The sequence below is a fragment of the Phyllostomus discolor genome, chromosome 6 (assembly GCF_004126475.2).
Source record: "Phyllostomus discolor isolate MPI-MPIP mPhyDis1 chromosome 6, mPhyDis1.pri.v3, whole genome shotgun sequence".
In the NCBI taxonomy this organism is placed as follows: Eukaryota; Metazoa; Chordata; class Mammalia; order Chiroptera; family Phyllostomidae; genus Phyllostomus; species Phyllostomus discolor.
The window spans coordinates 79856058-80316311 of NC_040908.2; the positions used below are offsets into that span (position 1 = coordinate 79856058).

Here is a 460254-nt window from a genome sequence, read left to right on the forward strand (position 1 = left end):
GTATGTTTAACTTTATAAGGAACTACTGGCAGGCTGTTTTCAGAGGGATGTAATATACCATGTTGTATTTCCCACCATCAATATAAGAGTTCCAGTTGCTCCACATCCTCACCACATCCTCATCCTCACCTGCCAGTTATTTTTATTGTAGCCATTCTAATCGATAAGTAATGGTATTTCATTGTGGTTGTAATGTGCATTTCTCTCATGAGTCTTTTTTTTTTTTTTTACCCTAATGAGGACTTGCTAGAGAGAGGGGAGGGGAGGGAGAGAGAGGGGAAGAGAAACATTGATGTGAAAGAGAAACAGATCAGTTGCCTGCACCCTGGGATAGCTCTTCTCCTATGGGCCCCAGGGAGGAACCCACAACCTAGGCATATGCCCTGACCAGGAATGGAACCTGCAAACTTTCAATTCACAGGACAATGCCCAACCAACTGAGCCACATCGACCAGGGCATAAGTAGATACTAGTCTTTGTTGGATATTCGATTTGTAAGTATTATCTCCCTACATGGTTTATCTTTTTATTCTCTTAATTTTGTCCTTATGGAACAAAATTTTCAATTTGATAAATTCCAATTTATCATGTTTTTCCTTTTGGATTGCCCTAAGAACTCTGCCAAATTTAAGCTCGTGGAGATTTTCTCTTAAGAATTTTATTATTTTATGTTTTACATTAGGAACAATGATCCATTTTGAGTTACATTTTGAGGTAGAGATTGAGGTTCATTTTTTGTTTGTTTTTAAATGGATGTCCACTTGTTCCAGCACAATCTGTTGAAGAGACTATACTTTCCCATTACAAATCAGTTGAACATTTTGCATGGGCATATTTCCAGACTCTTCATGCTGTTCCATTGGTCTATGTGTCTATCATTTTATCATACCACACTGTTTTAATTACTATAGCTTTATAATAGGTCTTAAAGTGAGGTAGGGTGAGACCTCCAAATTCATGATTTTATGTTATTTCATTTTTTTCATCACCATTTATCCCCCCATACCCTCTTTCACCTCACCCACCTCTCTCCCCCTGTAATTATCACACTGATGTCCATGTCCATGAGTTCTTTCTCTTGCTCTTTTTTTCCTTTCTTTCTCGATCTCTCCACCTGACCCCCAACCCCTGGAGCTGCCAGGCTGCTCTCTATATTTTCACTCTTCTAGTTCCTCACATTTCCATATAAGTTCTAGAACTAGGTTGTCTGTGTCTACAAAGAATCCTGTTGAAATTTTAAGATTTCATTAACTCTATAATCAATCTGGAGAGTTAACATGTTAACTATTGAGTCCTCCAAACCATGAATACAGTATATCTCTCCCTTTTTTTTAGCTCTTCTTTGATTTTTTAAAAATGTAGCACTTCATCATACTGAAATATACTTATTTCATTATAATTATAACTAAGTATTTAATTACATGTTAACATAAATAATATTTTTATTAAAGTATATTTTTCAAAACAAAAATAAGGAGAAGAATGGCATCATTTTATATTTTTTCAAATATCTTTAATGTCTGGCATAATAAAATAGCTGGATTCTCATACTTGTTTCAGTATTCAGTCTGTTATGATATATTGTTTTGGTTGAAATAGATGAAAAAATCTAATCTCACACAGATACAGAGTTGGAAAGTAGAAGATTATTTTAATAGTCTCTTCAGATAACTGTGGAAATTTTTCTTTGATACTATACTCAAACTTGAATAGTGATAGATTCTTAAAGGTTAGTTTCAATGTGGAATTGAAACTTTTCAATGAACAGTTTGAACTTGGTTATATTGAAATCTCTTAGTCTGTGTTGCAATCTAAATGGGTTTCTTACCTATGTCTAATTTTGTAACATCTTATATTTGGAAATATTGGTTCTGGGTTATGAACATCTTCCAAATGTTGATAATTTCATTATATAAGACCAAAAATACTACGCACTAATATCACTACTGACCTCACAGAAGCCTTAAGGATTGGAAAGCTGTTAAGCTCATGGTGAAGGATGAGAATTTTCCAAAATTCTAATTTTCAGTTGAAAGTTTAAATTCTATCAGCAGTAAGTATTGTCAGATGTTTTCCTTGAGGTAACAAGCTCATTTTGTTGATTTTTGAAAAGATGATGGCCAGCTATTGAATTTGGGTAATCATAGTGTGTCAATCTTCATTCAACTAAAAATGGTGTTTCATGAAAAAAGTGACTAGTTTAGCTTGTGGCTCAAAAATATAAGCACTTTTCCTCTAGAAAACTTTAGTATTTTCTTGTAGTATGCAGCAGAAATGCTATATGCATACTTTTTACTTCACCCTGAAAATTAAAAAGACATATGTTCAGGATTGAGATATTACTAATAAAATAATTTTTAATAATGAATAATTTCTACTGCTGCATCAAGGGTGTTCTGAAGTGAAACCGGCAAGTGTGCAGTGGTGAAGGACACAATGACTGTAAGTACAATTTGGTGCCATTGTCTTCATTCACATTAAGGAAAAAACAGTGGCCCACCTTTGCTTTTGTACCTACAATGTCAACAAAGTGAAAAAGGCAAGTGACATCATACCATTATTGTGAAAAAAGTTTTGACCCTGCTAACCCCCAGCGCCCCAACAATGTCTCAAGCAGCCCCAGGGATCCTCATTCCATTTTGAGGACTGCTGCCTTAGCCACAGGGAAAAAAAAAGGGCAAAAGGAAATCTTCAGGTATTGATTGGCACTTCCTGGAAATTCTGTTGAAACCCTTATCTTTATCTTACCCTCATTGACTGCTCTCAGGAAAAAGTGAACAATCTCTCATCTTGAAGAGGTCTAAGGCTAGTCAGCTTTATGCAGTGATGTTGGGCTTGTTGAAGAAGAAGAGTGCTAATTTAATTGCAGCTTAATGAAGAACTTGGTGGGAGAAAGAAGAGTGATTGAAAATTTGCGTTTTCTTAACTTCCTGGCTTGATGCATCCCAGGCGACTATACTAATTCTAGTTAGAAACACTTCAGTTGCTCTGCCCAGACTTGAGGAAGCATGACTGATGCCCTCGATATACCATACAAGGTTTGAGGTGGGATCTACTTTGTGGTTGAGGCTAGAGATCAGGACCCCATCAGGTTCTTCTCTGATAATATCTCTGACTGGAGTAATAGGTCACTCAAATTCAGTTGAATTCTACAAGTTGTACATGTACTTACTAGTAGTCAGGAGGGTATTAAATGCTGGAGCAGGGGTAGAGGTTGGGATAGAGGACACATACCTGTGGATAATTTATTAGGATGTTCCTCCCTTCTTGGCCCTTTCTACCCTGGTGTCTTTTTTAAGCTTCATTTTTAAAGTAATTTTGTAATTTAACTCTCATACAGCAGCATTTTTTTAAATCCAAACAATCCTGAAAACCATAAAAGTAATATAAAAGGTACCGTGTATTTGTGCTAAGCATTGTGCTATAAGCACTCCACATCACAACATGCTGTATCTCATTCAATCTCTCTGCAACATCTGAAGTACCTATTCTTGCAAAGAAGAAAGTAAAAATTACTTTAAGTCCCACCACCCAGAGGCATTTTGGTAAATTCTAGAACTCTCTATGCATCCAAAGGGAGAGGTCTATAATTTAATATAGATAGGATCATATGCTACAAATTATTCTGTATTTTGATTTCTTTTTCTAAGTGACATGAGGCAAACACCTTTTCTGAGGGAATGGATAGCCTCATTATCTCTAATAGTTGTAGAATAAGAGTATTTCATTGTATAGATATATCAATTTACTTTATCTGTAAGTCGACATCTAAGTAGGGTAGCTAGTGTCCAGATTTTGATGATATGAACACTGCTCCATGATTTTATTTGTGCTTGCTTCATTCTGAGGCAATGATCTCCTGAGGGTCAGTTCTTGTAAGTAGGCTTGTTTATATTTTTATCTAAAATGCTAAACTACTTTCAGTAGGGTGGAATTAACTTCTACTCCTTTAACAGTGTCCAAGAATGCTAAAGGCATACATAAAATCACATGTGAGTGTGTTTGAATCACATGAATACCTGTGTGGATATGTGAGCTGTCCACACACCCGAGGGCTTGCTTATTCATTTAACAAATATTTCTGAGCACCTGTCATGATGCTCAGACACTCAGCTAGTGCTGCAACTTGTGAGAAACACAAGATCTCAGCCTCTCATGAAGTCAAACATACATTAAGAAAAACCAAACAAAAAAAACCCTGCTATAAGTACATGCAGACAATTTATACCAAGATATGACCACACAGAACTAGGCTCTGCCCCAGTCTGGATATGGTGGTTGGGGTGGCAGGGAAGTTGAGGAAGGTTTTTTTGAAAAAGAGAAGGGTAAGGGGGCATTAACCAGATGAAGGGTAGGAGGAAGCACGTTCAAGACAGAATTTTTTGCTCTTGTCCCACTATCAGTGGGAACAATCTTTCTGGGAGAATCTATTGCTATTCCCCATACACAAGCATTCCTGCCTTTCTGCCCCAATGTACTTCTCTCTCACCTCTTTTTCCTCCTGAGGCAGGAGCATGGCTTGAAGAATGCAAAGACTGGAGATGCTGGAGCCCGAAGAGTGAGGGGGAGAGTGGGGCCAGGGGATGCTGAAGGGTGATGGGACATTGTGTCTAGTCATGTATGTCTGAACATGTACCTGCATTTGAGCACATGTCTGAATATCTAAGTGTTGTAAGTAGGTGTATTAATATACTGGTTCTCAAAGTGTGTTCCCCTGACCAAAGCATCTACATCCCTCAGCGATAGCCCAGCAATCTCTTTTAAGAACCCTTCTGTGGTTGCAGTGTGTCTGAATGCACCTGTGTGTATCTAGGCATCCTCGAGATAGAAGGCTCACTCCATCTTTCTTGACTTTGTCCTTTCAGAGTACTGCCAAGTCTAGGGTAGGCACTGTGGGGCACTTACCAGTTATTAAATGATGACCATAATGGTGACAGCAAGATATGTCTCCAACCGAGTTCCTATATCTTACCAGTCCCTGGGTAAAGCAGCCACAGTACACCCTACTTTTATCACAGGCAGAAATCTAATGTCACCAGTGCAAAAAGCAGGAAGTTCACAATGGGAGAATAAAAAAATGGCCTACTCTGAATGGAAACACACCTCTCTGCACTTCCCCTAAACAGATTGCTGGGACAAAGAAAACAATTTCCTGCCTCTCCTGGCTAATAGTGTTAAATGTGCAGAGAGAGACAGAGAGAACAGGGGTCTGTGCCAGGGCCACAGTCTCACACAGGGCATTGGTGAGGGTGGCCTATGGCTGTGGAGGGTGTCCTAGCATCACAGGGTCATGCATGGTGGGAGCCCGCTGGAGCAGGATCTCCTCATGGGAAGAACAGGCCAAGATGCAGAACACCTGCAAGTCGTGGGCCAGGGTTGCATCTTCACCAAACAAAACTCCAAACAAGTACCTGTTTTGCACCCAGATTCGAGTCCTGGTTCTGCCACTTACCAACTGAACGACTTTAGGAAGTTTGCTCCAATTCTTTCAGGCTCAGTTGCTTTGTCTCTGAAATGGGGATAATAATAGGACTTGCAGCACAGGGCTGTGGTGCAGGTTGAAAGTGGTGACTTATGTGAACTCATTAGCACTGTGCCAGGCAGATGGTAAATGCTCAGTTTCTCTTTTGTTTGTGGTACTTTCCTGAAGCATCTCCTCACTAGAGAATTGCACCGAGTTCTGTTGTTCTATCATCCAAGCCTACTCAGTGAGTTAAATTGGAGTGATCAGATCCCCCAGACATGGGGCAGGGTCGGTGGTGCTCTCACCCTGCTGGAGCACTCCCTATCCTGGCAGTTCGCAGCTGCATACAGGTCAGGAGCAGTGGGTGTCTTCCTCTGGCTCCATGGGTGCTGCTGTCTTGTGTCTTTGCATCACTATGACTTTTGTCACAGGGGTCTGCTACAGGGTAGGGTTCACCATAAAAAGAGTCACAAGAAAATGGGGATAAGTAATATCTAGCATTCAAGGTTGTTGTGTGGGAAGGTGTGCTACATGCCTAGTTCTGTGCCTGGCACATGAAAGGTGCTTAATAGATGGCAGTTAAAGATGGAATTTTACCTTTGAGCTGGTCGGGGTTGGTTTAATTAGTACTGAAAAGCTAAGAAGTGAATATTTTTTGAGCAATTGCCATTGCCAGGCACTGTGTCAGGTATTTTCCATGTGTTATCTCAATCAATCCTCACAACAACCCTGTGGAACAGAGTACCATTAATATCATCTTCACAGATAGGAAACTGATGCTCAGAGAAGTGATTTGTTTAAGACCAACAGTACTAGATTCTAGTTAGTGATTATCCATGTTCATTCTACCCCCTCTTACTGCCTTCCCAAAGAAACTTTTTTGGCATGGAAACTGCAGGCAGCATTATCACCTCTCCACTGAGCAAGAATTATTTGCCAGGGAAATAAATTTGCCACCTTTGCTCATTTTGCCCACTCTGACCATAGGGAGTTCTTCCCTCTACTTTGTCTTGACCTCTTTGACTACAAGCAAAACCCCTTCTGTCTTGTTTAGTCCTCAGCAAAGGGTAGCTGGTAATCTTTAAAGTATGTGTCCCATCTATGGTGGTCCTCAGGAAAGAATGGGAAATTAAAAATAAATTCAGCTGGGTAGGGTCTCTGATCTAATGATTGGGAGGGCTGGACTCAGAGGAGACAGGGACAGAGAGTGGAATCCTGACACTGTGTTCAGAAGCCCTTACTGATTTAGTTCCTGGGGCCAGCCCTCTCCCAGGCTCCTGCCAGCTTTCTAAGCACAGCAGGGCCAGGGGTGGGGCCTTGGGAAGTCTGTGTCACAGGCCCTCCCACTTGGGCACCCAATAGTCTTCCCTCTCCTCTGCTGGTGGAAGAACCAGATAAGAAAAATGGACCCTAAAGGGAAACTTCTTTCCCTTTGCTCATTCCCAACAAGACTTTCTAAAACTGCCAACTAGATCAGCCTGTACTTCTAGCACATTGCATTCTGACCTCTGCGTCTCAACTCCAAGGCCCCATCCTCCTCCTTCAAAGGAAGGTGCTCTTGATTAGCCCCACCTCCTGTTCCTATCCTTGTCTTACCTAGGATGCTTTGGCTATTTTCACCTTAATTAGGACATTGATATTCAATACTCACAAGTTACATAGCTTAGTTAATATTTTAAAATATTTTCCATGCATTTAGGAAATCATGTGTTTTTTCACTCCTCAGTTAGGAGATGGAAATTCCAAGAGATGAATGGGGCAAGTGAAAGAGGGCTAGACAATTTCTTATGAGACTGATTGGGTTCCAACTGGGCCACTAATGGGCTATGTGACTTTGAGCCAGTCAGTTCCCCTCTCTGGATCTTTGGCTCCCATGTTGCAACATACTCTCAAGATTTCACTCAGCTCAGACACTTCATGGCTCTGTTTCCTTTGACTCTCCTAGCAGTATCTGTGTCACATCGAACTCTCTCATACTCTGCCTTTCTGAGGCTGTCTCATCTCTTTGACTGTGTGTGTCCCCGCAGCTCAGACTCACTGTGTGGTCCAAGACCTCCTACCCACTGAATCTGAGGGCCACAAAAGAAGTAGCCAGTGGAAGTAGTCAGCAGGAGACTGGACATGATTTCTCAGTTGCAGTCAAGGCCTGTTAAAATGCTGATGCCCATGTTCTATCTCTGGAGAATCTGATTCATGGGCCTGGGACAGGGCTCAATCTCCTCATTTTAGTCATCTATTGCTGCAAAACAAAATACTTCCAAATTTTGTGTTTAACACACCACCATTTATTTACTCATGACCTGAAGAGCAGGAATTTGGTCAGGGCCCCACTGAGTGACTTGTGCTCAGGGTCACACAGGGGCTGCCTTCAGCTGGGAGCTCGGCTGGGATGGGAATACCCAAGGTGGCTTCAGGATTCCCTCCCTGTGGTCTCTCTCTAGCAGGGTCATCTGACTTGCAAAGCAGCTGGCTTCCAACAGGTGGCATTGCAAACATCTAAGGCAAAAGTTGCAGATCTCTTAAGGCTCAGCCTAGAAAGTTATTCAATGATAGTTCTGCCTCTTTTTATTACTCAAAATAAGTCACAGAGACAGCCCATACTGAAGGGAGAACAAGTAGACTCCACCTCTCAGTGGAGTAGCAAAGTTTCACTGAAGGAGAGCCAATGGGATGGGAGATATTACTGAGGCCATCTTGTAAACACAATCTACCATAATTTAAAAACAGACTTTAAAGCCTGGTCCTAGTCCCAGCCCCAGTGAGTGCAGAGATTAAGCAGCAAAGCCACTGGTTTTACTTTGAATGTTAGGCCCTGCGTGCCAGTTCCCTCCCCAGCTCTATCCCTAGCAGCTGAGGAACTGCTGACCTGGCGGGCAACAGTAAAGAGAGGACTGTCCCTCTGCACCCACTGGGCCCTGGCTGCACAGATGATATGTGACTCATGGCTACCATCCTCCTGCAGGGTGAGCCTGACATGGGTTCTTTCCAACCCTCATGGCAGCCCTGGGTGCAAGCTGCCCCAGTCAGCCTATTTGTCTTCCCCAGAGTCACACAGCTCTGGGTGCTGAGCTGGGATCTGAAGCAGTGGGTCTGATTCCATGCTGCAAGAGATTGGGGGGGCAAGTGGGAGCATGAAGACAGGACAGCTGCACCTGTGTTCAGGCTAGAGCAGGACTTGGGAGCACTGGCCGCTGTGTGGAGGGACCAGTGGGTGTCTTCCTGGTTGAGAGATGTGCTGACAAAGAACCATGATGGAGAGAAGTGAACCCAAACCCTGGGGCTCTGTCAGCAGGTACAGGAACACTGGGGCTTCAGGTTCCCCTTCTCTCACATGCCCTAGTCCACCCACCTTACAGAGCAAACCGGGGCAACAAACAGCTGCTCTCTGGACCCACCTCAGAATCACACTGCTTAGGTAATCAAAACAGCCAAACCACTCTAGGTACTTGTGGTACAAGCAGCTGAATCACCCACCACATCCTGTGCCATCCACTCTCAGGGAGCAAGTCTTCTAGATCCCAACCTCCAAAAGGTTGGCTTTGTTCTCATGGCCACTGGGAATAACCCTTTCTTTGCTCTGGCTGCTAGGAAGCTCAAAGACAAAGATGCAAGGCAGCTCTGACACTATCCTCACAGAAGGGCTTGCATTTCTACAGCTAACCTTATCTGGGCTTTGTAAGTCCCTTACCCTCTAGGCTTTAGGGGTCAGTCCTTAGCCTTCCATTTCTTGTACAACCCTGGGTAAGTGGCTCAGCCCTCCTGCCTTAGTTTTATCATCTGTAAAGCAGAGCCATTTAATAGCCCCTCTCTTCACAGGGTTGGTATGGTGATTGGCTGGGGCCTGAGGCCAGATAAAGTGGGTAAAGCCTTCGTAGGTCCACTACAGCATTAGAGTACTAGTATTCCAGAGCAGGGTGCTCCAGCTTCTCCTGAAAGGGGCCCAGGCCTGGGACACACCTGCTCTCTCTCAGAGTTATAGACTCAGTTTGTAACATGCCCCTTCACCATCCTGCAGTGAAGCTCACATGTAATGTTATCTACATACCCTAAGATAAAGGAATATAAGCAATGTAATTAACATTAAAATAAAGTATATTTCACCATGAAAAAAATAAAAACAAATAAAACAACAGACTTTAGATGAGAGCATTGTGCCCAAGATCTGTGAACCGTGTCTCACGAAGCCTGCTTCCCATCTCTACCTCTCTCCTTCCTGTCAGATACAGCACACATCACACTGTCTGGGACTGCTGATTTGTGGCCTAATTAATATGTATTTGTTTTCTCTGTCAGTATTATTCCTATCTTTTGCATGCAGCAAATACCAATTCTATTGGTAAGTGGGGGAGATGGGAGAAGAGGCTTAGAAACATAAATGAGACACTCTCCCTGTCTTTAAGTTACTTACCATCTGACAGGGGAGTCCAACATGCAGCCCACGGGCCACATGCAACCCAGGATGGCTGTGAATGCAGCCCAACACAAAATCGCAAGTTTACTTAAAACATAATGAGATTTTTTTGTGATTATGTGTCACGATGTATTTAATATGTGACTCAAGACAACTCTTTTTCTAGTGTGGCCCAGAGATGCCAAAAGGTTGAACACCCCTGTTAGCGTAAAAAATTTAATTGATTCCCTGGTCTAAATCAATGCTTTCCTCCTCCCGATTCTGAGGCAGAAAGCTGGGAGTTCAACTTAGGAAGACAATTGTAGATTATCTTTTTAACAATGTGTTAGGAAGTAGTTGTGTTCCAAAGACTAAATAAACTTTTATTCTTAGAGCAAATGGCCAGAATGGTGAGTGCTTCACACTCATTAACTCCTGCCAGCCATATCTAGGTTTTGATACAAACCCTGAAAACTGAAAATCGATAAAGATAATGCTTTAAATGGTGGTCATCAAATGTGCCTTTCATTCAAGAGACAATTACATGAACAGCATCATCAAAGAGATGACTAAATGACAGGAGGGCTGAGAGAGGTGAGGAAGTCAAAGGACCTAAGAGTCCGTGATAAATAGACAAGAGAGGCAGGGCCTCTATGGCCACAGTGATCTGCAGACCTGCCCAGCACCCTTCTTGGATTCCCACTCTCATCAGAATTGAGCCTCCCTCTCAAGACAAACCAGGCACAGACCCAGGATGATAGGCCTCTGGCTGCTGCTGTGCCCTTGGGAGAAATTCTGGTTTGTCTACAGCAGGGTGTCAACTCATTTTCACTGGGGGCCACATCAGCCTCCGTTGCCTTCAAAGGGCTGAATGTAATTTTAGGACTGTATAAATGTAACTATTCCTTAACTAGGGGCAAGGAAATCAGTGCTGCTGCCAGGTAGAAACAAGGTGCTGGCCAGATAAAATAAGGTGGAGGGCCAGATTTGGCCCCTGGGTCTTGTGTTTGTCACCTGTGGTCTTCAGGCATGGCATTTTCCCTGTAGGAAAGTTCTCTCCCCTCATGGCCGTTAGTCTGCAGGATTCACATGACTTCCTTAAAAAGAAGTTCAACAATTTGCCAGACCCAAATCATTTTTACTGTTAAAATCCAGCTCAGGCTTTGAGGTGGGGGTGTTAGATATGCAAAAAAGAATAAATGGATTCAAATCAGTCTTACTTGGTTGGTAAACATGCTTTGGTTAGTTATTATCTACCTGCAAAGCAAGTTTGTAGACAGAATGGAGGTGCCCGCTGGGTCTCTCTGATTCTTTGTGGCTCAAAAACTCAGCTATAGACTCTGTTCTGAGCCTGACCAGTGGGTTAGAAAAAACTATATGATGATAAACAGGTGCATTTTTCCATGAATGCTGGCTCCAGGCACTCAGGGAAGGGTGGGTAATTCAGAGGCCTACTAATGCTAATAGGCTGCCAGCTTCTGCACCAGAAGAGCAGAAACACAAAGCTATTCTGGTCTTGTCTAGGGAGCCATTATGTATTGAATTTCCAACATCATTATCTCTAGAGGGCAACATTGCTTGGTTTTCCCCCATTAGCATTCATTGGGAAAAGACAAATGAGTGCACATTTTCAGAGTGAAAAGGCAGGGGGAGGAGGTGTCATGTGCTCCAATCTGGATAACCAGCAGCTCTAGAAGATGTGTGCTCCCAATTAGAGATCAGCACCTTTAGGTGACAGTTCACAATTATAAGACAAGTTTCAGTTATTCAGGCAGCAACTGGTTTTCCAAACTAATGAGATTGGTGTGGATTTTTCACTTAAAAACAAATTTCATCCATGCTTTGTCATGCCTTGTATCCTGATATATTTTAAAATCTTCCTGTGGGAAGACAAGGTGGGAGTTTGTTTCAGACTCCCCCACTATGACCTTCTTTGCTTTCTTCCCTTCCACCAAATCAAGACCTTGATATAAACGTAGCTAAGGAAAGGAACCATGTAAGACACACTCTAAGAAGAGAGATGGTAGTGTTTGTGTTCTCTGTATGCTGGTGTGTGTCCGGTGTGCACTAATGGGGCTGTAAGTGGCAAGTAGAGGTCTTGGGGGTGGTGGGAGCAAGGCTTTTTCGAAGATAAAAGCTGTCCTCCCAGCTGTTCCACCCCACTTACATCAGGTAAGATTGTGTTAACTCCATGAAACAGGTAATCAACTATTGTAAATTTTGTGTAATAGGAGCTGAATTTTCTCATGAAACAAGAAATCTGGAATGAAGTCATTCAGATGTTGTTGGTGGCTTCTTTTCCTACCATCCTTAGTAGGAGGCTTCTTGCTTCATGGTTGCAAGATGGCTGCTTTACCTCCAGGCATCACATTCATATTTCTGAGAAAAAAAGAAATGGATGAGAAGGAGAAGGAAGAGGGAAAAGAGTGGGAGAAGAGGAGGTGAAGAGAGACGAAGAAATGAAGAGATGAAGAAAAGAAAGGAGGAGGGAGAGAGAAGGGAAGAGGAAAAAGGAGAAGGGCAAAGAGCCCTTTCTTAGAATTCTGCGTCTTTCTTAGAATTCTTACTCAGTATAATTCTGTTCCCATCTTCTTGGCCAGAAATGGATCACATGGACACCTCTAGTTGCAAAGGACTCTGGAAAATCAGTTTAAACTGAGCACATTGCAGCTCAGTTAGAAAACAATTCTGATAGAAAGGCAAAAAAAAAAAAAGAGAGAGAATGGATTTGGTCTAGGGAACCAACAGTGTCTGTCATCCTACCCAGTTCCTACAGCTCCACAAATAGAGACATCCTGATTTTCAACTCCCAATGACAATGTCAGGGTTATCTGCTCTTCCTCTTAGGCAGTCTGGCCTAGGAGCCCAGTGAGACTCACTACCCATTTTTCTTCTGCCTGTGACCTCAATATCATAAGCTATTTCACCCATTCATCTAGGTAAGAGAGAACGAAGCAAGTGCATTTCACATGCATGGTCTAGGCCCAAGGTGCCACCACTCAGACAACCAGGACTGAAGACCCTTTGGTTAAACTGAGAGATTGCTGACTGGAGACAGAACAAGCAAGAAAATATCCAATGTAATCTGGAGAGGCTGGCTGGAGCAAGATCATATAGGGCCTTGTGAGCTGCAGTTATAGTTGGGTTAAGCAAGACCCTGGGGTCTATAAATGAAGTGAGATGCCCAGCTAACCACTTCACACTGGTCAGAATGGCCATCATAAACAAAGCAACAGACAACAAGTGTTGGAGAGGTTGTGGAGAAAAGGGGACCCTAGTGCACTGTTGGTGGGATTGCAGACTGGTACAACCACTATGGAAAACAGTATGGAATTTCCTCAGAAAACTAAAAATGGATCTGCCTTTTGACCCAGCAATTCCCTTGCTAGGATTATATCCTAAGAACCCTGAAACACAAATCCAAAAGAACCTACGCACCCCAATGTTCATAGCAGCACAATTTACAATAGCCAAGTGTTGGAAGCAACCTAGGTGCCCATCGGTAAATGAATGGATCAAAAAACTATGGTACAATTACACAATGGACTTCTATGCAGCAGAAAGAAAGAAGGAGCTCCTACCCTTTGTGACAGCATAGATGGGACAGGAAAGCATTATGCTAAGTGAAATAAGCCAGGTCATGAAAGACAAATACCATATGATCTCACCTTTAACAGGAACCTAAACAAACAAACAAGCAAAATATAACCAAAGACACTGAAACAGAGAACAGGCTGACAGTGACCAGAGGGGAGAGGGGAGGGAATTTCAGGGGAAATGGGGAAGGGTTTACAGGAACAAGTATAAAGGACACATGGACAAAAACTAGTCGAGGGGGTGGAAATGGGAGGGAGGTGGGGAATACTGGGGGGGTGGGCTGGGATGAGAATAAAAGACAGAAAACTGTACTTGAACAACAATTAAAATTTTTTAAAAAAGATGTCTAGATAACCCCAAGGCATTCTCCTTCTATGAGGGCAGCACTTACATGGAATTAGACACAGTAAAATTCAGACTCTGATATGTACAAAGACGTGTGGAGACACAACACTGTTAATGACAGCATGGACAAGATAGCTTTGATATCAATGAGGTGATATTTAAATTTAGCTTTGCATAGTAGGTAGGATTCTTATAAGGTAGAGAAGTGAAAGAGAGGATATTTTAAGCAGAAAAAATTATCTGAGTAATAGTTTGGGGGCAGGAGAGCAAAAAGTGACTGGCTTTCTTGAGCTATGAGATAGTGTTTGCAAGGAATGGGGTGCCTAGAGTGATGGATGGGGAAGGCAAGGCAGAGAATGTCTCAGAAGTTGAAGCAGAAAAGAGTATTGGGCTATAAAGACTAAATGTCATCTTAGGAAGTTGGATTTTATGTTCATACTACCCATATTTTATGTCCATACAACCTATTATTATGAGTTATTATGTCCAACTTGAATCTACAGATTCAATGCAAACCCTATCAAAACACCAATGACATTTTTTCACAGAACTAGATCAAATAATCCTAAAATTTATACAGAACCACAAAAGACCCTTAGAAGCCACAACAACTTTGAGGAAAAAGAACAAATTTTTAGGTTTCATGATACCTGATATCGAACTACACTGTAAGGCTTTGTAATCAAAACAGCTTGGTACTGCCATAAAACAGACACACAGATCAACAAAGCAGAGGAGAGAGCCCAGAAATAAACCTACACCTATATGGTCAAGTAACCTATGAGAAAAGAGGCAAGACTATACCATGGGGTAAAGGCAGTCTTTTCAATAAATGGTGTTGAAAAAACTGGACAGATACATGCAGAAAAATGAAACTAGAGTACCTCCTTATACCATATGCAAGAATAAACTCAAAATGGATTAAAGACTTAAATGTAAGACCTGAAACCATAGGATTCCTAAAAGAAAACAGAGGCAGTAAACTCTTTGACATCACTCTTAGTAATCTTTTTTTGGATATATATTCTTGGGCAAGAGAAACTGACAAACAAAAAACAAATGGGGCCACATCAAAAGTTTTGCACAACAAAAGAAACCATAAACAAAACAAAAAGGCAACCTATTGAACTGAAGGAGTTATTTGCCAATGATACATCTAATAAGGAGTTAATAACAAAATATATAAGAAATTTATACAACTTAACCCCAAAAATTCCAGTTAAAAAGTAGGCAGAAGCCCTGAATAGACACTTCTCCAAAGAAGACAAACAGATGGTTAATAGACATATGAAAAGATGCTCAATGTCACTAATCATCAGAATAATGCAAGTTAAAACCAAAATAACATATCATCTCATACCTGTCAGAATGGCTACTATCAACAAATCAATAAACAAGTGTTGTCAAGGAAGTGGAGAAAAGGGAACCCTAAAACTCTAATACACTGTTGGTAGGTTTGCAAATTGATGCAGCCACTGTGAAAAACAGTATCGAGTTTCCTCAGACAATTCAAAAATAGAACTACCATATGACCCAGCAATCCAATTTCTGGGTATTTATTTGAAGAACTACAAAACAGTAATTCAAAAAGATATATGCACCCCTATGTTCACTTCAGTATTATTTATAATAGCCAAGATATGGAAGCAACCTAAGTGTCCAGTGATAGGAGATTGGCTGAAGAAGATGTGGTACATATACATGATGAAATATTACTCAGCCATAGAAAAGAAAGAAATTTTACCCTGTACAACAGCATGGATGGACCTACAAGGAAGTAAGTCAGACAGACAGAGTAAGCCAAATACTATGATTTCACTTATATGTGGAATCTAAAAAACAAAATAAGTGGGCAAATAAAGCAGAAATACACTCATAGCTACAGAAAACAAACTGATTGTTGCCAGATGAGAGGGGAATTTGGATGATGGGTAAAAAAGGGGAAGGGATTAAGTAGTAAAAATTGGCAGTTATAGAATAGTCACAGGGATGTAAAGTATAGCATAGGGAATATAGTCAATAATACTGTAATAACTATGCATGGTGTCAGATGGGCACTAGTCTTTTTGAGGGGATCACCTTGTAAATTATACAAATGTCTAACTTCTATGCTGTGCTCTTAAAACTAATATCATATTAAATGTCAACTATAGTTGAAAAAATTTAAAAAAATTAAAGAAAACTTAAACTTTAATGTTTTGGGCCAACTCAGGAGTCCCCATGCAGACAGAAATTATAAAGGATGATTCACTGTAACCCATGATTTTGAAAGAACAATTTATACCTGAAGAGTTCTATGATAGGAACAATTTTGTATTTTAAATTTTTTAAAGTTGGATTTTAACTACTAGAAACTAGGGAGCCACGGAAGGTATAAAACATATCTGTGTTTTGGAAAATAATTCCACCAAACAAGAGTTAATAGCCTGGGGGTGGGGAGACAGAGTCAGAGTCACCAGGAGGAGGCTGGTCCCACAGAGGCCTGACCTAGAACGGAAACAGTCGGGGGAGAGGAGCGAGGAAGAGTAAGTGGGTTGGGGCAGTGCCATTTATGAATTGAGAGAGACATCATGGGTCAGAAGATGAATTCAGTGGGAGCAGTTCTGATTCTCCCCAGGGGCTTATTTAGCTGGATGTCTGAGGTGAGGGGTCACCAGCCCTCAGTGGGTGGTAGGACCATGGTTGTGGAAAGGACTGTTCAGGAGTTGCATAAATCAGAGTAACAAAAGCCTGGCACAGCTACTTTGTTTTCTTATTTTATTTTATTTTTCAATTACAGTTTACACTCAACACTATTTTATATTAGTTTCAGGAGTACAGAACAGTGGCCAGACAACCATACAACTTAGAGTGATCCCTCCCCCCAATAATACAAACACCTACCTGGCATCATACAGAGCTATTAAAATGTTTCCTACACTGTACTTTACATCCTTATGGCCATTTTGTAACTCCAATTTGTACTTCTTAATCCCTTCATTTTTTTTTCACTCCCCCTCCCCTAACCCATCCTCTCCTCTCTGGCAACCATCAGTCTGTTCTCTGTATCTATGAGTGTGGTTTTGTATTATTTGTTCACTTATTCTATTCTTTATATTCCCCATAGAAGTGAAATCATATGGCACTTGTCCTTTTTTGCCTGACTTATTTCACTCAGCATAATATCCTTTAGGTCCACTGATGTCACAAATGGTAAGATTTCATTTTTATGGCTGAGTAGTATTCCACTGTGTAAATGTACCACACAGCTTTTTTATCCACTTGTCTATTGATGGGCACTTGGGCTGTTTCCACATCTTGGTTATTGTAAATAATGCTGCAATGAACATAGGGGTGTATATATCCTTTCAAATTAGTGTTCTGGATGTCTTTGGATACGCACCCAGAAGTGGAATCACTGGGTCATAAGGCAGTTTCATTTTTAATTTCTGAGGTATCTCCAACCTGCTTTCCACAGTGGCTGCACCAGTCTGAATTCCCACCAACAGTGCACAAGTGTTCCCTTTTCTCCACATCCTTGCTAGAACTTGTTGTTGATTAATTGATCATAGCTGTTCTGGCAGGTATGTGGTTTTAATTTACATTTCTCTGATGATTAGAGACATTGAGTATATTTTCATATTTCCGTTGGCCATCTGTGTCCTCTTTGGAGAAGTGTCTATTGAGGTTTTCTGTCTATTTTTTTAATCAGATTTTTTTTGGTGTGGAGTTGTATGAGTTTCTTATAAATTTTGTATATTGACTCCTTATCTGGTGTATCATTGGCAAATAACCTTTCCCATTTAGTAGGTTATATTTTTGTTTTGTTGATGATTTCCTTTGCTATGCAAAAACTTTTTACTTTAATATAGTCTTATTTATTTATTTGTTTGTTTGTTTTTGTTTCCCTTGCCCAAGAAGATATATCAGAAAAAAATATTACTAAAAGGAATGTCAGTGTTTACTGCCTATGTTTTCTTTTAGTTTTATGGTTTTGAGTCTTTCATTTTAGTCTTTCATCCATTTTGAGTTTATATGGTGTAAGAAGGTGGTCAGTTCATTTTTTCTTGCATGTATCTGTCCAATTTTCCCAACACTATTTATTGAATATGCTGCCTTTATTCCACTGTATGTTCTCTGGCACAGATAGTCTAGGGAGAAGCCAGAAGAGTGTGGGAAGGCACAGTTAGGGAGGGAGGAAGGGATCTGGATCAAGGAGTGGTTTGGAAGTGAGCAAGCTCTTCTTGCTAAGGAGTTAGGAAAGAGTTTTGACCCAGGGGTTGAGGGCTTAGCATTTGGCTGAGGGGTTGGGTGGGGACAATTCCTACCTCCCTTTTTTAGTTCTTATGGTTGAACAAGCAATGCAATAGTAAAATTGAGACAAGTCTATAATTCACAGAAAAAAAACACTTTAACATATACTCATGGGAGAATCACAGTATGATGTTCAGATCATAAAATGAAGCTCAAAGAAATGACTGAACCAGACACCTCTTTATACTTTTTAGACAAAGAGATGAATAAATTGTGAGAAATTTACAGGACAAAGAAAGTTAGTGCTCATTGGAAAGGAATCTAAGTAAGGTTTGGATGTTCCTCAGTGAGGAATCTGAATAAAGTTTGGGCTTGGGTAGTAAATTAGTAAAGGCATCACTAGGCTTGTTTATACAATATTTCCACTCTGGATTTGTCAAACTGTTGTGGTAACTTTCAGTCCTCAGGAGCAGGGAAGGCATCTACTATATGGGACATTCCTCTTCTGCTTTTAATAGAACAGAAAAGTCAGTTTTCTTCTTGTACTGCAATTTCTCAAGTAACTTGAATTCCAAATAATTAATATGCCATTGTGGGGTATCTTGGGGCAGCCTGCTCTGAGCCTCAAGAGTGGGCAGGATCTGCTCTAGTTTTTCACTCTGCACCCCAGGATGAAGTGACACCTGTAAAGTTTCCTTAGTTCATCTTGGAGTATTATCTGCTAGAAAGGGTAGGGGTCTTCCTTTCAAGACTTCTTGTCTTGCTCCTTTAATTTTCCCTGTGGTTATGTGACCCCGGGAACTGACATTATGAAGAGCTATTTTTTTTTGCCACAGTATAAGGGAACTGGGGCAAGTGGTATCCAGATGGGGTTTTAGCTGCTCAGTAAGTTACATAGTTTGAGTACATGCTTTACAGCTTGGAGCAGTCAGTCCTTTATGCTTCTGACAGTTTTGCTGTCCTCCCAAGCCCTATGTGTCCCATGGTTCCAATTCTGGGAGTAGGGCAGAGGAGGAGTATTTCAGAGATGGTTTCTTACCCTACTTCCACCATGGCTGTACACCCCTGCACGGGTTCTCTCTCTCTCTCTCTCTTTGCTGGTCAGGCATCTAGGGAAGTAGGGTTCTCTTCAGTTCAGATCCAGGCCCATTTCTTAACTTTGCATTAGCACTGCTCTCCTCACAGCCCCTGACTGGACAGTCCCCTGGCAACAGCCAGCCACTCCCCAATTCTTGCTTGCAACAGTTTGTAGGTGCCTTGTAGTGGCTTCCCATTGTCCTGAAGATAAAGGTTGGATTAACCCAGGAACTACCAGGCTTGTCTGGTCGGGTGTCTGCTTCCTTCTCTGGCTTGTCTCCTCTGCCTGAGAGCCACAGTAGCTCCTTTCATGCCATGCTCCCTCTACCTCAGGGCCTTTGCACATGTTGCTTCTGTTCTTGTGTCAGAATCATTTTCCAAGTCTGCCTGTCATTCCAATACCTGCCTTCTTTGTCTTACCTCCTTAACATCTCTTGACCCTTCAGCTCAGTTCTCAAAGTTACACCCTCAGGGATTTGAACCATGTTTTATTCAAACACTATTAATGGAAATATTTGATAAATATCTCAGCTATGCTAAAGGAAATATCTTTCCTTTCAGCATTATACTCCAGAGCTTGTCCCAGGGCTCAGTGAAGAGTAGCTCCTTACATCAATACATGTGTAGAGCAAATGGAGCAGTTGACTACCTTTTTTCTACCCATGCCCACATGATGCATAGGGTAGAGACTAGATGTGTTTCTCCTCCCACTAGAAGAGACATGACTGCCTCTAGAACAAGCTTGTGTGTGACTTCACAGCTGTGTTGTCCCAAACTCCTTTCAGCAGTGTTCCTGGATAGACTGGAAAAAACACTATTTGAGAGGCAAACCATTGCCCTTCCTCATGTGAATATAGCTTCTGGCATCCCTCTGCCACCTATTGTTGTTCAACAGTGTCAGGCAGGCATGCCTGGGAAATAATGTGGCCAAACACCTTGAAATTTTGTGGTAGGATAGGGGCTGGTACTAAGAAGTAGCTCAGCCTGGGAGTTCTGACCCCTGGTCTTTCCTTTCCCTAACAGGCTTGCGTAGCCTGGGTTTGATGAGTCCTTGCCAGTAAAAACTTCAAAAAGCAACACAGACTTAGCCAACAGGCTAAGGCAGTATTCAAAGGCATCTGGGAGAGATTAATCTACTTGCCCAAGGACACGGGCTTAGCAAGTGGCATGGTTGGATCTCTCTCATCTAGAGCGAATTGTAACCAAGTCCTCAGCTTATGGAGGAAATGACAGGAACACAAATATTACCTAGTCTATGTAAAGTGACATGGATCAGAGCTATCCTCCCCAGGGCCTCACGGTCTCAGTAGCCATGCATGGCTTACAAATATGTGCAAAGCTTTCTTGGATTTATGTAAATTTCCTGCCTTGAGGTTTTGAGACCCGACCATTTATTAAAACAATTAAATCACCTAGGGTTCCAGCTGAAAGGGGCCTCAGCATAATCTAGTCCACCTCTTTTATTGTACAAATGAGAAACTGGAGGCCCAGGACAGAGGTATTAGAAGTAGGGCTGGAACCCTTTCTAGCAGTACTCACCCTCCCAGGGTTTGGGGTCTGTAATGAAGTCCCTGAGGCCCTGCCCAGGCTTGGACACTGCAGCCTCTCTCAGGAGCCACCCCTTACCCTGTTGCCCCATCTTGGCTGAGGCTGGGCAGCTTCATGGCAAGCAGCATGGCCTCCAGGCCCCCAGTTAAGTGGTCAGCCCTTGCCCTGTTTCTGTGGTTTCTGCCAGTGCCTGGCCTCTTCCCTTCCTATAAGCCTGCTCTTTCCCGTGACTGCTGCTTCACTGAGCACTCACTCTGAGGGCTAGATTAAGCATCCCAGGACGTCAGTGGTCTCAGAGCCATTTTCACATGGGCTCTAGATCAAGGCACAGCTTGAGTTCTGTAGCCCTAGGATTTAAATCTTCAAATATGTCTTGAATTTGGACCCTGAGGAGTGGGCTGGGGAAAGGGGAGTACTGTGATGGGGGTGGGAGGATCTTGAAAAGGGGGTTCTGGGCAGTAATCTGTGGTTGGGGTTGAGCACCTCATCCCTGGCACCACATCTGGCTCTAGCTGAAATGACAGCTGCAACTACAACCGGAGCCGACTCACGGATGCCAGGACCGAGCCATTCACGTGCACGTGAATGGTGCACATTTGGTGCACAGTCCCCTTACCTGTCAAGGCTCCAATTAACGTGGGTTGCTGCGTCTGGTGCTGGGTTATTTTATCTTTTTTTCCCCTGGTCCCTTCAGCTTTCTATTTCAGAGTGACACTAGCTCTGTCATTGTGTTTGTCCTGCTCTCTTCCCACCCTCACTAGAGAAAAATCAAAAGGCGGCTTCGTGGCAAACCCACGCTGGCTCTGGCCCGCCCCTCCACTGCAGGCTCCTGCTGCTTTTCGGAAGTGGCAGACCTGGGAAAGCATCCATTACTGCCCGAGGACCAGGGGGCGAGACGGGAGCCCGAGCCAGGGCAGGGGCCAGGGCCACAGGGATCCGGGGGAACGCGATCCAGAAGCCAGCGGAAGGCGACCGCGAGGCGGCGGTCGCCAGAAAAGCTCGTGGGGCCCCGCCCACTGGTCCCACCCTGCGGGACGCGCGTCTCCCCCTCCCGCCCCTGGCTGAGGGGAGGCGGGAAAACAGAGAAAGCCTCTCTACCATCCTGCCCTAGGCCTGCCACTCCCAGCTCTTCCGCACTCTGTGTGTCCTCCCGAGATCGTTTCGGAGGGGACCGCGCTGTGCAGGTAAGCGGCGGAGGAGGTGATAAAGTTGGGTTCTTCTTCCAGGAGGGAGAATCTAGGGTGGGGCTGGATCCCGGACGCCGGGGAGCTGCCGGGTTTGTTTGTTTCCTGGGTGTGAGCCGTCTTCAAGGACACCTGCCGCTTGGGCAGCGGAAATCAGGTTGGGATGTAAAAAAGGAGGTAGGCGTCGGAAGGGGAGGCAGGCGCTGGAAGTGGGGTGAAGCTGGTGGCTGGAAGAGCGCTTGCTGCTGCCTGGAGCTCGAGGCTGTAGTTTTTAGGAGAAGGCGAAAGGGCTGCACCACCGTACACCCAGGGGGAGTCTTTCCTTTGCTAGTTGGAAGCTGTGGACACCGGAGCAAAGCGTGGGAAGGTGGCTAATGTGAGTGTGGACACAAGCAATACAAAATGGAACTTGCTGGTTTGGGGAGTGGCAGGCCTGTGGGGGAGGTAAAGAAAGGCTGTGGTTCCAGGGCATGGGGATTCATGAGAACGCCTGCATCAATTTTTTTCTCCTTGTTTATCCGGAACCTATTTCTTCTAGGGGGCCCTGACCCCCTCCCCGCCCCTATTCCTCCTTTCCTCCTGCCAGGCCCCTTTCCCGGCAGGGCTGACCCTGGCAGAGCCTCCCACATTGTGTCTCGCTGAGCTTCGTGGAGAGTTGGGAGAGCAGCCCGCCGCCTCTGGCGCTTGCTTCTGGCTCTTACAAGTGGTGGCTGGTAGAGAAAGCACCCAAGTTTGGGGCAGGGAGCAGCTGTGCTGGAGAAATGGGCCTGCGCAGACCCCTGCTGCCAACCTCCAGATGTGAGGGGCTGAGGCAGCTAAGGCTTCTTCCCATCCATGTGACCTCTGTCTTCATTTTCTTTGTCTCCTTGGCATGGTGCTCTGAGGCTGGGCTGGATTTCCAGGTTTGGAGATGGATTAGTGGGTAGTCAGTTCTGGTGAAAGGACCCCCACTCTGGGGACCTGGTGCTCTCATATTGTGTATGTGGGTGTGTATATCTGTTTCTGCAACTTAGCCTATTGCCTGTGACGTGCCTGGTAGTTGCCATGGAAACTCCCTTTTAATTCTCAGCCTCCCTCCTTTTTCTGCCCATTCCTCACCTCCAGATCTCCTCCCCTCCCCCCAACATGGCTGCCTAGATACTGGTTATCTGGCTTCTCTGGGAGGGTTCCCTGCATAGCTAGCTCCACCCAAACTTACATGGCTCCTTACCCACTCCACTCATCCCCCCATGTGACATATCACAAACACACCCAAACACATATATGTACGTATACCATACTACACACACACCACCACTCATACACATATATCACATCGCATACACACCAAATACACCATATGTATAACTCACTACAACACACTACTCACAATGCTACCCCTACACCCTGCCATCACATTGTGCATGCTCACACACACACAAACTATAACCCATACCATCACCTCCCCAACACACACATGGTACTTCTATATAGATCTCAGCTGGAAGACCAGACATTTCCTGCCTTATCAGCTCTATGCCAAAGCATATAGGAAAAGGCTAAGGAGGCCCAGAAGGAAACATTTCCCCAGGAACCCTGACAGGAAGATAGAGAGAAACTCACTTCCAGATACCCAAGGGGAGACCCTCTTTTCAGTGCTAGACTCAAGAGGTGGGTCTCAGACCAGAATTTAAATCTCTCCACTGTTTGCTTTCTCCGTGCCCTGGCCCTGAGTAAAGCCTGAGGCTCCTGGACCCGCCCTAGGAGTCTGTTCAGAGCCAGCCTACCTTCATCCCCCATAAATCAGAGCACATGCTTCCCTGCCCCATAGCCCTGTTGTATTTAGGTGGCTGCCATCTGGATGGCAGGCAGCCTGTGCCAGGCAGCCCCCAGGACTCACTGTCTAACAAATCACTCACCAGCTTCTGCCCAAGTGCTCTGGAGGAAATAAATCAGTCATGACGGCCCCAGCCCCAGGAGGCAGAGAGCCTGTAGAATACAGGCTACGTGCCTGGAGCCATAGACCCAGGTTCTCGTCCAGGCTCTGCCCCAAGGGTAAGTGCATTTATTCCACAGATACTCTTGGATGCAAACTGGGTTTTGGTGAAAGCCAGAGATGGCTTAGACTGATCTAAAGCAACTGAAAGCTTCCAAGATTTTAAACCTCTACTTCCACGTCTGTTCATTTCCATGTCTGTCAATATTGCTTTGTTTTGGGGGGGTAGGGTTAGATTCCATGATTTCAAAGGCATTTCTTCCTCTAAATTTTTGTAGATTATATGCTCTGAAAGAGATCCCTTTTCTCTCTAGGTGCTGAAATGTAATCATTATTTCATAAAACAGGGTTGCAGCTGAGCTGAACAGGAAGGGAGCTCTTCTCTGTTTACTCCAGAGAAAGCCTCCCCTTACATTTGGTAGGACAGGAGGCACCTAAGAAACTGAGACCAAGTTTTCCTCTCTTGGGCCATGGGAGCCAGCCCCTTCTAGACACTGGTCTACCTGGTCTTTTCTGCCAGGATGAAAACTGGAACTGGGCAGAGTCTTGAAAGAAGTGTCCTCTGGAGAGGATGAGGTTAAGGCCATCCTTTGGTGGGTCTGTGAAAACCTCTGGAGGGAGAGCCTTTGGCCAGCTAGAGAGTGGGACAGGGAGAGTTGGTCAGTTCTCTCTGCACCTGATGAGAAGCAGTATATTTTGAGCTCAGGCAAAAGCTTGGGGCCAGTTTGGCAGCATCTTTGCTTTGGAATAGGAGGCAGGAGGGAAGAACCTGACCTGAGAAAGTATGAGGTCAGCTTGGAGCTGCTAGAAAGATATTAGAGGGAGCACAAGGCCCAGGAAGAGGGCTGGGGCTCTGGGAGTGTAACTGCTCCAGCTCAGATCTTATCTGGGGTGGAGGGGACTGGGGATGAGGGAGGGTCTAGTTGGAATGACAGTGACACTCCCCCCCCCCCCCCCACTGCTGAAGGGTAAAGTCAGGCCTCAGAAGAAACCTGAGGCCAAGATCTTAGATTCATTCTTATATTATTTTAACAAATGTTAATTGAGTTCCTCTGTTGTGCCAGGCTCTATGCACTTCTGGGGGCTCACAGAGCTGTGAAATGATGGTTTCTCATTCACCAGAGCCCTCCTTAGATAGACCAATTGATTTGTCATGTCCCTTCTTCTCTCCCACTGCTTACTTGACCCAACTTCCCGCCAGAAAGGCTCTGCAACCTTCTTCTTCAACAGAAAGGCCCTGCACACTCACACGCACACTCATAGTTAACACACTTTCCCTTTCAAACATGTACATAATCTAGCAGACCTAACACATAGATGGGCACGTGCTCACAGGTTCTCACACCCTCTCACCTCACCCAGATGCATTCTGTCACCCAGACCATTGTGATGGACTCTTCCTTTCCATTTGCTCCATCCCAGTCTATTTTCCCACTGATCTGCTAATCAAGCCCAGTTACATTAGGCCTCCTGTGGCTCTCCATTGCCTCTTAATAAGGACAGGTGCCTGGCACTGACACGCAAGGCTCTCAGGAACCTGGCTATAGCTACTCTCTAGGCACCTTCTCTGATGGTCATTTCATGCCTGTATTTCCTCCCTTCTGCCTGTGCTTAGGTCCTATCTGGAATAAGCTCTGTCACTCCAGCCTGCTGACTTTGGGGGTGATAGCCTTCAGAGACACACACACTTGGGCTCTAATCTGGATTCTTATGCTTGCAAGTTTTCTTAATATTTCTAAACCTCAGTTTTCTTATCTGTCAAATGAGCATGAGAGTTGAGAAGGGTAAGCTATGTAAAGTGCTTTATGTGGTGCCTAGCACATAGCAAACATTCAGGAGCTATTAGCTGCTATGATAGTAATGATAGCAGTGACATTATTATCAGAATGACATTTTGTTGTTATTATATCATCCTTCAAGGCACCTCTCAACTGCTCATCCTTTCAAATAGCTTTTCCTAATTCCTGGGAAACAGACATGCTTTCCTATTCCCTGTACCACTGAATGCTCTGAGGCCCAATGTACTTTGATTTTAGCTACTTATGTCCACACCTTCTCCCCTTCGCTCCCACTTACCTCTTCAATGGCAAAGTCAGCTTATCCCCTAGACAGTGCCTGGCTTGGTGTCAGACACATGGGAAAAGCCCAGTGAGAACATGTGAGCTGGCCATAGGCAGGAAAAAGTCCTCACTCACCAGGAGGTGTTGAAAGCCCACTTGTCCTTCAAAGCTGTCTTCTGGCAACCACTCATACCCAGGTGCAAACCATACATTACCAAGGTGTAGATTCCTTCATTCCTGTACCCAGTTCCTTTGGTAGAGTCCAAAACTAAGAATTTGACTCCATCTTAGGTCTGGGATGCTTAAGGGCTAAAGTCAATGAAGGTAGCTGATTTATCATAGTATTTTGGTGGTTGGGATTTGACTGAGACCTAGAGAGCAGACATGGGGAAGTGTGGGGTAGAGAGGGCACTGAGAATGTTTTAAAACTCCTTCAAAATTTCATACAAATCCTTAGGTTGTTCTGAGTTTAGACTGGACTATGACTTAAAGGAATAATGATGTTGAAGTGCCCAGTCAGTCAGTCATCAATATTTATTGAGCAGCTACTGTGCTAAGTTCTGGAGATTCAGACCTGCCTAGAATGTGGCTGTGCACCCAGGAAGTTCAGAGCCCGATGGGGGAGACACACACCCTAGTGGTGGCAGTATGTGGAAAGAGGTATGGGCCTTGGTTCTGTGGGAACAGTGGAAATGAAGGCATGTGTCAGGAAGGAGGGGACAATGTGTTTCCTGAAGCAGAGATAAACAAGGTCAGGTAAATCCTCCATGCACGCATAAACCTACCCTCACCCCCCAGAGGTAGGACAGACCCTAGGTATGCAGGCCCTAAGGGTCAGGACTTATCTCCATGCCACATCAACCCCCAAGCAAGGCAATGTGACTATATTGCAAAGTACTTTGCAGGCTCAAACACAGAGGTCTGAGCTGTGATTTCAAGGAGGTAGGCTGTTGGGCAGAGGTTGTATAAGAGGCCGGCCAAGTTGCCAGGTCACTGTGGTATGGCTGTGGGTAGGGTAGGTGGGCCTGGCCCTTGGGCCTCTGGCCTGGCAGTGGCTCTGAGTTTCTGTTTCTGCCACTGGGACTGCTTGTCTGTCCTCTCTTGAATGGTCTTTTGTTAGCAGATATATGGAGGAGGTGATCCCACTGCTAGCCTGATTTATTCACACCCGCCCAACCTGTGGGCCCTGGCCTGGGGCTTCTGTGCAATGCTGCCTGCCAGACAGATTCCCTAGAACTGAACTGAGATCCCCTCGGGGGCAGGACCTGGGCCGCAGTGCCTGTTTCCTAACGCATTCTGGACAACTCGTGTTACTGGCCTGTGCTGGAGTTGGCCACACAGTATTGCTCTTGCTTCTGTCTCTGAAGGCTATTATGAGAAGCCCACAGGATAATGGCTGAGATGTTGACGGTGATGGTGGAATGGCAGCAAGGCACTGAGCCCACTCTACCTTGAGGTCTCCAGAGAGACTTCTAGAAACCAGGCCTGTGTTTGTGACTTGTAAGTTCTGTGTTTCCTTTTCTGAGGAAGGGGACTTATTTTTTATGGTCAGTTATTTTCTTCCTCTGTGTTTCTCTTCCTGAGAAGTGATTTCATGTTAAAGGTAAAGGTGCCTCCTGGTTAAAATAATAAGTCCACTACTACGTAATAAATGAGTTTTGTCCCTCCCACTCCCCCTGGACAGCCAGGTTGGGTAGATCCTGGGCTCCAGAGAAACAGCTTTGAGTCATGGGGACCTGTGGGCCCATGATACCCTGCCTCATGAAGGAAGGGTAGTAAGGCAGGCCCAGCAGTGGGACGGGACCCAGTGGGAAGCGGCCACTGTGGGAGGTGTCAGGCAGTGAAGATCTGGGCCAGAGGCACCTGCCCTGCTTCCGTGCTGCCTAGCAGCTGTCAGGGAAGTGTGGGGAATTCAGTCAAGGGTCCAGCCACTGTGAGTCCCTTAGCCCACTAGACTGTCACTGCCCTCTGCTTTCTCCTCAGTCTCAGGCTTTGAGTCCTGTTGGCTCATTAGCCTCTCTTTAGAATTTTGTAAAGAGGCCAATCATTTTAAGTGAGGCTATTAAACAGAATAATTGAGGTTCAGTTGTTTATTTGATGGACATTTAAATGGAAATCTAGGGAACAGGTTACATTTTCTCTGGAGGGCAAAGATTCATCTGTGACCTGTGCTTGGACCCATAGCACTTGTTTTCAAAGGCAGCTTTAAAAGCCTTTGCTGGCTTTGGCCTGTGCTTCTGAACCAGAGAAGCATCAGGTGATGTGAACAGCTTACAGTGCTTCATACTGCTTTCCAGGAAGGTGATGGGATGAGGTTGGGGGGCTGTTTTTGTTTTTAACTGAATTTAAAAATTTTAATAGCCCTTCAGAAAACAGTTTTAGATTTACAAAAAATTGAACAGATAAGAGGTCCAGGATACTGCCTCCTCTCCCAGTTTCCCCTATTATTAATATCTTACATAAATCTGTTACATTTGTTACGAATGTTGACCTAAAAAAATAAAAGGTCAAGCTTTTATTTGAGATCCAAGAGAATAGCTATTTGGGAAGCACTGATTCAGGTAGAAACCCAGTGTTCCAATTAGGGAGTGAAGGCAAGGTTTGTTTGTTTGTTTCTTTTTTTTTATAAGAATGGAGGGGGAATAACTACATGGAATAGAAGGAAGGACTTCCTTTTTTAAAGATTTTACTTATTAAGCCCTGGCTGGCGTAGCTCAGTGGATTGAGCGCGGGCTGCGAACCAAAGTGTCGCAGGTTTGATTCCCAGTCAGGGCACACGCCTGGGTTGCAGGCCATAACCCCCAGCAATCGCACATTCATGTTTCCCTCTCTCTCTCTTTCTCCCTCCCTTCCTTCTCTAAAAATAAATAAATAAAATATTTTTAAAAAGATTTTACTTATTTATTTTTAGATGAAGGAGAAGGGAGGGAGGAGAGAGGGAGAGAAACATCAACATGTGGTTGCCTCTCACCTGCCCCCTACTGGGGACCTGGCTCACAACCCAGGCATGTGCCCTGACTGGGAATCAAACCGTTGACCCTTTGGTTCGAAGGCTGGCTCTCAATCCACTGAACCACACAGCCAGGGCAGAAGGAAGAACTTTCTATAGGTGCAGATAAGCTAGTTATTCGTTAGGCTATACCTGGTGGTGCTAATTCTAAAGAATGACTTTAATTTTCAGTCTGGTAGTCAGAATGTCTACTGACCAGTTAGCTTTGCAAACAGTTGTTTGGCAGACTGGGCCAATGCTGCACTGGCCCAGTGGAAGGGTTACTTTGCCCAGTCTAAACATCCCAAAGATTTGAGGAGGAATCCATGCTGGGTTCCTCTGGGGTGGCAGCTCCAACTTCATTTGGAAGTGGCTTCACTTATATTATCTTTCACACAAATAATGAACCAATATTGACACATTGTGAATAACTATCTGAAGTTTATTCTCATTTCCTTAGTTTTTACCTAATGTCCCTTTTCTAGTCCAGGATCCCATCTAGGCTACTATATTATACTTAGTTGTCATGTCCCCTTAAGTTCCTCTTGGCTGGGAGAGTTTCTCAGACTGGCTTTTTTTTTTTAACCACCATGCAGTTTTGACTGGTCAGGCATATTGTAAGGTCCTTTAGTTGGGATTTGTCTGATGTGTTCCTCATGATTAGACTGGACTGACTGGTTTAGGGGCAAAGATCTCAAAGTGCGATTTTCATCACATCACATTGAGAAAACTGGTAGTGTGATTGATTCATCACTGTGGTGTTGACAGGTCTGGGCCTTCAGTCCCTTTCAGTGTCCCTTCAGCACAATTCCAGGGCCTCATGATGGGAGCTGTGCTCTTTCCAGTCCTTGAGACAAGGATATCAGTCTGTTAACTCATGCTCCTCGGTTAGACCATAAGCTCCATGAGGCAGGGACTGTGCTATTGGAGCACCCTCAGTGATGAGCCAAGTTCCTGGACAACAGTAGGCCATTAATAAATGTTAATTTGGTTACTGGAAAGATAATGGTGCCATTTTTTCCAAAATTACACTTTGTTCCAAAATGTCCATCTTTTTTTCCCACCAATTTCTCCACCTGAGTGCAGGCAGATCTCAGCTGTTTGGAAAGCAATCTGATTAAAATAACTTGGGCCAAGACATAAATGACTGTTAGAATTGGAAGTATTTACCTTTTAAAAGAAGCATTTTTTGAAATTTAAAAATCTCTCCATGGGAGAATATTATGGGTGTGGATATATATATATTTTTATATTTTTTAAAGATTTTATTTGTTTATTTTTAGAGGGGAAGGGAGGGAGATAGACAGAGAAAGAGAAACATCAATGTGCGGTTGCTGGGGGTTATGGCCTGCAACCCAGGCATGAACCCTGGCTGGGAATTGAACCTGGGACACTTTGGTTCCCAGTCTGCACTCAATCCACTGAGCTACTCCAGCCAGGGCCTAGGTGTGGATATATTTTTGAGTAGGGGTGGTCTTTATTTCAGTTCTATACTCTACGCTAATTCCGAGCCATACCAGCAAAAAAGGGATCTGCTTCTTGCTGCCCATTCAGAAAGGCTGCCAGTTGCCAGGCAAGTAGTTCTGTTGGCATCCCCTGTAGGCCAAGTTCCAGTGGACAGGATCGCCTACAGCAGGTCTGGGACACTGTCTGGCTCCTAGTGTAAGTGCACTGACATTCTGCTGGGCAGAGAGCAGAGGGAAGCCCGGCAGCTGCTGAGAGGTAGGCAGAGTCTGAGGAGGCAGATGAATGTGCTTGCTGGTGCTGATGCTCAGCTGGGAGGGATAGGGCAGCATTTTGAGCTCCTGGGGTCCCGCAATGGCTGACGGACAGGCTAGGCCTCCTCCCTCCTCTCGAGAGGCTCCAGGGTCCCAGTCTTACCCTAACATCAGCCATAGTGACAGAGCAGAGTTGCACAAGAAACTGAGAAAGGAAAAAAAACATCATAATGCATGCTGAAGTTCGATAAAGCTATTTAACTTTATTTGGGTTATTCTCACCCTGGTTCCTCTTCCCTGGCCTGGGTAAGGACACTCCCATCCAAAGAGGCTAGCTGGGTCTTGAGTGAGGTCAGCATTTTCATTTCCCTTAATTCCCACACATTGCCACACTTGCCAGGGAGGCAGCAAGAAAGAGCATAGCATTTGATATCCATAGAATTAGGGGCTGATACCAGCCATGCCATGGTTAACTGTGGGACCTTGGCCAAATAACATATAACTCTGAGCTTTACCTTTTCTAATCTGTGAAATGGCAGTGACACCCCTCATTGCCTGTCCTTGTGGTATTCCTTTGAGTTTCATGCTCATGATGTTGTCTGGTAAGTAAAGTGTCTTCCACATATTTGGTAGACATCGTCTTCACTGCCATCATCATCCCCTTCAGGGAAGAGAAGCAGGGTGGGGTGTGGAACATGCAAAACCCAGCCGCAGGTACACATGAGAGTCCGGGGCTGAAGGACAAGTCCCTGTCCTGATAATATCCTGCCCTGACCTCCCCGAAATCTAAGGAGGTGGGAGGGCCAGGGCTGCCCTTGGCATAGCATCCCAGTTTTGCAAAAGTCTACTTGGCCCTGTTGGTGCTTCTCTGGGTGCAGCCCTCCTAGAGAGTCACACTGAAGGGACCCCTTGTGGTAGTCTCTGGCTTCTTCTGCAAGGACTTTGGGTTAGGAGAAAGACTGGGCAGCATGCTGACCAGAGGGGTGGGGTGCCCAGAGCCCTCCAGGGCTAGGTCTTGGGCATCTGCCCCTGTCCAGCAGGCTGCCTGGACAGCAGAAAACTTTCATCTTCTACTGGACGGCTGTCCTGCAGTCAGGGAGGGTGAGAGTTGCTGCTCCCAGGAATGGCAGCTGTCTGGTGACTTTCTTTTCTACACCCTTCCCTAGTGCATTTCCACCTCTCTGCTTGTTCTTGGGAGCAGGGAGCATCACTGTGACCAGGGCTCCCAGGGGCAGGGTGGTGGAGGCAACCAAAGACAGCCACAGGTATAGGCCCAGCTAGGGTCTTGTGGGGAGGACCATAGCATGGAGGCCGTTTGATGTTTTTGCCAGAGCACATTTCCTCTTCTCAGCAGCTCCACCTCTCCTGGCTTTGCCACCTGTGTCCCTCCTTTTCCCCTTTTCTCAGTTCCTGCTCGGGGTGCTGCCTGTCAGCCAGCCTCTGTTCCATCTTGCAGACTCTCATGCTTGTCTTTGGGCACCTCCCTGTTCAGTTTATCTTCTTCTGGGATTTCTTTCCTCTCCTGCTGTCTCCTGCCATCTCTGTTTATCTTGCTTCTGTGTCTTGGGCAGGGCCAGGGGGTGGGGAGTTGCACCCTCAGTGCTGGCCAAGAGCATGTGTCACCAGTCTCTGGCTGACTCAGTAAGATGAGGTTTTCTGTGCCACCTGTCTGTGGCCCTGGATGACGCAGGCTGTTTTTCTTGAGGCAGGAGAAGGCCATGGCTGGGGAGCCTTTTGAGTCTGTCAGGCACTCTTTGTTTGTCTGTTGTGGGCCTGGCTCCTTTCAGCCCCATGTCATGAAAACAGGGACCTTCCTGTGGTTAGATAACAACTAAAGGAGGAAGGAAGGGAGTCAGAGGAGGGGACTAGGGCTTTTTTCCTGTTTGGTTCTTTGTTTTTCTTTCCCATTTCCCAACAGAAGGTAGAAGTTGAAGAAGGAAGCTGAGGAAAGAGTTGGGAGATGATGGCATTAATAATATTAACAGTTGACGCTCAAAGAGCATTGCCAGTTGCTAGGTGCAGTGCTCAGCACTGGCATGGTATCACTTTTCACTGCAAATTACAGAAACAGAACTCCACCTTGTTTAGGCAAGGAAGGGATTCTCTGTTCACAGAGGGAAGCAGCAGGATGGACAGGGCAGCGCTGGTTTGGGACGATGGTCAAGGAGGACACTCAGCCAGGACTCTATCCCTGTCCCTTCTCCCGGTCCCCCTCCTGTCAGCTCTTTTGTCTGCTGCTGGCCGAGCTCTCCCCTTCCCCACATTTCACAGCTGGGCTGCTTTCAGCCTTTCTCCTGGGTTCCAACATGATGGCCCCTGGGAAACACTGAGTTTCACACCCATTCCTTTTAGCTGCAAGGGAGGGGCTGCGATTGGCAGCCTCCAGTAGACCTACAGCATTGGAATGGGGAAGAGCCATCTCCCCCCAAAAGGAGATATCCTTCTTAGATGGGTCGGTTGTGGGCGGAGGAAGGATAATTGCCCATGAACAAAGGCTATTTCATCTAATCCTCACAACTCCTGAAGTGCATATTATTATTCCTATCTTACTGTTTCAGAAGGAAAGGCTCTGAGAGGTAGAGTAACTTGCTCAAGTACATACACAAAGGCACTCAGCATAGAGGCGGGGTAGCAAAGTGGTTCAGAGGAAGGACTCTGGAGCTACATTGCTTGCGCCCTAGTCTAGGCTCTGCCACTTTCTGGCTTTGGGACTTTAGGCAAATTTCTTACCTTTCCTGGCCTCAGTTTCTCCATCTGTATAATGGGAATGACCATAATCATAGCATTATAGCATTTCCTAGAACTGCTATAAGGATTAAATATACTTGACATGAATGCCTATAAATGTTAAGTATTGTTACCATAGAGCTTTATAGTTTACGAAGAACCTTTCCATATATTATCTCATTTGACCTTTATAATAACCTTTGTAACAGGAACACAGACGGGGGGTGGGTTAGCTAGTCCTCCATCGCACCCAGCCCATGCTCCCACTAACCAGCCTCCCACCCCCCACCGTCAGATGCACAATTCTGTAATCAGTTAAACCAAACAAAGTGCCCTTCTGAGTAAACAGTTATCTATCCAACAAGGAAATGTAAATTCTCTCTCTGGCTGAGCTGGCAGTCACTGTGTATTCTACTGTTTTTCTCTTGTGAATATCTATGAAGTTAGAGATGGTGGGGAGCTTGTATAAGTGTTTACCCCGAGGCGCCCCCTTCATCATGGCCCTCTTTGCAAGGCTGATTTGACTTGCTTAGGTGTCTGAGCCCTGCAGCTTCAGCCCGCTGGACTGGGGTAGGAGTAAGAAACAGAGTGGCAGTGGCCTGGGTGTAAGTCTCCTGGGGATCCTCAGTGCAGGTGGCCCTTCTGAGGGATGAGGGGCCCAGCGCCTGGAACTAGGAGCTCACAACAGGAAGACTACCCTTCCCTTACCAGCAGGGAGGCAGATTGAGCTGGGTTAAAGTTTGTAATCCATCTTTTACTCACCAGGTGACCGCTGTGTGCCTCAGTTTCTTTCCCTGTAAAATGGGTTTGATGGTAACACATACTTCATAGGCTATTTTTAAGGATCAAATGAGCATAAATATTTAAAGTACTAAGAATAATGCCTGACCTGTGTTGTTTGTTGTGATGATTACTATTACCTCAAATATCCAATCCAGACTCCTAGACTGGGCCTCTTATATAGGCTTTCCATCTTAGAATTTTTACTTCCTCTCATTTCTTTCCATGGAGTCCATAGAAGGACTCCTATGTTTCAAGCTGACCTCTGCCCCCCTACCCACACCCTCAAACTCCCAATCTCCAGCAGCTGGCTTATTCCCACTGCCAAACTCACTGTCCTTTGCCCCCTAGAAGATTCACCAGTCTTTCCTGCACCTTCCCTTCCACACTCCAGTCAAGGCTGCTGCCCCACAAAGTATGCAGTGTGAGTGGGACTGGGCTTTGTGTCACTGCGAGGAGTTCCAGCCCTTTGGGAAGTTGATGTTCTTCAGCCATTGGTTCCAGAACACCCACCATGTGTGCATGGAGCTGGGGTTGCAGGCACACTGACCTGCATTGCAGCTCCATGAGGAAAGGGAGTTCCAAGCGACCTTCCAGAAGGGGCCGAAGAGGAAGAAGGGTCCATCCTTCATTTTACGAAAAGAGATGAAACTTGGTCATGGCTCTGGGTCACTGTGGTTGGGGAACATCAAGGTCAAATTGTTTAAGGGCACAAATTAGGGGTTTTGAAGCCACAGTGTGGTCTTTAGCTATTTCCAGGCCACTGGTGACATGGAACATGAGGTGAAAGAAGAACACATCCAATCCCTGAAAGCAGCCCTGATACAAAGAAGGAGGGAGGAATACTGGGCTTAGCCAGGAAGGACCCCAGGAAGCTGCCTGTGGAGCTCTTGTCACGGAGCTGTCAAGTAGATATGACTGTCCTTTTGTTCTTTGCTTTCTTTTTTCTCTGGTACATAAAACCCCAAAGCATCTAAGATGGGAAGCAGGAAGGTGATGAGCAGTTTAGAGAGGAAGGTGCAGCTGTGCACGAGTGCCAAGGACTCTTGGCTGCCCCGGTGCAGATAGGGGACAGGAAAACATTGGGGGTTGAAGGGGTGCCAGTGAGTATCAAGAACATTTTAGCTGTTCCAGCACTGAGGCATTATGGTATCTAAAATCTCATGGAAGTAAAACACCTTCAAAGCCACAGGTTGGGCGTTATCTGCTGGTCTGTGCTGACCACTTCCCCAAGTTCCATTCATTAGCAGGCATAGTAGAGAGCTGGTAGTACACTCAGACTGTACTGCTCTCATCAAATCCGAGGCTGGGGGACCTCACAAGGCTGCAGGGGCCAGTCCCTGTCTCCACACAGACCTTGCTTAACACAATCAGATAAGACTACTGTCCCATTTTCCTCCCAAACAATAAGACTAATGTCTTAGAATATAAAAAAGATCCACCTCTCTGCCAGTAAATCAGAACAATTTGTCCACGATAATTTTGAGTCCTGGACCTTGTCTGTTTTCAGTCCTTAGCCTGGCCTTAGACTGTTCAGATCTGTGCCAGAGTAACAGTCACCTGCACCACGATCACCTACAGTGCAGCCGGGGTAATCGGAAAGGACTTTCTGATCACCCCTTTGCTCTCTCTTGAGAATGAGGACCTTTTAAGAGACAATTCCACCACTGCCCCCTGACATTATTCAAGCAAAGGTGGTCTTCTAATGGAGAGCCAAACGAACCTGTCAGGTGCTTCCCTTCTGCCCCTTTCATTGCCCCGGTCACCCTCATCTCTGTAGGTGCCTTGCCAGGCTGCCCAAGTACTCAGGCATGTCTCAGCCTTCCCTGCTGCCCCTCCAACTCTGGCCTGCGCACCACCCAATCCCAGCACACCAGAGCAGCAGACAGGAGTTGAAGGCATGGGTCCTGAGCCTGGTTCTACACCTGACTAGCTGGATGGACTGACTATATCATTTCACTGTTGGGTGGGGCCTCAGTCTCCTTAAGTAGAAAGTAAGAACTTTCATCTCAGTCTTTCTAACTCTGGTATTCTAAGATTCTAAATCCATCTGGCAAACCTTACATCTTGATTATATACTATTTGTATGCAATGGAATTTTCACCAGCTTCTTTTGGCAGAGATACATCATAAACTAAGTCATGTCCCTTGGCATAGGGTAATAGTCTAAGGTAGCCAGATAGCCTAAACAATGGGACTCAGGCATTCTGCGACCCCATAAAAAGGTTGGAAAGGGTCGCTTCAGGCATGTCCTTTATGGAGTGAGGGACTTCGTCTTTCTCTGGGAATCCTGCCAGTATTCAGGCCTTGGTGAGACCCCTGGGTGTGTTTTCAGTGGGTTGACCTGGAAGGGAAGCAAGCAGGTGGATGGATGCAAGGGTGGAGGAGTGAGGCTTTGGGGGCTGAGGGTGAGGTAATGAAGTTCCACTGTAATTTGGATCCTTTGCATTTTAAAGGGTGGTTGTTTCTGAGTTATTTTTCACAATCAAACTGGGTATTCTGATCTACCTCACTGCTGCATGGAATCAAAAATAATACAGCATGTTGCTATATCATCAGCTAGTGGCTTCTTTTTCTAAGCAGCTTTTACCCAGCAATTATGTGAAATTATGTGACTCAGTATGGAAAGATAATTGCTGGAGAAACTCTTCTGATTGCTTTCTCCCGCACATGCAGACAGCAACCACGCCAAATTCAGGAAGATCAGGGAGGAAAATTAACATGGAAGTGCTGCTGCCACCCGAAATGTCAGCAGTTTACTAATGTAGAAATGAATGAGAGCATGGGAAGGGTAAAGAAGTGGAAGTGGAATTCTTTCTCGTAAGATGATATAAAGGAAGCAAAATGTCTCTGGTCCCATTTTCCAGATGGGGAGGACGGTCTAAGTGCTCTAGAGTTCCGAGTAGAGTGAGGAGGCTCCAGAGCTGCCCTCAGGCACCCCAGCAGGAGTCCTGGGCCTCAGAATGAGGGCCTCCCCGCAACATGCACGTTGAGGGGAATGTAATGGCAGACTACTTGGCAGACTACTGTCACAGCACCCTCTTGTGTTGTGCAGGCATTACTGATGGGTGAAGGCATTTTCTCCCACTGAACTTCATTCAGAATTCTAGGGAAATCACTTTAGGCAGCCACTGTTGAATGAAATGCCTGGAGGTTCAACTCGAACCGAACTTGAACTGAACAGTTTTGTTACCCCTATTTTCCATTTTCCCTTCTCAACTGCCTTTGCTTGTGCTGTTTTCTCTGCCAAAATGCCCTTCATTTTCTCTCCTCTTACCCCTTTTCATCAAAATCCCACCCTACTTTTAAGGTTCAGCTGAAATGTCAAGTCCTTCATGGAGCTGTCCCAGGTTTCCTGTTGTATTTCCTGCTCTTGCTTTCCTTGCTCTGATGGACTGACTCTCCTTGCATGTCATCTCTACTGCTTGTGAAGCACTCTTCCTATTTGCTGACGTATCAGAGTCTTTTGCTTCTAAACCCTGCCTTTCCTTGGAAGCTGAGGCTTTATCTTGTTCTGTTGATCCCTTGCAGAATCCAGAATAGTATGGTACTTTCTAGGAATTCAGAACGCGTTGTGGGGTTGACTTGAACCTGAGTATCTATGGGAGTGAGTGGGGTTTCGGGGAGTTGAAGGGAAGGCACAGCAGGGACTAATGCCCTGGAACCCTTGACGTGTATCTTTTCTACTCCCAGGAGGGGCCCTACTCACCTAATAGCCCCTCTCCTGGCCAGAGCTGTCAAGAAGCCACTGTGGGAAGCCTGGTCTATTTGTCCTTCCCTCTGTCACCTCAGATCCATCAATTTGTTTTTCCACATTTTTATGCATTGATTGATTGATTCTTTTTTTTTTAAAGATTTTATTTATTTATTTTTAGAGAGGGAAGGGAGGGAGAAAGAGAGAGAGAAAGGAACATCAATGCGTGGTTGCTGGAGGCCATGGCCTGCAACCCAGGCATGTGCCCTGACTGGGAATTGAACCTGGGACACTTTGGTTTGCAACCCGCACTCAATCCACTGAGCTACACCAGCCAGGGCCATTGATTGATTCTTGTATGAGCCCTGACTGGGTGTTGAACCCACATCCTTGGCTTATTGTGATGACACCTGGCTGAGTGGTCAGGGCCAAGAGTGAGTCTTATATAACAACACTGTCATGTGAGTGACAGCCCATCCCCTTTGTCATATTCTTTTTGTTAGAAGCTAGTCCCAGTGCCTGCTCCCATCAAGGAGAGGGGATTACACCCACAAATTTGAATACTAAAAGGATGGAATTATTGAGGGTCACCTTATAGTCTGTGCATCACAAGGGTGAAAGGAGAACATTTTCAGATAAATAAAAACTGAGGTTATAACTAATAGATCTTCATTAAAGAAAATTATAAATGATGTCCTTTGGGAATAAAGAACCTGGCCTGAAGGCTGACTGAGATTCAAAAAGGATTATGAACAACTCAGTTCGTAGATATGTTGTATTAGTTATCTGTTGCTTCATAACAAATTACCCCCCATCCCCAAATGACTTACAGCAACATACGTTTACTACCTCCCACGGTTTCTCAGGGTTAGGAGTTAGTGAGCTGGGTGATTCTGTTCAGGGTCTTAAATGAGATGGCTGTCAACCAATGTGACAACCATGTGAAACTGGCAGGATCTGCCCCCACTCTCACTGACAAGCTTTGGGGCAGGCCTTATTTTCTAGCAAGCTTTATTGGTCATACATACTAACACCTGTGAAAGGACTATGAAAGGCACCTGGTATATAAATATCAGGAGGTATTAAGGACTATCCTGTACGCTGGCTGCTACATCTGAACAATAATAGCATATATATCAGGAAGGGGGCAATTTGTATTTTTGTATTTTTCAGGAAGGGTGTTATACTTAATATCTATTGTACCTTTTAACTATAGATTTTTTTAGTCTTTGGTAAATTGGATACTAAGTTCAAGCTGCAGAGTACCATGGACTGGGTGGCTTATAAACAACAGAAATTTATATCTCACAGTTCAAGAGTCTGGAAGTCTGAGATCAGGGTACTGTCAGATTCAGTGTTCAATAAAGTTCTGTTTCCCAGTTCATAGGCAGCTATATTCTTGTTGAGTCCTCATATGGTGGAAGGGGCTAGAGAGCTCTCTGCAAGGCCTAGAGAGCACTAATCGCATTCCTGAGGGCTCCACTCTCATGACATAATCGCTTCCCAAAGCCCCCACCTCCTAAAACCATCACATTGAGGGTTAGATTTCAACATGGGAATTTTGGAGGACAAAAACATTTAGTCCAGAGCAAATATATGCAGAAAAATTCCAAACACAAATACTAAAACACGAGAAATAGCATGTGTAATTTCTCTATCAGTCGAGGGAGAAAGTGAATAAGAAAAATATAATTAATCAAAAAAATAAGGGAACTACAAGAAAAGGGAAAAACAGATGGGAGAAATTGGGCCAAATACATCATCACAATAAAGTTAAATAGAGTAAACTTGACAGTACTGATTATTGGGTTAAAATTTTAAAAATCTAGCTCTTTGCTTTTTATGAGATACACAAAATGCATAAGAACACAGTAAAGGCAGAAGACAGCAGAATTTCAGACAGAGAGGATCACTGGGTGACTCTGAGACACCCCATGCACAAGACAGTACGGGAGTTGGCAAAAGCAGGTTTATAGTTACACTGTGATATTTTTTAGAGTTAACAAAAGCTACTGTAATAATCATAACTTGCATGTCTTTTTCCATCTGAAGAACTGTAAACCTGATTTTGCCCACTTTCTATAACAACTTTAAACTTTCTGCTAGAATATTGTAAGAAACAGAGGAATGAACTTATAATTCCTTCCTCATAGTGTAGTTTTTAAAGCATCTATCTCAATTTTTTGATATGTCAAAGAAAAGAGAGAAAATGGATAAAAATTTAACACAGTTAATAATTATGATTTAATGGCATATAGGACTTTCTTCCTGACAATGAGGGAATTTACAGTCATCTAACACATGGAACATAATTTTTAAAATAACTAAATCATAAAGTCTCCATGAATTTCAAGGTGTCTGTATTCTACAGACCATAGTCTCTGACCACTGTGCACTTAAGTTAGAAATCAATAACCAAAGTAAATTAAAAATCACTGCTCATTTGGACATTTTAAAAACACACTTCTTACAGTGCATGGGTCAAATAAGAGATTATAATGTCAGTTTAAAGTATAAGAACTAAATAATGATCAAAAAACCACATCTCAAAACTTACACACGTTGGAGTGAAGGTGGCACTTAGCTCTCATCTTCAGTGCTCACATCACTAGAAAGGGAGAGAGGTGGAAGATGAATGCACTGGACAGCCAATGTAAGAGGGTGCATATAAAGAAAGAACAAAAGAATAAACTGAAGAATGTCTAAGGGGGCAATTAAGAAAAATGTAAAGCACATTATAGAGGAATAACAAAACCAAGAGTTGGTTCTTTGAAAAGCTTAATAGTTAAACCTGTGATGAGGTTGATCGAGAAAAAAAGGGAGTTCCCATACATAAACAATATTAGGAATGTTAGAAAGGACATAACTACAGACCCAACAAAAATTTAAATGATAAGAAAATACTATCAACAACTTTATGGCAATAAATTTGAAAGCAGAAAAGGGCAAATTTCTATAGAAATTATAACTTATTGTATTTAAGAAGAAATAGAAATGTGAAGTGTCATAGCAATTAAGTAATAGGTAATTCAAAATCCACAAAGAAAATACCAAGCCTGGAGGATTTTACAGGTTAATTCTAGTAAACATTCAAAGAACATATTATCCCAATCTTCTGCAAACTCTTCCAGGGAATAGCAAAAAAGGAAATACTCTGTGAGGCCAGTACTACCACGATGTCAAAACCAGGCAAAATTAATACAGTAAGATAAAACTTGCAGTCTAGTCTTACTCATGCCCATGGATACAAAAGCCCTAAAAAAATATCATTGAGCCAACTCCATCAGTTTATTAAAAAGATCATGCACTGGTTGCATCCCAGAAATGAAGGATGATTTAATATTAGATGATTCATACAATGCATGTGTAATTTATTTCATTGATAAAGGGGAAAATAAAACAGAAATATATTGGAAAACCAGGATTAGAGGGGAACTTTTAAAACATTAAAAGAATGCTATTTAAAATCAGTAACTTCCTTTTAATGGCTGAATAATATTCCATTGTATATGTAGGAAAAAATATATATCACCTTTTCCTCATTCTCACCACACACATAACTGTGTGAAGTAATGGAGGTGTTAACTAACTGCATTGTGGTAGTCATTTTACAGTGTATACATGTATCAAACCACATTGTGCATGGTAAACTTATACCATATTGTATGTCATTATATCTCAATGACGCTGGGAAAAATAAAAAATAAACACACAGAGAATAAAATACAATCAGAAATAAGACCATATGTGTTAGTGTGTGTGTGTGTGCCCATTATCAGTGCTTCTAGTCTACATTTCACTGGGATTCCCAGCAGTGACTAAGGTAAGAAATAGAAATAAACAGTGTAAGAACTGGAAAAGAAGAAACAATACTGTATCATTTATAGATGATATGTTTACAGAGAACATCCAAAGGAATCTAAAGGTAAATTATTAGAAATAATAAGACAGTTTAACAAGATTGTTGGATTTAAGATCAATATATACAAATGTATTGCTTTTCTCTATATCAGCAAAAATTAGAAACACAGGCAGAAGATATAGCATTTAAAATAGCAATAAAAACTATAAGGAACCTATGGATAAATAATAGAAGATGTAGAAGACCTATATAAAAGCATTTATAAAACTTTGTTAAAGGACATTGAAAAGCACTTATTCAAGTGAAAAGCTTTATTTATAGATAGGAGATTCAAGGTCAGAAAAATGTCAGTTCCCCCCAAGTTTTTCTATAGATAGATCCATTGTAATTCCAATGAAAATCCCAAGTTTTAAATGACTTTGACAAGCTGACTCTGAAATTTATATATAAGTGCAAGTGAACAAGAATAGTGAAGACATCCCTGAAGGAAGAGGTAGAAGAGGAAGAGAAGAATGAGGAGAGAAAGAAGAGAGAAGCTTCTGTACCACATGGGAAGATTTCTGTAAAGCCATAGTAATTGAGACACTGATTGTTATACAGGTATAGTCAGTTGACCAAAATTGACCAAAGAGAAGCCCAGAACCCCACATCTAAATAGAAAGTGGATGAATGAAACAAGTGGGTTTGTGCTTCGTGAGGAAAGGGTGAGAGGGGTCCACAAACGATGCTAAGACAACTGGCTATTGTTACGGAAAGAAGTAGAAGTTAGAGCCCCACCTTGCATCGTGCACAGACATCAATGCTGGATGGAACAAACACTTACATGTAAGAGACAAAGCCTTACAGTTTTTAGAAGAAAATTCTTTTTCTGACTCAGGGTGACAAAGAATATCTTAAACAAGCCACAAATATTATTGCATTTAATTACATTAGGATTATGAAATTCTACTCATTAAAAGACTTTTAAAAAGGGAAAAGACAAGCCACTAATTGAGATGAGATATTTGTGGCACTTAATGACAAAAATTTAGTACTTAGAATAAGAAATGAATAGTATACCCATTTGAAAATAGAGCAAAAACCATGAAAGACATTGCTGAAGAAGAAGCAGGAATGACAAACAACCAAAAAAAGCCCAACTCTATTACTAAAATAAAACCAATACCATATTTTATACCTCTAGATGGGCAGAAATTATGCGGTCTAATATTATCAAGTATTAGTAAGTATGTAGAGTAATAAGAACTGTCAACATTCAGCTGGCGGGATGTTAGCATGAGGAAGATTCCTTGGGGAGACATTTTGAAATTATTTTGTGAAGTTGACAGCCTGCACATTGTGCTACCCAATGGCTTCACCCCAGGCCTGTCTCTAGAACATATTTCTCAAACTGCTGAGAGTGACCTGTTTATGGAACTAGCCACTTAAAATTAAAAAGTAGAATAGAAAATATCAGGACATCATTCATTTTTGAGGTAAGTTGTTTTGTGACATTGTTTCTGGTGCTCATGAATGTACATTTTTACTGGGTTCCAGCGTACAAGTATTTCTTGTGAGAGTGGCGGTCAAGATATGAGAAGCAGTGCCTTTGAAACTCTTACACGTGTGCCGTGGCCACGTGCCCAGGCGTGTTCGCAGCTGCATTATTTCCAATAGCACAAAATTGGGGAGGGGAGATGCCCACTGACAGGAGAAGGGATCAATACATGATAGTTTACTGGCATAAAGGAGTATTACACAACATTGAAAATAAATGGAGTATGGTTACAGGTAATAATATAGACAAATCTTAGAAACATAACGTTGAACAAAATAAAGCAAATCATAGAAGACTGAACAAAGCCCACATGATATCATAATTATAAAGTTCAAACAAGCTCCACTAAATAATATCTTATTTAGATATATTTTTAAAAGGATATCAGGATGAATATTCATACAGTGGAAACTTATCCATAAAAAAGAGTGAAGTACTGACGAGCTGTAGCATGGATGAAATTTGAAAACATTATGCTAAGTGGAAGACCTCAGGTGTGAAAGGCCATGTGTGTTATGATTTGTTATATGAAATGTGCAGAATAGGCAGCTCCAGAGAGACAAAGTAGACTAGTGGTGGTCAGGGGCGGGGGGAGGGGAGTGGGAGTCACTAATAATTGTTACAGGGTTTCTTTTGGGGATGATGGAAATATTCTGGAATTGATGGTGCTTGTACAGTTTTGTGGCTATATAGAAGCCATTGAATTTGATCCTTTAAAATAGCGAATTTTATGGCATATGATTTCTTAATGTAAAATTTTTTTTTGAAGAGAGCAATGGAATGACTAAAAATATATATGTTCAGGATATTGTTTACCTCTGGCAGTTGAGCCAGGGACATAGGATGGAGGGAAAGCTGGGTGAGTAAGCAGTATTTGTAAGTTCTACTTCTTAAGTTATTTATGGGTGTTTATCTTATTACTGATCTTTATTGTGTGTGTTGTGTATTTTTTCATGCATAGAAAATAAGTAAAGTTTTAAAGAAATACAATTATTAAATGAAGTAGCATTAAAAGCAAAAGTGCCTTTTGAAAAACGCTTCTTGAATCTCTGAGTCTGAGGTCTGTGCCTTACTGTGACTCTGGATGTAGCTGTCCTGACCTCTGGTGGCTGGGAGGGGAAGGGCAACTGGGTGCTGCTGGCTTGGGCCAAGGGAAGTAATAAGGCGAGATCCCTCAGAACAAGCAGGGTCCTGGCCACTTCCAGTCTCACCCCAAGGGAAAAGAGCCAACAGCCTTGGACTTTCCTGGTTTAAGTTCCCCCACAACCCTGTTCCTCTTTGGGTTTCACCATACTCCTTTAAGCCCAGGACTGAGGTATGTGTAACTCTACTGAAATCTTCCCCTGGGAAGAACCAAGTGGCCTTTTTATCCAGATGGCCCATCCTGGGGTGACCGACTGCAAACACCAGGGGCTCTTGATGAGCTCATGAGCAGAAGTCTCTGATGTCTTCTGGGGAAGGAGAGGCCAGGGTGCTGATGCTCAGAGAATTGGTCTCCATACTTTCTTTGTTTAATCAAACCACCTTTCTGGAGGGTTATGAACTGAAGCCTATGGGAGCAGTTGGCTTGGGCACATTAGAGGTGGGGCGGGGGGGTAACTTTGGGAGGGCTGTCAGCATTTCCAGGTTTCCCAGAGCTTAGGAAACTACTGCCCTGAGCCCCACCCAGCTGGCCAGACTAGAGCCAGCATTGTTTTATCTGTACTGTTTAAACTAATAGGAGGAAGGGCTTTCAGCAGTGGGTCTTGGCTGTGGGGAACCAGGCCAAGAATTCCCAGGCATCTTAATAAACTAGACATGGCCACAGAAGGGTGACCTGGAGAGGAAGTCACCAATGAGCTCGTCTCCAAAGCCATTTGGGCTTATGGGGAGCACTCAGAGGAGAGCAGAGCTGGGAGTTGGACTGGGCCCCTGGTCAGGTTGAGGGTTGGAGTAGGGATTTTCCTACCCAGGGCATCATTTTTCCTTTCTCTGTCCCCAGACGCCATGGAGGTGGTGCTGATCTTTCTGTGCAGCCTGCTGGCCCCCACTGTCCTGGCCAGTGGTAAGTGTACTCTAGGACCCAGCTCTGACAGGATGGCAGCCATGGCCTTTTCTCCTGGCCCTTTGGGACTCTAGGGTTGGGACTCTCAGATTCTACATGTCTGATCAGCCCCCTACCTCTGCCTTAGCAGAGAATGTCCTGGAAGGTGACATCTATTTACAGACCTCCATCTAGTCTGCCTACCCCTCCCACAGGCTCCAGCAGGGTCTGCTTTTAAGCCTCAAGTCTACCAGCCCCCTGTAGACTTCTGGCTAGAATTTTGGGGGCCAGACCTGCACATCAGTCTTTAGCCTCTGGCCTTGTGCAGGTCACATGTTTTTCCTTACTCTCAGTTTCCTCGTCAGTAATGAGGGAAATAGACCCTGCCTTTTGGGGATGACATGAGTAAGAAGGGACCATAGATGCATGTGGCTGTGCTGTAAACACATTCTCACTGGGGCTCTGAGCTGTGCCTGCCCTGGGCTAGCAGGCAGGCCCACCCCTCGTGCTTCCCCAGGTTCGTCTGTTTAATAGGCCCTGCTTCCCAGGAACCTCTTTGTGGGGGGGAGGCCTGTGGGCAAGTTATGGTATTTGGGAACCAGGATGTGGAGCTGTCCTCCTCTTAACCAGGCTTGTTTATTTTTGTAGCAGCTGAGCAGGAGAAAGATAAGGACCCTTTTCATTATGGTGAGTGGTGAAGAATCCCTGGGTGGGGAGGGGGAGCACAGCCCAATCGGGAGGGATGGGCAGACTTTCCCTGGCCCTTCCTCTTCTCCCATTTCTCACCTTGTTCCTTTGGCAGATTATCAGACCCTAAGGATCGGAGGATTGGTGTTTGCTGTGGTCCTTTTCTCTGTTGGAATCCTCCTCATCCTGAGTAAGTTTCTTTGTTTACCCTGTAAGAACAATGTCTGCTGCCAAGCAGGTGGAGAACAGTGTAGGAGCACCTTTCCTGGGGAGGGAAGGAGCCTGCCTGTAATCCCTGTTACCTCTAGGACGTAATATAGTGCTGGGTACCTAATAGGTGCTCAGTAAAACAGTGAAGCATGAACAAAACAAATGCTCGATGAAAATAAGCACAGATAAGAAGACAGGGCAGAGTAGCCCTCCTGGTGCTGTGTCCAGCATGGTGTGAGTGCAAAGTCACAGGACACAGGACCCAGAGGCTATCCTTAGTGTGCTCTGAGGGACATGCCCCTGTGCATGTTCTCCCCTTTAAGCCTGGTTTGCATGGAGCCCGCTGTACTTGCACAATCAGGCAGACCGGTGCCGTAGCCATTCCAGCTGGTGTTGAACCTGGGCCTCAGAAGAGTCCTCTGCAACCTAGGATTGCTACCTGCAGCTGTGCAAGCTGTGCACTGCCCAGGTATAGGGGGTGCTGTTTACCAGGTCCCACAGCTTGCACAAACTCACAGGGTAGCACTGCTGTGGCCAAGCCAGGAGCATGACCTTGAGCTGAAGCCAGGAAGATGACCTTGAATGGTTTCTTTGACTTTCAGGTCGCAGATGCAAGTGCAGCTTCAGTCAGAAGCCTCGGTAAGGATGCCAGGGTTGTGGACATTTGGGGAGAGAGGAGGGAATAGGAAGGGAGCCTTGCTATGTGTGACCCAAATGAGTGTTTTAGATTCTTGTCTAAGAAACAGGCCATGTGTGGTGAGGGTAGGGCAGAAGTTTTGAGGATTTTCAGGTGGACTTTGAGGGTTAGTGCCTCCTTCTTTCTTCTGATGAGTATGGGGGATGAGAAGTGGATGAGAGGGTGCTGGATTCTTGTCTGCAGGCCCTTGAGACATTTGGGGTCAGGAGAGGGGAGGCAGAGGGCGTCGGGGCCTCTCTTGAGGTTCATCCTCCTGTCTTCAGGATCTGTGACACTGTCTCTGCTCGTCACCTTTTCATGAGGTGCTCTGAGCTGTGTAGAAACTTGGGCTCCCTTCCATTCATCGTTCTACTTCAACGTCAAAGGCACAGCCCATTAGTCTACTATAGTAACCAAGGCAGCTCTGAACTTCAGAAGTCCAAAGTCTGTGGCAGGACACAGCTCAAGCCACCAGGAGGCCCTAGGTCACCCTTCCCAGTACTTAGGGCTGGGACTGGCACTGGAGGGTGCCTGCAAGTTGCCCTGGCTCTGCTGCCTTCTCCCTCACCCCAGAGCCCCATGGAGAGTCTGGAGCCTTGAGACGACTCGAGGCGCCCCTGCCCCAGAAAGGAGGATGGTGGTGTTCTCTGGGTTTGCCCTGGAAGCCTCTGATGGAAGGTCTGGTGTCTTGTCCTCTTGCAGGGCTCCAGGGGATGAGGAGGCCCAGGTGGAGAACCTCATCACTGCAAATGGTAACTGTCATGGCCCCCTGCCCATGTTCTTGCAGCTCCACCGAATGGGCCACTACTCCTGATGGCTGCTATGTATGGGGCACCTGCTCAGGGTTAGGCATGATACACAGTGTGTCATAGGCCCCCGTCCCCCAATCTCATTTAGTGTGTATACAGCCCCATGAGGTAGGTATCACTATCCAGTTTTATAACTGAGGGACTCAAAAGTTAAGGAATGTGCCAAGTTCCTGTGACCAGCAAGTAGCAGGGCAACGATTTGCCCACAGGTCTGTCTGACTTGAAATCCCACACGAGTCACCTCTTGCTGTATGGGTCAGGCTCCAGTCAGGCACAGGCACGGCTGCTACAGGGGTAGTCCTTAGGGGGTGAGGGTCCATTTGCTGTAATCTGTTCTCCTCTACTCTCCAGCAACAGAGCCCCAGAAAGCAGAGAACTGAAGCGCGGCCCTCAGGAGGGAAGGTAAGGTGCTGTCTGCCTGCATCTTCCTCTGCTACCATCATGGTTCTTTTACTAATGAAGAATTGGGCTAGCTTTTGCAGTGGGCACTGCTTTTGTTATGGGCTGTGTTCTAAGGAGCCTTGTATCTGAAAGGGGTGATGAGACAGATGGTCACAGCCCTGTGGTCAAATAATAGGGCGTCACCCTAACCACCATGTGGCCATGACTTGGGAGAGAGTTACAGTCAGTGAAATACTTCTAATATCAGGGTAGCATGAAGATACTGGCTTTAAGAGATGATTCAGCAAGTTTCTTAGGGTCATTTCTTAAAGTTAACAATTTATTGTGAAACTTTCTAACCCTACGCAAGGGTCAGGAGACTAGTACATGGTACCCCACCTTCCTCCACCTCCCCACATACCAGTGTCATCAGTTCTCAGTGTTTAGGGGCACTACTTGTAGTGTCCTTTTCCATTGTTCATTGTGGGGACAAGGGAAAGTATAATAATAACGGTTAAATGCTTTACCAACTTCAAAATGCTGTCACACACAAACTTGCTGGACCCTGCCAGGACGGACAGCGTTTACCCTATTCTGCAGTTGAAGAACTGAGGTCAGAGGGCATAGCCATGCAGAAAATGAGTGACAGACTGGAACCTGCATCCAGGCCTTTGTAGTTTGGGGCCGTTTTCACCACAGCCCTCTATTTCTGCCAGCCTTGCTTTGTGACATACATACCCTGGAAAACACTGAGCCCAGGGATCTGCCTTCTGTGAGCTCACTTTTAGGATAAGGTATACACCTTTACCCTAAACTGTAAGTTAAAAGAAACTTCTGCGTGTGCATTGCCTGAAACACCAGCTTTTCTCTCATCGGAATGACACAGCGTGCATCTGTGGCATTTGAATCCTCTCCTAACTGCTTTTAGATCCTTTTACAGCTCTGTGGGTGTCAGGAGGGCAGAGCAGGGCCCATGACATCCGTCTTGGTGACGGGGCTTGGGAGACTGATTCCTGAGCTGGGTGGGGGCTGTGGGAGCCGGTCTCGGAGGCAAGTGTCTACTTTGTGGTCAGGGTCTGGGCATGGTGTGGGAAGACTCAGGGGAGGGAGCCTGGAGCTAGCAGTTATCTTGCCTTGTCTCTCTCTCTCTCTTTTTTTTAAAACTAGGACTTCCTCAGACACCTGTTCTCCTAGGTCTCCAGACTGTGAGCAACTACTGAGGGTGTCCTGGGATAGAGACTCTGGGTTTAAGAGTTTCCTTTCCATGTCAACCAGGTCCTGGCCCTCCCAAAGGCACCTTTCCCCTGAAGTCCACCCCTTCTCTGTTTTTATCTCCTTGTCCTGAATCTCAAACTGTTCTCCTTGCTTCGCTGGGAACATGGCACTTAGAACAGGTCTCATCCTGTGAGTTTCAATAGGCTAAAGGCCAGGAGATGAGCAGTTGAAGATTTCTGAAAGGAGCCAGAGTGTTTTAATTTAAACTCTCCCCATCCCTGGTCTGGTGTGGCTCAGTTGGTTGGGCATCATGCCAAGAAATGAAAGTTCACCGATGCCTGGGTTGCTGGTTAGGTCCCCAGTCAGGGCATGTATAGAAGGCAGCCAATGGATGTTTCTCTCTCACATCAACATTTCTCTCCCTCTTTTTCTCCCTCCCTTTGCCTCTCTTTAAAATAAAAAATTAAATTAAATTAAACTCTCTCCCTCTTCAGCCTCCAGAACCTGAAGGCAGCTGCTTGAACCTTTAGATGCAAATGTTGATGCTTAAGAAGACCAGCCACTTCGGCAGCAGATCTTTCCCCAGGAGAAGTCGGGAACTTGTGTGTCCCCCACCCCGCCCCACCCCGCCCCACCCCGCCCCATTCCCCCACCAACACCAGGCCTCACTTAGTGCCGCAACTAACCCCCACCTTCCCAGCTGCAGCCTGTGGGTTTGCCCACCTCCTGTGTTGTATTGTGTGTGCGTGTGTGTGACGACTGTGGTCTTCGTGCCTGCTTGTCTGTGGGTGACGTCGTTTAGTGAACCTGGACTCACTTTCCTGGGCTGGAGCTGAGCCATGTCACCACCAGCCCCTCCTTGCTTCCCCGTGGCACCCTCTCCCCTCCTGCTCCTGGGAGTCTGCTTTTCCCCTGAGAGACCAGTCCCTTCCCTTGGTTTAAGAGTGGGTATAGGGCTAGGACCCAGGTGGGAGTCTCCACTTGTCTTGGGACTTGGGAAGGTTTACATCTCTTTCATGACCGTTCTTCCTGGCTTCTCTCCACTCCTTTTGTAAGAACCTTGCTTCCATATTTCACCTCTGTCCTGTCTGTTCTGAGGGTCTCTTAGCAATCAGAGGTTCACAGCAAGGAGCTGGTGAGCCCAGCTACCTCTTCAAGCTGGTGATGCCCCTTCCCTAGTCATTTTTCGATTAGGACTTCTACCATGGAGCTTCCATCTGCCCTGCCCTATTGCAGAGTGGCCAGGGAGGCCAGGCCCAGGTCTTGTCCTCTGCCCCTGGGGAACATGCCCCTTGCATATCTTCTCAGCAATAACCCCTTGGGCCCTGGATTCCCTATCCCTTCTCCTGCCTTCCCTGCTCCCAAGGCACTAATCTATAGCCCAGCTAGTCTGGACCTAGACTCCCATCCTTGAGTTGGGTCTCTGGCAGGTGATGCATTCTGGTGGGGCAGCATCCTGGGGAGGGGCAGCTGGGAGAGCAGAGGTCCTTTGCTTCTCTGTCCATGCCCATTGGGCAGGCATCAGCGATGGCTGCTGGGCCCTTTGTTCCTCCTGTCACCGGTCAGAGTGGCTAGTGCAGAGGTTTTGCAGCAGGTTAGAGACTAGGCAGGGCTCCCCACAGCAAGAGATCAGAGGTCATAAAGAAAGTGGAAAGTTGAACCAGACCCCCCTCCCATTCATTGTGTTATCCTGGAAACTAACTTAACATGTGCCAGGACTGCTGCCTGTGCTGTGATCTATCCTGTCAACAACAGCAAGGAATAAAGTACAATTTGTTTCCTAGTGGCTCTGAGGTGCATTCCTTTCTGTGAAAGAACTCAAATATTTGAGGGGCCAGAGGGACTCTGTCCTTGGTCAGAAAGAGGAAGTGAGGGCTGCAGAGGTAGCTAAGTGGTGCTTGTTTGTTCCAGATGTTTTAATGCTTAGACCCCTGACACCATGCTGCCTCTCCTACCTCTCCTACCTCCCCTACCTCTGTCCTCCTTTACCCAGATCCCCCTTCTCACCCCTCCATCCTCCTGCTCTGCCCACTCTTATTTCCCCCACCTCTTCCACCAGTCAGGGGGCCTAGGAGCTGTACTTATGTGTGTCCTGGATAGAAGGCAGTCCCAGTGGCTTGACTGAGGGCTCACCAGTCTGAAAGGAAAGGTTCTAACCTCCTGCTTTGGTCAGTTTTGGGGCTACTACCTAAGAATTTGACAAAGAGAGGTTAGAGGTGGTGACTCAGGTTATGATCCAAGCCTTTAATCTTTCTACCAATCCAAATACCTCCTCCTCTGCGAAGCCTTCCTGGACCTCAGGTAGAAGGAGTCCCTTCTTTTCTGTGTTCTGGTCACACTGGTTCCTGCCTTTATCTTCACATTTGATACACCATACCTTGGACCCAAACTGTAAAGGCCAAATAGATAATGTCCATTTGTGAACTGGCTGTCATGACATAGTAGCTGGGGCATAGGCCCTGGGGCCACCTACAGTGTCTTTCCAAAGACATTCCCGTCCAGTTTTATAAAAAGTACTACTGGCCAAATAAACAGTTGAGGGACAGTTCCCTTTGGAGGTCATTGCTGTGTGGCCCCTACCTCTATGTGTCTTTGTGAGACATGCTTTCTAGAGGACAAGAACTATGCTTTATTCTAATGTAAGAATGCCTGGAACATCTTAAGGACTCAAAAAAAAATTCGTCGAGTCTGTCCAGATTGTGTGAGTTATTTAGAGCTGCGGAATTGCAAGTTGGGATCCCGAAGGGCTGGGGTGGGGGGGCGGTCCAGCAACTCCCTGCCCATCCCCTCCCACACTGACTCCCGTGCTGCCTGCCCTACTTCTGTGCCTGCCTTCAGTCCCCCAGGCCTTTGAAAAGACTGAGGCTTATAGTTGAGATCAAGCTCAGCATTGTCAACCCAGTGATCACTGTGGTCAAAAAAGCCTTGGCACAGGTAAACATGGTAAACCAGCTGATGACCACTGTCCATGGAGCACTCGTGGGTCAGGGAGTTGGCAGGTCTGGCAGCAACTTCACAGCACGACCAGGTGAAGATCCTTGGAGGTCCCAGGGCCACAAAACACTGTGGGTACCTCCCCATATGTGCTATTTAAACTGATACTAGACTATAAAAATAAGTGTAACAATCCAATAGGGAAGTTCTGATTTTTCTCATAATAACAGTTGTGTTCATAATAGAGACTGATAGTTCTATCCAGCATATGGGGTAAAATGATTACCCCAACTTTGCCAGACTCTAAACATCTATTTATGTCTCCTCCTGGTAATCCACCATTATTTCCAAGGTAGGTAGGATGTTCCAGTTAACAGATTCTCTCTGATAAATTTGTGACGGATCTAAGGTACACAGCCTGTCTCCAGGATTTGGTACAGCACATCACATGGCCCGGCTTCCTTCTCCAGGGGAAGGCTGGTGTGCAGACCAAGGGGAGGATCACCTGGACTGGAGAGACCACGTCTGGAGCCTGGCAGTTCCTCCCAGGCATAAACTAGCTAGACAGCTCTGGGATGGGGGCGGGGGCATCTTGTGGGGGGGTGAGTGGTTTGGAAATGACATGAAGAACACAAAGAGACTGATAGTAAAAACAGTAACAATGGTAATGATAATAAAAGCAACTAACATTTATCAAGTACTTGCTGTGTGCGAAACACAGGCAGAGGACTTTGCATGTATCAGTTCATTCAGAACTCACAGCCCTGCGTGACAGCTTGGTGAGACTTGGTGAGACTTTGCACTTCTGGTGGCAAAGCCAAGGTCCAGCCCGGGCCGGTCTAGCCCCAGCCCAGTCTAGCCCCAGCCCAGTGCCACTCTGCACTGCAGAGGAAGGAAGGTAGGCCCGTCAGGTGGGCATGTGAGGGCAGCAGACCTTGACCTCCTGTGAGGGAGTCCTTAGTTCCCACAGAGGTTATGACCCCAAATGAGTGAGTCCCCATGACTGGAAGCACTTGAACTAAAGGAAAATGGCTAGCTGTTAGGATCCTCTAGGCAAGATGAACTCTGAGAACCTTCCCAGGGCGACCTGAGTGTCCAAGCCCAAATTGGGACAATCCCCTCTTGCCCCCTTCACCAGTGGGGTGAGCCTTCCTCTCTGGTCTAGCGCTGCAGGGCCAGGGGAGAAGAAGCCAGAATCCATACATGGATTGCTGCTTCATGTGTGTCTGTCTTCTGGAGAGGGCCATGCCTGTCCATTCAGCCTTCAGGCTCATGACATGTATGTGATTTGGCTGGTAATAGACAATGTAACTTGGCTGAATAGGAAAGCTGCTCAGCAGTGCCATTTCTCAGAAGGGAATGCTCAGTCTGCTAGCCTCAGACTGACCTCTGGTGTCCTGCACATTTCACCTCTGAACAACTCCCCACACCTCCCTGAATCCCACTCCAAAGATTTGGAAGTCTTTGCACAGAGGTGTTTGTGTTACTTAAAACCACATAAAAATAGGTCAGCCTGCTTTCTGCGTCCCCAGGCTGTGGCCTCTCCACCACTCTTCTTTTTTGCAGGTTGTGTCTTGGAAATTGCCAAATTGTTGTTGAAAGAGAGTCAGAGGCAGAGTGCAAGCAGCACGGAGGGTGGGGTGAGTGACAGGGATGCCAGGCTGAAGCACAGCCCAAGGTCACCTGGCTCCAGACTCCCCTTCCTCTGCAGGGAAGGCCTGCCCTCCTGGGACCACTCCCAGGCAGGGTGGCTGAGCGGAGCTGGTGTGGGAGGGCTGTCCAGCTCTGTCTGGTTCACCCCACCTCGTGTGAGAGAAAAAGAAGGTAGGTCAGGTGTGTTTGAGCCAGGGGAGGAGCCTTGGAAATATCTTTCTCCAGGCCACAAAAAGGAAGAATGGTCACCTCTCACCATTAGTATGATTCACTGCGGTCACAGCTGAGCTCCAGGGGGGTGGAATCAGCCAGCTCAAGCCAACTGGCTGTTGATTTTATGAGGCCAATGCCAGCCCTATGCCTGGTTACATAATAGTGGGGCACCTGCCAAGGCAGTAATGGCAGAGCAGGTGATGCTGAGATAGATGTTCTGAAGGTCTTGGTGTGATAGGAGCTGCTGGGGGATGGGCCACCCCGCACCATCCAGGCTTGGACGCAGTCTGGCGGAGCCGAAAGAGGCTCAGGACATTCTCATTCTCTTGCATTCCCCTCTTCTCTCTAGCTGTGTGAGGTTGGGCAGAGTCTAGCATCTCTCAGTTTCCTTCTCTGCAAAATGAAGCCCTTCCTAGCCATAGGGTAAGCTAGGCCACTTAAGCCTCGGTTTTCTCACCTGTACCAATGTACAGGTCCATCAATACCTTTTCTGTTACCTCACAAGGTCAAAGTGATAGAGTGGACATAAAAACACTTAGAAAATTCTACATGTAGATATTATATTATTAATATTTATATTATAATTCATTTCTTTGTCTTTTCTCTGATAGCAGGGTTTCCTGGGTCTTTGTCAGACCAGGGTTTAACTTTGGACTCATCCATGCACCAATGCAATTTCCTCCTCTGTGAAACGGGCATCACAAAACCTGCATGCCTGAGTTCCTGAGAGGAGCAGAGCAGATGGAAGAGGCATAGGCTCTTGGGAACTATAGAGAATGATAAAATGGATGGAACTGCTACGGAGTGAGGACAACTGGGCACCAGACAGTGGAGGCACAGTCATCATGATCTGAGTCTTCACGGAGGCCAGGATAGGCTTGGCAGTCTGTGAAACAAACAACACAGATAGTTATAAAGCCAGATTCAAGCCTTTCGGGCCGTATCAGGTCACAGGAAAGGAAGGAGCAGGGGTGGGGCTGCTCCTGGAGGTCTTTCTGGAGGTGGCAGCTAGCCTGCAGCTGCTTTCAGAGATAAAGAGGGATGTGGTTACTGGAACAGAAGAGCTACACCTGGAGAGAAACAGCCTCTGCTCTAGTTTAAGCCCAGATGTGAGTTCTGAGAAAAGTCAAGAACACATTTCTCTCCAGGGTATATTCACTGTGGGAGAGGTGGGTCAAACAGGTTTGCCCTTGTCCACCAGCTGTAGAAACAGAAGAAAATGTCCTCATCCCCTGCCTGCTCAGGGAGCAGAAATGCCTCAGTAACCTTGACTCAGAGTGCATTGCCCTTTGGCAACTCCCAGGACCTGTGTGCCCCATGGTGCGGCCATCTTGAAGCCAACACTTAAGGAATGAACCCTGTAGGACCCACCTCCCGCCAGGCCTGCCTTATAAGCCCCCAGTGATCCTGATATCTGTGGACACAGCAGGAGACAGGAGCCAGTGCTCCTTGGGGTTCAGGACCTCCAGGCAGCACAGATGGTGCCTGGGAGCCTCCCTACGAGTGGCCACATGTGCCATGCAGCTGAGGACAGACCCAAGCCAGGAATCGGAGCTTTCTAGGGGCTTCTGGCCTCTTTCCAGCTGCAAGCCATCAGCAGGAAGATTGACTGGGACCTGGAGTCCAAGGCGTGCGCTCTGCTGTGTAGAGCCCAGACGTGCGGTCTGGCGGAGCTGGAAATTTGAGTCTTGGGGAGGCTGGTCAAGAGGGCCTCTGCCTTGTCACTAGTTTTTGAGCACCAGGCAGACAGCTCAGCTGATGTTCTGGCAGGCTACCTCCCTACCCCACTGAGCCAAAACGACCACCCAGACTGCTGCCCTGAGACTGAAGAATCAGGGAACAAATGGAGGCCTATTTGGGAAAGACAGGGGATGCTGAGGCATGGCAACTGAGGACACTGCCCTAGGGGCATGTCAGTGTTGGAAGAGGAAGTTGGGGCTACCTCTCCATACCTCTCAAAGATCTCCCTGATTTCTGGGTCTTGGGAGTGTGGCTATATGGTTCTCTTTGGCTTCAGCCTGGAACAATCAAACAAAGGGAGGGGGTGGGGGGAATTTTGCCTACTCTGTGTAGCCTTTCTGGGGTGACAGAGTAGCACTCTCACCCCATTTGGCCCCATATCCTGGGAAAGTCTGGAAGAACTAGAAGCGTGGCCAGATGCCAGCAGGAAACAGTCGTGCAGTGTGGGTGTCTGGGGATGAAAGGGAGGTTGGGGATGCCAGGTGGGTGGTAGGCTGGGAGAGATCATGCTGAGGGTCAGGGAGGGGACGGTGCTCTGGGATCTTGCTTTAAAGATCACTCCGGCAGGGGACTGAGCCCAGGGAAGGGATTACGGTGAGTGCCTTTGTTCCTGGAAGGCCAGCTCAGGGTGAGGATAATGAAGTTGGCACTTAATAGGACCTTTTTTGGCCAGGCTTTTTATCTACATCATCTCAAGTCCTACAACAACTCTGCAAGGTAGGTGCTATCATCTTATTTTATAGATGAGAGGAGCCCCAGAGAGATGACCTTGCCAGGACCACATAGTCTGTAGGGAAGAGTCAGGATGCAAAGGGATTTAACCTTGGGTGTGTCTAGCCTCAGCATGCAAAACTTGTGGGAGGAGAGGCTCTCCTGGGCTACTCTCCAGGGCACCATGGGCCACGCATGAGTTAAAGGAACCAGGGCCTCCCTGGAGGAGAGTAGGGTGTCTCGGAGAGAATATTTCTTGTCCCCACTGTCAGCCACAACCCGACTGCCTCAGTCAGCTGGGGTGTGGGAGACAAGGGAGAAGCCTGAGGAAGGACTTGGGTGGGAGTGAGGTGAAAAGAATAGAACCTCCTGGACTCTTAATGCCCAGGCTTCCCCAGAAGGGGCAAACAAACACTTTTATAAACACTGTCACAGAGCTTCTGCTGAAACCCTGAGGCAACCATGGGGGTGGCATGAGGAGAGGGGCAGGAATGGGGAGCGCTCCAAGGATTCTGGGGGACCTGCCATCAGGTGCTGGCCACATGCTTCTCTCTGTGGGAGCAAGCTAGGTCTTGCTGCCTATTATAGGGCAGGTAATTTCATGGGAAAAGGCTGCACTAAAGTTCTGGGTCTGCCTGTGCCAGTGGGGAAATTATTTTACCCCTGGGACTTATTCATTAATTTAACAAAACTGGGGGTTCACCAAGTGCCTGGTCCCATTCTAGGCACTGGGAATGTGGGAATGAACATAAGAAACAAAAATTCTTGTTTTCCTGGAGCTTGAATTTCAGTCAAAAGAGGAAAACATAACTTATCAAATATAATAAGTGCTAATGAAAAAAAAATAAAGCTAAGAAGGGATTTGAAATGTTGTAGAGTGGGTGTGACAATTATAGCCTGGGGTGCCAGGAGGGTCTTCTGTATCAGTCTATGGAGAAAGACCTGAAGCAGGTTGGCCAGGAAGCTCTCTGAAGGAAGAGTGTTCACGTAGAGGAAGTAGCCAGTGCAAAGGCCCTGAGGCAGAGCATGCCTGGAGGGTCAGAGGACCACCAAGGAGAACAGCATGGCTGGAGTGCATAGAAGAGGCCACAGAAGTTGGAGACAAGATCAGGGAGGTCACTGAGGCCAGATTAAGAAGGGCTTTATAAGGCACAGAAAGGGACTTCGGTTTAATCTCTGAACCCTAGGAGGGTTTGAGCAGGAAAGTGAGCCCTTTGTAAAGTGAGGGGGTTGGGTGATAACTTTGGAGTTCCTGTCCAGTCCCTCAGTCTGTGACACAAAGTTTTCATTTCAGATTGAGCTATGTCCCTTCTCAGCATTAACGCAGAGCAGGGAACAGAGTGTGTGTGTGTGTGTGTGTGTGTGTGTGTGTGTTTGTGTGTGTGTGTGGTGGGGAGGTGGGTGTGGGTGTGAGGGGGAGGGTTATGGCTGAGATATCCACATTTCCAGACCACTGATGTGTTTGGACCAGGCAACCTCTAAAGTACCATCTAACCTCAAGATTTATGAACCTCTCAAAGTGACCCACATGGGGAATTTTCTACTCTGTCGCTTTGGGAAGTGTGAATGAACAGGTTTCTACTTGGGAACATGTCACAAGTCCTGGTTTTATGAGCTGCTCTGGACAGATTTGCCCCATCTCAGGGGGTCATGGGGTAAGCAGCAAGCAGCCAGGAGTCAGGGCTGCCTGGCCAGGACCCCCAGGGCAGATCTCAGCCCAGCTGGATCAAAGCCCTCCAGCTGTGCATTCCCCACTTCCACAGAGATTTCCAGGCTGCTCTCTGTGGGCATCATTAGCCGACCCCTCAGGGAGGAAGTATAGCTGAGGAGGAACAGAGAAGGGAGTTGTCATTGTGGTCAGAAGCTGGGGCCAGAACCCACATCTTCCAATCCCTGCTCTTCAGTGTCTGTGCTGGAGTGGCCAAGCAGGGAGACCCACAGAGATGTTGGTGGCGGCCTCACTCTGGGCAGTCAGAGGCCTCAGCAGCCAGGGACTGGGGATGAGGGTGAGCCAGGGCAGGGAGTCTCTGCCGTTCCTGCTTCCTGGCTGCAGCTGGGAGACGAGCCCTCCACAACTGCCCTGTGTCTAAGAACGCTGTCTTCCGCCCATTCCCCTCTTGCACAGACCAGCAGTTTTCAGCAGCTTCGTGAGGCTACAATGTCTCCAGGTGGGTCTGACATCGCAGCTTGTAGTGTCACTGGGGGCTATGTGAGGGTCCTGCTAAGGAAGGGCAGGGTACTGTGGGGACCAGCACCACAGCTGCTCCCCGGCTCTGCCCTGCTGTGGAAATGACAGTGGAGGCTGCAGCTGATGCCTCTGGGAAACATCCTGTCCCCCTTTTCATCTGCCCAGGGCAGCTTCCAAGGGGTTGCTGTTCACTCTCAGGGGACTCCTAGCTACAGAGTGAAGTCTTGGGACAGGAGACATCAGGGCAAAGTCCTAACTGGGCTGGAGGAATGAGGTGCAGCTAAATAAAGGCCCAGGGGGACACCCAAATGCCCTTGAGTGTCTCCCTTAGCCACCAGGGGCTGGGCAGAGAGCAGGGGCTGTGATGCTGTGGGCTTTGGCCTCAGCCCATGCCCTCCTGGGTTCTGGTAACCTTGGCAGGCACCCTGGGTTGCCTAGAGGGTGATGGAGGTAGCACCTATCCCTTTGGAGAGGGGTGCCTGTGTGGAGGCTGCAGTTTGCTTTGCAGTGGCTAACAGCCTCCCCCTTCCTCAGGTGCCTCCTCCCACATGGATCCCTGGCCTCAGCCTGCCCAGGCAGGCTGGCACAAGGTGAGGGCTCCCTTGCCAGCCCCTCCTCCCTGTCTGTCTCTTCCTTCCAGCGGGTTTGGCTGAAGTGTGGAGGGAGGGAATGCCACTCTTTCCATCCAGGCCCTCAGCAGCAGGCACCTCACAACTCTCTCCCACCTGGACACAGCTAGCAGCTCCTGCCATGGACAGGTGGTACCTGGGTGAGTCCCCTAAGCCCCATCCCTCCCACCTTCTCAGACTCTGACACAGGTATCCACCTCATTACTTTCCGGTAGAGCCACCAGCCCCCAGAAGTGCAGGAGAGGCAGGATTTCTAAACAAAAGATAGCTCAGTGTGGAGCCCTGGGCACACTGCAGTCCACGCTCTGACCATCTCTGAGCTGCAAGAGCTGGCAGGACAGCTGGTCCGATAGTCTCCTTTCCTGTCCATCTGTCCATCTATCTGTCCATCTGTGGGAATGCTGAAACCAGTCTGCTGGGTTCAAATCTTGGTTTCTTCACTTCCTAGATGTCTGACTTTTGGCAAGTTATTTCAATTCTCTGTGCCTCAGTTTCTTCATCTATAACACAAGGGTGATAACAATGCCTTCCTTATCTCATAGAACTGTGACAATTAAATGACTTAATTTTTGTGAAGTGCTTAGAGCAGTGCCTTGCACCTGGACTTCAAAAATGCAATCTCAACTTTCCTTGTTCCTCTTTTTGTCTATTATCACCTATCTATCCATCCATCCATCCATCCATCCATCCATCTATTCATCTATCCATCCATCTGTCTATCTTCCCAGTTCTTTTATATCCCTTATTACTCCAGAAAGACTCCATGGTGGCTTACAAAGACAGACAAAATACACTGAGATGCCAAGAGGATGTATGATCGGGGACCCAGTGCCTGTGTGGAGAGCGGCAGAAGCTTCAGGAGCACCGCCTCGGTGCCTGGGTTTCTAGCCCTGGCTTTGTCACTAACTGGATATTTCAGACAAGCCCTTCAAACTCTCCGCCCTCAGTCTTTCTGCTGCACCCAGTGGGGGTCACAACAATGCCCTGGCCACCTCACAGTCATCTGGGGAAGCAAAGGATCAGCCCCAGTTTTTTTATATGTAAAAGGAGCAAGCCTGGATTAGTGGACAGTATATGCAGAGTGTGACAAGTGGTCAACTGCTACTAAACTAGCTCTGTTATAAAATGCTCGTGAATATTCACCCCTTGGCACTAAAAGCCACAGAGAGCTGAGACAGTATGCTAGCTCCTGGGCTGTAGGCTGTGTGTGACATTCTCTTTCCATCTCACTCTCATGGGAGGGTGGGTGGCTTTTCTGTGTCCAACAGCTAGGATTCAACAGAAAGTTAATAATGCCTATTATTTCTCCAGCCAACACAAATATCGCACTAATAGTGATGACACTCACTATGTCCCTGGCCCCGTGCTAGCTCACAACTGCTCTGTAAGGTGGGCAGCAGTCCTGTTTTACAGATGAGGAGACGGAGGCACAGAGAACAGACACCATATACTTAGCAAGTGTAGGAGCCAGGAAATGAACTCAAACTTCGACCCGTACCACTGCTAAAGGAGGATTGATAGATGGATTCCGATCCCTTTAGAATAACTAACCAACCCCCAGTGGACATGAACACTGGCCTTGGTACTATCAACCACCAGCTTTTTTTTTTGGAGGCCAATTTAATTGACTAGAACTCAGCCTAGAATCTGAGCACCTACAAAGTACCCAGCACCAGTGCCTGAGGTAAAGGAGACCACAGTGGAGCGAGGAGTTGGCATCAGAGGTATGGAAAAGCACCTGACTCCTACCGCCAAAGGGCCGGCTTGCAGTCTATACCTGGCCCCTCAATGGCTGTGTGACCTAGAGCCAGAGCCCTGCCTTCTCTGTGGAATGACTGCAAAGGACTCCTTGACTATAAAATAAGGAATAAAACAAAGCTCAAGGAAATAACAGTGAGGAAGGTGCTTTGTAAATTATAAAAGCACTTTCTCTCCCTCTCTGGTAAGGCGTGGCTGCTTCTTGAAGGAACCTGCAGTGCAACATTGGAAACTGGAGTGCAAGCAACTAGAGAGCCATACTGAGCAGGGCAGGCCCTCCGTGGCTGTAAAAGGGAAGTGCTAGGGGTAGCAGGGAGAGAGTTTTCCTGACTGAGGTGTGGGCTGCAGGATGCAGCTCCGGGATGAAGAAGATAACAGAGGAAAGGCAGCAGAGGCCTAGAGGTGTGACCTTGCACGGAGGGCTCCGGGTGGGCCTTGAGGTAAGAGGGGACCAGGCACCTTAGGACCAGCCCAGGGAAGTCTTACATACCAAGTAAAACCACCAGTGGAAACAGTGATCTCCACATTAGTTGGTGAGATGGGGCAGCGGCTAGGTTTGGGGCCTCCATGGGAACAGGACTTTAACTCCTGCTTACAGCACACTCTGCACATAGTTTGACTTTCCTACTTCCTATTGCCACAGCCCCAGCTGTGGCTTCTCCAGCTGTGGAAGAACACCACAGCCTGCCATCCCTGGCCCTCCTCTTCGGAAATTTCCTTTGTAAGGGTTTGGAAAACCAGCCAGCTCCTGCCTGTCCCTGCCTGCTTGGAGCACCTCCTCATACCTCAGCGGGAGCCCCTCTGTCCACACCAGGGCTTTTCTTGTGACCAGGGTAAATATTAGCTGGCACTGTTAATGTTTAATGCCCCCACCTCATCCCTGGCCACCCCACGGCCAGGTACTCTCCCTGAAGCCGAGGCAGCAGGAGGAAGGCAGCAGAATCGAGCCCAGTGTATTGGGGAAATGGCAGGGGTGTCGACGGACGGCAGTGAGTATGTGTGAATGTGTGCCGAACAGGAGAGAGCTTCTACTTGGACCACATTTGGAGGGGAGAGCTGGGTCACACTCTTCCACTTCCTGGCGGCTCTTCCTTCTAGAGTACAAAACACTGCTCCCTCACTCTGAGCCACTCTCCTGTTTATGAATATTTGCTTTTAAAAGAGGATCCTGCCTTAACTCCAGAGAAATATAGCTTGAGTGGCAGAACCACAGGACCAGGTGACAGCTGGTTTGGGACTGGGGGGACGAGTTTCTATCTTGACTTTCTGGCACGAGCCTGTCCTGGTTCATTGCACCTTTCTGGACTATCTAAACTCACAGCAGGAGGCAGATGGTGGTCAGGCTGGGGAGGCAGCAAACCACTCTGGTCAGCCCTCTCAGGTTGGTTTTGAGGGGAGAGCCCCCAGCAAAGGGCACACTCCCTGGAGGATTCTTGTAATGGAGGGCGACTCAAGCCCTGGCAGCCAACGGGGGCCGTTGCTGACTGTGGTGGGCTTTGAGACAGATGCAAAACAGATGAAGGCTTGGGGGAAGGGGCCAGCTCATCAGAGGGCTCAAGATGAGGTGGTCAGGGAGGAGACGGTTTCCTGGTGTAGTGAGGAAGCCATGAGTCTAGTCATGGCTCTGATACTAACTCCCCAAGTGACCTTGAACAAGATCTGAACTGAGACAAACTTGAAGGCCTTCTGTGTGTCCACAGGCACCTGGGTCCACATAACTTCCCCTTGGCCTTTGGCATTCAGGCCCAGGCAGACCCCTCCTAGCCTGTTTCTTTTTGGCTTAGGGAGCTTGCTGCTTGCCGGGGAAGCTGGGCTCACCAGGCCCTGCGGCCTCCTACTGCCTAGGGCACAGTTCAACACAGCCTGTGAGGGGCCAACTTGTGCATTCCCTTGACCTTGGGCACTGCTTCTCTAGTGCCAAGGAGGGGCTCAAACAGTGCAGGAAAGAGGGGCCACCATCAGCAGTGGCAGAAAAACTCTGGCCAGACTGCCTTCCAGTTTCCCAAGGCCAAGTGTGCTCAGTCTACAGGACTGGAGGGCAAAGCTGAGACAGCTGCTGGCTGCTAAGCAGTCCCACGTCAGTGTTCCCCAGCCCAGGAGGCAGGGACTGGACCCAGATGACTTGGATCTGAAAAGTATCCTTTCTTCCAACTACCTGAGAGGCAGCATAGCAAAAGGGTTAAGTACCTAGATTCTTAGCAACCTGTTTTCTGGGTTCAAATCCCAGGTTTATTCTTTACTAGTTGTGTACGTGTGGGTGAGTTACTGAACTTCTCTGTGCCTCCATCTTCTCATGATTACACTGGAATAATATTAAAGCCTCACAGGGTTGTTATGTGGTGAAACAAGCTAATGCCTTGTTAGCCTTAGCCTGGCATGTGGTAAGCACTATATATTGATGTTTCTTTTGTTCTTTTAAAAATTTTTAAAGATTTTATTTATTTATTTTTAGAGAGAGGGGAAGGGAGGGACAAAGTGAGGGAGAGAAACATCAATGTGTGGCTGCCTCTTGCACACCCCCTACTGGGGACCTAGCCCACAACCCAGGCATGTGCCCTGACTGGGAATCCAACTGGCAATCCTTTGGTTTGCAGACGGGCACTCAATTGGCTGAACCATACCAGCCAGGACTAATGTTTCTGTTTTAATGAAATAAATCTGCTTTCCCCAGAGGATAGCCACATAGGAAAGAAGCATCTAGAAACCTGGTTGAAGACCAGTTCTGCCTCCAACTTTCCTTGTAATTTTGGACAAGTCTCCAAACTGGGCTTTAGTTTCTTTCTTTTTCTATTCATCCATTCATGCATCTCACAAATATTTGCTAAGCCCCTTGCAGTTGGTTAGTCTTATGAGGAGAGGCCACTGGTGAGTCTAATGGGAGATGTCTTTCTTGATCTTTTCCTACTTTTGTATAGAGCAAGGAGAAGAAAAAATTGACCTCTCCCAGAGTTGTCAGAAGCCCCACAGACAGCATGGCTCCCTGCTTTGGATGCTTAGTATTTGGTCCCAGGTTGACCGTGTCTGAAGCAGCCTAAGGCAGATGTCTCTACTGGCAGTGGCATTTGCAGACCACCAGCCTCATCTTCTAGGGGTCTCTCTTCACCAGCCTACCCTTGCCCATTTGGACCCTGGGGTGGGGGTGCTGGGACAAGAAGGACAGAGTTCCACTGTTTCTGTGTCTAGTGTACTCTACCATCTGTGACTTGCCCCTCACCTTGTCTTTGGCTCTCTCTTCAGGTGGCAGCCCCAAGGGGGATGTGGACCCATTCTACTATGGTAAGCCTGGTGGGCCCCTCCTCCTCCCTTTCCTGAGCCTGCCTCCATGCACTCCCAATTGGTTCCCAGCCTTTCCCAGCCCTGGGTATGTGCCCCATCTTCCCCAGTTACTGTGGGGCTGCTGTTACTGTGGGCTGAGGGGAGGAGTGCCTGGGTAACCCACCCTACCTCCTTGCCCTCCGCTTCTTCAGACTATGAGACTGTCCGCAATGGGGGCCTGATCTTCGCTGCTCTGGCCTTCGTGGTGGGGCTCATCATCATTCTCAGTAAGTGGGGCCAGCCTCATGTTGGAAGGGGGGTGCTGGATGGGGGCACATCTCTTCTCAAAGCTGCGGAGCCCACTCAGGCTCAGGCTGGCTTCTCAGATGGGGATGGGGGAGAGCCCTCTCAACCCCTTCTCCAGATCCTGGAAGGGAGGAGTGAATCTCTCAGCTCTACCCCACTACCTTATGCCAAATGTAGAAACTGAGGGACACCCTGATGATGAAGAGAGGCATCTTGGGGTGTCACCCTACTTGGTCCTTGGGCTACACAGAGTAAGTTCCATCTTTCTCAAGTGCACCCTCTAGTGGACCCAGGAGGAGCTGCCAAGAGTAAATGTGGGGTTGGGGAGTCAAGTAAGGCTATCTGACTCCCCCACCTCTGACCCTGGGAAGTTCCAGTGTAACTGGGACTTGGGCACTCAAGTAAGGGAGGGAACTAACCTCTACTGGATACCCTGCATGCTCAGACCTGGCACTTTCTTGGCTTGAGCTACATCCAGCCTATTTAATAGGCTGTTTAATAGGTGTTGCTTCTCAGCAACACCAGGGCATGGCCACATTTTCTAGGGGAAGTTAGACCCACACTGAGAAGTGTGGCAACTTGCCCACAGTTCCACAGCCAATAAGAAGCAGAGTTGGTTAACTGGACCAGGGGTGTCCACCCTGCACCCACTCCCCACCTGCTGCTGGAAAGCAAATGTGGCTGACAGCCAGAGTCTTAGGCCCCACTGCCAGTTTACCCCAACTCCCTGGGACAAGGTTTGCTCATCTGTTAAGTAGGGGTGATCTCACTTGCCTCATGAGATTAAAGCTAGCACCCAAAGACATGGCAGCAAGAAAACACTTCAAAGGGTCCAACATAGATATGGTGTGTTCTGGGGGACAGGAGGGTCCTTGTTCATCCCCCAGCCACAGCAAGCACACAGCACGGGCTTAATGAATACTTACTGACTTGTTTTGGTGCAACCAGAAGAAAAATACACAGAAATACAATGAGTGAAAAGAAGACACAAAGTGTAGCAAACACAGTCCTGTGTCCTGGGATTGTAACCCAGCCATGGTCAATGCCACTCCACCTCGAGGCTGTTGTCTGCAGATGTGATGGTTCCCCCAGGTTCTCCTGGAAGCTTCTGGAGGGCAGCAGTGTGTGGTGGTTGAGCAGATGGTGCAATGGCAGACAGGCCAGAACAGCAGTATTGGACTTACTGCTAACCAACTCCAAGAGCTTATTGACTAGCTGCTCTGTGCCCAGCACAGTGCTGAGAGCACCGTGATGGCCCGGGGCTGGCCACTGCTCTCATGAGCTCATGGGCCACTGAGGAACACTGCAGTCAGTATTTATGGACCAGCTGACTGACTGGCATGGGCTCAGCCCAGCCCTGTATAAAGAGAGACATGCTTGGCTATTGCCTCCAAGCCACACCCCAGGACCTCTGTTAGGTGCTGGCAGGGAGAAGGAAGGGAATACTGCAAAGCTGAGTCCTCCAGGGAGGACAGGATCTCCTTGGAAGAGAGAGGCCTGTGGAAATCAACTTCTTTTCTTTCTTCAAGGCAAAAGACTCCGCTGCAGGGGCAAAAAGAAGCATCGGTAAGTGCCTGCATTGTATAACGGACTGAGGTGGGTGGAGACGGGGGAAGAAGGGACAGATTGAGAATTGTGGTCTCTGAAGCCTGTTGGGGGGCCCCAACCTCAGGGATCCTAGACTTACTACCTTTCCTACCGACCTATTACCTTTCTCTCTTTTTCTTTCTCCCATCCTAGGCCAGTCGGTGAAGATGAGCTGTAACGACAGGTATGTTTGGGAGGGGCAGGAGGGGTGCAGCCAGGGAGGGCTGTGGAGAAGTAAGGAAGAGCTTGGGACTGGGCTGGGAAGAATTTTAGGTTCCTCCATTTATCAGCCAGGCAGACTGTCGCCCATGATGGTCAAGTGCTTGGCATGGCTTTGTGGCCAAGGGGTAGGGGTGGGGTGCTGCAGAGATGCCCCAGAGAAAGGTAAATAAATGAGGAATGAAATGAAACCCCACCTTTGCCCCATCACAGCCCAAAACCTGCCTTCGTCCTTTCAGAGTCAGCTGTGCCATTATGGCACTGGAGACAATTGAAAAGCCTTCCCTGAGCTGCAGACCTTTGTCCCAGCACTGCCAGGCCTTCAGGCTGAAGGAGGCACCAGGCTCCATGTGACCCCTGGATGGGCATCACCTCTTTGTACCCCATGTCACCTCTTCCTAATAATAAAGCTGAGCTCAGAGATGACTCCTTCCTTAGCCTGCCTCCCCGACCCCCACCTTCTCTCCTGTAACTGCCATGACCCATCTGTCCAAGTTAAGTACAGTACGGCCTGGTTTCTCTTGCTTTTTGATTAATCACCCTATTAAAGCAAGTAGGCCTCTCCTTGCCCCTGCATTACCAAGAGCCCTGGACAGAGGACTCAGCCTGTTTTCCAAATGCCAGGCAACAAGAAACCCAGGAGTCTGAATGTCACAGGTTCAAAGCTATCGGGTCTGCCGAGTGCTGCTTGGGTATCTGCCCAGGCTCTGAGTGTCACTGTTGGAACTATCCTGCTGGAAGTTGCTGCAGACAGGCCTGGGAGGCCCAAAGTGTGGCAGCTGGTGGCCATGTTATGTGGTCTGCCATCTCCCCAAGTGCACCAATATGACAAGACGGGTGGTCTGGGGGAATGCAGGCCACAGCACATGCTCTCTCCCTACATGCCTCCTGACACTGGTGCTAAGCTCAGGTCACCCCCTTTCTGCTCTTGGGGCCAGTGGACCTCATCTAGACCTACTCATTCATGCTGGCTTGGCTAATCCCAGGGCTAGGGCCCTTGTTACCTTGCTGTAGCCCCTGTTCATCTGGCAGGCCCCTACGCAAAACAACTTCAGCCTGAGATGGTGTTAGGCTGGCCCTCCTACTCATGCTGGTGACCCCTTGCAGTAGAGTGTGCTTCCCCAGGGCAGTTCTATCTTCTTCCCTCTCCTTAGGGGGGCCTGTAGGAGGCCGGAGGGGATGGTGGGACCATGGCACCACCTAGTGTCCATCTTCCACATTTGGGTCTGCAGGCCTCTCCCCTGCAGGGAGGGGAGGGGAGGCGAGGGGAGGGATGGGGGGGGGGGGGGCAGAGCCCAAGATAGCAGCGTGTTAGCCGAGTTTACAATAAGCAGGGTATATTCAGGAAACAGAGGCAGGATAAGCCACCATTCTGCTTGAGAACTAAGCTCTTTGTCTTAATCCACTATCCCCCAGGTCCTGAAGACCATCAGTCCTTACAGAATCACAGAAGGCTTAAGCACAGAAAGTCTTAAGAAAGAAAAATAGACGATCCTTACCTTTCAGAATTTGCTCTGCATGTGCGCTCATTCACTGGTGACAAATAAAGTGTGACAAGCCAACCCCTAGACAGAACTCAGTGTTTTTCTACACGAGAAGGGCACACACTTGGGCTGCCCACGACAGTGGGAGGTGTGAACAAGAATGGAGCAGGTCCCCCTAGGGGGCCTTCAGGAGTTCCTGAAGCTTCTTGGATGTAGCAACAGGAAGAGGGGGTACTCCAGGCCTGTGGACCACCTGGGGCAGTGAAGAGAAGAATGTTTTATATATGAGGGGAAACCAAACAAAAAAATCCCCAAAAATTTATTTATAAAAAATTATTTTTTATTCTTACATGTATTAATTTTAGTCACCTTCAAAGTACTCTCTGTCTGATATAATACACCTATCAAAACATTTTTCCGCTGCTCAAAACAGTTTTTGAACTCAGATTTTGATGCCTTTCAGTACTTCTGCCATTTTTTGTTTCAATTCTTCCACATGAGCAAAATGTTTCCTTTTGAGGACTTTCTTCACCTGGGGAAACAAAAAAAAAGTTACTCAGGGTGAGATCAGGTGACTAGGGAGGGTGGGGCACAGGGGTCACGCTGGTTTTGGTCAAAAACTGCTGAACACCCAGAGACGTGTGGGCAGGTGCACTAGTAAATCACCCATCATGAAATGGGCAAATGTGTTGAAAGAGTCTTTAAAAAAGATTCACTGAAGCTGAACGCAGCCTCTCACAACAATGCCAGCTGGTAGGTACACTGATACAGATGGGTTCCTAGAACACTCACCTAGCGGGGGAAGCCTGTACTCCAAGGGGCCCATTTTCCAGAAGATAATTGTGTTTTGGGGGGGTCCTCCCATGTACAGGCTCTGAGTATGCCAACTCAGATAAAAAGTCTGCTGCTCTGGTGGGAAAATGGTCCTGGGTGAGTCACTTTCCCTCTTTGCCCCTGCTGCAAGCCCCTCGATCCCATGAAATGTGGGGCTTCAAGTTATCTACCCAGAGAACGTGGGGTGCTGTGCAGGGCACCAGACACCCAGCATCCCCTCCAGACATAATGAATATCAGTTCTGGAGTCTCACTCAAGGTGACACTCAGCAAGCTTCCAGGTGACTCTGTGGAGCAGCCAGTGCTGAGAACCACGGGTCCTGGGGGCCATCTGAGATCTGTGAGCTACCTGGTCTGGGCCCTTCTCCTCACTTCTCCTTCTCTGTTCACGAAGGTCTCATGGACTGGGAGAGTCTGAACTTTCATTTCACACTGGGTATTTCCACAGTTCATACACAAACTAAGTCACAAAGAACACCCAAGCCTGAGAAGTCATTGGGTAAATTTCTCTTACTCACAATAGCAACAAAACCAGCATTTGTCTGAGGGTATTGCAATTCCCATTATTACCACCAGAGAGAGCATGTGTCTTACCAGGAATCCTTTCAAACTTGGGTTTTCAAACCATTCTTGCCAAGGGCAGGGGGTCCCTTGCGATGAGGAGGGGCCTCTTGAATGATCTGCCAGGAGGACTGGTTCCTGGGAAAAGCCTGGGCCCTTCTCATTCCACATGCACACCCTCAAGTGCATCACGCCCTACTCTGGGGGCAGTTCTTGGCTGTGTCGGTCTTGAGCCCTCACTGGTTCTGGAAAGCAGAGACCATGTGTGCTCTGCACAACTTTCCCGGTGCTCAGGTAACCATGAAGCCTCTAACTCCACAGTTTGAGATCAACATCATAAGCAGGACCTGAGAGAGCTAGGGACGTTAGGCAGGGACATGTGTGGGGTGGTGAGGGAAAGAGGTTGGCTGCCTGAATGACCCCAGCTGCAGAGATTCAGACTTAATCAATGGGGCACTGATGGTTTTTAAACCTATCCAGGTGGACCTGGTGTGGAGCTGAAAGTCACTGACCTAGCCGGTGGGCATGGCTGAGGGTGGGATGTGAGGTGAGTGCCAGGCAGGGGGAGCAGATGTAGAGTGGAGACTCAGAGGGCCTCAGGAAAACTTGATCAGCTTCACAGTCTGGGAGAGGGGCAGGCAGCTCCACCCTGCCCAAGAAGTGTCCTTACCACAGCTCCCTGTAACCTTGAGAGAGTGTCTTCTGGACACCAAAGGCACTTGCTGGCCCTGGAAGGCCATGAGGTCTTCCTTTGAGCCTGCTCAACCCTGGCCTTTCTCCACAGTATCTGTGCATAGGAGGAGCAAGGCACAAGATCCAGGGTGGGGCAGGAGTATTACCTGGTGAGCCCACCAGCTCCAGACCCCTGTTCATGGCCCAGTCTCTTCTGCCTCTTTATTCCTCAGTGGATGTGGAGTTCACACATGTGGGGTGGTGAGGGCAGAGAAAGAGCCCAGGGTAAGGGTAGTGGGTGGGGGCAGAAGGTCCCCTCTCTGGCTCTGGATGACACTCTCTGGCTGGTTAAACTGGGGTAGGGCCCTTTCCTCTGACTACATGGTTTCCCCATCAGAAAACGAGAGGTTTACACTGGATGATCCCTAGTTCTTACAGGCATTGGTCTCCTTTCCAGAGGGAGGGTGCCCTTGGCACAGGCTTCCGTTTTTTCTCAACTGTGGGACATTAGGGGAGGCCCCTCAAGCCATCTCAAACTCTCCCCAGCTGAGTGAGGAGGCACCCCCAAAACACACCCTGAGCATCTCCACTGGTCCTACCACTGTCAGAGGGAGTGGGGTCCCTGCGCAGACAGGTGGCAGGCAGAGTGGGGGCTGTGCTGAAGAGGTGCCAGGGCACAGGAAGGTATTGAGTCTGCCCCCAGGCTCTCTTTGCGGCCCTCCTCATTTCTGGGCAGCTGGCCGCTGCTGGAGAGATTAATTACCTCCCTGCTGACCTGTGGCCCCAGGCAGCTAAGCTCTGAACTGCGTGCAATTCAGCAGGCCCTCTGGGGCAGCAGTGCCCCAGTCCTGGCCTGGCCAGGGGAGATGAGAGGCAAATGCCATGGCCACCCAGCCTGTTCTGTTGTCGTGGTGAGTCCTGGCTGGGCCTCAAATCCAGGGCCATGGCAACTTCTATCAAAAAGAGCCTTGGGAAGGCAGGGCTGAGCCAGGAGCTGGATTGGGAGAGCCAGGGCACAGCGACCTAGCCCAGGATCAGTCTGCTTCCTGGGGTCTGGTGGCTGAAGGAGACTCCCAGACTGGGGACTCTTTATGTTGTTTGCAGTCAAGTGACTGAGGGCTTGGGAAGAAATCCTATTTAAAACTGGGAACCTTGGTACCCAGGGCTTTAGCCTGACAGACACTAGAGGGGTTAGGGAGGTGGCAAGAGGAGACGAGACCAAGGTGAGGGGTTCTTCCCCAGATGTGGAAGGGCCTCACGCCCTGAAAGGGCCTGGAACAAGCTGTATCGGGTGACAGCCCCCCTGATTTGGCAGCCCATCTCTGGCTTGCTGGGCTGCTGGCTATGACTTGGGTGACAAACCACAGTCCCACCCCCAGCCTGCACGGTGTCAGGCACTCCTGGCTGCTGTTCCACTTGAGATCTCTAAACTTGGTTCCCTTTTCAAGAACTCTCACTATCACTTCCTCCAAAGGGCTTCCGTGTTGTCACCAAGAAGAATTCCTCAGATGAGCACAGCCAGGGGAAGGACAGAAAAGGGGGACAGTCCAAGCTGGGGCAGCAATTCATGACCCCAGAATGTCACCTGCAGCTCAGCACAACCAGTGCTGAAGAAGATGGTAAGTTAGCTTCCATGCCAGATCTGCCCTCAGTCTCTGTGTGACCTTGAGAAGTCCATATCTATGAATCTCTGGACTTGGCTTTGGGAACACAAGACAAAAATTCCAGGTGTTGGCTTCAAAGGCAAGGGGCCCAGGGAAGAGCTGTGTGGGGAGCTTCTGTTAATTCCCTCGTTCCCTCCTGCCCACAAGAAGGCTGGGCTCAGGGGAAGCTTGCGGGCACACACACACACACCACAGACACATGCTGGCTTCCTCCTAGTAGTTAAAACAGAGGCGCTCGCCAAGTGATGATGGCAGACAAAAAGACACACTTGACAAAGCAGAGGAGATGAGGCTGTCTTGGCCCACAGCCAGGAGCATGCTGAATTCTCTTGTGCTCTTTGTTTCCTGAAAGGCCTATCAGTCATCAAGAGTCATGCCAAACCCAGCCTGCACAGCATCCTCTGCTCTGAGGTTTCACGTCCATGGACCATATGCTCTCCACAAAGCTAATAAAATCATCAGGGAGTGGCCTCAGCCCTCAGGTGCCTGTCCAGAGCATGAGTGAGATGCGCCCAGCTGGGACTCAACTACCCCTGGACCATTCCCAACCTGGGGGGGGAGGCAGGAAAACAACCTCGCATCTCCCTGATTCTGACTATCCTTTCCTGTCTTTCTGCCCACTGTCTGCCAGCTACAGGTGTTGTGTGTGAGGTTTCCCTCTAGTCCCCAGTTCCGAGCCCATTCCTTGTACATAGTACCTGCTCGATTAGTGTTTGTTGAATGAGCACACAACTGGACAAACAGATGAATGAATGAATGATACATGATTACCCACATCTGGACCCACTGCCTCTTGCTCCCCATGGGGAAAGGAGGGTTTTTGGTGCTACATTCTGGGAAGATTGGCTGGGGTGGTGGGGTGCGTGCTCACTTGGGGTTGGGCCCTTTGGGCCAGTCCAGTGACAGCTAGCATTTCTTCCTTGGCATCACAGTTAAGATCATAGGCATGGACCAGCTGGCTCAGATCTGAGCCCTGGCTTGGCCAGCTACGGACTATGGTACTGTGGGCAAGTGCTGCCCTAATACCCAGTTTCCCCAAATGGAGAGACAGTTTCAAATGGAGGTCCCTTGCTGCTGACCAGCATTCAATAACCAGTGGCCATTGTGATGACTGTCTCCAAGTCTCTTTCATTGTTAACACTAAGTGTGCTCCCTTAGTGTCACTCACTAAGTGTCTTCCAGGCAACCCAGCCCTTTACTTAATGTTTTCATGTTTCAAAAATTCTGTCCAGGACATTCTTCTCAGGATACTCATGAGGCAGGGCCGAGAGGTAGAAGGCCCCTGAGTGCCCAGGTCCCAGGAAGAGGCTGGCATGCCACAGGACCCAGACCTAGACACTCCTTAGCACCATATGAGCCATGGTGTGGACTTGGCCTGGTTCACCCTCAAAGGTGTCACATGCCGTGGGCCATCTGCCAGCTCAGCGGTGGGCTCCCTAGTGCCCTTGAGACCAGCGGAGGGTGGTCTATGGCTACTATGCTGGGATCAGGGAGGGTTTGTGAAAAAGCTGTCTTGATTATAGGGTTCTCCTTTGTATGCATTGTGTGTGTGAGTGTGGGAGTGTGTATGTATATGTGGATGTGGGCATGGTGCACTAGCACACATGTGTTACTAGTGATGTTGGAACTTCGGAGGAGTTGAGCAGACCAGGAAGCAGAAGGGAGCTGACCAGAGGGTGAAAGAGGGTGAGCCCAGCATCTGGAGACCTGAGTAATGGTCTGGTTCCACCCTACCTCCCTGCAGGTCCCTCTCTGTATCTCAAATCCCTCAGCTGAGATCAGAGGACATTGTGTGTCCCCTCTGATAGTTTTTAGGGGATGACATGGACACAGCTAGGGCAGGGAGTGAGCATGATGTGGCAAGTCCACACCATGGCTCAGGTGGTGCTAAGCAATCTCTGGGGCTGGGTCCTGTGGTTGTGCCAGCTTTTTGCTGGGATCTGGCCAGTCTGAGGGTAGACTCAGGGGCCCTCTACCTCTTGGCCCTCCCTGAACAGTGTCCTGAAGGGCAGAGCCACTATGGAGGAGAATCTGAGCTGTGTTGTGCAGCACGGAAGCCAACAGCACCCATCCCATCCCATCCTGTGGCACTAGGGGGAGGCAGATAACCAGATTCCTTGTGTAGACACCTGGGAACAGAGGGGAGGCAGGGGGTGGTGAACACTACCAGCAGTAGGAAGGCAGCAGGGAATGTCCCTTCAGGAAGCAGGGTCATGTCTCAGGGGCCAGGCAGAGTGTGTGTGGGGGCTGGGATCTTGTGCTTCCCAAACTACCCACTCCAGGGAGTGTAGATGCTGTTGGTCTGGGCCACCTAGTGGGACCTGTCCATCCACCTTGGAGACTCACAATGAACTACTTTAGCAAATGAGGCAGGAGTGCTCATCATCCTGAGGTCCCTGGACAGACTCCTTCTAAAATTTGAGGCAATCCCTGACAGTTTGGGAAGACTCAATCTCTTCTAGATCTGATATCTTTCCTCTTTTCAAAACCATGTGGTAAAAAGGACATGCAGCAAGAATAGTGCAGTAGAGGAGATGCTGGGAGGGTGGGGACACACTTGGAGTTCAAGCTTGGCTCTGCCACTAACTAGCTGGGCAGCACCGGGCAAGTCCCTTAGTGTCTGGAAGACTCAGTTTACCCATCTCGAATGGTAATCAGAAAGATTGAATGAGATCATGTGTATAAACAAAATATGTAAGCCATAAAATGCTACAAAGTTGCAAAGTGGGCTTTAACTGAAGGATGAAGCAACATCAACCAAGGTTTTCACTGTGTTGGGTGACTGCAGGCAGTCTTAGTCATTCATTCAGCAAAATATCTATTGAATATTTGAATATCAAGTATGTGTCAGGCACTGCATTAGGTGTTTTGACAAGCTTAAGTGGAAATTGTTTATGAAACTGTAGAATATAAACTCATAGATCATCTAGTCTGGTGTTTCCCAAATGATAATCCTAAAACTCATGCTAAGCTACTTACATCCAAATAACCTGGGAAATGTACAGTATAGATGCCTGATTCCATAGCCTGGAATGTCCCTTCCTCTCTGTCTCTATGTCCTTCTATGTCTCCCTAACCCTGTGAGCATGGGTGCACCATTGTGGCTGGGCTGGGGAGCCATTGATTTAATTCAGCCCTTCAATGAACAGTGGAATCTGAGCCCCAGAGAGGCAAGACTTCTCAGAGAACAGCATATTACATGCTAGGGTTTGGGGAGCACCTGTACTTTTCACACTTTTCCAGAGGAGCAAGGACAGCTGGTCTCAGGTTTCCTTTTGAAGGACACATGCTCAGGCCTCTGAGGCTGTGTCTCAGCAGAGTGCCCACAACATGGAAGTAGAAGCCTTGAGGTGGTTTGTCACTTAGTGGCTGTCTAACCTTTAGCAAATCACTTTTCTTATAGTCTCAATTTTCTGATTTCTAAAGTGAGGATATTGATGCCGGTCTCACTGGGATTTTCATGTGAGCATGCTTTGAAAGTTACACAGCTCCGCTTTCTAACTCTAGATAGATCCAGACCCAAGACTGAATTTTTTAAGGGGAAATCCCACAACCTGAACTTTTTTGCACTTCCCCCTAGTCCCACTGGATCCAATATGGAGGGTAATTCTCTCAAATGAGTAGTCTCCACCTTTACTTCCAAGGTTTGCAGTGCTAGTCTCTGGCCGACACCTGCTGGCCATGGAAGGTACTGCATCCTCTTTCAGCCAACTCCGCAGAGAAAACCTGCCCAACTCCTTGGACTTGCACAGCCACACTGCCGGGCACCTGTTATGCTCCCGTGTTACTGAGGAAGAAAGTGAGACATGACCTTTCCATTTCATGAGAGGAACAGTGAATCTCTGACTCCAGGTGTTTCCACTCCATCTCCTCCATACCGCTTGCTCTTAGACTTGGTGGAGTGGGAAGTCATCCCTCCTAGGCAGAGGAGAGCATCCTAAATCAGTCTGAACCAGGATTGGGTCCAGGTTGGTAAATAAAGACTTGTTATCCACGTGGCAATAACCCCACCATGCAGAAGACCACCACATCTAGTTTTTTCCCATCTCCAGAGGAGCTAGACTGATGGCAGGGGCTTCAGCTACAGCAAGACACATGGAGGAGGCTCAGAGAAGCCCTTTGAGCAGGCTGTGAGGTAAGAACTTCAGGAAGTGAGCTGATTGCATCTACACCCCAAGGGCATGGTTTGGCCATTTCAGGCGGTGCCCAGCCTGAAGTCCAGCATACGTAGAGGGAATGTACTTGGTTTAAGCTATATCTCAGTAGGGGTGACATAAAGTATAGTGACTGAGAATGAGGTTCCAGCCTTATCTTTTAGAGATGCAAACAAAAAGATCTACAGATGAAATTATATAATGCATGAGATTTGCTTCCAAAAAAATCCTTGGTGATGGGAAGTGGGAGGAGAATGGGAATAGAGATGAACAAGATTGGCCATGAGTCAACAACTGTTTCATCTAGAAGATGGGTGCATGGCAATTCTTTATACTATTTTCTTTACATTTGGTGTGTATGAAGTTGTCCATATTAAAAAGTCTTTAAAAATGTGACAGCAGAAACACTACCACTGCCACCAATGGCAATAAAAAGAAGGAAGACTCTGAAGTGACAGTGCCCAGCTCAAAGCCTGAGCATCTGATGTCTACTAGCTATGTGAGTCAGACAAGTTATTTAATTTTTCTATGCCTCAGTTTCCTTCTCTGTAAAGTGGCAATAATAATTATACTGGTCTTACAGGGCTGTTTTGAGAGGCAACTGATATTCTGCATCTAAAATACTCAACATAGTTCTGGGCCCATAACAAGTGCTCATTTATAATCTCTATTATTAGGAGTTCATGGTTCCATTATAATTTGCCAAAAATAAAAATAAAACAGCACTATTTTGGCTGGTTCAGAATTTGGTTTAGCTGCAAGGTTCTAACAGATAAGTCTTAGAAGACATAACCCTGAGCAACCTCTGGTGGGGCCTATCAATATCTCAGATGGGTAGATGCATACCACAGAGCCAGGCTGTCCCAAAACCCAGCAGGAAGCCCCTTCTCCTGCAGCCTGGTATGTCCTTCTCCCCTCTGCTCTGCTTATGCAGGGTCTGCAAGCCCACTCACATCCTGCCTTGGTTTTCTCTGACCACCCCTTTCTCTGAGCTTAAGCAGCTTTCTTCACTGACTCATGGAATCTCAACCATAGGTGAGATCTTAAAAGTCATCTAGCCATACCTGCCATTGTTGCTTCACTTGATAGATACTTACAGAGGGCCTGCAACGAGCCTGGCTGCTGAGGACAGAGTGATGAGCAGGGCATAGCCCACCAGTGGATCAGAGACAGAAGACAATACCACCTGGGCCACACGCACCACAGGATAGATTGCAAGTCTGGGATCAGGAGCCCTGAGTGTAAGCCATGCCACTGACTCCAGGCCCTGTGGTCTGTATGTCATTTCCTCAGCCACTGTTTGCTCCTCTGTGACAAGATGCTTGTGGTATTCACTCTAGGCCCTTCCTGCTCTGACCTCTTAACTCAGCATAGTTCCTTTGCTGTTCCCTGCATGTCTCTTTCTCCCCGGGGCCAGGCCTCCAGAGCAGGGACTCCGGGGCGGAGCTTCTTGAAATGCTGGTTGTTCCTTGCCAGGGAGCTAGGCACAAGCCTGCTAAAAGATGGAAAAACTGACAACATGTGGTTTCTCTGAGTTGAGTGTGGGTAATGGCCAGTGAAAGGACGAGTTTTTAGACCAGGAAAAGTCAGACACAGATACTCAAATACTTCACTGTGTCTCCCACATGGAGGTTTGGGATGCCCATTAGCATTTAGAGGCTCTGGTAAGTGAAAGAAACCTACTTATCTTTGGTTATTTCAGTATTTTTCAAACCTATTTGACCATGAATTAGTTTTTGCCTATCAACTATTTCCTTCTCATGAAACATTTGGGAAATGCAATATTAGATCTTTTTGCATTTTCAGCTGAGTTTGTTTAAAATAAAGTCAAGTTTGGCAAAGATGCTGAGTTTCAGTGCCTTTGTGGCCTAAAATTAGGACTTCCTGCTCCTCACACCTGAGACCTCAGCTGAGGTCTGCCACCTTCACTGGGGCTAAGCTAGGATCTCAGAGGTTGTCCATTATCCCCAAAGTGTATAAGTGCTGCCATTGGACCCAGGCAGTTTATCTTCCAGCCTTCGATAATTGACGTGATTTGTGTAACCACACTCTCTTCCCCAGCAACCCACCTGAGCACTGCAGGGCTTGGGAGGCCTGCTGAGCATCAGCCACAGGAAAGAGGCCCAGCTTTGTTGGTATGTGAGCCTCCAAAACCTGATGGAGTCAGAGGTTAGATACTTTTCAAGGTGGAGCTAGTTCCTGTCCTTGGGGCTTCTCAGCCCTCATCTGGAGTGTTGGGTCCATTCTGTTTCTAAGAGAGCTGCTGCTAAAGTTGAATTTGTGCAAAAAGGGAAACCAGCAGAGTGAAGGGTCTGGAAATTATGTCAGAAAAGGCATTGGTGGAAACAGGGTACTCAGCCTGGCAAATGGAAGGTTTGGGGGCCTGTGGTGGCCATTTCAAACACAGAAAAAACAGTCATCTGGCAGAGATGAGCACACCCTCTGAACTCCACATGGCTAGGGAAGACCAGGTTCAGACAAGATCGGGCAGGCTCAGGGTGCTATGGCTGTAGACCACACTGAGTTCAACAGAGAAAAGAGTGTGTGCATGACCACAGACAGTAAAATTGGTATGAACTTCTGAGTGTCTGCCTTGTCTCTGGAAGCATTTAACCAGAGGCTGTGTCAGCACATGTCTGGTGGTATAGACAGAGTCCATGGGTAAAAGACAGGATGGTGAGGTGAGCTCTAAGGTGCCACTGGCCCACTGGCCAAGTTGGGCTGATCATCCCTGCTGTCCCCACACCTCGTTTACCCTCATTGTACCAAACAGCATTCTACCCCACTTCATAGCCCCTGGCTCTGTGACTTTGACTTCCAGCGGGGCAACTTTCCCTGATCAGAGAGCCTGAAGGGGCTTCCTGGTCTTCTGGGCTTTAAAGGGCAACTCAGTCTTCCATGCTGGTGGCCCCCATCACAGTGACAGGAGGGACATTGTCCACAGAGAGAGTGTAGAGGGGATTAGGGCAGTACTAACCTGTCTTCCATCTCTGAGTTCCTCCAGCATGTGGACTAACAGGTCAGGCCCAGGTGAAATGTCCAGATTTTCTAGGAGGAGGATTTTTAACATCCATGTCAAGGCCATCACCATAGGCCTGGCCTTGACTTCCTCTTCATTCTGTGGAACTCTCTTCAGGGAGCTGTGGCATTTTTAAGTGCCTTCTGTGTGTATAGCACCGTACAAATATATAAGTTACATATTGACTTACATCTCTGGGGGCAAGGGACTGTGGAGGGAAGATCCCCAGGCCCAAATCCAGAAAACCTGTTTCTGGGCCCAGCTCAGTCCTCACATGGGACCTGGGGCAAGTTTCTAGGATGAACTCACCTTTTGTGGGACTTGAAGCTTAGACCATTTGGAGGGACCTTTTTAAGGAAAATAATACAAAATTATGAATACCAAATCAGGTACAAACATGATTATTGAGAACAATAAAAAATTATAACAAATTATAAATCTTGAAAAAGCTCACAAATGTCACAAACATCACAAACTTCGGACAAATAACAATATTTGTGTTAACAAACTGCTGACACATCTCTATAATTTTTTACATTACTTTTGCTCACAATTTTACACAAACTAGCTTCTGGCTGCTTGCATTTTGAACCTGAGTTTTCCTCCACTACACACACACTTCTGTGCAGGTACCCCAGCCCATAATCATACTGTGATACACCTTCTGGCCCTGCAACATATGCAGCAAAGCCAAGAAAGCTGGCCCAGTGGGTGGTGGTGTTCACACGCAGCCATTCCCCCACTGGCTTGGCTGCACAGTAGTGTCTGTGAACCCATAGTAAGTCCATCCCACAATCTCAGGTGGAATGCATCCGTCACTCACTCTGGGGGATCCTGAGTCAGGTCCCCAAATGTACATCAGACCCAAGATAGTGGAAAAGAGGAGCAGTCATGGATTGTAGTTAATCTATAGTTTTCTACCAAATTACCATTAATATTTGAGCATGTGAATGCACAACTGGGGCTCTACAGGTCCCTGAAGCTGAAGCTGTACTAACTTCATGGTGGATCTGCCTCTGGGTGTCACAAACCTCTTTCAGCTTCAGTTTCTTCATCTGTATAATAAGCAAAATAAATTCTGGCCCAAACTATCTATTTTTGGTGAGGATCAGAAATGAAAGAAAGCATGAAGTCTTTGGATCCTGATAGCCTTGTGTGACGATGACAATGATGAAGATGATGGTGATGCCAGCTGAGCAGGTATCTGCCAAGACTTGGGTTTTAGAGTCACGTACTCCTGCAGGCTCCTATGCCCTGCCAAGTGTTCACCCTTCCCAGCCTGAAACTCTAATGTGAGAACTGCAAAGCTTAAAGCTTTGGTTCTGGTTAAAGGACATGCCTCTGGAAGGCATGACCCATGAAGTCGTAATCAGTGTTTGCAACCCTCTAAGAATGAGCTTACTCAGTCATTAAATCAACATTTACTGAGTGCACTGAGTGCAAAGAAGACCCGGCTAGGCTCCGCATATACAAATTGAAAGAATTAGGATTTGAATCAGACGTGTGTGTAAATAGCCACAGTGTGGGACAAAGGGATGGGAGCCCAGGCCAAGCTGATGTGTGGGGCAGGCAGATCCCAGAGGAGGGCTTCAGGGATGGTCTGGGAAGGCTGTGGGTGCCTGCCCAGCCCTGCTGCATAGGAAAGCTTACATGGGGAAAAGGGGCACTGGGCACTTGAGAAAAAAAAAATGAAAAACTTCAGGAAGCTTTCCAGATGGAAGATACTTAGACATAGTTTGATAAGCACATTTGTGTCTCATGGATCGGAAGGACTGCAGGAGAACTTGGGAAGCCAGGGAAGCTAGGTACCACTCATGGAATTTTCTTCTTTCCCTCTTAGTTCACATTCTCCCCACCTGCCCCCCACTCTAGAGAGATTTGCAACAGTGAGCTTTAGCTCCATAGAATTCAGGCTTCATGGAACCTCTCTGGCTTGGTTTCTCAGCAAGTTTCAGAGTGGTGAGCTGAGGGAGTACAGTAGGAGAGACACCATAGTTACTGAAGGACCTCCAGCCTTCCTGACCAGCCCTCCTGAGACAGTGGCCTGAACTAGGGCAACAGGACCCTAGAGAGCCCGTTTGTGGGGGAGGAGCCTCAGGGCCTTGAGCCCTTTGTTCCAGTGGGCTTAGAACCATGATATTACAATCCAAAATGTTGAGAGGATAAAAGGTGAAATGTGCCTAGACATCCACCAAGCTAAGCATATAGTATTTTGGTTTAAGGAGCCTTAGGTAATTTAACAATACATATACATTTTTAGATAGTCCAGTCTATGAATTGCAATGATTCATCTTGTCTCTAGAAGACAGAAGTATTTTAGCTACATGTGTGTGCATTTGAAGCAAAATCTTTTTGTTTTGTGTATGTGTTTTTCTTGTGTCTGTCTGTGTTCTAGGTATCTGTGCATGAAAATTTGTATTCCTGTTTCTTTGCATGCAATAAAGAATACACATTGGTTTGTGGGGACACACACACATACACCCCTGTACATGGGTAAGATGTGTGTGTATCTGTTTGTCCTCACCTTGTCTCCAGTGTTAGGAAGTGACCTTTGTCATTATTCCAGCTTGACTCTCTCATTTTACTGGTGAGGAAACTGAGGCCCAGAAAAGTAAAATGACTTGTCTCACCAGGTGGCTAAGGTGGCAAAGGTGAGACTAGAACCCAGAATTCCTGATTTGTGGTCCAGGACTCTTCCTATAACATTGAAGTTAATTACAAATTGGAAAAAAAAAGGCAGGAAAATTCTTATTTTTTGTTTCCCTCAATCAATAAATAAATATTGAGAGGGTTAATCCCGAATTAGCTATATAACCTCAAATGTTAACTTTTTAACATTGACTTGGTTCAGTATTGATTTCTTTTATGAAAACCATATTTATATAAAGTTGCTAAAGAATTTCAGAGCACATATGAGGGCTTTGTTAAACTAATCACGTGCCTTAGTTTTTGAAGGAAAGTATCCAAAATATATAAGCTATTGTTTGAATTAAACAATAAAAACATCTGTTGTTTATAATGATGGCTCTAGTCGTAATATAACATGACAAACTACTACCCCCAAATATCCATGATGAACCTGAACTGAAGAGGGTTCACTCCCAGGGCCTTCATATTGCTGCTTCAACTGGCATCCATGACATGTGCACACACACACACACCAGCTGCATCATCACCCAATATTCTGATGCAACAAAATACTGAAATTAATCATTGTTTTTAAAAAGATGGTATGTCCCTACTAGAAATGAATTCCCAGAGTTTGAGGCTTTTTAAAAATAGTGTTAGCCCTGGCCAGGTGGCTCAGTTGGTTGGAGTGGTGGCTGTACACCAAAAAAAAATTCGGGTTCAGGTTCAGTGAGTTTCTCTCTCTCTCTCTCCCTTCCTCTCTCTTTAAAATCAATAAACATATCCTCAGGTGAGGATTTAAAAAAAATAATAATGTTAGGACATGTGCATAGGTATTAATGCAGAATTTTTGGATTGTTTCAAACTGCATTTGAGAGCAGGTGTGCTGTCACTAAGTATTTATGTTTTTCTGTACACGTGGATGTTTGCCTGCAACTATATTTGTTCTCACTTTGGGGTGCATGTATTTGTGTGTGAGTGTGAGGACTTCTATACAATTTGAGACTGTGAGGGATTGTCTCTCTTATCAAAATAGAAAAATAACCCCTCCCAAATGTCAGCTGTGGGAGGGGAGCATCAGGGTTCAGGGTGGACATGGGTGAAACAAACCCACTCTTACCCCAAGGTTCACTTTCCCTGTGGGGCACCGTCCCTAGGATTCTTGCTAGGACTCTTGCCAAGCTAGATCTCTCTGTAAATTCCAATTAAGAGGGGACTTCTGAACACATATAAACCAGACTGTCATCTTCAAAGATATTTCCCTTAAACACTAAGGAGGAACAAAACCTAGGAAGTGGGAAACACAAAAAACATAAGGACTATCTACTTTCATATACTTCCCTTGCTGGCCATCTCCCAGTGCTCTTCTAGTCTTAAGCATACCTTCCTTCTGTGTTTCTGCAGCTCATGGCTGGAAGGCAACTCCTGCCAACTCCTTAGCTCTGGCCTCGTTGTAGCATGGACTATAACATCCCCTTAACAGAGCCACCCCGGTCCCTCCTTTGCTCAAGGTCAGATTCCCTTGAGCAAAGCCAGAAACATTAGTGATATACTCACCTGGGTTTATGACATGCCAGCCCCTGGGCTTGCCTTATTTAATCCTCACAACAGCTCTTGAGGTAGATGCTAGGGCTGCCCCACCTTACTGGTGATAGAACTGGAGCTTGGTACACGTATATCCCCCAAGGGTGCACAGCTAGTTAGTGGCAGAGCTGGGCTGAGATCTCAGCTCTAACTCCAAAGCTACACTCTTATCCATGACATTATAAAGGTTCCCTGTGCTACAGAGAGTCCCTGAGTCTGCTTTCTCCACATGCCCATCCCCTGTTCCTACATATGAGCCTCCTCTGTAGGGGACAGCCAGACAGTAGTTGCTGATATGGTGAATGACCTCAGCCTCAGGTAAGGCTTGACCCTTTACACACAGTGCTGTGGTCCCTTAAAAACCCCCAAGTGTAACCAACGTAACAGGTACACTAAGGTTGTAGGATGCACTTTAGGTAAATGGGGAAAGAATGCTCTTCCTCTCTCCTTCAAGCATGTGGGGCACGAGCAGCTGGACCAATACTCCTGGCTCGCTCAATGGAGCCCCCTCCCAGCAGACAGCAGCCCCTTTCAGCCTGTCTGACTTAGCAGTTTATTTTAGGCATGGCCTGACCAGGTGCTCTAGGTCAACAGGCTTAGTTTTAAATAACTGGATCCAGCCGTCTCCTTTAGAAGGGAAGGGCCATAAGGGAAGAATGAGCTCAGGAGGCTGGGGGTGGTGAGGGAAGAGAGTGAAGCTGGAACACTGGAGACACTGGGCTGTCACTGCATGCAAGGCCCAGGGCAGGTCCAGGACTTCCTCACCCTGGGCCTGTTTCTACACATATAAAGCAGAGGGTTAGGTTGGGTCATTTCAAACAACCTGTGCAGTCTGTTTACAGAGGACAAAATGGCTAGTGAAAAAGCATCCACTTTAGAGTGTGACTTAGCATCATAAAGCAGAGGGAGCACAGTTTAAAGCAGGCAGCTCTGCCCTGGAGCCAGGAGAGCTGTGTTCTAGTCTTGCTTGAGATACAAATGGAGGTGACCATGAAGAGCTAAGCCTCAATTTTCTCACCTGTTTTAGAAGGGGGGAATAAAGCTTCAAAGATCTGGTGAGGATTACAGGGAACAATTGTGGGTGGGAGCCCTTTATACTCTTAATGTTCTACAAAAAAAATGCACTTGGTAGTTCCTCAAAAAGTTAAAAATAGTATTACCATATGATCCAGCAATTTCACCTCTAGGTACCCAAAAGAGTTGGAAACAGAATCTCAGAGGAAGAGATATTTGTACATTCATGCTCATAGCAGCATTATTCACAACAACCAAAAAGTGGAAATATCTATTCACAAATGAATAGTTATACAAAATGTGGTCGATATATACAATGGAATATTACTCAACCATGAACAGGAATGAAATTCTGATCTGTGCTACAACATAAATGACCCTTGAAAGCATTATGCTAGGTGAAATAAGACACCAAAGGACAAATGTATGATTCCACTTACATTGTGAGGTACCTAGAATAGGCAAATTCATAGAGATGTAAAGGTAGATTAGAGGTTACCCCTGGGGAGAATGGGGAATTACTGTTTAAAGAGCACAGAGTTTCTGTTTGGATGATGAAAAAGTTCTGGAAATGGATAGTGGTGATGGTGGCACAACATTGTAAGTGTTCTAAATACCACTTGAAAACAGTGAAAGTAGTAACTTTTATATATATTTTAACATATTAAAAAAGTAAATGAGCATTTTTAAAATTTTAGTTAAAATCTCCAGGGATATCTTGGTAAAAACTGGGAATGAGGAGTCCTAGTTCTCTTATCTGATCTCAGAAAAGACATTTTGGGGAAGTAAATTTTCTTCCTCTGTCAAGCAGTGCTAAACTGCGGTGCCCTGTCTACCCTCTTTCCTCCTTCACACTTCCCTCTCCTTGCACATGTCAGAGAACTGGGTCAAAAGCATGCCTAGCCAAGTGACCAGGGCACCGCAAGGTGGCCTCTGTTACTCTTTATGAGAGGAGGTTCAGTCCTGGCTTATTCCGTCCTCGGGGCTGCTGTGGATCGCTTCTCTGGATCCTGCGTGGGCCCTTATTTTGGAATTACAACATAAGGAGGGCTTCTCAACCACAGCAACCTTTTCACAGCTGACCTGACACATCCAGCCTTTGTCCCCAGTGTCTAACCCAGTGTCTGGTACTTGGCAGGTGCTCAGTGTTTATTTGGGAATTGAGAAGATACCTTCACTCGAGCCCTATTTGATTTTACACCAACTTCATACAGATTGGTATAAGGAAGAAGCCAATTTTTGTTTGGTGAGACAGTTGGGGGCAGGGGAAGCACACAGGAGGGGAGACACAAGAGAAAGATGCAGGAGGAAGATACAAGAGTTACAGCAGACATTGAACTATTTATTTATTTATTTATTTATTTTTCAGTTTCAAAGGAATTTAATATTATATACAAAGTTAAGGAATAGAGGATACATATCCATTAATTAGAAACTGATTCTATAATAAAATAGATTTGAAATTCAGTGCATGTCGTTATTAACTGCTAAGGAAATCTTAGCCCTTGTCTGCCTTAAAACAATCTTTATTTGCTGTAATTATTGCTGTGCAGTCACTGTTTTCTGTTAATTCTTCAAATCATTTGTTTGGCCCTGTCTTCTACTTAGTGGTCTCCAGGAGGAAGTTACAGTGGACATTGAACTATGTGTTGCGGCTAATGTCTAAATAGTCCCTATGTGCCACATGCTGAGAAAAATTCCAACAGAGCGCAGGGAGAGCCGGACTCAGCTGGGACTCCCCAGGAGGCCGACTGCAGAAGGATCTAAGGGCTGGAAAGACACGCAGCTTTGAGCTTTCAGGTGAAGACAGCACTGACAAGGCACCGAAGGATCTTAATCTGGGTTTTTTTGAGAGCATCCATACTCCCCCACGTATGGGGGTAAACTGAGTCTGAAAGAGGCAAGAAGCATTGGCCTCAGCTGACTGGGCCAGGAGATACAGGGTATCCTTGGCACGAGCATGGCAGGCTCTTGGCACACTTATGACACGCCTGTATGCGACCGCAGGCTCTGAGTCAGTGGGTGGCAGGGACCCTTTGCCTCCCAGACGGCGAACCCCGATCAGGGACGTATGGCCGGAGTCCCCGCCTCTGTGCCTGAGCTTTTGGGGCTGGGGCCTTTCTGGGCTCGGGTCTGGCGCAGCGCTCAGGCTCCGGGGTGCTGCGGGGCGGGGGGGGGGGGGGGGGGGGGGGGGGGGGGCGGGGAGAGCGGCCGCCTAGCCCAGCCCCGCGGATGACAGGAGCCGAGCCAGGGAGCCGAGGAGGGAGGAGCCGCCACCGAGCGCTCGGCTGAGGAGCAGATCGAGCGGGCGCCGAGTGCGGGCGGCTACGAGCGCGCTGAGCGGAGGAGAGGCGCTGCCGCACGGCCGGCCACAGGACCACCTCCCCGGAGAATAGGGCCTCTTTATGGCATGTGGCTGGTAACTTTCCTCCTGCTCCTGGACTCTTTGCACAAAGGTGAGACCCGCGTGAGCCCAGGGCAGCGGAGGCGGTGGACCGGGGAGCGCGTGGCTGACAGCGGGGTGTGGGGGTGGGGGGGAGGGTGCCTGGAGGGCTCCAGACGTCCGGGGGCAACGACCCGGGTGCCTGGCCCTGGGTAGGTCGCAGTGGGGACAAGGCCAGCACTCGGCGAAGGGCCAGGTGAGAATCCGCCCTGGACCGCTCCGCTAGACTACCGCCCCTGACGTTTTGGTGTCGAGGTGGTGGTGCAGGAGCCCCTCATCTCGGGTTCCTTGAGGGGCCGCAGTTCTGCCCCAGACCCCTCCCCCAGCTTCTTGCCCGCTGCCTGCGGCTTGGTGGCACTGGGACCCCGGGGTGCCCTCCGAGCCGAGGGGTCCTCAGGCCGTGAGTGTCCACATGGGAGTCCTCCCTTAATCTGGCCTCGGACTGCCGGGTTTACTCCTTCTCTGCCACCGTGCGCCCCTCTGCCGCCCCTGACACCCTTCGTCGAACCGAAAGGCGCTCATTCGAGCCTTGGCTGGATGCAGGGCGGGGAGAGCTGGGGGTCCTGAGAGCTGGGTCTCCAAGGACTGGGGTCCCTCGGACAGCAAGTTTGTTCTCCAAACCCAGAGGTCGTTTTCCCTGAGCCCCACCTTACCCCCTGCCCCCACAGTAGCCCAGGCTTCGCGGCTCCGCCTTAGCTTGCTCAAGCAGCGCACCCCAAGGTGCAAGATTCTCCGCTTGGCACCTAGTCAGCCGGACCTGCGGACAGGTCTTCGGTCAGGAGTGGGTGTGGGGGCGTGTCGCTTTCCTCAGAGAGAAAGCGTTGCTAGGGGTGGGTCCAGGTGTCCGGCATGCCCAGACCTGCTTCTGGGGTGCTGCACACCTGATCCTCGCAATAGCCGGCACTGAGAATTGTAAGGGGGCAGAAATTACCGATCAGAGTACCTGGGCACCAAGTCGGGACCATGCTGTCCCTGGCGGTCCGGCTTCCAGGCTGTGGTAGAGGACGTGCCCCAGGGCGCGCAGACCGCGGGAGATGTGGTGGCCAAACTCGGCGCCCTTGCGCGGCGAAACACACAGGCTGTACAGGCTCAGCGTTACCAGTTCAGCCCTCTAACTTTTCTCCTTCGCGCCCTGGGGGCTGTTTCTCCCCCCTTTGCCCAGGTGGCGGCCGGGGAGGAGTTACAACTCTTGACCCCTAGGCTACAGGGAAAGGACAATCAACAAAGGGTTGGTGCGTGGGAGGGGGTCTAGTCTTTCAGTGCAGTGTCCACGCCCCTGGGATCTGGAGCCGGCAACCTGCTGGAGCTTACTGCGGTATCCGATGGCTTTGGGGGAAGAGAGTAACCCTTATTTTATTTGTCAATACCGCCCAGACTGAAGGCCAGGATATTACTGGGGTTCGCCTAGAGGTCTGGTGAGCAGTGAGGGGTGAGTTTCTCAGACTCAGTGTGGCCACTGGCTGACACACCAAGTCTGGAATGGGTTGGTTAACCCCTTACCCCCTGCACAGCACCCTCTCATCTTACTTTAGGGCAGCAAGAAGGCTGCCTAACATTAACGTTCCCCTGACATTCTCCAATACACAACCCAGCCTCCCTCTTTCCAGGCTCTTCCTGTCTCCCTCCACCCCCGCAGGCTGGTTCGGCTTGCAGCTTTAATTACATTAATATTAAAAATACATAAGGTGAGGAGCGGCAGCTTTCTCTCTCACTAGTTCTCTCTCCACCCTCAACCCCTTTTCCATTTTGTCTGGTGAGAAAGCACAGGCCAGGGCTGCTGCCACACACTTGCTCAGCTTTGTCCTCAACCTCCTCCCACACCCTCTTTCTGGACACCTCTTCCAGAGCAGCCCATTCTCCAGGAGTGGAGGTTCCTTAGCAAAACCTGAAGGATTCTCCCCTCTCCCTCCCAGAAGCTGGGCATTAATAAATGAAGCTCAAGTTATTTGATAGGGAGGGAGCAAGGGAGGTGGGGGTGGAGAAAGGCCCAGAAGACAACAGAAGAGCCTGAGGGGTAAAATCCTTTCCAACTTGAGAAGAAAGTTGCCACTGTAGGTAGGTTGTTGGTAGGTTGGAGATGCCAGGTGAGGCCGCACCTAAGTGGCCTTTTGGTCTGCAGAGCCCTGGCATTTCCACAGTTCAGCTGCTCCAGCAGCATCTGTGTTGGGCACCAGGGCGACTGGCCAGACAGGGCTTTCTTTTCCTTAGTGCCTTAATTGGGTCTTAAGTGCCAGATTGGTCCCCAGGGCCTGTTCTGTTTGGGGTGGCATGGTGGTGGGGGTGGCAGAGGCGGCTGGAGGAAGATGTGATGTGGTGAGAGCAAGGGAGATGGGGTTTGGTGTATTTTTCTCTCCCGTTGCCAGTCACCCCCGCGGCACCACGGAAAATGTAAATGTGAATGTTCAAGCCTGTTACAGAAAACAATATCCTCCTGCAATAATTTGTACGTCCATCTGTGAGGAGCGGGAGGAGGCAGAGAGAGAGAGGAGGAGAAAACAAGATGAGATGGCTCATCCTCTGGATGGAATTTAACAGTTATTGAATGTGTTTTAAGATTCTGTTATTTCCATTCCTCTTGAAATACCTTTTGTGTGTGTGTGTGTGTGTGTGTGTGTGTGTAAAGACTGAGCTCAGACTGATTCTCCAGAACTGAACTGGGAAGGTGTTTTAATAATCGGTTATCGAGTATCCAATAACTGCCTTATTATTGCCAAAACAAATCCAGGTTCAGGCAGCCAGATGAACCCCAGTGAGGCTCTCTCAGTGGTTACATCCAGCGTGCCAGCATCTGTGTTGCCTGCATTTGCATTTTTACTGTGTAAAAGAACAAGCTTCCCCGGCAGTAAAATTCCTGTTTTCTAAAAGCCAAAAGAATGGGTTACACTGATTTTTTTTCATTTCCCACCCCAGCCTTCAAATAGCGACTCATGGTTCTTCTCTTTTGAGAAGACCAAATTAAAAGGCTTCATCAAACCATTAAGAAAATCTCTAATATTCTGTTCAGTGTCTAATTAAAAGAGGGGCAGTGGGGAGAATGGGTTTTGAATTTTGAAATGGCAAACACAATTTAGGGGAAGTGGTTGAAGGACCAGTAAGCATTGGGGTGGGGCAGGTGGGCAGAGAGGCTCTGGTTGCTAGAATTACATGGGAGAGAATGGAACTGCCATGATGCTCAACAAACCTTTCAGATGCTTCATATTCTGAGCATCCGAGTCAGCTGCCTTTAATATGTCTCTGCAGCAGAATGGGGAGCTCAATTAGAAACAAAAACCAAGTAAGCTGTTGACCCAAAGGCGGCAGCACTTGAGTTGGGCAGATCCCAGGAGAGGCTAGAGAGGCTTATTTTTTCTTAGATTGATGGATGGGGAGGAGGTGGGCAAGCAAACATGGGTTTGTCTCAGTGATGTTTTGCTAAAGAAATAAGCCCCCAAACGGATAGGCTGGGAGCTCCCAGACATAGGATTAGCATCTGTCCAGAGCATCTTATGGGCTCTTGGCCTTTGACAAAGAGGTGTAGACTGAAAGCCCTCACTTACCTTCTTCATGTCTTCAGGAATTCCATCCTTGTGACTTGCTTGGTCCCCTGCTGGTCCTGGTGAAGGATGATTTTATTTGTGGATGAGTTGAAGGGAGGGTGGATATTCAGATAGGTTTTTTTTTTTTGGTGGGGGGCAGGGGGTATGGCTGCCAGGCTGTGAGATTCTTCTCCCCCACATGATCTCAGAGGAGGTGTTTCTTGAGAACATTTGAAGCAGTCAATTGGAAGAGCCCCCAGCTCCTGAAGTGCTTTTTCAGCCCTTAGCATGGCATATACTAGTCAGCACTCAGGCACCTGAATGGGGTGAGCCACAGGCAGCAGAGATTGTAGGGGGCCAGGAACCCAAGGGCAGGCCCTGGATTTGCACATAATTTATATTCAGATTCGCATGCTCACCTAGCCAGGCCAAGAGCTTCGCCCCCAGTGAGTAGTTTCTTGATCTCAGTAGCAGCCAGGCAGTGGCTTTTTCCTTGCAAGGAATGTGGGTGAGACAGGAGTGGGAAGAAGGACTGTTGTTTTTTGTAGTGCATCTCTTGCCTCCAAGTTTTAGGCCTGCTGGGATGCACACTGAGTTCTTCATCTGGCCCAGCAGCCATGGAGCTTGCTGTTGGGGTGGGATGGGTGACAATGGGCAGAGTCACCAAAGGGAGACCAAACTTGGGGTGTGGTTTTTCCCTCTTATGCTGTGTAAAGAAGGTGGTGAAGAGAGGGGCACATCACTGTAGGAATAAAGCTACCATGAACCTTCTGGTGCTTAGGTCTGTCATCAGTAGACAGAGACGCAGCCACTGAGGGGAAGGGGATATGAAGTAAGGCAAAATGTTCTTTTCCCCTCCTGGTTTCTCAGTGTCCAGCTTGGGAGGCAGTTGTGGTCTCTGAGAGACCAGGGGAAGAGCCCACTGTTGAGCCCACTCTAGCCATGTGTGGAATCCCAGGAGGGGCATGGGAAGGCAGGCACTGTGGTCATAGAGGGAAGTAGTGGTTGGGAGTAGTGTTTGAGGAGCAAACATTTCAGGGCCACTGGAGTATTCCTTGCCAGGGAGCCTGCTGGGATGCCTGCTGCAAGAATGTGGCCTCAGGAATGGGTTTGTCTGCATTTCCCTGACCCTAAGCAAAACCCACCAGGCAGGTGCATGCAGTTCCAAGGCCTTCCTCAGTGTTTTTCAGCACATCTAATGATCCAGGAGCCCACAGAGCTTTCCAAGGATTTGGAGTGAAGCTTTAGGGAATGGCTGGAGGTAGAGAGAGGGAGGGCGGGTGGCAAAGCTCAAGCTCCCTCCCGGCAATTCTTTCAACCAGAGCATTTTATACATTGGAGTTGTGAAGAAAAAATAAAAAGGATTGAAACTTGCTGGTGTGGTGGCAATTTGGAGTCAAGGCAAAGCCTTCATTTACATCTTGGCTTGCACTTACTTGATATGTATGTAACTTTGGGATTCTCTAAGCATCACTTTCTCCAGCTATGAAATGGGATTAAACAAGATATGCATATGAAGTAGCCAGAGCACAGATGGTGCTCAATAAACATTAGACCTCTTCATTTTTTTTGCACTGCTCCCACCTTCTCCCTTCCCCACTCCAACCTCTGCCAAATAGATCCTCAGATCCTGTCTCGAGCTGTGGTATTGATGAGCCATTTTTGGCCAAGTCAACTGGCTTAGACTTTGTACCAATAAGAAAAACTGAAAAGTGACCAGGTCAGGGGACACCCAGGCTGGATAGCCTGCAGGACTCATCCTCAGCAAGCAAGTTGAGACTGTGCAGGCACCTGGGTGTCCTTGGGGAACCCACCACAGCCCCTTTCCTGGTTGTGGCTGGTGGTAACAGTGGAAAGTCAAGGGCAGAAGTTGGCTCCAGATTTGGATTTGAGGGTGCAGTGAAGTCCAGTTCCTTACCTGCCAAAGGAAATCTAGGATTGGTTGTTAAATCTCTACCATGATCTGGCAGTGTAAGAACTAATGCCATAAATCCTATGTAAATGGGCCACACTGGGTGGGCCCTCATAACTTGTAGCTGGATGGCTTTCTGTATCTCTCCCTGCTGGGATGAGACTCGCTGTTTTTTAGGTAGTTTTGTATATAAAGAACACCACTGACAGCCCATGACCTTGGGTGTCCCTAGACTACTCCACCCTCCATGACACAGCCAGCAACAGAGAAGCAGTGAGTGATCCAGAGGTCAAATGCTGCTCATGGCAGTTTGTGGCCTATGGGTTCTATGAGTATGGGGGAGGCTATGGGCACAACAGCCTGTGTGCCCTGTTTAACAGATGTTTGTCCAGTGCTGGTTTAGCATGAATAGTATTAGCTTTGACAACCACCCCTGCCATCCAGCTGCTACTCCCCTCATCCTTTCAGCCACCCTACCCCACCTCCCTGTGCCCTTGCTCTACATGGTGCTTGCACTGACAGTTTTCAAGATCACCATCTTCATTAAGAACAAAGTTATTCAAATGCTAGTTGCATATCCATTAAACTGTGTGTGTGAATCAGAAGGAGCATTATCCGTGGAACCAGAAAACAAAGCTCAGCCTGTCTAATTTAGCCACATTACCTAAGAGTTTATATGCTTCTGTCTATTTGTAAAAATGGGCAAATCACCCCTGTCCTGACTGTCCCACAGAGTGGTTGTTATTGCATAGGTGCAAGAAGGATGAGGGGCATACATTGTGTATCATGTGACAAAACTTTGTAAACTAAACAGGATAGCATATAAACCTACACATGTAAAAACCACATCAAAAATTAATTTCAGCCTTATAAATGCTCTGCTGAAACATGAGGTATAATTACTGTCATTTCATCATATAGAGAAAAGGAAAGTCTCACAGCTATGTGTGGCTAGCTCCCACTTTCAGAGCCCCCCACACATAAAATTTTTTAGTCTTTGCTTTTCATCAACTTGAGAACAGCCAATGAGGCACATGTAGGCTGGCAACAGGCTACTTGGAGCAGCCTTGGCTAATTCCTCTGTGGTCCCAGTGTCCAGTGAGAGTGGAAGAAGCTCCCTCCCTCAGTTCCCTTCCCAAATCCTCAAAATTGAGTTTCTCTATAGTCCTCTGGAACCCTTCCATGAGGGTGATTCTCTCTGCAGAGAATCCACTGCCTTATGGGGAGATAAGTAGGTTTTGGGTCCTATTTTGTGTGACTTCCATTGAGGTGAGAGAAATTAATGGAATCCAGGTCCTAAGAACCCTGCTGAGTCAGGGCCATGGACACATTGCTTCTGGGGTGGCCTTTTAGAGCCATGGGGACTGGGGAGGGCAGAGGACCTGCCCTGGGTGTGTGAGAGATAGGAGACTTGTTTTGGGGTGACTGTCATGGGTAAAAGTCTTCCAGGTTGGAAGGCACCTTCAAGAACTTGGAGGTCATCCTCTAATCAGATGCCTTAGCCCCTCTGCAGCTTTCCCAGCAGCAGTGGTTCTCCCTCTGCCCCAGCCCTTCCAGACACAGGAAACTTCCTTTCTTTCAAAGCAGCTCACTTCTGGTCATATAGTTTTGGCTATTACAGACTTACCCTAGAGTCAGCCAAACCCTGTCTTGGTCATGTGTTTTCTACTCACTGGTCCTGGTTCCACCTTTTAGGCTGCATGGCTCTAGGTGAAGCCCTCTTCCACTTGATAACATTTGACTGCTTGTGGACAAATGTACTGCCTGCCTGAGGCCTCTCCTCTAGGCACCCAGCATCCTGGTTCCTCTAATGCTCCCTCATAGTTGTCGTTTCATTTCTGCATGCTGTTTTTCCATTCCTGGGTTGCTGGCTCTGAAAGTGGAGTGGCCAAAATTGAAAGCAGTGAAGACAGAACACTGGCTAGCTATGTACCTGGGGTGAATTGCTCTACCTCTCTAGACCCCATTCTCTCCATTTGTAAATGGAGGAGACTATACAAAATAATCTTTTAAGTCCTTCAAGCATTAACAATCTAAATCTAGGAATCTCTGGGGACAACTGTGCTGTCTGAGCCAACTCCCTAGAAAGACCTTTCTGGCCAGAAGGGGCTTTCCTTTGACAGGCCCTGTCTAGAAGGGGCTAGAAGATTACAGTCTATTTGACTGTCAGCTGTTGCTCATAATTTCTCTGGAGTCGATGGTGAGGGGACTTTTAGGTTGAAGGATGACCGATCCTTATTGGTTCTTATAGGTTTCTGGTTCCTGGTTACAGGAACTGTTTGTACTAAGAATCTTAAAAAAATGAAAAAAAAAAGCAAAAAAGCATGTTTGTGATTGACAGAGGTGGAACACTTGGACACTGAAGCAGTGTTTCTCATGGGGGTAGGGTCGCCTTTCTAGGGGCATTTGGAAATTGGGGGTTGGGATACTATTTTGGTATCTAATGACTAGAGTAGGGAGCTACCAGCATTTAGTGGGCATGGGGGGATATACTAAGGATGAAATGTTTGATGTCTGGGACAGTCCCAAATAAATCAGAGTTTCCATGCCCCTAACTGCTCTCCTTCATCAGAGAACCCCCTTATTGTATGTTTGTGTCCTGGAGCCCAAGTCAAGAATGTAGTGTGCACATTGAGAAATGAGTCTGCAGTAAGAGATGCCTGGGTTGGCAATGCAGCTCTGCCTCCAATAGCTGTGCAGCCCTAGGAAATTACTTGACCTCTCTAAGATCCTGTTTTCTTATCTGTAAAATGTGGTCTTATGCAGTAGCTACATTACAGGGGTTGTCATAAAGATCGAATGCATTGTAATGAAAGTGAAGGGCTTCTCACAGTGCCTGCCACAAAATAAAATGCTAAAAAGAAAGGATGAGATTCAAATATGGGTCTTCCAGTCAAGATGGAGGCATGCCTCGCCTCCTCATGCAACCACAGACAGAATTACAAGTAAGCCTCAAGACAAATAACATCCAAAACTGTATGGAAGTCCAACAACCAAGGATTTAAAGAATCCACACTCATCCAGATGAGTAGGAGGGCAGAGACAGGTAGACAGGTGAGGAGATGCAGTGTGGCTCTAAGAGGTGCTGGTGGTGAAACAAGCAGTCCTACATTCATGTGTGGTAGGTAAAATTGGGAGGATATCTTGGCATTGAGCAATTTCAGCCCCAGGCCAGACTGCACAGCCAAGGGTACCAGCATCAGGAGGATAAATCCCCATAACTTCTGACTATAAAAACCAGTGGGGGTTGGGGCGGCAGAAGAAACTGCTAGATGTTCAAGAGACTCAGCTTAAAGAGCCCAAAAGGTCTTAGAATGTACGCACACCCACCCACTCTGGGATTCATCTCTAGGGTAATAGCTGGAAAGGCACCAAAGGCACCAAAGTGACTGGAAGTAACTGGAAACGAGTACCAGGCAAACCTGAGGAAGTCAGGCAACAGCACTGTCCCCACTCCAAACCCTTCCCCTACACAGAGCCACAAAGTGGTGAATTGTGTTGTCTTGCCCTGGTGATTACCTACAGCTCTGCCCCACACAATTTACAGGTGCCTTTTCTGCAATAGGTCACACTACTAAGACAGGGAGTCAAAGCAACAAACACAGGGAGGCAGCCAAATTGAAGAGATAAAGAAATATGGCCCAAATGAAAGAACAGAACAAAATCCCAGAAAAAGAATTAAACAAAATGGAGATAACTAACTCTTCCAGATGCAGAGTTTAAAACACTGGTGATCAGGATGCTCAAAGAACTCATTGAGTATGGCAACAACTTAAGGGAAGAAATGAAGTTTATACTAAGTGAAATAAAGAAAAATTTACAGGGAACCACCAATGAAGAGGATGAAGCCAGACTCAAATCAATGATTTGGAACATAAAAAAGAAATAAACATTCAACCAGAAGAGCAAGAAGAAACAAGAATTTAAGAAAATGAGGATAGTATAAGAAGCCTCTGGTACATCTCTGAACATACCAACATCTGAATCATAGGGATGCAAGAAGGAGAAGAGGAAGACCAAGACATTGAAAACTTATTTGATAAAATAATGGAGAACTTCCCCAATGTGGCAAAGTAAATAGACTTCTAGGAAGTCCAGGAAGCTCAGAGAGTCCTAAAGAAGTTGGACCCAAAGAGGACCACAAAGGAAAGAAGAAATCCAAAGATAGAAAGAAAAGAGAAGCCAAGCACATCATAATTAAAATGCCAAAGGTTAAAAATAAAGGAGAGAATCTTAAAAGCAGCAAGAGAAAAGGAAACAGTTACCTACAAAGGAGTTCCCATTAGACTGTCAACTGATTTCTCAAAAGAAACTTTGTAGGCAAGAAGGGACTGGCAAGAAATATTCAAAGTGATGAAAAGCAAGGACCTATAGTCTAGATTACTCTATCCAGCAAAGCTATCATTTACAATAGAAGGGCAGATAAAGTGCTCCCCAGACAAGGTAAAGTTAAAGGAGTTCATCATCACCAAGCCATTGTTACATGAAATGATAAAGGGACTTACTTAAGAAAAATAAGATCAAAACTATGAACATTAAAATGGCAACAAATTCACAACAATCAACAACTGAATCTAAAAAAAACAAACTAAGCAAACCGCCAGAACAGGAACAGAATCATAGATATGGAGATCAGTTAGAGGGATATTAGCTGATATCAGGGATATCAGGAGGGGGAAGGGAAGAATCGAAGAAAAGGTACAGGGATTAGGAAGCATAATTGTGTATGTACAAAATAGACAGGGGGATGTTGAGAACAGTACAGGAAATGGAGTAGTTGAAGAACTTATATGCATGGCCCATGGACATGAACTAAGGAGGGGGATTGATGGAGGGAAGTGGGTACCAGGCAGAGGGTGGTGAAGGGGTAAAAACTGGGCCAACTGTAATAGCATAATCAATAAAGTAGATTTAAAAAAAGAAATGGTGGTCATAGTCATGGTGAAAATAGTGCTAAAGCAAATAGTGGCAGACCAGGTTTGGGGGAAGCCATGAACAGAAGGCATGGGACTCAGTCCCTGCTGCTCTATCTTGTCCCAGGGAGAATACCAACTCTGATAGCCTATAAATGCTCTGATGCTGTCTGGGGAGACTTACCCTTCTCCCACCCAGGCTCTAGACTCTGATAGTCTCCAAGGTGCAAACACACAACAGGGGGTTTTCTGATGCTGTAACTAGACCCTGGCTTGCTATTCTGGGTTTCGGGCGGACATAGTTGTTGAGCTGAGGTCCCTCTAGTTGATCCTTTTTGGACCCAGTTTTTTCAATTGTGAGATAAGGACAATCAGAGTGAAGACAAATAATATACAGGATGGGACAAAAGTAGGTTTACAGTTATCCTTGTGGAAAATAATATGATAATAAATAATACAAGAATAAACTCTGTGTTTTTTGTACTCACAACTGTAAACCTACTTTTGTCCACCACTGTATCTGGCATGAAAGTCTGTGTGGAAATGCAGTGGAGTAATCACCTTTCAGATTAATCTAGGAAATCCTACCAGGCCACATCTGTATAAAAAACTCTGTGTGAACCCTGGATGTGGCTATTGCAATGTTTTGGTGTTGTTGATTATACTGCTATTATTTTGTTAACTTGATCACCAAATTAAGTTAATGTGGTGCTAATGTCCTCTCAGCCAAGCCCATGAGAACTGCCTACTGTTGGGAAAGGCGATACTGAAGTCCAATATGGCAAATCTATTTTTTTCTAAGGAGTGTTGCTCTGAGTGAAGGGTAAAAACTGGGCCAACTAGAGAACCACCTGAATCAGAATCGCTTCCTGACCCTATGACAGACTTGGTGAATCTGTTTTCTGGTGAATCTGCATTTTAAACGAGCTCTCCAGGTGGTTCTTATACATAGTAATGTTTGAGAACTACTGTCTTACATCACCATCATCATCATTATTATTATTATTGTAGGTGAAAGGTAAATATTTGTTGTGGGATATTTACTTCACAAATACTTACTGCTTGCCTGCTATAATGATAATACTTATAACAGCAAAAAGTATGTAGGTGGTACCAGGCACTTAATTATGCAAGAAACCATCATATATTAACTCATCCAACCTAACAAACATGATGTAGATACAGTCATCCCCATTTTATAGGTGGGGAAACTGAGGCACGGAGAGGTAATCTTGACTGAGGTTACACACAGCTTGTAAGTGGCAGCACAAGGATTCAAACCTGAGAAGCCTGCCACCACAGTCTGAGTGGTTAACCATTGTGCTAAGTGCCCAATGCTACACAAGGCCAAGGGGATAGAGTGGTGACCCAGACAGTCAGCTCACAGTCCCGTGGGGAAGCCCTGACACCACTTTTCCTGCCACCCTGCTCCCCTGAAGACCCTACAGCTGCCTTCCATTCACACTTGCTGTGTCCAGGCATGTATACCGCTTTCAGGCTCTTACCTGCCAGGGGCAAGGATTGTTACAGGGGCCCCAGAACTGGCAGATGCTCCTGGGTAAAGAGTTCAGTGAATGAGATGAGTAAATATTGTAAAGGAAAGAACAAAATGACTCACCTCTTCTTGTGGTGAGGTTTTAATATTTCAGTCCCCTTGTGTTGTCTTTTATAAAGATTGGAAGTGATTACATAGAGATAATTTAGTGCACACCTGGGAGGAAGCCTCAGTTGGCCAGACACCTCCATCCTAACCCATGGAGATCCATGGGTGTTGAATACATGGGTGTCCAGTTTCCTTTGACGAAATAATCCTAATGGCCAGACACAGAGGAGAGCTAGTAATTGATGCAATGGATATTTAAGTTTCAGTGGTGACCCTGGGGACAGCCCAAATGCTTGGGGGCCATTTCTGGTTTAAAAATATTGCTGTGCTATTTCTACACTTCTAATCTCCTAGCAATTTGGAGCCTGTTTTATGTAACATGGCATCGGGTGGTGCTCAGTGTTAAAGGCCAAAAAGATTAACTGGGTTTAAGTCCGGGCGTCTGTCACATCACAACCAAACCCGTAACTTCCATGTTCTCTTAAAAATCCACATCCCCCTTTGACTAGAAGAAGCTTTGTTGTTGATCTGAATGTTTCTCTTTATTTACAAAGTTTCCCCCCTTACCCCCAATCCTCTCTGTAAATGCATGATTCTGTCTGTAGAGGGAAGAAATGGCTAGAGGGATGGCTGGGATTTGAGTGGAAAGTAAGAGTTCCCTGTTCAAGGATTTGTTTTTCAAATTAGGACTTGCTTCCAGAGAAGAAGTGAAGGAGAAACCTCATCAAGACCAAAACTTTGACCCCTTCAGCATTGTGATGGAAAATACTCAGGCTTGGGAGCCAGACAGACCTTGATTAAATGTCAGCTCCGTCTCCATCTAGCTGTGTGATCTTGGAGAATTTCTCCCCAGGAGCCTTCTTTGCCTCACCCATAAATGAGGCTAATAGGGCCTACCTGTTCCTTTGTGTGAGGATTAAATGAGAAAATGCCCTCAAAGCACACAAGCCTCAGTGCCTACCACACAGTAGGTGCTCAATCAGTGCTAGTCTCCTTTAAGAACTCTGTACCTTTAGCCAGGGCAATAAGCCTTCAGGGAAATGGGTGTATGGCCAAAATGAAGTTAGGCCTAGGGCAGTCACCTCTATTTTGGTGCAAGCCTTCCCACTGCCTTCCATCTCTGAGGGTCAAACCAACTGCTTTTCCTCTTCTCCCCAGTCCCACCCAGTGTTCCTGCCTGGAAGGTTTCTGTCGTGCCCCCCAAACATGACACAACGATACCTGTCACTGAGCTGTTCTTTCTCTAGGAGTGCCTTCATTCAGATCTTCCGTAAGCCCTGCCCTCCGTCTCCACCTGCTGCCCATTCCCTAAGTTTTTCAATGGCTGCTGAGTAACTTACCTTCCTCCTCCCAGTGGCTCTTCTTGTCTGAATCAGTACTCTGTCCTTCCTGCACACTGCCCTGGGCTGTGGGTTAACACTTTCCTGTACCCCATCTCCTTTATAAGCTCCTGGCAGGTGGGCCATTCTCCCTTGTCCGATGTCTTCCACCATACTTTGGGGCCTGCTGAGTACAGGGTTGGTGCTCCTTATCTCCTGAAGGAAAAAATCTTTCCTGGTCCCTGGGTCAGAAAGGACCAGGGAGAGGAGAGCACTGAAGTGCTAGAGAAGGCTAAGGTGAAGTAGGGGTGGGAAAGGTTTGAACTCTGCAGGGCTGCAGAAAGGAACTGTGCCCTGGCCACCATTTGCAATAAACCGAGGCACCCTGGACCATGGGGGGATTGCTGGGACAGGAATAGCAACCCCATTCCTTATATTCACAAGTCCTCATTATGGGGAGCCAAGTACTTTCACATTCTGTTTTACGTGTTGGGCAGCCCTTGGGGGCACAGGTAAGATGCAATCCTCCCTCTTTTGACTTTGAGGCTCAGAAAGCCTAGCTGGGCTTGCCTGAGGTTATATAGCAGGTCAGGGATGAGCCCCAGGAGGTAAGATAGCTCTGTCAGACCCCTCCCCTTGGGAAGGGTCTGCCTGTTGTACCACACTTCCCTGCTACTCCCAAAGCTTGCTGAGACATGATTACTGCTCTGAAGACTCAAACAGGAGACTGAGAAGGAGGCGAAACCCCACCACAGAAGCCACACCAGACTCAATGAGGCCCTTGGGCCCTTATTACTCCCCTTCTATGGTGGGGTGACTGCACGTACCCATTGCTGCTGCAGCCACTCACTGGTGTCCTTGTGCTAACCTTCATCTTGGCATGTGGCAGAGACTTGAGGTGCTCAGTGCCTCAGTTTTCCCTTTTTGGATTTGCTTACTCCTTCTTCTTGCCATGCAGGGCGAGGCTAAATTAATGTTTATGAAAGGGCTTCTGCATTTTGGGCTGACATGTGCCTTGTGATGGTAAAATATGAGTCCGACATAAGTGCAAAATGCTATTGTTTTACACCTGTGGGTGATGTTTCATGATGGCAATGCACTGTCAGAGCTGTAAGCAGAAATGAATGGTTCATCTAACCCTCTCCAGCTTCCCCAGACTCAGAAGACAGCAGTTCATGTCCCAGGGTGGGAGAAATATGAGGCTTCTCTCCTTTTGCTATAAATCTGCCCTTTCATCAGCCCTGACAGGTGGCTGGACAATCCCAGTCAATTCATCAATTAAATCTACTTATTTGTAGTTGCTGAGGATCCCATGTCCTTGGCTCTGGCATGATCTGAGGCCCTGAGTGCAGGTGAGCTGCTGCCACTGCGGTCAGTGCTTCTGACCACAGTGCATGGGAGGTGGGGAGGCCTGGGAATGAGCCTATCTCAACAGGCAGGGAGGGTGGAGCAGATTTCTGGCCAGGTAGAATCTGTGTTTGGGGTAGTGTGCGATGGAAGAAATATTGGAGAGGGTAACCCAGCATGGATTTTGTGGTTTGGGTTGGCTTCAGAGTGGTTCATACAATAGAGCAGTTTCATCCCCAGGCTCTTAAAGTGAGGCGTATTTGGGTCTGGTCCCAGATACGGCACTTACACTCTGTGTTACTTTGAGTAAGTTAGTTAACTTTGTCTTAATTTCCTTAGCTGTAAAATGTAAATATAACTGTAATATCCCCTAGGAAGTCATGCAGATGTGAAATCTATGGTGGCTATTATTATTGCTGGTGGTATAATCATTACTGGGGCTATATCATACTTATCCTTAAATATTTTCTTTCTTTTTTTGTTTTCTTTTTTTTTTTACTTTTAAAAACAATGAATCTTTATTGTACTTTTTCCCATTACCATTTAGTCCCCTTATACTCCCCTCTTACCCTGTCCCTTGAATTAGACAATTCCTGAATTCCTCTTTATCAGGAATCTTTCTGGGCTTCCTAAATCCATTTGTCAGACACAGGGTAAAGTTTTTCCATTCCTTGATGGATTTTGGCTCCCAATATCCATAAAGCTGCCATGGTGAGGGTGTCTGATTAACTAGGTTGTCTCAGGAAGCTGGCAGGACCCCAGAGTGATGGGCCTTGTACCTGCAGGGTAAGTGTTGTCTGAAATGTCAAGTCCAACCTGGGCCCCTCCCAGGAGAAGTATATGTGTGTGTGTATGTGTGTAGTTGTATTAATTCTGTTCCTGGGCAGTCGAATATGGAAGTGGGTAGCCAGGTGATGTTTGAGGAAGGTGCAAGTCCCTTCTGTATTACTGTGGTGGTTACAATGATCTAATGGTTAAGAAGTCAGACTACGGGCTCTGAATTGTCTGCATCTGCATCCCAAAGCCCTCGCTTACTGGTTGTGTGATTTTGGGTGAGTTGCTTTGATCTCTCAGTGCCTCAGTTTCCTCACCTTTAATCTGAAATAAAAATAATGCCTACTTCATAAGGTTGTTGGGAGGATTAAAAGATGTCATATAAGTAAAGTGCTTACAACAGTGCCTGGCACATAGAAGATGCTTAACAAATATTTGTTGAATGAATCTTGATAAGGAAGTCTTCTCAGAAGGTGAGCAGGCTGGGGGAAGGGGAACCTGGTAAATGTGGATCCTAAGAGGAGATTTCCTAAGCCTCAGTATTCTTATCAGTGAAATGGTGTCATTTCACTATCTTGGAGAATATTCCAGTCATTATGAGTTGGGCATCCTCTGAACTTTTGAGGGTCTCCAGGTGGGCCACTGTCCTCTTCTGAAGAGCAGCACTGCTCAACTGCCAATACCCGGACTGTCTCGTGGGAGGCAGTGTGAGGAGGAGGATGGGAAGGAAATGCTGTTGCTTCACCCCAGCAGTCCTTCAGCCACTAAGGGTTCAGTTTCTGGTGGGAACAGCAAATGCCTTTGCTGCTGAGAGGATGCCCCTGACACTGCAGCAAGGAGCCTACGAGTGTATTTTCCAGCATCGCTGCTAATGGCTTCATCGTGCTTTTTATGAGATGATGGGAATTGCTCTGACCAATGAGGCTTAATGGCCTCCCTCAATGAGCTGCCTGGTATATTCTCCCTGGAGGCTCAGCTCAGAGTTAAGCCAAGAATATTAATACAGTCCAGATGTGGGCCCTCCCCTCCCCATAAAGTTGTGGAAATTGAGGTCAAGTTGGGTCCCTTGCAATGTTCTTTAAACAAGCAGCAGAGTGGTTTGTTTGCTCCTTGATCTTCCTGGTGGAGAGGAAGTGGCTTCCAGCGGGAGACCTGAGATCAGGCTCTCCCTTCCTCTTAATTTGCCTCTACTTGTTCAGAGCTGGTTCCTTAGTAGGGAAGGAGGACCTGTGAAGGGAGGCCTGTGCTGAGATGAGGGTTATAGACGGCTGTCCTCCCTGTGAGGCGGCCCTGTTGTTGTCAGGTATCTAGAATTGTGAGCATGTTCTCCCTGTGACTGAGTGCTGTGATGACATGTCAGAGATGCATGGAGTCTTGCAGCCTTGTCCATCCTCTCCCCATTTTACAAACTAAGGATAAGACTGTCAGAGAGGGGGAGTTCCACAGTCAGTCATGTCAGGGTCAGGGGTGGGTCTCTTGCTCTCCAGCTCAAATTTACCCACCCACAGGAGTCCTGTGGGTGGGTAATGAGGATTCAGCCCTCTGGGGCTATACATTTCTGAAACTGACATCCAGAGGTGGAAGACAACTCTCAAGGTCTCCCAGAGTCTTCTACCTTCCAGGCAAACATTCCTGCTTCCTTCAGCCATTGCTCTTAGGACGGGGTCTTAGACCTTTTACCTTTCAGCTATGGTATGAGAGAAAATGCTCTAAGACCCTCTTTAGGAGCAATGGCTTCTAATTTAAATTCTGCAGCGTATTAGCTGTGTCACCTCAGGCAAATCACATAACTATTCTCAGCCTATAAAATAAAATGATAAAAAAAAAGAAGTGATGACATCTCCTCTCAGGATTGTACACATAAACTGAGATGTCAGCGATAGGTGTGAACCTGCCTGTGTATGGTAGCTGCTCGATAAATATTTATTGTCTAAGCAATGGCTTCAGACCCTTCAACAGCACAGTGGTGGCCCTTTCTCTCCATGGACTAGGCTTTGCATGGAAGATGAGATGTTTTAACTTTCGCCATTACTGTGCCAGGCTGGAAGCCTCTGGAGGGCAGGAACTGCTTCTTACTTTCCTTTGCCAGTGACTGGTGTAGTCAGCACTCAGTAAGTGCATACTGAATGGCTGGTGTTTGACCCTTATATGAATGTGGGCTTCACATGCCTCCCAGCCTGGAGGCTATTATTAGAGTACCACTAACAGGAGCTCTCCCCTTGTCTCCCCTGCAGCCCGCCCTGAAGATGTCGGCACCAGCCTCTACTTTGTAAATGACTCTTTGCAGCAGGTGACCTTTTCCAGCTCCGTGGGGGTGGTGGTGCCCTGCCCAGCCGCGGGCTCCCCCAGCGCAGCCCTTCGATGGTACCTGGCCACCGGGGACGACATCTATGACGTGCCGCACATCCGGCACGTTTCACGGCCAACGGGACGCTGCAACTCTACCCCTTCTCCCCTTCCGCCCTTCAATAGCTTTATCCACGTACAATGACTACTTCCTGCTACGGCGGAGAATGCTGCCGGCAAGATCCGGAGCCCCAACATCCGCCGTCAAAGCAGGTAAGGGAACCACCCGCCTGCTCCCCTGCGAGGAACTCAGTCTGAAGGGCTGATGGATGGGGCAGGCAGCATCCATTCATTCTGAAGATTTTCGTGTAACATTCTGATGGGTGGGAGTTGGGTCTTGAACACAGTCAGTCCCTTAAGGAAAGATTTATTCTTTGGAATCTTAGCTCTGCCACTTACTGTGTGTCCTTAGGCTGAGAACACATCTTTCTGAGTCTCAGTTTCCTCATCCTCAAAGGTTTATACCAGTTCATCACCACATGCGGTCATTAAATGAGATAGCAGTCATTTAAATTAAGTGCTCATTTCAGTGCTTGACTTATGGGAAACACTGAGTTTCTTTTTTTTTTCTTAAAAAAAAACCTTTTTATTGAAATAGAGTATTTAGAGAAGAACATTTATTATACATATAGCAGCTTGATGAATTTTCACAAAATTTAACTAATATGCAGTTCAAACATACACATATCAATAGCTCAGATGACCCTCCTATGCTTTTTCTATCATCATTCCTGTAGGGGAAACCACAGTCCTGACTTCTAACATGACTGATATAAATGGAGTTCTGCAGTGTGTTTTCTTTTGAATCTTTTGCTCATTCTTATGTTTGTGGGATTGACCCCTACTGCTTTGCATAGGTAAAGATCACTCATTCTTTGCTATACAGCCGTCTGTTGTTTGACTGTACTGACTTTATCTTTCCATTGCTGATGGACATCTGATTATAATATATCTCATGTGAACAGGCATTTAGGTAAAATTCATGATGAAGATCTTTAGCAGTGAAGGAGTTTGGTTTTTGGAAGAGTTAATGGAGTCAATGAAGTGAGGGCTTCTCAGATGGCCCCTTTAAAGAAAACAGAAAGTCTCATTTCTTTGAGTTAGGTCTGAAGGCACGAAACAGCTTAGCTCAGCTCAGCTTAACTGGGGTGTCATGCTGTGCTGGCACATCATCATCAGTTGTGAGGTGCGCTTGAACAGTGAAAAAGCACTGAAATTGGGACAGGATTTTCTTAGGAGAGCTTTTTGGGTGGGAGAGGACAGGTGGAATTCTAGTCAGCCCACTGCATTGGCACCAGGCCTGGGACACACCATCTTTCCTGGCAGAGGAAAGTGAGCTCTGGAGAACGCTCCCAACCCACATGCCTAGTGACAGATCCTGCAAGGTCTCTGACTCCCTGGGTCTTTCTGGCTCAAGAGTGCCTCTCATGAGTACAAGTTTCCAAGTAGCTGGGAACCCATGTGTATAGGGAATGTGGAGGGGTAAGAGTTCTTAGTTAAAGAACTGATCTTCATCCTATTTGTTTGGGGGGAGAGAGTGAGCTGTTAGAACCCTAGCCCATGCTCAGACCATCAGCCATGGGGCTTCCCATAAAATCGCTTTTCAGGAATAGGTCCTTTGCTCTGCTCCCCTAATAAAAATACCAGGTACTTGGCTGGGAGCGCTAAGGCCAGGATTTGGAGCCCAGTTTTGGCCTTCACAGGCTAAGAGGAAGTGATGTCATGTTTTCTATTACATACCCTTCATTGGGTTAGGATGGAGTTTTCACAACAATCCTTTAAAGTGTTTCTTACAAGTGAGGGGACTGAAACAGGGGACAAGTGAGGTTAAGACATTTGCCCAAGGGCACATAGCCAGATGTAGCTATAGTGACACACAACATTGTTGTTGTGCCTTCCAGGTACCAGGCCTTCTACATGCTGCCATTATTATTATTATTATTATTATTATTATTATTATTATTTTCCTTTACCAGATGGGGAAGCTGTGGCTCCTAAAAGGTAACTAGTTCTTGCCCAGGGTACACAGCTACTCAGAGGTGGAAGGGGCACAGCCTGCTTATTTGATGCTTTAACCACTGGCCTCTGCTGGCTCCCTTGATCTGTCCTGGATGGTGTGCACCCAAACCCTAGCCCTTTCCCCTCTTCTCCTCTTCTTCCCTCAGCGTCAGCTTCCCTTGGTCTCCTCTCTGTGTTCCCATGTCTGCAGGCAGTGCCAGGCTCAAACCTACAGAAGAGTGGCGGTTTTCTGTAGAAGAGTGGGTTTCACCCACAAAGCCAGCTGGCAGTGCCTTCCTCCACCCCTCTCTTCCACCTCAACTGTATTTCTTCCCATCACAGCCACAAAACAGAGATGGGAAAGAATGAAGACTTGGGGAGGGCTGGACAGGGCCAGTGACTGAAAACATAACCAATTAAGAGGCTTTTGATGGAGCCAGAAGGGCTGCAGGTGCATAACCAGGGCCCTGAGTGTCACCCTGGCAACCATGGCAGGGAAAGCAGGAGGGCACACTGCCCAGGTGCCTGCTGAGGGACAAGGTCAGTAGGTAGTAGGGCTCTGGATACTCCAGCTGTACTTGGCAGAGGAGTGGTGGAAGGATGGAGTGAGCCCCTGGGGAAGGCCAACAGAAGAGGGCAAGGGAGAGGGCAAGCCAGGCCCCCTAGCCCTACCCCAAAGGCTGGGTTTCATGGGACCTGATGCATAGAGTGGTGGCAGGTAATAGCATCCCACAAAACAGCCCTGGGACCCAAGCGGTAGCCTCCACTGCACTGTGGGAAGAGGGACACTTCTGAAAGCAGGGGCAAGTCTGGGGTTCAGGTGTAGGCAGTGTCAAGAGTGAAGAGAAAGCCAGAAAGCTTTGTTTTGGAGGATCCTAAAGATTATCTGTGTCTCTGCATTCTACATTTTCAGAAACAAAGATAGTTATAAGTATTCTCTCTAGTAAAACCAGCAAACCCTCCAGTTCTGCTTCTATACACCATTTTCTTCAACTGCTTTTCACACTGAGTGGTACAAAAATCTGTTGTTAGATCATGCGTCAATTTTTATTTTGGCAATCTGTGATCACTGTGCCCAAGATTCTTGCCACCTGGGCTCAGATATAATGTAGGAAATCAAGTTTGGTCTCCTTAGATGAATACTAGCCTATTTCCTTAAGCTCAAACATCCCCTTGTTGAATATGATCATACTTGCAGGGTTACGTGCTGCCCTCTGTGTCTTCCAATTTCTTAGAGTTTGTTACTACCCACCAAACTTGGAAAGGTTAGATGCTGAATTTATGACCTGTGAAGGAAGGCTGGTTATTTCAGAGGGAGAGTGGGCTCCTCAGCAGAGCAGGAGTAAGACCATGGCAGGGACCTCAGGGCTGGGTAAGTGGGAGGTGGGAGAAGAGGTGATGAATGCTGAGGCCTTGGGGTCCTGAAGGGGTTGAGCTGGCTTTCTTGGGTGCCTCACCATGTCACAATTGAGCCTTGTGACACTGTCTTCTTCCCTGCCCCCCATCTCTCTGCAGTTTTCAGGGAACCCTACACCGTCCGGGTGGAGGATCAAAGGTCAATGCGTGGAAACATGGCTGTCTTCAAGTGCCTCATCCCCTCTTCAGTGCAGGAATATGTTAGTGTTGTGTCCTGGGAGAAGGACACTGTCTCCATCATCCCAGGTAAGAAAGAACTGTGGGGCCATGGCATACAGAGGTGCTGGGTCAGGAAAGTGAGAAAGTAGAGGTGCTGAGTTCATTGTGTGGAACTCACTGAGATCATGAGGTTGGTTCTGGTGAGCAGTTTGTTATTGCTCTGGTGACACTTTGGCAGGAAAAAAAATGTCTTTGATCTCAGCTCAGTACATCTTTGTGTGGGGTGGTGAAATCCCACTGACCAGCAGCCTCTGCTGGGTGTGTGACATTCCTCAAAGCAGTGTGGTCCCCCTCCTTCCTAACTCCTGGGTCTTTTCTAGTCCTTGCTCCTATGGATTGGAGTCAAGGCTGGAAGCACCTTATCTGTGCACAGTTGTGGGGAGAGTAGGATAATAGGCTGGTTTGTGGGCCATGTTTGTCATTAATTTTTTTCAGGACATGAGACTTTTTTTTCATGAGTTAGCTAAAGACCCCATCAGAATTCTAGCTGGACTCACTCCTTGCCTGCATTGGGAGAAGAGGTTAATCATGTTGTAGATTCACCTTGTTAGAGCTGCTGTGATTGTGAGCCCTTCATTATTGGTCCCTTTTTCCTATTCAGGGCTGTTCCTTCAACAGGAAAATAGGTCTAGAAATCCCAAGACAGGACCTCAAGTCCTCAAGATTCCTCCAGGCCTCCAGTTGTGAAACTGTGGTTTTCCACTTTGTTCCAGCATCTTTCCCTTCATCCTGGCACATTGCAGAGGCTCTGCTACTGTTTCTTTCTTTCTCTACCAAGGACCTTGGTTTTTCTTTCTGTAAAATGGAGGAACTTGACCTGATGTTCTCTGGGTGCCGTTTCAGCATTGATGTCCCATCATAGTCATATGAAATGATTCGTAGTTGCTCCAGGTTATCAGGTTAGTTGGGGAAGACAGACTTCTATTCATGGAACCTGTAAAGCAGGGGTTCTTAATCCTGTGACACACTGGAAACCACAGTGAACTCTTTATTTGTTTGTATATTTATTTATTTTCAAGTTTCAAGTATCCATAAATCAGTGTAAACCCCAGCACAGTATAGCAAGATGTGTATACCGTGAGTTCTTTTCGATCCACCAGTGTGTGGGCCAAGCCCCCTGTCAGGGCGCCATGTCTAGGAGTGGAACCCAGACCCCAGCAGTTGTGAAGCTCCTCCAGTGGTTCCAGTGTATAGCTAGAACTAATGCCTAGGCACATTTATAGCTATAGTAGTGGGATACTTTTGAGATGTTAGTTTGTGTTTTGCTCATGGCACTTTTTCCTTCTCTTACTTCCAAGCAGATGGTCAGGCCATTACTTTCTCCTGGCTTCAGAACTTGTAGTGGGACAGGAATCTGAAGCTTCTTGAAGACAGCTAGCTGTTCTTCCTGCTTTTTGTAAACTACAGTGAACAGAAAGGTTAGGATGGGCATGCTGGTTGGGGAGGAGAGCCTCACTTCTAAAGCAGCAAACACACAGGAGACACATGAACACCAGAGAGAAAGATGGTGCTGTAGAAAATAGTTGCACCCCACTGGGATGGCTATGTATGACTCTACAGCGTCTGGGACTAAGAGACTAGTGTTCTTGTGTCTAAATAAGCATGAGGTACATAGCCCAAGAGCCAAATGGATCGTGCAGGCAGGGACAATGGGCTGGTGAGGGCCAGAGAGACCCTGGACACTGCCACCTCTCTGGGGGAAGCCCCAGTAATGATGGAGACTGAATGTCCTGACTATCCAACAGAGTAAGATTGAAAGTGATTCAAAACACATAAAGAACTGTGGTCACTCTTTATGGATTAAGAGTAATATTCATTAAAGTAATCATAATAAGAAGGAGAAGGAGAAAAGAAGCAGGTGAAGGGGGAGGGGGTTGGGAGGAGGAGAAGAAATTTTGAGTGCTTATTATATGCCAGGTGCTGGGCTAAGAAACTTTCATGCATGATCTGATTTTATCCTTACAAAATGTCCATAAGTGTATTTCCCGCCTCTACTTCATGAAAGAGGAAACTGAGGCTCAAAGAAGTAAAGTAACTTCTTCTGGGTCACAATCTAGTAGCATGGCTGGGCTTGAACGCAGGTCTGTTTTCTCAGCCTGTGTACTTATCCCCCCATAGAACTGCCTCCTGGTGCCTGCACTCATGTAGCCAGCAAAGTATTACATTGGAGGCTTCTCTGATGCAGGTGATGAGGCCCTTGGGCTCCTAAAGGGGAAAGAAAATCAGTGGTGGTTTTTAGTAAAGCCTTTTTGGAACTGAGTTGAGTGGAATGATTAAATGTCTAGAATCTAGAACCAGACTGGCTGGGCTTGAAACTCACTCCATCGCTTAGCAGCTGGGCAAATATTTACCTCCTTGGAGCCTCAGTTTCCCCAACTATAATAAAATGAGATGACGATTAACTACCTGTAGGGTTCAATTAAGAATGAAATGAGTCTATGGCTATACCACCCTGAATGTGCCCAATTGCATCCGATCTTGGAAGAATGAAATGAGTTTATGTATGTGAAATGACACATAGAATGGGCTGTAGCTATGATGATTAATAGTAGGTCAAAGGAAGTGTTCTCCTCTGTGCTACTGTTTCCTGTTGTGATGTATTTTCATGTAATAGAGTTTATGTTTCCCACTAGTAGATGGAGCTTCCGGAGGGTGGAAACTGAATTGTTTTGTCCATACTCTCTGGCTTCTAGTGCACCACCTGGTACACTCAGGGCAAATGCTCACTAAGTGTTCAGCGAATGCATGGTTGCATGGTTGGGAGAGTTCTGAAGGATACAGGAACAGTGTAGACAGAGGCATTGAAATAACAATGAGAAGTGAGGATGGGGTAGTAAGCAGCCCAGCTCAGAGAAGGGAGAACTGAAGTTAACTTAGCTCCTGTGCTTAGGAACTGGAGGCAGTAAGCTTCCCCCCAGTGGCCCTTGTAGCTGGTGCTTCAGGGCTGTCTTTCATGTCAGGACTGGGCTAGTGGTCCCAAAGGGCATAATTATAAGGGAAGTGGGCTTGATGCTAATCTGCAGGGCTCTGTTAAACTTTGGTTCTGTAGGACCCTTTTCTTCCCTTTAGCTTTGGAGAATTTTCCTCCCCTACCCACCCCTCCAGCCCCATCCATTACCATTCTAGATCTCTCCACAGCACATTTTAGATCCAGGGACAGACTTCCCAAAGCACATGAATTCATCTAACACCCTCCCAGAGGAATCCATGACAACCAGAGAGAGTGGAGTTTTGCTTTGTCCAGGCTCTGTAGCTGAGGGTCTAGAACTTGGGCCCACATGTGGCATACTTTAGTTTTGGAAATGCAAATTCTTTATTGATTTTTGTTCCATAAAGTAGGATTCTCTGCCATCCATACTCACACTGTACCAAGTGTGTGCCTGATTGTGTTGAGTGGGACGTTGAAGGCAGCCACCATGGGGGCAGATCTAATGATTAGGTTGCCTTGAGGTTAAGGAAGGACCTGGAGCCCTGGTTATGTCTCTTCCCAGGGCTTCTCGAGCAGGAAGAATGGTGTCCACTTTGATCTCTCAATAAGTAGGGCTGGGCTTGGGTTCTTCACCAAGCACAGGGCCAGCAGGAGCAGGTGCTAGAGAACAGGAGGAGGGACAGAGGTTGATATGGGCCAAGCAGGCCCCAGGAGACATCTCTTCTGGCAGAGTAAGGGGTGGGTACAGGCCCCTGTGAATGCAGGGCCTGGCCTTCAGTGGTTTTTCTCTGAAGGGCTTTTTGGAAGGAATTAGAGGCTTGGGGCCTAAACAAGCTTTGTAAGTTGGGAATTTGCTCACAGGTTAGCCTTCCCAGCTGCCCACAGTTGGGAGGGGCAGCTAAACTCTGGGAGCTGGCCACTGAAACTCTAAACTGATTTTTTGGCTGTGCTTTCCCCAGGGTTTGTAGAGGCTAGAGAGACCTCCCCAAAGTGCTACCTTTCCCTAGAGCTACTTAATACACCTGCCCCTTTCTGCACCCCATTTCCTCTCTCCCCAGCTGGTCATCTTCCTTCTATCAGGCTATTTAAAGATGTGTGGGAAAAAGCACACACAGGGCCTTTCACCTGTGATCAGGCAGACTCCTACCCCTTCCTTCTATCCCAGGGACTTGGTCTTGAGGTGAACTGGCTCTTTTGAGCAGGTGGCATGGGGGTAATAGGGCAAAGGACTATGCATGAACATAAAATTAAGGCCTCCAGTGAGGCCAAGATGTGGTTTAATTCCCCATCTGCATGATCACCATTACCATGCAAGTTATTAGATATAAAGATAAATCCAGCCCTGTTTCTAATAGCTTTTAATTTCCACCAGACATGAGTAGATCCATGTGGCTCCTATGGGAGTTTCCTGGCGTGCTCTTCACCAGCATCCTGACAGGCTGTCTTGGCCCCAGAGGGGAGTTTTGGATCCAGCTCAGATGCAGGCCAGATGTATTTGCTGTTGTTCTGGAAGTTAGGTCTGGATCAGCTCCCTTGTCTATGTGAATGGGGCTCTTGAATGCTTGCTTGTCATCATGCCTTGGCTGGACTGGGCACACTGTGTATTGGGGAGGGGAGGAGCAGGGAGGAGAGGGGTCTTTTTTCACAAGGGAGCTGCTCCCTGACCACAGCCCACCTGTGCTCACGATGAGAGTCAATGAACTCACCACCCTACTTCTACCTGTCTAATTTTCCTCAGAGTTCCAAGTTGTTTGTGGGTTTTTGTACCTCTTTTCATTTGGTCCTTCTGTCTCCTCTGCCTGGTCTGCACAAGTTCTCTCCTCTGCTATGGATACCCAGCTCCTCTTTTGCCTTTTAAACTAGATTCACATGTGTCCTCCTCCATGAGGCCTTATATAACCTGAGGCAGAACTTCTCAGTCCTCTGGTTTTGTTCCTGGAGCATTTATTTCATTTTGTCTTACATCGTAGGTGATGTTTCTGTCTGCTACAGGAGGGGCAACAACCTTGCACTTTACATCTCTTTACCCCAGGGTCCTCATAGCACCTGCCACAGTGCAAAAACAACAAGATTAACGATAATCTGTCATTTATTGAGACCTCTTTTGTGTTAGATATTTTATATGTGTTTTATCTCTAATTCTCACAATATTCTCACAATAACTCTTTTTTTAAAGAATTTTATTTATTTATTTTCAGAAAGGGATGGGAGGGAGAAAGAGAGAGAGAGAGAAACATCAATGTGCAGTTGCTGGGGGTCATGGCCTGCAACCAGGCATGTACCCTGACTGGGAATCGAACCTGCGACACTTTGGTTCGCAGCCCGCACTCAATCCACTGAGCTATGCCAGCCAGGGCCTCACAATAACTCTTTAAGAGAGATAACATATTTTTTGTTTTGTTGGTTCCTCCCTGACCACCCCAATTTTTATAAATGACAACAGTGAGGCCCAGGGAAGTTAAGCAACTTACCCAAGGCCAACAGCTAGTAAGCAGCCGGCCTGGTTTTGAGCTGGGGTCCTCTGGGTTGCTCTATTTCCTATTGCCTCTCCAGGGCATGCTCTTTATTAAGAAGGGACTGCTTAGGTTCCAACATAGGAGTAGGGCCCATACCTGTCTCCTGTGCTTGCCTGGGGACAGAAACATGTCACCAGCCCTTGCACTGACTTCTGGCTATGTGTGTGGTGACCAGAGGTTCTGACTTTTCTGAAGGGTAGCAGATCTGCAGCTGAAAGATCAGTGGACAAAACAGTTATTCTAGCAGGAAGGCTTTACTGGGTGCTGGCTCTGTTTTTGGCCCAGTGGCAGACACAAAGACGGTCCTGATCTGGAAATTTAGAATTCAGTTCATGCTGTCATCTCTGGTGGGCAAGAATGAAAGATTTCAACACAATAAACAATCAAATGATTGTGATGTGGGTTTGCTTTGGAAAACAGATTCAACTTGTCAATTGCATTTTTCTCAGGCTGATCCTAAGGCTACTTTGGATCCCTGGAGTTTACACCAATGTGGAGGGGGGATGGCAGAGGAGAGAGAGATGAAGCAGGGCCTAGAATCCAGTGTGGACACATGTGGGCTACAAACGAACGGAGTCACAGACTACCAGGGCTCGAAGGGCCTGGAGCCCATTGATCCAGCCACCTCAGTACTGACGAAGAAACCCAGGCCCTGACCAGTGCTCTCTTACCCTGCTTCACCCTTTTCTCCTCATTCTCAGGGCACGTGACATGGACTACTCATAGGGCGCTTCTCTTTTATTGCCAGACTTTTTTCCTTCTTTATCTGTCTAAAATCTTTCAAAGTCTGATTCAAATACTACTTTTTTATGATGTCTTTCCCAATTTCTGCTAAGAATGGATTTAAAAATCACCCAGATTAACCTCCTAGGGAATCCTTTTCTGGACTCCCTCAGGACTTTATCAGTTCCTTTCTCAAAACACTGGTTGTGTTTTGTCCTGTAACATTTTAAAATCTGTGTTATTGCCACTACCAGAATGTCTAATCATCATGAACAGTATCTATATTTTATTCTGACCCCTCTCCCCTCCAGTGCTCATAGAAGATGATTAAGGATGATGGCAAAATGCCAGTCTCTCCCCAGCTGGACTGTCATGTGGCAGGAAGGCAGGAGGAAGGCCTGCCTGAGGTCACAGAGAAAATTGGAGGTATCACAAAAGGTAGGCTTGATGGTCCCTGGCCTCCATTATGCTGAGCAGGTTCTTCACAGAGGGAGACCACTTTTGTGGGTTCCTCCTGCATGACATGCTGTGGCTGAGATGCAAAATTGGGGATCTCAGCTCTCACCTATTTAGAGGCATCGGGAAAATGAGCTAGGATGGTCAGCCTGTGCTAATAAGAGATAGATGATGTGCTTAAGGCAATTTAACAAATGGGGTCTGGGTCCCTGCTGGGTGCTAGGCACAGTGTCAGGCCTTGTAGAAGAATCCAATTTGACCATGACCTGTTTCTTCCCTTCAGCAGTTCCTCTCTAGGGCTTATAGTACTTTCCTGTGAAGAGGGTAATACCACAGAGGCTGGGTTTCTTTCTGACAGCAGCAGCCCAGTAAGGCTCATGAAAGGGTGGAGGCCTGCAGTCAGGCCTTGGAACACATTCCAGGCCAAGGATGCAGAAAGAGCATTTAGATGGAGGTGACAATAAGGGCAAAGGCAAGCAGGCCAGGAGAGCGTGGGTGGTCTTGGGCATGGCTGGAGGGTAAGTAGAATGGGGGGAGAAGTCAGAAAAGGATGGAGGACATTTCACTTAGGAAGGTCCTACCTAGTTCTAGAAAAAAAATGGGTGATAATAATGACTAATATTTAAAGAACACTTACTAAGTTCCCAGGCTCTGTTCTAAGCAGTTTACATCTTTAGCTCATTTAATCTTCACAGCAATTTGAAGCTAAGGGAACTATTATTCCCCATTTTACAGATGAACAGACAGAGGCACATTTTATTAACCAATGTCACCCCAATAAATTCAATAAAAAAGAAAAAAACACCAAGGCACAAAGAAGCTAAGTGAATTGCCTGAAGTCAGTAAGTGGTAGTCCCACAATTTAAACTACATTCAGACTGCATTACTTGTGCTCCAAAGCATTACACTATATTGTCTCACAAAAAATTAATATACAGAATACATATATATATATACACACATATATATTTAAACTGGAATATATTTCTTTCAAGAAAAGAAAACACAATACAAAACTGGTGACATATATGAGCAGACAATTTTCAGAAGTGGTAGTGGGATGTGGCAGAAAGAAGACCCTGAACAAATTACACTTAAAGCCTGAATTTATTCACCTGTGAAATGGGGACAATGAAATCTGTTACACGTGGAATCCTTTAGGTGAAAATTAAACCTCTAGAGAGACTTGAACTCTCAGGTGAAGGATTGGCCTCAACACAGCAGGGAAATTGCCCACTCAGCTTCATGACATTGCCCAACTTTGGGCTGTGCTACCCTTTCTGGGTGCTGGGCTGGAGGCAGAACACTGGCTAGCCAGGGTGCAGCCACCCAAAGTGGCAGTGCTACTGGGATCACAGATTAGAGAATGGTCCCTCCTGAACGTGATCTTGAGAAAGCCATAAACAGCATTGTGGCAATCACGATGGTATTTTTAATTCAAGCAGACTATGATGCTATCTGGGCAGAATGAGGCAAGCAAAATGATGGAGATATAGTATTATTAATCTCTGTGTTCCCTCTTGCCTTGCATGGTTCCTCATCAAAATTATGTTTAGGTGCAGAATGAAGTCATGTGGTTTGGTATGAACACAACAAAGAGCAACTCTATGAGATACTTGGGTCTAATCTGTTAAAAGGGTTCAAATCCTGGTTCATTAATAACTAACAATGCTATGTAGTTTATATAATGTTTTTACATGGTCTCATTCACTCCTCACAGTAACCTCGATTATCTTCCCCATTTTACAGGCAAGAAACAGATGCAGTGAGGTTCAGTGACTTGTGCAGTCAGCAGAGAAGTGGAAGGAGAGAAAAAAACACGTATTAAAACATATATGTATGCAGGGCCCTGTGGCATTACTGGCATGTTATCTCCTTCAGTCCTCCTCTTAGCCCTGTGAAGGAGGCATGTTTACTGCCATTCTCAGGTATAAAGGAGATGTGATTCAGAGAAGCCAAGCAATTTGCTCCCAGTCACACAGCCCCTCAGTGGGCCTGGACCCAGAGCTTTTGTCCCCGAAGTCCAATCTCTTTCCCTGTAACACACTTGTGACTCCAGCCTGAGGACTTACCCAGGGACCCAGGACAATTACTATTTCCCTCACGAAGGCAGCTGTAGAGGAAAAGGCAGCTGGTCCTTAATCTTGTTGCGGTTGTTTGTTTATTGTTTGCGTTGATGGGAAAAGAGACATCAGATTCAGAGAGCCTTGTGTTCTTGGGATGCAGAGAGAAACCCTACTCTCTAAAGCCTTAAAACATAGTTTGTAGGTTAGAGAGTCCTTCCTGTAAGAAGGAAGCATTCAGAATAGCAAAGAAATTCTCTCCCTAGTCAGATGGGCTAAATTGAAATAATAATCATAGTTATAATAATGGTTAGTAAGAAAATAAACGATCAGTCATTGAAATCTTATACAATAAGTGCTTTCCACGAGTCATTTCATTTAATCTTCACAAGTGTCTTGTGTAGTGGGTGGTATTGTTATCTTCATTTTGTAGATGAGGAGCCTGAGGCACAGACATGTCCAGCCAACTGCCCAAAGCCAGAGTGTGTGGTGGAGCAGGATCTGAGTCCAGAGCAGTGTCATTTCAGTTCTTAGAGATAACTTGAGCCACCTCTCAAATTGCACCCTGCTGCTTGTGTCACTTTGCGTTTGTATAGTGCTCTCTGGTTTATCAATCCAGTTCACAGGTATCATTTTGTTGAATCCAACCCCATCTGAAGGGGACACATTCTTAACCTCACTTCACAGACAGGGAAACCAAGGCTTGGGTGGTTGAGGGGTCTGCCCAATGTTAGATAGCCAGCAAAGGGTAGATCAGTACTCTGGTTTGATGCCAGTGCCCAGAAGTTCCTGAGGCCCCACCTGGAGCACATGCCTGCAGCTCCCAGGACCCCTTCCAATCTCTTGGCAGCAGGCTGCTCTGCATTTGCACACCAGTTGGTTGGTCCCAAACCCATCAGACACAGCTCCTTAGTCAAGCAGATAAGTGTGTATTCATAAGTGCCTCTGGCAGTGTATGCATGTGTTGCATTTGTTTTTCCATTTAGTTCATTGCAGGTTCCACATTACCTGAGCACCCACTGGGTGAATTTTAGCACATATAAAACAATTGTGGGCAAGCAAACACTGTGCCCTGGGATCATGCTGTGGCAGTGGACATGGAGCAAGTAGCATTGTTTGGTTAAGTTGGCACCTCTGTAAGTTACCCTGAAATCAGAGTGGAATTCTTTATAGAAGGTTATCCTACACATAAATCATCATTAGACTACTCGTTTTTGTTTAATGCCTACCTAACTGTGCTGTAGTCTAAAAATGTGTGTTTAGTGAAGTCAAGGGTTGCACGGAAATTATAGGGTTTTCAAAAACCCATTTGCTTTGCTGGTATTCACATCAGAATCAATCTTGCCTTTAGTTCTCAATCTCATTGCAAACATGCAGTATTGCTTGCCGAATTCTAGCATTTAATGTAGGGTAGCATTTATTCAGAAGAAGCCAACGGTGCTTACAGAATGGTAGAGCTATGTATAGATGGCACTTCCTGCCAAGCCTGTGATTTTGAACTCTGTTGTGTATCAGTGAGGCTTCACTGCCAGAGCTGGAGTCACATTGGGGACAGGGCTGTGGTTCCAAGCAGAGGCTGGCACTAAGTAGCAGTGGGAAGGGAACCTGCATCCATAATGCCTCAAGTCTTACTGTATCTGCACATAGTAGGCACTCAGACAATGGCTGTTGATTGCCTGGAGGGACATTTAAACAGAAAGTGACCGACCTTCGATTAGGTTGTAAAGGGGATGAATTAAAATGAAGAGAAGGTTATGGTTCTATGGCTGCTAGAATAAAGCCTTCATTTGCTCTGGTTATGCCCTGAATCAGCAGGGCTTGCTCAGAGTCTCCATTTGATAGGAGAGCTGTGCAGCAAAACTAAAAGGCCTGGGGTCTTAAAGAAACTTGGGTTCAAATCATGGTCCTATTCCTTACCTGCCATATGATTTTATGGAGGTTCTTTAACTTCTCTGAGCAATTTCCTCCTATGAGAAGATTAAAAAATATATACTTTTACTATATAGGGAAAACATTTTCCATGTTATCTTATGTTTTTCTATATAGATCTGTTTTCTATAAATAGATTCTCTATATGTATGTTTCAGTTTTTCCTAGTGCTGAGCAGACACATGGTACAGGATTAGTCATCTCGTCCTTAGGACTAGGAAGGGCTTCATGAAGAGTGAATTTCCAGGAGTGACTATTCTGGTGTGAGAATCCAGGAGTGAACATTTAGGTGTGAGCATCCAGGTATGAGTGCCTATGTGTGAGCATCTAGGTATGAGTATAAGGAGTGAGTATCCAGCTTTGAACATTGTGATATGAAACATCTAAGAGCAAGCATATGGAAGTGAGCACTCAGGTATGAGCATCCAGGTGTGAGCTTCCACATGTGAACATTCAGGAGTGAGTATCCACCTTTGAATATCATGACATGAGTATCCACCTTTGAATATCAGGAATGAGTATACAGGTGTGAACAGCCTGGAGATTGCGTCTAGGAGTGGGCATTCAGGTGTGAATATCCAAGAGTGAGCATCCAGGTGTGACCATCAGGAGTATGAATCCAGGAGGGACTATCCAACAGTGAACGTCATGGTAAGAGCACATCCAGGAGTGTACATTTAGGTTTGAGCGTGTAGATATGAGCACTAGGTGTGAGCATATGGGATTATGAAATTAGTTATTATTACACTGGGGTAATCTGGCCTCTAGGGCTGAGGGCATAAGGTTAGGATGATGAGAAAACCCTTATGCTGGCAAAGAGCAGGATAAGCCACAAGGATGAAGCCTACTTCCCAACATCATGACTTCGGCCTTTGTGTTCTACCAGCCATCTTGCTGTGTATGGAATTCTGAGGAGCTCAGGCACATGTTTTATTGGCTGCTAAGCCTGCCTGTGCAGTGACTGTGAGCCAATTCAAACCAGGATTAGCCCTCTGCATTCCAGCACAGTGGACAGTAAAGGCACAGGGGCACTAAGGCCTCAGAGTTGGAAGTGTTTTCCTCTCACACCGAAAGGTCCCTTCACTTCAGGGTCAGAGCAGATCTGAATATTCACATCTGTAGGGACATAGACTCTGCCAGAATTCTGGAGAGTCAGCTGAGAAGCAGACCACAGAGCAGGAGACAGAAGCCTGTGACAGTGCATGGCAACCAGGCTGGACATGGGGGCCAGCGGAGGAGTGTGGGCTCCAACTTCAGCTTCTGCTTGTGCCCTGGAGTCAGCCAGGTAGCAGGTGCCTTGTCCTCTATATGGTGGTCTGGTAGGCTCTCAGACCCTGTGAGATAGAAGAAAAGGAAAGGGCTTGTATCTAGAATATTCCAGAGCTTGCTAGTATTGACACAGGCCTAGGGAAGCAGTTGTGCAAAGACTGATGGGATGTATACCCTCAGGGCCTGTGCCCAGAAAGAACCACAAAATCCATCAGGCTAGAGTTGGCAATGCCATAGTCTATGGCAATGTCATCTCTTGAATCTATTGAAATGGGCTGTGTTAGCATAGGAAATAATCGGTTGGTTGAATTTTCAGTTCATTATTTAATTTAGCAGATGTTTTTTGAGCACTTCCTGTGTACAAGATGCTGTGTTATATTGACAGTGACTCCCAAGAGTCTTTGCTTGAGGATACCAAGGGATATGGAAAAATTTCTCTTTCCACACATCAAAGAAACTCATTTTAATGAAAATATGCATGTGTGTATGCATATGAATAATATGTATTGTGTAATTTGTACATTCTGAGTATGTATGTATACAAGATCTTCCCAGGAAGTATCCAGCCATGTAATATGAAAAATAGGGGCACTTATTGAAGAAGATGCAAGAAACATTGTACATAGGACAATGATGCCTCAGTCCCCTTCAAAGTGGGCACTTGGGACCTCGCACAGTTCTCCCAATTGCCATCAGCTGCCCTGTGGTAGTTTCCTGAATCTCATCAATGGTCTGAAATCTCTTCCCTTTCAAAGGTGATTTTAGTTTTGGAAAAAGCCAGAAGTCACAGGGCACCAAATCTGGGCTGTAGGGGGTTGAGTCACCTGGGCGATTTGATGTTTTGCTGAAAAACTCTGCATGAGACATGATGCATGAGTGGGCATGTTGTCATGATGAAGCTGCCAGTTACCAGTTGCCCATAGCTGTGGGCTTCTGAATCATCCAAATAGTTTCTGTGGAGGGACGTTCAAGCTTAATGCAAAATTTGATGCAGAGTCATTGCTTTACTCACTCAGTCATTTTGAATGTGACAGCCACACAGTGCACATGCTCACTCAATGGTATCTACTACCCCCACTGACTAGTACAGTGAAGTCATCATTGTTCACACATGTGCATTCCAGTCCACTCTCCTTGGCTGCCACATTACATGGGTGTCGAGCAAACCATTCTCATTATATTAACAATGGTTGGACTTTTTCTGGACAGACGTCATATGTACTCATACAGTGTTTGCCTGTGGAAAGTGGAGACAGACTCACTTGTGTAGACCCCCAGAAACACCCAGAGAAGAGCCTCAAGGCAGATGCTTGCCCTATTGTGTGTGGTCAGGGGCAGTGTAGTGGGAGCATCCAGCTCCAGGTGTGTCTGGGTAAATGTCCAGGTGTTGGCTTTTTTCCCTAAACAGAGGGGACAGTTTCTCTTTCCCATCTCCAGCTTCTGGGTCAGAATGTGGGTGGCCTTGGATCAGTCACTATATAATGATGCCTCTTTGGTGTTGGAAGGGTGGGCAGAGGCATGGAAGATATGGGGCACACTAACAGGTAAAATGATCTGGGATGCAGGTGACCTCAACGTGAGGCAGAGTGTGATGGGAACATAGGAGAGTCACAGGCTCTGGTGGCTCTGGGGCAGGAAGCCCCATCCGCTATGATTAGATCCAGCTCACTGTAAGGAGTGGCATTTCCCATGGGTCTGGGAAATGGATCATTTTGGCAAGCTGAGCTCCTGCAGAGGAGAGTCTTCTAGACCTGTCAGCACATGACTTTAGAACCACCAGGAAAGCTTTTTAAAAAACACTACTGCCCAAGACCAACCCCAAACAATTAAGCCAGGATCCCTGGGTATAAGACCCAGGCACCTGTATTTGTGAAAGCCCTCTAGGTGAGCAACTGTTGTTGCAAACTCCTGTTCTGCATGCAGGAGGCCACAAGGGTAAAGTCTTGGTGCTCTGAGAGCAAAGGCTGAGTTCTTGGGGGAAAACAGCCCCATTTGACTGGAACTCAGGATACATTTGGGTGGGGGAGAGTGATTGATACTGCACCGAGCTGTGTGTAATTAAAGGACAACGAGTAGCCATTGAAGATTTTGAGTGGAGAATAATCTGGCAGGACTTTTGGGAGTTGGTCTTCAATGATTAAGGATGTTACCAGAAATCTGGAGGTCATCCCTGCTCAACCTCCTGAAGTGCAAGCCTGCCCTTGAATTTCCAGGATTGATCACTGGGCATCTTTCAGGCAGGTGGGCTACAGACATCCTCTATCCTACACCCCACACTGCCATTTTTTTCCTGTACCTTCTCCAGGCTGCTGTCCATAACCCAGGACATTGGCAAGGCAAAGGTGGAAGATTGCCAGAGAGGTCTGTACAAGGAAGGGCCCCTCAATGGTGCACCCAGAGTTTAAGCAGGATGGGGATCCAAGGCAAGATGCACAGTCCATTTTTCTTTATGATACTAGTGAGTTAAATTTGCACTGCACTCTTAAAGTTTACAGCACACTTTATATGTATTATACTTTCACTCTCATAACATTTCCATGTAGACTGGAACAATTACCCCATTTAGAGATCAGAAGACAGAGTCTCAGTGACCTCACTCTCCTTCCTCTCTAATTCCTCCCGTATCAGGAAAAGAAAACCTTCCTGACAGCAGGGAAGGAGCACCAAGGGCCGCTGTTTATTCTGCTATTGGACCATGGGCCAGACACTACACTGGGCACTGTCACAGATGTGACCTCACATTTTATAGACAGAATTATCTTTCTTTTTCTCATGGTATGCAATGAATGGGAAAATACTCAGTCTCACCAGCAGTTACACACTGGATAGGTAAAACAATCAGACCACTCCTGCAGGTCTATTTCATGAGCTTACATTGTTTGATCTCATTTTATTCTCATGACAGATGGTATAGACCCCATTTTCAAGTGAGGAAGCTGAGGCACAGAGAAACATCTTGCCTGAGGCCAGGTAGTAGAGCCAGAGTGGGCGATGAGGCCATGCTGTGGGGAGGCCACTGATGCTGCACCTGCTTGTTGTGGGGGATCTTGGGGAGGGTAAGAATAAAACACATAGTACTTGCCACATGCTAGGCACTGTGTGAACTTCTGTATACAAACTAACTCATTAGTTCCCCCAATATTATGATAAGTAAGGTAGGCAGAATTATCATCCCCATTTTAGAGATAAAGAAAATAAAGCACAGTGAGGTGAAGGAACTCACTCAAGGCTATACAGCTAGTAAGAAATGGAGTGGGAACTTAATTGCAAGCCACCTGGTGCCAGAGCCCACTCTTCACCTCTAGCCCATAATATCTGGGTCTCCTGGTTTCTAGGTGCAGGGTCTTCCACTGGACTGGGCTAGCAAGAGGAAGGGAAGACCACAAAAAGCAGGCCTCCATCTGGGCATCAGGTATGTGGATCCAAGGCCTCAGTCTGGATGTGGCCAGATGTGAGACCCCAGTCTGGAGGCTAGCTGTCCAGGTATGAGGCTTGTCTAGAGGCCAGGTATCCAGGTGTGAGACCCCACTCTGGAGGCTGGGTGTCCAGGTGTAAGGCCTACATTTAGAGGCCAGGTGTCCAGGTGTGACCTCTTTAAATATCTCTCTGCTCTCCATGTCTACCCTCTCTCTTTTGGGTCACTTGTCAAATAGTCACCAGTTGCCTCTGAGTGTGGTTAAGTATCAGGCCATAAAGGTGGCGAGGGGGCCTAGGGATTCCAGTTCCAGTTCTATCACTAAATTATTTTTTGCCCTCTCTCTGGATATCAGTTTCCTCATCTGGAAGCAAAGGGGCTGAAACAGGTGACCCCAGAGGTCTCGTCCAGCTTGGTTCAGTTTAACACACTCCAGTGAACCCATGTGCTCTCCACCATATGTGTCATGCTGGGGAGACAGACATGTTAAGAAAAGAGCTCCAATGTATGTATTTCTTAGAGAAGCCCTTGTACATGTGCAAAACAGGAATCCTCATGGCATCCGTGTTTGTGATAGCAAAAAATTGGAGGGCAATATGGATAAATTAAATGTTATATTCCTACAATGAAATGCTATACTGCGGGGGAAATGCATGAGCCAGAGCTTTACAAACCAGCTTGGACACGTCATGAAAAATGTCGAATGGATAAAAGCAATTGCAGTATGTGTGCATTATGGTACCATTTGTATAAAGTTTGAAAACATGCAAAACAGTATCCTGTATTGTTTCTGGATACATACATATGTAGCAAAAGTATAAAAACATGCATGAGAGTGGTAAACACCATATTTAGAGTAGTGCTTACCTCTGAGGAAGGAGGCAATGTGCTCACGCAGGGAAATACAACTGTTTTCAGAATGTCTTAAGTCTTAAAATGTTTCTTCTAAAAAAGATCTGAAGAACACATAGCCAAAATATACATGGTGATTTGAATATTATTTTTTCATCTTATATATGCACAATATATTTCATTAGAAAAGCACCCATTTCAACACCATTTGCAAAATGCTAGGAGAGAAATGAAGTCATAGTTTAGGTCCCTCTATGACAGTCTAGGGTTGGTGAAAGTGAAATCAGGGCCTGATCCTGGAGGGGTGTTGGTGGAATTAGGGAGGGGCCAGTGCACATACTTACAACCCAGCTATGCCCTTCTGCCCCAGGCCACATCAGGCAGGGCTCAAAGCTGAAAGTGGTGTCACTATAAGAGAGGTACCCACCTCAAGATCCCATTGTATTCTGTTTCCCAGTTTAATGAGAGTCTGGAGACTCAGCATGAGGCCACTGAAAATGAAGATACTGGAGTATTTGTAGGACTGTGAAGCTCCCTTACCCTAAGAAGAGCTGGGAACCAAGGAGTTTCCTGGGGCAGTCAATTGGTCAGTGTCAGAGGTTCCCTGGGTATGGACAGGTGACTTGGGAATGGGGGGAGAGGCCCAGATAATTACCCCCTTTGAGAGGTTTACTCCCAATTCTAGCTCAAATTACAAGAAAGAGCTGAGGTCCCCAGCCAACAGGGAAACCTGAGAGAGAAATGTGATCTCCCAGTGCCCCTGGGACAGGATCCCACCTGGAGGCTTGGAGAACAGAGGGTGTGCTGGGTAGAGTGTCGGCAGGGATCACCGACTGCTGCCTTCTTACTTGGCTCCTTAGAACACCTAATTTTACTGCAATTTATCCTGAAACAATGAAACCCCCTCTACTGCCCGTCCTCTATTTTCCCCCAGTCTCTTATGTACCCAAGTTCCCAGGTGGCACATGCAGGTGGTACAATTGGTTTGTCAGATTTGGAGGGGCCTTGGAAATCATGGCTTCTAGTCCCTTGTTCATGTCATAGATGCCTGCCTGGCCCTGGGACCCCAGCCTCAAGAGGCATTCTGCTGTAGGTTGAGGGAGGCTGTGTCGTTCTCAACAGAGTGGATGTGTGTTGAGATCGCCTCAGGTCTGGAAGCATCAGCAGAGTTCACAAAGAACACAGAGTTAGGTCATGTGGGTGTCAGTGTGTGTGTGCGGGACAACTCGTGTCTTTTTCATCAGAAGGAGTCATAAACAGACATGTTCCTGGAAAGTGAGGAAACAAATCTCGTCTTAATTAGAGGAGCACTTTGTTTAGAAAAGCCTTGAGGTGATGTGGGCAAGTGTGGAGATAGCTGGGCACACCTGCACACTGCTGCTGCGAGTGGTTGCTGGTACAACCTTTCTAGGAGGCAGCTTGGCAATGTGTATCTGAAGCCATAAATGTCCACATTCTTTGGGCTCTGTCCTTAAGAAGGAACCCAATGTGGGAATAAGAACTTTTGTTAACAGCAATGAATGTTATTTATAACAGTGAAAAAACATTTCTTAAAAATCCTGAATATCTAATAATAGGGAAATGATTAAGTAATTAATGGTACAATAATACAGTGAAATATTTTAATGCATTTTTAATTACATGAGAATATATTATAGTATGATATTAAGTGGAAAATACAGTTTATATATAGTAGGATCCCAATTGGTTGCAAAATACATATACATACTTACATATCATAGATGAACATCTTGAAAGAAATACTTCAAGGCTATTAGTGACTGCTGTGGCTATCTCTGAGTAGTGAGATTAAGAGCGTTTCCATTTTCTTTCTTACAGTTTTCTATATTTTGTGAGTCTGCATTGAGGAGATTATATGAAGTAGTTTTGAAATGAAAAGCCATATTTAAGTGTAGATACCTTGCAAACTAACTGCTGCTTCTGCTTTTTTAGGAAGTTCCTCTTCTATGAAGTTCCTTCTTATATTGGACTAAAATCTGCTTTCACGAAATTTATCCCTTAGGTCTTGCTCCTGCCCCTGCTTACCCCCAAACTTCCACAGAATGTTTCCTTCTTTCACCTCCACCTGAGGACGTCTCTCATCCACTCCTCTCCCCTCAGTGCTCCCCCGACCATAGTCCCATTCTCCTGGTAAAGCAACCCATTTTTGTAGCAATCCTTTCTATGATCTGATCTGGTCTCATTGTAGGAGCCACCTCTGGTCATGCTCCAGTTTGTCAATGTCTTTCTCAAATCCCAGGCCCACAGTAAGTTCCCTGTACCACATGTAGGAATAGAGGGTTCAGTGAAACTCTTGACCCCTCCTTGTTTGGAACACAGTGTTTCTACTGGACAACCTGGGACCAGCTTTCTCACCTGCCACCTTGTGGTGTGGGCTCCTTCTGAGCTGACTGGCTCTCAATAGTTCTGGACCTGCATTTCTCAACTTTCTAATTCATAAAATAATATTAATAATATCTATCTATAACCCAGATATCAATAGGATGGCCCCGCCTCTTAAAAGCTATAGAAAAATTTGCCTTTGATCTTAATTCCACATCCTCAGAAATGTCCTGTGTCCTTCTTAAAGAGGCCTGCACATCCCAGGGAAGGCTTCTGCTCTCACCATCGCTGGCTCTGGCTTCCCAGCTCTGCCGAATTCTGCTTCTTCGCTCTGGTTTAGGGATTCTTCTTTATTTTTTTCCTGATGACAACCAAATGTGGCCTCAGCCTCCCTCCTAAATTTGGTAAAAATCCCACCCTCACATAAGCCTGTGTGTATCTTGCAGACCTTCCTGGGGCTTTTGGTAGACAGATGACAGGGACCAAGGAAAGGCTTCTCTGTCCTTAGGAGTCTACTGGGCACTCACCATGTTGAGGGGCCTTCTTCCTTATCCCAACTCTGATTGGGGGCTGCCAGTCCCACCCCTGAGAAGAGGTCAGCACCACTTTTCTTCTTCCTAATTCCCAAATTAACCTTCTCAACAGGGAAAATTCAGACAGGTCATTCGGGCCTTTCATAGAGTTCCAAGGTGCATGTTGTGCTGCTGTATGTTAACAGTGAGAAAACCTGTGCTTCCAAATCCTCCTCTCCTCTCGCTTTATGGAAAAGCACAGCTGCTCTGCTCCCAGGACAAAGGGCCTTTCCTTAATGTGATGGAGAGTGTAACAGAGACTCCAGACATGCTGGTGGCTGTGGGTTTGGTGGCATGGGTGCAGGTGCAATGTCTCTTCTAAACAATGGGCAAGGGGACAGGCTGCCAGGCTGCCCCCTCACTATGCGACCAGGTGCTCCTTTGCTTCAATGACATCAGCCCCAAACTTAGACCACCCCCTTACTCCTGCTTGTGGTTGGGGAAAATATATAATCTGATTTCGTGACTCAGTGAAAAGAAAATGTCAGAATTTCTTAAGAAGTTTAGAAAACAAACCAAGAGCGCTTTGAAATGGCTCATTTTACATTTCATTTGACTCTGTGATTTGCTTATAGTGCAGAGGAGATGTCTGTTTGGCATTCCTGAGTGAGTGGAAATCTTCCAGAAGGATGCTCTGGTGTAAGAGAGCAAGCGTGCAGAAGTGGGGCCAGGGACTGGTTGGGGCAATCTCCTACCTCTCAACACTTCCTTATCTGTATAACAAATATATTAATGGAAGTTATTCTTTCAGTAGTTATTTCCTTGGCCTCAGCCAGGAGTTCAGGCCAGCTGCTAGTGTTTCCCTGCCTCCTTCTTTTAGGAAAGTTTTTCCTTAAACCCTCTCTTCTATCATAAATTAGCATTTACATAATTCACCTCCCCTATTCCTGTCTTATGATTGCTGTATATTTCTTTATAAGCCCCAGAAAAACCTTTTGGAGTTCTACAGGGAAAGATAAATTAAATTCAAGTGCTGTCCAGTGACTTACAATAGAAACCACTGAAGTCTTTTGAAGTACTGTTTCCTTGGACAACAGATCTCAAAGTTTCATGCCCTAAATCAGTGCTTCCCAACTGTATTCACTTCTCAGTACAGATAGAACAAAGGTAATAATGATTTGGCATATTGGGGGAAAGGGGCAAGTTGCCTATAATGGGAGTACTGGTTTCCACAGTGGGTGAGGGTATCTGCCTGGCCCAGACCCTGCCCTGACTCGGGGATGAGGGACCTCTGAGCATGGGTTGCCCATTTGTGGAGTCAGAAGGAGACTTTGAGGAACATAGTAGGTAGATAAGAAATAGGAAGTTACCTGTAGGTGGGTGAGCTATGATTTTCCAGGTGTGAGGAAGTGTCATGACACTTCAGAGCAGCCCAGGTAGCTTTTGCAGCCCCTTCTCTTTTTCTCCCTCTTCTGTCTCCACATGACTCCTCCCAAAGGGACTTTAATTATAAAGTCACTGTTCAAGAATAGCTAAAAGGGGTTGAGCCAGTTAGCTGTCACCATCGGCTTTCAAATCCTTCCTTCTGCTGCAGGTGGAGAAGGATCCAGCACGGCCTGTGGTCCTTCCTTTGCTTTCTTTCTGTGAAGGTGTACGTGTGTCCATCCATTATTCCCTCACCCACCCACTCATTCCTGCTGTACCCTCTCAAGCTGTGCCCTGGGTCCTGGCCCACAATACAGTCATAGTTCAGATGACAGTCAGAGGAAGCTTCTCTTCCCAATGAGAACTTTCGACGTGAAGGTGGGGAAGATCAAAGAGCAATGGTTGTTGAGGGGAAAGGGTAACAGAGACAGAGTGACGGCCGTGAGTTGAATTAATTCTCTGGTGTCAGATTTAATGAAGGGCTGCCTCTGTGCTGCCTCAGAAAGGCGCATCAGGGAGTAATCCGTGCAGGATGCACGCACAGCTCCAATTAAGAGTTTCTGCACCTTGCAGGGGCACGGTGCCTTTGAATCTCTAGACTCAAGGGGCTTTCTGTCCCCTCCCCCTTCCAGACTTACAGCCCTCATTCAAAAGTCAGGGATCTTTCTCCTCTTAGAGGAAAAAGACTCCAGGATCTTTTCAGCTGCCTACGCACACCCCCGGTGGCCCTATCTTCTGCCATCTCCCTTCATTGTCCTTAGGTAAGGCCCAAGCCTCTCCTTTGCAAACAATACCTATTTTACTTGGTCCCCAGAGAGTGAATTGTAGAATCACAGAGACTTAGCACTATAGGCGGCCTTGGAGGTAATCTGTCTAGAGTCACATAATTAATAACATAGTGAAGACTAGAACCAGGCTCTAGAATAATTGCCCTGGCCTCCTCTCTCTGTTCTAGTAGCATGCAGGGAGATGACAGCTGAATCTCAGAGCCCTGCTAAGTCACAGGTCTCAGCCACCCTTTCAAGGTGATTCTCACAACCATTGCTGAATCATGGCAACTGAGCAAAGTATCACACTTGAAAATCAAAAGTGTACATATATCATTTCATGTTATACTTGTTGTGTTGAAGGCTAGGGGAGATACTCTTACCCTTAAGTTTGAATCCTGTCTCAGCCACTAATGAATACATGCCATGTGGAACTTCTAGTGCTTAACTTCTCAAAGCCTCCTTTTCTCATTTGAAAATTGAGAAGAATAACACATCATATATAAGTTCATAACAGAAGAGACTCTCATTTTATAAATGAAAAATAAGGCTCTGAGATCAAGTAACATGCACCAAAATGCAGTGGTGACAAATGGCAAAGGGAAAACTGGAACACAGTCTTCTTACTCCCAGGCCTGAGCTGTTTTGCTAAAATGATGTTACCACTCCTCCTCTTCTCTTCCTTTGCCCCCTGTCCTCCTCCTCTTCACCATCATCATCATCTTAGTAACCATTGATTGAGCCTTTACTCTGTGCCAAGCTCTGTGCTAAGTGCTTTGTAGATTTCATACCATTTAAACCTGACAACAACCCTGTGAGATAGGTTTTAAATCTATTTGCATTGTACATTTGAGGAAATGGAGGCTTAGAGAGGTCACATTGCCCAGGATGAAGAGCTACTAGGTGGCTTCTGCAGGATTCACAGCCAGGTCGCTTGACTCCCATGTTCATGTAGTCACTCACTCTGTTCCCACCGCTCCTGCCACCATCCTGGGGTCGCAGTTCCCCTGGGTCAGTTGTGGGCCAAGTGACAGAAGAGGCTTAGAGACTTGTTCTCAATGGCTCCTCACACCCAGTGCCTATGTGCTAGAGTCTGTGCTGGGCCAGGGGGAGGGACACTGCTCAGCCCTCCTGGTGTCTTTAACTTTGCTGCAGGGCCTTCATGTAACTCTGCCCCTAAAGTTAAGGTTTGCAGTGTTTCCCCACAGTGACAGAAATAGGCTTCTTCTCCCTCATCCTCAGAGTGGGAAACTGATGCCCACAGATAGTACTTAGCAGGTTCACACAGAGCCTCTAACAACTACACATCTTGGTTCCCAGACTGTGTCATTACCAGTGGTCTGCTAAATGACACATTTAGACCACTCTGCTAAATGTGCTCTGGGCCCCATGAACAACCAAAAAGAGACATTCTCTGGCTAATACTCACAGAAGTCTCTTTGTCCCAGTGACCTGCTCAAGGCCCATTTCATTGATGTGTGCTGGCCTGGAGAGGTTTGGGTTAAGTCCCTTGGGAGATCCAGGGCTCTCTTCTAACTCACCTTGAGGTAAAGTGCTGCCTCGTGTTAAGCTTCAATTCGTATGTATCTTAACCTCTTTCTCTTTATCAGTGGACTACTAATGAGATCCTGACAGGAGCCACTGGAGTAAATAAACACAAATTATTGTCCCACCCTATATGTTTAGGCTGACAAAGCTTCCCACTTGCTACTCAGCTCTGGCTTTAGTAATGAGTCACTCTCAGCTTTTATAGGCATGAGTTCAGTTCCCAGAGGCTTTGGTAAAAGAGGCCTCCTGAAGTCAGAGCTCAGAGTTCCTATCTTCCGCACCCTGGAATTGGGACTTTTGATAGAAGTGACAAGGCTTGTACTAGGCAAGGAGATGCTGCCTTCTGTAATGTACTCTGGATCATTTAAGTCTCTCTTTCACACACACACACACACACACACACACACGGTTTGTGAACTGGTCGTGTTAAATAATAATTAGGTCAATAATACCCTTTATAAAAAATCTTTTAGTAAATTATATCCATTGATAATTAGCCCCTTTGAGAATCTCAGTCTGGGGAAGCTCTAATGGAAAGTGGATCCAGATGCATTGGGAATTGAGTTTTTTTCTTTTCCAGGAAAACCTCTTTCCTTGCTCAGTTCTGCTTGGGAAGGTCAGTGCACAGCCCTGGGTCAATTTCTGCAACCTCTGTTTCCTTGACCTTGAACAAGGGCACTATCATTTACCCCCTGAGCCTCCGTTTATCTCCCCGGGTGGTTGTGAATTGAGGATATGCTGCTGGCTCCGTGGCTTAGGACACAGCTTGGTACCGAATGCATTTCTGAAAGGCAAGTGCTTTCTGCATGTTCAAGGCTTTCAGAGAGGTGGGTGCCTTCTCTTGACTATCTTCCTGCCTAAGCCCAGAGACAGTGCCCAGGCATGTTATAGAGAGAAGTAGCTTGAGAGGGGTTAGAAACTGTCTGAAATAATTCCATCCTTCCCTGGAGACTTGGCGTGAATTTTATCTAATCACCATGGCAACAGATTAAAAAAAAAGAAAAAAGGTGTGAGCGTATTGCCTTTGCTGTGATAATTCAGATTTATATATTCAGATCAGATTGGAGTTGGAGATTTTTTTTTTAAGGGAGCAGATGCAGCAGAAGGTGTGACTGCAAATAATGTAGCACAAATGTTTGATGATCCTGCCCTTTAAGAAGTGAAACGCAGTTTCCTGCAGTTTTTCCAGAATATAATTATTTCATCAAATCCGTTGCAATGAGGACTCATTACAGGCCTGGATAATGCAGAGTCACGTCGTGCCAATGACACGCCTGCACACATGCAAACACATACAAACATGTGTGCATGGGCAGCTCCATCTTCACCCTCAGCCTTTGGCCTCCCCTGAAAAGGAACCTTGGAAAGCCCCTACAAGCATGAGGCCTTGGCAAAGGCCTAAGAAGGCCACAATAGAAGGGTGCAGCAGGGACAGTTCTGACACCACGCTGGAGGGAAGATATTCCCAGCTGGTGCAGGCTGGCAGGACTCCCTCCGCTGCCATCCTGCCCACATAAGCTTACCGCCATTCCATGGAGCACGAGCCTTAGAGGGCTAGGGCTGGGCTGAGTGGTCCTATTGTACAGTCTCTGCCCAACCTGGGTTCTTAATTCAGACATTTTCATGAATACAAGATTCTGCTCATTTGCTCAAGGTACCGTCTGATCTGACCTAGTCCCCGGACTTCCGTCCCAGGGATTTCTCTACTAGGGACTTGACTTTGGGATTAGAATTATCACAGAGGCCTACACTTTATTTTCCTTATCCCTGCCTTGCTCACCCCAGAGAAGACAGGCATGCATGCAATGGTACATGTGTTTGGCAAAAAGTAGACATACCCAGGAAACCCTTTATCAGTGTTATTGAGCATTATGTACCCTTGTCTGCCCAGTACATGTGCCTGCAGGTACTACTTGTCAGTATCGAACAATTTCTCTAGGTCTTGGTCTCAAGCCATTGGAAGGTCCCACTGTAGTCACCCTCATAATTCATTGTCCCTGGTGGAGACTGAGAGCACACCTCCCCTTCTGCTGGAAGAGCACAGTCCCCCTAAGCTACCCCTGCCCCAGGCCAGGAAAGACACAGTGTCTTTATCTACCCACACCAGCCCTTCCCAGCTCTACCCAATATAGAATAAGGGCAGTGCCATGGTATTAAGCATGAGGGCAGGGGATGGGTAGGAGACAAAGCCCCTAAGGGCCTAGAAGAGTCTTTGAGTATGGGGTCTTCTCAGTGCTTCCCTTACTTTTTGCTGAAAGATAAGGGCTGTTGTTCTCTCTTCTATACTAGATGCCTCTGAACCAACATTTCTCAAATGAGAAACCCAGGCCCAGAAGGGTCTTGTTGTAGGCAAAGCCAGAATAAGATTGTAGGACCTTCAACTTCTAAACTATCACTCATCAGTGCCTTTTGTCATCTACACCAACTGTCAATGACTAGACACAGGCTTGTCAACCTGTGTGCCCATGTTCCCTGCTTGGGGTCCCCACTGGCCTGGGTGTTTGTTATTATGAGGACCAGCAGAGCTCGAGTTGGCACAGACCTGAGGTTGTCTTTTCTGATACTTCTCATGCATCAGTCCTTGGGATTTAGTCTCTATCCTCCCTGCCAGAGGAGAGTTCCTTCTACCCTCTGGCTTGGGTACACGAACTTCATGCCTGGGAAGAGCTCCCAGCAGACCTTCACTTCCCCTGCGTTAGCCTAGCCAGACAGCTCCAGGCCATTGGGACACCCCACCAGCAGGTTGTGGTCATCTGTGTCTGGGCCTTTGTCCCATGAAGGCCCTAGGTTGCCTGCTACCTCCTCCCCAGCAGATGGGCTGGCTATAAAGGCTAAGGTCTTCTGGCCTCACAGTGCTATTCTCTGCTGCCCTCTCAGCAGTGTTATTATAAAGTTCTTTTTCTAGTAACTTACCTGGTCCAGGCTAAAAGATATGGAGTGCTAAAGATGTGGGGCAAGTCCCCAGCCCCCAGTACACACTGTTCCTCACCCCCAGGAGGAAATAAAGCTCCTTTCCTGTGTGCATACTGCCCTGTGAGTGGGGAGAGGTAGGTAGCAGATTATTTGTGTTTGGTGTGTAATTTATTTACCCAGGAAGGCACAGCTTCACAGTAGCATCTGGTTTCTAGCATGCTTCTAGGCCCTCATCCTGGCTCACACCCCACCTAGTCCCTGTGAGACCAGGGAACCAGGATGTAGGGGGCTGGAGGAAGAACCTGTAATTTGGGGCCTAATCCTTTCCTCTTCTGCATTCCTGAGCTATGATTTTCTCTTGGAGTGTGGGTGTTCCATCTGCATAGGAGAAGGCTGAGGAAAGCCACAGAACCCTTCCCTCAGAGCCCAGCAGGGCCTCATGCATCACATGTAAGGGTGAATCCTGGGACAAAGGAATCCAGAGTGGACTGGAGCCTCATCTGACCAGCTCTGCTAGCTGCTGGGCCTGGGAAGTGGTCCCAACAAGTTGCTGCTTATTAATACCCCTTCCTCTCCCACTGTCACCCCAGTAGTTAGCTTGTCCTAGTTGAGGTGGACAAGGAAGGGGTAATGTTGCAGACTCTTGTCTGTATCCTTGGATAGTTGGGTCTCCCTGAGTAGGGGTGAGAGGGACATTCAAGCCCCAGGTTCCTACACATAGTCACCAGGCTAGGCTACACACAGTATGACCAGCCTGGAGTCCCAGCCCTCGTCTCCTACAATCTACATCTCCAAAGTGGACTACAGGCAGGAGAGGGCCTTGGCTCTGCACTCTGCACCAGCTAAAACATGTGCTTCATTCTGAGCCCCTTTCTGGAGCACATCCATTGTTGGTGACCAGGGAGGGTCAGATCTTAAGAAAAAACTGATAGAACTGGGCTGTATGGCCAGAGGTAGGAAGACTCAAGGTAACATGATTCCTGCCTTCCTTCCAATGTCTACAGTGTCATTGGTGGGAGTGGGGAGCAAGCCTTCTTCCCCTGGATAGCAGGCTCCAAGAAAGAGGACCAGGACCTGTGGACAGAAATTACGGGAAGGACAGAGGTAGCTCCACATCAGTATGACTTTTCTAACAATTAAACAGGTCAAGCAGTGGCCAGGACTCCCTCATGAGGCAGTGAGCTCGCCATTCCTGAGTGTGTCTAAAGCAGGGCCAGAGGATAATGAAAACATTCGTTGCAGTTTATGGAGGAGTGTGTACTAGTGCCAGGTATTCCCCTTCTTACTTTGTGTTCACCTTCTCATGACATGCAGTCTAAGTATTATTGCCCCCATATTGCTCAGGGGACAGAGTGCTCAGAGAGGTTAGGTCATCTGCCCAATATCACACAACTTATAAATAGCAGAGCAGGTCTGTCCTGCCCAGCCTGTGCTTCTCCTGGCATTTCATGGGGCTTGTGGAAAGGAAACCTTCTGTGTGGGAAGGGAGACACTCAGATGACCTCTAAGACCCTTCTCCTTATTAAAGATTTGGGGGTTTACTCTGAGGAAGAAGTGGGTGGTCAGGCGTGTATTTCAGAAAAGTATCTCTGACAGCAGTGGGGCGGGTGGCTTGGATCTTGGGAGACTGACCCCTTTCTTGAGGGCTTGCAGGACTTCCATAGGTGCCACTGAGCTTCCTTTGGCTTCCTAGGTCCCAGTAACAGGGCAAGAAGCACAGATGAGGAGATGCAGAGTCCTATCCCAAGGCATTTCCCCTCAGCTGGGGACAGTCCACACATGAGGCCCAGGTCCCAGCCACCTGGCCTCTGGTCTGTTCCCAAATGTCCATGTCTGAGGTGCCTAAGACATTTGCAAAATGCTGAATTGCAATGATAAAAGTTCACTTATATCACCCTTACTGTGGGCCAGGTACTGTTCTAAGCACTTTTCATATATCAATTCATTTAATACTCAGAATAACCTTATGAGGAAGGTGCTATTGTTATCCTCACTTTACAGGTGAAGACATTGAAGCACAGAGTAAGCACAGAGTCCAAGTAAGGGACTTGCCCAAAGTCACACATTATTAGTAAGTGATACAACTGGGATTTGAGACTAGGCAGTCTAGCTCAGACTCTCCATGCTTAGCCAATACAGTAAAATGAAGCAGAAGATAACACTGTAAGAACTAGCCTCTCTGAAGGGGAGAAGGGTGCTGGGCATCCATCTCACATGGGTAACATGAGTCTCTCTGGGCCCCGAAGTCCCACTGCCCCCAGTCCTTTGAATAGGGAATGAAAAGGATACAGGAGCAGAGAAGGCTCCCTCTGGTCGGCGCTGATCCACCTCCATGTGAAGGGCAGGGTGTGGCAGAGTCACTGTCCCCCAACCCATCCACCTTGGCTTTAATGGGAGGAGATTTCCCTGGGTTAGAGCAGCCTAGATTCTGCTTGGTAGCCTGCCTGGTTTTTATTTTGTTTCGTAGCCAAGTTTGTTGTCTTTTTTTAAAAATTAACTTCTTAAGTACAACATGCAAATTTGTACAAAATGAACACACCCATGTGGCCACCCCCAGGTCACTTCTCCCACACCCCAGAAGCCTCCCATGTGTCCCTCTGGTTTCCCCCTCCCCTGCACATCAAGGTGGTCAACCTCCTGATGCCAGTCACCATAGATTAGTATTGTCTGGTCTTGAAATTCTTATAAATGAGAGCATGTGACATGTCCTCTAATGCTTGGCCCCTTCTACCCAACATATGTTCATGAGGTTTACCCCAAGGTGTGGCTGTTGTCCTGGTCTTTAGCCACTCCTCCTGTCAGGCAGCCCGCTGGTGAGGCCCACCTGCACATCCTCTGATCTAGCCCTCCCTCCAGGTGGGCTGAGGCTGCTGCAGGCCACATTTATCTCACTCAGAGCTGACTTACCTCCTTTCTTTCACTTTCACCTGTCATTTTGAGACTCTCATTTCCTTATCTAGAACCAAAACCAGGCCTTGTTTGCGTCTTTCTTTCTCTGCCTCTGGCTCAGGCCTAAATGGGATGTGTTGTGGACTTTGCCCCCTGGGGCTTTGGTTACTAGACTGATCAGTGGCTGGGGCTAGTTGGAGAGTAGAGGAAACACCCACCAGCCACAGACTTAGCAGAGTGCAAAAGAAGACTTGGAGACTGAAGGTCCCTTCCAGCGCAGCAATCCCAGGAAGCTAGGTTTCTTTGTAAAGAGTTTTTCTTTAAGAAATGAAAGGGAGCGATGCTAGTGTGTATCCTTGAGGGTTCACCTGGCATCCCTGGGGCTCTTGGGCCCTATATGCCCTATAAGGTCAGAGTTTGCATTTAATAAGATGTTTCTTCAGTACATTAAGGTCTGAGAGGCCCTACTTCACTCAGTACACCGAGATGGTCAAGGGCTTGGATTCTGGAGCCAGATTCTCTGGGTTTGGATCCTGGCTCAATTACAAAGTGACTTTAGGCAGGTTACTTAAACTCTCTGAGCTTTGTATATAAAGTAAGGATAATCATAGTACTTATATCACAGGGTTGTTGTGAGATTTCAGTGAGTAATCCATGTGAAATACCTAGCACATGTAAGCAGTAAATATTATCTGTTACTCGGTGCCAGGCACTGGGCAAGGTGCTGGTCATACATCATCTCATCTGACTCTCACAACAGTGCTGAGGGTGAGTATGCAGTATGTTTATGCCCATTTTACAGATCAAGGAACTCATTTTTCAGATGAAGCAACTGAGGCTAATGAGCTCACTTGTTCCGGGAGACAGAAGGAGCCAGGTGTGAAAGAAGAGTTCTCCTCCAGTGTGGGGTAGAGGTGTGGGAATGTAATACCTGCATATCACAAACAGGCTGATGGAGTATTTATGGATATTAAATTCTGCCAGTTAATTGCTAAGGATTAATTGTTAAAGATAAACACAAGATGTTTCTCTCTCTGCAAGCTCTAAATTAAATAAGAAAGGGGAAGGCAAAGGTCTGTTCAAGAGTAAGTGAGAGAATGCTCAGAATGATCTAGGCTTCAGGAAGGTCCTCCTGCCCAGGGAACCAGGCCAGGGGCCAAGCAGGTGGTTATGCCAGACAGCAGGAGATGAGGTCGCCCAGAGGTGCTGGACTGCCAGCACTCTGCATCTCAGGGAACTGGCAGGCAGATGGGACGAGGAGTAGCTGACTCCTGGGGGAGCTTGGAAGGACGAAGGGCCCTGGCTACACAGGTGTGAATACAGGTATCCAGGACCGAGGGATATCCGGGAGATTTGGGATACAGCTGATCACATCTTGGCTCTGCACATGCTTTCACTTGTGTGTGTATGTACAGCCAAGTTGTCCCTGTGGCCTGAGGGACTGGCCACAGGCCTAGGAGCCTAGTCAGCCTATTCCTTCTCCTAGGCCTCCACTTTTGTGCCTGGCTGTGTCCCACAACCCCTCTTTGCCTCCTGCTCTTTCTCACCATCTTCTCCAGGGTCTGCTCTTCAGCTGTACCACATAAAACCATGTTTAATTGCCCATTTGTTTGTCTCCCCTACTGAGTGGGAGGAGGGCCTCTGGTACAAGAAACCATGTCTCATTTTTCTCTGTATTCTCTCACACTAACACAGGGCTTGGCACAAAGAAGACTGTTGATATGTGCTAGGCAAGTGGATGGGTGGATGGGTAGATGGAAGAAAGAGTGGAGTGAGCATTTGCATAGATGCACTTTCAGAATGGACACTCTGGAGACACAAAGGCCACCTGACATCATAGCATCACGAGTTACCCAGTTACCCTAGTGTTTATCACTGTTTTGGACATGGGTCCGAAGGTATGCCAAGTATGTTTATGTCATACTTGGCATACTCTCCGTATGCCAAGGCCAGATTCTCAATAGCCTATACTCAGAGACAAGGTTAGCCTTTCACCCCCATCCCCAATGGCCTTCTCCTCCAGATATTTTTCTCTGATCCTAATATATTGACTCTTTTCAGACCGTTGGAGCTGGAGGGATAAACAGCCCCAGATGCTACTCACGTTTGTTAGTCTTGGAGAACTCAGTGTTTTCACAGTGCAAGGGCCCTGGAAGCTGACCACCTCCAGATCCCACTTTGGCTCCCTTCAGGAAGCCACCCATTTGGTCTCAGGCACACTCTACCTAATCACCTCCACTCCTTCTAAGCCCAGGATATCACCAGATAGACGTGATCCTGTAAGTTCTCAGAGCATTTGAGATTCCCTTGTTAGTGAACAATGAGGCTTGAGTCAGGGACAGCCCCAGTGCCTCTGCTGTCCCAAAACAGGACTCTGGCACAACCTAAGTCCATAGCTCTGGTAGTGAGTCAGCATTGTCTGTCCTGATATCATTAGATTGGGAGTCAGGAGCTCAGGTTCAAATGTAGGGTTTCCCCCAAATGTAATGTATGCACTTGGGTTAAGTCATTTTGTTGAGTTTTACTTCCTCATCCATGTGTCCCTGAGGCTTTCCTAGATTTGAAGCTCCTAGAAGTGAGATCAGTATAAGAGGGTGTGCTGTCATGTAACAGAGGGCCGAGTTGCCCTCCAAAGACCCAAGGTCAGGGAGTTGAAGCCCAGGAGAGATGATGCCTCCAGGTAACCCCTCAGCAACATAGAAGCAGGATCATGACCAAGACTAGGGACAGAATTCTGTGGACACCAGAATATACTTTGTCTTTTCCCTCTTATCCTTCTTTCTTATGAGAAAGGTGATACTAAAACCAGGGCAGCATTGCCTGGGGTGCGGAGCTAGTGTGGAGTGACATCCAGCATCCCTGGTGCAACCCTCAGGATGCAGACAGCACTCCAGGCCTCCCGGTGATGCTGAGGGGTCCAGGACCAGAGTCCAGAGACTTGCAACTTCAGGGACGGGGAGGCTGGATGTGCTTAAACACAAAGAGTGCTGTGCTGGGTGAAGCAGCCTAAAGAAGTGGGGGGAATGGGGGATTGGGGTTCTACCTCTCCTAATTATTGTGTGTTCTTAGGAAAGTCTCGAGTATCTTTGAGCCTCAGTTTCCTCCACTTTCAATGGGAATAACACTGTATTCATTAAGGTGATGTGATCTGTTGTGTTGGAAAACTCCCAAATCGCAGCAGATTAACACAATAGAATTTATTGCCCATGGAGAATCCAATAGGCAGTGGGGTCTGCACCACACAGTCATCCAGGAGTCCTGACTAAGGAGGATCTGCTGTGTGTAAGGATCCACTGTCTCAAGGTTGCACTGATGTCACCATCTAGGGGTAGATGGAAGGAAAAAGAGGACATGGAGGGCCAAGTAGAAGGTGTTGGTAGTCCACACCTGGGCTTGGCATTCTTCACTTCCACACGCCCACCATAGGTCAGGACCCAGCCCCACGCCCGACCAAGATGCATGGAAGTCAGGAAAATAGAGCCCCTGGCAGCACAGTTGCTTCCCAGCAACAACTCCATACCATGGGAGGGGAGGCATGGGCAGCACACCCTCTCTGCCAAAAGCTTGAATTTCAGGATTGTGTCAATGTTATAAAAAAGAGCACAAAGAAAAAGCACGAGCACATAGTATGTGCAGGATAACCATTCTTTCCCCTTTTGTTTTCAAACAAGAAAAGCCCCTTCCATTTGCCTGACGTCTCCATTTTAATCAGAAGGCCCATGGGTGAGCCTGCAGTTGCCGAAGTGCTTGGCCTTAGGCAGGCTGAGTCAGACGCAGCTGGCAGTTCCTCCCGACTGAGCCCAGCTGTGGCTCCTCTTCAGCACACACTCTGGGAGATGTGAGTGTGCCAGCAGCAAAACCACGGCCCTTAGGATTGACAGGGTTAAGTCAGGGGGGCTCGGGGCAGGGCAGCTATGGAGAGGGCTTCTGCCCTCTAAGACCAGGCTTGCTCCTCCTCAAAATGTGTAAGGTTGATGGAATCAAGGGAAGACAAGAGGCAACATCTGGAAGGAGATGTGTCAGGAGTGAGGTTTGCCATGGCACCTGGGCAGGGTGCAGCCAGACAGAGGTCTTCAGCATCGGTAATGAAGTGCACTGACGGAGGCTAGAGTGGGAGAATGGGAAGGGACTGGAAATGGAGTCCTGCTGGCCCCCAAATGAAGACTCTCTGTGGTAGAAGGAGTGACACATCCTAGTTTGCTCAGGTCTTTCCTGGTTTTCCAGGACTCAAATTTCCATGTCCCAGGCATCACCCCCTCACCCCAGTCTCACACAAACTGAGAGAGTTGGTTACCCTAGTGTTAGACATAGAAAGAATGTGAACTTTGGAATTAGACAGGCCCAAGTCTAAACTCTGGCATTGGTATTTACTGGCTGCATAACACAGGACAAATTCTGCATGCTCTCTAAGCCTCAGTTTCCTCATCAGTAAATCAAAGTTAATGGTGCCCATGGCACAGAGCCCTTTCTGTGGTCAGATAAAATAGCATATGTGAGGGGCCTGGTCCTCGCTTGCTGTGGGTAATTATCCAGCCTCCACCTGGCTCTTTCCTGTGACCAGGCAGCCCCTTTCTCCTGAGGCAGCCTGTTCTCTCTTTGCCTGGACCTAATTGTTAAAAACGTCCACCTCAGGGATTTCTTCTGAACTGGTCCACTTGACAATGATGGCTGTGTGCCCAGCTGTCTGAACAGATGGGTTGGTGTGGAGACTGAGATGTGCCACCTCCAAGGGGGCTGGTGCTGGGTCTGTGGTGAGGAGCTCTAGAAGTACAACTAGCTGGCTACGGGTGTATGATGATGCCATGTGCCACCTCCTCATTCTGGTTCTGGTCAGTTTCAGTTTTACCCATTGCTATCACCACGTGAGACTATCAGCATGGCTGCCACAAAGAACGGTGACAGACATCTCTGGGGGCACTGCTTCCTCTGAGCTGCTCAGTGCACACTCAAATAACATGCACAGAGTCCTGTACACACTGGTGGTCTAGTGAGTAACTGAGGTTGGCTTCGGTGACGGGGCTCACAGCTGTACATACTGGAACTAAGCAGCCACCCCCTCCTCCCAGGCACTCCCTGTCAATATGCAGTCTTCATGGGATTAAAGTCTTTTTTATCTGTTTTGTCTCATCATCTGTCTCTTTGTCCTAGGTCAATATTCTCAAGCTTGTATGCACATCCAAATCAGCTGGGGGGCTTGTAAAACACTCATTGTTGGATCCCACTCCCAGAATTTCTGAGTCAGTTGGTTTGGGATGGGGCCCAAGAATTTGCATTCCTAGCAATATCTCAGGTAATACTGGTGCTGTTGGACCAAGATCACCTTTAGGAATCATTGTTCTCAGTTAATCTTTCCCAATAACCTATGCAATGGAAGACAGGAGACCAGCTGCTAGGTCCCTTCTCTGCCTCTTATCATTGGCATCAGTTTAGGCATGTTTTCTTACCAATCTGAGCCTTAGTTTTCTTGATCAATTAGGAGTGGAAACGTCTGCTCTTAGTACCTTGGGGCATTTAGAAGATCAGATTAGACAGTTGTGTTCCATTGCTAAAAGGATCTGGTGACTGTATAGTTTTGGTTTTAGCTAGTCATTTCTCTTCTGGGCTGCACTGTGCTTTCCCTGTCTTGTGGTGGACTCTTCTAGTCTTCTCCTTTTAGGGTATAATGACACACCTCTTCATCTCTAATTACAAAAAGTAGCAAGATGTGGGGAGAAGGACTGTGGCAGAACAGCTTCTGGCTGGATACCTGGTAGCCATCAAAGTCAGCCATCCCAAAACAGAGATTATGTTATAATGGTACAAACCTCACTGTGGTTCTAAACAGCTGTGAGGTTGCTGGCAGGTCACTCAAGCTAGTCTAGGAGAGGCCTGTGCTAAACTCTTTCCCTGGGCACCATGAAAATCCTGGCAGAGCAAGGAGGAAATGCCCAAACAAGCCAAGATTTTGGCTCTGGACAGGGTATAAGGCCAATTGTTTTTTTAAGTCATGGTAATATTTTCATATCCATGTATTTGTGAATGTGAAATATGGATATGTAAATTTTTATCCCTATTTTTATGAATATACATGTAGGTACTTGTATTTGAGTTCTGAGCAGTGCACATGGACTAAATGTGCACTGAAACCTGTGTGCACAGATGCATGAAGTGAGTGAGGATGAAGTATGGTTGCCCTGACATCACGTGACTAATGCTGGCGTCAGCCAGAGGCATCTGGCTGATGTCAGCATCTTAAGGGTAGACTTGAGAAACAGTCAGCTAATTACTGCTAGACCCACAAAATTCTTTGTAGGGAAGGAATGACCTAGAATGCAAAATAGTTTTCATTCATTTGGAAAACTGGGAGGATTCTAGCAAGAAGGGTACCGAAAAGGTAGGAATTACTGGAGTGCTGGAAGAGGGAAAGAAAGGAGTTCAGAGTGTGTGGGTAGAGAAGAAATGAATAGATGCCATACAAAATGCATTAGAACAATGCATAAAGTGTATATGTATAGAGATGCATACCACACAGTCATTCACCAATAAACATCTACTGAGTAACCTATGTTCCCCAAGTTTCAGGCAGCCACCATCTTTCACCCATGCAACCTGCAATTGCTTCCTAACTAACTTCAGTGCCTCCAGCTTCTTTCCACCTCTATCTAAAACAGATGTGATCATATTACTGCCTGACTTTAAACCTCTCATGGCTTCTCACTCTCTGTAATAAATATCTGCACCCGCTGGACTTCTCCTACTGCCTGGAGCCTACCACCAGTCTCTCACCTCTCTCGCTTTCCTCTAGTCATCCCCATTGCTCGAGTCATTTTTCTCCATGTGGGAGCTCAAGTAATCCTTCATAAACCCCTCTTTGCATGTGTCTCTCAGTGAAGCTGTCCCTGGGTCCAGCAAATGAACCCATCATGATTGTTGGACAGTAGGATGTCACTGATTCTGAGCTAGACCAGCATCTTTTTAGTAATAATAAACACTGAAATGTATCTATCAGTTGTGCCATGTATCCAGACTCAGAAACTTCCACATTGGACTAGCACGCCCCTTGGAATAGGAGCTGTTCTCTGCTGCCAGGCCTGTAGCCCTGAGTTTTAGCTGCACAGAACATTAGCCTATGGTCCGCTTTGGGTGTGCTGAATCACATAGCATTTGGCATGGTGGGTGCTCAGTCTGTACTTGCCTGCCAAGGGACTGACCAAACTCTATGGGGACAAAAAATGAACCAGACACAGAACTTGGCCTTTGTTCACTACGCTCAAACCTTAAATGCTAAAAGGCCTTTTTACATCTATTCTTTCTTTTCACCATAGCATTACTGGAAAGAATTAAAGTAACTGAAAGTGATTTTTTCCTAACTTAAAACTAGGAGAGTTGAGGCCCAGGAAAGTTTAAAGCAACCCACCCAAAGCCAAGAATAGTTCCAGCTCCTGATTCACAAGACAGTAAGTATCCTTTCAGCTGGACAATGTTGCTCCCTTAACAGTAGGTACTAAAGAACCAGTAGGTCTTTGACAGGAGCCTGATAATCATAGACAGTGGTTTGTTGAACACCTACTATATGCCATGGGCTTGACATACATGACCTCATACCCCTCATAACAGCTCTATAAGCCTGGTCTTACTGCCCCCATTCCCTGAATCAGGAACCTGAAGTGGAAGGATGAGAAGTAACATGCCCATACTTAAAACGGCTTGTAAGTGGAGGAGCTGTGAATCCAAGCCTGAGTGACCCCATTCTCCATGGTCCTTCCACTCTACCATGTTACAGATGTCTTCTGCCTAAGCCATTTTCTCCCCAGTAAAATGAGAAGATGGAGCCAATGGTCCCATGATAACAAATACTCCTAAGGAGCTTTTGGAAGTGTGTGAAGTAGAGGGAAAGTATGGGAGTAGAGTGAGGGGATGGGAGCAGTGTACTAGCTGTAGAGCCAAGCACAGCGAAGGACTAACTCTGCTAAAATGGTATAGCACCCCATGGCAGCCAGCCTCTAGGATGACCCCTAGCCACCCTCCCCTCCTTGTTTCCACACCCTTGTGTCATGCCCTTTCACATTATGTCATTTGGTCTGTGTGGCCAATAGCATCTGACAAAAGTGATGAGGTCACTTTCAAGGTGAAGTTATAAAAGATTGCATCTCCTGTCTTGGTCTTGTGCCCTTGGGTCACTGGCTCTGGGGGAAAGCCAGCCTGAGGTTGTGAGCAGCCATAGAGACATGCCCACATGGCAAGGGACTGAAGCCTCTAGCCAACAAGCCAGAAGAAATCAAGGCCTGATGCAAGCATATGAACTTTCCAGCCCTAGTTGAGCCTGAAGGTGACCACAGCCAAGGCCAACAGATGTACAAGAGACCCTGAGCCGAAACCACTCCACTCAGCCACTTCCAATTCCTTACCTTGAGAAACTGTGTGAGCTCATAGATGATAGTGGTTTTAAGCTGCTCTGTCTGGGGGTAATTTGTGATGCAGCAGTAGGTAACTAATAGAGCCCCGTGAAAAGATACTGCCAGTCTGTGACCTGGGAGAGCTCTGAGGAGCCTTACAGATGGGCTGGGTCCTGAAAAGCAGTAATTATGTTACTATAGGAATGGCAGTCCCTGTTCATTCACAGTAGGGGCAGTGGCTCTGGGTGTCTGCCCTTGCTGGCTGGGTTCTCGGCCCCCTGGCTCCTTCTCATCTTGGGGAGAATGTACCCATTTGTCTACACCTCTCCCAGAGCCCCAGAGTTGGGGGCAAGCTGGGATGGAAGAACAGCCTGGCCCTGTCTCCTCAGTGGTAACATTGAGGGACACCCTGGACACAGCTCTGCACTCTGCACAGTCTCTGCTTTATTACAGCCCCTCTTGTTTTCAAAACCTCTTTTATTTTGTATGAGGAGACAGATGTGAGGGCCTTGCAGGCTTATACAGGCTGCCATTCTGGGAAAAGAAAAAGATATTTTGTGTTCCCCTCCCTTTCTATGAAGGTCCAGCCTTCTTCTTGCTTTATTTTTTCATGTGCTTTTTAAAGGAATGATTGTTCCCTTCTTGGGGACACACACACACATGCAGCCTCTACTCTCTCCAGGAGCAAGTATCTTGAATCTGCTTTTTTTAACCTGTGTGACTTTAAGGAAATGTTGCACTCCAAGTTCTAGTTTTCTCCTCTATAAAATGAGGATAGTTACACATGCCCTGTGCATTTCAGAATAAGCCAATGAATGCGCAAGTCCTTTGTAAACTCATATCATGGTTCTGCCTCTGGTGTTCCTGTGGCCTGGAAGCAGTGCTTGGCATCTCTGGGTAGAGTTCTTCCTGTCTGCTTTCCTTCCTCCTGACGCCCTAGCAGTTCACCTCCTCACCTCCACCTCCCCTTGGTTTCAAGGCCAAGCCCACTATGTGCAGTGGGGGAGGGCAGTGAGTGCCCCCCACAGAATAATCTGGGGCTCCATTCAGTAGCCTGAAGGCCCAGGGCTTTCTCATGGAAAGAAAGGTGACCAACCACCAGAGAAGCGAAATAGCAGCTCCACCTCTGGAGCTCCTGGCACTGGCTTTGCTGAGTATGGCATGTCTGAGTCCTCCTCAGCTCCAGCCCTGCATCCTAAGCCCCTTGCCCCCAAGAATCATTACTCAACAAATATTTACAGAGCAAAACAGTCATGTCCCTGCCCCCATGGAGCTTACAGAGAGGACAGGAAGCAAACGGGAAGGGAGTACAAGTGCTGTGGAAGAAGAGGTCATGGGAAAGGACAGGGGTGGAAGGTGGTAGGGTCACAGAAGACTTCTCTAAGGCACTGCCAGTGAAGTAGAGGGTTTGGCCAGGCAGGGGTGGGGGAAGCCTGGGGTGGCCCAAGGCTTCTAAGAGCTTGGTGCTGGATAGACTTGGGCAAGCCCAGGTTGGGGATGAGAGTTCTGAAGGTGAAGTGGAGAGGCAAGCAGTGGCTTCCTGGGGTCCTCACAGGTGTTTCAGAGACTGAAGGTGGCTCCATCTGGCCTTTTCTCTCCTCACCTTTCCCACCACTAGGCTCCACATTTCTTAAGAGGTGTTGCTTGCTAGGGAAAGACCCCTCTTCCCACTTCAGGGACAAGTAAATCAGGCGACAGCCTGTGCCTTTTGAGGATGTCATGACAGCTGCAGGGAATGAACAGTGACTTTGGGAGGTGGGAAAAGGGGGTGATAAAAGAGGTGATTTTTCCAGATGGTCCTTCCAAAACAAGGCTCATATGTGCATGCAGTTGACTCCAGAACCCAGAGGCCTGTAAGGACACTATTCCAACACCTCTTCCCTGTCCCCACCCCACCTGCTTGCTTCCTTCCATGGCTCCTAGAGGGCGGCAGGACTGTGAGATTTGGACAACCATCATTGACAGGTTTAATCTGTAATCCTTTATTAGTCAAACAGCCTGCCCCACCCTGAGACTGGAGGGTCCAAGTGGCCATTAGCAGGGAGCAGGGACCCAGAGACTGAACCCCATCACTCAGCCTGCACTTACTGAGCTCTGCCTGTGCGGGGTTTCCAAGTGTGGACATGTAGGACCAGATCTGTGCTTGTCCCACTTCACAACTTGTAGAGAGCCTGTGATGTGCTAGGCACTGCACAGGGCATAAATGAGGAGCATTTTAAAGCACTTTCAACAGGAGTTTCTCAGCATAGAGCCTGGTTTCCTGGGCTTTGGAACCCTTCCACCCACTCATTTTGAGTTTCCCAGGGGCTAGGCCTAAGGCAGCCTCTTGCACGTCAGCCACTCCCACCCCAGCTACCCAGCCATGACTGCTGCTGTGCAGGGCCTGGCTGTCCCTGTGTCTCCTGCTCCACCTTCCTGCCTCCGCCATGTGTCCCTTTCCACCTTCTTCACTTGCCAGTTCACCCCCACGATGATATTCCTATTTAAAAATAAATTGCTGTGATCTTTAATTGCAGACTAAATAATTGCTTCATTTTATTTAAATGTGACTCTTGGAGGCTCTGGGAACAATTAGAAGAAAACATTGGGCAGTGCTGGGTGCATGTTTTGAAGCGTATAATTTTTTTTATTATTATCATACTGATGTTTGCAGGATCTGGATAAAGAAAGAGTGCCCCTCCTCCCGAGTTAGTCATGTACAATTTACATGCAATAATAACAATAATAATGATAATAATAATAATTCCTGTCTTTTCTTGGATTTCATGTGAGGCTCCCGAGGAAGCTGGGCAGTCACCGTGTACTTTCCAGAAGAAGAGATAAAAACAGCCCAGCTGCCACCTGTAGACCTTGGGAAGTGACTGATGCCCTGGCCCTTTCTATCTGGGTGCTGGGTTTGATGTGGGCCCAGAGCCAACTTTCCATGTGTGGTTGAGAAGCACTGGCTGGTTTGGTTTTCTACATCACCATGATTGAAGTTCCACCATTCATCCAACAGTCAGTGTAAGAGCTGGATAGGGCCTTAGAGTCATTTAAGTTTCCTTTCTTATAATAGGGCCAGAGAAAGAATCTGTTGCCTTGGATCATGAAGCTTGTTAATAACAGTAGCAAAAACAAAACTTCATGTGTGAAGTAAGAGATTAGGGCCCTCAGGACCAGAGAGGCCTAGATTTGAATTGCTGCCCTGCACATTGCTATCAGTGTGATCCTGGGTACGTATCTTTATGTGGAAAAATTAAAAATAATGATACCTACCTATTCTGAGGAATAAAGAATATAATATATGTGAAAGTGCCACACAGCACAATGCATGCATACAGTAGATGCTCAATAAGTGTTAGTCCTTTTTTCTTTCCAAAGCCCTTTAGTCCTCAAGGGTCTACTAATTACATGCAAATACCCCTGGGAAGAGTAATCCCTTTGACATTGGGGCTAGGTGACAGTGGAGAAGAAAAAGGTCACTGAGTGTGGAGGATACCTGCTGAGAAGAAGGTAAAGGAACAGAAAGAGTATGACACCCGCCAGACCTGTGTGGACTCTGCTGAGGCACCCCCTTCTCCTTTCCATCCTTGATGCTTTTTCTTCCTCCACGCTGTGTGTCCCAGCTGAGTCTGGAAGATGCAGGTGGAGAAATGGCTTACTGGCCTGTTTAACCCACACTACTAAGCAGCTATTGTGTGCCAGACACTGTAGACACTGAAGCTACAAAGACAAGAAAGAGGTGGCTTCTGCCTGCAAGGAACCTAAAGGCTGTGGTGAAAGAGACAGTGAACTGCATGAATCGTGCTGTTAAATGATAGGCATTTTCAAGGAGGTAGGGAGCCTGAGGAAGCATGAAGAAGCAAAGTTCCCAGCCTTTGGGGCTCAGGGAGACCACTTGGGGAAGCCACACCTGAGTGAACTCCTGAAGGGTATGTGAGAATTTAATAAAGGTTTACAGGGAGAAGGGGCAGCTTGGGTGTGTGAACAATTTCAGTGGTTCAGAATCATGGTCTTGTGTGCTGTGAGGCTGCTAGTGGGAGACAAGGTTGGCCAAGTAAGCAGGGAGCTCTGGGTGGTGTTCCAGTGTCCATGTTGGAGACCTTGGGCCACAGGAAGGCAACACCTACCTTGCTCTGGAATCACAACTCAGGAGGGCTATAGTTCTTTCTCTTTTTGTTTTTTATTTTTAGACAGAGGAGAAGGGAGAGAGAAAGGTCACATTAATGTGTGGTTGCCTGTCACACATCCCCTACTGGGGTCCTGGCCCACAACCCAGGCATGTGCCCTGATTGGGAATCAAACCGGCGACCCTTTGGTTCGCAGGCCAGCACTCGATCCACTGAGCCACACCAGCCAGAGCTGCGGTTCTTTCTATTGGACTTGGTTTGCTAAGGTGCATCTAGAAGCATTTCTGTAATTAACTGCCTCCCCAGGGAAGGACAGGGTAGACAATCTTTTTTTAATTTTATTTTTTAATGAGAGCTTGATGGAGAAAAATTCACATACTATACAATTCATAATTTACGATTATAAAGTATACATTTAAATGACTTTCAGTGTATTCACAACGTTGTGCAACAATCACCACAATCCATTTTAGAACATTTCATCACCCTAAAAAAACCCCAAATTCATTAGCATCCCTCCTCCCACCCACACTCTTACCTAGGTGAATGAGAATGTGTGCCTGTATAGATTTTCTTTTCTGGGTATTTCACATAAATGGAATCATACAATATGTGGCCCTTTGTGTCTGTCTTTTTTCACTGAGCATAATGTTTTCGAGGTTCATCTATGTTGTAGCATGAATCCACATTTCATTTATCCTTCTCTCCTTTGATGGACATTTGATTTGTTTCTACTTTTTGGCTATTGTGGAAAATGCTGCTATGAATGCTTATATGCAAGTTTTTACATGGCCATATGTTTTTATTTCTCTTGGTAGAGACCTAGAAGTGGAATTGCCAGGTAATATGGTAATTCTACATTTATTCTCTCAAGGAACTGTCAGAGCCTTTTCTAAAGTGACTGCACCATGTTACATTCCCAGCAGCACTGTACAAGGGTGCTGGTTTCTTCACATCCTCCCCATCTCTTGTTATTATCCATCTTATTATAGCTGTGTTGGTATCTTATTTGCTGCTGTAACAAATTGCTACAGACTTAGTGACTTAACACAAATTTATTCTGTTACAGTTCTGGAGATCAGAGTCTGAAATGGGTCTCATGGGGCTAAAATCAAGGTGTCAGCAGGGCTGTGTTCTTTCCAGAGGCTCTAGAGGAGGGCAAATCTGTTTCCTTGCCTTTTCAGCTTCTAGGAACTGCCCATATCCCTTGGTCGATAGCCCCTTCTGGCTTCAAAGCCAGCAATCACATCACTCTGACCTCTGCTTTTGTTGTCACATCTTCTCTGCCTCTGGCCCTCTTGCTTCCCTCTTTCATTTAAAAGAACCCTTGTGATTACATTGGGCCCACCTGGGTAATCCAGAATCCTCTTCATCTCAAGGTCCTTGAGTTAATTGTATCTGCGATGTTCCCTTTGCTACGTAATAGAACATATTCACAGGTTCCAGAAGATTAGGTGGGTGGACATCTTTGGAAAGTCATTGTTTTGTCTTCCACACAGTCACCCTGTGGGTATGAAATGGTATCTCATTGTGGTTTTGACTTCTATTTTCCTCATGGCTAATGATGCCAAACAGTTTTTCACAGCTCATTGGCCATTTGTATATGTTCTTTGAAGAAATGTCTATTTAGACCCTTTACCTATTAATTGGGTTGTCTTTTTATAATTTCAGTTCTAAGAATTCTTCATATACTCTAGATACAAGTTACTTACCAGTACATGATTTGCAAATATTTTCTCCCATTTTATTTGTTATATTTTCTTTTTCTTCATGGTGTCCTTTGAAGTGCTAAACATTTTAATTTTGATGAAATGTGATTTATCTAGTTTTTCTTTTGTTGCTTGTGCTTTTGGTTTCACATCTATGAAACCATTGCCTAATCTGAGGTCACAAAGATTTACTTGAATGCTTTCTAGTAAGAGTTTTATATTTTAGCTCTCACATGTAGATCATTGATCCATTTTAAGTTAATGTTTGTGTATGGTATTAGGAAGGAGTTTGACTTTATTCTTCTGCATGAGGATATCCAGTTTTCAGAGCACCATTTGTTGAAAAGACTATTCTTTCCCCATTAATGATGTTGGCACTCTTGTCAAAAATCAACTGACCCTAATTGTGAGAATTTATCTCTGGACTGTCATTTCTATTCCATTAATCTAAAAATCTGTTCTTATGCTAGTACCATATTATATTCATTACTGTAGCTTTGTAGTAAGTTTCAAAATTGGGCACTATGAATCCTTTAGTTTTGTTTTTAAAAAATTAATTACTTGTTTATTTAGAGGGAGGGGGAGGGAGGGAGAAAGAAAAGGAAAGAAACATTGATCAGCTGCCCCTCACAGGGACCAAACTTGTAAACTAGGCAAGTGCCCTGAACAGAAACTGACCCAGTGACCTTTTGTTTTGTGGGATGACACCCAACCAACAGAGCCACACTGGTCAGGGCACTTTGTTCTTTTTGGAGGTTATTTTGGCTATGTTGGGTCCCTTGCAATTCCTTATTAATTTTAGGATCAGCTTGTGAGTTTCTACAAAGAAGCCAGCTGGAATTTTGATGAGGATTGTGTTTAATCTGTAGATCAATTTGGAGGCTATTGCCAACTTAACAATATTAAGTATTTCATTCTATGAACATGGGATGTCTTTCTATTTATTTAGGTCTTCCTTAATTACTTTGAAAAATGTTATGTAGTTTTCAGAGTATACGTTTGCCACCTATTTTTTAAAATTTATTCCTATTTTATACTTTTTGATGTTATTTTCAATGAAATTATCTCTTAATTTTATTTTTGGATTGTTAATTGCAAGCATATAGAAATACAGTTGATTTTGTGTATTGATATTACTTTCTGAACCTTACCGAACTCATTTATTCTAATAAGTTTTAGTGAATCCCTTGGGATTTTCTATGTATAGGATCATGTCATCTGCAAATAGAAGATAGTTTTAGTTCTTTTTTCCAATTTGGATACCTTTTATCTTTTATTTCATCGTTTTGCCCAATCAGCCTGGCTAGAATCTCCAGTACAACACTGGTAGAAGTGACAAGTGGACATCCTTGTCTAGTTCTCAATCTTAAAGGGAGAGCATCTGCTCATTCACCATTAGATATAATATTAATTGTAGGGTTATTGTTGGGTCCCTTTTTTCAGATTGAGGAAGCTTTTATCATTCCTACTTTATTGAGTGCTTTTATCATGAAGGGGTATTGAATTTTGTCAAATGCTTTTTCTGTGTCTATTGAGTTGATCGTGTGGTTTTTGTTCTTTATTGTATTGATACGGTATATTGCATTAATTGATTTTTCAATGTTAAACCAAACCTTGCATTCCTGGGATAAATTCCACTTGGTCATGGTATATAATCTTTTCTCATGTGCTTTTGGATTCAGTTTCCTAGTATTAAGTAACTATTCTGATGTCAGGATCCCCTGGTGGCAGCACATTACTGCTCCTTCTTCCCATACCATCCTTTCAAGAATCTTCCTTACTTCTCTTGCCTCCATCTTTCCCATATTAGCCCATGGACTGTTCGCTGATCGCAATGGGAATGATAATCACCTGAGCCCACCATCTTTGAAGTGCTAGCTCCAGGATTTATCTTAGTTCTGGAGTTCTCCTTAGGATTCTGAACCTAGTGGTTAAAGGTCAGCTTTGTCCCCTGCTGACCAGCAGTAAGGGTTGGTATGGAAACCAGGTCTCTCTTAGATAGAGAAACCTGGAAACAAGAGCCTGCAAATAATCATATTAGCTATAATCCTGATGTTAGCATATATTGCAAAGCCTTCTCAAATATATATATGGAGAGAGACACAGAGAGGGAGAGAGAGTTGCCCAACAGTTGTGTAAAGCAGGCAGACCAAGGTTTTGGACCTCCACATTGAGTGACTTAGCCGAGGTCTGAACTGGACCTTGTTGGGACTAAACTGGATGGGACTGAACTGGATGGAGCTCCTTCCTGTTGGGACTGAACTGGATGGAGCTCCTTCCTGGTTCTGTCAACTCTTATCCAGTGCTATCTTCATGCTGCCCTGCCACCACTCACCCAGGCTCCCCACCTGGACTCAGGAGCTGGTGGTTACACCATAGCACTGGGAGCCCTAGCAGGCTTTAGAAAATGATGGGCCAGAAAGGGCCTCCATTCATGGTCCAGCAGCAACAGCTCAGGGTGCAGTGATACAATGAGGACAGAGCATGACTCAAAAGTCAGCAAAATGTTAGTGAACCAGAGATGCTAGCAGTGGGGAAGCCAGGAAAAGAGGAGACCACCATATCTGGAGACAGCTAAGCCCACAGTAGACCCTAATCTCTGACCCCAAATTGTTTTAAGATGTTCAGGAAGTATCTGATCCCCAGTCCTTCCCCTGAACAGTGGGCATGAGGGTTGACTTTGAAAGACAAGAACTCTGTGATACTGACTCCCTTTGCTAGAAGCACACCAACTTTTGGGAGTGCCTTTGTGTTGTCCAGAGATGATTTCCTTTCAAATCAGCATCTTCACAGAGTGAGACATAAAATAGTGAAATGGATCCTATGTGATGGGAGGAATCCAGGATGAGCTTCTCCAAGCAAACCAGGTACTGCTTCTCACATAGGCTGTAGCCAGACATGAATATTGGGACTCCCGATCCCTGCTGACATTCATTGCTGGCTGCACTGCCTCACCTCACTGAACTTTGATAATGTACAATTAGAGTTTCATTCCTTTGGCTTAAGAATTTCCCCGAAATTAAAAGGCCAATGCTTCAAGAGAACTAATGCGCTAAGCTCTGCAGTGACACCCAGCTCAAAATAAGAGAGTGAATCCATCCTTTCTGAAGAGGAGGTTTTGCTTGGAGAAAGTGGTAAGTATGGGGACTGGTAGATAAGGAGAGAAGCAAGATGCTAGGATCCTTATTGGCCCCTGAACAGTGACCCATTGGTTTCCTGAAGCTTGCCTATAATCTGTGGATCCTCTTAATTTCACAGTATTTCAGAGGGTTAACATGGTCTTGGTGGTTGGAATGGGGGAAGATACCATCAACAATTATAAAGGTGAATCTGGGTTCAAATTCCAGCTCATCAACTTACTAGCTGTGTGACCTTGGGTAAATTATTTAACCTCTCTGTGTCTCTATCCTTAATTGATAAAGTTGGGGTTAAGAATAGTACTTAGTTAAAAGAGTTTTGTTAGAATTAAATAAGTCAATGAATGTAGAAGGTATGAAACTCTCCAGGTCATAGTGCACACTCAAGGAATGTCAGCTATCTTCATTATTAATAGGAGCCAACACTAGTTGAATGCTGTGTGTTTGATGTCAAGCTAAATGTCACCTTGGGTACAATATACCATGCTATTGCTTTGGCTGCTACCCCAAGGTCTTCTGTTCCTATAGGTTGTTTGAGCTGGTCCAGCTCCCTTATAAGGCCATAGGCCCCCACATCTTGAATGCAAGGTCATGGTCTCATCATTATTCCCAAAAGCTACCCTCATGCTCGTGATTGAGCAGGTTGCCAGCCCTGTTGCCCATTTCCTTCATTGTGAGTCTCCCTTTAGTGTCATTGGGGTACTGTCCTGATGTCAAACGTGCTGCAGTGCCACCTTATCTTACTCAGCAAGTGACTTGACTTTATCTCCAAACCTTGCAGAGAGAGAGAGTTGCTGTCTTGGTCCCCTCCCAGTTGCTGTCCTTGGGTTCTTCACATACATGGCCTCAACTTCACACATTCTAAAAACCTGGGGACAGACAGTCTTTCTAAAACAGAGACAATATACTGATGTACCCTTTGCTTGAGTCAGGCACTTCCCAGTGATCTTATCCTTTTTTACATAAATATAAACATATAATATGAAACAAATATACATAAGTCACCCAAGTGATTGTTTCTATACTAACAGCAACCACGACAGACTTCCCCAAGATTATGTCCCTCTGCTTCACTCCCCTACACAGAAGAATCTGGCTTAATGGCACCTCCTAAAGCATCCATTCACATACACAACCTCATTTAAGCTCTACAACAATGGCTATTATTACTCTTCTAACAGATAAGGAAACTGAGCCTTAAAAGAGCCAAGTAGTTTGCCCTACTTGGCATTGCCCAGGCCTTTGGCCCCAGAGCCAATGTTCTCGATGCTCAGTGTTCTGCCACTCACAGGGTGGGGCCTTTATGGCTGCAGTCCCCTCTGGAGGCAGCACATCCAGAGAGCTTGGCCAGCCTTGTCACATGCATTCTGACGAGGATGTCAGGCACAGGTAGGTTTCTTCTGTTCCCTCAGCATGGGCCCAGGGGTCAGAACAGGGAAAGTGTGGGAGCTGGTGAGTCAGGTCCAGCAGAGCAGCTGCGGTAGCATGAGGCATGACTGGAACGAGTAAGGGGGACAGTGATTGAGGCTGTGTGAAGTCTTGAGGGCTGCGACTACCTCCAGCTGAGGTCTGCTATCTGCTACTTGGCTCCCAGCTACCCCTATCCCCCACTTCTATTACCATTACCCTATCCTATTCCCTCTGCAGAGGCTCCAGAGCCTCTATAACATTCTACCTCCCACCCCCCTAAAGCTGGGCGCTGGGGCCAGCCCAATCTCTAGGAGGGTCTTCCCCAGTTCTGCAGACCTCTCTGCCACAAAGCAGCAGGAAGAGTATGATTTTCAGCTCAGCAGCAGCTGATCGGAACGGATGATATGTTTTCACTCTAGTATGTTCAACAGTGCAGATCGGACAGAGAGCGGAAACGGGAAAGATAAGTGGGGAATAAATCACCCAACTTGATTTAGTCATAATAGTAAGGAGAGGGTGATTGCTCAGCCTTGATCAGGGCTCTGGGTGTAGGGGGAGGGGCTTCCTCTGCTCCACACCACCCTCTGAAGCTCCCTTCAGCAGATGCTGCTGGGTCAGGGATGGGTCAGCAATGGGTCAGCGATGGTCAGCTGGCCTTTCTGGGTGCACTCTGTTTTTGCAGGGAGCCTCAAGGCACAGTGGCCTGCTCTGCACACTAGTCCTCTGCCCTCCGAGGGGACAGACAAGGGGAATGCAGCAGTGTAGCAGGCCCAGACCCAGCCCACCTCCTACCCCTGGAGACCCCTGCCCAGCTGTACCTGGAGAAGGCTCTTTGCCCACTGAAGTTCCCAGTCAGAGTCATCAGCATTGGAAGGACGGGGCAATGTTTGTGAAATCTGATTCCTCCTATTTTTAACGCTCTCCAGAAAACACCTTAGCATTCCATTTTCCAGGCAAAACTGGGCCAGCTCCACCAGTCTGGTCTTTGAGAGTGTCCAGAGGAGAAGCCCCAGGGTCTCTCTGCCTGTCCATGCCACCCCACACACCCTGATTCCAGACTTGGAATGAGTCCAGGTCTGACCCAGAGCCCTCCCACTGCACTCCTAGGCCATTTCCTCCCTGCCTGTGTGAGCTGGTAGATGGTGGCTGCTGTCTTCCAGGAAGATAGGCTCTGTGTTCCTCCACATTCCCCTGTGTAGGGCTCACAGGCACAGGCCCTGCAGAAGCACAGCCTCATGGGGCTGCAGAGTACGGTACTGATTGTTGGGTGCCCGGGCATTAGGGAGAAGACAGCTTAGGTGATGCAGGAATATCTCTGCCAATTCACTAAGAGATATCTGCTCTGGCAAGTTATAAAATAACATTTCCACTGAGGCTGTAGAATTACTTACAGGAACCACAATGAAACCAGACAACCTTTCAATCAAGCTGCCTGTTGTTCCCGCTTCAAGGCTGGAGAAATAAATACTGAGCAAATAAAGTTAGTCGGCATCTGAGCATTTTAATGAATAAAGAGCAGCAGGAGGACATGGGGAGTGAGGATCTATGAACCTTCCCAGTGGGCAGAGTGGATGAGGCCTGTGTGACAGCTCCTGTGTGACATGTCCAGGATGTGACACCTCCTGTCTCCCACCCTCACCTCCCACAGCCCCACCTCAGACCCCTCTTCTTGGTGGAGCTTCCTCAAGCCTCCTTCCCACTATGTTCCTGTCTCTTATAGTGCCCAGCAGAGATGCCTGTCGATGACTTGACAGGACCAGGGGGCCGAGCGACCTGCCCTATGGCTTCAGCAGGTTATGTCCAGTTTCTTAGGGAGTCACATACTCAATAGACCGGAAGGAGCCTTGGAATCAGCTTATTCTCAGGAAGGCTAAACCTCAGATGAGGTGAGATGTGAGGGAAAAAATGATGTTAAGGCCTTAAGAAGAAACTTTTAAAGTTGCTTTTGTAGCAAGACTAAGAAGGTGCAAGTTTGCTAATGGGCACAGATGGTATAATGTTCATGGGAGATCGAGAGCAGGCAGCACAGCCAAGCTCTGTTTGAAAGAAGGGTGGTTGGATTGGGATGGGAGGACCTGGTCTGCAAGATGTGAGCCCAAGGTGGCACAGAGATCTGAGGAGGTCACCTAGTGTGAGGAGAGGAGATGCTGCAGAGAGGATGCTAAGTCACCAGAAACCTCTCTGAGGGCTGCACAGAACTGGAGGTAAGGCTGTAAGGGGAGAAAGGCAAATGTTGTTTTGCTTCTTAAGGGAAAGGCAGGGAATGCTGCACATGCCCCACAGATGAATTCAACACCAGCCCTGGGAGGCTTCTAGCACAGAGTAGATGTGCTAGCTCCTGTGTGACACAGCCATGGATGGCTGTGACCACAAAGGGAGGTGAGGGGTGATCATTGAGGGTCAGGATGGGATCACTGTTCATTCCAGACAAACTGCTTTTTCTTTTGTGAAACCCTGGTGGGTCAGAAGACTGTTTGGACCATAGAATGGCATTTGTCATAATCTTCCATGGCATTCCTGTGGACACACCAGACTTGTAACCTTTGTGATATCCAATGAGGAGCATTTGTAACAGACCAAAGACTAAGGGGGAATACTGCCTAATGGACAGAGAAGGGAGAGACAAAGTGGAGATCAAAGTATTTCTGTGTGGAAGTGTTTTCTGGAGTGCTAGAGAAGGGAGCTGTACTCCACCTCCGCCTTCCCTTCCAGCCCCACTTCAAGCTTCCCACTTTCAGCCTGTCTGACTCCATCTCAGCACTTTGTCCTGCTAATTCAGAGGCTGGAGGGCGTGTGCACTCTTTACACTGTTCAGCCCTAATTAGAAGTTCCTGACAGCTTGTTTGGGGCCCTGTCAGGTTCTCTGGCTTGACTTGCACCAATAAGTAAAGAGGAAAATTGCTATCTGCTCCATACCTGGATGCCTGGTGTCACTATGAGTGACATGTGCTGGCGGCAGGTGCTCCCCAGCCACTCCTATTCTGGGCATGCCTGTGCTGACTTGGCAACAGTGGGGGTTGGCCAGGGACTCTGTCTGCCCGGAGTCCACCTGGGGCTCCAGTGCCTGGGCAGGGAGGGACTTGACTGAGCCTGGGAGGGATTGGGGAGTAGACCACTGGGCATTTATATCTGGTTTTAAGTCTGTTCTGCCTTGGAAACCCCACATACATTCAGGGCCAGAATGCCACAGTGCACAATCAGCTCTTTTTTTTTTTTTTTTGGTAACCCATTTCAGGGACAGGCAGGCATGATATAAGGCAGGGTTGGAACTCATATTTTTTCAGTGGCAGGGGATGATATAGCTGATGCCTAAACCCCTGGACCTTCTCTTCTGCCCACTGAGTACCTGCTTCCAAGAATGCCTTGAGAGTTATGCAGGTAAGATACAAGTTTATGGAACTAAACCACCTGGGTTCAAATCTCTGCTCTGCCATCAATAAGCTATAGGGCTTGGCCCTCCAGATTTGATCATCTATAAACTGGAAATAATAATAGAGTTCTAAGGATTAAATAAAGCCTTTAGAATAGTACATGGTTCCTATTAGTACTCTACATGTCAGCTAGTGTATGTATGTGTGTGTGTGTATATATTTTTTTCAAGATTCTACCTAGAGCAATATAGCTAAGCGGTTTGAATTCCAGCTACTCTGCACATTAACTTTGTGATCTTGGGGAAGAAATCTAACTGTAACCCTGAATTTTTTATTTCTAAAAATGAATATAATAAGAGTATCCATCTCCTAGGGTTATTATGAGGATTAAGTGAGATTATGTATGTAAACCACTTACCACACTACCTAGAATAGGAGTTGGTAAACTGTAGCCCATGGGCCAAATCAAGCCCACCACCTGTTTTGCAAATAAACTTACCTTTGAACACTGCCATACTCCTTCCTATAAGCATTGTCTATGCTCCTTTTGGGCTACAAGAGCAGAGTTGAATCTAACCTGCAAAGCTGAACACATTTATTATCTTGCATTTGATAGAAAGAGTTTGATGATTCCTGGCCTAGGACATAGCATGTGCCTATTAAATACTAGTTATTATCAAGTAATCACAATCCCCACAGTGCTTAACAGAAAGGGCTGGAACCAAGCTTGCAAAACAGGCAGCTTCTAAGAGAAAGTTTTTTTAAAGTTCTTCTATGGTATGGGAAATTTTTTGAATGTTTGAATGTTCATCTTGTTTGTGCTTATTTTTAGAAAGGAAAACTGGGAACAGTATTTGGCATGGCCATATACCTTCCCTCTGAACCACGTATTTTCTGTTTTAAGGGATGGATATCAGTAGTTTGAGAGCCACTAGATTAATCAATTAACCCCACTGATGAATTCTGTCAATGAGGAAAATTTCATTCACCACTACCACCCGTTACCCAAAGACAGCCCTTTGCTGGATTTCAAATATCCAAAGTTGCCTGAATTTCTGGACAAGGGCCACTGCAGCTGTGCTTACAACTGAATTTGTGGTCCTTACCACACACTTACATCCTCCCAATGTAGGGGTATGAAGGGTCCTGAGAGCCACCTGGGGGTCATTCAGGCCAAGAGAATCCTGCCCATCCATAGCAGCTCAACAGACAGCCCTGCCATCTCCAGGCCATGATGGTGGGGCAGGGGAGGGGGAGGAAGGGAAGGGAGGGTGGGTGGTGGCATGCTGGGAGAGGCTGGAGCAGACATCTGTGAGGCCCCACTGATCTCACATACAGCCAGGCTATTATCACTCAAATTTTAGGCTTTGTTCTGGACACTGCTCCACCTGCCAGGGATGTACAGCCGTTAAAATATTAATGTCTGGCATGTGGCAAACATTTAAAATATGCTGAGACATGAGAGCTGTTGAGCTGGGCCTTGTTGACACACCGCCTCACCTGGGGATTGTTTACTATGTAAATGCCAAGGGTTCCTCCCTAAAGCTGGAAGGGACACAGGCACATCTCTCCTTGCCTCTCCTTGCTCCCATGCAGAAGGTTTGTTCCCTATTCCAGCAGTGCCTCCCCAGGAAGATCTCTGAGAACAAGCTAAATAAGTGTGTTTTAGTACTAGTTTCCAGGGGGCATTTGAAAGGGCTGCTTTCAGGCTATTGTGAAAAACAGCTACAGGGGGCGGGGGGGCTTGCGGGGAGCATGCCCTGAAACCAGCTCTGGGCTTGGCTGTGGGGAGGGGCCTGTGGACACAGCCATTGCCACCAGCCAGAAGCTTATAGTTCACAAGGGGGTTGATACTGTCTGCCAATGCCCAGCACACACATAGAACAGGGAAGGCAAGATACCCAGATGGGCCCAGATAGTGTCACCAGATCAACCCCCTCCCCTGCCTATAGCAGCCATCATTGGTTGAATAGGACTGTCTTTTTTCCTAAGCTCCCAAGCAGCTCCACGCTTAGCCATGCAGGAAGCCACCTCCAGTCAGTTGGAACTGGCCTGAAATGAAACCAATTTGTTGCCCTCAGTGAAGGAAATGATGAGTGGTACCAGGTAAGTTCTGACGAAGAGCTGAGGGAGACAGAGCCCTTCCAGATGGGGGTGGGTGGGATGGAATGTGGGCAGGGAGAAGAACAGTGCAGGCGAAGGGTACAGTATGGGCAAAGATGGGAAGGCAGGAACAGCAGGGCAAGTGCAGGAGTGATAGGCAGCCTGGGCTTCCCCCGCTCTTCTGGAAGCCAAGCTAGCCAGACCAACCATCCCAGTGATGGGTTCAAGACTGGCTCTCATCTCCAGCTCCCCCCAGGAAGGTTTCTTTAGTGGATGGAAACCTCAGGATTCCTTTCCTTGCTCTAGGAGTGAACCTCCAGCCCAAAATAAACATAAAGCAACTGCCAGAAACCTGGTCTCAGGCATGTCTCTAATGGGGGTATCTGGCATCTTCAAGCATCTAGCCAAGAGTTGGCAGACTTATTCTATAATGGATCAGAATAAGTATTTCAGACTTGGGGAGCCATTAGGTCTCTTACAACCACACAACTCTGCCTTGTACAGCAAAAGCAGCTATAGACAATATGTGAACAAGTGGTCATGGCTGTGTTCCAAAAACCTCTGTCTATGGACACTGAAATTTGAATTTCATGTAATCTTCATGTGTCATAAAATACTATTCTTCTTTTGATGTTTTTCCCTAAGCACTTCAACCAGGTAAAAGCCATTCTTAGCTCTCAGGTTGCACAAACTAGACAGTGCGTCAGGCTTGGACTCCTGATCAAGTCAGGTCATCATGTCTCAAACTTGGGTGGCACTTCTGACTTCACCCCTGCTGGGCTGTTCTGACCAGTCTTGCTTGGCGAGCTAACCTGGTTTTACAGAGCTTGTGGCCCTAATGTGGTCACAGTCTGTCTCAGAGAGATTAGGGAGGTGAGAGTAGAGTGTAGAGTCGGCCAGGTCAAGCTTTTAAAAGGCAAAAGCCAAATCCGAACTTGAGGACAGCTCTCCAAGTTGCCTCTGCTCTTTGCTGAGACTGCAGTGTTCAGAAAGTGCCACAGATGAGGAGATTGAGGCCCAGAGAGGGGAAGTGATTTGTTCAATGTTGCTCAGCTGGTGAATAGCACAATTGAAATGAGGACCCCTGTCCTCCAGGCCTAGATGCCTTCCTCTCTAGAGATCAAAGGCCCTCCCATTTAAGAGTCAGGAAGTGCCCGCCCCTGGCCCTTGCCGCTGATGCTGCTCATGCCCACTGCTGCTGTGTGTCTCCTCTGGAGAAGGACACAGCCAACAGTCCCACTATTGGGAGGAAAGGGAGAATAAAAGATGATAAATTGCTGCTAATGCTGCTGGGTGACTGAGATAAAGGCTTGATTGTTTAGCAACATAAATCAACACCAGAGCTGGATGGGAAATAAAGCAATAATTTAAATCTATTTTCAGGGTCTTGTGGGCTGAGTGACTGACCAGGAATTGATATCTGAGGATGAAATAATAGATGGGGGAGGGTTACACATGGTTAAACCATACCAGTGAATGTCTCTGTACTCCCTCAGGTTTGTCACCAGCCCAGTGGGTGGACTCCTGCCCCTACTCTGTAAAGAGATCCCGATAATATACCTACCTGCTCGTCCTCACAACTGGTCTACCCATAGATAGTCTGTGCCCTTCCTCCAAACATCCCAGCCCCATCCTCATCACACTTCATGCAGGAACTATTTACTTGTTAGGCTTTCATGCTGTGCAGAAAGAATTAAAAGATGCACAAGATAAAATTAGTATCACCAGATCATAAAAGTTCAAAGTGGTTGAAGACTCTGGCTCTCTAGTTCACCACCATGTCCCTAGTATCTAGGACAGTGCCTGGTACATAGTAGGTGCTCAATACATTTTTTGCTGATAAGAGAATGACCAAGCCAAAATAAAAGTCACAGTGAAGTACATTAACTGCTATATAGGGAATGGACCATGGCAAGAGTTCAAGGAGAGCGGAGAAGAGGTGAGGATGAGCTTATTTTTGAGAGATCTCATCAGGGTTAAGAAAGCCGAAGAGGAGGTGAAGCCTAAGCTGAGTCTTGATATAGGAGTAGAGTTGATCAAGGGAACAAGGAGGGGAGAAGACATTCCAGGTAGAGGGAACAGTCCCTAAAAAGGCCTGGCAAGTAGTATTGTTGCTTCAAACACCAAAGAGTATTGTGATCCTGAAGAAAGGTGATTCACATGGGCAGGTTTTGGTTTCCAATTTCAATTCAAATTTTTCTACTCTGCTTTCTCTTCTTCCTGGTGTTGTCTTTTAGTTTGTGATAATCATGTGCAGGGCAGTAGACACATTTATATGCAGGCATAGTGTAATAGACACTTGGACTGGCTAGGGGCCCTGGGTTCTAGTGCTACCTGTGTCATTATGTGGCTCCATGGCCCTGGGCAAGTCCCTTTGAACCCTTCTTGTTCTTCCTTTCCTCCTATGGAAAATGGCAAGATGTAAAGAGTTTCAGTAGGTGACCTTCCAGGCTCCAGCTGGTGCTTTAAACCATTGCCAGGCAGGCGCCACCTGCTGAAGCTGAGATACTCTTTCAGTCCCTAGGCAAGGGTTAGGCACTTCATGGACTTTAATAAATATTTGGTGATGGGTTACTTTAGGGAAGATTTTCCTGTCTTTCAGAAAAAGGACAAAGGTGACATTCCTTGGGAAACACTGGAGCTTTAGATGGTCTCTAGTCTTTATTCAAACTGTAACAATAATCAGGGCAAGATAAATACAGGTAACAGTGTGACATGCACCAGGTAGTAGTCTAAGCACCTCGGATGCATTGACTGAGTTAACCCCAACAACAACCCCACGGTAGGTGCCATTATCCCCATTTTACCCTGTAAAAAATGGGGACCCAAAGGGATAGACTAACTTGCCCAATGCTGTCAGTTGGGCTAGTAAGTGATAAAGCCAGGATCTGGACCCAAGAGGCTGAGCTGCTAACCATGATGCTGTGGCCATTGTGCTAACCTGCTCAGTGCTGCTCCATGGGCTACAGCAGAGCCAGGTGCAAAGCTCAGTGGCCTGGGAGGTGGTTCCAGGACTTCCTCCAGCAGTAGTCTGGGGTATGGGTTAATTCCACCCCACCTCCACCTCCACACAGCCATGGGCTGTGGGTCCTACAGAGTGTCAAGATGAATGGGCTCCATAGAACCTAGCAAGACCCAACAAAGGGATACACCTGAACCTGTGATGGAGGTCATCAATTTTTATATTCATTATGTTTTCTTTGTTTGGTATAATTAATGGATCTATTAAGCTTAATCAAACTCTGACCTCTTTTATAACTATTGTAAATCAGCTCAAATAGCTTTGGGAGGGGGGTTGGTATCATTTTGCTGGCCTCTCTAGGGAGAGAGTGGCTATTCCAAAGAGTGAGGTCTCAGAAGTGAGGTACAGGGCGGGGGGTGGGAGGAGGCAACATGGGTCCCCAGGGGACTGACTGCTTAGGGACAGGATTGGAAGCTAGCTACAGGGCATTGGAAACGGAGGGCAAGAAGCCATGGGAAACTGAGTCAGGGAGCCTTGTCATTTACGCCTCGCCCACTGACAATTACCCGTGTTTCTGGGAACACTGGTGCTTGGGGCTGGGGGTTTGCTGCAGTAAAGGGAGTCAGAGGGAGAAAACAACAGAATCTCACAGCCTTAATCCCTTCACCCTGAAAAATGTCTCCCTGAGGCATGAGCACACTCCACAGAGCCCCAGAAATGGGGCTGGGCACAGCGGGGTGAGGGGAGGAATTAGAGGCCTGGAGCCAGAGCTTGGAGCTGCCCCTCATTCCATTCCCATCTTTGCTCTCTCCGGTTTGGTGAGCAGAGTGATTGAGTGTTTCTGAGCAGGGCTGCAGACTCACACGTTCTCAGCTATAAGGAGAGTGGATCCCCAGGATACCAGTGAGGATGCTGTCAGCCTGTGTGCGCTTTAGTAATAATAAAAAAGAAACTAACAAAATACCATCCCCATTATTAAAATGCAGAAGCAGATAAAGAGCAGCTCCTCTGTAATTACCAAAAATTCTTATTTCCATGAGAAATCAGCACTTCATAAATGTTCCAACCTGAGCCTTTCTCTCCAGGGAAACGGAATTTCCATGAATATAGAAATTTGGTAATTGCCCCTGAAACACTGCTTTCCTGTGTTAATGTGCTTACAGCGCCACATGAACAGTTTCCTCCCCCCACAGGGTCAGTGAGCACCCACCAGATCCCACCCCACCCTATCCCCACCATCCACCCACGTTAAATTCAAACCCTCAGGGCTTGGGTTTCAGAAGGAGTGATTTCTTCTCCTGGAGAAAAAGGCAGTGGGAGAGGGCCTGCCACTCAGGAGCCCTGTTCTGCATTTTCCCAGTTGCATTTGTATTCTTCCTTACTACGGGCATGCATTTTTATTTCAGTGCCACACACTTAAATAAAAATAAATGCACTATTAGATGAAAAATGTACAGCATTATATAACTTATCACGCCATGGTAGATTTTAAATCTCTAAAAAGCATATGCATTAAAGCAATTTTCTAAACTAATACGGCAAGAGGTCCACAAAGGCACTGCAACATTTGATGATAGTTGCCATCTTCAGTGAGGATAATGATGTTAACAAATGTAATGGGAGTAATGAGTGGAGATTCAAAAAGCTGCTTTTGTTTAATTTTTTTGTGATGCAAATTTAGATTGGGAATAAAAGAGGGGGGAATAGGGGGAAAAACCCTCTTATTTGAAATGAATCTTAATCCTAACTGATGATAGGCCAGTTGGAAGCCCAAGTGGCTTCATTATGGAATTAAACAATCCAGAGACGCAATTATTAAGGTGATGGGAGGAAATTGAAAAGAGAGAGAGAGCGCTGCAGAATTTAATCTTCGTTTTTGAGCTTGGATTTGCAGATGTTTCAGTCAAGAAGCTCAGGTATGCCATGGGTGTTGTCCCTGGAGTTATCTGTGCCAGGGACTGGAGATCTGTCCTTGGTGGGCAGAGGCAGCGAGGGCTTCTAAACCTAGTTTTAGGAGCAGCTGGTGCCCTGAGAAAGGGGTGGCAAGGAGGGGAAGTGCCCTGGACCTTCACCCAGGCCAGGTGGCTGTGGGGAGCTCAGAGTTGTTTTACAAGCCCCTCCACTGGTTCCATTCAAGGGCTTCAGTAAGCTGTATGCCCCTCAGTTTTTCTCTTCTGTAAGGTGGAAGCAGTGAATTCTCAGAGTCAGCTCATTTTGAGGGTGGTGGTGTTCACAGCTTAAAATTCTCAAAAGAAAGAAGGTGGCACAGCTGAACAGCCATAACTTCTCCCAACCTCAGTTTTCCTTGGCCTTGGCTGGGCTCAGCCTCCCTCAGGGAGCAGAAATCATAACCATGACTGTGAGCACCAAAGAAAAAGCCTGTTCAAGAATGCCATCCTGGAAGGTACCTCTGGTATCACTTAGCAGTACACTGAGTTTTCTTGGTTTTCTCTGGAGACCATAGGAGCAGCAAAACTAGAACCACCTAGTACCTGCCCATCTTGGGTGGATGGAGAACAGCCCTCACTGGGTATAGTTATGTGACCTTAAAGTGACCCAACCCCAATCATGCCATGTGGCTTAGAGCTCAGTAAATTCTCTTTTAGGTGTGTTTCATTTCCCCAATTAGAGGGTCAGCTTGCAGAGGGCAGGGACACTACTGTATCTGTGGTGTTGTCCCCAGGGGCCTAGCCAGACGGTGGGCTTGGCAGAGACTGCCTAACGGTTACCATGTACAGGGGCCTTTGTGTGTGGTGTTTTTCTGAGAGCTTTACATAACACATTTCATTTAATACTAATAACAGCCTACCAACTGGGCACTGTAATCACCCCCATTTCAGAGGGGGAAACTGAGGCAGGTTAAGTCACATGGTCACACAACTGTAAGTGGCTGAGCTGGACTCAAAACCAAGAGTCTGCTTCCTGGGTTCTAGTATGTAAGGATCATGTTGGATACATCTGGGGGTTGCTAAAGTTGGCGGGGGAGCTCTTCACCCAGGATGTGTCAGGTCTCACTGCCCACCACCAGGGAGCCACGAAGGAAGGACAGTCCAGCCTGAGGAAGTCTGTCTGCTGCTGGTTAAAGGAAGCTGGGTTTTGGGGAGGGGTGCAGGGGGAGGAGTTAAAATTATTTTTATGAAGAGTATCATAAAATGATATGATTTTGAGAAGTTGCACCAAAGTGAGGAATATGACTTATAGTTACTAGGGTCCCAGTTTACAGCTCTAATTAATCTGAAATTGCAACATAGATGTTGATAATTAGCAGGGCCATCTCCTTGAACAGAGGAAGAACCTTTAACAATGATCCCAAGATGAATCTGACGATGAAATATTCATGCAGTAAACAAGGCAGGGTTAAAAGAAACAAAGTCAAATACAAATCCTAGGCCAACAGGATAATAATTTGTCAGCAGGACAAGGACTTTCTGGACCTGTCCCTTGCAGAGAGGACAGCCATCCTTGCAGGGAAGGACTGCTCTGAGGCTGGGTCATATCCTGTGATTTATTCTTTGTTTGTTTTACCAAGGAGGCTCGGTCTGGGGGCAGGGATACTGAACTGGCTCTTTGCTCTTTGCTCCTTTGGTCTGGGCCTGTCCCATTGTCATGTCACCCTCAGGTGTTGGCTCCTAAGGGACTTGGGTCTGGACTAGCTCCTGGGGGTCTCATCTTTCTCACAGCTGTTGCTGAGGATGATGGATCAGGAAACTTACCTGTTGCCCTGATGATGCTGATCTATTGGCTTCTTTCTTATGACGTCTTACCCCAAAGCCAGTGAGCCAGGAAGGAAGAGGCTGTGGGTATGTAACCATCTACCTCTCCATGACATTTACTGAAATAAACAGCCATTTAAATTGGCTAATTTTATGGACTGAATGTTTGTCTCTCCCTGTACCAAATTCATGTGTTGAAGCCCAATCCTCCTGCCCCTCTGTGTGACTGTATTTGGACATGGGACTTCTAAGGAAGTAATTAAGGTTAAATGAGGTCATAGGGGTAGGGTCCTCAACCAATTGGATTAATGTCCTTATAAAAGAGGCACCATGTGAGGACACAGCAAGCAGGCAGCCATCTGTAGCACAAGGAGAGTGTTCTTACCAGACACTGAGCCTGCTGGAAACTTGATATCGGACTTCCAGGCTCCAGAACTCTGAGAAAATTAATTTCTGAGATTAAAGGCACCCAGACTATGGTATTTTGTTATGGAAGCTCTAGAAGACTAAGACAGTTACCATCTTGTTAAATGGCCTACTGGATTACATACTGATATTAGGCTGTATCTGAAGTCCTTTACTATTGTACCAAGTTTGACATACAAGTGAAACACCTTATTTCACTTTATCCCTGAATGAAAAGTCCATGAGTAGATATTATCAATATCATCATTTCACAATGCGAAAACAAGCTCAGAGAGTTTCCATTTCTTGCCCAAGTAAGGCTAGTGAGTGCACTTGAAGGAGGTTCTCCAAGTCTGACAGGCCATGATTCTGGGATAGGACTTGCCTTAGGATGAAATCAGGATGATTCCTTCAGTAGTATGTAATAGGAGCCTACCCCTACCCCCGACCTTGTACTCTGCTGTGTATCTGGGTCCAAGGAGTGGGAAGGAAGAGGAAGCCTGGGCATGGGTACAGAGGGGTATGCTCCTAGGAAGGCACCTCTGAACCTGATCAGGGCCCAAGTAGCCCTGACACAACAATACCGCTTCACTTGTGTGCAACGTGATGACTCAGATACACACCCTGCCATGTCTCCAGAATGCTTGAGAACACCTACTCTCAGGACAATGTGTGTACCTTCTGAAAATGAAAACGTCGGGAATGCCTTGCATGCAAAGGACTATATATCAGTTCCTCAAAAGCAAAATATTAGCCATGAACATTTCTTGAGGGCTTACTGTGTGCCAAATTCTGTGTATTTACTATTTCATGTGACTCACACAACAGCTAGGTATTTGAGTTAGGTATTACTATTATGACTACTTTACAAAAAAGGAAACTGAGGCTTAGATAGTAGGAATCTTGCCCAAAGTCAAATAGAATTAATTTGGAAAGAACTAATTAATTTAATTCAGAAAATTTGGTAACTGAGATAGTTTGAGATTTGCTATCAAGCCCACTTTATAGCAGGGTTTCGTGGGTAGTGAGTTTCTTGTCACTGCCAGCAGAAGAGAGACATTGCCCTGATGGGGATGGGAGTGACATGACAGAGCTGAAGCTTTGGATGTTGGGGTTACATAATTATTGTGGAAAAGACTGAGTGTCACCCTGCCCCGTGGAGTGGGAAGTGCAGGGCACACAGAGGGAGGCCGTGTTTATTGGAAGGGGTTCGTGCCGCGCTGCACCAACTCCCTACCTCGCCATTGCCCTAATCTAGTCTGTGTCTTCACCCCTTGGTAAATCTGCACTCAGGGTCCAACTTCTGTTTGAACCTTTCAGGGATAGAGAGGGTGCTCACCCTAATTCCCCAAGACTAGAAGGATAGCGTCATGCTACTGCTTTAGAAGCATCTGGTCTAGCTGCCTTTAGGCAGCACAAACATCTGCCTTCACTAGCATTTTGGCATGCCTGGAAGTGGGCTAAGTGTGCTGGCTTGGGAAGACATTTGGAAGCCTGGCTTGGGAGGCAGTCTCTTTGGGAGGAGGAGAGAGGAACAGAGAGGTGAGAATAACTTCCAAGATCATTCACTTTCTTCTTTTCCTTTTCTCTGGGAGCCAGGAGACTGATTCTACCATCTTACTAGCCTTCATAGGTGGTATTAATTTAATCATCTGAAATTTAAGCTGACTTTCTGAGCAGGGAAGTGATTGTCCCTGACTAGTATACTCTGTCACAGGTGTCTGCTTGACCACTTCCACACACCTGCTGAGCTGAGGGGCAAATGTCAGGGACTTGGAGAACCAGTGCCCACAAAGTAAAAACTTTACAGGCAACTTAAAACCCTCTCAGTCACCACCAGAAGTCCAGCCAAAGCCAAGCATGATGATGTGCTGCAGTAACAAGAGAACTAGATTCCGTCTGTCTCCATGCAAACATGTACCAATGAGCATGTGAATCTGGGCCCATTTGCAATGTTATGTTTTTACATGTGAGTTGGTCACAGAGGCATGCACCTTTAGAGCTGGAACACTGGTCTCATGATCTTACTTTAGAAGCCTTTGACCTACCCCTTCCTTTTGCAGAGGAGAGAACAAAGCTCTAAAGGTCACCCTGTGGCTCATGAACTCTGTGAGATTATATGTGATTTGATTCTAGGTCAGTAGTTCTGTGAAGACTGCAAGAATCTGCACTTTAAATAAGGGCCCCAGGTGATATTTATAATTGAGCAAGTTTGGGAACACTGAATTAAGAGACTCACCCAAGATATTAGTGGCACAAGTGGGACTAGACATTAGACCTCCCACCGTCCCTCATGCTACACAGGTGTGTACAGATAAGGGAGTTTGCTTAGGCACATGAGTGTTTGCACAGATGTGTCTGCCTCCAAGGATGTTGGCCGCCCTCCTGGCTTGCAGTTCACCAGGAAAAGTCAGTCTGGCCCATAACGCATGCGATGGAGGGATTCAGCATACAGAGGGTCTTGCCATTTACACCTCTGCCTTCCAGCCCTTAATCCTGCTAGATTCTCTGAACTAAACACTGAGCTCTGATTGCTTTCCTCCCTGGGAACAGGCTAGCACGAGTCATGGGAAAGTAAGAAGTGATCTGTGATCTAATCTCTGTCTGCCTGTAGGCTTTAGTTTCTCCCAGTGTAAAAGAGAAGAAACTGATTTGAAACCAACCAACCAACCAACCAAATCAAAACCTAGGTAAGACCCACTAGCAGAGCCTACTCGTGTAAATTAGAAGGAAAAAGTAAGCCTGCTGGAGAGCGCCACTGTGAGGGGTGGTTTTGGTGTCCATAGGCAGCAGGAGGAAGTTTGGGTGGGTATGAGGAGATAGGCTGCTCACTGGTTCATTGAGGTACTTCATTCCCATGACTTCCAAAAGCAAAGCTCATTGGGCCAGACACCCTCACCTTTTCAACTGTATCAGAGATGACCAGATTAAACAGAAGAAGGGGCATACATTTGAAGTCACTCTGCTTACTTAAGTTCACTAACAGAATTTGGGATCGAGTTTCACAACTCTTCTGTGCAAGGCAGGGCACTAGGAATGTCATCCTTCAACTTATATACTCTGTCCCCATGGTCCACATGAGAAAACTGAGGCTCAGAGAGGTTAAGCACTAGCCTAAGTTCCCACTTCCCGCCCTAGTCTGTGCCCCACCTGCCCCACCGTTGACCATGTGGGAATTTAAAATCAGAAACTTCACTACTAACGAGAGAAAACATTTTGAGACTTAGGAGGTGGGTGGCAGTAATAAGAAGGCATTCCCTTTTTTGAGATTAGTTATATCCCAGCTTAGAGGTGAATGGATGTACAAGAGATATGGGCAAGGAGATTTGGACCCTTATCAGGTTTCCTCTGAGCCTCAACTTTTCCACTCCTAACCAGAGATCATTTCAGACCACTGTATGGTAGTTTTGAGCCTTGAAGAAGTAACTTGTTTATCACAGACAGTACCTACAGCACAGAAGATGTTAATCATGGTAGATGGTGGGGGTGAGAAAAAGAGGAATTTTATCAGGCAAAAAAAAAAAACCAACAACACCTTTTTCCTCCATGTCTCTGAAGGGCAGAAGTGTCTTGTTTCTAACAAAAGAAAAATTATTATTATAAAATAAAAACAATTATTCATAATTAGAGTTAATTGGCTTTGGACTAGAATTGTCCAAGACAAATTTAGACTCTCAGGTCTGTTTACCTGCCACCCAGCACTCACCTGGCTTCCATAGCCATCTGAATGTTCTCTGAGAGAGCAAACTCATTTTAGTAACAGCCTAAGCAAAATAAAATTAGAAATGTTATTCTGCTGGGGGGAAAATCACATATTGCCAGTCAAGGGCAAACACATACTATTTTTAGAATATGCATTGTAGGGGGTTATCTTATTCCCCACCCCTGCCCAGCCCCAAGACTCCTTCTCCCAGTGTGGGTACATCGAGGTGGCATACAGGCAGACCTCGACAGCCCTCTGCTTAGCTCACTGCCTTCACCACCCACTTCACGCACCCCAGGGAAATGGAAACACTTCTGCCATGTTCCTCTGAATGAAAAGTTCTCTATTAGTCACCACTAGCCTGGCTGCAGCCTGGATGGTGCATAGTACCATTCCCACTCTGACGTGGTACCAAAATACATGGCTTTTGAAGCACCACAAAATATGCTGAGACTCACATACAATTAAACAGTTATTAATACGTGCACTGTTTCTGGAGTGTGGGAGAACGTGACATCTACCTTTTCCCTCTGGCTGAGGAGAAACAAGAGAACATGTTTTCATAGCTGGGGCTCCCAAGCCAGTCACCAGAGGACAGTGAAGCGGAAGGAAGGAGCTTAGCCCTTCTTCCCTCCAGCTTCTGGCTTCCCTGCCAACCTACCTGGCTTGGTCCATGATGTCTGGGTTGGGGAGCTGGAAATTTTTAACCATAAGATTTCCCCAGACTTCAATTTTGCAATCTTTCTAAAATGATTTTTAAGTATGTATGGTATGGGAGAGGGTGAAGGTGGGCATGAGAGCCCAAGAAAATGAAAGGAACAAACAGACTAGAAGGTGCTCCATCCGCATTGTTGGGTTGCAGGAAGAAAAGGAAACAGATGTGAAGATATTTTGAGTTTTTCAGGGAATCAGTCTGAGGAATGATAATTTAGTCCTTATCTTTTTTCTTCTTATTTGTAGTAAATTTTATCATTATCTTGCATGGTTTACTTCAAGTCAGTCTATTTCTCTTCCTTTCCTCCCTCCCTTCATTCCTCCCTTCTTTTTTCACAATTTGTTTTTTTCTCTCTTCCCTTTCATTTTCTCTTTTCTTCATAGGAGTTAGACCATGAGCTTTGGAGTACATTGTATGATCCTAAGCAAGTCATTTAACCTCTATAAACTGTGAAATGGTCATAATAACACTTGTGATAATTACCTAGATAACTCAAGGGAAGAATTTATAGCACAGGGCTCAGCACATGGTATGCTCTATAATGGGGGAGGGGCGATACCTGTAGTTATTATGACCATCATCATAATATCTCATCATCATCATTGTCATTTCTCCTTCCTCTCAACTTTTACTGGGTCTGCCTCCAGGAATGAGATTCTAGGATAGTCTCTGTCCTCAGGGCACCCACAGTTTTATCAGGTAACATGCTTGTTTCCACTCCCACTCAGCTGCCTTTAGTAAGGCAAGATTCTGGGTGGAGAAAGCCCAACAACTGAGGGAGAAACCCTAATTTCCAGGTATTGGAAAAGGTAAGGAGCAAAGCAGAGATTTATATTTTGTTTTGACAATAGCATAGCTAATGGGCTTAAAATCCATTTGTCACTTGGGAACCGAGGTTTCCTGGGACCAGAAAACTAGCAACCACAGAAGCAGAGTTGGTTTCAATGTCAATATTTGTCACACATGGTGAGTAAACAGTCTCCTAGTTCAGAATTCAGCATCTGGGAAGAAAGATGATGGTGGGCATCAGCCATAATATAGAACAAGCAGCTCTCTGAATAGCAGACAAATTCCCTTGGTATAAAGAACAAGAAATACCTTTCCAGTTTCCCCTTTGAGTGTTAGGTGGGTGGTACAGGCAGCCTGGATAATCCTGAGATGAAATAGCCCTGGGGTAATTGAGAGATGAGGGGCCTGAACTTCCAACAATGTTCCTTCTAAATCACTGGTTTGCATAATGGAGATGCGAATAGCCTGAAATCTTCTGCAGACTCCCATCTCCTCCCCACTGCCCTCTGGTTCATCTCTGGTTGCTGCACCCTATGTATGTCCCTTTGTCTGCATCGTTGTGGGTGAGCCACAACTACACTCACATTTTTGGAGAAACTGCACATTTGCTCTGCTAATTTAAAGAAACCTCCAAATTTGAATTTAGCAAGTAGGTAAATCAGGAGGTAGTCATTTGCATTCCAGGAAGTCTTCTATTTTACAATGAGGCTTAACAGTAAGAATCCTTTAACTAGCAGCTTCCACTAGATCATTTTGGGGTGGAGTTATATCTGACAGGTTTTGGGGAAAGACACTTCCCCAAAGTTAAAAGAATTAGAACCACTGTTGATGCCTCAAAAGTTGGAAATGAAGATTAAAGCAGCTCTCCCTGGCTGGCATAGCTCAGTGGATTGAGCTTGGGCTGCAAACCAAAGTGTCACAGGTTCAATTCCCAGCAAGGGTACATGCCTGGGTTGCAGGCCATAACCCCCAGCAACCGCACATTGATGTTTCTCTCTCTATCTCCTTCCCTTCCCTCTCTAAAAATAAATAAATAAAATCTTTAAAAAAAAGATTTAAGCAGCTCTGATATTATAATGAGCTCAATGGGAAATACTGTTTGATTCATAAAAACTTTATAATTTCAGAATTTTTATAAAGCTGTATTAAACATTCATTTTTACAATATATGGAATATCTACTATGTGCCAGAAAATGTGAGATGAATAAGACATAGATTTTTCTTTTTAAAAGGACATTTCAAGAAACAATAAATCCACATTGATAGTGTGGATTGGGAGATGTTAGGAGGGTAAGCAGCAAACACAGAGGACTCATGGAGAAGGACCTGAATCAAACTGGAGGGGAGCAGTCACGCAAGGCTTCCTGGAGCACACAAAGCTCAAGCTATGGAGGGTCTATGTTTGCTAGACAAAGAAGAGGGGAAAGGGCTATCCTGGCAGAGGGAGCATCCCACAGGAAGACAGCATGTTCTGGGACACTCCAGTGGGCTGTGCATGGAGGGTGTAGGTGTGTGGGGCAGATAAGGTTAAGAAGGAGAACAGAGACCACCCAAGGTCATGAAGTGTTTTTTATTTCTAACCAGAGTCTTAACTTTTCCTAAGGGCACTGATGGTCATTAAATTATTTCAAATAAGGGGATGATGCTATTTGTATTTTGGGAAGATCATTCTGGCAGTAGCAAGGAAGGTCAATTGAGAAGCAGACAGGAGAGAAGCAAGGGCCTGACTGAGCTATCAGGAGAAGGACCAGATAAAGTGTTCGAATCAATGGCATGTGTAACTGAGGGTGTGCACTGAGGGAGCACAGCATTTAAAGGACAGCAGAGCAGTAATCCTCACTGCGATGTGTTCTTTCCCCTGCACAGTGCCTTGCTGTTTGTTCTCTGTAAATTTGATGTGGGGTGAATGGCCTGGCAGTGATGATGCTGGGTGCTTGTGGTGACATCCTAGGACATCCAGGCCACCAGGTCTGAGGGTAGGAATGTGAAGATGGGGACTGAATCAGCACAACCAAGACTCAGTAGGTGGCTGCAGGACAGGTAGAAGGACTGTGCCCAAATAGCAGGGTGGGCTCCTAAGGTGGCATTTTTGTTAGCAGATGCTGGAATAACCATCTGGAAGTGGGAATGAATGGGGATGGAGAAGCAGGCCTCCATACTGTTTTTGCTGAGGGGTATCTGTTCCACAGTCCCCCACAACTCTTCCCTGGACAGCAACCAGCTCGTTCTCCTCTGCAGAAGGTGGCCTCAACTCCCACCTGCCACTAGATGAATCTCATCCTGAGTTCAGTGACAGATATTGAACTACTTTTCAGAAGTGTTAATTGGGATTTTTAATTGACCATAAGCAGGTCATCAAAGCTTGTTTGTCTCTGGCAGTTGTTTATTCTCCAGGGAACAATCCCACCCAGAGTGGTGTCATCACTCAGCAAGCATGTATTCCCCTAACCTCTAATTGCTTCCCTTGTTTTAGTTTTCTCTCATTTAAAAATCAAAGAAAATAAAGTAAACTCTGTTCTGTCTTAGATGGCAGTGAACACTGAATGGCTCCATCCCTAGTGGCAATCTGGTGCTGCACAGTATTGTTAGAACATTCTAGAAAGGGCTGCTCAGCTCCTGCCTGGGTGGCCAGGAGCCCCTGACCCATGTTAGGGCTTCTGCTCCTGACACCCTGGCACTAACCACATGGGGGCTAATGTGGCAGAGATCTACCTCTGTCACAGTTGCCACTGCAGCTGGCAGGTCTGCTCCTTGCTTGTCCACACTGCTCTGTGTCGCTTAATATATTCTAGGAATCTGGTTTGCTGTGATCGAGGTATTAGTTATAGGTAGTGCAAAGTGGGCCAGTCAACTGCTAGTTGGCCTTACACATTGTATTTCAGACCTAATCCTGGCCTTGTGCTCTAGCTGCTGCTTCTCTGAGCATGGGTTGGAATTAGCTGGTATGTCCTGGGAGTCATAAGGGGCTGGGGAGCAAGGGCATTGCAATTGTTCACAGAGCTCTAGATGAAAGAGTTTTATTGGCATGAAGAAGAATAGGAAGTGGTCTCATCTAATCAAATGGAAAGAACCCCAAAGCTGCTGGTAACTTCCTCAGCCTCTCTGGGCCTCAGTTTAGCAGCTTTATAATGTTCTCTGCCCAGCAAAAAAATAAAAAATAAAAATAAAATGAAAAGCTAAGCTTGAAATAGTTGGGAAATTTTTGAGCATTATTGTGATGAATAAACTCATTCATTCTTCAAATATCTATAGAGCAGATGTCAGGCACTGTTCTATATGGCTAGGCTTCTGAGCCACCTGCCACTTAAGTCATGAGCTCCCAGAAGAAAAAGGATGCCTCTAAGCATGAGGTGTCATTATTAAGTACCCTCCTACCCACTGAAAAATGAACATGTTGGTTAGTGCCCACCTTTGTGCCATACTGTTAGTTACTAACTCCTCACTATCTATAATTTAGACTGCCCTTGTTTGGATTACCACTCAGCTTCTAGAAGTAAGGTCAAACCCAGGAGGCAAGTGGCCTTTATTAGAAAGCTGGGTGGTGTGTATGTGTGTGTATTGGGGTTGGGGTGGTATTTAGATATCTGATGTCATCTGTATCAGTCTGGGTCCTCCAACAAGCAAATGCCAGATAAAATCAGATGTGCTGCCAACTTATTGAGAGAAAGTTCTGTGGAGTACACAGAGGACAGGGAGCATGTCCTGATGCAGGTGTGATACCTGTGAGAGGAGAGAGGTAAAGAAGCGGGTAGATTGGTCAGGAAGGGCTCACACTGTAGTGCTGCTCAGAGGAAGTCTCATCCAGGCCATCAGCAGGGAGTCCTGCTCTGGGCAGAGAGGGCCCTGCTCTCAAGTCTGGGCTGGGATCCATGGCTGGCTGGGAGCAGCCTAGATGGAGCCTGATCCTGGTGTGACAGCTGTACTGGGTATCAAAGGGGCAGCAACTGGAGGCCAGGGACCAGCCGCTTTCCTCAAAGGGCTTCTCTCACAGAGGAAGTCTAAGCTGGGTGCTCCTATGGTTGCCACATCCTGTTTTCCCCATTGGCTCCCTTTGGTTTCTGGCATCTCCTCTTTTGCTGCAACTCCCACCCCTATGCTCTGGGGTGGCCTCATGAAGCCTAGAGTTCCCATCCACTTGCCTAGACCTGAAGTCTCTTCCCCTAAGCCCATCTTCACCTTCTCATTTGAAACAGAACCTGTGTTCCTAGCCTCTTCCCTGTACAACAAGCCCCTACACTCTGCTCCCCACAGTGAGGGCTGATCCCACAGGCCTGCCTCATGGCCTTGGCTAGCATCTGCCCTTGTTTGTTCAGACACTCACTGCCTGGTCCCCTCTTCTCATCACCACTAGATTCCACCAGGACCCGCCTTCTGTCAGGAGCTGCCTGTCCAGTGGTCCTTTCCTTGATGGATGGCCAGGTAGCTACGGCAAGTTAAGGAATCTAGGCTAGAGTGTTGAGTCATAGTGACTTGATGAATTACCTCTTCTGGGTCACATTTACACATTGACAGAGATTTTCAGTGCCATAGTAAGTGTGGTGTTATGCATAAATGTTCTGTGCTTGGCACACCTAGTAAGATGGGGTTGGGCAGAGGAATTCCTTTGGCTCCCTCAGAGTTCTGCCGATGGGCTATCCTGGGGGATATGTGTGGGTGGAGGTACAGAGGGCAGAGGGCCAGGGTTTTTTAAAACATCATGGTTTAAAACAACTCAATTCAAAAATGGATTAAATAGATATTTCTCCAAATGGTCAATAAGCACATGAGAAGGTGATCAACAACACTAATCATTAAGGAAATGCAATAAAAACTGCAGTGAGGTACCACTTCACACCTATTAGAATGATGACTATTAAAAACATCAGATAACAACTGTTGACAGGGATGTGGAGAAATTGGAACCTTTGTGCACTGTTGTTGGGAATATAAAATGGTGCAATCTCTGTGGAAAACAATGTGTAGTACCTCAAAAAGTAAACATAGAATTACCATATGATTCACTAATTCCAATGCCGGGTATTTACCCAAAAGAATTGAAAGCCAGGTACCCCCAAAATATTTGCACACCCATGTTCATAGCAGCATTATTCACAATAGCCAAAAGGTGAAAGCAACCCAAGAGTCCACTGATAGGTGAATGGATAAACAAAACATGATCAATACATACAATGGAATATTTTCCAGCCTTAAAAGGGAAGGAAATTCTGATATATGCTGCAACATGGATGAACCTTGAGGACATTATGCTGAAATAAGCCAGTCACAGAAGGACACATTTTTGTATGATTCAAGTTATATGAGGTTACTAGAATTGTCGGGTTCATAGAGACAGAAAGTAGAATGGAAGTTGCCATGAACCAAAAGGACGGGGAAATGGGATTTGGTTTAATGGATACGGAGTTTCATTTTGGGAAGATGAGAAAATTATAGAGATGGTTGCATACCAATACCAATAAACTATACACTTAAAATTATTAAGATGGTAGATTCTATGTTATGTGTATTTTATCACAATAACATTAAATTGGGGGAAAAAGTTATGGTTTACCATAAAAGACAAATAAATAGATTGACCCCAGGTTTGCCTAAGAACCTCTATTTTGCATATTCCCATTGGGATACGCAACAAGGCAGGAGTTAGAAACCAGGGGAGCTGCCAAAGGGGTTCTTTCAGAACAGAAGCTGTGTGAGGGCAGGCAGCCAGGTGTGGGGGCTGAACGCAGGAGTGGGAGCCATCCAAACTGGGGTTTGAGCTCAGTGCTGCCAACTCAGTGCCGTGTGACTTCAGACAAGTGATCTACCCTCTCTGAGCCTTTGTTTACTTACCAGTAAAATAGGGTGACAATCTTAACAATACCAGGGATGTTGTGAAGCTAAAAACAATGTCTGTGATGTACAGAAAGAGGTTTCTAGCAAATAGAAAGCCTCTGGTAAATGTTAGCTCCCGTATTTATCCCTGAAGTTTCCTGGAAGAGGTGGGGGTTCCAGGCTGTTTAAAAGCCAGCAGCTGACTCAGATGACAAGGGAGGTTGTACTACTATTAATGGGTGAACATGCAAGATGTCCTTTTCCATGGTGTTGAGCAGGAATTTAACATGTTGGAAGTAGGAAGTAAGCTGAATAGTGACTATTAAGCTTGTGATAATAGCTATGGGAGATTAGCATTTCTAGCCCCCATGTGAGTCCAGATATCTATGAAAGGACAGTAATGAGTGTCTGGGAGCCTCTGCTCTGTTCTGGTCACTGAGCTCAGTACTGAGCAGCAGACAGGAGATGAGTGCTGCCCAGCTGCTACTATAGGCCAGGAAACGAGACAGGTGGGAAATGGAAACCCTGACAGCCAAGCTTGAGGGACTCCAGGGAACACAGATGCAGCCCCTCCTGGGAAGATGGTGTAACATTGATGGGTGACCTAAACAAAAACTGGCAGAACGTCCTAATTTCTGGTTTTCTTTAGTAAACAATCTTCAAATAACATATTACAAATGTATGGTGTCCAGCCTGAGCTGTGCCCTTGGAAATTCTTTACTTTAAATCCCTGCTTCATTTTTCTCAACTCCATTCCAAGGCTTTCCTCCTCTCAATACTCCAAGCCATCTGTGCCCCACTGAAAAAGAACACTCCAAAAAAACTGAAAAGATCAAGCCTACCAGGTGTGGACCAGCTCAATTCTCCTGTCTGTCATCTCCAAAGTAGTCTCTGTCTGTCTGAAAATAGAAGCTGTCAGACCCTGAGCTAGGTTTCTTACTTCCATCTCCCCACTTCATTGAGGACTTTCCTCTATTGTTAGAGATCATTCTTTCACCTTTCCATCCTCACTTACTTTCCCCTTTTCTTCAGCTTTCAGCCATGTTTGAAAACTGTCATAAACATTTTTTTAAAGATTTTATTTTTTATTTACTTTTAGAGAGGGAGGGGAGGGAGATAGATAGAGAGAGAAACATCAATGTGCGGTTGCTGGGGTCATGGCCTGCAACCCAGGCATGTGCCCTGACTGGGAATTGAACCTGCGTCACTTTGGTTCGCAGCCTGCACTCAATCCACTGAGCTATGCCAGCCAGGGCAAACATTTCTTTTGTTTAATTCAGTCATCTTTTTCAAGCTGTGCTATTACCTCTTTCATAAAACCCCCAAATTTCCAGGATTTTCCCTAACATTCATTGAACATCTACTATGTGATCTAAGTACTTTACTTATATTGTCATATTTAACCCTATCAACAACTTACAAAGTAGGTCTTGTTATTATCCCCATTTTATGGTTGAAGAAACTGAGGCTTAGTGAATTAATCACTCACCCAGTATCCCATGGTTGCTAGGTAGTGGAACCAGGATTTAAAGCCAGCTTCATTACAAGTGTCTAGTCTTCGAACCATAAAAGAAATCTCTCAACTGCCTCCAACAACTCCCCCAGTGCCACTTCTTGTAGTCCTCATCCTCTGGATCACTCTGTACCCCAGTCAACACTGTAGTGTTTGAAATTTGCTCCTTTGGGTTCCAGGACACCACTCTCTCCTGGCTCCCTTCTGCATAGTTGCTTGAGTGGTCTTTAGTAGGTCTTCTTTCTCTGCCTACCCCCTACACACTGGTTCCTCCCCAGGCTCTACCTTTAGCCCTCTTGTCTTGTTCTATATGTGCTGTCTGGGTGAGTTAATGCACCCTTGATTTTAACCATCCCCTGGACAGTGATGACTCCAAAGCATTTTTCTGCACCCCCTACCATGAACTCATGACCTCTTTCACTTAAAAATCTGTCCTTGCTCCTTTATTCTTGAGATTGATTAGCAAAACCATCTGCCCAGTCATTTAAGCTAGAAATCCCGTCCTTCTTTCATCCCTAAACCTAATGGATAACCAAATCCTCTTGAGTCTACCTTTGAAACAGCTGTGGACTCTATTTCCCTTTATTTCTGTTGTCGTTGCTCTCGTTTAGGACCTTGGAATATTTCCCTTGATCTTTTATTGTCTTGATTCTGGTATCTCCCCCTATAATCCATCCTCTACATAGCTGGCAGGTATCTTTCTAAAGCCCAGGCTATCACTCTGCTCTCAACATTCCCTGTCTTCCAATTATCTAGAGGCTGAAGTTCAAGTCTCTACAGGCATTCAAGGCCACGTACAACTTGGCTCCAGTGCACTTCTGACCTCATCTTCCACAACATTCCCCACCTGCCACCCATCTGCACCTGACGTCATTAGCTCATCATGAGTCCCTGGGAGTAAACTACATTCTCTCTGAATCACAGAGCAGGCAGTTTGAGATCTAGCTGTTCCATGATGCTTTCCTCAATCAATGAGTGGCTCTCTGTTCTTCAGACTCAGTTCAAATTCCCAACATGGCACTTCTCACACTCTATTATGGTAAGTTGTTTGAGTATATATGTCCTGGCTAGATGGGACAGGGCCCTAGCTTTCTCTGCTGTGGCTCCCCAGGGCCCAGCGCTGCTAAAAAAGTCAATGGCATGAGAGTTTTAGACACTCTATAAGTGTTAGTTTTCCTTTGTTTTGAGACATAAACAGAATAAGTGTCCAGAGACTATAGATGGAAAATATATTGTAATTTTCAAAAAAGTGGAAAAATATAGAGACTAAAAATGACAGGGGGAGGAAAGCCCTCCCTCCATGCTAAGCCACACTGCATTTATAAAAAAAAACATGTGGTCATTAGGAACCAGCTTGTTGTGTTCACTGAAAACAAGTCATGTCAAAAAACACATCTCCTGTTTGCATAGATAAGGACTCTGGACTGGCAGGAGAAGAGGACATCATAGCCACGGTCTATCTTGACTTGAATAAGGCTTTTGACAAAGTCTCTTACTATGTCCTAGTGGGAAAGGTTGTGAAACATGGGTGCAGGATAGTCGTTGATCCATTAAAGCATTGAGCTAGAAGAGAACTTGGAGCTATTAAGCTAACTTTCTCACATTATAGGTGAGGAACACAGCTTATTAATAGCACCACAGGGCCCATGGTCTACTCGTCCTGGCCCATGCTAACGCAATAGTTTTCCTAGAGTCCATTGGTCTGTAGCCCACTAAGCAATCATAACCAATGGAAGCTTTCTACATGGCAAGAGGTATCGAATGGTGTGCTCTAGGGCTGGAGCCTTGACCCTGACCATTCAGTAATTTAACAAGCTTTTAAGTTAGACCCAGAAGGTATGTTTTTTAAGTAAGTGAACGACACAGATGCAGAAGGTGTAGGTGGTATGTAGGACTCCAGAACCATGATCTGAAATGCTTTCCAGGCTGGAATCATGGGCTGAAAGAAAAGAGGAAGCTTAATAGGAATAAATGGGAAGTCTTGCACTGAGGTTTCCAAAAACTCATTTTTTATAACTGCAAGCCGGGGAAAATTTGACTTGAGGTAGGTTCAGGTAGTAAAGGCTTATGTGTTTGAGTTGCTAATCTAGGATCTTAGGGCTCTTTGGCTGCTAAAATAGCCACAGCAAGGTGCTGAAGACTGTTCTTGCTCTGAATTAATAAAAGTTAGATGCCAGAGCTGAGGGTGTAATGCTTCTAGTAGATCCTGTACTGGTCAGAGTACATCAGAGCTGGGGCTCCAGTTCTGAGCATTACATTTTTTGGAGGGACTGCAGAAAAACTGAGCATGTTGGAGGCTGGAAGTCCTTAGGGTGACATGAGTCTGCAAATCCTGTCCAATGAGGAGCACTTGGGAAAATGAGAGCCCTTAGCCTGGAGAAAATACTAAAGATCATTGTGATGGAGCATAGAAAGTAGACTGGCTCTGTGGCTCCTGAGGGCAGAACTTGGGAGCTGTAGTCCAGCAGATTTGGGCTCCGCGTAGGGAAGTCATTTCAATTGGGTCTCCCCATCCAGCAACACTTTCAAGCAAATCAGGAGTTCCATGTCTCTGACAGTGTGTAGGTGTGCATGCAGGACCTGGATAACCCCCGGTGAGGAAAGCAGGGGGAATCACACTCTTGGGGAAAAGGTTGATTCAGGCAATCTTGAGGGTCCTCTCCAATTACTAGCTGCCATCATTCTCTGACCTTGTATACATTTACAAAACGTTTCTCAGCCCAGTGCCATTCTCTGAGCTAAGTGGTAGTTTTAGTTTAAAATTCTAACCAACATCTACTCACTGAGCACCTACTACAGATGGTCCTACCCTACATGCCTTTTGTTTTTTTTAGGCTGAACAAAATTTGTTTCTTAGATGACTTAGAAATGAAGGAAGGAAACAATGTTTATTATAAACTAAGAGTGTAATTCATGTTCTAGGCAAACTACACGATTTATATTAGAATGTTATCTTCATATGGATTTTTTTATGTTTTAAAAACCACTTTACTGAAGTATGACTGACACACAAAAAACTGCACATATTTAAGATATACAACTTAATGAGCTGTGTGGTGAACCTATCACCACAATCTAGCGCATAAACATATCCCTCCTCTCTGTAAATTTGCTCCCTTGAGTGCCTTTTAAGAGTAGAGAAATACAAAAGAAAAGGCCTACACCTTTCTGTGTCTCTGTCAATGCCAAGTGAGATAGTGGGGGCAGGGGGTGTGACGGAGCACAGTGTCACTTCTGCTCTCAGTCACAGTGAGCAAGAATTAGACAAAAGGCGCTGATTTAGCAAAGTGAAGAGAAGGCTGGGAAGGGGGAGCCGAGGTGCCACAAGCAGGGAGGAAGGCGAGGAGGAGACAGGCTGTGGTGCAGGGGTGGAGAGTCTGGCTAAGTGAGCTGTGCCCAAGGACTGGATCATTCAGAACATGGCCTCAGGAAAAGGAAGCTGAGCGCCTCCCTCCGCATGGCGGCTTAAAGATGTCACATTCCCTTAGGCCCAGTTCTCCAGCCAAAATGGACTTATTTATTTTTAATAGAGCCCATTGGAGGTAGTTGTGTTTTCAAAGGCCAATGTACTTATGAGTACTTTTCATTCTCACAGGTTAAGAAAAAAATCCTTTCCTGGCAGAAATGCTGAGTGGAGGTTGGGTGGAGGGAGGGGCCCTGCTGTAGGCTTACTCTCTCACTCCCACCTCCAGAAGCACCAAGGAGACGAGAGAAAGGGGAGAGAGAAGGACTGGCCTTTCCCCAGCCCTCCCCTGTTCCTTTTCCTGAACATGCGGTGTCGATGTAGTCGTGGCTTTTAAACAACATTACACACACTTGTCGTCCAAGATAAAATGTTATTAAGATTAAATGCCGAGCCGGGAACAGAATCCGACTTCCCACAGTCGTATTTCAGCTCTGGTGACTGATTGCCTTTCGGTAGCCCCAGCTCCTAAGCAGGGAAACAGCATTATTATCATTAATAAGCCCATAATGGGGAAGAGAAATTATAAACATTTCTGCAACAAGCGGCCCTCCAACATTAATATTTTATGAGCACACAGAGAAGCTGAAACTGAATGTAAATGGCAGAACTATAACGTCACTGTAATATAAACACTCATAATTGGGTTGAGTTGGTAAGAGTGGGGAGGCTGGTGGCAATTGGATGAGGGTAGCACCTAGGGCACTAGGTGGGTCCCCAAAGTCAGAAAAGCAGAAGCCCAAGGGACCTGGCACCAGTCTCATCTCTCTTGCTCTTGTGTTTTCAGGGAGGCCCATGTCCCCCATACCTTACCCATCACCCTCTGGCACTGGGTCACTTTAGATTTCGCTTACTCACAGGACGGACAGTTAAGGGACTGCATGCCACTTCCTGGGGCTTTCAAGTCTGTTCACGTGTGTGTTTCTCCCTCTTCATGTAGTATACACATCTGGAGGACAGAGCTCCTGTCTTCTTTTTGTCATCACCAACCACACAATACATGTGTTGCAGGAAGCCTAGGGAGATTTCTCTGTCTCTCCCTCTCTGTCTCTCTGTCTGTCTGTCTGTCTGTCTCTCTCTCTCTTTGGCTGACTGTTTTGGTTTGGGCTTTAACCATGAAACTCTTGGTCCAAACCCACTATTTTATGAGAGCCTGATAAACAAGAGAGCTGCTCTGACTGAAGCAGAGATGGGGGCCCAGAGCCCCATTGGCCAGCCTGCTTTCTTGCCCATGGAGGCACCTCTGTGGCAGAACAGTGTGAGAACTACTGAAAGGTTCCCCCTCTCTGCTTCCAGATGACAAAACTGAGATCCAGAGAGGAGATGTGACCTTCCTGTCCCAGGGACTAGAACCCAGGTCCACTGTCTTCCAGGGAAATGTGAAACATGGTTTCAAGGAGAGGGAGCTGTGTTCTTTCTCCAGGTCTGCTGTTACCAGGCTGATGGCCTTGGATGAAGCTCATTGCCTCTCTGAACTACACTTCCCTCTTTGTAAAACTAATGGAGAAAACTAGATGATTGCTAACAATTTTTCCAGGTCTAAAATCTAAGCCATGTACAGTCCTCAAGGAAACTACATGTCCAATGCAGTATCCAATGCTACAGGTGTTGAAAAGCTGCAAGGGACCACTTGGAGGTCCTTAGATGCCCCCATACCTAGAAAAGCCTTTACTTTCCAAGCTGCTTGAGTTCTGCCCTTGTGCTTAAAGCTTCCTGGGGCAAGGACCTTGGTGGGGATTTCCCCCATTGTTGTGTTTGCCCACAGTAGGTTCAGCCCAGGGCTTGAAATGACCACAAGGGCAGGAACCACAGTGCCTTACTCAGTAGGTATGCAATAAAATCCATTGAACGTATGAATGGTTGGATTAATGAGTTGCTTGATAGATTAGTTAGTTGATGAACTGGAATAGCTCTCTTTTCAGCTTTATCTTTTTTCAATTTCATCCGTGGTTTTTGAAAACTATTTATTGAATTCCTAGTAAGTGCTGGCACCATGCTAATGACATGAAGAAAGGACAGGAACACCTCTGGCTGGAACCCTGTCTTTTCTCCTTTCCCTTAACTCATTCCTTGCCTCCTTGGTTTTCCCTTCCCCTCTGCTCCTATTTGTTATTTCTCTCTACAATTATCTTATTATTGCCCTTGGCAAAGAGTTTCAGGTGTTTGAGCAACATTATGCAGAATTAAGTTCCAGGATAATTTCTGATGCAACTACCTGCCTTCCAGGAAAATGTGAATTGAGCCTACTGGTTTCAGCTCAACTGAGGAGCTACATTTGGATCCAAGTCAGAGAAACTCCAGGGATGTGTGGGACACCCCCCAGCTCCTCCTTGGGAGGCCCAAGACACTGGGACAGGGCTCCCAGGGCCGGAAAGAGCCTTGAGCAGTCATCTTGTTCACCCCCATATCTCATCTGAGCATCCCAAAAAGCCAAGGGTCTTGGCCCTGACCTCCTCTCTCCCCTTCATAGCATATTTTAACCTGTTGGCAGGACATTTTTCTTTGTGGCTAACACAATCTTTCTTGCTGTGTGCATCCTTTAGATGCATGCTTTCAATTTTCACTGTGCCTGCAAATCCCCTGGTGATCTTCTTTTAAAAACCATATTCTGGGGCTGGGCCTGAGACTCTGCATTCTAACCAGTCCCTGGGAGATCTAGGTGATGCTTTTCTGCTGAGTACACATCAAGTATCATCCAAGTTTCAGAAAAGGTGAAGGGACTAGGAAGGAAGGAAGGAAGAAAAAGAAAGGGCACCTCAGACACAGACAACAGTATGGTGACTAGCAGAGGGAAAGGGGGTGGGGGAGGTAGAAGAGGATAATGGGAGGATAAATAGTGATGGAAGGATGCTTGTGGATTGTACACCTGATTGTAAACCTATATAATTTTAACCAATATCACCCCAATAAGTTCAATAAATTGAAAATTTTAAAAATAAAAAGAGTCAAGCAAAAAAGTACACAGAGAAGTTAAAACAAACATAAAAACAAAAATAAATATAGTCCTACTTACTTGAGCTTATTTGTATGGTTCCTGCACATTTCTGTCTCTACAGAAACTACTCTTTGTCTGGATTCATTGGCCGATGTGGGTCCTGGTGTCCCCAGCAGTGACACAGGAACACAGTGCTCGAGTTGCTCAGGGGCTAAAGCCCATGCCTGCCTGGCACAGAGGGGAGACTCTGCCCCTGCAGAGGTCACCTGCTGAAATAGAAGCCCCTGGAAGGAGGGATGATGAAGACCGTGGCTCTGCCACCTCTAGGGCTGTTAGGAAAGAGATCACACTGCTCCGGAGTTGGTTTCTTCCAGAGGGCCACTTCCCTCTTTGTGACTGGTGGCCAGCTGCTGAAAAGGTTCCTCTGCGCAGGGGGAGTTTGGAGGTTGCTTCAGGGAGCCAACTCCCACCTGGTTAGGCTGACCTTGGTTTAAAAGAAAAAAAAAAGACTATTTGTAGTCATTTGTAACTTGAGGTATTATTCAGCATTTAATAAATTTGAAGAAGATGGTGGTGTTTAGGTTGTACATTTATTTAGGGTTTTTATTCTTTTCAAAGTATTTTTCGACAGCTTCTCTTCATGGCTAAAGGCAGGTAAAAAGGGGTTTATTGTTTCCACACTGCAGATACAAAGCATAGAAGGGTTCAGGACTTGCCCAAGGTCACATGGGGTGTCTGTCACCTGACTCTTGGTCCCGTGTTCTCGCTGCCCTTAAAGGTGAGGCTGCAGATGTGTGAGGTGAGGAGGCAGGGAGGCAGATAGCTCTTTGCTCCCCTTAGCCGACCTAGGGCTGAGGAAGTGGAAAGGAAGCCATTCCCCTCCCCCTCCTCCTGCTCTTAACAATTTTTGTCCTGCCTGGACCCAGGATCCTTGTCAGGGAAAGCAGGCCTGGCCTGGACCCAGGCCCAGCTCAGAGATCAGAGTTCCACAGTCTCCCTGCCTGAACATGAGAGGGGATTGTGGGCCATTGGACCCCTCCCCCAAGTGCTGTTCTCAGTGGTTCCTGGGCACAGCCAGTTGTGTTCCTCCTGCTTCGCCACTTGGGGTTGGCACCTCAACAGAAGTTTTTATGCCTCAAACTCTGAGTCATTATTCTCCCAGACACCATTCTTTTCTCCCCTGTTGTTGCTGCTAAGAATTCCATTTCTCCTGCCCCTTCTCCCAGCACTAGCCTCTTCTCTGCCAGGGGAGTCCAAATGAGCTGTCCAGGAGAAAAGGAGTGGGCCAGCCTATGCTTGTTCTGGGCCTGTAGGAAGAGCCACCTGGGCTCCATCTCAGGGCTGCTCTGAGACCCTGAGATTTGTGACTTAGACCATGTGGCTTACCCAGCCAACTGTTGTCAGATTCAAGGTCCAGTCCATCCAGCCATCATTATCTTGAGGTTGCTCGGGACCTTAGTGTGGGATCACAACATACCTGGCATGTACAAGTCCCCTAGCTGTTTCATTCAAAGTCTCATTTTCTTCCATTACAGCCTAAAGAGACCATTCATCTAAGGTTTGATTTCCTAAATTTTCAAATAAAATGGTAAAGTTAACCTTCCAGGGCTTGAGGGAGTGTTCAGTGTACTATACACTGTTATGGGCACAGTAGGAGCTCAGTAAATGATGATTGGAACAAAGAACTACAGAAGAATTGAGTATTTGAATGCAGATGGACCCCCAGATCCAAACAGTCATTGACTTCTCCCTCCTCCTTGAATTCCTTTAACTGTGAAGCCTGGTTCCCCTACTCCTCTTGCCTCTCCTTTCTGCCCCTTTTCTCTTCTCCTCCTGCACATCTTCCCCTACATCCAGTCCTTGGCCTTCTTCTTGCTGGTCCACATCCTGCGTAACTCTTTGCACCCCCTAGCCACAGCCTCTTGAGGGATGGGGTTAATGAGAGATTATCCACAGCCAGCATACCCCTCACACAGTTGTTGATTCACAAAATGGAAGACACATTTAATGTATCACAATTTACTTTCCCACCCTTTGCCAGAATCACTCATTCTTGGCCAAAGTATAAAGACTCCTTGAAAAGATTGAGCTAAATCAATGTGGGGTTCCATCATCAGCATATGCATATAGTGACCTGCAGGTTGGAGAGGGTATGGTCCATGAGCTTCGCCCTTTGGCAGGGTTGTCCTTGCCTCTGTGGTCAGATTTCAGAGGCCCTGGGGTTTTGGTGACCACTTTGTTTCTTTCTCCCACTCTTAAGTGTATGCTTACCTCTTACTGAAAACTCTGGGTTCTCTTTATACTCAGGTGACCAAGAAAGGATACCTGAAGCCTTGGCAGTCATTTATACCTAAATTTGACTGAAATGGCCACAACCAGTGGGAAGAGAACTGTTCTCAGGAAAGATACACCAGGTTCCAGAAGGTTTCATAGTAGGAATTCCTTGGAGTGGAGCAAGGACCCAGGGTCAGGGAGGCTGATGGAACAACAATAGCTCTAGACTAGGTATTTTGCTCTTGTCTCTGCCAGTGGCATGATCAGGCCCAGGTACCTCTTATGTAAAAGGAAGGGTCCAACACAGTGACACTGTGTGGTGTGCTCTATAATGCATTCACACCTGATAAAGAGCACTGTTTACTCTTGGTGGTGTGAGCACTGTTACTGCGCCTCTGCCAGCATGCAGGGCAGGACAGCATTGGGATTCCCTCCAGTTCCTGAACTCTAAGCCAAGGGGTGACCCAGCTGAGCAGAGCATCTGCTGCTATCCTCCCACCTCCAGACTGCTGTTCAAAGTCAGGCTAAACTCTGTCTTCCCTGCAGGTCTTTGGCCAGGAGCTGTGTTTAGGAGGGAGCCTGGAAGCTCAATTTTGGGCCTTGGCTTCCTTACCCTATAGCCCTGTACCAACAAGCTATTGCTGTGGGTTCAGCCTGGGACTGCACATGGACCAGGAGGACAGGTGCAGCTGCAGATAGAGAACTACCATCGGAAAACTCCCTCCCAGTCTCAAGGAAGGAGGTGATGGCACATCTTCAGGGCCCAGGCCCTGTGCAGAAAATTTTAACTGAGGTGCCCATGGGTAGTCATCATACTACCACTAGCAATCATCATCTCTCTTCACAATGACAGGACTGTGCAATACAACCCATAACTTACCTCATCACACCCTTGGGAGCCAGTCAGGGCAGTTTTGCAGATAAGGAAAGTCTCAAAGGGGTGAGTTTGTGGCCCCAAGTCATGCAGAGGTCAGAGTATTTTCTACCTCCTCTTGGGGAGCTCAGAGCTTACAACAGTTCTCGGGGTAGAAAGCAAAGCCTTCGCCTTTTCCAGAATATCTGTAGTTACCCCTTCAGAAGCCTTATTCCCTTAGCTGCTGGCCTTGCCTCCTACCACAGGCCCTGTTAGCTGGAGGCAATGGGGCCTCAAGGTTGCCCCTGGTCATGGCTGCCTCATCCCTCTGTCTGGGCCCAATTTTGCATGTCTTATCTATGACCCTGGTGTCCATGCACATGCTGACCTGACCAGAAAAGGTGGAGAAGCGGGGGAGGTGAAGAGGAGGTGGGGTGATGAAAATAGGGAACCAGGAGCCCTAGATTCTAGCTTTGGTCATTAATTTTCTTTGTAACTTTGGATGAGTCACACAATCTCTCTGAGCTTCATTTTCCTCATCATAAAAGGAGAGGGCCTGATTATAAGATTGCTAAGATTCTTTCCAGTTCTGGAATTCTGACTCCTACAATTTCCCCCACATCTGTGTTGCCCACTCTATGATCCAATGCCAACTAACACTGAAAGGCCTGGAGGAGGCTGCCTGGAAATCCCTACATGCCTCCCTTTTGACAGAGGACCTTTGCTACTTGGCAGTAGCCAAGTTATACAGGACAGACTCAGAGTGCTGGCTGGACCGCCTGACCTCCACTGTAGCTTACCTTGGCTTCCTCATGAGAAGATTTGGAGCCTTCCTCCCCCTGAAAAATTATACTTAGGGAAGCAAATACCCATCCTACCCATTAGCTAAAGTTCTGAGTGCTCAGCAAGCCCTGGAGATATGAGAAGAGAGGGGTTGGGCTCCACCTAACACCGGTTTTCTGTTTGTTCTCAAGTGCACACACAAATACCCTTCAATTTTACATTACTAACTAAAAGTGTTTAACATTTAACAATACATTTAAAATTACACAGACACAGCTTCTCAGCACAGAAAAACTAGCACAAAGACAGAATGGGTCACCTCCTTCCAACTGCATCCCTCCCCACCGCACCCCCCACCTGCTCCTTGTTAACTCCAAGTATCTGTATAGAATTTAGTTAAGTGGTTTTTTAAAAATATATTTTATTGATTATGCTATTACAGTTGTCCCATTCCCCCCTTCACTCCCCTCTACACTGCACACCCTCTCCCACCCACATCCCCCCTTTAGTTCATGCCCATGTGTCATAAGTTCTTTAGCTTCTACATTTCTCATACTATTCTTATCCTCCCCCTGTCTATTTTCTACCTACCATCTATGCTACTTATTCTCTGTACTGTTTCCCCCTCTCACCTCCTCCCACTCCCCTGTTGCTAACCCTCCATGTGATCTCTACTTCTGTGGTTCTGTTCCTGTTCTAGTTGTTTGCTTAGTTTCTTTTGGTTTTGCTTTAGGTGTGGTTGTTAATAATTGTGAGTTTGCTGTCCTTTTACTATACATGTTTTTTCTTTATCTTCTTTTCTTAGATAAGTCCCTTTAACATTTCATAAAATAAGGGCTTGGTGATGATGAACTCCTTTAACTTGACCTTATCTGAGAAGCACTTTATCTGCCCTTCCATTCTAAATGAAAGCTTTGCTGGATAGAGTAATCTGGGATATAGGTCCTTGTCTTTCATGACTTGGAACACTTCTTTCCAGCCCCTTCTTTCCTGTAAGGTCTCTTTTGAGAAATCAGCTGGACAGTCTGATGGTAACTCCTTTGTAGGTGACTGTCCCCTTATCTCTTGCTGCTTCTAGGAGTCTGTCCTTCATTTTTACCTTGGCTAATGTAATTATGATGTGCCTTGGTGTGTTTCTTCTTGGGTCCAACTTCTTGGGGACTCTCTGAGCTTCCTGGACTTCCTGGAAGTCTATTTCCTTTGCCAGAATGGGGAGGTTCTCTTTTATTATTTGTTCAAATATGTTTTCAATCTGTTGCTCTACCTCTTTCCCTTCTGGTACCCCTATAATTCGGATGTTGGAACATTTAAAGATGTCCTGGAGGTTCCTAAGCTTCTCCTTGTTTTTTTTGAATTCTTATTTCTCCATTCTTTCCTGTTTTGTTGTTTCTTTCTTTCTTCTGGTCCACTCTATTGTTTAGAGTCCCAGTTTCCTTCCCATCACTACTGGTTCCCTGTGCATTTTCCTTCATTTCTTTTATGGTAACCTACATTTGTTCATCTAATTTGCGACCAAAATCAACCAATTCTGTGAGCTTCCTGATCACCAGTGTTTTGAACTGTGCATCTGATAGGTTAGCTATTTCTTGGTTGCTCAAAAGGATGAGTTCTGGGGCACTGATTTGTTCTTCTATTTGAGCCATCTCTCTCTCTCTTTTTATTTATTTATTTATTTATTTATTTATTTATTTATTTTTGGTCTGGTCATTCCTGTTATGGTTAGGGGCGGATCCTTAAGTGTTCACCAGGGCTAGGCACTCCAGTCATTAGATTGTGACGTTGTATGTGGGGGCGGGGTTGAGAGGGAACAATGCGGGTAACTCCGTTCTCCATGGGACCTCAGTCCCTTCCCTGGGATCCTGGGTTGTGCACTCTGCCCTGCTCCACAATCGCCACCTCACTGGCTCTGCCAGCTGCTGCTTGCATACTCAGAGCCCACCTGCTGCGATCTTGCACACCCCAGATGCCTTACGCGCTCCCAGTTGCCTTACATGACCAATTCTCCCTGTTCTCTGCCGTGACCTGAGCCCGGCTGCTCGTTTCCGCCCCTCCTACCAGTCTGGATGAACAGGTCTATTTCAACTTCTTGGCTGTCCGACTTCCATTCAGATAAATTTTCTGTCAGTTCTGGGTGTTATTCTGCCTCTAAATTGTTGTTGTTCCAATCTTGGTTGTGCGTGGAGGTATGGTGCGGCCGCCTATGCCTCCATCTTAGCCGGAAGTCTTAAGTGGTTTTGATATGCTGCCATCTTTACCCCATACACCCCCTTTCTCTTTTTTTTGGTTGATGAAATATGTGAACAGTTTGTTCCCAGCTGAAAACAAGCACTGAGGGTTTTCATACCTTTCCATAGGTTCTGAAGGAGGCATTGGCTAGCAGTGAGGGAGGCCACAGGTGGGAGGGGTTCTGGGGAGGAAGAAAGTGAAAAGATCAGTGCTAAACTTCATGTGTGATCTGTTCCTCTTCTATTCTCCCCATGTGCAAACCCTGTTGTGATCCTTTGGATCAATGCATGGACATAGGAACTTGGGGGGGCCCCTTTCAGAAGTGAATCAGCACATGCATGGGTTAGAAGAAAGGACTGATGCTTGGCATGGCCTCAATAGAAGGAACAGCCCTGATAAGGTCTGTTCCTTGATCTTTACACCCAGGGAGGGAAGGCAATATATGGATAAGGAAATGGTTATTGTCTAATGTGAGGATGCCCGCAGCACACATATATCTGTGTGTGTTTGTGTCCACCCTTTGGTGCCCAGTCACAGTATTGGGACTTCAGTGGGGGTAATGGGCAGAAGACAGTCAGCTGTGTGATAAGATAATAGTAGCTAACATGCATTTGGTACCTCACATAAGCCAGGAGTTTTAAGTGCAGTGCTCACTTATGAGACATACTCCCATTTTATAAATGGAGAAGCTGCTGCTTAGAGAGGTTGAATAACTTGCCCAAAGTCACACAGCTTTTAAGTGGTGGATCTAGGATATGAACCCAGGCATTTCAGCCCAGAGTCTGCGTGCTTGACTGCTATGTCATACAGGAAAGGGCCTGGAAGCAGAGAGCCTCTCATACCTCTCTACCTATCAGCTGTGAGGCCATAGGTGAACTGGTCACTTACCTCTCTGAGCTTCCATTTCTTCACTGGGTTACTAAGAGACTCAAAGATAGAAATGTCTGTAAAGGTACTTTTCGAACTTTGAAGTGATGCTGATAAGTGCCTGGATAATTGAGCTCAGGTATTCATCTTCATGTCCCCAAAGGGACTGGCATACTTTGTGCATGCTTTTACACACAGTAGGTCTGCACTCTCAGCATTTTCCACTTAGAAGCATGCAGTCCAGTTTACCACTGACCTGGAGTGATCCAGGGCTGTGTGTTCTGGATGTCCTCCATGCGATTTTCTTAGTCTTTCCAATATAGGAATTCCCTCATTTCATCATATTGCATGATATTGCAGTTGTCTTTATAAGTTGTCTCTAACTCCTATTGGAGCAGAACAAGACACAAATTAGTCAAACAAATAAACATAATGGGTGTTCAACAAGTACTTCTCGACTGATAGAATGAATGAATGGATCAGTGAGTGGACCAACCGGGGAAGGGACACACCCTCTCCAGAGGAATAGAGGGATGTTGTGACATGGTGAAAGGTGGGGCAGATCTGGGTCTGATATCTGTTTCAGCCATTTGATAACAACAGGATCTTGGACAAGTCACCTATTCTCTTTGGGCCTCAGTTTCCTCATCTGCAGAATAGGGGCAGAACAGTTGGTAGGAAAGCAGAGAAGCCTACTCAGGGCAGCTCTTTCCCCTCCTTCTTCCTTCATGGCAGCTCCACCCAGCCTTTGGACTTCATATTCTTCCCTGGGAGTGTCATATAGCCATCTCTGTCATCCCTAGTCTCAGGGACATGAGTCAAATTCCCTCCAGAACTCTCTGCTGTGTGTGGTGGCTTTAGGTCCAAAGTGCTGCAGATTTGGCTTGGGTGGAGAGTGCATTCTCCTTATTGCCCCTATGGGTAGGGAAGACACTAAACTGTCCTCTATCAGCTGTCACTCTCTTGGAAGAAGCCCTTTCCAGCCTTGACATAGGGGCTGGAAGTGGATCTCAGGTCAGGGTCCTGCAGAGGAGGATCTGCCACCTCTCAATAAAATATGGCAGTCCTTTTTACCTGTTGTTTTCAGTGTCTGGTTTCCACTGGTATTCAAATACACATTGAAAAGTCCCACTTAACCTCCATCATGGATGGGACACAGGAGAGGTGGCACTTGTGTTGGATCTTGAAGAAGAATGACTAGGAATTCATTAAAGTGAGTTGGGGAGGGAGCATGGAGGCACTTTCAGGGAATGGAGGGAGTGGTTCATGTGAGAGAATCTTTGGGTTCAGGTTCATGGCTGGAACAGGTGGGAAAGAAGGCAGGCAGTAGCAGCAGGGGGGTGTGTACAAAAGTCACGGGAGACAGTACTAGAAAGGTCAAGAAGGGCAGATGAGGGCAGCAACCATTCTCTCAAATGTTTCTCAATATGGCACTGCTAGCATCTGAGGGGAACCATTCTCTAGCACTCAAGTACCGACCCTTGTGACAACCAAAAACACCCGCAATTTTCAAATACCACTTAAGGGAGAAGGGTGTCACTCTGGTTGAGAACCACTCTGCAGGTGATGAGAGGCCACTGAAGGAGAAGCGGGGGTGACAGATGGAGCCTGTGCTTCAGAAAGCTTGCTGCGGTGCCGAGTGGGCATGGCAGACAGGCTGGACACATGTTGCCATTTAGGAGCTTAAATAATCATATTAATTTGTGGCTATATTAACAGGAGAGACCTCTGTGAGCTAGAGGGTTTTTTATGGGTGTTTGCAATTCTGCCCACTGCCTTAGGAGGAATTGCCAAGGAGGCAGTGAAGAAAAACTTCCAGGACTAATTTATTAAATTAATTAAAGAAACTGTATGCACTAATAATGCCCTTGCATGGGCTTTCTGTTTTCTTTTTAAATGGAGAAGGGAAGGATGCTAGTCCTAGGAGAGGCAGGTGGGGCTGGGGGTGGCAGTGGAGGAGAAAGCAGTCTCTAATCAGCCATCACAACTCTGCAAATTAAAAATGAAAATGCAATAAAGGCCCAGCATGCTGAGAGACCTTTTTGCCAACCTGAAATTCTGCCGCTCATCCAGAGAGGCCTGTCTTGGAATAGGTTGCAAAGGGGAAGGGCTACTTGCTTTCCTGGGTTCTTTGGTACTTCATTGTCCTGTGGTCAAGCCAGGGGAAGTGGTCTGCATACTGGGGGCAGCCTCTGTCCCTAAAGCAATGCTTCCCAAACTTTAATGCACACAGGAGTCAGCCAGGATACTTGTTAGAAATACAAGTTCAGATTCCTGCAACCCAGGAGGGGCCTGGTGATGCTGACACTGCTGGTCCAGGGGCTACAGTTTCTGAGTGGCAAGACCTGAAAGCCTTGTTGACTCGGGGTCATCCCTTTGCAGAGGGGTTGCTGGGTGTTGGTAAAGTCTGGAGGGAGTGGGAGGGAGTGAGGAGGGTGGGTATGAATCTATGTCTGTTTTTTTGTGGCTGGTCTAGAAAACACAAGGTGAGAAAATAGAAGAGAGGTCAAGGAGAGCAGAGCCCCCTCCAAAGCACTCATCTCCAGGCTAGTACCCACTCTCCAACTTTCTGAATAACTTGCTGCCCTGGAGGTTTCATCATCCTCACTGTAATGCTCCCAGATCTAGCCAGTCCCTGAGGAGGAATAAAATCTCAGGGCCAGACGGATCTTCCCTTGTCTGTTTTCACTGAAGCTGCAGGCCCCACCCACACTGATGGTGACAGGGTTCCCTGAGCTCTCAGACCCTCCCAGATACCCTGTGTGATCTTTCCCTGGCAAAGCAGAAGGGTTTGTGAGGCATGACCCTGAGTGAAACCAGAAAAGACACTGGCGTTTGGGCTGCCTGTCACTACCAAACCCAATAAGCAATGACAGTGATTGAATCATTATGGGCACTTTATTCAGATGGCCAGAGATCTGAGAAGATGGCAGGTTCATACTTTAATAGACAGTCTTTTCTGTTCTTTCCAGGCCAAGGTTTTTATATCAGGGAATAAATAAGGTACAGTGAGGGGTTTTGAAGTTTAGGTGAAAGATCCTGCAACATTCCTGTCCTGGGCAGTTAGCTGTTCCCAGGGGTGGGCGTCTGTCTCTCCCTGGACACAAAGGCCGGGATGCCTCCAGTTGTCCCCAGGCAGTAATCTTTAGCAGTGCCCCAGGAGGTTGGCTATTTTCCCAGAAGCCAGGATGGACCTTATCTATCTCTAGTTTCTGAAACAAAAGCTTTAACATATACATTACTTGCTAGGCTTATAACTATTTACCTTAAACTAAAATTTTCCAACTCTTGAGACCCCTATCACAGGGACCCTCAGAGGACAACCTTGGTGATCCCCTTTGGGGAACCCAGGCATATAACCTCAGACTGCAGGCAGCCCAGCCAGCAAGGTGGAGATCAAAGGAGTGATGGAAGATGCTGCTGAGAGCTGCCCTGTTACAGATGGTGGCCTGAGGTAATACTCACGCAGCCCAGGTGACTCTGAGCAGCAACCAGAAAGTCCCTCCCAACCCAACATCTCCTCTTCCCGGCTTGGTGGGGAGAGCTTTCTAGGTCCCCAGAAAGGCTCCTGCAGCTCTCCAAGTCCCCTCTCCTTCCTTTCTCCTCTCTGGCCTGGCTGGGATCTGAGTGGACCTTGTGTAAATGGGTGGGATTCCCTGTGCAGGTCCCTTGGGCTGTAGGGCTCTGGGCCCATGAGGCTGGGGATTGGAAGGCCTGGTTCTGGTCTTGCTAGCAGTGTGGTCTGTGACAAGTCACTTTCATTATCTGGGCTTCAGAATCCATTTGCATAATACATAAAAACATCCTTGCCCCATTTTAGCTCAGGAAGTGGTAGAGGAAAGCAACTTGGGTGGTAGAGCTGGGCTGGAGCCCCAGAGCCCACACAGTTGGGTACCTGCCCTCAGCTTCAAGGAGGTGTCAACTTCACCCAATGAGGGAGGCCCAGGCAGACCACTTGAGGTGCGAAGAGTGAGGGAGTGGCAGTCTGACCAGAGTGAGTTCTTGTGGGTGAGGGCCTGTCTATGCCCAGGAGCTATGAGAGAACCTGTGGGCCTCACTGTTCCCTGAAAGGCTACTTTGTGCAGAGAAGGGTCTCTGAGGGGCTGGTCTGCATGGTGTGCACATGATATCCATTCTTATAGGGAAGTTTGCTGCCCTTGATTTCCCCATTTGAAGGATGAAATCTGCCTGGTGAATTATAGTACCTTCTCTGCTGTGCATGATATCTTGGGTACTCCTGTAGCATATCTGCTCTTTGATTTTCTGGTAGTACATACTCTAGTTACTCCCCCACTTGAAACCCTTTAACAGCCCCCATCTCATTAAGAGTCAAAGCCAAAGTCTTGTCCACAGGACTCTGCATCCTGCTGTGACTCCTACCTCATTCATCTCCTGTTGCTGCCTCACCCCCACCTCAGGCACAGCAGCCTCTGGCTGTGCTGCCAACTGCTGGTCTTTCTGGCCTCTGGCCTTTCCACTTCCTGCTCCCCCTTCTTTGGCCACTCTTTCACCAGACAACCATGAGGCTCACTCCCTCACTGCCTTCAGGGCTGTCTGAAACGTCAGGAGATACTGGAAATGTCTTCCCTGACCCTCTATAAAATAACAACTCTTCACGCACCCACTTTCCCTACTTAGCACTTAACCCTGACATCATACTTCACACTGTCTGACAAAGTATTTACTTGTCCATTCATTGTTTTCCCTCTCTCCTGGATTGTAAGACCAGGAGGGCAGAGACATGGTCGATTTTCTTTATTGCTATATCATCAGGGCCAAAAACAGTTCCTGCACATAGTAGATGCTCCATGAATTTGTGTTCATGAATCTCAAACAAAGCTTCAGTGTCTCATCTATCAAGGCTTCTCTTCTCCTCCCCTCAAGGCTGGGCCTTGACAAGGTGGAGTGACTTACAAAGAGAAAGGAGGAGTGGTCTATTTTTGCACACCCCCAGCTTCACTGAGGAAGGATGAAAACAAAAGAGCAAAAGGTTCATTTACCATGCTGCTGCTAATGTAGCTTGCTCTTGGTGGGCAACCACCCTCTGCATGATGGTGTGGTGAGGTCTTGGAGGCAGCTCCTTGGGACCATTAGCGCCACACCATTTCCGATGCAGGCTGTGATTGTTTGTTGATGCCTCCTGAGTCTCCACTAGCACCTGTTCCAGGACACACCACAAGGCTGCAGCAGACAGTTCTCAGGAGCAGTTTCCTGTACAATAGCTCTCCCAGAGGGGCAGTGCAGCATGGTGGGTGAGAACAAGGCTCCAGCCCAGGGCCGCTTGGGTTCTTAGACCGGCTCTGACACTCTGTAGTTCAGTGACCTTAAGCAAGTCCCTTCACCTCTCTGGGCCTCAGTTATCTTACCTATAAAATGGGGTTAATAAGAGTATTTTCTTTAGTGTGATGTTTAAATGAGATGACACCAGTGAGGTCCTAAAAACTTAGCTTTGTGCATAAGAGCTCAGTAAAAGTTAGCCATGGTTATCATCCCTTCTGCTCTTTGTGATATCTACCTGCCCCTTGGTTGGCAGGAGCCCTTGCCCCATGCTCCCACTGCAGCCCTCCAGAACCCTCTTCACTGCCTTTGCTCACAGGCCAGGGTCATTACTGGCCTCTGCGTACAGCTGCAGAACCCATCCTAGCTTCTCTGAGGACTTCCTGGGACAGCCCCACGTTCCCAGGCTTTCCTGGGTTCATAAAGCCCCTTGTTCAGACCATGGGTGGGACACATTCTTCAGACATACACAGGAAAACCACAGGGTGGTTTCCTGTCTCATTCAAAGACATCTCTTCAAAGACATCCTCATTCTACCAGCTCATCTTTTACCCAGGTTGGAGCCAGTAGTGGGCTCAAGACCTCAGAACCAGCTCCCCCACTCCTTACCCAGCCTCTCATGGAGAGTGGAGGTCCTTGTCCCTATGGGTCTCAGCTTTTAGCTTCACAAGAAATTCTGGGACCATGGGAAATATGCTGTTTTACATTCTATTATAATAAAGTTAGGATGTCGGAGAAGAGAGGAGACTTAATGATCTCCTGGTTCCAACCTTTGTGTAGATGTGAAGGAATCTAGATCCAGAAGATGAAATGATTGACCCGAGTCCATCACTAATCAAGGGACCCCACCAGGGCTTTCTGCCCTGGTTCTCGAGGAGAATAGTACAGTCCTATTGCTACAAATGATTCTATAATGGAATCTCAGGGCTAGCCCCCAACCCTCAGGAATGAACACTTGGCAGAGACTGACAGTAGGCTGATCAGGGCTCTGTCTCCCAGTGACTGTGGCCCTGGACCTGCTGGAGCCTGTGGCTCTGGGTGCTTCCCCACACACAGCCAAATAGGGCCCTTCCTGCCATCTGCCCTGTAAAGGGAAGCTCTTACCCATGCTGCTTGTTTGGGACAATGTCTGCTGAGAAGGCACAGGTCCTTCCAGGCAGCTCCAGGCCTGCTATGATGGAGGCTGAGTGGGGAGCAGCAGGAGGGGCAGAGCTGAAGGGCTGGTCTTGGGAGTACTCCCCAAAGGCACAATTGTGAAAATGGAAACCCACAAGCCCTTTTAGAGAAGGGAGTCATTGGTTGTGAGAGGCAGGTTTCTGGCCTGCTCTGGTGACAATAGAACATGGACAGGAAGGAGAGACCCAGATGCCCCCCAGCTGTTCATAAGGGCTTGTGTTTGAAATGTGGAGTCAGATATTGACTGACAGAAGGGTTTTCCTCACCCGGATCTTAGCTCTTTTCTGGCCCCTTTTGTAAAGAGAAAGGAGCAATCTGGAGCTGCCAGAGCCATGTCCACTACCTCTCATCTTTGCCTTTGCCTCCGCCTCCTTCCCCACCTTTGATTTATCGAACGTTGTTGCTTTCTTCTCTCTCCCTCCCATATGATTGCTTTTTCTAGGTAATCAAAACTAGCAATGATTTTTTTCTGCCAATTTGTGGTACTACTGCCAGCCCTTTAATTGACTCTCTGCTCTATTTTATCGTTTCAATCATAATGAACTTTTTATGAGAGAATCTGGTGGGTTTAGAACCTGTTAGCAAGATCATAGCTTGGAAGCCCTGCTACCCCCTCTACTCCCTGGTCTCCCTCACACTTCCAACTCCCCACTCATAAAAAGCTGTCCCTGGAGTTAAGATCACTCAGTATGGAGACAGAATCATAATCAGGAGAGTGAACCATTTGATGTGGTTTGCATTTTACAGGAGGAGATATTGGTAATGTAAGGTGGAGGTTGAAGTGGCCAGCGGAGTCTGCAGGTTACTTTAGGGGCTGCTGGTGGATGAGGGATGGGGGCACATGTCAACAGATGACCTTTACATCAAACAAGAAGTGGTGCCCAAGGTGCTCTAGTGTTGGCTTCTGCCAGGGAGCAAGCGGGGACTGGCAGTTATAACACCAGCCCCACAGCCAGGTTCGTCCTTACAGTGATCACACTGTGGGCCAGCTTCTTCCCAACACCCCACAGCAGACTGGGAGCCAGGCTGAAGAAAGAAGGCCCCTCCCTGCTCAGCCACATGTAGAAAGTTTAACCCTGATATTTGTGGTATATTTGGAAGTGTCCAGAGCCATGGTCTGTGGTGTGTGTGTGTGTGTGTGTGTGTGTGTTCTGAGAGCAGAACAGTAAGGATATAGACTGTCTATGTGTATAATATAAAAGCTATCACATGGACACTGTTCTAAGTCAGTCACATATAACACCTCATTAAACCTGCATGAGAACCTTGTAGGGTAGTAGCTATTACTATCTTCATGTTATAAATAGAAACCTGAGGCACAGAGTGGGCAATAACTTACCCAGAATCACACAGCTAGGCAACCACGCAGCCAGGATTTGAGCCCAGGCGACTGACCCTGGTATCTGTTCCCTTAATGACTCTACTATCTGCCTGACAAGATACTTGCACACTCCACAGATCTGTACACATATCATCTCCCATGGCCCTTAGTATCCCCATAAGGCAAGCAGCCAAGGCAGATTCACCCCATTTTACAAACACAGAAATACAGGTTCAGAGAGGTCATCCAATTTCCCGAGTCACACAGCTGGTAGAAGCAGTGAGACTCAGAGCACACAGGCAGGGAATACTTAAATTGCCATTTCCTTGAGGGTTATATGAGTCTGTTCTTTCCATTCTACCACTTCTTTGGCCCTCCATAAGTGTGAGTCCCTGTCTTCAATCCATACAGAAGAAAGGGGATGTGGCTGGGTACCTTTTGGAGGACTGGGGAGCTTGGATCTGCAGTGGGACATCTTTGGCAGGATAATATGCAGGAGCACTACCTCGTGCGTATCCCATTAATATGCAAGTGAGGGCTTAACCTGTGGGACGCATGGAACAGAGTATGAGGACATGGGACCTGTGCCATTTGAGAGTCCCCATCTGTTAAGAGGACCATAGCTGATCCATCTGGTCCATCAGAAATGCCTCTAACTAGGACCCCCTTACCTTGTCATAAAATGGGGGCACTGCTCCAGTGTCCTCTCCACAAAACCAAAATATCATGTATTCAGGAGTGTCACTCCCCAGTGTCAACCTAGGAGCCCTGGTTGCTGGAGATAGACCTGGCTGGGAAGCCTCAGAGAAGAGCCCAGCTCTGTGCTAGGTGCTACCCACAGCACATGCCCAGCACACACATGGGCGCAAGTTAGAAGTGAATGGGACAGACTGGTGTCCACGTGAAATATGTTAGGTCAACACAGGGGACCCAGATGGGTATTGACAAGATAAATTGCTCTGAATATAAGTGCTGTTCTCACTTCCTCCTGTGGACACTCTTCTCTTCACGGCTTATAAGGTGGAGGGATTGAGGGAAACCTACTGCATGGGTGAGAGTCAAGGAAAGGTGGGTGTTTGAGGGAAGAAAGCGGGGTATTCACATCTAACTGAATCTGTTTCTTGCCACTGTCCTCACAGTGCAGATCTAGCCTGCACGTGTGCATGAAAACAAGGAGATAAATAAATGGCCACGCCAAGTTCCAGGGCAGCCTACAAGCTTGGGGAATGAATCGATGTTCTCCCCAGGCAGCTGTCCAAATGAAGTGTAATAGTTAATAAAGGCTGATTGTGCACACACAGCTGGGGCCAGCAAACAGAGCAAGTCGAGGCCAGCCGGGAGGCTTATCCTGTTCCCAAACAGCCCTCCCCTCAGTGGTGATCACAGGCTGATTAAATCAGACTTCTCCACAGCTGATTCAATTGGGGGGTGCAGAAGGCTTGGACATTACCAGAGACTGCACAGAGCATGTCAAGAAATCCTTAATCTCTCTGATTTGCTTCCCTGGACACGGGATAGCAGTGGGGGGATGAGAGAAAGGGACAGACTCCAGAGGAAAGTAATGCATCAAACCATCAGTGCTTGGGATAAGCCCCCACAGAAAGCACTCTCTCAAGCATTATAGCAAGAAACATAGAGGAGGAGGCAAAACTGCCACCCGTGGAGACCTGGCCAGCTACTAGCTGAAGAAGCCCACACACAGGATGGCTCAGGAAGGTGCTTAACATAAACAGCAACACCAGCACAGATCTTAGAAAACTAGAGGATAATTCAGAAATCATTGATATTGGGCTTTAGAATGTATTGATTTTCCTCCCAGAAGATTTACCTACCTAATTCCGCTTGGCTTAAGCAAGTAATAAAAATGTGTTTGCCTTTCTTGATCACACTTAGACTGGCAGCAAGGGGCAGGGAGGCTCCAAATTCTGGTGGCTGGCTGTAGGATGGTACTTTGGGTTTGCGACTTGTCTGCAGAGAGCTGCAAAAACAGGCAATGAAAACTGCCTGGCAGATAAACAGCAGCCTTAAGAGACTAGACCCAGGTAGGTTGTCTGGGGAGGCTTCTTGGAGGAGTTTCCTCCTAACTTTGGAAACAAGTACAGAAACGTACAGCCCATCCAAATGCTTTTCCTCCCACTTCCTACCTCCAGATGAAGGTAAGCAAACAACATTTGTCTCCTTAACTGGCAAAAAAGGCTACCCATTCTGCATGGATGATTGCCCTTCAGTTTGTTGTATCATACTTCAGGTCTCTGAATAATTCAGCAAGTCTTCCAGGCCCATAGTGATGCTCATTGTAAGGGCTACAGGAGCAGCATCCGGCAGCACCCTGAATGATAAAGATGTGTCCTGTGTAAGAGAAGTTCCTTTGACAACCAGAGCAGAACACGTGTGTCCATATGAGTTGTCCGCTCCAAGGATCAGCCTGGATGGTGTGGGTTTGTTCTGAAGTTGCTGCAGTTGCTTCTCCAGGAGCTAGTTCATGCACATGTTGAATTTCCTTAGGATGGAAAATCCTCATTCTCAGAGCATTTTTCCTCCCAACTTTGCCAGAAGAAGGGCATTGATGTGTAAGGTGTCTCCATGAACCCCTGTGTTAGTGGACAAGCCATGTTTTGGGGTGATGGAGAAAATGGACATTTGGAAATGTAGTAAGTGCCCCTAAGGGAAAAGCTACTGGCAAAGCCTCAGTGATGTTGCTATTGTACCTCAAAGTATATAACAGGGACTGCCTGCCTCTTCCCCTAAAGGGCACTGGGCCAGGAGGCAGGAAGCCAGGAGTCACCCCCTGCATCTCTTGGTCAAGGCCCTCAGCCTCTGGGAGTCCAGGTTCCCCCATCTTCAAATTGAAGGCATCAGACTGGGTACTCCCTACAGTTTCTTTTGACTTTAAAGACCTGCAGTGCTGTGAGATACCCCCACCTCTGTGCCTTTCTCTCTCTGACTTTCTAATACTGTGGCCACAGGGCTTCTATTTTAATTTCCTTTTATGTTCCAGGATCTGAGCATTGCTTTTGACTGACTGTAGGTGTAATAGAATTTGTACTTTCTCAGAATTTAATTACCAGCAGTAAACGATCAATCAATCCATTGATTAACTACTTATTGATTCCCCCTGACATGTCTCTGAGACAGTGAGCCTGCATTTGGAACACAATCCTTTGGTAATTGGCTTATCCTGCCAGGCACACAGTCTTTGTTAAAAGGCATTTGGGTCTTAGTAAATGGCTTTTTATCTAAGTATTTATTTCTCAAATCCCAGGGCTGCTGTTGGGAGACATTTAACATGTGCACTGGGCTTAGCAGGTAAGTTCTGAGAGGTAAACAAGACTCCTCGTGGCCACCTGACATACAGTGCAAGAGATTCAGGCCCTTGAACTAGAGATCCCAGGATAAGTCATTTCACCTCAGTGCACCTCCGGTAGCCACTCTATAAAAAGAGGATATGGGCCTCCGTGATCTCTAAGGCCTCAAATTCTTACCTCTGATTCTAACTCTCTGGGTCACAGTCTAGGTTAAAGAAGTGGAAATTTGCATATCAAACACTGCTGTAGGCTCAGGTTGCCCAGGTGCTTCCCTCTCAGGGGAGATGTGGATGGGCTGGTGCTTTGAAGTGTTAGCGTTAAGTGCATTCCCTATGCTAGGCCCAGGCCACAGGGAACTGGCCTTGAGGTTTCCAAACATGTACCACTTGGCAGGTACAGCCAGCTCTCAGTTATCCACGTGGATGGGAGTACAGAGAGAAGAATCCCAGTCTGACTTCCTTGGCCACCCAGGCCTCTGGACTTCTTCCCTTCTGACAAGTTATTGGGTGTCCAGGAAGACAAATTTATTTCACTGTCAACGTCAGCAAGATGACATTAGGAGACAGGTCTGTGCTTTTCTTCCCCGTGCCTCTACAAAACCTTAATGGATTCTAAAGTCAAGAAGAAAGGATATTTGGAATATCTGTTGGTTTTCAACATCAGAGTAGCACATAAGAATAACTAGAACACACTGGAAGTAGGAGCAAAATGTCACCAAAACACAGAGTTTTGAAGCTTTGTCCTGTCCCGGGGAGTGCACACATGCCCCAAGGAGCAGTTGCCACCTCTCCCTGGAGGAACAGTGGCCTCTGACGGAAGCCTCAGGAAGTCCCTCTGGTTCCCTCCATACTCTCTGCAGCCAGACCTCCTTGTGCAATTCGAATCCGAGCCTGTCACTCCCTTGTTTAAAAACTTTTGTTCTCCAGGCTCCAGAATCAAGTCCCAGCTCCCTGCCATGACAGACAGGGCCTGTCCTCATTCAGCTGAGGTGCCTCCTGCCCACTCACCTTTTCTTACTGCACTCAGCAGATATTCAGTATCTACTGAATAAATTAATGAATAAATTAATGATAGGTGGGTGTGGTTTTGAATGATAAGAAGTTGAGGTACATAGAGCATAATTAAAATTATGGGAAGGTGACTTTTAATTTTTTTTCTTTCCCTCCTGAAGGCTGGCAAAGGTCCCTGAAGACTAGAAACCAGAAAGGCTCCCTCCTTTAATGAGGGTCTGTGACAGACTTGGCCAGGCCATCAGACTGAGCTTGACATTTCCACCGGTAAATCCAAAGGCCCCTGTGGTCTGGCCCTTGCCACTCTATGACCCCATCTCACGCCACGGCCCTCTTGCTCATTGAGCTAAAGCCACACCAATCTCCTAGTCTCTCAGACAAACCAGGGACCGTTACAGACACAAGCATCCCCTGTCTCTGAGCCTTTGCATGTGCTGTTCTTTCTACCTGGAAAGCTGTTCCCCACGCACTTCACATCTGGCTCCATCTCATCCTTCAGGTCCCAATGTAAATGTCATCTTCTCAGTAAATGTCCTTTTCTGACTTATCTAGAGTAGCCGTTGTCCACTGTTGTCCATCTCAGTCTCTCACTGGTTCTGCCCTAACAATCCCTCCTTTGCTGCTATGATTTTTATCTGATGTGCCTGACAAAGCTAAAGCCCCTTTGCACTAGGACCATGTGCCTATTGGCCTATCTTGGGCACTGGTGTTTCCCAGGGCCTAGAACAGTGCTTGACACTAAAAAGGTCCTTTAAATAGTTGTTGATTGAACCAATGAGCCAACACAGAAGGCTCGGACTGGGAGAGACCACATCAGTCCAGGCCTGCCTTCATCTCCCATACTCACTCAGTTCAGGCAGATGGGGACCTTAAACGACTCACAGGGCTAGATGCCACAGCCAGCCATGGGAGGCAGAGCTTTCTCAGAGCCAGCCTGAGGGCCCTGCCCCAGCCATCTGCCCACCCTGGTGCCTGCCTAGGCCTGTGTTGCCAGGCCTCCTGAATCTGCCCATAAGTGGAGGGCTTGTCTTTGAGGGCCGTTCTCCCCAGCAGGGAGCCCTTTGGCTTTCTCCTTTTATGAAGAATTTTTCCTACTGGATTGACTGTAATTGTTGGATTTGCATTTGGTACACCTGCAATAAGAGACCTTTGGGACACCTAGGCCTTTGGAAATCAATAGGAATAAACAAATATATTCATGGGGGTGGGGGGAACCTGGAGAGTAGGGGCAGCCGGAAAAAAAGGAACAAAACTGATCCGAGTGCCAGGCAGAGGATCCGTCCCCCTCCTTGCTCCACCTCCAACCAGGCTGACACCAAGCTCTGTGCCAAAGCACATGCCTTCTATCACCACAGTGAAACTGTGATTGTTATTTCAGGGCTAGTTTGAATGGGTTCATTTCTTTTTATTAACACCAGCATTAGAATTTTAGGCAAATTGGCTATCATTGGAGCTGCACTCCTTCCTTCCCACTCCCCATGCTTGGAAGTGGCCAAAGCAACAGGAAGGAAATGGCACTGACTAACAGAGGTGGCTGGTGTGAACCAGGTGGCCCTGCAGTCCAATGAAGCCAGAACCAGAGCAAGGGAGGAAGGGAAGATGTGCTCTGCCTGGAATCAGTGCTGCTCAGGGACTGGACCAGGTGCCTTCCTGGGCGACCCTGCCGGTGTTCTACAGTTAGAAAGGGACATGGCCAGCCCCCCAGGTACCCACTGGGCTCTAGCATCATGAGACAGGACACAATCAATAGTACATTGTGCTCTACAATTTACAAGGTTGCATAAGACTCCCAAGATGGCAGCTGCTGGGGGTCAGGGAGCCTACTGTGGCCTGAGCTGGTCCCATGGGATATGTAGACTGCAAGGCACCCTGCAGAGAACTGTGAGGCATGAAATTACTCCCAAGGCCAGATATGTTCTTAGCCAGCCTCTGTGGGCCTGTTTCCTCATCTGGATCATGAGTTCCCATGAAGATAGCTATCTTATTCAGCACTATGTTCCTTCTGCCAAACCTGATATATAGATGGTAGGTAGGTAGATAGATAGATAGATAGATAGATAGATAGATAGATAGATAGATTTTATCCTCACTCAAGGATATTTCCACTGATATTAAAGGGAGAAGAAAGGAAAGAGAGAAAGAAATATCGATTTGAGAGCAAAACATCAATCAGTTGCATCCTGTATACGCCCTTACTGAACCTAGGTATGTACCCTGACTGGAAATTGAACTGGCAACCTTTTGGTGTATGGGACAATGCTCCAACCAACTGAGCCACCAGACAGGGCTAAAGATATTTTAAAAGGAATGAATAAATGAAAGAAAGAAAATACTGATAATAATAAGTACCTGTTAGGGTTGTCATAAGAATAAATTAGATAATATTAGCACATAATAAATGCCAATCATGTTTGGTTAGCTTGTTCTCACAGTGGTTAACTTAGTTGCTCTAATGTCAGACACCTAGTGAGTAGTAGATCTTATGGTGCTGGGTCCCAGTATCCCTTCTTCTGTAATGAAGAAATTATATAGATGAATACAATTTTGTGCATTTGGACACAGGGTTGCTCTGAGACAGGAAGAAGGGCTGGAAAACACACATGTAGGAAGCAGTGTCCCTCCTGCATTGAGAAGGATGACAGCAAAGGCAGAACAGGGTTCCGGGCCTGGGGTTCCTAGGTCAATGAGCACCCTGCAGCATGTGTTGACAGACATTACTCTGAATGTACCTAGCAGACTCACAGCTGGGAAGGGATGTGGCAGCTGCTGGTTCAGGCAAGTTGAAGCCATGATGAAGGGGGATGAGGAACCTCGCTGTCATAGGTCAGTGGACTGATTCTTCCAAAGAGAGCTAGTGGCCTTCAGGAAGGTCAGGTGTCCCTTACTGTGCTGTGTGTTCTCATTAGCATGTACACCAGGCCTGTAGGAAATGAGTCTGCCAACCCACAAGTACTCATAATGCTTGTCAACCAAAAATTTAACATTCATTAGGGGCTAAGCAGTGTGTGAGGCACTTTTTTTTTAATTGAGGTAAAATTCCCTTAAAGTACTAGGTACTTTTTATACATGACCTTAGGGCTCCAAAATAGCAATCCAAGGTGGGTGTGGGTATATCTCTTTCTGTTGAAGTGGAAACTGAGCCTCAGAGAGATTATGTCACTTGCCCCAAGTCACACAGCAAGGATATGTCATAAGAAGCACTGGAACATAGATTTGTCTGAATCCAAACAAAGTCTATGCCCTTTCTATCATACCACAAGTTGTAAATGTACATATTTATATAAATTATGGAATGGATTAAAATGCCTGCTCATAAAGCCTGTCATCAGCCAGTGTTTCCTTGAACATCACTGTTGTAGAATTGGCCATCGGCACAGCACAGCCCCTCATGGGCCTAGACCTTTGGCTCCCTGTGAACCTCAGCTTGCAGCCCCTTAAGCTGTTGGCCTAGAGAAGCTATGTTCCTCTCCATAGCCTGGGTCTTTGTTCCCTTCTTCTGTCCCTCCCCTCTCCCTGCATCCTGGAATTATACCCTCTCTTCCCAGCTCCTGCCCCTCTGTCCTACAGTCTCTTCCTGGCTGCTGTGAGCCACAGAGTTTTCCAGGGTGCACTGCTGTGTATCTAATGTTTGGTGTTTACTGCCTTGCTGTACTTGTTACAACTCAGTGAAAATACCCATGCTTTTTGGAAGGGCAGGGGAAGAATAAATGTTTTAGTTATGCAATAAATAATGGAGTTGGGAAATATGTTGAGAAAGTGGTACTATGGGTTTTGCCAGGAGGTATGTTTTCCTTCTTTCTTTCTTCTCTCTCTCTCACTTTCTTTTCCTTCCTTCCTTCCTTCCTTCCTTCCTTCCTTCCTTCCTTCCTTCCTTCCTTCCTTTCTTTCTTTCTTTCTTTCTTTCTTTCTTTCTTTCTTTCCTTCCTCCCCAGTCCCTCTTTATTCAGTCCAATACAGAATGCCTACCACCTAGAGGAAAACAGCTTTGTTCCAAGAGAAGGGGAAGATTAAACTGTTGAAACTAAATAAATCAGTCCTTGTAGAGAAAGAGCAGAGGGGAGGGGACAGCCTGGCTGGGTTGACCCTTGGTAGTGATTTGAGCACTGAAAAAGAGAAAACTTTCTGGAAGAAACTGGATTTTATTTGTTCTGAGAGGGAGTGGGAGAGGAACAGAAGCAGGAAGCACCATGGACAGGAAGAGCTCCCTGGAAAGGAGGGCTGGGATGAGACTAGCCCCTTTGGTTCTCAGTCCAGCTGTGGAGATAGCTTCCAGTGGAGGCTGGCTGGGTCCTGCTTGCACAATTGGAACAAAAAAGCAAAGGAGCTGATGGAGGACAACCCCAAGGTGTGCGGTCCTGGCAGCCAGGTTGGATAGCCAAAAGCAGTGGAAAAAAGGAGCAGAGCCCAGATCGTGGTAAAGGTAGGAACCAAAGTCTAAGCCCCCATAGGACAGTGGGAGCAAATAATGGAAAGGAAAGTGACAAGATCAGGAGCATCAAGAAGCTGGGCAAACTCTCAAGACTGAGTCTGTGAGGTGACAAGGGTATGGGAGGCCAGCTTTTAGTGCTATCAAATGTATTGTTTGGGAATGGGTCTTAGAATGAAAGACACCTTATTTTTCCACCTGCTCTGGACCTCAGAGTCTCCTGAGGTTTAGCCAGATGAGACAGAGGCCTCTTTCATCCCCGGGGCAAGTGGATATGGAAAGTCAAAGGCAATGGCACCACTGATGGGGCTGACATCAGGGAACCAGATGGACCCTTGGCTTTTTATTTGTAGGCCCGCATTTCTTACAGTGTGGTCTGGCAAGCCTGGGCATAAGAATCACCCGGAGCTGAATTTAAAATGCAGATTTCTTGTCCCCATTCCAAACCTACTGAATCTGAATTTTGGGTGAGGCACAGGAATCTGCATTTTAAAGAAGCACTCTGGGTGACTCCTAGTTATGTGAATAACCACTGCAAGGAGCTACAATTTCTACCTATGGTTGGAAAAAGGTTTCCTGGAGAAGGTCTCTACCACCTACTTGAAAGCTGATTTCCCTGTGTAACTTAATATTACCCATTTGACAATCTAAAAGTATGGATTGAACACCTACTCTGAGCAAGGTGTATACCAGGAGCTATTGCCTGGAGTCACAGACACAGAGAATCTTAGGGTGGAGGGGACCTCAGAGCCCACCTGGCACCCAGAGAGAGAGCCTCTTTTATGGCTTCTTTGATGATTGGCCATCAATGAACTCACTACCCTGTGAGGTGTCCAAGTCCATGGGTGGCTGGCTCGTAGGTCTAGATTCAGCCTCCAGGCACATGGGCCAAGCCTCCCATCTTATACATGACAGCCCTTCAGATTTTGAAGCCAGCTGTTATGTTCCCTTAAAGTTTATTTTCCAAACTAGAAACTACCACTTCCATGGAAGAAAAATGTGTCCGGACTTCTCACCTTTCTGCTTTCCATTCTCTGGGTACTTGGGTTTGTGACTGTCATCCTTAAACAGTGGCACCTTACTCCTAGAAGTAGGTTGACCAGCAGAAGGGGGGTTGAGACACACCTTCTCCCCCTTTTCTGGATACAGACCACCCTTTGCCTTGGAAAGTGGCTTTTAGAGGAGGGAGACTGGTTCCCCCTATAACAGGCTTCAAGAATAAAAGGACTTCTGAGAAAGGCAAGAACAAGTGTATACAGGCCACTCTAAGCCTTCCCTGCTCCCAGTGCTGAGGTCTCATTGGCCTTCAAGGAGCCATTTGCCTGGCTTCAGCCAGCAGGTGGATCTCAACCCTTGAGATATTGGAAGGCACTAGCTCTCTGGTTTACCTCCTGCTCATCTTCTTCATAGGCCCAGTCTCCATGACTCCATTAGTCACCATCTGACATTCTCAGCCCTTCCCCTCCACTGAGGCAGTGCCTGGAAAAAGATGCTCATTAGTAAGGAAGGGGAAAAGGGAGAAAAGTACATTTTGATTTAAAAAAAAGCCAAAGAGGAGACCATGCCCTGATCATGCTCTGTCACCTTGGCCTTAAGGAGAGGATGCAGGAAAGACATAGGAAGACCAGGCGGCAGACGAGGAAAATGATGTGAGCAGTGGCACTTGGGACTGATTGGAGGGGAGAGAGTCTGGGGCTGGGAGCCTTCATTATAATAATTGTATCCTTCCCCTGTAGTTACGACCTTGCAAAATATAACTTGATGTTTGTAATGAGTCATAATTAGACAATCACTAAAAGTTGCGGTGAGTAGAATGAATGCAACACCCAGCAAGCAATAGCACTCACTGTTAGTGCATGCCTGCTGTGTTCTCACTTTCCTTGTCCCTTTTGATGGAAGCCCAGGGGAAAGCCTTCCATTGCCATGTCCTCCTCCCTGGCTGCTTTGTGATTATGTGGCCAGGGCCTGTGGTCCTCTGAGGTACTGCTCTCCTCTTTGGCCCCCAGCCCCAGAATTCCCTCCTGCCATTTGGGTCAAGCCCTGGGATCATCAGCCCTGAGAAAGTGGAACATGACTCTAGGATTCTAGGTCCCAAGGAGGAGAGTCCAAGGGCCCGGCCCCTGTAGCACCCCTCATCCCTGGCAAAGTGGCAGGACTGGTGCCCAAGATAGCATAGTTAGAAAGTAACTGATAATGCAACACACTAGCTCTTCTGCATAATTTGCCTAGAATAGAAGTACAATTCCTAATTCAAAGGGACTCCTAATGATATAATTTTATATAAAATATAATGTGAATATAATGAGATGGGAAGATATTTAGGTGCAAGGGGTCTTTCTCAAAATTCAGCCACAAAACTGCTTCTACATACAGCTCACTAGAGTACACCCATCTCCTCTTGCACAGGTGTTCCATGTGCATGAGGGGCCCTAATAGAACCCCTCACTGGCAACATATACAGGCACCTGTATAATGCCAACAGTGGTGAACGGTGCTCTAACCTCTTTCACCAGCTGGGCCCCAGGGTGGAGCAAGTTTGAATATTTATGATGTTTGCATTTTAATTAAAATCCCTTTTGGACTCTCCAGAGTTTCTGTGAATCTGTTAGTTCCTGCTACCACCTCCCTTTAATGGCAAAGTCATTTCAGAGGATGGAATCTATACTAAGGCTTTGCTGCTGCAGCTTATCAAATGAGTTCTCATAGAGACTCAACAAGCAGGAAAGGAACTCAGATTATAGGAGCAATCCTGCCAGATGAGAAAACTTAGGCCCAAAGGGAAAAGTCATTTATTTGTCTTGGTCCACATGGACTATGGCAGACCTGGGCCCTCAGTTCAGGTCAGGCTCTTCATCAGTGTTTTAACATTAGACCATGATACCAACTCCTTTTAAAGCAGAGGAATTGGGTAGGGCCAGGCTCTTGGTGGTTTCAGTCTTCTGTTCCTGACTTCTGACCTTCTTCCATGGAACTGGGGTCCTCGAAAGGGACTTGGAGAACCTGCTTAGGTAGTTGGGCCATTTCTGTAGCCTGTGTCAGAAAGGAGAAATAGAGGGAGAGGGCGAGAAACAGGGAAAAATTAGAGGAAAAAAGAGAGAAGTGGCTCTGGGTGCAATAAAAACAGGGTATGGGGCAGCAGATGAGGTGCCCGATACTTCAGGTAGCTTGGGAGCTGAGGTGCTGTGGCCAGATCAGTCCTGAACCACCCCACAGAGCCAGGCCTTTGCTGCCGCCCCAGAGGGTGTTTAGGGAAACTAACAATGTCCACAGACTGGTGCCTTCAGACCTCAGAGGGGCCTGCGGTTAACAGTGAAAATGTCTTGGTCAAGGACTAGATCAGCCAAGGTGTTTTGGAAGACAGTCTCCTTCCACTAAAGAGGCAAGAAACCAGATTTCTGGTGTCAACTTCTCTGTTAACTAAATAGCCTTGATCAAGGCCCCTAACCTCTGTGGCCATGGTTTCTTATTGCTAAATGAGAATGTCATTATTGGCTTTATACTCTGTGGCCAGGCTTATATTAGATGCATGTGAAAGTTCCCCATAAACCAGAAAGCCCCATAATAATATCTAAGTGCTGGTGCAATGGTCATTGCCTGGGAGCCTCTCCTGTTACATGTACCTCTGATGGCAAGGAACAACATTTAGGCACAGAGAGAAAACTCTTTCTGTGCCTAAAAACTCTTTCAAACTCTACCTTAATTCCCAACTGCTTACTCCAGGAACTCTGAAAGAGCAGCACTGCTTACCCAGACTGGGAGGTGTAGGGGCCTATCACCTGAGTAGGCTGCCTGGAAGTCAGAAAGGAGCTGTGGGTCAATGGAGAAGCAGGTACCTATTTATACTCTGACTTAGGGGTAGGGGGTATCTGCAAATCATAACTACACCCAGACCACAGGTAGGAACAGATGGACTGGCTGGAGAAGTAACAGGCCTGGTCTTCACCTGATGACCCAGGGATGCCCAGTTAGCTAAGTTTTGCTCAAACAACACAAGTAAAATGTGTCTGGACATTGAGGTGCTGGGGGGAAATGCAGGTTGTTTCATTGATACTTTTGTTTGTGGGGTTATTTGCAGCTAAGCAAACCAGTTTACCTAAGAAGACTCTTCCACACTTGAAATGTGTTTATTGTCATCATGACCTGTTGTTTGCTTTGCCTCTTCTTCTGGTTGAATAAATTGTCTAAGAGCCAGCTCTAGCTTTTGTCACTTTCTTCTGAGATTTTAACCCATCATTGGTTCAGGTCATTGCTGTGGATGGGCCCTCGGGTGGGATGTTAGCCTTTCATGAGCCCTCCCAGAAAGAATATGCTCTTCATAAAGATAACATACTGCCAGTGTCCACTGTAAGACTTCAGCCAAACTCAGATCTCACTCTGAAGAGACAGGTCTTAGATCTTGCTCTGCCAGTAAACTGGCAATGTGATCTTGGGCAAGTCATAACTTTTCTGGGCTTCAGTTGGCCAATCTGTAAAATGAGTAAGTTGAATTCCATTGCCCTGAAGAAGTACATCAGGAAAATCTCTTTGACCTTAGAACATAAGATAGAGGTGGCACCCCATTATCTGGGCTTGTACTGGCAAACCACTCAAGCTAAAACCATCTGATACTATGGATGAACATGTAGCAGAAGCTCCAAAGACTAGGGCTGCAGAAGGGGCCCCATAGTGGCTCATGTTTATGCTTAAATTTGGGTCCTGACAGAGGCTTGCATCCCATTCTGTGCTTATTGTAAAGATAGCCTCCTGGATCCACAGGCCTGCTATGCCTCTGTTATGAGTTAGCAGGCAGTTGCATTGTGGAAAGGCTATTATTCTCAAGTTAAGGGCTCATTGGGCCTCCATGCTAGCAGGCATCCTGTGAGCAGTCCCTGCTCCAGCCCCAGCACTGGAAGGTGGCACTGGCAAAGAGCAACTCTGGGCGTCTCGTGTGACACCAGTGCACGTCCTAAAGTCAATCACTCTTTGACAGTCCAGCCTCAGAACATCCTTTTCCAGAAGACAATGAAGAGGCTCTGCTTTTCTTGTGGAAGAATAACATGGCAGAATATTTATTGATCACAGTCCCAGAATCTCAGGGTTAAAAGGGGGACTTAAAAGGTCACTAATTTACCTCTTTCTTAATGCTAATATCTCCCTCTGTAATCCAGCTGTCTTTTTAAAAAGACTTTTATTTATTTCTTTTTAGAGAGAGGGAACAGGAGGGAGAAAGAGAGAAACATCGATGTGAGAGATCAGTTGCCTCTTGCACACCCCCATCCAGGGACCAGGCCACAACCCAGGCATGAGTCCTGACCAGGAATCAGACCAGCGACCTTTTGGTTTGCAGGATGATGCCCAACCTACTGAGCCATGTCATCCAGGGCCAACTGCCATTTATAATGTGCATCCTACCAGCTTCCCAAAAAGAGTTGGGATTGTTGAAGTTACAAATAAAGTTGGAAAAGGAGATCCCATAGAGATAAAAGGATGGGCTGAGGAGGAGATAGTTTTGCCAAGGGCCTAGGTTTGGAGGGTTACTGAAACTGAACATTAAATTCAACTCTGAGCTTTTCTGGCAGCAAAGGCATAAACAGAAATATGATTGTTATATGGGTGTCTGACAAAAGGACTTGTGGCGAGAGACACTCTTTTCTCTGGTACTGAATTTTAAAGCAGGTCACATCCATCCACTGGCCAGGGAAGGTGACCATGGCAGTTATGAGTTTCTGTTTCCCTTTTCTTACTTTGATGCTCTTGTGTTTCAAGAGAGTCTATACAACTTCTCAAGGCTTTCTCAGATTGGTTCACTTTTCTGTTTCTTCTTTCAGGAGCCTACTGAGTTGTGTGTGGGCCTGAGGTCTTAGAGGAGCGAGGTCCCCTTTGGAAATTCCAAGGGCTTTTGAGAACCAGGAAGAAAGTGCTTGGCTTGGGCTGTGGAAGTTGATGGACAGGCAGGGCTGGGGCATCACCTGCAAGGATTGGCTCTCATAAAGCTCTGGAGCCCTGGGAGGCTGGCATGACATGTGATGTTTCTGTCACTGTGTGTCCTGTAGCCCACATAGACCCACCTTGTTTCTGGTAGGTTCCACCAACCTCCAGTAGCTACTGTGAAGGGTCCTTATGTGGTATAACAGTTCATCTCTTATTTATTTTTCTTCTCTTAAAACAATGGGTACATTTATGGTTCTCTGTTTAATTAGTCAATGGCTACCAGATGATATCACACTGGCATCTCCTAGAAAGTTTCCAGTTCCTTGGGGTAGCCTGGGGGCATTTGAGGACCATGTATGTGTCCCTACCACCGTGAGGCACTGTGCTGGACATGGTCTAAGGCCTTCCATGTGTGTTCTTTGGAGAGTGTGTAGTGTTTTGATTAAGACCACAGACTCTAGACTAAGACTATATAAGGTTGAGATCCCAGCACTACCAATAACTTGGTTTTGTGTCCTGGGGCACACTTCTTTACCCTTCTGAATCTCAATTTTTTCATCTACAAAAGAGGAATAGTAGTAATATCTATCTTACTGGATAGTTGAGGATAAATTAGATAGATAGATAGATAGATAGATAGATAGATAGATAGATAGATAGATATTTAGACAGACATTTAGAACAATTGTCCTTGGTACATATGAACTGTCACATCAGCCTTTACTGAGAATATCTCAGAGGTGTAGACATTATAGTTCCATTTTACAGATGATGAAACTGAGGCCCAGGAAGTAAGTTCTTTGTCAAAGATGATAACACTGTTAAGTGGTGGAGCTAGAATTGGGATCTGGTTCTGCCTTACTCCAGACCCTGACCCCCAGTGTGAGCAGTCACCCCCTTGTTCCACCTTCTGAGATTGTGGGTGGACCCTTTCCTGTGTCACAGTCATGCTACACACAGCCAGCTCTGCACCAGAGCACTGACCAGGAGCCACTTGTCATGGGATGGGGCAAGGCAAGGCAGTCTCAGAAACTGCCACACAGGGAACTAAGGGGTAGTGCTAAGGCCAAGCTCCCCCTATACCTAGGTTTGCCTTTCAGCCTAAACCCTTCAAAATATGCCTCCTTTCTCCAGCATCTCACAGGGAGTGGGGCAGTTGCTAAGACTGACCTCCACAGAGCAATGGTTTTCGGGGCACCTGGGTGCCCCTGGGCTCTTTGGCTCCTGGCAGAAGAGGTATGGCAGATTAGATTTTTCCACCAATTTTGCATTAGACAGACCCAGTTTAAAATTCTACCTCTACTATTTACTAGTTGTGTGACCTTGGGAAATATACTGAATCTCTCTGAGCTTCACTTTCCTTGTCTACAAAATAAGATGATAATATGTACCTCATAGTGCTATTGTAAGTACTGAATCATAATACTGTAAAGTCTATGCCCATAATAAAAAGGAAGCTATTTATTATTGTTGTTTTTTTGCAGTATGATTACTATCATTATTATATTCTGCTGCCCCAAGAATTCAAAGCCTTAAAATAGCCAGCCTTCTTCTGCTTGTACCCACCCATGTCCTGAACATGGGCACACCCAGATCCCATAATGCACAGGCCTCAGCTGGTGCCTGCAGGTACAGGTCCCCCTGCACATGGACCCTCGTATCAAGGTATGAAGATAGCAACCTGGGACTGCAGGCCTGAGTGTGCACTAGAGCCTTGCCCAGGGGTGGCGCAAGGTTCCTGGCCATGGCTCAGCCTTGGGCTGTACCCTTAGGGTTTGGAAAGGGGAATGTTCTGGCAGCTGCCACAACACCTGGACACATGACACGGGGGTTGGGAGGCAGACGTAGGAGGATGGTTTTCTGTTTTGAGGAGGTTGCTGCATCTGATTCCATATTTTACATTCTGGGGTAGAGATGAGGAGAAACACTATTCCAGGTGGACCTGCCAGGGCACCTAAGTAAAGCTTTGCCTTCCCTTCTCGCTGTTTCTCTGTTGTCTCAGCACCCTCCCTGCCACAGAGAGACATTTGGGAATGAGGGTGGGGGCACATATACCTGGTCAGGCACAGGACCATCCTAGCTGTGTTCCTGATGGATATCTAGGGTTCCCTGCAACTTAACATTTTGTGGGGCTGAGAGCATGTAACTCAAGAACACTGCAGCTTCCCAGAACAGTGACATCTCAACAGTAAATCTTTCCCATTGCTCCTATTTCACTTGCCAACATACCTTCCAGCCCCTGTTTCTTCCCAGTGCTCCTTAAAGGCAGGTATTAGTCTCTCCCTACCTTGTGGATGGGCCACAGGCTCAGAGAAGGAAGTGGCTTGTCCAGTGGCACAGAGCGCACAGGGGGTGTATCCAGATGTCACTTACATCTCCCAATGTCAGTTCATCTGCTTTCCATCCCCATAGGTTTGTCTATTTTGGACATTTCATATAAATGGAATTCTGTAGTATGTGATCTTTTGTGTCCTTTCACTTGGTATAGTGTTTTCAGCACTCATCCATGTTGTAGCATGGATCAGTACTTCATTCTGTTTCATTGCTGAATAATATTCCATTGTAGGGTACAGCACATTTTATTTACCCATTCATCAATTAATAGATATTTGGGTTGTTTCCATATTTTGGCTATTATGAGTAACGCTGCTATAAACATTCATGTACAAGTTTTTATGTGGACATATGTTTTTACTTCTCTTGGATATATACCTAGGAGTGGAATTGCTTGGTCATAAGGTAATTCTATGTTTAACCATTTGAGGAACCACCAAACTGTTTGCCAAAGACTCTGTACCATTTTACATTCCCACCAGCAGTGTGTGAGGGTTCGTTTCTCCACATTCTCATACTGTGTTAAACCCTCGCCTAGCTTAGGAGCAAGCTAGGGGATTTATGAGGAGGTAGGGATGAATGGGACAAGGCAGATTTAGTTAAATAACAGATGAGTGAGTGGGGGAAGAGGGGTTAGAAATCCCCTCTGCAGAGCCCAGTGTCTAGTCTTCCAGGGGTCATCCTAGTATCAGGCTTGACCAAAGATCTGTGCTAGCCTCCACTGGAGACTATCTGAAGTGCTGAAGCCAGAATATTGGGTCCACATCATGGCTGGGGGGAAGAATCACAAGGAAGGCAACCGTATGCAGCTGATGGTGACCGTGCGATCACAGGTTGTATGTGCATGCCAACCACTTCCTTCCCAGACAGGCCTGGCTGGGCCCCTGAGTGCCTGAGTGGAAGGGAAAAGCTCTTCTGTGGTTCAGGTAACTCAAACTTCTCAAGAATGCCAGGGAGCTTGCTGGTTGTCCCGGGCAGTGCAGGGGCGGTGGGCAGCGGAGTGGGGGGTGGATGGTGTAGACCAATTTTACTCACATCTCCTCTCATCACCATTTATACACCAGGGTCATAGTTCATTTCCCCAAACTTAAGCAAAAATGGATATTGAACTCTGAAGAGCCTAGGGATAGGCTAACCCTGGAGACAGAAATGGAAACCACACTGCATTGAGAAAGAAGAAGAGCATCATGGCAGGAGGAGCTGACCCTGAGCTCTGTGTGCCTGTGAGAAGACTGTGTGGGCCAGTCATTAACTGCAGTGAAGGCTCAGGAGATGGTAATGAGAAAGCAGCCTGCCTCCTCCAGCCCTGTCCAGCACATATGGTTATAAACATGACTTGGTATTTTTTCACTAGTCCCTGTCATTTGTCTGCTAATCCAGATGCTCCCAAGGGACAAGCAAGAGTCCTGTGTCATTTTGAAACTGAGTGTGTAGGGTTCAGACTTTCATGGGTCACCATCTCTCCATCACCTTCCTACCCTTTCTGGGTGAGACTAGAGCTATGTATGGATGCCTTCAGTGTGAGCATCTTACCTTTAAATGGAAGCATTTGGGAGCCAGAGGGGACATTACAGGCTTCTTCACTCACCCCTTCAGGCATACATGGGGAGAGGACAGCTGGGGAGGACACAGCAGCAGTGGGACAGGAACCCGAGAGGAGTGAGCATGTGTCACCTGCTCTATCTCTTGTTTTTTCCAGTGCACAGCTGCCTTCCCTGGCCTTGGGGTGGCAACCTCATAGTAACCTAGTCACCTTTCCACAGCCCAAGTGACCTCGGATAATTGAGAGAATACCTGGGGACTGAAATAGGCAACACACTTGGGACTAATTTCACCCATGCTATGTATCCAAAAAGGAGACACTGCAGAGGCTAAGTGGCAGTGTTGAAGTTGGGACCTCCCCCACTGGGAGGCCTCCCAAGGCTGCTGGATCTATGCACCTGGGCCAAGGCTTAGAACTCTGGTTGAGGAAAGTGCTACAAGGAGAAGCCCTGGCTGAAAGCAGCAGGCCTTGCTGGATTAGAGGAAGCACTGGCTCTGAAGGCAGAGAGAGGTGTGCCTGGGCAAGCAGAGGAGCTTGGATTCATGGACCCACACTACCTATGGTGTGGGCAGTGGCACCTTGCTCTCTCTCTCTCTCTGGGCTGCAGAAGGAATGCTGAGTATGACTACAAAACCACACGACATTACAAAAATACTTTGAAACTCTGAAGGATAATTTTGTTTAACATTTTCAATTACAGTTCACATTCAATATTATTTTGTATTAGTTTCAGGTGTGTAGCTAAGTGGTTAGACAATCATACTTTACAAAGTGATCCCTTCGATATTTCCAGTACCCACCTGGCACCATACATAGTTATAACTTTATTATTGACCATATTCCCTATGCTGTACTTCACATTCCTATGACTCTTTTGCAACTACTGATTTGTACTTCTTAATCCTTTCACCTCTGTCACCAAACGCCCCAACCAATGTGGCAACCATCAGACTGTTCTCTGTATCTATGAGTCTGTTTCAGTTTTGGGTTTTTTTGCTTATTTTGTTCTTTAGTTTCCACATATAAGTGAAATCATGTGGTATTTTTCTTTTCTCTGACTGTTGTATTACACTTAGCATAATCTAAGTTCATCTGTGCTGTCACCAAGTGTAAGATTTCCTTCTTTTCCGTGGCCAAGTGATATTCCATTGTATGTGTGCACCACAATTTTTAATGCACTCGCCAAAAGGCAACAGGTTTTTATGGACTTAATAATTTTTCCATTGCCAGAGATGCAGCACAAGACTCAGACAGCTGAGCACTGGAGTAGAGAGGACAGGGGCCATGGAGCAGAAGTGCCATTGCTGCAGCTCCCCCCAGGGTGACCTCTATGGCCTCATTATCCATTTCTCTTCCTTGTCCATGCCTGGGCTGAGGCCAGGGCAATGGGACACTTGTCCAGCAGCTGTGAACCGAGCCAGCAGCTATAACAGATTATAAGAGCAAAGCACTCTGGGTGGAGACTTTAGTCAAAATGTGGCCTTAGTCTGTGTCCTATGCTTGTAGGAAGTGACCCACAAACCAGGCCATTTTTATATGCCCCATGGTCAAGTGTCCTCCACCATTTGCCTACCCAGCAAAGATAGTCTTACTTTCTCCCTCACTTCTTGGACTTCCCTGGGGTCCATCTGGGTTCTTCTGAGAATGCACTCAGATCCTGGAACTACGTGTTCCCTTTGGGCTTGAGCCCTAGACCATGGTCACAGTGGGAAGCTGGACAATTAGCTGCTGAGTCCTGAACAGCCCTCAGCCATCCCTAATAATCTTGCTCATCCTAGGAAGCCACCCATCTAAAACTCCAAGCCCACCACACACACACTTTCAACAGGATGGTTCAGATGGGCTCTGGGGACAGCCTTTGATTCACAGCTCAGTGTCATGCCCTTCATTTAAGTGTGTTCAGACTGTCAGGGTCAAGTGTGCTCTTTGGGATTTTTACTCAGTAGTCCTACAAAAGCTGAAAAGGTGGGTTCTTCAAGAGCTACAGCTGCTTCTCTCTCCAGCTCATTTGTTCATTCTTTCACTAGCATTTATTGAGCATCTTCTGAATTCCACAACTAGGCCCCATGAGCCTGCAAGACAGACACAGGTCCTGTCAAAGGCATCCACACTAGGCCAAGTACTATTCCCAGGTTCTCCAGTCCAAGAACTCCCAACCCTGGCACCTGGCACCCAGAATCAGCTGGTGGTGTTTGAAAGCAGATTCCTGGGTCCCACCCTGGAGGAGCAGACTCAGAAGGGCTTGGAAATCTGTGCTTCCTGAAAGTTCCCAGATGGAGCCAATGAGGAGCCATATCCAGAGACCACTAATGTATTAATAGTTCAGTCCCTTATTACACAAATAAGGAGACTGAGGCCCAGCAAGGATCTATTAAGTTACCCAATTAACGGTATGGCCAGGCACCAACCCCAAGTCAGTGCTCCTTCTAGGATGCCCTGCCAACCACAGGGAGGACAGAATGAATCAAACAAGGGGCTCTGATGAGGAACCATCTAGAAAGGGTACTTAGGAGGCAGCACCTAGCAGGCTGTGTTTCAGACAGGCAGAGAGGAGACAGAGGACTTTGCAGGCTCTGGGAGCACTAAGGAAGCAGTAGGCATCGTCCCCGGCCAGGGTGAATACTCAGAGTTTGCTGTTGTCATCTGTTGTTCTCCATCCACACCCATTAAGGCTGAGCCTCCGAACTTTCCATTCCCCACCTTGGCCTGATTCTCAGGGGCAGACACTCACCTTTCCAGGGCCAACAAGCATTTGGTTTAGCAGAGATTTCACCCCCTGTCCCTGGAGGAGGCCACCTGGGAGTCTGGGACACCTGGGTTGCCCAAACCCAGAAGGAGCAAGAGGGGAAGTAGAGACATTTATTGAGCAGCTACCAGGAGTAAGTCTGCATCAGGCCTCTGGTTGTATGTTATTTCTGCCTCACTCCACATAGCATGGAGCAAGGTATTGCCAGTGTCTCCACCTTGCAGAGAAAGTGAGTCACACCTGAGCAACTCTGTGACCTGGGATTAGGGCTGAGCTAGCCACAAACCCAGTGTCTGCCTAACCCCAGAGCCTCATCACTTCCCTCTCTAGAGCCCAAGGTTTCCACCTTCTAGAGTCCTTCCTTCTCTTCTTTGCTCACACTTGATTTCTTCTGATACACAAAGACTGGGACTCAGCCCCTGAGTGATTTGAGGCAGGTGAACTGGATATAAGCAAGGCCTGCTTTCCTTTCAATTTTCTTCACAAAGAGCTTTGGAGCTCAGGAAACAGCTGCCTTCTCAACCTTCTCCTGCCCCTGCAGGAGGCCCAGAAGCACCCCTCATACCCCCACTCCCATCCTTCCCCTGGGTTTCCAGAGTGGAAATAATTCACCCCGTGGACAAGCAGCTGGGCAGAATAACCAGTCCTCCTGCTATCCAGGTCATTGTGGCTCCCCCCTGGCAAGAGGGTAGAGATGGGCACTGATGGTGCTGGGGGAGAGATGGGGTGAAGGGGGCTGGGGCTGGGGCCCTGGCTGGGTGCTTGTGTTATGGGCTGGGAAGAACCTCCATGCAGGGCTGATGGCACCAGGTGGGCAGCTCCTGGCCCACTGCACATGTATTAGTGCACCTCTCTGAGTTTGTGCATGTACTACTGGAAGCCCCAGTGGGCAGGCCATAGGGACCCTGTACTACCATGGGGAACAGGAGGAGGTCTGAGCAGAGTTCTGATCAGAAAAGTCTCCCTTGCCCCCCTCTTCCTTTCTCCTGGTCTCCCTCAGTCTTTTCCACTCCAGCCCCTCCACTTTCTGTTCTCTTTGCATTGATCTCTCTCAGACTCCTGCTTCCTCTTTGCTTTCTACTGACCAGAGTGATTCTTATCTCACTGCCTTTTTCCATTCCTTTTTCTCTCTGTTCCTATTCCTACCCCCAGGTCTCCTCCCTCTCCCCCCATCTCCCCCTTCTCTCCCCTCTATCCCCTTCCGCCCCCCTCTCTCTCCCCCTTTCCCTCTCCCCTTCCTCCTCCCTCCTTCATACTTTGATTATAACTAAGCTTCTGCCTCTCTCTCAGCCATCAGCACCATGCTCATGACCCAGGGACCTAAAAGGCTGGTGTAGCACCTGTTTGCTTGCTCCCACCCTCTTTCTGTCCCCCTTCCTTGTGGCTCACACCTAGATCTCTGGAGACTTCAGCTGCCCTCCGACCCTGAGAAACCCCCTCCTGAAAAGGCCAGAGCAAGCGGTGGCCCCTTGAGCTGCTTACTGTCTTTGTGGCCTGGCCCTTAAACTCTGGTTGCCAAGGGACTTGAGAGCCAAGTGACCTGTCCGTACCTCCCGCAAGCAGAGAGTGGACCCTGCCCAGATTATCTTGACATGGATCACCTGGCTCATTAGCCTGAGTCCATTCAGGTGTTTGCTAAGCACCTACTAGACACCCATCCCCTTCCTGGAAAGGCAGGGGGAGGGCAAAGGGACAGGGAGTACTCAGTGTATTGTCGTCCCCATCTCTGTGCCTTTGCTGAAGTCACTTAGACTCTCCTAAGGTGACCTCTCCATTTCCAGCTGAGCAGGCTCAGGAGGAGGCATAGGGTTATGATACAGTGTAGAAAGTACTAGGAAAGAGAGATGTGAATTGCAAACCCACCTGTGTTATTGGCAAGTTACATGACCTTGGGCAAGGCAAACCATCCCTCTGGGTTCTGTTTTGCTTCCTAACACAAGAGGATTGGACAGGATAACTTTGGGGAATCTGTATAGCCACAAAAATTTCAGGCAGCTCTGCTGAAGTGAAACTCGTCTCACTGAGAGTCATATGTGAAATTTGACATTTTCTGATTCATTTCTTTGGCTCTTAAGTGTTTTTTTTTTCATGTAGGAGAACTCCTAACTGCAAATATTCCTGGAATGGTTAATGCCAGTGGTGTGCTGGCAAACAGTTAACAACCAGGTCTCAGAGAGAGCAGAGGCCCTGATTTGTAGTGTTTGCAGATTGATTTTCATAGTGTAAATACTCCTACCATGGTCAGCTTTGAGTTACCAACATGATATTATTGAACATGAAGTTGGGAAGAAGGTACAGTTGGCCCTCTGAACTGGTATTAGCTGCCCTAGCACACTTAGTTAACTATCTGCTAATGACCTGACAGGTGTACACAGTAGATGCTAAATAAAAGCTACAAGTCAATAGCTGGGAGTGCAGCCCACAAGAAGGGGACAGAGAAATGTACCAGGGTTGGGGTGGGGAGGAGAGGGAAAAGAGGAACTCTGGGCAGGACAGAGGCCCTGGCAGAACCCACCCAAGGTTGGACTTCCCACCCCTGCATCCTTTCTCCTCCGGCTCCTCTTTCATCCTCAAACTTTCTGGGTGGAAGTCCATCTTCAGAACTTGGGAGAAAGCATTTCCCTTGGGGCTCCATTTTCTCCAGAAGGTCTGGGGAATCTGTATGACTTCCCTCCCCTGCAATCAAACCAGACCGCAGCCTCCAAGACTGGTTTTCCAACAAAAAATGATCCATGGTCTGAGAGAAGGCATTTCCCCCCTGATCCTGAATGTATTTACATGCATTTTCCCAGGGTCTAAAAATTAAATGCTGGTTATATATTTAATGAAATGCCTATATTGAAAAGAATAAAATTATCTTACATTTGAAAGGAGATATAAAAATTCAGCTAACCATATAGCAGCTAATACCATATTTGAAAATAGAAAACACTCAAGTTATTAGGATTTGTTAATCCTGGGTAGTGGTACAGATGTTGGTCATATAATTCTTTATGCTCTTCTGTACATTTTAATATTTCATAATAAAAAAGAAAAAGAAATGACTCAAGAAATCAAGAAGTTTGCTTCTCCTATTTTCGGTCCTAATCCTTCCTAGAATTTCTCTCCTCACCCCTTATTCCCTGGGAGGAACAATGTCAGCCTCAGTTGTCTTGGTCCTCAAATAAAAGGGCACTGAAGGGACACCAGGTAAGCAAAGCCCTTTGTCTCTCTAAGACTCATTGTCCCCACCCATCAAATGGGAGAAGAGCATTTCCAGGGCCTCTGAGGCCCCTTGAGGTCCTTCAGGGCTGCATCCGGCTGTCCCCAAACCTTCCCGGGGCCAGGAGAGCCCTGCAGTCTTCTGTGGAAGATGTTTCGATGCCATGCCCCAACAGGACCCACCACGTGGAGGGCTCTATCTTGAGCTGTGTCCCTGGCTGGCAGCCCTAGGCTTGACTGAGCCAGATGGCCTATGTTGGGGGAAGCATGGTCCCTATACTTGGGCTCTCAGGCCCCATCTGTAACTCTGAGGCAGCCCCATGAGAGCTGAGACACAGTATGGAAGTATTTGCTCGTCAGTGCACTGTTGGAGGTGTGGTCTGCTAGGTGGGCCCTGTCAGCCCAATTAATATCTGTGGTCACCCCACCATGATCCCCCACTGAGTGTTTGGAGGTGTACCTCACAGCACTAGAGCCGGGATGCCCCTTCATCTCTGTAGAGAAACTGTAGAGGGGCCCCTGCCTTGGAGGTTGAGATGCAGGCTGCACAGATTCTCTGTGACAGCTACAAATAGGCTCTTGAGCGTATTTAATAAACCCCAGGAAGGAGTTGTGGCAGCCTTGCCTGTGCTGGGGAAAGTGATGGATGCCTTCAGGGGGGAGAATGAAGAAAACTTTCTAAATGGACTCAGTATAGGGAAGGAGAGCGGTCTAGAGGCAGTTTGGGGGCACCAACACACCAGCACGAATGTGCGTGGGAGCACAGGCATGCTGCAGCCCCACCTGGAGTTGGAAGCCCCTCAGGGCAGTTAGAACACACGCCTGCATGGACCTAGCCCCGACCTTGGCTCTCAGGACAAGTGAGCACTGTCTGGGAAACCAGTAGGTCCTGAATAATCTCTTCTCCACTTGGGCCTTAGTTCCTGGGCTGGAGAACAGCCTCTGGCACTTTCAGATTCTAAAGTGCTCCCTTGTTTTCTGGAAGGCTTTGCATCTTACCTGGAAACTTGCAAGACTTGGGAGGTATGGCTGCCAAGTGTTTCTCTTGGTAGAAGGAGAAGATCCAAGTCCAGGGGTCAGACAGACCTGGGTAACCAAGGGCCCCAGCCAGGCTCCTATGAGGAGTTGTGACCCACAGAGGAGGAAAGAAAGTGCTTGGGGTGGGAAGTGAGGCAACCAGGCAGGTGTCCAGCCAGCCTCTACCCAGCATTAGTTCCATAGCTCAGGGGAGCCTCCCCAGGCCCCCCACCTACACAGGCTCGTAGGTAACATTTCACTCTGGTTCCTGCTCACCTTCTGTCTGTGGGTGGGTCTCACTCTTTCCTCACCTGCAGAATGCAAATAACCACCCACAGGGTGATGGCATGTGAAGCCACTCTGAGCCTGGTAGAAGGAGGTCAGTGTAAGCCTGACAGAGTATGTGAATTATCACCCAGGTGTTGTTTCCTTGGAGTGGGACACTCCGGGTTGGTGCCTGAGGCTTCAGCCAAGCTGTCCAACTCACCTAGAATTACCCAGCTGGACTGGGTAGATCAGTCTTTAAAAAGTGATCCAACAGCTCTTATAGGGTGAATGAAAGAGAGGAAAACTCCATCCCCTGGAAAATTTGAATAAAGGGTAAATTTTCAGAATTCTTCAAGGGATCAGCCTCATGGGAGGGGTTGAATTTCTCAACACCAACCTCCAAAGTAGGAAGGCAGAACAAAAGACAGAAATATCTGTTGGATGGGGTGGTGGTGTGCCCCCACCATATACACACACAAACACACGATCCTATATACATAAGTCACTTTGTTCTTCTTTAATTATGCATCATAGTCTGACATCCATGAATTGAGCCAAATCCTTTCAGAAGTTATTTATACCTCATATTTTCAGCTGGGTCTACCTCCTGGGGTTAAATGTTCCATAAGCTTACAAGCTTCTGTGTGAAGTCCCACTTTTTTTCTCTCGGTCCAATAGCTGGTACTCCAAAGCTGGTACCCAGCTTTGAAGGGAACTACGTGGAAATGAGCAGATAGAAAGAGAACACAGGATGGATCAATTCAGAGTCAAAACTGGGTACCAGTGTATGAGACCTGAGTCTCATGAGGCGAAGTCTGAGACCTGGGCAGGTTGACGGCTAAAGGTTTCAGTGGACAGCTCAGGGCAAATCGAAGGAGGTATGCATTTCCAAAGAAGAAAATTGGGGAAACTATCCTGGCTTTTCCTCCTGTTATTCCCCCAGGGTACCTTGGGGAGGCAACATTTCTCAAGCCGTTTGAACATGGAGTATTCTAGCCAAAATGCTGGAGGTGGAAGGAGATGGATGAAATCCGAGGACAGGGTGGGTTTCAGCAAAGGCTGTTTCTCAACTCGCCAACACCAACATCTTTATCTTAGCAGTGGCAAGAGCTGGGATCATGTCGATCTACTAGCCCAAGAAGGAAGCAAGACCCACAGAACCCACTCCAGGTCACCACAGCCATGGTCTCCAGGTCACCACAGCCATGGTCTCCAGGTGCTCCTGCCCATCTGCTGGGACACAACCCCCTCTGCTCAGAGTCCCTCCTTCCCAAACCACTGCTTAGAGCCCTGGTGCCCTGCTCTCCATGCAGCCTTCTTTGTGGCTCTGCCAACCTGGGGTCCCACTGGGTCCCTTGGCAGCAGGTACTGATTGTCCCCATTCTTGTCCCCAGACTATGCCCAGGTTGCCTATACGGACAGGGCTTGCACACAAATCTGCATGGAAGTGCAGATTTTTACAGGTAGATTCAGAGACCCAGCAAGACAAAAGAGGAGGGCAAGAGTGGGACCAGGAGGCAGAGAAAGGCTCGGAGCTGACAGATGAAGATAATAACAGTACTCACTGCAGAGGGCACTGCGGGAATTAAAGAGCATACGCATAAAGGACTCATCATGTTGGCCAGCTTGTAGTAAGCACTTAAGGAATGGCAGCCAGTAGCATCCAGCCTTGAAGGAGCCACTGGCCTGGATCATGGGACCCACTACTTGGGGTTTCTGTGCTTGACAGAGCTTGAGGACTTTCTCTTTGTTCTCTGCCATTCAGGGCATGCATGAGGTGTGAGCTTTTTCCTAAGTGGAGGGAATGTTGTGCCTCTGGCAAATGTAGAAGAGGAGAAATACAAGACTGGAAATAATTTACTGAGCATCTTGCTTATGGGCCAGGAATGCTACATGCTTTCAGATCCTTTTCTTTCCTGCATATTTTATTTTTTATCTTTTCTGTGTGTTTTAATTATGAAAAAATTTCAAATACATACAAAAGGTAGAGAAGCCATACAATGAACCCTCTTATTCCCATCCCCAAATTTTGTCAATCATCAAGATTTTGCCATACACCCAATTTTGCCGTTCACCTTACACCATCCTGTTCCTTTTATTTTTACTTTTGGTGAGTTACTTTAAATTAATTCCCAAATATTTTGTCACTTTATCCCTACATATATCAGCAGTCATTTATACAACATAGGGACATTTTTTTTATCTAACCATAATGCCATTATCATACCTAACAAAATTAACAGTAATGATTTGGTATTATCTAATACCCAACCCATATTCAAATTCCCCCAATTTAAGCACATTTCTTTTTATCCTTATAACCTCCCTGTTAAGTCAGGATGCTTACTCCCTTTTAACCACACAGCCCAGAGAGGTGAAGTAGCATGCTGAGGCCCCAGCCACCAGGAGGGGGCTCTGCTCAGGGTGGACCATACCCACATCCTTTCCTTGATGCCAGGCTGAGAGCAGGGTGGCCTGGGATGTCTAGGGGACTGAGGGAACAAGGGCAAAACCCAGCTGACCCTTCCCACTTACACAGGTTGTGCTGGCCCTCATTTACTCAAGCCAGCACTACCAGGCCCTACGTGAGGGTTGTCTTTAAGGCTTTGAATCTGCTTAGTGAACAGCACTATGATGTCCAGAAGTGTGCTAGAGACTGAAGTACAACAGAATCAAAAGTCATAGGTTTTGCCCTTTAGAATCTTACAATCCATTGGTGTTGGTGGTAGGGGTTAAAAACCGGAAACAGTGGAAAAGCGATGGTAAGGGCTAAGTGTGGAAGTGGAGGTGAGCACAGTGGAAGTTCAGAGGAGGGACTGGCAGAGTGGGGAAAGGTGCTGGGAGAGGCCGGGTGGCGAAGCAGGGAGTGCTGGCTTGGTGAATAAAGACATGGCTAACACCTCTTCACAGCACAGGGAGGGCTAGCTGTGAGGGACTTGCAGTAGATGTTGCACAGACGCTATTTCCTTCTCCCTTAGTTCCACAGGCTGTGGAACCTGGAATGGTCATAGATCTGGCTACAGGGCAAGTTTGCACCAGTAGCCTCAGCTCCCTCCTGCCTGAAAGCAGGAATCAGCAATCACCAATGCTAATGTTACTGTTCCAGCTTCCTCTGTCTCTCCCCTTCAGAGTCAGTAACCCCTTGACTGGGAGTTTAAGGAGCTTCTGACCTGTCCTGCCAGAACTGCTGCTGCCCTTCCCCCTCCCTACCTTCCTAGGCACCACAGCAATACCCACTGCCAGGTCCCACAGAAGGTCTGCTAGTCACGTGCAGCTCTGAGGCAGGGCAGAGTGTGCATCATCTGCTGGGGGCTAAGCGTGTGTGTGTGTGAGAGACACCGGGGGGTCATTGCATTCTCATCTTAGATGCAGACCATGAGAGGCATTCTTGCACTAATGTGGTTACAGAGGATGCTGAAATCAGACTTGAAAGATAGAGAACTAAGACTGAGGTTGTCCGCTCCCCAGCAGCCCTGCAGCCTTCAGAGCCACCAGGCTCCATTGTTAGGGGTGGGCAGGAGGTGGCACTTAACCATCTGTTGTCACAAATGATCTCTGTCTGGGACCCTTGGGTCAACTAGTTCCCAGTTCTAGCATCTGATCAGACCTGAATTACCTGGCAGAGTGGCAGAGGAACTGAGATGTGATCTTGCCCCTATTGAAAACCTGCAGTTTCATGTTGCCAGTCGGAGTGGTTCTAACCTGAATTGCTACAAAATGCAATGTGCCTATGCCCTTCTCTCTATGCACATAAAGCAGGGGTAGAATAAACAAGCTTTGACAAGAGTTATGGCTGTATGCCTGGTTTTGTATTATTTTAGTTGAAACCAGAGCAAATATATATGTGCTCACAGACACATGCATGCACGTATGTGCGTGTGCGCACACAGCAGGAAACAAATCTCGTCTCAGTTCTGTTTCGTGACACATCTCAGTGAGTTGCAGCTCTGTGTCCTGCACTGTGCTAGGGGAAATTGAGGATGGATAAAAATCCTAAAATACAGACACCCACAAAGGATAAAGCAAGAGTGTGCCTGGCCTTTCTGCAGAAGCCAGTGAGGGGCTGCATGTAGACACAAGGAAAGAAGATTGCAATCACCCATGTGAGAGAAAATCGTGGTTTGGGCCATGGAGTGGGGATAAGAATGACATGTTTTAAAGATAGAATCAACAGAATTTTCTCATAGATTAGATGTGGCTGTCAGGGAAATGAGTCAAGGATGACACCCAAGTTTTGGGCCTGAGCAACTGAAGTGTGTGGATGGACCAGACCCCAGAAACTGGCTTTGAGTCTTGACCATGGCACCTGCGCCTGTGTGATTTAGAGCAAGCCATTCAAAAAAATGTAAGTCCATCTGTAAAGTGAGAGCAATAGTCTCACTGCTCCCCACCCCTTGATTTTTCTAGGGACTAAACAAGATCACAGACGTCAGGGTTCTCTACCAACATGTCGTGATGGTTAACAGTAGCGGCGAGCTGTTCAACCATCAAATGGGCTGCCTTGGCAGGGAAGGAGCTCTCCGTCCATCTGTGGGCTGTGATACGGATTTTTCACAGTGAGTGGGAAGTGGAGTGAGGAAGAAATTAGGAAGGAGAGAGCCACTTCCATAGCCCAAGCACTGAGAACCGAGCCAGGGCTCTGCTGAGTCTTTGAGAACCGTGGCAGCAGCAGAATGAGACGTGACTGCTGTCTCCGGCTTTCTGGCAGCCCTGAGCACTATAGTACCATTCCACACACCCCTGCCTAACTCAGAGTACCCTGCCTAGTCTGCTCACTTCTCCATGAAAGAACATTCCTGGGTAGCTGCAAAGTCCCTTCTGTGGTGACAGGACAGAAACAGAAAGGCCAGGTGTCAAAGAAAGAGCAAATGGGCAGCAGAGCCCCAGGAAAAGATGGAGGGAGCCCTAGCATCTGCACTCCCCTTCCCACTTTCCTTCGGATTTCTTCACCATTTATCCCTCTTCCTGAGCCTTCCTCCAAGGTATGTTTTATCTAGAGCTCCTGGGAGAAGTTCTTCCATTTTGTCTAAAAATAAAATAATAATAATTAGTAATGGCTCCACGAATACCAGTTTCTGTTCATATCTAAGGTCTAATCCTTCCAACAACCCTACAAAGCAGATGTAAAGTTCACACATTACAAGTAAGGAAAATGAAGCTCAGAGAAATCAAGGAATTGCCTAGCCTCACACAGCGAGTAAATGGGGAAAGTGTTTTTTAAGCCCAAGTCTATCTGACTCTAAAGTCAGGTTTCTAGCCAACAGTGCCCTGAGTAGGAAGTTTTGGGAGTTCCAACAAGTTTTGGGGGCATATGTCTTCCTACTCACTCTCTCAGGGAGTGAGGAAACCATTGGACTCCCATTGTGGTCTGCTTAGGATGCAACCAGCAGGAAACCATTTACTTAGGAGGAGGGGAGGGCTGGCTGGAGAGACTGTGTCTGAGGGAAATAAGTCTGGTTTGTGTGTTCACACATGCTGAGTTACTGAGTCTCAGGTGCTGGTTTTTGCTAATCCCAACACACTGGGAATTGTGTAATAGGATTTTTGCTTTTAATTAAAATATGATAATGAAACTTGCTGCTTCACTCTTAAAAAGGAATGCTTGAAAATACTCACCTATTCCCCAAATGTCTGGCCAAGAGAGACATGGGTGTAATTTTATTCAATGTAGCCATAATGTCAATGAAGGGCTCAGCTTTTCCTCGTTCAAATATAATGCCCCTATAATGATCACATTAACCCTTCCCACTTCTAACCTCTCTCACTGGCCAGGGCAAGGCCCCTGGCTTTGTTCTGGGGGAGGAGGAGGCTGATTGTGATTTGGGAATTTGCAGAAGAGAAATTACCCGGTTTGTTGGCTACTCTTTGGAAGGGGTAGGAAGGTTGGGAATGATCAGGGCCATAGGAATGGGGCTCAGCCCCCGGACAAGCCATTTTTATGATCTGGTCATCATTACGTGCCTTGTTCCCCAAGGTATAGATTTGGGCTAAAGTAACATTTTCCAGCCAGCATGCTAACTTTGCCCCATCATAATCTCCTCTTTTGCATGTCATGAGGATGGATTCCTCTTTTTCCTGTTTTTTCTCTTTTCTCATGAAATGTGTTCTTTTCTCCTTTTCCACTTGGATTCATCTCCTTTGCTCTTTCTCTCTTCCTTCCAATCTCTTCTGAGGCTTGTCCCCGCTCCTTCTTCTGAGCCCTGGGGCAGGCTGGAAAAGGGATGATTAACAAGTGAGTCACAGAATTAAAATAAATAAGAACATTGAGATGGTCTGCATTTACAGCTAGAAACTGGCCACTGGAACCACTCCCCTCCATGACTCTGGCACTGTGAAAAGATAGCCCATACCTTGCTCAATTCCTGACCAGCCAGGGATGAGACGGCAAAACTGAATTTGCCCAGAAAGAATGGGTGGATAGGGGTGGGGTTTCCCTCCCCCTCACTCTCCAGGATCCTCCTCCCCTTCCTGTGCACCAACAGGGAATGTGATTGTATGCTGCTGCAGAACATCAAAGAGCAGAATTGCTTAAGAAGAAAATATTGGGGTTATGAATTTGAGAATAGCCTGAGCTTCAGGCAAATTCCAGGGCTGTGCATCCATCATTAATCAGGCCCCACAAGGGCAATTTGCTCACTGTTGGACAGCCTGTCAGGCTTGGTGGGCGGCAGGCCTGGCAGTGCTGGCAGTGCTTGGCCACCTGTTCCCTGTGCCTCACCACAGCACAGTGTCAGAGACCAAATCTGATTTCAAGGCCCATTTATTGCCGGAGGCCTTGGCTCTTGAGAGGTACCCAGCATCAGCTCCCTCTGGGACAATGCAAGGAAAACCCAGCTCCTGTGACAAGCGAGGCTCCTAACAACAAAGCCCCAGTCTGTGACCCGCTGCCATAAAAGCACTTGGTGGAATAGAAGCCACCATGCAGCCAGGGCCCATTCAGGAGTATGTTGATGGTGAGGGTTGGGAGAGGTTGGCAGGAAGAAGGAGGATCTGCAGGTGGATGTGGCCTGGGACCCTGAGAGCACTAAGGAGAAATCACTAATGCAAGTTCCAGACAGCAGGGACTCCAGGTTTACTCCAGGACCTGGGTAACCCAGATTAAGCCTCAGGCCCCAGTATCATGCACCATTTGTTACCTTTTCCTGGCCTTAGAAAGCTTCATGTAGGATATGAAAGGGGCCTTAAAGATGGCCTTTTCTACAAAGGCAGACAAAAGGGGAGCACCACCTCTGTTTGATGCCACAGGATGAAACATGGCCGGGAGGGATGAAATGTGACACACAAGAAGCCACACTGTAATGACAATGCAGCTCAGGGCCCAACTGCCTGATTCTCATTGTCCCTCCTCCTGCTAAGTACAGGACAACCACTGACAGCATCCAGGGTCCCAGTCCACAGAAGCAAAGTCCCTGTCTATGTCCTCCACATCTCCAGAAAGCCTTCTATGGGAGGAGGATAACCTGCTTTCCTGTCGCTTATGCTCCATGACAGCCCCTGTCCCAACCTGCCCTGTATCAGGATTCTCTAGGTACATAGCTGCCTTCCTTGCTAGATTGCGATTTCCCCAAAGCATGGGTAAACTATTCATCACTGTGTCCCCCACAATGCCCAGCTTGGGGTATGGCACATATAGGTTATTAATGTACATACATATGTTGAAATTGAATTTGAAATCTGCCTGTGCTTCCCTGCCTTGCTCATGGTACCATTCAGAGAACAGGGTCACGATCAACGCCAACTCGAGCGAGTCCATCTGATCCGCCTGCTACCACAGAGCCCCACTTAACAAGTGTACAAGTCTGGAGGACACAAAGGGTAGGTGCTGTTAATCAGCCAGTGGTGCTGCACCTTCCCTCACCCTCTGACCAGGTAACCAGCTTCCACTTGCTGTGCTGAATCTTGGAGAGATGAGTGTCTTTCCCCACCCTTCAGTCCCGAGGAGGGATTTTTACTTTGATTTATTTTGAAAACAGGTTTGTGTAAAATTTGATTTGAGAAAACATTCTTCTCCTGCATGCTGAAGGATTGAGGGTCTGTAATCCCTCTTAAATCGCCCAGACGAGGCTGGTATTGCAATGTCAGTTTCAGAGCTAACAAAGGGGGATTAGCAAGGAAAATTCTGCATGAAAACCTGCCACGTGCTGAAGGCTTTCAGTGTAAAGCAGATAAGATAGGTACAGCCAAGCCATTTTTAACCCAGTTTTTAGAGCTCTCAGAGCTGTTCTGCATTGACAGAGAGCAAGGGCTGGATTTACTGGTGTCTGTCTCCTCCCCACCCCTCCAGCCTCTCAACTGGGACACGCATTTATAGCAGGAGGAGACAGCTCTCCTTCACTACAGGGAAGCCAGAGCCCTGCTGGCCAAGGTTTGGTCCGCCAGCAGGCATGACGTCTCAGCCAGTGGATGCCTGGGTTCCCACAAGCCACAGAGAGACACTGTCCAGCTGTCCCCCCTTCTCAGGTCCCCCCACCAAATCCCAGATGATGAGGAGACCTTGCATTGTTATTTTTCCTGATTAGAAGTGAAGGAAAGGTAGTATTGTCCTAGGGTTGGAAAGCCTCTTAGAGCCCACCTGAGCCAGCCCTCTCCTAACTGGTCCTCTGGCCTAGCAGTTAGGAGCCCTGGTTTTGAAGTTACCATCCTCACTTATAAATGTAGACAAGTTAATTCCTTTATACCTCAGTTCCCTTTCCTTCTTTTCCCCCACTTTTCTTTAATAAATGGTGTTTATTTCCTCATTTTGTTGGGAGAATTAAATGAGATAATATATGTAGAGTCCTTTTCACGGTTCCCAGCACATAATAAGTGCTTCACAAATGGTAGTTTTGATTATTGTGAATGAATTAGAATTACTATTACATGTGGAAAAACCAAAGGGAAGGAGACTGGCACGAGCCTGAATATTTTAAATAGGAAAAATTCTCAGGTTCACTCCTTTCAGTAAAACCCCATTCCAGACCTAACCAAATGTTGCAGAAATGCTATAAAACTTAATGCAAGTCTTGGCCACACTCCAGAGCAACTTTATAAGCACTTGTGTTCTGAACCATATTGACTGATGGCATCTCAGCTCCCAGAAACAACCCCTTAGATGGCCTGCCCTGCCCCAGGTTGAAGGAGTTTAGGCCAGTGAGAAGCCAGATACTCATCATATGAGCAAATATAGAAGAGAGGCCTTTCAGAAAACACGGTCCCCACTTCAGCTACCAATGGGCCTGGGACAAAGCAGAGCCAGTGCCAAGGAGTTGGAAAGACCTGACTCTATTAACTAAAACCCAACAGCTAGTGTGGTCTGAAAACACAGTGGCCCCTCTGGAAAGGTGGTGAGCTTCCCATCGCTGGGAGAATCTAAGACAACATGTGGCTAGCTTCTGAAAACAAGCCTAGTAGAACACATTCCCTTTGAGCAAAAGGCTACAACTAGTTTGCTGCCAATGTATCTCCTAATTCTAACAATCTATGCTGTCCTGGGGCCAGTCATTTCCCTCTCTGGCTGTACCACTGTCATCAGCAAGTGAAAGGCTTTGCTCTTCCACTAAGGTCCCCACCTGTTCTGATGTGGTGTGAGCCCTGCCTTTTGACTGTTGTGTAACTTTGGGTGGTTCACTCTGCCACTCTGTGCCTCAGTTTATACATCTATAAAGTGGGGGCAACACCAGTTATTCTCAGGCCTGCTGTGAGCCTCAGCGCTGCAGGGCCATAAAGCTCCTGCCAGACCTGCCAAGTGTGTAGTCAACACAGATTAGTGGTGGTGGAGACACAGGCCCACCAGGACTTAACCTTCTGCCCCAGGGGGAGGCTTCTACTAGCCAGGGTGGGTTGTCTGCCTCGTCTTCTTCCATCTGCCCCTCCACCCACCACTCACATCCAGAGTACTATGGGAGTTCTGGCAGCCAGTCCCATCCCCTGCAGTGCTGAAGTCGCAGCTGGGTTTTGGAATGGAGATCTGCATGTCTCCAATGCCACTGAGCTGAGCAGATGTGGATTTTGTTTGTTAGGCCAATTAGCAGCAAGCAGGCATATTAAGTGCATTCAATGACCCCAGTTAGGCAGTGTGGCCAGCCCCCCTTTGCCTGTATTGCTGTTTCTTCCCACTCTCCTCTCAGCAGTTTAGGGAACTGTGAGAAGAAAGAAGGAGCTCTGGAGCAAGAGCTGTCATCCCTGTGCCCTATAGGAGGATTCTGAGTGCCTGCCTGCAGTTAGCTATTTTTCTACCTTAGTCTGCTGTCTCTCAGGTTCTATGAGGCTGCATAGACTCTCTTCTCTTTGTGAAGTCTCTCTCTCTGTCCCCTTCCATTTCCCCATGTTCCGAGCCTTCTCTGTGTCTCTCTGTCTCTCCCATTGTCTGTGTCTGCCACTTGAAGTTTCTGTTGTCATCTCTGCCTGACTGTCTTACTAGTAGTTTCTCATCTCTATGTCCCTCTGGCTTCTGCCAGCTGGAGTTGGAGAACCCTTTCCTCTGTCCCCAGAGCTCCTGGGTGCAGTCCCAGACCCCAGATCAAGCCACTGCACATGGCCCTCAAGCCATCCCACTGTGCACTCCCCACTCTACCAGAGCTCAGCACAGGCAGCCATCAGCTCTGTAGTCCCTTGGTTTGGGGAAGAGCAAGCTTGGAGCTTTCCAGTCCCTGCCAGCCCAGCAGTGATGCAGGCCTCCTGGAGAAGGCTGGGGTAACAGGTATCTGGGATCTTGGCACCAAAGATGATGTCTTGCCAAAGGCACTTGCCTGTCAGCACCACTGAGCCTCCAAAACCTAACCTCACACCCCCAGGTACTCTGCACATGCATACCCTACACCATACCCACACTGTGACCCATACCAGTGAAAATCATCAGGCCTTCTCTCTGTGGAGCAGATCAACACTTTAAGTAGAGCTGGTTCTTCTTCATCTTTTGTTTTAATCTCTAGATCTACTAGTGGGAGTTTTTTAAGCCTCATTAACACTACCATTTCTAATTTCTCCCTGAGTTTGGGAAGTACATGGTCCACCTGGGTTAGCTGTGCTCAGGGCCAGGGTGGGGGCATGTGGTGCAAGGACTTGGAGGGACTCTGGTGGTAGAGGCAGGAGCCAGACTGATGTTGTAGCCACATAGGTACATCAGACAGCAGGCAAAGCAGAGTCAAAGGACTGGGGAGCCAGGGTGGTGATCTGGGCATGCAGAAGACCAGCCTTAAGTAGCAAGGAGGAAGGAGAAAAAGTAGGAAGGGTGAACAGGAAAGGGCCAGTCTCTGGGGAGGTGTGCATCTTGGAGAGACCTGGCTGTGCAGTCTGGGAGGATTCTTGCTAGGAGATGGGCCAAGACCTCTATGCACTGACCAAAAGCACTAGAAGTATCATCCCCATTTTACAGATGAGAAGAATAAGGCCTGAGCTTCTGGGAAGTAGTGGCTTGAATGTGAGCCCTGGCAGTCTGGCTTCACAATCCAAGCTCTTAACCATGGTAGCAAAGATGGTCATTAGGTTGGAAACCCAATGGGAAGGAAAAGCAAGGATTCCATGAAACAGTAAGAAAATGGCACTAATGAAATCTAAAGTCCAGCTTAGAAGATTTCCATGGTCTAGCCCTGTCGTCCTCTCGCCCTGGCTCACTCTGCTCCAGTTACATTAGCCACCTGCCTCAGGGTCCTTACATCTGCTCATTTTTGATCAGGAATACCTTTCTCTGAGCTGCCCACCTGGCTCACTCCATCCTGTCCTCCAGCTGTGTGCTCCAACAGCACCTTAGGGCACAGGCAGCCCCCGTATCACTCTCCTTCCCCCTTCACCCAGCTTTATTTCTCTTCATAGCACTTATCAGCCCCTTGACCCACAATGTCTATTTGCTTATTTGTTGATGGTCTCTCTTTACCAACTAGAATGTAACCTCCATGATGGCAGGTATTTCTCTCTCTCTCTCTCTCTCTCTCTCTCTCTCTCTCTCTCTTTTGTTCACTGCTGTGTCTCCACAACCTGGAACAGTGCCTGGTACATATTAGGCATATAAAAAAGGATTTTTTTTTAAATTATGGTAACATGTACACAACATAAAATTTACCATTTTAGCCATTTTTAAGTATAAGTTCAGTGGCATTTACTATATTCACATTGTTGTACAACCATCACCTCACCACCATCCATCTCCAAAATTTTTTCAGCTTCTCAAACTCCAACTCTGCACCTATCATATAGTAACTCCCAATTTCCTGCTTTCCACAGCCCCTGGTGACCACCATCTACTTTTTGTCTCTATGAATCTGACTACTCTAGGCACCTCATATAAGTGGAATCATAATGTTTGTCCTTTGTGTCTGGCTTATTTCACTTAGCATAAAGTCATAAAGGTCCATCCATGTTGTAGCATGTGTCATAATTTTATTTTTTAACATCAAATAACATTTCATTGTATTTATATACCACATTCTGTTTATCCAAGGGTTGATGGACCCTTGGTTTGCTTCCATCTTTTGGTTATTGTGAATCATGCTGCTGAGAACATGGCCGTACAAATAGCTGTTCAAGTCAATAAATATTTTTTGAATGAATGGATGAAGTCTGGAGGAGAAGCTGTGTGGGACGTGGGAGAGGGATGGCAGGTTCCTTCTTAGATGTGGTAGGTTTGAGGGTCAAGTGGAAGCTCAGGGCAGAGGCTGTAACTGGACTCCCAGACTGTGGGGCAGCAGTGTGGTGGTGATAACAGAAGCCCAGGAAAAGGCAAGATCCAGGAGGGATAGCATGTGGTGAGAGGGAAGGCTGGTCCAGCTCGAAAACCTGTGGTCATCTGACTATCAGGGAGCTGAGCAGGGAAGATGGAGCCGCCAGGACTCAGGCCTTTGCCCAACCCTCTTCCACCCAGAGGACCTGGAGGTCATCTGCTCTCCCATGCCAGGAAAGGCTAAACACAGAGGCTGCCTTGTGGGTGAGGGAGAGTAAGTGAAAGTATCATCCCATCCTTTACTCTGTTCCATAAGCCAGTGGGAAGCAGCTGCACAGAGGGCAGGAGATCTGATCGGAGTCCTGACTTTACACCCACCCAGCAGTGTCATCCTGGACACCAAATTCTCTCATATTTGAAACTGGAATAATGACATACCAATGTCTCCTTCACAGAACTAGTATGAGTCCAATGAGTATGTGATTAAAGGGCTTTATGAAACCTAAATCCTTTTAAACTAGCAGGGAAATGACCAAGAAGTGCACAGGCCCAAGATGGTCTCTGTGGGACAGCAGACCCATGGAGGGTGCAAAGCTGCCTGTGATCCCCTTGGGGAATAGGTGTACTTTGGATCAGAGCTGTAGGAATTTGGAAAATGGAACCTTCATGAGGTCTTGAGGAGCTGTGAGGAGCCTAATGCCTGAAAAAGAGAGGAATGTCATCAGTGAGGCCAGGGAGTAGGAGAAAATGCACAGACTGTAGGCCAACTGCTCCTCCCAGCTTGACCGCATTCCCAGGTGTGTGATCTTGAACAAGTCACTTAACTTCCTTGAGCCTCAGTCTCCTCAGCTCCAAAATAAGGGTGTTGGAACCTCCTTTGCAAATTAAATGAAATAAAAATATGGGCAAACTGCCTGGCATAGGAGTTCCCAAGGTTCCCTACTGAACACTATAAAGATAAACTCATGCAGAGAGTTATAAGCATTGAGTTGAAAGCTGAGCCAGCTGTGGTTGGTGGGTGGGGTTTCCATGGAAGTGGCCACCTGGCACCCAGGTGGTGGGGAACATGAGAGTAGTAGCTCAGAGGCAGAAGTGCGCATGGTGATGTGGTGCTGTGAGTGGCTGGCCAGCTTACCAGGTGCAGCTCCATGAAGAACATGAGACAGGCCTTCAATCAAAACCTTATAAATAAGTACCAGCCCATGTGCCCAAAGCCAAGGGAAACTGGGGGTATCTAATGAAAACCACCCTCCAATGGCAAGGAGGAGTGGCAAGGAGGAGTGGCAAGGAGGAGCTTTTGAATGAGGACAACATGTAAGTGGGATGGGGCGGATGGGGAGTTTTTTGTAAGTTTTAGGAGTGTCCTGGGGGAGCAGGGACCAGAGAGGAGCACTTTCCCAGCTGGCTCAGCTTCTGATGGGGCAGAAGAATGGGCTGAGCCCTGTTGTACCTGCCAGGGGAGAAAAGGAATAAGTTATGTTTCTCTTGTAGTATGTGACCACCTAAAAAAAAGAATTAGAAAATCAATTATCTGCTGTAATTAGTGTAATGACCTACACCATTAATAGTTATTTACCACCCAAATAAAACTTCCCACCATAAATGTCAACTCATCTTCCTGAATGTAAAGTCTGGCAGACCCCACTGCTAACAGGCCTGGCTGGTTTCTTTTGTGAGCCCATATCCCCTACCCCACCCCTCTTTCTTCCCAGAGATTAGGATTCTGGTCATTGGCAGGTAACAGGCACCATGGACTACATTATGAGATTTGCCCTATTATGTGTCTTGCCCCAGGTGGGCAATATGTGGGCTATGAAAACTAGGCCCTTCCAGGCAGGGGGTGTGCAGGTGTGATCCCTGGAGCTAGAGGAACAACGAGTGCCTAGGAAGATGATGAGAATCTTAGTGCCCCTTCCTCTCCCCTCCTCCCCCTGCCCCATCCACACCAAAGAGGGTTTGTTGGCTGAGATCTTAGAGGCTACATACCCTTTTATCCACGGCCACATTTGATAAGGAAAACAGCATAAGTGCCCCCTTTGTGGGTAAGGAAACTGAGGCTCAAAAGCGTGCGTGGCTGGCCCAGAGAATAAAATAACCCTGGAATCTTTCACTATGTGATAATGGACCATCAATCTAATCTTGCCCCACTATCAAATAAAGAAAACATAAATATCTTTGGATATTTATGGACTAAAAGGAGATGGGTACCCCCAAAAGCCATCAGGTAACAGAGTGGATGCACACACTCACTTACTCAGGGCCCTAGCAACACAGGGCATTGTGCTACCTGTTCAAGAAAGGGCAGCTCTCCATACAAGCCCTTTGTGTTGTGTGACATCCATGACAGACCACAGCTGCTTGGGATGAGCAGGGGCACGTGGTGTTTGATCTCACTCTACATCTAGGCCTCGTGCCAGAAGAGGGAAGGTCTCAGCAGGTATGGGCTGTACTGAATGCCACACAAGGGACATTTTTACCCTCTGACCTGAAACTGGTATTGAGGTCTTGAGCCTCCCTGGTGCCAGGGCTTAACCCCAGACAATGGGGTGATGAGGCAGAGACCTGTATGGAACCCAGTTGCCCATGCATTGGCCTCACTGTGCCTGTAGAGCCTACTGGGGGGCAGTTGCTTTCTCAGCCTTCGTCTTCACCGTGTCAGCTAACAGAGCTAACAGGGCCAGTGTTCCTACAATCGGCATTGGGAAGGAGGGCCTCGTGAGCTGCTGCAGCCTAGGGTTAACAGTGTTTCTCACAGAAGTTACTAATGGCGCTTGGGCTGGACAGTTTCTCCTTAAGCAGCAATGCCCCACATTGTAGGGTATCTAGTGTCCCTGCTCACTAAATACTCACTAAATGACAACAGTACCCATAGGCATTGTTAACAATCAAAGATGCCCTAACTTATGTCCAAATGCCAGTTGAGGCAGGACAAGGTCTGACACCAATATCCACAGCTGACACCTATGGGATGTACCTTCACTTTGTGTCAAGGGTGAATCCTCTCTTCCCCCAGGCTTCCTGGCTGACCTGCCAAATAGATGCACTCTGCCAAGTTGCATCACACTCTGAGACCCTAGGTTCCTCATTTCTAAAATAAGGAGACCCCAACCCCAGCTTTACTGTTTTCATAGGCAGGCAAAATCAGACATTAATCGCTTAGCATGAATTTGAGTCACTCTTTCCTCCCAAAGGTGTTGCTGCTTCAAGCCTCATCTCTTGCTGTGGACTAAAGAGCATTGTGCCAGTGAAAGGAACAGCAGGCATTAGGGAATAGATGGGAAAGGTGTTTTGAAAGCCAGAGGGCACCTTCTTATGGCCTGAAATCTCTTTTCTCAGACAACTTCAAGTTAAATTGGTTGTACTGTGCTGGACTCCCCTACCAGCAATCTGTGAGGCTCCTTCAGGGATGACCTACATGTTTGGGGTGGGAGATGTAGAGGCTGTACATTAGAATTGCCTGGGAGCTTTTAAAGCATCCATAGCCCAGGCCACACCTGAGATCAATGATGTTACAATGTGTGGGATGAGACCAGGCACTTGTTGGTCTGGAAGCTCTTTGGGCAAGTCCAATGTGCAAACAAGTTTGGGAACCACTTGTCTAGACCCAAAAGCCAAGCCAGTCTCCCAAACTCTGGTTCTCTCTCACCTCCTAGGCCCCAGATTAATTTGTGCTTAGCCAGCGAAGTAATTACTAAAAGGTTTATCCACCTGCAGGCTGCTCCTGAAGTTGTGGCTCTAGTGAGGGTTTGCACTGGAACCCAGGGTTTATGAAGATACTCCATGAGGGATGGATGGGGAATGCGTCCAGGCCCAGCTTGGGCATGAATGTGTTAAAGAGCTAAAAGGCTCTTCTATGGGGTCACAACTGTACATGCAACTGCCTATCACCCTAAAGGGTTATCTCCCCAGGCATGAGCAAGCCATAAATTAAAAGGCCAAAATATAGAACAAAAATTTTGGGCAACACCCAGTGCACCTGATGCATTCTTTTTACACTATAAGGGACTTCCTTTCCATTTCTCTCTCCCCCACAGCCCATTTACAGATGGGTTCAGCCTTCAAATCCCCTTCTATTCTACAGGTTTTCATCACCTTGCCATTCATTCTTTCCATCAAGAACCAACAATTCAAGAATAGCTCAGTCATTGTTTGAGAACTTAAAAAAAGGTAGAGACTTTCTCCAGGCCTCACAGTAGGGCCCTCCTCTGGCTCCTGTCACTGCACTGCACTGAGCCTCTGCTCCTGACCTTCTCACCCTTCTCTGTGAGCACCTTCTGAGGCTGTCACTCCAATTCAGCTCATTTCAGTCAGGTTGAAGCGGGTGGGTGGTTTTGTGGGTTAGCTAGACTTACTTTCATTTGAAACCAATACGTAGTAAAAAGAAGTTAATCATTTAATAAGGGTAAGTTGTTCTATTACCCCACTATACCTCCTATGCAGAGGAGCTCTGCCACTTGTCTGTGGTACCTGAAGGTCGCCACGACTCTCTTCGGAGTGAAGCTTTTGTAGTGCCTATGAAAACTGTAGCTTTGTTTCAATGCAGGGGAACAGCCAAGCCATTGTTGCCCACTGGGTGACACCACTGGTCTTGGTCTCAGAGACCTGGGTTTAAATTCCAGGTGTGTTGTCTCATCAAGTTACTTGACTTGAGCCTCTGCTTTCTCATCTGTTGGGTAGTTTAAAGAAAGGGCCAAGATTTAGTGAACATTTACTATGTTCCAGGTGCTGGGCTAAGTGTTTTAGAGACATTGTCCTATTTAATCTTCACAATAATATAATAAGATAGGTATTAATATTATTTCTATTTTAGAGACAAGGAAACTGATTGTTGCATTATTTAACTTCCCCAAGCTTCCACAGCCAGTGAATGATGAAGCCAAGATTAACTCACCCCAGGTCCCCAGCTATGGTGACTTCCACTGGAAGAATTTAGCATATTAGACAAACTGATGCCCTTGAACATCTTAGGGGTTTTCAGTTGATATTAGTTGATGAAAACCAGGGTTCTCATCTCCCTTAAGAGTGTGGAGGGGTTGGGGTCAGGTGTCAAGATATTAAATAGCATGCCTTAATTCACACAGCTAATAAAGATAGAACCAATGTTTCAGCTCAGACTAGCCTACTATAAAGTCAACATTCATGATGGCTACACAATTCTGTCCAGCAGCAGAGCTTGCATGAACACATACGTGTGTGTGTGAACACCTTGCAGTGTCTGATATATATGGACTCAGTGAATATTATGTGTGTATGTGTGTGTGTGTGTCTGTATAATTTACTGAATCCTTTACCCATAGTATTCTTTACTATTGCAGCACAGGAAAGGTCCTGTCTGCTAAGTATCTTGGGGGAGAACCAACATGTATGTTTGTAAGAAAAACTTGAACTGCTTCACAGTTTTGCTAAAGGTCCTAGGTCTTGGCTCCTCTCCTCTCCTCTCCTCTCCTCTCCTCTCCTCTCCTCTCCTCTCCAGTGAATCAGCATTCTGGTTATTCTGAACTGAATAGAGTAGAAGAAATCCAACATGAAATAGGAGCCATGGTCTCCGTCATCCAAAACTTTTCAGTGGACTGGGAGCTCCAGAACCTCCATGTCAGAATGGAAGGAACACGCAGTTCAGTTGGTTAGAACAGTGTTCTCAGTGACCAGACTGTGTGTGTCTCTGATCCACATATGGGCTGTTAGCTTTACAGGCTCAGACCATGGTCAGCCAGCTCCTTCCTACCTGCACACCATCCATCACAGGGGGAAATAAGAAGGGCACCTTTGTATAACCTGTCCCTGCTCCTGGAAGACTAATCAAAATTAACATCTTACAGAAGGTGGCTTCTCAGCTTCATTGTCTTTAACTTCAGTTGAAATAATTTTGTTAGATTGTATTGTGACAGCTGTCATGTCAGCGTGCATTTAGAAAATAAACATCAAAATTGGTGAATTTTTGTGCAGTCATTTTACTATTGAAGATAGAAGAAAATACACAATTTTCTCAGCATATTATATTTTATTATTTCAAGAAAGGTAAAAATGCAACTGAAACACACACATAAAAAAGATTTGTGCAGTGTATAGAGAAGGTGCTGTGACTGATCAAATGTGTCAAAAGTGGTTTGTAAAGTTTCTTGGTACTATTCACATTTTGGCCAAATAATTCTTTGCTGCAGGGCTGTCTTGCACATTGGAAGATGTTTATCAGTACCCCTGGCCTCTACCCACTAGAAGCCAAATGCAGGAGATAGCTGACATATTCAAAATATCCAAACCAATAAAGTTATTGGTGAAAATAAAAAAAATGTGTCTTTTATCTTACAGAAAAAAACTAGACAGACTTTCTGGCCAACTTAACACAGGTGGGTCTGGTAGAAAAATCAGTCTGGTAGTAGTCTGGTCAGACCTCTTCCCCCTTTGGGACATCTTCATTTTGACAAACACCTGAACCTTCAGGTAAATGATCTTTTACCCCACCATTCATTCATTCATTCATTCATTCATTCAGCAAACATGAAATGAGAGTCATCTAAGCTTCAATCCTTACAGTATGCTTGCTTTATATAGTAATAACTAAATATTTAAATAGCATTTCAGTTTATAGAAAACTTTTTACAAAATGCACATCCTTTTATTTTTATCCTCATGGTAACCTCCTCATGGCCTCCCTTTTCAAATCAGGAAACTGAGGCTCAGGGAAGATATATATCTTATCTATAGATACATAGGTAGTAAGTGTCAGGTACCTTCACACATTATCCCATTTAATATTTAGTCCTGTGAGGGAAATATTATCTCTAGTGTTTAGATAAGGCAGTGAGGCTTAGTGATACTGAGTAACTTACCCCAAACCACATAGCTATGTTCTCTCTCCCAAAGAAAGAGATAACAGCCTTGCTCTTGGGACCCTACAGCCCAGTTGGGCAACGAGACACAAATACATTAATATTTGTAAAGAAAATGCACCTTTATCCGAGCCCCTGGATCCCTTGACTTCACTTTTGAAGCACTGTTCTCCCTGCCTTCTCCTGAGGTTAAAATATTTGCATCTAATAGAGCTGGTCTGCAGCCGCAGACTTTACAGGTAGGTATAACCACTGAACTACCCAAAAAATTACTTAACCTCAGGGTTTCAGACATCAGCGAATAAATTTGTTCCCAGCAGTTTGTAAGTTAAGCATCTGTCTATCATATTTACTTATAATTGAGTTTTCTCTGTATCTCCAGTGTGTCTATCAGTATTGAAGGGCGACTAATGAAAAGAACAATGAAAAGGCATTGGTTTGATCCAAGAACACTTCTTAATGGAGCGAATTTTTGAGCTGGGCTTTGAAAGAAGTACAAGTATTTTCCATTTTCAGCTTAATTGTCCCAGATGCCATGTCAATAAACTCTTCAGCAGGAATGGAGAAATTCTCACAACCTGGGTGACTTTTCTATCTCTGCCTCAAGACTAAAATTCACACTAACTGGGCTGTCATCTATTAAGCACCTGCTCTGTGTGCCTGGTACTACATGAGACATTTCACAGGCATTATATCCCTTAGTTGTCACAATCATCCTACATAGTAGTCATTACTGAATCCATTTTTTCAGTTGAGGAAACTGAGACCCAGAGAGGTTTAATGACTTATTCAGGGTCACACAGCTAATGAGTGGTAGAGATAGAATTGGAACTTAACCTGTCTGCCTCTAAGTTCACTCTTTCTAGCTTTCCACACTGACCCCTAATTCTGTGCTCCTGGCCTCCACTTGTCCCTATGGGATGGGCACCCTGTCCTGCCTGTCTGGGCCTAAGATGGGTTTACAGGGATAAAAGCGGTTTATCTGTGACAGAGGGAAGGAGAGGGAAGCCTAGGGAGAAGATGTGGCAAACTGGTGGGCCCTAGTCCAAACTGGTGGCGAGCAGACGAGCCTGTCTGAGCAATGGATTGGAAATCTCCCCTTCCGGAGTTAATTTCACTCACAGTGCCTTTCCTATTAAATGGAGCAGTTGGTTGGCTGTAGGTGTCAGAATGGCCTTATAAAACTGGAATCCAATTTAATCTTAGAGGGAGGTGTGTGTGTCTGAGGGGGGAAAGAAAAAGGGGAAAGGAGGGGGGAGAGAGGGAGGAAGGGAAGGGAGCTGGCAGTGTTTAAAGGTACTAGTGAGGTAAGGAGAGCAATTTGTTAGGTCCCCACTGTTGGTGCCTGGCTTGTGTGGAGAAGCTGGATCACATCCTCACGGCTGCTGTTCTGGCTTGCTTTCTCATCTAGCTAAAGAGCTTTAGCCAAGCTTTATCCACTGTTTGGAGAAGCTGGGAGGGACACTGTTTCGGGACTCTTCCCATTTGGGACCTCCAAGTCACAAAGCTGTAATCTACCAGGCTTGTCCTTATTTGGCAATGATTCATTGTTTCTAGTGTGTCAAGCACTGTGCTAAAGGCTTTACCAATCTTTAAAACAAATTTTCTCTCCAATTGTTATCTCCACTTTACAGATTGGGAAACTGAGGCTCAGAAAAGTTGGCCAAGGTCACAAAGCTAATAAATTCAAGAGTGAAATTGTTTTTTAATATATTTTATTGGTTATGCTATTGCAATTGTCCCATTTTCCCCCCTTCACTCCCCTCCACCCTGTACACCCTCTCACACCCATATCCCCCCCTTTAGTCATGTCCATGTGTCATACTTATAAGTTTCAAGAGTGAAATTGTGACCTCAAAATTTTTACATTATTTCCCCTGCACTGAGCCTTTCAGTACCCTGCCAAAAGAATTTGCTCAGGAAAGGGGCATGAGAATGAAGCACCCTATGACCTGTGACCTTCTGTATGTATGTATGTGTCACGGTATATAAAGATACATCACTAACTAAACACTAACAAAAAATAAACAAGAAAAAATAAGTGAAACTTTGTATTTCCCCAAACATAGCCATGTTTTTCAAATCTTCATTCCTACCCCTTTAAGTACACCAACATAAATATTTCTAAATCAATATATGTTATGCATAATCCACTTTTAAATTCTTTAAATAAAAAGGAACTACAGATTTGCAGAGGGCACAAAATAAAATTAAACATCTTTGCCATTGTCCTCCAAATCTTAATTTTTCTGAACTGTATCTCCACCCTGTGGTGGGCAGATTCACAGTGAGTGAGACTCCTCAGCCTGAGAGGTTCTTGTTCATCAGCACTTTTCCAAGGACCTAGACCCTGAACAGGGGCAGTCCCCGCAGAAGACTGGCCTGGGGGCCTGTCAGGCACCCTTGGTCAACAGCTATGGCCCTGCCCCACCACCACCATGTGGACGCCTGGCCTGGACACTGCAGCCAGGCTGTTTCCTAGCGACCAGGTTAGGCAGAGAAGGTCTCAGACCAGCCACCAGTGCTGAGTAGAGTCACTAAGCACCAGGCTGACTTGGCAGTCCTTTTGAGAAGCATATGGGACTGAACAGATGGGCTGGCATGGGCACCCCAAGCTAGAACCATAAAGGCAAGAGTGGCACTGGAGGGGACAGAGAGAAAGGCAGAGAAGATGGGTCAGGAATTGGTTCTCTGAGCAAGTCCAGATTGAGGTGCATTGGGCAGGCTTTATGCTGAGATGGTGAGACCCTCTATACAGGATTCAGCAGCCCTGTATAGAGGGTCTCACTGTGCTAAGGACACCTTTGCCAGCATGTGCTGGTGTCACTTGAGGCTGTCCCAATGGGGGCTGAGGGGCATGCCCGATGGCACTGGCCTTGGGCTGCCTAAGGCATCCTTGGATGCAAGAGCTCCCCTTCCTCCATCCTGTCCCATGGATGTGCCTCCCCTCCCTGCTCCTCATTTTCTACAGCTCAGACATAAACATTTATTTCTCTACAAACACTGGATCTCTCTCTCTCTCTCTCTCCCTCTCTCTCTCTCTCTCTCTCTCTCTCTCTCTCTCTCTCTCTCTCTCAGCAAACCAAACCTAAAGGCACTAGGAATCAATTTTATTTTAGGACTAGAATTTGTTTTCTATTCAGATGGATGGGTGTCTGAAGATGATTTGGATTGGTGGAACAAATTAAAAGAACCAGAGATCATACCCTTCAGAAGGGAAGACTTGGGGTATTTGAGGAAACTCGAGTCAGGGTCAGGTGATACCAAATGGAAGAGCTGTCATATGAAAGACGGAGTTCACTTATTCTCCATAGGGTAGAACCAGCAGGTGGAAGTTCCAAGGAGATAAATTTAAGCTTTATTATACAGAAGGTTTTTCTCATAATTAAAGCTATCTTAAAATGGAATGGATGATTTTAAAAGGTAGGGAGTTCCCCATCAATGAAGGTGTTCCAGCAAAGACTGAACAGCCACCTGAAAGAATACTGGAGAAGCCATCCATCCAACCACTGAATGAGGTTAAGGCCCTTCTAACCCTGCATGTTTATAACTTTATTAAAGAATAACTCAAAAATATGATTCAAGTAATGTTGAATTCCATGTTCTTTGGCAATTGTCCTTTTTGAATGAGAAGTCATCCTGGAAAAGGTATTGTTGAGATCAAAGGTAGAGAGAAAGAGAAAGAGAGAGGCAGGGAGGCAGTTAGGCAGGAGATATTATAGACCTAATTTATTAAGAGTCTTTGCCAACCACTTGGGGGCCACTGTCCTGCATGGTCACTTGTCCTTCAACAAGTGCCAGCAGAACCTGGCCCTGCCAACCCTTTTTCCTAGGTAGGTGGGGCATAGGGAGGGAGGTACAGGAGAGTATTGAAGTGTGACATGGGCCATTTCTCTTCTAGCAGCTCAGAGAAGCTCCGCTATCCTTTGGCCTGAAAACAAGACTTGTTGTGGGTCACAGGACTGCAGGGAGTAAGTGTGTGTGCCTGCATGTTGTCCTGTAACAGTACATTGTAGGTTGTTTTTCTCCTAAATGGCTTAATACGCCAATGTTTGTGGAGCATCCTTGGAATCCAAGTGTCTTCAGCGTAATTACTGTTAATTGCTCAGACTATTCTATAAACTCATCCAATTAAGATAAAGTTATTAACTTTATAAAATATCGCAGGCATCCCACAGTGCCATGTGTAGATGTAATAACAGTTTGAGAGGCAGAGTCAGCATGAAATATCATGCAAATGAGGAGGCATATTTACTTTTTTAAAGAAATATGACAATATCTACATTATGGAGGTGGCTTTTCTCTCATATGGCTGGAAATACTCAGGCCAGTGGCTGAGTGCAGAGGGCTTCCCAGCCCAGCATAGCTTCTGTAAAACCAGCTCAGTATGACTTTAGTTGCGGCGTCCCAAGAGTTCAGGCATCCCCAGCTCCTTGGGCCTTTGACAGCAGACTCATGAACTCCAATTCCACCACTTACCAGCTGTGTGATATTTCAGTGCCTACTTAACTTCTCTGGGCCTCCATTTCCTCTCCTAGTGTTGTAGTGAGGATTTAATAAATAAATACATAGAAAAACATTGGAATAGGATCTGACATGTAGTAGTAGTAATGAACAAATTTCAGTGGATAACTAGACTGTGAAAGGGTCAGTATTTCCATTAAAGTTTCCTCTTTTCTCTTGTTCCTTATTTGTGAGGTGCAAGTCCTATAACACTAGCCATTATAGTATTATTGATAAAATCAATCATGGCTAGGCTGTAATTTTTTAAATGAACGTTTTAATAAAATATAATGTACACATGTCAAAGACATAGATTATAGATGTGCAGCTTGATGATTTTTCATGAAGTAAACATATCTGTATAATCATCATGTGACTCAAGAAACAGAACATCACCAGCACTCCAGAGCCCACTTGTGTTCCCCTTCTAGTCATTAACATCCCTCTCCCTGAGAAAAGCATAACATTGAATTATGCGAAGTATATTCTTTTGGAGGCCAGACATCTTTGCTGAATTATGTTGTCTGTGAGATGTAATCATATGAGATTCATCCATTCAAGACTGAAAGAAACTGAAATGTCCATCAGCAATAGAATAGATAAATAAATGATGCTATACTATAAACAATGAAATATTATACAACAATAGAAAGCAACAAACTACATATACCAGGGGCCATACAGCCTTCCCATTGAGGACTAGAGGATGATTTGTAAGAATTGAGGATGACCAGAGATTACTGAAATTCTTGGAACACCCGCTGTGGCCACCCTCCTGAGCCCCTGTGTCAGCCCCAGCAGCAGGATCAGTTTCTCCAGCTCTAGCTCTCCTGTAAGCAGTGGGCCTGGGCACTTTCCATATTTGAGAGTGCCAAACCATGCCCAAATCCAATAAGACAATGAATGGGTAGTGAATTTAACTGAAAACCTTATGAGATAGTGAGGAGCCCATCACTAGAGGCATGTAAGTAGCCACTAGAAAGCTCTTTGCAAGGATGATTCAACTATCAAATGGCCAATTGAACTGAAGATGACACCAGGTTTCCTTCCCTCTGTGATTCTGTTAGTTACAAGATTGCCATGTTTGATGCCTGAATGGACTACAGCCACAAAGCTTGGGACAATCTCAGGGCTACCTGGATTAGATAAAAATGGTTTTTGTGAGCTGGCTGCTGATTTTCACTCTAAGTAAACAAAAGCTTTCCGGTAATGAGACATATGCCCTGCTCTCCTGGGACTCCCCACACTGCTCCCATCCCTGGTCATGACAGTCACATTAAGTAAATGAACACTCACTGATGACCCAAGGGTCATTGATGGGGACACATTAGCCAACAGTACTTGTTCACCTGGCCCAGTCAGGTTTGGAAATTGCATTTGTGAGGATTACCTACCCAGGGGAGGGACACTGCCAATCTGCCCACCCAAAATACCTGCTTGAGGCTTAATGGGATCCACTGCCCAAATGTACTTCCTTCTCCATAACTCAGCCAACCACATGGCCTCAGCAAAAATGGAGGACATCTGGGAGCAGCCAGCACTGAAGGGTGAGAAACCTGCCCCTACCTCTCCCTAAAACTGGCCTTGATGACCAACAGGCTTAAGTCACTGGAGTTCCCCTCTGCCTGCCCCTCTGTATACATATCAGTTTCCATGAAACCTCCCCCAACTTCAAGAAAGCAAACTCATTCTTGTCTGAAGTCCATTCAGTGAGGCTTACAAGTAGGATAGCTAGCTCCCCGGGCAGGCCCAGCATCGCAGACCCCGGGGTGTGATGCAGGCTCAGGAGTGTAGAGAAAGGAAGCAGAAGCCAACAGCTCTTCCCTGGGATAAAGGGTTCAGAGCAACATTTTCTTTCCTTTTGACAAAGTCGCCTTCATTTCCTCATCTTGCCATCGCAGCAGCCCATGAAGAGAGTATACTGTCCCCCACCCCAGTGGGGGAAACAGCCACCAGGGATCAGAGACCTGAGTCACCCTCCCTGACCAACAGATCTTCAGTTCCATGTAAACCAGAGACAGCCTGAGATGGACTATTCCCCTGTAAATTCTTTACCCACTTCCTTCTGATCATAATTATCTGACCAGGCACTGTGCCCTCTGCGGTGCATCAGAGCCATCCCTCACCCCTGCCCAGGGCTGGCCTCCAGTCTGACCCTGGCTGGCTGGGCTTTCTGCAGAGGGAAGGAGTGCCTATAGGCTGTGAAGGGAGAGGTGTCAGGTCTTGCATGGTGACCATGGGTTTGTCACTCGACACCCCCTCTCCCCACTCCAAGAAATGAACCACACTTTGTTGCTGGTCAACTTCCTGGACTGTCAGGACCCTTCCCAGGACCATGGTTTCCACTGCATTCAGGGAGATCAGAGCACAGGGGAGCCAGGGTGCCGGGAAGACTGGGCCTCTGCCCCACCCCCACTGCCCATTAATTAGCTTGTGTGACCTTGAGCAAGTCATTCAACTGTTTTCGACCTGGGCTTCTTAAGTCCCAAGACAGGAATAAGGATCTTGCCCTGCCTACATCAGGAGAGTGTTTTAAGAATCCACAACAGAGAATTAAAGAGGGAGGGGAAAACAAGAATCAACTGAGAGAACTGGAAACTTTTTTTTTGGAAACTTTTTCATGAGATAATGTGACTGCACATTAGAATTGCCTGGGGAGCTTTAAAACTCTGATGCCCATCTGACACCCCAGACCCATTCCCTCAGAATCCAGGCATTCAGGTGTTTGCATTCAGCCCTGAGTTGAGAAGCATCAGTTGTCAAGTGCTCCCCGCTCTCGGGTATTTGCAGTTCATCTGTTAATTCACTCACCGAGGGCCTCTACACACTTAACACTGGGCATGATGGGGTGGGAGTGGGAATAGAAAAGGGAGCAGACACACAGCCTTTGTTCTCAAAAAGAGCTTCCAGTCCCAGCGAAGACAGAGCAGCCAAAGAACCATCCAGGTGAGTGCAGAACTGCAAACTGACAGCATGCTATGAAGGCAAGAAATGCAGATATAGATACAGATATGGAAATGTGCAGGCAGTGTGGGGGTCTCCTTTTCCCTATGACACTCCTTTCCTCTCCCATTCCAGGGAGACTTGCAGCAAAAGTCATCACAGATATCCAGAGCAACCCCTCCTTCACCTGGGTAGCCAGCACCTAAGCCTCCCCAAACCACCATTCCACCCCTGTAGCCAGATCAGGGTAGTCAACAGACCTCAATGCCCTACCTCCAGGATTTCTGAATTTGGGGAAGAGGAGAGGTGGTTGGGGTCTGCTTACATCCCACACCTCTGCACTCTGCATAGTCTTCTCCCATCATCCCCTGGTACTCTGCTCTGGGTCTGGCAGGAGGCAGCTAAGAAGAGCAGCCTTCGTCCCAGCCCCCCTGGGGCGGGTTATATTTGGATGTTAAAAGTAATGACACATCTCCAAGAAGTCCTCCCTCCCTCCCTCCTGTCTGCCTAACACGGCGAAGTCTCCTGGCATGGAGGGGCTGGCTTATATTTAGGTCTGGCATTCCCTGGTAGGCATCCTGTTCTGAAATGGAAATTCTTTTAATAGCTAGCAAGCCCCAAGCATTTAATGAGCTGGTATTTGACTTTTTGATTTCTTTTACTTGGTGGAGGACTATGAGCAGCCTCAGCTAATTAAGAGTGACCCCCCTCACAAAGCATTGCATTGTTAAGCATGGGAATGAGAAAAGAGCACCCAATCATTTTTTAATGCCCCCTTTACCTTTCAAGCTTCTGCCTTATCTGAAAACATTGGTTTCTTGTTGAATTGTACCTCTTCCAGGAAGTCTTCCCAATTTATCTACCTACCTTTGACCGTCTCTTTACTATTACTGCAAAAGTGTTCTTGAATCTTCTTCTTGGGTGCCTTCTATGTGTCCCCAACTCCAAGAACAGCACTGCAAGAACACCTCTCTCCTGTTGGAGTGAAAAAAAAATGTTAGGACTGGATTGACCATCCAGGGTCAAGGATCCCTTTAGGAATCTGAGTTTAAAGGACATGGGAGAAAACATGAACCCTATATCCAGAGGGGGGGAAGCAAATATGCACAATATTTGAAAACAATTTCAAAGGTACATAGACCCTCAGAAGCCCATCCATGGACCTTAGGTTATCTAGTCTAACCTTCTTGACTCACAATATCTGTGACCAAATCAGAAGTGGAAAGTGGTTTGTCCAAGTTTATGCAGCCAGTAAGTGGCAGAACTGGGACACAGACTCTGTCCTGCTCTTTGTACCCTCATGCTAGCAGGGCTTCTATCAGTACTGCCTGGCACTGCCTTTTCACAGGCTCCTTACCAGGCCATGGGCCCACAGGGCCCAGGTCAGGGGGCTCTGCATCCAAAGGGTGCTCATCTTTTGATGATGACCAATGGCCTCTCTGTAAACAGAGACAAACTGGCTTAGTCCAGGGCATGACTTCTGCAGGTGCTGAAGGTGTGGAAGGAAGAAGGCATGGCAGTGTGGGGTGGGGGGTGGTACAGGGCAGCACAGTGTGACCCTGGACATGGACAATAGCAGGGGTGTCACTGGCCCCTTTACTCCTGAACATTCCAGTGTAGCCAGTATTGATCTCTTTATTACCTCCTGGAAGGGGAGCTTCATTTTTCAAACAAAACTACCTTTGTATCTGTAGCACAGAAATTGATCCACAAAGGAGCTAGCTATGTTAGGGGTGGGGGCAGGGAGGCAGGAGAAGGAAGCAGGCTGAAGAAGAGATTGATAGCATGATGCTGATGTGGAAAGTGAAAATAGAAACATTCCAGACTGATGGAAACATCTGCCTTGTCTGATGATATTGCCTGAGTTCTGGGACAGGAGTAATAGAGTTTGAAAGTTGGCAGTCCATGGGTGTTGGCGTGCCTGTGCTGGGGAGGAGGGGGAGAAGGGCAGAGGCTCCCAGCCTCGCCTAGTAGCTCTGTCCAGAAAGCTTCTTCAAACGTGCAAGAAGCCAAGACAGGCATTTTTGTTTGAACATCATTTGGATTGATTCTGTCCAGAGTTTATTGAACACCTACCATGTAGAGAATGCTATTCTCAGGGCTGAGGGGCATTTGGAAATGAGCAAGGATGACTTCCTTCTACCTCACATCCAGTGGAGGGACAGGAAAATCCACAGACAACTCCAAAATTCAGCCAAGGGAAGGGCCTTCAGAGATAGTGTTACAGGGCTCTGAGGCAGGGTAAATGTGACTGGGAGAGCTGGCAAGTGTCTTATAAAAGATTCACTATGTCTTAGAGGGTGAATAGAACTTCATCAGGCAAAAGAAGGAGAAAAGGGCACTATAGGGAAAGAAATGACTTAAACAAAGGCCTAGAGAGGGAAGAGGAGTTCCTACTCTGATGTGAAGTGATCTGACAACTGCTGAATATGGAGGAATGAGATAAAAAAATGAGTTAAAGAAAACTGCATGATTTCTTGCCAGGGCACTAGAAGAGTATTGTATTGATCTTTCACCAAGAAAACTAGCACAGGAGAAGTATAGAGGAGTAAAGTGAAGAGTTAGTTTGACTTTTGTTCAGTCATTCAGTTAATATACTGAGTGCCTTCTGCAGGACAGATATTGATCCTCCTCTTGAAAAACACTGTGGTGATCAGAAACAGACATGGTGCCTGCTCCCATGGGGCTTAGAGTCCAGAGACACAGACCTTCATCAAATGATTCCCAAACAACTATCAGAGGCCCCATGACAAGGACAGGGAAGGGCACCACACTCCAAGAGCTCCACTGAGGGGCTGCACACTGGCCCCGGGGTTCAGGGGAGGCATCCCTAAAGAAGCAGTGCATGGCTGAGATCTAAGGGTAGGTTGGGGAGAAGGCAGAAGAAACATTCCAGGCAAGGTGTGGCATCTGCCAAGGCTGTGGGCAGCAAGGATGGAAGGAGGGGAGCATAGCTGCCCTGGGAAGGCTGACAAGAGGCAGGTTGGACCCAGAGCACAAGGGCTTAGTTGGCCATGTTAGGAGTTTTGTCTTTTCTGAGTTGTGTAGCCTCAGTGTGGGCAGGACCCCTCTCCAGAGCTGCTGTGCTGCTTGGGCATGGGGGATCCTGGTGAATAGGTACATCCTCCCTAAGGGGCAATTTGGCAGGAGGTAGCCCTTTGGCTTGGCTGTTCTACCTCTAGGAAATCACTTTACAGAAATATAAGCACCCACTAGCACATGTGCGGAGACCTATATACAAGCACTTTTTTCCAGTGTTAGTGATAGTAGAAAACTAGAAGCAACTTCAAGCTCAGAAATAGAGAACTGATTAAATAAACAGATATAGATGCATGTAATTGAATATTGGCAACCATCACAGAGAATGGGGCAGCTTTGGGAGAACCTCCAAGATATTTCACACAGAAAAAGAAAAGCAGAAAAGAAGGGGCACAGTGTGTAGTGGACTCCTGTGGGAGGTCCATGCTAGAAGACCTAACACCTCCATTTCCCCTCCCTGCCCCCAATCTGCCCTCACTCTCTGGCCCAGGAGCCCTGGCTCCTGCTAAACGATGCATTGTCACTGAATTTTCGGTGAGGGAGAAGAGGGGTCACCCCTGCTGTGGGGTCTGCCCTCACCACCAGTCCTGCTAAGGCATCCACATCTGCTGTGACCCAAGGCCTGTTATCTCAACAAAAAGAGGTGTGAGGACTGCTTGCTAGGAGCTAGGTTTCCACCTGCTCCCTAGTCCCTCCTCACCCCCCAGCCTTCACTGAGCTGTGTGGACCTGCCCACTCCTAGCTGCTGGTGTCCAGTGTATCAATGTCTTTGTCCACACCTCTGTAGCTAGTCCCTTCCTGAAAGCCTCTGAGTTTAACTCTGTTTCCTGCTGTTCCCCTGATTGACACAACAGATACAATTCAGGGCACCAGTGAATGGTGGCCCCTCGGTGGCCCAAATGACTTAGAGATGTGGATGGCAACGCAGACCAGAGGTGCAGACAGCATCTCTTTGGTTCTGCACCTGCACTACATACATTTTCCCTGAGGCTGATGGGCTGACTTCCCACTCTGGGTTGATAGGCTACCACCCCCTCCCTCTGCAAGCCACTGAAACGTGTTCTGGCTCAGTCTCCAAGGTGAACAGACTCAGTCACAGAGTTCCCAGAGATCATGCTGTGGTCAGAAGGCATGTTGACCACTGCTGGAGTCTCAGACAATCAAACATGCCCATCCAGAAATACAGGCAGTCTTCTCCATGCCCCTGCCCATTCCAGTGAAAGACACCCTTTCTGTGGATGGCTTGCTCTCAGGGCATCATGCCTACAACACAGTCTGGTAGAGGTCAATGGTGAGCTTCCTGAGGGCAAGACTGTGATTTAGTCCTCTCTGCATTCTCGCCACTTGGCACTCCGCCTGGCCTGTGGAAAATTTTGTGAGTATTGTCAGACTCTGTGAGTTAGCACTCTTTGTCTAATAGACTTTCCTACCTGACACCACCCCCCCTCAATGGTTCTCTGAGGAGGCACCTTCCACGAGAAGCTCTTCCTAGATGAAGAAGCTGTGGTCTGGTTACCACATTTTAAGAAAAAGACATCAGGATCAGAATCCAAATTTCCTTCCTGGGCAGCAGGATGGGCTAGCTCTCGAAAGATGAAAAGTCAGAGACAAATAAGCCCCCCTAAAATCTCCTGTTCATGCCAAGAAAGGGGCCTCTGTCCTGCTGATTATCTATGGAACCAGAGCAGAATCAGGTAGGTGGGGTGGAGGGAATTCATGTCAAATTAAGAATGACTTTTTCGTTAATGACTATGTTTTATGCCACAGAATAGAGACTACTCCAGAGAGTTTTAGAGCTGTCTGAGATATCTGAAGATGCATCAGAGGGATCACATTTACTTAAAGGTACCATGGTAGTCAGTGGGTGAACGTTCAGAGCAGAGGGTTTCTTCATAAAGCATTTTTGGTGCTCTGAGCTGTCCACACACAGAACAGGCAGTGTGTGCAGGGTGTGCTCCCTCTGCAGGCAGGAGTTAACTACAGGCTGAGCCACCTCCTCCAGAAAGAGAGAAAGTAGATTCCTCTGGGGGATCACAGAAGTCATGGAAGGAAGAGAAGTTATTCTTTGGCCCAGATTTCCCCTGCCCCTCAGAATTCACTCACAGGGAAATCTTAAGAGGGGAGAGACCGCTGAGAGAGTGGGAGCCCCAGCCAACCTGAGAGTTCAGTGAGCAGTCTTCATAGCAATACTGTGAGCCCCTCAGGAATAATTCCCCACACACCCAGCAGAAGAGTTCAGCCCTGCTCTCCCTATAACACAGAATGGAAAACTGAGACTAGAAAAAGGAAAGGACAGTAATAACTGCTGCTGTGTTCTGAGCACTTACCAGGCCCTGGGCTAGCGCTTGCACATACATGGTCTCTAACCCTTGCAACTGCCCACAGGGAGGTTGGGGTTGGCCCCGGTTGATGGATGATAAATGAGGAAACTAGGCTCAATGAAATTAAATGACTGCCCCTGTCCCAATGATACAGCTGGAAAGAATCCAAGCCAGGGTTCCAATCCAACAGCTCTAGCACATTACAGTGTTCCCTGGGAGGTGACCACCTAGACAGGTAGAACTAAAGCCAGACCCCCTGCCCTGACCCTCTCATCTCTCCCTACCACCCCAAACCTCTCTATCACTTGTCCAACCACCCCCTCCTCCCTTTGCAGGCTGCCCTGACCTAACAGAGAAATCTAGTCCAACAAAGACAGACTCTGTGTGCCCGGCACTAAAAGAAGCCAGGTGGCAGAGTAAATGAAAGTTGGCCGAGGGCCTCTGCTTAAGTGCTTTTCCATTCTGCCTTGTTTTTGCATTCTGGGTGCACTGGGTTCATGTGACTGTGCAGAATGACAGGGCTCTGTGCTCACTGCAGAAGGAAGCTCTCCAGGCCCTCAATGTGGATTGGTGCAAGGATGCATAAGCCTGAGATGAGCTCTGGGAGACTTAGAATGTGATGTGCCCCATATTTCCCAGCCTAATTACTGACCCTGGGAAATGTTTGTCAGACCAGCCCTGCCTTGAGGAGGGGCAGAGGCAAAGAGAAAGGCTATTCAGATGTAAAAACCTGGGAGGACAAGAGTGGCAGAGCAGAAGGGAGAGATGGTTTTCCCCTTCATGGGCTCTGTTAATAAGAGGTCCTCTGATCGTGTTCCCCCCCAAGCCCACAGCCAACAGGCAGCCTCCGTCACAGGCCAGGCAATGGCAGTCTCCAGAGCACCTGCCTCACATCTCCATGGCAGGGAACCCTGGATCCCAGACAGGCCTTGTTGCCAAGGAATCATGGGCAGGTGGCCTGGCATGAAAGAGATCTGCTATCTCTATCTCTGGTTCCTCCATCCTGAGCTCCTGGACAATCAGACTACTTGGCTTCCCACCTCACCTTCCAGTGGAGCTCTCAAAGATCAGCTAGACCTAGAAGGAAGGGAGAATGGAGAGTAAGATTCAATGGGGAAAAAGATGTGTGCAAACAGGCGTGGCCCACCATTCAAGCATGAATAAGTAAAGAACTGTAATAATGAGCTTGCTTCTTGCCATGCAGCTTCACTGGCCAAGAGAGAATTCCTTCAAAAGAATGAGCCTGTTATGGGTTCATTATTCATGAGCAGTGCCCTCCAAGGTGGCGGCCTCTGTTTCTGTTTATGTGTAACACAGGCCTTGGTGGAGACAGTGGAGAGGGTGTGGGGAGGGAAATGGATCTCAGCCACAGTCAAATGCAGTGGGAGGCCACGTCCACAGGAATCATCTCAGATAGTTTGTCCACCTCTCACAGTGACAATGGTCTGGGTGCTACAGCCAAGTTGGGCCACTTCGAGCACACAGCATCTCTTCCATTCCCTGGTATGTGAAATAGATTCATGCCACCAAATGTTCATTGTCATGTACTGAACACCTGATAAAGGTCAGACACTGTGCAAGTGTGGCTAGGTCTTCTGAAAATCAATGAAATGTTCACATTACCCCCAGGGAGTTTGTGCTCTAATAATTGCAGAACTCAGAAAGCACCTGCTCAAGAGAAAGCCTGGGGTTCTGGTCAAACAGGCTGGTGTTTGAATACCATCTGAGCTTCCTTGTCAATTAAGTGGGGATAATAATGCCTTCCTTGAAGTGTTATTTTAAGGATTATAAATAAGGTATTTGGCACAATTCCTGGTACATGGTAGATGCTCAGCAAAGCAGAGTTGCTGGTGGTAGCAACAATGTTTGATCTTCCTACAAATACCTTGATCTTCTAGGTCTTTCAGGAAATTGCTTGTTTTCCTGCTTCTATCCAAAGATTTTCCATTTCTTATCCAAAGATTTGACATTTCTTAGAATTACCCTTAGAGTAGCCCTCCTTACCCCATGAAATCCTACTCTTGCATCTTACTGGAAGACAGGAGTAGGTCTTCTCTCTTTAAATTTAAAAATCTTCCTTCAGAACGAAATCTGCACCATTACCCTTATGCTTTAGAAAATGATTAAATAATAAACATTTATTTGTTGAGTACTTACTATGTGTCAGGTTACTTTACTACACTTTATGTCCATTATTTTGTTTAATATTCACAACAAGCCCTGACAAAGGAAGTGCTCTATCACCATTTTACAGATGAAGATACCTAGGCCTAGAGGTTAACTTGCCCTCAGTCACACAGCAAGTGACGAGCAAAGATCCAAATATGCCTGACCCCAGAGCTTTTAGCCACTGTGCTATTTACACATGGATTTTCGCCAGCTTGGAAGCCATGTGCAGTGGCATTTGACTTGAGATAGGGGCTCCATAGATGGGCAGAATTAGGACAAGTTTAGCCGCAGTTCTAGGGAGAGGGCTGCATCCCACTGGAAATTTCCAGGACAGGAGCTGAAAAATTCTGACTCCACGGTGTAGCTGGGTTGGGGGACTGCCAGCTCCTACTTACAGGTGACCTGGGGCTGCTGTCTGAGCGGTAGCTGCATGTGAAGTCTTGCCCTCCCAACTAGAATGTGAGTCAGTCAAGGGCAAGCACTGGTGACCAATCATCTAGTATTTACTGAGCACCAGCTGTGTGCTTAGCCCAGGTACCTGTTTTGAAGAGAGGGACCCTGTCTTTAAGGAGTCACTGGCAGAAGGAGAAGGGAGCTACACATAGAGGTGCCCAGACAACAGGCCACACCTGGCCACCTCTCTTGTGCCCAAGTCCTGATGTGGACTGGGGGCAGTGCTCTTGCCTGCTCATATCTGGGTGCACAAAGCAGGTACTCGTACCTACCTGACAAATTGACTTTCTTGTTTTTAAAGTTCACCAAAAGGCAACACCTGTGGGCATGTACAGCTGGAGTTGCTGATTCTGAAGTGGGAACAGAGGCAGAACATGTGGTTGTCTTTTAAAAAAATATATATATTTTATTTATTTATTTTTATAGAGAGAGGGGAAGGGAGGGAGAAAGAGAGGGAGAGAAACATCAATGTGTGGTTGCCTCTCACATGTCCCCCACTGGGGACCTGGCCTACAACCTAGGCATGTACCCTGACTGGTAATCAAACTGGTGACTCTTTTGGTTCACAGGCCAGCACTCAATCTACTGAGCCACACCAGCCAGGGCCATTCGTTGTCCTTTGGATAAATCTCTGCCTTTAAAAGAGAATAAAGCTCAAACTTTGTGGATATGTAGCCTCCTCATACCAGCAGGGTTGCAGTGAGACAAACAGGGAATCCCTTCCAGCTCCCACTCAGATTTAACACCTGTGTTAAACACCTCACTGTCCTGGAGAGTAAACTCAGCAGAGATAACACTCAACTGGGTTCGCTTGGATCCTAGTGTGCCTAGACCTATCCCATGGACTGGTAGGTCAGAACTGGACCTGGGAAAAAAATCTGAGGAAGGTCAGGTTGCCCAACCCAGATTCTTTGCTCCACATTTTCTCTCCTGCTGGCAAAATCTGCTGCCATCCGTTCCAGGGTATAATATTCTCGTGTATCTCTCTTCCTTTATAATCAATGCTTATTTTCAGAAAAAGCTGGAGAAACTTATTCTAACTAAAGAGTAAATAGCTCCTGTTTTAATATTGCATTTCTCAGGATTAAAGGATTAAGTGAAAGGAATAGAATACGGGTTGTAGAATTTCAGCTCGTGGTGAATAGTGCTTGGGATGATGTAAGTGCTTCTGGATCTTTCCTAATGGGACTATCTCCTCTAAGTGTAGGCTAGCCCTGACCTTGAACATCTGAGCTGGACTCTCTCTTAGCCTCAGAAGGTGAAAGGAGGTCTCCCTGCTGAAGCTTTCCTACTCCCACCCCCCTCCACACACCCTGGTTTCATAATAAGCTGTGAGCGGTGTATTACCCAGGGTTGGGGAATCAATGTGAGATCCTGTGCCTTTGGGTCTTTTGTCTCTCTTTCTGAGACCAGAAATGCTGGGCCAGCACAACCAGGCATCATTGCATTTGGCTTTCAGTGTGGTTTATTTAGAGCTGACATGGGGGAGGGGCAGAGGGAAGAGGTAGTGTGTGCAGGGTGGAGGGAGGGAACAGCTGGAGTGCCTTTGAAGGAGCAGCTGCCACAGAGCCTGCTCTCTGGGTATACAGCAAAATGGTGTCTTTTAATACTTTTCAAAGGATAATCTTGTCCAGTAAATTCCAGCTGAGGAAGTGGGAACTACCCTCAGATGACTCACGTTTTCCTGCCATCCTCCTCCTGCTGTGTCCTCCAGAGACTCTCTGCAGGGCAGAAGCACTCTTGGGTCTACAGGGTCCTATTGCCTTACCCTCACTCCACCTCCTCCTCCAACTCTGGCCTCCTAGCCTCCTGCAGAGGCTAGCTAGGGCAGAACGAAAGAGTCAATGCCCTTCATCAATTACCTTCTCCCTGCCTGGCAGTGCCCAGGGAGAGGAAGCTGCCATTTTCACAGCCATGTGGCAGTCACCAGCAATGCCAGAAGATAATGATAGGTTGTGTGTTCTCTGCCTGGTGAGGAGTTGCATGCAAATGACTTGGCTTTGAATGGGTTTAATTGTCACCGCCTGAAGTGGTGGCTCAGACCACCCCTCCTCTCTCCTCTGGTGGAGAGAAAAGGGTACAGGGAGCACATGGGATCCTTGGTGTGAGGAGGGGTGGACTCAGAATGGCAGTGGGACCCAGAGCCAGAGAAGGAGGGAAGCTGGCATCTCCTCTCTGTGGGGCCAGGCCTGCTAGTGTGCAGCTGTGGGCAGAGAGTGGAATTCACTTTCCAACATGACCGAGAATGAAACTCAGCTCTACAATTGTAAATCTCTTTCTGCATCTGCATGGGCTTAGCCACAAGAGGCTCAGAGGTTCTCACATGTCTGCAAGATGTTCCTGTTTGGCCAGACAGTCCCTGAAAGAGATAGGAGGGGCTGCAAAGAACAATGCAATAAATGCCTGTTCTCCAGTAACTGCAGCCAGGACCTGGCAAAAGTGGGCATGTAGACCAGGCAAGCAAATGTGAGGGGAGTCAGCAGCAGAGATGCCAACATGTATCAAAATGCTTCCTTCATTTCAAACAATTCCCTAAATCAATGTTTATTCTCAGAATAAACTCATCCATTGCTCACCATATCTCTACAACTTAGTATTGCCCACCAGTTCTGTAGATAAGAAAAATGAAGCATAGGGAAGTTAAGTATAGTTTTGATGAAAAAAGGCCCAGAGTGGTGACAGATATCTTGTGTTGAAGGGAGAAGGCTAGAGAAGAGCTCAGTGAACATATTCACATGGTGTAGAGAGGAGCTGGGCATGTGGCTGAGCAGAGAGTGCTCTGTACCCTCACAGGGGCAGATCCAGCACTGTTTCCACCCATTTTACACCTACTAGAGGTTCCACATGGTATTATGTTTGGAGAAAGGCATCCATACTCCAAAGAAAAATACTTGACACTGGAAGGTTCCCAGGAGTCCACTCTATAGTTCTCTGAGTCTAGGTAATAAGGAGCCGCTAAAGACTTTGGGTGAAACCATTTGAAAATCCACTTCCAGTCTAGTATCCCAGGGATAGGATAGAGAATGGACAAGAACTAAACTTGGACACTCAGTGGTTGAGGGCTGAATAATGAAAAGATATGCTACTGGCACATCCCAGTGGCAACAAAAATGTAGGGCTGGATCCTATGCCAGTCACCTCCTCAGTCACCCTAGGAAATGGGGCAAGAAGAGGAGGAATTCTCCTGTGAACTCCTAGGGAAAAGTTTCTGGTTTTGTAGCAACCAACCAGAAACCTACCTCATGCTACAACTAAATGTTTCATGTCATTTTGTTAGAAATTGTCTAATCACTTAAAGGAAACTGGTACTGAGGTCCATATTACTGGCTCTTCCCTCTCATCAGCTGTTGTGTGGAAACTAATTTCCATATAATAACATTTTGTTATTTATAATAAATAATTCTATAATTTCCCCCATGTCAGTGTCACTAAATGTCACTGATTGCTTTCCAAATGTTTAAATTCTTAAAGCACTTATTCTTTTAAAACTTTGGGCACCAGCATCAAAAAGAGACAACATGGAAAATCCTGCTCTGAAATGGGGTGGTCAGAGGCTTCCTCAGGTCTCTTAGAGCTCTTCATGAGTGCAAACCAAAGCAATTCAGCCCCCAATTTTGAGATAATGGCAAAAAGACTTTGAGTTCTATGTCACTGCATCCCCAGGGTGCTGTAATGAAAGTTGGCATTGCTTTCCTCATCACACAAATTGCCTCCCTGTCCTCATTGCCCCTTCTTCAGCTCTGTTCCCTACTCCCACCCAGCTCTGAAATTATATAGACCAGGGCAAAGAAAAGTTTGGAGTTTACATTGGGGATAAGAGATAAGATCAGTTTTGTTGTACCTGAATGTAGAAAAAGATGAAAAAGTCAGAATTTCTCCATAGAATCAAGAACTCCCAAGGTAGAGGAAAAGCATAATGGAGCTCAGGCAATTTCAGCTTAGTTTCTAGTGCTGCACTTAGGACACCCAGCACCTTCTCAGTCCCTTCGGACAGCCATGACACAGCAGGATGCATCTGAGACTAAGATTCTAGGAAACCTGAGTTATTACCCTTGCTTTTCTCTTCAATCTTGAGTAAGTCATTGAACTAATTCTTACTCCTGTTAAATGGAGTAAAGGTCTACTCCAAAGATATGGGAAAACATTAAGGTTTTATGAGAACTATTGTTGTTTTTACCTTGTAAAAATGCATTATAACAGAAGGTTATTCCCTTGGAATACCTCAGAAAATGACCAGGATGGGGACATCTCTTAGGCTGGAGTTCCATATCTCTTAAGCTTGTCCAGTGGGAGAGAGGAGAGCTGGAGAGAGTTGTTCTGTGTTAGATTCTGTTTTTGTTCATAAGCAGTGACCATCCACCCTTTTAGGAGGAGATGTTAAACAGCAAAGTGGCCAATAAACATGATGATAGATAGATAGATAGATAGATAGATAGATAGATAGATAGAGATAATATAGTAATATATATAGTGATATAAATATATATTACTTCATGCCTATATGCTCCCATATTCCCAGGTCAATGTGTCTTTGGCTAAATTTTTTTAAAATTATGACAATATTACCAAAGATGCAGAAAAAGAAAGTGAAGTTATGGATGACAATTCTGGTGTTGACAATTTTCTATTCAAGTTAGAGAAGGAGTATTTAAGCTGCAAAAGGAGGTCAGAAGAAGGCAGCATCCGAATGAAAAATCAAAAGTAATCCATAGCAGCTCTCTCTCTCAGGCTGACAAAGGTCTTAGCCTCAGATTCAGGTTGAGTCTTAACGGCTTGCAGCCCCCGCTTCCTCCCCACTCACCTTCCTTCCAGTTCTCTTCTTGCAGAGATCCTTCTAGCAAGTGAGGTGGCTGGGGCCCATCGGGAGCTGTCCCAGGTCCTGGAATGCAATAGGTTCCTGTTTTAGTGATTCAAGTGTGTCTGGGACTCTCTCCTCTTGTCAGCTGTTGTGCGGAAACTAATTTCCATATAATAACATTTTGTTATTTGTAATAAATCATACTCACAGTAAGGTGACTGGGTTATGTCATTATTTACAAACCTACCAAATGTAATTATAATGTCTGAAAACCTCCATGCAGAAGAGGACAGTACCAGCAACATAATAATAAAAATTTATCCTGTGCTTTATGTGACTGTTCATCACAGTAACTATTCTATGCCAAAGGAAAAGAAAGCCCACAGCAGTGACCAATTCACAGATGCAGAAACCTTGTAAATGCCAAACTAGATGATCCCAAAGTTAACTACTGGGTCCGCTTCTTTCCTATGAACCTTTGTAGTGATGGACTGGATATCCAGGTTTGCCTCTGCATTCAGAACAATGAGTTCTGTTTGGAATGTCCTTTTTATGTATTAAATACCTGTATATCAGCCTTGGCTGAGGTTGGTTCATAGGAATTAACTTTATGAAGAGTGTACCTATGTTGCTCCCTTTTGCTTCCTTCTCCCTGAACCCCTGTCTTCCACCTCCCATGTCTCATCGTTATTTTTTTAGAATGCATGATTTTATTTCTTTCTGTGAGCATAGTAAACCAGGCTCCACTGGCACTGAGACACATACTAATTATTCATCTTGCACCTGTTTCCAAAATTTTCTTGTTGAATTTAACCCAAGCATAGAAATAATATTATTGCAATTAGAAGTGGGCTATCTGATGTTACTAACTCTCCTCCCCAACCTGCTACTTCTATGCCTTTACCTTGCCCTGCTGGGATTTTTTTCTGAGAGGAGTGGCAAATTCTGGCTGATTGAAAGACACTCTAAACTTCCAGGGAAGTTTTGTTTCCTGGTAGAAACCCCATTAAAAGTAGAGCTTGTAGTTTCAAAAGGTCTGAACTGAAGAGTAGAATTCTTCACTATGCAGCACCTTTGTGGATCTTTTATAACTCTGGGGAAACATTCCCCGCTTTAGCCACAATAGTCTTACTTTATTGCATGTGCGCTGGTGGCAGCTCCCTAAGATACTTTTGCTTAATTAGGGCTATGAAATTTGCCTTCAAACCTGAAGTAGAATTCAATTTCTCCTCTCAGTAGGAGCAATGGACTTGTGTGTATATCTCTTTCTCAGGTATATTTGCAGTTACTGATGCTGAGTGTGGTAACTTATCATGGAAAGTACAAAACAAAAATTAATTTATTAATAAGTTTCCTGCTCCCACATGATTTTGTCTTGGAGCTTAAGATATGACATTTTGTTCCTTAGCCACTTTCATCTGCACATTTCCATTCCTGCTTCCTCTTATCCCTGTAGGCTGGAAGGTTTGTTGAGGAAAGGTGGTCTTGTGTTGTTTATAATGGAAGTAGAGTTTAAAAGGTTGGGTTAGCAAAACTCCATCTTTGGATTCACATGAGGGTGGAGTTGGGGACAGGGAGTGACACTGATGATCAATGCCTGACATTGAAATAAGGTAGAGAAAAGCATCGCCAGGTAGAGGTGATCACCCTCTGTCTCAAGACATTGTTGTTGAAGCAGGCGAATCCAGCCCCAGAATATTAAAATTCTGGGGTACCTGGGAGGCCTATTGCAGGCTATCCTCAGAAGGGAATGTTGTAGAGTCCATTAAAATGGAGGCTTTGAAGATGATTTAATAACTCAGAATATAAAGTGGGGGAAGCAACATATAAAACTGCATCTCAGCCTGATCTCAGCCTACCTCCCCCAATTAAAAAAAAAAAGATTGAAAGGAAATGCACCAAAATATTAACTTTCTGTCTCTTGTTGGTGGGATTACAGATCATTTTTATTCTCTTATTGCTGCTTTTCTAAATTGTCCAAAGTCCTTACAATGAATATGTATTATATTTTAATCAGAAAGAAATAGACATTTTTTTAAAACCCTTTAGAAACAGTGGGTCCATGAATGTCCTTGATCCCTATTCTAATGACTCTCTCCCTCCCCCATCCCCACTATGAAGAAAGTCTTTCTCATTAAAGCTCCCCTGTAGCCTTCCCTCACCCTCATCTCTTCAGAGAAGTGTCTCAAGGAAATATCAAAGGGTGTGTGTGTGTGTGTGTGTGTGTGATTGTGTGAGTGAAAGAGAAAGACAGAATAATCATTATATCAGGAAGGAGGAAACCCACCATAGAAATGCAAAACAGAACAATTGAAGAGAGGCAAGGGTGAACTATAGAGGAGCTCCATCCTGACAAAGGTAACAATAAGGAATTTAAATCCCACCAGAGAACCTGTCAGAGGGCAGGGGATGACAGGAGAACTGAATAATAGGGAGGCTCTATCCAGAGGGGAGAGGGGCACGCCCCACACCCTCCCATAACTCCCTTCCTTCCTTAGGCTCCAACCACAGAGGAGAACAGATTAGACCTACTAGGAGAGGAATGAGGGTGCCACAAACCTGGCAGGGGCCTTGACAGTCCAGCCAGAGTGAGAGGACCAAATAACTGGAGTCAGAGAAGGATCCAGAGCTGCTACAGAACATTAGATGAAGGTCCTCTAACCCCCTGGAGACACCTATATCACAGGTATCAAATGAGTACAGCCCCCTGTTTTGCAGAAACTGTGCCCAGAGGGAAGACAAGATTGCTCTTGGAGTCTTTGGACAAGAGACCCAGGGAGGTGTATGGACCTTGCTAAGACCACTGGCACTGGAAGGACTCCTTCACCTGGGGCAGCATCACCACCCACCCTCACCTTTGGGGGTGTTTGATTGTTAGAGGACATAGTTACTCATCACTAATGCCCAAGAGGTGCTACTGGCATTTAGTACATGAAGACTAGGGACATTAAATGTCCTTCTTTGCCTGCCCAAAGTGCCTATATTGTTCTGCATTGAGAAACAGCAGGATATTTCCTTCATGGTTGAAATGGAGCCACAAACAGGAGCTTGATATCTGTCCATGTGTCTCAGAGTGCCTCAGGGTTTCCCCTTCGGTGCACTTGGCTCTCTTTGCTTTCCTCTGGCTGGCTGCCAGGACTATGTCCACTTCCCTAGGTAACCATGACAGGCAAGGCTGGCTCCCTTTTAAAGGGGCACTCAGAAATGTGGTTTGAGGGAAATGAGAACACCACACCCTGTAATGGGCAGAATAGGAGGCTCCTTGCTTTGTTTCAAGGAGGGACCCAAACCCAGCCCAGCCCTTAGTTTTGTCCTAGTGAATGAGGCTGTAGTGTTCCCCAGCCTCTGGCACTGGGAGTAGGAAGAAGCCCGTATGCCAGCCCTGTGGCAGTCTGTCATCTTTTATCTCTAGCCTGATGCTCCCCACTGCAGGTAGCATGAAAGAAAACAACTTCCATTCTTATGTGTCATTTGTCAGACTATGAATTCATGGCTGTACCACAAGAGGTGCCACCTGGGTGACCTAGGCCACAGTCCCTAGTGAGGCACACAGAGAGGCAGCTCCATTGCCACCTGGGGGCATCTGCCTTTGGGGGGAAGATTACAAGAGGTCAGGACAGGTGGAAGTGGGTAGAGGAGCAGATTTCCGTGCCAAAAGGCAGAAGTCTGTCTTCCTTGGTACTGAGACTGGAGTCTGCCAACTACTGAGCATCTCTCTGTATAGAGCAATGTGGTCAGACTCTGCTGAGGGCAGGACAGGCAAACACTTGACCGTCAGATTCCTAATCAGTAGACTGAGAAGCTGGTCATTTCCCTCTATGTCCTCTCTCCCCAGGGGCAGGGACAGGGGCAGGGGTACCCTCTTGTTTTAAGTGCCTCGTGAACTCCAGGTACAAGACACCTTGAGTGTCTTATTTCATCTAATCTTCACAGTCTCCCTCTGATGCACATGTTATGTATGAGTCCATTTGTGGCAGAGAATACTGAGCCTGGAGGTAGTAGCTACACATGACAACACTGTCTGAGTTCACACCCAGACCTGCTTTCTTCTGAGCCCTGCCAGGGGAGCAGTTCAGTTAGGTAGCTACAAGCATGGGCTCCAGAGCCAGGCTGCCTAGGTTCAAAGCCTGCTTCTATTTACTAGCTGTGTGAACTTGAAACATGGAATCAGCATTTTTATGCCTCCATTTTCCCATCTGAAAAACAAAGCTACTAATAGTACCTAGCTCAGAGAGCTATTGAAGAGACTAGATCACTGAATAGCACCAAACACTAGAACACTGCCCAGCATGCAGCAGATGCACCATAACTATTAGCTATTCATATAATGACTGCTATCCATTTGTGGGCCTAGTACCACCCACTCTTTGATAGTGAGAGGGCTTCAAAGTTCCTTGTCAGGGGTGAAGAGGCCTTTGTAGCCCTTTGCCACACCCCATGGGAGATTCCAAAGAAGGAAAAGACACAGACCCACCCTCCAGGGGGCTTTCAGGGAAATGGAAGACTCTGTTATATGTGCATGTGTGTGCATGCACACACATTCAGAACACATCAGGCATGGAGTAAGGGCAGCATGAACTCTGCAGTGCAAGTGCTGAGGGCTCCTTCCAAGCTGTAAGGCTTTCCTGGCTGACACATCTTCCAGAAGGAGGTGCACTGTGAGTTATACCACAGAGGGATGACAGGCTAGGACTTCACAGAGAGAGTAAGGAGACAAGACCAGCAGTGCAGAGCTGAGGAAAACCTGGTCTCTGACACTGGAGCCCTGATGGCTGGTGTTCAAGGGCCCCTGCCCTTCCCGATAAGCACAGCTTGCTACCCTAGTTCAGGGGTCCTCCACCTGCTTCCCCAGTGGAGATGACAAGTTCAGGTCAGGGACCCAGCCCAGGGCATCCCTGCCAAGGCCTGCGGCCCAACCTCCAGGCTGTGGACTGTCCTGCCAGGTCATTTTGGGGTGCCCCCTTTATTCAGCCCTGCCACCCTTTTGTCCAGGCCTATAGGAAAGCCACCTGGAGCCAAGAGGAGCCCTCAATATGGAGGTGGGCCCCATGAGGGGCCTGGACACACCAGAAGACAGAGACTTAGAAAAAGAAGAGTTCCTGGGAGCTGTCTCCCTCTTTTCACAATGTGCAGTAACCAGGGCTCCTAAAGCTTCCATGACAGAGGTGTCTGAAGGAAAGAAGTCAGACCCCTGAGTCCACCCAAGTCTGCTCAAAGCCTATTGGAGGGCAGAGATAATTTATGAAGAGGACACTGAAACAATACAGGCCGAGCAAGGGAGGCAGAGGCAGTGCCACCCAGATGCATAAATATCAAAAAGAGAAGTGAAGCTTCCTACATCTCCATGTCCCCAGACACACAGTTACAGACCATGGTTTGCCTGGTGCCTGAACACTCCTGCAGCTCTGATACCATACAGTAAATGCATTGTGACAGTAGCTGAGTGGATTCTGTGTGCTGAACAGATGTCTTCTAGCAGACGAGGTTTCTGTGACTGTATCACATTGTGCTTTCATCAATTATACATCACTCCTCATTACAGAGGCAGGCGCTCATGACGGCAGGCTGTGGCTAAGTGAGAAACGCAGGCAGACTAAGAAGTGGAAAGGCAAATTTTGGGGGAGCCAGGATGCCCATTGGGTTATGGGGGTGCTGAAATCAACTCCTCTCCCCAAAGACCCCACATCACCCTGTTCACCCTTCTAATACCCTCCTTCCTACACTCTCTGAGCAAAGATCATTTTTTCCATTTAAAAAATAATTATTATGAAATATTTCAAATTGTGTAAAATAATGAACCTCATACACCCATCACCCCATCACTTGGTTTCAACAACTATTAAGATTTGTCCACACTGGCTGAAGCGTTTTAAAGTGAATTCCAGGCCTCTTCTGATTTCACCCCTACATAACTAAGTATGAGTCAGTCTTTTGAAGAAATGGGCTCTTTATCACTGCGGATGACATCAGCAATCCTTCCTTGTCCTTGTCCAGGACTCAGTCTGCATTTGAGGGTCTTGGCGGTGTATGACCTCCTCCTGGCCATTACCCTGGGCACACCCCCCACTGCACTGTCCTGTGAGAGCTTGACCAGCAGTCCTTTCTGCAGGAGCTAAATTCTCCACCTCCATCCAGACAACAACCAGAGTACAGAGAATATTCTGTCCTCAGCCTCATGTTCATTCTCTAGGCTGCAGCAGGGTCGTGGGTCTAAAGAGGCCAAACTGCATGCCCCTGGCAGGACCTGAGTGGGAGCCACAAGCATTCCTGGCGGATATTGGGGATTAAGCAGTCAGTAAAGACAAGAGCAACTCTGATATGTCAGACTTTTGGGTATCAGTTAGTATTTCCCAAAATGTGGTGTGCACGCCCTCATGGAATACCAGGCAATTCTAGATAGTGTACAGGCAAGGGTTAGCAGATGTTACATATTTGTTTCAACTTTCATTTTAAAAACAATAACCAGCACATCGAATCCATAATTTCACAGATTTCATATTGTCAATGAGGCCAACCAAAAAAAGTTTATTGACTTAAGTTTTATTTTTAAAAGACCATTAAATAAATAATAACATAGAGGTATTTGAGTAAGGCCAAAAAATTCCTAGTGGTACTGAAACCCCTAAAGTTTAGGAGCCTTGGTGTAGTTGAAGGGGTAGACTTCACACAAGGTAATTTGAACTTCAGTCCATGCTCTGTTAATCAACACAGGTAATCTTGACCAAATCACTTAACCTCTCAGGGCCTCACTCTTTCACCTGTACAATGAGGTTATGTCTATCCGCCTTATTAATGTCAAGCTCAAAGTGTTTTTTTTAAAAAAAAATCATCTACAAGGGCAAGTTTTTAAGACATGCCAAGAACTACCTAGTTTCAAAGCTTTCTGTACTTCCTGTCGCTTGCCCACTCCTAGGGCTTCTATACAACTCAAAACCTTAATCCAGCCACTCAGATCTGCTCTAAGTGCTGTATGTCATTAAACCTGGCCATTGTAATAAGCATTGATTATCAGTGTCAACATGATTACATTTACCTGAGATCCCTGGTGCATGAGAAAATGCAGAGAGCTCTCGTGCATCTATTTCTTTAAAGAACAATTTGCCATGTCTAAAAATCATTTTTAAAATTAATCTGCCTACTGCAAACAATTTATATTAATGAAAACACACTGGGTGGGGAAGGAGGCACTCTGCCTACAGAATGTATTTACTTTGTTCGCCTAGGATAAAAAGAGTTTGAGTGTGTGTTTGTTTTGAATAAATGAATAGCTAGGTGACAGGAGATCTAACTTGGTCTAGCAGCCCTCTCCGAGGCAGATTGCAGTGTTGGAAGGAGGCAGGCTCTTGGTTGCTTGCATTTTAATATGCAATGATGTCTGTCATCTGCTTCTCTGTATTTTCAGGCCCTTTCTTGGGCTTGTATTTGATTGTGACAGAGGAAGAGGCTGCCACTTTTTTTCCCAGTCTCATCCAAGGCTCAGAATAAGCCAAAGTGGGGGCCACTGAGCCCTTGACCCCGACTCTGCCTGAAAGAGCCTTGGAAAGCCATGTCCTGTTCTTTGCAATAGCTGCTCACCTCCACACTGTGTGTGTTTATTTTATGTATTTGAGTTGATGAAGCTATTTTCCTCTCTACATATGGCAGCAGGGTCCCTGATCCTGCACTGAAGCTCCCCATATATCAGAGGGAGAGGGAGAAAAGGAGGAGGAGGAGAGAAGGTAAGGAAGGATCCAGTGAGGAGGGATGGCCATGAGGATGGGGTAGAAACCCCAACCAACCTCACCTGCCAGTTCCCATACCAGGTGTCTGTGCCAATGTTTTGGACAGCTTGCCCCACCCCACCCCACTGGGTCCTTCTGATTGCATATGGACACCTCAAATGTTTGGTGTTGTCAGTCCCTGATGATAACATGCTTCAGACCTCTTTCTGACAGCCTGGTGGAGGCTGTGGACTGTGAAAGCTCTGGCTTTGCCTCACTGGCTTCCAGGGCACATATGTGTTTCCATAATAACTTACAAAACACCTCCTGCCCTTGATGCACCTGCTCAGAGGCCTGAGGGGGAGGAGGACTTTGCCAGTACAGGAGCTTTGTTTGTGAGCTGCAGCCCATGTTCACCCAGATTAATTTGCCCAGCAGTTTGCACAGACTACCTAAGGCCAGATGGGAAATTGGGAATGACTGGAGTGGGCCCTCCAATTACCAAGGTGACATTTGGTCTTTAGTGAGCAGATCCCTCTGCCCCAGAGGGAAAGAAAAGGCTGCAGCACCTACACATTACTGCTGGGGTGGGGAGAGCGGGCAGTTAAAAGCATGGACACCAGTGTGAGGCTGCCTGGGTCTCCTCCCAGCTCCACCACCTGTTAACTCTGTGACAATAGAACCTAGCCTGGAGGGGTATCATAGAATTAGATAAATTCATATCACCAACATGCTTGGAATGGGCCTGCCACCTTGAAGTGCTATATCAATGTTTGTGAAATAAATATAAAGTACTATCCGTGCCCCACCCCCCCACCATGTTGGTGGATCACACTGAGGTTTGGAAGGATGGCATGACCAGGTCCCAGGGTGTCGAACCTGGAGATCCTAATCCTGGGTGAAGAAGGGCAGTAACTCCTTCAGCAACACAGGGCTCTTGAGGGCACAGGAAGGCTCAGAACTCAGCTCTCCCTGCCTCACCCCCACATCAGACACCTGAAAGACCCCTTCAGTATGGGCTTATTCTGCATCTGACTGTCAAAGTAGGGGTAAGGGACAGAGAGGAGGTGTGAAGAGAGAATGGTCTAATCCTGAAAACCAAGGGAGACTTAATCTTTAGAGTCACACTTCTCTCCCTTGCCTTTGCCATTCCAGAAGCTTAACAGCTCTGAATCAGGCCCTATTCCATTAGTTCACCACCATGATGTCTCTGCAAGGTGCAGGGACCCCAGGCTGCAGAGGAACACAGAGAACACTGGCCTGACTCAGCTCTGATGCCAGCTCCTCCACCAGGGTCCCAGGCCCCCTGGAGGAGGTGAGGGAGGGAGACATTCCATCAGCACCTACAACCTAGACCCAGACAGCTTGCACTGGCATCACCCAGACTAGCAGTGGGGCTGAGAAATGGAGAGGTTCTGCAAGGCAAAGCCCTGGGCTTCAGAGAAGCCAGGGGCTGGGGGAGCATGAAAGGGAGATTGGGAGGACCCCAAAGGGTGGTGCCAGGAACCTGCCTCCTGGATCCTGGTTCTGCCACCTCCTAACTGGTTGACCTTTGGCAGTTACTAAACTCTCACCCTGTTTCTTCAACTATTAAATAGAGATAATAATAGTATCCATATCGTGGGGGGTTTGAGAGAATTAAATGAGATAATGCTGTGGCACTCAGTCATTGCCTAGCATGCATAGCATATTTCAGTTTTCGAGAGAAGTGACAAGTCTTGACCTAAGAAGGCATTCCCAGGATAGGACAACAATAGGAGTGATAAAAGGTGAGAGATTCTTCATGACCACCACAGCATGTGGCCACCTGCCCAAAGAACTTGTTGGGTGAAAGCCAACTGGGCTGTATGTCTGTCCTAGAGGACAGGATCAGATGGGAGTGCTGGAGGCTCTGGAGTAGAATCCCCACCTTGTGATTTTCACTATACTCTAAAAAAGTCAGCTTGGCCTTAGCACTGGGCAGTCTTTATCCCCAAAAGTGAAGGTGCTAAATGTGTTACTGAAACATTGGGAGATGTCAACCTGGATGGGGGAAATGGCCACTCCTGCAGGAAGCTACCCTGAGCAGTGTCCCCCAGAGCATAAAAAATCATTGAAGGGCCCAGCTCATGGAAGAACTGGGTCCCAAAGACTCCCCCCTACCCTTAAAACCCACCATGAAAGAATACGTCAATTTCTCTGACTTGCGTTTGCTCTCCCAGCTCTTTGACGCTGGTCACACTGGTGCTTGTGCCAGTGTAGTCCTCCTGCTTTCTGCTCCCTCCTGCCCCAATCTAGATCTGATCCTGCCTCCGGAATACAGTAGAAGTGAGCTGAGCAGACTGAGCTGAGAACAGAGAGACCCAGGACAAAGGCTCAGCTCTGTGGCTTTGGTCAGATTGCTCCCCCTCTCTGGGCCTATGCCCTCCCACTCCGAACTTAGGTGGGGTGGGGTCAACTAACTTATTGCTAAGATCCTTTTGGCTCTAGCCTCCTATTATTCAACATCTAGCATTAGCTGTTTGGTGGGTCCCCAACCTAGTGTCTCCAAATCCTAGGAAGAAATGATTATGTAGTAGTCCCACACAGCCACTAAAAACAAACTTTTAAAATAGTCAGTGCCTCTGAGATTTTGCTCTTTCTACCTGAGATGGGCTCTGTCAGGAAAACCTCATTATTTTTTGATTCTGCCACCACCTATGTCTTCTCAAACTCTGGCTATCATGATGTTCAGTGAGGTCCTTCCCCTCCTTCTCAGTGCTGTATGAATGTCACATTCAGAAAGAGAAATGGAGATGCATGTACTGCACCACTAACCACTGCTGGATGAGGGCCAGATGGGACTTGAAGAGTAGCTGTGACCAGGAGATGATCTGTGTATCATCACTTCAGTGTGGTGTTTGCAATGGAGATCCTGCTCCATCCACTGCCAGCAGAACCCAGACTGGAGCTGAAAATGGGGAAAGACAATGAGGAAGGGAAAGGACTGTGGATGCCCCCCCAGTCCTGGGGGGAAGGAGACAAGTTCCAGCCCCTGCTCAGCCTCTTGACTAATGCACATGGTTTGCAATTACCAATTCCAGTTCTTGAGCACTTGCTATGGGCCAGGCATTGTGCCTGTCATTGGTTATCAAACCTATTTATTTAACCTATTTATTTATTTATAAATATCTAACCTATTTATTTGGTAGGCATCCTGGTCCCTACCAAATAAAATAACTAATGCTCAAAAAGGTTAGAGTTTGGCTGAAGTTGCACAGCTAGGAAGAACAGAGCCAGATTCAAGCACACGTGCCCACGCACTTTCCGGTATACTATACTGAGCCTCAGCCAGTCAACTGTAAAATGGGACTTCCCCTGGTTGTGCATTGCTTTGTCAACAGTAAAACTAAACAAAAGTGTGGAAAGAGGGTCAGTCATGGGGGCAGATGTGACAGACTGAGCAGAGGGAAAGCTGCATGTAATGACAGACTCCATGGAAAGTTCTGGCCAGCTTCCTAGGCCCAAAGAGGTTTTAGGGGCACCTTCACTCAGTCCTCTTGACTGAGCCTGTTGGGCCCCTGCCCTCTAGTGTACCCTCTCCAGGCAAGTAGGAGAAGTGGGACCAGAGAATCAGGAGCTGGAAGGGGCAAGAGTCACTGGTAGATCACTCAGGCACTGCCAGGACATGCCAGGACAGCAGGGAGGGGAGAAGCAGGAAGCAAGAACACTGCAGAGAATTCAGGCTATCCTGTGCTCCTCCTCAACATCATTGAAACGCCACCTGTGCTTTAGGTAGGGGAATAGGAATTGGAGAGAGTGGGGTTAAATCCAGTGCTGTTATGGACTCCTTGATCTCCACAAAAGGTCTCAGATTTAGACTTGAGTCTGCTTGAGTCTGCCTAGAGAGACCAGTAGAATATTTATTTGGAGTATAGCAATAAGATGTCTGTAAAGAGAATGCTGGTAAAAGGTAGCCTTGCCAGGATGGACTTGAGAGGAAGAGGAGCAGGATGCCCTGTTAACTCAAAGTGAGCCTACTAGAAACAATACCCTACTTCTTGGGGCCCAAGGTCAGGCTGCCCTAAACCTAGGTGGGAAGTCAAGGAAGAAGGAGGGTTGGTTTCTCCACTAAAATGTTGCAAAAGGGTAAGAGTCCTCACCCACCCAGATGGCTACCTTGTGGGGTTACAATGGAAGGTTCTGAAGGATCAGCTTTTTTGGTGACTTAGAGGTGGGGTTCCTGCACCCCCACCCATCCACCCATAGATCACAGACCATGTTCTGATGCACACAGGTGGAGGGCAGGGGAAACATGGGAAGCAGGCAGCAGGCACCTGTGAGTTGCAGAGAACAGAGACCTGGGCCCAGGGTTAAAAAAACCTGCATTCTAGTCCTAGCTCTGCCACCAATTATGTGATCTTGGGGATGTCACTTCCCCTCCCTAGTTTTCTGGGTCTATAAAAGGAGGAGGTTGATCCTGTTTGCAGGTTCTCAGGTTCCCCTTCCCAGCATTCTAGGGTTCCGGAAGTGATCAATCACCCGAGGACATTCATTCTTTTATCAGCAACCATCTCTCTGGAAGAGCATCCCCAGCTCTAGCCATGGTGCTGGGCACTCAGGACACATTCAGATGAATCAGAAACCATTCTGTCCTCAGAGTGCTCTGGGGGACAGTCAGTGAAGGTCCATGGTATAAATGCAAATACTTCGAGAGCATGGAAAAATGTGATTCATTCTAACAAGCAATTGGCCAAGAAGGTTTCACAGCAGTAATGACATTTCAACTGAGCCTCCAGGAGTGAGTGGGGCCCCCTGCCCTGGCAGCTCACATTCCCTGAGCCTCCGACAAAGGCACCAGTTCTGGCAGCAGTCTTGCCTGGCTGCCACTTCCTACCAGTTACAGTTCAGTGAAGATCAGCAGGGGGTGCTGTTAGAAGTCAACTTCGTAACCCCCAGGACTGGTGGCACCCTTTAAATACCAGTGCTGTTGTTGTTTATGCACACATACAAATATATTTGTAGAAACTATGAAACTGCTTGTTTAAAACCACAGAGAAACACCCCCCCCACACACACACAATCATCTCCATTTGATCTAAGGTGCATTTTGGGGGGCAGAAAATATGTACTCCTAATTCCATTTTGCTGAGCATCAAAATGAGATGAGTCACATGAAAGCATTGAATGACTATGAAGAGAGGAAGCCCTGAATAATCTTGGGAGAGTATATCGTCAAGGATAACATGGACCGAATTTTTCAAAACGAAACTATAGCAAATAGTCAGGCCATCCATTCACTAGTAATATTTGCTCTGGCTCTAAGTCATATTATAACAACAAGGGCTAATATTTATTGAGGCCTTACCATGTGTCAAGCACTGCTCTTGGTACATCCCTTGACCTATCAACCACTCAGGGAGGTAGGAGCTGCTATTAAACCAGTTCACAGATAAGGAGACTGAGCATGTTGCTCCAAGCCCATGCTCTTGGCCACTGTGTTCTTGGATGTGTCGCATTATCTCTGTTCAAATTTTTTGAGTGACACTCAAAGCTGTTCAAAACCAGCAAGACAGCCACACGTTGAAGGTGATACATGTGTCTGACTTTTCCTCACTCAGAAAACAGAATAAGTAGTGGAGCTGCCAGAAGCCACCCAGGCCTGAGGACTTTGCTCCAAGGACTCTGGAATGTCCAGGCATAAGGGGCCTAGTCTTGCACTGAGCAGGTCCCTGACTCTGCCAGGTGTCCATGGGTGCTTTCTGGAGTGAAGCAAACCTGGTCCCGTGCAGTTCCTTGATATAGGCCTGATGGCAGCCTTGCTTCTAGCTCATATTTGGGATTTGTTATTCTTCCTAAACTTCCTCATCTCAGAAAGGACTGGGATCCTGAGAGCTGGTAGGGCTATCCCAGAGGGGGTCGGAATGGGTGAGGGGGTGGTGAATCAGACCCAGAGGCTCAGGAGCTGAGTTGCAGATTGGGAAATGGACCTAGAACAAAGACATTCCTGCCCCTGGGGGTTAGAACCCAAAGTTAGAGACAGGGGAGATGAGGCCAGAATGAATCAGTCATCTGAATACAAGAGGGCAGAATGGGAAAAGAATTTAAATATGTTTCTATTTTCTTAGTTCCCTGAGGATCCCTTAATGTTGCATGAGGAGGTGAGGAGGAGGGATAGAGACTAGGGTCTCCACAGAGCAGGCTTGGCCCTGGGCCAAGAAGACGGCCCCCTGCAGGGTACCAGGAAGCTCTCCCAGCCCAAAATGTCAGAGCTTCTTTCCTTTGGCTGAAAGCATGGTGCCCACTAAAACGTGAATCAGTCTCTTATACGACTGCCTGATGAGGTCCATAATCATGGGTTATGTCAGGTTGGAGAGGACCTCTAAGATCTCTGGACTCAACCCCCTGCCGTTTTGTGGATGATGACATGGAGAAGGCACCCACAGCCCAGGTCACAAGCCAAGGTGGAGGGGTCCTAGTCTACACCATCAGATGCTCCCCAAGGGTCTCACAGTCATGGGGGGAAGGCAGACACATACATGGAAAGGGGTGACCTGTGATGCAAGGCAGAGTGTAATGGCACTTTGCCGAGTTGAAGGAAGAGAGCAGCATGGCTGCCATAATTAGGGAAGTAACTTTAGGAGGTCATTACTGCTTTGGTAAAGGGGAACTGAGGCATCTTGACCAGAGGGCACTGAGCATGGGACAGCATTTAAGAAGATCTGCCTGGCAGAGGGGTACACCGGAATTGGGAGGGACAAGGCCAGAGGCAAGGAGACTGAAATGTGAGGGATTTGGCTATGGAAGAGGCACTAGAAATAGGGAAAATGAGATGCAGGGAGAGTCCCATGACTGCTCAGGCCCCCAGGTAGTGCAGAGAAGGAAAAGCCATGGTTTCATGAATTAGAAAACTCCTGGTCCCTGTAACCCTGTGACATGCTTCGTCTCTCTGGGCCCCAGTGCTCTCATCTGTAAAATGGGAATGACAATGCTAGTAATATCCCTGCCTCCTGTGCAAAGTCATTGTGAGAATGAGATGAGATGATGATATGAAAGCACTTTGAGAAGGGTGGAAGTCTGTACACATTTTTAGTCCACTTTCTTTCTTGGAAGTCAATCTTGGCTTCCGCACCTTCAACTTCACTTACTTAAAGCACAAAATGAAAATATTTTTTCCAATACACTGGGATAAGCTGACAAGGCTACTGGCAGCAAGAAGTCACTAGCCAGGGCTCCCCAGGGCCACCCTACCTGTTGGCCAGTGCTCTAAGCTCAGCCAGTCCTAGAATTACAGGGTTCTGGCATGGGGCAGAGTCCTGTGGGCTTTTCCTGTCCCTTACATCTAGTACTCTCTGGCTTTCATTTGGCAGGCCTGAGGATCCTCCCCACTCTCCATGCAGCCATGAGCCACTCTCTCTCCCTTCCTTCCCACATGCCTGCCCGGGTGTCTTTTGGCATTACCATTTAATTTATTTATATTTAGGAAATCTCCAACTAGGTCAATGCACTTTCATGCACATCTTAGTAATTGTTGATATGGTTGGGGAAGATGTGGGTCATGTGGTCACTAGGAACCAGCTCATCCCTCTCTCCACTAGCAAGGTCAGTGAGTACAAGGAAAATGCCTTTGTTGGTGTACTAATTGCTGAATCCATATCAATGCTGTCTTCCACAGACCTAGTCAGCACTTCCCCAAAGAAATAGAGAATGGTTTTGTGGTTTCAAACCACATTGCACCCCCAGATCCCACAGGACTTGTAAATGGATACTGAGCCCAAATTCAACAAAGCAACAGCTGAAATGAAATCAGGCACTGAGTCTAAAAGAAACCAGGCTGTGGTTCTCACAATAAATGGAACTTTACCTTTCTCTCCTGCAAGTCCTAAATGCCCTTCTTGTCCCATGAACTCATCACTATCTTCTCAAAATGTAGTTGATCTTATTTGATTGAGACCCACAACCCTTGGTCATAAGGGTTTCTGCCTCCATGGGAACTGTACACTGTGTTTCTTATAGGAAGCTGTAACCTAGAGGTCAGGCATAGGTCTCTAAGTCACATAGAAAAGGATGTGAATTTTCAGGAGATAGGAATGAGCTCAAGGGACAAGAAGGGCCTCTGGAAAAGAGAGTAAAATCAATGCAAACAATTGATCCAGTTTGCTGTTCTAGCACCTAGAAAGGCCATACCCGGACATGTCTGTGGGGTGCCACAATGATTAAATCCATGGGCTTTGAGATCAAAAATTCTGAGTTTAAATCTTTACTCCATGATTTATCAGTATGACATTAATTAAGGCAAGCAACATTTCAAGCCTCAATTTCCTCATTTATGAAATGGGAGTAATAACAGTACCTAAATCAGAATGGCCTTGAAGATGAAAAGAGGTAACACATGCACGCAAAATCCTTAATGCGTGAATTTTTCACGCATTAATCTCAATGCATTATGTTCAAATGCTTTGTACTGGGTGAAAGAAGCCAGCCTTGAAAGGCTACGTGCTATATAATTTCATTTATCTGACATTCCAGAAAGGGCAGGACTGTAGGGATATAAAACAGATCAGTGCTTCCCAGGAGCTGAGGGTAGGGAAAGGGGCTGATGATAAAGGGACACAAAAGAATTTGGAAGGTGACGAAACTGTTCTGTACCTTGATTATGGAGGTGGTGGTGGTTACAAGACTCAATGTGTATGTCAAGACTTTTAGAATTGTAAACTAAAAGAGTGAGTTTTACTGGATGCAAATTGTACTCTATAAATCTCACCGCTCCAAAAAAGAAATAATTTATTCCTGTAAAATCCTTAACTCTTGGTGTTTGCTAGATAACTACACTGCCATGGTGAGTAGGTAATGTGTGAGAAGTCTACTTGTTATCTCTCTGATGGGGAGTCCCTTTCTGCCTCAGAGTGCATGGGCATGGTGCATTTTTCAAAGGGACAAAAGAACTGAGTTTGCTGCATTTCTCCTCAAAAGAGGCAGCTTTGGCTTAATGACTTTGGTGGTCCCTACTAGTCTGTGACATTCCTTGAAGGTATTCCACCTCTTTGGCTCACCAAGTAGTTTTGCATAAGAATGACTGTGATTTTGTTCTGATTTGAGCACCTTGGCACACTGGCAGACCTGGGGCCTCAGCCTCAAAGCTTAATATTCACTTTCTCAACTTCCCTCATTGTTCTGTAATCTGTATAATTTTAGGACCCTGTTCAGCACCTTCTCCATGCTCACAGTTCCCATTAATAATCATGATCAGCACTTACCTACATGCTTTTCATTTTCAAAGCCCATTAATTAACACTAATTAATCCACACAGCAGTGCTGGAAGAAAAGGGAGCTATCATTATCCTGGTTACAAAAAGCAGAGAGGTGGAAGGTTTCAGGTGACTTGTCTGTGGCTGCAAAGGGTAGGAAGAGAGGGAGAAATCCTAGGTGGAGAACCCTGTTACCCCAGATCCCAGCTCAAGGCCACAACTACTAATGATCATTAAAATAGCCAACATCTTATTGAGTAACTCCTGTGTGCAAGGCATCACCCAAAGAGCTTTCTATGCATTTTCACATTTAATCATCACTGAAATCCTATGCACACCCACCTCTATGATTCATTCCTTTTATGAATAAAGAAGCTGAGACCCAGAGAGATGCAATACTTGCCCAAGGTCCCACAGCCAACACACAGGCCAGAGTTAGCCTTTCTCCAACCTCATTCTACCATGTCTACCAGATTGCCCCTTAGAGCTAAAGGTTGCATCAAGTTCCTTGAGCCAGCTCCTAGGTGGGAAAGGTGCCTGTGACTTTGCTTTGTTCTGGTCTTGTCCAGGGGAGGAATGAAAGAGCTTTGGAAGCAGCCAACCCAGAAAGTAGAGAACCGAGCTGAGCCGTAGGACCAATCAAGAATAATGATGCCTCATTATTCTGACCATAGGCATCATGACTCCCTGAGCACATTTTTCTCCCTGCTCTTCACCTCCATTTCCTTCCTTAGCCCATGAGAAGACCACCCATTCATTCTCTTAACAAACATTAATGGAGCTCAGCACAACCCTGCTCTCTGGGAACACTAAAGAGAAGTAAGCAAGGTCCCTGTCTTCATGGAATTCACTGTATCTCTGAGAATTAAAGCTCTGATGCCTGAAACATCTAGACAGCTAAATAGCTACAAGAAACAGTGAGGCTCTACTTACTCCACATTCAAAAACACATTCTTGAGCTCCACAAAGCTTTTATATGGAATAACATAATTATTAAATATTCTAAATATATCATGTACCTCTAGAACTAGATGGGAATTTACATTTATTCACTTATTAATAAATATCTATTGAATACTTACAGTGTACAATCTGTGTTCTAGGCACCAGGTACACAGTTGTAAACAAAACAAATGAAATCTCTGACCTCATGGATTTTACATTCCAGGGGAGAGAGAGAGCCTACAAACAAACAAGAAAAATATCAGCACAGACTACTAAATATCAGACAGTGGTACATGCTGTGTAGAGAATGGAAATAGGATAAAGTAAAAAGGGATGCTTGATATCTACTGCAGATTGGGTGGTCAGCGAAGGCCTGTCCGGGAGGTGACATTTAACTGTGTGAAGATCAGTGACAGAGCTTCCAAGCACAGGGACAGCCAGTACAAAGGCCCAAGGTGGAAACGCTCTTGTACTAAAGAGAGCTAGAGTGGCTAGTGTGGTATGATCATGAGAGCCACAGAAAGGCAAGTGGGAGCCAGATTATGAAAGACTTTAAGATCCTGGTAAGAAATTTGGATTTTATTTTAAGTGTTGTGGCAAGATATAGGAGTAGATGACATGTTTTTTAAAAGAGCACTTAGGCCCTGGCCTGGTGGCTCGGCTGGTTAGAGTGTCATCCTGACATGTGAGGTCTCTCCATATATACACCCCCTCTCTAATATCAGTAAATAAATTTACATTTTTAAAAAAGAGGTGCTGAGGTGCTAACACTTAGGGTGCTGAGTAGAGAATGAGTTAGAGGACAAGAGTAAAAGCAGAGAGAATGGTCAAGCTACAGAGCCTGGGTAGGGATGAAGGAAGCTTAGACCAGGTCATGACAGTGTATTTGGAGAGAAGTAGAAGGATCTGGGGTCTATTTGGAGATCAATCCAACAAGACTTGCTGATGATAATATAGGACAGAAAGGGAAATCAAAGATATCAGCCACATTTGGGTTTAGCCTCTTTAGGGATGCACTTTATGGAGAATGGGAAGACTGAGGAGAAACATTTGGGGTGCTAGGATGAAGCTAAATGTTCTGTTTTGTACATGTTCACTTTGAAATGACTGGTAGACATCCAGGTAGAGGTGAAAGTAAGCAGTTCTAAGGAAAGATTGGAGCCATGGATTTAGACCTGGGAAGCCACTGGCATATGGGTGGGATTTAAAAACCACAAAATTGATGCAAAAATCAAGGGAGAAAGTCTAAATTGTCAGGATTGTGGTACACCAACATTGAGATGTGGAATGGAAGAGAAGAAGCAGGAAAGGAGGTGAGGAGGTGTGGCAGTGAGCGAGGAGTAGGCCAGGGTAAAATGGCCTCATGGAAGCCAAGAGAAGTTAAGAGTTTCGATAAGGAGAAGGTGGTCAGCTGAGTAAATGCCTCTGATAGGACAAACAGGATAAGAAAATATTCCCTGCTACCTAGTTCATAAACCTGGCCATCTATCAAAATCACTGTGGGACTTTTTAAAAATATAGATGCCCAGACTGCATCTCACATTTATTAACTTGGACACTCTGAGGATAGGGCCAGGACATCAGACTTGTAAAATGTGGTCCTGTGATTCTGGTGCAGCAAGGCCATGGACCAGGGTGTGAGGACCACTAATCTGGCCTAACTCCTGGGCCAGAGTCCAGACTCAGTCCCCTGTATGGACACAATACCCAGGGACTCTCGGATTAGACCACAGACCCCCTAATACGTACTGCGGGGCTCTCTCCCTTATACTGCATTGCCACTCTGGTTGGGAAAATAGGATTTGTCATATAGAAACAAGTTGTAGGACTTCCAGGCAAGATGGAGGCATAGGTAGACACACTGTGCCTCCTTATACAACCAAAAAAAGGACAACAACAATTTAAAAACAAAAAACAACCAGAACTGACAGAAAATTGAACTGTATGGAAGTCCAACAACTAAGCAGTTAAAGAAGACAGATTAATCCAGACCAGTGGGTGGGGTGGAGTCAAGCAGCTAAGGCAGCTAGCAGACACAGTAGCGGCTGGCTGTTAGAGGACCAGGTGGTCCCACATTTGCACATAGATAAACCAGGTGAAACAAAGGAGGAGCGGGATCTCCCAGACTCACAGAAATATTCATTGGAGAGACCCACAGGGTCCTAGAACATACACAAACTCACCCACATGGGAATCAGCACCAGAAGGGCCTAATTTGCTTGTGGGAAGTGGGGGAAGTGAATGAAATACTGCAGAGAGCAGAGCAAGTGCCATTGACCCCTCTTGGATCCCTTCCCCACATACAGCATCACAACCCAGGAAAACGAGTTGCCCTGCCCTGGTGAACACCTAAGGCTCCACCCCTCACTATGTAACAGGCAAGTCAAGACAAAAAAAGAAAATGACCCAAAGAACAGATCAAAGCTCCAGAAAAAATATAACTAAGCAACGAAGAGGTAGCCAACCTATCAGATTCACAGTTCAAAACACTGGTGATCAGGAAGCTCATAGAATTGGTTGATTTTGGTAGCAAATTAGATGAAAAAATGAAGGCTGTGCTAAGTGAAATAAAGGAAAATGTACAGGAAATCAATAGCGATGGGAAGGAAACTGGGACACAAATCAACAGTGTGGACCAGAAGGAAGAAAGAAACATCCAATCAGAAAAGAATGAAGAAACGAGAATTCAAAAAAATGAAGAGAGGCTTAGGAACCTCCAGGACATCTTTAAACATTCCAACATCCAAATTATAGGGGTACTAGGAGGAGAAGAGGAAGAGCAATAAGTGGAAAAGTTATTTGAACAAATAATAAAGGAGGACTTCCCCAATCTGGCAAAGGAAATAGACTTCCAGGAAGTCCAGGAAGCTCAGAGTCCCAAAGAAGTTGGACCCAAAGAGGAGCACACCAAGGCACATCATAATTACACTACCCAAGATTAAAATTAAGGAGAAAATCCTAGAAGCAGCAAGAGATAAGGGGACAGTCACCTACAAAGGAGTTCCCATCAGACTGTCCAGCTGATTTCTCAAAAGAGACCTTACAGGCAAGAAGGGGCTGGAAAGAAGTATTTCAAGTCATGAAAGGCAAGGACCTACATCCGAGATTGCTCTATCCAGCAAAGCTTTCATTTAGAATGGAAGGGCAGATACAGTGCTTCTCAGATAAGGTCAAGTTAAAGGACTTCATCATCACCAAGCCCTTATTTTATGAAATGTTAAAGGGACTTATCTAAGAAAAAGAAGATAAAAAAAAACATGTATAGTAAAATGACAGCAAACTCACAATTATTAACAACCACACCTAAAACAAAACCAAAAGAAACTAAGCAAACAACTAGAACAGGAACAGAACCACAGAAATGGAGATCACATGGAGGCTTAGCAACAGGGGAGTGGGAGGAGGAGAGAGGGGGAAAAGGTACAGAGAATAAGTAGCATAGATGGTAGGTAGAAAATAGACAGGGGGAGGGCAAGAATAGTATAGGAAATGTAGAAGCTAAAGAACTTATGACACATGGACATGAACTAAAGGGGGGAATGTGGGTGGGAGAGGGTGGAGGGGAGTGAAGGGGGGAAATGGGAGAACTGTAGTAGAATAATAAAAAAAGAAGAAGCACAAATTAGTAGGTACAGAATAGACAGGAGAATGTTAAGAATAGTATAGGTAATGGAATAACCAAAGAAATATGCATGACCCATGGACATGAACTAAGTGGGGGATTGCTGGAGGGATGAGGGTACCAGGTGGATGTGGGCAAAGGGGAAAAATTGGAACAACTATACTAGCATAACCTATAAAATATATTTTTAAAAAATGGTAATTAGCCTTTGAAAGCCACCATTTCTTTGACTCCAGCCCAGTTTTCAATCATCGGCGTTTGGGTTATCCACGTGCACTGATACAAATGTTGACTCTGCAGCTTATTGTTCCCTGACATTCAGGGCACAGCTGGATCTCTTCTCTCCAGCAGCTTCTGCACACTTAGGAGCTGAGGACTAAAATGTTTGGATACAGAGAGATCTTTCACTTGTTGAGAACAACCACGATTCACTGTGTTGGGTGAGGCTCTAGAAAGGAATGGAAGAAGATATTTATTTCTTGAGTATGTCTCACATGCCAAGCACTATGTTAGGAGCTTCATGTAAACTTTCTCTCTTAATAAGCCCAATATCTTGGTTCTCTTATTTATTCTGTTGACTGTAATAAACACCAGAAACTAAGGATGATAAAAATGTTGGCAGTAAAATGAGAGCTGCTGGAGTAGAAAGCAAACAAATTAGTGTGGGAAGAGTGCACTGCTGGGAAATTCACCTGCTTGTCCAGAGACTGATGAGAACCAAGCCTGGACCCACTGGATGAGTCAGGTCTGTCCTCATGATCTGTGGTGGCAGCCCCTCACATCAAGAATGGGAGTTGGCCCTTCCCCACTACATGGGAACCCTCTCATTGGTCACTGTGGGGTCAGTAAAGCCAAGAATGAAGCCCCAGCCTCAGGCAGGCCAATACTCATCCCGAGGCAACTTCCTTGTGGACCCTGGTTGTAAGTAGGAGCAGGTGGTCCTGGAGTGCTTAGATGAGGGCACAGCTTCCTCAGCACCAGAGCCATCACCAGGAGACTCTGGGATTCAGCACAGAGGCAGGGCTCTGCTGATGGAGGAAGGAGCACCCCAGGGAAAGGGCAGCCTTTGTTTAGGTAGTGACTGAGCACACAGGCCTCTGAGATCCTGAGCCCTGACAAGAGCCCAGGGACTAACCACACTCCCTCTGTTCTACAGTGCAGACAGGCAGCACCCCAGCATTAGGGGCACAACCCTCTCCTTCCTGATGGCCACCCTACAGTACACCCTCCTGTGTGGAAACAACAGCACTGTCTGTTTCAGAGGACACAATTCACAGCATGTTAGTTAGGGGCAAGCTATAGGTTCTTCTCATTCGATACCTATCAACCCTACCCACACAGCACAACCACTAGGAGAAGTTTGTAAAATCAGATGCCAGGCCCTTACCCCAGCCTACATAATCAGAAACTTCAGGGGTAGAGTCTAGGCTTCCACACTTTGAAAAATGGTCCTAACATGCACTAAAGATGGAGAACCACTGGTCAATTATCAAGTCCCCTGCAAGTTTTTTTTTCCTCTACCAGGAAACTCTTCATGACAGAGATTTTCTTCTCAGCTGTGCCAGCTCATGCGGACCTGGACCCTGGGCATTCAGTATGTGACCAGGTCTGGTAGGGGGTTTTCCACAGCAGGTAAGGGGCAGAGCCTGGGAGACCCCATGCCCTAGACCTCTGCCTTGGTAAGTGGCAGAGAGCCAGGCTCAGAGGCCCACATGCCTAGAACTGGCCTCAGGAGAGAGGTGACAACAGAGGCACTGTAGAGGTGATGTCAGTTCACCTAGTTCATTTCCTGGCTGGTGCTAAAGAACCCCCAGGTCTGGATGAAGAGCCAGTACACAACTCTGGCAGAGGGCTAAGAGCAGAGGTCAGGTAATTTACCAAAAGGGCAGGCTACTTGGGAGATATCCAGACCATGATAGCTCACCTTCCAGGTAATAACAGTAGGCAACTCCCTTCTGAGCCCACCACCAAAACACTGTCCACCTACTCTTCTCACAGAAAAGGAGAATACGGGGTCTTTTGAGAGCAGACAGACACCCCTAAAACCAGGCCTCTGTGGGACCACCCAGAAATCAGAATTTTCTGTTCCTGTCTCTGCCCCTAAATGGATGGGTTTCCCACAAGGACACTGCCGATTCATCCTTCTGCAGAGTTAGATCTCACAGAAGATAAAATGGACACCCAAAAGCCAGAAAGTGGCCCTCCCAAAGTGGCATAGGAGTCAAAGTCACAAGGTGGGTGGGCACTCTGAGTCTTCCACCCATGCTATCCACCCCTGAAATGAGGGATTTGGTACCCCTTATACCCAGCTCCAGAAAGCCATGAAGTATTAGAAATGGAGGGACCCCAGAGGGCAAAAGGGAACTGATACCTGTCCACCTTATAACACTTGTCTACCTTAGGGCTGCTTTAGACCCACCCAGCCTTCATTTTGAGGATGAAGACATCCCCAGAGCAGGGATGACAGAACCAGAGCTAGAGGAGCTCCCACACATTGCCTGACTCTTTCCACTTCTCATACCACTGCTGCCCTGGGTATCCCCAGGGTCACAGCTGTCCTGCTCAACCCAAAGAGCATTTCCCACCTGAGGTGAATAAGAGAGCTTGTCATATAGCAACAGGCTGAGGAGGGGGTCAGCTGATACAGTGACCCCTGGAATGCATGTACCTGCAGACAAGCCTTTATTCCAGCTGTTCCCAACCTCTGAGAAAGCCCCCAGCCCTCCACTCTGCTAACCAAATCACTGTTCTCCTTAAATCCTGAGCACCAATACTCACCAGAATCAGAGGTGCCTTCCCTGCCTGCCCCACACCCCTCCCCAGCACTCCCCCTCCCCAACCCCAGGTGCAAGCCCACTCTTTTCAATCATATTTGGCACAGCCTGTGTCTGCCTCTTCTTCCCCACTAGACTACATGATCTTTGAGGGCAGGAACTCTAAAATATCCTTCTCTGCATCATTTGTTCCTTCTTGCCCAGCAAGCATAGAACATGGCTACATATATCATGTGTGTGTGTGTATAAAAGTTAGAGTGGGTCAGGCTGTGATAACATATTTGCCTTCAAAAGTGGAATGGCCCTGGCAAAGTGGCTCGGTTGATTGGAGCATTGTCCCATGCACAAAAAGGTCATCAGTTCAATTCCCAGTTAGGGCGCATACCTAGGTTGTAAGTTTGGTCCGTGGTGGGATGCATTCCAGAGTCAACCAATTTAACCAATTTATATTTCTCCTCTCTCTCTCTCTCTCTCTCTCCTCTTCCTTTCTAAAATCAATAAATGTATCCTCAGGTGAGGATTTTTTTAATGTTTTTTTTTTAAGTGGAATGGTTCAAACACAGAAGTTTATACACAATTCAATGGCCCTGTGGGTAGGTAACTCTTTAGGCACCAGCTTCTCCCACATTATGGCTCCTCCACCCCCAGGGCCTCAAGTTGGGTGCACCAAACCACAGCTTCAGGAAAACCCCTTTACCAAAACAGCACTTCCAGGGAGCCAGGAAGTGAGGTCTAGCCATGCCCATAAAGGGGGATACAGACGCAGCTTAACAATTATGCCACCACAGCCTAAACGGTTGCTCAAGCTGGCTCATCAGTTAAAGTTTGGGGCTTGGAGGTGGGGAGACGCAGAAAAGGTGGTTGGTGGAGGAAGAAGCGAATGCGCAGGCTGAAGTGCAAAAGAAGAAAGATGAGGCAGAGGTCCAAGTAAACTGCTAGCTTGTGTACCCATGGAAGCCACAGGAGCAGAAATAAGGGAAGCCAGAGGCCAGGGACACTGGTACAAATTGTTCGACTGCATGCCTGCTATCGAGAACTTGTCGATGGATGTAGAACATAAAGTCTGATCTCCGCGACCACCTTTTGAGAGACCCACGCTGCTCTTACAACAATAGTCCCTTTTGGTCCTTTGCCCTGGACCTGTGACATTCTGAACTGGTTCTGTTATCATTTGTGGCTGAGTGTGTACAATAAATCATTTCTTCTTAGCTGAAAAAAAAAAAAAAAAAAAGTTTGGGGCTTGGAGCCCAGCAGGGCTCTCTCCTCTCTTTGGCCCTCAGGTTCTTTGTGAATAAATGGGCATGAATCACCAGGATTTCCTGCCAGGTACAGTGGTGGTGAGAGCCGAATGATGCAGCAGCTCCTACAGAATTTCTACCTCCAAGTACTTGACAAACAATAGGGCTTTGCATACCACTAGTGACTGATTACCATGATGGGCTCTGCCTCCTGTTTGGCTCCTGGTCTCCAACACCCCTACCTCTGAAATGTTCCACCAAGCAAGGGACCTACAGCTGGTGCCTGCTGGGCCTTCCCCATTGGCTGTGCCAGGGTTCCCAGATCCATGAAGTGGGCTGTGGGTGGGGGGAGGATAGGCTTTCCTTCACCAGGAAAGGAGTGGCCGCATCTCCTTGCATGTTCCCCTTTGGCTCTTGCCTGAGGAGGTATAAGGGATAACTTGGAATTTAGAGTGCAGCACTCCCTGGGGGTTGGAACCGGCTTTGCTTTATTGATGTGTTGCTGGTGAAATGGACAGCGAGAGGTTGCAGAACAGAGAGCCTGCCCACATCTGCATATTGTGGCTCAGAGATTCCTTCCCTGATGGATTAATTGAGGATGGGGCAGCACATGAATCAGGAGAAGGCTCTGAGGGGGATGCAAGGAAGGCTCCTCTGCCTACCTGTAGCTGCCAGAGGCTGACAGAAGCAGTCCCACCCAGCCCAGCCTGAGGTGCTCTTGAGAGGTTCCTCCAGACTGGAATCAGACTGATCAGTACCCATAAACGAGGACCCCAACCCACTCCCAGCTCTAGAAACCTGGGCACAAGTTTGTAGTGGGCCTATTAATAGTCCCTGGATGTGGCTGGCTGACAGTAGCAGATAAGGTTTGGGAAATTCTTACTATTCCAGGACATGTGTGAACTTCGAGCGCTCACTTAGTAGCAGCAGTGTGTTTGAGTGGGTTCCTTAACCTCACTTTCCCCATTTGGGGAAAAGGATGCTAAAACAGTAGTTCTCTCCCAGGGCTATTATGAAGAATAAGTAAGACAGCATCTGTGCAAGCACTGGACTTCCCACACTGTTAGCATGGTTGCATTTGACCCAGAGAGACCAGCATGCAGAGGGACTTCGCTCTGCCCCAGGGCAAAATGTAATTGACCCAATATGCTGAGAGAAGAGGGGCTCTCAGGCCCTCTTGGAAGGTCTGCTTATACCTGCACTTGAACAAGCAGAGGGAAAAGTTGATCAACAATATCTCATCTAATTAAGAAGACATGGCAGATAACCCATCTTTATTCTTCATTTGCTTCCCTTCACACTGAATTTTATTTTATTTTATTAATTTTGTATTAGTTTCAGGTATACAGCATAATGGTTACACAATCATACACTCTACAAAATCCCACCACCCCCTGCCTTATTTCCAGTACCCACCTGGCCTCATATATAGCTATTTTTACAGAAACAACCCCCCTCCCTTAGAGTCTCTTTTTTCTATGGTTCTTCTTTGCCAACCATCTTGTTAGGAATGGCCTGTTAGGAGTGCCAGAGTTTGGTAAAAAGGAAAGGAACTATTTATTCAAAAGTTATATAGGTTTAGAATAATGGCAGAATGTCATCGTTAAATCCCAAAATCCCTTTAAAACACCCCCAAACACATACACAGTCCTGCCTCCTCTTGCCAAACCAGGCTAGTCTGGGGTATCATATCTCAGGAAAAGAAACAGAAGTCCATAGGTTAGCTAGACTCCTGTTCTTAATCCAAAACCTCATCCTCAGGGTGGGCCAGTGGGAATCCTCCATCCTTCAAACCGTTAAGAGAGAGCTCTGAATGGCTTCTACATCTCGCTTTCCTGCTTCCTAAGGCAAGTGGTCAAGAGAGCCCCCTCTCCACTCCCAAAACCACCTGGCTAAGCCCCACATGGCTGCCATGCCTGGGTTTAAATCTTGGCACAAATCTTCCTCTGTAACCCCATTTCTGACTCCTCCCACAATCAGTTATATCTGCTAGCACTTCCGTATTCTCTGCCTATCTTGGATGCCCAAGTTAGGCCATGCAAACATGGCCCAGTAGTGTGGAGCTAACCATCTCCAAGCTCTGGTGCAAGTGCTGTAGTGGCTGGGGGGGAGGGGGGTCACCTCAAGGGTCAAAGTCATGCATATCTCCCTGGCTCAGTGCAGGCTGTGAAACTAGCCTGCTTTTATTGATATGTAAAATAACTCTCAATCCCTGTGCCGCTGCTTTTCCCAGCCCCCAAGCTAGGCTTGTGGGGGGCCCTAGGGCCTCTCAGCCTATACCACATTAAGCCTACACCCTATTACATTATCATAATATCATTGACAATTTTCCCTATGCTGCACTTTACATCCCTGTCACTATTTGTCAACTACAGATTTCTATTCCTTAATTTCTTCACCTTTTTCACCCAGTTCTCCAATCTCCCTCCTCTCTGGCAACCATAAGCCTATTTTGCTTCTATTTACTTAGTTTGTTTATTTGTTCTTTAGATTCCACATGTAAGTGAAAGTGAAATCATATGGTATTTTTCTTTCTCTAATTGATTTATATTACTTACCATAATACCTTCTGGGTCCTTTCATGCTACAACAAACGGTAAGATTTCATTCTTTTTTTATGGCCAAGTGGTATTATTACATATTATATATGTACCACTACTCTTTTATCCACTCCTCTATTTTTTTATTATATTTTATTGATTATGCTATTACAGTTGTCCCTATTTTTCCCCTTTTGCCTCCTCCCACCCAGTACCCCCTACTCCCTCAGGCAATTCCCACACCATTGTTCATGTCCACGGGTCATACATATAAGCTCTTTAGCTATTCCATTTTCTATACTGTACTTTAAATACCCATGCCTATTCTGTAACTACCTATTTGTACTTCTTAATCCCCTCAACTCTTCATGCATTCCCCCATACCCTACTCCCATCTGGCAACCATCAAAATGCTCTCCATATCCATGATTCTGTCTCTGTTCTTGTTTGCTTAGTTTGTTTTTTAGATTCAATTGTTGATAGATTTGTATTTATTGCCATTTTATGGTCATAGTCTTGATATTCTTCTTTTTCTTAAATAAGTCCCTTTAACATTTCATATAATAATGGTTTGATGATAATGAACTCCTTTAGTTTTTCCTTGTTTGGGAAGTTCTTTATCTGTCCTTCAATTCTAAATGATAGCTTTGCTAGGTAGAGCAATCTTGGTTGTAGGTTCTTGCTCTTCATGACTTTGAATATTTCTTGCCAATCCATTCTAGCCTGCAAAGTTTGAGAAATCAGCTGACAGAAGGACATGCAAGTCCAGGAAGCACAGAGAATCCCAACAAGATGGATTGCAAAGAGGCCCACTCCAAGGCACATCATAATTAAAATGCCTGAAAAAAAGAGAATCTTAAAAGCAACAAGAGAAAAACAGTTACCTACAGGGGAGTTCTCATAAGACTGTCAGCTGTTTCTCCACTCAACTATTTTTTTAATTTTTTATTTTAGAGAGAGTGGAAAAAAGGGAGAAAGAGAGGGAGAGAAACATAGATGTGAAAGAGAGAAATATCTATTGACTGTCTTCTGCAAACAGCCCAACTGAGGACAGAGCATTGAGCTCACAACCCAGGCAATGCCCTGACTGGGAATCAAATCAGTGACCTTTTGGTTTGTGGGACAATGCCCAACCAACTGAGCCACACTAGCCAAAGTTCCACTCATCTATTGATGGGCACTTGAGTTGCTTCCATATCTTGACTATTGTAAATAATGTTGCAATGCACATAAGTGTGCCTATATTCTTTTGAATTAGTATTTTGGGTTTCTTCAGATATTTTTTCAGATATATTTCCAGAAGTGGAATCACTGGATCATAAGGCAGTTCCATTTTAAATTTTTTGAGAAACCTCCATAATGTTTTCCATAGTGGTTGCACCAATCTGCATTCTCACCAACAGAAGCACATCCTTTTCTCCACATCCTCACCAACACTTGTTTTTTGTTGATTTATTGATGATAGCTATTCTGACAGGTGTGAGGTGATATCTCATTGTGGTTTTAACTTGCATTTCTCTGATGATTATTGACATTGAGCATCTATCTTTTCATATGTCTACTGACCATGTGTATGTCCTCTTTGGAAAAGTGTCTATTCAGGTCTTCTGCCAATTTTTTAATTGGATTGTTTTGGTTTTTATGTTGAGTTGTATGAGCTCTTTATAAATTTTGTATATGAGCCCCTTATCAGATATATCATTGGAGAATATCTTCTTTCATTCAGGAGATTGTCTTTTCACTTTGTTGATGGTTTCCTTTGCTGTGCAAAACCTTTTTACTTTGTTGTAGTCCCTTTTGTTTATTTTTTCTTTTGTTTCCCTTGCCTGGGGAGATATATCAGAAAACATATCACTAAGAGAAATGTTTGAGATTTTACCGCCTATGTTTTCTTCGAGGAGTTTTATGGTTTTGAGTCTTACATTTAAGTCTTTAATCTATTTTGAGTTTTTCTTGTCTAGTTTTAATTTTTTAATTCTGCAACAAAATTTTTGTGCAATTTTCCCAACACCATTTTTTGAATAGACTGTCTTTACCCCAATTTATGTTCTTCCTTCCTTTGTCAAATATTAATTGACCATATAGGCATTGCTTTATTTCTGGGCTCTCTAATCTGTTTCATGTGTCTGTTCTTATGCCAGCACCATCTGCAAACAATGACAGTTTTACTTACTCCTTTCCAATTTGGATGCCTTTTATTTCTTTTTCTTGTCTGATTGCTGTAGCTAGGACTTCCAGTACTATGTTGAATAAGAATGGTGAAAGCAGACATCCCTGTCTTATTCCTGATCTTAAGGGAAACACTATTAGTTTCTCCCCATTGAGTATGATGTTAGCTGTGGGTTTGTCGTATATGGCATTTATTATGTTGAGATATGTTTCCTCTAGTCCCACTTTGTTGAGAGTTTTTTTTTCCATAAATGGGTACTGGATTTTGTCAAATGGTTTTTCTGCATCTATTGATATTGTCATATAATTTTTATGCTTCATTTTGTTTTCATAGTGTATCACATTAATTGATTTGTGGATATTGTACAAATTTGCATCCCAGGAATAAATCCCACTTGATCATGGTATATGATCTTTTTAATGTATTGCCGAATTCAGTTTGCTAATATTTTGTTGAGAATTTTAGTATCTATGTCCATCAGGGATATTGGGCTATAATTTTCTTTCATTATATCTTTATGTGGTTTTGTAATCAGGATAATGCTGGCCTCATAAAATGAGCTTGAGAGCCTTCCCTCCTCTTGAATTTTTTGGAATAGTTTGAGAAGGATAGGTTTTAATTCTTCTTTGAACGTTTGGTAAAATTCGCCCATGAAGCTATTCAGTCCAGGGCTTTTATTTGTTGGAAGTTTTATTATTATTATTAGTAGTAGTAGTAGTAGTAGTAGTAGTAGCAGCAGCAGCAGTAGTATTGCTTCCATTATGTTAGTTGTAATAGGTCTGTTCACATTTTCTGTTTTTCCTTAATTCAGTTTTGGAAGATTGTATGTTTCCAGGAACTATCCCATTCTTCCAGATTGTCCAATTTGTTAACATATAGTTGTTCATAACATTTTCTTATAATCCTTTGTATTTTTGTGGTGTCATTTTTTACTTCTCTTTCAATTTTTATTTTATTTATTTGGGCTCTCTCTCTTTTTCTTGATGAGTATAATTAAAGGTTTATCAATTTTATTTATCTTTTCAAAGAATTAGCTCTTGATTTCATTGATCTTTTGTAATTTTTTAGACTCTGTTTTGTTTATTTCTGCTCTGATCTTTATTATTTTCCTTCTTCTACTCATTTTGGGCTTTGTTGTTTATTTCTAGTTCCTTTAGGTGTAAGGTTAGATTGTTTATTTGAAATTTTCTTGTTTCTTAAGATAGGCTTGCATTGCCATAAATTTCCCCCCAGGACTGCCTTTCCTGTGTTCCATAGATTTGGGGTTGTTGTGTTTTCATGTTTGTTTGTCTCAGGGCATCTTTTGACTTCTTCCTCGATCTCATTATTAACCCACTCATTGTTTAGTAGCACATTATTTAGCCTCCGTGTGTGTGTGCTTCTCATTATTTTCTTGTAATTGATTTCTAGTTTCATGCCATTGTTGTTGGAAGAGGCTTGATTTAATTTTAATCTTCTTAAATTTATTGAGATTTGTTTTGTATTCTCAAATCATGTTTTGTTTTGAACATGATCCATTCTAGAAAATGTTTCATGTGCACTTGAAAAGAATGTATATCCTGCTGCTTTGGGGTGAAATGCTCTGAAGATATCAATTAAATCCACCTGGTCTAATGTGTAATTTAAGGCCACTCTTTCCATGTTGATTTTCTGTCTGGAAGATTTATCCACTGATGTCAATGGGTTATTAAAATCCCCTAAAATGAGTGCATTACTGTTGGTGCCTCCATTTATGTCCATTAAGATTTGCTTTATAGCCCTGGCTGGGTGACTCAGTTCATTGGAGCATTATCCCATACACCAAAATGTTGGAGGTTCAATCCCTGTTTAGGGCTTGTATGGGTAGCAACCAATTGATGTTTCTCTTTCTCAGACATTGATGTTCTCTCTCTCTCTCTCTCTCTCTCTCTCTCTCTCTCTCTCTCTCTCTGTCTCTCCAACCCCCCCCCCCAAATCAATAAACATATTCTTGGGTGAGGATATAAAAAAGATTTGCTTATATATTTAGGTGCTCTTATGTTGGGGAGCATAAGCGTTATCATCTTGTTGGATTAATCCCTTTATTATTATGTCCTTTTTTGTCTCTTATTATAGCCTTTGTTTTAAAGTCTATTTTGTCTGATATCATATTGCTACCCCAGAATTTTTTTGTTTCCATTTCCATGAAATATATTTTTCCATTCCTTTACTTTTAGTCTGTGTGTCTCTTTTGTTCTGGAAGGGTCTCTTGTAGGAAGTGTATAATATATATAGGTCATGTTTTCTTATCCATTCAGCTACATAGTCTTTTGATTGGAACATTTAATCCATTTACATTTAAAGTAAAACTATGTTCCTCTCTTCCTTCCTTCCTCCCTTCCTTCCTCCCTTCCTCCCTTCCTTCCTTCCTTTCTTCCTTCCTTTATATTTTTCTCATCTGGGAAGCTCTTTATTACTCCTTTAAATTTAAATGATAGCCTTGCTGGACAGAGTAATCTTGGTTGTGGGCCCTTGCTTTTCATCACTTTGAATATTTCGTGCCACTCCCTTCTGGCCTGGAATGTTTCTGTTGAAAAATCAGCTGATGGTCTTATGGGAGCTCCTTTATATATAACTGTCTTTCTCTTGCTGCTTTTAAAATTCTCTCTGTCTTTAACCTCTGGCATTTTAATTGTGATGTGTCTTGGTGCCTCTTTGGGTTCATTTTGTGTAGGACTCTGCACTTTCTGGATTCATGTGTCCTTTTCCTTCACCAGGTTAGGGAAATTTTCAGTCATTATTTCTTTAGGTAGGTTATTAATCTCTTGTTCCCTCTCTTATTCTCTTGCCCTTATGATGTGGATGCTGCTATGCTTGATGTTGTCCCAAAGGTCCCTTAAACTATCCTCATTTAAAAATCTTTTTTCTTTCTGATGCTCTGATTGGGTGTTTTCTGCTACCTTGCCTACCAAACCATTGCTGGTTTGATCCTCTGCTTCATCTAAGCTGCTGTTGATTCCTTCTAGTGTATTCTTCATATCAGATATTGAATTCTTCATTTCTGACTGGAGTTTTTTGTGGTTTCTATGTCCTTTCTTATGCTTACTATCTCTTTTAGTTCTCATTGAGTCATCCATTCTTTCTCTAAGTTCCTCAAGCATCCTTATAACCATTGTTTTGAACTCTGTATCTGATAGATTGCTTGCCTCCTTTTTATTGAGTTCTTTTCCTGGGGATTTCTCCTGTTTTTTATTTGGGGCATGTTTCTTTTCCTATCCATTTTGGCTGCCTCATTGTATTTCTATATATTAAGTATATGTGCTATGCTTCCTAGTCTTGGTGTGGAGGCCCTATGTAGTATGTGTCCTGTGGGATTCAGTGTCAGTCTCCCTGATCACCTGAGCTACGTGCTCTAAGAATGTCCCTGTGTGGGTTATTGGAGCCATCTGTTTGTAGTTGAGTTTTGATGACCATTGGCCTATTCATGGGTCAGGTTGCCCCTCAGGCTGGCTGAGTGTGAGAATCAACCCTGACCACAGTGTATGTGCTGCTGTGTAGGAGCTGACCCCACAATACAGACTTCACTCCAGCAGAATCTGGTGCCTGCCGAGATTTCCCTTTGGGTGTGCCATTTGTGGAGCTAATTGGGTCATGTTCTGACATGGACTAAAGTCCACCACCAGGTGTGTTGGTTCTGGGCATCTTGTGTGGGACTCCAGTATAGTTCCATGTCAGGCACTGCCTGTGACCAGCTCTAGGCTACCTCTTTGGAGCTACAAGGCAATATACAGTTTGTGGCTTCTTCTGCTGGGTCTGGGTCTGTGTGTGAGGAGCAAGGCCAAGATGCACACCAAGGCCAGTACCAAGTGCTGCTTTCACCAGCACCAAGCTCAGGGACAGGTCAGCAGATGGCCCAGAGCAGCCTAAAATCTTCCATTTTTATCTTAGGCTCAAGCAGCCACTGAGTGAGCCTCTGGTGGTATGTGAGTTGCATGAGGTAGGTTCTCAGTATGTCACCACATAAGAGAGAGTTGTGTTCACCAGACTGACACAGATTCAAACTTGACACCCATGTTGAATCTGAGGCCACTCATCAAAAGTCTCAGTGTACACTAAGGCCAGCCACCACCTGCCTGGGGCCTGCAGACTGTTGTGGTGGGACAGGGTCTCAGGGAATCATCAAGGTGAGGCCAGCAGATTTAAGCAAGCCCAAAAAGGCCAAGAGTAGGCTATGTAAAGGGAGGACTCTGCACAGGAGCAGTGGTGCCAGTAGCGTGAAAAGGGAAAATGGCCCTCACCCTAGAGCCACACAACTCAGTCTCTCCCTGAGTCCTCCTAGACCTCCTCAAAAGCCTTTCAGGAAACTCTGCACTAGGGGCCCAGGTTGGACACACAGCCCCCTGACTTCTTTAAGAGCTTTGGAGTTTTGCAGAGTGCAAGCTCCACAAGGGGGACCACTAGGAGTTAGAAGGGTGTGGCCAGTGGATGTTCCATTGTGGATGGCACCACTTAGTTGGCATGCGAGGAAATGGCTCCCACCTCAGAGCCACACAATGCAGTCTCTGACACCCCTTCAATCCCTCTGGACTTTCTAAGTCTATACCAGCAGCCCAGGCAGCTGACTCCTCTGCAGGGTATGAGTTTGGCAGGGTGGGGCAATAGGGAGTCTGGAAGGAGGGGTTAGTGTATTTTCCCAGGCTGATGCTGTGCACAAGGGAGTGCTTGACCCAGGAAAGATGGTGCCAGGAAAGAAAGTGTGGGAGAGGAACTCAGCACAGGGACTGCCTTCAATCTGAACTTTAAAGACCAGCTCTTTGCTAGGCACATTCTCCCAGATATTAGCCTCCCTAATAATTCACCTGCATTACATATTGAGCGCCTCCTAAGTGCCCATCATTGTTGTTAGATAGAAATCAGAGCTAGTATTAACTGAGCACATACTCCATGACAAAATGGGGGCAGGCAAGAAGGCCTGGCAGAGAACAGGAGACCAGGAGGAAGGCTGAGGCCTTGCCATGGACCATATTCCACAGGAGGTAACCCCCATTACTAATTCTGACAATAAGATGACAGATTAGAAATCAGGAGCCCTGACTAATTCTAGCTCTCCACCTTTGCCTGGGTGACCTGGGGCAAGTTGCAGCTCCCTTCTCAGCCTCACTTCATCTCCCAGAACTAGGCTGAGAATCCAGTGAGGCTACAACTGAGCAAGCCCTTGTGAAAATTACACAGAGCTATTGTGAGAGTTTTTCTATTTGAAGAGGACGGCCAGACCACATAGCTTTTGGAGATGGGGGGGTGGACCTCAGGATAAAGACCTGATCTGAGAGTCTGTGGCCATTCTTCCTCTTCCACCTTCTTTCAAATAGCTTGTCTGAGCAGGAAAGCAGAGAACTTACCAGGGCCCAGAGCCAAGCCTTCACCTGGGAATGCCTGGATCACAGCCGAACAGAATGACAGAGGCTAAGGCTCCAGGAAACCACAGTGACTGCATGAAAGAACACTGAGCAGGGAGTCCAAAGAATGGGTTCTCCTTCCAGCCTAGCTACTCGCTCACTTGCTCACTCCAGGATTTTGGAAAAATTACTATCTATCATTTTGAGCTTCAGTGTCCTCATCTGTAAAATATAGACAATAATACCTACCTCTAGAGTTGTTAAGAGGACTCTGTCACTAGTACATAGTAGCTGCTCAATAAATGTTAGCAATGACTACAAAGATGAGGATGATTTCCAAAGCCCCTTCCTGCTCTTGAGTTCTCTGCTACCAACTCAATGATATCTCTCAGGCCCTCACAACTATTTGTGCTAGTGCAAAGAGAGCTGGGCACAATGTAGGTCCTGGAGAGCACTTATCTCCCCACCAGGGCTCAAGTCATTGGGCCCTGCTGCTTCCCCACAGTGATTTCATTACCTCACTTGTCTGGGACTCCTGGTGCCAGCTGAAAACTATTTGATGTGGAAGCTGGATTCTACACAGGGCCAGGACTAATCCTTGAAGCTTAGCATCTATGCTCAGCTGCCACATGTGCAAAGCTGGCCTTGCAGCTGGTGTAGAGCCAGGCTGGCATGGAGCAGGAAAGTTATCCTGCTTTGAGCTCTCCAGAGAGCAAGGCTCCAGTCTCAGCACCAGGTTCCAACTGCCATGGCCATTGGCTTCCTTGTGTTTTAGTTGTACCTCCCACCCCCAACACCATGAAGGATCAGGGCCCTCAGTGGCCCTTTGAGTCAGTAGGCACAGTCAGCAAAGAGCTGCACCATCTGCTACTGACCACCAGACCAACATTTACAAAGTGTGATGGTCAAGGGTCGTGCATTCACAATAAGCCAATTCCTTTACTGCAGTACCTCTCAGAGCCTTTAATTGCTCAGTCACTTACCATTTATTGGGCACCTACAAGGTGCCCGGTACTCAACTAGTTGCTGGGAATAGGTGGTGAACAAGACACAAGTTGTATGCTCTTGTGAGCATATTCTAGTGTATGGAGATAGAAAGTAAATTTGTAAGTAAATAAGAGAGCTTTAAATAGTGGAGAGCACTATGAAGAAAATAAACCAGTAAAAGCATAGAGAGAAACTGATGTGTTAATGTGCATTGTGAATATCTAAGGGAAAACAGAACTGCATTTTCTATGAACAATTCTCAGGATTAGAATTCCTTGGCAAGGTCTGGAGGAAACAGAACACTAGAATGATCCTTCTAAAACTCAGGTTAAATGTGTCAGCCTTTGGCATAAATCCCTTAGGCATCTCCCATCACCTCCAGAATGGTTTTTAACACCTTAGCTCAGCTGGCCTGAACCATTCCAGCTCATCTCCCACCTCCCCTCTATAAAAAGAGCCAACTTGAAATCTCCCCATCCTGTTTCATAAAGTTTGCGCAAGATATTCTCACTTCTCAGAAAGTCTTCCCCCACTTTCTTTACCTTGTAAATACATCCTCAGCATATGAAGCTGTGTTAGCCAAGGAAGGAAATCTGCTGTAATAAACAGCTCCAAAATCTCAATGACTCACAAATTTATTTCTATATCACATCCCAGTGAGACAGTTGGGGGCACAGTTCACCTCCCGCTGGGATCTCAGAGCTCTGTCCTGGATTCCACACATGTGGCCAGTGAACAGAGATAGGGAGTAAGTATGAAGTGAGTGCATCATTTTAGCCCATATCCCATTGGTCAGAATGTGGTCATACAGGCCCATCTGGCTGCACGAAACACTAGGAACTATAGCTTTACTCTTAGCCTCTTACAGGAAGAGTAAACTAGCCAATAGCATTACCTGGGCTACAAAGACCTAGTTCAGGTATCACCAGTTCTGGAAAGCCTTCCTGTCCTTCTCCTTAGCAAAATTAGAACAGAATAAATTAAGGGTGGTAGCTTGTTGTGAGAGAAGGGATATGGGATGGGACTTGACAGACCTAACCTTGTGTTCTCTTTCTGCAGTTTGAGAGGGTGAAGGTAACCTGACTTCTGACTCCTTGACCTTGCCAGCTCCCTAACTTTGCACAAGTTACTCTTTATGTCTCAATTCCTTGATCTATAAAATAGAAGTGATGATGATGAAGATGATGATAATGATACAAATTAGTTGGAAGGATAATCTGAGGTAATCCACATGAAGTGCCTGACTCACAGTGAGTGCTCAAAAATGTCATCTATTATTAGCATAAGTTCTGAGAACCTAGGGCTGGTCATCAGTCCTCTGGCCCCAACCTTGTCACAAAGATGACAGTGAGGGGTGCGGGAGATACTGCTCCTAGAGGCATCTACCCATCTCACAGAATGAACCTGCTCTTCTTCAGCCTGGAGCTCTGGCACTGAGAGGACAGGACGTGTACTATACATGATCTGTCACGCCCCCAGCCCAGTCTTCCAATGGCCAAGTGCTGAGTGTGCTTGGTCACACATTTGTCACACCCAATAGTGCTGAGGGTGAGGGCAGAAACACCTGAAGGCCACCAACAAGGTGAAACTACAGGCCTAACCATGGGGGATGTGGTCATGATAGAGCTGTTTTGTTTCATCATAGTAGCCCTTTCTCTGTGGCAGACACTCAGCCAGGATCTTAGGATAGATCAGTGAATAGGTGTAGAGATCCCTAGCCTTGTATGGTGTATATACTAGTGGGAGGAAACACACATTAAACAATCAGCATAATGGACAAGTGAATTATATACTATGTATATAAGTGCCAAGGAGGAGGTAGAGCAGGGAAGAAGGGGTGAGGAGTACAGAGTAGGAGGCAGGATGCAGCGTTGAGCAGAGTGCTCAGGGCAGCCTCACTGAGAAGGGGGGATCTGAGCAAAGACTTGAAGAAGTGAGGAGTGAGCCATGAAGATCTGGGAAACAGCTTCCTGGGCAGGGGGAGAGTGGCGCAAAGGCCAGGGTGTGCTTGGCATGTCCAAAGAACAGCAAGGAGGCCCCACAGCTAGAGCGGGAACACTGCCCAGGCCTCCAAGGCCTATTGACCGACCGAGAGATTATTCTAAAGCAGAGAAACATCCCATGAGCCTTGAGAGGCATGTGTTCTCAAGTGAATTAAAATAACAATTAAGACTAGTAACTGCCTTCCCAAAGTGTTCAAAGAACAAAGTATTTCTGCACAAAGTAAAGAAGCTTCCACTGGTGAAGGCATGAGCCAGCTTTTACTCCTGAGTCCAAAGTGACTGGGAGAGGCTAAGTGACCATCCCCAAGTATCTTTGTATGAAATGGGAGTGTCCCTGGCTGGTGTAGCTCAGTGGATTGAGCGCGGGCTGGGAACCAAAGTGTCCCAGGTTCGATTCCCAGCCAGGGTACATTCCTGGGTTGCAGGCCAGAACCCCCAGCAACCGCACATTGATGTCTCTCTTTCTCTCTCTCCCTCTCCCTCTCTCTCTCTCTCTCTCTCTCTCTCTCTCTCTCCCTTCCCTCTCTAAAAATAAATAAATAAATAAATAATTTTAAAAAAAAAAGAATACAAATGAGACACCAAGTCAGTACCTCTTTAAAAAAAAAAAAAAAAAAGAAATGGAGTGTCAGCTCTAAAACATTTGAGCTCTAAAACCAGGCTGACTCTTCCTTCTTGCATACGTAATGTTTAACAGGCATCTTTCCCCCAAATAGACCTGTTTGGTTGACACTGAAAACTCACTGAGGCAGGTGACCGCCACCTTGCTGGCCTCCATCAGTGCTCCTGGGAATACCTAACCTTGTGTTCTCACAAGCAGCTATGCCAGCAGAGCCTGCAGCCTTCACTCAGTTTGATGTTGTGCAGATTCTGATGGGCCTTGAACCTGAAGAACCATCCTTGGCTTGCTGCAAAAGTTCCATCAGCACCACTTAACCTTGCTAGCCTTTGAACTCCAAGTTAGACCCCAAATTAGAACCCCAAGTCTGGCCCAGGTGCCGAGCAGCACACAGAACCCCTCTTCCATTTCTTCAATCATTTCTTCTTGTAACTTACTAGTATTGCCAGGTTGCGCAGGCTTCACCCAGCCCAAGTCACACATCGTACGCTTCGCTCTCTGCCTCAGAATGGTCCCCACTGTCACACAGCTCATCCTGTGGGGAAGCAGTGCAGTGGTTGTCACTCTCTCCTCTTCTCATTTGGAAAATTAACCCCACTGTGGAGTCCATTGTAATAGTTTTCCTGTTCTTCCCAGCTCTTACAACATGTACTGATTTCGTATTTTCCAAATATGAAAGAGTTGGTGCTGCGGTCATAAAATGTCTCAGAACTAAGCACAAACTCAGCAAACACAAGAGACAGACAGCACAGTGGCAGAGCACTCAGTGACACAGGAGGGCGGCGAGCGCCTCTGTGCCATGATGAGCCTCCCCGTCCTCTGGCATGTAGTTCTATTCACATCTGTGACAGTTTGGAAGTAGAAAGTTCACACACAGAGGAGCTTTTACTAACTGTTTTTGAAATGCAACTGGCTCCTGAGCCCTCCTCCCCAGCCCTTGCTAGTGTCCATTCCAGCTTGCGGTTTGGTATTCAATAAGCTTCTGGAGCCAGGAGAAGGCCAAGCAAACTGCTTCAGCACGGTGAGTGCTGCTGTACCATCTGTCTCATGGGGTGCTAGTTTGTTCTGTGGGCTTGTTTTTCTCTCTCTTTTCATTATTCTCCCTTTCCTGAATCTCTTAGCTTTCCTCCTGTATGCAAGAAACAAGCACACTAAAATACAGTGGCAAACTGCCCCCAAGTTAGCCACAAGCAGGCTCCACTGAGGACTGGCTCCGGGGTGAGAGACATCACCTGGAAGTGGGCTCGGTGTCTCAGTGACTGCTCTTGACATTCCCCTCATTTCAGTGTGAAGTGGGCTGGATGAGAGGCACCAGTGGAGCATTGATGAGTACCGATAATAATCACCTTTTCTCTTCTGTGTCAGATTCTTCCATGGAGTATCTTGCCGCCTTACAACATCCCTGTGATATGAATGCGATGATCCCCATTTTAGAAAGAAAAAGCATGAGTTCAGAAAAGTAAAGTGCCTTCACTCACTTGTTCATTCATTCATTCTGAGTGCCTACTGTATGTTAGCTACTGGCTAAAGACTGACATTCAAGCCTAAGCTTGCTGGATTTCCACTCATCATGTTTTTTTGACCTTGGACCCCAGAGAACATACCTTCCAGATGAGGAGACCCACATGTCAACATTTCAGTGCCACTCACAAAACAGTATTAAACACATGCCACATGCTGTAGGAGCTCAGAGCAAAAACTGATTCCAAAGGAATCTAGGAAGTCCACAGAAGAGGTTGGCATTTGTATGGGGGTTGGTACACACACTCTGGTGAGAAGCCTGGAGTCCAGGCATGAGGGGAAGGGAGCTGTGATGTGTTCAAGGAGTAGAGTATCCTGGGTGGTCAGCATATGTGGGGCTCAGAGGGCTGCCTTGGGACCCATGCTGTGTTATCAATGGGAGCTTGGTCTCTTCAGGCCCCATATGGCAGAACAGCATCTTAGAGGGCCATTTCCATGCCTCTGGCAACTGGCCTTCAGCGCTGGGTCAGACCCAGAGCCAGAAAGCCTACCTCTGAACCAAGACCGCAGGTGGAAGGGCTCCCATCGTCAGCGGTCTCTGACACCCTGTTCTCTCTCAGCACTGTCTCTCCCTCAGAGCCTGTGAGGCTATTCTGATTGCCTCCCCAACCCCTCCCTTCTCCCCCCTACACACCCCTCTTTCTGTAGCATGTTCTTCTTGGGTTTCTATACCCATGAAACATTATATGCAATCATTTATTCATTATGAGTCTACCAAGTAACACTGCAAGGCACCAGGGATACAACTGAAGTAAAAATAGATGAGGCCCTGTTCTTAAGGAGCATATACTTCACCAGGAAAATGTATACATAAGAGGTGATTGCAGTGCTGTGGTATGCAGTCAGCCCAGGTGCTCTGGGGGCGGGTCCAAGGGGCTCCAGCCTATCATGCGTGGTCCCCAGGGTTTTTCAGTACAAGTGAAATTTGAGCTACAACCTGAAGATAAGTTAATGTAGGAGGTGGGTGGGCAGGAGACAGAGACCCAGACCACTACAGGCAAGGCCAGAAGACAGGAAAAGAAAAGGGGGGCAACTCCCAGTGGCTCTGAGTGATGGTGTGAGGTGAGAGGCAGGGGACTTGGAGACATGGCTGGAGAAGTGGGCAGGAGCCTCATCATGGAAAGCCCACACAACTGTGGGAAGGAGTTCAGGCTTCATCCTGACAGCAGCGCAGAGCCGCTGCAGGGTTTTAAGAGAAGGAATGGTGAACCACACCCTACCTAACCTGGTGAGCTGTGAAAAGTCATAAGCCACAAACCTCATTCTGCACAAAGAAGCCACATACAGCTCGGAGGAGAGAAGCAATGGGGCCAGGATCCTTGGGCTGAATTGGTTAGAAACCAGGTGTGTTGACTCACAGCCCAGTGCTCACCACCCTGGGCCACAGCCTAACTTCCCATTAGGGAGGGAGCTAAAGGTGCAGGAGGAAAAAAGCTCATCCACCTTACGCTGCCCTGGTGAGAGAGGGAAGCACCCACGCCGCTTTTCTGGTGACCACAGTACTGCGCAGCACAGTGTCCCCTGGCTGTGACATGTTCTCTGGTGAGCCTTATGTCCCAGTCAGTGGGGAGGGTCTGCTCCTGCAGCCCCAACTCTCCTGCTCACCTGCTGGGCAGTGGCTGTACCCAGGGGCCCCAGTGCCCACCCTCCATCTCTAGCCCTGATCAGCAAGGAGCCTAGCCTTCAGGACAGTTCTGGGACCTGGCCAGGCAGTGCTGGAGAGTTCAAGCTTTGCCAAGTATTTCCTATCACTGCCTTATGAATTCTTAGCAAATGAAGATTACTTTGACCATAATAAATAAAGGCTCAGCAAGATAGGCAGTGGAGGGAGAGTGTTTCTGTGCCCAGAGTGAGAGTTCCTGCCCATGAAGCAGGGGTAGCTGGGAGAATTTTAAGCCAGTTTGCTCTGACTGGCTATGAGCCCACAGGGCCTCTCCCTGATGTGTTACAGGAAGCTGGTGGGATGCCTCAGGCAAGTTGTTCAACAGCTAGATTCCATACTACCCTCAAAAAGAGGCAGGGGCAGAAGCAGGGCAGGAAATGTTGTCCTCTCCGAGTTGTAGGGGGCTCTAGAACGAGCCTTGGCTAGGATTCAAAAGGCTGGATTCTAGTTCCAGGTTTCCCACTAATGAATTGTGTGTCATTGATTTTCTTAGACATACAATAGGATTATTATTACTACTAGCCCAGGCTACTTCATGGGGCAATGTGCTAATCAAATGAGAAAGTGGATTTGAGAGTACCAACATAAGGTATAATAAGGATGTGATAGTAGGAAAAGGGACTATGGCAGTGAGGAAGCTGTTTCTGCTACAGAGCAGGGCCAAGGTGGGGGTGGGGGGGCGGGGGCGGGTACGATATACTATTTCCAAAAGGAACCCCCACTAGGTTCGCTATGCCTGCCACCAAAAGAAAGGCGTCTCTCAATGCTAGAGTTGTGAAAAGGAAAGGAAATATTTATTTAAAGCTGTACAGACTTAGAGTAGTGACCTAATGTCTTCATTAAAATATTAAAATCCTTTAGGATACCCACAGACTCACGCAATCTTTCCTTCTCCCTCTGCCCTAATCTGGGGTACTGTATCTCAGGAATAGAAGCAGAAGTCCGTGATTCAGGCTCCTGACACCATCAGCTGTGTTGCTGCCAGGATGTCCAGTTAATCCAAAGCCATGTGGCACCTTCTCATGGCCCCCCAGCAAGACTCCTTTCACCCCTTTTCTTCCAGGCAAAGTCTCTCCTGCTTCCTAAGCCAAGTGGCAAAAGGGAGCACCCCAAAGCCACATGGTCCTCACTCTCACCAAAGCCACGGGTATCCCCACTCTGGCTAAAGTCTCAAAGGTCCCCACTCTGCCAAAACTGTGTGGTTCTCTCCTCTCATGGCTGCTGAGTCTGGGTTTAAATCCCTGCACCGACCTTCCTCTGTACCCCCATTTCTGACTCCTCCTACAATCAGTTACACCTGCCAGCATTCCTGTATTATTCCAAGTTTAGTGGGCTGCCATTGTCAGTATGGGCAGGTGTGGCCCCATGTCATGGGGCCAATCATATCCAAGCTCTCACACAGGCGCTATACCAGGGGGAGCTGCCCCCCAGTTACATCTTGGGTGGAAGTCACTTCCATCCCCCTGGCTCAAGGCATGGCCACAGCTATTTAACCTATCTATGCAACCAGTTAAAGGTTATAGATGTGTTAAATGACCACACCAGAGGTTAGCTGCAAAGCTGTTGCTATACAAAACAGCCCTGCATGTTCCTGCTCCGTGCAACCCTTCCCCCAACTCACACCTGTGGGAGGAAGGAAGGAGGACATCCTATATATTTTTCTAATATTTCCTGGACGCCTTGAGTCCTGAACCTCATCCCAAATCCCTATTTGGGCCCCCCTCTCTTGGCTGCACCCTGTCACATTTCCAGACATAGTGAGCTTAGCCATATACCACATGGAGTTGCCATGCTGATTAAAAGAGACACTATATTAAAATGCTTAGCACTGTGCCCTGCACAGAGAAGGTACTCAACAGGCAGCAGCTGTATTTGAACTATTGTTACTTCCATCTTCATTGTTATTAATAAAACAGTGCTTTTCATCCTTTGAATCATTCAATATGCCCCTGGACAAAGTGACTCAGCTCCTTACCCTCACACCTCACCCCTAACCACTTACCCCTCACCCCTACCCCAACCTGTCTGAGTTTACTAGTGAAATTTGCCCAAGGAGCTCTGGGCCAGGGGCTAGATTGTCCCTGGGCTTGGGGTGGGTGGGCCTTTCCCCTGAGGCTCTTGCCACAACCCCAATCTCATCTGCCCCTAACCTGGCTCCACCTCACCCCAGCCACCCCACACATCTCTGCACCTGAACTCCACCACTGTGACCTCTGTCCTTGACCAGGGTCTCTCTGTGTGCTTCCTCTCTCCTCTTTCTCTGGAGCTCATGCCCCCTCCATCACCCAAGCCACCTTCCTGGAGTGCCTCTGAGCAATGCCTCCGCCTTATCCAGCTTTGGGGAAAGGCACCTGGACCCTAGTCCCCATGGGTCCTGACAGTGGCCTCTCAGCTTGCCCACATGTAGATAGCTGCCAGTCCTTTGGTCAGTGGACAGCTCCCAGCACAGCTCTGCACCAGGAAGACACTGGTTAAATCTCACTGCCTATCCCCATCTTTTCTGCCAGGGTTTCTCAGCCTCAGCACTACTGACATTTTGGACCTGATAATCCTTTGTTGTAGGGGCTGTCCTGTGCTTGTAGAATGTTTAGCAACATCCCCAACCTCTACCCGCTAGATGTCAGTAGCAACTCCCACCACCCAGCTGCAACAACCAAAATGTCCCCAGACACTGCCAAATGTCCACTAGGGAGTGGGGGGCAAAGCCCTCACTTGAGAACCACAGATCCCAGGCATACACCCTTTTGGCTCCTAACACCCACCTCCCAGCCCCGCTCCCTATGCTTTGTTTCCTCTCACTGCCCCTCTCCCCATCTCAGAGCAATGTCCCCCACTTCTTTCTTCTGGTTGCCCAAAGCCAGGGCTGCTCAAGCTGGAGACAGAAAATGCAAATTGCACACTGTGAAATGCTTTGCTAGCACCTGGGGCTTCTCCCTTGTTTTCTGCTCAGATGAAAGACAGAAAGACTGGTTGGAGTTGAATGAGGCAGCCTGGGGCTCCCAGGAAGCTGCAATTCCACTCCCTTCCAACCCCCACTGCACCCAACCCCTCTGTTAACACCATGTATCTGGGGAGGGGTAGAGCAGGAGTGGGGCTGTGGCTGCAGGCCTAGGGAGGGCCTGGCTCCCTCCAGGACTCTAAGTTCCAGGCTCTGCTGATGTACAGAAGGCCAGGGGGAGCAGGGCAAAGCCTCTTCCCTGGAAGTCAAGAGTTCAGAGGCTCAAGTCTGTTCCAGGGAAGCAGCCTAGACTAATATTAAGCACTTTCAGCATAATTGTGGGAGGTCATCTTCTGTCACTGTCAGAGCCTCTCCAGCCAAACTCTGCCTCTGCACCTGCTTCCCCAAGCCCCAATACACCTGACCTTCTTATCCATGGCACTTGATTCTCACTAGAGTCTCTAGGAGATATTTTCCGTTCCTTCAACATCTCCATGAAGGGCTCAGAAGAAATCCTCATGCCCATTTTAAAGTTCCCTTAACCAATGTCTAGTCCAGGTTCTAGCCTGCCTGGTCCTATCTGGCCTGGCCCTTCCCTTCATCCATCTCCAGGAAAGGCATTGCTCTGGCACTCACCTCACCAGACCAATTCAATCCAATGAAAGTGAGTTAGCACTGCAGCTAAGATGCAGGTACTTGGGCTATTAAGCTCTAAATGGATAGCTACAAAAGGATGCCAACCATTCCCCAGTGCATGAAAAGCCCCCTGAGCAAGCTGACATCTCAAGACATTTGACTTTCACTTGAAGGTAGTGGACATGGCTGCACCCATCTCTTTGGCTCTTGGCATTCATGCAGGCCTCGTGGGTAGTATAGCTGCACCAGACCGAGTCCCCACTCCTAGAGCCCTGGAGTTGGGCAGGATATGTATTAGTCTCAAGCTATTCCCCATATCCTCTCTACCTACTTTCACTTGAAACCACTAGTAGGGTAAAACTGGAGGGTGAGGGAAACTGGGCAGGACTTAGATTGATGACTATGAGCTCGGGAAGAAAAAACACAGTCCTCTCACCCACCTCCCAACATCTCTCTCTCCCCCTCCATCTCCCTCCCTCTGTCTCTCTCTCTCTCTCTCTCTCTCTCTCTCTCTCTCTGCCCACCTCTCCCTCCCTATAAATATAGCCCAATGTTTGAAGCACTCCTCATACCCTCAATGCCACCACCCAGAAACCTTCAGTGGCCCTCCACGGCTCGTCAGTGAGCTCAAACTCCCTACCCTAGCATTCAAAGCCTCCACCTCCCAGCTCTCCTACCTGGACCTCCTGTAGCCCCTGAGGTGCCCTTCAGCTCCAGGCACAGGTTTTCCTAACCCTAAACAGGAACTGAGTGTGTCACCTGTCCCCCATCTTCCTTCAGGGCCATTGAGCACTTAACTGTGCACCAGGCCTCATGCTTATCACTTTATAATGGTTTATCTCATGTAATTCTCATGACACATCTCTGAGATCCATACTATGATAAACCCTGTTTTTACAAGTGTGAAAACTAGGGCATGAAGCAATTGGCAACCTGCCCTAATTGTATCAGTAAGTGTCAGAGCTAGGTTTCGGCTCTGGACAGTCAGACTGCAGTCTGCTCTCTCTGCCCCACAGCACAACAGCACACTCCTCCTCCCCCTCTTCTTTTGCTCCTTCTCCATCATTAAGCAGGACTTCCACAAAAGGCTTCCACTGGCTTCCTGCTGCTACCCTCCCCAGGATTCTGCCCTCCTCCACACTCCACTGAAGAACTTTTTGTGACTCAAAGTTGATCACAGTAGTTACGATGAAAGGTATACAGAGCCGACTGTATGCTTAGCATCGGGACCTGAACCCCTGATCGTGACACTCATCTGCCAGTAATGTTCAAGTCCTGTTTCATTTTGCAAAACTGAAACTGTATACCCATTAACTAATTTCCCATTTCCCCTTCCCCAAGCCACTGGCAACTGTGATTCTAATTTCTGTCTTTGTGAAGTCAACTACTATAGGTACCTCATATAAATGGAATAATACAATATTTGTCCTTTCTTGTGACTGCCTTATTTTATTTAACATAGTAACCACAGGTTCACCCATGTGGTAGCATGTGACAGGATTTACTTCATTTTTAAGGCAAATAATATTCCAATGTATGTTTACACCACATTTTGTTTATCCATTCATCTGTTGATGGAAACTTGGGTTGCTTTCACTTTTGGATTATTGTGAATAATGCTGCTATAAACATGGGTGTGCAAATATCTTTCACAGTCCCTGCTTTCTATCTGTTTGGTCTGTACCCAGAAGTAGAATGGTTGGATCATAAGCTAATTCTATTTTCCATTTTTTGAGGAGCCTCCAGACTGTTCTCCGTACTGCTACACCATCTCACCTTCCCTCCACTTGCTGAGGGGTTTGGACTTGACTACTAAAATATTTTAAGCATCTTTATATAAGTCCCTAATTTAGCACAGTACCAGGTACATAATAAAAGTTCCATAAATATTTGTTGAATGTGCATCAGACTTCCCTTTATCTATCCAAACTCTACACATCCTTTAAGCCTGACCTCAAGTACCAGTTCCTCTGTGGAGCCCTCACTTGTGGCACCAGCCACAAGTCTTTGCCCCTGTTGCACATCCACAGGACTTTTTGTCTGGTCCTTCATCCTAGGTTCTTGAGTATTTTTGGACCTGAGGAGGCATCCTGACTTGAACTCTTCTCATTGCTTCATGGATCTGACTTCTCCCCAACTGAATGCTAAAGGAGGATTTGGCCATTGTCCTTAACCTCACTGGATCCCCAAGGCCAGCCTGGGAGCATATTGAGTGCATCGTGGGCCCTTCATAAACAGACACTCAGATATGTGCCAATTGAATTTCCTTATGGTTGCCTAGGCAAAGATAGGGCAGTCAAGGGATTTTTGTGGCAGCAGAAATAACCCTGGATTTGAAACTAAAGATTAAGCCCTGTCTTACCACTTCCACTTTGTTACCTCCAGCAAGACACTTGACCTGTTGCCTCAGCTTCCACCAAAATGGCTTTAAAAATCTCTTCCCTTTATGTAAATGTTTCACAGGTTACCAGACCCTCTTGCATACATTATCTTTTTTTAATCCTCACAAGGACACTGTGAAGTAGGTAGGGCAAGATTTATTTAATCTCTGGTTTCAAGATGAGAAAGTGATCACTCAAAGAGCTTAAGTGATTTGCACAAAATGCTCAGCCATCAAGTGCCAGAATGGGCCCTCTGACTTCCTAGGCTATATAATCCCCTACCTGCCCATCTCATAGGAAAGGGGGGCTGCAAGAATTGAGCAAAAGCTTGGACAGGAAAGTGTTTTTGTAGACAAATGTGTGTACTTTGCTTTTTCAGCCACTATGCAAGTTGGGGATGGTCCTTTGATCTGCAGAAGGTGGAACATGATGGACATTTGGTGGAAGGAGAAAGGTGGAAGATCCTGCTTCTGTCTTGGGCACCTGTAGGTTCACACAGCTGACAGGGCAGGGAGGGTGCTCCCAGTAGCCCAGTACAGAGTAGGCTTCCAGGGAGAGTTTTTACCACTGGCCTCCATTCCAGGCCAGTGGAGAGAGGTACAAGTCCTATTCCTTCAGACCCCTGCCGGCCACACGCCTGCCTCCCTGGAACCCACAGGATAAGTTACCATGGCTCCCACCCTATCGCCTTCCTTCTCCAGGGGTAGCCCCTCCATGGCACTTTCCCCCACCTCCTCTCCCCCTCTTGCTCCCTCCTTCCAGCAGCTAATGAGCTTGATAAGAAATTGTCTCCTTAACAAGATTAGCCATGGAAATCTCTTGTCTCCTCCCATTTATTCTGTAAGCTCCTGTCTCATGTCCTGTAATTTTCTGCTCATATCATAGGCACAAGACCACCACAGGGATATTAATTCCTACTTGTTCTTTGATCTTGTGACTGCTGGTATGGCAGCCCTCTACCCATAGCCGCTGATCTACTGAGGCCCTCACTGGCTATCTCCTCCAGAGTCAGCCACTCCCTAATTTTCTGCCACTATTACTCCCCCTCGAATCCCTACCTCTGCCCCTCTCAGCTTTCAGCAACTACCTCTAACTTATGGACCAAGGAAGCTGATCTAAAGCTGGAGCTTAGACGGCAGAAAAAGGGTAAATGGATGCCCCTAAACCACTCCTTTCCTTTCCTTTCTAACCCTACACACACACCCCTCAGAAGCCTCCAGAGACTGGAATGCAGAGATAGTCTGATGCAGAGGACAAGAGGGCCAAGATTTGGACCTGGGTTCACTTCCTGGGTCTGTGACATAAACAACAACTTCCCCAATCTCTCTCTCTCTCGGTTTTTTCATCTGTACATTAGGGATGATAATACCCATCTGGCAAGTTTGTGGTACTGCACAGAGTATAGTGCTTGACCCATAGTAAGACCTCAATTAATGCCAGTTTCCTTCTCTGTTTTTTTCAAGACAGAATTTGGTGGGGCTAGGGAATATAGTTCTTGGAATTTACCAAGAAATTCTTGTTTCAACCCTGAGTTTATATCTCTCTGAACTTTGTCATCCCAAATTTCTTTCTCTTTACACATTTTTGGGGCTTACACATAAGAAACTTTATGGCTCCTTCAACCCAAAACATTATTTAAAAGAAAGCTCAGTATTTAAGGTTCATCCCAAACAGAGGTAGAAGGAAAAGAAGGGAATTGACTGTCCTATGCCCTGAGGCTGAAGACAAAGAGATGTCCTGAGAAAGAGAGTCCCTGGCCAGGGACATGAGGGTCACCAGGCAGCACCCTGGACTCTGGGTCATCAGGGCATTTTCAGGGAGAAGCAAAGATGCAGGGAGGCCGGTGTCTGGAGGAGTTAACATACCTAGGACATAGGTAGGAAATTGCTGGAGTAAGAAGAAGAGAGACCAGAGCTAAATGTAGGTTAATTTGGAAACAGTTTTGTGATCGATTGCATGGAAAGTGACAGAGAGTAAGAGGTGGGAAATTGCACCTATTTGGTGAATGAACTCAGAATGCCAAGTGCTATGGGAAGCTGAGAGCTGGCACCACTCCGGGCAGGGTGGGGAAGCAGCCTGTGCCCAGGCAGCTGGCAGGGCCAGCATTATGCTGAGAGGACACGGCTCCAGACATGCCACCATCACCACTCAGAATACAAATAGATAGAGTATAGCATAAATCAGTGATTAGGCCCTCACCATGTATTTAGCCAAGGGTGAAGCCTTTACTCACACTTCTCATTTAGTGTTTGTATTGCCCTGAAAGCTGACCATTGTCAACAGCTAATGTCAATAAACAGACTTTGGGCTTCCAGGACAGGCCTGTGGAATCCTTTTGGGGAATTTGAGGTCTTTGTCCTCAAGGTCCTGTGCAATAAGACTATCTGCGTTCAAATCCCAATTATGTTGTTTTCTAGTGCTGCAACCTTGGGCAAGTGTCTGAATCTTCAGGAGCCAGTTTCCTTGCCTGTTATATGGGGATAATATTGCCACCAAGGAAGACAAGCACCAATGCATTTTTTAAATCAACAGTAACAAGCAAGTGCATGATGAAAGCAAGGTGAGGGAGGAAGAGATGCTGGCTGGCTAGGCAGGGGGAGCAGAGGAGGCTTCTGGAGAAGTAGGATGGAATTCAGAGCTGAAAGGTGCTGAGACTGCAGTGCTGAGAGGAAAGCAAGTGGGCTAATACAGTTAGCACAGAGCACTTTGTATTCATATCATCTCAGTAAGATAGACTCATTTCCAGAGCTGATAAGACACAAATGTTGATGGAACAGTGAACATTTCTACCTTTTCTGATAAGTTCCCTAACTGACATTGCTGATGTGCCATCCAGTCCTACTGTGTGGCCTGTAAATAAAAAAGGAAGATGTCCAAAATAGAGTTGCTTTTGCTTTTTGAGCAGCATCAGAAATGAGACTCAAAGCAATCTAGAATCAGCAACACAAGTGGTCACACCAAGCTCCTCACGGGGTTAAAGTACCATGAAGTAGCTCTGAAGTAATAACAACAAGAGCTGTTATTTATTGAACAGCCACTGTGCAGGCACTGGGCCAGGTTGTGGAGTTGTGACAACTCCAAATCTGTGTGGTTGGTATAATATTAGCACAATTTTATACATGAGGAAGCTGAGTCAGGGCGGTTCAGTAACCTGTGCAAGATCTCACTGATGGAGCCAAACTGTTTGACTTCAGAGTCCAAGTATTCATCCAAGAACTAAAAAGACTGAGATTCCTGCACACCTTCATTCCTGCACTCCTCCATTCATGCCTCATTCCTTATTCACTCTTTCAAAACATATTTATTGAGCACCACCACATGCAGCAACTGTGCCCAAAACTCAGCCCAGAGCAATGGACAGGCAGGCAGCCCCTGCTCTCAGGGAGGCTATGGTCTCATTCACCAACATGCACTGGGACATTAGCAAGTGCAAAAGCCCTGGGCTGTGCTGGAGACTAGGAGGCAGAGGTGGAAGGGCCTGCCAGCTTCTCTTGGCCTTTGGGGCTATGACCCCACATCCTGGGAGCAGCATGTGGACACTGCAGGCCTCTGAATAAGGCAGGCTTATGGGTGGGAAGATGACAAATTAGGAGGCAAACAGAAAGGACAGAGGGAGGGTCTCCACTGCCATCCAGTGCCCTTGAAGCCACATCAGATGGCTTTGAGAGATCACAGTGCCTCATCCCTTTTAGGCACACCTTCTTCTGGGACACTGTAAGACCTGCGTTTCCATTCCTCGTCTGTACCCAACCAAACACAGAGACCAAAGGAAGGAGTGGAGCGAGAGGAAGAAATGAGCCATCCATTTGGCATGGTTTCCGCAGCAACACCTGGGGTGCCGTTGTTACCACTTCACAGATGATTAGGCTGAGGCTCTGAGGGTGTCCTCCCCAGGATTTGCCTCAAGGTCATACCAGCTGCAGATCCATAGCTCTATGGTAGTATATTCCCAACCCTGGCCCAGGGGTTATGGCAGTTCAAAAGAGTGGCATGTGCTATCTTTAAAGAGCCTGCATTCTATTTGGGAATGCAAGAGTGAGTTACAGAATGGGCAGAAATGATCCAAATGTGAAAACTGAGGGCCATCCAGTCCCACAGGAGGAGTCTTGAACTATCTGGAAAAGGAGAGTATGCATTAGCTGGACTTTCAAAGAGGCCTTCCAGAAGAAGTAGAGGTTGGTGGGGCACAGGGGAGGTGGGGGGCAGCCCCTGTAGGAAGGAACCTGCAGGTATGCCCATGACCGTGCTGTGTGGTAGAAAGTAGCATAGTGAAAGCATGGCGTTGGATCAAGACAGCTCCAGCACTTCGGTCTGGGACAAATTGCTTTGAGCTCTGACTTTTCACTTCCTCATCTCTTAAAAGGAAATTAAAAACCCTTCACCCCAATAAGGCTACAGCAAGGATTAAACAAGAAATCATATCCGGAAAAGTCCCTGGCACAGTACCTAGTGCCCATCCCATTGTACTGAGTCTTTAGCACACAGCAGGCCTCGAGCCATGCCAGGACCCGCACCAGGGGCTTACAGTCTAGGGACGGTGCCAGGCCTTTGGTGGCTCAGTGCACACCTCACAGCTGTAACAAGTGTGCAGGGAGTGAGGATGAGAGACAGAAAATCTCATTGTGGGAATGGGGGGTCTTCTTAAGGAGGGGAGCGTCAGTTGGCTCAGAGGGGTAGGTGAGAGTGAGCTTTGGAAAGGAGGGGAGATGAGTGTCCTGAGCAGTAAGGCTGTGGGAAGAGGAAGGAGCTCTGCACTGTGGAGGAAGGCCAGCATGGCTGGGGGTCTGGACTGGGCCAGGGCCAGAGAGGCGGCCGGCAGGGCCAGAGGAAGGACATTGGGCTTTGACTGCCCTGTCAAGGATTTTTGTCTTTATCCAAAGAAAAATAAGAAGCCATGGATGGTTTTCAGTAGGATCTAAAATCCATTTTAAGAGGATCTCGTTTTAGTGAAGGGAATGAATTAGATGAGACCACAGATGGATACAGACGCACAGCAGGTTGGCCACTGATACACAGGCTCTTTATGGTGCCATGGTCAGAGTCTGCTCAACCGAGGAGGAATGTGGGGCAGGGAGCTTAGCAGGAAGCCTGTTAGGCTCTGTGGTCAGAATGGATCTCCTACTCCTTGAGTGGGGGTTGGGGGTATCATTCAGGAGGAGGAGCAGAAGGGTGGGAGACAGGACTCAGAGGTGAGTGCTGGGCAGGTAGTCACCAGCTACCTCCACCAGACCCAAGGACACAGGGTCTTGCGCCCTGCTGGTTGTTGGGGTTTTGTCAAAGCAAGGCAGCTTCCTCAAATTGTAATAACAGTGATTTCTATTGCACTGTGAGCATCTGACACATGAGTGGAGAGCTCTGAAGCCCCCCAGTGGGTAACATAAAGGGGAATGGGGATCCGGGGAGGGCTGGAGGCTGCCACTCCTGGCTGGGCTCTGCCACATGGAGCGGAGCGGGAGGAGGACTGGGAAGAAAGAGGCTTATTTCAGTACTCTGTTATTATGGCATCTTGTTTTCATAGTTTGTTCAACAAACCTCTCTCCCTCTCCCTCTCCCCCCTTGCCTCTCTCTTTTTCATCTTCCTCTCTCAGCAAATCCATTTAAATGCAATTCTATTCTTAAAGCGCCCCTCTCATGCATGTCTAATGAATGTCAGGGAAATGCTATTACAATGGTGCTGAGGAGGATCCTATCAGCAGTGTGTGTACAAGTCATTTGAAAGGAAGCCTGGGAGCGCTCCAGTTTTATTACAGCATAATTAGAAATAAAATCTTGTTGCAATAGAATGAGAGATGTGTGCTAATCCCATGGTAGAGAAACATAGAGATGTATTTAGAGAAAAGGGCTCAGGGAGAGAGAGAACTGGCCACTGTTTCTCTGTTCCCCTCCACCAAGACTCTCCTGCTGGTTCTCCTCCCTGAGTTGCCCCATCCTCACCCTTGCCAATACCCTCTGATCCCCTAGCTCCCTGGGACTACTCCAGAGACAGTGCTGACCCTTCAAGAGCTCAGCTGCCAGTCTGCCAGGACCCCAGGGCAGCTAAGCCTATTCCTCCCTGGATATCTACACCCTCCACCTACTTAGGAGGCCAGTTTGTGGGCAGTCGGGAGATGGTGCTCAGGGTCAGCAGAGCCCTGCACTTGGAGGCTGAAACCTAGTTCAAGTTCTAAGTCCTGCCCTTACCAGAGTTATACATTTACTGATTGATTAATTCATTCAGTCACTTAACAAGTACTTACTTGCTCGCCTATTAAATGCCAGGTGCTGGGTGGGGTGTATTCATTAACTAATTTAGTTCTCACAGGAAACCCTTCAGAGAGGTTCAGTGGCTTGCACAGCATCATCTGTCTAGGAGACAGAAAACAATTGGAACCCAATCTCTTCTGATTCTGGAGCCAGGCTTCTTCTGCTGCACCATGATATCAATTTCCTGGGTCATCCTGAGACTGAAGAAGCCCCATCCCTCCAGTCCTATGGAGCCCAAAATGCAAAGATAAAGATGGGGGAGGCTGGCTAACTCTCTTAAAGGTCAGAAACAGGCATCGCTCTGTAGTACTGTTTCTTCTTTGACCAGTTGCCCTCTCACCTACTCCACCAACCCCACCTGGGAACACATTTCATACATTGTGCCCATCAGGAGCCTGGCATGCCAAGCCCCAGCCTAGCCTCGCATTACGCTCTGAAAATGAACATGAGATCATGGTATCTTTCCAAGCACCTGGGAGCACCCTGTGCCACAAAGCAGGCAGGTAGCCCTGGCACCTGCCACGTGGAGGTTATTAAATTATGAAGCCTTCCTCCAGCTTTGTTCACCACTTGAGCCCCAGCTTAAACATTGCCCTTGCTCTTCCAGCCAGCAGGGAACAGGGCAAAATGTCAGGTTCTGCATGTCCCCAACAAGCTTACATAGCAGGGGCTCCACCTCCCATCCATCCAGTCCCATCGATATGACTGCTCCACCTGATTTCAGTTCCATAGGGAAAGGGCAGTGGGCCCAGAAACAGAAGACCTCTCCTGACATTGATACTTGGACCCAGGCTAGCTGTGTGACCCTCTGTGACTCAGTGTCCCCTAGTATCACATGTAGTGGTGGATCAGATTTGAGTGTTTGATAGTGAGTGTAGATGAAGCCCTACCTGGGATCAAAGGCCCATTCCTAGGGCGGGTTCCTGCCCACATCATCCCTGAACAATGCCTTCCCCAGCTCCTGATGCTTGCTGTCCACTGAGGGGCCTTGGCTCAGTCTGTCCCCACCTCTCACTCTGCAAACACAACCTGTGTGGTCCACCTGTGACCCTCAGGACAAGCTCACCTCTGTCCTCCTCACCATTTTTACCTTAAAGCCCTCACCCCAGCGTCTTCGTAGAACAGGACCCAACTGCAGAATCTTAGCACTGGAAGGGGCCTCCGGGAAAGCATGCCTAGTGAGCAGCGTGTTTGTTTTCTAGGGCTTCTGTATGAAGTAACAGACTGGCTGTCTCAAACAATAGGAATTTATTTTTCTTAGTTCTGAAGGCTGAAAGTCCAAGATCAAGGTGTTGACAGGTGTGGTTTTCCCTGAGCCCTCTTTCCCTGCCTTGCAGCCGGCCACCCTTTCACTGTGACCTCAAATGCTCTTCCCTCTACACCCACACATCCCTGTCCTTATAAGAACACATCCTGTTGGGTTAAGGCCCCACCCTTACAACCTAATTTAATTTTAACTAGCTCTATGAAGGCCCCATCTCCCAATACAGTCACATTGGAGGTTATGGCTTTAATTTTTTATCTTATTTTATTTATTTTTTCATTCCAGAGAGAGAGGAAGGGAGAGAGATCAGTGTGGGAGAAACATCAATTGGTTCCCCTCCATTTGTGCCCTGATGGGAGACTGAACCCACAATCTATGCATGTCTCCTGACCAGCAATAAACCCGTGACCTTTTTGTTTAGGAGCTGAGCTGCCCTGCAGCTCCAGACAGTAGAGCCAGACCAGCATCAGGGGCAGGGACGGAGGGTGGTGCAGTTAAGGTTTTAACATATGAATTGGGAGAGGACACATTCACTCCTTAGCAGGGAGGATCTAGGACTTAGAGCTAGCCAGCCCCAGAGCTGGAACTTGAAGGCAAGTTCCCAACCCACATACCACATGCCTTCCACTACACTGCAAATCTCCCCTCAGGGTCTTTTCCCGGAGGCCCCTTCCAGTGCTAAGATTCGGCAGTTGGGTCCTGTTCTACGAAGACACTGGGGTGAGGGCTTTAAGGTAAAAATGGTAAGGAGGACAGAAGTGAGCTGGTCCTGAGGGTCACAGGTGGACCACACAGGTTGTGTTTGCAGAGCGAGAGGTTGGGTGGAGGGCTTACAGTCCTGGATTCCAGGGTCCGGGGGAGAAGAGAAAGCCTTAGAGGAAGTCCAGGGCTCTCCCTACCAGCAGGAATACAAGGAGGGAATGAAAAGAAGTGCTCTGCTGAGTCAGCCCTAAACAGTTCCCTACCTCTGCCAAGCCAGGAGGTATTGATCGCCCACACCCACCCTGCCCCACTGGCACAAAGGACCTGGGAGGAAGACAGCAGCCTTCTGGTGGGGGTAGTTTGCTCATTAGTCTTGTCCACATGCTCCAAGCTGCAAGCTGACCACATTGTTTTTGTAAATCTATATTGGATAGAGCAGTAACTGGTAACCTATATTGATTGCAATTTCTCTTTTGGAGTTGGGAGTTCCCTGGGGACCAGTCAACACACTTGGAGGCTGGCATCCTAAGGCTGCCCCGCAAAACAGACTTGAACTGTGGCAGGCTAAATATCTCTTCTCTTCCAAGAGAGACTGGATGATTTTTCTGACCCTGGCTAAAGCCTAGTCTTGGGGCAAAGCTCCATCCATTCCTCCCCTCACCTGCCCCATTCCATACCTCCTGTTGCCTGCTGGGGCCTTCCTGGTAGGGGTGAAGATGGTGGCTGGAGCAGGAAACCCTTCCCTCAGCTTCTGGCTTTCCTCTTTCAGGAAATCATCTGACTCCAGCAGCCCAGAAGCATCTTCTAAGAAACACCTCTACTGCTGGGACTTGTTCATTCAACACAATACTATATTCCATGCATATATTATGGACATATGGACATATATGGCCTGTGCTTTTACACTCTTCATATTACCCCTGTACAATGCAGTGTATGTCACAACACCCTTTTGTATACATTGTCACACCACTGAAGAAGCCCATGAGCTGAGCAAGTCAGGAGTTAGTGTCCTCAAGTTGAGGATGAGAGAAAAGAAGCACAGAAAGGTTGAAGGATGTTCTAAAGTAGGTCTCAAATCTCCCATTACTGACTCCAATTACAGTGGTCCACACACCACCCCTTGGAGCACACACATCCCCATGCTGCCAATCCCTCTGTGTCCACTGTGATGCCCCACAGGCCCATGCAGGTGTGCCTGAAGGTGGACATGCCAGCACACAGCCATCTGCCTGTGATCACACCTTCCTGCTACCATACAGCACCTGACCACAGCAGGGTTTCTTTGTTGCTTAAGACAGATGACTGCCTAATACCATATCTGTAACTTCACTGCACACCAGCCTCCTAAGGGACGCCATTCACCTATTTTTTTCTATCAATAACTACAATGCCCTCTGAAGCAGTCTCGTCTCATCCTCACACCTTTCTGCTTGTCCACCACTCTGGCCCTGGCCTGGGAGAGGGAAGCCTGTTGCAGGGGAAGCAGAGGCCAGGAGCCTGGTCACTTGCCCAAAAAGGAGGGGGAAGGTCCACCCTCAGAACAAGCTGGCCAAAGCTCCCTCCAAAATGCAAGACACACTCTCCTAGCAGCTGGATTTGGGGAAAACAACTCTTGATTTGTGTTCAGGAGACTCAGATGTGAATTCTGGCTTTTTCACTCACTAGCTGTGTAACTTGGACAAGTCTCCACCTGAGCCACAGTTTCTTCATCTGTAAGGTGAAAGGAGCAGCATGTGCTTTAAGCTAGGGATAGTGCTTGAGAGAGGGGACATGTGTTAAAGCACCTGCCACAGCTCTTGGCACATGGTGCTCACTGATTCATGCACCTGGGTTTCTTTCTTGCTGAGTTTATGAAATGATAAAGGCACTGTACCAGCTAAGCCTGGATCCCTCTCCCAGCCCAAGGCAGACTTTATCCATGAAGGGGCCCCAAAGGGCTGGAGAGAACAAGTTCAAAGCTGCAGGTCCTTGTACCAGTTCTTCCCCAAAGGCCCCAGCTGTGGAACCTCTAGCATCTAAGGGACTGAGCTTGACTTAAGGCAGGCAGAGATGAAACCACCCAAGGCAGCTCAGTTTTAGGACTTCTCTGTCCACAATGGGGCAGAGTGCCACTCTGCCTGCACAGCTGCACTGCACACCTTTTTGTCTGAGTGCAGGCCCCTGGAATGCTAATGTGGTTTCTTCCCGGGAATCATTGTCCTCTGTTGGGAGTGGTCTCTTCTCCAGCAAGGAGGTTAGACTGCTCTAATCACTAAGCGGCAGGTCCTTGTTCAGGGAAGAACAATGGAAGGCCAGCCTCAGGCATGCTGGAGAGGGACTATCCCTTCTCTTCTTCTCCCACAGCCTATCTACCCTGGGTCTCCATATGTTTGAGGAGCTCCTGGGAAGAGTGAGTTTATGCCCTGAAGGGGGGCTCCCCTTGAAGACAAGTCAGCCACAGTTTATACTGCAGATTGCCCTACTCATGTCATCATCTGTGTTTGTTTCCCTTTTGTTAGCTCCAAACCATCAGCCTGGCTTTAATGTCCCAGCCCAGATTCAGCTGAGCTGGGGAACCAAGACAAGGGTCCAAGTGGCCTAAAGAGGGTACAGTGGCCCAAACCATTGCAATATGACAGTGGTGGTTAGAGAAGAAGAGATTTCCTACTCTCCACACAGTATGAGGGGAACCACGGGATAGGACCCCAGGTCTAGCTGTCTTACCCCATTGTAGGTGCCTCCTCTATAGCCAGGATTCATTCATTCAACACATGTTCAGTGAGCATCTACTATGTGCCAACCATGTTCTGGAGCTGAGATACTAAAATAACTCCTTGCTCTCAATGAGAAACACCACATGCTCTGAATACAAAAAATCATGGCAAGGAATTGGGAGGGGCTGTGGGACAGAGTCCAGTTTTTGATTGGGGGGTCAAACAAGGAGCTGGCATTCAAGCATAGACCTGAATGAGGCCAAGAGTGAGTCAAGGAAAGAGCATTTCAGGCACAGAAATGAGCACATGCCCACTGATTTTAAAACCACTGCAGCAGATGATCTCCAAAAGGTCTTGCAACTCTGCCATTGTTTTTAAGCCAGAAATTTATAAATCACTGTGGAGAATAGAAACCATTTAGATGATCGAATTTATTTCTCTTTATACTTAAATCCTCTATTCCAAGTGTGTCTTCACCTTCTATTTAAATACCCCTGATGAAAGGAAACTCACTGCCTCACAAAGATACTCATTTCAATTCATTCTACTTTTGACTTGTCAATTTTTTATTTTAATTGTGGTAAAATACACATGACATAACATTTACCATCTTAAACATTTTTAAATTTTAAGTTCAGTAGCATTTCAGCTTAATTTTAAGTTCAGTAATGTTTAACTTCACTTTCCTCTTGCAACACTCTCCCAGTGGAGGAAGCCTGTACTACAAGGGGGCTACCCTCTGGAAGATAATTCTGCGTACATATACATTTGTTCTCATTAAACAAAACCACCCGTTCCCTCCTGCCACCCCCCACTCTGGCAACTGCCACTTCACTTTCTGTCTCTATGAATTTGACTACCCTAAGTATCTCATAGGAGCAGAATCACACAATATTTGTCTTTTTGTGACTAACTTATTTCACTTAGCATTATATGCTTAAGGTTTATCTATGTTATAGCATGTGTCAGAATTTTCTTCCCTTTTAAAGCTGAATAATATTCCACTGCATGTATATACTGCATTTTCTTTATCCAGTGGGTTGCTTCCATATCTTGTCTATTGTAAATAATGCTACTATGAACATGGGTGAGGAAATACCTTTTTCAAGGCTCTGCTTTCAATTTTTTTGAGTATGTGCCCAGAAGAGGAATTGCTGGATCATATGGTAATTCCATTTTTAATTTTTCAAGAAACCTCCATACAGTTTAATCTTGACTTTGAATGCTCAAAATAACTTTTTAAAGACCTAATTGGATATAGTAGAAACAGTGATAAGTAGTGGTAAGAGTTATGCCAGCTGCATTTAGAAATATTCAAAAATGGGAGTAGGTTAATCTGGGAAGGCTTCCTGAAGGAGGTAAGTTTAGCACTGAGATCAGACTTTTCTGAGTTGCTATTTCCTCATGAGTGAAATGGGAATAAAGCTACCTTGGAGTTTTGGGAAATTTCATTCATTCATCCATTCTGGAAACACTTATGAAGAGTTTATTTTGTGACTGCCACTGCTTTCACACTGAACGAAGTGGGAGACCACTGGAGGGTTTTGAGCAAAAGAGCTGCATAATACGACTTGGGTTTTAAGGCATTGCTCTGGCTGCATGTTGGGAACAGATGGAGGAGGGGCAGGGGCTGAAGCTGGAAGGCCATTGGGAAGCTGCTGGACCTGCTTGATTCCCTTGCCCTAAAAGTTGGAGTGGGGTCTGTCCAATTCACACTTGCCCACAAACTCTCAGCTCCCCTCCTGTTGCCAGACACCTTCTCCCCACCAAACTTGCCCTCACATCTCCCTGAGAGCAAAGAGGGGGCTCTACCCTCCAGAGAGCAGCTTCCCTCCTTTCAGCCTTCTGGAATCGCCAGGAGCCCCTAGGTTTCTATCAACTCCATGGCTCCTGCTGTTCTAGGGGCCTCCAAAGTCTGCTCTCTGGCCTTTTAGAAAAAGACAGAAAAGATGCTGTGGTGTCACTGAGCACCTGTGGAGGGCTTCCAAACTGCCAAGGAAGGCCACCTTTATTTCCAAGTTCCTGAGAAGGAAGGAGGAGAATTGGCACACGGTCTGTTCATAGGGAGGGGCTGGGAGCCCCAGCCGTCCCCAGCCCTTCGTCTCCCTGAGCTAGAGCAACTTGTGCTGACATCTAATGACTACCACCCACATGCTGGGGACTTTCACAGGCAGTACTTCATCGAAGTCTCCCAGCAACTCTGTCCAACTGATTATCTCCATTTTCCTGAAGGCAAAATGGAACTCAGAAAAGTTCAGTGACACCATGCAGACATCAACTGTCAGTTAAGGGGCCTTACAAGTTTATTTAACCCATTGCATCACCAAAAACACTTTTTAAAAATGGTAATTCCCAGACCACACCCCCAGAGATTCTGAGTTTAATTTTAAAAGCTCCATTAATGATTCTAATGCACAAACACAGTTAAAAACACACAGCTAATCAAATTTCTCCTTCTCTTTAAGACTGGGAAATCCCAGCACCTGTGAGGAGACTGGACTTCCCTCAGTTCACCTGTACCAGTTTCCTGGGTTTGCCAGAACAAATTACCACACACTGGTGGCTGAAAGCTAGAGACTATTGTGTCACAGTTCTGGAAGCCAAAGGTCCAAATTCTAGGTGTGGGTGGGATGTGTTCCCTCTGCAGGCACTAGGGGAAGACCCTTGCTCACTTCTTACAGCTTCAGGGCTGCCAGCAGTCCTTGGCATTTCTTTGTTTGTAGATGCATCATTCCAATTTCTGCCTGTCTCCACAGGAACTTCTGTGTGTGTACACGCCTGTGCCCCAATTTCTTTCTCTCATAAGGACACCAGTCAAAACTGTATCTAGGGCCCATACTAATCCAGCATGATCTCATCTTAACTTGATGACATTTACAAAAACCTTATTTCCACTAAGGTCACATTCATAAACTATGGGGGGGACATTAAGTTGGGGGATACTGTTCAAGCAAGTGCATACTCAATCATTAGTAGTAGAGCCAGAATTCCAGCCCAGTGTCCTAGGTCCCATCCTGGGCTTGCCCTACCTCCGACGTGGCTAGGTCCTCTTTAGCTTTCTCCTCTCACTGATGGCTTCCATCGAGTCCCGTCCCCACCCTTCACCAGCCATGCACAGACCTCCACACCTTTCCTGGTAGAAGGACGTAATTTTCTTAATATACAATAGAATTGCAGAGGGCAGAGATCAAGTCCAAGACTTCTCCGTGGAGCAAGTCCAGGACATAGGGTGCTCCATGAAAATTTGATCAATTGAGCCGTATGAATTGAATGGATGAGTGCTCCTTCATGAGGTATTGAGGACCCCACTGAGAGAAACAACCAAGCAGAAGCTGGCTGACCACATGTCCCTATGAGAGGTGCTGTTATTCTAAGAGAGTCAGCCTAACAAAGAGCTTTGGAAAAACATAGGAAGTGGACTAATGGTCTGTTTCTACCATTTTTAGCTGTCTGTGGGTGGGTATTAACCTCTCTGTGCTTTGGGTAGTAATAATAGCATTTGTTTCAAAGGGTTGTGGGGATTAAGCAAGATAATGTTTATAAAGCCTTTGGCCTAACATGTAATAGGTGCTGAATAAATATTTAGCTTTTAAAAGGACAAGCATGTGCCAGATCACCAGGAAAAGGGTTGGGGAAGCAGGCTGGAGTATTCTTAGTAATGAAAAAAGAAGGAAATTATTATTAGCCACGCACAGCACTTCTCTGGTCATGGTGTGTTCACAGACGAACCTGCAGCCTCTGAGGTGTGACCATCAGGCAGCACCAATGACCGAATCCACATTTGAATACAATTCTATGTGCCAATCTTAGAGCCTAAGGGAAAGGGACCCTCTGGTTATACTCATGGGGACACTACTGGCATCTAGCATCCCTAGCCCCTGACCACTCAGTGCCATTAGTACTCCCTGTTATGGTGTCCATCAAAAATCATCCCAGACTCACATTTCCAAGTGGCCTCAGGAGGGGGGCTGCTAGATGCAGGGACCTGGCTGCCACTCTGCCTTCCTGCAGCTGGACCCAACCTGCCGCAGAAGGAGGAGGAGCTAAGATGTGGAACAATGGCTCCTCTGCCAGCCCAGGGATGGCTGGTCTCATTTAGATGAGGAGTATGGGCTGCCAGACTACCAAGGGACCCCACCAGAGTCAGCTGTGGAAGCCAGCAATCTTCCAGAGCCCCAGCCCCTCTGAACCCTCACCTGCTGACTGGGCCTCTCCCCCTTTCCACACTGTATGCCACTCACTCCACAAGCCTCTTGCTCCTTCTTTCCCCAGCAGGGCCCATCACCAGATTCTCATCAAACATGCAGAACTGATGTTGCACAAGGCTCCCCAGAGGGGATTAACATAACACCCCTGATTTCCCCTCCCCCTCATCAGCTCTGCCTCCCCCTGGCTGTGGCCTGCCTTTGTTTCAGGAGGAGCAAGTGATGCACTGTGTCTGGAAACGTTGCTGCAATTAAATATGCACAAGAAGGGGGGTAAGAGAGGGGGGAAATGAGGACAATGAAGGATGTGAAACATCAGATGCAGCAGCTGCTTGTTACTATAGAAACCCCAGCTCCCCACCACCATCACCACAGCACCCCTTCCTAGCTTAAAACTCCAGTAGTGCCAAGTGTGTCGTGGTTCTGGAGTGCAGGAATCACAGGTCCTAGCTGTCTAGGCTAGAGCACCTGTGGGCCGATAGTGTTGATTTGGGGTCTCTCCTGTCCCCACCCCTGACCCTGGGTCCTTCTGATTGACAACAACCCCTCCAGTAGTTCTGTGTTCCAGTCTCGGCTACACAATAAATGACAGCAGATCTTCCACATTTGACTTGGGGATGTCACAACATGAAGACAATAACAGCACACTCGGAGTCTGGTGGGGGGGCCAGGCTTTCTCTGTGCTACCTCCAAGTCCTCTCCAACTGCCAGCAGCAGGGTTTTTTATCATTGCCTTTTCATTTTTTACCCACAGCACTGAGTGTTCATCTAGGGGATCCCAACAAGATAGCACTCAGCAGGGGCCATGTGAAGCCCCAGGCCTGGGCCCACAGAGCCACATGCCCAAGGGTGGAGAGAGAGAAAGTGGCCTAGCAGTGGCTTGTCGACACAAGACCGGGGCCCTTAGTTGGCTGCAAGAAGAATGTGAGGCAGTAATATATTGGGGCAGCCTCTCCATGCCCACCCCATCACCCTAACCAGTGGATGCAGTCTTAGGCTAAAGGTTGGTAGTCTTGCACTACACTGCCCTGATCAGATAAGGCTGATTGTTAGAACCCCACCACTTGGCAAAATGCATGGCACATGGTAAATCTAGTCGTATTCAAAGATTAGTGCGTGAGAGGGAGAAAGACAGAAGATAGGGAGGGGAGATGAGAAGGAGGGAAAATAAGAAGCAAGAGACCAACCAGAGTGATGAAATTATTTGAAACCATACTAAATAAATAACTATTAAAAAATAGAATCCTCAGACTGTTTGGCCTGAAGAAAAGTCAAAGGGCATGATAACTGCCTTCCAATGTGTCAGAGAGTATGTCCATAACACAGGTTAGGCTGGCTCTATAGGGCTCTGGCGAATAGAACCAGAAGTCAAGCAGGGAGCTACAAGGAGACTGACCCAGGAAGATCTATCTAAAAGTCAGAGCTATTGACTTTGGAATGGGTTCCTGAGTGGGGTAGTAATTTCCCCAGCCAGGGAGATATTCAAATGAAGGCTGGAGAAACTTTGTCAAAAATGTGGTCAAACACATTCAGCTTTTCAACCTTTCAATTCTACAGTCTCTCTTGTCAGAAAGTGTCTTTCGGTGAGGCCCCCATCTCCATATGCTGAGATCTTGAACTTATGTTTGGAGGGGTGGGACACCACAGGATATTCTTAATAGGAGGGTGGGCCACTATCAGAGCTCTTGTCATTGGCTGAGGGGGTCCCGCAGCCCCAGGTGGGAGGAAGCTGACCTCTAAATAATAGGATTGGAAGGGCATGGGACAACCCCAAATATCTCCTACGAAAGCCTCGAATTCTGATGTCAGCAGGTCCTTCCTGCGAAAGTCAGCATCACCCTCTCCCCTCGGCTTTCTTTTAAGTCACAATCACTCTCCTGATTTCAACTCCCCCTCCCAGTAGAAATGGCAGATTGGGGTCTTTCCTGGCTGCCTGGGGAAGAAGATAAGCACTGGAGAGCAGGCAGAGGGACCCAAAGTTAGCTTCCCAGTCTCAGTCTGACTGGGTCTTTGGTGAGAGGACACTGACACAAGCAGAGGGAGGCCCAAAGCCAAATGCAAGCCCTGTCCCAATTCTCATGTTCACATGCTGTCCTTTTAACATCAGCCTTGATTAGCTCAAGTTCAGGTTTTGTCTTAGAACCTAGGACAAGAAAATCTGCCCCATATCTGAGTGGACTCTTATGTCAAAGTCAGCAAAATGAGAGTACTACTGCCTGTCCTTTTGACTTCCCTGCCATGTCCAGACAGTAAAAGTCTGCAGAGAGCACAGGAAACTCAGATACTGAGCCTGCACCTTTGCCTTGTGCAGAATAGGTATTCAAGAATTGCTTGTTGAATGATTATCATGTATCATGTATCATGTATCCCTGTTCCTAGTGTAGCTTAGCCTCAATAATTGTTTGTTGAGTGAATAAATGATTAAAATTTCGAGAAAGGGGTTGAGGCTTGTGTTTAGTTCAATGCCTGAGTTCCAATCCTTCCTGACTATGTGACCCAAAAATGGCACCTCACATAATTGTAAGAACAAATAAGCAATGAATGCTCTTACATCTTATCCAATGCATCTCTTCTATCTGGCTGTTCCTGAGTTATATCCTTTTATAATAAACTAATGATCTGTCTGCAAGTCCCATAAGGCACAGATTTTTGTCTGTCTTGCTTGCTGCTATATCTTCAGGATATAGTACATTGCCTGGTGCATATTTTGGTTTTGAGATACAGATATGCTTTTGAATTATTTAAAAGAAATAATAACAGACTTCCCGTCAGGATGGAGGCATAAGTAAATAAATATGCTTCACCTCCTTGTACAACCACAGAAAGAATTACAACCAGACCTCAAAACAAATAACACCAAGAACCATCAGAAAATCAAGCTGTATGGAAGTCTAATAACCAAGAATTTAAAGAAGCCACATTCATCCAGACAGGTAGGAGAGGCAGAGATGTGGAAATGGATGGAGAGGCACAGAGACATGGTGTGGCACAAGAGGTGGCAGCAACGGAATGGGTGGTCCCACATTCACAAGTGGTGAATAAAAATCGGGAGGGCTACCTTGGGAGCAAGCTATCCCAGTGCCAGGCCAGACCACACAGCCCAGAGTTCCAGTACCAGGAAGATAAATCTCCGTAACTTCTGACTGTAAAAATCAGTGGGGGTTGGGGTGGTGAAAGAAACTGCTGGATATTCAGGAGACTCCACTTAAAGGTCCCGCAAAGACTTAAAAATATACATAGACCCACCCCTTCTGGGGTTTAGTACCAGGACAACAAGTGGAAGGATCCCAGTCACACAGGACAAGTGCCAGGCAAACCTCTAGAAGACAGACAGCAGCATAGTTGCCTCTCCAAGCCCTCTCCTCATACAGAGCCACAAAGTGGTAAAGTGGTTGCCCCACCCTGGTGATTACCTAAGGCTCCACCCCACATGATTTACAGGTGCCTTTTCTATAATAGGCCATGCTACTAAGACAGGGAGTCAAGGCAGCTCTAACTAATACACATAAACAAACACAGGGAGGCTGCCAAATTGAGGAGACAAAGAAATATGGCCCACATGAGAAAACAGAACAAAAACCCAGAAAAAGAACTAAACAAAATGGATATAAGCAATCTATCAGATGCAGAGTTCAAAACACTGGTTATTAGAATGCTCAAGGAACTCATTGAGTACTTCAACAGCATAAAAAATATCCAGGCAGAAATTAAGTTTATAATAAGTGAAATCAAGAAAAATCTACAGGAAATCAACAGTAGACTGGATGAAGCTGAGAATCAAATCAATGATTTGGAACATAAGGAAGAAAAAGAAACAATCAATCAGAACAGCGAGAAGAAAAAGAATAATAAAAATACCACAAAACCCTGAGGATTGGGTAAGGAGCCTCTGGGACAACTTCAAATGTACCAAGATTTGAAATCATAGGGGTTCCGGAAAGGGAAGAGAAAGAGCAAGAAATTGAAAACTTATTTTAAAAAGTAATGAAAGAGAACTTCCCTAATTTGGTGAAGGAAATAGATATAGAAGTCCAGGAAGCACAGAAAGTCCCAAACCAGTTGGACCCAAAGAGGACCACACCAAAACACATCATAATTAAAATGCCAAATGTTAAAGATAAAGGAGAGAATCTTAAAAGAGAAAAAGCAGAGAGTTATCTACAAAAGAATTCTCAAAAGAAATCTTATAGACAAGAAGGGGCTAGAAAGAAGTTTTTAAAGCCACAAAAACCAAGGACCTACATCCAAGATTACTCTATCAAGCAAAGCTATCATTTACAATGGAAAGACAGATAAAGTGCTTCCCAGACAAGATAAATCTAAAGGGGTTCATCATCACCAAGCCATTATTACATGAAATGTTAAAGGCATTTATTTAAGAAAAAGAAGATGATCAAAACTATGAACACTAAAAAGGCAACAAATTCACAACTATCAACAACTGAATCTAAAAAACATATTAAGCAAACAACTAGAACAGGAACAGAATCATAGACATGGAGATCATTTGGAGGGTTATAGCTGAGAGGGGAAAAGGGGGAGTGGGGGAAATGGTGCAGGGATTAAGAAGCATAAATGGTAGGTACAAAATCAACAGAGGGAGGTTAAGAATAGTATAAGAAATGGAGAAGACAAAAAACTTACATGCCCTATCTATGGACATGAACTAAGGGAGGGGATTGCTGGAGGGAGTAGGGATAGTAGGCAGAGTGGGCACAGAAGGAAAAATTGGGACAACAGTAATAGCAATCAAAATATATTTTAAAAAGAAATAATGACAGAAAAAGAAAGAACTTTGCAAACTGTTGCAAAGAGACAAGACAAATGGAGACTTCTATTCACTAAGTGAGCACTTACCGTGTACCACTTTCTTTTAAATCCTTAATCCACTGTATGAAACATTATTGGCACCTTGTTATACAGATAAGCTCAGAGAAATTAAGAAACTTTGTCAAGATCACACAGCTAATAAAAGGAACAGATATGGAATCAAGATCTCATCTAACTCTAAAGCCCAATGTCTTTCTGTAACTCCCTGAAGCATTGATACTTAAAGGAACAATAACTATAATTTCTATTTGTTTGCATATAGAAAATCCTGACTTCTGGCCAAGATGGAGGCATAGGTAGACACACTGTGCCTCCTCACACAACCAAAATAAGGTCAGCAACAATTTAGAAACAAGATGACAACCAGATCTGACAGAAAATTGAACTGTATGGAAGTCAGACAACAAAGGAGTTAAAATATACACATTCATCCAGACTGGTAGGAAGGGTGGAGTCAGGCAGCTGGGTGGAGAGGGGTCGAGGCACAAAAAGCAGGGGCAGCGGGCGCATAAGGCATCCCAGGTGCAAGACCACAGCAGGTGGACCCTGGGTGCGCAGGCAGCTGGCAGACCCAGCGAGGCGGTGACTGTGAAGCAAAGCACTGCATGCAAGGCACCTGGCTGTCCGAGTGATCCCACATTCCTATGCAGATAAACCAGGCAAAATTGGGCAGTGAAACAGATTGTTCAACCCAGGGTCCCAGCGCCGGAAAATAGTGCCTTAGGACACTGATTGAAAATACCTGTGGGGGTTGAGGCACAGGTAGAGACTCACAGCCTCACAGGAGTGTGTGTTGGAGAGACCCACGGGGTCCTACAACGTGCACAAGCCCACCCACATGAGAATCATCACCAGAAAGGCCCAGTTTGCTTGGGGGAAGTGGCACAAGGGACTGAAATACAACAGAGAGCGGAGCAAGTGCCATTGTTCCCTCTCGGACCCCTTCCCCACATACAGCATCACAACCCAGCAAAGTGAGTTGCCTTGCTCTGGTGAACACCTAAGGCTCTGCCCCTCACTATGTAACAAGCAAGTCAAGACAAAAAAAAAAAAAAAATAGCCCAAACGGAAGAACAGATCAAAGCCTCAGAACAAACACTTTTAAGCGATGAAGAGATAGCCAACCTATCAGATGCACAGTTCAAAGCACTGGTGATCAGGATGCTCACAGAATTGGTTGAATTTGGTTGCAAATTAGATGAAAAAATGAAGGCTACAATAAGTGAAATGAAGGAAAATGCACAGGGAACCAATAGCGATGGGAAGAAAACTGGGTTTCAAATCAATGGAGTGGACCAGAAGGAAGAAAGAAACATCCAACCAGAAAAGAATGGAGAAACAAGAATTCACAAAATAGAGGCGAAGCTTAGGAACCTCCAGCACATCTTTAAACATTCCAACATCCAAATTGTAGGGGTACCAGAAGGGGAAGAGGAAGTGCAACAAGTGGAAAACTTATTTGAACAAATAATAAAGGAGAGCTTCCCCAATTTGGCAAAGGAAATAGACTTCCAGGAAGTCCAGGAAGCTCAGAGAGTCCCAGAGAAGTTGGACCCAAGGAGGAACACACCAAGGCACATCATAATTACATTAGCCAAGGTAAAAATGAAGGACAGAATCCTAGAAGCAACAAGAGATAAGGGGACAGTCACCTACAAAGGAGTTCCTATCAGACTGTCAGCTGATTTCTCAAAAGAGACCTTACAGACAAAACAGGGCTGGAAAGAAGTATTCCAAGTCATGAAAATTAAGGACCTACATCCAAGATTGCTCTATCCAGCAAAGCTGTCATTTAGAATGGAAGGGCAGATAAAGTGCTCCCCAGATAAGGTCAAGTTAAAGGACTTCACCATCACCAAGCCCTTATTTTATGAAATGTTAAAGGGACTTATCTAAGAAAAGAAGATAAAAAAAAAACATGTATAGTAAAATGACAGCAAACTCACAATTATTAACAACCATGCCTAAAACAAAACCAAAAGAAACTAAGCAAACAACTAGAACAGGAATAGAACCACAGAAAAGGAGATCACATGGAGGGTTAGCAACAGGGAAGTGGGAGGAGGAGAGAGGGGGAAAAGGTACAGAGAATAAGTAGCATAGATGGTAGGTAGAAAATAGACAGGGGGGAGGGCATAATAGTATGGGAAATGTAGAAGCTACAGAACTTACGACACATGGACATGAACTAAAGGGGGGAATGTGGGTGGGAGAGGGTGTGCAGGGTAGAGGGGAGTGAAGGGGGAAAATGGGACAACTGTAATAGCATAATCAATAAAATATATTTTTAAAAAGAAAATCCTCATCTGTTGGAGATGCTATCCTGCCTTTGAGGCTGTACCACCTTCACCCCTTGCTTTCCTCATCACTCCTCTCTCTGAGCAATAGGCCTAGTCTGGGAGAAGGCCACTTGCTTCTGGTAGTATGCTCAGGTAGGGGAGTAATATACTTTGTCCTGATTGTGTCTCCAGAAAACAGGTTTTTTATTACTTACCACGGTGGGCTGTATATCTCTGACGTGCAGAAGGAGGATGCCCTGTCCACCTACCGCTGCATCACCAAGCACAAGTACAGTGGGGAGACCCGGCAAAGCAATGGGGCCCGCCTCTCTGTGACAGGTATGAGCCAAGGGCTGAGGGGAGGGAGCAGGGGGAGGGAGGGAGGGAGGGAGGGAGGGAGGAACCAGCCCACCCCTTGGACTGGGCATGTCTGCACCATGGATCAGAGAGTCTCAGAGAAGGAGATTAAAGGACAGGTACAGGAACTACTGGGGTAGGCCTCATCCAGTTTATTTTGGGGTGCCCTTTATATAATGACTCCAAAGATAACTTATTTATAGAAGTCTGTACATAAGGACTGTTAACCCTCCTGAAGAACTATGTTACTGTTTATCAAATAATCAGAGTTAGGGAACCTATCCTCTTTTTTTTTTTTCCTTTGATGCCAGGAAGCTCATAAATAAAATCTGATCCTCAAACATGATAACTATTAGATGAGATTAGATTAGGGAGGTTTTTTAATTTCCTTGTCTCTAAGTATTTTTTAATACTTAGTATCAATTTATAAATACATTTATATCCTTTGTTATAGCCCAGCTCACAACATTTGAAAGTAGGCAGAATAAAATTTGTAAATAAAATATTTCTATATTAAATAAAGGATTCATATTCTGGAGTGATTGATTATAGCTTCTGAAGGAGGAGTGGAAGTTAATTTTATTGAATCTCCCTGTGTGCCAGAAATTTCACTTATCTGTTGTCTGTTAGGCACCATAATAGCCTTGAGAGGTGTGCACTGCTGTTCCAATTTCTACAGGTAACAAAACCAGATCTTAGGGAAGCCAAGCAACTCCCCCCAGCTGCTTACCAGTGGGAGACACAGGCAGAATTCACACTCTGACACCAGTGTCCTCCAGCTGCCAACCCCACCACACACATGCCCCAGCACAATAAAGAGGGCACATGGGTCTCCTTCAGGAAGGCTTTCTAGAACACTGCTCTTCGGACTCTTTCAACAGCAATCCACAGAGACATTTCCCTCATAGCCGCTGCAGTGCACACTGATATTTCCCACCACATGCATTGCAATCTATTCTATTCTATTCTATTCTATTCTATTCTATTCTATTCTATTCTATTCTATTCTATTCCAATTGATCTAAATGCTGGTCACAACTTCACCAAACGGATTTTACAACTTCCTAACAGTTTGTGACCTGCAATTTGAAAATTTCTTCTCTTGAAGAGATGAGATTGAAGTGGCTTTTGAAAAGAGGATGAACTGACAGTAAGAACTTCTGGATTTGGAGGCTGAACCCACCAAATCATGCAGCCTCTCTGGGCCTCTGAAAAAAGAGTGTGACTAGGTACCACTCCGATTCTGTGTGCCTCTGACCTTGTGTGATCTGGTGAAGACTACCTTGACCAGCAGGTGACTCTTTTCAGGATCCCCCCTCATTGGCAAGACCAAGACAGAAGGAGCCAGGAGGGCAAAGTCAGGCTCTCTGATTCATCCTAGTACCTCCAGTGGTTAGCCCTATACCTGGTGCACAGTAGGTGCTAAGTAAATATGTATAGGATTAAGCAATGCCAAGGGAAACTGTGTTGTCACAGGGTGAGGAAATGGGGCTGTACTATGTGGCTCCACCTTTGTGGCTAGACTTTGGAATCTGCCACTCAATTCCCAAATGTATCAGAGTGGTTCCATTCCAAATTATAGGGACTTATTTTTATGGGTCTTTGCTCTCACTTGCATGCTGCTCATACAATGTGGGAAAGGCACAGAAACTCCACCTCCTGCAGCCTGTTTGTTTCTCCTGCACAAATGTTTAGCCCCTTCATCCTACTAATTTCACCCCCCACTTTGGGGTGGGAATAAGCAGGAGTCCCTCTCAAATGACATTCTTTACACCGGAGGCTATGCCAACCCATGTCCTTCTGCTTTTTATTGCCCACCAGCTGTGAGAAGAAGGCACAAAGAATGAGAGGTGGCACCCGGAGACTCAGATATAAAGCCCAAACAGAGAAATAGAAATAAGGACTGGAAGGTGCCCAGACAGACAAACAGGAGAGGCACAGGCACATAGAGAAACAGACAAAGACCAAAGAGTGAAGGGGATCTAAGGGGAAAAGGGGGCTGAAGGGCAGGAACAGAGGGGAGCTGAGGGGAAGGGTCCCACTGAATGACATGGGCTGTGATGTGCTGTGACAAGGCAATTGGCAAGCTTCTCATCCTGATGAAAATGCAACTGATACTGGAATGAGGCTGTGCGGAGGGAATAGGGGTTGGGGAGTACATGTCAGGGCTCAGCCTCCAGACCCACTGGCCCCTCCCCCATTTCAGAGCCACTTCCAGAGCTGAGGGTGGGTTTCAGCTGAGATGTTTCACTCTTTAGTGACTTCAGCCCCACCCCCACCCCATGAGCTCCTGGGGCCTAAGGTTGTCCAAGCCTGGCACATCCCTAAGGGATGGGCGCCCCTCCCTCTCTCCAGGCAAGAGGAACAGGTGAAAACAATGCATGTGGCAGAGATACGTAGGTGGTCATTTGAGGAGGGCTGAAGTCATGTATGTAGCTTCTTCAGTCCTCAGGAAGTGTTTGACAAAATAAGAGGAAGGAAAGGAGGAGGGAAAATAATGAAAAGAATCAGGTGACACATAGAGTCTTGGCCTCACAACTCAAAGGCTGTGAAACCTGGCACAAAATAAATAATGTCTCCAAACCTCAGCTTCTTCCTCTGTAAAATGGGCATGACAAAATATACCTCACAGGTGGCTGTGAAATTGAAAAAAGGTCCCAGATGCAAAATGCTTAGCAAGGTGCCTGACACAGGGAACAGCATGCAGTGTAGAGTAGCTGCTGCTCTCATTGTTGTAGGTATTTTTTGCTCCACTCTTGCTGATTACTATTCCTACTACATTTCCAAAGTGTTGGGATGGGGACAACTTTCTTTTTTTTTTTTTTTTAATTTTCCAAGGTAGAGGAGGCAGTTGCAAGTATAGTCTGGGTCCCCGAACATACAACCTAATAATAACCATTCCATGCATCTAGGTGTTTTTTTCAGTTTACCAAGTGCTTTCAGGTGCATTAACTCTGTGAACTGGGCATTACAATCTGCATTTTTAAAAGAGGCAGCCAGTGACCAGAGAGGCTGAGAGTAGAACAGGGTTCCCCAGTTCAAGGAGTCCAGAGCCGGATGCAGAAGCTGTATCTGGGGGTGTCCTTTCCAGGCAGCACCATTCAGCCAACTGGGAAGGCCCCAGCAGCCTCCATGGGGTGACTTGATGCCCCCAGCCCAGCCCCATCACCCCTAGAGATTTCTCAGGGCCCAGCCATCTGTCTTCCCAGCCCTGCACTGGCCCTGGCCATGCCTGATTCCCCCCAGGCTGTCGCAGTACACGCCGCAGCATTTTACTTCTGCTCCAGAGTAATGAAAGAGGTTTCTTTCCCTCAGAATTTAATTTCACGCCTGAGACTCGGTGATTAATTCCCCCACACACACTGCCCGCCCCTTCCTCCATGGCCCTGTCAGCCCCTCTGCTTGTAAATTCTGCGGTATGCCACAGAATTTGTGTGTTTTGCATCAATTAAGTGTCACATTGAGTAATTCTTCCCTGGCACTGGGTTTGTTTATCCCAACCATACCCACAGGATTGTGGCTGGGGATGGGGGGTGGTGGTAAGAGCCTCAGAAGCTGACAGGGAGGGAGGGAGGGCTCCCAAATAGTAATTGCCCAGCACATCTGCATAGCGATTCCCTGCATAGCGATTCCATGTCCATCAAGCTCTCTGACATACATTTTGCCATTGTTGCCTACAACAGCCTTCTGCGATCTGGAGGCAGGCTTATCACCTGTACCTCATGTGCAGATGAGGAAGCAGACCTTGAGCGATCATAGACTTACCCAAGATCACACAGGGAACTGTGACCCAGGCAGGTTTGCACCTGGGTCTCCTGAGTCCCAGCAGGGGCTTGCTCTGAAGAATGTAGGAAAGGAGCAGAGTCTTCTAGAAAGACTTTTTCCCAGGGAGGAGAATTTGTAGCCCAACCCCTCTCTCCTAGAGAGATGAGCTGAGGACAGAGGGAATTTCCCATCAGTCAAGGAAGATCCAGTGGTGTCAGGCACCATTGAGTGAAACTCAGTATTAGGTCATTCCACCTCAATCCCATTTACTGAACCAGGTTTTGTAGAGACCAGGTTTCTGATCTTGGCTCTGCAGTCTGATCCTGGGCAGGTCGCTACACCTTCCTGGTCACAGGGTTCCCATCTATGTGTGCCCTCCAAGGTCCCGAGGCCAGCTCTGCTTATCCATGAGCCTATGAAGTTCTGCAGTGTTCCCACATTGCAGTCCACTGGCCCGCCCCATGCCTGAGTGACCCCATTCATCCTCAGACATTTATGATTCCACAGCCCTGGACCTGCTCTGTGCCGGGCACGGGAGATACAGCAATGGGTCCACACTGCTGCCAGTGCTCACAGTCTTCCAGGAAAGCAGATATAGGACCTGGTGCTAACTGTTGTTGGCAAGGGCAGAAGGAGGTGGCAACAGAGGTTCCTTCTGGGGAGAGGGAACCTCCCTTTTCACCATACTGTATACTCATCTGTACTTTCTGAAGTTTTGTCAGGTGTATATATTACACTTTCAAACTTTTTCTTTAAAAAGAAAAGGTTGTTTGAAAATAAAATCAAGGAAAAAGGAAACTATGGGTGTCCAGTGAGAGGGACCTGGGGGAGTTGCCCAGAGAGGGTGACACTTAGGCTGGTTTGTGAAAGACAAGTAGGAGTAGGCCAAGCAGAGTGGGCTGGCTGGGCCCCCAGGTGGTGCACGGTGTGATGACATGCATTGCCACAAATGGGTCACTGTTGAGATGAGAGGTGGGGGAGGCAGTGCGGACAGGGAAGCCAGGGCCTGGTTGGAACTAATCACTGAAGTCCTTGGAGTTTGGGATGAGAAGTGTGGATTGTTTCCATGTAGGTTTTGCAGCAGAGGGAGGTACCAGCAGGAAGGAAGCCCAGGGAGGCCTTTTAGGGTGAGAACCAGATGGAGACAGCAGCCCAAGCACTGTTTGGAAGTGGCACGGCCATCACACACAGAATGCAACTGCCCAGGGCCTGGGTCTTTGGCAGTTTGTGGCCACAGATCCTGTAGTCACTGATCTCTGCTTGTTTGGGAAAGCAAACTAGTGGGTATCGGTGGTGGTGGTAAGTGCAGTTTGCAGAAGGCTTAACTTCCAAATCCTCCCGAGTTCCAACAGAAATGCCCTGGCTGTCTCCTAGACTGCCCAGATTGTGGTGGAAAGAGAGAACAGGGCAGGTAGATAGCTGCCCCATCCTTGAGGGGCACCCACAAGCCAGGCTGAGGCCCAGACCAGCCTTACCAATAATTACAAACTCAAGATGTCATGATTCTCATGTCACAGGGACTCACTGCTCCTGAGTCTGGGGCAGGCTACAGGGACTGCATGCATGAAGGACCTGGTGCACACTCACCCCTGCGCTTCATCCTCGCTCCCTTTTCCCATCTGTCTGCCTGTCATTCTCGCCAAGTCTGCCTGACATACCTGCCCCTCCCCCAGCCCTGATCCCCATCATGGTTCTCAGGGCTCTGGTCCAGCCTGAGCAGGAGAGTCAGAGCCAGAGTCTGGGCTCAGGGAAATACCAAGGGCCCTCCCACAGTGGGTATGGCTCACTCTACGTACCAGTGGGCAGCAGGTTCCTGCTCTGGGTGCTTGCTCTTCCTCCCACACCCCCACTTTACCCAATCCAGGCTGGCCAGGGCCACTGACACTCTCTGCCTTCCAGATCCTGCCGAGTCAATCCCCACCATCCTGGACAGTTTCTACTCCCAAGAAGTATGGGCTGGCCACACTGTGGAGCTTCCCTGCACAGCCTCTGGCTACCCCATCCCGGCCATCCGCTGGCTCAAGGATGGCAGGCCCCTCCCAGCCGACAACCGCTGGACCAATAGCATCACTGGGCTGACCATCAGTGACCTGAGGACTGAGGACAGTGGCACCTATATTTGTGAAGTCACCAACACCTTTGGCTCAGCAGAAGCCACAGGCACCGTCACAGTCATCGGTGAGTGAGGAAAGCTTTTCTTTCAGCTCCATCCTTGACAGTAATCTTCAGGAGCACCACAGTATGATGGGGAGGGGCATGGGGGCAGCTGCACCCACCCATCCCTGGGGCCAGCCCCAGGGAATCATCTCCTGGTTGGAAAAGCAGTTTGGTATCCTGAAAAAAGCTGTGGGTTTAAAATCAGAACGCCTGCCTTTTGGTTCCAGCATTATCATGATCATGCATGATCATCATCTCTGTGCCCTTTTCTGTAAAATGGGATAATGATTCCAGTCTTCCTACTGCCCAGAGGTCACAAAGGTCAGATGGGACCATGAGGGTGATGTTGCCAAGCAGGTTTCCTTGGCTTGTTGGAAGGAGACAGTGTCTGTACTAAAGAAAACAATGCTGGTGTTAATCCATTAGAGAGAGCATATATATCCCATCAGAGATAATATTCAGAATATTTAGCAATAATCGATAGGGGCTATGATCAATCCAATCAGACACTGGATGTAAACAACCAAGTTGTCCTTTCCAGGAAGAACTGATAGGTATTAATGCTGGTACCTCTTGTTCCTTCCATCACAGAGCCCCAGGGTCCAGGGAGACACCTGTGGAGAGCAGAAGGACTTAGTAGCAACCCCTTGCTGCTGCTGAACCCCCAGGGTAGGGAGAGCAGGAGGGGCAAAGGGGCTGATGCCAGGGATAGAACCATGAAGGAAGATTTGTGAGACCCAAGGGCAGTCTTTGCCCCCACCTCACCCCTGCCCCTCCCTATGGTGAACCTATCTCAGACTCCCCATCTGTAAAATGAAGAGGTTCTTCTAGCTCTGGCATCCAGAGTCTGACTCTGAGTTTTCTGTTCTCTGAACTACAGGAAATGTGTTGGCAGTAGTGGGGCTGGGATTCAGAGACTCTTGGGGAATCTCACTTCCATGGGGCAGCAATAGCTTGAGTCCCTGAACATTGTACCCAATGGCATCCTGAGGGTCATCCAACCCAGGCAGTGGAAGGGGGCCATCCAGAGATGATCCCACACCCACTGTGCAGATCTCACTACCCACCTCACCTCCCACCTCATGAGCACAGAGCTACAGGTGTGTAGACCCTTGGGTGGACCAGAGAATCACAGCAGAGCCCAACCTCTCCTGGGCTGGCCTCCTAGGCCTGGTGTCCTGTCACCTTCCCCCAGATGTGGGTCCAGTCTCCTCCCCACAGTTGAAGGGTCCTGACAGTTAGAATGTGTTTATCCACAGTGCTGAGAAGGGGCCTTCCCCATGCAAATTCCCTGGGACACTGGAAGAACAGAAAGAGCCTCAAGAAATACTCTGGCAGTGAAAGTGACACAGATGCCTAGGTTATAATGCTGAAGACCCGGCTTCAGGGGGTTTCTTCTCCTACAAACAAGCTCAAGACAGCAGAACAGGCACATAGAAGGACCAGGGTTGGGGCCTCACTTCTTGCACTAAGCACTGTCCATAATTGTTTGGTCTAATGTTACCTTTACTTCTTTTTCCACCTTCCTGCTATACACACACACACTCACACTTGCAAACACACACATCCACTGTTTCAGAACAGGTCAGGAACATACCCTCAAATCCTTAGCAAATTAGCAAAACTGACTCTTGTTAATTTGATGTTCACAGTACATACAGGCAAGCAAGTACTTATACACACACAAGCAGGCAGATGTGTTGAAAGTTCACATGCCTACTTCCCCATACACACACGTACATGTATATGGTGCCCACATACAGACACACACATTCCTCTGCCATAACACACTCACATCCTAGCACAACATAGATATACAATAAGTAACTGCCTACAGTGGCACATACACGCACTGGCCCTGTATGCCTAGGTACTGCTCATTCTCTTTTGAGTCTCAGCTCTCACCCTCCCCGACCCTGGGCTCAGCTGAACAACCGGGTTCAAAGGAAAGTGACATGGCTTCTCTTTGTCTTCCATCTTCTCTGATAGCCCCTGTCTGTCAGGTTCATGGAGAAGAAAGCAGTGCTTTTCATTCTTCCCCCACTCTAATTCTTCAGCCAAGCCTCCTACCCATCATGACACTGAGCCTGAGCCGGAGCTGTGAGGATAGAGAAGCGGGCTGGCAGAGCCCTGGAGCCCTGGCTGGGACATGCTGCCTGCCTCGTTGCACATTGACATTTCCTAGGCTGCAGACAGAGGCTCTGGGAGTGAGTAGGGAGAGCTGAGCATGAGCAGACTCACATGTGCTTTGCTTACACCCACCCAGATGGGCCTGCAGTCCTGCATCTCCTGTAGGCTGCCTCATTTGGGGGCTCAGGCTGTTGCAGACTTCAGCCTCCCTTCTAGAACCCCAAGTGCATGGAGATCAGGGGAGAGAGGCCAATGTGGGCCTGGTAACCGGGCAGCCAGTGAGACAATCAATAAACACGACTCAGGTAAGTGGTAGGGAAGTAAAGATAAGAGATACTTCCCTGCTCTCAAGTGGCTCACAGTCTAGAGAGAGAGATAGACACTAAGAAGTGATTACAGCCCACGTGTTTACCATGGTGCTAGTTATACCCAAGGAGGCGCAGAAGAGGGATCCTTAACCCAGCCTAAGAGGGGAGTAGTGTCCAGGAAGGCTACCTGGAAGACATGACACCTCAGCTCATTATGGAGAATGAGTAGAAATTAGATAAAGGAGGCAAGGAAGACTCTAGGCAGAGGCCCTGGGGCAGGAAGTAGCCTAAGGTGTGGGCAGGCTGCTGCTCTAGGGACTGTGTTCCTGAGAAGAGGGGCCAAGTCCCCTTGAATGCTATGCTGAGTTACTGGGTGCTGCAGAAGTTCTGAGCAGGGTGGTGGCCTGCTGTGGCCTGGAGGATGGGTCAGGGGGCAGGTGCAGAGAGAAGAGTCTACTGCCTGGGTTCCAGCTGGAAGCTGAGGGCTGTAGCAGAGCAATATTGGGGGTTGGAGAGCAGAAGTCAGACCTGCTGAAGGCAGTGGCTAGCTATCTGTATGGGTATGAGCGGCTGAGCTAAGGGGCTCTTTCTGGTGTCTGGAGTGGGTAACAGGAAGGATGATGAGCTAGTCAAGCTCCCTCTAGCTTCACAGCCCCACCTGAGCAAAGACACATACATCAAGAAAGCACAGACCCTCAGAACAAGAGGTGCAGAGATATGTCTTGGCCTTACCCTGCCATTTGAACAGATGAGTAAACTGAGGCTTAGAAAGAGGAATTTACCACTCCCAGTTCCCCCTCCCCAACAAGTAGTCTGGAAACAGAACTAGGGCCTCCTGACTCCTAGGGCCTTTTATGATCATAGCGTACCTCTAGCCATACTCACCCACCTAAGCTCTCTTTCTTTTCTTTTTCTCTTTGGTTGCCTTCAACTCTCCCTGGCCTGGCCCAGACCCCCTTCATGTGACCCTGACACCAAAGAAGCTGAAGACTGGCATTGGCAGCACAGTCATCCTGTCCTGCACCCTGATGGGCTCCCCAGAGTTCACCATCCACTGGTACCGCAACACCGAGCTGGTGCTGCCCGATGAGGCTGTCTCCATCCGTGGGCTCAGCAATGAGACCCTGCTCATCACCTCGGCCCAGAAGAGCCACTCCGGGGCCTACCAGTGCTTTGCTACCCGCAAGGCTCAGACCGCCCAGGACTTCGCCATCATCGTGCTTGAGGGTGAGTTGGGGTGGTTTCAGGACTCACAAAGACCTGCCAGGAGGTGCCCGATTGGTGCCCCGCTCCCATCCTTCTTACACACCCAGCAGATAGATACCTGTCTTTATTTAATCCTGGCAAGATACTTTTGAAAATGTTACCTACTTTGGAGTTGGGGAAAGTGAGGTAATGGTCCTTTACCCAGGGCCAGTTCAGACCAGGGACATGGAAAATGAGACCAGTGGGAAGGACAGGGAGCGGAGTGGGAGGGACCCCCAGAAATGGAGGGCACAGGGAAAGGGGCAGATGAGGGGCCAAGGCAGTGGCCTGGTAAGCAGTCCCAGGCTCCTCCAGGCAACAGGCTCTCCACAAGTTTTAGATAAGGGTCTCCCCAGAAATAGGCTGGTAGGCTGGCAGAATGTTGGATTATCATCAGCATTTTGGTGTGAAATATGAGTGTGTGTAGAGTATGTGTTATATTTGCCTTACTTTCTTTGTTTTTATGTTTATTTTTAAATTACCTAATACCTGCTTTAATCCTTTACAAAAACCCTGTATGGAAGGATGGCCAGGGCCAACAATCAGTTCCATGGAGGAAGCTAAGGCACCGGGGTTAATTGTCCTGGGCAAGGTTACTCGGTCAGCCAAGACTACGGCCCAGATACAGACTCCCACCACCACGACCTCTGGGCAGCTTTCATTTTAAGCCTCAACTTCAGACTTTTTGCTGAAGCACCATAATCCCCTCCACCCCATCCCACCCATACTCCTGCCAGAATGAGAACTGGAGTCAGAGAGCACAGGCCCTGCCTGGTCAGGTCCTGGTTCCTGCACAGTTAACCTCTAGTCCTCTGTGTCTTTATTAATAAAGGGAGGAGAAAGAAGTGGAAAAGAGAAAGTTGAGAGAAGATACATTTTATTAAGCACATACAAAGTCCTGTGCTAAGCATCTTTAATACATTAATTCAGTTAATCCTCACAGAATCAGTATGAGGAATTTATAGCATTATCCCCATTATCACCATCCTCTGTGGATAAGAGATGGAAAGACACAAGAGGTTAAGTAACCTGCCCAAAGACACAGCTGAAATGGTTGAGGGAGAATTCAAACCCAGGAGTCTTAATTCACACACAATAGTAATTGGCACCTGACAGGGTTTCGTGGCTAGTGCATGAATTGATGTACATGAAAGTTCTTTATATTATTATGACTGCTGCTTTCCCTCCTCCCCCTGTGGGGTGGGTGGCCTGGTGGGATGATCACTCAGTGGCTCAGTGACTCTGAAGGGGGCTCCTCACTCCCTACAGATGGCACGCCCCGCATCGTCTCCTCCTTCAGCGAAAAGGTGGTCAATCCTGGGGAGCAGTTCTCACTGATGTGTGCAGCCAAGGGCGCCCCACCCCCCACTGTCACCTGGGCCTTGGACGACGAGCCCATCGTGCGGGATGGGAGCCACCGTACCAACCAGTACACCATGTCCGACGGCACCACCATCAGCCACATGAACGTCACAGGCCCCCAGATCCGAGACGGGGGCGTTTACCGGTGCACCGCGCGGAACTCGGTGGGCAGTGCTGAATATCAGGCGCGAATAAACGTAAGAGGTGCCTGTCTACATTTAAATATCAGAATAGGCTTTTGAGTTCCTTTGCCATTTCTGTAGTTATCATTATTCGTGTGGTGCTTGGTACTTAGCATTAATTGTTATTTTGGTTTTAGTAGAGGTCTCTTTCTTCTTTCTCCCCCTTTTCCCCTTCCCCCTACAGCCCCATCATCCATTTGTGTGTGCGTGCGCATGCGCACGCACATGGGTGTGTCTGGTAGACTTCACTGCTTTGGCATTCCCACCCCCTCCTCTTCCCCTTTCTCCAGTCCTGCAATCTGACCTGACTCCTCCGCCACTCCTCCATTAAATCTCTCTGGTCCCAGGTACACAAAGTACCCTGCTAACATTCACCGCCCAACCAGGGCCTTGCAAGGATAGGACAGGGAAGGAGTAGTGAGACGAGGCTTGGCCTTTGATAGGGGTATCCACCAAAGCTGTGTTCCCAGTGTACTTCCTCTGAGTCATCCCCCAAATGCTCCAGGAGGTTTAAGCATCAGGAGTAATAGCATCATCTTCTCCCAATCCTCATTCCTCCTCCTTATCATCTCCCCCAAAGGCTCAAGCCATGAAGAGTAAGAGGCTCAGGCTGGGTGGGGTTGCCCTAAGACAAGTAGCCCCAAGGGAAGGAGTCCTCAGATGATCATTCCCAGGTCTTAGTTCTCCAAGTCACTGTGATGAGGACAGTCTCCTCCAAAGCTCTTTGCAGCCCTGTGGAGTCAGATTGGTCCTCATGTGACCCTACCAGTGACCCCTGACCCAAGGGCAGAGGAGGACCAAGAGGAGAGAGGAGGGGTAATGGAACAGGGGTGCCTGTGATGCCATGGGGCAGGGACATGGAGAGGGGATTCATGCTCAATTCACCTGTGCTGGGCAGGTCTCTAACCACATATGAAAATTATACCCTACATTTGGCCATCCTCCCACCCTCTCTTCTGAACCCTGGGAGAATCCCTGGTTCAGCTGCTCATCTCCTGGATGCAGAAGCTGATGGCCTCCAGCACTACCCTGCAGGGTGGCCTCTGAGCCCCTTTACAATCTCACATTACCATCTGCCCAGATCACCCAGCTGATGACATCCCCTCCCCTCTTTTTAGCTCCTTCACAGGGGCCGACAAAACAGATCTACCTGTTGAAAGAAAATTATCAGTTCATCCAATGAAGACCTTCCTATTGTCCTTTAAATATTTAATACATATAAGATCCTTTTGGTACAAGACCATCATGAGCACATCGAATGAAAACAACAAAATCTCCATATTTCCATTTTAACCCCCCAAATCTTAATATCCTCATAAGTGAGAATTTGTCCTCCCAAATCCCATCACTGCTTGGTGAGGCTACAGTTTGGTCATGTACTCCTTGCCTTCAGGGGAATGGATGCTCGCCCTAGGAACGCATGTCTGTTTGCAACTAATGGAAGCCAGAAACAGAGAGTACTGGAGAGACCACAGGTGTCCCCAGTTCCAGCCTCTGCCTTTAGACTTATAATAAGGGCTGCCGTCCTTCTCCTTCCCCACCCCCAGCTGAATTTCCACCCCCTGCTAGTTTCAAAGGCCAAGCAACTGAGAAGAGCATCACAGGGCAGGGCCTGGCTGTCCCTGGCTAACCGCACCACTTGCCCCTCCTCTCTTCCTCCCTCTGGACTCCGGCCCAGGACCCCCCAGCATCCGGGCAATGAGGAACATCACAGCAGTCGCAGGGCGGGACACCCTTATCAACTGCAGGGTCATTGGCTACCCCTACTATTCCATCAAATGGTACAAGGATGCCCTGCTGCTGCCTGACAACCATCGCCAGGTGGTGTTCGAGAATGGGACCCTCAAGCTGACTGATGTGCAGAAAGGCATGGATGAGGGGGAGTACCTGTGCAGCGTTCTCATCCAGCCCCAGCTCTCCATCAGCCAGAGTGTCCACGTGGCCGTCAAAGGTAGGAATCCCCCAGGACCAGTGTGGCCAGTCACCCAGGACTGTGGGTTCTTCTCCAGCCAGCTTCTAGGCAGCAGCAGGACACCCTGAGTGAGTGGAAAGTCAAGGAGGAGAGGGCCTCCACATGGCATTTGAGAGAAAAGCAGCAGGGTGGAAGACTGTGGGCACACAAGGCCATGAGTACCCCCACATTCTGGTTTACTCCATGGGCCACAGGACAAGGCAGCACTGCACCGGGGAGTATGAGGGGCCAATGACACACAAAAAGGATCTGGGGAAAGAGGCCCAGGACAGAGATGGCAGGCTATATAGGTCCCCTGATGCAGCATGGAGCCACTGAGAACTCAGGAGGGGCCCACCAGAGACCAACAAGAGGAAGTGATGGGTAGGAACCAAGAGGGTACAAGCAGCAGGAGGTTGGGTGGAGGGAGCATACGCTGTGTGCCCTGACTCCCTTCTGGAGTAGAGATTGCCTGACTCAGGCTGTTTTGACAGGAATGGCAAGGACCTTCCAACTGCTAATGCTGCTTGAGGCCTGGAAAGCACCTCCTGGTGCTTAAAAATCTCCCTCTCTCCAGGCCCTTCATGCTCCCCTGAGTGAGGTCTGTGTTCTGTGCAGGGGCACTTAGCACCATTTCTGGTACAGGAGAGTCATTCAGTAAGTGTCTGTGTATTAAATGAATGAATGAATATAAATGAGCAAATAATGAATGCATGAGTAAATGATGGATATCCCTTTGGTTCTGGGGCTGTGCAGGTATATGAAACTCCCTTCCAAATGCATTCTTTGGAACTGGCAGGCCAGGAGACTGTCTAGGCAACGGGTGAAAGCAGAGTGGTCTGGTTGCTCTGGGGCAGAATGGGGAGGTGTGACCTATAGGCCTGGCTGAGATGAGGTCAATACAAGCCAGGTAGCTTCTGTCTAACCCAGAAGGACCCGGAGCCAGAAAGGGCCAGCTAGAAGGAAGCACTCTCTAGCTCAGGAATGAAGAAGGAGCTCTGGGAACACCGGAGAAAGAGTCAAGAAGAGATACAGGGTCCATGAGAATTCTGGGGAGAGTCCATGAGAACATCTGCACATCTGTGTCAGCCCAGGGCAGTGAGGAGGAAAGGCTAGGACAACATAAACCAAAAGTAAGCTAGTTTGGGCCCTGGGCCCCATGGAAAAGAAGAAAAAGCAGAGGGGTCTGGGCCCAGAAAAGATCCCTGACACCAGAGGAAGGCCCCAGAGGAAGGCCCCAGAGGGTCCAAAAGTCCTGAAGCTAGGTTGAATGAAGGCCTTGTAGACAGAAAGAAGGAAGTCTGGGAGAAGGATGAGTGGGGAGACAGATCCTGTCTTTGGTTTGGGTCTGTTCAAGCCCATAGTGATAATGGGACATCCAGGTGGAAATGTCTGGGGACATCAGGCAAAACTGAACAGTAGCAGCAAAAGGCATGGTCAGTACTTTTCTCTTTCGTCCTTGTCACCCAGTTCACCCTCATTACCACACAGGAGCCATGTCACATGCCTCCTTGTGTACCCAGCACCTGTCATAGTGCTAGACAGTGAGTATTTCTTGAACTAAAATTGAGACAGCAGTCTGGGTTGGATGACTTTCTGGGAAGCCTCACATTGATCCCTGTGAACTGGGGGGATCTGTGGCTATCTCAGGCCTGGGGAGGAGAGAGGAGTCCCATACAGTGTCTGCCTTCCTGTTTCCCAGCTGCTGCACCCCAGCCAAGCTGAGGCCCATTCTGTCTACTTCCTCAGCCTACTGCCTCTGCCCAGACCAGGGTCCTTGTGCTGGCAGGACCTCCAATCCCCAGGCCGCATCCCAATTTGGTGGCCTTAGAATACAGTGTAGCCTGTCTCCCCCTTCCCTGCATCATGGACTTCCTGTATCCATTTTCATTACAAGCAGCAGACCAAGAGTTTACAGTGTAAATATCACATATTAAAACATCTAACCTTTGCTGTACTCCATTAGACCACCTGCACCATGTGGCTGGGATTGTTGGCTCAAAACAAACAAACAAACAAACAAACAAAAAACCCACAGGGCTCCAGTGAGCCTTGAAGTATGCAGAACATCCTGAAAGCTGCTTCTTCTCATCAATTATTCATCCCCATTCAGGGAGCGATCAGTCCTAATGAATTGAATCTAATGCATTCCACCTCAGTGACTCACTGGGCCTGTTGTGATTGTGCTGTGCTGAGTGACAGTGTCTCCCCAGCCCAGGAAGGGTGTGTGTGTGTGTCTGCATGCATGTGTATGCACACACACATGCATATTATCCTAGAGGGCAAAGCCCATGCACCAGCACCGAGCACAAGCTTGGCATTCTTAAAGCAGGGATGTGTGTGTATGCAGTATACCAGCCCGTGTGCACACATTCCCTCCTCCCCACCTTCCATGCCTGAAAATTCAACCCTAACAGGATTTTCATCTTTGTCCTCTCCAGACCAAGAAGCAGCATTTGTATGAGGAGCTCTGAGGATCCTGTGGCCCTGCCACTCTGAAAGCTCAGGTTCCTATTCCCTCCTCTTTTCCCTACACCCTCTCTCCACCTCATTAGAATACATTTGTGCAAAGAGCCTATCAGAGCTGACTATGAACATACTGCCTGATTAGATGATGTGCTGTTCAAGAATCACTCAAGGAGGAGGGGGAAGGAGGTACTCTGGGTGTGAAAAGGGCTTCTGACTCTGAGGTAGAAATGGGCCCACAGGCAGCACTCTGGACCCCACTCCTACCGCCTGGCTGGGACATGCATCCCACCCAGAGGATTAGAGCAGAGACCCAGAGTGTAGGAAGGGCAAGGTGCAGATGGGGCAGGGCACTCAAAGCTGGAGACCAATTGGACAGGCCCCCACCACCCCTCTGTGGTATCAAGGGCTATGGGAAGGGTGGGGAAAAAACCCATGCTGCTCCATAAGCTGGAAATACAACTGCTGACTCCATTCCTTCTGGGACTGCGTGTCTTCTGATGAAATTTTTTAAACACTGAGCTAAGAGCAGGACACACCAAATTTGCATGCACATTAGATGTACACACATGTGCAGAAACCTCTGTGCATGAGTACAATGCATGTGCACTATGGTACACAGTATTGGTACATGCAACAAATATGCACACATTAACCTACCCACACTTGCTCATATACATACATTATACGTGCTGGCAGTTACATATACACAAATATTTCCTCTGTCAATATCCTTCTGCAAGGCAGCTGCAAATGATGCCATATGAAATATTGCCCAGGTGAGCCAGCTATGGCCCAGCAGCGTGGAAGGGACTGAGGGGAGAGAAGGCAAAGATGCTTCAAGGGTTTCCCAGGCTTTGGCATATAATACTGACTGGTTGGGGAGAGCCAGGCTGCAGAGAAGGCAAGTGCTTGTCTCTGGGCATCCTAAGAGATCCTTGGCAGGATGCTAAGAGGCCAGCACATGGATCCAACCTAGATTTGGTGTCTTTAGGGTCCCCTGTAGCTGAAAAATGACATAGCATAAAAGCATCTCTGAGCACACAGGCAGAATGTTTAATTAACTAAGGAGGCAGGGCTGCCGCTGGTGTTCCTTGTCCTTGGCTCAGTGAGGGAACATCTTCATCCCCACATGAGAGTCTCTTGGGGCCTCTGAAGCCAAAACAAAGGCATGAGATATTTTCCGCCCATGCTCAACAAGTCCAGGACCAGGAGAGAGTGCCAAGTCCCTGTGGAGCAAATGGAAAAGAGGACACACTCACATTCACACACACTTATTTCCAATGTCCATACTCCCCCCAAACTCCTTCTTCCCTCATTGCTCAAACCAGTCCCTGCCATGTGCTTGGAGCCTTTGAAGAAGCCCCCCCTGCCACCCTAGTAAATGGGTTTCTGTGAGCATAGGGCTTAAGCCAGCCACCTGACTGAATGCTTGTTCTTGGCAGAGGTGGAGGTTTGGAAGGAACCCCCCACAAATCCACGGGAAGGTAGCACATCAGGTTCCACAGGGGTAGATTACCCAATTGTACTGGGAGAGGGGACACCAAAGAAGCTGCTGCCAACAGCCCTATTCCTCAGCAGGAACATAGATAGGGACAAGCTTCCTCCTTATTGGACAGACAAGGCTTAAGATGATGATGGTGGTCATGATGAAGCAGCAGCAGCCATTTATTCATTCAGTGACATTTACTGTGCACCCACTTCAAGGTCCTGTGCTGTGAATACAGCAGTGCTCAAGACAGACAAAAATCCCTGCCCTTGAGGAACTCCCATTCTGGTGGGAAATGGATAGCACACAATATATGAAGATGCTATCCCCTGCCAAACAGGGAGTGGAAATGAGAGTGCCAAGGGGAGAAAGGAGTGGTCTGCAGTTTTAAATAGGTGGCCAGGGTAGGCCTTCTTACCTTGTCCCCTTCCTGAGAAGGGGGTTGTGTAACAAATACTGAAGTTATTATTCCTAAAATACTAGATTTGTTACAACTGGAAAGTCAGCCTCAGGGCTTTAGAGATTACTTCCTCCAGCTTCCCCACTTTGCAGATGAGGTAGCTGAGGCTCTGGAGTAGAGGCAGGGTGGGGTGAGGAGGCCACTTGCCCATGCTCGCCTGCAGAGACAGCAGAGACTGGAACCCAGATGTCCTGGTTCCCAGGCATGGCTCCTTCCCCATCTCCATGCTGCAGAGGCAAAGAAGCTTCCCTTCCCCCAGGGCCCATTTTCTGCTAAACAGGTGCAGTAAATAAAAAGGCTCAGCTCCAAAGAGAGATGAAAGACACCATTAAGGACTGGGCTGGTGGTCAGCAAGCCCTCCTCTGCAAAACACTCCCAAACAAGTAGCCCTAAATCTTTATGGTGGCCGGACACCCCATGGACCACTTCAATTGCTATATTCTCTTGGCCTCTTCACCATTCCAGCCCCTTATTCTGACTCTGCCTACTTCAAGGCAGACTGAGTTGCCCCTCACGAAGATGACTCAGAGCAGGGCTTCCCGAGAGAAGTCACTGGGTGACGTGGCACTCGTGCCCCTACATTCAAGCTGTGTGCTGGGGAAATGCTGACACTGAGGGTGGGAGGGGAGCCCCTGTGGGCTGCAGTCAGCACTGAAGGGGCCCCTGGTCATCACCACAATGGAGGTGGGCAGAGCCCCCAGCTGCTGAGGATGCTTTCCCAGGAGTGGACATGGACACATGCACATTCAACTAGCCCGAGCCCACCTCTGAGCACTAGGGAAGATGCTGTTGACTCACAGATCAGAAAGTAGCCCCACACCCAGACAGCTGCCAGTGTACCCATCTTAGAGCCCCACACCCTGCTTCTTAGTCTGCCCACTCAGCATTCCTCCTAATAGTCAGGGAGCCAGTAAAGACACCAGGATCCCTGTGCTTTCTTTTCCCTCCAGGCTTGTGCCCACAATTATAGGGTTATCAGAATGATATCCTACAGGTGAAGAATTCTGTGAGCAGCTCTGGTCCTTAGCATTCCAACCAAAGGATTCCTAAGGGAACCCATCACCCACAGCATCACACCTGCTCATTAACCCACAGAAGGGTTAAAGGGTAGAGGGAAGTCAGGAGCCTGCCTTGGACCTCTGAGTTGTCTGATCCTCTGCCTTCCACAGGTCAGTAGAGAGCTCTAAAGCCTAAAGAGCTCTGGCCTGCCTAAGTGAATGTCTAACATTCACTTAGATATTAACAACTCTCCTGCAGTGGTCTGTCAAACAGTTATCAATGTTACACTTGGAAACCAGAGGAAAATGACAGGCCTCTACCTCTTACTTAGCTCAGTCTTACCCCTCTCTCATATATCTATGAATCATATACTATCATATGAATCATGATATATATATATATATATATAATATGTATGTATTTTTTAACTCTCAGTCCAAATGCCACCTCCTCTATGAAGCTGCTGTCACCCAACTAGATGATACTTTGCTGTGAGTTCACTGTCTTTATATTCAGATGGTTCTTGTCCAATAACCACTGAGGGAAATACCTGCCCTTCCCTAGAAAATGATAAGCTCCTGGAGGTTTTGTCTATATTTTAAGCATGTTCCTACTTCCCCAAGTCTACACAGAGCATAATGCCTTCACAGAGCAGGCATTTCATAAATATTAGATGAATTAGTTAATGAATTAACCTGCTTTGGTAACTTGTTCCATTATCTAAATCCCTTCTCACTGAGAGACAGTTTTCCTCTTGTCTGAGCTAAATCTTCCTGCCTAATTTCTATCTATCACTCTCTGTTTGCTGTATCCTCAGTGGAAATGTTCACTTGACCATCCTTCCCAGGGCAAAGCCCTGCAGACTTGGCAGCTTTTGGGCAGAGCCTTCCAGCTCCTTACTTTGCCCACACACTTCTTTGGCAGCCCCTCCTCACTGCTATAACTCTCCCCTTGTCCTTAGGGTTCTTAAATCAAAGAAGCCAGCTGTGGGGCCTAGCACAGCAAGGGCCTAACACCTAGGAAGGACCAGGGGAGAAGCTCCCAGCTCCAAAATTCCTGCATAAATACAGCATCTTCAGGAGCAGCATAGAGCCCCCTCTCTTTTTCTGGATGGACCTCCATCCTGTGCTCTCATTACCCCTTGCTCACCTCACAGGTAAACACTTAAGATCAACCCAGGAAATGATCTATAGACCTATGTTCTTTCATTTACTATATTCACCTGACATTTATTGGACTCTTATAATTTGTCTGCTCAATAAGTCCTACTTACTGCCCTAAAGGAGCTCCCAGACTCCCAGGGAAGGTGGTCACGCAAAAGCTACCTGACTGCCATATGGTGTACACCATGATCAAGGTATGCACCAGGTGCTGCAGGGCTGTGCAGGAGGGGGCCAGGCCCCACAGGAGAGGTGTCATTGGAGCAGGGTCTGAAAGGATGAGGAAGGGTTTTCCAGGAGGCCTGCCAGGCTCTAGCTTTGGATCTTTGCTGGAAGAACTGGACTAAAACTGGTTCTTCTAGGCCTCAGGAAACAAAGTGGATAGCAGATCTGAATCTCTGCAATAATTCCACAAAAGTCTAAGGAAATCAGAGGCCTAGATTTTTCCTAGGAACCAAAAAAGGGTGGGGGTGGGGCAGACTAGCAGAGCCCAGCAGAGGAATGTCTGGGAAGTCTCAGCAATGGGCATTTGGTCATTACTAGAGTCAGGGTTTCAGAAAAACCTGTCTGGATATCCAGGACCCAGTAAACCACTCAGAATACTAGGGAGGCCCCAACCCAGACAGCAGAGGCAGCCAGACATCGGGATGGGGAGATCCAGAAAGTCACTAGTCTCAGAAAACCTGGATGGACTTAGGACCTGAACTTGGGTTCAGGTGGATCCGGAATGAGGTGGGTCAAAAGCCAGCCAATTGGGCTAGGAGCACATGTGGTAAGAAAGTAAAAGAACAGTTGCCCAGCTGTGTTCACCCAGGCACCCCCAGGCAGTGGCTGTGGCTTGGGACTGTGGGACACTGATAGAGCCCCTGGGGCTGGAGTGAAGGGTAAGGTAGGAGATGATGTTGGGTAGGTCAGCAAGGCCTCTGTTGAGGGATAAAGCTCTTGTCCTATCATGAAGACAACATCGCTCCTAAATTTCACTTCCTCTGGACCTAGAGCCCCTGGTCAAGACCTTTCTCAGGCATCCACAAGGCTGCCAGTGGTTTTACAGTGCACACCTGACCACTCCCCAGGGGCAACAGAGAGGATCGTAGGCTTTGCATAGGAAGCCACCCCTCCTTTTCCCCTCAGGGCTTGTCCCCACTGTGGCCACACTGGTTGGGCCTAGTGTAGAGAGTCACAGGATTCTCAGGAAAGGTGGAGCTGGCCCCTGGGAGAAGGCCAGAGGACTGTGGACAGCCTTGTAATTTAATTATTTGACTGCAGAAAGGAGATGTCATCTACTGTGTGTTCATCCCTGTTAAGCTAATTGTCTCCTCTATCTTCTCCCGCACTTGCTGGGGAAGTTGTTTCGGCCTAATTGATTTATCATAAAGATAATGGCTGACACTCTAGCCAGAGCTGAAAAAGGAGAATCCCTCCCACAGCAGCGCAGGCTCCAGACAGGCCCCCCAGGGGCCGAGATGTAGGCAGTAGGGGGAGGGGAGAATAAGCCTAGACTCTGGGGGGAGGAAAACTATGTGGAAGATGCTTAGTCAGATGAGTCTAACCAACCTATTGTCTTACAAACACCAGGGTCACCCCTCTGCTCTTTCCTGCCATCCAGGGAAAGCTCACTTATGAAACAAAAGGATCTCTGCTCTGGGCATGCTTGAGATACTCTCAGAGAGGCAAGCAGGCAGCATATAGGAGAGAGCTTGGACTTGGAGAACAGACAGATGACAATCACTTCTTATGAGTAGGGTGACCTAGGGCAAATTACTTCTCTGCTCTGAACCTCAGTTTTCGCATCTATAAAGTGGAGACAGTTAAGCTCACAGCACATTATTGGTGGGAAGATCCAGTGAGATGGTTAGGAGATACAGCAATGGACGCATATAGTGCTGGAAGCTTCCACTCACCTGTCCTAATACTGAGGACAATGGAAAGGGCTGGGGGTGGGCAGTGGGACCTCTGTGGGAACAGGAGGAGACAAGAGCACAGCACCCTGGTTTCAGACCAGCAGCTATGGGGTATGTATGGGGCAGAGTCTCAGCACTGTCCTTCCTTTCCTATCATCTGGGGCACATCATCCCTATCAACCCAGGTTCCCAAAGAGCTGTGAACTGCATCTCTGGATGCAGACAGTTGGCACAGGGGTGCTGAGGAATGACAGGGAAATTAGGGTGAAAGCTAAGCAGTCAGATAAGAGTCAAGAAGCACCTTCAGTACCACCATTCAAGTTCCAGGACAAGTCTGAAGGTCGGGATTAATGCAGGCCAACCAAGGCCTTGAACAAAGACAGCAGGTCCAGGGCTGGGGAGATGCGGGCAAAAGAGGGATAGGAGTCGGGGTACAATGGTAGGGCACCCCAAGAGATTCTACGTATAGAAGAAAACAAGGCATCTGTGCCCCAGAGGAACTCTGCTCACAGCCCATGATGGGGTCAGGAGGAGCCAAAGGGTGAGGCAGGTGAGACAGTACTGCTGGCCAGGCTGGGGAAAATAGGGGGCCTGACAGAAGCACTCCCCTTGCCTTCCCAGTGCCCCCTCTGATCCAGCCCTTTGAGTTCCCACCTGCCTCCATTGGCCAGCTGCTCTACATCCCCTGTGTGGTATCCTCGGGAGACATGCCCATTCGCATCACCTGGAGAAAGGATGGACAGGTGATCATCTCAGGCTCTGGCGTGACCATCGAGAGCAAGGAGTTCATGAGCTCCCTGCAGATCTCCAGCGTCTCCCTCAAGCACAATGGCAACTACACATGCATCGCCAGCAACGCAGCAGCCACTGTAAGCCGAGAGCGCCAGCTCATCGTACGTGGTGAGTGGAGGCAAGCGAGTAGTGGGACAGAGAGAGTCCAGCTCTGAATACTGCTAAAAGTCTCTAGGTTTCAGGTTTGAATCACAGGCTTATGGCAGGTTGGCTCTGTTAGGTGCCTTAAAGATCAAGAGGTTCAAAACTGCTCACTTTCCAGGCCAGGAAACTAAGACCTAGTGAGGGGGAGACACTCACTCATTTAGTCACTGGCACAACAGAATTGGAACTCAGAACTCTGAACTCCCAATCCAGCCACTCAGAAAGAGCTCCCAGCATCTCTGGTTTGGGAGCTTCCAGGCCCCGGCTTTAGAAGGGTCCAGGAGAAACTGACATTGAATGGAAAGTTCTCGGAGCCCAGAAGACCTATCAGAGACTGACATGCTCTATTTCTCCCACCTCCCCTCTGTCTGCAGTGCCCCCTCGATTTGTGGTGCAGCCCAACAACCAGGATGGCATCTATGGCAAAGCTGGAGTGCTCAACTGCTCAGTGGATGGCTATCCCCCACCCAAGGTCATGTGGAAGCATGCCAAGGGTAAGACCCTGGTCACCCAGCAGCTCCGAGTAGCCAGGGATAGGGAAGGAATGATGCTGATGAGACTCGGGCCAGGGTCTCTACACAGAACCCCTAGCCCTGGGTGGGAACCCTTGGTTCTGAGCTTCAGGGGGACCCTAGGCTATACGTGATCTGGAGGTCATCCTAGGGCTCCCCTGTGGTCTGTGGACTAGGACAGCTCTCACGCTGACTCCAAATTCTCTTTGTCCCCACAGACTGACCTCTCCCCTTCCCCTCCAGCCCTAGAACTTGGTGTACTCCATTTCCCCCACTCCCACTCTCTACTCTGGGGTCCCCAAGCTTCATCAGCCCCTGCTTCTCACCAGGTATGAGTTTGGTCCTTCTTGGAGCCCAATTTCTTATCTAGACCATGTCCAGGGCTCACACTGGAAGAACGTAGGGGGTGCCCAAGGCCCCGCTTGGAGGATGGCTGGCCTTCTGCCCAGGCCTCACTGCCTAAGACCAGAAAACTGCCATTTGAAGGCTTGTCCCTTCACCCATTGCCAAGTGGCCTGAAGACAACTCTCTCTTCCTGCCTGAGGAAATTGCCCCAAAGAAGCTCAGTGCCAAGGTGGTCATTCCAACTCCATCTCCTTACTCAGAGCTGGGGCAGGACCGGCACTCTGTGAGGCTCTTTCCTGTTGCCCAGGAAATAGGAGCTGTGTAGGAAGGGTACAAAATAGCCCTAGCTCTGCAAGAGGAAAGTATTGGGGCCATTTGCTGGGACACTGCAGCTCACCCAGCTCACTCTGTAGCCCAGATAGCAGCCTTTCTCACCTCTGTCTTCTTCCAGGGAGTGGGAACCCCCAGCAGTACCACCCAGTGCCCCTCACTGGCCGAATCCAGCTCCTGCCCAACAGCTCACTGCTGATCCGCCACGTCCTGGAAGAGGACATCGGCTACTACCTCTGCCAGGCCAGCAATGGTGTGGGCACCGACATCAGCAAGTCCATGTTCCTCACTGTCAAGAGTGAGTCCTGCCCCTGTGGCCTTCCCACACCCCCAGATCACAATCCAGGGCCCAGCTCTGCACTCACCCTGCCTCCCCCTTGATTTCCATCATTCGACTTGTAGGAATGATGGAAATCAAGGGGGAGGCAGGAAGCATTCCTAGTCACAGGCGGGCTTGGGACCCTCAGATGGGGGATTCAAAAGCACAGTCATCTAAAGTAATGACCTCACCTTGAATGGTCCTAGCTCAGCCCACTCTAGCCATGATAAGCTCATGATTTGCTCATAGGACCACATGCCTTCTTATTTACTCAGATTTGTATGTTGACAATTCTATCTGAAGAGTCATATCAAAAAATTTATTTCTGTTACTTAATGTATACTTGCTTGTGTATAACCTGTTTGTTGTGACTTAGGAAAGAGGATATCATATACAGCCAGGAGTGTCCAACCTGCAGCTTACGGGCCACATGTAGCTCAGGATGGCTGTGAATGCAGCCCAACACAAGATCGTAAATTTACTTAAAACATTAAGAGATTTTTTTGTGTGTGATTATGTGTCACAATGTTTTTAATGTGTGGACCAAGACAACTCTTCTTCTTCCAGTGTGGCCCAAAGACGCCAAAAGATTGGACACCCCTGCATAGGAGAAAACCTGGGTTCCAGTTTCAGATCTACCTGAGGGGCTATGTGACTTTATGCAAACCCCTGTATCTCTCTAGGTTCTAGTTTCTTCACTTGTGCTAACAGTTCATTCCTAGGCCATCCACCCCACAACACTGGTGTGAATAACACGGGGCAATGGTTGTAGAAAGAGGAAAATGCATCAGAAAAGCCAAAAGAGCAATAAAACTCATTGGTGCTATATCAGTGGCTTCTAAGTCCTCAGGCATAGAGCTGATCTTGAAGCCCAGACCATTCTACCCCTGAATTATGCTGTCGCAGACACACATTTTTACTGTGTGAATCTATCCCATTACAGTCTTGGGGGTCTTTATAATGGGACCCCAGGAACCACGTCATAAGGACAGTGTCCATCTGGCCCTATGTCAAGAAATGTACCACAGGGCATAGAGGACAGTGGTAAGAGCCTAAGTTTTAGAGTTTGACCAACCCCAGTATGAATTTGGATTCCATGTGATCATTACTGTGGCCTTGATGAGTATATTTGGCCTCTCTATACTTCTTCTTCCTGATATCCAAAAGGAGGGTCATAAGAGTGCCTTATCTGTTATGTTTGTGTCAAGAATGAGTCAGATAACATGGGTAAGGCAACCATTATAGTAACTGACACCCAGTAGGCCAGCAAAGATTTAGCCCCAGTTCTGTTATTCTTAATGATAGTCCCTCCAGGGTACATGTAGGAAAGGCTGCTGAGAGCAGTGCCTGGGGTTGGGCTGCTCAGCATCTCCTTTCTCCTTCCTTGAACAATCATAACTTCTTTATCACTTGCCAAACCCTGTGTTCAGCTCAGCAGCAGACAAGGAAGCCCTGGCAATCTGCGATCAATGCTCAAGGAGCTTGGAGCTGGAATCCCTGCCCTGGGGAGCTACTTCCCTCACACTATCAAAAAGCACTTTGTCCTTAATAAAACCAGGCAATCTATCTACATCCCTCAGGCAGGGAGAGCTTTGCTAATTCTGCCTGTGTGAGGCAAGAGGAATAGTAGACACTTCTGGAACCATCCTTGGTAGTTGATCCTTATATTTCCACTGTCAGCAGGAGAGATGAGCCCAAATGCTCAGACTTTTTGGGTGGAGGGCCTCACTATTTTCTCCAAGTTAGGGGATTCCACTCAGCAAGTGTGGCATGGCTTTGTGGTACATGGTTTCTCGGTGGAAATGGGGAGACATGGGTGTCAGGCAGCACCATGATCTGGAGATAGGCTGTGTGTGAGGAGATCCAGTTCACATTAAGGTATTCCTGATGTCAAGGGAACTCTCTGGGCCTGAACTTTCCCATTCTGTCCTCACTTTCCAACCCAGGCAGAAGCTATGAAACACTCTGAGGTATTCAGGGAGAGCACATTTTGTGAACACAGGGCAGCCTGTGAACATGTGCAATTACATGTGCACACATGGACACACAAACTCACAGTGGCATTAACCTCTGGCACTCCTTCTCAAGGGAATTTCATACCACTCTAATTATCACTTATGGGTAGAATCTGCATCTTGTTCCTTCTTTTCCTTCCCCTTGTCCTAATTTCAGCTGTGTTGTCATTTTCCTTTGATTTCTTCCACAATAATGCACATGCATACTCTTTTCCTGCATCTGCTCCTTCTCACAAACACCTCCAGGTCCTATTTCCCACTCCCCTTGCCTCCCCTCTACACTGTCCACTCAATGTCTCTTCACACTTCCTCACCTAGCCTCCTTGCACTGCCAGCCTCGTCCCCTGACCGCCCCTCACAGAGCCCCCTGTGCTCCCTCACACACTCTCAGCACATTCGGGGGCTCCAAACCCTCACACACATGTGCTCCTTCAGATGGCCCTTTCCTTACATCCTTTCTCTGTCACAAACACCCCTTCCCTTCAGCCCCCCCCCCACTTCCCTGTGACTTGCTCAGGCATGCTGTAGGCCTCTGGGCTACCCCACTTCCACCAGGAGCAGAGGAGGCAGGGCCAGGGCTTTGAGGCCTGAGGACAGTTGATGTGGATGGCTGAACATGGCCAGGGCTTCTGACTGGGATTGGAAGGCCTGACTGCCTTTCTGTAGCAGCCTGAACAATGCTACTAACCACTGGGAGGTGCTCGTGTGACAATGTGACAAGGTGGATGGGGTGGGGCAGGAGTGTTCCTGATCTCTGTGAACTCCCATTCTGCTTTCTGCTGCTTTGACACAAGCATTCTGCTCCAGGGAATTCACCTCAGCTCCTCCCCTTGCACATCCTCCCCCTTCCTGCTGTGCACTCTTCTTTCTTTCCTCCTCCCTCAGTTTTTCCTGGTTTCCTGAACTCTGACTTTGATTAAAAGAGCACATATAAGGACATAGGGAAGGACCTTTAGGACCCAGGCATCTGAGTCACCAATGGGATTGCCAAGGGAAAGCTACTCCTAGCCATACCTAGTCCATCGCATCTTGGACCCCTGTGGAGTCCAACACCCCACACCACCACTTGCAGAGGTGGCCACCAAAGGACCTGCCATCTGCAAAGCCAGTTTCAAGGCTTGCCTCAGTGCTTCTACCACACTGGGGAAAATGCTGACCCAATACAGCTCCTCCTTGTCAGACTGCATACTTTTGTGAACTCTCAGAAGGCAAACTGAGCTGGTCCCCACTTTGGCCAAATAGGAATAAGAAAGTAAATACTATATCAAAGAGACATACATTGTAAAAAGCATCTAAGTGTCAGATTAGACATTTGTGGTTGGCCTCTGTTGGGACATGTCCATAGATTGACCCTCCCCCCACCACCACAGTTTCCCATGATAACTAACAAGTTCTCACTGAACACTCACTAAATAGGTCTATAAAATTCCATGACTAAGAGCATGGACTTTACAACCAGAAGGACCTGGGTTCAAATCCAAGCTCTTCCACTTAATAGCTATGGGATCTTGGACAATAATCTCTGTAAGCCCCAATTTTCTTCTACGTAGGTTTTTAATTCATTGGTAAAGTTTAAGTGAGGTATGCATTTATAGCAGTTAACACAGCACTTGGAACAAAATATTCAATAATCAGCAATCACTAGGGTTAGATGCTGCAAATTTAGTGATGAGTAAAATGAAGTTGCTATTCTCAGGGAATTTAGAATCTTGAAGAGGAGATAGACATATACCCAAAACAAGTTGAATATACAAAATAGCAAGTGCCTTTAAAAGCTATAAACAGGGTGATACAAAGAAAGCCAGAGATGGAGCAACCAGTTTTAGCTTTGGAGCCAATAAAAGAATGTCAAGAAAAGTTCCACAAATATAATAGTTGCTAAGTAGTACTTGAAGGATGAGGAGGATTCTAACAAGAACCAGTGAGGGCAAAGTTCATTCCATCCCATGATGAGGAGGAAGCATGACAAAGGCATGGAGTTAGAAGAGGCCACGAATGTCATCCAGTGAGGTGGTGTCAAAAGGAGAGTGAAGGGAAGGTGGACAGGGAGAATAAATGTGAGGTTCTTATGAGCTTTAGAAGCTAAATGTTGTCTTTCCATGGAACATTGATTCTTGATATATGGTACCAAACCTGAGTTCCAGGAGCCCCAGGGTCTGATGGGAGTTGGGATTCTAGAACTAGTTCTTGGACAATTGCCATGTAGAACCTTTGATCAGGACCTCAGATTGCTAAGACAGTGTTAGAGTGGGAAAGCAGTTTTCCAAAGTCACTGGACATCATTGCTGGAAACCAACCAAGCTGCATTGGACCCCACTTCTTTCTGACCCCAGCCTGTTGGTGTTGGCTAAGCCCATGAGTGCCTGAGCATTTAGCCCAGTCTTGCCACCATCACAAGTACAGCACTTGATAGTTTATAAAGCTCTTCCCATACCTTGCCTATGAGGATGGCAGGCTGGGTCAAGATCATTGGGTGATAGAGTCCTGGGTGAAATTGGAGTTTATGTCTGTGGACTCATGGTTTGGTTGAAAAAGCACATAACAAGAGACAGAAGAGGGGACGCTCATTCCAGCTCAGTGACGTGCTACACAGTGATGTCCATCCCTTCTTTTCTCTGGGCCTCAATTTCCTCATCTATACAATAAGAGGACTAGATTGGAACCTAGTCCCTAGTTGATCCCAAGGTCCCTTTCAGGGCAACAGACTGCTTCCTACGACTTGGTTGAAAATAATTGTAATTAACAAGAAAACACCACATCTACAGGACTACTTTTATCTTCCTTTATAAAATGTATTAAAAAAAAAAAAAACAGATAATGACCAAAAGGAGGAGGAGGGCATTCCTCCTCCAGTTGACACACAGGGGAAAAAAAATAAAACATCTTCAAAGAGAATGCTTCACGGCAGGCAGGCATGAAGCCAGGCTGCTTAGTCTGGGGTAGGAGGGGCTGGCTATGCTTTGATGCTGCCCCTGTATGGCAGTACCTCTCTAGACAGGAGTCCCCCTTGTGTAGCACATTACCTGACTAGACAGGTGCTGTTACATCCCCCAAACTCCCCTCTGCTTGGTGAAAACTCCAGTAATGGGGCCAAGGCAAAGCCTGTGGCCAATTGAAGCCATAAGGGCTCTTCGTTTGGTCTGAGCTTTGATTTGTTTGTTTAACAAAATGTCAGGCCAGTTAAAGCCAGATCCAAGAGCCCTCTGCAAGCACACACCCAGCTGCAGAGTCACAGGAAGGCAAGAGGGAGGAGAACAGAGTCCAGTGAGGACAGGGGGATCAACTAGGGAGGACTAGAGGGAGCCTGCCCAAGCAGAAGGTAACCCCTGGGTAGACCAGATCACTTGCCAGCAGTTGTCCTTAGTGCAGAAGCCAGGAAAGGCAACTGGGTATCTTCTGACCTGAGGTGGTCCCAGTTTCAAGTTTGCCCAAAGAAAACTCCTCCTTATCAGTCAGAAGCAGCACGTCCCTTAGATCTAGTGACTGGGACTTCTGCTCTAGCCTCTTCCGCCCTCCTCAGCCCCCACCTTTCCCACACATCAAGGAGTCTACGGCCAAAGAAAATGGCTGCCCAGAGCCCACAACTCCCTTTCTAGACCATGCTCTGGAATTCCTGCCCTAATTCCCTGAGCCAACTTCTAGGACCTTCCAAGGCCCCTTCCCCCGTCTGTCTTCCCAAGGGTGGACCCTGAGGGGTGACTTGGCAGGGTATACAGATGGAGACTGGACTTGTGGATCCAGATGTCTACACATGTATTCATAAGGGCCTTTTCAACATACAGATGAAACTGAGGCCTAGCAGCTAGCAGCTAGGCTCAAAGTCTTCTGGTGTGTTCCCTGGTGGTGGGCCCTGTCTCCTCAGCAGACTGAAGCTCCTTGCAGGCTGGGCCAGTCTACTCTTTCCTTTGTGGAAATTCCAGGCTTTGGCACCTGCTCAGCACAGGTCTCTGCGCACTTTGTCCTGCCTTGCTGAGGACAGACAGGCTGACTGACCTCCAGTTTGCAGGTTTAGTCTAATCACATATGAGGTCACAGGTTACCCCCTTGGCACACACCTCTGCCTTTATGAGTCCCCTTGACTGGGAGAGGGCTGGGTGGGACAGTCCACCTGCTGGATCTACACAGAGTGGGTAGAGGAGACAGGAAAGCAGAGTGGCAGGCTGCAGAGCAGGGCTGGGGCCTGGGCTCTGGGTCATCCTGTACTGGGGCTGACACTGGCCCTGCCACAGCTGTGGAATTTGGGGCAAGTTACATGCTGTCTCTACTTGAGTGATGGTTATTGATTGGCCCCACCTCTCCAGCCTCAGGGGGGGCTGAAAAAGCCCCACCCTGGCCTGCACCAAACTGGGGGTCCCCTCTACAAGCCTGGAGCCTGCTTCTACCAGCCTCTGGTGAAGAAGGGAGGGGAGGGGAAGAGGTAATGAGCCATTACCATGATTTCCATGGAAGTGGTTATCCAGCTGCCTCTTTGTTGTTTTTTTTTTTTTTATTTTCAGACTGCATAGAGTAGGGAGCAGCACTTGTTCTCCTGCTTCATCAAACAGAAATGAGCAGAGAGCCTGGACACATGCTGTCAGCAAGCCAGGCTCTGTCCCACAGCCCCCACTGAACCATCACCACAAGGTCTATAGCCATGGGCCAGTCCAGGCTCATCCCACCCCACGCAGGACCCAAGGAGACAGAAAGGTCCCAACAAAAAGATAGATGACAGTCCTGATTTCTCATCCCAGTGGCCACACTACATCCTGGGTAAACTGGGGTCAGTCACTCCCTCTCCCCAAGACTCAGTTTGCTCCTCTGTTCTGAGAAGTCACAGCCCTTCTCTCCTTTTCTTTTAGCCCCAGAGGCATTCACAGAGCTCAGCAAGTAGGTCTCATCCTGCTGTGCCAATGGAGACTTGGCAGGGAATGTGTTAGCAGACCCAGCACCCACCCATCAGAAGCTAGAGCCCTTGGTGTTTCAGGGTTTTCTAGAAAAAGACAAGTCTGAACCAAAGAAATGTGGGCTATGCTACTGATCTAAAAAGGCCAATGGTATCCATGTAACCTCCATTCCCAATTTAAAAGTGGCTGTCCTGAGGGTCTCACCTGGGCCCTTATCTTCTTAGAGGCCTTAAGCCCATCACCACCACTTCACCCTCACCCCTGCCATCAGTCTCTATGACCATGAGCACTGGTGACCATGGAGGAGCTTCCAGATGGATCTGGACTCTAAGGTGTCATTCAAGGCTTTTCCTGTATTCAGCTCCAGCTGATCCAATGAATAACAAAATTATATACATCCATATATGCCAACCAAGGAAAAGCTGCCAGTGAACATTTCAAGTAACAAGGACTCAGGGTTATCACTGGGTCCCTCAGCTTACTATACAAGAAAATACAGGTAGGTGGCTCTGACCAGCATGGGTCAGTTGGTTGAGCATCATTCACAAAGCCAAAGGTCTCTGGTTCGATTCCTAGTCAGGGCACATGCCTTGTGGGCCAGGTCCCCAGTTTGGGGTGTGTGAAAGGCAACTGATTGATGTTTCTCTTACACACTGATGTTTCTCTCCCTCTCTTTCTCCCTCCCTTCCCCTCTCTCCAAAATAAATAAATAAAATCTTTTTTTAAAAAAAGAAAGAAAGAAAATACAGGCAGGCAAACAGTTAAAGCGGTGTCTCCAGATTCTGCCCTAAGTGGGGAGCCCAAAACTGTTTCTCCACCTATGATTGAAGCCCTTATAAATGGTAAGGGCAGAATGAATCATTGGATCAGTCAAGCAATATACATGTACATCCTGAGTAGCCTAGTGTGTCCAGCATAGTGTCAAGGTCTTAGAGAAATAAAGGCAATATTAAGTCACCATTCCTTTCCTCAAGGGACTTTTAGACTAGTTAGGAAGCTATAACCAACCTTCAGGAAATAAGGCAAGATCATGTGCTAAAAGGTCTGGCACTACATGTGCAGTGTTGGGTTAGAGAAGGAAAAATCCCATGTAGATGGGCACAGGCAGACAGAGCTTTCTAGAGGAGTGGAACTTGGGTTGACTTTTAAAGAACAGATAGCGTTTGGATAGGCAAAGGGAAGAAAGGAAGGCATGCAGGTAAAAGGAACAGCATGAGCAAAGGCACTGGGATAGGAAGCCTGTGTGGGAGGCAGTGAGAACATCTGATGGGAGGGTGTCAGCCAGGGGTCAGGAGGTATTGTTGGATGTAAAAAGTGATACCAAAGTCTGGATATGATACTAGGATCTTGAGCAAGTAATAAAGAAAAAGGGGGAGTCTAAGAGTTATTGTGAAGGAACAGTACCAGCCCAGATGATGGATGGAACAAAAGGAGCAGGGAGAATCAAGGGCTCGAGGCTAAGAGATAACTATGATGGTGTCCTCAATAGAAATGGGTATGTGGGAGTGGAGAGATGGCATGTTTGCTTTGGCCATGTCAAGGGGGGTGTGATGGGGGTGCTCTAGGGCAGCTGACACTGCTTAACATTCGGCCAGGACTTCTACCTAGAGCAGTGTACCAGACCAGAGGACCCTATGGCTCCCACTCACATTTCATTGTGTGGTTGCAGGTGTCCTGTCCTAAGCCAGAAATAATCAAACTGGTGGGTGAAATGTAGACTTCCTCAGAAGCCCAAGACCCACACCATCCCCACTCAGTCTCAGGGTGCCCACCCAGGATACCAGGCTTCCCTCTGGGCCCCTTAGGTCTCCAGAGATGTGAGACCTGGAAAAATTAAAATTCAGAAGAAAATTCTTGCCTACCCATGATGCTCATGTCCAGGCCTGCCATTGTTCATTTGTTATTCAGTGGTTACTGAGTACCCACAGAGTACCTATCCCTGGGCCAGGCGCTGGGGTAGAAGTTGTTGTGGGGGTAGCCCTTGCATGCTCCTGTACCTGCTTGCCTACTGCCAGCCTATCCACGGGGCTGGGAAGGTAAGGGGGTGAGCTCCCCACTGAACAGGGTAAGCAAAGTTCATATGACCTCCCACCTTAGGTAGACCCTCCAGTTCCATGGAGGAGAGGCTGTGGTCTGTCCTTCTGGGCACTCTGCTCAGAGAACCTCTGTCATCCACTGGAACTTTGTATTAGTTCCCTATGGTGGCTTATAAGAACAGACAGTCATTCTCTCACAGTTCTAGGAGGCCAGAAATCTGAAATCAAGGTTCAGCAAGGCCATGCTCTCCCAGCAGGCCCTGGGGCAGCATGATTCCTTGCCTCCTCTGGTGACTGCCAGCAGTTCTCAGCGTGCCTTGGACTGTGGGTCTATCACTGCAGTCTGTCTCCACCTCACGTGGCATTCTCCCTGTGTGTCCTCACACCATCTTCCCTTCGTGTGCATCTCTTCTCCTCCTCTTATAAGAACACCAATCACATTGGATCAAGGACCCATCCTACTCTCCAGTAAGACATCTTTAATCACATCTGCAAAGACTCTATTTCCAAAAAAGGTCACAGGTACCAGGTGTTAGGAATTAACATATCTTCTGGGGAGATACAATTCAACCTATAACAATCCCTATGCTCAGTGATTTATTATCCATAATTTCATGCTTTCCAGAATTCTGGAAGCTGAAATGCTCTCCTTTCCAACATCCTACAATGCCCATGGCTGAATCCAACCAGTCTCCTAACCAAAAACCCCATTTTGGTCAAGAGTCGACAAACCCAGCCTCTTCTGTACAATGAACTCTAGGGAAGGAGTCAGCAAACTGGGCTGAGGGCTGAATCTGGCCAGCTGGCTGCATGGCTGGAACCCAGCCATGTCCATTCTTCAGCTGCTCTCCAGCAACAGAGCTGAATCTTTGCAGTGGAGACCGATGGCCTGCAAAGCCTCAGATCTTCATCTGCGAGCCCTTGGCAGGCAAGGCTCACCAATCCCAGTCCTAGCACAGTGTCCCAGAAGTAACTTCCTAGTAATTAAAGAAAGGTGGCTATGTCTTATTTTTGTTTCTGAAAGGATTCTGGTATTCAGGGTCATTTCAGGAGTTGAGTGTTCGTTCTCTCATCTCCAAGCAGGAATAAAAATACTGCCACCTCCTAGGGTTGGGAATATATTGAGCTAATTCATATAAAGCACTAATCAGGGTGCATGGCACATAACAAGCATTCAATAAATGTTAGGCATTTTAATTATTACTCTCATTTTCTACTGGGGAGAGTAGACCAAAGGCAGGGGGAGAACCAGGTCCTCACCTCACTGCAAAATATTCCCTGCCGCAAGCAGCCAAAAGAACTGACTGATCCGGCTTTACAGCTGGAGGAAGCAAGGACTGGCATGTTTGAACATCTCAACTGGGACCTCCATGCAGCAGAAACAGGCTGTAGTCCATGTCTCAAAGGTCCCATCAGGACCAGCACCCCAATCCCCATCACACACACATACTTCTGACCAGTTCTGCCCCCATGTGCACAGGTAGTGGACAGTGAGGGTGCTGTGGGCCCCCAGCTCCCAGGCCCCACCCCACTAGCTCTCAGAGCTGAAGCTGATTGCTTCCGCACAATCTGAATTAATCTCATGCCTCAGGTGGAGCTTGGCTAATCAGGAGAGACAAGAAGCCAAAACCGGTGCGATCAAATTAACAATGCCACGGTCCTGTCTCTTTAAGATGGGAAAACAAAGCAAACACCAGAAAGCACTTCCACCATAGCCCTTCCCCCAGGGGAAGCCTGTAACTTCGACCAGGACTGAACCAAAGAAATTCTCCCACTCCCCTAGGCCGAACACCCCACAATGCCCCTTTGTGGCAGCTTATCTCACACTGACCAATAGGGCTATACAGTCTTTGTCAGGATCTTGTTAACAAGGAACAGAGACACAGCCTTTGTGGGGACAGAGAGGCCCCTCACCTTGAATGGGCAGCACGGTAACCCTTTCTGAAACAAAAGGAAATAAAAGCCTTTGAGCTGGGAAGCCCTTCTTCACCTACAAGGTGCAGTTTGCTCTCAGGAGCCCTCAGGGAACCTGCTGTCCCTGAGAAAGCCTGTCCCAGAAACAAGGAACAGGACTCCCAGAAAACCATTTAAGCCAGCCCAAAAAGAACATCCTTTTTAGTAAAAAGATCTGTGAGACTCCCAAAGGAATTTGAGTTAGCCTCTCGAAAGGACTTCCTGGAAAAGTGACCCTTCCTTGAGGATGGTGAGGAACACCAGAACTTTGCTGCCCGTCTTCCAACCTTCGTGGCTTTGAAGTCATTCCCAACAGAGGCAGAGGAAGGACCAGAGGACATCTATGAACATGGAAGTGGGAGAGGAGGGTCCTCCAGTCCTGTGATTTTTCCCCCAGGCCCTGTGTGACAATCACCTGGCTAGGCATGTTCTTAAGGAATACTGATGTCCAGGCCCCACCCTAGGCCAATTAAATCAGTGCTCCTAGGGGTGGGGTCTGTGCAAGAAGATTGCTTTAAAAGCTTCCCAGGTGATTCTTTGGTGTAGCCAAACCTCAACTTCCTCCCGCCAGCTACCAACCAAAATGAGCAGGATGGTGTAATCTCTTGGTCTCCCGGTTTCTGGAGTGATCTTCTTCCCCCCAGACTTGGCTGCACTTCTCTTCAGAAAAGCTGAGCTCTTTGCGCTCCCATTCCTTGGTGCCTGCTACTCTCTCTACTGCCCTTTTCTGACCAGTGTCACATGCTGTACAAAACCACAGGTGTCCTGGATGAGTCCTGGCTCTGCTATTTACTGGCTTTGTAGCCTTGAGCAATTTACTTCTCTAAGCCTCAGTTTCCCTATTTGTAAAATGGGAGTAAAAAATAGGGTTGCTGTAAAGAGTAAGATTAGCACATGGTAAGTTCTCAATAATGTAAACTATGCTTACTACATACTCCTGCCCATGACTGGGTAAAGATGTGCCCCAGGCTTCCCTTTGGAATGAAACGCTCCACTCCCCTTTTGCATGTTATCAGGCCTCTCCCAACAGCCAATGGCATTCTCGTTTTATTTCTTCCACAGTCTCCTTCCCACACACACTGCTTCTCTCCTTTGGGTATTCACAACTGAATCTCCCCTCCATGGGGACTTGGGGACTTGTCAGAAACACCAGCTGAGCTCCAATCACCAGGTGGAAGAGACAGAGTGAGACAAAGACAGAGAAAGTCTGACTCACCACCACCCCCAACTCCTGCCCCTAGCCCTGCCTGCCCTGGAGTGGCTCACCCTCCTCTCCAGCCCTACTCCACTTTCCAGCCTCCCCCTGCACTTCCTCCGGCACTCATCCATGCTATGTCATTCCCACGCAGCTTCCCACTCCTGGGACAAAGCCAAGGATGGCAGAAAAACCGAGCAGACAGAAGAAGGCTAGACCAAAACCACAGGAAAGGGCACCTGCAAATTGTCAGTCAGGGGACTTGGGGCTTTGGCTCCTTCCTGGCGCTCACCGCTATGTGACTTCAGCCTCTCTGAGCCTCTGTGTCTTCATTAGTATAGCAGAGCTAATAGCCCCAGACCACCTTAACAAGCGTGAAGCTCCTCACAGAGGATGTTTCAGTGCTTTGAAAACTGTAAGGATCAGCCCAGCCCAGCTTCTAAGGTGAAGGGGGAAGCTGGAGGAGCAAGGGAGAGGCCAAAGCAGGTACAGAGTCGATATCCATGGGGCAGGGTCGAGGGTCCTGGGCTCCATCTGCAACCCTGGGAGTTGCTCAGAAAGACTGTGGTTACTGGGGTGAGTGAGGAAGCAGAGCTGTCTTGTGGTGTTTTAAAAGTCTATCAGCCTCTCACATGAAATTAAAATGTAAATAGCAGCTGGTCTGGGCAGGACCTCAGGGGTGACAGTGCCCAGCCTGTGAGTAATTTCACAGAGGGGAACCAGTTACATCAGATTCTAACAACTGTCTTGTTTCTGAAGTTGATTTCCTCTTCCTCTGGCTTGGTGTCTCAGGAGGGCTCTAGAGCAGGGGAGGGCTGATTCCACTGCCACCCACACCTGCTCCTCTCCCGGGTGCCTGCCCACAGGCCCCATCAGAACCAGGAGGCAGAAACCTGGGATTTCTGCAGAGCTATAAGGTAGTGGCCTGAGCACCGAAGGCCCAGCAAGGCTCCTCCTTGCCCTGGAGTGAGTCAAACTGTGGGCCAGAACAGGCTGACCCAGGGCACTGTTGGAAAAGGGCAGACAGAAGAGGTGCCCAGAACTTGGGAGCCTTCTTTCTTTCCAAAATATGTGCTAAGTCCTGGACATCTCAGGGCATCTGAGATGCCTATAATATGGGCATCTCAGTCAGCAAGGGAGACAAGATCACTGTGTACAACATGCACCATGCCAAGGATGCTCAGTGTCCAGAGAGGAGAGTCACCTGCACTGCCACTGGGGTGTCAGAGAAGGGCCTTGGAAGTCATCAGAAAGCCCCTTTGGCCTCTACTCGAGTTTTCCCCAGTTTGGCCATGCTGAGTGCTGGCCCCATATCCCCAGTGATGGCACTGGGGCTGTAAAACTTTGAACACAGCTGGCCCAGCTCACACTAGGACCTTGCACAGGATCTCCTAAAGGGTCAGTTCACCCACATGGGTGTCCCTGATACCTTCTAGCCTAGCCATTCCCTATTCCCAAGTCCCCAGAGAATCTCCCCTGGCACCCCTCTTTGTACAAAGAAATTAAATTTCCCTGGCTGTTAATTGAATTTTACTGCAGGGATGCAAAGAAGTTGTGTCTCATTAAAGCCTCCTATGTCTTATTGGAGCAATGTGTTGCCTTTGTGGCTGCTATTAGCATCTGTCATGCAGGACTCAGCCCTGTGCATACAACCCCCTGCCCCCTACTATGCTGACTGTACCCCTAAAGCTGCAGTCCCTGACACCATGGAGAAGCCACAGCTTTTTGTTGATGGCCAAATTCCATTACGCAAAGTCAGATACTGTGTACCAGACAGTGAGGGGTGGCTGGCCCCTGCAACCACAATAGTACAGGCCTAAAGAGGGAAGAATTACTTCTGGAAGCCTCCATCCCATCACTTGAAAAAGTGGGGCTAATAAGACTTCTCATGGATGTTATTGGGGCATCGCTGAGCAATAAGCCAAGAGGCAAAAGCAACAAGCTTGTTACCTGCTCCATCATGGGCACAGACCATAGAGCTTAGTTAAGAAAATCATCAGGACCCAGGCTTGGAGTCAGGGAATAATAACAGTACCTAATCATGGGAGCTAATTCACATAGAGTGCTAGAATACTGCCAGCGCACAATACATGGGAAGTTTCCAATAAACAGTAATCACAAAAGTCTGTGTATGTGTATGTGCGCTCCTGCAGATGACTGCATATGTCTCTAGCAAATTCTTGGGATCTGCCTTCAGCCTATAAAGTGCTCTGGGGCACATCCAGGTCTCGATGCAGTAAGGGTTCAATCGTGTTCATTACTTCAACTCAGTGGAGCAGAGAGACCTTGTGGTCCAGAGCAAGGGTGGCAGGAGGCGGGGGTGGAGGGAAGAGATCAGATGCAGCCAGGCAGTCTCTTGTGTTACCTCATTAAGGCCACTTGCACAGCAGCCAGGAGGGCTGAGGCCCCCCAGTTTGTGGGCACAAGAGGGCACCGTGGCTCTTAGAGGCCAGGGCAGGGCCACGGTGGGGACACAGTGGGAGAGTTCTCTATTCTGGTGTTGGGAGGAAGACTATAGGGCAAAAAGAAGAGAGGAGGTAGGTTCTCCTTGCCAAGGACAGGGAGCTAAAGATCCCTATATGCAAGGAAAAATGTATTCTGAATCATAGAATTGCCCCCAAAAACAGTGAGCTGGATTCCCAGACAATCCCTCTCTCCAGAGGCCCAGACACCCCCAGGGGCCCAAAGACAAGGGCCTCTGATCCCTTTGTATGCTTTTTCCCCTTGAATCTTCTAGCTGTCCTGCAGTTCTGGGCTCTTGCTGCTCCCACTATAGCCCTTTCCCTAAACAGTGAAAACTGCCAGAAAATTCCTTCTTAGGCCAAATAGGTGGTCTGTCCTTCCCACTCCCTGCAAGTTTTCAGCCACTTTTCAAACAGCATGGTTTGAAGTCTGCCCATCTTCCTGGTCACACTCCAGCTGGTTAACATTCTCTATCAAGTAGAGTGCCCAGAACAAGGCAGAAGTCTCATGAGTGATCTGGAGCCTATAGTTCTGAGTCCTGAAGAACTAGAAAGTAGTCCTTGTGTGGCTGAACCTCCCACCACAAGTATCACAGCTTTGTGTGTTAAGTGCTGCCCTCTCCCGTCTGTCTACTTTTAAGATGCACTGCTGTTTATTAGTGGTGACCATGGGCAAATTGCTTCTCTGTGTGGCCTCAGCTTCTTCATTTGTAAAAAGAAAGATCCTTGTAGAGGATCTACACCAGTGCCATTCAATGGACACAAAGTGTGAGCTACATATATAATTTAAAATCTTCTAGTTGCCACATTTTCAAAAAAAAGTGAAAAGAAACAGGTGAGTTTCATTGTACTAGTATATTTTATTTATCTTAATATGTCTAAAGTATTAACCTAATATCAATATGAAAATTATTAATGAGATATTTTATATTCTTTTTTCCTCCTATGTTTTTGAAGTCCAGTGTGTGTGTGTTTTACACTCACAGAACATCTCAGTTCCAACTGGCCATGGTTCAAGTGCCCAGTGGCCACAAGCAGCTAGTGGATGCTATATTGAACATTATCTGGGCTCTGCAACTCTAGGGTTCTGTGATTCTGTGAAACAGCCTGGGCAATAACATCATTAGGTGTGCGTGTGTTTATCTGATGCTTTTCTTGGAACAGGAAAGGAGAATGAGAGCCTTGGGTAGGAATCGTTTTCTTGATCACCTGCTATGTGGCAAGCACTTTAAATACAGGGTCTGACAGAAGTAAAGCCTGCTTGAGTGTGGTTGGTAGGGTAATAATATGGGTGTAATAATTTATAGTTTTAATTTGTACATTTCACCTAAAATGTCACATGGTGTGCTTAAGAGTGATATTGGTGTGATACAGAATTACTTGCTTATGATTTTGAAATAAAAGAGTTTGTGATAAACAGGGGCATTATTTGTGCCAGACCTTGTATCTGGCCCCTGTCTGCCCCCTAACAACTCTTTGAGGTAGACAGCAGGTCTTCATTTCACAGACAATGAGCCCTAGGATTGGAGAAGTCAGTACACTGTGTTGAAGGCCACATAGCTGGTAGAGACATAAGTAGAACCCAGGCCTGTCTGGTCCTAAACCTTTCAAACTGGGCAGGGGTCCACAGAAGCAGTCTCCTCTTCCTCATAGATGGGCTTCCCTGAGCCTGCTCTGAGCTGTGGGGCTGAGGAAAAGATCATTTTGTGCTGCCTGGTGCTCATTGCTATAATAAGCAACCAGGCTGGTGGGAGGGTGAATGGGACCCACCCCAGGATCCAGGGCTCCGAGGCCCACCCAGGATCTCTGGAGGCACTGTTGTCTCTGGGTCCCCCATGCTGGCTCTTGGAACCAACCTGGGTGGGAAGAAAAGCTCCTTGAGGAGGGCTGACATATATGGATGTGCAGGTTGTGAACTGTTCAAAGGTACATAGCTTATGGGGCAAGTGAAGCCTAAAACCCATTCCCTCCTGCACTAGCCAAGTTGTGGCTCCTAGCATCAGGTTTTACCCAACCATAGGGGCACCTTTGCAATTCACACACAGTCCTGGGCAGGCTAATGCAGCCCTGCCTGGAGAGCAGGACAGGGCTGTGCTGTGAGTTCCTCTAGCGCCAAGCCTGCCTTCTTCAGACTTATCTATGCTGAGGCTTCACCCTGCTCCCACCCCTTTTTACTCACATACACACCCCTACCGCTACATAAACATCCCCCAGCTCCTCTGTGGTTTCAGCCTCTAAGGAGTAGAACCCCTCTTCCCCAGGAAGACCTCAGGGCTCTGCCCACCCAGGAGTCCTGGCCCCAGGCCAGGACCATGTACTATGTGAGGAGCAGAAACAGCCCACCTGCCTCTCTCCTGTCCCCCGCCCCTGCGTTTCAGTCCTCCGGGAAAAATTGAGGCATCTGCAATGCAAAGCCCAACTTGTTGATGTGAAATCTTACTCTATATTCCACCCAGGTTTATATGAGTGAATTATGCAAATCTTTGATGGAAAAATATTCCTGCACACATCCTTGAGAGTGTAAAACCTTAGTTAATAATTCATACTCGGATGTCTCTGACTGCAGGCTTTCTCTTCATTATAACTTGCACCTCGTTATTTGTCTTTCGCATTTTATTGTATATCCTGATGTGATGCTGTGCATTATAATATTTATCTGCTTTATTATTTGATGAGCTGGGGTTGGGGATTGTGCTGAGATGCTGGTGCAGGGGCCAGGGGCCCTTAATATCAAGTCCCATGTGATGGAAGGCAGAGGGAAGGAAGTGGCTGGCCACACTATGTGACTTCAGGGACACCAGAAACCACCCTCCACCCTCCACCCCTGTTCCAAATATGTCCTCATCCACTGACTAGCATCTCAGGTCACACCATTATCCGTCCATAGCTTCCTCCCTTTCTCCAAAGGCCTATTGTCCTTAGAAATCAGATGACCCTGGAAAGTTCACTGGGAAGAATGCTTTCTGAGCAAGTCTTTAAAACTAGAGGTAAACAAAGGGCCAGCCACTGAGGAGACAGGGACACAGTGCCCCAGAGGGAGAGAGCTATGAGGAGAGAGAAGACAGAGCATACTGAAGACAGAACACTCTTGCATACTTGCCCAAGCAGAGTGGTGCCAGGGGTGTGGTGAGCTGGGTCTCTGCTCTGCAGAACTCAATGCGAGGAGGGGCCCTTCCACAATGGGATGTGGGGTGGAAAAGTGTCTGATTCTTGTCATTAGCCACAGCCCTTCCCAGTCTGTGTCCTCCAGCAGGACTGATGGGCACTTCCCCCAGGACAGGTGTCGGGAACCTGTACTTTGAGAGGCAAGTTTCCCAGGAAGGTGGTGAGGAAAAGACAAGGACAAGGACAGGCCTCCAGATGCATCAGACCACTTGCCTTCCCAGGACCTGTCTATTGCTTCCTCTGAGCCTTGGCTCCAGCAACCTCCATGCCCAGGTGGCCTCTGTTCTTCCCATTTAAGTCCTGCCATGTCAGCTTGCATTGTACTTAGCATTCTTTACTGGAATTGCTTGTTTGTCATCTCTTCTCACCACTGCAGTGAAACTCCCTAAGGTCAGGTTTGTTCTGTTCACTGCTAGCTCCAGAACCCAGCACAAGGCCTGGCACTTCATAAGTGCTCAATAAATGTGCATTGAATAGATGGGTGATGCCTTCCCAGGTACCCCTCAGTAAAAGTTAATTTTTCCAAAAATGTTCATGAAACACTCATCAGATTTTCCTCATTTTCATGTGGTTCATTCAACTGTCATGTCCCCCTCCCTCTTTCCTCTTCCTTCAGGAGGCAAGGACCCATCTCATGTCATGTCTGTCCCCAAGCCATAGGTGTTCAATTCCTGTTTGTTGAATTGGTTGGAGGAGAGAGGGAACAGGATTTCACCAGCAACTGAGACCCTCTTTCCCTCTGCCCCCTGCCCTCCTCCCACTGCCAGCCATAGCCCTCGTTCCCAGAGGAGACCAGGATACAGCTGCCTCTTGTCATGGCAGTAGGAGGGTTCTCCTGATGGCCAGCCAGTGCCTTGGTTGTTTCATGATGAATTTCTCAGAATGGCAATGGGGGTGGAGTGGGGTGGAGGTCTATTAGTGCTGCTTAAGGGATCCTAAGCACTGCTTGCCAGGGCCTTCTGATGTATTTGGTTAGGGTTTCTCAGCTGTTTGGGAGGGTAAATCAACTGACCTCTGTGAAGAAAGCCTGAGCCATGGACACAAAACAGAAGCACCCATGCTTTAGGGCAGGTCTGGTAACCTGGGTTCCACAGACCTCCCCCAGGAGGTCCATGGATCCAATTTAAGAGGCCCGTGAGTTGGGGAAGGTGAGAAGGATCACATATTTTTCCATTAACTGTTAACTGAAATTTAGTATTTCCTTCCATTTTGAACATAAGCAACCAACCACAGCAGTAACAGCACCTGTGACCATCACTGATAGAAACCACAGATATTTTCACAACACAGTTGTTGCAGGTATCTCAAAATATCATTACCATCACTATTACCAAACTGTGCTAACATTACCCATCACCAGATCTTATTTAACAAGGAATAATAAAAACATATATTGATGTGTGATATATTATATCAAAAGTTTGCTTTTGAGGGTTTTTAATACTCATACAACCATACTTCAATATATCTGGTTTCCTCTGTAATTCTATGTATGATGTGCATTTTAAAACATTCTGAAAAGGGGGTCCACTAAATATAAGAATCCCTGGTGAAGAGAAGCTGCCCTGGTAATAAGTGCTAGGAAGGAGAGGGGATGGACAAATGGGGTTTCCTGTAGCCCCCCTCAACCTTTATTGGCCCTTTGTGTGGGGCTGAGGGGCTCTGCCAGGAGGGGAAGTGGGGGTGGGGCCTCTATACAGGCACATGCCCCTCCCCCAGACTAGCTTCTCCCCTCCCCAGTCCCAGCCATGATCACCTCCCACCCCAACACCACCATCGCCATCAAGGGCCATGCGAAGGAGCTCAACTGCACTGCTCGAGGTGAGCGGCCCATCATTATCCGCTGGGAGAAGGGGGACACAGTCATCGACCCAGACCGAGTGATGCGGTATGCCATCGCCACCAAGGACAACGGCGACGAAGTTGTCTCCACACTGAAGGTGAGTGCCCATGCCCAAGTCTCAGGGGACCCTGATTTTCAGAAAGTGAGGATCCCACAGCTATTACATCTGTACCTGCTGGAGGTAAATGGAAACTCTTGGGAGCCCTTCCCCATACCCCCCAAATTACCTCTCCTTCCCTAGCTATTTCCTTCTCCATCCAGGAACCTCTGCCTTAGAACCTCACTATATCCCCTTTCTGACAACCCCAAGCCACGAAATGTATGGAACCCTCAGCCCTTCCCTCTTCCCTGGAACCCCTGGACTCCATTCTCCCTCCCAGACTCCTGGACCCTCTCTGCATGGACTCTCCCACACCTCCATCCTTGGAACTGTCTGGGAACAGGAGCCCTTGATAAAAACCCCCTGTGGGTCCCATCCCAGAAGAAGATGACCTTGCGGATCTCCACCACAGTAAGCCCCCTTCAGGAGACCAACTTTAAAGACTCTCCCCATTTCCTCCTTCTCTCTCTGTCCTCCTACCTCTGCTGGCCACCTCCTAGCTCAAGCCCGCTGACCGTGGGGACTCTGTGTTCTTCAGCTGCCATGCCATCAATTCATATGGGGAGGACCGAGGCTTGATCCAACTCACTGTGCAAGGTACCCTCACCTGCTCCACCATTCCTGGCCCCTTCCCAGGGACGCAGGTACCTACTGTTAACTCCTCCTCAAGAACGGGGACATCGCCCACACCCATGTGGTGGTGGAAGATTAAAAATTACCTCTGAGGAAAAGCATCTCTATCCCTTCCCTCCTGCCCAGAGTGGGCAACAAGAGCCTCTTTAGGCACACTTCAGACAACAAGGTTTACAGAAGTACAGGGGTCTGGAGGGTGTGTGGGAAGGGAAAGTCAAGCTGGGAAAAGCCGGGAATTTGGCCTGGGGGACACAAAGACCATCAGTTCCTTAAGAGTCCCTCCAAAATGACAGACATTTTGCCTTCTCCCAGACAAAGGAAGGGAGAGGAGCAAAGCAGAAGACAAGTAGGGCCCCCCGCTCTGCCTGAGCCCTGCCTCTAGGCCTCCCCCAGTGTCACCTTGCCCAAACCCCAGGGTTCTAGGGCCCTTGGGTACACTACAGGTGACACCAGTCCCCAGGGGTACAGCAGAGTGCTGGTCATCCTTGGTGGTAGACAAGAAGACAAGCTCTCTGCTGCCATCCTCACTTCTGCCCCTCCCCCACCACACCCCAGAGCCCCCCGACCCCCCAGAGCTGGAGATCCGGGAGGTGAAGGCCCGGAGCATGAACCTGCGCTGGACCCAGCGATTTGATGGAAACAGCATCATCACAGGCTTCGACATTGAATACAAGAACAAGTCAGGTACACTGAGCACTGGGCCAACCACGGCCCCTGCACCACCTGCCCTGCCTGGGCCCCTGTGGTAGGACAGTGCCAGGGCCTCAGAGCTGCCATATGAGGCAGACATACTGCATTTACCAGTGCACAGACCCCTGTGACTTCCAAAGGGAGGGAAACTGTTTGGACTAGGAATCTGGGGAGCAGACAGAGAGGGGGTCTTGGCTCCTTCTTTCCAGTGCTTCCCCTGGGCCAAGGCCCACAAAGTTGTCTGATTTAAAGCAATTCAAAGGCCCTGAGCCTGGGGCTCTGGGCTGTGTCTATGGGGTCAGAGACATCACAGGTTTGACTGGGTCACCTGGGAACTCCTGGTTTCAGATGGTAGGATGGCTAGGGATTAGAGAGCTGTTCCTTGCCAACAGTGGGTTGGGTTCCTGGGAAATGGGAGTCCCTAGAAGGTTAGATCTAAGTTTCCTCTCTGAAAAAGCCTCCCAGGCCCATACCCTAGGACTCAAGCTAGTTCCTGTGAGGCTGCCCACCCCTGTGAATCCCTCTGGGGCAAAGTGAATGATGGACCCCTAGTTCTCTGAGGAAATGGACTGGGGTGGCATGGTCAGGTAGAGGGGGCCTCAGAGGGGACAAGAGGCCTGGAAAGTGAACCAAGTCAAAAAAGCTTATACTGTGTGACTCTCAATGGTCTGTGACAAATGGGCATGTGGATTGGCTGGCCCTGAGAGAGCAACTAGGGAGCTCCAAGGCAGCAACAAGAAGAAAATACACTTCTCATTTTGGATCCTCTTGTACATTTTGAATTAGTTATCATAAGCCTGTATAAGCTTTTTTAAATCACTATAAAATAAAACACAACAAAGAGTCTGAAGAACTCAACCTTCCCCATCCTCCTTTCCCTGCCAACTGCTAACTCATCTTTTGGCTACTAGACTGGATCCTAGACTAGGTCCAAGGTTTTGTTTTTTCCCCTGAAGCTTTTCAGATTTTTCCTGTCTTTCTTAGCACAGAACATGGCTGGCTGGCTGGCTGTCCTCTCCCCGAAATTGTCCAAGTCCTAATCCCTGCTGTTTTCCCAGCACCTGGCACAGCACCCACTACATAGTAGATGCTCCACAAATGACTGTTGAGTGAGTGGAAGTGAGACACAGTAAAGCAAATCTCTGAGCTGTGTATTTACCTCTGGAGAAGCAGGCAGCTCTGTTCAGGGCACTGGGTCAGTCATCTTAGTCACACAGTTCTACAAGGAGAAGCCCTGCCCTCAGAAGCCTATGGTCTAGTTGGGGAAAAAAGTCAGGTTGCAGCCAGGCACCCCGGAGTTCACCCTGTGTGCAGGAGGAAAGCTACAGAGGGAAGCGGGGAAAGAGGATGCTATCCCTGATGGGGATTGTCAGAGGCCACATGAAGCTGGGTCTTGAAGACTGAGAGGTAATGGGCTTAAATTCAGTTAAGGGGACAGGCAGAGCCTGAGCCAGGCACAACATAGTCCAGCAAGTGGCCTGTCTAGCAGAGGGTTCACAGATTCACTTCTTGGGCCCTAAGACTAGAAAATGCTCTGGGGCCAGGCTGAGAGGGGGCCTCTGGGATGAGCCTTTACTTTGTTAGGGAAGGTCATTGAGAGCCACTGACAGTGGCTGAACCGCCAGAGAGAGACCAGTGCAGCATGGCACCATGGGAAGGATTCACCTGGCACCTGTGGGAAGGAAGGGTACATAGGACTTGAGCACTAGGCTGCTGCAGCCCTGCAGCCAGGGCAAGGGGATAAGAGCAGGACCTCAGTGGAGACATGAGAGGGGGGAAACAACTATGTCCATCTCACACCTTAAGACTTTTTGAGTCTGGGCATGAGCTTCCCAGAAGCCAGACAGGAAGGGATGCGTTGGTACACAGGCCCACATCTCTGTGTGTTGCACTGACAAGGATGGCAGGGCTCTGCTCACACCTCATGGCAGTGGGTACCTGCCTGTCACTTGCACCCCTTCCCCACTGCTCTTTGTAACTGCCTCCCTGCCCTCCCCTCCTATGCTGCATGGCTGCCCACTCCCCTTCCACTGACCACTGTCTAACATGTGGAAACCTTTCCTGGGCCCCCATTCATCAAAGCAAAGTTAAAGCTATCACATGTCTGGAGAGCAATGCAGAAAGAGAGGTGGGAAGGGAAAATGCAATTTTCAGAGCATTTCCACATCTTCCTTCAATCCCCTCTGGCTACCCTGCAGTATGAGGCCATCCCAGAGCTGGGGGTGCCAGGAAGGCTGGGCAGGGTGGAGGGAGAGGTAATAAAAACTCAACCTTAGACTCTTTCTTCAACAAGGGCTTTGCACCTGTAAAAAAAATAATAATAATAAATCACAGGTTCAAGAGCACAGAGAAGCTGGCTGATCCCATCCCCCACCTTTGGGTGGGGCTGATCCAGACCATCCCACTCACATGGTATTTAGGGAAAGGAGTTCCACGAGAACCACAAGGGTTACCACTGAAGTCAGTCAGAGGCCAGGAGCACGGCAGAGCTTCCTCATGGGTAAGGTGGGAATGCTAATGCCTACCTTGTGGGATAGTTCTGAGAATTAAAGACAACATCTAGAACAGGGCTGTAATAAACTATTAGTAAATGCAAGTCTTCTCCCTCTTCTAACTCAAATACCTCATGTGGCAATTTATAGTTAATCCTGTGGAACTTGCAGGCTGAAATACATGTGTCTGTCAGTCAGCAACATGTACTGAGTATAAACTATCTTTTGCAGAACTGTGTAACAGCCATGTGGTAAGAAAGAAAAAGGAACAGGAGACTGTTGCTCTGGGAGCTTACAGTGCAGTTGGAATAAGAACATACAGTGCATACACATGCATCCTTGTGCTTTCAGAACAATTGCAATGCACTGTACAATCATGGATAATACACCACAAACTATATTACATGAAAACTGAAAAAGGGTATCCTAGGAAACAGATAGGTAGCTCAAAGGAAGGAGGGAGATGTACATGTGTGTGCATGTGTATGTAGACCTCATCCTACATGCAGAGTAGTGGAACAAGAATGTTTGTCAAAGCAGAAGACAGGTTGACCATGTGTCAGAGCTGGGTGATCTTTAGCGAGCTACCTAATGTCTTTGGGCATCTCTTTTTCTGTCAGACAGAGACAGTAATATGTACTCCTCATGGGGTTGTGAGGATTAAGTGGATGTGATGACTTACGTGGAAGTGCCTAGCATAGAGCCTGGCATATCCTAACCCTCTATGGCTCCCCATCCTGTGTCTCTTCTCTCTCTTCCCTTCTTCCTTGCACCCCAGACCACACCTATACTGACCCCCATTTTTGCCTCAACTGTGCCTTTCCCAGATTTTCTGCCATGCTCCTCATCATGCTAATTTTCCAACAGAAATTACCAAGTCTGCCATTTCTAAGCCATCCACTCATTCTGACTCCTGCTGGCCCCAGGCAGCAAGTAATAATACATGAATGCTGAATGATAAATAGCAGCATCCACACAAATCTATCAGAATGCACTATGCAGATTTAAAAATGCAGATGCCACATTTTGCCCTTGTTCCCCAAGCAAGGAGCAGAAGTGAGTTCTTTGAGGACAGCACTCCAAGCCCAGAAGGCAACCTTGTGGCACCAGCAGTCAGCTACCACCAAGTGAGCCAGCTTGGTGTGACATGTCATTCCACATGAGCTGGAGTGTAGCTGTGAGAGGGACTGGTGTTGAGATGCTGTGAGCAGTTGTTGTGATCTAGGGAACCTCTTCTCAGAGCTGCGGAGAGATTGCCATGGCGGATCAGAACCATGGCACAAGGAGGAAATCAGAGGTGCGGAATGGATTTGTTTCCCAAGCACAGGCTGCTTAATGTTCCAGATGTGGCTTTTGTTCATGCTGCTCCCCCTCCACATTGAATGTGTCTCCTGAAAAACCAAAGGTTCCATCCCACTCCCAGTAAGCAACCCACAGAGTAAAAGGCACTGACATCTCCCTAGCCACTGCCCTATCTTTTAAGAAAAATATTTGCCTCATAAACCCTTTGATGAAGAAAGGGAGAGAGAGCCCTTAATGAAATATGTTAATCTGGGTAAGCCAGGCTCATATGAAAGGGAATATTAAAAGAGACAATATTCACCAAGGCCAGCTCAGTAATCTGAAAAGCTAAAAAGGAAAGGGAAGAAAATGGGGCACCTGATTTCAGCTATTCTGGGTCAGAGAGATGGCAATGATCATGTCTGGAAAATCAACCAGAGGCCTCCAGATTTGACTCTGATGCATTAGCCTTGAGGGGTTGTGGAGAGAGCGCTGTTTTGTGCCAACATCAAAGATGATTTGGGAACACAAAGTCAACTCCACCTGCAAAGGACTGGCAAAAGCATAAAAAAGTGGGGGTCACTCTCTGGGACATTTTCCCTCCCAAACTTCCTCTGATTGGCGGCTGAATGAGGCAAGGGAGGGAAAGGTAAAGAGTATTTACTATGATGACAAAATGCAGAGAAAGTCCAAGCCCAACATAAAAGACAAAAAAGAGGCTCTGATCTAAAACCAACAATGGTTTTAAGTGCCCAACACATGCCAAGCTGGAGAGACATGCTAAGTTTTAGACACAGCTCTTGCCTTCAGGGAGCTTAAAAAAAAAAAACACTGTGCAATGAAGAATGACTCTAAATTCTGTAGGAGTACAAAGAAGGTGATGAAAGATGAAGGTGAAAAGTTGTGCCAAGCCAGATATTGCAGGGCCTGGGTCATGTTAAAAAATATTGTTTTGAGTTTCTGGTCAAGATGCTGGCATAGGTAAACACAATACTCAGAACCTCCCACAACTATATTAAAAGCACAACTAAACTCCCAAACAATCATAATTCAGAACCCCTGAAATCTGGCTGAACAGAAGTGCTATAACTAAGGATATAAAGAAAAAGCTACAAGATTGGTCGGAGGGTCAGAAACACAGAACAGGCTGGTCCTAAGCCTATGAATGGCAGTTAAAAATCAGAAGGGATATCTTGGCTGTGGAAGTCCCCACTGAGGAGCAAGAGGTCCCAACCTCACACCAAGCCCCTCAGCCCAAGGTTATAGCACTAGGAAGAGAAGTCCCCATAACTTCTGGCTGTGAAAACCAGTAGAGATTGTGGCTGGAGTCCCAGACAGTCCCTCTTAAAGGGCCCACTTGGGCTTACTTGGATTCACTCCCTCTGAGCTCCAACAGTGGGACAGAGGCCTGAAAGTCACCAGGGACATATGGGGAGGAACTGAAGAGTCTGGCATCAAGATGAGAGCTGGAGAGGCAGCTTTCTCCCAGACAGAAGTGCTAGCAGAGGCCATTGTTCCTTTACTAAGCCTTCCCCTGCTCTCACAGAGCTGGCAGCTCAGCACCATATCTGAGTCACCATCAACCTGTCTAACACAATTTGTTTCATACTGGTGATTCCCTAAGACCCCACCCCACCCCACTTGCAGGCCCCACCAAGCCCTTTCCAGTGCTTTTTCCATACAAACAGCCTGTCTTGGCTCATGCTGCTGACTTTCCTAAAATCTCAAATACCAGCATCTGGCCTCTGTGTACCCTATACCTGCTAAAGGGCTGCAAGCCTGGTACTAATAGCAGCTGGTGTTGGTTTGCAGCATAGCCTCTCCTGGGCACATCAAAGCCCAGAACAAGTAGCAGCCATCTGAAGATCACTCTGTAGCTCATGCCAGGTGGCCCAAGGCAGAGCACAGGTGGCAGGTGACCTTCTACTGCAACTCCCAGGACTCCCTAAAGACAGTGCACCTGGTAGAGAGCTTCCGACTATGTCAAATCACCACCCAACAACCTCCACAAGTGACACACTCAAGGGACAGACTCAGCACGCACCAGAACCCTGACAAAGTAAGTCCTGCTCTATGGGGTGGGGCCCTGCATAGGTGATCCTCCATGGTGGTCTCAACCAGTCCTTGCAGCTTATAGGCCTAGGAGTAAATCCCTCCTGCTGATGTGCCAACAGCAATCAATGCTTAATTACAACAGGCGTGTGCACAGAGCCCATAGGGGATGTACCTGAAGCACCCAGTTCAGGTGATCAGGGAGGCTGTGCCACTGGACCCTATAGGACAACTACTATATAAGGCCACTCTACCAAGCCTGGGATTCATAGCAGCTCTGCCTAATACACAGAAACAAACACAGGGAGGCTGCCAAAATGAGGAGACAAAGAAGCATGAACCAAATGAAAGAACAGAACAAAACTCCAGAAAAAGAACTACACAAAATGGAAACAAGCAAGCTACTAGATGCAGAGTTCAAAACACTGGTTATAAAGATGCTCAATGAACTCAGGGAAAGAGCAGATGAACTTAATGAGAACTTCAACAAAGAGATCAAAAGATAAAAATGGAGATAGAAAACATTTAAAAGAACCAGTCAGAAATAAAGAATACATGAACTGAAATGAATTATAGGGAATCAATAGTAAGTAGATGAAGCAGAGGATCAAATCAATGAATGGGAAGATAAGGAAGGAGAAGACACCCAGTAAGAACTGCAAAAAGAAAAAAAGAATTTAAAAAATTATGATAGTGTAAGGAGCCTCTGGAACAACTTCAAGCAGACTAACATTTGCATCATGGGGGTGCCAGAAGGAGATGAGAGAACAAGAAATTGAAAACCTAATTGAGTAAATAAAGACCAAAAACTTTCCTATCCTTGTGAAGGAAATAGACAAGTTCGGGAAGTTCGGTGAGTCCCAAACAAAATGAACCCAAAGAAACCCACACCAAGACACATCATAATAAAATGCCAAAGGTTAAACACAAAAAGAGAATTATAAAAGCAGCAAGAGAAAAGCAGTTAGTTACCTATAAGGGAGCTCTCATAGGACTGTCGGCTGATTTCTGAAGGTTTCAAGAGAAACCTTGCAGGCCAGAAGGAACTGACATGAAATATTCAAAGTGATGAAAAGCATGGACTTACAACGAAGACTACTGTACCCTGCAAAGCTATCATTTAGAATCAAAGGCAGATAAAGTGCTTCCCAGACAAGAAAAAGCTAGAAGAGTTTATCATCACCAAACAAGTATTACAAGAAATGCTAAAGGGTCTTTTGAGGAAGAAGAATAAAGAGAAAGAGAAGATCAAAACTATGAATAATAAAATGGCAATAAATACATATCTATCAATAATTACTTTAAATGAAAATGGATTAAATGTTTCAATCAAAAGACATAAGGTGCCTGAATGGATAACAAAATAAAGCCTGTCTATAACAGACTCACTTCAGATGGAAAGACACACACAGACTGAAAGTAAAGGGATGGAAAAAGATATTTCATAAAAATGTTAACACCAACAACAAAAAGCTGGGGTAGCAATACTTATACTAGACAAAATAGACTTTAAAACAAAAGCTATAACAACAGCCAAAGAGGGACCCAGAAATTCTACTTCTGGGTATTTATCCAGAAAACCCAAAACACTAAGTGGAAAAGATATGTACATCCATACGTTCATTGCAGTATTATTTACAATAGCCAAGATATAGAAGCAACATAAGTGTTCATAACTAGATAAATGGATAAAGAAGTGATGCAGATATACAATGAAATATAATTCAACCATAAAAAAGAATGAAATCTTGCTATCTGCAACAACATGGATGGACCTAGAGAATATTATGCTGAGTGAAATAAGTCGGACAGAGAAAAACAAATGCCAGATGATTTTACTTACATGTGGAACCTAAAAAACAAAATAAATAAACACAACAGAAACAGGCTCACAGATACAGAGAAGTTTTCAACAGTTGCTACATGGGAAGAGGTTGGAAGGATGGGTGAAAAAGGTGAAGGGATTAAAAAGTACAAATTGGTAGTTATAGAATAGTCATGAGGATATGAAGTGCAGCATAGGGAATATAATCAATAATATTGTAATAACTATATATGGGGTCAGATGAGTACTACATTTATCAAGGTGATCACTTCATAAGTTATATAGAAGTCTAATCATGGGTTGTACACCTGAAACTAATATAATATTCTATGTCAGCTGTAATTTAAGAATTTAAAACTACTTTTAAAAACAAATTTTGTCTTTATCCTAAAAACAAGGAAAATGTATCGAATAGTTTTATGTAAGAGGGTGGCAGTATCAGATTTATGTTATGGGAAGACCACTGTCAATGCCAAAATAGAGTGACCTGTAAGAGATGCTAATCATACCTATAGAGTCAATGATGGCTGCAATGTGGAGAACAGGTAGAAGGGGGCACACAGTGGGTTCCGGGAGGTTAATTAGTTAGGTTATCATTTCCCTGGTCCAAGTGAGAAACGACTGTGGCTTGGCCTAGGGTAGGGGTGGAGAGAAGGTGACAGAGTCAAGAGCTACATGGAACACAAAAACTATAAGACTTGATAGGCAAGGAGAGAAAGAAAAGAGTCAAGAGCAACACCTAAGCTTCCAGCACAACATGACGGGTAGTGATTCCATTTCATGAGACAGGGGACCCAGGAAGGTGATGGGTTTACAGGGTGTATAGTCAAGCCTTCTGCCTTGAGCATGTTGAGTGTGAGGCTATAAGGATCTGGAGTTCAAGGGACAGGTCCAGGCTAGATAAAAGCCTGTGTGTTATCTATATACAGATAGAAATGGAAGCCATGGGTAGGAAAACTGTGTGCTGTAAGAGAAGAAGAGTATAGGATAGACCCTTGCAGAACTAACCATTAGTCTTAGAGAAGATTCACCTGCAAAGAAATGACCCAAGAGATAATAGAAAAAACAGAGGGTGTTTTATCAGGAAACCCAAGGGAAGAGTGTTTCAAGAAGGGAGAGAGGTCCAAGTGTGAAACACTCCTGAGAGGCCTAGTGAGAAATTGGGCTTAGTGATATGAGGGGCAGCCATACCGTGAATTTATGGCACTAGAGTCATCGGAGGGTGTGGCGTAAGTGGTGAATGTTTACATTGTCCAGCACATATCTGGCATATCACCAGTGCTTGGTAAATATTAGCCCCATGGTGTTTAGCACATCATATGGGTCTCCTCCCTTTGCCTGCACTCATCAAATATGAATGCACTGACTAATGATCACAGTTCCTCTCATATAAACATGGCATATCAAGTCTGATATTTGAGCTGGCAACAAGCTCCCAGAATGCTACAGAGAGAAGTAAACATCTATCTGCCTCCATGTTGCTAGCCCATTCCTTCCCAAACCTAGAGGTGCCCCCAGACAAAGTCACACCAATTGCATATTTGCAATTCTGGCTTAACCTACCAGCCACAAAGTGACTCTCTGGGCAGTTGGGTGTTCTAAAAGACAAGGACAAAATGTATTTCTGTGCATCCACAGCCTACCATTTGTGACTTTTTGGCTTATAAAATGAAAGGATTAAATGCAAAGCTGCAGATGGGGAGCTGGGCCAGTGCCCTTCACAGATGCCAAGCCTACACAGCTGAAAGTAGTGTTTTGAAAAACATCAAGACCTCAATTAACCAGAATCTGGAGAATGGTCTCTTCTGGTGAATGATTCTCCTGATTTATCAGGCATTGGCTTAAAAAAAAAAAAAAAAAAAAAAAAAAAACAACTCTTAAAAGCTTTACAGAGTGTGCTAGGCTTCTTTTCTGATTTAGGGATTAAGCTGTAATGAATACAGTTTAATATTTTCTATTGAGAATTTTCAGGATCCTCTATAGTGGATTAAAAAATGCATGGAAAATTTGACTGAATAGTGACATCCGAGCATGCCCTGGGAAAATTTTTAAGCTCTGCTGTCAGCTTTTTTTTTTTTTTTTTTTTGCACTTTGCCTTTCTTTCTTTCCCAAGTGAAATGCCAATAAAGTAATCCAGTCATGAATTCTGGGTTTGGAAGGTCCTGGCTGAGTCATGGCTGCAACTGCAACCCCTTCCCATTTTTCTCTGGAATCCCCCAGTAGGTGCACAGCAAAAGTGTATCAAAAGAATGACTGCATTGCTCTGGAGATGCCGGGTACACTGTCATAGTATCCCTGGCATTTATCTGGTATTTTTCACATTCCACACTTTTGCTAAACTTTAGCCCTGGGATGGGCTACCAGTCCCCTCAGATAAATCCAGGGCATGCTAATCCTTTTTTTGGCCTGACCCTAAAGACTCAGAGACTATTCTCCTGCTGGTGAGAGAGAGGTTGGGGTTAGACTAGGTGTTCTGGCACTAGGTCTGTCCCCCTGACAGACCAAGTCATACCCAAAACCACCCCACACAGGTGCACAAGGGAAGGAAGTACAGAAGCATACAAAGAGAGAAGGAGGAAGGGGGAGAATACTTGGCTTTCCCCAAGTGACTGTTGGTGGATGGGGTATCTCACCGTTCTAACAGGTGACTAATGTGGTATGAGAGAACAGTAAAAAGGGTGCTGAGCTGTCAGACCCTTGGAGACAGCAAGCAAGTGGTGATTTTGGAAGGGACCTCAGGAAATATCTTGTCTGACCCCCATCTGAGGTTAGAGTTCATAAGCTGGCCCAGGGCAGAGGAGAGTCAGGTTTCTGAACTCTCCATCCAATGCATTTGCTACTCATGTACTCAGGCACTCTTCTGCCTTCATGAGTTTCAAGGAACACATTCCTTTCACTCTCTGTCAAGTTCAGGCCTATGCCCTCTCACTGCAGTCTATGTGAGCTGGATGCTTCTGAGCATCAAATTTGAGATTGGGATGTGTTGATGCTTGAGGCTGGAGAGGGGCCTCTGAGTTTGCCTGGCTGTGGTCTGAACTGGGTGTCCTCTCTACAGATTCCTGGGACTTTAAACAGTCCACACGCAATATCTCCCCCACCATCAACCAGGCCAACATCGTGGACTTGCACCCAGCATCCGTGTACAGCATCCGCATGTACTCCTTCAACAAGATTGGCCGCAGCGAGCCAAGCAAAGAGCTCACCATCAGCACTGAAGAGGCTGGTGAGCTCCTCTCGCCCTGCCACCCATGCCCTTGGCCTCAGGGATCAGGGACTCCTGGGGCCCACACCCACCATGTCCACTGACAGTGGGCTTGCAGTTAGAAGAGGGGAGGTGAGACCCCAAGGCATTTGTTCATGTCTGCCTCTGGATCATGTGGAGCTCTTCTGCTTGATATTTTCCAGATGGGTTCCAGATGCTGGGCTTCTGGGAGCTGTCCATGGTTCTACCCTCCTCCCCAGCCCCAGCCTGTCTGGAAAGGACAAATGTGCTAGATATGTGACCTTTATCATGAAGTTTTCCTGAAAGTTTAAATAAGATCTCTGTTTCTATATTCTCTCTCCTTCTCTCTCTCCCTCTCTCTCTCTCTCTCTCTCTCTCCCCCTCCCTTCCCTCTCTAAAAATAAATAAATAATCTAAAAAAGGAAAATCTTAAAAAGAAAACTTTTTGCAAGCTTCATGTTTTTAGTACAGCTGTATCATGTGTGCATTTTCAGTGCTGTATGGGATCTCATTTCATGACTGTATCACAGTCCATTTGTCCATTCTACTGCAGATGGACATTTGTTGTTTACACTTTGAAGCTATACGCATTCATGTACTCATATGCTAGTATACAGGTTTGTGAATTTTTCTAGGGGACACAAGTAATTATAAAATTATAGTCATCAGACCACATAAGAGTATAAGAGTTCTGGCCACTACACACTCTTGCCTATACTTCATATTGTCAAACATTTAAAAAATTATAGAAAATAAAGAGGAAACATAAACCTTATGATTATTTCAAGGGGACTCAAACAAAGTTCCTCTGTTTTTGTAGATGGGCATTTCCTTTTTCTCCAGTAGTCCTCCAGCTCAGGAGGAAAGAGTGAGATCATTGGACTCTTTCTTCTTCCAAGACGAGCCCTAACATTGCTCTTCTTCCTCCCCCACCAGCTCCTGATGGGCCCCCCATGGATGTCACCTTGCAGCCAGTGACCTCGCAGAGCATCCAAGTGACCTGGAAAGTAAGTGAGGTTGAAGGTATCTCCCTTAAAATGCCTCCTTGCCTCCACCTCCTCAATCTAGGAATGAAGCCCCATCAGGCTAGCTAGTTCTGGTCTCTTTTCATGCCCATACCTGGTTTTTGCTAAAGCCAGTGAGACTTAAAGGAAGGAAAGATAGAAGGAAACAGCAGCAAGTCCCTCCACCACTCCCCACTTCTTTCTCCACCTTGGGTCTCTGATGGAGGTTGATGAAAAACTTGGCAGTGCCGAGTAGGGAAGATGGTCTTTCCACCACACTGGCCTGTCCTCCAAAACCTACATCTTGTAAGAAGTCAAGAGTTGGATTTGATTTTGTGCAAAATTCAAGGGGGTGCTGCAGATGATGGGGACCTCATCTCGACCCTATGACTAGATCTAGGTGATAGGTGATACATCACCTGCCTTCCTGTAGTGAGGCCTTAGGCAAGGGGCTCAGTCCTTTCAGGCCTCAATTTTCTCCTCTTTAAAATCAGAATGAAAATAACGCCATCCGTACTTCTGGGGGTGGGAGAGCTGTAGGGAAAACAGATCAGTATGTGTTGCAGCCATTTCTAAGGGACAGAAACTTATAAAATCTAGACAATGTCTAAAGAATCTATCACTTAAGGAAAGTCACAGAAGAGATCCAATAGTTGGGCAGAGGAACAGATCAAAACAGTCTTGTGCTTGGGTTAACTCCATCCTTGTTGCCACATCCCTGCCATGGGCACAAAAGGGTTGACAATACGGATGGCTTCCTGTTGTGCTGCATTTTCCAGTGTCCACGTATTTTCTTACACTAAATTAGGTAACCCCTGTTTCTGTAGAGTAGGGTGGACAAAGATATTTTTGTCTCCATCTGATGAAAGGAGGCCAAGGGATAGACATGCAAGGTGACTTGCCCATGACCATTCAAGTAGTGACAGGTACAGGACTTAAGTGCACATAGTCTGGAGCCCCCACCCTTCTCCCCATCACAACACATTGCTCAGAGTTTGGGAACAGAACACTTTCTTAGGGCCCATCCATATTCTTCTTCTTGAAGCTTTCCCATTTTAACAGTGGAGTTTAGGCACTGCCTCATCTCCATCTGGGATCAAAAATGTTCAGTTATTTTCTGACTCTGACTCCTCATGGAAAAAGTGCAGGTGCTTTAGTCTTCTTCCTGGGCCTTTAAAAAAGGCAGGCTCAGGACTGGAGAGATGCAGAAGGACCTAGTCATGTTTTCCCTGAAAAGACCACTCTTGTATATACATGTTCTCTCTCTCTCTCTCTCTCTCTCTCTCTCTCTCTCTCTCTCTCTCTCTCTCACACACACACACACACACACACACACACACGCAATGCACAAAAACCTGGTTCCTTCCCTCCCTAGAGAAATGACCAAGACAAAAGTGGGACAGAATCCTTCCTAGGGACCAGCCCACCTTGTAGATACCTGTAGCCATGGTTCCCTCTGGATTCAGGTCTGGGCTCCAGGACTTTCCTCAGAAACTGAGGGTGAAGCCTGGAGTCTCATCCCCATGTCTCATCTGCATCCTGCCTGGAGGCTCATTTCCTAGGAATAGCCTGAGGAAGCCAGGAGGTGGGGGCAGGTAATGAATAAGTATGTAAAACACTGACACTGAGACATTTGGCTACAAAGCTCTGACCTGGTGGTCGATAAAAATTTAGAATCAGATTTATTTCTCCAAAGTCTCATAATGAAAAATAAAATTGATTAGGAAGTTAGAACTTCAGAATGAACCAAGCCATCAATAAATTTTGGGCTGACTTCTCAGGGGATTTTTTTTAACACTAAGAAATAGATTAATGAAAAATAAAGATTCACTTGAAAGATAAGTCACTTCATTTTAAGACTCTTTCCACGAGATGGATCACCACTGCTTTATGACATAAATTTGCAATCAGTCCTATTGATTTCTTAATGCTTCAGAGAAATATTGTTAGGATTGATTTAAATTCTGAATTTAATCAGAATTCCTCCCTCCCTCCCTGCCTATTTAGGGGTAGGCAGGGTAGGGGAGAGGCAAAAGAGAGAGCAGGAAAGAAAAGGAGAGGAGGGAGGGAGGAAAGGAATAAAGGAAGATCTGTCAGGATTCACATAAACATGTGAGCATACATGTGTGTATGTAACAAGATATGCCTGGATGCCTATCTGTGTCCTCTGCCAGTATATGTGAATGTGAATGAAGGTTGTGTGATACTGTGTACAGGTGTATATCATAGTATAAGAGGCTCTGGGTATGTAGACATGTGTGCCGTTGTCCAATGATGTATATGTTAGAATGTGTATCAGTAGGGATATGTATATGTAATATGATAGTATACATCAGTGTGAGAACAAGGGTATCTTGAAGATATGTTTGAAGATATGTTCCATGTGTATGATGTGCGTACACATATGTGTACAGATGCAAGACCCAGATTCAGAAATTTGCCTACTTGCAAAGTAGCAAACAGTGCTGCCCAAGTGCAGAGAGAAACATTTTCAGGCATTAACAAAAAAGTCAAGTCAGTTAAATACACATACACATACCCATTTTGTGAGTTCAAAACAATTATGTTAAATTAAAAACTTCATTTTAATGAGTTAACAGTGAGCTTAAAAAGACAGTTCATTTAAAACATTCATTGAATAAAAAAACTGTGGGGCTGCTTTACTAACTTAATTGTTTTTGATCTCACTAATTTTTAGCACAATAAAATGGTGGGCTTCTAAATTAACTTCATTGTCTTTAAAACCCTGATTCAAGCTGTTTTCATACTCATTGGGCTTGGTGCTCTCTTTCAATTTAATAGACAGGCAGATCCTCTCCTTAAAGGATCCAGTTTCTCTTTATGGGTCTAAATGCATCTGACTGGGGATAGGTGTGTGGTTGTTTGGTGCATCTGGATGTTCATGTTTGTGGTTTTAAATGTGGGGAGATATTCAGATCCTGTGTGTGTGAAAGAGAGAGAGAGAAAGAGAGAGAGAGAGGGAGAGAGAGTGTGTGTCTTTGTGTGTCAGGGTTCAAGCTTGGGGTGAAAATATGTTTTCCATTCCCCAGACTGATGCTAGTGGAGTTTTCTCCATCCACCAGCCAAATATAATCAGTCCTTCATTCCAACACCCTAGCCAGAGCTCTGAAGTACTCCCTCTCCACTGCATGTCATTGCCCTTCTCTGTCACCTGGTCCTGGGAACTGGCTGCAGACCTCAGGCCTCAGCACAACCCAGTCCACGGCCAGGGTGTTGGGGGAAATCCAGCTGTGTGCTCCAGCAGTGGCTAAGCTCACATGAAAGTCAAGAACTTTTTTTTCACTTGTAATACATATATACCATTTTATTTACAAAAAAATTTACCATTTAACCATGTTTGTATGTATACTTCAATAGCATTAAGTACACTCACAATGTTGTGCAACCATCACCACTGTTCATCTACAGAACTTTGTCATTTTCCCAAACAGAAATCCAGTTCCCATTAAACAATAACTCCCAGTCCACCATACCCAGCTCCTCATAACCTCTATTCTACTTTCTGTCTCTATGAATTTGTCTACTCTACATACCTCATAGAAGTTGTACCAATATTTGTCCTTTTGCATCTCGTTTATTTCACTTAGCAAAGTATTTTCAAGGTCCATCATGTTGCAGCACATATCAGAATTTCCTTCCTTTTTAAGGCTGAACAATATTCCTTTGAATGGATATACCACTTTTTTATTAATTCATCTGTTGATTGTACTTTTTGGCTATTGAGAATAATGTTGTTATGAACATATGTATAGATATTTGTCTGTGTCCCTACTTTCAATTCCTTTGAGTATATTCTCAGAAGTGGAATTGCTGGATTATGTGGTAATTCTATGTTTAGCTTTCTGAGGAACTGCCATACTGTTTTCCACAATGGTTACCACATTTACATTTCCACCAAGAATGCACAAGTGTTCCAACTCCTCCAAATCCTCACCAACACTTATTGTTTGCTCCCCTCCCTTTCCATCTGGTCACTTTTTGTCTGCTGTTCCATTTCTCCCAGGCCCCTGAGCCAGTGCCAAATGATGTCCTCATTCATTCATTCATTCATTCACTCACTCATTCATTCAACAAATATGTATTGAGGGACTACTACAGGCCAGGCACCATGCTAGATACTGAAAGAGCAGCAGGAAACAAACAAACAAAAAAAACAACATCCCCATCCTCATCCTCATGGAACTTACATGGATAGTCAACACATAAGAATACATATACAGGACTTCCAGTCAAGATGGAGGCGTAGGTAGATACACTTTGCCTCCTTGCACAACCAAAAGAAGGACAATAAGTTTAAACACACACAAAAAAACAACCAGAATTGCCAGAAAATCGAACTGTATGGAAGTCCCACAACCAAGAAGAAACATTCATCCAGACCAGTAGGAGGGGCAAAGATGAGCAGGAAGGGTGGAGAGGACTCCTTGCAAGGCGGGAGCTGGTGGACCAGACAAGGCAGAGGCTGGTGGAGTGGGCGGCCCCACATTTGTGTGTGGATAAACCGGGAGGAACAACTAAGGAATGACACAGACCATGCAACCCAGGGTTCCAGTGTAGAAAAATAAAGCATTAAAACCTCTGACTGAAAAAATCTGTGGGGGTTGTGGCACAGGGAGAAACTCCCAGCCTCACAGGAGAGTCCATTGGAGAGACCAACAAGGTCCTAGAACACACACAAAACTACCCACCCAGGAATCAGCACCAGAAAGGCCCCATTTGCTTGTGGGTGGTGACTGAAAGCTGGCAGAGAGCCAAGCAAGTGGCATTGTTCCCTCTTAGACTCCTCCCACACATATAGCACCACAGTGTGGTGACCGTGGGTTGCCCAGCCTTGGAAAATACCTAAGGTTCAACCCTTTACTGTGTAATAGGCACACTGAGACAAAAAATTATGGCCCAAATGAAAGAACACATTAAAGCTCTAGAAAAAAAAATACAACTAAGTGATGAAGAGATAGCCAGCCCCTCGAATGCAGAGTTCAAAACACTGGTAATCAGGATGCTCACAGAAATGGTTGAGTATGGTCACAAAATAGAGGAAAAAGTGAGGGTTACAAAAAGTGAAATAAAGGAAACTGTACATACAACCTACAGTGACGGGAAGGAAATCATGACTAAAATCAATGGTTTGGACCACAAGGGAAAAAATAAACATTCAACCAGAACAGAATGAAGAAATAAGAATTGAAAAAAATGAGAAGAGGTTTAGAAACCTCCAGGACAGGAATGTCAAACTCATTTTCACCAAGGGCCACATCAGCTTCAAGGTTGCCTTCAAAAAGCTGAAATGATTTTAGAACTGTATAAATGTAACTACTCTTTAACTGTTAAGGAGTTGAAGTGACATTCGGCCCTTTGAAGGCAACTGTGAAGCTGATGTGGCCCCCAGTGAAAATGAGTTTGACACTCCTGCTCTGGGACAACTTTAAACATCCCAACATCTGAATCATAGGAGTGCCAGAAGAAGAAGAGGAAGACCAAGAAATTGAGAGCTTACTTGAAAAAGTAATGAAGAAGAACTTCCCCAATCTGGCAAAGGAAATAGACTCCCAGGAAGTCTAGGAAGCCCAGAGAGTCCCAAAGAAGTTGGACCCGGGGAAGCACACACCAAGGCACATCACAATTACATTACCCAAGATTAAAGATGAGAGAATCTTAAAAGCAGCAAGAGAAAAGGAGACAGTTACCTACAAAGGAGTCCCCATAAGACTATCAGCTGATTTCTTAAGAGAAATCTTGCAGGCAAGAAGGGTCTAGAAAGAAGTAATCCAAGTCATGGAAGGCAAGGACCTACATCCAAGATCACTCTATCCAACAAAGCTTTCATTTAGAATGGAAGGGCAGATCCAGTGCTTCCCAGACAAGGTCAAGTTAAAGGAGTTCATCATCACCAAGCCCTTACTATATGAAATGTTAAAGGGACTTATCTAAGAAAAAGAACATCAAAAATATGAACAATAAAATGACAACAAACTCACAACTATTAACAAATGAACCTAAAAGAAAAGAAAAACAATGAGAGCAAAAACTAAGCAAACAACCAGAACAGGAACAGAATCAGAGAAATGGATATTACACAGAGGGAGTTCAGTGGGGGGGGGGGGGAGAAATGGGGGGGAGATACAGGGAAGAAGAAGCATAACTGGTAGGCATAAAATAAATGGGGAAAGATAAAAATGGTGTAGGAAACAGAGAACTCAAAGAACTTATATGTACAACCCATGAACATGAACAAAGGGGTGGGGGGAATGCTGGAGGGTTGGGGGGGTGCAAAGTGGAAGGGGGATAAAGGGAGAAATTGGGAAAACTGTAATAGCATAATCAATAAAAAGTACTTTAAAAAAAATGGGGATTTCAGCAAGGACACCACAGAGGTGAGGAGGCAAAACTACCCAAAGAAAGTGTGTTTCCTGTGAGCTGTGAATGGCAAAGAGGCCAGTGTGCTGGAGTGTAGCAAGCACAGGGGATAGTAAATGGGTCCAGAGATAATGGGGGTCAGATCACATAGGGTTGTTTAGCCATTGTAAGGACTTGGGCTTCCACTTTGAGTGAAACGGGAGGCTTTAAAGGGCTGGGAGCAGAGGAGTGACATGATCTGACTTGGGCTTTAAAAGCCTTTTCTCAGAGTCACTGTGTCTTGTCTCCCCTGCCCATACCCTATACTCACAGGCACCCAAGAAGGAGCTACAGAATGGCGTGATCCGGGGCTACCAGATTGGCTACAGAGAGAACAGTCCTGGAAGCAATGGGCAGTACAGCATTGTGGAGATGAAGGCCACTGGGGACAGCGAGGTCTACACCCTGGACAACCTCAAGAAGTTTGCCCAATATGGGGTGGTAGTCCAGGCCTTCAATCGAGCTGGCACGGGGCCCTCATCCAGCGAAATCAATGCCACCACCCTGGAGGATGGTGAGGGCACCAGCAGAGGGTAAAGGGTGCAGATCCTGGTCATGGGCAGAACCAGAACTGCCAATGAGGGCTTGAGGCTCTTCAACCACTCTAAGGCCCTATCACGTTCTCATGGTCCACACAGGTTCCCTGGATCCCTCCATCTCTCTTGTCCATTGGCTCCTTGAGTGTTGTTTGGTCAGTTGAGTATCCCCAGCCTCTCAGTCCATTTGGCCAGCTCTCTGTCCATCACCTGCTGGTGCTCTGCCCATTAGTCTATCTGTTGATCTATTGGCCCATCTGAGCACCTTTCTTTACATTTTCCATCCATGCTTCTCCTTCTACCTTTCCTTCCTCCCTTGTTCTGGCCTTCACCCATCACTCTCCCCACACTCTCTCCTTTACACACTATGATTACCCTCTTACATGGGAGCAAGTCTGGATGCAGAACACAGTGATGTGGACACAGGATGTATGGGAAAGGCACATCCTGGGGAGCAGCTGTTCAGAGCCCATACCAGCGTGCCTAACCAAACACTAAGCTCCCATCCACCCAGGTCCATGCTTAGAAACAGCTAGAGCAGGCCCACCTTTGGCCTCCATACGGCACCACCTCCCCTGCTTTGAGGATTGGGGGCCTGGAATTTCCAGCAAGAAGAGATGTGCATGGGCTGGGGAGTCCTTTTGCAAACAGAGCAGAGGAAGAAAGTTTCCAGCCGCATGTGCTCAGCAGTTTTTCATCCTTAATTAAGGCCCTCATTAGCCTGTCAGCGCCCGATCATTTCCTGGCAATATTAGCGCTCCTCCCGGGGTATTCAAGGGCCCCTGCTTTAGCAATAGTGTCTTTTCCATAATTATATTACCTTCATTTTGTTCAAACGGGCGATCTGTATTAGTTTATTACACTGGGTCCCTAATTACATGGTGCTTATATTTTTACACCTAAGTAATATGAAACAATAATCATTGTCAAAGAGGATCGTTAGGATGATATATTATCATTTAAATGCTCATGAAAATTAGAGTTGCCTCTTGTGGGGTAACGGGATATAATTACCTTCCATCCAGTCTGTGTCTCCTTTCTCCCACTGAAACTGAAGCAGACAAGGGTTTTCCCTTTGCCCTCCTGCTTCCCAGAAGCCAAAGAAGTATTCCCCCAAGTTCTCCCCAGCCCAGTTCCTGGGGCCTGGTGTCCCCACTTTTTGTCATCTTGGAAAGGACAAGTTGCACCAGACCAACCCTGGGAGTGGAACTTAGGTTCAGCTCAAAAGTAGCTCTCATAGGGAGAGGGCAAAAAGCAGGGCAGACAACCTAAGTTGGTCTCAGTTTTCCCATCAGTCATTCAAGGCATTTGGGTGTGTTCATGTGCAGGGACAGGGACAGAGGTGTAATGGTCCCAGAAGTCCCAAAGGTGTCCATGCAACCTCCTTTCTCTTTTACCAGGGTTAACTGAAATCCTCTTTCCTCCTTTTCCTTCCCTTTAGCTTGGCACAAGGACATAAGGGTCCCTAGATCCAGGCCTTGGCTCAGATGCCCTGGTCAGGTGACAACAAAGGGCTGGCAGCCATCAGACAAGATCATTAATCACAGAGACCTCCAGAGCTGGACATGCTGAGCTGTGGCGCCCATTGGTGAATTCCTGGGGGCTCATGTCCAGAGTTCATCTCCTCCTTCCCCCAGCATTTGCCCAGAACTAGGGATATGCCTCCCAAAGAGCAAGGAACCAAGTCCATGAAGACCTCTGTTTACCCAAATCTCCTGGAAATGAGACGTGGATCACTTCTTAGCCCAAACTCTAATCACTCACTGAGTCAAGAGGTCCTTCTACTTTTCTAACCTGAAGCTCCTCTGGCTGGGCAGCAGGACCCGGCCTGGGACATGTGTGTTGTGGCGTGCCTCCCTGACTGAACCCTTGGGTTCTTTTCTCACCCAATGCAGTGCCCAGCCAGCCCCCTGAGAATGTCCGGGCCTTGTCCATCACTTCTGATGTGGCTGTCATCTCCTGGTCAGAGCCCCCACGAAGCACTCTCAATGGCATCCTCAAAGGCTATCGGGTCATCTTCTGGTCACTCTACATTGATGGGGGTGAGTCCACTGGGAGTGAGGGCCAGGTCTCGGGGTGAGAAGTACAGGGTGATAGGGTCTGCACTCATGCCTAGTTAGAGCTGAGCATATTCCCATAGGGTGTCAAATGGAAGTGCAGCCTCCCTCTTCTGCACATATTATCCAGGGACCAGGGTCACCTTTCTGGTTGCAGGGAAGGACACCAGCTGCTCCTAGACAGCATTATGTTTGGGAATGACTTGAGGGATCATAGGGACATATTTGCTTTCCTAATGTGATGTATTGATATGAGGCTTTTATGGCCAGATCAGTCAGGGTCCCAGCAGGGTATAGTGGCATACCCAAATGGGGCCATTGAGGAGAGTTTAATGAAGAGGCAACTGCTTGCAGAAGGTATGGAGGGAGGTTGAGATTAGCACCAGCAGGAAGCCCTCGCCATCTAGGGCTAAGGGGGCAAGAAGAGGAAGCAGGATCTATAGAACCCATGAGCCAGCCGCACCTTGCCCAGGCCATGAGACATGCAGTGTGCCAGGGAGAATGGTAGACCAGAGCCCAAGTGGGACTGGGGGCAGGAATGGCAGAGGGAGAAAAACCAAGACAGTATCCTAGCCCTCTGCATGCTGTCCTTCCCTGGGATGCTCTAGTCCAAATGGGATTGTGTGGTCCCACAAGAAACCAGGACCTGTTCACTGGGGTGCACAGCCCTGGCAATGAACAGGAAGTCTGAAGTCATGCCAGCCAGAGGCCCAGTGTCCCTAACTAGGAAATGTTCTCCTGGGGTCACAAAGGGCTACAGAGAGTTTGCTCCCCAAATGCTAACCCTTCTGGCCCCAGCCCTGGCCCCTCTCTTCTTTCCTGGAGGCCCTTCAGCTCATGGCAAATCTCCAAGGCAACTGCCCTCCCCTTTCCCACCTGGCTTCTGCTCTGCCCAGACACACTGCCAATAGAATTGTCTTCCTCCTTCACCACCTCCACTGTCTTCTCCAAAAGCACAGAGGCCTGGATTTCAGGGGTTTGATCTCAGGGTCTCCCAAGTTCTCATATTGTGAGATGCCCTTGTGTCTATCATGAAACAGGTAGTGCTGAGCCATGAAACAGGTAGTCTCTCATTTTTCAGAACCTGCTTCTTCTTTTCTGAGCCTGCAGGCATCCCCAGATCAGCCCCTTCAGGTGAGGAAGGCATTGGCCTCTCTAATGTCCAAAGGCCACCCAGATTGTTGGCTACACTGCCCTCTTCCCAGAAGAACCTCTTTTGGGTCTTTCTCTGGTTCCAGTCCTAAATGGGTTTTCCCTGGTTTCTGACCTCCTGGAAAAGGAAGATCCTGCTGTTCAGGCCTCCAAGGTTCCCTCAAATTGACCTAGAGTCCTTTTACACTGGACATGGCATTCTCACCCTTCAGACCCTGGCAGTCTGCTGCCCTCCCCCAGCCCTGTCCTCTGCCTGGGACCCCTTGCTTGCACTGGATCCCTGACAAGGTGCTGAGGTAGTTTTGTGGGACTTGGCTTCTACAAGGCCTGTCCTTGACCAGTGTCTAGTCTTGCCTTTCTACAAGCCCAGTAGTCCCAGTGGGAGAGCTGGCAGTCCGGATACCCATCTCTTTCCCTCTGTCTCAGACCATGGTCTTCCCTTGGGACCCTCTCCCTAAGCTCTTTCTCAGTTGATGGCAAGTTCCTTTGTGTAGCCAAGATGACAAGTCCTCACTGAGCCCTTTCTCACTATTGAGAGTTCGGGATGCATGCCCAGGAGCGGTCTGGTGCCCCAGCCTGTCCAAGTCACCCCAAGTTCATACATGGCCTAAGGAGAGCTGATAGTGGGCTCTGGAGCAGCAAAAAGGAATGGCTGTGACTGTCCCGTCTGGTGTGAGCTCCCTCCCTCCACATCTAAGCCACTCCTGGGCTCCCTCACATGAAGAGGGGGTTGGATGGCCAGGGGGAACTATGGCTTGGAGAGATGAAGACATGGAAGTATTCTAAAGGGAGAGTATTAAATGAATTTAGTGCAAGGTCAGCTGGGTGCTGAGACCAGGCCAGCAAATGCTGTTTGCCATGGTGGAGCCACTGGGGAGAGATGTGGCCTGGAAGCAGTGCCCAAATCCAGCCCCATGTACCTTGAGGTGGAGGACTAGAGTAGAAAACTGAGCCCAGTGAAGCAGGCCTGACTAGAGACCAGGCTGGTGAACAAGTGGCAGAAAGACCATGGTGTGGCCAGCCTAGGCTGCATTCAGAGTCTACTTGTCTCTGGCAGAGTGGGGTGAGATGCAGAACATCACGACCACACGGGAGCAGGTGGAGCTGCGAGGCATGGAGAAGTTCACCAACTACAGCGTGCAGGTGCTGGCCTACACCCAGGCTGGGGATGGTGTACGCAGCAGTGTGCTCTACATCCAAACCAAGGAGGATGGTGAGTGTCTGTGCCAAGCTGCCGGGACCCAGCCTGAGGGGCTCTCCAGGGCCTGTTGCTGAGCATGCCCTTGAGACCCTCACTGCCCACCCCACCCAAGGAAGAGGGCAAGAGCAGAACATTATTCTTCCTCTTGTCCCTTTGAGGACTCTGGGGCCCTGCTTTGGGAAAAAGAGCTTACAGTGGACGGTGGTGAAATGCTTTGAGACTCACAAACACAGAAGAAACCATAACCCAGCCTCTCCTCCTACCCCTACCCCAAGAGCACACTTTTTGTGGCACCTGATCCCCTGCAAGGTTCAGTCTAGCTTCCTCTGGATACAGAAGGTTGAGGTTGAGGGGGAACAAGAACATCACCCACACACCCTGGGTTAGGGACTTGGCAGTCACCCTGCAGAGGCCCCAGAATGCACTTGGATGTGCAGGGGGGTCTCTCAGGGAGAGAATGGGATGTGCCTCCATTTGGAACTATGGTCTCAAAGCCCTTCTCCATGGAGGCAGAACTAGAGGGAAACCAGAGATAAGGAGCCAAGACTCAAGGGTGGAGTAACAAAATAAGGGAGTAGGAGGAGACTAGGAGCTGGGTCAACCCAGGAGAGAACAGATTGGGAAAATAACCAGACTTCCATCCAGGGCCAGAGCTGCACCCCTCACCCCACCCCAACCCCATGGTGTAGTTGACTCTGTAACATTCTGAGCCAGGTACTGAATTTTCAGAAAAGCTGGTTTATGTGAAGAGTGACTGGCCCACAATGGGCACTTAAGAAACAGTAGACATTGTTGGTATTATGGTTTCTTCCCACTCAGCCTTAGTTTTTCCAAAGTCTAGGTCCTACCCATACAATTTGCCAAAAGGTATTGGGGTTAGAGGAGTTGGAAAAAAAAAAAAAAGACTCAGCCTGGGAGTATTGGTGGAGAGGTTCCCAGAGAAGCCAAGCGCTCAGTGACCAACCACATTCCAGCTCAGCTTAATGCTACCCATTCTTCCCAAGCCCCTCCTTTTCCATCAGATCAGTCCCTCCTCACCTTAAACTCTGAGCAATTAAACATTTACCAACCTGCCTGCCCTACTTTTCTTGTCATTAATCCCCCCAATCAGGGCTTCCTGGGACAGCTCCAGACAGAGCCACCTGCTCTTATGTGGAGACTGAACTAGGATGGTGCTCAGAGCCCGGCCCCTTCTAGTACCCAGGGTCACAGACACAGGCAGCCTCTAGAAGTGAACCATTTGGGCCCACAGACTCCCTGCACGCTATTCCAATGCAATTCCTGAACCACAGCACCTGCATGTGCGTTTAGCTGACCAAGGTGAGGCCCCACCAGGGGATCCAGAGGCCAGAAGCACCATCTCAGGGAGTCTAGAGCTGCCTCCAGAGCCACACACAGGAATGCACACAGGCAGGGCCAGGCCCTCAGGCAGCAGCTTCATAGAGTGGAAGGGGCACTGGCACACGCTGCACACGTGCATGCCCCAGACCTGCCAGTTATTGGCAAGTCACTGAAATTTCTGAACCTCAGCTTCCTCATATAAAATGGGGACAAGTGATGTCTTATCAAGTTGTTGTAAGAACCAAATTAACTGTAAAATCCTTTCTAAAATGTCAAATGCTAGCAAATGGTAGTTTTTTTAAGGCTACCAAGGTGCTGGCAGTAAAATGACTGCTGACAGTGAACCCAGGTGCCACTAAAGGAATTAGTTTCCCCAAAGGGAGGCCTAGGCCAGAGGAATCTACGGTCAAATGAAGTCTCATCCAGAACGATGGTCATAACATCACATGTCTATGATGTGCTATCATAGGTATAATTTAACCTTCCCAATAGCACTATGAGGTAGGTCTTATTTCCATTTTAGAGGTAATAAATCTGAGGCCTAGAGAGCCAAAGCAACTTATTGAAGGTCACTCTGCTAACAGGTGGCCTATCAAGGCTTTCTTGCCCCCATATCCACTATATCTTTCATCATACCACTGTATCAGTTAGGAAGATTTTGGTTGTGAGTAATACAACTAAAAAAGGTCTAAGCAATAAGCATATTTATTCTCAGACATAACAAGAAGTCTTTAGTAGGACAGATCCAGAATTGGTTAACTCACTGGTCCCCATCTCTCTGCTCTGCCATCCTCAAAATGATGTCTGTCCCTCTTGTGATTTCGAGATGACTACAGCCCCAGGCATCACACCAGACAGGACAGAGTTCAGAGTGAGGAAAGCAGTCTCTTCCTATGGGCATGCTTCTCTTGGGAGTGAAAGAAACCTTTCTTAGAAACCCCTCAACAAATTTATCCTCATTTCCCATTGGCCACAGTGGGGCAACATGCCTTTTGTTAAGCCAGTCACCAAAAGGGAAATGTATTACCATGGCTGACTTACCCCAAGCATGATAAATCCTCCAATGCAGGTGATGGAGTCAGCTTTCTCTAAAGAATAGAAGAGCATGAGTCCCCAAGCAAAAGTGAAGCTCTGTTTGGGAGGAATAGGAAAGAATAATGGTGAGTGAGCAGGCAGAAAACCATGCCTACTCCAGTGCTGCCTCAAATCCAGCTCGTTGTCCCACGTTCCAGCTCCACCTCTGCCATGGGGTCTTGAGCAAACATCTTAAACTGAAAATACTGTGACCCCTCAGGATTTTGAATTTTTCCAAAGAAAAAAAATTATAAGAAAACTTAGAATAAAACAAAACAAGGAAAAAGATAAAATGCAAACATAAGTTGAAGGTCATTTCTCATGTCCAGCTCTCTCAATCTGAACTTGATATCAGACTGGCCTGAGTGATTCAGTTTATGGACAATAAAGCCTCTTGCCTACTCCGCAGCTCCCTTGTGAATACCAAATCTGGCCACCTGGCCTCAGAGTGCAAAGTTGAGTTGGATTTTAGACTACTTTAAAGATCTTTAACTGAAGAAGAGTCTTGACTACACCCATGTTTTAGGAAGGTAACTTTTGTAGGAGTACAAGGGACTAATGATAGGAAGGAGGTGGGAGGGATAAGAACTAGTGTCAGGGAGTCCCGTGAGAACCTGTGGGCAACTAGGCAGAGAAGAGAAGGTGTGTGCTGGGCAGCAGCAGTGAGGATGAAGGGAAGAAGAGGGCCAAGTTTAGAGAAGCATCGCAGAGGGTTTCCACTTCCAGCAATGGTGGACTGGATAACCCAAACCCACTCTCCTTCTTGCTTAGCACACTATAAAATCTGGATACAATATTTTTTAAAAGACCTGTTTGAAGTAATTAGATTGCTGGCAAGAGAATGAAGAATTACTGGGCTAGGATCCAAGGGAGAATGAAAGGCCAGAAGGTAAGCCTGGCATTTGCAACAGCTTTTCCCCTCGGGGACATTTGCTGAGTCTGGAGGCAGTTGCCGAGAATCTAAGCAGCATTAGAAAGACATGAATTGGAGGCCAGGGCCTGCCAGGGTGTGTGGGTCTGTCTGGTGAAACACTCCCCACCACCCCTCACTTTAAATTAAGACCATGCTGCAGGATAGCACTCTAGGATTAAAAGTGGATTAAAAGTAGCCAGGTCAGCTTTAAATCACAGCAGTCATGAAAGTTACACTGAAACAATCCCAGGTTGCTAGTGCCCCAAATTGCAGGTACCTGTCAGAAACAAACATCAATTCTCTTTAGGAAGATTACAAGATTTGAGGCCTCAAATTAGTTTTACAAAAATTTTGCAAATACCGTGTCTGGCATACAACAAAAAAATGATGAGGATAATGTAAACAAAAACTATCAGAAAAAGAAACAAACCCACAAGAATTCCAAAGATAGGTTTCTTTTCTATTCAAATATGGACTTTTAAATAATTATTCTTAATAAGATTGAAATTATAAGAGAATTGGAAACTCTCAAATGGAAAATCTAGAAATAAAAACTACTAATGCCTGAAATAAATAACTCAGTAGATAAGTTTAAATAAATCAGACATGGCTGGAGAGATAACTAGTGAACTGGAAGTTAGGCCGGAAGGAAATGCCCAAATGAAGCACAGAAAGATGAATTAATAGAAAATAAAAACACAAGTAAGACATAGAGCAGTGATTTTCAAACTTGACTGTACATACAAATCAGTTGGGGATCATGTTAAAATTCAGATCCTGTTTTAGCAAGCATAGGGTAAAACCTGAGATTTTGCATTTCTAACATGCTCCCAGGTGATGCTGCTACAGACCCATGGATCACATTCTGAATATCAAGGTCATAAAGGATGCAAGAAGATATTCCAAAGAAGAGGAGAAAGACAGTGGGGCAGAAGATAAAATGTCTGAAAAAAACTTGTCAGAACCTTTGTAAGATATCAAGCCACAAATGCAAGACGCTCCACAAACAGGCAATAACTTAAAGAAATCCACACCTACGCTCATCATAATAAACCTGCTAAGCAAAAATACAAAGAGAAAAATCTTAAAAGCAACCAAAGTAAAAAAGAAACAGCAATTAGGTTGTCATCTAATTTATCAGAAATAATGGAAGCCGGAAAACAATGCAATGGTATATTTAAAGTACAAAAGGAAAATAGTTATGAACCTATGACTTTATACCAAGCAAAAATACTCTTCAAGATTAAGATTAAATAAAAAATTTCATACAAAAAATGAATTTGTCACCAACATACTTTCTCTAGAAAAATATTAAAGGGCATTCTTTAGTTAGAATGAAAATGACCCCAAGTGGAAGGTTAGTGATGCAGTGAGGAAAGAAAAGCAATTAAATGAATATATGGGTAAATATAAATTAATATTGATTGTATAAAAATGATGGTGATGATATCATCTTAAGGAAGATCTAAATATTATGCAGAATTAAAATACACAACAGTGGCATATAAATTGGGAGAGGATATCTTAGAAGTTCTAAGTCCCTTGCATTGTGTGAGAAGAAAAGTGCCAATGAATGGGAGTAGGGGGGAGAAAACTGTACTTGAACAATGATTAAAAAAAAAAAAAGTGCCAATGAATGATATTAGACTTTGGAAAGTTAAAGATTTCTGTTTTAATCTGTTCCATAACCACTAAAAGTAGTGGAAGATTGTATAACAGCCAAACTAATAGAATGGGAAAAATAGAGTATTAATACTCAATCCAGAAGAAGGCACAAAAGGAAAGAAAAACAAAATAGATGGAAATAGTGAAAAGTATTTAGTGAGCTTGGATATTTAAACTTAAATACATTAATAATTGTATTAAAGATAAACTGACTAAACTCTCCAGTTAAAAGATAAACTCTGTCAGACTGGATGGCAATGAAACAAAACCAAAATATGTGCTGTTTATAGGAGATATCTAAAACTACCTTTCTATACCTTTATGCCTCTGTATAAAGAGGTATACCTTTATACCTCTGTATAAAGGTATAGAAAGGTTCAATGTAAAAGATGGAAAAAGATAAAAGGCATACCATGCAAAACTGTCTAAGAGAACACTGGAATATTAATATCAGACACAGTATGCTATAAGGCAAAAACTGTTATTAGAGATAAAGAAGGATACTTTGTTATAATAACAGACTCAATTTACTAGGCAAATAAAACAGTTCTAAATTTGTGTGAACCAAATAATATAACCTTAAAATATATAAAAGCAAAACCTGACAGAACTAGAAGGACAAATACAGAAATCCACAGTTAGAGTGGGATACTTCAACATACCTCTCTAAACAACTGATAAGAGAAAGAGTATGCAAGGAGGATGGAGAAGATTTGAACACTACAGTCAGCACTCTTGCCCCTGGGCCATCCCTAGAGCCCTGTGCTGCACAGCTGCCCAGACACCCAGCAGCGTGGGAGGGCAGGTCTGTAGCAGCAGTGAGGGAGGGTGGAGCCAAGGGCGGCCACCAGATTCTGAGCTCAGGCCCCTGTGTGAGTGATGACACTGCACCTATTTTATTTAACCTAGAACTGTTGACCACTTAGTAGATTTAAAAATATAGGTAGTGCTAGAAGCTGAGACTTGGGAGAGGAAATGCAAACATAATAACTGTTGTAATTTATTGAGTGTCTTCTATGCCTCAGGCACTGTGCCCAGTGCTTTATTCTAATTAGCACTAATTCTCTCTACAAACCTTTAATGTGGTTGTTTTTATATTCATTGTATAGATGGGGAAACTGAGGCTCAAAAAGGTAAAATAAATAGGATACTACCACTATCCTCAAAGGAGTGTGAAAGTTCTCAGAAAGGAAGACAAGCACACAGCAATGCAAAGGGGAGATGAAACACTAGAGTGTGGGCTGAGGACAGAAAACTTCCAGTCTCCCAGCCAGGCCAGGCAGACCTAGAAATGGGAGCAGGGGGATGTCAGAGTCTATATGAATTGGGATCACTTAGAATGGATTTCCCAGCCAATTCTAAAGTAGACTTTCCTTCCTGAAAACAGAAACGGCCTAGTCGGTACCCCAAAGGCAGTGTCCTGGGCACACAGCAGGAGACATGGTCATCCACTGGCTGACCACAGCCCTTGACCCTCAAGAGGAGGCCCACTCTGTGAATCTCTCGAGTCCCCAGCTACAAGTTGCTCAGAGGCCAAAAAGAATGGAGTGACTAGTATGTTTATTTGGCCTAAATACAAGTTATTAGTTGATAGAGCATCAGGGCAGGAAACAGGTTAGGGTCATAAGGATCAAGATAGATTACGCATGTGTTTTATTTCTCTCTGGTGAGTCCTAAATCCTTAGTTCTAACCAAACAGCTCTGAAGCTGGACACTCCCTGTGTCTTCATCTCAGAGATTTTATTACAAGCCCAAAGTGATTGCCTTTCATCTCCCACCATTTGCCATGCTGGAACCTCCCCCTTTAAATCATAGCTCAGGGATACCTTCTCCAGGAAGCTCTCCCAGATTGATCTGCCTCACTCTCCCCACCATGTCATTCTTTCCCAAAGGCTGTGCTCCTTCTTTCTCTAAACTGACTTTGTTTTCTCTATGCTCAGTTCCAGGTCCCCCTGCTGGCATCAAAGCTGTCCCTTCGTCTGCCAGCAGTGTGGTGGTGTCTTGGCTCCCTCCCACCAAGCCCAATGGGGTGATCCGCAAGTACACCATCTTCTGCTCCAGTCCTGGGTCTGGCCAGCCAGTAAGTGGGCCCAGGGCTGAAGGATGAGGGGGGCAGGAGGAAGATAAAAGTACCCTAGATCAGCTGGCTTCCAGGCCAAACACTGGGGCTACTTACATCTATGTTTCTACCTGAATTCATGAATAAGAATGGCACTGGTCACACAAGAATGGCTGAAGCCTCACCCAAAATCCATGTGGAGTCTGTGCTCTGTTCCAGAGACTGCAAGATGTCACAAGTCCTGGAGGCTCCTTTGAGTCATGACCAAGCAGGCATGAAAGGGAGGCCAGGGCCTTGCCTCTTCTAGTCTGGCTAACCAAAAAAAAATCCTTGGCAGGCTCCAGAGCTGTTGGGTGACTGGGCACTGACTGGTCCATAGTCTCTGGAAATAAATTGGTCTCCAGCATGGTTGGTCTGGGCTTGGAGGGCTGCTGGGACTCTACCCTGAGTGGCCTCTCAGCATAGAGCCAGCTAAAGGGAGGAGAAAAATAGGGGATAGCTGGCAAGCACATCTCTCTAGGCCAGGACCTGGACCTAGCCAAGGCGAGAGGACGAAGAGACCACAATATACACCCAAGCCCTGGAGCAGAGAGGGTGGCTCCCAGGCTTGGGCACAATGCTAGTCCCTGTCCTCCCACTGAACACTGAGAAGGGACAGAGGGGCCCCATGGAAAAGAAAGAGAGGGTGAGGGTAGGTGCAGTGTGATATGCACCCACATCTCATTATATGTATCCTTCCCTCTGCCTCTAACCTGCAGCCACTCAACCACAGAGTGCTGCTGGCTGACTACTCTGGGGCACAACTTCTCAGGTTAGGAGAGCAGGTGCATAGATACCTGCCATTAGGAGGCTTCTATCCTGTGGGGGTTGGCCAAGAGGTGCCCACTAGAGGGGCAACAGTACTGTCCAGAAGATGTGCTTGGGATTGGGGTGGGGGAATCAAGAAGCAAAAGGAGCCAGCTTCTCCCTCCATCAGCAACCTGTGATGTGACCAGGCATCTGCAGATGAGCTTCTGGCAGCCAGAAAAGCTCTCCTGAAACTGCTCAGTAATTGTGTCATCATCTCCTCCTCTGTGTTCTGCTTTCCTGTGGTCTTTCTGAATTACTCCTTGAACCCAGCTCCTCACCTCTGAGGCTAGAGTTCTATTACCAGATAGGAAGGCCATAACCATCTTTCCAGTGACTTCACCCACTCCTCTCCACTCTCATGGCCACTGCCTCACATGCACAAAGGTGCACATATCATAGCTGTACAGCTCCATGAATTCTCCCAGCACACACAGACAAGCAGCACCCAGAGCTAGGAACAGGGCATTACAACACCCAAGAAGACCCCTTTGTACCCCTTCCTGTCACCACCCGCCTGCAGCAGGGTAACCACTGTCCTAACCTAGATGAGTGTTGCCTCTTTTTGTATACGGTAGAAATGGAGTCACACTATTTGCCTGGCTTCTTTTACTAAACATTATTTTATTTTGTGAATTTCACCCACATTGTTGTGTGTGGTTATAAATCATTCATTCACTCTCACTTCTATGTAGTTTTCAATTGTTACAATGTGCACATATTATAATTTATTATCTATTAATAGGCATTTGGGTAGCTTTCAGTTTGGAGCTATTACAAATGGGGCTGCTGTGAATATTCTTGCATGTGTCTCTTGGTGTTCATGCATTCCTGTTAGGCTTGCACCTAGGAGGGGAATTGCTAGGTCATGGGGTCTGCAGATGTTGGGTTAATAACACCCTGCCATTGTTGGGTGGTTCTGCCAATTTTCCAGTCAATGTTTTCAGTCAAGTCTTCTGCCCCTCTTTCCCCTCTCTTCAACTGTTCCCCTCACACACACATTCTAGGCTCTCCTTACTCTAAGCTTGTCACATTCTGAGCACCCACAATGCCTTTTCGCACTGCTATACCTCTGCCCCTGCTGATTCCTACCATAGTGCACTCTTCACCTTCTATCAAACACTGAATGTGTTAGATGGCAATTATCTATTCACTCATCTGCTCCCACACTGATCTGTGGGACCCTGTGAGGACAAGGACAACATCTTTTCATCTTTGGGTCCCCAGCTGCCAAACACTGTGCCTGGAACATCATTGTCACTAAATATATATTTGACGAATTACTAGCAGCTTGGCAATTGTAGAGCCTTAGACATTGGGCAAATTTCCCTTCAAACATTGATGCTCCAGCTTGGGTTTGTGCACTCATTTTCTGCTCTGATAATGAAGTCTTTCAAAGGGATTGGTGTCCAGGATCCCAGTCTCCTCATTAAGTTGGGCTTTAGGAGCCCCAAGTTGACTGGCTGGGAACCCCACTCCCAGGACCCAGAGAAGAGCTCCTGGTCCTCATTTCCTCCTTCTGCTGCTGGAGACCTTGGGACCCTCCTTGCTTCTTTTTCATGTCCTGAACATGTAGGAACCTCCTCTCTCGTGGGAAGATTTCCCATTGGACAGTGTTACACGAGGAGCCAGCTGTGCTAGTGTGATGAGAACATCAGCCACATTTCAGGGTAGGGACTGGGCTTAGTGAGGGATCCAGGGACCTAACCACCATATGTGATTTGTGAGGTTACCATTTTGCACAAATGTATTCCAAATTCCAAATAACTGCATTGCAAATTCATTTATGAAAGAGCTGCAGGAATGAATGGTGGGGGTCAGGGCACACTTGCGTACATGTGACAGTGCAAAACTGTGGGTATGAGTTTGGGTTAGGGGCAAATGCACATGAGCCTAAGTGTATGAGCATGTGTATGGAATCCTCAGAACAGATGTGGGAAACTACCTATGGTGCTGGCACCCAGCAAGCTACTCCTGGAGACAACCAGAGCTGCATTGGGTTCTGATAGAAATTTTACCAAACACACCCTGGCTGGTGTAGCTCAGTGGGTTGGGTGTTGTCCTGCAAACTGAAAGCTTGCCAGTTAGATTCCTGGTCAGGGCTTGTGCATGGGTTGCTGTGAAAGAGGCAACTGATTGATGTTTCTCTTGTGCATCTCTCTAAAATAAATAGATAATTTTTAAAAAAAAATATTTTGCCAGACACTTGTTGTTTTTCTCTAATTATCATAAGAATGCAATTTATTGTGGAAAATTCTGTAAATATATAAAAGAATAGAAAGGAAAGTAAAAATTACTTGTACTCACTCTCATTCCCTAAAGATAAACACTGGCAAAGTTTTGGTATATAGCCTTCTAGTATTTGGTCTGTACAGATGTTATGGGTTTGTCAGGGAGTTAGTTAAAATGAAATTTTTCATAATGTTATATAACCTGCCTTTTTCATGTAATATATGTAGGCACTTTCTTATACCATCAAATATTTTTAAAATATGATTTTGAATGACCGTACGTAATCTATTTAATCAGTCCCTCCATTTTCTACATTAATCTATTTTTAAATTTTTACCATTATAAATAATGCTTCATTAGGCATTCTTCCTAAATGTCTCTATTCACATGATTTATTATTGCCTAAAATAAATTTCTGTAGGAATTCATAGGCCACAAAGAATATTCTTAAGGTTTGCACACACATTTGCAAATTACCCTTCAGAAAGATTCCACTAGTGTGGTAAGTACATGCTTGTTTCTTGTGCCCATGTTAATGAAAGGTATTATATATTTTTCATTTTGCCAGTTGAGTTTTTTAAAAATGTGTTTTAAATTATTTTTTTCTTTAATAACTAGATAAGCCAATTATTGTTATATGTTTTTATTAGTGTTTTTTCATCTTTGGGTAATTATCAATTTATGTCATTTGTCCATTTTTTAATCTGGTTAGCTCATGATTTTTGCTTATTGTTTTGTGAGTGCTCTTTACATATTAAAGATAATAAACATTTTTTATCATATAGGTTGCAACTATTTGACAGTTTATTGCTTGCCTTTGATTCTATTTTTGGTGTACCATAGGTTTTCTTTTAATATAATTTACATTTATAAATTACTTCCATTTACAATTTTTGCCTTTATTTTTCTAATTAGAAAGACAGATAAGTATTTACCTATAGTTTCCTCTTTTGTAGTTTTACCTGTTTTTTAAAATTTTTGCTCCATTGGAACTGTACATAAGAGTATAGTGGTGTGTTTTTTAAAGTGCTTTCAGTAGATTTTTGGTGAGTTAAAGGGAGGCTGGGTAAGATGCTAAAATCTTTGAGAGGAAACATTTTCTTCCCTGTGTAGAGAGAAATATACACTCAGTACACACTGACACACACAGCAACCACACTCAACTTTTCTTCACACCCACACACACACCCTTCTACCATCAGAGAAAAATGAACCAGGAGAAAAACATGTCTCTGTTTAAAATAACCACATACACCCCTTGCCTCGTTTGCATCACACACACTGTGATCACACAGGGTAGGCAGAGCAGTACTGCTTTCTTCATTTGCAGGAGAGAAAATTGAAGCCCCAGGAACCATAAGAGACACTGTCTGAGTCACATGCCTAGTAAGGACAGTCAGGTGTTGAAGCCACTACACCACCCTACCTCCTGCACAGCTGTGAACTACAGATAGGCACATGGTCCCCCAACTACCAGGGCTCAGGGCGGCTCTGCTCCTATCCCCAGCAGGGGCCTCCTGTGTGTATTGAAGAAAGCCTGTGCCTTCTCCTCAACCTTTCCCTACAGACAGCCTGAGACCCTGGGGAGAAAATATTTTCTCCTGATATAAGCCACCGAGCCCCTCGGCCCTACCATGGGGCACAGAGAACCTGCTTCTGTGACCCCATATCTGCCTGGAGGCCTGTCTCTCAGCACAGGATGAATGCTGCTACACACGTGTCCATGTGTGTGAGCATGTGCATGTGCACATGTGTGTGTAAGATCCTGTGACTGCCCAGATAACTAATTATTAGTTCCCTCTGGCCTTAGGGCCCCCCATCTGTTCTGAGGGCTCCCCTCCCTAGACTTCTGCCCTGATTTCAAAAAGGCTCTAGTGCCATCCTCCTAGCCCTTCCCTGCAGCTGACCAAAAATAAAATAAAATGAAAGTCAGCCCCATCCCGCCTGCAGCAGGGAAGAGGCTGACAGGAGGTCTGCAAACTAGCGCTTATCAAAAGCTGCTTCTCAAATTCATTTCAATATCTGAGCCTCTGGTTTCCAAGGTAACATAATCTTTTCATCAAAGCAACTGGCAAAACCACTGGGATCTGATATTGTTTTGTTGGCAACTTGTCAAAACTGTCATTTGGTTAAAAAAATTTATAGATTTATATAACCTACAAATATATATTACAGCTTCTGTACCACTAATAATCATTAATAAAGTGTTGCCTGGTGAAGCATTCATAGTTCTCTCTCCTGCACCTTCACCCTCTGGATGGGTTTGCTCCCTGCAAGGCTGGGAGGTGACTCTGAGTGGGGACAGGCTGGGGAGCCTGTCTACACCCTAGTGCTTCTTCCCAGAGATTCCCTTTCTGAAGATTTACTGGGACCCTCAATCCTCTATTCTCCCTTCTCCCAGGTCCCTCCAGCTCTCAACCAAAAGACTCCCACTCCCTGATGCTTGCAGTTGCCAGCACCTGGATTAGTCAGAAGTAAACTGAGGCTGACCCAGCGATACCCCAGAGCAGGCCCATCAGCGCCCAGGGCCAAGCCCAGCACACTTTCCGTTCATTGTTTCTCCAGAAAAAGAAAGGGCAAAGTAGGCAGAGTGCTGCCTCCCCTCCCATAGCCCCAGATCCCACCACCTCCTCTGAGCCCAGGGTCTCCAGGAAGGTTAGAGCTGGAGGCTGGAGGCCTGAGGGCCTTGGTTCATAGTAGTTCTTTGCCTCTGCCCCACAGGCTCCCAGTGAGTATGAGACGAGTCCAGAGCAGCTCTTCTATCGGATCGCCCACCTGAACCGAGGGCAGCAGTACCTGCTGTGGGTGGCTGCCGTCACCTCTGCTGGCCGGGGCAACAGCAGCGAGAAGGTCACCATCGAGCCTGCTGGCAAGGGTGAGCAGCATGGGCCTGGGCCAGACAGACAGAAGCTCCCAGGAGCTCCCTTCTAGATATCTGGTCCTCCACAAATGGGAGATACCTCCCTCCACCCTGTCTGAGGAGCTCGGCCCACAGGCCTCCTCCCTGCATCCCCCAAGACTGGGCCTCTGCTGCCCCCTGATGCCCAGAAAGCCTCACAACAGACTCAAGGCAGCACTGATACCAAGAGGCTGCTGGGCATGGTGCACCTGGGGCCCCCACTTCAAACTCTACTCTGGGGTTGAAAGAAGGGGTGTTTAGCCCCTCTCTATCCCCAAAGGGCACTTTCCCCAATGCTCAGCTTTTCAGAGGGGGCCGAGACAGGGTACACACTTCCACAGAGCACAGAACTGCAAAGAGAGCCCCCTCATCCTGCAGCCTGGACACCTCAAGCAGAGGGGACCACACTGATCTCTGGTTCATTTGTAACAGTCATCACAGAGTGCATATCACAAAGGAGGTTCTGGGCTAGAGGCTGCACACAAGTGAATTAGACTGTGCTTGACCTTAGGGAATACCCCACTGAATCCCTGACCTGGACATTCATGTGCCATGGGGATACATGCACCCCACTTTATAGAGAATGACAGTTCCAAGGCCGCAACAAGACAGAGGCAGCCACACAGAGCTGCTAGGCTGCCCTCTGTGCCAACCCTGGGGCCCTGGACCCTGGGGCCAGGCTCAGCCACACGAGCCTTTGACTACCAGTCTTCTACTTTGGTGTTGGACTGCCCCAGGCCTTTCCTCGTGGCCCTGCCTCCTCCCACAGCCACCTGACTCTCTAGCTCAGGCCCCAGGACCAGAACTCACATAGAGTTGAAAGAAGGGGGAATTTAGTTGGGACACAGGAGGCCTCAGTCCCCTGATCCCCCACCCCAAGGCACAGCCTCAGAGTCAGGGAGCACGCACTCAGGGCCTGCAGTGGGCCAGGGGCCTCCATGGGCCCTGTTAGTGGGGCTTGTTATACCATTTACAGTGGAGCACTGAACAGCACTGCATGGCCTGCAGGCAGCTGTCAGTGGTGGGCTGGCTCTTCTGGCTCCAAGTCAGGGCTCTTTCTACACCTCCCCTGACACTTCTTCCCAGAGGTGCTACCATCCCCTCTCCTAAGTTCCTCCCCTTCAGGAGGAAATGGGCTGAGAGCCTACAGTCTTCCCAGGACAGCTGTTACTGGCCCAGAGACAGGGTCTGAGAGACTACAGGGTATCTTGGCAAAAGACTGGCCCCTTCCCTGTGGGCATGAAATAAAACATTCCCAGAGGACTTTGTACTTCTTAGAACACACTTACACATCTTCCCATTCTGTGCTCATAGTAGCCCTGTGAGGCAGGAGGGACAAGCCCTGCTGCTTCCCCACCCCCACCCCGCACAGGCACCGAGATCCAGACAAGTTCAGGGAGCAAGCCCCAGCCATGTGGTAGAACCAGGTCCAGAAACCAGGTCTCTAGAGAATGTGGTACTCTCCCCAAGGCCCTGGAGACTTCTCTGTGACCCCAGTAGAAACCATCTTAACGTGGGCCCCTCTGCTCTGTGCAAGTCTTTCCAGCCACCAGGCAGTCCTCCACTGCCGCAAGCTGCCTTTTTCTTTCTCCCCAGCCACTCCTCCAGACCTCCCTATTCTCCCAAGGCCCGTGGCTCCAGCACTGCCCTCACAGGAGAGTAAATGCCATTTCCTCCATTTCCTGCACCCAAACCTCTAAACATTGCTTCTTTGGCCACTTTATATCTTCCATCTCCCCCAAAAGGGACCCTTGGCTACCAAGACCCTGTCTCTGGCCCTCTGAAGCACTCAGTCACTTGGTTAAATTAAGATCTCTACCGGTGGGCCTGGAATCTGTGAGGTACATGACAGTACTGCCTTCTGGATGGACCCCTGACATCTTTGCCTCCCTTGCTTTCCGGGAATGTGGCTTATGCCCTCTGCTCCTCTCCGCTGCTCAGGCCTACCCCTGCTCTGCATGCAGAGACATTCCTTTCTCCCCTGAGACTATGTGTGTTGACTCCAGGGTTTTGCCACTTCTCTGTCAGTTTACATCCCCTCCTAGTGACCTCAATCACTCTGCCTACTCCCACATCAGTGTCTGTGGTCCAGCCATCTCTCTTACGCTCCACAACATTTATATCCAACTGTTTTCTAGCTGCCCCTTTAGGTGTCCACAGGCACTTTGGGCTCAGTGTGAGGTGGTCTTCCCATCGCTCCTGCCTGCCCCACTCTCCCTGCCCCACGCCTTGTCTCCACGAAGACACTACCACCCACTGAGCTGGCCCAGCTGGAGTCCCAGCGGACATCCTCACCTCCCCTTCCATCTCTTCCCCAGAAACCAGACAGACCCGGAGTCCTGGCAGTTCTTATCCTGAGCCTCCCATCTCCCCACCCCCACCACCACCTCTGCCTGCATTGTAACCACCATCCTGTCTCTGGTCTACATCCATCCTTCAGGACCAGCCACATCAAGCCCTCCTTGGCATGCAGCCAGAAATTGAGCTAAAACTTGACTTTGAACATGTCACTACTTATTTATAAGCCTCTAGTAGCTCCTTATAACCTCAAGAGGAAGTCCAGCCTCCTTGTTCTACCAGCAGAGCACCCCCTCCATGCTTCTACTCCTGCTCACCCCTCAGCTCTGCTTTTGTCTGCCCCCATTTGCTCACCCTGGGCTTTGGTCACCTCAATCAAGTATTTGCAGACCCACACACTTGCCATGTGATTGAGTCCTCTGTGCCTCTCAGTGCTGTTCCTTCTTCCTGACAGGCCTTTCCTTCTCTGCATAATGAGCTCCTTAGCCTTCAAGAGTCTAAAGTCTCTCCTAGCTTTCATCACCACCACCGCCAAACAACCCAGTTCACTACTCCTTCAGGGAGATACTCCCATCAGGACTTGTACCTACCCCTGCCACAGTATTTTTCACCTGTAATGACTTTTTAAAGTACCTGTCTCTCTCTTGAACAATCAGCAACTTGAGCACAGGGAATAAATTTTATTTATTTTGTGAATCCTCAGCATCTCATGTGAGAGTTGACCCACAATAGGCATTTGATAAATGTTTGTTGAACAAGCACTCCCAGTTGAAATTCCCTGCATCCCCAACCCCAAGTCCAAGGTAGAGATCAGGTAGGAGAGGAACGACTTTTACACAAAATTCAGCAAGCCCTGAGGAAGGAGGGTGGGGAGGGGCAAAGGCAGTATCGGGTATAGAAGTGAGGAGGTCCTTAGCCTCTCTTCCTTGTAGCCCCAGCAAAGATCATCTCATTTGGGGGCACTGTGACAACACCCTGGATGAAAGATGTCCGGCTGCCTTGCAATTCAGTGGGAGATCCAGCCCCAGCTGTGAAGTGGACCAAGGACAGGTATGTGCGGGACCCTGGAGGGACTGGTGACCCACAGAGAGGAGCATAGCGGAAGAGCCATGACAAAGAGCTTTGGCATCCCTCCCTTTCTGCTGACTTGGCCCTGTGGGTGCCTTAGGTGCACAGCTACCACTCTCAGAAGCAGGCCTGGCCTCCCTGGTGCCCCTCTGTTGGGAGTTCAGGAGCTCCCTCGCCTGGATAGTTAAAAGGCCAAGGCTACTAGACACCCCTCAGGAAGTCCTAAGAAATACCCAAGAATCCAGGGACTCCTGGCAAGCCTCCTTCTGCTTCCAGCTCTATTTGCCTACAGACCTGGGGGACGCTCTGGGGGAGGGAATGTTTGCCAAAACCCATACCCCCCACAGTGAAGACTCGGCCATCCCTGTGTCCATGGATGGGCACCGGCTCATCCATACCAATGGCACTTTGCTGCTGCGTGCTGTGAAGGCTGAGGACTCAGGCTACTACACCTGCACGGCTACCAACACTGGGGGCTTTGACACCATCATTGTCAACCTTCTTGTGCAAGGTGAGCCCTGTAAGGCAGGTGGGGCTCGGGCTGGGGCAGGGATGGAGAAGGGGTAGAAATTCCATCATGTAAAAGACAGGGTTTCTGAATGGAAGAAAAAGACCTATCACGAGGGAGACCAATTCTCAGTGGAACAGAGATGTCAAATGGATGAGCAGGCAGGCGGGGCAGGGAGAATGAGCAGGAATGAGGGCAGCACCTAGAATATAAGAAAGCCAGTCCCTTACCCTCCTTCCTATTGGGATACCCCCAAGCCCACATCATCAGAAGTCAACCCTTATGGTGAGGGCTGGTGGCTTTCTCCTCACAGTTCCCCCGGACCAGCCCCGCCTCACTGTGTCCAAAACCTCTGCTTCATCCATCACTCTGACCTGGATTCCAGGTGACAATGGGGGCAGCTCCATCCGAGGTAAGAGGAGTCTGGATGAGGAGGGGTAGGCGTGGGAAGGAATCTGGGCCCAGAGTCCCCCATAATGCCCAGGAAGTGATGGGGGTTACAATTCAGACCACAAGGAAATTACCCAAGTGCCATGAAAAGTACATCATCCTAGGCATCTGAGCTTTAGAACACTCCTAGAGAGCCATGCAAACCTAAAGAAGTCATTTTTTTCTCTGGGCCTCAGTTCCTAAATCTATATAAGTGGACAAACTACTGGATGAGTCCTTCTCAAGCTTTAACATGCATATGAATCACCAGGGGATCTTGTAAGAAGATTCTGATTCAGGAGGGCTTTAGAGAAGATTCTGAGACTTTGCATGTTGAGAAGGCATTTAGTGAGGGTCACACCGTGCTGCTGTCATGGGGCCACATGTGGAGCACTGGGGTCTAAACAGGATCCGTTTTAAGCCTCACAGACCTGGTTTTCTGCTTCCCTCCCCACCTTGGCTTCTGAACCCTAACATGAGAACTGAAGAGAGAGCAGTAAAACTCACCCAAGGTCCTTTCAGTTTTTCCTCTGAAGTACATCTGCCCCTGCCAATGACCAAAGACCCCACTCTGCCCCCTGCCCAGAGCCCACCCCTGTGATGCCTATTGGGTACCCCTGGCCCCACCCTACCCCCCTGAGCCAGGCAAACCTCCCGGGCAGGCTTCGTGCTGCAGTACTCGGTGGACCACAGCGAGGAGTGGAAGGACGTGTTCATCAGCTCCAGTGAGCGGGCCTTCAAGCTGGACAGTCTCAAGTGTGGCACATGGTACAAGGTGAAGCTGGCGGCCAAGAACAGTGTGGGCTCCGGGCGTATCAGCGAGATCATCGAGGCCAAGACCCATGGGCGGGGTGAGGCCTGATGACAGGGGTATAGGGAGAGATATGTCCAGGGAGGAGGAGGGGAGGGAGAAAATCTCAAGACAAGGGGTAGAAGATGGCGGGGATAGAGAAGGAGGGTGCAGGGAAGCAAGAAGCTAAAGGGAGAGACTCAACCTAATTCCCATCACTGTAACATCTGGACAAATCACAGTAGGAAAAGCCAGTTCCCACTTTCCTACAGTGGGGTGGGGGGCAGATGTTATCCCTTCTCTTCCTTCTTCCTGCATCTCTATTCCTCCTTTGCTGAAGCCTTCTCTCTAGGTCCTTTCCTCCTGTCCTCCTCCTCTCTTCCCTGGGGTTAACCACTGATCCCCCTGGAACCACTGCAGTCTTGGGTGACCCTGGGGAACCCTTTCCAGCCCAGTTGAATGAATCCCCTCCCCTCAGTCTCTCTAACCTCTCTCTCTCTCTCTCCCTCTCTCTCTCTCTCTCTTCTGACCCCCAGAGCCCTCCTTTAGCAAAGACCAGCATCTCTTCACTCACATCAACTCCACACATGCTCGGCTTAACCTGCAGGGCTGGAACAATGGGGGCTGCCCTATCACAGCCATTGGACTGGAGTACCGGCCCAAGGGCACCTGGGCCTGGCAGGGTCTCCGGGCCAACACCTCTGGGGAGGTATTTCTGACAGAACTTCGAGAAGCCACATGGTATGAGCTACGCATGAGGGCTTGCAACAGCGCTGGCTGCGGCAATGAGACGGCCCAGTTCGCCACTCTGGACTACGATGGCAGTGAGTCAGAGAGGGTGGGAGGGAGCAGCACAGATGCTGGAGCAAGGTGCTGCCAGAGAAGTTGGCAGAGAGGCAGGCACCCAAATAGAAAGACAAACAAATAGATAAATCAGCAGGACAACAGTCAAGAGAAAGGCTGACAGGTGGATAAGCAGGCAAAGGAAGTCACAGATTGGTAGGCAGGCAGGTAAGTAGTCAGATGCACTAGTGGCCAATAGAGATAGACAGGGAGACAAGGTTATAACACTAAAGATAGAGGGTCTTTGAAGGCACGAGCTTTGCTGTCCATTACTTCAGAGAGGAGGAGAGGGAGGTGAAGATGCAGCTGAGGTCCTGCCCTCTAAGAACCCTCTGCTAATATGGTGTATTAGACAGGATGGGAGAGCCTGTGCTGCAGTAAGAGAGAGAGAGACATGAAAAGTTCCATAGCTAAACCAATAAAGATTTGTTTCTTGCTCTCATAAAGTCTCATGAGGATTGGCTACCCACCACCTTTTAGATCTGTCATCTTGAATCTATAACTTCCAAGATCACCAAGAAGAGAGAGAGATAAGAGGCACACAAATTCTTAATTGCCTTGGTCAGGAGATAATACTCATGACTTATTCACACTCTGTTGTCTAGAACTAGTCATATGGGCCCTGACTGGTGTGGATCAGTGGACTGGGCATCGTTCCACAAACTGAAAGGCCACCAGTTCAATTCCCAGTTAGGGCACATGCCTGGTTGCAGGCCAGGTCCCTGATCAGTTGCCTTTCACACCCCCACAGGTGAAAGGCAACTGATCAATGTTTCTCTCCTCTTTCACTCTCCCTTCCTCTCTCTCTAAAAATAAATAAAATATTTTTTAAAAAAGAACTAGTCACATGGTTCTAATCTAGCTACCCAGAAGCTGAGAAATTTAGATGAGCATATGGATATTTTGTGAGCACAAACTGGAGCCTGCCACATGGGGACATCTCCCACAATGCATGAACAGATGTGTACACATGCACACACAAACACATGTGCCTACACACACAGATCACATGCACATGCACATAGATTAAAGGTTTACAGAAGACTACATTCATAGGGACTCGATGTTACAAGCTAAACTAAGTCTACCTGTGTGTTAAGGAAAAAGAATGAAGTAGTATCAGAAGGGGGTGGGCTCAAACAGGAACGCTTTCATGAAGGAGATAACTCTTAGGTGAGGCTTTGAAGCAGTCAAAGATCAGGGCATGGCAGAGGGCTGTCAGCAGGAGACTCTATCATTGTCTCCCTGTAGGCACCCAAAGCTAAGAGATATTGCCCATGGGAGAAGGAACTCCAACAGGCAAGAGACTCTCTGAGAGACTTCAGGATAACTTTAAAACAGGCCCAGGAAATCAGTAGTATCAAAATATAATGTAAAAACTACCCAACTGTTTAAGGCTCTCCTGATGGGACCAGAATTTGTGTTTGCAGAGGGGAGGGGAGGAGCTCTGTACCAGGAAGTGGAGGTCAGAGGGAGAACGGGGACAGCAAGGAAAGTCAAAGGGCTCCCTTGCTCATGGGAATCTGCATAGCACCCAACTCATAAGGAACAGCTGACTCCCTTCTTCACCCCCAATCAGGCACCATCCCTCCCATCAAGTCTGCTCAAGGTGAGGGGGATGACGTGAAAAAGCTTTTCACTATCGGCTGCCCAGTCATCCTGGCTACACTGGCGGTGGCTCTGCTCTTCATTGTACGAAAGAAGAGGAAGGAGAAGCGGCTGAAGCGGCTCCGAGGTGGGGGAGTTTCCTTCTTGTGGGCTTCCTGGGCAGGAGTATTGACCCTCAGCCCCAGTGGCCACCTACTACTGACTCACAGCCTTATCTGGATAAGATAGAGTGTCTGTGTCCCCTTGAAAGGCGAGCTGGCACAGCAACTTTCTAAAACCTCCCTAGTGTTCACTGCCCCCTCCTATATACCCCAGGACTTTGTGCCTGTCCTAACCATGGCAGACTTTTAGAGGTTCACATTGGTAAAGCCATGGTGTGTATTAAAAGATTTAAACATTTCCATGTTATTTGGTAAATAGATGTTGCTCCCTGTACCCTAGGTGTGCCATTCTCTCACACAGGATTCCTGTGACTTTCCTAGGACCCAGCTACTGATGATATGTCTGCAGGTGTTCTCTAGGGGCTTGATCATTTCTGACTGGAGAATTTCCATGCCTCATCAGTTTTCAAATATTTTGAATATCATCTCTCCCAACACTAAATAGTACAGTCTAGCATGAATGGGTCTGATTTGTCTCAATTTGTATAGTGTCTGACACTTACTAGTTGCTTAAAAAATGTTCATCACTCATTTGGAAAACATTTATTGAGTATCCACTATATTATTGATATGTCAGACATTGGAGATAAAAAGATAAATGAAGAAGGGACAATCCATGCCTTTGTAGAGTTTATGGTCTCATTTGAGAAGCCAGAGCACAATTGTAGCACAGAAGACTAACACTGCCTAGGGTTTAGGTGTTGGATGAATGGTTAGATGATTGAATCGGTGAGTGGTTAGATGGTTGGTAGATGATTAGAGGATTGATTGGATGGTTGGATGGAGAAATGTATAAATGGAAAGATGGTCAAATAAAAGGTTTAATGGATAGACGATTGAATGGATTGTTGGTTGTATGGATAGATGGATGGAAGAGTGGATAGATGGATGAATGGATGCATGGATGGATAGGTGGTTGAATGGGTGAGTGGATGGTTGGATAGATTGATGTTGAATGGATACTTGGATGCACAGATGTATATTTGGATGGATAGGTGGATGATAGGATGGAGAGATGGAAAGATGGCTAGAAGTCAAATGAATAAATGGATGAATGGATGATTGGATGAATGGTTGAATAGATGAATGCATAATTGGATGGATGGTTGGAGAGATAGTTGGATGGATTTATGGTTGAATGGATGGATGGGTAGTTAAATTGGTGGATAGTGGATGCATAGTTGGATGGGTGAGTAGATGAGTGTGTGAATAGTTGGATGGGTGGATTGACAGATTTGGATCAAGAATGAATGAATGAATGAATGAATAGCATTTGGATGCTTGGAGGCATCTGTGCAACTAAATTCACTCTACCAGATCATTCTCAGTTATCAGGGGTCTAATGGATTAACTAGGACCTTTTCTTCTCTCTCATCAGGTTTTTAACCTGAGAGTCCCAATCCTACTCAAAGCCCCTCTGAAACAAAGCAGGGACCCCAAAATCCATCCATAGAATTTTTAGGGGATAGATGCCCTAGAGCAGGTGTGTCAAACTTATTTTCACTAGAGGCCACATCAGCCTCACATTTGCCTTCAAAGGGCTGAAATAATTTTAGGACTGTATAAATGTAACTACTCCTTAACTATTAAGGAGTTGAAATTACATTCAGCCCTTTGAAGGTAACTGCAAGGCTGATGTGGCCCCCGGTGAAAATGAGTTTGACACCTCCGCTCTAGAGGAGGAAGTGAAGCCTCTTGGTTGATAGTCATCTGGGGCTGCCAACTGACCAGCCCTACTTCATCCTCCACTCCCTCCTCTCCCTAGTAGATTATTAAGGATACACCCACTGTTGGTGCATGTTTTCAGCCTCATCTGGGGTCTTGTTCTTTTAGAGTCAATTCAGGAAGCAAAAGGAGCTTTTTATATACCCTCTCCTTTAGGAAGGAATTTCTTATTAGATAAAAGTCTGAGAAAAGGAAAACAGAACTCAGCCAAATCCTGAATGGAAGCAATGAGACCTTATCATGTTTTGGACTATTTTTTGAGGTCCCTACATTTGTTCCTCTTCTTCCCAGAAGACCAGCCTTGGCCCTAACTGGGGCAATTCTCCCACCTTGTCCCATGCCTTTTCCAATTCTCATCCTATTCAAACTCCACTCTTACCCAGCCCCTCTCTCTACTGTTTTGCAGATGCAAAGAGTTTGGCAGAAATGTTGATAAGGTGGGTTTCATATAGCTGCTTCCTCTCTCTTCTCCCCCTACAGGGGGACAAGCTTCTAAGACCCCACTGTTTTTGCAAAAACTCCTCCCCTAACCCCTTATGGCTGCTGAGTCACCGACCTCTAGCCCTTCTCCCCACAGCAAAAATAACCGAAGCTTTGACACCCCTGTGAAGGGACCACCCCAGGGTCCACGGCTACACATTGACATCCCCAGGGTCCAGCTGCTAATTGAGGACAAGGAGGGCATCAAGCAGCTGGGTGAGTAACAGGTGCCACAAGCTCTCTTCCCTGTTCTAAGTGCACTTCTCCAGGCCAGAGCACACAAAGGACAGCACCAGCCCTCACAGCAGTGCCCAGGGTTCTTACTGAAGCCCTATCAACAACCTGGAATGCATTGCAGCTTCTCTCAAGGGCTGTTTCCTTCTTTGTCTAAGGGAGAATTATCCTGGTCCTTCTAGGCTTCAACATTGGATAAAGACAAAGAGAAATTTGGGAATTAAAGATGGTGCCCAATGGGAAGGAGTGCCACTGATTGTTCTTCTTCCCCCAGGAGATGATAAGGCCACCATCCCCGTGGCAGATGCTGAGTTCAGCCAAGCTGTCAACCCACAGAGTTTCTGTACCGGTGTCTCCTTGCACCACCCAGCGCTCATCCAGAGCACAGGACCCCTCATTGATATGTCTGATATTCGGCCTGGCACCAGTAAGTATTATCCCCAGGGAGACAACCCTCCTTCCACTATGTGTCTTTGGCACAGCATGGGGCATAGGTGATTTTTTAAAAAATAAATAGGATGGAGGAACAGCATGGAAGAATGGAAAAAGCATTGCAGTTAGAGTCTGGATACCTTGCTTTCAGACTAAATAACTGTGACCATGGGTATATAACTAACCTTATATCTCTGGGACTCAGTTTCCTTCCTAGAAATGTAGTGAGGGTTGGCTATTCTTGCCCTCTAGGGCCTTCTGCCTTTAGCACTTGAGACATAATAATGAAATACGTCAAACACTGTAGGGATGCACAGTCAGGATGCAGCAGAAAAGGTGACCTTCTTCCTAGGCTGGAGGAAAAGATAGGGTGGGTGAAGAAGACCAGGATATTGCCCACTGCCCCCATGTGTAGACATATTTGATCCCCTCCTCTGGGCCCAGCTGATGTCGTCAGGAAAGGCAGCATGCTCAGCATTCCCAAGAGAGTTTTATGGCTACTTTTGCCTCCTCTCTTGCTCCCCACTGCCCTCTCTTCCCAAGCTCAAGTGCCCTCTGTTGGCAGGTGCTAGCTCTTGCCTCCTCTGTGTAGACCCAGTGTCCAGGAAGAATGTAAAGTCAGCCCACAGTACCCGGAACCGGTACTCAAGTCAGTGGACCCTGACCAAGTGCCAGGCCTCCACACCCGCCCGCACTCTCACCTCCGATTGGCGCACCGTAGGCTCTCAGCATGGTGTCACAGTCACTGAGAGTGACAGCTACAGCGCAAGTCTCTCCCAGGACACAGGTGAGACCAGGGCCCAGCCTGTGTCCTGCTCAATCCCCCTCTGCTTCCCCATCATCCATCTCTACCTTCTGTTTTCCCAACTCTTACCCACCAGCCTGTGGAGTCCACAACACAAATCACCTTCATTTCCAGCTGGCCACTGACTTGCTGTGTGGCTATGACAAAAGCACTGGACATCACTGAGCTTTGCCTGTTCAAGAATTTCATTTTGCTCTCCCCAAAAATGTCAGACAAAATAATACTTATGCTGTCTGTTGGAGAAAGGGCTGAGTGTTCCAGGTAGCTGCTTATTTTCAAGAATGAAAGGTGTTTGCCTTTCATTAGCCAAAGACCCCAATTCTGCCACCACTGCCATCTTCACAGTGGAAGAGCAGGATCTTCTGAGCCTGTTACACCTGAGGCCAGGCTTTCCAATGGCTGCTGGGGTTAGGGTAGGGGAACTGCTCAGTCTGACTCATTTATACCCTTCTCCCACAACCCGCTTATTTCCTCTTAACTCTATGCCTTCCATCTCATCAGACAAAGGACGGAACAGCATGGTGTCCACTGAGAGTGCCTCTTCCACCTATGAGGAGCTGGCCCGAGCCTATGAGCATGCCAAGCTGGAGGAGCAGCTGCAGCATGCCAAATTTGAGATCACCGAGTGCTTCATCTCTGACAGCTCCTCTGACCAGATGACCACAGGCACCAATGAGAATGCTGACAGCATGACGTCCATGAGCACACCCTCAGAGCCTGGCATCTGCCGCTTCACTGCCTCTCCACCCAAGCCCCAGGATGCAGACCGGGGCAAAAATGTAGCTGTGCCCATCCCTCACCGGGCCAACAAGAGTGAGTGTCCAGACCACCTCCCTTCTGTGTCCCCTGGCCCCTAACCCCATAAGCCCTGCCTAGGCCTAGCCCTAACAGCACTCAGATCCAGTAGGGCTCCTTGGCAGTGTGAGGTATTGCAAAGAATAAAGGCTTGGGAACAAACAGATAAGGGTCCACATCCTGGTTCAACCTTTTAATATTTCTGTGACCTTGGGCAAGTCATTTAATCTCTCTGGACTTAACTTTCTCATTTGTAAAAATGCAAATGATAGCATATATTTTCATTGTTGCAATGGGCATGAGAAATTATATACATGCCTGGCATATAGTAGGTTCTCATTAAGTAGTGATCATTCCCTTAATCTGAAGCTATGGATGGAGAGAGATCCTATGGCATCAGCTGCCCAATGGCCACTGGTCTCAGTGCTGTGTGAACTTAATCCAGACCCAGAGAAGCAATCCTGGCAGCTCAGCCTATCGTGGCTGAACCTCTGGGTTGGTGGTAGGGGCAGTGACCTAGCCTGACTGGGAATCATTCAACTCCAGGGGCCTGGCCAGACCATATGCCCCTTGAGGTTGGTGGGGCAGGTCTAGAATAACCAAGGGTATAGGAGGGGGAGTGCCTCAGCAGATGTTGGGATCACAGCATACAAGGCCCAGGCTGTCAAACCATTAGTCTGGTCTGCTGAGTACTGGCCTTGCTAAGTGGCCATGCTAACCTGAGGGGCTCAGGGTCACCTGGAGAAGAGTCTGGGGTAACAGAAGGTCAAGGATTTAGTAGGCTTACAGCCCTTAATGACGTATCCAGCCCCTCCTGACTGTGTGAATTTGGGCAAATTACTTAATATCTCTGAATCTCAATTTCCTCACTTGCAAAATGCAGGCAGCTTTGCGGGGTGGAAGCACTGAATTACATCATCTAAGGGAAGTACCCGGCATGGTCAGCAAGAGGGAGGCATGTGCACAGGGGAGGGTCACACAGAGCCAAGGGATCAGTGTAGCAGAGAGTTTAAGAAATTAAGGACAATTCCAACTGAAGAAGAGGGGACCAGGGAGAGAGAGGGGACATGTAGCTGATTTCAGACATCTGAAAGGCAGCATGGGAAAGAGGGGGAAGCCTTGTTCTGTGGGTCCTCAGAGGGCAGAACTGGGTTCAATGACAGAAGTGTCAGGGAGTGACAATACTTTTCTACTCATAGTTAAAAGAGTTCTCTAGTAGCCAGAGCTCTTAGGAAGTTCTGGTCTCCAGAAGTAAGCTCTCTGCAAGCTGAAGCTGAACCATTTATAGTGATCATTCAACAATAAACATTGGTTTATTGAGCAACCACTGTGCGCCGGCCATGTGTTGAGGAACTTTCCATACTTTATTTTATTCATTACTCTGAGCAGTCCTATAGGGTAATGTGATTATCCCCATTTCACAGATATGGAAACTAAGACTAAGAGAGGTCAACTCCTTACTGCCCAGCCTGTGGAGGGCCAGCTCAGGAAGGATATTGAGGGGCAGAAAGTTGGTTAAACAAGTTGGTTCCCAGAGACCTCTGCCTCTCACATCCTCTGCTTCTGTGATTCTAGGTGACTACTGTAACCTGCCTCTTTATGCCAAGTCAGAGGCCTTCTTCCGAAAGGCAGATGGACGCGAGCCCTGTCCTATGGTTCCACCCCGAGAGGCCTCCATCCGGAATCTGGCTCGAACCTATCACACCCAGGCTCGCCACCTGACTCTGGACCCTGCCAGCAAGCCCTTGGGCCTCCCACACCCAGGCGCCCCTGCTGCTGCCTCCACATCCACCTTACCTCAGAGGACTCTGGCCATGCCTGCCCCCCCAGCTGGCACGGCACCCCCAGCACCAGGTCCCACCCCTGCTGAGCCCCCTGCTGCACCTAGCACTGCCCCTCCAGCCCCCAGCACTGAGTCTCTGAGGACTGGGGGCCCACATACTAAAGTGGGGGGCTCTAGGGACTCACTTCTCGAGATGAGCACATCAGGGGTAGGGAGGTCTCAGAAGCAGGGGGCTGGGGCCTACTCTAAGTCCTACACCCTGGTGTAGGGCACAGCAAGAAGACAGCCCTATGTGTGGACTTGTCTGGACCTGCAGCCCTCAAACACCATCGTGGCTGTCTTCCTGCATTATTTATACTAAACTGACAGACAAAAACCAACCAACAATGAAAAACAAACCCAAGTCATGAATGCTTGTACATAGAACTCTTTTGTACAAATGAAACTATTTTCTTCTTCTCCATGGAGCCAGGGCACGAAGAATTTGACAGTACAAGTCACCTCCCACCCCACAAAATATGCGTGAAGAGATATATACATATATAGACAAGTAGGAACATATCAACAAGCTATATATCTATATATTTCTCTCAACCTTATTTTGAGACAGAGGCACAAAGACTCAGCAATTTTCCCCTCCCTACACCCCTCCCTCCAATCTAGGTGGTTTTGACAAAGACCAAAATCCCAACTCAGAGACACTGCATGCGATTTTACTGTTCCAAGAAATCCAGGAGATGCTTCAATTTGCAAATGCTTATGTGTTAATACCTTTTTCTATGAAAAAAGACCCAGCGCTGTGTGCAATAAAAGTTATGTTTCTATGTGGTGGCTTTTTCCAATCTGCTAAGGGCCATTGGGAGGGAGGAAGGAAAGGCCCGTGTACCAGGCCATCATTTCTATGGAGAGATTTTGAGAAATCTGGGCTGTAGCTCAGCATGTTAAGCTTTTTAAAAGGCTTTCAATTAGCCAGGGGGCCATCCTTGTGTACCTGTTCTGATTGCAAATCTGTGCTGGGCCCTAGGGGGACCAGCTGTGTGGCTTTGAGCAAGTTCCAAAACCCCTCTGAGACCCAGTTTCCTTACCTATCAATATAAAGTGAGGCAACCTTGGTGAGAGCTCTAGGGAGCCCGGTATGAAGGCTGGGCATGTCTACCAGCTTCTCTCCTCTGGGAGAATACAGCATAGCTAGAGGAGTAAATCTGTTCAAAACTACCAGTGAGCAGTTAGGTTATGTGAGAGGTTCCTACAAACTGGGAGAGGAGGAAGAGATTATATATACCCCAGGGGCAGGGCCAGGGCCTGAAGCTCTGGGCTGACAGTTAGGGCAAGGTGAGCCCACAGGGAGAGGTGGTGAGGACATCAGAGGCCAGAGGTGAAAAGGGCCCATGGAGGAGGGAGAATGGTGCTCAGCCAAGAGAAACAGGCCAGTCCTACTTCTGGTTTCAGAGGAGCTGGTAATTAGAGCACCAGGTAGAAGGAAACCCACACACTTGCAGGTATGCAGAGGAGCCATTTCTGATGAGAGGGTTAAGAGCACAGCACAGTGAGGTGGCATGTGAGCTGGGCGTCCAAGGACACAAAGGTTTGGCTAGGCAGAGAGAGAAATACCCAGGAGACTAGTAAAATCCCAGGGCCACAAACTTCACAGCCTCGGAAGCCTCCCTCCAGCATGGGTGGAGCCCCTGGTGAAAAGAAGGTGTACCTAAGAAGTATTATGTTGGCCAAAGAGTCCATAATGTTTTCTCCACAAAATAAAAGACACATTTTTCATTTTCTTTATTGATTGGGATATTTTGAGTATGTCGGCTATCTCCTACTATTGGCTTCTAGTGGGCAGAGGCCTGGGGTGCTGCTAAACATCTTCCAATGCATAAGATAGCCCCACAGCACAGAATTATTTGGCCAAAATGTCAGTAGTACCAAGAAACTTCATAAACCACTTTTGACACATTTAATCAGTCACAGCACCTTCTGCATACACTGTACAAATCTTTGTTTGCGTTTCAGTTATGTTTTCACCTTTCTTGAAATAATCAAGCATAATATGCCAAAAATGTCACTTTTCTTCCATCTTCAATATTGAAATGGCTGTACAAAAATTCACCAATTTTGATAAGTTTTTTTAAATGCACACTGATATGACAGCTGTCACAAGACAATCTAACAAAATTGTTTCAAATGAAGTTAAAGACAACTAAGCACTACCAGAGGCATCATACGGAAAAAATGTAAGACTTTTTAGCCACCCAACACAAGGATGTTCCTGAGTTCCACATCCCTAGTCAAGGCTGAGTTGTGCATCAGGAATGTGGAGGACAGTGAATCTGGGACCTACTATTGCCCCACAGCTGAGAGGAGGAACTGGGAGGGAACCAAGGGCTGGAGAGGAAGGGAAGGGTTTGTGCCTATGGGTCAGGGCCTCTGTGAGGGCTGTATCCCTGGGATGAATGACTTTTAATGGAAGCACTTTCCAAAAAAGAGTGCATGCCATAAACATTCCCTGAGCATCCAGCGATTTTGGGACATTGCAAGATAAGGGGGCACTGTGACAGGGGCAGGGCAGAGAAGATGTGCTCCTTGGTGACTCCTGGGCCCCTGGGGAAACTTCATCACAGGCCCCACACCCAGCCAGGATCCACTCAGAGAACCAGCTCATGGCGTATGAGAATAATGAGAACAAGACACTGCATTCCAGACACTTAAAGACAGCCCAGCTTCATTCCACCCTGGTAGGATGGGATCTGCAGGTCACCTCCCAAACGACAAGCACAATGATCAAGCCTGGGAGTTCTTCCCAGAACTTGGCTTAGAGGGCCCACATTCCCTACCCCACCCCCACATGCTGGAAACTGGGGGAGAAAGTACAAATCAGCCCCAAGTCCCACCAGCACAAGGGGGTGAACAAATCCCCAGAAGCTTGACTGGAATGGAGTCACCCACCTGAGGACTGCAAAGGAGAACCAACCCTGTGGTGAAAACACATGACAGAGCCCTGTGGTGCACATCAGGTGCTGAGCAGAGCACTTTCCTTGCATTGGCTCATGGCACTTCCTGGCAGCTTTAGAAGGTAAGCATCTCAATCTCCATCTGAAAGGTGAGAAAGCTGGACCTCTGAGAGTTGAGAACTCATCCCAGGTTAGAGGAGCAGGGAGAGATGGAGATGAGAGTCAAACTCGAGTGTCTGATACCTTAACCATGAACCCATACTGCCTGTGTTCCTCTGTTCAGAGGCTGAGTCTCCATTCTGCCCTGAGGAGGTTGCCATGGGAAGCATCCTCCGGGTCCGGGTGAGCCAGCTGCACTTACTGGCAGAAAGGCAGTCATTGTGGAACTGTTCATGATAGATTCAGGAAAGTGAGCCATTATGCTGGGCTCTGATGATGTATATTACTCTGGAAAGGGGCAGTGGTAGGAGGGAGGGATTTGGCTCTGGGAAGCTGTGGAGAAGGCCTGGGACCTGAGGTGGACCATGTAAGAAGAGAAGGATTTGGAGAGTCAAAAAAGAAGCAAAATTGGAACCAGTATAACTTGTGTTCAGCAGAGCTGGGCCCCTTACTATAAAATTCAGACAGATCTGTGCAAAATCCATACAGCTTTATGTGCTGTTAATCTCTAACCTCGATATGTTCTTGACCTGAACCACAAATATGCCTGTGTAAATTGTACCCAGAAGCTAATTCACAAAGCAACTCAAGTTCTGCTCTTCCTCACTGAACTCTATCTGGGCCATCATCTTAAACATTTCCTTGTTCCTTTCCAGATCTCCACTTTGTCTACCACAGATAAGGCCACCGTCTGGCTCTAGAGCCTTAATACTCAAGGTGTGGCTGCAGACCGGCAGCATTAGCATCTCCTAGGAGCTTGTTAGAAATGCAAAGTCTTGGGCCTCAACCCAGGCCTACTGGATCAGAAGCTTCAGTTTAGCAAAATCCACTGAGGATTTGTATGCACACTGAAATTCAAGAAGCCCTCTTCTAAAAGGCCTTCTGAGAGACAACTCCCCTGCTCTCCCCCTTCTGCCAACAACCAGAACTAGACTGGTGGGTCTCAAACTTAGAGGCACATCAGATTCACCTGAGGAGCTTGTTTATTGAAAAAAAGCCCAGATCTCACCAACCTCAACTGAATCACAGTTTGTGAGTGTACAATTTAGGCATTGTTTTAGGGTTTTATTTTTATAAAATGGGATTTTTTTATCCTGTTTTAGGGAGAGGGTTAGCATGTTTGTGGTTGTACATGGGACAGTAGTGGCATAGTAAACAAAAGCAAGACTTTGTTCTTGTCTTTATTTGAAATTTGAGTATAAAGAGATGTATACGAATACCATGGTGACAAGGAATAAACTGTTCTGCCTTTTTCTTGTTGTTTTTGTCAAATGTTAACTTATTTTTATTGAGGTATAATTGACAATAACATATCAGTTTCAAGTATATAGCATGATCTGATGCCTGTATGTATTGGGAAATGGTCGCCACAGTAAGTCTAGTGAACATCTGCCACACACACAGTAGTAAACAAATTTTTTTCTTATAATAAGGACTTACAAGATTTAGTCTCTTAGCAACTTTCAAATATGCAATACAGTGTTGTTAGCTATACTCACTATGTTATACATTACATCACCATGACTTATTTATGTTATAACTGGAAGTTGGTACCTTTTAACCCCCTTCACCATTTTTGCCCAGCCTCAACCCCTTCCCCTGGCAACCAGCAGTCTGTTTTCTATAATGATGAGCTTAGTTTTTGTTTTGTTTCTTTAAATTCCACATGTGACACCATACAGTATATGTCTTTCCCTGTCTGATTTATTTCACTCAGCATGATGTCCTTAAGTTCAAATCATGTTTTCAGAAATAGCCAGATTTCCTTCCTTTTTATGGCTAAATAGTATTCCATTGTTTGTATGTATCACATCTTCTTTATCCAATCATCTACTGATGAGCACTTAGGCTGCTTTCATCTCTCAGCTATTATAAATAATGTCGCTATCAACACAGGGTGTGGATGTCTTTCTGAATCAAGTGTTTTCAAGTGTTTGGGTATTTTCTTTGGGTAAATACCCAAAAGTGGGATTGCTATATCATATGGTAGTTGTATTTTTCAATTTTCTGAGGAACATTCATACTGTTTTCCACAGTGGCTACACCAGTCTGCATTCCCACCAGCAGTGTATAAAAGTTCTCTTTTCTGCACACTCTTGCCAGCACTTATTTCTTGTTTTTGTTTCTTTAATTTTTTGTTTGTTTGTTTGTTTGTTTTGGTAATGGTCATTCAAACGGGTATGAGGTAGTATCACATTGTGATTCTGACTTGCATGTCCCTGATGTTCAATGACGCTAATCATCTTTCCTTGTACCTGTTAGCCATCTGTATGTCTTTTTTGGAAAAATGTCTATTTAGATCTTTTGCCCATTTTTTAACCTAGTTGTTTTTCCTATTGAATTGTATGCTTTATTTATATATTTTGGATATTAACTCCTTATCAGATATATGATTTGCAAATGTTTTCTCCCATTCAGTAAGTTGTCTGTCTTTTCATTTTGTTGATGGTGTCCTTTGCTGTGCAAAAGCTTTTTCATTAAATGTAGTCCCACTTGTTTATTTTTGCTTTTGTTCCTTTTGTTTTTGGAATCAGATCCAAAAAATCATCACCAAGACCAATGTCGAGGAGCTTACCACCTATGTTTTCTTCCAGAAGCTTTATGGTTTCAGGTCTTATATTCAAACCTTTAATTTATTTCGAGTTAATCTTTGAGTGCAGTATAAGATAGTGGCTCAGTTTTCCCAATACCATTTGTTAAAGAGACTATCTTTTCTCAATATATTTTCTTGGCTCCTTTGTCATAAATTAATTGACAATATGTGTGGGTTTTGTTTCTGGGCTTTCTATTTTGTTACATTAATCTACATGTCTGTTTTATGGCCATAATTATACTTTAATTACTATAGCTTTGTAATATAGTTTGAAATTAGGGAGTGTGGTAACTCCAGCTTTATCCTTCTTTCTCAAGATTAATTTGGCTTTGGGGATCTTTTGGGGTCCCATTCAAATTTTAGGATTTTTTATTTTATTTCTGTGAAAAATGCCATTGGAATTTTGATAGGGATCACACTGAATCTGTAGATTGCTTTGGGTAGTATGGACATTTTAACAGTATTAACTCTTCCAATCCATAAACACAGTTTCCACTTATCTGTGTCTTCCTCAAATTCTTTCATCAATGTCTTATAGTTTTTAGTGTACAACTCTTTGATTAAATTTATTCTGATGAATTTTATTCTTTTTAATGCAATTGTAAGTGGGACTGTTTTCTTCATTTCTCTTCCTGATAGTTCATTATTAGTGTATACAAATGCAACATATATTTGTATATTAACTTTGTACTGTACAACTTTACTGAATTTGTTTATTTCTAACAGTTTTGGGGGGGGTCTTTAGCATTCTCAATATATAATATCATGTCATCTGCAAATAGTGACAGTTTTACTTCTTTCTTTCAAATTTGGATGCCTTTTATTTCTCTGACTAGGGCAAGAGCATGCACCTGAAAGGACTTTCATACTAAGTTGAATAAGAGTGTTTTTAGTCTTAGAAGAATAACTTTCAACTTTTCTCCATTGAGTATGATGCGAGCTGTGGGCTTGTACGCTCTGAAGGCCAGTAATATTCCCTATTATGTTGAGGTTACATTCCCTCTACACATGCTTTATTGAGAGTTTTTATCATAAACTGGTGTTGAATTTTGCCAAATGCTTTTCCTGCATTTGCTGAGATAACTATATAATTTTTATCCTTTATTTTCTTAAGGTGTATCACCTTGATTGATTTGTGTCTATGGGACTATCCTTGCATCCCTGGAATAGATCCCACTTGTTCATGAAGCATGACTCTTTTAATGCATTGTTGAATTTGTTACAGAACACAACAAGGGGGGCCTGGGATGATATACTATTATTGAAAGAAGGCCCCGGGTCCGTTACGTCCGCCGCCAGAGGAAAGACGTCTCTCAATGCCAGAGATTTGTGAAAAGGAAAGGAAATGTTTATTTAATGCTATACTAACTTAAAGTAGTGACCTAATGTCTTCACCAAAATCCCAAAGTCCCTTAAAACACCCACAAACACACAGTCTTTCCTTCCTTCCCCCTTTGCCCAGTCCAGAGTACCGTATCTCAAGAAAGGAAATAGAAGTCCATGGCTTAGGTAGTCTTCTGGTTCTTCTCAGTTACTACTCCCTCTCGACTGGGAGACCTCCCTGGGTTCCTGGCACCCTCGGCTGAGTTGCCGGGATCTCTGCTAAAACCAGGTGGTGGTTCCCCCTTCTAAAGCTGTGGGGGTCCCACTCTGCAAGGCCGCGTGGTTCCCTCCTCAGGGCGGCCGTGTGGTTCTCTTCTCAGGGCTGCAGGAATCTACACTCCATCAAGTCTGCGTGCTTCTCCTCTCTCAGGGCTGCACTTGGCTCTCCTCCTCTCAGGGCTGTGCATGGCTCCCCTCCTAAAGCAGCATGGTTCTCCTCCTCTCAGGGCTGTGCATGGCTCTCCTTCCTAAAGCAGCATAGTTCTCCTCCTCAGGGCTGTGCATGGCTCTCCTCCCTAAAGCAGCATGGTTCTCCTTCTCAATGGCCGCCAAGTCTGGGTTTTTAATCCCCGCGGCCATTCTTCCTCTGCAACCTCATTTCCGACTCCTCCCACACTCGGCTTCACATACCAGAACTCGTATCCTTCCAGCTTTACTGGGCTGCCATCATGAGTCTGGGCAGGTGTGGCCCCATGTCCTGGAGACAATCCTCTCTGAGCTCCCACGCAGGCGCTGTAACGCAGGGGACCTGCCCCCCCCCCATTACATCTAGGTGGGGAAGTTACTTCTTGGTGGGGAAGTTACTTCCATTCCCCTGGCTTAGAGCTGATCACAGCTACTTAACATATCTATGCAACCAGTCAAAGGTTATAGATATGCCAAAGGACCACGCCAGAGTTTAGCTGCAAGGCTGTTGCTATGCTAAACAGCTCTCAATGGCCCTGCTCCATTTGTCCCTTCCCCCAACCCACACCCTGTGGGGGGGGGGGGATGGAGACATCCCAAAATCTCCTGGACACCTTAAGTTCTGGACCCCATTTCAAATGCCTATTTGGGGCCCCCCTCTTGGCTGCACCCTGTAACAAATTCAGTTAGCTAATATTTTGTTGAGAATTTGTGCATCTATGTTCGTCAGAGATATTAGCCTGTAATTTTCTTATTTTGTGTCCTTTTCTGGTTTTGGTATAGAGTAATGTTGATCTCATGAAATGAAAGTGTTTCCTCCTCTTCCTTTTTTGGAGAGAGTTTGAGATGGATTGCTATTCTTCTTTAAATGTTCAGTAGAACTCACCAGTGAAGCCATCTGGTCCTAGACTTCTGATTGTTGGGAGGTTTTTGATTACTGATTAAATCTCCTTGCTAGCAATTGGTCTATTCAGATTTTCTATTTCTTCCTGACTCAATCTTGTAAGTTGTTTATTTCCAGGAATGTATGCATTTCTTCTACGTTGTCCAATTTGTTGGCATATAGTTGTTCATAGTAGACTCATAATCCCTTGTATTCCTGTACTACCAGTTGTAACATCTCTTTCATTTCTGATTTTATTTATTTGAGCCTTCTCTCTTTTTTTCTTGGTGAGGCTAGCTAAAGATTTGTAAATTTTGTTTATCTTTTCAAAGAACCAGCTCTTAGTTTTATTTTTTCTTTTTAGTCTCTGTTTCATTTTCTTTTTAGTCTCTATTTCATTTATTTCCACTCTGATATCTGTTACTTCCTTCCTTGTACTAATTTTGAGCTTTGCTTATTCTTCATTTTTTAGCTTCTTGAGGTGCAAAGTTAAGTTGCTTAGTTGAGGTTTTTCTTGTTTCTTGCCATAGGCACTTGTCACTAGGAACTGCCCTCTTAGAACTGGTTTTGCTGCATCCAAGGGAGCAGGTGGGATAGGAAGTTCCCTTGCTGCCCTGGAAAACCTACTGAAAGTCCCCATGACACTTCACAGTGTCTGCCAGAGGGAAGGAAGCTCTGAAGGCCAATAACATCCTCAAATCCATTACCATTGGTAGCAACCAAGAGCTGGCAGTTGGCTCTCTGACTCCAAACAAGAGACACTGCAGCAGAGGGGGCAACATGTGATTAAGTGCCACACCAGTTCAGCTGCCCTAACTGCTCCCCAGGAGGCTTCATCCGTATGGCAATGCTCAGCCCTGAAGCCCTTTTGCTGCAGTTAGTATCATTCTCTCTTTAGTTCTACCCTTTTAAAGCCAGACCAAGGTGGAGGCATACTTCCAGGCCACAACCCTGCATATCAGTGGCTTCCCAAAGCCACAGAGGGCATGCTCTTGCCCTGTTCCCTGACACATGCACAAGCCCAGCCCAGAGCTACCCATCTAGTGCCCAAGTGCATGATGGGGCCCGAGGACACAAGTTCTTCACCTTCTCTCCACTCAGACTTTCTATATCATCTGACCCCACCCCACCACCCTGGGTTCTGCTGTACCCTCTTCCCCTCCAGGGGAACAAAAGACCATAAAAGAGCTGACAACCCCCACTCAGTGAATGGGGGAGGAAGTAGAAAGGAAGAACGACAGGCTCTGATTACCCTTGAGCCAAGCAGCAGACAAACGATGTGCCAAGCTGAGCTGGGCTTATTCTGGGGCTGCTGGGGGGTTCAGTCAGGTCCCTGGACATTTGGAGCCTAAGGGAGAGGTCCCCAATGTCAGGGAGGGAGAAGGAATGTGACTTCACAGGCCTCCCATGAAGGAAAGCCTCATCCAGTACCTACTGTGTACATGGTGCTTTTCCAGGCATTCAGGACTCTGTATGAGGAAAGGCAGGTAGTGGGCTTCCCCTGAATGCCTATAATGATACTGTTCTCAGGTAAAGAAACTGAGACTCAGTCTCTGCATTGTCACTTAGCCAGGGCTCAGAGGTGGTAAATGGGGTTACAACCAAAGGATGGGTACCTCTGACTCCAACCCCAACAGCAGCTGCCTCCCTTTGGGGGCCTCACATCCAAGGAGGATGTTTCTGAGGCACTGAACCCATCCACCTCTCCTTCTGGCTACAGCTGAGTGACTGCTAGTCCTCAGGTGAAATGGGGCAGAGGAGGAGGAGACAAGAGCATTAATTTCAAGGCACAAACACTGTCCTTCTTTCAGTCAGAGGCTCTGCTGTCCTTTGAAGTAGGGGAGAGTAGTAGGGAGAAGGAGAAAAGTAGACCAGGAGGCTTTCCCTCTGAGAAGATGTTCCCTGTTTACATGAAGGAGGAAGTTGCTCTGAACCTCATTTCCTGTCCCTTCCTATTTGTCCTCTAGTGCCATTGTGGAGGAAAGGCACATACTCAAGAGGGTGAGTACAAAATGCCCCATGAACAACTCTGCCTGAAAGTTATTTTGATATAAGTTTGTATTCTGATCCTGCCACCTACTGGCTTAACCTTTCTATGTCTACCTCCCCCACCCCCCATCTTATAGATATGACCTACCTTATAGGCTGGTTATGAGGATTTGGTGAGGCCTGTAGGTAAGTAAAGCACTTAGCACTGGTAATAAGTAAACAGAGGCCCTATGAGAATGTATGTGGGCACTCCCCACTAACTCTTACATGAGCACACACATGTGTGTTCATAAGTAACAAGAGGGGAGGTGTCTGTGACCACCCTGTTTCATTGTCATGTAGAAGGAGAAGAAGGGACATTTTTCTGTGTGGCTCCCATGCAGAACTGTGAGAGAAACCTCCCTCACAGCCAGCTCAGAGGCAGTCAACAGACACTGGGCTGCCTTGTCCTGGGAAGCAGTCAGCAGAGGCTAGATAAAGACTTAGATTTCCATAACACTGCAGACTCCAGGGTGCTTTACCCAGGGCTCTTGACACAGGTTATTTCTTTAATTCTCTCAGTGTGAGGTTTTTTCAACCCCATTATATAAATGAAGAGACTGAGGCCTAGAGAGAGGAATCACTCCCAAAGATGTCCCACTAGTAAATAGCAACCAGAATCTAAACCCAGGTCTTTTGGAGGTAACCGAGCCTTGGAGCCAGACTTTGGTCCCAACCTCAGCCTAGTATAATAGGTCCCCACTCCCTTTGCTCCTTTCCAGTCCTAGGCTAAGGTGCCCAGAGCTGCCCCAGCAGTGGCTCCACAGGTGGACTGATGACCAGGAAAGAGTGGCCAAGTCTGTGTCCCTCAAACTCCCAGAATCTACATAATTGGCAGACGCTGGCTTTTGGTCCTTGCAGGGAACCCCAAGAACCAGTCTTCCCTTCCATCCCAGGGCGGCTTCTCTTGTTTCCCTGCAGGCCGACCCCATGGCTGGGCTTGCATCCCTTTCTCATGTGAGTTCCCTCCCTTTCTCCCTCCTTTTCTCTCCTCTTTCTCCTTTTCTCTGTCTGTCTCTCTCCCTCTGCCTCTCTCTCCCCCTCCTCCTCACCTTCACATACAACTAGCCATGAGGGGGAGTACAATCCCTCAGCAAACTTCTTCCTTGCCATTTGTGCCATTTGTTTATCCTTTATGTCCAAGGCTTGACTGTTAATCATGGGAAGTCATGCAAGTTCCAGAATCTCACTCATGGTTCCTGACTTCCCTGCATTGGGTGATAATAACGAACATTTACTGAGTCCTTCTTACTGCATGTTTTATTCCAGTTGTATTGAGATTTAATTAACATATATCACTGTATAAGTTTCAGGTACACTGTATAATGGTTTGACTTACAAATATTGTGAAATGATTAGGGCAATAAGTTTAGTACAGTAAAAATAAGGCAAAAAATTTGTCCTTGGAAAGAGAATTCTTAGGATATACTCTTTTAACAACTTTCATATACATACCAAATATAGCAGGATTAACTACAGTCCTCATGTTGTACATTACATCCCTAGTACTTACATATCTTATAACTGGAAGTTTGTACATTTTGATCATCTTCATCTAATTCCTCCTCCCCCATCCCACGTGCCTCTAGTAAAAACAAATCTGATCTCTTTTGCTATGAGTTTTTTAAGATTCCACATATAAATGAGATCATACAGTATTTGTCTTTCTCTGACATTTCACTGAGCAAAATGCCTTCAAGGTCCACCCATTATGTCAGCATTTTTTGGGGTTTTTTATGGCTAAATAATATTTCATTTTGTGTGTGTGTGTGTGTGTGTGTGTGTGTGTCTGTGTGTATGCCACAACTTCTTTATCCATTCGTTCATTGATGGACATTTAGGTTGTATCCATGTCTTGGCCATTGTAAATAATGCTGCTGTGAACATGGGGGGTGGGGTATGTATCTTTTCTAATGAGTGTTTTCATTTCCTTTGGATATATTTCCAGAAGTGAAATTGCTGGATAACATGGAAGTTCTATTTTTAATTTTTTGAGGAATCTCCATATTATACCAGTGGCTACCAGTCTTCATTCCCACCAACAAGGCATAAAGGTTCCCTTTTCTCCACATCCTCACCACCATTTTTTATTTCTTGTCTTTTTTGTTATGGGCATTCCAACAGTCATGATATCTCACCATGGTTTTGATTCACATTTCCCTAATGGCTAGTGATTTTGAGCATCTTTTTATATACCTATTAGCCATTTGTATATCTTCTTTGGCAAAATGTCTATTCATAGCTCATTTTTTTTGGATTAATTGTTGACTACTACTGAAGTGTAGGAGTTCTTTATAAATTTTGGACATTAATCCCTTATCAGATATATGGTTTGCTAATTTTTTTTCTAATTTCATTGACTTTGTTTTCACTTCATTGATCATTTCTTTTGTTGTGCAGAAGATTTTTTTGGTTGGTATAGTCCCATTTGTTTTGTTTTGTTTTAATTTTGTTGCTATGGTTTATGTGTCATCCCAAAAAATTCATTGCCAAAACCAATGTCAAGGAGTTTTTTCCCTGCATTTTCTTCTAGTAGTTTCACGGTTCAGGTCTTACATTTAGGTTTTTAATCTATTTTGAGTTCATGTTTGTGAGTGGTATAAGATGGGATCTCATTTCATTCTTTTTTTCTTAAGTATATTTTATTGATTGTTATTATGGTTGTCCCAATTTTTATCCCTGCCCCACTGCACCCACTACCTCCCTTCTGTCAAGCATTCCTCTCCCTTAGTTCATGTCCATGGGTCATGCCTGTAAGTTCTTTGGCTTCTCCATTTCCTATCCTACTCTTACCATCCCCCTGTCTATTTTGTACCTATCAGTTGTGCTTTTTAATCCCTGCACCTTTTTCCCCATTCTCACCCTCCCTGCTGATAACCTTCCATGTGATCTCCATTTCTATGATTCTGTTCCTATTCTAATTGTTTGCTTAGTTTGTTTTTGTTTTTGTTTTTTAGGTTCAGTTGTTGATAGTTACAAGTTTGTTGTCATTTTGTTGTTCATACTTTCTGATCTTCTATTTGTTAGATAAGTCCATTTAACATTTCATGTAGTAATGGCTTGGTGATGATGAATTCCCCTAGTTTTACCTTGCCTGGGAAGCACTTTATCTGTCCTTTCATTCTAAATGATAGCTTTGCTGGATAGAGTAATCTAGGTTGTAGGTCCTTGCTTTTCATCACTTCGAATACTTCTTTCCAGCCCCTTCTCACCTGCAAAGTTTCTTTTGAGAAATCAGCTGATAGTCTTATTGGGAACTCCTTTGTAGGTTAACTGTTTCCTTTCCTCTTGCTGCTTTTAAGAGTCTCTCTTTATCTTTAACCTTTGGCATTTTAATTATGGTGTATTTTGGTGTGGTCTTCTTTGTGCCCAACTTGTTTGGAACTCTCTGTGCTTCCTGGACTTGTATGTCTATTTCCTTCACCAAATTAGGGAAATTCTCTTTCATTATTTTTTCAAATAAGTTTTCAATTTCTTGCTCTTTCTCTTCTCCTTGTGACCTCCCTATGATTCAGATGATGGCACATTTGGAGATGCCCCAGAGTCTTCTTATACCATCTGTGTTTTTTTGAATTCTTGTTTCTTCTTTCTGTTCTAGTTGAATGTTTATTTCTTCCTTATGTTCCAAATAGTTGATTTGAATCCCAGCTTCCTTCTCTTCACTGTTGATTCCTCATAGATATTTTAAGATCCAGATGAACTTATTTATTTCTTTTACTGTTGTTGTTATTGTTGTTGTTGTTCTATTACAGCTGTCCCAAATTTCCCCCATTGCTCTCACCTGCCCCTCCTACCCCACCCCCACTCCCATAGTCAGTCCCCACCCTTTTGTCCATGTCCAGGGGTCATTTATAATTGTTCTTTAACTAGACCCTTCCCCTTCTTTCCTCCCTTATACCCCACACCCAACCCCTCAGTTTGTTCCTTGTTTCCATGCCTCTGGTTCTACTTTGCTCATTTGTTTGTTTTGTTCATTAGGTTCCACTGATAGGTGAGATCATACGGGATTTGTCTTTTGTCACCTGGATTATTTCATTTAGCATAATACTCTCCAGTTTATCCACGCTGTCATGAAGAGTAGGAGTTCTTTCTTTCTAATGCATAGTATTCCATTGTATAAATGTGCCACAGGTTTCTGATTTACTCATTTACTCATGGGCACTTAGGCTGTTTCCAGCACTTGGCTATTGTGAATTGTGCTGCTATGAATGTTGATTGGGGTGCATAGGTTCTTTTGAATTGGCGTTTTAGGATCCTTAGGGTATAATACCAGCAGTGGGAGCACTGGATCAAAAGGAAGTACCATTTTTAATTGTTTGAGGAAATCCCATACTGTTTTCCACAGTGGCTGCACCAGTCTGCATTCCCACCAACAATGCACTAGGGTTCCCTTTTCTACACATCCTCACCAGCACTTGTTGTTTGTTGATTTGTTAATGATGGCTACTCTGACCAATGTGGAGTGGTACCTTATTGTGGTTTTAATTTGCATCTCTCTGATGCCTATTGATGTTGAACATTCTTTCATATGTTAATGGGCTGAGTATGTCCTCCTGGGAGAAGTGTCTGTTCAGGTCCTTTGCCCACTTTTTAATTGGATTATTTGTCTTCCTGGTGTTGAATTGGATTAGTTCTTTATATATTTTGGAGATCAAACCTTTGTCTGAGGTATCATTGGTCAATATGTTTTCCCATACAGTTTGCTCTCTTCATTTTTCTTTAGCCATGTAGAAGCTTTTAAATATGATATAGTCCCATTCATTTATTCTTTATTTATATACCTTGCCCTAAGAGATATATTGGCGAAAATATTGCTGCATGGAATATCTGAACTTTTTCTTTCTGTTTTCCTCTAGGAGTTTTATGGTGTCATGATTTATGTTTAAGTATTTTATCCATCTTGAGTTTATTTTGGTGTATGATGTAAGTTGGTGATCTAGTTTCATTTTATTGTATGTACCTGTCCAGATCTCCCAACACCATTTGTTGAAGAGGCTATTTTTACTCCATTTTATGCTTCTGCCCTCTTGTCAATTATCAGTTGACCATAGAGACTTCCATTTATTTATGGACTCTCTATTCTGTTCCATTGATCTATGTGTCTGTTCTTATGCCAGTACCGGACTGTTTTGATTACAGTGGTCTTGTAATATAATGTGATGTCAGGTATTGGGATCCCTCCTACTTTGTTCTTTTTTCTCAGCTTCTGAGGCTATCAGGCTCATTTATGGATCCATATAAATTTTTGAAATATTTTTTCTATATCTGTGAAATATGATTGCATTGAATCTATTTATTGCTTTCGGTAATGTGGATATTTTTATGTTAATCCTCATGAACACAGTATATGCTTCCATTTATTTGTGTCTTTCTTAATTTCTTTCTTCAGTCCTCTGTAATTTTATGAGTACAGGTCTTAAACCTCCTTGGTTAAGTTTATTCCTAGGTATATTTCACTTAGTGTAAACTTCATTTCTTCTTTTATGTTGTTGCCATACTCAATGAATTCTTTGAGCATTTTGATTACCAGGGTTTTGAAACACTGCATCTGATAGGTTAGCTATCTCCAATTAATTTAGTTCTTTTTCTGGGTTTTTGTTCTGTTCTTTCATTTTAGCCATATTCTTTGTCTCCTCAATTTGGCAGCCTCCCTGTGTTTGTTTCTGTGTATTAGGTAGAGCTGCTTGGACTCCCTATAAAAGTCACCTGTAAATTGTGTGGGGTGGAGCCTTAGGTAATTGCCAGAGTGGGGTGACCTACTTCACTGCTTTGTGGCTCTGTGTGAGGGAGGACTCAGAGAGGGAACCATGTTGCTGCCTGGCTTCTGGAGGTTTGCTCAGCACTCACCCCATTTCCAGTCACTTCACCCACTCCCCATGTGCTACTGGCACACTTCCAGCTATTGCCCTGGTGTTGAATCTCAGAGTGGGTGGGTTTGCATGTATTTTATAACTGTGCGGGCCCTTTAAGTGAAGTTTTCTGAAAATCCAGCAGTTTCTTCTACTGCCCCAACCCTCACTGTTTTTTATAGCCAGAAGTTATGGGAATTTATCTTCCTGATGCTGGAACCCAGGGCTGTATGGTCTGGCCAGGGGCTGGGATCACTCACCCCCATGGTATTTTTATCTACCACACATGAATGTGGGATCACCTGATTCAGCCATCAGCCCACAGTGTCCGAAGCATTATGGATGAGACAAGATAAATTCACACAGACTACCAAGTCCTGTGGAGGAAAAGGGATGGCAGCCAATCTCTCAAGTGGAGAGCACTCTGACCCTTGCCTTGACAAGCTTTTATTGGCTTTTAATGTACACAGGAATACAGGTAAAGCTCATTAATCATTGTCAGGTAATAAGGATCAAACAATAGATAGCATACAAAGAACTACAAGGGCTTATTCCAAGTCAGTGTCTGTTAGCTAAAGGGCTACAAAACTTTGGGAAACAAACTCATTTCCTGCTCAGACCATTATCATTTAATTGAGAGCATTCTTTTTTTTAAATTTTAATCAGTGTTCAAATACAGTTTTCTCCTTTTTACTCCCAATCCAGTCCCCTCTCCCACCCTCCCCACTTCCCTCCCATTACCACCCTCCCCTTAGTTTATGACTGTGTGTCCTTTAAGTTTGTTCCTGTGAACCCTTCCCACTGTCCCCTTAAATTCCCTCTTCTCTCCCCTCTGGTCACCGTCAGCCTGTCCTCTATTTCAGTGTCTTTGGTTATATTTTGCTTGTTTCTTTGTTTTGTTATTTAGGTTCCTGTTAAAGGTGAGATCATATGGTATTTGTCTTTCACTGCCTGGCTTGTTTCGCTAAGCATAATGTTTTCCAGCTCCATCCACGCTGTTGCAAAGGGTAGGAGCTCCTTCTTTCTTTCTGCTGCTTAGAATTCCATTGTGTAAATGTACCATAGTTTTTTGATCCATTCATTTACTGATGGGCATCTTGGTTGCTTCCAGCATCTAGCTATTGTAAATTGTGCTGCTATGAACATTGGGATGCATAGGTTCTTTTGAATTGGTGTTTTAGTATTCTTAGGATAGAGTCCCAGCAGTGGAATCACAGGGTCAAAGGCAGATCCATTTTTAGTTTTCTGAGGAAGTTCCATACTGCTTTCCATAGTGGTTGTACCAGTCTGCAATCCCACCAGCAGTGCACTAGGGTCCCCTTTTCTCCACAACCTCCCCAACACTTGTTGTTTGTTGCTTTGTTTATGATGGCCATTCTGTCTGGTGTGAAGTGGTATCTCATTGTGGTTTTAATTTGCATCTCTCTGATAGCTAGCAATATTGAACATCGTTTCATGTGTCTTTGGATTTTCTGTATGTCCTCCTTGGAGAAGTGTCTGTTCAAGTCCTTTGCCCACTTTTTAATTGGACTCCTTGTCTTCTTAGAGTGCAGTCTTGTAAGTTCTTTATATATTTTGGAGATTAAACCCTTGTCTGAGGTATCATTGGCAAATATGTTTTCCCATACAGCTGGTTCTCTTTTAATTTTGATACTGTTTTCTTTAGCTGTGCAGAAGCTTTTAATTTTGATGAGGTCCCATTTGTTTATTCTTTCCTTTATGTCCCTTGCTCTAGGGGACACGTCAGTAAAAAAGTTTCTGCGTGAAATATCTGAGATTTTCCTACCTACGTTCTCCTCTAGGACTTTAATGGTGTCACACTTTATATTTAAGTCTTTTATCCACCTTGAATTTATTTTTGTATATGGTGTAAGTTGGTGCTCAAGTTTCATTTTTTTGCATGTGGCTGTCCAGTTCTCCCAACACCATTTGTTGAAGAGGCTATTTTTATTCCATTTTATGTTGCTGCCTCCTTTGTCAAATATTAATTGACCATAGAGACTTGGGCTTATTTATGGGCTCTCTGTTCTGTTCCACTGGTCTATGTGCCTGTTTTTATGCCAGTACCAGGCTGTTTTGATTACAGTGGCCTTGTAGTATAGTTTAGTGTCAGGTATTGTGATCCCTCCTACTTTACTCTTCTTTCTCAAAATTGCAGCAGCTATTCGGGGTCGTTTATGGTTCCATATAAATTTTTGAAGTGTTTGTTCTATGTGAAATATGCCATTGGTACTTTAATAGGAATTGCATTGAATGTGTAAATTGCTTTGGGTAGTATGGACATTTTGATATTAATTCTTCCAATCCATGAACACGGTGTGTGTTTCCATTTGTTTGTGCCTTCCTTGATTTCTTTCTTCAGTGTTATGTAGTTTTCTGAATACAGGTCTTTTGCCTCTTTGGTTAGGTTTATTCCTAGATATTTTATTTTTCTTTTTGCTATTTCAAATGGGATTTTTTCCTTGATCTCTGCTTCTGCTGTTTCATTGTTGGTGTACAGAAATGCCTTTGATTTCTGGATATTGACTTTGTATCCTGCTGTTTTGCCAAATTCATTTATTAAGTCAAGCAGTTTTTTGGTAGAGTCTATAGGATTTTCTATCTATACTATCATGTCATCTGCAAATAGTGACAGTTTTGTTTCCTCCTTTCCGATTTGAATGCCTTTTATTTCTTTTTCTTGTCTGATTGCTGTGGCTAAAACTTCCAGTGCTATATTGAATAGAAGTGGTGAAAGTGGACAGCCTTGTCTTGTTCCTGATCTTAATGGAAAAGGTTTTAATTTTTGCCCATTGAGAATGATGTTGGCTGAAGGTCTCTCATACATGGCCTTTATTATGTTGAGGAATGCTTCCTCTATTCCCACTTTGCCGAGTGTTTATATCATGAATGGGTGCTGTACCTTATCAAATGCTTTTTCTGCATCAATTGATATGATCATGTGGTTTTTGTCTTTGCTTTTGTTTATGTGATGTATTACATTTACTGACTTGCAAATACTGAACCATCCTTGCCTCCCTGGAATGAATCCCACTTGGTCATGGTGTATGATCTTTTTAATGTATTGTTGGATGCGGTTTGCCAGTATTTTGTTGAGGATTTTAGCGTCAATGTTTATCAGTGATATTGGCCTGAAGTTTTCTTTCTTTGTTGTGTCTTTATTTGGTTTTGGAATTAGGATGATGTTGGCCTCATAAAAAGAGTTTGGGAGACTCCCATCTTTTTGGATTTTTTGGAATAGTCTGTGAAGGATAGTGGTTAGCTCTTCCTTAAATGCTTTGTAGAATTCTCCTGTGAAACCATCTGGTCCAGTAGTTTTGTATGTCAGGAGTTTTTTGATTACTGCTTCAATTTCTTTTGTTGTTATTGGTCTGTTCAGACTTTCTGCTTCTTTCCCATTGAGTTTTGGAAGATTATATTTTTCTAGAAAGTTGTCCATTTCATCTAGGTTTTCAAATTTCTTGGCATACAGCTCTTTGTAGTAATTTCTTTTTTTTAATATATTTTATTGATTATGCTATTACAGTTGTCCTATTTCCCCCTTCTTTCCCCTCCCCCCTGTACTCCCCTCCAGCCCACTTTTCCCCCTTTAGTTCATGTCCATGTGTCATACTTGTGAGTTCTTTAGTTTCTACATTTCCCGTACTATTCTTGCCCTCCCCCTTTCTATTTTCAACCTACATTCTGTGCTACTTATTCTCTATACCTTTTCCCCCCTCTCTCCTCCTCCCACCCCTACTGCTCCTAACCCTCCATGTGCCCTCCATTTCTGTGGTTCTGTTCCTGTTCTAATTGTTTACTTAGTTTCTTTTGGTTTTGCTTTAGGTGTGGTTGTTAATATTTGTGAGTTTGCTGTCCTTTTACTATACATGTCTTTTCTTTATCTTCTTTTCTTAGATAAGTCCCTTTAACATTTCATAAAATAAGGGCTTGGTGACGATGAACTCCTTTAACTTGACCTTATCTGAGAAGCACTGTATCTGCCCTTCCATTCTAAATGAGAGCTTTGCTGGATAGAGCAATCTGGGATGTAGGTCCTTGTCTTTCATGACTTGGAATATTTCTTTCCAGCCCCTTCTTGCCTGTAAGGTCTCTTTTGAGAAATCAGCTGACAGTCTGATGGGAACTCCTTTGTAGGTTACTGTCCCCTTATCTCTTGCTGCTTCTAGGATTCTCTCCTTCGTTTTTACCTTGGCTAATGTAATTATGATGTGCCTTGGTGCCTTGGTTTCTTCTTGGGTCCAACTTCTTTGGGGCTCTCTGAGCTTCTTGGATTTCTTGGAAGACTGTTCCCTTTGTCAGATTGGGGAAGTTCTCCTTTATTATTTGTTCAAATACGTGCTCAATCTGTTGCTTTTCCCCTTCCCCTTCTGGTACCCCTATAATTCGGATATTGGAACGTTTAAAGGTGTCTTGGATGCTCTTAATCTTTTCCTCAATTTTTTGAATTCTTATTTCATCTTGCTTTCCTGCTTGGTTGATTCTATCTTCCTTCTGGTCCACTGTATTGTTTTGAGACTCACATTCCTTCCTTTCACTATTGGCTCTCCTCCTCGTATCTTCCTGCATCTGTTTTATGGTAACCTGCATCCTTTCATCTGGATTTCATCCAAAATCTACCAGTTCCGTGAGCTTTCTGATCACTAGTGTTTTGAACTGCGCATCTGATAGATTGGCTAATTTTTGGTCGCTCAAAAGGATGAGTCCTGGGGGACTGATCTGCTCTGTTGAAAACATATTTTTTTCTCCTGTCTCTCCTTTTTTTTTTTTTTTGGTCTGGTTGCTCTTGTTATGGTGGGGGGCGGAGCCTTAGGTGCTCACCAGTCGCTAGATTGTGACGTTATATGTGGGGGCGGGGTGGGAGCGGGGCGGGGACAGGAGAAAACAATGGCGATAGTTCTGTTCTCCTGGACTCAGACCCTTGTCTGGGCTTCCGGGCCACGAGTTCTGCCCTGGTCCACAATCGCTACCCCTCTGAGTCTGCCAGCTGCAGCTTGCGTACTCAGGGATCACCGCTGCCTTCTTGTGCCCCCGGATGGCTTTTGTGCCGAGTTCACGCCAAACTTTCCCCCGACCTCCACGCGCCGCCGACCCTAGCCAGCCTCGCGCCCGCCCGGCTCGTCTTCTCCTACCGGTCCGGATGAATGCGTCTACTTCAGCTTCTTGGCTGCCCGACTTCCATTCAGATAAATCCTCTGCCAGATCTGGGTGTTATTCTGATAGTAAATTATTGTTGTAAATTATTGTTTTTCTAATCTTGGTTGTAGGAGGAGGTACGGTACGTCCACCTATTCCTCCATCTTGCCGGAAGTCCCTCTTTGTAGTAATGTCTTACAATCCTTTGTATTTCTGTGGTATCTGTTGTAATCTCTCCTCTTTCATTTCTGATTGTGTTTATTTGGGTCTTCTTTCTTTTTTTCTTGATGAGTCTGCTTAAAGGCTTGTTGATTTTGTTTATCTTTACAAAGAACCAGCTCTTAGATTCATTGATCCTTAGAATTGTGCTTTTAGTCTCTATGTCATTTAATTCTGCTCTGATCTTGGTTATTTCCTTCCTTCTTCTTGCTCTGGACTGCCTTTGTTGTTGTTCCTCGAGTTCTTGTAGACGTATGGTTAGGTTGTTTGTTTGGAATGTTTCTAACCTTTTTAGGTGGGCCTGTATCGCTATGAACTTCCCTCTCAGGACTGCCTTGGCTGTGTCCCATAAGTTTTGCATTGTTGTGAGTTCGTTTTCATTTGTTTCCAGAAACCTTTTGATTTCTTCCCTAATATCATTCTTGACCCCTTCATTGTTTAATAGCATGCTATTTAATCTCCATGATTTTGAGTGTTTTTGTTTTTTTCCTTGGGGTTGGTTTCTAGCTTCAGTCCCTTGTGGTCTGAGAAAATGCTTGGTATGATTTCAATTTTCTTGAAATTCGTGAGGCTTGTTTTGTGTCCTATCATGTGGTCTATCTTTGAGAATGTTCCATGTACATTTGAAAAGAATGTATATTTAGCTTCTTTTGGATGGAGGGCTCTGTAAATATCAGTAAAGTCCATTTCATCAAGGCTATTGTTCAATGCCACAATATCTTTGTTGATATTTTGTTTAGAAGATCTGTCCATTTTTGATAGTGGGGTGTTAAAATTCCCCACTATAATTGTGGTGCTGTCCATATCTTTCTTGAAGTCCTCTAAGATTTTCTTTATGTATTTCGGTGCTCCTATGTTGGGTGCATATATATTTACAATATTTATGTCTTCTTGATGGATTCTTCCCTTGAGTATTATGAAGTGACCTTCTGGGTCTCTCTTTATGGACCTTTTTTGGAAGTCTATTTTGTCTGATATGAGTATTGCTACCCCGGCTTTTTTTTCCTGTCCATTTGCTTGGAAGATTTGTTTCCAGCCCTTCACTTTCAGCCTGTGTAGGTCTTTTATCCTGAGGTGGGTTTCTTGTAGACAGCAGATATGTGGGTCATTTTTTCTTATCCATTCAGCTATTCTATGTCTTTTGATTGGAGCATTTAATCCACTTCCGTTTAAGGTTATTATTGATAGGTACTTATTCATTGTCTTTTATGTATGTGTGTTCCTCTCTCTCTCTCTCTCTCTCTCTCTCTCCCTCTCTCTCTCTCTTCTCTCCTCCTTAAAGCAGTCCTTTTAGAATCTCTTGCAGAGCTGGTTTGGTCGAGGTGTATTCTTTTAGACTTCTTTTGTCTGGGAAGCTTCTTATTTGGCCTTCTATCTTGATCGAGAGCCTTGCTGGATATAGTAGCCTTGGTTGCAGCCCTCTGGTTCTCATTACCTGGAGTATTTCTTGCCATTCTCTTCTGGCTTGAAGTGTTTCCATTGAGAAGTCAGCTGTTAGCCTTATTGGGGCTCCCTTGTATGTTACTTCCTTTTTCTCCCTTGCTGCCTTTAAGATTCTCTCTTTGTCTTGAAATTTTGTCATTTTAATTATGATGTGCCTTGGGGTGGGTCTCTTTGGGTTCCTCTTGATTGGGACTCTCTGTGTTTCCTGGATTTGTGTGACTTTTTCTCTCATCAATTAGGGAAGTTCTCCTTCATTACTTGTTCAACTAGGTTTTCGATCCCTTGCTCTTCTTCTTCTCCTTCTGGTATCCCTATTATACGGATATTATTACGTTTCATATTGTCTTGCATTTCTCTTAATCCCTCTTCATTCTTTCTGAGCCTGTTTTCCTTTTCTTGCTCTTTCTGGATGCTGTTTTCTACTTTGTCCTCCAGCTCACTAATCCGATCTTCTGCTTCATCAATCCTGCTTTTCATTCCTTCTGCTGTGTTCTTCAGTTCAGAAATTGTATTCTTCATTTCCTCTTGACCTGAGAGTTTCTATTTCCTTTTTCATGTTTATATAGTTTGCAGTGAGATTGATGTAGTTTCCCTCTAATTTCTGAAAGCTCATTGTGAGTTCATTGAACTTCCTGGTAATCATTGTTTTGAACTCACTATCTGATAGTTGAGTTGCCTCTATTTCATTTAGCATTTTTCCTGAGGCTTTCTTGTTTCCCTTCAATTGGGGGTTGTTTCTTTGTTTTCTCATTGTTTGTGGGTTTCTTCTTTTTTCTTCTTGTTTGTTAATTTGAACTGTTCTGATTCCCTGTAATTATGGTGTGAACTTCTGTGGTAGAATATTTGTGCGTTTCAGTGGTGCAATCTCCTTCATGTATCCTGGTGCTCACAGCTTCCCCCTACTCTTTTTTGTGGTCAGTTGGAGGAGTAATGCAAAATGGTTTAAAACAGAAAGACAGTGTACTATGATATTTACTTTAGCAGCCAGTAGAGAAGAGATGGGTTATCCTTTGGCTCCTTATAGCGTTAACCATGATCCTCCACCCTACTATCCACGTTTTAGAAAGGATGGAAAGAAGGTAAGACTCTTATTGGGGCCAAGAGGATTGTTAGTTGGATCTAGAAAGCTGTGAGGCTGTGAGAGGTCAGCTTCTAAGGTAGGGTTGGACTACAGATTAGTATATAGGAGTAGTGAGTAAAAGAATAGAGATAACCCCCACAATAGTATAGTTCAGAAAATTGCAAAGTGGGCTGAGATCAGGTAGGGGTATTGAGAAGCATTTACAATTGTATAGACTAGGTCTTACTAGCAGTAATAGTAAAGTGACAGACTTGTGGCAGAATCGATGAGGTCTAGATAACAAGAATAAAGAGTATAGAACCTTGAGAGGTGTATTAACGGAACACAGATGAAGGATAGTAACTTGTCAACACCTTGTGACTGAGATACCAGGGGGAACCTATTGAATGACAGTATAACCAGCCAAGCCAAGAAGATTATACAGAAAGAAAAAGAATACCAAAATATTATTAAAATTAAAAAATGTCGGAAAAGTGAGAAAAAGATAATACAAATTTACAGTAACTTGCAAGATTTAAAAAAAAAAAAAAAAGGAAAGAAAAGCAGAAGGTGTAGTGCCGGAGAGATAAATTTGGAGTTGAAAGAATAATATTAGGTTGAATGGAAGAGAAACATAAGGGATTGCGAGATAAAAATAATAAGAATTGAAAAAAAAAGTCACCTAAAACACAAGATAAAATCAATCAACCAACGGCCAGAGAAACCACACAAAACCAAACCAAAAACAAACAAACAAACAACAACAACAAAAAACCTCTTGTTGGTTTCTAACTGGCCAGACCAGTTTTTCTGATCTTGCTGGCTTCAGCTGGCTGAGGGGCCTTTGAAATGCTTCTCTCTCTCTGAGCCAGATCTCAGATCTAATTGAGAGCATTCTTGGCAAAGCAGGTTTCAAAGGATTTTATATATTCCTTCTTAGGCCTGATCACCTTGGGGAACCTGCCCTTTCCAGAACAGGGCCACACTGCCTTCTGTCATTGTTTCAGGCTTAAGTCAGGCAGGGGAAGTAAGACAACCAAGAGATTAGGAGACTTCTCACAGACAGAATGAGGACTCAGGCTATGGCAAAGCCGAGGAGTGAGGGTCCATCACCCCCTTTTGCTATTGCCCCCCAAGTCCTTCCCTGGGGCCTCCCTGTGATCATGCCTGTCTTAGATCATTCCCCCCTTAAGGAATCTTACCCATCATTGGCTAAACCAATCAAGCATTGGGGGCCAGGCAGGGTGACATAAAAGGAGCAGAGGTGGCGCCCCTGCCAGGGAGATAAGCTTTGTCTCTTTAGTGGCTTATGGTCCAAAGATCACTCACTCAGCCTTAGACATGTGGGGGGTAGTGGGGGGGGGGGGTTATAGCTTCTGAAACCAGGCAGAGCAGTTCCCAACAAATGCCTATGCCTTTTCTGCTGCCACCACTGCCTCTCCACACCACACCATGCCTCCATCCCTTCTACCATCTGCATAATTATTACATCTTTAAATCCTTGGTTGTCCGACTTCCACACAGTTCAATTTTCTGACAGTTCTGATTTAGTTGTAATTCTTTTTGTCATTGCACAGGAAGCAAACCATCTTGACCAGACATTCTCATTTCATTCTTTTACATGTGAATATCCAATTTTACCAGCACATTTATTGAAGAGACTGGCTTCTCTCCATTGAGTATTCTTAGCTCCCTTATCAAATGTTAATTAACTATATATGGTTGGATTTATTCTATTCCATTGATCTCATTCTCTGTTTTTATGCCAGTACCATACTACTTTGATTAATTTACCTGTAGAGGATAGCTTGAAATCAGGATGTGTGGTACCTCCTATTTTATTCTTCTTTCTCAGGATTTCTTTAGCTATTTGGGGTTTTTGTGGTTCCATATAAATTTTAGGATTTTTTTTACCTCTATAAAAAAATCTCATTGGAATCTTGATAAGGACTGCTTTGAATCCTAGATGGCTTTCAGTAATATTAATGTTTTAACAATATTAAGTCTTTCAATCCACAAATATAAGATACCTTTTCATTTCTTTGTGTCTCCTTTGATTTCTTTCATCAATGTCTTGTAGTTTTCATAGTAGAAATTTTTCCGGTCTTGATGAAGTTTATTCCTAAGTATTTTATTGTTTTTGATGCTTTGTAATTTTGCTATTGCATTTCTTTTCTACATAATTCATCTTCAGTGTGTAGAAACACTACTGATTTTTGTATGTTAATTTTGTATCCTGCAACTTTACTGAATTCATTGGTTAAACATTTTTATGAAGTCTTTAGGATTTCTATATAGAAAATCATGTCACCTAAAAATAGAGGCAATTTTACTTCTTCCTTATCAATTCTGATTACTTTTACTTCTTTTTCTTGCCTAATTGCTGTGGCAAGGACTCCCAGTACTGTGATGAATAAAAGTAATGAGAGTGGACACCTTTGTTTTGTTCTTGATCTTAGAGTAAAAGCTTTCAAACCTTCACCATGGAGTATGATATGATATGTGATATGACCTGTATTATTTTGGGGTACACTCCTCTGTACCTCCATAGTAAGAGTTTTATTGTGAACTGATGTTTAATTTTGTCAAATGCTTGTTCTGCCTCAACCGAGATGATCATGAGATTTTTTTCTTTCATTTAGTTAACATGGTATATCATGATGATTTATTTTCATATATTGAACCATCCTTGCTTCCTAGGAATAAATTCCACTTGATAATGACCAAGGGAATGACCCTCTTAATGTATTGCTTAATTTCATTTTCTAGTATTTTATTGAGAATTTTTGCATCTATATCCACCAGAGATATTGGTCTGTAATGTTTTTTTTCCTGGTAGTGTTCTTTTCTGGTTTTGGTATCAGGGTAATTCTGGCCTCATAAAATGAATTTGAGAGTGTTCCCAACTCTAATTTTTTAAAAGAATTTGTGAAATATTTGTACTAATTCTTCTTTAAGTGTTAGTAAAGTTCACCAGCAAAGCCACCTGGCCCTGGACTTTTCTCCACTGAGAGATTTTTTAGTACTGATTCAATCGCCTTACCATTTATTTGTCTATTCTGATTTTCTATTTCTTCCTGATTTAGTCTTAGTAGGTTGTATGTTTCTAAGAATTTTCCTATTCATTCTAGGCTGTCCAGTTTGTTGGCATATAGTTGTTGCCCTTTATGGCCCTTTGTATTTCTGTGGTATCACTTGTAATATCTCCTATTTCATTTATAATTTTGTTGATTTTGTTCCTCTTTTTCTTTGGTTAGTCTAGCTAA

General features: G+C 46.5%; 3 protein-coding genes and 1 long non-coding RNA gene across 16 annotated transcripts; 3 read left to right on the plus strand and 1 right to left on the minus strand.

Moving 5' to 3' along the window:
- The first annotated feature begins 21488 nt into the window (after nucleotides 1-21488).
- On the plus strand, nucleotides 21489-50967 carry FXYD6 (FXYD domain containing ion transport regulator 6). Of its 8 annotated transcripts, none has more exons than XM_036028510.1 (9): nucleotides 21669-21838; nucleotides 43985-44039; nucleotides 45162-45224; nucleotides 45852-45890; nucleotides 46006-46080; nucleotides 46703-46739; nucleotides 47479-47528; nucleotides 47937-47987; nucleotides 49676-50967. In XM_036028510.1, the coding sequence occupies exons 2-8, from the start codon at nucleotides 44024-44026 to the stop codon at nucleotides 47963-47965; spliced, it is 309 nt and encodes a 102-aa protein (XP_035884403.1). In that variant the 5' UTR covers nucleotides 21669-21838; nucleotides 43985-44023; the 3' UTR covers nucleotides 47966-47987; nucleotides 49676-50967. The 8 variants fall into 8 exon arrangements, with proteins under 8 accessions (XP_028372854.1, XP_035884405.1, XP_035884403.1 ...); XM_036028511.1 differs by lacking the exons at nucleotides 21669-21838; nucleotides 43985-44039 and adding exons at nucleotides 32722-32726; nucleotides 33936-33940; XM_036028513.1 differs by lacking the exons at nucleotides 21669-21838; nucleotides 43985-44039 and adding exons at nucleotides 32722-32726; nucleotides 33936-33940 and having other exon boundaries at nucleotides 45855-45890.
- A 4422-nt stretch (nucleotides 50968-55389) lies between these two features.
- Nucleotides 55390-67940, plus strand: FXYD2 (FXYD domain containing ion transport regulator 2). Of its 4 annotated transcripts, XR_004903800.1 has the most exons (9): nucleotides 56301-56315; nucleotides 56395-56438; nucleotides 59155-59389; nucleotides 64245-64283; nucleotides 64475-64549; nucleotides 66098-66134; nucleotides 66309-66339; nucleotides 66614-67189; nucleotides 67791-67940. XR_004903800.1 is itself a non-coding variant. In XM_036028515.1 (8 exons), exons 1-7 carry the CDS (start codon nucleotides 55740-55742, stop codon nucleotides 66331-66333), a joined length of 255 nt encoding a protein of 84 aa, XP_035884408.1. In that variant the 5' UTR covers nucleotides 55390-55739; the 3' UTR covers nucleotides 66334-66339; nucleotides 66614-66800. The 4 variants fall into 4 exon arrangements, 2 of the variants coding, with proteins under 2 accessions (XP_035884408.1, XP_035884407.1); XM_036028515.1 differs by lacking the exons at nucleotides 59155-59389; nucleotides 67791-67940 and adding an exon at nucleotides 55390-55747 and having other exon boundaries at nucleotides 56289-56315; nucleotides 66614-66800; XM_036028514.1 differs by lacking the exon at nucleotides 67791-67940 and having other exon boundaries at nucleotides 56234-56438; nucleotides 66614-66800.
- An 18280-nt stretch (nucleotides 67941-86220) lies between these two features.
- Nucleotides 86221-433656, plus strand: DSCAML1 (DS cell adhesion molecule like 1). Of its 3 annotated transcripts, XM_028516804.2 has the most exons (33): nucleotides 86223-86443; nucleotides 104048-104372; nucleotides 107673-107819; nucleotides 337498-337644; nucleotides 343327-343605; nucleotides 346974-347249; nucleotides 348537-348833; nucleotides 350490-350762; nucleotides 359859-360137; nucleotides 360548-360667; nucleotides 361482-361658; nucleotides 381129-381328; nucleotides 381832-381928; nucleotides 382520-382648; nucleotides 393360-393527; nucleotides 394464-394534; nucleotides 401222-401462; nucleotides 403380-403526; nucleotides 405751-405906; nucleotides 412828-412967; nucleotides 418746-418899; nucleotides 422154-422271; nucleotides 422637-422800; nucleotides 423111-423209; nucleotides 423889-424077; nucleotides 424553-424840; nucleotides 426439-426594; nucleotides 428760-428790; nucleotides 428931-429049; nucleotides 429342-429494; nucleotides 430092-430286; nucleotides 430806-431117; nucleotides 432675-433656. In XM_028516804.2, the coding sequence occupies exons 2-33, from the start codon at nucleotides 104204-104206 to the stop codon at nucleotides 433148-433150; spliced, it is 5967 nt and encodes a 1988-aa protein (XP_028372605.1). In that variant the 5' UTR covers nucleotides 86223-86443; nucleotides 104048-104203; the 3' UTR covers nucleotides 433151-433656. The 3 variants fall into 3 exon arrangements, 2 of the variants coding, with proteins under 2 accessions (XP_028372605.1, XP_035884409.1); XM_036028516.1 differs by lacking the exon at nucleotides 348537-348833; XR_004903802.1 differs by lacking the exons at nucleotides 428760-428790; nucleotides 428931-429049; nucleotides 429342-429494; ... (1 more) ...; nucleotides 430806-431117; nucleotides 432675-433656 and having other exon boundaries at nucleotides 86221-86443; nucleotides 423889-424001; nucleotides 426439-426571.
- On the minus strand, nucleotides 327040-350759 carry LOC118501189. The gene is made up of 3 exons (XR_004903803.1): nucleotides 350699-350759; nucleotides 330009-330013; nucleotides 327040-327913 (listed from the first exon to the last, which is right to left on the minus strand). It is a non-coding gene; the product is annotated as an uncharacterized LOC118501189 (long non-coding RNA).
- Nucleotides 433657-460254: the final 26598 nt, after the last annotated feature.

Excerpts from the sequence above, each read along its gene's own strand:
- DSCAML1 (XM_028516804.2), top strand. The coding sequence starts at position 104,204 with ATGACGTGCCGCACATCCGGCACGTTTCACGGCCAACGGGACGCTGCA. Across the intron at positions 348,834-350,489 it reads GGCGCGAATAAACGTAAGAG|GACCCCCCAGCATCCGGGCA; the intron begins GTGCCTGTCTAC and ends ACTCCGGCCCAG. Across the intron at positions 405,907-412,827 it reads CATCCAAACCAAGGAGGATG|TTCCAGGTCCCCCTGCTGGC; the intron begins GTGAGTGTCTGT and ends CTCTATGCTCAG.
- FXYD2 (XM_036028514.1), top strand. The coding sequence starts at position 59,290 with ATGCCACTCTTTCCATCCAGGCCCTCAGCAGCAGGCACCTCACAACTC. Across the intron at positions 59,390-64,244 it reads CATGGACAGGTGGTACCTGG|GTGGCAGCCCCAAGGGGGAT; the intron begins GTGAGTCCCCTA and ends CTCTCTCTTCAG. Across the intron at positions 64,284-64,474 it reads TGTGGACCCATTCTACTATG|ACTATGAGACTGTCCGCAAT; the intron begins GTAAGCCTGGTG and ends CCGCTTCTTCAG.
- FXYD6 (XM_036028510.1), top strand. Across the intron at positions 45,225-45,851 it reads CCCCACTGTCCTGGCCAGTG|CAGCTGAGCAGGAGAAAGAT; the intron begins GTAAGTGTACTC and ends TTATTTTTGTAG. Across the intron at positions 47,529-47,936 it reads GAACCTCATCACTGCAAATG|CAACAGAGCCCCAGAAAGCA; the intron begins GTAACTGTCATG and ends TCTACTCTCCAG.